The 576,716-nt window shown below is 44.7% G+C and overlaps 1 protein-coding gene across 1 annotated transcript; it reads left to right on the forward strand.

Annotated features, from left to right (window-relative positions):
• The first annotated feature begins 566,053 nt into the window (after window positions 1–566,053).
• On the forward strand, window positions 566,054–568,230 carry C24H16orf82 (chromosome 24 C16orf82 homolog). Its single transcript, XM_069569796.1, has 2 exons — window positions 566,054–566,123; window positions 567,716–568,230. The coding sequence occupies exons 1-2, from the start codon at window positions 566,054–566,056 to the stop codon at window positions 568,228–568,230; spliced, it is 585 nt and encodes a 194-aa protein (XP_069425897.1).
• The last annotated feature ends 8,486 nt before the right edge of the window (window positions 568,231–576,716 follow it).

Consider the following 576,716-nt stretch of genomic DNA (forward strand, 5'->3'; position numbering starts at 1 on the left):
ATGAGATTAATTAAAGGATGTCAGTTTCACATGTATATTATCATATGTGAAACAGATCTCCAGTCCGGGTTCGATGCATGAGACAGGGTACTCAGAGCTGGTGCACTGGGATAACCCAGAGGGATGGGATGGGGAGGGAGGGGGGACGGAGGTTCAGGATGGGGAACACATGTACACCCATGGCTGATTCATGTCAATGTATGGCAAAACCACTACAATATTGTAATTAGCCTTCAATTAAAATAAATAAATTTCAAAATTAAATTAAATTTTTTAAAAAGGGATGTCAGTTTCAGAATGACACACAGGATTTCTGTCTGAATCTGCACCTAGTAAGAGGACAGGTCATCCAGGCTATTTCTCAGCCTCCGAGCATGTCTTGCCCCTCTCTTTCCCCAGAGAGAAAAGTATCTCAGCTCTTCTTCTGATCTTGGAGAAACCGAGGCAGGTATGCTTTATCTCAAGTTTCACTGAAAGACAACCTGGGGCATTTTCTTTGCTGTGAAATGGCTCCAAAGCAGAAAGAGTTGAAATTCTCTTTTAGATCTGAATTCTTGGGGGACAGGAAAGGAGAGGGAGGGTGATGCCATTCCATCATCATTTTCCAACCCATTCCTTCATTTTCAAAGTCCTTAGACTGCTTATAAAAGCAAAGTCCTTAAGGGAAGAAGGCCAGCTCTGGACCTCAAACCCTGTAGTAATGAGGAGGTGGTACATGGTTTTGGACTTGGATGTCCAAACATTCAAATCCCCAGCCAGCTGCCTCTCTTGTAATAAGATGAAAAGACGGACATGGGGAAGGTATACCCCACACAAAAGCACTGATATCATCATTTTAAACCGTCCCTGGATGTGTACTGAAGGCTTTCCAGGTGGCGCTGGTGGTAAAGAACCCTCTTGCCAATGCAGGAGACATGAGACACAGGCTCTACCCCTGGGTCGGGAAGATCCCCTGGAGGAGAGCATGGTAATCCTCTCCAGTATTCTTGCCTGGAGAATCCCAAGGACAAAGGGAAGGTGTACTGCTATCACCTCGGATGCTTTAAAATAGCATTACAAGGGACAGGACAGATATACCTGTTGTTTTCACTCCAGTTGATGCAGAAGGTCAGCTGAAGCTGAGAATCATTTTTATCAGGAGTTTGCTCCAAAGGACACTACAGACTTCCAGTGAACTGGATATTACAAGTAGCTCTAAAAGTCCAGCAGCCCAGCTTGTTGTTGTTTAGTAGCTCAGTTGTGTCCAACTCTTTTGTGACCCCATGGACTGTAACCCACCAGGCTCCACTGTCCATGGGATTTCCTAGGCAAGAAGTGAGTTGTCATTTCCTTCTCCAGGGGATCTTCCTGATCCAGGGATCAAACCTGCATCTCCTGCATGGGCAGGTGGATTCTTTACCACTGAGCCACCAGGGAAGCCTGCAAACTGGCTTAGGAAAAAACCTAGACCTACAAGCTTTAAATATGCTTAGGCAGCTACACAGGCCCATTTCTTGAGGCCCACAGTTTATGTCAGCCCACAATAGTAACCTCAGCTAATGTGAAGATAGAGAAGGAGTCTCTCTCCATGAAGATTTGACTTGAACTGTTTGAGTTGCCTTTCAGAGAGAGAGGATAGCTCCCATCAATCAGAAGGAAGTTCTAAGTCCATCATACTTGTCCTGACCATGCAAGAGAGGGGAATTACAGAGTCGAAAGAGAGAAGAGAAGACATCCTAAGGAAACCCTCAGCTGATGAACATAAGGCTAGAGCTCTGTCCCTGGGTCACATTCCTTGTCCAGTTTTATGTCTCAGCACAGGACTAGCCCTTAGTAAGCATCCTTCAAATATTTGTTGAATAGAAAGACAAATGAAAGTTCTGCAAGTAACTTTATCTCTGCCCTGTCTCATTTTATCAAATCTCTGTTCTAGTTTAGAGTTCATGGGGAAAGTCAAGTTTACTCTCAGATACCACGAAGCAAAAAGCATCCCACTTTCTGGCTGATGGACATTTTTTGTTTTCTAAGATAGGCAAACTAATACCTTGGAAAGAGCATACCTGGGAGGTGGACTAGACCACTTCACACGTGCCCCACCACCTACCAGCCACGTGACTGATGAGTCACCTTACCTTGCTATGCCTCAGTTTCACCACCTGCAGACCACGGATAATAGCATGTAGCCCACAGGGCTACTGCAGGGATTTCTGCTGTGTTCTCTGCTTTGACTGGCACATGGTGGACACCCTATTAAAGGCGGCTGTTCAGACAGTGTGACTCTGGCTGACTTTTAAGCCTTTGAGTATAGGAGAGGGTCCTAGCCAATTGTCACTGTTCAGTTGCTAAGTCATGTCTGACTATTTGTGACCCCATGGACTGCACACACCAGGCTCCCCCATCCTTCACTCTCTCTGAGTTTTCTCAGATTCATGTCCATTGAGCCAGTGTTACTATCTAACCATCACATCCTCTGCCACCCCTTTCTTTTGCCTTCAGTCTTTCCAAGCATCAGGGTCTTTTCCAGTGAGTCAACTCTTCGCATCAGATGACCAAAGTGTTGGAGATTCAGCATCAGCATCAGTCCTTCCAGTGAGTATTCAGGGTTGACTTCCTTTAAGATTGACTGGTTTGGGCTATCCAGTAGGGTTGGGCTTTTTGAAGCTTGATTGCCCCAAGGACTTGGGATGGTTTTAGTGTTCAGAACAGGTATCTACTTGAGAGTGGATGGACACAGTGGAAAGAAAACGAGAGCTAGACAGAGTGGGTTTAACTCCCTATTATGCCACTAGCCAGCAGTGTGACTTGGGCCACTGTCTCTCTTGGCCTCTCTTTCCTTATCTGCAGAAGGCAGGGGTCAAATTAAGTGATTTCTCACAGCCCACCCCAGAGTTTATAATTTTATCTCTGCATTCACAAATGCCTTACCTGGCAGTACTACCTCAAGTGGTAAGAGCAATGAATGGAGTTTATTTGGGGCTAGAAGACCACATCTGGGTTTTTTTTTTTTTTTTTAAGGGAAACTGCAGTAGAAGTTACAGTGTGGAAATAAGATGGGTTAAGGTGATAGGTTGGTGGATCTTTTTGAAATTTTTTTGAAATCTGTTTTATAGTTGCATTATAAATTTTATATTCTTTTTTATTTAAATTTATTTATTTTAATTGGAGACTAATTACTTTACAATATTGTATTGGTTTTGCCATACATCAACTTGCATAACAGTAGAGGTGAGAATCAAACCCCACAATATCTAGAGCCCAAGAAGGGATCTGAGCAAGGAAAATTTGTGGGAAGGTGGAGGAGAATTTAGAAGGGTTTTGATCCAAAGCGGAGTCCAAGTGGGATGATGGAAAGAGCATCACTGATTTAGCCTGAAAGTAGGTGTCAAGTACGGTTCTAAGAGCTTCCCAGGTGGTGCTAGTGGTAGAGAACCCGCCTGCCAATGCAGGAGACATAACAGACCCAGGTTCGATCCCTGAGTAGGGAAGATCCCCTGGAGGAGGGCATGGCAATCCACTACAGTATTCTTGCCTGGGAGAATCCCATGGACAGAGGAGCCTGGCAAGCTACAGTCCATAGGGTCACAAAGAGTCAGACACAACTGAAGTGACTTAGCCCGCATGTACAGTTCTGAACTGGATGAATGGCAATGTTGAATGCCTTACAGTCACAGTAAAACTGTGTGACTTGGAATAAGCCACATTCCCTCTCAGAGTCTCAGATGCCTTATAAGCAAAATGAGAGTTGTGTGCAGACTAAATCAGAACTTTTCTTTTTCTTCTTGTTAATAAAAGATATATGCCCAAATGACCCAGCCCAAAGGGTGGACCTATGTTTTGGTGACATCTCTCCCCCACTGAAGGTTTTTTTCAAGGAAATAGGGTTATTTTTAGGACAGCCCTATCTGCTGTGTATGAGCCTCCATAAAATGAGAGTGGAGACTTGCCTTTTTAGCTGCACAGCAGCTTTCAGCTCTCACTAAGAAATCAAAATAAAAACAAGGAGAAAGGTACTTACCATATAGTTATAGCTTTGAATCTGTTATAATTTATAGAAAGAGTGATTACATTAGAATCCATGGTGCTTGCAACATCTTTCCCCAAATGACAGTTACACACCAGGATGGAGAAGCTCTCGGCAAGAAGGTCTCCTAGGGTCTAGCTCCTAGGACACTGGAAGATGTCCTATGGGGTCAATAATTCCCTCCAGGGTGTTTCATAGCTACTACACAGTGGCTTTAGGGCATAGTACTCAAGAAGGCAGGCCCTGGGGTCAGACTACCTGACAGTTCTGTGACTATGAGCAAGCTTTTGTTGTTTAGTCGCTCAGTCATGTCCAACTCTGCAACCCCATGGACTGCAGCATGCCAGACTTCCCTGTCCTTCACCATCTCCCAGAGCTTGCTCAAACTCATGTCCATTGAGTCAGTGATGCCATCAAACCGTCTCATCCTCTGTCATTCCCTTTTCCTCCTGCCTTCAACCTTTCTCAGCATCAGGGTCTTTTCTAATGAGTCGGCTATTTGCATCAGGTAGCCAAAGTGTTGGAGCTTCAGTTTCAGCATCAGTCCTTCCAATGAATATTCATGATTGATTTCCTTTAGGATTGACTGATTTGATCTCCTTTCAGTCCAAGGGACTCTCCAGAGTCTTTTCCAACACCACAGTTCAAAAGCTAGGTAATTACTTTGTTATGCCTTGGTTTTCTCATCCGTAAAGTGAGTACAATAATAACTGAGGATATGGTGAGTATGTAATGAAATAATAAATGTATAGAGCATGGTATATGGTCAGTGCTCAGTGTTATCTAATGTCACACAGACACTATATTCTCCCCTTTCTTCATTCAGCAAGGATTTACCAGAGTTCTCTGTGAGTCAATCGGTTTCATGTATTGAGCATGAAGCAAGAAACAAAGTGCTTGTTTGATGTCTCCTGAGGCTTATCTTCTAGTGGAGAGACCAAAAAAACAAAAAGGGTGGGGGAGGAGAAAAGAAGGAGGAGGGAGAGGAAGAAGAGGTGGAGGAGGTGGGCGGAGGAGAAAGAGAAAGAGAAGAAGAGGAAGGAGATCAATGAATAAATCACACAATTCATATGGCACAGGTAATCTAATGAAAATAAAAGAGATAAGATGAAATTAAATAGGGTGGAAGGGAAATGTTACAGTGAATGACTAAGATGGGGAAACTTCATCTCCCCCATTTCTGTCCCCAGGCCAATAGTTCCCTCCCCTCTCTGCTTCTTTTCCTTGAACCCCTGTCCTGTCATATATTTCTCTAGTGCTGTGTTGAACACGTTGTGATTTAGCGATTCAGGTATGAAACTTGAACTATGTGGCTTCACTAGGATTGGAAATCAGAGTTTTAAGCTTTTTCATTGTTCCTTACTGTATCCCTGGACCATAAAGAAGCTTGAGGGCCAAAGAATTGATGCTTTTGAACTGTGGTACTGGACAAGACTCTTGAGAGCATCCTGGACAGAAAGAAGATCAAACCAGTCAATCCTAAAGGAAATAAACTCTGAATATTCATTGGAGGTATTGATGCTGAAGCTGAAGCTCCAATCCTTTGGCCCCCTGATGCAAAGAGCTGGCTCACTGGAAAAGACCCTGGATGCTGGGAAAGATTGAAGGTAGGAGAAGAGGGTGACAGAAGCTGAGATGGTTGGATGGCATCACTGATTCAGTGGACGTGAACTTGGACAAACTCCAGGAGAGAGAAGGACAGGGAAGCCTGGCATGATGCAGTCCATAGGATTGCAAAGAATTTGGACACAACTTGGTGACTGAATAAAAATATACCCCTTGGGGCTTCCGTGCTGACTCGGTGGTAAGCAATCTGCCTGCAATGCAGGAGACTTGGGTTTGATCCCTGGGTCAGAAAGATCCCCTGAAGAAAGAAATGGCTACCTATTCCATTATTCTTCACTAGTAAATTGCATGGACAGAAGAGCCTGGCAGGATACAGTCCATGAGGTCACAAAGAGATGGACACAACTTAGCGACTAAACAACAACCGCAATATATCCCTTATCCTTAGGTCAATGCTTGTTACAAAGTAGATACATATTCAATAAATATTCACTGAATGCATGTGTGAAAAGCCGGAGCCACGAATGACTTGCTGCTTCACACAGCTGGGAGAAATACTGATTCAGCCTCACGCAGTCTGCTCCCTTTAGAGTTCACATATGGATTCACAGCCCTAGACCGTCTCAGCCACTCCTGGTTTTTGCATAACTGTATGAAGACTAGGAGTGCCGATAGTCTAAGAAGCCATAATCCAATGTTACCTTTTTTTTGTTACTTCTATTAAAAAGCAGAGACATTACTTTGCCAACAAAGGTCTGTCTAGTCTAGATTATGGTTTTTCCAGTGGTCATGTATGGATGTGAGAGTCGGACTATAAAGAAAGGTGAGCACCCAAGAATTGATGCTTTTGAACTGTGGTGTTGGAGAAGACTCTTGAGAGTCCCTTGGACTGCAAGGAGATCCAACCAGTCCATCCTAAAGGAGATCAATCCTGGGTGTTCATTGGAAGGACTGATGTTGAAGCTGAAACTCCAGTACTTTGGCCACCTGATGAGAAGACCTGACTCATTGGAAAAGACCCTGAGGTCAGGAGGAGAAGGGGACGACAGAAGATGAGATGGCTGGATGGCATCACCAACTTGATGGACACAGGTTTGGGTGGACTCTGGGAGTTGGTGATGGATAGGGAGGCCTGGCGTGCTGCGGTTCATGGGGTCGCAAAGAGTTGGACACAACTGAGCGACTGAACTGAACTGATGAACTTGAGGAAGCCACATAATCACTCTAGACTTCTGTTTTCTCATTACTAAAATGGGAAAGCAAGTTCTTCTATTAGCAGGAATTAAGTCAGATATTAGATGTGAAAGAATGAATTGTAAATTCCTACCAAGTGCATGATGTTATCATTACAATACAAGCAATTAGTGGCCACAAAGTAAAACTCCAGATCCTAAAGCAAATGTTTGATAAGGATCATCTCCAGCCTCCTTCAGGCCCTAAAGCCCTCAGATCTCCTTAATATCCACCCAGGTCCTCCTCTTTTTGTCCTTAACTAAACATTGTAGGGACATCTTGGGTATAAAAAGAACATTCTGCCTAGAGCTATGATAATATAACCAAAGTTTGCTGCAAATGAAAGAGCTAGAATTCGAGGCATTTAGAAGCTCAGAATAAACAGACTAATTGGAGGAATGAAATATCCATTAGTCTAAATGAATATTTCTGTAAAGCTGCACGTTAGACATTGATAAAAAGAGATGATTAAATGCAGAATTAACCAAGATTAATTATTTTAATCAAGAGATTAATCACGATTATATCTTTACATTAGTTTACTCTGCTGATGTTTGCTCAGCAATCTGAGGGGAAATCTGTTCATTTATCACCTTCATGTTTGAAAATCGGCCCATATATTATACAGCCTCCCATCTACCATCATTAACCTCTTTGTAAACATAAGTTCCTAAACAGATAAATAGCATTTGAGAAGAACGTGTATTGGGCCAAGGACACAGAGCTCCATGCCAGGGGTCTGGAGTCAAAGCTGAATTCTCCAGAACGTTTGAGGGATAGGCTGACAGAGGCGATGGGTAAAGTTTAGAGATGGTGGTTTGTATGAGCATGAGAAAGCACAGTAGCTGGTAGAGATGGAGCAGGAAAGGACTCTGGCTCTGGGAAACAAAAGCAGCCCAGTGCCAAATGAGATACTAGGAAGTGTGAAGACAGAGCTCGATCATGTAGCTCCGTGATACTTTCACATGTTTCTTCATCTCCAGGTCTTGACAGATGAATTAGCTGATAACCATCCAAACTCGTTCTGTCTGGGGCTCCATCTTCTTAGTGAAAAGTCTGAACATTTACCCAGTGTTCATGCCAAAAAACTAGACTAATTCCTAATATGTGTGTCTGTACTACTTCCCCAACCAATCAGATTATGTATATTATATTTATATTGACATAGTTCATATATATTCATATATATATAATATTTACATACCTTATATTAATGCATGTTATGTATACATACATATATGAATATTATTATATATGCATATGCAATTGCTCTGTCTTAGATAACAATTCATCCTCTTCAACTGAGGCTTGCATTTCTTACTTGGGTCATGCTGGCTGGATTGGAAACTGGTAGCAATCACTACTAAATTAATTAAATTTGAGAAAATTATGCCACATTGGACAACTCCTGTATTTTTCTCTTCCAACAGAAGTTTATTAAATTGTTGTACATCACAGCTTCCCAGGTGGCTCAGTGGTAAAGAATCCACCTGCCAGTGCCTAAGACACAGGTTTGATCCCTGGTCCAGGAAGACCCCCCTTGAGAAGGAAATGGCTCCCTATTCCAATATTAAAAATGCCACAGACAGAGGAGCCTGGAAGGCTACCGTCCATGGGATCACAAAGAGCCAGACATGACTTAAAGGCTGAACAACAACATTGTATAGCAGGCCTTATGGTTTAACTGAGCAGTGCTTTTGATGGATATATTCTGTGGTTAAGTTAAATCTTAATATAAAGTACTATCACCATATAAAGTACAATCATAATTTATATTTTGCCAGAGAAAAACTGAGTCATGGTGAGTTTAAATAACTGGAACAAAGTCTATAGATAAATCTGGGGAGAATTGAGATCTTAACAATTATTGAGTCTTTTGATCCATGAACATGGTATATTTCACTATTTAAATCATCTTTAATTTCTCTCAGTGATGTTTTGTGGTTTTCAGTGTGTAAGACTTGCATTTATTTGGTTAAATTTACTCACAAATACTTTACTTTTTGATACTATTTTGAATGGAATTGCTTTCTTAATTTCACTGAGATTGTTTTTTGTTGATATAAAGGAATTGCAGTAGATTTTTGTATATTAGTTTTGCATCCTGTGACCTTGCCAAACTTGCTCATTAGTTCTAGAGGTTTTGTGTGTTGGTGTATTCCCTGAAATTCCCTACACACTGAACAACAACATGAACAACACAAGGTATATAAATTGTCTTTAGATATTTATAACTCAACTTCACCTTGCCTTAAGCAGCTCCTGACTCAAGTAGTATCTAATGAAGTATCATATTGCGCCCTTCAAAATCTGAAATCCTTCATTAACTCTCAGAGTTCATCCCCGCTCCCAGAATGTTCTTATTCCCCCAAAGACTCTCTCTCCTTTGGGTTTGGTGCTTCCAGTCTGCCTCTGGCAGCTTGGATCTTGGATTTGGCCCTCCCCATAGACTGAGGCTGAATGATTAAAGACGTGACAGGCAGCCAATTGGCAAAACAAGAAGAATGAAAATTAACATCCCTGAGAGCTGACTGTATACAAGTCACTATGCTGGACGTTTCCACGTGGGTTTTGATTCACTGATCACAGCCACACTTAATGAATAGCAATTATTATTCCTACTTAACAGACAAAAAATTTTCACATCTAATTTCAAGTCTGGGTTTCGCAGAACTTAATTTGTCTATTAACAAATGTATGAAGAGAGTTAATGTATGAAGGAGACTAGATATCAAACCATGTCTTCACTCAAAAGCTTTCTATACTACCTCTGAAAAATTACCTTTCACATTACATATCCATGGACACAATGTTGATTATCATAAAACTTCATTAGTGGGGCATTTTTAGATCCATTTTACAGATGAGGAAACCAAGGCTTGCACAGAGTTATACAGTTATAGAGAACTCAGAATAGGATGTGAGCTCAAATATTTCTGATCTTTTCATGACACATTTTTGTTCAATGACTAAGTATGTGGAATCAGACAGACTTTCTGAGTTCTATTCTGTGCTCCACCAGTTTCTAAGTGGGTGACCTTAAACAAGTTGCTTAAAATGGTATGATTACATTTTTCCTCAGTGGGGATAATTATAATACTTCCTTGTGAAGTTGTCCCGAGGATCAGTTGAGACTATATATAATGTACATATGGCAGGTAACATGTAAGATGTTATTATTATGATTAAGAATGAATATATCCTTCCTTAGTTACTGGATTTCTAGGGAAGAAAATAAAGACATTTCATGAAAAATTTCAACATAAATCTTTTTTTTTTTTTCCGGCATATGTTCCCTTATCTCTCTCCTCTCACAAATAGGACTAGGTTGGGAGCTGTAGGAAGCCCTGTGTCAAGCTCTTGATCTACCACCAGGGCAGAATCAGTTGTGGGAACCTCCAAAGTCTTCTTGCTCTCTTTGGCATCCAGAAGTAGGCTTCCATGCTATGGGCATCGTGACACGGGTTTGTATTAATGCTTAAAGCATTTCTACTTCAGGTTAGGATCTTGACAAAGGTTTCCTTTCAATGCACGTTCTGCTAGGTAGGCTGGGTTCCAGAAACTTTTCAGTTTCTCTACCAATCAGAAAAAGTCTCAGAGACAAAGTTGGATAGTCAGTTCCTAAAGCTTTCACCGAGTTGGAAAACACATTAGCAATCATTTTTCTTATCATTGAAATAAGGAATAGCCAGGCTTACCAGGAAGCATGAATGAAATAATGTATATAACATGCTAAGAATGAATGCTCCCTGTGGGAGAGAGCTGTAATATTCTGTAAGAGTTCTGACTTGAGAATTAGGACACCTCAGTTCTCACATAGCTATGAATTTTCTGTGTGTTTTTGTGTGAGCTGCTTGCCCTTGCTGGTTGACAATTTTTTTCTATATAATTAATGATTGGGATTTTATACATGCTTAATGTTTCTTCCCCCTCAATCTGCATAAGCAAATCCTCCATTCATCCATCACACATTTTTATTTAAGTACCTACCTACCACCAAGATCCTTGGTGGCTCAGCAGTAAAGAATCTGCTTGCAATACAGGAGACCCAGTTTCGATCCCTGGATTGGGAAGATCCCCTGGAGGAGGAAATGGGAATCCACTCCAGTATTCTTGCCTGGGAAATCCCATGGAGCCTGATTGGCTGCAGTTCACAGGGTTGCAAAGAGTCGGATATAACTGAGCTACTAACACCACCCAAGAACTGATGATATCAGAATGAATAAGATTGACCTAAAGGAACTCTATGCTCTTTGGATATGACCTATATGCATTATGGGAGCAAGGGAAAAAGGAAATAACTAATTGTTTTGAGAGGAGCTGGCCATGGCTCAGAAAGCAGTTCAGTTCAGTCAGAAAGCAGGTGATATCTAAAATGAGCCTTGATCTAGTATAGGGTGTCCAGTTGAGAAGGAAGGTCGCAAAGAAGATGCTTATGATTTTGCTCCAGATTCTGCATAACTCAAATTGTGCTGTGATGGATCGGACCAGAAATGGAAAATTCGCATTCTCTGAGGGACTTCTGGAAAATATTCTTTTAAAATTTTATTTATTTGTGGCCGTGCTGTGTCTTTGTTGCTGTGCACAGGCTCTCTGCAGTTGCAGAACGTGGGCTTCTCACTGTGGTGGCTTCTCTTGTTGCGAAGCACGAGCTCTAGGGTGCAGAGGCTTCAGTAGTTGTGGTGTGTGGGCTTTATTGCCCTGTGGCATCTGGAATCTTCCCAGACCAGGGATCAAACCCATGTTTCCTGTATTGGTTGGTTGATTCTTAACCACTGGGCCACCAGGGAGTCCTTGAAGGGACTTTTCTAAGTACATCCCCAAATAAGATCAGGGTTTGCCTCTCAGTTTCACTCCAAGTATCAAGTGGATTTGGTATATTGATTCTAGCTTATGTGTCTAACATAGAGCCAGCCATAAGCCAATGTCTTAGGGAAAGATGTATAGATCTGGGGATATGGAATAAGCAACAAATTAACATGCTCTTATGCTTTCAGCTAATTTCCTGGGATTCAAAGAAAGATTTGAGCTTCTCTGAGACAGGGAAACCAATGTCCATTGCCCATTGGTAGGCCTGAGGGAGGTTATGGCTCTAAGGCATCATGGGTCTTGAAATTTCTGCCAGGTTGGAGATGTGCTTACCTGACAGATGTCCACCATACCGCTGAGTGTGGTGTTCTCCTAAGTGGTGGGATGGTGGCGGTGGTGCTGCTAATGAAACTGCAGTTGTCCCTAAGATGTACAAAACTTGTTCATTTATCTTGTTTGGCTGTCCCCCAGTATTTCCCACATTTTTAACACTGTAATTTTCCCTCACAGGGTTAGTCTTTTTTATTTTTCCATTCGGTGCATGTAATTCCAGTAGAGCTGATTCCATCTGTGGTCTGGGAACCCCATCTGTGGTTATGTGACCCAAGCCTGGTCAATCAGAAAACCACATCCCTCTTGACAACAGTGATCACAGAATATCCCAAAATGCTCGCTAGAGTGACTGGGAGAGAATTATGCTCTTGTAATAAAAATGATGGGAAGCAAAGAAGCAAGGCAGAGGGGTTAGCCTGCTGTCCAAGAACTTGCTTGAGAATGCAAACAACACTGAGAAAACAAAACCGAGAGCAGTCAATACCACTGCTGATGCTGTTTTAGCATTCGTATGCACTTCTGCCTGACGTTGCCCACCTTGGCCTTTGCAACTGTGTGAACCAATAAAGTTGCTTGAGGTTAGTTTTCTGTCCCCTGAATGTTGTTCCTGATTTAAACAATGATGTTCTTATTTTTGAAGCTTGGGGCATGGAAAGTCAAAGTGAAAGTGTTAGTTGCTCAGTCGTGTCCGACTGTTTGTGACCTCCTGGACTATGTAGCTCACCAAGCTCCTCTGTCCATGGAATTCTCCAGGCAAGAATAATGGCATCTGCAGCCATTCGCTTCTCCAGGAGACCTTTCCAACCCAGGGATTGAACCCAAGTCTCCTGCACTGCAGGTGGATTCTTTACCATCTGAGCCACCAGGCAAAGATCAGTGGGGCATAGAAAGTGGGAGATAAGTGGGAGATACTTCTGATATGCATTTCCCTATTATCTCAAAGAATTCCTCTCTTCCCAGGATAATGGTCAAGCTTCACAATCCAGACAAACGTTTTTCTCCATAGGACTTCTGAACCATTTTCCAACCTGTGGTTCCAGGACTCCCTTGTCTATAGAATTTTCCTCCCACGACTTTTTTGCTGCTTCTTGTTAAAAATAACTCCCATCTGCTCGTCTGCCTCCTGCTCTTCCTTCTGTTTCCACATTCTGAGCTTCCCCGGTCACTGTCCCTGGCCCTGAGAAAGCTTTGGAGATTACCTCTTAGACCCATTCCTCCCAGCTGGGCTTTCCTTCTGTCCATTTTTTTTTTCCTTCTGCCCAATTTTTAACTCTCCAAATCACAGGCTTCTCTTTCCTTGGCTCAAAGAATGGCCCATCAAAAAAATTTGGCTGCATTTCTGAATTCACTCAAACTCTTTATAAAGCCATAGATTTCTAGACATAACTTTTTGACATCCTGACAATGAATGGCCAATCAGAGAACTTAGCCTACGCAAATTGTAAGGAGAGATGTCTCTTTGTATTGGTTTAAGCTTGGAGAAAAGCTGAACCAAGGCTCTTAACCAATAGGAATTGGTTAAATCCAAACTATGATAATTCTGGATAATAGCTCAGATGGTAAAGAATTTGCCTGCATTGCAGGACACCTCGGTTCAGTACCTGAATTGGGAAGATCCCCTAGAGAAGTGAATTGCAACCTACTCCAGTATTCTTGCCCGGAAAATCCCATGAACAGAGGAGCCTGGCAGACTACAGTCCATGGGGCCAAAAAGAGTTGGGCATGACTGAGTGATTAACACTTCCAGTTTCTTCAAACTACAATAAAGCCAATACTTACTGAAAATGTATTGTGAGTTATTTTGGGGGGCTAAGTACTTCTACAGGCTTCCTTTTTTTTTCAGAAAGATTTGCTAAGTATTGTAATTACCTCCATTCTGAGGATGAGAAAAGTGAGGTAGAGAAAAGTTAAGAAATTTGCTCAAGGTCACACTGCTAATGGCAGTTATAGTATTCATCTGTGGGGTTCATCCAAATATGCTTGGATTTCTACTTTTCTAGATGCAAGGAATCATGGGAATTCCCTGCCCTGTGGAGGCTGGTATTCACCTTTCCCATCAGCGAAGACTTCAGATGGTGGGAGTTTCATCAACCTGGTGAGCGTGACATACAGGACACAGCATATTGTTGTTGTTGTTAGTCGCTAAGTCATGTACAACCCTTTTGCAATCCCAGGTTCCGCTGTCCGTGGGATTCCCCAGGCAAGAGTAATGGAGTGGGTAGTCCTTCCCCTCTCTAGCGAATCTTCCCAATACAGGGACTGAACCTCCGTCTCCTGCATTGCAGGTGGATTCTTTACTGTGCCACCAGGCCTAGAGCCTCCCAATGATGCTTACTGAATATATAAAAGAAGCAAGAAATAAAACTTTATTGCTTTGAGCCTCAAAAACTTGTGGCATTTTAAAAATTTCTGATCCATGACCTACACAATTTAACTGATATATTAGTAGAGTCACAATTAGAAGCTCTGATAATCTGGTTTCAAAGCCTCACATTTAGCAATTCTCTCTTTCTCTGCAGAATGTAGGAGAAAGTGGGAACCCCAGAATGACTGAGCATCACCTGGAAGTTTAGAGGATACAGCATCTCTGTAACATCCAGGCTGTCTAGTCTCTCAGCAGCAGAATCATCGTCATTGTAAGCACAGATCTGAACACCATCCTCCACTGCTCTCTATTCACTGTTGCACCATTTTGATAACAGAGCGTTTGTGTCTCCAGCTTTCCTGACTCTCTTCTCCCATTTCTACATTGTTGTTCAGTGGCTCAGTCCTGTCCAGCTCTTTGGGACCCTGTGGACTGCAGCAAGCCATGCTTCCCTGTCCTTCACTATCCCCCTGGATTTGCTCAAATTCATGTCCATTGAGTTGATGATGCCATCCAGCCATCTCATCCTCTGTTGCCCCCTTCTCCTCCTGTCCTCAATCTCTCCCAGCATCAGGGTCTTCACATCAGGTTTCCAAAATATTGGAGCTTCAGCTTCAGCATCAGTCTTTCCAGTGAATATTCAGGACTGATTTCCTACAGGATTTACTGGTTGGATCTCCTTGCAGTCCAAGGGAATCTCAAGAGTCTTCTCCAGCACCATATTTTGAAAGCATCAGTTCTTTGGTGCTCAGACTTCTTCATGGTCCAACATCTGTACATGACTACTGGAAAAACCATAGCTTTGACTAAGCAGACCTTTGTCAGCAAAGTGATATCTCTGCTTTTTAATACACTGTCTAGGTTTGTCATAGCTTTTCTTCCAAAAAGCAAGTGTCTTTTAATTTCATGGCTGTTGTCACTGTCCACAGTGATTTTGGAGCCCAAGAAAATAAAGTCTGTCACTGTTTCTATTTTTTCCCCATCTATTTTCCCATAGTGTCTGGAGACCTAGGATATCTCCTTATTCATGTCTGTGCTGTGCTTAGTCGTTCAGTCATGTCCAAGTCTTTGCAACCCCATAGAGTGTAGCTCCTTGGTCCATGGGAATTCTCCAAGCAAGAATACTGGAGTGGGTTGCCATGCTCTCCTCCAGGGGATCTTCCTAACCCAGGGATCGAACCCAGGTCTCCCACACTGCAGGCAGATTCTTTATCATCTGAGCCACCAGGGAAGCCCAAGAATACTGGAGTGAGTAGTCTGTCCCTTCTCCCGGAAATCTTCCCAACCCAGGAATTGAACCAGGGTCATGACTTTTCCTTTCTATCCTCTTTGCTTGTGCTGTTGCTTCAGAGGGTGATTTCTCTAAACTGCATTCTCTCTCTATCTTGCATTTTAAGCTCCTAAAGTGGAATGTCTCCTTGGTTCAGAAAATTATGAGCCATGTTGTAGGCTACTTACCATAGATTTATAGATGAGGAGGTCAAGTGCTTATCCTGTTCCAATCGTCTACCAAAAAGCCTGGGTAACCTATAAACCAAACTGTGTGTGTATGTTAGCCACTCATTCGTGTCCAATTCTTTGCAATCCCGTAGACTGTAGCCCACCAGGCTCCTCCATCCATGGAATTTTTAGTTAAGAATATTGGAGTGGGTCTCCATTCCCTTCTCCAGGATATCTTCCCAACCTAGGGATCAAACCTAAGTCTTCTGCCTTGCAGGCAGATTCTTTACTGTCTGAGCCAGCAGGGAAGAGGTCCATATAAAAAATTCTTCAACAAAATATATGTAAGTCAAGTCATTATGCTACACAACTTACACAGAGCTACATGCCAGTTATATCTAAATAAAACTGGAAAATAATAAAGAGAACAAGTCTTTCAAAAGAAAGATTGTGGGAGGTGTTAGAATTAATGACACTTTCCCAAATGGGGCAGTATCACCAGCAGGAATTTTATTAGGCTTGTCTAGAACATTGACCCTGCAGCAGCAAATGGCTTTCTTTCTCTTCTTTAGCTTGCCTTTACCTGCTCTTCTGCCCCCCCCCCCCGCCCCCCCCCCCACCACCACCTCTGTGCATAGTCCGTAGACTATTACCTTGCAGGCTGGACTCTATCCAGGGACCTGACTGTTCTGAAAATAAGTTTCAGTCTATAGAGGAGAAAGTTTGGCTTCCAAATTTGTTCTTGAAATGAACCTGATCTCTATGCTTCTAAAATTAAATTTTAATTACACAGATTCTACACGAATATCTTCTCCATGCAACAGATCACCAAAATAGAGATAATTCTAAAGTTCCTTTTGACCAAGAATCTAAAGCTGAATCTCAGCCTGTCTCATTCCTGGTGGTAAACAGGTTACCAGTTTTGTAAACACTCTGTCCTTTTCTCTCTTTCATATATATATGTGTGTGTGTGTGTGTGTGAGTCATGTCTGACTCTTTGCAGCCCTATGGACTACAGCCAGCCAGGCTCCTGTGTCCATGAGATTCTCCAGGTAAGAATGCTGGAGTGGATTGCCATGCCCTCCTCCAGGGGATCTTCCCAACCCAGGGACTGGACCTGTGTGTCTTATGTCTCCTGAATTGGCAGGCAGGTTCTTTACCATTGGCGCTATTGGAGCATAGTTGCTGTTTTTTATGCCACTGCCCATCCCCACATCTTCACAGATGGACCAACTCAAATATCAAATTTCCTACCAAGCTTTCCCTCTTTTCTCCAGCCAAAATTCATCTCTCCACCTTCTGAACTCTCACAGTCTCACCATCCTTGTCTAATCACTCTCTATAATGTATCTCAGTTATCATTGTTTGAATTTTAAGGACCAAGTGAGCATAAGAGTTATACTTAAGGTGTTCGGAGTCAAGCAGTTCTGAATTTGAGTCTTCATTCTGGCAGTTAATTCTGTCTGATCTTATGGCTTTTTGTCACGTTATTTCTCAACAAGTCTAAAATATTTTATATTTTAAAAAAATTTTTATATACCTCCTCCAAAGTTATTTAATTTCCTGAAAATTTGATTTGCAAAATTTGAATAATAGACCAACCACAGAGGTTGTGTGAGGATTGACTATTATACTAAAGCATTTGGCATCAAGTTTGTGACAAGAAATGGTGGCTATCTCCGTTAGACATCTCTAGCATTATTTATTCAAGTGAATTACCATTTATTATTTTCTTTTCTAGTTTCATAATACAACTGTGTAAGGAGGCAGAATGATTCTTCTGGTTACAAAGCTAGTTACTTAAACTCTCTGTGCCAAGGTTTTCTCACCAAATCCTTCGTTTATCCCTGAGTTCCCCACATACTGATTGAGTGCCTGTTCTGTGCCAAGGCCCAGTGTTTAAACCTGGGGGAAATAAAGAAGGACAAAATGACAGGCTACCCTGTCATCACGGAACTTGCATTTTAATTGGGGAAATGGGCAGAAATCAAAATTCCACATAAATTGTAAAGCTATTCCTAGGATGAGCACTTGAAAGAAAGAGACATAGGCTTAACAGGGAGTTCTGCTGGGAAAACTGAACTGAGTTCTGAAGTATTGGTGAGAGGCAAGTAGAGAAAAAGAGGAATGAAGCTCAGTGAGACTATGGTGAGAGCATATGCAAAGGCCCTGGGGTGATGGGAAGCATGTTGTTTGGGAAGGCCTCTCTGGCTGTTGGGAAAGCCACTCTGGCAAAATTGAGAGAGTGTGTCCTCCAAGATGAAACAGAACAGGTGGTCAAACACATTCAGACTTTCTTTCAGGAAGTGTTCCTGGATGGGTACAATGAAAATAAGAGGGGTCTTTGAGTCTGTCTTAGGATAGAGGATAGGATCTAGCCCCTTTACATCTGTGGGTTGGAGAAAAATAATTCTGTACATTCTTGGTTTTTAAAAAATATTATTTATTTAATTGGCTGTGCAGGGTCTTAGCCGTGGTATGTAGGATCTTCAGGATCCTTTTTAGTTTCGGCAGGCAGAATCTTTAATTATTGCACACGAACTCTTAGTTGCAGCAGGTGAATTCTAGTTCCCTGACCAGGGATCAAACCTGGGCCCTCTTCAGTGAGAATGCAGAGTCTCAGCCCCTGGAGCACCAGGGAAGTCCCTGTGCATTCCTACCTGATGGAAATCATGTTACTCCTGAGCCTCTCACAGGAGGCTCTAGGAAATATCTCTGTTGGGCAATGCTTCTCCCCTATCACGTAGAGTTTCATTTTCCTATTAGTGTGAGCATTTATTTTGATTTGTTCACAATAAAAGCTCACGAATTTGGATTCTATCCATTCAAGAATTTGTGACACTAAAAAGGTAAATTTAGTTGACATTTGGAAGCACGTAAGAAAGTTCTCAAGCCACTTTAGAAGCATTCAATTAGACGCAAACAATTACTAGACTAATTATAAATCATTCCTACCTATTCATTAAAGCAGGTCCAAGATGCTAGTTAAAAGTAATAAAGCTGTATCTCTTTGCAAACAGTCTATAACTCAGGATGTTGCTAATTCAAATTAGCCTCCCCCTCAATCAAGGAAATTACTGAAGTGTGTTGGCTTGCTCTTTTTAAAATTAAATGGAACATCTTTTCTTCTGATTATATAAGTGCATCTACAATGTAATAAACTTAGAAAATTTAGAAGATAAGGGAAAAAAATTCACCCAGTTTGTCTACATACAATCATTCTAAGCACATCCGTGTATTCCTTCCAATCTCTTCCTAAATATAATTTGACAAATCAATGGGTGAATGTAAGCATGGATGGGTGAATAGGTGGATAGTCAAACTGATGTTCAATAGATACATGAATAGATATGCAGATTGATTTTCTAAAAATAGAGGTCATAATGTATTAGAGATTATTCATTCTCACCAATTATCCATATATTCTTCCATAAGTACATCTCTCCACTGTATTTATTTATTTTGGCTGTGCCACAAGGCATGGGAGACCTAGTTCCCTGACTAGGGATTGCCCTTTGCATTGGAAGTGCAGAGTCTTAATCACTGGACCACCAAGGAAGTCCCTCTCTACTTTCTTTAAAGTTAGCTGGGACATGAGACAGCCTGATAGAATGGGAGGGTAATGATGCGCACCTTTCCCAGTCTGATATCAAAACTCCCTTTACTATCAGCTCCATACTGTCTCTGCCTCGTTTGTCTTATGGCAGAAGTATCCTTGAGTCCCTGGTTTTCTCATCAAAGGAGAGCTATGTCATCTGGACCTAACTGGGACAAGAGTAAGAAGCAAACGTTTGCAGAATTAGGCCATTGAGATGCAAGAGTTGTTTATCAGTACAGCATGCCCCAGCCTATCCTGACTACAGACTCTGCGTACACTGATGCATATTCTATTATTAGTCATTTTACATTATATCATAAGCAATCTCCTATGTCAATACATATTTCCTAAAATGCAATTTTAATGGCCGTTCAATATTCATTTATTCATTCATCATGTGGTTGTATCAGAATTTTTTTTTTACTCTTTTAGTCTCTGTGGTTTTTATTTTTATATGAAGATACATTCCTAGAAAATAATTTCTAAAACTGTAACATTTTTTTTTAAGTTTTTGATCTGTTCAACAGTGCCTTCCAGAAATCTGTGCACGTTTCTCATGCAGTCTAAGGGAATGCTACTCTGATGGTATTCTTGACAAAACTGGGCATTAATATTCACATAACCTTTGCCAACTTGATAGGTGACCATGACACTTCTTTTTAATTAAATATCTATTACTAAGGAGGCTAGAACATCATACATCTGCCATAGGCTTTTGGTTTCCTTTGTGAATTACTATTTCTTCAGCCTGAGATTTCCTATCTCCATACCATCTTTATCTAGATAACTCTCACATATATTTTTTTAAAGGCTCAACTTAAAATCATTTCTTCCCAGAGACCATCACAGACTCATCCAAACAAAATTGTTCCCTGTGCCTTGTCACAGTACTATACCTCATAAATATCAATATTAACAATACTTTCCATAATTATCTGTTTCAACATCTGTCTTCATTGGCAGACAGGGGTCATTTCTGACTTACTTGTTCACTACTGTCATTGTGCTTGGCCATATTACATGAGTGATACATGTTTGTTTAATAAATAGATTGACTGATAAAGACAATAGCTATATTTATGATATTAATAACAATTCCTTATGGAAAAGGATGCAAAACTAATGATTGATTATAAAGGTGAAAATTGTAAAGATGATGGCACAATGGTGGAAATTGCTACAGCACTGATCTTTATATGGATGAAGGTGTTTACATTAGTGGTAAGGATGTGCTAAAAGAAAGTGTTAGTGGCTCAATTGTGTCCCACTCTTTTGTAACCCCATGGACTTCTCCATGGAATTCTCCAGGCAAGATACTGGAGTGAGTTGCCATTCCCTTCTCCAGGGGATCTTTCCAACACAGGGATCAAATCCAGGTCTCCTGCATTGAGCATTGCCGGGGTCCAGCCCCGGTGGATCCAGGGTGATTCGAAGTTGGGGGGCTGGCATCGCAGTCTTTAGAAAAATACATATTTAATTACAGATATAGAGAGAGATTAGAAACGGATAGTGTAGTAGGAAGATTAGTGGAGAAAAAGAGGCTGAATAACTTGGATTATGTGGAATAGCATCCATGCTCCAGATGGGAATTCAGCCAGAAAAACGAGGAGCAAGAAAGAATGACATAGGGGTATCGGAAACTGATCCGATTTCTTTATTTTTGGGTTAGCTTATATACCTTTTGTTACACATAGGGATGAATACAGAGTCACGCAGGGGTCAGCAGTCCTGAACTTTATCAAAATCAGGTGCTTCACATAAAAGGTTCTTAGGGACTTTATGATCCTTTCTTTCTGATAACCAAAAAAACTTATTTCTTCCAAAGGTTTTTTTTGTTAAACCAGGCACCACCCTCCAAATAAAGTTACATTCCTATAGGGTGAGGGTGTAGTGAGTTACAATCAAGAAAGGAATTTATTTAACCCAAAGTTAACATGATTAATCTTAAAGGTTAATGCTTATTTCTCCTATATGCTTAAAGGTTAATACTTACTTCTTCCTATATGCTAGTTATATTCATTATAAGGGTAGGGAACATGGAGATTTAGCAGCAAACATCAGCCCAACAAATGAAAATCCTTTCACCAATGCTCCCCTTAAGATCGATTTAGTCTTAAGATAGTGATAAAGTTACATCTTTACATAACAAGGACACAGTGATTTATAACAAAGCACAGTGATCTATTACAAAAGAAAAAATCCATTAACTCAAAAAGTCTAGTCTTGCTAACCTTAAAAACTACTATATTTCCTTTTCTATATTCCAAATACATTGATTAATATATTCCCAGGTGCCTAAGGATATGGAGGCCTGGCGGCAATCATTGACTCAACAAGAAGAAAAAGCCCTATGCTAATTAAGACTCTCAAAATACTCCAAAACTCTCTGTGCGGTTTATGGTTAAGAGGTAGTAAACAATCATGTGCATAGTGGCAGGAGTATGGATAATCCTGTCACACAAACTAGTCTATCAGCAGAGAGGTTTGACCTGAAACACCCTTGTCACACCCAGGGTAGGGAATTAGCAGCAATTATTGGCACAACAAATGAAAAACCCTTCACCAATATAATTCCTAACCAACCCACTATACTAATAATTTCCAACTCCCCAAAAGAATTTGCCTTTAGTAAGTCTAAAACACCTCGTGCCTCTCAGATTGGGAGGCTGTAAACAATCACATGTGGCCGGACGAACATATACAGGCGGGCTAGATAACCTTCAGAGGCGTCCGTAAGCTGAAACACTCTTGTCACACCCAGGAATTTTTATTTCCTTGGAGCTGCACGTTTACTCCTTCTCCAAGAGAAACAGTTATGGGGGAGAGCCCCCTGTAAAGTCAGAGGTGTAGGTGAGAGCATAAAACAGACTCTGGTTTTGGGGTAGATGCTCGGGAACAGGGGGTTTCCTGAGGCTTGATCACGCCTTTGCGTATGCCAAGCCTCCTTCCTCATGACCTTTGCCATGGGCAGAGTTCCTCACGATGGCCCCCGGCAGCGCATAGATTTTTTCCAGTCTGAGCCATCAGGGAAGGATGTGGTACTGATTTTCATTATAAGAGTGGCCACTGTCATGGTGATGATAATGATGTTCCCCTGATGATAACGATAGTGTTGAAGCTGATAAGAATGATGGATTTGTTGATGGTGGTTATATCAATATTTGCCAAAGCTTGTTGGTTTTTTTTTTAACCAATATAAAGATCCCTTTGGTCTGCTATTATTTTGGGGTTTCCAGGTGGCACAGTGGTAAAGAATTTACCTGTCAATTCAGGAGTCGCAAGAGACATCGTTTCAATCACTGCGTCAGGAAGATCCCCTGGAGTAGGAAATGGCAACCCAATTCAATATTCCTGCCTGGAAAACTCCATGAACAGAGGAGCCTGGTAGGCTACAATCCATGGGATCACAGAGTCAGACATGATTGTGCATCAGGCATGGCATGGCTGCTATTATTTACTAGCTGAATGGCCTAGGGAAAGTACCACCTTATATATACCTCATGTCCTCATCTGTTAAATGATGGTGTTTCGCAGAAAGTTTTCATTTTCGTCTCAGGTTCAAAGGAACTTTCATTTTCGTCTCAGGTTCAAAGGATTTGTTAACAAAATAAGCCACTGGTTTTATATAAATAAATAATATAGATATTTATTAGAGAATTATCTAGCTTACTTTCAACATACTAACATTAAAAGAAAAGAGAAAAAGAAAGAGCAGAGACTACATTACCAAATTGGGTTTTGACCAACATCCAGACTCAAACAGTGCTGGGAAGTCCCTGGAGTTCCAACTGGGAAATGGTCCCAGGCACTGTCTGGGCTCCGTGGCTGAGACTTCAAAGATTGCAGTTCAGTTCAGTTCAGTCACTCAGTAGCGTCCGACTCTTTGTGACCCCATGGACGGCAGCACGTCAGTCCTCCCTGACCATCGCCAACTCCCAGAGTTTACTCAAACTCGTGTCCATTGAGTCAGTGAGGGACACAAACTGATAACACCATCAAACTGTGACCAAACTGCAAGCCTGGTTTTATGTTAATGCTGTTTGTTTTGTCTTGTAGAACTTCAGTTCAGTTCAGTCACTCAGTCGGTCTGACTCCTTGTAGACTCCATGGACTGCAGCACTCCAGGCCGCCCTGTCCAATACCAATTCTTGGAGTTTACTCAAACTCATGTCCATTGAGTCAGTGATGCCATCAAACCGTCTCATCCTCTGTCGTTCCCTTGTCCTCCTGCCTTCAATCTTTCCCAGCATCAGGGTCTTTTCCAATGAGTCAGTTCTTCGCATCAGGTGGCCAAAGGATTGGAGTTTCAGCTTCAGCATCAGTCCTTCCAATGAATATTCAGGGATTATTTCCTTTAGAGTGGACTGGTTGGATCTCTGTGCTGTCCAAGGGACTCTCAAGAGTCTTCTGCAACACCACAGTTCAAAAGCATCAATTCTTCAGTACTCAGCTTTTGTTATAGTCCCATTTTCACATCCACACATGGCTACTGGAAAAACCATAGCTTTGACAAGATGGACGTTTGTTGGCAAAGTAATGTCTCTGATTTTTAATGTGCTGTCTAGGTTGGTCATAGCTTTTCTTCCAAGGAGCTGAGTGTCTTTTAATTTCTTTTAATTTTCAGTCACCATCTGCAGTGATTTTGGAGCCCAAGAAAATAAAGTCTGTCACTGTTTCCACTCTTTCCCCATCTATTTTGCCATGAGGTGATGGGAACGGATGCCATGATCTCAGTTTTCTGAATGTTGAGCTTTAAGCCAACTTTTCACTCTCTTCTTTCACTTTCATCAAGAGGCTCTTTAGTGCTTTTTCACTTTCTGCCATAAGCGTGGTGCCATTTGCATATCTGAGGTTATTGATATTTCTCCCAGCAATCTTGACTCCAGCTTGTGCTTCCTCCAGCCCAGCGTTTCTCATGATGTACTCTGCATAGAAGTTAAATAAGCAGGGTGACAATATACAGCCTTGACATACTCCTTTTCCTGTTTGGACCAGTCTGTTGTTCCATGTCCAGTTCTAACTGTTGTTTCCTGACCTGCATACCGATTTCTCAAGAGGCATGTCATATGGTCTAGTATTTCCATCTCTTTCAGAATTTTCCAATTTGTTGTGATCCACACAGTCAAAGGCTTTGGCATAGTCAATAAAGCAGAAATAGATGTTTTTCTGGAACTCTCTTGCTTTTTCCATGATCCAGTGGATGTTGGCAATTTGATCTCTGATTCCTCTGCCTTTTCTAAAACAAGCTTGAACATCTGCAAGTTCATAGTGCACATATTGCTTAAGCCTGGTTTGGAGAGTTTTGAGCATTACTTTACTAGCGTGTGAGATGAGTGCAATTGTGTGGTAGTTTGAGCATTCTTTGCTGCTAAGTTGCTTCAGTCGTGTCCAACTCTGTGCGACCCCATAGACAGCAGCCCATCAGGCTCCACCGTCCCTGGGATTCTCCAGGCAAGAACACTGGAGTAGGTTGCCATTTCCTTTTCCAACGCATGAAAGTGAGAAGTGAAAGTGAAGATGCTCAGTCGTGTCCAACTCTTGGCAACCCCATGGACTGCAGCCTACCAGGCTCCTCTGTCCATGGGATTTTCCAGGTAAGAGTACTAGAGTGGGGTGCCATTGCCTTTGGCATTGCCTTAAAACTTGGAATGTTGCTAAGCCTGGGGCTTTGTTTGCTAGCCTCCCCCCTACCCAGGGGCTCAACAATCTCAAGATTCCTCCCTCATCTTATCTAAGGTGCTGCAAGTCTTCCACTCACAGCAGGCAGTCACTCCAAGTTACTCCCAGTCAGGGCAATGTCCAGGCATGTTAGAAGCAAGACCAGAGGCCCGTTCTGCTTTGTCTCTAAAGCCTACACAAGACTATTTATTTAATTTCCCTAACAGGTGATAATATTCTTTTCTTTTCTTTCTTTCTTTTTTTTTTTACTTTTTATTTTGTATAGGGGTATAGCCCATTAACAATGCTGTGATAGTTTCAGATGAACAGCCATATATATACATGTATCCATTCTCCCCTAAGCTCCCCTCCCATCCAGATTGTCACATAACGCTGAGCAGAGCTCCATGTGCTATACCATTAAGTCATGGTTTATGCACTTTAAATTTAGCAGTATGTACTTGTCGGTCCCAAACTCCCTAACTATCCCTTCCCTCAGCATTCCTCCTGGCAACGATAAGATCATTCTCTAAGTCTGTGAGTCTTTCTGTTTTATAAGTTCATTTGTATCATTTCTTTTTAGATTCCACATATAAGGAATCTGGTGATATTTCTCCTTCCCTGTATGACTTACTTCTCTCAGTATGAGAATCTCTAGCTCCATCCATATTGCTGCAAATGGCATTATTTTATTCTTTTTAATGGCTGAGTAATACTCCATTGTATATATGTACAATGTCTTTATCCTCTGTCAATGGACATTTAGTTTGCTTCCCTGTCTTAGCTATTGTAAAGAATGCTTCCATGAACATTCGGCTGCCAAAGCTTGTTGGTTCATTTTCTTGGGATAATCCAAATTAAAAAGAGATAATTGGCCTTGCAAAGACCTTTGGCAAACATGCCATATCCCTGGCCATGGGAACATGACCATGTCTCAGCCTGGACTTTATTCAGATAGAGAGGTTTTATAAGATCCAAACTTAAGAAAGTTACATCAAAACACTCAAGGGACTTTCCTCAGGAGATTTGCCTCTGCCATGCAAGGCAATTATCCATTTCCCTCACCACCACCAAATCCCCTGTCTCTCCATTTGGATAAAAGGCCTGGGCAAGACTTCAGCTTAGGAATAAGGTCCTTGAAGAACAGAAACCTACTACTTGACCACTGGAGGCAAGACCGGAAGTGGTAGATACATGCTGTTGCATAGGACTGCAGACCTTGGAGTCTCTTGGTTTAAAATTGGCGAAGTTCACTGTTAATATCAGAAGTGGCTGCTGCTGCTGCTGCTGCTGCTGCTGCTGCTGCTGCGTCGCTTCAGTCGTGTCCAACTCTGTGCGATCCCATAGACAGCAACCCACCAGGCTCTGCCGTCCCTGGGATTCTCCAGGCAAGAACACTGGTGTGGGTTGCCATTTCCTTCTCCAATGCATGAAAGTGGAAAGTGAAAGTGAAGTCACTGAGTCATGTCCAACTCTCAGCGACCCCATGGACTGCAGCCCACCAGGCTCCTCCATCCATGGGATTTTCCAGGCAAGAGTGCTGGAGTGGGGTGCCATTGCCTTCTCTGGTCAGAAGTTGAGTCATCTGTAAAAGCCATATTAAGGGTTTAGAATTTTAATCTAAGGATGATGAGAAAGAAAGGATAGATGCTGATATTTTAGTGGAACAGAAGACAATTTGTGAAGAAACAGGGTGCATTAAGCTAAATAACTACTAACTAGCTACTGTGACAGATAATCCCTTAGTAGTTCAGCACAGTACATGTTTACTTAGCACTTTTAAAAGGATCAGTTTGCAATGGTGGGAGCTCTACTCTGTCTAGTGACTCAGGGACCCAGTCTTCTTCCTTTGTTTCTGGCTATTGCTTGGCTTCCAAGATCACCATGGCATGAGAAGAATGTGTGTAGGTAGCACATTGGTCCTTTAATGCTTCAGCTCTTAAGTGAATCTTATCTCTTCTGCTCACATTTTCTTACCTTGATCTAGTCATGTGGTCCTGCCTGACTGGCATGAGCTAAGAATCATAACCTTTCTGTGTTTCCAAGAAGGATGACAGAACCAGACATAGGTGAGTACTAGCAGTCTTTATGCCATTGGGAATTGTCTGTAAGAAGTCTGGAACCAAGAAAACCAAGAATTACATTCTCAATATGACATCTGGTCCAAGGGAGTGCTTGGACTGAAATAAAATGCAAACTTACTTATCCATCAAAGATTGACTGTCTTGTGTATATTAAAACAAGATGACCTTTCTTCCTTTAAAGAGCTAGTATTCAAGAAAAAGACCATACACTGGTAAGTAATATGAGTCTCCACTTTAACCACTATTAACTATGGAAAAACCTACTAGTCAACTCCATGGCTTGAGATCCAGACCACAAATCTTTCTCAGGACATGACCAGTCATTTAGAACATGCAGGTGAGGTTAGCCCATTGGCCTTCTCTATTCTTTTTTGTCAAAAGAAGTTGGAGTGAGTTTCTACTTCCAGCTGTGATGGTAGTGGGCTTGACCAACCTAGATAGCATATTGAAAAGCAGAGACATTACTTTGCCAACAAAGGTCCATCTAGTCAAGGCTATGGTTTTTCCAGTGGTCATGTATGGATGTGAGAGTTAGACTGTGAAGAAGGCTGAGCGCCAAAGAATTGATGATTTTGAACTGTGGTGTTGGAGAAGACTCTTGAGAGTCTTCAAGAAGATCCAACCAGTCCATTCTGAAGGAGATCAGCCCTGGGATTTCTTTGGAAGGAATGATGCTAAAGCTGAAACTCCAGTACTTTGGCCATCTCATTGGAAGTGTTGACTCATTGGAAAAGACTCTGATGCTGGGAGGGATTGGGGGCAGGAGAAGAAGGGGACGACCGAGGATGAGATGGCTGGATGGCATCACGGACTCGATGGACATGAGTCTGAGTGAACTCCGGGAGTTGGTGATGGACAGGGAGGCCTGGTGTGCTGTGATTCATGGGGTCGCAAAGAGTCAGACACGACTGAGTGACTGAACTGAACTGAACTGAACTGAACTACCTTTTAAATGCAGTCAACTATGAAACCAAACAAAATAAGTGAGGTAATGGTTTTCAGAGGCTGGATATCAAGATGCAGACTCAGAAATCTACAGCATCTGAAAAGGGGAAAATTAACCAGGAGAGTCCTACAATGGCCTTAGCTCTCCATCAGGGGGTAATTTCCCAACTGAAGATGCAACTATGGTCCAAGCAGAGAACATCAGGAGTACTGCATCAAGGAAGCAGACGATAACCTCTGGGGTAGCTGAAGGAGCTGGAATCTGTGACACAGATAAACGAAAGGGAGATATGAAGAGGAGAGCTTCCCAGAAGTCTGCATGAGGGGTCCTCATGCGTTCTTAGCTAAAGACTAGACTGTACATATGCAGGGTGAGACATTGTGGGGCTTACAAAGTAGTGGCTACTACTGAGATGAAAGAGAAATGGAGAAACTGGAGGTCAAAATGTGACAGGATGTTAGAATTCCAATTTGGTGAAACGAGACGTTTTATTCCTTAACAACTTGTTACTCACTCTGCTCCAGCCGTTTAGTAAAACACACCAGAAAATTCACAGCTTAAGAGTTATACCTAGAAAGGAAGACCGTTCTAGATCAGCCCTAACATTCCCTATACTGATACACTAACAAAACTGTAGGGGAAAGAGTTTGCTCAGCAGTGACCTGGCCCCTGCACTGGGACTCTGAGGGCCCCACAGTCAGCTGCCCTAGGACCTGACTCACCCACCAATGGGTTCAGAGGCATGGCCCTTACTCAACAGCAGGCTAGCGTCAACTCTGGGACCCAGCAGGCCATGCTTCCATTCATGCCAAGACACAGCCCTGTCCACCAGCAGACAGTATTCCTTAAATGAGGAACAGCCTGGCAGGCAACTGGTACAGGGAGTGGATTAGCCTATTAGCATACTGACAATAATTGGCCCCACTGAGAAAAAAGGGTCTATACAACCCACATAGGGGGCATCATTAGAACATACGGTTCTGGTGACCAGAAGGGAGTGTCCTGCTGGGCCCCATAAGCCTAAGCTTGCATACGTCCAACTCTGTAACCCCATGGACTGTAGCCCACCAGGCTCCTCTGTCCATGGGATTTCCCAGGAAAGAATACTGGAATGGGTTGCCATTTCCTTCTCCAAAAGATCTTCCCAACCCAGGGATTGAACCCACGTCTCCTGCATCTCCTTCTTTGGTGGGTGGATTCTTTACCACTAGCACTACCTGGGAAGCCCCAGGTTCCACAGGGTGTCTCCTGTATAAGGCCATTTCTTCAAGATAAAGAAATGAAACTGACCTACTTAGTACATAGAAGTAAAAGGAGAGAATTAGGTAAAATGAGCCAACAGATGAATATATTCAAAATGAAAGAATGAGATAAACTCCCAGATGAAGAACTAAGTGGAGATAAACAACCTGTCTGACAAAGAGTTCAAAGTAATGATCATGCAAGGGAAGGATAGATGAGCACATTGAGAAATTTAACAAATATTTAGACAATAAAGAGAAGACCCAATCAGAGATAAAGACTACAATAACAGAAATTAAAAAAAATTAGAATTAACAGAAAATTAGATGACATAGAAGAACAGATTGGCACACTGCAAAGCAGAGTAGTGAAAATTACCCAGACTGAACTTTGTATGGTGATAGAGAGTAACTAGATTTGTTTCAGTGATCATTTTTATGTATAGAGTATTAAATTACTCTGCTATGCACCTAGAACCAGCTATAACTATAATTGTTGGTCACTTATATGTGTGTATCTGTGTGTGCTCAGTTGTGTCTGACTCTTTGTAACCACATGGACTGTAGCCCACCAGGCTCCTCTGCCCATGAAATTTTCCAGACAAGAATACAGAAGTGGGTTGCCATCTCCTTCTCTATAGGATCTTCCCAACCCAGGGATCGAACCCACGTCTCCTGCATTGTCAAGAGGATTCTTTACCACTGTACCACCTGGGAAACCTAGGTCTGTTACAGCTTGTTAATAAAACTAATAATAAAATTATTTGTATCTAAAAAATATGAAGAATTTTTCCAACTCAACAATAAGAGCTAAATTTCAAAAAAGATGGGGGCAACGGATTTGAGCAGACATTTTACCTAAACAAAAAGTATAAACAGATGGAAAAATAAGCACAAGAAAAGATCATTTGCCATTGAGGAAGTTCAAATTAAAACCATAATAGACAATATTATGTCCCTATTAGAAAACCTAAAATTAAAAAGAGTAATCATGCCCAATACTAACAAAAATAGGAAGCAACTAGTATAACCCCTTTGGAAAACAATGTGGCAGCTTCTTTAAAAGCTACATTTGCATGCAAAATGGCACAAAAGCAAATGTCCACACAACTTTGTAAATGAAAGTTTATAAGATGCTATGGGGAGGGAGCTGGGAGGGGGGTTCAGAATTGGGAACTCATGTACACCCATGGCGGATTCATGTCAATGTATGGCAAAACCAATACAGAATAAAGCTAAAAAAGAAAAAGAATTACAAAACAACTTTATAGGAACATTATTATAATAGTCAGGGACTGGAAATAACTCAAATGTCTATCAACAGGTTAATGAAAAACCAAATTGTAGTGTATCAACACAATGGTATACTATTCAGCAATAACAAGTAACAGATGAAAATAGATGAATCTCAAATCATTATACTGAGTGAAAAAAAACAGGTACATATTATATGACTACATTTATTATTTATGTACGAAATGTTATAATTTATATTACAGTATAGTTAACAGTATTGCTTTTCAGGTGTATAGAAAAGTGATTCAGTTATACCTAAAAATGTATCTATTCTTGTTCAAATTATTTTCCCATTTAGAGAATTGTTGGAGAATACTGAGTAGAGTTCCCTGTGCTATAAGATAGGTCCTTGTTGATTACATTTTAAATACAACAATGTGTGCATATCAATCCCAAACTCCCTAACTACCCCTCCTTGCACTTTTCCCCTTGGAGTAAGCATAAGTTCATTATTTAAGTCTCTGAGTCTATTTTGTAAATAAGTTCAGTTGTATCATTTTTTTAAGTTTCCCCATAGAAGCAATATCATGCAGTATTTATCTCTCTCTGTCTGACTTATTTAGATGCTACACAAAAAGCCAGATAAAAAAATACATGCTGTGTGGTTCCACTTATTTATAGCTGTGTATGTGTGTGTTTCGTCGCCAACTTGTGTCTGACTTTTTGGGAGTCCGTGGGTTGCAGCACACCAGGCTTCCCTGTCCTTCATTATCTCCTGGAGTTTGCTCAGATTCATATCCATTAAGTGGGTGATGCTAACCATCTCATTCTCTGCCACCCTCTTCTCCTTTTGCCTTTATTTATAGCTACAGAAGGAGATCAGCCCTGGGATTTCTTTGGAAGGAATAATGCTAAAGCTGAAACTCCAGTACTTTGGCCAGCTCATGCGAAGAGTTGACTCATTGGAAAAGACTCTGATGCTGGGAGGGATTGGGGGCAGGAGGAGAAGGGACGACAGAGAATGAGATGGCTGGATGGCATCACGGACTCGATGGACGTGAGTCTGAGTGGACTCTGGGAGTTGGTGATGGACAGGGAGGCCTGGTGTGCTGCGATTCATGGGGTCGCAAAGAGTCGGACACAACTGAGTGACTGAACTGAACTGAACTGAACTGAACTGAACTGATAGCTACAGAATGCTATGGCCAGCTAAGCTGTAGGGACAGAAAGCAGACCAGTGGTTGCCTGAGGATGTATTGGGAGAAGACAGTGACAAAAGATGTGGTGAAATTACAACCCTCACCCTTTGCAAACACTTTGGAAAAAGATTTGGAGGTTTCTTATAAAGTTAAACATGCATTTCTCATCTGACCTAGCAATTCACAAGAGAAATCAAATTCTATGTTCCCTCAAAACCTTCTACATCAATATTTTATGGCAACATTTCTCATAATAACCAAGAACTAGAAACCACTAAGTGTCTAGGTGGATGCATTAAAATATGTGATGTGTTTGTACATGAAGTACTTTTAACCAATGTAAAAGAACAAATTACTGATACACAGACTAACATGAATGAAAGTCCAAAATATTATGCTGAGTACATGATGTCAGATTTTTTTTAAAAAAAGCATGGTTTCATTAATTCAAAGTCTTGGAAAAACTATAGTGAAAAAAATCAAACCAGTGACTGGCTGGAATGTGAAGTTAGAGGAGATTTACTGCAAAGACTCATAAGCAAGCTATCAGAAGTGAAAGAACTCTGTATCTTTATTGGGATGATGGTGATGTAGGTCTACATATTTGCCAAATTCATAGAACTGTATACTTAAAATACGTGCATTTTGTTGTATGTTAATTGTATCTCAGTGATGCTGATTTTAAAAAGAAGAGAATATAGGGAGTTTGGAAAGAAACGTGAAAGAGGACAAATCCCTGAGGCATTCAAATTTGTTTCCCCAGCTACTTTACAAGAAACAGCAGGTGGCTCTTGCCAAATTGAGTTTATTTTTAGGCAGAGTTCATTGGTATACCCTTGGGGGTTATTTTCTAGCAGTAAGAATTTCCTTTTGCATTTTCTTTATAGCATAGAAAACAAAGGCCTTGGAAAAGAGTTTGGCTGCATAAAACTGTAAAGTGCTTTATATTTCCTGGGATGCATTCAGAACCAAATGTTAATATTATTTTCTCTTGTTATGATGATTAGCACACAACCACAGGTGGCCTCTGTGATGATGGACAGAAGAGGAGGAGTCATATGCTGGGAATCTGAGGACTTGAGTTGCATTCTCTGCATTGCCTCTTTGAGTACCTTTGGGACCCCAGGCAGACCACCTGCTTGCTTTGGGCCTTAACCCCCCGACTCAGTCGGGAAAAAGAGGGTCACTGAACCTCTACTGGACTAGAAAGTTATTGCCAGACTCAAATGAGAACATGTCTCTAAATACACTTTTTAAAAAAAACAACTATTTATTTGGCTACATAGGGTCTCAGTTGCTACATGCAAGATGTTCATTGCATCATGCAGGATCTTTTGTTGCTGCTCACAGATTCTTTAGTTGTGGCACAGGGCTGGTGGGTTTAGTTGTTCCGTGGCATGTGGGATCTTAGTTCCCTGATCAAGGACTGAACCTGCGTCGCCTGCGTTGCAAGGCGGATTCTTAACCACTGGACCACCAGGGAAGTCCCTGTAAGTACAGGTTTGAATTAAGGCACAGAGTAGTGTTTAGCCGCTCCGTTGTGTCCAACTCTTTGCGACCCCATGAACTGTATGTAGCTCACCAGGCTCCTCTGTCCATGGGGATTGTCCAGACAAGAATACTGGAGTGGGTTGCCATGCCCTTCTCCAGGGAATATTTCCAACCCAGAGATCAAACCCAGGTCTCCCACCTTGCAGGTGGGTTCTTTAGTAGGAATTTTACTAAATGTTTAATTTTAGAGAAACAAGGGATGTACTTTGGCCAAACTTACACAGGCCAGGGAAAGAAGAGCACCCATATCTTGAGGTGGCTGGCTGTCTTAAGTTCCTAGAAATTGTAGTGAAGAATGGGCAATGCAGGTCTGTAGAACCAGAAGATCTTAGTTTGTACTCTCCAAAATTCAAAGTTCCAAAAAAACATGAACTCTGCGATTTGGGCCAAATAACTTAATCCTTCTTAGCTCATAAATCTCCATCTGTAGAGTTTTAATGATTATATAAAAGTTTTATAAAAATAAATGGGAAAAAAAGACATCTGTGGAAACATAATATAGTGACTGAGAAATGTTTAATTTGTTAAATTTAATTTAGGTTAGATAGAACTTGAAATTTTTCCTCTTAAGTGTAATTATTTAGCACTCCCATATTAGTCTATACAATCCTGGAAGACAGAGCAAAGCAACAGATGAGGTTCTGAAAATAATAATGGTGATGATGACAGTAATCACAAGTATTACTATAAACATTTATTGAGAAAGTATTATTTATTGAGAAAGTATTATGAGAAAGTATTACTATAAACATTTATTGAGAAAGTATTATCGCTTTATCTGTGTATCTCAGTCTTCTTGGTAACCCATGAGGTAGACAGGATACATGATAATTTATCCTTATCTTACAAATGAAAGCCAGGCTCAGCTTCACACAGGTAGTTAGTGCTGAGCTGGGCTTGAGGGTTTATTTTGTGCTAGTCACCAGTCTAAATGTACTTTTCAACTGCACCATTGAAAAGATTCCTCCATAGCTCCAATTTTCACTATATGCAGCTCAGCGGCAATAAAATCATGCTGTTAAGAGATCCCAGAATACGAGGCCTTGCTCTCTCTCTCCTAGGGAGCAGTTGATCTTCAGATCTTGGGGCTTTTGTTATAACAAAATGCTTGTGCGTCTCCAACAGCACCTGCAGCCAGCTGCTCATTTGGTGAAACAGTTTGTAGGTTCCAGAGCAGGTGGTTTTCAACCACCATTTATCAGCAAACATATCCATTGTACAGATGCACCTGCTGTTTCTCAGGACTCCTACACGGAATCCTTTTAAAAATGAAAGAACATTTTGCCAAGCAGAAAATTCTCCTGCCCTCATTTAGAGGTGTTACAGATTCACGTTTTCCTAAGTGGGCTTTCACATGCAGGGAAGAAAGGAGAGCTTGACATTGGCAGACCCACCCAATAGAAGACTGGATATCAAGAAATGAGGGGAAGTGATTATTGAACACTTATTCTATGTCTAGCATTCTGTTAGATGTTTTCACTCGAGGAGTTTCAAATGGTCCTCAAATCAACCACAGTGTAGGGTGTATTGGTCATGATTTTCAGTTATGGTATAATTTACCAATTAACTCTGAAATTTCAGTGGCTTCCCTCAACAACAGCTTATGTATCACTGAGGCTAAGAGTCCAGCTGACATCAGTGGGGAGCCCTGCTTCACACAGTCACTCAGGGACCCAGGTTGATGGAAACTCATCATGTAGTCACTACAACTGTTGTGTCAGAGAAAGCAAAAACTGAAGAGATGCACACTGGCTCTTAAATGTCTCAGCAGCAAGTGGTACCTCATATCCACGTGCAGTTTATTGGCCAGAATTAGTTAATTGCCCTGACTGACCACAAGAAGCCTGGGAAATGGGTGATGGGTGTGACAACATCGATGCTTGGCAGTATATGTTTGCGACACCTGTCCCTTCCCACAATTTACAGGGGAATAAACTATAAGTCAAAGAAATGATTTGAGTTATTCAACATCCCACGGTTCTTCAACAGCAAGACGAGGTGTCAAAAATATGTCTTTTGAGCTCCAATCAGTAATCATACAACTTCCTTACAAAGCTTCCTTGGAGTGCCGTATCGAGAATCCTAATATTTCTAAGGACAGATCTTTGGATGCTATTCAGGTGTTGATCAGTGTGGGGATGGTTGTGTAGCAGTCAATGTTCAGCTAGACAAGTAGAAGGAGATTTTGCGTGTGTGTGTGTGTGTGTGTGTGTGTGTGCACTCGCATGTACACATATGTGCCCCTGTGGGTATTTGTATGTTACTGTGTTAGTCACTCAGTCATGTCCAACTCTTTGCTTCCCCATGGACTGTAGCTGACCAGGCTCCTGTGTCCATGAAATTCTCCAGAGAAGAATACTAAAGAGGGTAGCCATTTCCTTCTCCAGGGGATTTTCTTGACCCTGGGATTGAACCTGTGTCTCCTGCATTTTAGGCAGATTCTTTACTGCCTGAACCACCAGTTCAGTTCAGTTCAGTTGCTCAGTCGTGTCTGACTCTTTGCGACCCTATGAATCACAGCATGCCAGGCCTCCGTGTCCATCACCAACTCCTGGAGTTCACTCAGGCTCACGTGCATTGAGTCAGTGATGCCATCCAGCCATCTCATCCTCTGTCGTCCCCTTCTCCTCCTGCCCCCAATCCCTCCTAGCATCAGAGTCTTTTCTAATGATCAACTCTTCACATGAGGTACTGGAGTTTCAGCTTTAGCATCATTCCTTCCAAAGAAATCCCAGGGCTGATCTCCTTCAGAATGGACTGGTTGGATCTCCTTGCAGTCCAAGGGACTCTCAAGAGTCTTCTCCAACACCACAGTTCAAAAGCATCAATTCTTTGGCACTCAGCTTTCTTCACAGTCCAACTCTCACATCCATACATGACAACTGGAAAAACCATAGCCTTGACTAGATGGACCTTTGCTGGCAAAGTAATGTCTCTGGGGGTATGTACATATACAGCATTCTAATGTGTGGCTATGAAATAATTATCAGTGTATTTATCTATTTCCCACACTACAATGGAACAGTAAATCCCTAAAGGAAAGAGTTGCATCTGATATATATGTAAGGAATTTGTTAAAAAACTGGCTAATGTGATTGTAGGAGCTAAACAGTCTGTAAGCTGCTGGTCTGTGTATAATGCTGTGGTCTATAGTCTACTAAGCTGGTGGTTGGGAATGGAAGGTCATGCATGGGCTAGAACCCATAAGCATGAGCTGGACCTCCATGTCCATTCTTGTTGCCTCTGTCCTTGGTCATGAGGGTGTCCTGCAAAGCTAAGGCCTTTCCTCATGAGGCTAGACACACACTTCTAGCCTTGGGTTAGAGGTGAAGGAGAATCTAGGGGAAGGGAAAACTATGGAGGGCCAGGCTTCATGCCAAGGAGGTGAGTCAGTAGGTCAGCAACATCAGCTGCCAAATGGCTGCTGTTCTCTTCACCATGCAAATCTCCCGAGAATCTTGCTTATAGCCATTCTAATCAGAAATACATAAGAAGGTAAATTCAGGGATGTGAATTTCACTCTGGCCAAGTTGACACATTCAAGACCGTACAAACCCCCTACCTCCTTGTCAGTGTGGCTGATCAGTCCTAGTATTGCTCAAGGGGGAGTATCATTAAGTACATGGGCTATTGGAGCACTTCTTATCATGTGTGACATTGAGCATGTTTAATATTTTTTAGTTTATATGAGCTCTTAATTTCAGTTTTTGATTCACCCAGTATATGAACATCCAGTTGAATAGACTGTACGGTTTGAAGAGCTCTAAACAACCTTTTTACTAAAAATGACTGAAATTCATCTTACAAGAATATTGTGGAGTCAGTGCATATTCAGTTTGTGTGAATGAATCAGAAACGTGTTCTTATCTTCAATCAAATACCTTCTGCTACAGTACTGTTAAAGTTGAGAAACACTAGGCTAGAGAGTATTTGTGTGATTTCTTATAGACCAGGAGTCCAGGAGACTACCATGTATGTGAATACCCAAAGTTCTACCTAAAACTGAGAAGGTTCATATGCAGGCTGTCACTACATCATGAAACTATGAATCCATAAAGGCATTGACTCATTCTTCCACAGACTGAGACAGAGTTGTTACCTAAGAATCACGATCAGGCCTCAGAAGCTGAGTGAACTATACAGAGAGGGAGTTGCTATAACCCAGTGAGAAGCCATTGTTGCTTTTTGAGGATGAGGCATTGCAAAGTCCAGAATGAAATATGGGCCTGAGTCTTCAGAATCTTAACAGTGCATTCAACCAATATTATTTGGTCTTTTTTCTTTTTTTTTCACCCCATGGTTCCCTGGTGGCTCAGAGGTTAAAGTGTCTGCCTCCAATGCAGGAGACCTGGGTTCGATCCCTGGGTCGGGAAGATTCCCCTGGAGAAGGAAATGGCAATCCACTCCAGTATTCTTGCCTGGAGAATCCCATGGACGGAGAAGCCTAGTAGGTTACAGTCCATGGGGTCCCAAAGAGTCAGACATGACTGAGCGACCTCACCTTCACCCTTCACCTTCACCTTCACCTTTTTTCTTTTCTAGATTCAGAAAGCTTAGAAGGTTGGGAGATGATTGAAGTGAATTGTAGGAAGTGGTGGAAGAGAAAGAACAAAATTATTTCATGTTTTGATGTTTACTCTGATCCTGAATGGGAAGAAGGGTGAGGATAAGGGAAGAAGGGAGAGGATAAGGAAAGTTGGGGGCTGCACAGCTGTGGGAAGTATCATAGCCTATAGCACTTTCTCTTCCTCCAAACCTTCCTCTGCATGTGGACGCTGGATTTGCCTGGGAAGAGTCACACACACACAAAAAGAATATTAAAGAAGAAGGAATTTAGAGATCATTTCACCTTCTGCTTCCCAAAATATAAGACAACTACTGATGGCCTTTAGGTGACTTCCTGATATGGCACAAAATGCAATTTTGAGAAAGCTGTTTGATGACAGTTGTCAAGAATTTTGACCTTCTTTCCCCTTTTGTCTTGAATGCTCTTTCCCAGATCTTTATGTGTTCGTAAGTGCTAAGCCGCTTCAATCATGTCTGACTCTGCGATCCTATGGAATGTAGTTCACCAGGCTCCTCTGTCCATGTGATTCTCCAGGCAAAAATACTGGAGTGGGTTGGCATGCCCTCCTCCAGGGGATCTTCCCATCCCAGTGACTGGATCCACTTCTGTTCTGTCTCCTTCTGCCTGCCACTTGGGACAGGTGGGACCTTTGTCCCTTTTGGGGACACTCGCACCGCCTGGGACCTTTAAAAGTTCTGCCTTCTCCCATCTTTCAGGTTTTAGCTCAAAAACCTTCCCTGACCATCCATGCTAAAATGGTATATCAGGCACACACCTGTACACATCCTTCTGGATTTCATTGCCCTGGTTTATTTTCTTTGTAGCATTTCTCACCACCTGAAATCTTATGACTTAATTAGTTATTTTATTGTCATCACCTCTTCCCTGGCTTGGTGAGAATCAAGCACCATGGAGGTAGGTACCATCTTTGTTTTTCATAAAGTGGGTCTCCTGGATCCATAATCATGCCTGGAACATAGTAGGGACTCATTTATAAATGTGTTGAAATCAACCACCACTTAAGTCAGAGGGCATCTCAGTTTGGTGCACTCCTTGCAGATAAATAACAAGTCCTTTCTCAAAGGGTAATGGAGCTTACACCTCCAAGGCCACCACATTCAGTTTCCACACTCACAAGGTGGGGGCGATTTGGCAGAGAGAGTGAAAGGGAAGAACCAGGAAAGGGGAGTGTAGGAGTCAGGGAGGCAGAGCAGAAGTCAGGGCAGCGGGGCTCTGCCAACATCGAGGAACCACCCACAGGCTGCCCCAGGTGAGAGAGGTTTCCAGCTGCAGCGAGAGACCTAGAGTCAGTGAGGGTCCTGGCAAGTCCAGGCTTGCCTGCTGTCTTGCAAATCTGCCTGATCTTGGGGGCATGGGTGGGCGGAATGTTTGCTAACTGACTCTCAGTGTCTAATTGCCTCCCGTCTGGATCCAGAGACCTGCAATTTCCACCGACTGTGAGGAAGGCTTCCAGAGTCGAGAAGGAATTTTCCAGCAGTGATGGCACGCAGATAAAAAATAAAATCCTTTCCCTTTGCAAAATGGCTTTTACCAGTATTCAGGGCTATTCATTAATTCAGAAGAAAGGACTGCTGGCACAAGTAGCCTGGAGCCTGCTACACTGATTCCTATCAGTTGCGGTGGAAACTAGCAAGTGCCCTCGTGCAGTGAAGTAAGGGGTGAAGCACAGTCATCATTATGAAGACCTACTGGCTGCCAGGTTGCCACTTATTCACATGTACATGTAGCTACAGGCATGCTAATATGTACATATTAACACTTGTGTAAAATATATCTTTTTTCAACTTTTAAGCATATATTTTATTTATTTTTGGATGTATCCAGTCTTAGCTGCAGCATGTGGGAGCTTTATTGCAGCATGCAGACTTCTCTCTAGCTGTGGCACCTGTGCTCCACAGTGTGAAGCTCTGTTGTCGTAGCAGATAGACTTAGTTGCCCTGGAATATGTGGGACTATATTGGAAGGCTGATCCTTAACCACTGGACTACCAGGGAAATCCGTATCTTTCTTAAAACTGAGAGTATTCCAAGAAGGATTTGAAGTGTCTTATGCAAAAAAATATACACACATAACATGATTACTAAAATGGGAATAAAATGAAGAAATTAGTTCTGAGCATCAGAGAAGTCTATGCCAGTCCTGTGTCTATTCTCCTGGACTAGCACATTAATGATAGCAAGCATTGTTCCAAGGAAGCAGTAGGGAGATAATGTCAACTTAAGTTATCTTACGGGGCTTCCCTAGTAACTCAGTTGGTAAAGAATTCACCTGCAATGCAGGAGATCCTGGTTCAATTCCCGGGTCGAGAAGATCCGCTGGAGAAGGGATAGGCTCAGTTCAGTTCAGTCGCTCAGTCGTGTCCAGCTCTTTGCAAACCCATGAATCGCAGCATGCCAGGCCTCCCTGTCCATCACCAACTCCCGGAGTTCACTCAGACTCACGTCCATTGAGTCAGTGATGCCATCCAGCCATCTCATCCTCTGTCGTCCCCTTCTCCCCCTGCCCCAATCCCTCCGAGCAACAGAGTCTTTTCCAATCAATCAACTCTTCACATGAGGTGGCCAAAGTACTGGAGTTTCAGCTTCAGCATCATTCCTTCCAAAGAAATCCCAGGGCTGATCTCCTACCCACTCCAGCATTCTTGGGCTTTCCTTGTGGCTCAGCTGGTAAAGAATCTGCTTGCAATGTGGGAGACCTGGGTTTGATCCCTGGGATGGGAAGATCCCCTGGAGAAGGGAAAGGCTGTTCACTCCAGTATTCTGGCCTAAACAGTTCTATGGACTGTGTAGTCCATGGGGTTACAAAGAGTCAGACATGACTGAGCAACTTTCACTTTCATTTTAAGCATCTGACAAACCTGGTTCAGTTCCAAGTTCTCCAAACTCATCCTTATGTAACTGACTCCATGTCTTTTAGCCTCCTTATCTTTAAACTGGGAATGCTTTTACTTACCTCATGGCTCAGAGAATTAACAGAGTGAATGTAATGGACCGAATAGACATTCAATAGCTATAAATTTTCTTTATCTGATTTTCCTTCTATTTAAAACTTTTTTTTTTTACTTTGTTAAAACAAAATAAAACATCTATGGGTACTATGCATAGGTTTCTTGACAAAGTTCCTGCTTATAAGGAGGTTGATAGATCTCCATTAGTCTGCAGTTGTATGTCAGTCGGTATATCCTCTTGGAAGGACTAGTGGTAAATGATTATTTCCTGTGGACCAAGAACTTGGCATCTCACCATATATCCTCCCAACAGTACTGAGAGACAAACACTATAGTGCTATTGCACAGGAAAAGGAGAAAATCCAGACTCAGACTGGGAGAAAAGGCTTGCTTGGGATCCCACAGCTGGTATGTTGTAGGAAAGGAAATTTAACTTACTGATTCTAAATCTCGTGCTTCTATTTCCCTTCTGTGTCTCCTCCTTGCAAGCCTGTCTTAGCCAAATTATCTGCAAATAAGGTCTGCAGTGGGGCTTGCTAAATTTGCATTCTCTGGGTTGAGCCCAGCCTGTGGAGTGACTGAGTCCCCAGTAGCTAGTTTTGGAAGATAAAACAGCCTAACTTCTCACGCTTGTCCAGAGAAAATCTATAGCTTTCTCAACAGCTGTAAAATACTCACTAGGTGGTCCACCTCCCCTGGTTCTTCTCTTTTATACCACTCAGGGAGCCTGCTCCTGCAGCATTGATGTTTATTTCATAATAGAATCCAGGTTTCCCAGAGAGATAAAGCCTCAAGTATATCATAAGCCACCCCACATTTCTCCATCTCTTAGCTCAACTGTAACGCAGAATAAATCTAGTAGTTTTGTTTATTAATAGCTGTCAATCAGAGTAGCAAGACGTCTATACTCTGTGTAGCTTCTAAAATCAGCTGAGAGCTACTGACTTGTATGTCCTATTTCATAGTCTTTCTAAACACCTACTTTCACTGAGAAAAATCACAGGTGAATTCATGGCTACTCTTTACTTTTTCTCGTGTGTTTTCCTGTCTTTGTAGGTATGTTTGTTCATCTCTCTGTCTAAAGAGCCTCTTGATGAGAGTGAAAGAGGAGGGTGAAAAAGCTGGCTTAAAACTCAACATTCAAAAACCTAAGATCACGGCACCTGGTCCCATCACTTCATGGCAAATAGATGGGGGAAAAGTGGAAACGGTGACAGATTTTATTTTCTTGGGTTCAAAAATCACTGCAGACAGTGGCTGCAGCCATAAGGTTAAAAGACACTTGTTCCTTGGAAGAAAAGCTATGACAAACCTAGACAACATATTAAAAAGCGGAGACATCACTTTGCCAACAAAGATCTGTATGGTCAAAGCTATGGTTTTTCCAGTAGTCATGTAGGGATGTGAGACCTGGACCATAAAGAAGGTTGAGCACCAAAGAAATGATGCTTTCAAACTGTGGTGCTGCAGAAGACTCTTGAGAGTCCCTTGAACAGCAAGGAGATCAAACCAGTCAATCCTAAAGGAAATCAACCCTGAATATTCAATGGAAGGACTGATGCTGAAGCTGAAGCTCCAGTCCTTTGGCCACTTGATGTGAAGAGCCAACTCACTGGAAAAGACCCTGATGCTGGGAAAGATTGAGGACAGGAGGAGAAGGAGGCAACAGAGGATGAGATGGTTAGATGGCAGCACTGACTCCATTGACATGAGTGAGCAAGGTCCAGTAGATAATGAAGGACAGGAAGTCTAGACAGAGAAATTCATGGGGCTGCAACGTGTCGGACATGACTTAGCAACTGAACCACAACAATCTCTCTCTCTCCAAACTGCATAGTTGAATCGCTTGCTATACATTATATTCATTTTATTTTGGGGGGAGCAGATACATGAAAACATACCCTTGATTTTGAAATTTGACTATCTCAATCCGCTTGGGGGCTTCTTTTCTTCCACTTATTCCTCTATGTATTTCTTTTCTTTTTTTTAATTTTTATTTTTACTTTATTTTACTTTACAATACTGTATTGTTTTTGCCATACATTGACATGAATCTGGCACGGGTGTACATGAGTTCCCAATCATGAACCCCCCTCCCACCTCCCAGCCCATATCATCTCTCTGGATCATCCCCTATGTATTTCTGAGTGCTTCCTGCTGGATCCCCCACTTCTCCCATGCTCAGAACTCTCCCTGGGGGGACCTCCGTCATATTTCCAATTTCACCCTCATATTCTGATGACTGTCTGATCTGAACTTTATCCCAGGATTCTAAGCTTAGGTGAGGACCCAGATACCTTGCTGCCTCCTAAGTAAGATGTACCAAACAAAGTTTAAACCCAGAAGTTTAACCCAGCACTTGGCATCCTTTCCCCAGCCTGTCACCTCAAATGAAGTCTTCCTACTTCATTCCCAGGTTCCCAGGCTGGAAAATCAGGACCTACACTGACCTCTTTCATTCTTCCTGTGCAACCTATCAAAGCTCCAAGTTCTATAATTTTTTGCCTTCTAAAAATCTCTGGTATCCATACGTTTCCATTCCTAGTTTCCCAAAATTGTGATATAACAGCTTAAGAGCTGATGTAGAGCTATTTTTATAAGATTCAGGATTTGGGGTTCCTTGACATAAAAATCTAAGGAATGGAGAGAATGAAGATGAATGTAGGAGAAAAAAATTGCTCTTGTAATTCTAGCTCTTCAGCATCTTGATTGTGTGATGTTTGCCTCTTTGGGTCTCAAGTTTCCTCATCCACACAATAGCAATAATATTGCTTAATACCTCCTTAGCACTTATTGGTGCCAGATATGTTGCTAGGTATGGGTTAACTCTTTAGCCCTAACAGGTGCCTGAGATAGGTAGTATTATTATCCCCGTTTTACAGATGTGCAAACTGAGGTTGCATAACTGCCCAAGTCCATTCCACTTGCCAGCAATAGAGCTAGATTCTAGCCCTGATGCTCTAGAGTCCTTGACTTAACCACATTTTCCTTAGAGGCTGTTTGGAGGATTAAGTTCATGTGTATAAAGTACTTAGCACAATGCCGCGTACACAGTGTCTGATAGCTAATTAACATACACTGAAAAATAGATTTACAGTCTCACAAGAAACAGAGGGTTTGGGCAGTACAGTTCCATAAAGAATTTCAGAGAACAAAGTTGCTTTGCTTATTGATTTTATTCCTGCAGGACCCGTGGCTGATTAATCCCACACATCTCAGACTAACCTCAGGTATTTGATCCCTGCACCTGTTTACTGGTTCTTATGATGATCAAGCCCTCTCTTTTGGGGGGTAATTAACTGTCCCGTATGGATTCAGCTGTCCTGGTCTCTTTCTTCTCCACTCTCTGAGTTTGGGGAAACTCCTCAATTAAATCTCAGGTTACTTAAGGATAGCTATTGGGATATGAGTATGTGAGAGTATTTTGGCAGTTCATGGCTTCATTTTTGTATCCATCTATTCATTTACATATCCATTCAACAGATATTGATCCACTGCTAACTCCACTCTAGCTAGGACTGTCCCTTTGTCCCTCTGTCCCTCTGGCAATACCCAACAGTCCCCTTGAACCCTGTCTTTTGTTACCATCTCAAATGTTATTAAAACTTTATGTCACTACTCTGACATATGGAAGACATATAAAACTCTGTTTACTCATGAAATGTATCCCAATGGCAGGATACTATTTTTTTTTTTTAAGATCCTGCTGCTCCTGGTTTGAATTTATCTTTAAATTCCTAGATCCTTCTCTTCTTGTTTTTCCTTCACTCTCCCATCACAGGAAGGCAATTCCCTGGAGCCAGGGCAGCTTTTCTTTCCATCCTTCCCTCACTCCCCTTTTTGTTATTCACAGTGGAGATCTGTGGTGCACTTTATGAAGGACACAGGATAATAACAAAATCGCTGATATTGCTAAAGATAGCTTTTAATGAATCTTGTTTCTGGGTATTATTGGAAACATTTTCACTGGGTGAGACAGACCTTTTCAAGCTACAAGAGTTTCACATTTGAAGACTTTACAGCGTTGGGAGAGTTGCTTACTGTTGGCTTAAAAAAATATTTCCTTTGACAAGAGCTAGATCTAACTTGTTAAACTGATTACTTTTTGTTTTTCTGGTTTTATTATTTAAAGAAAAGGCTGTACACTTTCCTTGATGCAAAAATAGCCGAGGTACATTTCATTTTCTTTTCTTTTTTTTCTTCCCTGGGCTGTTGACAGCCTGTGTCACTGAGTGTAGCAAAGAAGCCTGTTTTTTCATTAAAATTCAGTCTCCAAGGAAGGCACTGAAGCTTTGTTGGTGGTGCCTTGTTTCATTTATAGTGGATTCTGGTGGTGGAGCTCTGCTTGTCCAGCCCTCTGATCTTTATGGAGATAAACTCAATGGTTACCTTTTACCCATGTTGCCTGAGTGCCTGTTGAGTGCCAGCTGCTCTGACACCATGACTCAATGGAAGGAGAGCATCAACATACCCCTTTTTATAGATGAATACTGAGGCTTGCTCATTCTTTATTTATTCAACAAATATTTATTGAGGACCAAAGATGTGCTGGGCATCATTCTAGGCTCTGGCAAAATAGCAAGTGAGGAAAACAGACAGAAATCCCTGCCCATGAGGAGTTTAAGTTCTCATGGAGTGAGGCAGAAACTAAATGATAAATATGTGCTATGGAGCACATCTGATAGTGACAAGTGCTATAAAAATAAATCAGAACATTGCATAGGAAGACTTAGGGGTTGTAATTTTTTGGAGAAAGGGCAAGGAAAGCCTTATTAAAATGAAAGCTTTTTTGTTTAAAAAGACATTTTAAAAATTAATTTTTATTGGAGTATAGTTGATTGACAATGTAGTGTTGGTTTCTGCTGTACAGCAAAGTGAATTCCTTACACATAAACATATATTCACTCTTTTTTAGATTCTATTCTCATACAGGTCATTACAGAGTATTGAGTAAAGTTCCCTACGCTGTACCGTGTGTCCTTATCAGTTATCTATCCTATATATAGTAGTGTGTGTGTGCCTGTCTCAAGCTCCCAGTTTATCCCTCTCTGCCTTTCCTCCTTGGTAACCATAAGTTACCATCCATGACTGTATTTCTGTTTTGTAAATAGGTTCATTTGCACCATTTTTTCAGATTCCGCATATAAGTGATATCATACGATACTTGTCTTTCTCTGTCTGACTTCCCTCAGTATAACTTCACTCAGTATAACAATTCCATCCAAATGGGATATTACTCAGCCACAAAAAAGGTGCAAAATGATGCCGTTTACAGCAAAATGACAGCACTTGAAAAAAGACTTGGTGGAAAGCGAGAGAGCTGGTGATATCTGGGTGGCAAGGAAGAGATTTTAGCAGAGGAAGCAATCATTGCAAAGGCCCTGGGACCAGCATATTTGGCTTGGTGTGTGGAATTTCAGCAAAGAGACCAGAGTGGCTGCAGACAGCTGAGCATGGCAGAAGGAGCTAGGTGATGAGGTCAGGGAGCTGACCCAGGTCATGAGGGATTTGGGGGGACCATTGTAAGTAGTTTGGCTTTTTTGTTCTTGTTGTTGAGAGAGTCAAGGAGGCATCAGGGGATTTTAATAGGAGTGGTAAGAACTGACCCACACAGACTGCAATCAGGACAGAGGTCTTTCCATTCTAAACCCTTTGCTCTTTTCCTTATTCTGATACTGCTTCATCCTTCTCACATTTCAGCATCATTTTCTATTTCTCTTCCTGTCTGATCCATGAGACCGTAGATCCTCAAAGAAGAAGGCTGAAGCTTGATCTTCTGAGTATATTTCCTCGTTCTCATCTGATATAAGCACTCCACAAAGACTTATAAAATAGACCAATTTCTGTACCTGAGAAAAGAGAAGGACTAGCTGCATCAAAAAGAGACATTAAGATAAATTCTTTTCTATACCAAGGAAGAAAAAACAAGACATATACAACCACAAAGCAGAAGCATGACATTTCCTTTCAACACATTTCCTTTGAGTATTTTTCACCTGCAGATGAAATTTAGATAAATAATAATCCCAGCATAATCATTTTACATGTGTCTTTAAAGACTTAATATTGGAACATAGCATTTCCCCTGCATTTCTATAGATCTTTGGTTGTGGTCTTTGTTCAGTCACTAGGTCATGTCTGACTCTGCGACCCTATGGACTGCAGCATGCTAGGCTTCCCTGTCCTCCACTGTTTCTGGGATCTGGCTCAAATTTATGTCCATTGAGTCAGTGAGGCTATCTAACCAGATCATCCTCTTTCACTCCCTTCTCCTTTGCTTTAAATCTTTCCCAGCATCAGGGTCTTTTCCAATGAGTCGGCTCATCTCATCAGATGGCCAAAGTATTAGAGCTTCAGCATCAGTCCTTCCAAAGAATGCAAGGGTTGACTTCCTTTAGGTTTGATTTCCTTTCATTCTGAGGAGCTCTCAAGAGTCTTCTCCAATACCACAGTTCAAAAGCATCAGTTCTTCAGCACTCAGCCTTCTTTATTGTCCAACTCTCATATCTGTGCATGACTACTGGAAAAACCATAGCTTTGACTATTCAGACCTTTGTTGACATAATGATGTCTCTGCTTTTTAATATATGCTGTTTAGGTTTGTCATAGCTTTTGTTCCAAGGAGCAAGTGTCTTTTGACTTCATGGTTACAGTCTCCATCAGCAGTGACTTTTGAGCCCCCCAAAATAAAATCTGTCACTGTTTCCACTTTTCCCAATTTATTTGCCATGAAGTAATGGGACCAGATACCATGATCTTAGTGTTTTGAATGTTGAGTTTTAAGCCAGCTTTTTCACTCTCTTTCACCCTTATCAAGAGACTCTTTAGTCTCTTTTCACTTTCTGTCATTAGTTTCTGAGCTTTTGAAAAATTGTGTTTTATGACTTTATAAAGATGTGCCATAATTCACCTTACCAATTCCATTTTTGACCATTTAGAAGCCATTCAGGCCTTTTCCATGAAGATCTGTATGCAGGCAGCTTGTTCATTTTGTTCTCTCATTTCCCTAAGTCTATGGAGAAGGCGATGGCACACCACTCCAGAACTCTTGCCTGGCAAATCCCATGGACGGAGGAGCCTGGTAGGCTGCAGTCCATGGGGTTGCTAAGAGTCGGACATGGCTGAGCGACTTCCCTTTCACTTTTCACTTTCATGCATTGGAGAAGGAAATGGCAACCCACTCCAGTGTTCTTGCCTGGAGAATCCCAGGGATGGGGAAGCCTGGTGGGCTGCCATCTATGGGGTCACACAGAGTCGGACACGACTGAAGTGACTTAGCAGCAGCAGCAGGGAGGTTCACCTAGGCTTCACTAGAGTGAGGTTCATGGATGAAAGTTTATCAACACCTTTATAGTTACTATTGAGCACATTCGATTTTCAAAAATTATTTTCCAGAATTTACTACAGTCCTGGTCATGTGCACGCCTCCCAGTTTTAACATTCCGGGTCTGGTGGATGAAGCTGCCTTAACTCCAGCTGTATCCTGGAAAGAGCGCTAAATCCAAAGGGAGTGCGACGTAGCGAACTCTGTCATTTGTCAAACACCTGCTCTGGTCGTTTCCTGTTCCTTCTGTACCACAGCCCTCACTGGCATATGTTCTTGTTCATATTTTCAAAGGAGGAAACCAAGCCACAGTTCAGTTGCACAGTCGTGTCTGACTCTTTGAGACCCCATGGACTGCAGCATGCCATGCCTCCCTGCCCATCACCATCTCCCAGAGTCCACCCAAATCCATGTCCATTGAGTCACTGATGCCATCCAACCATCTCATCCTCTGTCCTCCCCTTCTCCTCCTGCCTTCAATCTTTCCCAGCAACAGGGTCTTTTCCAATGAGTCAGCTCTTCATATCAGGTGGCCAAAGGATTGGAGGTTCAGCTTCAGCATCAGTCCTTCCAGTGAATATTCATGACTGATTTCCTTTAGGATGGACTGGTTGGATCTCCTTGCAGTCCAAGGGACTCTCAAGAGTCTTCTCCAACACCACAGTTCAAAAGCATCAATTCTTGGGCGCTCAGCTTTCTTTATAGTCCAACTCTCATGTCCATACATGACTACTGGAAAAACCATAGCCTTGATTAGATGGACCTTTGTTGGCAAAGTAATGTCTCTGCTTTTTAATAAGCCACACAGAGGTCAATAATTTGTCCACAGTTTCAGTTAAGTAGAAGAAGAGAGATCCTTGCCCACTTCTGCCAGACTCTTTCTCCCACACCACCTTGCAGCTCAGGTTCCTCACTGAGCTCCTGATTTAATGTGGGAGATGAGATATATATAAGTATAATATACTTACAATGGGCTATCATAGATGTATGCTAATGAACCAGAGGTAGCCTCCAAGAAAGAATAATTAAATCTATCATTGTTGATCAGAAAGAATTTCACTAAAGAGTTAACCCTGGAAAGAGGAATTTTCCAAATACAGAAAGTATAAAAGGGTATTTCAGAAAAACAGAATAAAATGTGCAAAATCCCAGAAGTATGGAACAATAGAACATACACAGACATGCCCAGAAATGTGGTGAAGAGGGCACGCAAGAGGCAGGGTATTAGGCTGGGGCTCTGGAGATGGACAAACAAAACAGATGCCTTCACCATCAAGAGTGGTCTGGGCTCAGTATTGTAAGTCAGTCGACCTCAATCCTGGCTGCACATCAGGATTGCCTGGGCTTTAGTTTTATGTTGTATGGTTTGTCTTGTTAAATATGAACCACAATTCAATTGGATTAGAATCTCTGCAGGTGGGGCTCGGGTAATTCTAAGGGGCTGCCAAGTTTGAAAACTACTATTATAAGAGAAATTAACATATTGTCAAATGTAGAATAAAATTCACACCCTTTATAAGAAGCAGAAGGGGAGCTTCAGCATGGGATCAGTGATACAATCCCTCTTGGGGCTATGTGAAAGTGTATTGTGGGGGAGGCATATAACCAGGAGTCAGAGGATCAGAGCAGATGAATTTGTGCTGGTTGTGATATCATAGGGGGAGGAGTGGTTGGCTGGAACTGTGGTCCCCAAACTTTGCAGTATGTTAGAATAATCAGGGAGCCTTGAGAATGCCTATGACTGGGTATCACTCTCAGGCAATTAAATCAAATTCTCTGATGGAACCCAGACATCCCCCACTCTGGGTGAGCTGACTGTGTAGCCAAGTTTGAGAACCAGTGCTTTAGAACCTTGTAGACCAGTAGCATCAGTACAGCCTGAGTGCTTGTTGGAAATGCTGAGTCTCGGGCCCCACCCAGAGCTACAGAATCAGAATCTGTACTGTGACAAGATTCCACAGTGACTCATATGCACATTACAAGTCAAGACATTCTATTCTAGAGATATTTTAAAAAGCAAAATTAACAAGATTAGGTAGCTAAGCTTCATAAAAAGATTCTGTGGCTTCTCAGGTGGCTCAGTGGTAAAGAATCTGCCTGCCAATACAGGAAATGCAGGAGATCCACGTTCAATACCTGGGTAGGGAAGCTCCTGTGGAGGAGGAAATGGCAACTCAGTATTCTTGCCTGGAGAATCCCATGGACAGAGGGGCCTGACGGGATACAGTCCATGGGGTTGCAAAGAGTCAGACACGACTGAGCACTCAAATGATTCTGTATTTTAGGTATAGAATAGTATGTTAAACTCTCTTTTATCTGCAGCTGTATGTTGGAATTGGTCACTTGCAGTCTATGTTGCTTGATTGTTTACCTGCATGTCTTGACTTGTAACAGGCATACGAATCACTGTGGAATGCTCTATATGGCTGGTTATACATATTTTTTGTATTGTCTGTGTTTGATGCTGTGTGGGTCATGCCTGTCTATGTTTAGGAGCATGTATGAGGTAGGCTGTTGTGTGTGTGTATGTGTTCAAGGGATTCTAACTCTGTGTTTCTGTGTGTGTGTGTGTGTGTGTGTGTGTGTGGTGTGTTCATGTTTGCCTCCATTCTCTAGGTGGTGGCACTATAGGCCAGCGATCCCCAACCTTTTTGGCACCAGGGCCCAGTTTTGTGGAAGACAAATTTTCCGTGGACATGGCGGGGTGGGGGAATGATTTCAGGATGATTCAAGTGCATTACGTTTATTGCGCACTTTATTTCTATTGTTATTACATCAGCTCCCCCTCAGAGAATCAGGCATTAGATCCCAAAGACTGGGGACTCCAGCTATAGGCATTTTGGATGCTCTGATTCTGGACGGGGCTGTAAAATAAGTTGAACAGGCACACAGAGTATTGTAGCACCCACAGGTCATGGGATAATCAAAACTGTCCCCCTACACCCATTTCCAGATGCTCCCTGGAGGGGTGAGGATCACTGCACATGAAAGAGCAGACTGGATATTTGTATGCAAATTCTCTCTAGGTGAGTCTGTACAGAGTAAATCTTCGTGTGGAGCATGTGTGGGGTGGGAGATGGCAGTGACTTGTGTCTATGGAAAGAGCTCTTTGTGCCCCTGTGTGTGTGCCTGCACGCGCGCATCCGTCACTGTATGTGCCTGTCCCTTTGTGCTCCTGAGCTTGGCCCGGATTGTGGCTAACAGACACACCGTGGGGTCATCTGGGCTCACATACATGCTCTCATCCTAGAGACCAGTGGCCACATGAAGCCAGCCTCACAGGACCAATCACACATCTGACAAATTTCGCACAAAGTCACACAAATACACACAGCACGGGTATCCTCCCCGTCCTTTCCCATGCGCGTCATCTCAGACACAGCCGGGTACCAGCACACAGAGCACTGCGTGCATTCACACCTGGATACTCACAGACCCAGCCAGGCGAGTGTTTTGGAGGAGACCCCCAGAGGAACACAAACTTCAAGCAGATTCTACATAACAAGCCTCAAAGGGAAGTGTGGGTCTTGTTGTGCTGTGGGTGACCTTGAAAACATTGCTTCTAATCCTCTGTTTGGAAAACTGAAAGGGCTTTTGCTGAAGGATAGGACAAAGGGAAGCATCAAGTGGCAGAGACTGGTGAGTGTCTACCCGAGAGAGGGAACCCCTGCATCCAGACATGAAACCCACCTTCCTTTCCCTCCCTGTGCCCAGCCCTGCTCCCTTGACACACTCCAATTAATTCAGTCTCACTTTGTGTCACTTCTCATGTCTAAAAGTGTATCTTGGGAAGCCCAGATGAATCTTGCCTGCTGCTTATGGCTCTCTCCTGCGCTAACAGCTCTGTTCTCTGAAGATGAGGATGCTACGAGCGCATTTCTTGATTTTTCTTTCACAAGAGGCTAAAATACCCAATTATCGTTACATTGAGTAACCTCCATTGGAAGAATAGATGTCCCAAAACGAGAAATAATCTCCCTATTTTTTATATTGAGTTCAAAATAGCATGTCCCCAGTTGGATTGAAAGTTAAATTCATGTTGTTCACACAAAAATATTCAGATTCATTCAAAAGCCCAGACAAAGAAGCATACACAGACACTCTCAGAAACACTCCCTCTCAGTCCCTCCAACAGGGGGTACACCCATACCCTCCAGTGTACATACATAGGTGGGCTCAGAGGCTGGTATTAATACACTGTAACAATGGCGTATAGAAACATACATCATCAGACCCAGGCACACATCCGGCTGTGGACGCCGCCATTTCCTGGGCCACTGAGGCTTTTGCTTGAAGAATGGGAGCTCATAGAAAACCAACAGAATGGCCAGTCCACCGGTGAGAGTGGATGAGCGTCCTCTCCATGGTGACAGGTAATTCGGGTGTTTAAGAAAGTCAGACTTGAGTCCCAATGGCAAAGAAGCGGAGCCTATCGGAAGAGGGGTTGCAACAAAGAGAGTAAGTTTTAAAACTTTTTTTCCCCTCTACCCTTTAAACAATTGTTTGTGAGCCTATCTGACTGAGGGGCTATGCTTTTTTCTTCCACAGTCTTTGTTTCGGCAATTGCTGATACTAATTTGTGGACACAATGAGAGCAAAGAGATACTCGGCCGTGGCAGTAAGTGCCTGGCTCTTGCTGGAAAAGCCTCTCAGAGTCATTTTTCCTGCTGAAAGCTGAGGGGCTGTGGTCAGCGCTGACTTCATTATACCTTTTCTTGGTTGGTTATTTATAGAGAAAGATCTGGCAGGACTGAACTGGGTAAATGTAGGAGAGAGGAGAGAGATGTATCTTGGTAGAGAGACAGAGAAAAGGAGAGAGAAACACAAAATTATTATCCCTTCCCCTCTCTAAATGCCCCATAGGGAGTTGAGAACTAGGGAAGAGACAGAGCTTTGGAAGAAAAAAAAAGAGGAAACGAGAGTGGGGAAGAGACAATAGGAGAGATGGAAAAAGAGTCAGAGGGACAGAGAAAGTGAGAGAAAATCTCTGTGTATGAGAATTGCTTATGAGACAAACATAAGATGTTTGTGAAAAAGATCACAGTATGAGATGCAGTGGAGGTGGACTTGGGTGTGTATGTGGAGGGGGAATGTGTGTGTATGTGTGTGTGTGTTTATAGGCACACATGCCCTTGCACAGGCAAGTCAGCCTTAGACTAGAAGAGATAGTAGGGAAAGAAGGGCAGGGAAAAATGCAAGAAAGAGCATGTACGGGTGAAGAGCGAAGACTGTAGAAATTCTGTGTGTTCGTATGAATGTGTCCGTGAACATGAGACTGAGGGAGAGAGGCAGAGGTTTTTGATGATATTGGCTGAGCACTCGTATTCCGTCCTTCCTGAACCTAATATATTCTTGAATGTGTCAATTACATGAATCAGTGAACCCCTTTTTATTTGGGTTGGGTCCTGTTGTTGTTGAAGCTAGTTTGAACTGGGGTTTCTATCACTTCCAGATAAAATGGTCCTGCTTAATACGTGTCATGTTCTGTTACAGACCAAGCTTCTGCATAAGTTGTCATTGTCGTTTTTAACTTAGAATGTCTTTCCTGCCTTCTCTAATGGATGCTTTTTTTTTTTTCATCTTTTAAGTGACAGTTCAAATGTTACCTCTTCAGTCAAGCTTTCTTAGAATCTCCCAGAAAGTTACTTCCTCCTCCCTGTCCACCAGCCTCTTCAGCAAACCGCTGAAGAGGTTTGGTACTAAACCTCCCACACTGGATCGAGGCCAGAGTTATTCTCGTTTGCTTCTCTCACTCCATGAATCTAGTGCAATGTTTGTGGCACCATGAATCCAAATGCTTTCTTCTCCACTTCCTACTCCTCTTCCTGCTCCTCTGCTTCCTCCTCCTTCTCCTTTTTCTGAATGATTTTTACCGGAAGCACCGTGTCTAGCTAAGAGTTACTGGAAAAGAGGTGGCTTAAGAACATATTCACAACATCTGGCCATCACAGAGGATAGCCTAGCAGGCTGATGGGAAGCCTGGCTCACCTAAGTTAAACACACTAATTATGAGCCAGGCTGGGACTGGGACCCCTTGCTGAAAATGCTGCAATGGTTGCAGCTGGACGAACTTATCCTTTGGTAACACAATGCTAAGAAACTGTAAGGGACTAAAGATAACTGCATGCATGAACATTTGGGGTAAATTATGGGCAAAAAGATACAAAAAGGCTAAGAAAAACCCAACTGCCACATCTGAAAAGACAGGAGAAAAAACCTGGGTATTGGGAGCAAAAGCAGGGTACTCTGCATGCCCTCCGAAGTCAACGCCACAAAGCCACCTAAACCAGCCTGGCCCCTGGACTCACCCTTACCGTCATCCCATAGAAGGAACCAGCTCTCCCCACCTTGGGGAGTGAGCTAGGGAGACTGTTATTTGCTTTTGCCCTCTCCTGCAAGTACGGGAGCCCCAGTAAAGCCTTGCTTGAATTTCTTGTCTGGCCTCTTGTCAATTTCTATTGATTGAGGAAGGCCAAGAACCTTGGTTAGGATCGATTAGAAGCTATATGACTCAGAAGTCAGGGTCTCTGAGAACTTATGAGAAACAAAGAGAGTCTACCGGAAATTGTAACTTAAAATTTTCTGAAGCCCAATCAGCACACTTTAATCCCAGTGCTGGTCTCGTGAGGAGCTAAGCCTTCAAAGCTGAGTCCTCCAGCTCCTGTGTCATTTTCTAGGACAGCAGTAATCAGACAGATCCTATCAGGGTCATTCTCGCAGAACTTCTTGCTCTAATATTTCCTATTACTGATTTTGGATTCAGATTTTGTCCTTCAGCCCCTGTGGTTTTTAGGATGTGTAATCCATCAAGATCTTGGACTTAATCTTTCCCCCTCTTTCCTTGATCTGTGTCCAACTTGACCTACATCCCTGCAGGCTTAGAGTGGGAAGTAAAACAAGGAAGTTACTGTCCTCAATAGCCATTGTCTACTTTGTCCACATCTTCTAGGGTGTATTTCAGAACTGAGTTAAAAAGCGTTTATGGATTCCTCTGTTAATGGGCATCGTTGCTTCCATGTTTGCATGTGAAAGTCTCTCAGTTGTGCCGACTCTGTGACCTCGTGGACTGTAGCCTGCTGGGCTCCTCTGTCCATGGTAGCTCCAGGCCAGAATACTAGAGTGGGTAGCCGTTCCCTTCTCCAGGGGATCTTCCCAACCCAGGGATTGAACCCAGATCTGACACCCTACAGGCAGATTCTTTACCATCTGAGCCACAAGGGAAGCCCTAGCACTGCAGGGAACACTGCATGTATCCTTTCAAATCACATTTTCTCTAGGTAAATGCCCAGGAGTGGAATTTAGGGATCATATGGTAGCTCCCTTTTTAGTTTTTTTTTTTTAATTTATTTTTTAATTGGAAGAAAATAACTTTACAATGTTGTGTTGGTTTCTGCCATACAACAATGCAGTTCAGCCATGATTATACATATACGTCCCCTCCCTCCCTCCCCTCCCCACACCCCATCCCTCTAGGTCATCACAGAGCATGACACTGAGCTCCCTGTGTTATGCAGCACCTTCTCACCAGCCGTCTGTGTTACACATGCTAGTGTGTGTATTTGATGCTACTCTCTCCGTCCGTCCCACTCTCTCTTCCCCTCACTGTGTCCACAAGCTCTTTCTCTACATCTGTGTCTCCATTCCTTCCCCGTGAATAGATTCATCAATATCATTTTTCTAGATGCCATATATATGTGTTAATATATGATATTTGTTTTTCTCTTTCTGACTTACTTCATTTTATATAACAAACTCAATATTCAACCACCTCATTACAACTGACTCAAATTCATTCTTTTTCTTGGCTGAGTAATATCCCTTGTATATATATATATATACACACACACACATCTTATTTAACCAGTTGTCAGTTGATGGATATCTAGGTTGCCTCCATGTCCTAGCTATTGCAAATAGTGCTGTATTTTTAGTTTTTTAAGGAACCTCCATACTGTTCTCCGTAGTGGCTGCACCAATTTCATTTCCACCAATAGTGTAGGACCTAAAGATGTTATACTAAGTGAAGTAAGTCAGACGGAGAAAGACAAATATCATATCATATCTCTTATAGGTGGAATCTTTAAAAAAGAGGTACAAATGAATTTATCTATAAGACTGAAACATTTTTATATGTAGAAAACAACCTTATGGGTGTCAAGGGGTTAGGTGAGGGAAGGATAGACTGCAAGACTGGAATTGAAATATATACATCCACCAGGCTCCTCTGTCCATGGAATTCTCCAGGCAAGAATACTGGAATGGGTCACCATTACCTTCTTCAGGGAAGCTTCCTGACCCAGGGATCAAACTTGGGTCTCCTACATTGCAGGCAGATTCTTTACTGTTTGAGCCATCAGAGAAACCCTGAAATATATAAACTACTATATATAAAATAGGCAGCTAGTAGATAGTAGTAGACCTACTGGATAACACAGGGACTTCTACTCAATACTCTGTAATGACCTCTATAGGGAGAGAAGCTTAAAAAAGAGAGGGTGTATCTACAACTGATTCATTTTGCTGTGCAGAAGAAGCTAGCACAATATTGTAAATCAACTTTACTATAATCAAAAATGTTTTAAAGTTGTTACAGAGTCAACATAAGGAAGTGCCCATCTGCCCTGGTGGCCATTTAAGGACACATATGAATCAAAGTTGAAAGGGAGACTCCCTACATGAGTGATTAAAGAGAAAACCAATAAGTGTAGAGAAATTGTCAGCATGGGAGGCTGAGATGCTTCAATCTCAGCAGCTCCTTGTTCTGCAAATCTTGATCTGTTTTGGTTTCTATCATGATTCCATAAGCTCCACACTCCCCAGAGCAATCTTGCCATTGAATGCAACACTTTTATTAGTACTGAAATGGTTCTGCTCTTTTAAACCAAGAGAACAGGACTGAAACTGCCAACAAGGTGAGTTTTGTTTAGATATTACTCTTCTGTTGGGAAGATAATGGTAGTTACGGCAATGGGACAGGTGGGAAGAGGCTAAACCCAGAGCCTGGTAAAGACCTACATAATTTTGCAGAATAAGATCTGGAGGAGACGGTTCATTTGCAAAGGCCAACTCTGGATTTTCTTCCAGATTTGTGACATGTTGTGTCCCAAGGGTCCAAGAATCTCCATCACCACCCTGAAACAGGGACAAGGCCCAGTAGTGGAAGAGCTGAGAGGAGGCAGACAGACAAGAAACAACTGAGTGTGCTGTGTGTGCTAAGTCGCTTAGTCCTGGCCGACGCTCTGTGACCCCAAGGGCTGTAGCCCGCCAGGCTCCTTTGTCCATGGGAGTCTCCAGTCAAGGATACTGGAGTGGGTTGCCATTTCCTCCTGCAAGGGATCTTCCCAAACAAGGAATCAAACTCATGTCTCTTGCATCTCTTGCATTAGCAGGTGGATTGCTTATCACTACACCACATGGGAAGCCCCAGGTATCTAGTTAAAAGCCTATAAAAATCTTCTCATGGCATTTTTCTAATCCTGAAGTGGGGCTAGTGAGTAGGAGATAGTTTAAGGCAAGAGATATGTAATTATCTTGATGGTGAAATTCACTGTTGAAGGGAGAACTGGACAGTGAGGCAGAGACCAAGGCAGAAAAAAATGAATCCTATAATCTGAGCTAAAATGGATGAGGTTAGGAGGACAACGTAGGACTAACATGACTGTTCCGTTATTAGGAGGCAGCTGGGTTGCCCGGGGCCAAAGTTGTCCATAAAGGATATTATGGAAACAGCACAAAAGGTTCCCCAAGTCACCCAATTCTAGAGTCCAGTTGGGTAAACTTAATGTTGAGACTCAACCATTCAGAGGTCTCTGGCTCTTATTTCAAAAACTAGGACAAGAATGAGCTTAGAGTGAAGAAAAAGGGAGTTGAGCTGTACTCTGGCTGACCAGGAAGGTTTTGAAAAGCTATTAATATAAGCATAAAAAAAGAGAGCTCTATGTGTCTCAGCATGCCTTGCCCTTTCTGGAAGATTCTAACAATTCTATAAGAGCTTCAGCTTTTTGTAATTAGAGCACCAATGATCAGAGCAAGAGTGCAGTCAGCCATGCCCATCTGTGGCCAGGACCTGCCCTTTCCCATCTGGAAAACAGTGTTTCTGAGCCCAGAATGCATTTGGATGGATTAGTTTAACTTGCTAAACCTTGGTTCATAAGATTGTGCATTTGAATTTTATATTATGGAAAATTAATTTCTTAAGTTATTAGGAGAGGAAAATTCAATAGGATTAATTCTCCTGGTTCAAAAATAATCAGAGGTCACCATGGCAATGCACATCAATGGAGCAATACACAGTGAATGAAACATTTTCCTATGTTTGGCTGTTTATGCAAGGCTTCTCTCCTCTCTGCCCTGGCGGCATTTGTATGGGTGGCTGAATCCCCCAGGGTCTCTATAACTAATGAGCGTGGGTGGGGTGGTCAGATCCAAGAGCCACCGAGATAGAAGTTGAAAGTCTCACTTGGAAACAGAGCTTCATCTGGCTTACGTCCTCATCTCCAGGGGATTAGAGAGTAAGGCTTGGAGAAAATACCAGCTATTTCTCAAAATTCACAAGGAGGCTATGGAAATGAAACCAGCAATGGCACAGCTTCAGATCATTTCCTGGATGCCAAATGCAACTCTTTGCAAATTGGAGAAACACAGGCTCAGAACCTACTTAGAGGGATTTCAAGGTTGAGGGCTCCTGGCTGGCTGATATGAGAAGACCAAGGGACACTGATCCCCTTTCTGGCCTGGACTGAGCTGGCACAGGAGAGGGTTTCTCTGGATCCCAAATTCTATTTTCATGAAAGGCAGTATGGCTGAGTTATTGAAGGCTTCTCCTCAAGAGTTAGCCAGTCTGGGTCCGGATGGTAGCTCCACCACTTCTAACCTTGGACAGTTTGTGTCTCTGATGCTTGTTTTAATCACCTGAAAAATTGGGGTGTGTGTGAGTGTTATGCACGTAGAGTAGGGTAATATGTGTACAGCTGATAAGATTATTATGTATATTCTATTAAATAATAAATGCAAAACAGTTAGCATGGTGTCAGACATGTGGTAAGCAGTGCTTCTCCTTCAAACAGGAGTGTAAACTAGAGGGATTTCTCCCACTCTGGATCCAAAGAAGTATGATTGAGAAGAAGCAGCTGGCCAATGCAAGCATAGCTCATGCCTTCTACTCCATGTATAATTTGCATGCGGACTTCCCTGGTGGCTCAGTGGTAATGAATCCACTTGTGATGCAGGAGACTTGCAGGAGATGTGGGTTTGATCCCTGAGTCAGGAAGATCCTCTGGAGAAGGAAATGGCAACCTACTCCAGTATTCTTGTCTGGAAAATCCAATGGCCAGAGGGGCCAGTGGGCTACAGTTTGTGGGGTGGCAAAAGAGTCGGACATTAATGAGCAGCTAAACAACAAAACAATTGTAGTACTCTTAGGAAACATGGTTGAGGTGTTATTCACACCTCAGAAACCTGGGCTCCATATTTATGCATTAATATACATTATTTGTTTTTCTCTTTCTGACTTACTTCACTCTTTATAATAGACTCTATGTTCATCCACTTCACTACAGTAGACTTGAATTAATTCTTTTTTATGGCTGAGTAATATTCCATTGCATATATGTACCACAGCTTCTTTATCCATTCTTCTATGGATAGACATCTAGATTGATTCCATGTCCTGTCTGCTGTAAACAGTGCTGCTATGAACATTGTTGTACAGTGGAAACCAGCACAACATTGTAAAGTAATTATTCTCCAATCAAAAAAAAAGAACCTGAAGAGTCTCTGCACCCTCGAACATACTCTGAATCATTAGAGTGATGCTTTGACAAGGCAGACTGCTTTACAGACATGGACAGACTGTGCTCAGGATGAGAAAGGAGATCTTCCTCTGCCCTTGTCCCTTGCCCCATCTGAGGGGGCATCTTATTCTCATTCTGTGACTAGTCCTTCATAAAGATTTGGAGCATGTGAACAAAATGTGGTGAGGCAACTAGAATCGATATCAAATGAAGAGCAACAGAAGGTACTGGATTACATCTATCAGTCAAACAGTCATTCAATCAACAATCAACCAATGGAAAAAAAAAATCAACCAATGAGTTTGACTTGGCATATTTATTATGGCTCAAAGAATTGTCATGGAGAAAATGTAACATATAATGGGAGGGGTATTTTAGAATTTTCCCCCCTTGACTTGCTTGCCTCTACACAGCTTCTTCTTGCTCCATACCCCTGCTCAAATCAGTAGAAGCTGGTATTCTGATCTATCTGTGGTTGCTAGTAAGTGGACTCATTGAGTCATAATAGGTACGGCCTGTACATGATACTCTTTCTTCTTTTTCCCATTCCTTAGGTATACATAAATTAAGATCAAGGGCCCCATTGACACCCTGTAATTCTCTCTTTCTGACTCAATATCAATGAATGGGCAAGTAGAATTAGGGCTGCTTCAGTAACCTGGCCATGTCTTCTATATGAGAAGCTGTGTATGAAACATACTTGTGTATGTTCTCAAGGAACATACTTGAGTTCCTGCAAATGCCTTTCACTGCTGCTGCTGCTGCTGCTAAATCACTTCAATCATGTCCGACTCTGTGCGACCCCATAGACAGCAGCCCACCAGGCTCCTCTGTCCCTGGGATTCTCCAGGCAAGAATACTGGGCTCCCATTTTCTTCTCCAAGGCATGCATGCATGCTAAGTCGCTTCAGTCGTGTCTGACTCTGCAATCCTATAGACAGCAGCCCACCAGGCTCTGCTGTCCACAGAATTCTCTAGGCAAGAATACTGGAGTGGGTTGCCATTTCTTCCTCCAAGCCTTTCACTAGCTGAACTCAACTGGAAGAGAGTCTGGGTGATGCAGTGTGTAGGTTCAGCCTCTTGAGAGTATCAGATTTAGCTTGGAGAGCTGCAGAATGGTTGGGAAGGACAGTTACAGAACAAACCGCAGAGAGTCTTACTAGAGACCGTTGTCTTATTTAGATTTAGGGGAAGAAGGGTATAATGGTTAATTTGGTGTGTCAACTTGACTAAGGGATACCCACATAGCTGGCAACATTATTTCTGGAAGTGTCTGTGAGGTTGTTTCCAGAAAAGATCAGCATTTGAATCAGTAGATGAGGAAAGGTCAGGATTCTCAATATAGTTAGGCAACATTCAATCCGTTAAAACCCTGCGAAACAAAAAGGCAGAGGAAGGGTGAATTTGCTCTTTCCTTGACCTGGAACATCCATCTTCTCCTGACTTTGGACATTAGAGCTCCTGGTTCTTAAGATTTCTGACTCAAACTGAGGCTTACACCATCAATGCCCTAATTCTTGGACTCAGACTCAATTACACCACTGACTTTCTTCGTTCTCCAGTTTTCAGACTGCAGACTATGGGACTTAGCCTTCATAATCATATGAGCCAATTCCTATAATAATTAATCTCCTATTAGATCTGTTGAGAGTCCTCTGGACTGAAAAAAAGATCAAACCAGTCAATCCTAGAGGAAATCAACCCTGAATATTCACTGGAAGGACTGATGCTGAAGCTGAAACTCCAATATTTTAACCACCTGATGTGAAGAGCTGACTCATTAGAAAAGACCTTGATGCGGTGAAAGATCGAAGGCAAGAGGAGAAAGGAACGAGAGAGGATGAGATGGTTGGATGGCATCACCGAGTCATAGACATGAGTGTGAGCAAGCTCTGGGAAATGGTGAGGGACAAGGAAGCTTGGCATGCTGCAGTCCATAGGGTCACAAAGAGAGGGACATGACTGAGTGACTCAACAACAATATTGATTCTGTTCCTCTGGAGAACCTTGACTAATACAAAAGGACAAGGTGTTGGGTTTGGAGAATCAAGGTCTTTATTAGGCTTTAAGTATAAGCTGAGAGGTCCAACTAAGACCTCTTTCAATAGAGCTCTGAATTAGGGGGGCAGGCCCTTGTGCAGGTATTAAAAAAAAATGCTGTTTTGATCACATTTATGCATCACTTCCTTAGTAACTAAATGGAGAAACTAGAGGGAATAACATGTTTATATTTGAGCATCCTTTGAGTCCCTGATCTTAAGCCATCATTAAACCTAGTTGTGTGTGTGTGTTAGTTGCTTCAGTCAGGTCCGACTCTTTGAGACGCTATGGCCTGTAGCCCACCAGGCTCCTCTGTGCATGGGATTTCTCAGAAAGAATACTGGAGTGCCTTGCCAGTTCAGTGTTAACATAGTGGTTAGCCAGCCTGCTAGCTCTCTGATAAAAGAGAGGCTATTTCACTTCCCAGTGGGTGATCCTGGAGAAGTCAACCTCTCGATAACTTACTTAACTTCTTTGAGCCTTACTTTCCTCATTTACAGAATGGCAGTCTTCATTGCACCAACCTCATATTGCTGCCATGAGAATCCAAATGAGGTAATGTAGGCAATATCTTAGGACAGTGCCTGACGCAGCCGGTACTTGGTAGACCGTGGGATGAGGTGGGAGAGAAGGAGCAGAAATAGGAATAAAAGAGAGAGTGAGAGAATTGGGCTACTTAATTACATGTGGACCAAGGGGTCAAGGCAAGACCAGTGGATTCAAGTTACAAAAAGATAACATTTAGTTCAACGTAAGGAGTTGGCTCCCAGTTCCTACAAGCTGTCTAGAAATGGGAAAGTAATGAGCTCCTTGTCATTGAAGCTCATTTCAGTGGTAGCAGAGAGCTTCTTTGTTACGGATGTGATGGTGGTGAGTGGGAAACTGATTAAGGTAAGTTCTCAGTTCGGTTCTCCTGACATGTTTCCCATGAAGCTTGGAGCACCAGATTAAGACAAAATCTTTCCATAGGATGCTGTGTATTCCAGGGGAGGCCATTCTCTCAAGAGCCTAAATATTTTGGTTCTATGGGAAAAAATAGTAAAAATGTACTTCTCACAGGGCATTTCCCTGGAGGGCTTCAAAGAAGCAGCAGTCACTGCAAATGACACTGTAGGCAGAGGCTGAGGAATTGGGAGAAAAGAAAATGGCAGCTCTTCATTTGGACTCTGAGAGCTCTGAAAGTGAAAGGGTGGAGAGAGACTCATTGACTTTGACACATGGAGCACTTTCTCACCCTGTCTGTGTTGGTGAGGTTCCCTCTGACGGACAGCCTCTTACAAGGAAGGCTTTCTGACTTATGTTTGGAATAATTTGTAAGCTTTTCTTAACGTTAGTTAGGAAAGGGGCTCAGTGGACATCATGTAAGCCACCTTCTCACCCAGGAAGCAGCCTAGACAGGGGTGGGAAGGAATTTATGATAATCACCTAGCTGATAGGTAGAAATTTGGAGGGGAAATGACAAAGGCTGGATGCAGCTCCGTTCCATTCATGTAAAATAATCTAACATTTCTTAAAGGGCTACAAACACAAAGAGACCAACGAAGCAACAAAACCATACATATTACCATATGTGAAACGAACCACCAGTCCAGGTTTGATGCATGATACAGGATGCTCAGGGCTGGTGCACTGGGATGACCCAGAGGGATGGGATGGAGAGGGAGGTGGGAGGGGAGTTCAGGATGGGGAACACATGTACACCCATGGCGGATTCATGTCAAACATATGGCGAAACCAATATAATATTGTAAAAAAAAAAAAGAAGAAGAAGAAGCCTCATAGTGTAGTGATGAAAAGCAGAAGTGAGTAGATCAAAACATCTGGGTTCCAATCCCTGCTAACTGTGTGACCTTTGGCAAATCTCTAAAACACCTCAGTTTCCTCCTCTGTCAAATGGATGTAACAATAGCAACCCTTTCATGGGGTTGTTAAGGTAATTATATGCGTTAATATTTGCAATACTCATAGAATAATGCTTGGCACATAGTAAGTGATGCATATGTGCTTTTTAAATAAGGGCAAAGGATAAAGTATGAAGAGGGTCAGAAGAATATAATACAGGGAACCTGCAATGAATCTTTTGTGAAGTGAGACAAACAACCACTCACTTGCTCCAGCAATGTGGGTATAACGCTAAATTTCTCAAGGTTTTAAAATAAATGGGAAACCCAGATATTTTTTCTGGGACTTAGTTTCCTTATCCAACAAATGGATTTGTTGACTGTTGTATCTCAGCCTCGAATGAAGTTTACAGCAGGTTTGCAGTGAAATGAGTCAAGAAGTAGGGCACCCAGGACACGTCCCTTGCCCTCCTCATAAGAGTAGGCTAGGTTTTTTAGGGACCTCACGAACTTTCTGTTCAAATACCATGGAAAGTTCTTTCCTACCTCAGAGAATTGTGAGCCAGAATAATTATCAATAGCCACTCTAACCTCATGGTTCAGATGGTAAAGAACTTGCCTGTAATACAGGAGACCTGGGTTTGATCCCTGGGTTGGGAAGGTCCCCTGGAGAAGGGAATGACAGCCTACTCCAGTATTCTTGCCTGGAGAATACCGTGGACAAAGCAGTGTAGCAGGCTACAGTCCATGGGGTCACAAAGAGTCAGATGTGACTTACACTCTAAAAGGCATCTCTCAAGAGCTGAATGACTCAACACAATGTTTGTTTCTTATTCACTCTCATCTTGGTCCAACTGAAGTCAGTGGAGGAGGGGGTGTCACTCCTTTGGATACTGAACCGTTGACAGAGGCTCTGCCATCTTCAGCTCATGACTCCAGAGGGCTACATAAGCTGGTGACCCAAGGGGAACAGGGAGGAACATTGGGAGGACCTGGAAATGGTGAATCGCTTCCACCTATATGCCATTGGCTAGGACTCAGTTATGTGGCCCTGCCCCACCTCAGAGGACTGGAGACACAGTCCAGTGATGTGCCCAGGAAAGAGAGACAAAAATCAGATATTGGTAATAACTAGTGTTCTCTGCCACAGAGTCTTTGCACACTCTCCACTGCCTTTCCCCATCATCTCCTGCCTCCTCATAATTCAGCTCCAAACTTCCTTAAACAGAAGAATTCCTGTAAATAGGTCTTCCCCACTGATCACTGCCAGGCATCCCTGGTGGCTCAGCTGGTAAAGAACCCACCTACAATACAGGAGACATGGGTTTGATCTCTGGGTCCAAAAGATCCCCTGGAGAAGGAAATGGCAACCTGCTCCAGTATTCTTACCTGGGAAACCCCATGGACAGAGGAGGCTGGAGGGCTATATAGTCCATGGGGCCACAAAGAATCAGACATGACTGAGCATGTACATTGCACAGCCACCACATTCTCTACCACTTCAGCTTCTGTCTTCATAGCTCAAAGCACATTCTGAAATCATCTAATGTATTTATTCATTTATTGTCTGTCCTAGGGTTCTACCTCCTTTCAATCATGGGAGCAGGAACCTGGTGTCTTGTTTGCCGACATATTTGCAGAATCTCCAACAGTGCAGCTGAGTTCATGCATTCAGAGTTTATTCCAATCAAAGATAGCCAGGGCCCCTCTGTTTCTGCAGTGATCAAAGAGTTGCAGGGCAGGAATGGAGGTGCAAATGCAAAGAACGGAGTAGACAATGGACTTGTGGGCACAGCACAAGAAGGAGAGGGTGGGACGAAGTGAGAGAATAGCATTGAGACATATACACTCAGTTCAGTTCCGTTCAGTCACTCAGTCATGTCCGACTCTTCTCAACCCCATGGACTGCAGCACGCCAGGCCTCCCTGTCCATCACCAACTCCCGGAGTTTACTCAAACTCTCATCTCCATTGAGTCAGTGATGCCATCCAGCCATCTCTTCTTCTGTTGTCCCCTTCTCCTGCCTTCAATCTTCCCCAGCATCAGGGTCTTTTCCAATGAGTCAGCTCTTCTCATCAGGTGGCCAAAGTATTGGAGTTTCAACTTCAGCATCAGTCATTCCAATGAACACCCAGGACTGATCTCCTTTAGGATGGACTGGTTTGGCCTCCTTACAGTCCAAGGGACTTGCAAGAGTCTTCTCCAAAACCACAGTTCAAAAGCATCAATTCTTTGGTGCTCAACTTTCTTCATAGTCCAAATCTCACATCCATACATGACTACTAGAAAAACCATAGCCTTGACTAGACGGACCTTTGTTGGCAAAGCAATGTCTCTGCTTTTTAATATGCTGTCTAGGTTGGTTATACCTTTCCTTCCAAGGAGTAAGCGTCTTTTAATTTCATGGCTGCAGTCACCATCTGCAGTGATTTTGGAACCCCCCAAAATAAAGTTTTACCCTATCTAAAACAGAGAGCTAGTGGGGAGTTGCTGTATGACACAGAGAACTCAACCCAAGGCTCTGTGACAACCTAGAGGGGTGGGATGAAGGGGTGAAGGTGGGAGCGAGGTAAAAGAAGGAGGGGCTATACATATACCTATGGCTGATTCACAATGCTGTGCAACAGAAACGACCACAACTTTGTAAAGCAAGTATATGCCAATTGAAAAGAAAAGATTGAGCAGACCTCCTAGACCCGTCCCTCTATTGCCCAGGGTCCTTTTATAGCTTAAATCTGCATCCTGCAAGCTGACCATGGCGGCCACTGGTGCCTGCTCTTCCAGTTCCCTGAAGCCAGTCTTCAGGCTGCATAGGTTCATCTGGTTTACAGCACAGTGTTTTCTTCTGTCCATTCTGTCCTTCTGGAATCTGCACAGAGGGTTTTGAAAAAAAAATTTTTTTTTTTCTATTTTAGGTCTCCTTGTTAAGGATCAGGGAAAATGTCAGTGGAGAAGAACTCTAAGGGAGTTGGGTGTGTGTGTGCATGTGTGTGCATGCGTGTGTGTGTCCACTCACAGTGTTACATTGGAAAATGACTTATAGGGGTGAGTGCAGTGATGAAGGCAAAATAAATCAATTATCTGTGGCTCTGAAAACAAAGAAACCCCGATTCCGCAACAACTCGCTTGTATTTCTTGCTTAGGCTGTAGGTGGCTGGCCATGGGTGGGCTGTGGCTCCGTTCCATGTGTCTTCATATCACAGGACCACCCAGGCTGAGAGAGCATCTGAGACCTGCCTTTCTTGTGGCAGATGGAAAGTTCCTACAAGAACTCGTAAAGCTCTGGCTTGGCGCTGACGTCTGGCCACTTCTCACATTCCACTGGCCAAAGCAAGGCATACCGAAACCCTTGTGTGGTGTTCTGAGGGCTATGAAGAGCTCCAGGACCAGTAGTCCTTTATGTCCAGCTCAGAAAGAATTCGGTGAGAAGCAAAGTTGATAGATAAGAAGGGATTTGTTAGAATAGGATGCTTGCGAGGCTTATAAGCAGGTAGGCAAGAGAATGTTGTGTCTTGAGAATTTACGGCTACAGTTTTATAATCAAAGGAAAAGTGAGGAGGGAGGAAGACCTTCTTTTCTTTGTGGAGTAGATGTCATGCTTCTATCATCAGGAACAGAAAGAAACACAGACCCAGGTTGGGCAGGGGAGTTTTCTTGCCCCTGTATGGGCAAGCAGGGCTTCCCAGGTGGCTCAGTGGTAAAGAATCTGCCTGCCAATGTAGGAGACATGAGCTGGATTCCTGGGTTGTGAAGATCCCCTGGAGTAGGAAATTCGGCAAACCACTCTGGAAATCCCATGGACAGAGGAGCCTTGTGGGTGGGCTACAGTCCATGGGGTTACAAGAGTCAGACACAATTTAGTGACTAACATAACAACAAAATGGTCAAGCTAGGTTCACAAATTATTGTTTTCTATATATGTATGCAGAGAGCATGTCCTAGGGAGCATTAAATTACTAAGCTCACTAGGCATAATGTGAGGCTCATGGCACCATTGTATTACTATTTGGGGGCGTATCTCATGCTCTTATTGTGTGGTTTTGTTGCTAAGCAAACCTGCTTTCTTGAGAAATCATGAATTTACAGGGGTCTCCCATATATTTTCTACTTACAATGCCCTGGTGGGATTAACTACTTAATCACCTACTTTTCCCTTTACTCTGTCCCTATCATTAGGACCAACCCTGAAGTCCAAGGCATGGTGAAGCAGAAGGCAAACAGGCACATCAAGTGTCAAGGGGTGGAGAGGTACCACTCTCTCACAGGGGGGAGAAGTGAAGAGTTGACAAGAACCATACACACACAAGTGCCGCCAGACTCATCTCACAGAGATTTTAACATGGCTCAAATGGGCTTGATTTTGAAAAAGAAACTCTGCCTGGCCCTGGCCATGGCTGGTTGTGGGGTTGCATGAACTGTATGAATTCACTCTGTTCCTTGGCTTTGTGTTTCTTTGTGTAATGCTGTCTTCAGATGGGTTCTCTCCATGATATGGCCTGCTGGGACTCCAGTCTTACTGTCTTCTGAAGAAAGTCTCCCAGATTTCAGCCCAGATTCCAGAATTAGCTCTCACTGGATCACCCAGAGGGACTTGACTTGATCTGAAGTATGGAGTCACCATGGATAGGGAATAGAGGGTGAGGACTGGCCGTTGATGGATTATGGACTCCTCGGGCCTGGGAGTGGAGAAGGTGATGGCATCCGACGAGAATACTCTTGCCTGGAAAATCCCATGGATGGAAAAGCCTAGTAGGCTACAGTCCATGGGGTCCCAAAGAGTCGGACACGACTGAGAGACCTCACTTTCACTTTTCATTTGCATGCATTGGAGAAGGAAATGGCAACCCACTCCAGTGTTCTTGCCTGGAGAATCCCAGGGATGGCGGAGCCTGGTGGGCTGTCGTCTATGGGGTCACACAGAGTCGGACACGACTGAAGCGACTTAGCAGCAGCAGCAGGGCCTGGCAGAGGCAAGGTCCTCCAAATCTGACCAGTATGGACTGAGAATGAGGGACTGATGTCTCCCCTCTATTAAACTAACATGCTTGCAGTAGAAAACAGGAAATTGAAAACAACAGATTCTATTAGAGTGGCTTTGAACAAATCTTATACATAAGTGTGTTTCTGATCCAAGGAAAGCATAAATTGGGATAGAAAGTCAAGATCAACGTTAAAAATAGAACACAAATAAGCAGCCCATGGGGGCTAATTAACTTGCCTTGCTAGTGTTGAAAGTTTGACTCTGAACTTCCTGATGGTCGCAGTAGCTTGACAAAAATACACTGTCATCATCTACTTCTTTCTGTTACCAGGAGCTTAGCATAAATTATCTAAATCAGGGATCTCCAAGCATTTTAGGTTATAACCCAGAACATACCCACCTCCCACACACACAAGTGTGTATTTGTGCATATTATATTGTCACTTATGTTTACAATATGACACAATATATATCTGCCACATATGTATATCAATTGATATATATATCAATACAATATATATTTTAAAAAATAATACTTAACCTTCTCTATGAAGTGCATGCTGACATTTTCTATCCTCTGCTGCCCTAATCCAGCCTAGTTTAGTTATGCCATTTTATTCTATTCAATCTAGCTATACCATTCTATTCTATCCTATATTTCTCTATTTTACTTTTTTCTCTTAGCACAACTTGCAACTTATTAAAATGATCTCATCACCTATATTGAGTTGCAATCCACATTTTGAAAATCTTTGAACCAAACATTGAAGATAAACTTATTTAGAGCCTCTTTTAAATATCAGCTGAGTAATAGATGAGGAAGTCAATTCAGTCCAGTCTGGAATTATTGTGTATGTATTCTATTAGTATGTATAATTATTATACAAGGTTCTGGGGTTGCAGTTATGGATAAAACTCAGTCCCTTGCTTTGAGGCCACCTCTCAACAAAGGAGAGGAAGAGCCCACCAGGCAGGGACAAAGGAGAGTGATAACTCATCTGCAGAGGTGAGCCAAGCGCCATGGGCATACATGTAAAAAGCCACTGGCGCTCCCAGAATGAAAGGTGGGAGAGAGAAAAACACACTGAGGAGGTAGCAGAGAAAGAACGTGAAATCAAAGAGGGCTTCTTCACCACTTGAGGCTGGAAACCCTTCAGACTGGAGCAAGCAGGGATGGGAGAGGGCAGAATGAGGTCAAGGTGCAGAGGGGATATTTGAGGCTGGAAACATTGAGTTTCCAGCTTCTTTGGTTTCTTTGGCTTGGGCTCAGATTCCGTGCCTTGGTTGTTTTGGTTTGTGTTTTGTTTTCTCTCCATTATGTGAGGCTCATGTTGAGATTAGGCAAGCATCACGGTATGTGCTAACCAACCACATTTGAGAGCAATTGTGGAAAGCTGCAGTATGTATTTGAGCTGAGAAAGAGTTCTTCCAACAGCCTATTACAGCCATAAATATAGAGCAATTTTCTTCCTTTTCTTAACCTTCTTTTCTTTTCATCATCTAAGGGCATCACTTCTCACATTTTTCCTTCCAGCTATCTATTTTTACTATTTTTCTAAGTCATACATTTAATGTGGAAATTCTAGGACGCAATGCCCTAGAAATTGTCATCAAATATGAAAAAAAATCAGATCTCCCTTCTGCTTTAAGAATGTAGGGACACACCGACAAGGGAGATTTTTCCGAGCACATGGAATTTGATATATGGAATGAAGACCATTGTGTCTGATTGTATCTGTAATGAACTCCCATCATTTTAGATTAGGGTTGTGTGCGCGTCCCAACTATTGGGCAGTAGATAGTATGGATATAATTCTAGTCTATCATACTTTTTCTTCAATATCAATTACTTCAAATACTTAAATATCCAATTTCCTGAGATTTTTATTGTTCAATTTTCTTGGTAAGTGACTCTCCCCTCCAAGTTAGAGTTACTAAAGCAATGAGGTATGAGTCCTGGCAATCTGCAGGGACTAGTGCCAGGGAGTTCACGTTCAGTGAGGGGATGGTTTCTGATTCCAAATGTCTGAAATATTCCACAACAAATGCCACCAGAGATGAGAGACTCAGATCTTTTTCCCAGTGCTCAGACAGAATTAGAAAAATAAAAAATTAAAGACAGGTTTAATTAACCTGCCAAAAAGAAAAGGAAATCACAGAATGTCTGTGTGTGAGCTTAAGAACAAATCTAATGATCAAAGAGATCAGAAAGAGGGATGGTTTTAGAAGGCACATTTCTCATTCAGTCAACTAATATCCCTGAATCACCTTAGAATCTGATCACCAGATTATTTCTGCTTTGGGGTTCTGCAACTTCTGCAGGTGGAATTTGATTGAGATGAAGAGCCAAGGTCATCACGCTTTGCCTCCAGTCCCCACGGGAATGCTCAGCTTGTGTAACTGTGACCCAAAGGTCTCCCACAAAGTTCCCTCTGCCCACAGGGGAAGTCCAGGAAGAGGTCAGAGTAGAGATACAGCACAAAAGTGGGGGCGAGGCAGAGAGAGTTTGAATAATGTGCAAGTGAAAAGACAAGTGTAAGTACTTGAGTGTGCTTGCGTGAGTGTGGTGTGGTTGTGACTTGTGCACAACTGTGTGGGAGATTAAGAACAAATCTAAGGATTAAAGAGGTTGGAAAGAGGGATGGTTTAAGAAGGGGTGTCATAAGTGTCGGTGAACACATGATTGTCGCAGCAACAATACCTAACGTGTTGCGTCCTTGACCCACAGAGAGACGGTATTTCCAGCTGCCGTTAGATCTAGGTGGGGCTTCCTGACTGATCCTATCAGTGGAATGTGAGCAGCAGTGAGGTGCCCCCTACACATCACGCTGGTTAAGAGCCAGTGAACTTTCTCCGTGTTCTTTCTTTCCTCATCCACTGGATGATGTAAAGCAGGACTTGGCCTTAGAAGAGAGAAACAGCTGCACAATGGGAGCAACCTTGATGCCTGCACTGTCTGTAAGAGAACCTGATCTACCTAGCCTCACCGGACTTGAGCAAAAAATCATCTGCCTGCACCCTGATGTTTGGGGGTCGTTTGTTACAGTCTAGATTAACTAGCCCAACGACCTTGAACATGTAATCTCTTTGAGCTTCATTTGCAAAATTGAGATAATGAAAGCCTTGCTGTTACAGGATTGTAGTAAGGATTAAATGAGATACTATAAATTAAGAGCTTAGCACAGTACTCGGCACATTGAAATCACTTGATACATATTCAACAATTTTTATATAGCAGTTGGTTGCTTCTTTTGAATATCTGGCTTAGTTTATTGTTTATACATGACTGTTCTTATCGTCATATTAGTAGAAGTAGTAGTTGTTGTTATGATATACTTCTAGTCATTATTTTACAAATATTTATGGAATACCTACCATATGCGAGATACAAAGAGAGGTCCTAGGGATATGGTGCTAAATAAGATAAGTTCTCACATGTATCCTGCAAAGTTGTTCCAAGATATACAATCTGTCTCCTGACTCAGAACGTAATTTTCACTTTGCCCCAGATACTAGAATTTCAGACCACAGCTTTCTTCCCTGAAGATACTAGAACACCAGTTATCCTGTAAGGAACTAACCAACCTCAGTTTATGACTGTATCTTTCTTGTGGGATTGGCTTCCCTGGTGGCTCAGCAGTAGGGAATCTGCCTGTTAATGTAGAAGACTTAATTTCTATCCCTGGGTCAGGACGATCCCGCAGAGAAGGAAATGGCAACCCACTCCAGTATTTTTCCCTGGGAAATCCCATGGACAGAGGAGCCTGGCAAACTACAATTCATGGGGTTACAAAAGAGGCAAACACAACTTAGCAACTGAAACAAAAACAAAGAAAACCCAAACACACAGGTTCTAGCTCTTGGGGCGAGCACTTGATCCAAGCTGGCCAATCGGATCCCACCACAATCCCTTACAACAATAACTAGGGGATAGGCATGTGATGAAGAATTGATGCTTTTGAACTGTGTTGCTAGAGAAGACTCTTGAGAGTCCCTTGGAAGGTAAGGAGATCAAACCAGTCCATCCTAAAGGAAATCAACCCTGAATATTCATTGGAAGGACTGATGCTGAAGCTGCAATACTTTCGCCACCTGATGTGAAGAGCTGAATTAAAGAGCTAAAGACCCTGATGCTGGAAAGATTGAGAGCAAGAGGAGAAGGGAGTGACAGAGGATAGGATGTTTTGATGGCATCACTGACTCAATGGACACAAGTCTGAGAAAACTCTGGGAGATACTGAAGGACAGGGAAGCCTGGCATGCTGCAGTCCATGGGATCACAAAGAGCCAGACACGACTTAGTGACTGAACTAACAACAAAGGCACGTGACCCAAGCTGGGCCAATAAAATGATATCTCAGAACTACCACAAGAATATTGACAGCTCTCTTCAATGCTGGAATTATTAGGCTGATACGATATAAGCTTGGACATTCTGGAATTGCTCGTGACCAACTTCATGACCATATGGCAGGAACCTGCCTGAGATCAAAGCCAGTGTTGGGAAAACCAAAGAAAGAGAATAAAGGGCAGAGTTCTTGAGGGCCTCATCTGAACACCTGGATCCAGCATTTCCTAAAACCTTACCCTTGACCTTTTCTGTCACGTGTTAGTCATTCACTCGTGTCCGATTCTTTCGAACCCATGGACTGCATGCAGCCCACCAGGCTCCTCTGTCCGTGGAATTCTCCAGGCAAGAATACTAAAGTGGAATGCCATTCCCTTCTCCAGAGGATCTTCCCAAGCCAAGGATCAACCCCAGGACTCCTGCATTGCAGGCGGATTCTTCACCATTTCAGCCACCAGAAAAGCCCTGTTAATTCAAATACACTATTGCCTAAGGCAGTTTGATTTGGTGCTTGAGTGCTTGGAACCAAAGCCTTTCTGAGTACTATCTGGTGGTAACTTTGGAACTGAAGGGTCTGAAGCATCATTCACCCACTGAAGAAGAAACATCCCCTGTCCTTTAGATAATGAGGACTGTTCTTCCACTACATTGCTCTTGTACTGGATCACCTTCAGAAACAAGCCAAATTCTCAGGCTGGTATATGCTACTATAGACCTTCCTAGGGGCCCTACTTGTACCTGGGACAAATGTCCCAATCCCTGTCCTGCCAAGCCCTGACTTCCTCCTACTTACCAGCCCATTTTTGCTCATGGCCTGTCCTGTCTTTAAGTGACATTTTCCATTTATGACAAGCTCACCATTTCTGTAGAAGATAATCCTTTTTAAACCTCCTGCTCTGTAAGTCAGTGAATTCTAAACTCTGGGGAAATTAAGGAGGCCTCTGTCTCCTTTCTGACCTCGTACTTCCTGAACCTGCATAGAAACACTATTTTTTCCTAGACACAGGAATCACTCTGGCTTAGTTTTTTTCATTAAAATTCAAATTAATTTAATAAAACTCAGAATTGTGAATTAATGACCCACTTGCAGAATCTACACAATGCAAGCCTCTGATGCAACTATCAAATTTCTTCTATTAATGATGTTTGGGGCTCCCCAGAGAACTCAATCAACTGGAATTACCCTGGTCAGTTAAGCTCAGTTAATAGAAAACAAATCTCTTTACTCAAATGCAGATTGGTAAACACTTCCTGAGCATCTACATCTACAAGGTGCAAAATCCTATATCTGGCTTGTCCACAACTATTACCTTCTGGAATCTATAGTGACTCTAGATGGAGGTTGTGTGAGAATAATCTATACAAATATGGTCTTGATTCTTTTACTGTACAGAGTACATAGACCCATTTAGAACCCTGCTTACTCCTACCTCACCAAAGTAGGATCATTTTGCATGCTCTAGGATGCAAAGAATTCATGTATGAGAGGATGCATGAATGTAAAAGACACATTCATGTGGCTGTGTTACACCTTCCATTTCTAATGTTTTAAATTAATTTTTATTACTTTTCATTGGAGTATAGTTGCTTTACAATGTTGTGTTAGTTTCTGCTGCTGCTGCTGCTGCTGCTAAGTCGCTTCAGTCATGTCTGACTCTGTGCGACCCCGTAGATGGTAGCCCACCAGGCTCTGCCGTCCCTGGGATTCTCCAGGCAAGAACACTGGAGTGGGTTGCCATTTCCTTCTCCAATGCATGAAAGTGAAAAGCAAAAGTGAATTTGCTCAGTCGTGTCTGACTCAGCGACCCCATGGACTGCAGCCCACCAGGCTTCTCTGTCCATGGGATTTTCCAGGCAAGAGTACTGGAGTGGGGTGCCATTGCCTTCTCCATGTCCGTTTCTACTGTACAGCAAAATGAACCAGTCTTACATAAACATGTACCTCCTTCCTTTTGGACTTCCTTCCCATACAGGTCAGCACAGTGAAGTAGAGTTCCCTAGGCTTCCCTGTTGGCTCAGACTGTAAAGAATCTGCCTGCAACCTGGGAGACCTGGGTTCGATCCCTGGTTCGGGAAGCTCTCCTGGAGAAGGAAATGGCAACCCACTAGAATATTCTTGCCTGGAAAATCACATGGACAGAAGAGCTTGGGGGGCCAGGTGGATATGACTGAGTGGCTGACACTTTTACTTTTCACTTTCCCTGTGCTACACAGTATGTTCTTGTTAATTATCTGTTTTATGTGAACATGCTAAGTGACTTCAGTTGTGTCAAACTCTTTGCAACCCTACGGACTATAGCCCACCAAGCTCCTCTGTCCGTGGGATTCTCCAGGCCAGAATACTGGAGAGGGTGGCAAATGTTTTGTGGAGAACATTTAGATCATTTCAATCCACCCTCTCATTACGTCATGTTTATCTGTACATCCTTATCACCCAGCACAAAGTTTAGCATAGTGAGTGCTCTGTAAATGTTTCTTGAATGAATTAATGAAAGCCCTGATATCCTCCTGCAAGCATCCTCCATTTTCTCTACTGCATTATTAAAATAGGACACTTTGGGCTGAAGACAAAGTATTCCAAATTTAATCCGATTATTTAAGGGCAGAATTATTGCCTCCCTCAGTGGCTCAGATGGTAAAGCATCTGTCTACAATGCGAGAGACCTGGGTTCCATCCCTGGGTCGGGAAGATCCGCTGGAGAAGGAAATGGCAATCCACTCCAGTACTATTGCCTGGAAAATCCCATGGACAGAGGAGCCTGGTAGGCTACAGTCCATGGGGTCGCAAAGAGTCAGACACGACTGAGCGACTTCACTTTCAGTCTAAACATTATGATTCTAGTAATGTGATCTAAGATTTGCATTTGAGGATGTCTGTGTTGTGTGTTCATTTCATGCCAATAGGTCTGAGAGATGACATGTTGTTGCTAGGACTGGGGAGTTTGGAGTCACCCAGATCAAGACAGGAGGAACAATTCAGTAAACAATCCAATGCAGTGAAGCAGTGCTCTGAGTGGTCTTAAAGAGGCCAGCTGTGTGAGAACTAAGGACACGCATGCTGTCTGTGTAAGTAAACGTGCCCTAACAGTGCAACGGTGGTACGGGGTGTCCAGCGGGGTGGGTGAAGCATGGAGATAAGAAACCATATTATCCAGTGATCCCACTTCTGGGCATATATCCAGAGAAAACTTTAATTTAAAAAGATACATGCACCCCTGTGTTCATAGCAGCACTATTTATAGTAGCTAAGACATGGAAGCAACCTAAGTGTCCACTGACAGATGAATGGATAAAGAAGATGTGATATATATACATACAATGGAATACTGCTGCTGCTGCTAAGTTGCTTCAGTCGTGTCCGACTCTGTGCGACCCCATAGACGGCAGCCCACCGGGCTCCGCGGTCCCTGGGATTCTCCAGGCAAGAACACTCGAGTGGGTTACCATTGCAATGGAATACTACTCAGCCATAAAAAGAATGAAATAATACAGTTTGCAGCAACATGGGCGGACTAAGCGAAGTGAGTCAGAAAGAGAAAGACAAATATCCATAATATCCTTACAAGTGGAACCTAAAATATTATATAAATTATTTTATTTACAAAACAAAAACAGATTCACAGCCTTAGAAAACAAACAGTTGCCAGGGGGTAAGGAAGGGAGAGAGCTAAATTAGGAGCTTGAGATGAGCAGATGCAAACTATAAATAATGATATATTAAATAGTTAAACAATGAGGAACTACTGTATAGCGCGTGCATATGTGTGCACTCAATGGTGTCAGATTCGCTGAAACCCCGTGGACTGTAGTCTGCTAGTCTCCTCTGTCCACGGGATTTCTCAGGCAAGGCTGCTGGAGAGGATTACCGTTTCCTCCTCTGGGGATCTTCCTGACCCGAGAATCAAACCTTCATCTCCCCCATTTGCTGCATTGCAGATGAATTCTTTACCTGCTGAGCCATCAGGGAAGCCCACAAGAAATTATATATAAAAAACTATATATAAATAACTGAATCATTTTGCCATTCACCAGAAACTAATGCAACATATCAATGTGAATCAACTATACTTCAATAAAAGAAAAAAGATCCAGGTGATAGACCCAGGGGTCAGATGGCTGATCACCATTGTGCTGACAGATTGAGGAATGAGGTAGAAATGGGTCCACAGAGGTAAAGGTTAGGAGCACCATGATATGAAGGATTTACCTAGGCATCCAGAGCTCAGTCCTGGATTACTGAGTCTTGGGTCTGCTTGGATACAAAAGGAGACCTTGGAGTAAATGGATGTGTCAATAGGGATGAATTTCTTCCAAGTCATATTAATTATGATATCAGCTAAATGGCCATAACTTGAGGGTGGGGACAAAGTGCAGCTTATCAAACAAAATAGAAGTCTTTTTGGTTTGTTTGCCACAGTCTGGATTAAGTTGGTCCCGTGCAGACAGAGGCTTCTGTCCCATGAATTTGTCAAAGGCCATGTTGCTTCTGTTTCATCATTCTACTCTGATCTGCAAGTCAAAGGTTGCCCAGCACCATCACGTCTACATCACAGCTTCCAAACAGAGAGGAAGAGCGGAGGGCAGGCAATTGGCTTTTAAGAAATGATAGAAGCTTTATACATCATTTCCATGGACAAGAACTTACTCAGCTGGTCACATCCAGCTGCAAGGGATGAAGGGTAATGTCAGGTTATCTGAGTGTTGCTACAGTTTCAGTTCAGTTCAGTTCAGTCACTCAGCCATGTCCAACTTTTTGCAACCCCATGGACTGTAGCATGCCAGGCCTCCCTGTCCATCACCAACTCCCAGAGTTTACCCAAACTCACGTCCATTGAGTAGATGATGCCATCCAACCATCTCATCCTCTGTCATCCCCTTCTCCTGCCTTCAATCTTTCCCAGCAGCAGGGTCTTTTCCAGTGAGTCAGTTCTTTGTATCAGGTGGCCAAATTATTGGAGTTTCAGCTTCAGCATCAGTCCTTCCAGTGAATATTCAGGACTGATTTCCTTTAGTATGGACTGGTTGGATCTCCTCGCAGTCCAAGGGACTCTCAAGAGTCTTCTCCAACACCACAGTCCAAAAGCATCAATTCTTTGGTGCTCAGCTTTCATTATAGTCCAACTCTCACATCCATACATGACTACTGGAAAAACCATAGCTTTGACTAGACAGACCTTGGTTGGCCAAGCAATATCTCTGCTTTATAATAGGCTGTCGAGGTTGGTCATAACTTTCCTTCCGAGGAGTAAGTGTCTTTTAATTTCATGGCTGCAGTTGCCATCTGTAGTGATTTTAGAGCCCCCAAAAATAAAGTTATAGTTTATTTTGGTACAGTTTGGGTCCTCCAATAGCAGGGGCTAGACCTGTGGGTAGGGTAGAAAATGGATATTAGGAATCAGAACCTACAGAAGGAAGTATGAAGCAGGATTAGGCAGAGAGAAGTTAAATTGTGATGCCTCAGAAAACATGATAGGAAATTCTAGAGTAAGAATCTACCATCAGAAGTAGCCCATGATGGGCTGAGATATCTGCATCCTTTTACCTCTACATCCCTCAGTTGCTAGATGCAAGCTACCCAGGAAGGGCACCAACTCAGGTGATGACAGGGAGACACTGAAGGAGCTGAAATAAAACCCACCTGCAGGACACCCTCCCCACAACTGGACAACAAGTCCCTTCTTGAAAAGAGACACCACAAGCACATTTCAGTGTCTACCCAGGTGGTACGCGCCTTGAAGCAACTCAGGAAGAATGGGTAATGGTGTTCAGTGAGCCACCTCTGGTTGGGGTGTGAGGTAGGAATTCATTTGTTGAATAACTACTTGGTTTCAGCAGTGAGCAAGAGCCCTGTGCCCCTGATCTTATGGACTTTATAGTTAATATAGAGAGACAGAGATAAGCAAGCAAACAAACCAACAAGAGGATTTCAGATAATGAAAAACACTATCCAGGGGAACAGGGAGTGAATGTAGGAGTTATTTCAGGTGGGCTTTTCCGAGAAGGCTTCTCTGAGCAGGGGATGTTTGCACCGGGAGCACAGTGAGGATGAGGAACAGCATTCCAGGCAGAGGGAAGAGCATGTGCAAAGGAGCAGGAGCAAGCTTGACTCTTAAGGAACAAAAAGAGGCTGTTGTGACTTGAGGTTATTTAGGCAGAAAGCGGATATAAACCACATCATCGGCAAGAACCAGACTGCGTACTATTTAGATAAGAGCTCAGAACTCATTCTAAGAGTGATTGAAACCATTGTAAGTATTAAGACAGAGAGATGATTTAACTCTTTTAATCAAGATTCGAATATAGTGGCTATATTTTCAAGGAGAAATTATTTCTGAAACTAACTCTTCAAACCCATTTAACTCTTGGATCAATTTTCTGTACAGTACAAATGGCTCCCAATTTTTTTTTCAGTTTTCATTTGGATTATTTCATATGGATCAATTTCACAGTAAAAACTTTGCTCTTATTAAAGTTCCAAGCCTAGATTCTGACAAGAATGACACAGGAAATGAGACATGGCCAGACTAACCCTTTATCTACAAGCAGGAGATTATAGATTCAAGCCCAAAACCAGCACCCTGTACAAATAGTTCTTCATCCCCTGCTATGTCCTGACCCACTTCTCCTTGAGCTTATTTATGCTGTTTTCCTAATATTTGTGGTTTCCTCTCAGATTTCATATAAATCAAGGTTTTTTATTTTTATTACTTTATCTTATTTTAATTAATTAATTTATCTGGCTGTGATGGGTCTTAGTTGCTGCATGTGGGATCTAGTCCCCCAACCAGGCATCTAACCCAGGCCTCCTGCACTGGCAGCATGGAGTCTTTGCCAAGTCTTGCCACAAAAACTTTGCCAAGTCATCTTTCTTTTTTTTTAAGGAAACAAAGCCAGCTCAAAATGGTTTAATAAAAATTGCAATGGATTAGTTTATAACTAGCTTCAGGTATAGCTGGATCCAGGAACTCAAATAATGTCATAAACATTTAGCATTCCCCTCTATTTCTCTGAGATATGCTTTACTTGCTCTTGATCAGCTCTTTTATGACCAGAGTCCTCTCCACGTGATGGTCCACAAGAGCACCATAGATGTATATTCTACCACTTAGCAACTGCAGAGAGAGAGAGAGAGAGAAGCATTTTCTTTCCATAATTTTTGGCAAACACCCAGTGACTGATTCTAACTTTGGTTAATGCACCCACATCTGAGTCAATTATCTAGCCAAAGGGAAATAAGGCCGATCGGATAGTCCACTCTTCGAGGTGGAGGGAAGGGGGCAGTCAACCCCTCCTTGAATCATATCATTTTGAAACAGAGAAGTGATCTTCCTATAAGAAAAAAATCAAGCTATTGATAACAGATTAAAACAGATAACAAATGCTGGCTGGGCAGTGACAGCCCCAATTCCTGAGTCCCTGAAAACCTTTCTATTTGCAGCTCCATATTTCCCCTTCAAACTGTACTTCTTCAGCTAGGATTGATCTTGATCTTTAGGTTATCCATCTTCCTAGAGCTCTAGCTTTATTCCTCACCTGCTCAGCATGTTCTTTGTTCTCTGACCCTAACATAGGGCCTCATCCCTGGGTTCACCCTAGAGACCTAGACATACGATCCAGATGGAGCAAACCTACAGACGGAGCTAATTTCCAAAACAGCCACCTCCAAGTCCCCAGCTGGAGGGACAGACCTCTCTCTCCCGCAGCGTCAAGTTGCTGAGCCAATGCTTAATTCAAAGGCTAGAATCCATTAAAAGCCAAAGCAAGGAACAGAAATGAAATCCCCTCATTAAAACTGTGTTCAGTGGGGTGTGTGCATAATTCATCCCAACACCATCAAATATAAATGTCCGAGCACCGGGAGGAACAGAGCCAGCCACAGTCTGAGCCCACGTGGAAGGAGGGGTCGGGGAAGGAGCAACCCATGCGAGGACCTTCTCAGAGCAGTAATGAGATCTGGCATCAGGGTGTCAGCAGCAAAGAACCAAGAATAGGACATGCTCGGCAACAGCATTTCTCTGCCAGCCTCTCTGTGGGCACCTGCATGTTTATAAACTCAGCTCCGGGTTCCCTCTGAGCTGGTGCTGAGCTACCAGAGCTTCTGAAGGGCATAGCATGAAGCTTCCCTGGGCCGTGGATTAGACTGGTAAGTCAAGTGCAGGAAGTATGGGCTCCTGCTGCCCCAGCTCTGCTCAACTGCAGACAGCATCACCTCCAACCTGCAGCTTCAACTCCACTTGGTTTCAGAGCCAGAACTTACCAGAAGGAGAAGGGCTATGAGGATCCCTTTTGTCCCCCAATCCTGTGGTTCAAAGATAACTGTCTGATGAGCTCAGGAAAAGTTTTCCTACCAAGCGGAAGCTTTACTCTCTATCTCACCAAGTTTGTCTATAGCATCTGCTCTGGACAACAGTATATACAGCCTGGTTCTTGCAGGTCTCTTCCTAGAGAGATCTGCTCCTGTGGCCAATCTCTGGCCAGACTCTAATGATAATCCATAATGCTCTCCCCCTCTCCTCCTTCTCATCTTCATCCTCATCATTACCACAGCTACTATTCATCTCATATTTAATGTCCTGGGCACTGTACTAAATATTCTCTATGCATAATTTTCATTTAATCCTAAAACATACTGATTCTTCCACAGTCAGAACATTTGCACCAGCTTCCTAGAATGTCCTTTACCCACCTCTTCAAAGAGCTGCCTTCTTCTTATCATCCTAGCCTCAAGCTAAATACCATCTCTTCAAAGAAGACTTCCCTGATGATCCCAATTTTACTGGGACATCATCCAGCCCAGTCACCACCACATTCTCTTCTCCTATTGCCTTTAACAGTACTTAACACTCTATAACACAGTCAAGTTTATTTACTCACTTCTACCTGTCTCCCAGGGTAGGATGTAAGCAACCAGGGGTGGGAAGTAAGGAATTATTCTACCTTGCTCTTTGTCGAGTCTTCACTGCCGCAAAGAGCACTATGAACAGAGTCAGCGCTCAAAAGCATCTGTGGGATGAACAAGTCTCCGGGGTCAGCAATATTATAATGCCCATTGTACTGATAAGGAGACTGGGGACCACACTGTGCATCTAGTTAATGTTCCCAAGGTTACATGGTACTGAGTTGGGTGCTATTTATCACATACCTACTTCAACAGTGTAGACTTGGACCACGAAGCGGCCAAAGCACTTGTTCCCACTCCATTCTATTATCAGCCCTAACTGGGAGCAAGGTCGAATTCACCAGGATCTACTGGACTGTGACCTGGGCAGTAGTTTATTAGAGGTCAGCTATCTCAGACCAGATTTATCTTTCCCTGTTTTCTCATTCCTTCCTCAACCATGTCTCTAACTCACTCATGGTCATGCACTCATTATACTTTATAGCAGTTATGACGCATGAGGCACTGGCCTGGTATACTCTCCTTTCTGGGTATATCCATGGCACCAGACTTCCTTACTGGGAAAGCAAAGGGGTAGCCAGTGCTCTGGTGGTCGACAAGCATGGAAGATTGAGTTGCATCAGGAAGGAGGGGCATTGTGTTTGAGTCTCTGTCACCCTCTCTGGCCCTGAGCATCAGTGGTTTCAAAAATATTGGGGAAATCAAACTGAGTTAATTTAACCATTCAGAAAACTAAGATCACGGCATCTGGTCCCATCACTTCATGGGAAATAGATGGAGAAACAGTGGAAACAGTGTCAGACTTTATTTGTTTGGGCTCCAAAATCACTGCAGATGGTGACTGCAGCCATGAAGTTAAAAAACGCTTACTCCTTGGAAGGAAAGTCATGAACAACCTAGATAGCATATTCAAAAGCAGAGACATTAGTTTGCCAACAAAGGTCCATCTAGTGAAGGCTATGGTTTTTCCAGTAGTCATGTATGGATGTGAGATTTGGACTGTGAAGAAAGCTGAGCACCGAAGAATCAATGCTTCTGAACTGTGGTGTTGGAGAAGACTCTTGAGAGTCCCTTGGACTGCAAGGAGATCCAACCAGTCCATTGTAAAGGAGATCAGCCCTGGGTGTTCTTTGGAAGGACTGATGCTAAAGCTGAAACTCCAGTACTTTGACCACCTCATGCTAAGAGGTGACTCATTGGAAAAGACTCTGATGCTGGGAGGGATTGGGGGCAGGAGGAGAAGGGGACGACCGAGGATGAGATGGCTGGATGGCATCACCGACTCGATGGACGTGAGTCTGAGTGAACTCCAGGAGTTGGTGATGGACAGGGAGGCCTGGCATGCTGCGATTCATGGGGTCGCAAAGAGTCGGACACGACTGAGCGACTAGACTGAACTGAACCTCAGTTAATTCCAGTTGATCGTCTCCCTCTGTACTGGGTGAGGAATTTGGTGTGCAAGAGATCTGGTATTCACCCCACTGTTAGGAATCAGAAGCTGAGGATAATGAACTGTAAACATTCTGCCTAGTATCTAAAATGAAGGGCTTCCCTGGTGGCTCAGTAATAAAGAACCCACCTGCCAATGCAGGAGACATGGGTTTGATCCTTAGGACAGGGAGCTCTCCTGGAGAATGAGATGGCAACCCACTCCAGTGTTCTTGCCTGAGAAATCCCATGGACAGAGGAGCCTGGAAGGCTACAGCCCATGGGATCTCAAAAGAGTCAGACACGACATAGTGACCAAACAACAATGATCGAAGATGGACTATAATTAGTCAATCCCATTGTAGGTTAAAAGAAACACACGTGAGTTTAACTCCAAGTTACAATATTGTTCTGTGAGAAAGTCTGCTCTTATTTCAGAGAGTGGCCTGCCAAGAAAGCCCAGTGATTATAATGATCCAGGAGGTTTGTCTCCTAAGATTTAAAGAAGGGACATTCAAAGATCACTTGGCTTGTTGTAAATGGCTTTTAAGAATATACAGGATCATAAAGGGCAAGAGAAATTCATCCATCACCCAAGGACTCGCACAATTTCCCAGCCTCCCAAGTTCTCGGATGCGCAGCAGGCTTCTTAAGAAGCAAGAAGATTGGCAAACCCTGCTAAGGAAGGTAAGTGGGTGATCTTGGAGCCCCACCTCTTTCTTGTGCTCCCTGCATTTGCAGCTCACCAGGGAGGAGCGACTGGGTTGAGCTGGTGTCATTTGGTGCAGAACGTCTCGTCTGGGCTGAGTTTGCACTGGTACATTGGAGGCTGCTGGGCTCCAGGCACAGACGCATGACCTTAGGTGAGACACCATGTACTTCCCAAGGTCGTCGTGAGGATCAATGAGGTAGCATCTGTGAGTGCCCTTAACTGTGCTCACAAAAGCCAGGCCTTAATTTTTTTTTTAATCTTTAAAATTTTTGTTTACAATTCTTTTTTTATTGAAGCATAGTTGATTTACAATGTTGTTAGTTTCAGGTGTACAGTCAAGTGATTCAGATGTATGCAATCCTGCATTGCAGGCAGAGTTTTTATTGTCTGAGCCACCAGGGAAACCCATATATGTGTACATACAGACATATATAGACATACATATACATACGTATGGGAGTCCCAGAAGGCGCTAGTGGTAAAGAGCCTATCTACCAATGCAGGAGACTTAAGGGATTCAGGTTTGACCCCTGGGTTGGGATGATCCCTTGGAGGAGGAAATGGCAACCCACTCCAGTATTCTTGTCAGGAGAATCCCATGGACAGAGAAGCCTAGTGGGCTCCAGTCCATGGGATCACAAAGAGTCAGACACAACTGAAGTGACTTAGCATGCACACAGCACACATACACACACACACATATACACACACACACATAAGTATATATATAATTTTTTAGATTCTTTTCCTTTATCAGTTCAGTTCAGTTCAGTCGCTCAGTCGTGTCCGACTCTTTGCGAACCCATGAATCGCAGCACGCCAGGCCTCCCTGTCCATCACCAACTCCCAGAGTTCACTCAGACTCTTGTCCATCAAGTCAGTGATGCCATCCAGCCATCTCATTCTCGGTCGTCCCCTTCTCCTCCTGACCCCAATCCCTCCCAGCATCAGAGTCTTTTCCAATGAGTCAACTCATCACATGAGGTGGTCAAAGTACTGGAGTTTCAGCTTTAGCATCATTCCTTCCACAGTAATCCCAGGGTTGATCTTCAGAATGGACTGGTTGGATCTCCTTGCAGTCCAAGGGACTCTCAAGAGTCTTCTCCAACACCACACTTCAAAAGCATCAATTCTTCGGCACTCAGCCTTCTTCACAGTCCAACTCTCACATCCATACATGACTACTGGAAAAACCATGGCCTTGACTAGATGGACCTTAGTCAGCAAAGTAATGTCTCTGCTTTTGAATATGCTATCTAGTTTGGTCATAACTTTTCTTCCAAGGGGTAAGTGTCTTTTAATTTCATGGCTACAGTCACCATCTGCAGTGATTTTGGAGCCCAAACAAATAAAGTCTGACACTGTTTCCACTGTTTCCCCATCTATTTCCCATGGAGTGATGGGACCAGATGCCATGATCTTTGTTTTCTGAATGTTGAGCTTTAAGCCAACTTTTTCACTCTCCTCTTTCACTTTCATCAAGAGGCTTTTTAGCTCCTCTTCACTTTCTGCCATAAGGGTGGTGTCATCTGCATATCTGAAGTTATTGATATTTCTCCTGGCAGTCTTGATTCCAGCTTGTGTTTCTTCCAGTCCAGCGTTTCTCATGATGTACTCTGCATATAAGTTAAATAAGCAGGGTTATAGGTTACTACAATGTTTTGAGTATAGTCTCCTGTGTTATACAGCAGGTCCTTGTTGGTTATCTATTTTGTATATAGTAGTAGTAGTTGCTTAGTCACTAAGTCATGTCCAACTCTTTTGGGACCCCAGGACTGTAGCCCACCAGGCTCCTCTGTCTGTGGAATTTCCCAGGCAAGAATACTGGAGTGGGTTGCTATTCCCTTCTCCAGGGGATCTTCCTGACCTAAGGACTGAACCCACATCTCCTACACTGCAGGCAGATTCTTTACCACTGAGCCATATAATAGTGAGTATATGTTCATCTTAAACTCCTAATTTATCCCTCTCCTGCTCTATCCCCTTTGGTAACCATACATTTATTTCTGCTTTGTCTCTGGATCTATTTCTGTTTTTTGTTTTCATGCAATTTTTAAAGGTACTTTCCATTTACAGTTATGACATAATATTGGCTATAATCTCTGTGTTGTACAATACATCTTTGCTGCTGCTGCTGCTGCTGCTGCTAAGTCGCTTTAGTCGTGTTCGACTCTGTGTGACCCCGTAGACGGCAGCCCACCAGGCTCCCCTGTCCCTGGGATTCTCCAGGCAAGAACACTGGAGTGGGTTGCCATTTCCTTCTCCAATGCATGAAAGTGAAAAATGAAAGTGAAGTCATTCAGTCGTGTCCGACTTCTAGCGACCCCATGGACTGCAGCCTACCAGGCTCCTCCATCCATGGGATTTTCCAGGCAAGAGTACTGGAGTGGGTTGCCATTGCCTTCTCCAGTGCATCCTTGAGGCCTCCTTATGTACAGCAGTCGGCATCTCCTGCTCCTCAGCCCACGTCTTGTCCCACCCCAACTCCCGTCTTCCCACTGTTAACCACTAGCTTGTTCTTTATATCTATGAGTCTGCTTCTTGTTTGCTTGATTCCCTAGTTTGTTGTAGCTTTTAGATTCCGCATGTAAGGGGTATCATACAATATCCATGTTTCTCTGTCTGACTTATTTCACTTAGAAGCAATGCCTTCATCTTGTGGAGAACAGCCTTGGACAGAACCTAGCCTCCTTTTACCTCTTCACCTCCCCGCATGCCCTTCCTACCTCCTACAGTCCATTCATATCAAAACGACTCCTGCGTCTTGAATATGCCACGCTGCCTCTCATTTCCACCAAACTGTGCATGATTTTCTCGTTGCTTTGTTCACTAGCCACTCCTGCTCTGCACTTACACCTGCCATCACCTTTCACCTGGACAAGTCTCCTTTAATGGCTCTCCCTTCAGAGTCTTCCTTGACTCTCCCAGACCATTTTAGATGTCTTTGCTGCCATTCCTTCAAGACCCATACAAGCTTAAGGCATGCTCAGTCACTTCAGCTGTCTCTGACTCCTTGCGACCCCATGGACTGCAGCCCTGCAGGCTGCTCTGTCCATGGGATTCTCCAGGCAAGAATACTGGAGTGGGTTGCCACACCCTCCTCCAGGGATCTTTCCGACCCAGGGACTGAACCCGCGTCTGCCTGCATCTCCCGCATTGCAAGTGGATTCTTTACCCACTGAGACACCTGGGAAGTCCCATCTCAGTTTGGTGCCTGTTCCCCAGATCTTCAGGCTTACGTTTCTTAGGGTCCTTCTCCTCCTGGAGTTAGGATTTCTAGATTTACCAAACAAAGTTCAAAACAACCATTGAAATTTGAATTTCAGGTAAACAAGTAAAACAAGTATTTTTTTTTTTTAGTATAAACTTACTAATCACTAAAAAAAATGCTCTCATTTACCCGAAATTCAAATTTAACTGCAAATTCTGTATTGTATCTGGCAGCCCTACCTGAAATTCTTACTTATCTTCAAAGAAGCTGTTTTTTGCATTCCCAGAGATGGAACTCACATGCTTTAGAAATTCAGGTTGAAGTTCTTAAACACAACCGAAAACTGGTTCTTCTTGGAAGCAACATTACATCATTGTTGATCATAAAACCAGAGGTCCAGTATTGCCACCTACTGAAATCTCTGCCATTCAGAAGATAAGGATGCTGCTTATTGCCAAGATCCAGCCACTCACACTTCCAGAATGCACTTCTGAGGCCGTATTGGTTCAAGGTTTAAGCAAGACAATCGTTCCCTCAGTGCTAATCTCAGCTAAATATGCTCCACAGCAAAACTGCCTTGAAAACACTTCCCAGATATCAAGTCTGCACTAGAAGGATAAGTGGAGATAAATTGCTGTAGTTAGAACCTTAGGGACCCAAACCCACCATGCTCCTTCACACTGGACAGAGGTTTTGCAATTTTTGTCTCCAAAGTAATTTTATCTCAAGAGCACCATTGCCTTTTCCTGCTACCTTGCCTCGACGTGGAACATCTTGACAGGTTTAATTAAATCTGAATTTCAGGAGGAGTGTCTGAGTGTTGCAAAACCATTCTTCACTAAAAGACAGATTATTCTTTAAATTTCTCACTTTCCCCCCAACATTCTGAAGCTTTGCATAACAATAGTTTTTTTTTTCTTTTTAGATTCCATGTCAGTGGAGCACACTATAGATATTTGTTAAATGAATATATAAGTTGCCAAAAATCTATTAATAAACATCTACCATCAGGCTGGAGGAGGAAATGACAACCCACTCCAGTATTCTTGCCTGGAGAATTCCGTGGACAGAGGAGCCTGGTGGGCTACAGTCCATGGGGTGGCAAAGGGTCGGACATGACTGAGCACCTAAACCACCACCACCATCAAGCAGTGGGCTAAGAGCTTTGTTATCTTTAGCTCACTTAAATTTCACATAAATAATACTGGGTCAGAGATAACACATTTTAGAGGAGGAAACTAGGCTCAAATATTAAGTAAATAATCTAAGTCCACATAGGTAGTAGAAGAGTTTGGATTATTTTAGGCACTACAGGAGTTGTATAGTTCCCCAAACCATTGACTTGGGATTCAGCTAGATGACTTGCTTTGCCCAAAGAGTTATTCAGATACGACACAAAAAGAGCCCTTAAGTATGCACGTGTGCTTGGGCCTGACTCTGTGCTCTGCTGACCTTAACCAAGCTCTATTCAGGATCCCCTGAACTTTTCAACTAGTCCTCAGCTTTTGCATGTCTGTGTTTGTCTCTATACTGTTTCAACTTTAGCAGGAACCCTGCTCTCAGTTTAGCCAGAATCCCCCATTCTCTTTATCTGATCACCTTCCATATTTGCTTGGGTTCCTCATCCTCCACCATCACCCAAGTGATATTTAATCATACTGACCTGCCTTCAGCAAGAAGTCTGTTAGTTTGATTTACCCAGAATCCTCCCTACCACCCTTCTTAGCCTTGATATTTCCTCTTAGTAAGTTTCTATCCACTGACTTCCACCAACACTGTGCTCCTTGGCTTAAGTTCCCACTTTTCCCTGTTGTATTCAGAGTTGAGTCCAGTGTCTCTCCCCCACTGCAAGATCCCATTGCAGTTGTTCCTACACCGGGCACAGAGATAAAGAATCTTCTTGTGATACAGGAGACCCAGGTTCGATCCCCAAATCAGGAAGATCCCCTGGAGAAGGAAATGGCTATTGACTCCAGTATTCTTGCCTGGGAAGTCCCATGGACAGAGGAGCCTGGTGGGGCTGCAGTCCGTGGAGTCACAAGAGTCAGACACAGCTTAGCGACTAAACCACCACCGCCACCTACACCTGTTACAGTGGCCCCTCCTGGAGAAAGGACACTTTGCCATCTTCAGCAAGTGTTGTGAATCTATTTTCCTTTACCACGTACCACTGGTAGCTGCTGGTGCAAAAGGATAAGATACTGAAGTGAACTCAGTCCTCACCTAGTTGCCTTGCAACTTAGAGCAGAGCAACACAGCTGAACCCGTCTAGGTCAGCTGTACTGCAATTGGCTTGCAGACCTAGAAGCCTTTAAGATTTCAATTTTGTTTTGTAAGCAGCAAAAGCTGCCTATAGAAGGTCACGTGTCTGATCTGTTACAGATGGGTTTCATGCCTGCCTCAAGTGGCTGCTGGTCATGGTCTTGGACTCACTGAGAGCTTAAGGCATAGATGGCTTCTTCAAGTGTTCTGGCTCCACCCCTGGACCCTGGCAGGTCCTATAAACTTGAGACCCTGAAGGAGTCCTGTGATAAAGTACTAGAGGTCCATGGAGCAATCCCATCCGTGACTACAGACTCTCCTTAGGTCTAGGGAACATCCAGGGATTCTCACCTGATATGCTTGCCCTGCCCTTGCTCTCAGTTGCTCAATCTTGTCCGGCTCTTTGCGATCCCATGTACTATAGCCTACCAGGCTCCTCTGTCCATGGATTTCCCAGGCAAGAATACTGGAGTGAGTTGCCATTTCTTCCTCTAGGGGATCTTCGTGACCCAGGGATTGAACCTTGCATTGCAGGAGGATTCTTTACCACTGAGCTACCTGGGAAGCCCTATCCTGTAATCATGAATCTTTAAATTTGGATTGATTCTTACTTTCTTCAATGGTGACTGCTCCTTCTTGGTCATGCTCTGCCAAAGATGTAATCATTTGTGGATTCCATCTCTTCTCCATGGGGCTTGTTGACTTTTGGAATTCAGTAACTTTGTGTTTTCCTTATAACCTTAGCTCTCTGTTGGCCTCCCAAAAATATGAGGTTGCAGATAATCTGGGTTGGGTTTGTTTTTTGTTTTTTTTTTTTTCTCATTATTAGCATAGGAGTCACATTCTCTTGCAGCTTTAACATCCCCAGGGAACTACTGCTTGATACATACAGGCTCAGACAAATTTCATCTCGCTTCTCCTGGGTGTTTTGTTCACTGGCGCTTTGAAGCAGCTTTTATATGCACCTTTGAATTGCCCCAAATCATTAACCTAATTGCGTGTGTACAGAAGATTTTTCATGAAGGTTTGAGGAGAAAGTAGAAGTTACACTGCAGAAGTGCAAATAACTGAAATCTTAGCATCGTCAGACTTGGGTCTAAAGTGTTTTCCGTTTACTCCAAAATTACCAGGATCACTGCCATTTGGAAAACATACTTCCGAATTCTGCCATGTTTGCTTAGCTCCCGCCCACTTCCAAATTTTTGGCTCATTCCCTGCCTTCCCATATTCTGTATTCCCTCATTTTAGGAATGGTATCTTAGGCATCTTTGGATGTAAGCAATGGAAACTCAAGTTAATCAGTCTTCAGTTGAAATAGAAGTGTACCAGTGGCTCAGCAATTGGGTGGGCTTCCCTGATGGCTCAGATCATCAGTGGTTAATGCCACTGAGATGCTCCTGCTACTTCTGGCTGTCCTTTACCAGCATTGCTACCATCAGACCATCTTCATTTCTACTAACTACTCAAGCCTGAATGGAGAAACACAACACCAGGAAAGTAGATCTGTACTTCATTTTTTTTCCTTCTATGAATATTACTGATAGATAGAAAAGATATGTAGTAAACAATTTACAAATAATAATAATAAATATAACATAAAAAAAGAATCCGTCTGCAATGCGGGAGACCTGGGTTTGATCCCTGGGTCGGAAAGATCCCCTGGAGAAGGGAATGGCTACCCGCTCCAGTATCCCTGCCTGGAGAATCTCAGGGATGGAGAAACCTGGCTGGCTACAGCTTATGGTGTCTGCCGCAGAGCTGGACGTGAATGAATGACTAAGCACACAGGCATGCAGCAATTGGGCACATTCAAGGCTGGCACAGCTGGACCCAGAAATTCTGTGTTAATAAGTCTCTTTCTGATACATGGGTCTGCTTCCTTCTTTATTGGCTTATTCTCAGATTGGCTTCTTCCCAGTAGAGACACAGATGGTCACTAGTAACTTTAGATCCGGATTCTCCCTGAAGTCAGAATTGCAGGAAAAAGAGATGCCTTCTTTGCTCATGGCTCCAACCATGTTCAAGATCATAGACTTTATGGGCTCAAGGCCCAGTCATGTGCCCATTCCCTGAATCAGGGGAAAGGCTCAGCACCACTGAAATCATAAGAACAGAGGATAGGAAAGGGCTGGTTTCCCAGAAGGGAGCCATTAGAAGAGACAAAGCAAGTTTAAGATCTTATTGTCATTAATTCTCTTCTCTAAGAGACAGCAGTAAGAAGTGATTATTACTCACAAGCCATCACGAACAGTTTCAGAGATTATGAATTATTCTTGTGCTTCACTTACCTGCTTTTCTAAACATCAGTTCAGTTCAGTTCAGTCGCTCAGTCATGTCCGACTCTTTGCGACCCTATGAATCACAGCACGCCAGGCCTCCCTGTCCATCACCAACTCCTGGAGTTCACTCAGACTCACGTCCATCGAGTCCGTGATGCCATCCAGCCATCTCATCCTCTGCCATCCCCTTCTCCTCCTGCCCCCGATCCCTCCCAGCGTCAGAGTCTTTTCTAAACATAGGGACAAATAAAAATCTGTGTACGTTCAAAGGGTTGTATTACACCAAGGAATGCCTGAGGCTGAGGCGGTCAGTGCTGAGGACCGTGACCTTGGGCAGTATGATATTTGCTGGCTATAAACTCCCCTCCTGTCTGTCTAGCCTGGACCTCAGCGCACTGTCCTTTCTACACCATCACCTGCGTGGGTGTGCAATTTATTGCTGTCTTCCCTACACTCTGGGCCTCCTCCCAGATGATGCTCTGGGAAGAAATCCTTCACAGTTCCCAGCTGGTGTTTGAACTCTGATTAGGAGCCACATGACCTCAATTTCTCAAGCACTGGATGGGACCAAGCAAACACCCTTTGTTCAGCACAAATAGCTATTACTATGAGAAGACTGGATGGGTGCTGGCCACATCATTTTGAAGTGGAGGAACAGTGAGGGAAAAGTTTTTATGGGCTTGGAAACACAGTCTTAACAGATTCACAAGTCAAAACTGGTCTTTTTGAAACCTTTAAGCAGGGTGGCCTCTCATTACTTCATCGTATGAGATGAATATGACCCTGGAGTTGTGCACCTTGGAGGCGCTGCCTTCAAAGACTTCCATGCCTGCCCTGGTGTTATGATGGGGAGAAAGTGACTCACTAATTGTTCCCTCCCCTACCCACCCAACAAATATGCAGGAAATTAAGATCAAAAGCCAAGATTCAGTGGAACAACCAGGTGGGTGAGACCACTCAAAGCTAGAAGGAGGGCTTCCCTGGTGGTTCAGTGGTTAAGAATCCACGCTGCAGTGCAAGGGACACTGGTTTGATTACTGGTCCAGGAAGATTCCACATGCCCTGGGCAACTAAGTGCGTGGGTCACAACTACTGAGTCTGCGTGCCTAGAGCCTCAGTTCAGTTCAGTTCAGTCGCTCATGTCCAACTCTTTGCGACCCCATGAATTGCAGCACGCCAGGACTCCCTGTCCATCACCAACTCCCGGAGTTCACTCAGACTTGCGTCCATCAAGTCAGTGATGCCATCCAGCCATCTCATCCTCAGTCGTCCCCTTCTCTTCCTGCCCCCAATCCCTCCCAGCATCAGAGTCTTTTCCAATGAGTCAACTCTTCACATGAGGTGGCCAAAGTACTGGAGTTTTTAGCATCATTCCTTCCAAACCTTGGCAAAAAGAGAAGCTACTGCAATGAGAGGCCCACATACCACCACAAAGAGTAGCCTCCACTCACCACAACTAGAGAAAAGCCTGTGCATCAACGAAGACCCAGCACAGTCAAAAAAAATTAAATAGATCTTTTAAAAAAGAGCTATAATGAGCTAAAATGAATGCTTGGAGGAATTGGACACTTTGGCCTGGAGAGAAGGGACTTAGAGGGAACCAGTTCTGAGTTTAGATGGCAGAAAGATGGTTCTAGAAAGGAGGTCTGATATGTTCTGAGTGATATGAGGGGCTGCAAATGGGAACTCGGCAGCATGAGGAGCAAGAGTCAGATTTTGAGTCAAATGTTGGAAGGAGGTTTTAATTACGCAGGGTACCCAGAGGATCCTGCTGGTTGATGGGTTGCCTGACACGTGTTCTCGCTAGCCTATAAGCCTTTGCAGGTCTTCTCCCCTCTTAGGAAATTCCTTTGACTCCTGACCCAGCTTTTTTCCTCAATCCCTTTGCTGTTCTTAGGTTATTTTTCAAGTCATTTAAAGAATCATTTCTCCTGGGACATTTGCACCAAGCATCTTTCTCCTATTCCCAAACCAGATATATACACCTTTTACATGCTATGTGGGACTTCTCCAATGGCTCAGCAGGTAAAAAATTCACCTGCAGTGCAGGAGACATAGGAGATGGATGGTCAGTCTTTGGGATGGGAAGATCCCCTGGAAGTGAAAATGGCAACCCACTCCAGTATTCTTGCCTGAAAAATCCCATGGACAGAGGAGCCTGGTGGGCTACAGTCCAAGGGATCCCAAAAGAGTAGGACTCACCTGAGCAACTACGCAAGCACGCATGCATGTGTTATTTACAAAGTTCCCTATATGATTCCATCGTCTTCACCACTATCTTCACCATCATCTTCATAACAGTTTATTATTATTGCTATTGTCATTGCGGTTATTGCATATAATAATGTCATTGTGCTTGTGCGCTTATTTGTGTCTGACTCTTTGTGACCCTTTGGACTGTAACCCACCAGGCTCCCCTGTCCTTGGGATTTCCCAGGCAAGAATACTGGAATGGGTTGCCATTCCTCCTCTAGGGGATCTTCCCAACCCATGGATCAAACCCATGTCTCCTGAAGCTCCTGCATTGCAGGTAAATTCTTTACCCACTGAGCCATCAGGGCTTCCCCAAAATGTTATTACATAATATAATTATTACAGTTATGAACATTAAACAGTATTATTATTGAGGTCTTCTGTGTGCCTGTATGCATTCCTTGCATGCATATTCTCTTAACCAGCCTGCAACGTAAATGTTATCTCCATGCTTTCCTGTACTACTCCACTCCCTGCATGAGGAAACTGAGAGATATGTAGGTTAATCTGTGAGTGGATAGGGAAGTTCAGGGGCTTCCCAGGTGGCACTCATGGTAAAGAACCTGCCTGCCAATGCAGGAGACATAAGAGACGCGATTTGGATCCCAGGGTTGGGAAGATTCTCTGGAAGAGAGCATGGCAACCCACGCCAGTATTCTTGCCTGGAGAACTCCCATGGACAGAGGAGCCTGGTGGCTGATGGTTCATAGCATCTCAAAGAGCTGGACACGACTAAAGGACTTAGCACGCATGCACAGGGAAGCTCAGATTTGAACTCAGGTTTCTGTGACACTTACCATGTTGATTTGCAGTTCTGCATTCTCCTGCTGTTCTCCCCCTCTCTGCCAGGACTGGCCTGCTGGAGGGTGAGTGACAGACGAAGGACTCCATAAGCTCAACCCTTTTTTTTTTTTTTTTTTCTGATTGAACATGCTGAATGGTTAAGAAAGAAGTGACATGTTCCATTGTTTAAGGGCAGGAAACACAAGAAGAGGGAGGAATGAGATGATTTCCCCAGCTTGAAATAAAGGCTCAGGTACTAACTGGCTTCCATTGACCATACCAGGGAACAAACCAGTGGCAGGGGCAATGGGCTGGACCTCTGTGAGCTTCTGGAAACTTGGTCAAGACTGTCACAGTCAATCATCAGATAAATGGCAAGGTGGGACTCTGAAAGTGTGAAAGTGTTGGTCACGCAATCATGTCCGATTCTTTTCGACCCCATGGACTCTAGCCCACCAGGCGCCTCTATCCATGGAATTCTCCAGGTCAGAATACTGGAGCAGGTTGCCATTCCCTTCTCCAGGGGATCTTCCCAACCCAGGGATCAAACCCAGTTCTCCTGCATTGCAGGCAGAGTCTTAACACTCCATCTGAGCCACCAGAGAAGCCCAAGGTGAGACTTTAAGCCCAGGCATAACACACTCTGCAATCCTTGCTCTCGTTCACATCTGCCTGGACCTGTGCAGGTATATCCAGGGTAAGTGGCCACTGCCAGCCTCCCCAGGCTGGCACAAGGCAGGGGTTTCCCCCAGTTGCCTACACATTATTCCCCCTGCCCAGGAAGGATATTTAGATGGGAGTCTGGGCAGCCTTGGGGAACCTCTGCTTGCCAGGTCTTTGCTGAAGCCTGCCTGCCTCCCTCCTAGAAGGTACAATATTGAAAATCAATGGGGAGAAAGTGTTTGAAAGGAGAACTAAATCAAATATCCCAATATGGAGGAGTTAATCATCCAAAATTAACCTTATAACGTCTAGTATCAAACTGATCTATAAAGAAAATCAATGAGAGGAAATCAAACCCTGAAGCCTTTTGCCCCCACCCTGGATCCTGCCATGACCAGAGAGTGGCGATTGTGCTCCATTACCTGGAAACCGTCCCTCAGCAGTTGATACATTTAGCCGAGGGGCTCTCAGTAGGGAGTTTTCATATACATTTCTCCTCCTGCATTTGCTTAACTGCCATTCTTAGAGCCTTAAATAAGATGCACTTAGCTGAAAATTGTCCTTCACCGAGGAGACACGCTGTTCCCGCTGAGACAGATAATCCAGCATTGTATATTTTCATGCTCAGAGGAAAGCAAGATGCTCATTAGAGATGCAGCTATTCCTCCATTCCAAAGCAGCCTAGAGGGATTTCCAGGGCCAGTAGGGCACCGTGGGGGAGAGAGGGAGCAGGACAGAAGGGAATCTCTACGGGCAGATCCAGGAAGCTATTTTTGGCGAAGCCTGATGTGGGAAGGTGGAGAAGGGGACGACAGAGGATGAGATGGCTGGATGGCATCACTGACTCAATGGACGTGAGTCTGAGTGAACTCCGGGAGCTGGTGATGGACAGGGAGGCCTGGCGTGCTGAGATTCATGGGGTCGCAAAGAGTCGGACACAACTGAGCGACTGAACTGAATTGAACTGATGTGAGGTTGGGGGCTTCCCTGGTGACTCAGTGGTAAAGAATCCACCTGCCAATGCAGGAGACTCAGGTTTGATCCCTGAATGGAGAAGATCCAGCAGAGGAGGAAATGGCAGTCCACTCCAGTATTCTTGCCTGGGAAATCCCATGGACAGAGGAGCCTGGTGGGCTACAGTCCTTGGGGTCACAAAGAGTCAGACATGACATCGCAACTGAGCACCCCTGATGTGAAGGATGCTGGAGGCACTGGCCTCACGATTTGGCAGAATGAGGAAAGATGCCGGAAGTGGTGAGGAGAGGGCCTGGGCACCTGAACTCCAATGTTTCCAACCACTCCGAGGCACCAATACGTAAAATGGGTCTCTTTTTTTCTAGATAAAAGTGTTGGTGTGAGGTTGCTTATTGTCTATTTCTCTCACTGAATGTAACCCCCATGAGAGCGAAGTCTATGCCCATTGTGTTCACTAATGAACTTTTGGAGTCCAGAATAATACCTAGCTAACACATAGCAGGCATTCTCTCTATAGGGATGAATTAATGCATGGAAATAGCTCAGCAAAGTTCAACCCCTGATTTCTAGTAAAAGCTCATGTATAATAAATGGTAGTAAGGTGATATTGGTGGTAGCATATTAATAATAACACTTCATAGGTGTTATAGTGCTATATATGCTATGCTCAACAGCATGCATTTTTAAAAAATTATTGCTTTTTTCAAAATACTGTATTTATTGATTTTTGGCCCTGCCGGGTCTTAGCTGCAGCATATTCGCTCTTCGTTGCCACACAGGGGCTTCTGGATTCAGTAGCGGCAGAGTACGGACTTAGCTGTCCTGCAGCACGTGGCATCTTAGTTCCCCAACAAGAAATCAAACTTGTGTCTCCTGCGTTGGAAGACAGATTCTTAACCACTGGACCACCAGAGAAATCCCTGGCATTGATTTCTTACTGGATCCTCAAAGTGATAGCTTCTTATTATCATCATTACTTTGTAGATTAGGAAATAAGGCTCCAATAGGCTGAGTGATAAACCCAAGTTTATGGAGCTGGTGGTGGAGCAAGATTTGAATGTAAAGAAGGAAAAAGTTCTTAACCTCTGTGCTGTACAGATAACAAAGATGATGGTGATGGTTGTGATGATACTGGTGAAGGTGATGGTTGTGTTTATAGTGATGACGGTAATGATGCACTTCCCTGGTGGCTCAGATGGTGAAGAATCTGCCTGCAATGCGGGAGACCTGGGTTCGATCCCTGGGTCAGAAAGATCCCCTGGAGACGGCTACCCACTCCAGTATTCTTGGCCTGAGAATTCCATGGACAGAGGAGACTTGTGTGCTATAGTCCCTGGGGTCTCAAAGAGTGGGACACGACTAAGTGACTAACACTTTCACTTTCACATAATGTTGAAGAAGAAAGAAAAACGAAGACCTGCATCTGTGCCTATGACCGGCCATATCCAAGCAGATAGGCAGTGTCCAAACTCGAGAGCACCTTCTGGCCATAGCTTTCCTCTGTCTGGGAACAGGAATCAGACAAGTCACAGATGTAAGCCCTCAAGAGGACACCAGGCTGTTCTATTTACCACTGCAGCTGCTGCAGGATTCCAGACGGTGATGAGAGTTCAGGGCTCAGGAACCAGCTCCTTAAAGGAAGACTATGTCATAAGCAGAGATCTCTATGAGGAAGTAAGAAATTGGGTCTAGAGAGAATTAAGACTAGTTTCAGATGTTACTGACTAGTAGCCTGAGGCCTGTCTGGCCCAAACCAGGGTAGCTTTAAGAAGGTCAGAGGTGTCAGTGTCCCCTGAAGGGAAACACTGAGGAAAGGAAGAAGTGGGGCTCATCAGATCCCACGTGTTGCACACTTCAGATTTGTTGCCTAATTAACCCAAACTCCCATGCCACCCTATGAGGTGGGCCCCACTGCTCTTTTACATGAGGATATGAGCTGCAAAGGGGTCATCTATTCACATAACTCTTAAACAAAACTGAAGACCAAATGATTCCAACAGTAATTCCCTCTTCATTGCGCCATAGGAACACTAACATCCCCTAGCTGATCCAAGGGGAATTTTATTCTCAGGATTTTATGCAGAGAGGGCTTGTTTTTGTAACCCTTTTAGCAGGGGAGGTTTATAGGACCTCACAGTCAAGGAAAAAATAATGCTAGAGGTATGAATTGGAAGGAACATTTTTATGACTGTCTCAGAGAAGGAGTAAAATCGGATACAACTTAGCAACTGAACAACAGCAACAGTTTCCTGCCTATCATTTTGCCTCGTGCTGAATTCCTTCTGCACTGAAACACGAGAAACCTGGGCCTAAGCAGGTCTAGATACCAGGTGAGTGATTCTAATTAAAAGACCATGGATTGGAATCCCATACAGGGTTTTGGCTGGATTCAAGTTCTGGCACATGAGTTCAACTCCCAATCTGAAGCGAACAGTTTCAGAATTAGTCTTAATTTTCTGGACCTGGTATCCAGAGTCCCCAGCTATAGCTCAAATTCTCATCTCCTCCAAGAGATCTTTACCAGGGACTCTACCTACAGTGCCTTCTACGTGATTTCATCTATTTGCTTCATAAGCTGTATCACAACCCAGCATTACCTTACTTTTTTGTTTGTTTTGGCTGATGTCTATCAATATCACTAGAATAAGTCCATGAGGGCACATGTTTGGGTATGTACCAGGGCAGTATCTCTCATGCTGGCCCCTTTGTTCCAGCTGCTTACCTCACATGCAATCCCATCCCTCTGTATCTTTTCATAGCTGAATCCTTGCTGTTGTTGTGTTGTACAGTTGCTAGGTGATGTATGACTCCTTGAAACCCCATGGGCTGCAGCACGCCAGGCTCCCCTGTCCTTCACTATCTCCCAGAGTTTGCTCAGATTCATGTCCATTGAGTCGGTGATGCCATCCAACCATCTCATCCTCTGTTGTCCCCTTCTCCTCCTGCCCTCAATCTTTCCCAGCATCGGGGTCTTTTCTAGTGAGTCGGCTCTTCGAATCAGGGAACCAAGGTATTGGAGCTTCAGTTTCAGCATCAGTGCTTCCAGTGAATACTCAGGGTTGATTTCCTCTAAGATTGACTGATTTGATCTCCTTGCTGTCCAAGGCTGTCATTCAAATCTCAGTCTAAACATCACCTCCTCGGGTACGCTTTCTTCGGCCTCCCTTTCCAAAAGAGCCAACCAATCACTCCCAGCATGTTCCTCTAGCTTACTTCTCTACAGAGCACTCCTCAGTGACTGGAATTCCTGATGGGTATTTATTTGCCGCTCTGTTCGTCTGCCCTCTGTAATCTATCTTTATGTACCAGAACGCCAGTTCCATGAAAATAAGACGTTTTCTGTCCCACAGCACCTAGAACATGAACTAACACATAGTGATGGTTAACAAATAGTTGTGGAATGAATGAACTAACTTAACAGAATTAAATAAAGCGGCACAGAGGGAGACTCATTGATCTGTGGGGACCTGCACTGCATTGCTGCTCAGCTTCCTGGAGGTTTTACTTCTCTTTGGGAAGAAGTTATGTCACCAGAAGGATTTCCCAAGGAGGCTGGTTAACAGGAGCCTACGTGACTGTGGTTTCAGAATCTGGATAAGGGAAATGAGAGGGCCTCTCTTGCACCCATCCTACAGAGGGGGAGTTTAGATATTGGGGATAAATGAGATATTCAGAGAGAAAATATCTAACTTTTACATAGCACTTAGTCAGTCTTCTTCTGCCAGTTATTCTTTTTCAAATTTTTTTTAATTTTATATTGGAGCATAGTTGATTAACAATGTTGTATTAGTTTCAGGTGTACAGAAAATTGATTTATGTACAGATATAGATATATTATTTTTCAAATTCGTTTCCCACTTAGTTTTTTACAGAATAGCAAGTAGAGATTCCTGCGCTATACAGTAGGCCCTTATTGGTTATCTATTTTAAATAAAGGTGATGATTCATGCTCACTCAGTGATGTCCAACTCTCTGTGACCCCATGGACTGTAACCCACCAGGCTCCTCTGTCCATGGGATTCCTCAGGCAAGAATACTGGAGTGGGTTGCCATTTCCTACTCTAGGGGATCTTCCCCACCCAAGGACCAAAACCATATTCCTTGCATCTCCTGCATAGGCAGGTGAGTTCTTTAACACTATGCCACCCGGGAAGCCCATATTAGATAATAACAGTGTGTATAAGTCAATCCCAGACTCCCAATTTGCTGCTCTCCCAACTCTTCCCCCTTGGTAACCATAACTTTTTTCCCTAAATCTTTGTGAGTCTGTTTTGTAAATAAGTTCATTTGTATCATTTTATTACAAAGCCCCTAGAAGAGCTCCTAGAGACTTTTGCTAGCCCCTTCCTCAACTACAACGAAATCCAGTCACAGTGAAGTTAAGTAACTTGCTTGTGGAAGTGATGGCAATAGGAATTGGACTCAGGCTTTGGGCATTAGAGTCGTGCTCTTTACCACTGCCCTGTTGCTCTATCCCACCCTTTCAGAGCAAGCTTGGTAAGGGAGGGAGGGGAGAGGTGGCAGAGATGAATAAAAACTGTGAACTGTGACATCAGTGAAATGGCCAAGTGAGCAGCCCCAAACTCTGTCCTCTGAAACAAGCATCAAAACACAAGCAGCAACCGTCAGAACCAACGTGGTCAGGACTTTGGGAAATGATCAAAAGTGTATAGCGACCAAGTGAATGCAAAATCAAGGAAAAGTTGAAAGTGGCAGGAGCTTGCACTTCCTCTTGTCCCACTCTGATTAAATGGCTGCGCCTTGGTCACATAGAGGTACTTGTAGCACCTTCTTACACCAACTCCTTACTATTCAAAGTAGGAGTTCCTTAAAACATTGAAAATAGAGCTGCTATATGACCCTGCAATTCCACTTCTGTGCATATATCTGGAAAAAACATAATTCAAAAATATGCATTCCAGTGTTCATTACAGCACTATTTACAATAGCCCAGCCATGAAAGCAGTCTAGATATCCATGGATGGAGGAATCAATAAACAAGATGTGGTGCAATGGAATATTGCTCAGCCACAAAAAGGAATGAAATAATGCCACTCGCAGCAGCATGGATGGACCCAGATACAGTCATACTGAGTTATAGAAGTCAGACAAAGACAGATATCATATGATGTCACTTATTAATATATGTGGGATCTAGAAAAGTGATACAAATGAACTTATTTACTAAACAGATATAGAGTCACAGATGTAGAAAGCAAACTTATACCAGGGGGAATGTGGGTGTGAGGAGTGGGATAAATAAGGAGACTGAGATTGACAAATACGCACTTCCATATATCAACTAGATAACTAATAAGGACCAACTGTGTATCACAGAGAGCTCTACTCAACACTCTGTAATGACCTGTATGGGAAAAGAATCCCCGCCAAAAGTGAATATGTGTATAAAAAAAAAGAGTGTTAGTCATACAGTCATGTTCAACTTTTTGTGACCCCATGAAATGTAGCCTGTCAGGCTTCTTTGTCCATGGAGTTCTCCAGGCAAGAATACTGGATCGGGTAGACATTCACTTCTCCAGGGGACCTTCCCAATCCAGGGACTGAACATGATCTCCTGATTTGCAGGCAAATTCATTACAGTCTGAGCCACCAGGGAAGTCAGAATATATGTATGAATATAATTGACTCACTTTGCTGTGCAGTGGAAACAAATACAACATTGTAAATAAACTGTACTCTAATAAAATTTTTAAAAAACAAATAGAAACAAACAGAAAACAAACAGAAAACAAAGTGGGAGCAAAAGAAAAATCACTCTAATGGGAAGGAGTGAAGGGTGAAACTTCCAATCCTGATATCTTTTCCTTAAGTTTCTCCTTCTTGATCTTGACCTTGAAGATTATCATTTCTCCCCACCTCCTGAGTGCATGCTAAGTCACTTCAGTTGTGCCTGACTCTTTGAAAGTCTATGAACTGTAGCCTACCAGGCTCCTCTGTCCATGGGATTCTCCAGGCAAGAGTACTGGCATGGGTTGCCATTTCCTCCTCCAGGGGATCTTCGATGCAGGACCAAACCTGTATCTCTTATGTCTCCTGCATTGACAGGCAGGTTCTTTACAACTAGCACCACCTGGGAAGCACAACATCCCGACCCCCCAGTTTTCCTTTTATCAGTCAGGTCTAAGCATGGGCATGGACCCTTCCCTACAGAATGGCTGGCATGGGGTTAAACCACATCAGGTAGACACTATGGTTACTTTTATCTTACCAGTGAGTAAACTGAGGCTCAAAGAGTCCCCCACCTACTAAGTGGTGAATTCAGGAGTCTGTCTGACTCCAGAGCTAATGTTCTTTAGCACAAAATTTAATGGCACCCTTATCAACATTGAGAAGCAGTGCTTTGTGCAAATACATTGTACCTGAATATAAATGGATCATTTTCCAAGAAAATGGAAGCCTGTTTCACATGAGAACATTTATTTACGGAGACAAGAGTGAAGTGCAGAGTGTCTCCAGAACAGCATCTCAGCCTTCCCTCCATTCATCCTTTGTTCTCCCCATGATGACAAAATTTAAAAAAACACCTTTTACAGACAGAGTTTTTAAAAAAAAAGCTTCCTGCAAAATCCAATCTTGTCAAAACAACAGCCGCATCAGTCATTCTCAAGCCTTGTAGGCATAAAAGGTGACTGCACTGAGACTTGTCCAAGGCTTTGAGCCAGGCAGACCTAGGGTGGAATCCCACCTCCAACACTTTTGATTCAGGCCAAGTTTGGAGCCTGGCAAGCTATGGTCCATGAGGTTGCAAAGAGTCAGACACGACAGAAGAGATTTAACACATTAGCACAAATTTCTAAACCTTTCAGGTCCTCGGCTTTCTCATGTCGCTCATTCTCACCAGACACTGACTGGTGCCACCCTGCCCTGTTCAACTTTGGCTAAGTGCTGTCATCCACTAGGTCCTGGGGCTTTATAAGAGGATCAGGGGAGAAGGAAATGAAGATGCACCACGGAGGAGGAGAGAGAGCACAGAAGAGTATTAAGAGTAGTAACTGCTTTGACTCTGATGCAAAGCTAGACCTAACCTACTGCCTGTATTAACTGCACTCACTCATCTGCCAAAAAAAAGAGCAAGTGGAAAGCCCTAGGGTGGCCATGGAATGTGATGAATAGATGCACCTTCTCTGGACAAATTCTCTGGGTCCAAATCCTGGATCTCCCAGTAATGGGTCCTCTGATCCTCAGCAAGTAATACAGTTTCCCTGGGCTTCATTTTCTACTTTGAAAAACCAGGGTGCTGACCATAATAATTCCCATCTCATAGAGTGGTTTTGGAAAAAAATAAAATGAGTTAATTCATGTCAGCCACTTACCTTGTCTGTGGAGAGCTGATTATTTTCAGGACTGAGCTAGGGCTTTTTACATCCACGGTTCTGTTTAATTTCACATTGACCACATTAAGTAGATTCTGTCCATTTTACAAGTAGGAAGTTGAATTCCAGAGTAGTGAAGTGAAAGTCTGCTGAATAATGTTAAAGAACTTGTCACAGAATCAGTAGGTGTAGAAATGAGATTCAGACCCTTGTGAGTCAGCCTCCAAGACTTCAGTCTTTTCCCCCACACCCAATGACTCTCCTAAAAAAGGAAATGGGGTGAGTCACCTATGATGTCCTTTGATAAATATCATTTTCCTTTCTGAGTGTCCACTTCCCTTTGTAGGCCAGTCAAGGACGCCATTGGTTAGAGTAACCATGTTAGTAATAGATGACCTCGAAGTCTTTCTCAACTCCCCCTTCTCTTCCATCCTTTATGTCCTGGGCATTCTGTCTCTTAAATATCTCTTCCCATTCCCCTCTCCTCTCCAAAGTGGGAAGGGAGGTCATTGCTCACCTGTAGGTCAAAGCAGGCCCCTATCTGGTCTCCCCAGTTCCAGGTTTTCACCCCCTCTATTTATCTTCACAACAGCTTCCATGTAAACTCCAAAGATGCAGTTATGACTAGTCCTCTCCCTGCCAAGCACCTTGCCCTCAGCTCTGGCTATCAGATTTCTTCAACATCTGTCCTCTAAGACATGCCTTGGGAATTTACCTTCATCCCCGTTTCCAACAGCACATCTTGACGAACCATTACAGGGCTTCAAAACACTAGCGACTGAAAGGATCCTGGGATTGCTAACTCTGAAACATTTAAATGGACAACTCGGTCTGCCTTGAACAGACAACACCATCCTATATCTCCCACCAGTTCACTTCCTGAAACTCTAAGTGTTCAGCTGAAGATTCACCTCCTCCAGGATGTCTTCTTTGGTTACACTGGTTTAGGTACTCTGCCTTCATGCCCCCACAGTGCCCTTTGCTACATCTATCTGCTTATTCCTCCTGCAAAACTTTGAAACAGTTTTAAAGCAAATATTCACTCTCTTTGCCTTTCAGTATATGTGAGGGGAAACAGATCCCTGCCCCACTGATGCTGGCTTGGCCAATCGGATAACAGTAGATGTGAGGTAAGCAGAGGCTTACTTGTGCTTGCCTGGCTAAGCTTGCACTCTTGTGCTCCTAAGATCCACTAGGGGAAGAGACTGCCCTGGATAATTGCTGACCCTTCAAACTGGCTTCAAAATGAATATATGGAGAACAGACTTGGAACCAAGCCCTCAGACTGGAGCAAAATGCAGCTGATTGGCACCTAAAGCAAAGATGGCCATCTGAGCCCAGCCCAAGCCATGTTGCAAGCATGAGAACAAATACTCCTTATTGCAAGCCAGTGGTTGATTACACAGCATTGTGTGGCAATAATGATGAATATTTGCTTTTTTAATGGCTTCCCCCCGCCCCTTCAAAACTGTGAGCAACTGAAGGGCAGAGACTGTCTCTTAACATATAAATCCACACCCCCCCCCGACTTTCAACAAATGATTTGGCACAAGGAAAATGTCCAATGTATGTTTGAGGAAAGAAAAGAGAAGGAAAGCAGAGAAGGAGGGAGTCAGAGAGGGCAACAGGAAGGAAGGAAAGAAGAAAAAAATAAATGATGATATTCTCTGTAAAGCACAAAAGCCTTTGCTAAAACTGCATTTTATTGGCACCTGAATTTAATGATTAAGCCCCATGCCAATGAAACTGTCAGGAAAGATTCAGGGAAAAAAGAAACAGAATGAAATGTTACTGAAATGACCATCTATCAACCTAAATTCATTTTAGAAAGAATGGAGCTAGGATACTTCACCATCTTTAAGGCTGTCCAACTCCTATGAAGATGAAATTACTCCTGGCAGTGGCTGGACATTGATTGATACAATGACATTCCCTGAAGGAGATGAAGGGGGTGACAGGAAAGAATGGACAAGAGCCATGGACTAGGAACCCTTCTGGGGCCACTGTGGCGACCACCATGGATACGGCTTCCTGCTTCCTTCTCACCACCCCTGCTCATTTGGAGATTATTATGGAATTGGGTGCCATATACAAAAGTTAAGCAGATGTCAGGGAGAGGAAATGTATGAGAGGTGGATAGCTGTGTGAGAAGTTAGAATTTAACCCCCTGATAACTTGACATGAACTATCTTCCTAAGCCTTTCCATTTGTATAAATAATTTTTACTTTTCATTTTCCTCTTTCCTGACATCTCAGAGAATACCAAGAGAGGTTTCAGATTTCAGATTCAAATGTTTTTCCATTCCCAAGGCTATAATCTCTTGGCCAGAAAGAAGAAAAGCTATTCTAGCCCCCTTTGGAGATTCCATAACTAATATCAAGAATCCAGTGATAATAACCCTGTCTTGAGCACTTAGGTCATGTACTTTACATCAGTTATCTCCCTTAATTGTCACGACAATGGAGGGAGACTATGAGGTGGAGATGAGAGGAGGGATAGGTCCCACTATTTTCAGATGAGGAAATAGAGGCTCAGAGAGTCAAGTAACTTTCCTTTGATCATATACTTGGGAACAGACAGAACTAAAATTTAAACACAGGACTGTTGAAAGCCAACAGTCAAGTTCATTTCATGATACAAACACCAGCTCTCATCATTGGCTTCAGTCCTTCCTTACCAGGGGATGCTCTTGCCAGCCTGAAGCCGAGTTGAGAAGTTTAGAATGTTCACTTTCTCCAAAACTTAGCATGTCACAAATCTTTTCTTGCCTATGATGACTCTAGTCTCCAGGGAAACAGTGTTATAATACTATGCCAGAGGCAGTAGACAAAACCTGCATGCAGGTGGATTGCTAAATGCTCAAGCTGGATATAGGAGCAAGCACTGCCCTAGGAATGAGAATGTGAGGTTGCTTATTTCAACTCTGCTGTGTGACCTCAGCAAGTTGCCTGGACTTTCTCAGCCTCACTCTGTTTCTGACTTTGAAAAATGGAAATGAGAATTTTTGCTCCACATATTCTATGTAGGAAAAGAATTTGAAACAGCATAAATGCCCAACAGTAGGAGACTGGCTGAATTATGACATGCCCATGCAATGACATACCATTAAGAAATGACTTGGTGAGATACAAATCTATTTAATATTTAACTATAATCCAGGCAATGTGCTTTGCATATATCAGCTCATTAAAATTTCCCAAAAATCTATGAGGTTCTTATCAAACCCATTTTATAGATGAGGTAAAGGAATTTGCCCAAAGTCAGAGTTGATGTGTGAAACTGGAATTAAAACTCAGCAAATCTGACCCAGAACTTACTCTTAACCACAACATAATTGCATAGAAATATGATCTAATTTTAAGCTTTAAAACACAAGTTATAAAATGGAACAATTACCAGTTATTTCTCACTATATAATTAGCCATGCCAGAAAAGTAACAGATTAGAGTAGCAACCACTTTTATTGCACTTTATAGTATGTTTGCAGTTCCGCAATCCAGACTGGGCTCAGCTGGGTGGTTCTTCTGGGGGCTTGCTGGTAGACTTTTGCATGGGTGCATTCACAGGGCAGGGCAAAGCAGGCGGGGGCTGGGCTCAGCTGGGAGGCTGGGCAGACTGGGCCTCTCTCTTCATGAAGTCTCAGGACCTTTTCCTTCCCAAAGTGGTTTCTCAGCAACATATACTTCCTATGTAGTGGCTCAGAGCTCCCAAGAAAGCTACAGTAGAAGTTGCCCAACTCTCTTAATGCTGTGGCCTGGAGTTGTCACAGCCTCATTAGGCTGCATCCTATCGGGTAAAGCAAGTCACAGGACCAGCCCAGAGGCCAGGGGAGGAAACTACACAGCACATAAATACAGGATGCACGCTGCACTCTGGGCCACCAATGTAACATACCACCGCAGTATGTGTTAATGGAATCCTAGTTACAAAAAAGCATGTTTTGGGGAGAGGTTCCCCCAGGGAATACAAGTTAACACATTAACAATGTTTATCTGGCACAGGGAGAGATTGTAAGTTGGATTTTCCTTCTTATATTGATCTATCTGTATTTTCAGTATTGTTTAGAATGAATATGTACTAGTTTTATGTAAGTAAAATAATCAAAGATAACTTTTTCTCCTAGGAGTAAGAAAATAATTCCTGGTCTGTGTGGTCCAGTCAGAAATAGTCACTATCTGCTGCTGCTGCTGCTAAGTCACTTCAGTCGTGTCCGACTCTGCACGACCCCACAGATGGCAGCCCACCAGGCTCCCCCGTCCCTGGGATTCTTCAGGCAAGAACACTGGAGTGGGTTGCCATTTCCTTCTCCAGTGCATGAAAGTGAAAAGTGAAAATGAAGTGACTCAGTTGTGTCCGACTCAGGGACCCCATGGACTGCAGCCTACCAGGCTCCTCCACCCATGGGATTTTCCAGGCAAGAGTACTGGAGTGGGTCACCTCTTACTATCTAGCACCTACTACATGCTCACATATATTAACTCTTTAAATTCTTCTGGCCACTACGAAGTAGACCCTATTATTATTCCCATTTTACAGATGTACAAGCTGAGGCACAGTGAGGTCAGATAACTGTCTAAGACTACAGAGTTTGTAACAACTAAAATCAAGACCAGGCAGTCTGGCTCCAGAGCAAGTCTCAGTTCTCGGGTTTCCTTGAGTCTTTTGGATGCATATACTGATATCTAGAGCTTCTTTTCCTGCAAAGTTGCCTTCCCTTTGTGTGAACAGTGTGGTTCACTTACCTATTCTAGGAAACTGAAATCCAGGAACGCCTCCCCAGTCCTAGGAAGTCGCCTTAATTTTAGCTGTTCTGGTCAGGACCAGGATGCACAGGTGGACCTCAAATTAGAAATCTCCAGACCCTGGTTGGTTGTTTTCCTGCATTTGTTGTGAACCATATTAGCCAACAGACAAGCTGAGAATTCCCTCCTGCAATCACGGCACTCAGCTATAAAAGTGCATTTATGCACGTGTGAGCATAGACAGGCAGGTATCCGTGTTCATGCACATATACACGTATAAGAACAGTTATGTGCCTGAGGTGGTTTGCACATCCATGCACAAACAAGTCCATCTGGGAAGGCATATGCATACATCCACATATCAACTGGAATCACACGCATATATATATATCATGTACATACATGCAGTCATTTCTAGGAAGAAAAATGGATACATATGTGTGCATTCCCACTCTGATTTAAACACACATGCATTTACATGCTGTGTGTACCCATGAATGTGCAAATACATGCATTTGTACATACTTTTAGACCTACCTATGTAGCCATGCAAATCCCTATCCTTGCTCATCTTTTAGGCCAGTTAACTCCCAGAGAATCTCAAATGTGGACAGACTGAAATATTCCTTACCTTCATGGAATAAAAGCAGAAGTTCACCTCTAGGTCTCTAGAAATGATTTTAAGAGATTGATTAATTCATTCACTCAGCAAATATGTATTGAATGCTTACTATGTGTCAGGCTTAGTTCTGGGTGTTGAGTATTCAAAAGTGTGAATAAAACATACAAACAACACCTTTCCTTGAGGAACTTACATTCTTAGTTCCCAGATGCATGCAGATAGAGCCAGAGAGATTCACCTTAGCCTTCAGAACATTGTCCCTTGGGTACTGCCAGTGACGTTTACTCTCCCAAGACTATCCAACTCAGCAGGTATGTCCATGTCAGATAAGGGCATTCTGAAACTATGGAAGTTTGGAACCTTCTCCCATAGCCCCAGTAGAATTCATTTGTGGACACAACCCAATCTATAGGAAGGCTGACACTGGTGGATAAGGCTGGGCAGGGCTGAAGTTCAGGCTGAGAGTGGAACACTGGCCAGTGGGGGAAAGGAAGTGAGGGATCATGACAAAATTGCAGAGATGGGCAGCAGTGCAAACAGGGCTCTGTGACAAGATAATGGAAGCAAAAAAGAGGTTTGTTGTTTTTTTTTTTTCCTCCTTCCTCCGCCTAGTATATAAATACTCTTCACTAGGACCCACGGGAGCTGCTGAGGTAGAAAACAAGAAGCGAAATAAGCAGGTAATTGATAAGAACTATGTGTGGGCCGCCTAGATTAACCTCCTGCAACACGGCTATACATTTATGCCCTTTGGGATGATCCAGACCAAACTGATTTCACCTTCCTGGAAGGTATCCTTTTAGTTCAGCAGCGCAATTTGACAAGCTCTATGCCTCAAAGAACCTAGCATATGCCAGGCATCAACAAAGATAGTTGAATGAATGAAAGAATGAATGAAAATAAATGAATGGGATTAACAATTTAATAATGCTAGTTGAGCCCTTATTTTGCACCAGGCACTGTTAAAATGCTCTATGTGAACATTACATTATTAATATTTCCAGTAATGTTTGCAACTGCCCTTTGAAGGTAAAGAAACCAAGACACAGAAATGTTAAATAACTTTCCTAAATTTCTGCTAAGTAGATGGATGGATGCATGGGTGGATGGATGAATGAATGGATAAAGAAACAGTACATAAAAAATGATAGAGATGAACACTGTAAGGAGTTTTATCTGGTTGAGATCGTACATTCTTGCCTGTTCCAGAAACATTTCACTCCCTAGTTCGGAAACACCATTTATTTTAAGATGTGCCATGGATTTATTAACAGCTTTGCAGAGGAAAACAAACACCAGATCAACACACACATACACACACACACAACTTCAATCACATCAAATACATACATTAGTTGTTAGATAAATCCTGATGCAGAAATGTGGGAAAACGCATCTTTGACATTGAGGCCTTGCCCATCAGAAGCCTAATAAACAAGCAACACTGGCAGGTACTCAGCTGACCACACACCTCTAGATTCTGCTTCTACACTCTACCTGGGACCTGACTTGCTGCTCTCTCTCTCTGCTTGTTTCAAGGCTCACCTCTTGTTTTCTGTGTTTCCAGCTAATCACCTTAGGATACCCTGAAGATAGTTGGAGGTTCTATAACTTTGGGCTAGTTATAACCCCCAGCAGACCAGGGCACAGACTGAAAAGGGGAAGAAAGACCACTCCCTTAGTTGAGAAGGAAATGGCAACCCACTCCAGTATTCTTGCCTGGAGAATCCCATGGACGGAGGAGCTTGGTGAGCTCCTCCAGGTCGCAAAGAGTCGGATACGACTGAGCGACTTCACTTTAACTTAGTTGAGAAATGTACCCTTTTCAAGTTAGGATTTGTGATAAGCAGCTTGTATCTTTAAGCATCCTCTGAGTCCCAGCCCATTCATTTGTGATGCAAATCAAGGAATGTCAAAAAGATAAATGCTTCTCTATACCTGGCCCCCAACTAAGGATCAGAACCTTCTCTCTCTTTTGTGCAGATATGGGAAAGGGGCGGGGATGTTTAATTCCGGGGTTTATTAAGTCTTTGTGATGTCTCTCTTGCATACAGACTTCTTATCTTTTTGTTAAAGGGAAACGTTTCCTAAATTTCTGAACACTAATCCAGCACTGATTTACTCCAAAGCTCCCCGAAGGACAACCCTGCTTGAAAAAGAGGTACTGGCACCTGGGATATACTTGACAAAAATTCTCGCTTTGAAAAAATTCAGGCTTCTCTGAATTGTCTTCTCAACTAGACCCTGATTTGGGGTCTTCTCTGTTTGCCTCTGATTATCTAATTTTAGCAAGACTCCTGTTAAATCGGTTTAGCCAGAATACCCACCCTCAATATCTGATTGGGTTCCTCATCCTGCACTTTCTTCCAGGCTATGGCTAATCACCCTGGGATTCCACCAGCAAGAATCCTGTTAGGTAGATTTAGCCGGCACCCCTCTTTACCGTGGTGTTTCCCCTTAGTAATCATCCATCCCTTAAGCCCCTACCCGCCTCCTTGGCTATAATTTCCCACTGTTCCTTGTTATATTGGTGGGGGGGGGGGGTGAGATCAATCTCCCACCCCTCCGCCCCCACACTGCAAAGCCCCACTGCAGTGGTCCCTGTGCCTCATGTGATGATCATGAATAAGGTCTGCCTTACAGTTCTTTAACAAGGTCATGAAAGATTGAGACATTATTTTCCTTTAGCATATTTGATACAACCTAAGGGCTTCCCTTTGGCTCAGCTGGTAAAGAATCTGCCTGCAATGTGGGAGACCTGGGTTCAATCCCTGGGTTGGGAAGATCCCCTAGAGAAGGGAAAGGCTACCCACTCCAATATTCTGGCCAGGAGAATTTCATGGAGTGTATAGTCCGTGGGGTCGCAAAGAGTTGGACACAACTGAGCAACTTTCATTTTCACTTTGGGGCTTCCCTTGTAGCTCACTCAGTAAAGAATCTGCCTGCAGTACAGGAGACCAGGGTTCAATCCCTGGGTTGTGAAGATCCCTTGGAGAAGGAAATGGCAACCCACTCCAGTATCCTTGCCTGGAAAATCTCATGGACAGAGGAGCCTGGTGGGCTTCAGTCCATGGGGTCCCAGAGCTGGGCATGACTAAGTGACTAACACTTAACTTACTTACACTTCTGTATGTAGCTTCCATTATAGTTTTCCTAGAACTGGCCCAGAAGGAGGCCACTTTCTGACATATAAATCAGGACACATAAAACAGCACCACCGTTTTCCCCTGATGTCTGAGATATGTGAATTTTGTTCAAAAGACTTAGAAGTCAAATCACCTTTCTATGTGGGCTCTTTTTACCCTAAATACCACTGCATGATAAAAATGATTCTAGGTACACACTGCTATATTTAAAATAGATAACCGACAAGGACCTGCTATACAGCACAGGAAACTCTGCTCAATGTTATATGGCAGCCTGGATGGGAGGGGAGTTTGGGGGAGAAAGAATACATGTATATATGTTGGAGCCACACGTTCTGGGAAACAAACTCACTCAGAAGGACAATGCAGATAGTGAAGTGCAGTTTATTACACTGGTGGGCCCAAGGCAGAGTTTCATCTTAGCCAAGGACTCCAACCAGCTTTTGTGAAAATCTTTTATACCCCATGTGTACATGGCCTAACCCACCACTCCAAATTCCTAGAGACTTACATAAACAAAGGAAAGGTAAATACAACCCCAATAATCCCATCATTCAAGTGTTATGTGTTCAAACAGTTAGGCAATTGGCCAATAATCAATAAGCCAGAGGCTACATTCTGATAGGTACAGAAAAATGTCTGGCCTGTCCGGAGGCAGGGGTGACTCATTTCAGTTCAGTTCAGTTCAGTCACGCAGTCGTGTCCGACTCTTTGCAACCCCACAAAGCACATCACGTCAGGCCTCCCTGTCCATCACCAATTCCTGGAGTCACTCAAACTCATGTCCATTGAGTTGGTGATGCCATCCAGCCATCACATTCTCTGTCATCCTCTTCTCCTCCTGCCCCCAATCCTTCCCAGCATCAGTGTCTTTTCCAATGAGTCAACTCTTCGCATGAGGTGGACAAAGTATTGGAGTTTCAGCTTTAGCATCAGTCCTTCCAATGAACATCCAGGACTGATCTCCTTTAGGATGGACTGGTTGAATCTCCTCGCAGTCCAAGGAACTCTCAAGAGTCTTCTCCAACACCACAGTTCAAAAGCATCAATTCTTCAGTGCTCAGCTTTCTTTATAGTCCAACTCTCACATCCATACATGATCACAGGAAAAACCATAGCCTTGACTAGATGGACCTTTGTTGGCAAAGTAATGTCTCTGCTTTTGAATATGCTATCTAGGTTGGTCATAACTTTCCTTCCAAGGAGTAAGCGTCTTTTAATTTCATGGCTGCAATCACCATCTGCAGTGATTTTGGAGCCCAGAAAAATAAGGTCTGACACTGTTTCCACTGTTTCGCCATCTATTTCCCATGAAGTGATGGGACTGGATGCCATGATCTTCGTTTTCTGAATGTTGAGCTTTAAGCCAACATTTTCACTCTCCTCTTTCACTTTCATCAAGAGACTCTTTAGTTCTTCTTCCCTTTCTGCCATAAGGATGGTGTCATCTGCATATTTGAGATTACTGATATTTCTCCCAGCAATCTTGATTCCAGCTTGTGCTTCTTCCAGCCCAGCGTTTCTCATGATGTACTCTGCATATAAGTTAAATAAGCAGGATGACCATATACAGCCTTGACGTACTTCTTTTCCTATTTGGAACCAGTCTGTTGTTCCATGTCCAGTTCTAACTGTTGTTTCCTGACCTGCATATAGGTTTCTCAAGAGGCAGGTCAGGTGGTCTGGTATTCCCATCTCTCTCGGAATTTTCCACAGTTTATTGTGATCCACACAGTCAAAGGCTTTGACATAGTTAATAAAGCAGAAATAGATGTTTTTCTGAAACTCTGTTGCTTTTTTGATGATCCAGCGGATGTTGACAAGTTGATCTCTGGTTCCTCTGCCTTTTCTAAAACCAGCTTGAACATCTGGAAGTCCACGGTTCATGTATTGCTGAAGCCTGGCTTGGAGAATTTTAAGCATTATTTTACTAGTGTGTGAGATGAGTGCAATTGTGTGGTAGTTTGAGCATTCTTTGGCATTGCCTTTCTTTGGGATTGGAATGAAAACTGACCTTTTCCAGTCCTGTGGCCACTGCTGAGTTTTCCAAATTTGCTGGCATATTGAGTGCAGCACTTTCATAGCATCATCTTTCAGGATTTGAAACAGCCCCACTGGAACTCCATCCACCTCCACTAGCTTTGTTCAAAGTGATGCTTCCTAAGGCCCACTTGACTTCCCATTCCAAGATGTCAGGCTCTAGATGAGTGATCACACCATCATGATTATCTGGGTTGTGAAGATCTTTTTTGCACAGTTCTTCTGTGTATTCTTGCCACCTCTTCTTAATATCTTCTGCTTCTGTTAGGTCCCTACGATTTCTGTCCTTTATTGAGCTCATCTTTGTATGAAATGTTCCCTTGGTCTCTCTAATTTTCTTGAAGAGATCTCTAGTCTTTCCCATTCTATTGCTTTCCTCTATTTCTTTGCACTGATCGCTGAGGAAGGCTTTCTTATCTCTCCTTGCTATTCTTTGGAACTCTGTACACCACAACTATTGCGCCTGGGTTTCAGAGCCCAGGAGCTCTGACTACTGAAGCCCACACACCCTAGAGTCCACGCTTCACAACAAGAGAAGTCACTGCAAAGAGAAGCCCACGCACAGCGACTGGAGAGGAGCTCCTGTCGCCACAACGAGAGAAAGCCAGATCCACAGTAAAGACCCAGCACAGCCAAAAACAAGTAAGATTATTTTAAAAATGTTGAAAGAAAAGTAAAGCCAATCAGAGGAAAGCACAGAAAGCCATGGAGATTGACCAAGTCCACACTGGATCAAAACTCGCCTGAAGGCGGCATAATCTTACGCTGCCTGTGCACATCCATGTGCCTATTTGTGTCGTGTTTGTCTCCCCCGTCAGACTAGGAATTTCCTAATGTCGGGGACTCTGATTATTGTGTTAACTCCAGAGTCTATCACTAGGTCTTACCAGATGTTTGTTGACTGATTTAATCAATCAATAACTTAATAAAGGAACAGCTTAAGGCTGTCCTGAAGATGAAGTCACTCAATCGTGTCCAACTCTTTGTGACCCCATGGACTGCAGCACACCAGGTTCCTCTGTCCATGGGATTTCCCAGGCAAGAATACTAGAGTGGGTTGCCATTTCCTTCTCAAGGGGATTTTCCCAACCCAGGGATCGAACCCAGGTCTGCAGCATTGCAGGCAGAAGCTTTACTGTCTGAGCCACCAGGGAATCCTAAGGCTGTCCTAGATAATCTAAATGAAAGCAATCCATACCCCAATCACTTCCCTTATCAGACTGTCACAGTAGGTCCCCATCCTAATTGCCCTGGGGCCAGGCTTAAAACTCACCATTCAAAAAAAGAAGGACATGGCATCTGCTCCCATCACTTCATGGCACATAGATGAGGAAACAAAGGAAACAGTGTCAGGCTTTATTTTCTTGGGCTCCAAAATCACTTCGGATGGTGATTGCAGCCATGAAATTAAAAGACACTTACTCCTAGGAAGAAAAGTGTGGGAAATCTAGACAGCGTATTAAAAGGCAGAGACATTACTTTGCCAACAAAGGTCTGCCTAGTCAAAGTTATGGTTTTCCCAGTGGTCATGCATGGATTGAACCATAAAGAAGACTGAGCGCCAAAGAACTGATGCCTTTAAACTATGGTGTTGAGGAAGACTCTTGAGAGCTCCTTGGACTTCAGGGAGATCAAACCAGTCAATCCCAAAGGAAATCAGTCCTGAATATTCATTAGAAGGACTGGTGCTTAAGCTCCAATACTTTGGCCACCTGATGCGAAAAACTGACTCATTTGAAAAGACCCTGATGCTGGAAAAGATTGAAGGCAGGGGGAGAAGGGGATGGCAGAGGATGAGATCGTTGGAAGGCATCACCGACTCAATGGACATGAGTTTGAGTAAGCTCTGGGAGTTGGTGATGGACAAGGATGCCTAGCGTGCTGCAGTCCATGGGGTCGCAAAGAGTTGGACTCGACTGAGCAACTGAACAACAGCAACAGGCACCAGACAGCTTGGGACAGTCCCTATGCCCCAGAGGTCTCCCAAAGTATTAGCCAACCACAGGGAGCTCACAGAACCTAGCTAACCCCACCCCACCTGCCATATTTAAGCTGCCCCCAGAGCTTCAGATTGTTGCTACACTAATCGGAATGCAACTTCCTGTGTGGCCTGCCTGACACCACTCCTTTGGAGCCAGAAGAAAAAGACTTCTGCCTCTCATTTCTGCAAGACTCATTGTGTCGTGTCCTGCTGGCAAAAGAATCTAAGTCATGTACAACAATGTCTTTCTTATCCATCTCCGTAAGCCATGTGTTGCCCCAAGTAGGGCTTGGTACCAAGCAGAAGATGCTCCTAAATGTTTCTGAGAGAAAAAGACAGAGGAGGAGAGAAAAAGAGAAGGAGAGAGGGAGGCAGGGAGAAAAAAGGGATGGGGGACGAAGGGAGGAAGGGACAAACGGAAAAAGGGAGGGAGGGAGAGAAGGAAGGAAGGAAAAAAGAGAGAAAGAGGATGAGAGGAAAGAAAGGAAGGAAGGAAGGAAATGATGCAATTCCAGGAGACACAGAGCCAGTCACAGCAGGCATGTGCTTGTGCAGCCATCTCTTCACAGACTGCGACACAGAATCCAGTGTACATTTGCTCCACTTTGGATCAATGGAGTGCTAAAGCCTAGGTGCCCAAATTGGATTTAGTACTCAGTGTCTGGATTCCTGATGGGAAGAAGAATACTGTGATGGTTAAAGGTCAAGCACTGGAATCAAAATGCAGCTCTACCACCTGCTAGGTTTGTGCCAAAGGACGAATTACTTGAACTTCCCCGAACCTCGGCTTTCTTTTATGTATAATAGGAGATCATAATCCCTACTTCAAAGGGCTCTTGGGAGCATTTTAAACCATGGAAAATGTAAAGCTCTGAGCATCGGGGACAAATGGCAGCCCTAGGATGTTCTCTGGGGAGCCGTGAAGCTCTTCCAGGACAGAAGGGAAGAATTCCCTTTCCTGTTTCAGGCTCACATGGGAAGAAGACAGAAATACTTTTTATGGTCTTCGCACCCAGCATGGGCTAGGTATAGTCAGATTTCCTTTTACATCCTCACAAGGATTCATGAGTTGGTTACCAATAATCAGGGATGTTAAGTGACTCATTTAAAAATCACAGAAATATTAAGTGGAAGCACCAGGATCAGTAACCCAGCGTTGTATATCACTGCATCTTTCTGGGAAGTTTCTAATCATCTCTCACGACCCAAATTTGAGTCTGTCTTCCCTGAGAATACAGGATGATCTTGCTTCTCTGGGGATGGGGTGGAAGGCAGAAACAAACATCACATCTGTCGCTCTTACAAGGGTTTTGTTAGTAACCAGCTTCTCCTAAGATACGCCAAACCAGAGAGAGTCTGATCCGATCCCCACCCTGGACCTGCACATCAGTCTCCCTCTCAATTCACTGGCCTCCTGAATTCAGTGGTTTCTGCCCATTCTGTGTAACTGGAAGGATGAATGGCTACTTCTCCACTGAACAACATCCCCCCTCTCCGGCCCCACCCCGGTCAGTCAGTTTGGCCACCACCGTTTCCTCCCTTGGAATTCCTGAGGGCATTCTCTACCCAGCAGAAGGTAACCAAGGAGAAGGGAAATAGATGGGACTTTAAGATTTCCATTATCTTGCCTCTCAGGATTGAATCAACATCAGTGTAGCCTCCTATCCCTCTTTCCTTGATCCCTACCCTATGAACTCTCTATTGACTCACTGCACAAGAATTGGGTTAAACCCCTTCTTAATGTGCAGTGAAGAAGCAGGAAGAATAGCAAAATAATACGGATGAATTTGTACGAGACAGAGGGAGCTGTAGCCATGCTTCTGCTAGAAACTAGTTTAACCTCTCTGAGCTTTAGTTTCCTCATCTGGAAAATGGGCATGTGAGAGTGCCTACTGCAGAAGCTGGGAGGATTAAATGAGATAATGTTATTTTCAAGGACTGTGTTCATCTGAATGTCTTAACCAAAATTGGTAGGTTTTTCTCATAAAATGAGAAGCATAAAGGCAGGCAATGCATGACACTATCCTCATCAAGGGTCTTTGATTTCCCTGCACTGCCTTTCTTGGCACGAGTGCCTTTTCCTCTTGATCACAATATAACTGCTTCATCCTGACCACATCCCAGGCAGAGAAACAGGGAGAGAAAAGGCAAAAGGTCAGCTTTCTTAGAAGGACCATTAAGTAGAACTCTAGTCTCATCTCATTGACTGGAACTATATCATATGGTCACCTTTAGCCACAAGATATGGTAGGAAAACTTTTTCTGTGCACATGGCCAATCTGAATGAAATCACAGGCCCACTAATAAGGCATAAGGGGAGAATGACTATTAGTATGCAATTGGCAATAACCGCCATAGCAGGAAAGTCACTCTACACAGTTCCTGACACATGATAAATGCTTAATAAGAATTAGCTATTATGATGGTGATAACAATTTATGATCTTTATACAATCCTAGCTCCTCTTGGGACTGGAGCCTGACCCTGAAGCCTCATTTATTCTCTTAATATCCAGGATCTGTCATCCTCCTGAGGTCCTGCCATCCTCACCCGAGGATGAGGGGGTCTGTTTTCACTGTCCCTGTCATCACTCAGAATCAATCTGCTGTGGTTGTAAGCATCTCCAAGAACACAGCCTCTGGTCCCACCATTTGCTGCCATGCACTTCCCCCTTGTCTCATCTGCCTAGGTTGTACCCTGGACCATCCAGTGACTAACTAGATACGTAAGTTCTTCTGGGAAGTTACTAGAAACCTGGATGAGAAACAGTGGTTCCTTTCAGCATCTCTTGCTTTTGATATGTCAGGAGTCACATGGAAACTGGAAGATGCTCTTATTTTGGACCCGTTCCAGTCTCTGTTTGAGCTACATGCCTCCATAACGGGGAAGATTGCCTTAAGGAGCATTGTTGAGAGTGGATGGAGAATTCACTGAGGTTTGTGCTCATCTTCAGACTGCATGGAAGCCAATTTCTCAGCTAGAGCAAAATCTCCACACAAATAGCACCAATAAAAACATCTATATCCAAGTGTTCTTGTGTAAATGTATAAGCATTTCTTTAACGTATAAACTTAGGGAAGAAATTGCATGATCATTGCATACACACATCTTTATATTTCCAAATTATTTACCAGAGTTGCTCAAATTGATAGTTATACCAGTTGTGGATAAGATATTCAGTTTTTCAGAACCTTCACCAACACTTACTATTGTGGGACTTTTTAATGTTTTGCAATTAAAACAATGTGACATGGTGTCTCTTTGATGTTGTACCTTGCATATCCATGTTTGCTGAAAGAGTGGATATCCTTTTTCTTGCTTCTTAGTCATTTATAAACTATAGAATTTCATAGGCATGAATCTGCCTGCAGTGCAGGAGACTCAAGTTTGATCCTTGGGTTGGAAAGTCCCCTGGAGAAGTAAATGACAACTCACTCCAGTATTCTTGCCTGGAGAATCCCATGGACAGAGGAGCCTGATGGTCTACAGCCTGGTCACAAAAGTATCAGACAGGACTTAGAAACTAAATGACAACAACAACAAATTTGTGTATAACCATGTTATCAATATATAACTATGGATTTTAAACTATGGAGGAGAAATTTCCATTTATTTATGACATCCAAGACCTCCATGGGTCCAGTAAAAAGCAAACTTTGTTAAGAAGAGCCCGTGGACCTGCACTTGAGTTCTCTGAGCTTAAGGATCCAGGTCCAGGGAAGGAGAGGCAGGAGTGAGCCAGGTGGAGAGGGAACAAAGAAATCAGAATTCCAAACCAGGAGCCATCAGCCCAGCAGGAATCAGCTTAATTTTATTGGATACCAGCCAGAGTCCAAGCAGGGTTTTAGAGCTCTAACTGGAGTTGGAATCCAAGGTGGCTTACAGATCAGCTTCCTGACAAAGGAGAAAGTTGAGGAGTGGGTGCTAGGTGGGTGGGAGCCAGAGACTTTGCCTGAGTTTGTCTGAGCTGAGCAGCATCCTTGTACCACAGAGTCGCAGCTCACAAGGGAGGGGCTGACAGCAGAATAATGGCACTTACCGGGGAAGGGATGGCCTGTCTGAAACAGAGCTTATGGGTTGTGTGGAGGAGGGGGAACATGAAATGACCAAGATGGTGAGAACATATTGGTTTGAGGAGAGGGGGTGCAATGTGGCAGAGACTGCTGTATGCCTACTCAGTATCAATTTTCTCCTCTTCCATTAAAAGTAAACTCCTATTTTTTGAAATGTCCCAGTGACAATATTAGCCTTTTAAGGTTCTCTTTGCAGCTTGGCTTGGCCAATGAGTTTCTAGGGGAAATCATTGACTGGAGTTTCTGGGAAGTCCCTTTAAATGGGGCTTACTCAGGAGAAATAGACTTGCCCCATGCTCTTTCCCTTCTTATTGCTTGATATGTGCCGTGAAGGCTGGTGCTCCAGCAGCCATCAAATGACTTTGAGGACTGTGGGATAGAAAATAGAAATTTCCTAATGACTCTGGGAAGCATGGAACCAACTCTGAACTACTCATGTCTGGATCTCTTTGACGTAAAAGCATAGGCCCCCTAATTTGTTTAAAGCACTGTAAATGAGTCCCCTTTAGTAGCAAAAGTACATAAGGTATTTAGCATCACTGGAACCTCAACACACATCAGTATATACAAAGAAAGAAGACGTTATTGAGAGTCATAGCGGGATGAATACAAGGTTCCATTAATGTGGCATGTACTCAGTCATGTCCAACTCTTTGCAACCCCATGGACTGTAGCCAGCCAGGCTCCTTTGTCCATAGGATTTTCAGGCAAGGATACTGGAGTGGGTTGCCATTTCTTCCTCTAGGGGATCTTCCTGATCCAGAGATCGAACCCAGGTCTCTTGCATCAAAGCTGTCAGAGAAGCCCACAGGATTCCATTAAACATCTGAAAGATACATGAGCAGAAGCTGAAATTCCTATTTGGGCTTTACATCTTTCAATGTAACACCATAGAGGGTCTGGTCAGTAGTGGTCAAGGATTTCTAAATAGACATGATCAAGAAATTATTCCAACCTTCCAATTCCAATTTAGAAATATTCCAACTTTTCCGTTTTGCAGATGGGGAATCTGAGTTACAGCTAGAGGATATTATTTGCCCAATGTCCAAAGACATCTGAAAGCCGGGTTTCCAGATTCCTCCAGTATCCATGCTGATACCTCACCCCTGTGCCTCAGTCTCTCTGCCTCTAAAATAAGATGATCAGGGGAGTGTCTTTCAAATGCTATAACTTTATTATCCTAAGGAACCAGCCTTCTGAGTATCGAGCAAGTCCTGCATGATACTGGGCACTGTTTCCTCAGAGGTAACCCTCCCGTTGACACAGAAATTCTGGCGTTCCTTCAAGTTCATTAAAATGGGATTTTTGCTGCATTTACCTTGTGTCTGAGCAATAACCAGTTTCGCTCTGGGACCTTTGTTCTCAAGGAATTTCCACATCCTATTGTTGCTTAGATATAATGTGCCACCCCAGCATGTGGTGCAAAGAATTTGCTTATGCTTCAAATGAAAGGGGACTAAAGCATTTGCCCGGAATACCATTGACCTGTGCTCATGTCCACCCCCCCCACCCCACCCATCCTGGTCAGCATCATTGATGTCCCATGCTGCTCCTCACCCACCCGAATCCTGGGATTATTCAGGTCACCCTGGAATAGGTCCTTTCCGTGGCCAGCTTAGGTGTGAAATTCACATGGGGAGGGGGAGAAGGGGATATGCTGGTTAGGACTGTGCTGGGTTGGGTGGCACCGAGTGGACACCTGTGCGGTCTGAGAACTGAGTCCAAAGGGAGAAACAGTCTCCCTGCTGATTTTAAAGTTTCTCATCTTCAGGTTCCCTAATCCTTCAGAGCCTGCTCTGTCTGGGTCTCTGGAGGAAATCAAACATTCAGCCGGGAAGTCAGTCTCCATAGTTCTGGGAGCTCTCCTCTCACTCGAAGCTATTTGGAAGAATCAGAGACAAGGTTAAGCGTGAAGGAAGAGGTGCGAGGGGACCTCCATAATCAGCACTGACATCTCTGCTTAGCCGCTGTTCACCATCAGCTGCAAGAAAAGTGGGAGGAAGAGGGAGGGGAGGGAAATGGGACACAACTGGCCGGGAGTGTACAATAGACCAGGACTTCAGCCAAACGATGGAGACCCATGTGGACATCTAGAATCCAGCCTGGAGTGTTGGATTCGAGGTAGAATAGCCTTATGGGTGAGTTGGGTCCTGTCCTAGCAAAGATCCCAGCTCAGGTGCCTGGACATATGGGTAGGAGACCTCAGTGATTGAGCATGTGTGTAGCTCTATGATGATGGAGAGCACAGCAAGCTGGAGAGCAGGTGCCCTGGCCAAAAATAATCCAGTGACCTGTTTGCCAAAGCATCGATCTGGTCAGATAAAACAGTTACATGCAGGCCCCAAAATTGTGACCTCTGATGAGAGGAGTACTTTGGGAGAAGCTGAGAACCTTGCAATTAGGAGAACACCTCAGTCCCCAGGCTGTACATGTGGGGTCCTGGATACGGTTTCTGATGGGGATCACTGAATCCAAAGGGCAAGACTGATGCTCATCACCCATTCAGTCATTAATTTATTTAACACTTATTGATCAGCTCCTCAGTGTCAGGCCACGTGCTGTGGACAGAGGTGGGCAAAGAGGGACAATGGATGGAGGAGCAAGACGTGCATGCTCAGTTGCTAAGTCGTGTCCTACTCTTTGAGCCCCAATGGACTGTAGCCTGCCAGGCTCCTCTGTCCATGAGATACCTATTTTCCTCCATAGGAAATGGACTGGATGGCCATTTCCTTCTCCAGGGGATCTTCCCGACCAAGGGACTGAACCCATATCTCCTGCAGTGGCAGGCAGATTCTTTACCACTGAGCCACCTGGGAACCTCATGGGAGCAGGGAGGGTGACTTAATTTGGGCAGGAAGGGAGGCCATTGATTAAGATTGGCTTGGAGCCAGGAAGAGCCAGGAAGTACATCTGTAGAGTCAGCCCTGAGGACCTGAGCCAGACAGAAGCAGGAGCCCCTGGTTGGGAATCCTGCTCTCGAGATAAAACCTGCACAGGACTCTGCAGCTTTGATGAGTCAAGTGAGGGAGGCGGTCCAATTAAAGTGGCCACTGCAGGAATTTAATAAGCATGGGAACGTTTACAGACACAGCTCCCTATTGGAGAACATGGCCTCATTTTTGAGTTTTGAAACGTTTGATGTTGGACATTTGACTCTGTTCCAAGTTCCCAGCCAGCTCTGCAGAGGGCCTGCATCCCAGGGAGCATCCTTTGAAGGATCCAGGCTGTCAATGGAGTTGTACTAATTAGGTAGACGGGAGGGGCCTCCGATGCCTGTCCTCATCTGTAATTCAGTGTGTCTTTAATTTGCCAAAAAAATAAAAATAAAAAATCCTCTGTGTAAAATTATAGCCAGTTGGTGAGACAGACTATCTCAACTACCACGTATGAGCCACTTAAAGTACCAGGCAGTGGCTAAATATCCTATACTCATGCTGTAGGTAGGTATTATGGGTTTGATCCCCATTTTAGAGATAAGGAAACTAATGTTTCACTGTTGGTGAAAATGACATTCTAACTCAATGGTCACGAGCCGGTAAGGGGCAAATTCTGGATTTCCATTAGTGCATTTACAGCAGTGATTCTCAACCAAGGTGATTTTATATCCAGGGGGGACATTTGGCAATATCTGGAGACACTTCCAGTTGTCGTGACTTAGGGTGGCATCTCGTGAGCGGGGCTGAAGACTGTGCTAAGCACCCTGTAGTGTGGAAGATGGCCCCCCAACCCAGAATCTCATAGTGCCGAGCCAAGACTGACAATTCCTGATGATGCCAGAAAGGATGGATAGATGCAGTCACTTCAGCCGTGTCCAACTCTTTGTGACCCCACAGACTGTAGCCCTCCAGGCTCCTTTGTCCATGGGATTTTCCAGGCAAGAATACTGGAGTAGGTTGCCATTTCCTCCTCCCAGGGATCTTCCTGATCCAGGGAAGAAACCCAGGTCTCCTGCACTGCAGAAAGAGCAGGTTTTAAATCTGCTGGCCTGACATCAATTGTGAGATTTGGGGAAAGACACAAATTCTCTGAGCCTCGTTTATCATCTTTAAAACAGAAGATGTGAAAAATATGAAAGGTAACATGTGAAAGTAACCATGTCTCTCTGTCCCTCTCTGTCTCTGAAGATGGGAGTCTATGAACCAGGAAACAAGCTCTCACCAGACACCAAATTGGCTGGTGCCTTCATCGTGTACTTCCCAACATTTCAAACTGTGAGCAAGTCTGTTGTTTAAATCACTCTGTGTGTGGTATTTTGTTTAGCACCTGAACAGACTGAGACAGAATTGCTGTCCAGTAGACCACTGTTTGTACTGTATATTCTTATCAGTCTTCAGACATTTGGGCCCCTTTCAGCTGTGGCCACTGTGGATGTTCTTGTGTGTTTCTCAGCGCTCATATGCACCCATTTCTAGGAAAAGCCTAGGTCCTAGGGTCCTAGGGTATGTGTGTGATCACTGAGGGCATCCCAACAAGCAATTTTCTTTAGTGACTGTTGTGAAAATGCACACACCGCCCTGCAGTGTGGGAGGATTCTGATGGTCTCAGGTCTGCACCAACACGTGTATTTTCTGTCTTCTTTGCTTTAATTACTCTGTTGAGTGTGAACAGTTGATGTTCTTCTAACTGTATCAGTTCTACCCGACGTGAGACCATTAGAACCCTCTATTTTGTAGATATTCAGAAAAGTTTGCAAATAAAAGAATGATTAAATGACTGTGACTTAGGCACCTTGGACTCCTGCAAGAACTATCGACATGAACTTCTAGAGTCCAGCTGCAGAATCACAATTGATGGATGCCCTCTTATTGGGATAATATGGTGATGCATTTATTAATATCTCTTCTGCCCTCATTTGTTTTTACTTCATGGCCTGCCATTCTTTGACAGTCAAACCATGAGGCACCAATAGCCTCAGGAAGGATTTTAGAGCATGGGGGAAAAAAAAAAAAAAAAGGAGAAAAGTGATTTGGGAGTATCAGTAGCCAGAGTCCTGGGACTTCTGAAAGACTATAAGATCCCAATAATTTTTTTACCACAAGCTTCCAAGGCTTTCAAGGCTTCCCTGATAGCTCATTTGGTAAAGAATCTGCCTGTAATGCGCGAGACCCTGGTTCCATTCCTGGGTCAGGAAGATCCTCTGAAGAAGGGATAGGCTACCCACTTTAGTATTCTTGGGCTTCCCTTGTGACTCAGCTGGTAAAGAATCCATCTGCAATGTGGGAGACCTGGGTTCATTCCCTGGGTTGAGAAGCTCCCCTGGAGAGGGGAAAGGCTACCCACTCTAGTATTCTGGCCTGGAGAATTCAGGACTATACAGTCCATGGGGTCACATAGAGTTGGACACTTTCACTTTTCCAAGAATGGTAGACAATTCCAGTACTAATGAGAGGGGATAAAGAGGAAAGAGTGGGATCCAGCTTGTGGTTGGCAGAATAATAGTACCCACCTTCCTCCAAAGATGTTCATGTCCTAATCCCTGGAACCTGTGAATATGTTACCTTATGTGGCAAAAAGAACATTGGAGATGTGATTACGTTGAGGATCTTGAGATGGGAAATTACCCTGGATAATCGGGGTGGACCCAATGCATTCACAAGAGTCCTTATACTAGGGAGAGAGGAGGGTCAGAGTCAGAGAAGTAGATATGATCACGGAAGTGGAAAGCAGAGCAGTGTGACTGATGGCTTTGACCTGGGAGGTGGGGGCCATGAGCTACAGAAGAGGGTGACCTCTAGGAGCTAGAGAAGGCAAGGAAACAGTCTCCCCTAAAGCTTTCAGAAGGAATGCAATCCTGTCGCAGCTTGATTTTAAGCTCAGTGAGAACCACTATGGATGTCTGCCCTCCAGAACTACAAGGCAATATTAATACATTTGCATTCTTTTAAGCCAGTGAAAATGTTAGTCGTTCAGCTGTATCTGACTCTTTGTGACCCCCTGGACTGTAGCCTTCCAGGCTCCTCTGTCCATGGAATTTCCCAGCCAAGAATACAGGAATGGGTAGCCATTCCCTTCTCCAGGGGATCCTCCTGACCCAGGGACCAAATTGAGGTCTCCTGCATTACAGGCATGCCATCTGAACCATGAGGGTTTAGGCCAGTAAATCAGTGCTAATTCATTGCAGCAGCTTTAGGGCATGAGCTCAGGGCACTAGTAGAGCTTGGGTCCCCGTGGAGAAGATGGACTCAAGCGTCCTGTGCCTCTCAGCCTCCCTCCTCTCAAGGGAGGGTTGGCCAAGACCAAGGGCCAAGTAGGGCTAAGTCCTCACCATAGCCCCGATATCCACTGGCGTACACCTCACTGAGAACACTGGTCAGGTCTTCATTCAGTGACTCACTGACCATCTAGCAGGATGTCATCTATTTATCCCATTATCCAATCAACACTCAGTTTGGCTCTGTCTGGACAATCCCCTTTCCCCATCAGAGGGACTGACATGTCTTAGTTCTGCTAATTAAATGGAGGTTGGCCTGGGCACTTGTTGAGGCAGAGATTGAAATGAACCCTCACCCTACAGGTATGTACCCATCATAGGCAATCTTAGCTCAATATGTTGCTCTTTTTGTAAAAAACAAAAAATTATTGGAGTATAGTGACTTTATGATGCTGTGTTACTTTCTACTGTACAGCAAAGTGTATCAGCTACACGTATACATATATCCTTCCTTTTTTCGTTTTTCTTCCCCTCTAGGTCACCACAGAATGTTGAGTTGAGTTCCCTGTGTTATACAGTAGGCTCTGGTTAGTTATCTCTTTTATACATCTTATCAATAGCGGGTATATGCTGATCCCAATCTCCCAATTCATCCCAACCCCCTTCCTTTTCCCTTTGGTTTTCTCCACACTTGTGTCTCTATTTCTGCTTTGTAAATAAGATCATCTATACCAGTTTTTTCAGATTCCACTTTATATGTGTTGATATACAACACTTGTGTTTCTCTTTCTGACTTACTTCATCCTCTGTGACAGCTTCTAGGTCCATCCACTGCATTACTCTTGCTGGAAAAAGTGGCGAGCTGTTGCCTCATAGAGAGTAGCAGAGAAACATACACACTGCTGCTGCTGCTGCTAAGTCACTTCAGTCATGTCTGACTCTTTCTCATCCCATGGACCGTAGCCTGCCAGGCTCCTCTGTCCATGGGATTCTCCAGGCAGGAATACTGGAGTGGCCCTACTCCAGGGGATCTTCCCCACCCAGGGATCAAACCTGCATCTCTTGTTCCTCCTGCATTGGCAGGGAGGATCTTTACCATTAGCACCACCCGGGAAGCCCAACATGTACATTACCATATGTAAAATAGATATCCAATGGGAAATAGCTGTATGACTCAGGGAACTCAAATCAGGGCTCTGTAACAACCTAGAGGGGTGGGAAGGGGTGGGAGGAGGGAGGGAGGTTCAAGAGGGAGGGGACATATGTATACCTATGGCTGATTCATGTTGCTGTATGGCAGAAACCAACACAATATTGTGAAGCAATTATCCTCCAATTAAAAATAAATAAAAGTTTTAAACGGTACTGATACCCAGGGAAGGTTTAAGTAAGGTGGGCTTGAAAAACTTTCTGCTGGCTTCATCCATCACTTCACGTTTCAAGAAAGAAAATCCCACTGAATGTTCTTAAAAATCCAACAATAATAGAAACAAACAAACAGACAAACAGTGTGAAGTTGAAGTGGTTTCTGGAGTGTGCCTGACCCTGCACCTTCGCTGTATAGATGAGGGAACTGGGTCTTCAGGGAGATGTAATTTCTCAACATGGAGTTGGATGGATGAAGACTGGAATCTGGCCATCTCATTTTGGTCTGAGAGTCCCCCCCACCCCCCGAGTCCCCCCCACCCCCCACTATATCATGCTGCCCAGAATCATATTTTAAGCTCGCACACTTATTTTTGTTGTTGTTGTTGTTACCAAACCACAAGCAGTGTAATATGATTATAAATCTCAGAGGCATGGACTGGCATTACTTTGGAGCTTTGTTATTTCATCTAACTGATTTTAGCAGGCCCACTGTATTTTAATATGTATTTCACCTTTATTTGATTTCACGGACAATTGGTTTTTTTGAAAAGCAAAAGAAAATAAAAAGTTTTCCCCTGTTCTTCCCAGCTTGCACATTTTCCAGGGAAAGGAAGTCCATTAGACTTTGTGGAAGGCTGATCTGGGGAGCCCATCTTCCTATCGCTAATGATATTGACATGTCATACACCAGGGCTCTTACCAGATGCTCTCAGGGACACAATACCAACAGCGAGCACTAAAAATTTGGGCACCATGGGAGTGACCAGCGGTCAGTGCCACCTGGCTCCTGCAGGGCAAAAGAAACCAGCCTCTAGGACTGATAAGGTTGTTCCTGACAATATGGAAGAGCTGGAATCAACAGGAGACAAGCTCATTGATAAAAGTAGGAATGAGATGTGAGAAGCAAAGCAAATCAGCATCATCAGTCTCTCCCGTGACTGGAGGTTAGAAATTTACACCTGGGTACCATTCTTAGCATAGCAGAGGGGCATTCCTAACAAGGTAGCTGGGGCTGAAAACGCAAACGGAAAGGGTTTTGTTCTCACCTGTACAGAGTCTAAGCATGAAAATAATATCAATGAAAACATCAACTAATATCTATTGCATACTTTGTGTGTGTGTGCACGCTCAGTCTGGCTCTTTGTGAGCCCCACTATAGCCCCCAGGTTCCTCTGTCCATGGGGATTCTCCAGGTAAGAACCCTGGAGTGGGATGCCTTGCCCTCCTCCAGGGGATCCTCCCAACCCAGGGGTCAAATCCACATCACTTGCGTCTCTCCCATTGGCAGGTGAATTCTTTACCTCTTTGCCACCTGGTAGGTTCCAAACGCTCTGAGAAGAATTCTCATGCATTATTTTACCTACTCTGTTGCTTAGTCACCTTATATAATAAGTGCTATTATCATGTTGATGAAATGGAAAGTGAAGGTTAAAGGGATTAAAACGCAGCCAACATTACCATCCTGTAGATGTTATGATCTTAGGTTGAAGTCTAAGCAATGTGGCTCCAAAGCCCATGATTTTGACCATTCTTTCACCCTCCTTTCCACAGCTGGGTTAAGTGGGTATACCTCTTCTCATTTTAAAGATGAGGAAACTGTTACTCAGTCCCTCAGTTGTGTCCAACTCTTCCTGATCCCATGGACAGCAGCACACCAGGCTTCCCTGTCCTTCACCAGCTCCTGGAGTTTGCTTAAACTCATGTCCATTGAGTCAACAATGAAACTGAGACTCAGGTTATTTAAGCAGGACCCAACTTGGGCATGGATTACTACTGAAACTTCTGGGAAAGACATTTCCTTTCTCCACTTGCATCTCTAAGCTGGTTGGATATGGTGAGCCCCAAGGTGTCAGGCCATCTCATAGTGTCTGAAACCTTAGCCATCTCCTGGGAAATTGGGACTAGAGGTGTTTTGGAATCAGCAATGCCTGAAGATGGTTCTACTCCCAGAGCTGATGAAATCTCTCTTTGCCTTAATTCAGTTTGAGCTGGCAGACTGCCCGTCTTCTGTGTTCTACTTGGACTCATTGACCTCCTGACTCCAACTTGATCACCACCCAGGATGCTGACCTGTATCGGCTTCATCACTTCTGAGGCTTCTAGCTTCCAGTAGAATTCAGCCAACAGGGCACACTGGCAGGGTTTCAGAGGGAGAGGGCAGAGTGAGGCCAGAATTTTAGTCCCTGGCTCCCTGACTGCTGCCTCACTGAGGGTGGGTTGAATAACTTCAACCAAACGTAGCAGATGGCACTGTGCTCACTGCTTCTGTCTCTCCTTCTCTTTCTCCGCCCCCTCCCCACTTGGATATGGCAATAGTTTCTCTCTCTTGCCATTTCAGACCTAGGGATAGTAATGGCTTCCCTGGTAGCTAAGTGGTAAAGAATCTGCCTACCAGTGCAAAAGACTCGGGCTTGATCCCTGGGTCAGGAAGATCCTCTGGAGAAGGAAATGGCAACCCACTCCAGTATTCTTGCCTGGGAAATTCAGTGGACAGAGAAGACTGATGGGCTACAGTCCATGGGGTCGCAAAAGAGTCAGATGTGACTTAGGTACTAAAACAACAAGAGTAATGGCACTTGCTGTTACTGGCTTCCCTAGTAGCTCAGCTGGTAAAGAATTCACCTACAATGCAAGAGACCTGGTTTAATTCCTGGGTCAGGAGGAGCCACTGGAGAAGGGATAGGCTACCCACTCAAGTATTCTTGGGCTTCCCTGGTGGCTCAGCTGGCAAGGAATCTGCCTGCAATCCGGGATACCTGGGTTCGATCCCTGGGTTGGGCAGATAACCTGGATAAGGGAAAGGTTACCCACTCCAGCATTCTGCCCTGGAGAATTCCATGGACTGTGTAGTTCGTGGGGTCACAAAGAGTCAGACACGACTGAGCGACTCTCGCTTTGTCGTTATTATTGCCTGGGTGCTTTCCTATTACTTGTGGTTTTCCTTACAGTTGCTCCACACTTTTGTAAATAGTCCCTTTATTCAGCTCTACCTCTATGGCCCAAATTGAATGTTAATCTGCTTCCAGCTGAGACTCCGACCAATACAGATGGTTTTCTGTCACTTACAACAAATAATCGCAGTTATTACAGGGAAATAAAATATTTCAAGTACCTGCTCCGTGGCAAGCCTTGTGTTAAGTCCATCACTTACTTTATCCCCTTCACTTCTCATAATAATCTCCTTCGTAGAATGACTCAGTTTATCAGTCAAGCTCAATGTTTTTCATGCCTGTCAACACTGGATTAACTGTTGCTCTCTCTTGCATAGGCAAGCCCTTCTATATGCATGCTCCTAGCTCTACTTCACATTGCCTTTCCTGATGCATTCCTAGTTGTTCCTTAAGACAGTGCTCAGTGACACCTCCTCCTTGAAGCCCTCCTCACTGTGCTACTCCCCTAAGCGGAGTATGCCTTCTCCTCTCAGTTGAATCACCTTGGCTTCCTTCCATCAGAAAGCTTAATGAATTGTACAACCTCTGATGAAAAAGTCTTTCTCTACACAAAAATGAGAGCAAACTGAGGGGAGGGAATGCCCTGGACTTTCTCTTTATTCCCATTATTTAGAAAAATGCCTGACAGGGAGCAGCTACTTTGTGGCATACACTTGGAGGGAGGGTGATTCAAATTACTGATAGGAGCCCAAAGATGGTACTAAATTTAAGGTATCATCTATGCAAAGTGAAAAAAAAATGTGGAAGTGTTAGACACCCACTCCTATCTGACTCTTTGTGACCCTGTGGATTGTAGTCTACCATACTCCTCTGTCCATGGAATTCCCTAGTCAAGAATACTGGCGTGGATAGCCATTCCCTTCTCCAGGGGATCTTCCCAACCCAGGGATCAAATCCTGGTCTCCTGCATTGCAGGCAGATTCTTTACCATCTGAGCCACCAGTGAAGCCCCTTTGTGCAAACGAGGTTGACTGAATTTCTGGAAGCAAAAACTTACTTGTTGAGAGTGTAGCCCATTTCTACCACCTCAGTTGAGTTTAATTTCCTGAGTGCAATTCTACATGAAGACATTATCCCTGGGACTTCCCCAGTGGTTCAGTGGTTAAGAATCTGCCTTCCATTGCAGGAAACACAAGTTTAATCCTTGATGGGGGAACTAGGATCTCATACGCCATGGGGCAACTAAACCCTTGCACTGAAACTATAGAGCATGAGCACTCTAGAGCCTGCATGCCACAGCTAGAGAGACGGCCATAGGCCACAATTAGGACCTGATGCAGTCAAATAAATACATAAACATTTTTTAAAAAGCCATTATTCCTATAGACTCTGACTGGCTTGGCTTAAGAGAACATTTCCTTCGATGTCAGCATGAAGACCCTGGCCATCCATGGGGCTTTGAGGTCCCCAAGATCCCTCATCAGAGCTTTCCCATCCTGGCCCAGCAATACTGATTCCCACCCCACCCTTTGGGCCAATCGGGAGAGGCGGCCTCTCAGTACCCTTCCTCCGTTAGCCTCGCCCCATGTGGAAGCCACAGCATTCTCTTCACCCCCACCAAGTACCAAGCCATTGATTGACTGCGACACTCAATTTCAAACCAGCAGAGGACCTGGCAGGCCTTTGATCAATATTTTCCACAGCAGACCACTTCTCTATGATAAATTCACTAGTTGAGAAAAAGAACAGATTAACCTTTCAGCATGGGTAGCGGGCAGCAACTTAGGAAAAAGATGGCTCAATTCCGTTGGGAAAAAGAGGATGGGGCGTGTTGCCCGAGCTCCCCATGATCATATTTCAGCTGCAGAGACCATGAATGAGAAGAAAGCTCATTCCTAGAGAGTCTCGGAGCTCTCTGCCACTAATGTGAACCAGCCTGTGCACCTTCTGCTCTACTGCTTACCTGTGTTTGACTCACCGGAAGGTAACAGGGAGAGGGAAGGATTATATCTATATATACACAATCAGGGTAGCTGATGGATGAGGACTGGGAGGAGGGGTGATGTAGCACGTGGGTGCAGAGGGAATAGGAAAGTCCCCAAGAAGGGAGTCTCGCCATCCCACAAATCCTTCTTGCTGACAAACAGTGTAGGAACAAGGTAATTCAGCACAGTGATGGACCCGGTTGCATCAGAGATCTGACAGCCCCACAGACAGCGGGAGGGGCACGTGGAGAACAACAGACAAGATGCTCAGGGATGAACAGGTCATACCAGGATCCCAGGGAGACAGGATGGAGCTGAGCACTCCTGGGACACCCAGCTGCGACACTTGGAAATCACAGCAGATGCATCCATTTGCTCATTCATGTACAAACATATTGTTTGGTGATAAATAGGTGTGAGGCAGTGTTGGCAAGATTTAGACTCTCTTTCCAAGTTTCTTAAATAATAATACTTGCTGTGATGAATGACGATTCAGCATCCCATATAGGCTGTTAGGCACTAAGGTAAGGCAGCCTCCTGCATTAGCTGATGGACCAGAAAGGAACTGGTCACAGCTGAATATGTCTTAGAGTTTAAGGTGGAATCTCAATGAAATTAAGAGAGTATATAGTCAGATGCCTAAGCACTGTCCCAAACCACAAACACCTGTCCCATGAGAGCCCCGACTGACTTATCAAATCAAAGGGTAAAGAAAAATGGGAGATTCAACCACTCTTTCAATATAAATTAGACATGAACCCAAATGGCCAGGGTGGACCATGTTGATAAACCAGCTGGGGCCTGTCATTTGAGCCTGCTGTCTTTAAGATACTCCCTTTCCCTCCCATCCTAAGCCCAAAAGAGGCTACCAGCTAGCCATCCTCATTAGACAATAGTCTGAAGGGGCGAGGGGATACCTTTGCAGGAAAACAGAGACATCTAGGCTGAACTTCTCCCTTCAGAACTACATTTCAGCCTGACATTCTGTGAGAAGTAGAATGCAGAAACACTTGTCAGATATTTGCATTGATTACCTTTTCTCTCCCAGTGGCCAGCCCACTGAGAAACATGGCCCAGCCACTGTCCTACCCTAGAACCTGATCCTATCAGAATTTTCTCCTTCTAAGAGATGGGCTCAGCAGTGGCCACAGGACTGGAAAAGATCAGTTTTCATTTCAATTCCAAAGAAAGGCAGTGCCAAAGAATGCTCAAACTACTGCACAATTGCACTCATCTCACACACTAGTAAAGTAATGCTCAAAATCCTCCAAGCCAGGCTTCAGCAATACATGAACCATGAACTTCCAGATGTTCAAGCTGGCTTTAGAAAAGGCAGAGGAACCAGAGATCAAATTCCCAACATCTGCTGGATCATCAAAAAAGCAAGAGAGTTCCAGAAAAACATCTGTTTCTGCTTTATTGACTGTGCCAAAGCCTTTGACTGTGTGGATCACAATAAACTGTGGAAAATTCTGAAAGAGATGGGAATACCAGACCACCTAACCTGCCTCTTGAGAAACCTATATGCAGGTCAGGAAGCAACAGTTAGAACTGGACATGGAACAACAGATTGGTTCTAAATAGGAAAAGGAGTATGTCAAGTCTGTATATTGTCACCCTGCTTATTTAACTTATATGCAGAGTACATCATGAGAAACACTGGGCTGGAAGAAGCACAAGCTAGAATCAAGATTGCCAGGAGAAATATCAATAACCTCAGATATGCAGATGACACCACCCTTATGGCAGAAAGTGAAAAGGAACTAAAAAGCCTCTTGATAAAAGTGAAAGTGGAGAGTGAAAAAGTTGGATTAAAGCTCGCCATTCAGAAAACGAAGATCATGGCATCTGGTCCCATCACTTCATGGGAAATAGATGGGGAAACAGTGGAAACAGTGTCAGACTTTATTTGTTTGGGCTCCAAAATCACTGCAGATGGTGATTGTAGCCATGAAATTAAAAGATGCTTACTCCTTGGAAGAAAAGTTATGACCAACCTAGATAGCATATTCAAAAGCAGAGACATTACTTTGCCAACAAAGGTCCATCTAGTCAAGACTCTGGTTTTTCAGTGGTCATGTATGGATGTGAGATTTGGACTGTGAAGAAAGCTGAGCGCTGAAGAATTGATGTTTTTGAACTGTGGTGTTGGAGAAGACTCTTGAGAATCCCTTGGACTGCGAGGAGATCCAACCAGTCCATCTTAAAGGAGATCAGTCCTGGGTGTTCATTGGAAGGACTGGTGTTGAAGCTAAAACTCCAATACTTTTTCCACCTCATGTGAAGAGTTGACTCATTGGAAAAGACTCTGATGCTGGGAGGGATTGGGGGCAGGAGGAGAAGGGGACAACAGAGGATGAGATGGCTGGATGGAGTCACTGACTGGATGGACACGAGTTTGAGTGAACTCCAAGAGTTGGTGATGGACAGAGAGGCCTGGCATGCTGCAATTCATGGAGTCACAAAGAATCGGACACGACTGAGTGACTGAAATGAACTGAACTGAACTGAACTGAAAAGATGGGCAGGACTTTGTGAACAGTAAACTCAAATGCAAAGAAAGAGAGCAGAGTATAGGAAAGACTGCCCAATGGAATATTACTTGGCCATAAAAAGGTACAAAACTGAGTCAGTTGTAGTGATGTGGATAAAATTAGGGCTTGTCATACAGAGTGAAGTAAGTCAGAAAAAGCAAAACAAATATGGTATTAACACATATATACGGAATTGGTGAACCTCTTTGCAGGGCAGGAATAGAGATGCAGAAGTAGGGAACAGACTTGTGGACACAGTGGGGGAAGGAGAGGGTGGGACAAATTGGGAGATTCGGATTGACCCGTATATACTATCATGTGTGAGACAGATAGCTAGGAGGAAGCTGCTATATAGCACAAGGAGTTCAGGCTGGTGCTCTGTGCTGACTGGAGAGGTAGACTGAGGGGAAGGGAGGAAGACCTAAGAGGGAGGGGCTATATGTATACATGTAACTGCTATAACGTATAGCAAAAGCTAACACAACATTGTAAAGCCATTATGCATGTGTGCTAAGTCGCTTCAGTTGTGTCCAACTCTTGAGACCCTATGGACTGCAGCACAACAGATGCCTCTGTCCATGGGGATTCTCCAGGCAAGAATACTGAAGTAGGTTGACATGCCCTCCTCCAGGGGATCTTCTTGACCCAGGGATCGAACCCACATCTCTTATGGCTACCTGCATTGATAGGCAGGTTCTTTGCTACTAGCGCCACCTGGGAGTAATTATATTTCAATTTAAAAAAAGAGGTTGATTGTATTAATCTTCTATTGCTGTAACAAATTACTATCTGGTGTGTGTGTGTTCAGTTGTTTCATTCATGACCAACTCTTTTTGATCCTATGGACTATAGCCCACCAGGCTCCTCTGTCCATAGGATTCTCCAGACAAGAATAATGCAGTGGGTTGCCATTCCCTCCTCCAGGGGATCTTTCCAACCCAGGGATTAAACTCACGTCTGTCTGTGTCTCCTGCATTGTAGGCAGAATCCCTACCCACTGAGCCACCTGGGAAGCCCAATATCTTCAGTTCAGCTCAGTTCAGTCGCTCAGTCGTGTCTGACTCTTTGTGACCCCATGAATTGCTGCACGCCAGGCCTCCCTGTCCATCACCAACTCCTGGAGTTCACTCAAACTCATGTCCATCCAGTCAGTGACTCCATCCAGCCATCTCATCCTCTGTCATCCCCTTCTCCTCCTGCCCCCAATCCCTCCCAGCATCAGAGTCTTTTCCAATGAGTCAACTCTTCACATGAGGTGGCCAAAGTACTGGAGTTTCAGCTTCAGCATCAGTCCTTCCAATGAACACCCAGGACTGATCTCCTTTAGGATGGACTGGTTGGATCTCCTTGCAGTCCAAGGGACTCTCAAGAGTCTTCTCCAACACCACAGTTCAAAAACATCAATTCTTCAGCGCTCAGCTTTCTTCACAGTCCAATTCTCTCAACCATACATGACCACTGAAAAACCATAGCCTTGACTAGATGGACCTTTGTTGGCAAAGTAATGTCTCTGCTTTTTAAACCTGGGGATTGAACTCACGTCTGTCTGTGTCTCCTGCATTGTAGGCAGAATCCCTATCCACTGAGCACCTGGGAAGCCCAATATCTTAGTGGCCATCAATTTATAGATTCTAGTTCTTAAAGGCAAAAGTCTGAAACAGCCTTGCCAGGATAAAATTATGGTGTCAGCAGGACTGTGTTCCTTCTGGAAGCTCTAGGGGAGAACCTGTTTCCTTGCCTTTTCTAGATTCTAGAGGATGCCTTCATTACTCGGCTTGTGGCTCCTTCCTCCAACTTCAAAGTCAGGGACTTCAGGCTGAATCCTTTTCATGTTGCCATCTCTTTGGATCTTTTAGACAGAAGATATATTGAATAATATCCTCCAAATCAAGAGGAAGCTTCGAGATCAAAAAAACAAAGTTGTTCAGTCACTAAGTTGTGTCTGACTCTTTGTGACCCCATGAAATGCAGCACACCAGACTTCCCTGTCCTTCATTATCTCCCAGAGTTTGCTCAAACTCATGTCCATTTGGTTTCTGATGCCATCCAACCATCTCATCTTTTGTCATCCCCTTCTCCTCTTGCCCTCAATCTTTCCCAGCATCAGGGTCTTTTCCAATGAGTCAGCTTTTTGAATCAGGTGGCCAAAGTATTGGAGCTTCAGCAACATACAAAGTGGAGACAGCAACCAACCCCATAGAGAGGGAATGAGATTTAAGTGAGACAAAAATATATATGAATAATTATGAATCCCAGAGCAAACCAGTCTCTGAGGAGCATTCTCTCCATTGTCATGCCAGTTTTAAGTTCTGTGCACATCACTACATTTTCCGGCCACTGTTTTTCGTAAGATGCTGGAAGCAAAATAATCACTTCTGTCTTTAGTTCCAGAACATTCATTGCCTTGTCCTCCATGCAATTTTCGAAATCACAAGCTAATTAAATACTCCAGCAAAGGGCTAAAAGTAGATGAAACATTGATGTGGGCATCTATCGATCGGTGCATTTCCTTGACTCTCGGTGCAATGTATCAATAACATTAAATAATCTCTTAATAACATTTCCTCCTTGAGTTACCACTCCCCTCCTTGTTCACTGTTTCTGAAAATGCGATTGCGGGGGAAAATAAACATTCTTTCTAAACGGCTATCAATAAATGCCAAATAGGATGAGAAGGACAGAGTAAAGGAGAGACCTCTGCCGCTCACTGTTTTGTGGCTGTTTGATTGTATTACAGTCAAAATGCATTCAGACAAACTAACCTAGACAGCACTAATTTAGGATGCGAGCATGTCTCTGGGTTATACTTTTTGTGTTTTATTTTGGACAGGACCTGCCTGTTTGGTTCAGCAGGAATTCAAAAACATTTACTCAATGCCTAATTGCAACAGCCAACATTTATTGAGACAGTGACTCCACTTCAGGCTCTGTGCTAAGCCGTGTTGGCACCCACGGCCTTATGCATGCCTTCCAACAATCCAAGGAAATAAGTCCCAGCATTATGTTATATTTTAATGAAGATACTGAGACTTGGAGGAATGAAGGACCATGCTCGTGGTGACACAGAGAGTAATTGTTAGCAGCAGGATTTAATCCAGGTCTGTGTGATTCTGGAATTGAGGATTTTTTTTTTTTTTAGAAATTTGATTCTTTTATATTTATTTATTTATTGACTATGTGGGATCTTCACTGTGGTACTGGGGATTTTCATTCTATAATGTGGATCTTTTGTTGAGGCTCACGGACTCTCTAGTTGTGGTGTGTGGGCTCAGTAGTTGCAGCCCAGGGGGTCTCTAGCTTTGTTGTATGGGCTCCAGAGAGTGCAAGCTCAGTAGATAAGGCAGGAAGGCTTAGTAGCTCCATGGAATGTGGGATCTTACTTCCTTGACCAGGGATTGAATCTGCACCCCCTGCATCGTAAAGCAGATTCTTAACCACTGGACCACCAGGGAAGTCACTGGAGTTGCATTTCTGATGTCTCCACAGTGCTGCCTGCTTCCTGACAGTCCATATGCTGAGAGTCTACGATGTGATCATCAGTAGTAGCAGGTTCTTGCCCCAGAAAAAGCTGAAAACATAGTGGACTGCCATCGATACTTGCACTACAAATATGTATTTAGTGGATGAGTTGCATGGTCAGAAGTTTTAAAAAAGCAAAAGGATAGACAGCGAAGAATGAGATTCCCTTTCATTCTTGCTCCAGAGTTCCTAGTTATTTAGTTTCCATTAGATGATAACCATTGGAGAAGGCAATGGCAACCCACTCTAGTACTCTTGCCTGGCAAATCCCATGGACAGAGGAGCCTGGTAGGCTGCAGTCCATGGGGTCGCTAGAAGTCAGACACGACTGAGCGACTTCACTTTCACTTTTCACTTTCATGCATTGGAGAAGGAAATAGCAACCCACTCCAGTGTTCTTGCCTGGAGAATCCCAGGGACGGGGGAGCCTGGTGGGCTGCCGTCTATGGGGTCACACAGAGTCGGACACAACTGAAGTGACTTAGCAGCAGCAGAAGATAACCATTAAACTACTCTCCTGTTCCTTCTAAAATAATGAACACTTTCAAAACACATGGAACATGTAAACAAGATCGAAAGGAAATGCATATTGTCCTGTCTTCATCATGCTTTATTGATGTTGAGCTGAGAAAGGCTAAGTTGAAAGAAAGCAGCTGAACCACGTATCCAGGCTAGAAGAACACAGGGAAAGCATCAAACCCAAGCCAAAGGGAAGAGAAGGTGAGGTCTACTGGTCAGGTGGGACAACCTGCAGCTACAAGTGATTGTTTTCTATTTCTCATATAACACGTGGATAAGGGTCTGCTCCACAGAGTCATTCTGGGACTCAGACCTCTTCCATCTTGTAGATCTTCCTTTCTCAAGGCACTTGGGATCCTCCTGCTTCTGTAGCAAGTCAGTTCCCCAGGGAATGTGGATGATGGCAATGGAAGGATTTAACAGGCCGGTAAGAGCAGGGGGTGCATCACCTATGCCCACATTTTCTGAAACACGTTTTTGTCTCACAGCCCTAAGTAACTGTAAAGAAGTCTGGGTACTGGAATCTAGCTGTGCGCCCAGGAGGAAAAGGAAAATGGGGTGAACACAGAACTACCTCTGCTACTGCATGGATCCTGCTTGGGGCCAAATCCTGTGACTGTAAATAGAAATTCTGAATAGAGTTATCCATGGAGCACTGTCTGCCCCCCCCCCCCCCACCTTGTGGCTTAGCTGGTAAAGAATCTGCCTGTAGTGAGGGAGACATGGGTTCAGTTCCTGGGTTGGGAAGATCTCCTGGAGAAGGGAAAGGCTGCTGCTGCTGCTGCTAAGTCGCTTCAGTCGTGTCCGACTCTGTGCGACCCCATAGACAGCAGCCCACTAGGCTCCTCTGTCTCTAGGATTCTCCAGGCAAGAACACTGGAGTGGGTTGCCATTTCCTTCTCCAATGCATGAAAGTGAAAAGCGAAAGTGAAGTCGCTCAGTCGTGTCCGACTTCTAGCGATCCCATGGACTGCAGCCTACCAGGCTCCCCCGTCCATGGGATTTTCCAGGCAAGAGTACTGGAGTGGGGTGCCGTTTCACTACCCCCTCCAGTATTCTGGCCTGGAGAACTCCATGGACTGCATAGCCCTTGGCGTTGCAAAGAGTCAGACTGAGAGATGTTCAAATAATCAAAGAAGCAACAAGACCCAGTTGAACAGAAGGCAAGAGCTAGACTCTGGGACTTCCCTCCCTGGTGGTCCAGGGGTTAAGAACTCGCCTTCCAATGCAGCGGACAAAGGTTTGATCCCTGGTTGGGGAACTAAGATCCCATGTGCATCAGGGCAACTAAGTCTGTCCACTGCAACTAGAGAAGCCCATGTGTCTCAACTACCAAGCCCACACTGCCCAGCTACCGCAACTGCTGAGCCTGTGTGCCCCAGAGCCCATGCGCCACAGCTAGAGAGCCTGTGTATGGCAACCACTGAGCCTGCATGCCACAGCTAGAGAGTCCATGTGCCACAATGAAGGATCTCGCAAAATGCAATTAAGACCCAACGCAGCCTAACAGATATAGTTTTTAAAAAGACCTAGCCATGAGTGTTCATACCAGAGTAATCCATGATGTCCCAAAGGCAGAAACAACCAAAATATCTATCAACAGACAAACAGAAAAATAAATTATGCTACCTTCATTTAATGAAATACTCCTTAGCAATAAAAAGAACAAAGCAGTGATAGATAAATCTTAAAAAAAAAAAAAAAAGTGACACTGAATACAAGAATCCAGGTCCAGAAGACTACATACTATAAGATTCCATTCATCTGGAGATCTACAATACACAAACTAATGTATGGCAACAAAAAGCCCATCAATGGTTGCCAGGAGTGGAGGGGGGATCGACTGTCCATGGCAGGAGGGAGTTTTGGGGGTGATGGATGTATTCTGTAGCTTGATCTGAAGAAGTGTTGGTATTTGTCAAAACTCACTGGACTGTGTACTTAAACGGGAGCTTTTGATTGTTTGCAAATTATAACTCAATAAAGTGATTTAAAATATTTAAAAACTCCCTTTACATGGTTTTCTGTCTCATTCACAATAAGTTCCAAAGTGCTTACTACAGCTCCAAGGCTCAGAACCCCACTCCCCTTGTACCCAGGTACACTGGCCTCCCTGTTGGCCCTCTCCCACCTCAATCCTTTTGCATTTTCCTCGAGATAGACAGTTCATTTCCTACATGTTTTCATGGTTCCTATCCTCACTTCATCCAGGCCTGTGCTCAAAGGTCACCTCCTCAGTGAGTCCTTCCTAAAGAAACCTAATGCGGGGCACAAACACGGAGAGTGATTTTTGTGTATAAGGGGGCTTGGGGGATGGTGTACCCAGTGAAAATGTCTCTGAGAAGGTGATTCTGAGTCTACATTTAATAGGAGAGTGAGTCATGCAGTGATCTGGGTGAAATCATTCCAAAAAGGAGTAGCAAGTGCAAAGTCCCTGAAGTCAGCACTTGCTTGAGGTGTTCACTAACAGTGATGAGGTCAGGATAGCTGAAATAAAACAAGATGTGCCCACACTTTGGCCCCTAATATTCCCTGTCACTACAACATCAGTTTCCTTTGCATGGTCATATTTTTAGCAATTTGAAATCACATAGCTACTTAACTGTGTTCACTGTTTGTCTCTTCCATGAGCCTGTGAGTTTCACAAAGGAAACACGGTCTATGTTCCATTTGACAGGATATATCCACACTGGAGTACAGTCGGGCACATGGTGAACGTATACTCCAGTGCGTGGTGAAAGTAAGAGCTGTTTAATGAAGGCAGGAGAGGTGGAGGCGAGCCAAGGTGCACCAAGGCGGCCTTGAGCAAGGAACGCGTACCTTTAAGGTTCAAGATAAGAATGCTGACATATGGTGGAGGTAGGGCCACGTTGAGACTCTATCCACAGTTGGGGTAGCACACAAGGAACCTCCTGGATTGAGTCCTATGGTTTGGCTAGATGGCAAATAAAGTCCCTTGTCATCCATCCCAGAGGCATGGTTTCTGTGGACACAGCAGATTCCACCAATGCCTTACCTTATTTGGTTAGATGGAGATGTCTGAGATGTTTAAAGTAATGTACTGCTCCCTGGTGGCTCAGCAGTAAAGAATCTGCTTGCAATGCAGAAGCCCCAGCTTTGATCCCTGGGCTGCAAAGATCCCCTGGAGAAGGGAAGGGCAACCCACCCCAGTATTCTTGCCTGGAGAATCCCATGGAACCAAATGGGCTGCAGTCCGTGGGGCCACAAAGAGTCGGACACAACTGAAGTCCTAACACTTTCACTTTTCACTCACTGCTCCTTGACGTGTTTTGCAAGGAGACAAATACACCATCCTACTCTGACACCTCTAGAACTCTTCTTAGCCCTAGACTTTCCTTACCTGAAGAATTATTTTTCCTGGTGGCCAAAAAGTTACAATGTTAAAATAAAACACACACAGATGTAGACGGACAGACACACATACATACAAGGCTCCCACAACTCACCACATAAAAGATAACCACTGTTGACATCCTGTCCTAGCCCATTCTATTCTGAAAGTGCATCCTTTTTGAAACACTACAAACATCCCACTAGAAATGCTATTTTGTAACAAGTTTAAATACTGCAACTTACCTTAATGACTTCTGCATCACTGAAGAGTCTAAACTTGAACTGTGACACTGCTTCACGGGGGTGCTGTTAGTTCATCGAAATGATGCCCTGGTCTTGAGCAGTTAGGTTCCTACGTGGCTGTTTTTGTGTTTACGCACTGTCGCAAAGGAAATCTCTGTGCGTATCTTTTCCTCACTTTCTGGGAATTTTTCTGGTAGGTTGTTATGGGAACAGAGGAGGGAACACAAGTATTTTGGATGTTCTAGGTGTACCGTGCAGTTATTACCCAGAAACGCTGGAGTCCCCTTTCACCAAGAGTACCTACATTTCTCTTTCTCCCAAACTTTCCCCTACTGTGTTACCTTTTTATTTTTAATTACTTATACCAGAAGCAGCCACTGAAAAATTCATCCTTTGCTTGCTAACCAGCCATTTTAATTTTTATCAGTGCGATTCATGGATGAGAACATAGATTAGAAGAATTAAAGACAAAATAGCAAAAGCTTGCACTCCACTTCTCTGCATCCTAAGGGCAATCATCCATGGATGCTGTCTTACATGGTCAAGGCTTTTATTTCTTCTGGCGATTACCTTTATAACATGGTATTATGTATATATGTATAGGTGGACATTTATTAATCTGTCATACTTAGAAAATGCTTATTGTCTCCTAGACACTAAATGTTACAATTTAGCTCACTTACACTACACCATTCCCTTCTCCTCCCCTGCGCCCTGTGTTTCATCACTGTATTATTTCTGCTGCTCTTTTTAAATATACTTTTATCTCTCTCTTTCCTGATGGATTTTTGGCTGTCATGCATCTTTGTTGCTGTACAGGCTCTTCTCCAGTGGCAGAGGGCCCAGGCTACTCTCTAGCTGTGGGGCGTGGGCTTCTTCTTGTAGTGGCTTCTCTTGTTCCTGCTCCCAGGGTAGAGCACAAGCTCAGTAGTTATGGTGTTTGGGTTTTGATGCTCTGTGGCATGTGGGATCCTCCCAAATCAGAGACTGAACCTGTATCTCCTGCATTGACAGGTGGATTATTAACCTCTGAGCCACTGGGAAAGCCCTATTCCTGTTGTCCTAGTGGCTACTTTTTTTTTGAGCCTTTTGTTGTGAAATAATTCCAAATAACAGAAAAGCTGTAAAAATTTTAAAAAGAATCTCTGTATACCCTTCACTCAGATGCCACAAGTAACATTCCGTCCCTAAATATATATATCATAACATGTCGATAAGGATTTATAGCCCTTTTATTTGATACTTATTTCTGAACTGTTTGAAAGAAAATCACAAAAATGATATCCATTACTTCTGCTTTAGACTGAAGGTTTGTGTCCCCTCACCCCCACTGACGTGTTGAGATCCACAAGCGGGGGTTTTGGGTGGGGATTAGGTCATGAGGGTGGCAAGCTAAGTGCTGAGTCGCTGCAGTCGTGTCTGACTCTGTGATGCTATGGACTGCAGTCCGCCAGGCTCCTCTGTCCATGGGATTCTCCAGGCAAGAATACTGGAGTGGGTTGCCATGCCCTCCTCCAGGGGACCTTCCCAGGGATCATACCCGGGTCTCTGATGTCTCCTGCACTGGCAGGCAGGTTCTTTACTACTAGCACCACCTGGGAAGCCCCCATGAGAGTGGAGCCCTCATGAACAGAATCAGTGCCCTCATAAAAGAGGCTTGGCAGAGCTCCTTTGCCCTTCTGGCCTGTGAGGACACAGAGTCAGTAATTGGGTGGAGATCCCCCACCAAAATACAACTATGTTGCCACACTGACCTTGGACTTCCAGCCTCCAGCACTGTGAGCAACACATTTCTTCTGTTTACAAGTCTCTAAGCCATCCTGTCTATGGCATTTTGCTATAGTAGCCTGAACAGAATAAAACAATGTATAAACTCCGTAGTGTGTATTTTAGGAAAATCAGGACATTTTCTTACATAGCTGCAATATAATTACCAAAATAAAAAAATTACATGGATATAACATTATTGCCTAACCTACAGATCCTATTCAGATATCACCAATTGCCCACTAATGTCCTTTATAGTGCAATCAAGGATAACTATCTGCTTTTCAAACTTTAAATAATAAATATAGATATTAATCTCTTATTTCATTTTTTTTCATCTTTTACATCCTTTATTAAGTGTAGTGGTTTTTCTTATAGGGCCTGTGCAATGCTAGTAAGTTGTATTCCTAGATATTTTAATTTGTTTTTGCTGCTGTTATTCTGAATAGTATATATTAATCTTTTATATTGTACCTTATTGAACTCTTATATTGGTTCAGAACATGTTTTAGCCAATTTTCTAAGTAGACAGCTGTATTACCTGCAAATAACGATAATTGCATCTCTTCCCTTCTGAAATTTTAGCTCATTTCTTTATCTTGTCCTTCTGCACTGGCCACAAAATTTAGCACGCAAACTATTCCCATTAATTTTCTAAACTTTTTTACTTGGAATAATTATAGATTCATAAGAAGTTGCAAAGAAGGATTCTTGGGAGGCCCCTTGCACCCTTCAATCTGCCTCCTTCATATTCCCATCTTTGCTAATTGTAGGATAATAACAAAATCAGAAAACTACCGTTGGTACAACCCACAGAATTATTCGGATATCATCATTCCTACATTCCTTTGTGTGTGGTGTTGGAGAATTGTGTTATGCAATTCTATCATATATGTAGTTTCCTATAACTAACACTATAAACCATTTGAAATTTATTTTTAAAATTTTATTTATGTGTTTGTTTCCTTCTGAGATTTAGCTGGAGATCAGCTGCCTGCTGGTGTCCTTCACAGCTGCTCAAACCTTTCATTTTGCTTACTTTTTAAATTAATTTTTCTTTGAAGATAGTTGCCTTACAATGTTGTGTTAGTTTCTGGGTGTGTGCACGCTCAGTCACTTCAGCTGTGTCTGACGTTTTGCAACCCCGAGAACCAGAGTCCACCAAGCTCTGTGTCCATGGGATTTTCCCGGCAAGACTACTGGAGTGAATTCCCATGCCCTCCTCCAGGGGATCTTCCTGACCCAGGGATCGAATCTGCATCTCCTGCTTGGCAGGTAGCTTCTTTACCACTGAGCCACCTGGGAAGCCCACTTGAGTCAGTTACATGAAGCTTTTTTGATAGATGAATTCTGCCCAAATCAATGCTCTGTAAACTCAACCAGCCACATTCCAAGACAAGAAAATAAAATAGCACAATTTTCCCAATCATACAGATTAACATTTAGAATTGGATCGATTTTACTGAGTAAGGTTTAAGGAAAGAAAAACAAGATGTAAAGGGCATTTGGAATAGTCTCTCCTGGATTTAGGGAAATGAGACTTATTTTCACTTCAGCCTCGGGCTTCTCATCACTATGCTATCAGTCCTGCCTCTTCTCTTTGTTTCCATCCTAATCCTTTACTGCTGTGAGGCAGTATATACAGGACACAGCTTCACCTATTAAATACTCTAGGGAAAATATTTCACAGGAATCTAACTGAGCCTCTAATTCTCACTTCTATCGATAGTTTCTAGGAAATACAAGGGATACAAGAACAAATTAAGGGAAATACACAGACGAAGCCAAAATATGGGGCAGCCTTCAAGACAATAGAAGAGACAGGTTTTCAGATTAAAAGGAAATCAGAAAACAAATGGGATCTGTCACAGTCCAGAGGAGCCTAAGGAGATACAATGACTGAATGTAATTGATATGTATCCTGGATGTGACTGTGGGACAGAAAAAAAAAAATAAATCTGCAAACAATAAATATTGAAGAGGATGTGGAGAAGAGAGAACCCTCCTGCACTGTTGGTGGGAATGAAAACTGATACAGCCACTGTAGAGATTCCTTTCAAAAACTAGGACTAAAACTACTATATGACCCAGAAATCTCACTACTAGGCATATGTCCTGAGAAAACCATAACTGAAAAAGACGCATGTACCTCTATGTTCATTGCAGCACTATTTGAAATAGCCAGGACATGGAAGCAGCTGTTGACAGATGAATGGGTAAAGAAGACGTGGTACATATCCAATGGAATATTCAGTTCAGTTCAGTTCAGTCACTCAGTCGTGGTCAACTCTTTGTGACCTCATGGACTGCAGCCAGGCCTCCCTGTCCATCACCAACTCCCGGAGCCTATTCAAACTCAGGTCCATCGCGTCAGTGATGCCATCCAACCATCTCGTCCTCTGTCGTCCCCTTCTCCTCCTGCCCTCAATCTTTCCCAGCATCAGGGTCTCTTTCAATGAGTCAGTTCCTCACATCAGGTGGCCAAAGTATTGGAGTTGCAGCTTCAGCATCAGTCCTTCCAATGAATATTCAGGACTGATCTCCTTTAGGATGGACTGATTGGATCTCCTTGCAGTCCAAGGGACTCTCAAGTCTTCTCCAACACCACAGTTCAAAAGCATCAATTCTTCGGCACTCAGCTTTCTTTGTAGTCCAGCTCTCATATCCATACATGACTACTGGAAAGACCGTAGCCTTGACTAGACGGACCTTTCTTGACAAAGTAATGTCTCTGCTTTTTAATAGGTTGTGTAGGTTGGTCATAGGGCTTCCCTTGTGACTCAGCTGGTAAAGAATTTGCCTGCAATGCGGGAGACCTCCTGGGTTCAGTCCCTGGGTTGGGAAGATCCCCTGGAGAAGCAAAATGCTACCCACTCCAGTATTCTGACCTGGAGAATTTTTCAGTGAACAATAGAATATTACCCAGCCATAAAAAAGAATGAATTTGAGTCAGTTCTAGTGAGGTGGATGAACCTAGAGCCTGTTACACAGAGTGAGGTAAGTCAGAAAGAGAAAAACAAATATCACATATTAACGCATATTTGGGGCTTCCTGGTGGCTCAGATGGTAAAGAATCTGCCAAGGCAAGAGACTCATGTTCAATCCCTGGGTTGGGAAGATCACTGGAGAAGGAAATGGCCACCCACTCCAACATGCTTGCCTGGAGAATTCTGTTGACAGAGGAGCCTGGCAGGCTACAGTCCATGGGGTCACAAAGAATCAGACATATATATGTAATATGGAAAAATGGTACCGATGACCTATTTATATTCCTATATTCCAGGAAAGGAATGGAAACATAGATATAGGGTATGAACTTGTGGACCCAGTGGGGGAATCAGAGATCTAGACGTAACGGAGAAAGTAGCATCGACATATATACCCTTCCATGTGTGAAACAGAGAGCTGGTGAGAAGCGCAGGGAGCCCAGTCTGGTGCTCTGTGATGACCTAGACGGGATGAAGGGAGTGGAGGGAGGCTCAAGAGGGAGGAGATATATGGATAAGTATGGCTAATTTGCTCTGTTGTACAACAGAAACCAACACCACATTATAGAGCAATTTTCTTCCAATTAAAAAATAAATTAAAAAAAATGACTATGGGACACAGAAAAGACATTGGGTAAAAACTAAGAAAACCTGCATACACGTAGACTTCAGTTAGTGTGCCAACACTGGTTCATTCACTGTGACAAAAATACCACTCTAATGCAAGATGTTACTTATAGGACAAACTAGATGTGTATATGAGCTCTCTGTATCATCTTCCAATTTCTCTGTAAATCTAAAACTCTTCTAAAATTCAAGACAGCATTTTAAAAAATGAGAAGGATTGGGAAATTTTTAATAGAAACAAAAATAATTTTAATAGAAATTATTATCTAATTACAGTAGAGAATAATTACTCATTTATTCGGTAGAATAATTGTGCTGAGTTATGAGGATAATCCCCTCACTTTTGGGCAATGCATGTTGCAAGTATTTTTTTTTTTAATTTATCTTTTTGAACTATAATTGATTTATAATGTTGTATTAGTTTCTAGGCTGAAATCAAGTAATTCAAAGACTGTGTGTTAGTTACGCAGTTGTGTCCAACTGTTGGCAACCCTATGGACTATAGCCTGCCAGTCTCCTCTGTCCATGGAATTCTCCAGGCAAGAATACTGGGGTGGTTTGCCATTTCCTTCTTCAGGGGATCTTCCTGACCCAGGAACCAGACCCAGGGACCAAACCCATGTCTCCCACGTTGCAGGCAGATTCTTTACCACCTGAACAACCAGAGAAGCCCTCAATTCTAATACTAACTATACGATAATATTCAGAGAGTGTTATTATTTTTGATGTGATAGTGACATTGTGATTATATTTTTGAAAGAGGCTTATCTTTCAGAGATAGCAACTGAAGTATTTACAGATGAGACTATATCATGTCTGGGATTTGCTTCAAAGCAATTCTAGAATCAGGGTGGAAGAGGCAATGAGTGACCGAGGGAGTGGATGAAACGAGATCGTCCACAAACGCAGGCTGCCGAAGTTGGGACCCACTGCTTTCATTTGGAGTTGATACTTTACAGAATAAAATCCTTAAATAATGGCTTTGCAAATAAAAGGTGAAGGCCCCCAAAATAAGATTAAGATTGCTGAATACAGTTGTAGATATACATACCTACAGATTCCATTCAATTCAATCGTACCAACCCTTCTAATTCTCTGCATATTTGATCAATTTTGTAATAAAAGAGGAAACACGCAGGACAGAATGCGTGAATAAGTAGAATAATCACACAAAGAACAGGAAAGAGGCAACCTTGCAAGGAGAAGAGCAGAGATGGAATCAGAGAAGTGTATGCAGAGCTGCCAAGGTGGAGAATTTTCTGCTTCTTAAAAACGCAGACACTCACAGATGCTCATTTTATTAACGTCCCGTAAGCTGCGCATGCATGCTCTACTCACTATTCATTCTTATGTATGTACCAAATATTTAAAAATACATTTTATTTATTTTTATTTTTAAAAATTGATTTATTTTAATCTGAGGATAATTGCTTTACAATACTGTGATGGTTTTTGCCATATCAGCCACGGGTATATATGTGTCTCCCCTATCCTGAAGCCTCTCCCCCCACCTCTCTCCCCACCCTACCCCTCTGGATTGTCCCAGAGCACCAGCTTTGGGTGCCCTGCTTCAGGCGTGGTACTTGCCCTGGCCATCTATTTACATATGGTAATGTACATGCTTTTCTCTCAAATCATCCCACCCTCTGTTTCTCCCACTGAGTCCAAAAGTCTGTTCTTTACAACTGTGTCTGCCCTGCATGTAGGATCGTCCTTTTTCTAATGATCAACTAGAGTGTGTCAGAGGGTTTGCGATGCCCCTACAAGTCTTTCCGTGGTCCTGGGTTCTCAGGAAACCTCCGTGTGTGTGTCCCCCCCAAAGTTAGGGCTGGCTTAGGGACTGGGTGTGGCAGTCCCTAGCTTTCCTGTGAAATCTGACTTCACATCTCTAATTCTTTCCAGGAAGAAAGTGAAAGAGAGTTCCTGGTGGTGGGAGTTTAATCAGAACTAACCACAGAAAGGGATAAATGCTGCAGGCTTTTCACTCTTGGATTCCTGATCACCCTCCCTCCCTCCCTCCCTTTCTCTTTCCTTCTTTTTTGATGAAATTAAATTTCAAAACATTCCAACTAGTTTCCCATCTTCCTCAGAGGAAAAGCTTAAACTTAATGAATTTTGAGGATAATAATAAGAACAAAGATTTTTTTTTATGAATTGTGAAAATACAAGAGCCGGCAGCCTCCGTGGTATGACTAAGTGGGACAGATTGATCCAGAAGAGGTGGCCAGTAGGAGGTTGAAACAGGTCAGTCACAGAGGAGAGAGAGGACAGAGAGCCAGGACCTGGGGTGGACCACCTGATCCCAGCAGCATGAACGAGGCCCCACCAGAATGGCGCCGTTGGTTCCTGCTGTCTGACTTCTGACCAGTCTCTCACTCACTCTGAATGGTGATTTTTTCCTCCTATAAATTGGAGTCAATCAGATGCTGTTAACTACTAGGGACAGGCTGAGAAAGCAAATGAGGGAAGTGGGTTGGGGGGGGTGGTCCAGGTTATCTGGGGCACATGTACCTAATCTAACGGGGCAGTCAGGACAGCTGCAGGCAGCAATGGAGGCTTAAATGGGGCCAGAGTCTTCATTTGTATCCGAGGAAATTTGAAAGTGAAACTGCAAATTCTGGTCATTAATTCAATTTAAGGAGAAAACAATAACAACAACAACAAAAAAATTAAAAACACAAAGCAAAACTGTCCGGTTCCAAACTGAAGTCATCTGCTCGTTGAAGATGGGATTCTGTTTGTAAATCTCAGTTTATCTCTTTTTTAATTTTACTGTTGGAAGATAATTGCTTTACAACGCTGTGTTGGTTTCTGCTGTACAACAGCTGTGAATCAGCCATATGTATACACGTATTCCCCTCCCTCTAGAGCCTCCCTCCAACCCACCCCACCCCACTCTCCTTGGGCATCTCAGAGCACTGACCACTATTGTCTGATCTCTGCATTAGATAATAGAGAATATCGAAAAAATCTTTTTTTTAAGTGATTTATGTAATTTTTATTTTTTCTACTTTTCTTTCTACATCCATGGAAATGCATGTACCAAAAGAAGTATATAAAGACCATACATTGAAAATGATCAATTGGGTAAAAACCCTGAGGTTTTAACAACCTGTGTTAAGACAGTTTGACTAGCCATGCTTTGGAGTCAGAAAGAACTTGGTTCAAACCTCAGCTGACTCTTCCTGACTCTGTGACCTTAGATAGGTCCCTTAACCTCTCTGAGCTTCTGGATCCTGCCCTGATCTCATGTATCTGCAAAAATGAGATGAGAAAATGTGCCTATCTGTAGAGTACTTAGCACAGAGCATGTGCTCAGTAAATGACAGACATTTAAATTCTCTGCCTTCAACAAAATATGATAGCTGCAAACATTTAAATTCAAGTGACTGTAAGCAAATAGGTAATTGGATCAACTTCTGGTTGCATGGGTTCCCCAGGGAAGTAACACAGGAAATTCCACTGGGAGATAGCGTCCTTGACACAGATGATGCAAAAAGGTGTTGTGACAAGTACTGCAGCTGCTGTGTTGCTCTTGAGTTTATCTCCTGGATCACAAAGTCCAGGGAGCTAGAGGATTTGCAGTCCTAGGGGTAAAAAACTAGGACCAGTGCCTACAACTAGCTAAGATCAATTCAATATTTCATTGACAATAATCATCATTATTTTGCTTTTGGAGCAATTTTAGATTTACAGAATGGTTTTAAAAATAGTACAGAAGATTTCTATGTACCCTCACCCAGCTCCCCCTATTAACGTGTTATGTAATCATGGTAAATTTGTCACATCTGAAAAATCAACATTGTGGTTGTTGTTGTTCATTTGCTAAGTCATGTCCGACTCTTTGCAACCCCACAGACCATGGTATGCTAGGCTCCTCTGTCCTTCACTATCATCTCCCAGAGTTTGCTCAGGTTCATGTCCATTGAGTCGGTGATGCTATCTGTCTCATCCTCTGCCATTCCCTTCTCCTTTTGCCTTCAATCTTTCCCAGCACCAGGGTCTTTTCCAATGAGTCAGCTCTTTGCATCAGGTGGCCAAAGTACTGGAGGTTCGGCTTCAGCATCAGTCCTTCCCACGAATGTTCAGGATTAATTTATTTTAAGATTGACAGGTTTGACCTCCTTGCAGTTACAGGGGACTCTCCAGAGTCTTCTCCAGCATTGTGATTCAAAAGCATCAATTCTTCTGCTCTCACCCCTTTGAACTAAATTATAGATTCCGTTTCAATATCACCTGTTTTCTCATTGATATCCTCTTTCTGTTCCAAAATCCAATCCGGGGTACCATGTTGCACTAAGCAGTGCCATTTCCCAGTCTCCTTAGATCTGTTATAGTCCCTCAGTCTTCCCTGGATTTTTATGATCTTATAGTCTTGGGGATACTGGCCAGGTGCCTTGAAGAATGCTCTCCAGTCTCACTTAGTCTGATGTATTTCTCACAATCAGACTGGGGTTTAGAGTTTGGAAGAAGACAACCACAGGAGTGGGGTGCCCTGTACACCACATCACATCAGGGGGTGCGTGATAGCCACATGATGTTCATGGTGATCTGAACCTTCAGCATTTGGTTCAGGTAGTGTTTTCTAGGTTTCTCTGTTGTTTGGCTACTATTTTCCCCTTTCTATACTCTATTCATTGGAAGCAAGGCACTAAGTCAAGCCCATCCTCGGCACAGGTTCAGGGGAGATAAGAAAGATTCCAATGTGGGCAAGGTGCCTTCTAGTGTGGGCAGTGGCTACATATATCAAAAAACTCTTCTGTGGGTAATGTGCTTTCATCTTGTGTGGCATTGCACCCTTGTGTGGCATTACAGAAGTAAAACTGGAGACCTGAGAATGTTGAGAAATTTGCCCAATATGGTTAAATATATAGATGGCAGGGTCTGGGTTTAAATCTCAGCCTCTCTGACTCCAACCCCCATCATCTTTCCTCCATGGCCCCATGGGGCACCATACTCTCCCATCACTGTTCTCTCCTTTTCTGCTTCAGTTTCCTCATTGGTAAACCCTGAATCTTTGGTGATGTCCTCTTTAGCATCTCCTTCAGTCTAAAATAGTCAGTTTCTGTCAGCTATGAAGTGAGTTAAATCACCGACACATAGATCACCCTGGTGAGTCTTTCTCAGAATTGTGGTGTCCTTGTCACCGAGCCAAGATAAGGACTGAATCACCCTGGTTTCCAGGTACTGGTGAGATCCTGTGGGGACAGCTGCCTCTCTATAACTCAGTGGGGTACAAACTGTACTTACCAAGCCCTTGACACCCTAGGAAGTAAAATGCACTAGGATACATGGAAAATATTATTTTTATTACTGCTTGGAACTTCATGGCAATATTCAGCCAGAGTGTTTTTCCAGCTGAGGCATACTCACAATGCATTAGTTCTTTAGTTTAGCTCAGTCTCTCAGTCGTGTCCGACTCTTTGCGACCCCATGGACTGCAGCACGCCAGGCTTCCCTGTCCATCATCAATCAACTCCCAGAGTTTACTCAAATTCACGCCCATCAAGTTGGTGATGCCATCCAACTGTCTCATCCTCTGTCATCCCCTTCTCCTGCCTTCAATCTTTCCCAGCATCAGGGTCTTTTCCAATGAGTCAATTCTTTGCATCAGGTGGCCAAAGTATTGGAGTTGCAGCTTCAGCATCAGTCCTTCCAATGAATATTCAAGACTGATTTCCTTTAGGATGGACTGGTTGGATCTCCTAGCTGTCCAAGGGACTCTCAAGAGTCTTCTCCAACACCACAGTTCAAAAGCATCAGTTCTTTCTTTATAGTCCAACTCTCACATCCATACGTGACTACTGGAAAAAGCATACCTATGACTAGATGGACCTTTGTTGGCAAGGTAATGTCTCTGCTTTTTAATAAGTTGTCTAGGTTGGTCATAACTTTTCTTCCCAGGAACAAGTGTCTTTTAATTTCATGGCTACAGTCACCATCTGCAGTGATTTTGGAGCCTCACAAAAACAATCCTTTAAATTTCACTGATCAGGACTCTAGTTGCAAAGGTCAAAAAAATCCACCCTAAGCTGACTGTAGCAAAAGTGAGAACCTCTCATTCCTTCTAAGTGAAACAGTAAGTGTTGTAAGTAGGCTTAATCTAGAAGTTATCAAGATGTAAGATTCTTCTTTCCCAACTTAGTTTGATTCTTCTGTTTTAACTTGTTTCAGGCAGGCTTTCCCTGAAACTTGTATCTTGTCAGCACAGCAACTCCCATAGAAAAATAAATAACTTTCTTCTAATTGTTCCAGGGAAAGTCTTTATCCCAACTCTGATTGACTGAAGTGTGGTCACAGACTATATTAGCTTTCTACTGCCACAAAAAGATTGAGCAACAAACTACTATAAAGCTTCAATGACAAAAATCCATTTATCCATCATGCATCTGGGTTCAGTCTTGGGTCAGTTGCGACCCCTACTGATCTTTGGTGGTCTTGCTCACATAGCTGGAGATTGGTTGGCTACCAACTGAGGCAGCTGCGGTGGTTCAGCTCTGTTCTACATGCCTTTCCTCCCCCGTCAGACCAGCCAAGGCCTGTTCTCATAGTGATGGCAGAGGCACAAGGTAGCAGGTGGATGCACGAAAGACTTCGCTGGCGCCAGGATTCACCACTCTGCCATTTCCGGTTGCTCAAAACACATCGCACGTCAGCCCCAGAGTCACAGTCCACCCTTTTGGTAAGAGGAATGCATGGCACGCGTGCAGAGTGAAAAGCTGGTTCCATTGATACCGTCCTCACCCTACCCTGGACTGAGACGAGCCAAACGTAGGGCACGTGCTCATTTCTGAGCTGAAGTGTAAGAATCAACTTCCTCTGAGAGGAGGAGTGGGATAGGGCTATGTCCCCAGAGAAATGCCGAGATGCGAACAACAAAAGCACATGCCAATATCTCAAAACCCATTTCACAAACGGGGAAAGAGACGCAGTTAAGACCTTGATTTGGAGCAGGAGGTCACAGCTAGAAGGTAGCCAAGTTGTGTCTAGAGCCCAGACCTGTCTTCCAGCAAAGTCTGCTCATTTCATGTTCCATCTCACTTTTCCATTCCCACAACTTGAACATTGTTGTGGATCCATTTAAGCATCCTAATAAAGTGAATTTTCTTTTTTGCCTTATACGTATTATTTCATTTTGTCAGATTTTTCTTTCTTTTTTTTTATCAGGGTGATAGACACATTATAAATTTTTGCTGCTTTTCAAAAAAGACACTATTCAGCTTAATTTTTTCATCATGCCATTATTTTATAAAATTCACTTGATTTTAAGCAGGAACTAGGGAGTCTTGATGTCAGGGAGTTTCAAAGATAACAATCCCCAATTGGTGAACAAGAGCGACAGCATCTCCTTCCCCTGATGAATTTTGTGCCTGGGCTCTTTGGACCTTCTTAGCAAAGATGCACCTTGTCATTAAATGCCCAGACATTCCTCGCCATCTTCCTGAAAATCAATCCTCCAGGACAGGCCATAGCTTTCTGAAGCTGGCAAAAGCCTTCTAAAGAGACAACTTGAATTTCATTCCTATTCCTAAGAGTGTTTAAATGGGACCAATATTGAAGGGTTTGGCAGCATCTCATCTCGGCACTAAATTCTCCTAAGAGCTGAAATCTCTCCTCCTGCAGGAAGCTGGGCTTCTCGAATAGTCTATGATGCAGATGCTGAGAGGGTGGGAAGGAGGATGCAGCAGTGAAAACACAAGGAACCTTCACCCAGGCCCAGGGAAGCAGAGCCAGAACTTAAATGTCAACAGAGGAGGAGTATCCAAGACAAGCAGCTGGGCTGTGGGAAAGCTTCAGCCCTGAAAACAATTCCATGAGTGGCCCAAGGAGGACAAGAAGAACTCTGTTCAGACACAGTGAGCAGTAGTGAGCTCAGGCCCCTATTTTGTATGGAGTGTTGACCCCATGCTCTTCTAGGAACTACCGAACTGACTTTTTCTTTAATTGACTCAACAAATGTTTTATTGAGCACCTCCTTTGGGCTTCCATGCTGGCTCAGCAGGTAAAGAATCTGCCTGCAGTGCAGGAGCCACAGGTTCAATCCCTGGGTTGGGGTGATTCCTTGGAGGAGGGCATGGAAACTCACTCTGGTAATTGCCTGAAAAATCCCATGGGGAGAGGAGCCTGGCGGGCTACACTCCAAGGGTCACAAAGAGCGGCACACAAGTGAGTGACTAAGCACAACCTCATATAGAAGTGTGAAGCACTAGAACACGGCCATGGGCAAGATGGAGGAGATCCCTCCCTCATGGAGCTGGGGACCTCGTCATCTCTGCAAGGAGGAAGTCATGGAGTGTGGCCGAAAGACTGGGACCAGGGGAGGAAGAGCAAATCATGGAAACTGTGAGTCACTGGTGAGCTCTGCAGCCAGACGAAGCCTCAGTTACCAGCCACGATCAAGTCAGGTTGGATGGAGGGAGCCTGGAAATCAATGGATATGGGTCAGGCAAGTGGTGGTCAGTTATATGTTCAGCAAATCCCCACCAAGCAGCTTTCTTTGTACCAAGCATTACTGCTGCTGCTAAGTCTCTTCAGTCGTGTCCGACTCTGTGCAATCCCACAGATGGCAGCCCACCAGGCTCCGCCGTCCCTGGGATTCTCCAGGCAAGAACACTGGAGTGGGTTGCCATGTCCTTCTCCAATACATGAAAGTGAAAATGAAAGTGAAGTCACTCAGTAAGTGTCTGACTCTTTGTGACCCCATAGATGGCAGCCCATCAGGTTCCTCCGTCCATGGGATTTTCCAGGCAAGGGTACTGGAGTGGGGTGCCATTGCCTTCTCTGATCAAGCATTACCAGACATTGAGAATACATAAGGGACCAAGATGCCTGTGATCATTGCCTTCATAGAGATTACAGTTCAGTGAGGGCAACAGATAGGAAATAAGGCATGGCCCCTAGGGTGACCAAGAATGCCTATGGGGCTCTAGGAGCAGAGGCAGGGGGACAGTGTCATAATAGGGAAGAAGAGGTGAAAGAAGGTGGTGATGATGGCAGCTGAGGCCAGTAAACGTGCAGGGAGTGAATGGGAAGGGTGCCTCTGGCAGAGAGCTCACCTTCAACAAAACCCCAGACAGAGCAAGCCCAGCACATTTCAGGTCCAGCTCAAAGTCCCGTCCAGCTGCATGTAAGATATATGGTGAAAGACAAGGCTGGAGAATCAGGCAGCTGCTCAGACAAGAAGTATCTTTGAATCTTTGTGAAGGAGTTTAGACTTGATCCTCAAGTCAATAAGAAAAGACAGGAAAGAGGTGGTAGATTTTCAGCTCTGTGTGACATGGCCAGAAGAATTTCCATGTCCTTAGTGCGCTCAGTGGATAAGAGAGGTGACGTGATGAGTCAGTTAAAGAGAGCTTATTTTAGCCTGGCAGAGGGCTGCCTTGCTGGGAGCATGTGAGCTGGGTCTGCATGATGCTTTGGGGCACCAGGTTAGCAGGAAGCCCCCCCCACCGCCAACCCACAGAGCAGTGCATTTGAACTGGTGCAATGCAGAGCCCCAGGGAAGATGGGAATAGGATGGGAAATAAAAAATGGGAAATAGGGGGTCAAATGGTGGTATTATTTAGAGCTCAGCAGGGTGCATCCTCATCACAGAGGATCAGATGGCTGGATGGCATCACCAACTCAATGAACATGATTTTGAGCAAGCTCTGGAGTTGGTGATGGGCAGGGAAGCCTGGTGTGCTGCAGTCTATACGGTCACAAAGAGTCAGACACGACTAAGCGACTGAACTGAACTGAGGGCATCCCGTCAACCTGAAGTGCTTTATCTATTGTATGTAAGTTTTGGTTGGAAAAAATATATAGATTCAACTACTAACAAAACAATGCTTTTAGATGACTAAAAAGTTGGACTGGAAGATTCTTCAGGGCCCCCCCATCTAGATTCTCAGGTTTTGTAATCAGAAGCACAGAGAAGTGGGATGACTGGACTCCTGGAGGCCAGGGGTGTGAACTTGTGAGCTAGGGTCCATCAGAGAGGACAAGAAGATGTCATCAGTGAAGCATAGGCCCTGGAAGACGCTGTCAGGGCCCCAGTCATGCTCTCAGCCTCCAAATGATGATTTAAAAAATATACACAGGAAAGAGCGAGGACCCTCTAGGCAATTGCTTCACAGGCAAAACCTCCCAAAGCAGCGATGCTGACTCACAGCAGAGCATCTGGCGTTGAGGTAGAAATGCCTGTATTAGGAAACGGGGCAATTAAGGGTTCCAAGAAGCAGTTACATAAGCTGGAGGATTTCCTCAGAGCTGTTCTGAGTAAGGAGAGTGAGAGGAAGAGGCACGGGAGGAAGAAATCCCCCCGCTGCTTCCTGCTGCCAGACTCGGCTGGCCTTGACCAGGTATCACCAGCAAATGCAGGGAGAGCTGGTTATGCTTCTCCCTCAATAAACCTGCCCAGAAATACTGGGACATGGGTGGGTCAGATTAGGGAGGTGCCCTCCCTAGAGCCTGGTTATTGGGTGGAGATACCCAACTCGACCCCCATACATACAAGGTGGTATCAGCATTTATTGCCCATCTTCACCACTTTTGGTGACAGAGGATGAGATGGTAGGATGGCATCACTGAGTCAATGGACATGAGTTTGAATAAGCTCCAGGAGTTGGTGATGGACAGGGAAGCCTGGCGTGATGCAGTCCATGGGGTCGCAAAGAATTGGACATGACTGAGCAACTGAACTGAACCACTTTTGTTGGCCAAGTAGCTTCATCCCGCTGCGCCTCAGTTCCTTCGGGTGCAAATGGATTTCTAAGAATAGAGCTTATCTGCTAGGGTTGATGCAAGATTAAATGAGTCAATGCAATGTTCAGTGCTCAGAATGGTGCCCAGCACTTAACGCCAGTCAGTGTTGCCATTTAGTTGCTAAGTCCTATCCACCTCTTTGCAACCCTGTGGACTGTAGCCTGCCAGGCTCCTCCACCCTTGGGATTCTCCAGGCAAGAATAATGACCTGGGTTGCCATGCCCTCCTTCAGGGGCAATCCAGGGATTGAACCTGTGTCTCCTGCATTGGCAGGCAAGTTCTTTACCACTGAGCCACTTGGGAAGTTACTATTATTAATAAATGGAAGGTTAACATCGTATATATTTGGAACCGTGGTGCTGCTTATGATTTGCTGTGGACATATCTCAGAATTGGAAAGGAAAGAAAGACATATTCTTCATCCCTCCAAACAAAAGGGAGATTGGGTCAAAAGAGTCTGGCATGAACCAGGGTTTCTGACAGCTCCACGCGGCCAGGTGGCAAAGCCAGGCTGATTCCCCAAACACAATACACCTGAAATTATGCTACTTTACCTACCTATCCAAGAGGCATTGTTTATTCCCCACCCCACCCCCTACCCCCCGCAAAAAGGAGATTCTCATTGTCTGGAGAAAATAATAATAATAATAAAAACTCATGTACCAGGCATATTGACAGAACCTTCTTTGGAAAACAACACCCCCCTCCAACTTCTTATCAAGGGCTCTTCATCCTGTTTCTAAACATTCGCAAGAAGGCCAGGCTGACATTTTACACATGATTGACCCAGAGAGCTAGCTATGCTTGCCTCTGGGTGTGTGTGCATGTATATGAGAGAGTGTGTGTATGTGTGTGTGTGTGTTTACCTGATATTGTAATTCAGCCTCAAGAAAGATTCAAACTAGTTTATGCGTAAATAATGAGTTGGTGGCACAGAAGCCCACCTCCTGGGGTCTATTTGCCGAGGCTGATTTGCATGTGTCAAAAGAAGATGGGAAGACAGGAAGGAGGGGACAGTCAGGTCCAGTGATTGGTTCTGGGGTAGAAACCTGGTGGCCGCAGGACAATGCATCCTCCTTCTTGGTCCCCTGGTTAGTTGCTTCTCAACCTGAATGAATGCATTGTTAGTCTCCCCTACTAGAATACAGGACCCCCCAAGGCAGAGACAGTGTCTGTCTTGGTGGCCGCTGTCCCCAAGGCCAAAAATACTTCCTGCCATAAAGCAGTTTCTCATCAGTATTTGTTGAATGAGTGAGAATGGATGAGTGAGGTGTATGACATTCACCCCATCTAAGTGAACCTCAGTTTTCTCACCTCTGCAGTGGGTATAGCCGTGATATGCCACTCAGTGGTCGAAATTAATGAAATGGGATCCTGTATGAAACATACAAGTGCTCAGAGGGTACATCAGTGTCCACTTCCTTCCTGTCTGCCCGCCAACCTGATTCTCTGGGGCGGCGCCAGGTGAGCCTTTGCATGCTAAACAACTTCAGTCGTGTCTGACTCTTTGAGAGTCTATGGAATGTTGCCAGCCACGCTCCTCTGTCCATGGAAATCCTCCAGGCAAGAATACTGGAGAGGGTTGCCATGCCCTCCTCCAGGGGATCTTCTGGACCCAGGGATCAAACCTGTGTTTCTTATGTTTCCTGCTTTGGCAAGCGGGTTCTTTACCACTAGCTTCACCTTAGGAAGGCTCAGGTGAGCCTTACTTGGAACTGAATTATAAACTCAGAGCTATCCTTTAGCTCTGAGGCTGATGGGAGCCACACTTCCGACCACACGCACTGAAAAATTGATGTCCCTGGAAGGCATGGTCTCTCTTCCCGTAGACACCACTGACCTCCTCGCCTGTCTGCACAGCAGCAGAATTGAGCTCTTGCTTTTCTTCATCTTGGTGCAGCTACTGATGGGAAACTGATCAGGGCTGCAGGACTGATGGGAGAGAGAAAGAAGAAGCTGACGTCCTCTTGAGAGCAGTGGCAGGACCTGGCATCCAGCCTGGAATTTCATCCACTCTGTGGGAGAGTCTTGGGTGAGAGTGAAGGCCCAGGGGAACCTCTGCTTTTAGCCTCAGAGCCCCATCACCCATCCCAATGGACCTTCAGAGGGCTGACCTCAGACAGGGCCCAGGGAAGAGAGGAGGGCTGGGTGGCAAGGGGCTGGAAGGACTTGTGCAGTGAGGCAGAGGAGGCCAGCAATCTAAGCTCCTAGATTCTTGTAAATAGCAGAGTCTCTCATGGCCTTGCATGAAGTAAGCAGATGATTTCACTGCAGTTCTATAAGGACGATGGCAGAGGTAAGTTGGCATCTTATAATGAGTCACCTTGGCCTCTACCATTCCCATGGATCTAGAGTATCACTTGCTTCCTCTTCTCCTTGGGCTTCCCAGTGGTAAAGAACTTGCCTGCCAATGCAGGAGATGCAAGAGATGTGGGTTTGATTCCTGGGTTGGGAAGATCCCCTGGAGGAGGGCAAGGCATCCCACTCCAGGGTTCTTACCTGAAGAATCCCCATGGACAGAGGAACCTGGTGGGCTACAGCCAAAGAATTGGACATGACTGAAGCAACTTAGCATGCAAGCAGTCCTTGTTGGCTAAGACCAGTGTTCTAAACTGACTGTCCGAAGTGTGACTTGCAACCAGCAGTATCAGCCTCACCTGGGCATTTCTACAATTGTTAGAAATGTAGACCCTCGGCCCTGCCCCAGGCCTCCTGACTCAGAACCCGCATTTCAACAGATGAATCCTGTGCACATTCAAGTTGAAGCTGTGGCGAAGATTGGGCTTCCCCAGTGGCTCAGCAGCAAGGAATCTGCCTGCAATACAGGAGACGCAGGAGACTTGGGTTTTATCCCTGGATTGGAAAGACACCCTGGAGGAGTGCATGGCAACCCACTTCAGCATTCTTGCCTGGAGAATCTCACAGACAGAGAAGCCTGGTGGGCTATAGTCCATAGTGTTGCAAAGAGTTGGACATGACTGAAGCAACCGAGCATGCACACATGAAGGTTAATTTTATGGGTCAACAGAAGGGATCCCCAGATGGTTAAACATTATTTCTTGGTAAGTCTGGGAGGGTGTTTCTGGAGAAGATTAACACTTGAATTGGTGAACTGACTAAGTCAGGGGGCCCTGCTCTGTATGGGTGGGCATCATTCAAGTCATTGAGGGTCTGAAGAGAATAAAAAAAAAAAAAATGGATGAAGGTTGAAATCACTCTTCCTGACTGATGAACTGGGACAGGAGCCTTCCCCTGCCCTTGAACTCTTGGTTGTGAAGTGTTTGGACTCAGACTGAAATCTACACCATCTGCTCCCAGGCTCTCTGGCCTGGGAACTGCACCACCAGCATTCTGGGATCTCTGTCTTGCACATAGTAGAATCTGGAGTTTCTCAGCCTCCACAATCTGGCGAACCAAGGCTAAGTCGGTTCAGTCGTGTCCGACTCTTTGAGACCCTATGGACTGTGTAGTCAGTCAAGCTCCTCTGTCCATGGGATTCTCCAGGCAAGAATATTGGCGTGGGTTGCCATGCCCTCCTCCAGGGAATCTTGGAGAAGGAAATGGCAGCCCATGCCAGTATTCTTGCCTGGAGAATCCCAGGGATGGAGGAGCCTGGTGGGCTGCCATCTATGGGGTCGCAAAGAGTCGGACATGACTGAAGCAACGCAGCAGCAGCAGCAGCAGCCTCCAGGGAATCTACCCAACCCAGGGACTGAACCCACATCTCTTACATCTCTTGCATTGGCAGACATGTTCTTTACCACTAGCACCACCTGGTGAAGCGATACCTTGTAATAAATATCTTTTAAGAGCAAAGCATGTCTGTGTCTATATCAACATCTATTTCTACTTCTATTTCTGTCTCTATCCTATTGATGTTCTTTGTCTAGAGACAGCTGTGGTTTCTCAACACACCGGTGTCATCCATTCCAAAAGGTGGTATGAGAGTGTGCAACATGAGGTGGTTACAAGTTTGGATTCAGATGCAAGAAATGAGAATTTGGATCTCAACTCTGTCTGGGTTCACCTCTGAGACTGATCTCTCCAAACTTTAGCTCTCTTCTCTGCAAATAGGTAGAGCAAAAGGAGCCTTTCTTGGGGTCATTTGTGGATGACATGAGCCTATGAAATTAATCAAGCATTCCTCACAGTACCTGCCACACATTGAATGCCTAGTACATATTATTAAAGCTGAGTTACTGCTAACAAACTGCTTCTGATAACAAAGCATCCAAGTTTGTGCATTATTTACCTCCTTCTCTTTTTTACAAAAATAAATAAGCTTAAACAGATTTGAGTTAACCTTAAAATAGGGGCACACATCGTGGAGACCATTCTTACAGGGGAGGGGCTTGGCCAAGGGGAGTTGCTGTTGTTTTTCAGCCTCTCAGTCATGCCCTACTCTTTGCAACCCCATGGACTGCAGCACGGCAGGCTTCCCTGTCCTTCACTATCTCCCAGAACTTGCTCAAACTCATGTGCATTGAGTTGGTGATGCCATCCAACCATCTCATCCTCTGTCATCCCCTTCCCCTCCTGCCCTTAATCTTTCCCAGCATCAGGGTCTTTTCCAGTGAGTCGATTCTTCTATTTGGGTAGCCAAAGTATTGGAGCTTCAGCTTCAGCATCAGTCGTTCCAATGAATATTCAGAGTTGATTTCCTTTAGGATGGACTGGTTTGATCTCGTTGCTGTTGAAGTTACCCTCAAGAGTCTTCTCCAGCATCACAGTTCAAAAGCATGAATTCTTCGGTGCTCAGTCTAACTCTCTTTACGGTCCAACTCTCACATCCATACTCAATTACTGGAAAACCCAAAGCTTTAACTATATGGACCTTTGACGGCAAAGTGATGCAGCTGAGAGAGTGAAAGTGAAGTTTCTCTGTCATGTCCGACTCTTTGCGACCCCATGAACTGTAGCCTGCCGGTCTCCTCTATCCATGGAATTCTCCAGGCAAGAATACTGGAGTGGGTTGCCAATTCCTTCTCCAGGGGATCTTCCCAACACAGGGATTGAACCCAAGTCTCCTACATTGCAGGCAGACTCCTTACCATCTGAGCCACCAGGTTAAGTCCCTGATATGAGGGACATCAGGAATTGTCCGTGGACAGATGAATCAGTTCTTCAGGTCTGAACTGACATCCTTCAGAAGCCCAGTGATTTCATATTATTTACAGAGCCATGTTTTTCCTTAATTACAAAATAAAGGAAGTGTTTTATCAAAATCTAACCATGGTGGGACCACTGCGGAGGCAGACTGGATGGATGAGAAAGTCCTGTCGAATGTGTTGCAGGGAGAAGAAGGCCAAGGGTCAATGATTTAATCCGAAGTTGACCAGCCCTGTGAGCAGAGGAGGAGGGAGCAGATGGTCAGTGGAGCAGTGCGAGGACAGGAGAAGGTGATGGAGAAGAAGGGACGAGGGGCAGGATGTAGGAGCCAGAGGGCCCTAGGGGTGGGGAGCATTAGCGCTCTGTTAGCTTTGGGGTTAGGCCTGGCAAGGGTGAATTAAGACTTAGAATTAAGGCTCTTTTTAAATCAGCAGTTCTTGACGTTACTGTCATCTGGGGAGATTTTTTTTTTTTCTTCAGGCTCTAACTTTTTATTTTGTATTGGGGTATAGTCAGTTAACAATGTTATGGTAGTTTCAGATGAGCAGCAAAGACACTCAGCCATACATAGACATGTATCCATTCTCCCCAGGGAGATTTCTGTAAATGACAAAACCTGGGACTCATCCCCAAAGATATGAGTCAAGTGGTGGGAACTGGTCATGAGCATTTTCCAAAAGCATCCAGGGCTGGAGACCCACAGAAAGCATGGGGAAGGAGATAAGTGGTCCAAGAAAGAGACAGGGAAACTGCTGAGCATTCAGTCAGCTAGCCTTTCATCCACTCCAGCCATGAGTGGTCAGCTTTCAACCTCTTAATATGAGAGACCCCAAGCCAAACCCCAAACAATAGTGATGAGTGCTCCAAGTGGGGAACTGACATTCCCTTTGATTTCTTTTACCAGGTCAAGAAAAGGGCCGGAACGAGATTTTACTCCTAAGAAGCTTCCGGTCAGCGCCGTTTTAGAGAAGGACTCAACTCGAACACCTGCATGTTTGGTGTCAGGTCTCAATGTGAAATTGATTTCTCTCTTTATGCCTCAATCCCTTGTGGAGGGTTGTTGTTAGGCTGGGCTGGTATCTTTAGAACATGCCCCTGGGCTTTCTTCTGCTTCCAGCAGAGAAGTAGCTTTTGGAAACACAGAGATTCACTCTCAAAGGAGAATCTTAGCTCCCAAGTAAAATAAAATTTCAAAATGTAATGAAAACAGACCCCTACATATATAATATACATATATATTATATCACATATAGTGAGTGTGTATATGTGCTTGTGCTGGTCACTCGGTCGTGTCTGACTCTTTCTTTGCAACCCCATAGATTGTAGCCCGCCAGGCTCCTCTGTCCACGGGGATTCTCCAGGCAAGAATACTGGAATGGGTTGCCATGCTCTCCACCAGGGGATCTTCCCAACCCAGGGTTTGAACCCAAGTTTCCCATATTATAGGAAATTCTTTACCATCTGAGCCACCAGGGAAGCCAAAGAATATTGGCATGGGTAGCCTATCCCATCTCCAGGGGAACTTCCTGACCCCAGGAATCAAACCAGGCTCTACTGCATTGCAGGCATATTATTTACCATCTGAGCTACCAGGGGAGCCCAAATGTGTGTGTGTGTGTGTGTGTGTGTGTGTGTGTGTGTTTTTAACTTTCAAATCATGTTCGATTTTGATGGAAACCCTTGGCTGTGCATGTCTCTAAGAAAACGTCCTTCCTTAAGGCTTTAACTGACTCTCTTCATTTTGCCCTCTTCCCCTAAACCTATAGAGAGCTTGAACCAGTGAAACAGAAAAATCTACAATTAAAGAATAAGCAACATCAGAGTCCAGGTGCCACGGGCAGATATTACCTGCTAACGCATTGCCGTTTTAACAGGATTTCCTGGAAGGTGAGTCGCGACACATAATCCCGTCTCGCAGATGAGCACATTAAGGTCCCAGAGGTGAACTGACTCATTTAAAAAATTCAACGGATCTTAAAGTCCGGACAGTCTTACCTCTTGCTTAGAGCAAAAGTTTGCTTCAATCTCAGGGGGCAGGGCACCAGAAGAGGGAAACCACAGTATGCTCATCTCTGGTCTCTGGTGTCAGTCTCGCTCCTGATCCGTACAGGCTGCCATGAAGTGGCCGTTGGTGTGCGACCAAGATCACAGAAGCAGAAACACGTGACTACCTGCCCCCTGCCTCCGCCATGACCACAAAGCATTCAGGGGTCTGCACCCCAGCCCCAACCCCACTTCCGCCTTTGCCCAGCCCCGTCAAGTATGGCAACAGATCATCTCATCTGAGTCTCCCTTGCCTGAATGCTAAGTCACTTCAGTCATGTCTGACTCTTTGTGACTCTATGGACTGTAGCCTACCAGGCTCTTCTATCCATGGGATTCTCCAGGTGAGAGTACTGGAATGGCTTGCCATTTCCTACTCCAGGGAACCTTTCTGACCCAGGGAGCAAACCTGGGTCTCCGGTGTCTCCTGCACTGGCAGGCAGGTTCTTTACCACTAGCACCACCTGGAAAGCCCTCAGCTGATACTAACGATTCATAGGGCCCTTACCGTGTTCCTGGTGCTGTGTGAACTCTGTCATTCATATGTTCATTCATTCACCCTGCAAAAACTTTAAGTACCTGCCAGTTGTCAGGTGCTGTTCTGAGAATGTATACATTATTTCATGGAATGCTCATTTTTGAAATACCCTAAGCTAGGACTATTATTGGCTCCATTTCACAGGTATGGAGACAGAGGCTAACACAGGTCCTGACTTGGTAGCACGAGAAGGAAGCAGGATATTTGTTCAGGTCCAGTGCGGATAAAGCAGGCCAGTTAACACCCAACCTTGGTCAGAGGAAAGCCAGGGGCTCCTGAATTTTGAGGGAGGAGAAAACCTGATTAGAATTGTCTCATTTATGCTTTAGAATTTTGGTGCTGAAGAAGACTCTTGAGAGGCCCTTGGATAGCAAGGAGATCAAATCAGTCAATCCTAAAGGAAATCAACCCTGAGTATTCATTGGAGGGACTGATGCTACAGTTGAAGTTCCAATATTTTGGCCACCTGATACAAAGAGCTGACTCATTGGAAAAGACCCTGATGATGGGAAAGATTAAGGGCAAGAGGAGAAGCGGGCAACAGAGGATGAGATGGTTGGATGGCATCATCGACTCAATGGACATGAGTTTGCGCAAACTCTGGGAGATAGTGAAGGACAGGGAAGCCTGGCATGTTGGAGTTCATGGGGTCGCAAAGAGTCGGACATGACCTAATGACTGAACAACAAAATCAACAACAATGGGAAACTGCTACTATCCTACAGAGACAGGGAGGGGCAGTGAGGAAAAAGAGGGACACAGGGAGAGGAGGGCAGGAGAGAGATTAAGGATGAAAGAGGAGAGAAGAGAGGGGAGAACAGCGAGATCTGGGGAGAGGAGAGAAAAATAGGGTGGGGAGAAAACAAAAATAAGAGGACAGAGAGAAATGGAGAAACAGACAGGCTTAAAAAAATCAGAGAAAAGGGGAGACAAGCAAAAGGAAAAAACACTGAGAGAAGAGCCTGGCAGCAAGAGAGGAGAAAGAGAAAGCATGAAAGACCTCCCCCGCACACCGCGCACACACATGCACGCACGCACACACACACGCACACACACAGGCTCCCGAGGTCTGTTTTGTTTTGTGTTTTCTCTGAAAAGATCCTGGGAGCAGCCTTCCCTGAAGCGCCTCCCTTAAGCTGAACCAGGGCGAAGGAGATGAGTATCAGACAGCCGCTCTGTAAAGGAGCTAGCTCCCCAGGTGAAATTGATTTCATGTGTTTGTTTGTTCTGACCTTGAATTTTCCCCACCGCAAACCCAAGAAGCAGCATTGGAGAGACAAGGAGGTATGAATGTACCGGTACTGTGGTTAGGTTCTAGCATCTCCACGTGCCAGACACCATGGGGTCAGAGCCCACAGGTGGGTCTGCTTGCCTTGTCCCAGGGGCAGGGTCTGCATGGGGGACCACAGGCTACAAAGGGCCTGGGGTCAGTGGGATTGCCAGCATCCTCCGAGTCAGCAATAATGATCAAGGGAGGAGGAGATGAGCATCAGAAAAGAGGAGAGAAATGGGTAAACCAACAAGGCTAAGATCCCGGTGGGTGTGCGCCCAGTCCCTTCAGTTGTGCCCAACTCTTTGTGACTCTATGGACTGTAGCCCCCCAGGCTCCTCTCCCCATGGAGTTCTCCAGGGCAAGAATACTGGAGTGCATTGTCACGTCCTCCTCCGGGGAATCTTCCCGACCCAGGGATCAAACCCACATCTCTTGTGTCTCCTACATTGCAGGAGGAGTCTTTACCACCAAGCCACAGGGGAGCAATGGCCAAAGAAGACTGGCCAACACTGACATCAGTAGCAGCATCTTCCTATTTTGACTTCTTACTCAACACTGACACTATAGCAAGAATTTTGCACCATTTAATCCTTACCTCAAATCTTTGTAGTATCCCCATTCTCCACATGAGAACAATGAGGCTCAGAGAACTTTCCTAAGGTCACACACCTAGTAGATAATGCAGTGGGTCTTGACCTCAGGTCTTCCTGGCTTGCACACTCATCCTTACAGCAATTTCCCCGAGCATCCCTTGGGTTCCCTGGATACCAAGTCTGGGTATCCAGACTGTTTCCAGGCAGCAGAACTTGGCTTAGACATGCAGGCATCCAAGGCTGCCTGTGCAGGGGGAGTGAGGCCAGGCCTAAGGGATGTGCAAAGTCAGGAGGGCAGAGGGAATGTGATTTGGGGTAATAATTGGTTCTCAGGGGGACTCCAGACAGGGTTTGGGGAATAGGCCTGGGGCTGAAGTCTTAAGGGAGTTACGGCTCCTTCTAGCAGACAAGACAGAAAGCCAGAAGGGAGAAAGAGATGCAAGCCCAGAGGTAGACAGAGGCAGTGAGTCTGGGCACACAGAGGCTCTGGGCTCCCACAGAGGCAGCTCTATGGTAGCAAGACTCCATCTAGTGGCCTGTCTCCAGATGGACCACCTTGCCTGGTCAGATTGTCTCAGGAAATATGCAGGGCCAAGCCTGTAGGAGAAGGTGTTGGGGGCTGCAGCTGGCAGAGGCTGCGGTTCTTGACAAGTGAGAAATCAAAACCCATCAGCTCATAAGGAAAATAAGCCCTCTTTTTGTTGTTATTTAGTTGCTAAGTCATATCTGACTCTTTTACGACCCCATGGACTGTAGCCCACCATTCTGCTATGTCCATAGGATTTCCCAGGTAAGAATATTGGAGTGGGTTGCCATTTCCTTCTCCAGGGGATTTTCCCAACATGAGGATCTTCCCAACCCAGAGATCGAACTATTTTCTCCTGCATTGGCTGGAGAGTTCTCTACTACTGAGCCACTGGGGAAGCCCTGACCCTTCGTTGCTTAACCTCAAAACCTCTAGGACCAGAATGCCGTTGTAGAGTTACAGTTATATTTAATAGGTCCTTATAAGCTAACACACTACATAACACATGAGATGGTCTTGCTAAGAACTAAGGAAACACATAGAAAGGGAGACGTGCTGAGCCTTCACAGAGCTGGACCCAGCAAGTAAGTGGAAGTCTTCAGGGTAGAGTAGAAATGGAAGGGGAAGTGCATGCATGGGGAGACCTGAAAGGCTCTTGGACGTTCCTGGAAGCTGTGTAGATGCATCTCCTCAGAAAGCAAGGGCTAAAGGGCAAGAGGGTGAAGTGGGGGAAGATAAACCTGGAAATGAAGGTTGGGCACAAGTTCTGTAGGTCCATGTAGACTACACATGGGATCTTCAGGGCTCTTTCAAACGCTTAGCATGCAGACACAGACAGATAGCCACAAAAGCAATTAGCATGAGAAATCCTAAAGTCTAAGTAATATTCTCCCTGCCCCTTGACCAGGGTCATTACCATAATATTCATCCCAGAAGCTAATAATGAAATTTCAAGAACAGAGATTTATCATTCCCCTAATTTGCTTTGTAGCCCACCAGCCCACAAAACAAATTCTTTTGTTGAATGATCTCAAGCTCCCGGCTCCCATGTCTGTTTGAGATTTGGGTTTTCCCCTCTCTCTAAGATCCTTCTCAGCACTCCAGGTTTATCGCAAGTCTATGTCCAAATGGAGGCAGGATTTGGGAGCAATACTTTAGGAATAGGACCTAGAATCTTGGAACTTAGAGACAGTTTTTAAAGGATTTCAGAAATCCCCACCACCACCACCAATGAATCCATAGACCCAGAGATGAGGTCGTGAAAAGGAAAAGGCATCTTCTTTCATATCAGGGCATCAGCCAAGATCCTACCCAGCATTAGGTAGCTCAAAGGATAATGTGAGGAAGCCTTTAAAAGATCTAGGACATTCTCTGAATACAGAAGGACAAGAAGCTGATGATAGGGGAATTTTTGATTTTGTTGTTGCAAACTTTCGCTCATTGGTGACCTCAAGATTACCTGAAATTGCATGAGAAGAACAAAAGGAAGGTGTTAGAGACACATCCTGCCTCATGATCTCCCAGGGCAGATGGATCTGAGGCACTCGATCTAACCTGGAGAAAGGCACCAACTAGATAGAGGTAAATCACATGCCTGGATGGCATCCACCCAAGTGTTTTGAAAGAACTCAAGGGTGAAATTGGGGACATGTTGGCTGAAATGTGGAGCAGATCTTTACAAATGGCTGCTCAGCTTGAGAACTGGAGCAGAGCCAGCCTGACCCCTGCCCACAAGGCAGCACCCAAGAGTCCTCAGTCAGTGACTGACCGAGGTCAGTCCTAGGTCACCCCCTACCAGACACCCTAGGAGGGACAGAAAGGTGAACAGAGGAACAGGTCTGTCCATATAGACTAGAGTGCTAGGAGACTAACGTTCCTTGTTTCTCCAAACAAATCCAGCCTGATCCATTTGCTCATGTGAAGTGGGTTTCCCAAAGGAGAGTGAATCAAAGACTCTTGAATCAAGAGAAACTAGTGTGGGGACTGAGGCTTTAATACAGCTTCAGGACTGGTTTACGGATAATAAGAATCCCTATGCTTTTCTCTCTATAAAATGGAGATTTTCTCCTAAATTAATTATCGACAGGGAGCCCTGTAGTCCATTCATAGGCTCTATGACAGTCTGAACTTCACCTCCTTTCGGTCACTGTCCCAGAGCCTGTTGTGGACACCTCACTGCCCCAGATGTGGATATCTTAGCACGGTCCTTGCACCTATGGACAGTCCAAAGTATCTACTGCCTGAGTCCATCCTTCACTGGCTTTCATTTCAAGGACTTGCTAGAATTTATGTTTGCCCCCAACTTTTTTCTTATGGAAATTCTTCTTTCTTCTATCTCAGCTCCCCAATCAGGATCTCTCAGCCAACTATCAGGTCATCCTCATCAGGCTAGTCCTGAAATATGTATGCTGGTTCCCAGTATACATTCTAAAATGGAGCATTGACAACACTGGGTCTTATTGAAAGTTACAACCAAAGTGAAGAAGAGCTGTAAACCATGGGAGGTTGAGAGAAACAGGTGTTTGGCATAGACAAAAGAGATAATTTGGAAACAGTCCAAATGAGAGGAACCCGAGTTCACTCAGCCATCAATTCTTTATTTCAACAAAGGGCAAGCAGAGAAGTGGGAGACAGAGGATGAAGTGGTTGGATGGCAACATTGACTCAATGGACATGAGTCCGAGCAAACTCCAGGAAGTAGTGAAGGACAGGGAAGCCCAGCACGATGCAGTCCATGGGGTTGCAAAGAGTTGGATGCAACTTAGCGACTGAACAACAGCAAAATGTGCCAGTACCCTTCCAGGTACTAGGGAGAAAGCAATGAATAAGACAGAAAGAACTCTCACCCCATAGTGTTTACGTTACAGTGAAGCCAAAACAATAAAATGAGTAGTTGAATAAGAGCCACAGGTATATACAATTATGGAATTAGTAAAATAGGGCAATGTGATCAAAAGTGGCAGGACAGGAGCTATATATTTTAGGTTGGGTGATGAAAGAAGACTTTGTAAGAAGACATCACTTTATGAAGAAACAAACTCCTCCATGAATTAAATGGAGCCACAAGTGAATCCCTGAAAACCATTACAGCATGGAAACCCTTCAAAAGCAGGTGTTTGGCCAAAGAGATGTCATGAAGTTCAGCGTTTCTGGGAAACCCACATCAGCATGTCCAAGGCAGACCCAGAGGAAAGTTTAATCTTGATCCAACTGTAAAACCATGGTCATTGAAAAGCTAAAGAGGTGTGGTCACAATGTCTTTGGGGAAAATATCCCATATCAGCTTCAGACCCAGGAAATCACTGTCTAACGGTATTCTTCCTTTTGGGAAATAAATGGTACTAGCAATTATTATTATTTCCTATTGTTCCTAAACAAGCTATACTAATAACTGTTTCCCTCCCCCAAATACAGGCTGAAAATCTAACAAAGGGAGGGAAATTCAATCATCTTCCCATTTCTTGTTAAAAGCTATTTACTTTTTGTTTAAACCAAAGTTGCCAGACTGTTCCATAAAAGAATCCTTACAAACATACTGTAGGTGTTCCAAATAAAGAAAGCTGTTATTGAATGCCAGCATGTTCCTGCAACTTCTGACCCAAAGGGAGTTTAAAAAGGGATTAAATTATGCCAGCTCAGGGACTTCCCTGGTGGACCAGTGATCAAGAATCCACTTTGCAATGCAGGGGACAAGGGTCTGATCTCTGCTTGGAGAACTAAAATCCCATATGCCACGGAGCAACTAAGCCTGCACACAACTTCTGAGTCCATGCACTCTGGATCCTGTGTGCCATACCTAGAAGATCCCACATGATACAACTAAAACCCAGTGTGGCCAAATAAACACACAAATATTTTATGAAAAATGTGCCAGCTCATTCTTTAGGTAGGGTCATTGGTCATGCTCAGTCAGACAGGCTCATCTGGGGGGGTCTTGGGTTACTCTCCTGACATTTGCTCATTGACCAAGTAAATAATGGAATCCTAGACTGATTAGATGGTTGCAGAACCCACCTTCAAATAGGAGCACTGCAGAGATAACTTGATACTGCACTTGAAAAAGAGGGAAAGGTAGAGTTAAACCCTTTGGCTAAGAGACAAATCTTTGTCTCTTAATACCCTGCAATGTCCACACCATTATTAATATAATCTCCAAGACTCTAACTGTGGTCTGGTATATGACAGAGCAACCCCAGCCTTGATGGACTCCAAGGTAAGACCAGGGACAGGCTTCAGTGATGATTTTACCAACAATCTATCCAGAATAAGACAAATTTTAAAAAATTCCCCCATTGTCCTTAACACCTCATCAAGCAAAAACTTAAAAATGGAATGTAATTAAAATCACTTCTTCTTTGACCCAATTCAAAGAAATCTTCTTAAAGGCGTGCTGGAATTGTGATACATTGAGCAAGGCTCTCTGGGTGCCAGGAGCTGCTACTGGAAATATAGAACAAACTGGAGGGTATCAGACAGTTGCAGGAACCCCAAAACATTAATTTTAGTCACAGTTGGCTGCACCATATCAACCTATAAACACCTCTCCACTTTCAATTAACATTGCTCTGTCTCCTGTCTAGCTGAATATTATATTTAACTAATTTAAGAGGATTGGTAAAGAGAGTTTTCACACTTCACAGGAAAACATAATGAAATAATTATACCTCTACCTACAAAAGGCATGAGAATATTACATAAGCAGCCTTCAAGGCTTTTCAACTAAAACCTTTTTCTGACTGAGGGTTCCTGCCTGAACTTTCACTTAAATGCACTTTGTTTTTACATCTTTGTGTTGCAGAAGGTTTGATTACTTCTTGGAATTTTCGTACTTGTGTATTTTTTGGCCCCTGAATGTACTGGCTGAGTTATACACATCAGGTGGGAAGAGGTGCAGGACAAGCTGGGACGCTGGGCACATATGTTGGTGGAGAGAAATGGAATTGAGACTGGGGCTGGGAAAAGTAATCCATAATGTGGTTCTTAATACAGACAGGGCCTGTGAAACAAAGCTTTATGTTAGCATCGTAGTCCATGTATCAGTCAGCTAATGACACAATAGTGCCACGCAACAAACCACTTCAAAATTCAGTATCTTCCAACCACAAGTATGTTTTCTCATGTTTATGGTTTCTGGAGACCAGTGATATCTCAAATGACTCTATCAGGTTGCAGATTGACTGGCCTTGCTTCCAGGCTATAGGTTGGGTTCAGATCTGCTTCATGCTCTTGGGACCAGGTTGAAAGGGCAGTGACTATTCAGCGCATGCTCTTCTTATGATTATCACAGGGGCTCCAGAGTGAAAACAAACCATATAAGTACATCTAAGATCTCAGTTTATGATGTCATGCCAGATAATATCCCTTTGGCCAAAGAAATCACATGGCCAAGCCTCACATCCACGTAGTGAGAAGTAGATATCACCTTTGGTGGGAGGGGTTAGGTGATAAATATTGGCTTCACAATAACATCCTTCACAGCCATCAAGGGTCAACCCAGTGGGCACAGTGACCAGTGGGTAAGGTGATAAAGACTTCTCAAAATCACAGTGGGCTCAAGGGAGAAAGGCCCGTGAAATACAGGGCAGGTCAGGAAGCAACAGTTAGAACTGGACATGGAACAACAGACTGGTTCCAAATAGGAAAAGGAGTACATCAGGGCTGTATATTGTCACCCTGCTTATTTAACTTATATGCAGAGTACATCATGAGAAATGCTGGACTGGAAGAAACACAAGCTGGAATCAAGATTGCTGGGACAAATATCAATAACCTCAGATATGCAGATGACACCACCCTTATGGCAGAAAGTGAAAAGGAACTCAAAAGCCTCTTGATGAAAGTGAAAGAGGAGAGCGAAAAAGTTGGCTTAAAGCTCAACATTCAGAAAACGAAGATCATGGCATCCGGTCCCATCACTTCATGGGAAATAGATGGGGAAAGAGTGGAAACAGTGTCAGACTTTTTGGGGGGCTCCAAAATCACTGCAGATGGTGATTGCAGCCATGAAATTAAAAGATGCTTACTCCTTGGAAGAAAAGTTATGACCAACCTAGATAGTATATTCAAAAGCAGACATTACTTTGCTGACTAAGGTCCGTCTAGTCAAGGCTATGGTTTTTCCTGTGGTCATGTACGGATGTGAGAGTTGGACTGTGAAGAAGGCTGAGCACCGAAGAACTGATGCTTTTGAACTGTGGTGTTGGAAAAGACTCTTGAGAGTCCCTTGGACAGCAAGGAGATCCAACCAGTCCATTCTGAAGGAGATCAACCCTGGGATTTCTTTGAAACGAATGATGCTAAAGCTGAAACTCCAGTACTTTGGCCACCTCATGCGAAGAGTTGACTCATTGGAAAAGACTCTGATGCTGGGAGGGATTAGGGGCAGGAGGAGAAGGGGATGACAGAGGATGAGATGGCTGGATGGCATCACGGACTCGATGGATGTGAGTTTGAGTGAACTCCGGGAGATGGTGATGGACAGGGAGGCCTGGTGTGCTGCGATTCATGGGGTCACAAAGAGTTGGACATGACTGAATGACTGAACTGAACTGAACTGGTCCCAATCCATCCATCGGTGTTTCAGTATAACTTAGGAGCTAGAGGATTAGGAAAATGGTAAGGAGCCCAGACTTTGAGATGCGACTTGAGGAACAGACTGCCAAGTACACAGCAGCAAGGTGAAGGTACAGCACAGATAGGGTTGAGCTGAGCTGATGATGTGTTTGCCACCCTGGCAGCCCTTCCCAGGAGCAGCCTGGAGGAGACTTCCAGGGAGGTCTCTCTGTCACCGAATTAGTAGAGTTAGAGAAGATGGAGATAAAACACATTCTGGACCCACAGCAGCTTCAAAGAACCTATATGAGATGAAGCAAGATGTTAATATAGTATATTTTCCCCCTGCGTTTCAAATGCCATATATTAAATATAAGAATTTTTATCTATTTAACATGTACAATGTGATGATTTGATATACATCTATATAGTGAAGTGATTCAGTACAGTCAAGCTAATTCACATACCATCTTGAATCAGTGTTCAGAACAAAGGGATCACATTAAGACATAAGCAGAACATGAACAGCAGAGAAGGGACCGCATCCCACACAAACCTTCACGTGATGCCTGGGAAGCACCTGGTTCAAGAATGATGTCGGCTGAAAAATAAATGCCGGAAGTTGAGAATTACATTTTATTTGGTAGATAAGATGGAGGACTTAAACCTGAGACACAACATCTCAGAGAGCTCTGAGGGACTGCTCAGAAGAGACAAGGAGGGGAGCTAGGATACACAGGAGTTTCTGCAACAAAGACCAGGTGGTCAGAGCATCAAAAGATTACTACTAATTAAAACAGACCAGATATCTCAAGTTAAGGAACATAGCACTTTCCTATTTATGGGAAGATGTGAGTCTGGGCTCACTGAAATCATTCCTTTGATATGCATCTCAGCTTTCTCTCAAGCCAGTCTCCTATGCATTCTCACCCTGAGTCTCCTCAGGGTACACTGTAGGGGTTGGGGTGGCTGCAGGGTCTGCCTGCTCAATCTAGGCATCCTATTTCCATCCTCAGTTCCCTTGTCAGGAAAGCATTATGTGATGGCTCATGGCGGCACCATCCTTTGTTCACTGATACAGCAGGCGACAGTTTTCATTCACAGTGGTGACCCCCGAATCGGCATGACCATCGCTGAGCATGCATTGGAAGTGTGTGCAGGAGGCATGATGGCATCACCCAGCGATGAAGTAAGCTCCATCAAGCAAGACAGTGGCTTGACTTCCCCCTCCCCCTGCCATGTTGCACCCTCTACCAAAGACAGAAAGGCTGGCCGAGAGATCATTCTCATTGGCCAATCAGCATTCACATTTACAGTGCTGCAAAGCTATGAAAACAGTAGGAGCTCAACTATGTGCCAGACATTGTCCTAAGTTTGCACATATTCACTCACCTAGCTTTACCATAGGCCCGGGAAATTCGCAGAGGATAAAGCTCAGAGGGTTAATAATTTCCCACGGGTTTCACCATGAGGGAGTAGAGCTGATATTAGAGTCCAGGAAGCCCTCATAGCTCAGTTGATAAAGAATCTGCCTACAATACAGGAGACCTGGGTTCTATTCCTGAATCAGGAAAACCCCCTGGAGAAAGAAATGGCAACCCACTCCAGTTATTCTTGCCTGGAGAATCCCATGGACAGAGGAGCCTGGCGGGCTATAGTCCACGGGGTCACAAGAGTCAGACACGTCTTAGTGACAACAACCACCCCCAGTCCAGGCAGAGATGCTGCTTACAATCACCCTTCTCTCCTGTCTCAGGAAGAAGAGCTGGGTGCCCAAGGGGAGCAAGTGACTCCGAATTTGCAAGGAACTGGAGAGAAGAACCACAGTGGAGGAGAAGCAAGAATTATTGTAGACCATATGTACTTTGAGGCTTCCCTGGTGGCTCAAAAAATCTGCCTGCAATATGGGCAACCCAGGTTCGATCCCTGGGTTGGAAACAGTCCCTGTGGAAGAGAATGGCTACTCCAGTATTCTTGCCTGGAGAACTCCATAGACAGAGGAGCATGGCAGGCTACAGTCCATGAGGTCACAAAGAGTGGGAACATTTCATTTTTTCATATGTACTTTACAACATAAAAGTTTCTGTAAACATGTATCCATCAAAGCTAACTGTACAGTAAGCTGTATTCTCCCTTTTCCAAGAGACATGTTCATTCTCAGCTTTTTAAGGAACATTTTTATAAAGTCCTTATTAAAGTCCTTATCCCCTGTGCTTAATTATCTTCTGGGTAAGAAGAAAAAAATTTTTTAACAGAATCTCTATCCACTAATACTAAATAAATCAGCAAGTAATAATAAGAATAACCAAAAAGGTGAGAGTGAAAGTCTGTTCAGTTCAGTTCGCTGCAGTCGCTCAGTCACATCCAACTCTTTGCGACCAACTGTCCGTCACCAACTCACGGCATTTACCCAAACTCATGTCCATTGAGTCACTGATGCCATCCAACCATCTCATCCTCTGTCGTCCCCTTCTCCCCCTGCCCTCAATCTTCCCCAGCATCAGGGTCTTTTCAAATGAGTCAGCTCTTAGCATCAGGTGGCCCGAGTATTTTAGTCATGTCCAACTCTTTGTTACCCCATGAACTATACAGTCTATGGAATTCTGCAGGCCAGAATTCTGGCGTACATAGCCATTCCCTTCTCCAGGGGATCTTCCCTACCCAGGAATTGAACCAGGGTCTCGTGCATTGCAGCTGGATTCTTTACCAGCTGAGCTACCAGGGAAGCCTTAACCAAAAAGGTCATCAGTAATAATTTTGATAGTAGCAATAAGAATGAATGAAAGGAGAATACATAGTGCCAAAATATTTGAAATGCTTTGCCAAGAAAAGTTTTCTTTTGTAAATAAGTCTCCTAATCTCTCACTCCGCCCACCATGTCCCAGATGTGGTCCTAGTGAGTTAACAGAATCCTATGTATCCTCAGAGGTCAATCAAGAGATGAATCATGGAGGTGGGGAGCTCTTTTCCTCCTCTGACCATGAGGCTGGTCACGTGAGTTGCTAGAAAGAGCTGGGTGAAGCAGAAGAGCAAACACGTGCAGAACACCTTTGATGGGGACAAACACTCACATCACTGCTTTGAACTAGAAACAGCTTGAAGGCAGAGGAATTCCCCTCAAGGTACATCCCAGGTAGTGGGTGGACGCTGGCACAGAGCAATCAACAATCTCTGGGAAGAAAACAGTCTGGTTGTTCTGGGACTGTGCTCACACCACCTGCCTTCCACCTGCCAGCTCATCTGGCCTCAAGCTAGACAAGTAGCTGGAACATAAACCTCCAGTCCTCAAACTGTGGTTTAGAAGGCAAATGAGGAAGTCTGGAAAGAGAATAAAGGATAATTCAGCCATCCTCTATCAGAGCAAGTAGATACAAGAACAAAACAAAGAAAAAGTAGGAAAACAATGCAATACTGTGAGCTCAGAGAGATAAAAGGAAGAAAGACAAACTGGAAAACAGCGATGCGGGATGCTATCTGGAAGAAAATGCCCCAAGGAGAAGGAGAAAATGCTGCAAGAGTGCTTCATGGCAAAGAACCTCGCTAGACCATGACATCAGCAAAGCAGGAATTCCAAGACCAGAAGATTTTCTCGAAGATTGAAGTGTCTGGGAAGTTCACAGAGCTAAGAACACAAATGGAGACCAAATAATATCCATGCCGAATTAGTAATTTAGAAGCATCAAAGAAAAGAATAGAAGCAGCTGAAAATTGATTTACTAACATAGGAAAGGCTTCCCTGGTGGCTCAGAAGTTAAAGTGTCTGCCTGCAATGCAGGAGACCTGGGTTCGATCCAAAAAAGTCTTGACATAATTACAGAATAGAGAAGTTAGACCTGTGGTTTAAGCACACAGACAGGAAGCAGGCAAATCAGGAAGGCAAAGTCATCCAATGTTAAGATCACTGGTGTCCCTGCAGCACAAAAGTCAACAAGTACAACAGGAAAAGATGCAAACATATTAGAGGAAAATTTTCCTGAAATCAGAAGGAAAAGCTGAATCTGCAAAATTGTTACCGAAAGTAGGGAGTGGGGTTGACGGTTGGGAAGGGGTTCTGGTGCTCACTACTCAAAAGCCAATAAACAGATGGAAAGGAAATTGTGCTTTATTTTGGATGCCAGCAACCCCTGGGGGCCAGAGGGGACACGGGGGAAGGGCAGACCTCTGTCCAAAGGCCGCCTGGCAATCACAATCAGTGGGCAAATGTTTTTATAGACAGAGGTAGAGGGCTACATGCATAAACAGCACAGTCAGCTTGACAGTCACCTTCAGATTGGTCACCAGGGACCTGACCAGCATCATCTTGCTTGTCTCAGGTACAGTGAGTCTTCAGTTCCAGGGTCAGTTTTTTTCCATGTCTTTGAGGCCAGTTCTTTGAATTATGGCAGCTTATGGCATGGGTACAGTCTGGTCTGCAAGGAGATCCAACCAGTCCATCCTAAAGGAAATCAGTCCTGAATATTCATTGGAAGGACTAATACTGAAGCTGAAACTCCAGTACTTTGGCCACCTGATGCGAAGAACTGACTCATTTGAAAGGACCTTGATGCTGGGAAAGATTGAAGGCAGGAAGAGAAGGGGATGACAGAGGGTGAGATGGTTGGATGGCATCACTGACTCAATGGACATGAGGTTGAGTAAGCTCCGGGAGTTGGTGATGGACAGGGAAGCCTGGTGTGCTGCAGCCTAGGGTTGCAAAGAGTCGGACACAACTGAGCGGCTGAACTGAACTGAACTGACAGTCTGCTCATCGTGTAGCTAACTTCTTCTATCTGGTGGAGGTTTCAATATATATCTATAAGACAGCTCACAAGATATGGCTCAGAAGAGTATCTATAGCCCTTGAGAAGGAACTGAAGGTCTTTGACTAGGCTAATGACTTGTTGCTGCTTAGTTGCTAAATCGTGGTCTGACTTTTGCAACCCCATGGACTGTGTAGCCTGCCCGGCTTCTCTGTCCGTGGGATTCTCCATGCAAGAATACTGGAGTGGGTTGCCGTTTCCTTCTCCAGGGGATCTTCCAGATCCAGGGATCAAATCTGCATCTCCTGCATTGGCAGGTGGATTCTTAACTGCTGAGCCACCAGGGAAGTCCCCTGTACTTAGTGATTGTTATTATTATTACTTGCTCTCCTTTTATTGTTTTCTTTTGTTTCCTCGTGTTCTCGTTTCTCACTTTAAACTTGTTCTTTGACTCGCATCTCCACATACAAAAGGCAGGCAGAGGACATGCTGTAGGGCAGGGGGAAAGGGCCCTGTGGTCCTGCTCTGTTTCAGAACGAAAGTGCGTATTCTCTTCCAGGAAGAATCGGTACAGAGAAACCAATCCCAGGACATATCCTTGCATCTTACCAGACTTTATTCAGCTAAAGAGCAAATCCTGAACAGGAGGAAAAATCTCGGTGGCTTCAGACATTCCCACCCTATCATTAAATATCAGAAAGAAAATGGAGCAATGTTCATGTAGGTCTGAGGAGAGGAACCTACAATTCTAGAAGATTCCTTCATATACTCAGCACGAAAGCAACAGGACAAACCTTCTTTGGGAATGTTTATTTCAAGAGTGAAATAAATCAGAAACTATAGCACCCCTGAACTCATCTAGAATAATGATGCAATAATAGATATCTTGCCAGTTAAGACAAAACAAATAACTAGGGAATGAGGAATTTTGGCAAGCAACTTTGTGGGCACTAAGTTCATTTAATTACTAATTCTAGACTTTGTTCCAGAACAAAGCATAAATTAATCCATGGTGGTGAAGTCAAAGTAAAGACATAATTAACAAAAATCAACAAGGTTGGGGACATTTGGGTAGGATATATCCATGCTTGTGTTTCTTCATCCTTCTTATTGACAGTCACCCCATATTATCCGAAATTAAAATATGCAGTTAAAAAATATTGACTTCTACTTCTGTCAATGGTTTTTTCTTAACTTTAGAGGGCTCTTATAAGGAATAATATTTATGGTGAAGAATTAAATTTTAGCAAATTCCCAGTTTTAAATTGCTTTTTCTTCTGTTTCATTTAATGAAAGCTTAATTTAAAAACTTCTCTTTAAATAGCAAGTATGTTACAATTCTATTTATTACAGTGTCTCCTTCTGTCTGTCTGTCTTCCTGAATATAGGCGAGAGAGCTGTCTGGAATGATAGACAGATTATGTTGACAACAGTTATTTTTAGACATTAAGATTTGGGGTGATTTACTTCTTTCTTCCTACTTTGGCATGGTTTGAATAACTTATAATGAGCAGATACAGTTTGAAAAATGCAGTCATTATTTTAAAAGTTCCTTATATAAAGATACTTTGCCTGGAAAAACAGAGAGAACAATTCAGATAGCAGAATCCTTTACTAATGCCAACATCCCAAGACTTACTTCTGCCCAGATATGCTCTGCATTCCAGGATGGCTGGCGGAGAACTCTAACACAGTCATAAAAAGGAAAAGTCCTTCATATGAAAATGGGAATTGTGAAAAAGAATGAAATAATGCCATTTGCAGCAACATGGATAGACACAGAGATTAACATCCTAAATGAACCTAGTCAGATAGAGAAATACCATATGTATCACTCATATGTAGAATCTTTAAAACAGGATACAAATGAACTTATTTACAGAACAGAAACAGACTGGCAGAGTTAGAAAACATGGTTACCAAAGGGGAAAGGTGGGAGGGAGGAATAAATAAGGAGTTTGAGATTAAAATATACACTTTTCTGGATATAAAATAGATAAACAACAAGGATCTGCTGTATATAGCACAGGGAACTATATTCAATATTTTGTAATGAGCTATAATGACAGTGAATGTAAAAATAATATATATTTTATATATATATATATGTACTACTGAATCATTTGTTGTACATCTGAAACTAACACAGCAATGCAAATCAACTATATTTCTTTTTTTTTTTTATGTTTTTGGCTGTGCAGTGAAGTATGTAGGATCTTAGTTCCCCGACCATGGTCAAACCTGCACCCCCTGTGGTGGAACTGCAGAGCCTTAAACACTGGATGACCAAGGAGGCCCCCTAACTTTATTATGTTTCAGTCCAAATTTATTTTCTTGAATTAAGAACAGTAAGTGGCTAAAATACATTGACTCTTACTATCAGGCAGATGTGGTCCTAAGAAATGTACACTCTGCAATATTTAAGGTGGATGAGCAGCAGGGACTATTGTATATCACAGGGAACCCTGCTCAGTGTTATGTGGCAGCCTGGAGGGGAGGGGAGTTTGGGGGAGAATGGATACATGTGTATGTATGGCTGAATCCCTTCACTGTTCAACCTGAAACTACCACAACCTTGTTCATTGGCTATACCCAATACAGGGATTCCCTGAGGGCTCAGACGGTGAAGCATCTGCCTGCAATGCGGGAGACCTGGGCTCAGTCCTTGGGTTGGGAAGATCACCCGGAAAAGGGGAAGGCAATCCCTTCCAGTATTCTTGTCTGGAGAATCCCCATTGACAGAGGAACCCGGTGGGCTACAGTCCACGGAGTGGCAAAAGAGTCAGAGACGACGGAGCAATGAAGCACAAAATACAAAATAAAAAGTTAAAAAAAAAAAAACCCATACATTGATAACTAATTTACATATGATCACAGTCCTGTTATATAGGTGCTATTATAACTCGTGACATTCTGCACAAGGGGACTGTGGCTTAGAAGGAGTAAGTGACCTGCCCAAGCCCGCCTTACAGATGACTGCAAGCCTGGGTTCTTAGCCACTGTGCAACCTGATTTCTGAAGGGTGACACAGGATCTGGAATTCACTGGGTTTGACTTGAAATTCCTGAAGGCTGTTGGTCTCACTCAAATGGTCATGTGACTTACCTGACGCAGGAGCAAGGCTGCCTTTAGAAGGGAGCAAGGCTTTGTGTGCTCATAAAAATATCTCTCAGTAGGGCGATTTCCAGATGCTGCCATCAAAGGCTGGCTCAGGCCCACATGCTTCTTTTCTTTAGAGAACCTGATGATCGTGAAAAAAAATAACACCTGCCCCCACTGATCCCAGGGTACCACTCAGGTGCGTTCATTGTCAGGAGGGAAACCTGGCTTTAGATTTGGAGATGCTGTGTCCACAAGCAGGTGCTGCTTCTCCCCATCCCCACCCTCTGCTATGCTGTGACCTGTCATGCCAGGAATACAGGGTTTCATCTTCCCATGTTTAATTTCAACAGCCTGGGAAAGAAAAGCACCTCCCTCCAAACCTGGATAATTAGACCTTCTGTGAAACTTCCGGTGGTGGGTTGAATGACACCCCATGCTGTGCTGTGCTTAGTCACTCAGTCGTGTCTGACTCTTTTCGATCCCATGGACTGTAGCCCACCAGGCTCCTCTGTCCATGGGGATTCTCCTTGCAAGAATACTGGAGGGGGTGGCCTATCCTTTCTCCAGGGGATCTTCCTGACCCAGGAATCCAACCAGGTCTCCTGCATTTCAGGCAGATTCTTTATCAGCTGAGCCACCAGGGAAGCCCAAATGACACCCCACCCCTCCCAAAAGATACACTGCTCTGGAGCCTGGAAAACTGACCTGACTTGGGAAGAGGGTCTTTGCAGATGTCATTAAGCTATAGATCTCAAAATGAGGTATTCCTGGGCTAAGATGGGCCCTAAACCCACCCACATGTGCCCTTATAAGAGATGGAGAGATGATCCATAGACAGGAAGACAGTGTGAAGGCAGGTGCAGAGACAAGAATGATGTCCAAGGGTCATCAGCCAAGGGTCTATAAGCCAAGGGTCACCAGCAGCCACTGGAGGCTGGGGGAGAGAGGAATGGATAGGATCCTCCTTCAGAGCCTCCAGAAGGAGCCAACCCTGCCAACACCTTTACCTTGAACTTCTTACCACATCCTGATAGCGCTCAGGAAGCATTGATTAAATTAATCCAGGAATTCGCAGCTGGTTCAGTGATGCCAATGGTAAGGGTTAGAACTCCACCGAGCAGATCTGGCGGTGGAATGTAAACTCTCTGTACAGAGACATTGTTCCCTCACCCATTTCCTCTGTATTCTGTGAACAGAACAAAGTAGGTATCCAGCCGTGTTTGCCAAATGAATGATGTTAGGATGAGGTAAAGGCCATCTGAGACTTGCTATGATGCAGTCCTGAGGATGTCAACAGCATTATCTGGGCCTCTGGTTCTTAATGAAAAGTAGCCCTAATTATTTCAGGGGACTTGTGAGGATGAAATAAGAGACTGCCATCCATGTTTAGAACTGTTAAGACTCAGAAGTTTATGTGTTTTTATTAATAGTGCCACAGTAGAAACAAACAATCTCAGATCTTAAAACAAAAATGTTCAAAGCTAACTGGAATACTGTGCTTGGGCAGGAACCAGGGAGGGGTCTAAGGCAAAGACCATGAAGTCAGGGGAGAGCGAAGTGCCAGAATACTGGCTGAACTTTTACCTTCCTGGAACTTGGGCTCCACCACGAAATTAATACATGGGCCCTGATTCCATGCAAAGTGGACATGTATCTTTATTAAAGGCAGGCTTCTGGGGGCTCAAGGAAAGGAGGAAGTTTTTGAAAGCCACTCTTCTCTATCCACAGGTAGAAACTGATTTCTCTTGCTTTTGACCTTGTGGAACATTTATTGAGAACTGACTATGTGCCAGACATCAGAGCATTTTACAGGTATAAGCTCTTTTTATCATTCCACCTATTTTACCAGTGAGCAAAATCAGATAAAGGGGCTTCCCAGGTGGTGCTAGTGTTAAAGAATCCTCCTACCAATTCAGGAGACACAGGAGACTCAGGTTTGATCCCTGAGTCAGAAAGATCCCTTGGAGTAGGAAATGGCAACCTGCTCCAGTATTCTTGTCTGTGAAATCCCGTAGACAGAAGAGTCTGGTGGGCTACAGTCCACGGGATTGCAAATAGCTGGACCTGTCTGAGCAACTAAGCACACATGCAAAGTAGATTTGAATTGTAGAACTAAGATTTTACTGGAGGTCTGTCTGTGTTCACAGCCTAAGGTCCTGAGACTTTATTGCCCTCTCACCCATCTACTGAACAACTTTTCTTACAATACTCTGCGAGGGGCTTGCAAAACAGAAATGCAAAATGCTGTCCCTGCTTCAAGAGAGTCACAGACAGTAGACAGGACAACCCAGGTGGCTCAGATGGTAAAGAATCTGCCTGCAATGCAGAAGATCCTGGTTCCATCCCTGCGTTGGGAAGATGTCCTGGAGAAGGGCATGGCAGTCCACTCCAATATTCTTGCCATGAACAGAGGACCCTGCTGGGCTACAGTCCAAGGTTTCCCTGTCAGTCACCAACTCCCGAAGCTTGCTCAAACTCATGTCCATCAAGTTTGTGGTGCCATCCACCATCTCATCCTCTGTCATCCCCTTCTCCTGCCCTCAACCTTTCCCAGCATTAGAATCTTTTCCAAGGAGTCAGTTCTTTGCATCAGGTGGCCAAAGTATTGGCTGTAACTAACACCACACACACACGCCTAATGCTATGAAAGCTCTGAAGAAGGAGGAATTACGACCATCTGGAGGATAATGGAGGGCTTCCCATGTGACGCTAGTGGTAAAGAACCCAGCTGCCAATGCAAGAGACACAAGAGATGTGGGTTTGATCCCTGGGTCAGGAAGATCCCCTGGAGGAGGGCATGGTGACCCACACCAGGATTCTTGCCTGGAGAATCCCATGGATAAAGGAGCCTGGTGGGCTACAGTCCATTGAATAGCAGAGAGTCAAACACAACTAAAGCAACTTCACACGCACGCTCAGAGGGGAATGGAAGGATTCACAAAGACAATTACTTTGAGGGGGTTTGGTAGTATGAACAAGAGTTGGCCATTCTATATAGACTGAAAAGTAGCCCAAAGGCACGAAAGAGGCTGGTGGATCTAGGGAAGAGTCTTTACTGTCACTGAGACATAGGCTTTGTGTGTGTTTGGGGAGGTGGGGGCTGAAGCAAAGAGGCTGGGGTAGGGGGGAGGTGAGTAAGTACAGATGATGAGATGCCAGGGGTACTGGATTCTACATCAGAACTTCCAACCTGGTGGCCCTGTAGACATGTCTTGTTGGCCCATTAGTGTTTAAAATTCTTTTAACTGACAGCCAACATTTGCAAGGATGGAGATTTTGCATCACCGTCAAGATTTCAATTCTCACTTAAAAATTCAAAATCTGGCAACACTGGGTCCCTGTTTGTTCACAGTCACTACCTGGAACTGAGGAGCAGTGGCCCCTTTGGGTCCGTCTCCTCTTCAGATTGGCACAGCCCCGACCTCACCACTCCATCCACTCTCTTCACCCCCGCCTGATGCCTGCGGGCATCTGAGCTCTTACTGCTGATGAATGGGAATTACTTTCGATTTTTTAAAGCAGGTGGTCAGATCTGAAAGGGTCATAGCTGTTCGGGCTGGAGTGGGATTGATAGATGAGAAGAAAAGGTGAAAACAGAAAAACTAGTCAGACTGTCCAGGAGATCAGACCGGAGATGAAGGGACTTTTCCTAAGTCCAGTGGGATGAGAATCTTCACGAGGTTCATTTCCGTATTGTTTCAATCTCCTCCTTACCATCCTTTGTAAATTACACCCACCACATCACTTATCTCCTTCCCCTGCTCCATCTTTCTGCATTCTGCTTACCACAACCTGGCATCCTGGGTGCTTGAGTTATTTATCTGTTTATTACCTGTCTCCTCTGACTAGAACATAAACTCCATGTGGTCAGGAATTTTGTTTGTTTCATGCCCTGCTGTATTCCCAGTGCTGCGAAAAGTGCCTGGCACAGAATGTTTTTAACGAAGATATGTTTACTTCAGGCAAAAAAAAAAAAATGGTGTTTTAAATTATTTGTCGACTGATGTGTTTCAGCATCTGTAATCTCAATACCCTGAGGATAACTGACATGCCTGCAAGATGTGCCATGGTTTCTAGCATATCCCAGAGGCCCTCTCCACTGTTCAGATCTCAATCTGAGAAGTCCATCTTCACACTAGTGACAGGGGCAGAGAGTTGTCAGGACCTTGGAAAAGCAGGGCCTTGCCAGGACTCACTCACATCACCAAAGCCAGGGATCTCCAGACACCTGCCCTGGACCAGCCTGAGTACGTATGGCCCCCTGGGACTCCCACATCCTCTGAAAGGAGGATGCTGATTAATCGTCCTTTCTCTCCATTGTAATTTCTTCCCTGGTCTTCTGAACAAGAGCCAGGGCTGTTAAAGCCTCCTTTTGATGCTTAATTGCTTAATTATCAGTTTACTCCACCAACTTTAAGAGACAGAATTGAATCACTTTTTAAAAAGGCAGGTGGGCTAGAGGCTACCCAGGAAGTGAGGCTCCCCTCTGTGTCTGCAGCAGTTACTTCCGAGGGTGGGAGGACTTCTTACCACCCAGGTTCTGGGCGCTTATCTCCTCTGAACATCACTGTCAGCTGGTCCTCTGTACCCCCTGATCCTTCTACAACCAGCTGAGCCCTTGAGAAATGAGCGTGAAAATTACTGAGCCCCTAGGACCCCCGTCACAGGTACCACTCTTTTTTTCTCCAAAAGTATCTAAATCTTTTCAAACTTGAATTCTTTTTTATTCTTTTAGCTGTTGTTCAGTTGCTAAGTCATGTCCGACTCCCTGCGACACCATGGAATACAGTACACCAGATTTACCTGACCTTCACTATCTCCCAGAGTTTTCTCTAACTCATGTCCATTGAGTCAGTGATGCCGTCTAACCATCTCGTCCTCTGTCATTCCCTTTTCCTTTTGCCTTCAATCTTTCCCAGCATCAGGGTCTTATCCAGTGAGTCAGTTCTTCCCATAAGGTGACCGAAGTATCAGAACTTCAATTTCAACATCAGTCCTTCCAGTGAATATTTGGGATTGATTTCCTTTTTGTTGATGCAGGAGGTGCAGCAGACTCAGGTTCCATCCCTGGGTCAGGAAGATCCCCTGGAGGAGGAAATGACAACCCACTCCAGTATTCTTGCCTGGAGAATCCCATGGACAGAGGAGCCTGGTGGGCTACAGTCCGTGGGGTCACGGAGAATCAAACACATCTTAGTGACGGAGCACAGACAGAGAGAGAGAAAGAGAGAGAAAAGAATGACCACTGAAATGTCCTGCAGACGTGAGCTACCCCTGCGCAGTCAGGCCCAGGAAGGACTCCTCTGCCAGTGCAGCCAAGCCATGGGCTCAGACGGGCTCCTGTCACTCAGGGCCCCTCTTGAACTACAGGAGGCCAGCCCTGGATCCAAACCCCAGAGTTTAGCCCTCTCTTGACCCTCTGTTTTACTCTTATTTTCTTTTTCCAGCCAGTGTTTAGCAAGAGGTCCACTTGGCAAGGGATCCATGGGATGAAATGAAAGCCAACACAGTGAAGATGAGTGAGGAGGAAGGCGACAGGCATTAGCAGAGATAGTGAAGTGCAAGGAGACCACAGGCATGGGACCAGCAGGCTCCAACCGTGCCCGATGAATGGGGACCTGGGAAGAGGAAAGAGCCCGGGGTGCAGGTCTTGGTGCTGACACTCAGAGAGAAACGTTTTCCGTAATTTTTCATTGTGCTGGCTGAAAAAGGATTGCAGTCCAAAATTTAAGTGTGCAAGAGCTCTCATTAACATGATTGCCTTTAAATCAAGTGATGTCTCACTTCTGGCCTCCAACTTGCTTCGGGTGGGAAATTGACTAGATTCCTTATTTCCCATGTTGGATCTTGAAAATATCCTGGGGTCTCACACAAAGCAAACTTTTGGGAGTTTCCCCTTGGATAGTTGGACTACAGCAGGCAAGGGAATCTTTGCTCAGCTGAAAATATAGGTGTCTGGGTTTAAGACCTCAGTGATGAACACCTTCAAGGGCCACCATGCTCACCTATGTGCCCAGAGTGCGTGGTGTCCATGCTGGGTCCAGCTTCTCTCAATGTACCCTGTGGTCATCCCCACTCCATCCCCAGGGGGGCCTATAATCTCCCTGGGGACTAAAAGGAAGCCAGTCATAGACCTCCAGCGCTCAAGGATTCTACAGGTCTCGCTTTTCTTCCCAATCCTAGGAGATTCACTCTCTTTCTGCTTGTACCCCTTCACAGGCGCCCATTTTCTCCCTTCCTGCCTGAACAGAGATGCCTGCCCTGAGAGCTTCAACAGTCTCACAAAAGTCAAGAAAAGTCTGGCTTCAAGAAACCTGTTTCTCCTTAAAATGCCCCTAACAAAATCAACAAAATCTATCAAGAACCTAGGTGGTATTATTGGACCTAGAGGATATTATGTTTAATGAAATAAGTCAGACAAAGACAATGTCTATGTTATCACTGACATGTACAATCTAAAAATCAAAATAAATAAATCTATATAACAAAACAGAAACAGACTCAAATATAGAGAACAAACTGGTGATGACCAGTGGGGAGAGTAAAGGGAAGAGGGCAAAACAGTGGTTTGGGACTGACAGGAACCAGCCACTCTGTATAAAATAAATAAGCAGCAAGCATATATTATACAGCATAGGGAATTATAGCCATTATTTTGTAATAGCTTTAAATGAAGTATAATCTATAAAAATAGTGAATCACTGTGTCATATCCTTGAAACAAATATAATATTATAAATCAACTATACTTCAATTTAAATGGAAGAAAATATTTGCTAACAATGCTACTGACAAGGGATTGGTTTCCAAAATTTACGAACAACACGTGCAGCTCAAAATCAGAAAAATAAACAAACCAACCAAAATATAGGCAATAGACCGAAGTAGACATTTCTCCACAGAAGACACGCGGATGGCCAAGAGGCACATGAAAAGATGTTCAGCATCACTAATTATTAGAGAAATGCAAGTCAAAACAACAATGAGATATTACCTCACACCAGTCAGAACGGCCATCATCAAAAAATCTACGAACAATAAACGCTGGAGAGCATATGGAGAACAGGGGACCCTCCTACCCTGTAAGTAGGAATGTCAATGGGGACAGCCTCTATGGAGAACAGTATGTAGGTTTCTTAAGAAACTAAAAACAGAACTACCCTATGACCCTGCAATCTTCAGTTTCGATCAGTCACCCAGTCGTGTCCGACTCTTTGCGACCCCATGAATCGCAGCATGCCAGGCCTCCCTGTCTATCACCAACTCCCCGAGTTCACTCAGACTTGCATCCATTGAGTCAGTGATGCCATCCAGCTGTCTCATTCCTGGGAATATATCCAGAGAAAAATCCAGTTTGAAGAGATACAGGCACCCCATGTTCACTGCAGAACATGGAAGGACATGGAAGCCACCTAAGCTTCCATCGACAGATGAATGGATAAGGAAGATGCGGTATATATATACAATAGACGGTATGCTCCAATATAAAGTTAAAATAAATACTTTGAGCAAGAGCTATCAAAAATAAAAATTGAAAAGAACCAAGAAACGAATGCGTCTATAGGCTACCCTGCTGCTGCTGCTGCTAAGTCGCTTCAGTCATGTCCGACTCTGTGCGACCTCACAGACGGCAGCCCACCAGGCTCCGCCGTCCTCGGGATTCTCCAGGCAAGAACACTGGAGTGGGTTGCCGTTTCCTTCTCCAATGCATGAAAGTGAAAAGTGAAAGTGAAGTCGCTCAGTAAGTGTCCGACTCTTCGTGACCCCATGGACTACAGCCTACTAGGCTCCTCTGTCCATGGGATTTTCCAGGCAAGAGTATTGGAGTGGGTTGCCATTGCCTTCTCCTGATGGGCCACCCTACTAGAGGGTTAAGCTCACTGTCTTGAGGCCACTTGGCAGAGTTAGCTGCAGATGAGTTAGCTGCTCACTGCTGTGCTGCCCTAGATGGTTTGCCTAAGGGTCCCACCGCATCGCCCATTCCATTATCCACTCTTGTGTAGTCCCCTCTGCACTGACCCTGGGCTTGGCCCTATGATTTGCTTTTGGCTTGTAGGATGCATGCAGGGTCTTCCCTGTTGGCTCAGAGGTAAAGAATCTGTCTGCCACGGCAAGAGAAATGGGTTCAATCCCTGGGTTGGGAAGATCCCCTGGAGAAGTCAGTGGCAACCCACTCCAGGATTCTTGACTGGGAAATCCCACGGACAGGGGAGCCTGGCAGCCTAGAGTCCATGGGGTCGGAAAAGAGTCAGACACGGCGGAATGACTAAGCAGCAACAGCACAGGACACGTGCAAACATGGTCCAAGCAGAGGCCTGATGAGTGCTCGCGCGCTGGGGCTCGTTCTCCCGGAACGCGATACTGACGCCACTGTATCAGGGAGCTAGTCTCACCTCCTGGAGGAGGAGAGGCCACGTGGAGGAGAACCAAGATGCCTCGGCGCCAGCACTAACCGCCAGGCATACCAGCTGGGCCATCTTGCATCTTCCAGCCAAGCCAACTCTGCAGGGGAATTCAGTCACATGAGCGAGACCAGACAAAAACAGCAGAGGAACGGCCCACCAAAGTCCCCGAGTTTTGTTGTGGATTATCGCACAACAGTAGACAACTAAAGTGATCTCTCAGACTTTGTATGTCAACTGCTGCAGAACTTTCTCTTTAAAGTGACTATTTTTAGAGCAGTTCTAATTTCACAGCAAAATTTAGCAGAATATACAGAGATTTCCCATATATATTCTGTCTTTACATGAGCATAGCCTTCTCTATTATCAACATCCCCCACCAGAGTAGTAAATTTTTTTTTATAATTGATGAGCCTGCATTGACACATCACTGTCATTCAAAGTCCCTAGTTTACATAAGAGTTCACACGTGATGTTGTACATTTTATGGGTTTGTATGAATGTATTATGACATGTATCCATCATCATGGTATCACACAGAATAAACTGCATTCTGGACACTGCCCTAAAAATTCTCTCTGCTCCACCTATTCATCCCTTCTTCCTTCTCAACCCCTGGCCACCACTGATCTTTTCATCTTCACGGTTTGCCTTTTTCAGAATGTCATATTGTTGGAATTATGCAGTATGTAGCCTTTTCAATATGACTTCTTTCACTTATTAACATGTATTTAAGCTTCTTCTATGTCTTTTCATGGACTGATTGCTAATTTCTTTTTAGTACTGACATGAGTTTGGGTGAACTCCGGGAGTTGGTGATGGACAGGGAGGCCTGGCATGCTGTGATTCATGGGGTCGCAAAGAGTCGGACACGACTGAGTGACTGAACTGAACTGAACTGAATACTTCACTATCTGGGTGTTCCACAGTTTTATTCATCCATTCACCTACGAGGCAGCATCTGATTTCTTCCTAATCTTGCTGCCACGAACATCCTTGCATAGACTTTTGTGTGGACATAAACACCAAGGAGTATTTGGGTAAACATCAAGGAGTGTAATTGCTGGATCACATTCTAAGAATATGTTCAGTTTTGTAAGAAACCAATTGTCTTCCAAAGCAGCAGCACCATTTTGCATTCCCACCAGCAGTGAGAGAGGGTTCCTGTTGCTCCATATCCTTGCCAGCATTTGGTGTTGTCAATGTATGGGATTTTGACTCTTCTAATAGGTATATAGTAGTATTTCATTGTTGTTTTAATGCTACCTTCTCTGATGGCATATGATGTAGAATATCTTTTCATAATTCACCATATGTATATCGTTTTTAGTGCAGAGTCTATTACTTTGGTCCGTTTTAATCAGGTTGTTTCCTTGTTGTTGCATTTTAAGTGTTCTTTGTGTAGCTTGATTAATATCTCAGATGTCTTCTGCAAACAATTTTCTTGTATGTGGCTTGACTTTTAATTCTTTTGACAGTAGTATCTTTCAAAGGGCAGAAATACTTAATTTTAATGATGTTCAGCTTATCAGTTCTTTCCCAAACCCGTTTCCTAATTCTAACCACCCACTAGTTTGGATTCCTAGAGGTCTGAACACCTGTCAGCTGGTGCCAGGGTCTATGAAGCCTTCCTGAGCCCCCTTGTTAAGGCAGCATTCACAGCTTAGCTAACGTGCCCCACAAGATCTTGGCCACCCATTTCTGATCCACATTGCTGATGGGCGTGGCAGAGACCCTTTCTCAAGTGTACTTTCAGAATCTGATGTATATTGCTTGATCTGTCATTCACGAGCAAAGTGTAATATAATTGCAGAATCAGAAAAGAAAACTCACTACAAGACAGTGGGATCTATTAATAAGATACTGATAATCATAATACAGGAGTCTCAGTTGCAAATGATTATTTAGCCAAAATGGCAAAGAATGATTTAGAATAATATATATTTCAGTTCAGTTCAGTTCAGTCGCTCAGTCGTGTCCAACTCTTTGCGACCCCATGAATCGCAGCACACCAGGCATCCCTGTCCATCACCATCTCCTGGAGTTCACTCAGACTCACGTCCATCGAGTCTGTGATGCCATCCAGCATCTCATCCTCGGTCGTCCCCTTCTCCTCCGGCCCCCAATCCCTCCCAGCATCAGAGTCTTTTCCAATGGGTCAACTCTTCGCATGAGGTGGCCAAAGTACTGGAGTTTCAGCTTTAGCATCATTCCTTCCAAAGAAATCCCAGGGCTGATCTCCTTCAGAATGGACTGGTTGGATCTCCTTGCAGTCCAAAGGACTCTCAAGAGTCCTCTCCAACACCACAGTTCAAAAGCATCAATTCTTTGACGCTCAGCCTTCTTCACAGTCCAACTCTCACATCCATACATGACCACAGGAAAAACCATAGTCTTGACTAGATGGACCTTATTCGACAAAGTAATGTCTCTGCTAGGTTGGTCATAACTTTTCTTCCAAGGAGTAAGCGTCTTTTAATTTCATGGCTGCAGTCACCATCTGCAGTGATTTTGGAGCCCAAAAAAATAAAGTCTGACACTGTTTCTACTGTTCCCCCATCTATTTCCCATGAAGTAATGGGACCAGATGCCATGATCTTCGTTTTCTGAATGTTGAGCTTTAAGCCAACTTTTTCGCTCTCCTCTTTCACTTTCATCAAGAGGCTTTTTAGTGCCTCTTCACTTTCTGGCATTTAGTTGCCATCTTAAGTTGCATTCTTTTGATGGAACTTATGTTTAGTTTTCAGATTAAACATTTACATTTATTCTTCATTTCCTTAAGAAATTAATCCTGTTAAATTAACCCTGCACTTCTCTTAACCCCCACCTCGATCCTCTTTTGTCTACATCTTCTCCCTTTTGATAAAAACAGTATGGGTCCCAGATTTGGCTTTTGTGTTCCCCACAATGCAAAGTAAGTAAAACAACAAGATAAGCACAAGGATAATGATGACTGACAGTTAACCTCAGTGTTGGGGACACAATAGAGAGTGGTAGGGATTGAGGCAAATCTGGAGAACGCAAGCCAGATTTTCTGGCTTTTCAGAAAAATCCAGAAATTCAAATTTTCATATAAAAATCCCAATTTAAAAAAATAAGCAACTAATTTAAAATGATTTGAAACACTATATGGGCCATGAAAAAAAGTGAAAATCATTCCATCGTGTCCAACTCATTGCCACCCCACAGACTGTAGCCTGCCAGGCTCCTCTGTCCATGAAATTCTCCAGACAAGAATACTGCAGTAGGTAGCTGTTCCCTTCTCCAGGGGATCTTCCCAATCCAGAGACTGAACCCAGGTCTCCTACACTGCAGGCTGATTCATACCACCTGACCCACCACAGAAGCCCCAACATGGAACATGGACAGTACAAATTCATAATTCTGATATCCAGGAGTTTGAGATCTCTGCCATAAGACAATTAACAAAATGAAAAGACAGCCTACAATTTGGGAGAAAATGCTTGCAAACCACATATCTGATGAGGGGTTAGTATCCAAAATATATAAGGAGCTCAAATAAATCAATAGCAAACAGATCATCAGATTTTTAAATGGGCAGAGGACCTGAATGGACATTTTTCCAAAGAAGACATACAAATGGCCAACAGGTACAGGAAAAGGTGCTCAACACCATTAATCATCATAGAAATGCAAATCAAAACCACAGAGAGCTATCACCTCGCACACCTGTTAGAATGGCTATCATCAAGAAGACAAGTGACAACAGGTGTTGACAAGGATGTGGCAACAGGGAAAACTTGTGCACTGTTGGTGGGGATGTAAACGTGTACAGCCATTATGGAAAGCAGCGTGAAGTTTCCTCAAAAAGCTACAAACAGACCTATCCTCTGATCCAGCAATCTCTCTTCTGGGTTTATACTCACAGGAGATGAAGTCAGTGTCTCAAAGCCATGCCTGTACTCTCATATTTATTGCACCATTATTCACAATAACCAGGATTCAGAAAACAACCTACGTGTCCATCAACAAGTGAATGAATAAAGAACACATACAGTAGAATATTATTCCGCTTTAAAGAAGAAGGAAATCCTACCATTTGCAACAGGTGTGAACCTGGAAATTGTGCTAAATAAATTGTCAGAGATAGAAGGGAAAACAAACTGCATGACCACGCTTAGCTGCGGAATCTAAGAAAGTCCCACACATGGAAGCAGAAAGCAGAACAGTGGTTATCAGGAGAGGGAGAAGGAAAGGGCATATGTTGATCAAAGGGTTCAAAGTTGTAGCTACATAGGATGAGTAAGCCCAGGTAGGGTCTACTGTACAGCGTGAAGTGAAGTGGAAGTCGCTCAGTCGTGTCCAACTCTTTGCGACCCCATGGACGCAGTTCATGGACTTCTCCAGGCCAGAATACTGGAGTGGGTTGGCCTTTCCCTTCTCCGGGGGATCTTCCCAACCCACGTATTGAACCCAGGTCTCCCGCATTGCAGGTGGATTCTTTACCAGCTGAGCTATGATGTGCGTACTAAATTGTTTCAGTCATATCAAACTTATTGCAATTCCATAGACTGTTGCCCACCAGGCTCCTCTGTCCGTGGGATTCTCCAGGCAAGAATACTGGAGTGGGTTGCCATTTCCTCCTCCAGGGGATCTTCTACCTCAGAGATAGAATCCATGTCTCTTATGTCTCCTGTATTGGCAGGTGGAGTCTTTACAACTAGCACCACCTGGGGAACTTGCCACATGATGACTAAAGTTAATAATATTACATTTAATACTGAAAATTTACTAGATTTCAGATGCTCTCATGGCAAAAATGCTATTTGTGGAGATGATATTGTAACTTGTTTGACTATATTAATCATTTCACTAGATATGTGTACTTAGTCCTTCAGCCGTGTCCAACTCTTTCTGACCCCATGGACAATAGCCCTCCAGGCACCTCTGTCCGTGGGAATTCTCCAAGCAAGAATGCTGGAGTGAGTTGCCATGCCCTCCTCCAGGGGATCTTCCCAACCTAGATATCAAACCCAGGTCTCCCGCATTGCATGTGGATTCTTTATCATCTGAGCTACAGGTATATCAAATTCACCATGCTGTGTACCTCAAATATAAGCAATTTTCATTTTAAAAATCATATTATAAAATAGGAGCCAGGAAGTTAGGATTGGGACCCAGGGGTTGGGTTTGGTTTTTGCAGGGCCCCCGGAGTTTTTCCCTGATATTTTCAAAGTCAGAGTTATTCTTATGGTGTCTGTAATAAGCAGCCCCACTTTCCAGGCTTTTGAGAGCTGCAGCCATGGCTAACACCCATGACCTTCGCAGAATAGATTCTTCACTTCACTGTTTATCCTGTCTGGACTGGCTTCTGTGGTCCAGTGGTTTTAAAACCTGCGTGGGCTTCAGAGTCACCTGGAGGGCTTGTTGAATCATAAATTTCTAGACTCACCCACGAAGTCACTATTTCAGAAGGTGGGGTGGGGTCTGGGAATATGTGTTTTTAACACGTTTCCAGGTGATGCTGTTGTTGCTGATACAGAAATCTCACTGCTTTAACCAAAGCGACGGTGTCTTAGAGATGAGGAGAGATGCTTGACTTGGGGAAAGCGCTGGAACTCATTAAAGGGAGAGACTTTTTATTACAGGCCTAAGAAGAGGGCAAAGGGTCCTTTGGCATGGCAAACAGCTTGCTCTGGCCACACAGAGGTGAGAAAGGGTGAGGCTCAGACAGACCGTGTCCAGCCAGCAGAGGCCAGATAGAATTGAGCTTAGCAAAGCTCTCAGCCACTTGGATTGGAATTCTGATGATCAGATCATAAAGAAACATAAACATTTTATGTGTTCTTGCATCTTCCTTGTTTACTTCCCAATCCCCTCACACATTTTCAGTGATGCTCTTTGTGGAAATGTCAGCCTGTCTCAGCTCTGCTCAAGGGAACAAGAAACAGTGGCGGCTCCGACTTGGACTGTGTTGAAGGGGGGAGCAGCTCCCCCTAGGGGCCAGCAGGATGGAGTGCACAGGGGAAGTGCTGAGCTGGGGAGGGGGTGCTTCTTCCTTCAGTGGGCACTTAACTGGGCACCTGATGTATGAGTCCAGGCAAGGGGTGGAAATGCTGGAGCAGATGAAGACAAGGAAGACCAGGTCACGAAGGACTTAGGACTTTGGGATGGATACTGACAAGTTAGTCTGCTCCCTTTTTGTTCAGTCGCTAAGTCGTGTCCAACTCTTGGCAAACCTGTGGACCATAGCCCGCCAGGCTTCTCTGTCCACAGGATTCTCCAGGCAAGACTACTGGAGTGGGTTGCCATGCCCTCCTCCAGGGGATCTTCCCGACCCAGGGATCGAACTAGGGTCTCTTATGTCTCCTGCATTGGCAGGTGGATTCTTTACCACTAGTACCACCTGGGAAGCTCCCTCTCTCCCAGAGACTGCACACACACACACACACACACACACACACAAATTGGTAATGTCATCCAACCATCTCATCCTCTGTCATCCCCTTCTCCTTCTGTCCTCAATCTCCTTCTCCTGGAACTTTCTGTTGATTTCCATTATCAAAATGAGAGGACGTCAAAGTCTAAAAATCTGGAAACAGAAGAACATAATTTTTTAATATTTTGTTTTCTAACAGAGAATCCCTTAGAAATGCCATGGGACAAGGCAGGCATGACTCATTCATCGGATTCCTTTCCCTGCAAAAGGGATCATTAAGGCATCCAAATTAACTGAGTGTAATCATGAATTAAATCGAGCTCGTTTATAAGGAAAACATAGAAGCATCTTTCATCTTAATATCCTGACACGATTCTCCTGACTCAAAGGTACGATTAGAAGGAAATCGGGGTGGGGGGGAGGGAACTCTGTAGCTTAACCCTGAGTGGAATTGGTAATAAAACACCATTTCCCCAGTGAACTCACTGCTTTTCCAGTCCTTCTCAGCTGAGCTCATTATTTTATTTCACTCCTTGATAGGTTGAAAAATTGCCTGCAAACTGGTTAATTAGGACTAACAGTGCTTAGTAACTGGGGAGACAATCGCCGTTCGTGAAATTAATGCTGAAATGGTGGGAACTCATGATTCATCTGCTGAAGTGCATCTAGACAGGAGGCTCCCCTCCCTGTTGCGTCAATCCAGCCATCTGTCCAGGTGGCCAGGGTAAATGACCGTTTCTCTGTCTGAGTTTGGGGCTGGTGGTAATAAGAAACAGAAATCCATCTAGAGCAGAAAGGGAAGTTCATTGTGATGACACAAAGGTGTTTCCACATGGCATTTCTGGGAAAGGATAGGAGACTATGAAAGGGAAGTGCTACCAAGATTTCTCTCTTTTTCCTTCCCTTGGTCTTTCTCTGTCCCTCTCTGTTTGACCAAGACGCCCTTTCTCTCTCTTACCCTCTCTCTTATCTTGCCTGTTATTTAGCAACGGTTGTAATGAATTCCCCAACATCCAGTCATTCTTCGTCCAAGTATTTGGGGACCCTCTCCTTCCTTTCGTCACTCCATGTGATTCAGTTAAGGTCTCCTTGCCCAAAGCTCAGGATGCAGCTTGTGGCCATGCTTTATTTATCCAGTCATCTCAATAGATACCCGCTGGTCCCAGAAGTGACTTCTCATGGTCCAACCAGAGTCAGCAGGATGCAATGAGGCTTTGCTGGAACATCCTGGAAAGACACTCTCCATCTTTACCAGGAGATTTCGAGGTAGTGGATGTAGATTTCGGAGTTGCGGGAGTCATCTTAGAACAGCCAAGATTATTCCTATTTTAGAGTACAGCCTTCATGTGGAGTAGAGCAGAGCTCAGTAATGAAGAAAGAAAGTCATATGACATCATTTGAGCCCCTCACGCAGCACTTAATGCCTACATTATCCTGGGGTTTACAGTTGCCTGAACCTGTAAATCCCCTTTCTGTGTGTAAGCTAATTTGTCTTTAATTTTCCATCACTTTTGATAGAAGGAATTCTTAAGGAAATCTGTGGCTTTTTAAATTTCTTTTTAACTTTGTTTTTCTTTTGAATTTATAACTTAATTTTTATTTATATTGAAGTATAGTTGATTTACCATGTTGTGTAAGTTTCAAGTGTAAAGTAACTCAATTATACATGTACACATGTCCATAGTTTTTCAGATCCTTTTCCCACATAGGGTATTATAGAATATTGAATCCTCTTTCCTGTGCTATACAGGAGGTCCTTGTAGATTATTTTATATATCATAGTATGCATATGTTAACCCCAGCTCCTAATTTATCCCTCCCTCCCACCTTTCCCCTTTGATAACCATAAATTTGTTTTCTATATCTGCAAGTATGTTTCTGTTTTACAAATAAATTCATTTGTATAAACCTTTTTCAATTCCACATATAAGTGATATCATGAGATTTGTCTTTTTCTGTCTGAAGGACTTCACTTAGGAGGATAATCTCCAGGTCTATCCATGTTACTGCAAATGGCATCCTTTCATTCTTTTTTATGGCTGAGTAATATTCCACTGTGTATACATACATCCACTTTAACTTTGAGTTGCTAAGTCTCAGCTCTGACCCTGACTCCAGATGGCCTTCCAAACCAAGCACTCACAGGCATCTGACTATACCTTCGGTGTCTTATTCTCAAAGAGACTCTGATTCAGTTATCCCAGTCAAGGACTGCATCTCCTGATCCATTCAGGTCTAATCAGCCAAAGCCAGGAGGGTGAGGTCATGTAGTATAAACACAGACACTCTCCAGCTGGCGGTTGGACTAATATCAAAGAAGAGTCCAAATCGTGACTGCTACTCCCTTCCAGGGCTCACTCAGCCTATGGAAAAGGCAAACAGTCACGCCTCCAAATATGGGAAGGTTTGAGAATTTGTCTTTCTTTAGCAGGGACTGAGTGTCTGAAGACAGGATACATGGGATCTCTGAGATTCAGCCTCTTTATCTTGGGAAGGGGAGTGGGGGTAATAATGTTTCCTCTGTTATTCCAAAATGAGGCTGGACCTCATGGGCTCGCGTTGCCCGCTGTTCCCTTTGCTGTCAGACGGTATGGTTTGAGGACTGTGCCCATAAGACCGTCAGTAGAAGCAGAGAGTTTCCTCCTATGTGTGGACTGCTGCAGGTATGTGGATCCTGCCCAGGGAAGATGTTATCCATGCCCATCTTAACCTCCAGGAGATGTGGAGACTCATCTTCTCTGCTGCTTTCTCCTGTATCATATACCGCAGGACTTGTTTTGGTGCAAACAGGGGGTGTGAATACTAAGGGGGCTTGGAGGTCAGTGGACAAATGTCCCAACCTCCTCAATCCACAGTGGGATGGCACTCCAGAGACTCCTTAGAGGGGCTCCAGCAGGATGGAGCCCCAGGGGCCCATAGCAGTAACCTGCTCATGAACACACCCCTTGTTAACTTTTCTCTCTTCCCTGTCTCACTCTCTATTCCCTCACTTGTGCTTCTGAGGATCGCCTCCTGGATAAACCACCTGCATCCTAGTCCTAGTCTCAGGATCTGTGTTGAAAGGACAGAAACCAAACCAACATCCTCAGTCCCACTTCTTCCATAAGCATCTTCCCTAGAGCCCAGACTCATTTTTTTGGAGTTAAACTCATTCTTAGAACTAAACAAATGTTACCAGATTCTTACATATTTTATCCAGAGATATTTTATGCATCACAAGCAGATGTGTATGTAAGATTCACACACAAGCAAACTTCCTTCTTTCATACCAAGTCTTTGGAGGCCTGCCTACATCCTTCCACGCTTCTCCTCTGTTCCCATGTCGTAATTCCCTATCGGATCACACACCTGCCTCCAGTGAAAGGGTGCCATGCCATGAATGGAGAAATATCAGGGACAGCACATGGCAAGGGCAATCAACCCATACCAGGCAAGGGAAAGGCCACCAACCAGGATCCTGGCAGACACTAGAGGCAAGAAATCTATGATTCAGCATCTTGAGGAACTGAAGTCCACGAACACAGATCAGAACCTGCTCGGGGACAGGGAGTCCCTGGCCCTTGAGAGACAGAAGGGGAGAGCACTGTCCGGACACAATGGGCTACCCCTAAAGAGAGCCAGTTCTCCAAGGTCAAGAAACATAAGCAACCTTCTACATACATAAAAATAGAAATAGAAATTTAAACTAAATCAGTTGGCAGGCAAGAGAAAAACTTCTTAGAGGGAGTGTCATTTAAGTTGAGACCTGAGGGTTGAGTAGAAGCTAGCCAGTAAATGCAAAGGCCTGGAAGCTGGAGAGGGACCGGCTTATTGGAGGAACTGCAGGTGAATCGCATGGGTGCAAGCACCCTCTGGTGTGAGGATGGTATGGCGGCCTCTGAGGCTGCTAGATGCTCAGAGCTTTGCGTTCTCCTCCATACTGGTCTGTCTTTAGTTCTCCTCCATCTTGGTCTCCCCCATCCTGGTCTGTCTGTCTTTACTTCCAACCACATCTCCTCCTCCAGGGCATACGGTTTAACATCAGACCTTCTCCCAAAAGGGATTTGTGCTTTAGGCTTCTGGGCCTTTTCACACGTTGATCCCCAAATCAGGAATGGGTTTAATGCCAAGCAAGGACTCTGAGCTTTAAGCAAGATGCTTGTGCTTGAGGGAAAAGCCGGGTTTAGGGTAGTCGTTCAGTTTATATTCTAACACAGACCCTAAGACCAGATGTGGATGCAGGCAATTTTCCAAATTGATAACGCAGTCATTGCAAGAATGTACAGTGGAATCACAAAGTGTGTGAAGTTTTAAGATTGGTTTCTTCCTTTTTAAAAAAATTTATTTATTTTTGTGAAGCTCGCCCAGAGGAGGGATGGCAACCCACTCCAGTGTTCTTGCCTGGAGAATCTTCACGGATGGGGGAGCCTGGAGGGCTGCGGTTCATGGGGTCATAAAGAGTTGGACACGGCCGAGCGACTAAGCACAGCACACATTTATTTATTTAATGGCAGTGCTGGGTCTTCGTGACTGTGCAGGCTTTTTTCTAGTTGCAAAGAGAAAGGTCTACTCTCTAATTGCAGTGCGAGGGCTTCTCATTGCAGTGGAGTCTCTTGCTGCAGAGTGCAGGATGCAGGACATGCAAGTGTTAGTAGCTGTGGCACGTGGGCCCAAGAGTTGCAGTTCCCGGCTCTATAGCACAGGCTTCACAGCACAGGCTTAGTTGCTTTGCAGCATGTGGTGTCTTCCCAGATCAGGGATTGAACGTGTGTCTCTTGCCTTTTTTCACTCAGCATAATGCCGCTCCCTGAGATGCATGTAAGTTGTTGAGGACATTCATTCTTTTTTTTACTGCTGCATATGACTTCACAGTGTGAATGAACCTGTTTATTTAAACATTCACATATTGAGGGACATTTTCTTGGTTTCCAGAGTTTGATTATTACAAATATAGATGTTACGAAGGGTCATGTACAGGTTTTATGTAGACATAAGTTTCTATTTCTTTGAAAGAGTGTAATTGCCAGGTCATAAATATCAGTTTAGTTTTTTCTTGTCATTTGTTTAAGAAACGCTTTTCCTGAGTTGTTGGACAATTTTAAATTCTAACTCAAAATGCTTTGAGTAATTCAGATAATCTTTATCTCCCAGGATTTTTGTCATTATTTTTTATTTTAGCTTTTCCAGTAGCCATGTAGTGACAGGTCCTTGTATTCTTAATTTATATTTCCTTAAACCCTGGCTACTGAATACCTTTCTACATGCTTATTTGCCATATTTATCCTCTTCAGTGAAATGTATGTTGATATCTCTTGCCCATTTTAAAATTGCACTGTGCTTTTAGTATTGAGTTTTGATAATGTTTTGTATATTTTATTGGAGTATAGTTAATTTACAATGTTACATTAGTTTCAGGTGTATAGCAAAGTGACTCATTTATACATATGCATGAATCCACTCTTTTTTTCCTGAGATTCTTTCCCATACAGATCATTACAGTATTGAGCAGAATTCGCTGTGCTAAATGGTAGTAGTTAATAGCTATCATTAATACTACTATTAATAGTTATCATTAATAGGTATCATTAATAGTTATTTATTTTATACGCAGCAGTGTGTATATGTCAATCCCAATCTCCCAATTTATCCTACCCCTCCTTATTCCCTAGTTGCTATAAGTTTGTTTTCTACTTCTGTGACTCTACTTATGTTTTGTAAATAAGTTCATTTCTATGCCTTTTTTTAGATTCTACATATAAGCAATATTATATGATATTTGTCTTTCTGTGTCTGACTTCAGTTCGGTTCAGTTCAGTCACTCAGTTGTGTCCGACTTTTTGCAACACCATGAATTGCAGCACGCCAGGCCTCCCTGTCCATCACCATCTCCCGGAGTTCACTCAAATTCATGTCCATTGAGTCGGTGATGCCATCCAGCCATCTTATCCTCGGTCGTCCCCTTTTCCTCCTGCCCCCAATCCCTCTCAGCTTCAGAGTCTTTTCCAATGAGTCAACTCTTCGCCTGAGGTGGACAAAGTACTGGAGTTTCAGCTTTAGCATCATTCCTTCCAAAGAAATCCCAGGGCTGATCTCCTTTAGAATGGACTGGTTGGATCTCCTTGCAGTCCAAGGGACTCTCAAGAGTCTTCTCCAACACCACACTTCAAAAGCATCAATTCTTCGGCGCTCAGCCTTCTTCACAGTCCAACTCTCACATCCATACATGACTACTGGAAAAGCCATAGCCTCAACTAGACGGACCTTTGTTGGCAAAGTAATGTCTCTGCTTTTGAATATGCTATCTAGGTTGGTCATAACTTTCCTTCCAAGGAGTAAGCGTCTTTTAATTTCATGGCTGCAGTCACCATCTGCAGTGATTCTGGAGCCCCAAAAATTAAAGTCTGACACTGTTTCCACTGTTTCCCCATCTATTTCCCATGAAGTGATGGGACCAGATGCCATGATCTTCGTTTTCTGAATGTTGAGCTTTAAGCCAACTTCTCCACTCTCCTCTTTCACTTTCATCAAGAGGCTTTTTAGTTCCTCTTCACTTTCTGCCATAAGGGTGGTGTCATCTGCATATCTGAGGTTATTGATATTTCTCCCAGCAGTCTTGATTCCAGCTTGTGCTAATTCCAGCCCAGCATTTCTCATGATGTACTCTTCATATAAGTCAAACAAGCAGGGTGACAATATACAGCCTTGATGTATTCCTTTTCCTATTTGGAACCAGTCTGTTGTTCCATGTCCAGTTCTAACTGTTGCTTCCTGACCTGCATATAGCTTTCTTAAGAGGCAAGTCAGGTGGCCTGGTATTCCCAGACTGACTTACGGATCCAGAAATCCCACTCTTTGGCATATGAAAAAAAATGAAAGTGTAGTCACTCAGTCATGTCCAACTCTTTGCAACCCCATGGATTGTAGCCCACTGTAGCCTACCAAGCTCTTCTGTCATGGGGATTCTCCAGGAAAGAATACTGGAGTGGGTTACCATCCCTTGTGCAGGGGATCTTTCCGACCCAGGGACTGGACCCAGGCCTCTAGCATTGCAGGCAGATTCTTTGCCATCTGAGTCACCAGGGTAGCCCTTGGGCATATACTTGGAGGAAAACCATAACTTGGAAAGATACATGCACCCAATGTTCACTGAAGCACTCTTTATAATAGCCAAGACATGGAAGCAACCTAAAGATCTGTCAACAGAGGAATGGATAAAGAAGATGTATATATATAATTAACAGAACATTACTCGGTCATAAGAAAGAAAAAATAATATTGCCATTTGCGGCAGCATGGATGGACCTCGAAATTGTCATACTGAGTGAAGCAATTTCTTATATATTATTGATAGTAGTCCTTTATTACATATACAGTTTACAAATTTTTCTCCCCAATCTTATTTTCCTGAGAATTTTTATCATAAATGGGTGTTGGATTTTGTCAAATGATTTTTCTACATCATTGATATGACCCTGAAGAAGATTTTGAATCTCCTTCAAAATTCAAACCAGATTTTCATTCTTCAAATAAATTAAAAAGTAATATAATAATGCAATAAATTGTTGATTTCTATTTACTTGTATTTCATTAATAATTTTTCCATCTATCATCATGAGGGAAATTCATCTATAGTTCTCTTTCTGTCTTTCTTTTTTCCTTTTTACTATCTTTGTCTAACTTTGCCAGCAGAGTAATTTTGGCTTCATAGAATGAATTAGAAAGTGTTTCCCTACTTCTGTTTTCTGGGAGAGATTTGTGCAGAATTGCTATTAATTCTTCATACATTTGGTAGACTTCTTCAGTGAAGCCATCAGGGCCTGGAGATTACTTCTTTAGGAGGTTTTAAATCATAAATTCAGTTTCCTTAATATTTCCAGGACTATTCAAATTATCTACTTTGCATTTGGTGGCAGTTTGTGTTTTTGGAGGAACTGTTCCATGTCATTTAATTTGTGAAATGTATGTGTGTAGACTTCTTTGTAGTATTCTCTTATTATTCTTTTGAAGGCTACAGCGTCTCTAGGGCTATCCACTGTTTCATTCCTGATATTTGTAATTTGCGACTTCTCTCTTCTTCCCTTTGGCTGTTTTGCTAGAGGTTTGACAATTGTACCAGTCTTTTCAAAGAACTGCCTCTTTGTTTCAGCAAATGTTTCCTATTGTTTTTCCATTTTTAATTCCATCTGTGCACTTATCTTTACCATCTCCTTCCTTCCTGGTGGCTCAGACGGGAAAACGTCTGTCTACAATGCGGGAGACCCGGGGTTTGATCTCTGGGTCGGGAAGATCCGCTGGAGAAAGAAATGGCAATCCACTCCAGTACTATTGCCTGGAAAATCCCATGGACAGAGGAGCCTGGTAGGCTATAGTCCACGGGGTCGCAAAGAGTCGGACATGACTGAGCAACGTTCCTTCCATGTTCTGCTTTACTGAGGGGTGCTGTGCTCAATCACTTCAGCTGTGTGACTGTGGACTCTTGGTGACCTATGGACTGTAGCCCGCCAGGCTCCTCTGTCCATGGGATTCTCCAAGCAAGAATACTGGAGTGGGTTGCCATGCCCTCCTCCAGGAGATCTTCCCAACCCAGGAACTGAAACCATATGTCCAGCGTCTCCTGCATTGCACAGTTTCTTTATCTACAAACCACCTGGCAAGCCCTTATTGAGGTGAGAGCTTAAATTATTAAGCTGAGACTATTCTTTTGTGATATATGCCTTGTTCAGGCACTAAGTCATATCCGACTCTGCAACCCCGTGAACTGTGTCATGCCAGGCTTCCCTGTCCTTTGCTACCTCCCAGATTTAGATATCATAAATTTCTGTTTCAGCAAATAATAATAATAATATATTTTTTAAAGTAAACAGACTCACAGATACCTAGGACAAACTAGTGGTTACCAATGGAGCAAGGGATGGGGAAGAGGGTCAAGATAGGGGAAGGGAATTAAGAGACATAAAACTAAGTATAAAATAAATAAGATACAATGACATATTGCACAGAACATAAAGTAAAACTGATATTTTATAATAACTTTTTTATTGAAGTATAATTGCTTTACAGTGTTAGTTTCTATTGAACAATGAAGTGAATCAGGTTTGTTGTTGTTCAGTCACTAAGTCGTTTCTGACTCTTTGCAACCCCATGGACTATAGACTCCTCTATCCTCCAGTGTCTCCCGGAGTTTGCTCAAATTAATGTCCATTGAGTCCGTGATGCTATCTAACTGTCTCATCCTCTGCCGCCCCCTTCTCCTTTTGCCTTCAATCTTTCCCAGCACCAGGGTCTTTTCCAATGACTTGGCTCTTCATATCAGATGGTCAAGATAGTGAATAAGAAAAAAATCGGTTTTAGCTGTGTTACAGTGCTTTAGCTGTACCCCACAAATTTTGACATGTTGTATTTTCACTTACTTTCAATTAAGTCTATTTTAAAATTTTTCTTGAGACTTTCTTTTGACCATTTTGTTCATTTGGAAGTATAGTATTCAATTCCCAAGTATCAGCTATATGTATACATATATCCCTTTCCTCTTGGACCTCCCTCCCTCCCTCCCTCCCTCCCCATCCCACCCATCTAGGTCATCACAGAAGACCAAGTTCAGCTCTCTATGCTATACATCAGGCGCCCACTAGCTGTCTATTATATGCATGGTAGTAACAAACCACCCAATCAAAAAATGGGCAGAGCACCTACATAGATATTTCTACAAAGACATTCAAATGGGTAAGAAGCACATGATAAGATACTCAACATCATACTAGAAAAGTGCAAATCAAAACTGTAGTGAGGTATCACCTCACACCAGTCAGAAATGCCATCTTCAAAAAATGTACAAACAATAAACGCTGGAGAGGGTGCGGAGCAAAGGCAGTCCTCTCGAACCATTGGTAGGAGCGTAAATTGACACAGCCACTTTAGAGAGCAGGATGGAGGTTCCTTAAAAAACTAAAGATAAAACTGCTGCTGCTGCTGCTGCTGCTGCTGCTGCTGCTGCTGCTGCTGCTGCTGCTGCTGCTAAGTCACTTCAGTCGTGTCCGACTCTGTGTGACCCCGTAGACGGCAGCCCACCAGGCTCCCCCATCCCTGGGATTCTCCAGGGAAGAACACTGGGGTGGGTGCCATTTCCTTCTCCAATGCATGAAAGTGAAAAGTGAAAGTGAAGTCATTAAGTCGTGTCCAACTCTCAGCAACCCCATGGACTGCAGCCCACCAGGCTCCTCCATCCAAGGGATTTTCTAGGCAAGGGTGCTAGAGTGGGGTACCACTGCCTACCGTACGATAATTTTAAGGGCTTCCTAGGTGGAACTAGTGGTGAAAGAACCCCTTTGCCAATGCAGGAGACATAAGAGAGCAGGATTCCATCCTTGGGTCAGGAAGATCCCCTGGAGTAGGGCAGGGCAACCCACGCCAGGATTCTTGCCTGGAGAATCCTATGGACAGAGGAGCCTGGCCAGCTACAGTCCATGGGATTGCAAAGAGTCAGACACAACTGAAGCAATTTAGCACACACACACATAATAAATTTGGAGTATAATCAATAAAAATACAGAATGCTTCCACTGTACACATGAAACTAATATAATATTGTAAATCAACTATACTTCAATAGGAAAAAAAATTCTATTTTAGTTGTGTTCCAGTGTTATAGTTGTGGCCTACACATTTTGACATGTATTTTCGGTCTTCTCAATTAAGTGTATTTTTTAATTTTTCTCAAGACTTTCTTTTGACCATTTTGACTATTTAGAAATATAGTATTCAGTTTCCAAGAATTTGGAGGTTTATCTGTTATCATTCTGTTATCGATTTCTGCTCATATTCCATTATGGTCAGACTACACTCTCGGCACAATTTCAGTTCTTTTAAATTTGTGGAGGTTTATTTTATACTCCAGACCGTAGTCATCTTGGTATATTCATGGGACTTGAAAGAAGTGTATACTGTGCTTCTGTTGGATGGACTGTTGTGTTCATGTCAATGAGATCCTGTTGGTTGATGATGTTATTGAGTTCTTCTATATCCTTGTTGATTTTCCAATTGCTTCATCAATTGTTGTGAAAGGGTGTTGATGTTTCCAACATTAATTTTGGATTTGTCTATAGCTCTTTTCATTTCTGTTTGTTTAGCATCACATATGGTGCAGATCTTTTGTTCTGTGAATGCACTTTTAGAATTGATATTTATTCTTGGTGGATTGACCCTTTCATCATTATGTTACAGCCCTCTCTTTCTCTGGTGATTTTCATCAGTCTGGATGCTTTTATATGATATTAAAATAACCACTACTGTTTTATTTTAATTTTTTCATCCTTTATCTTCTTCCATCTGTTTACTTTATCTGCCTATATAATGAAGTAGTTTCTTAGAGAAAATTTATAATTGGGGCTTTTCTTCTATTTTTTTTAAGCCTACATTACCAATCTCTGTCTTTTAATTAGCATATATAAACTCTACTTTTTTAGTAGAGTTTTATGTTTATTTACATTACAAATTAAATATTTTTAAAAAACTTTAAACCTTTTGTTTTGTATTGGAGTATAGCCAATTAACAATGTTGCAGCAATTTCAGGAGAATAACCAAGGGACTCAGCCATACATACACATGTATCCATGCTCCCCCAAACCTTCCTATGATTACTATTGTATTAGGGCTGAAGCCTGTCATTTAAAGTCTTGTTTTCTCTGTCTTCTCTTCCTGCCTCCTTTTGGATTATTTAAACACTTTTTTATAATTCCATTTTGACTTGCCTGGCATTTTATGACTTTTTGAACAGTTGCTTTAGGTATTATATTACACATATATAATTTACTACAGCCTACTGGCACCACCATTTTTACCAGTTCAACTGAGATCTAAAAATATAATTTCCTTTTATGCATCTTTATCCTTAACCATTCATAATGTAATATGTCTTCAGTGTACGTCTCCACATAAACTGAAGTCCATATTAAACAATATAACAATTTTTGGTTCAACTAACAAACATATTTTTGAAAACTCAAGTGGAGAATAAGTCTGTTCCATTTAACCATACTTTTGCTCTATCCCTTGTTCTTTTTTCTTTCCTAATGCTCTAAGTTTCCTTCGTATTTCCTTGTTGTATAGATAACTTCCTCTAGGCATTCTTTGAGGGACTATCTATGCCAAATTCTCTTAGTTTCCCTTCATCGGAATATGTCTTGATTTTCCCTTCATTTCTGATGGATATTTTTCTGGATGCAGAAATTGGGGTTTGTAATCCCTTCCTCCAGCACTTGAAAAACGCTGTGCCATTTCATTCTGGCCTTCATGGTCTCCAGCTTTTAAAATCTGCTGTTGTTCTAATTGTGGCTTCCCCTACAGGTAATGTGTAATCTCTCTCTAGCCACTTTCAAGATTTCTTGCCTTGTTCACTCAGCTTCTTGAATCTATAGGTTTATGACTTTTGCTGAATTGGGGGAATTCTCAGCCACTATTACTTTGAATAGTTTTTCCATTATTTATCCTCTCCTCTAGGACTGTTATGATCCAAATGTTAGGGCTTTTGTTATATTCTGCATGTCCCTGAGGTTTTGTTCATTTTTCTTTTTCTATTTTCTCCTTGTAGTTCAAATTGGGTAATTTCTATTTTAAGCTTACCGGTTCTTTCCTCTCCATTCTTCTACGAGTCTATCCACTGAGCTTTTATTTCACCTTTCATATTTCTTTAGTTCTAAAATTCCATTTGCTTCTTTCTTAGCTCATATATTCTTTGCTGAGAGTTTTTATTTCTTTTCTGAGAGTCCATATATTTTCATTTGTTTCAAATGTGTTCATTGTTCCTGATTGAAGCATTTTGATGGCAGCTACCTTAAAATATCCATGAGATAATTTTAACATCTCTGACATCTTAGTGCTGGATTCTGCAGATTGTCCTTTTTTTCCATTCAAACTGAGATATTTCTAGTTATTGTATGACAAGTGACATTTGATTGATAACTGGCCATTTTAAAATGTTATGTTATAGGACTCTGGATCTAATTCACATTTTGTGTTTTAGCAGGCATCCCATGGCATTGCTTCTCTGACACTGAATGGGTGGGGTGGGCAGGTAGAATATACCGCGTGGAGGTAGAATTTCAGGTTCTTTACATGGCCTACATTGACAGTCAATGGGGATGAGTCTCCTTTTTACTACTGGGCAGGAATAGGAGTTCAAATTTCCCACCAGGTGTCTGTCGACGCCACATTACCTGGGAAAGGGAGGTGAGTCCGATTGCTGCTCCCCGTGTGGCTCATTAATGCTGAGCAGCGCTGAAGGTCCTTACTCTCCATTAGGCATCCTCTGACACTATCTCAGGGAGGAAGGGAATGAGTCCCTCACATACTAAGTAAAGATGAACTTCCAGGCACCCACATGGTCTCCACCAACACCATCTCAGCAGCGGCACTTTGTCACAGCCTGGCAAGGATAGAAGTCTGGATGTTTTTACTCAATCTTTGCTGACAAATATGGGAAATTGGCTTTTATGAATTGCTGGTTTCTCCAGGACACAGTCAAGAACAAATGAGGTCAAAAGAAATCCCAGAGAATCCACCACTTGCTGTTCCTTAGGTTTTGAGGTCCCGAGACAGTCTGCCTTCTCTCTGCCTTTCCGAGTCTCTCTATGCTTATTTTATATATAGTAATATCCGGGGGGGGGGGGGGGGGTTAACTGTACTTAGTAGGATAAATATATAAGATGTATGTCTGTTCACTCCATATGACCAGAAGTGGGAGTCCCCTGCCTAAGTTATTTTTAGTATTTATTTGTTAATAGATAATATATTCATGTGGGTTCAAGAAGGCACAAAAGTAGGTGTTGGAAAAATTCTCTGCTCACCTCTCCCCACAACCACTCAGTTGCTATTACCTTTAGTCAAATATTCTATTTTTTGTGTACCCTTTGAGAGATAGTTTATGCAGACACAAGCAAATTCACTTGTACATTTTTGGTTTACTTTACATAAATAGCAAAATCTTAAACACACTGATTTTGTGTTTTAATTTTTTAGAGACTGTCTTTTAACTTTTTTTATTTGAAGTATATTGCTGTGCAATATTATATGTTACAGGCGTATAATATAGTGATTCACAATTTTTAAAGGCTATACTTCATTTGTTCAGTTCAGTTCATTTCAGTCGTTCAGTCGTATCTGACTCTTTGTGACTTCATGAATCGCGGCACGCCAGGCCTCCCTGTCCATCACCAACTCCTGGAGTTCACTCAGACTCATGTTCATCGAGTCGGTGATGCCATCCAGCCATCTCATCCTCTGTCGTCCCCTTCTCCTCCTGCCCCCAATCCCCGCCAGCATCAGAGTCTTTTCCAGTGAGTCCACTCTTCGCATGAAGTGGCCAAAGTACTGGAGTTTCAGCTTCAGCATCATTCCTTCCAAAGAAATCCCAGGGGCCGGTCTCCTTCAGAGTGGACTGGTTGGATCTCCTTGCAGTCCAAGGGACTCTCAAGACCTTTTAGAACTAACACCCAAAAAAGATGTTAGGAAAGTAGGAAGTCAAGAAACACCTGGAGTAACAGGCAAATTTGGCCTTGGAATGCAGAATGAAGCAGGGCAAAGACTAATAGAGTTTTGCCAAGAAAATGCACTGGTCATAGCAAACACCCTCTTCCAACAACACAAGAGAAGACTCTACACATGGACATCATCAGATGGTCAACACTGAAATCAGATTGATTATATTCTTTGCAGCCAAAGAAGGAGAAGCTCTATACAGTCAGCAAAAACAAGACCAGGAGCTGACTGTGCCTCAGATCATGAACTCCTTATTGCCAAATTCAGACTTAAATTGAAGAAAGTAGGGAAAACCACTAGACCATTCAGGTATGACCTAAATCAAATCCCTTATGATTATACAGTGGAAGTGAGAAATAGATTTAAGGGACTAGATCTGATAGATAGAGTGCCTGATGAACTATGGACGGAGTTTTGTGACGTTGTACAGGAGACAGGGATCAAGACCTTCCCCATGGAAAAGAAATGCAAAAAAGCAAAATGGCTGTCTGGGGAGGCCTTACAAATAGCAGTGAAAGGAAGAGAAGTGAAAAGCAAAGGAGAAAAGGAAAGATATAAGCCTCTGGATACTTCATTTGTAGTTATTGTAAAATATTGGTTATAGTCCCCATGATGTACAGCTTTTTATTTTTAAATAATTACAGATTCACAGAGGTTGAAATGTACAGGCAAGTTTGTGTAGTCTCCCCTCAGCCTTCCTCATTGTTATACCAATGTTAATATTTTCTACAACTACAATGCAGTATCAAAACCTAGAAATATCCATTGACATAATCCACAGACTCTATGGGCCATATTCTGATTTCATCAGTGATATGCGTGCACTTATGCACGTGGGTGGGCATGTAGCTCTTAGCAATTACGTCACACCTGTAGCCTTGCGTAACCACAGTCATGGTCAAGATACTCAACTGTACCATCCCAGGACTCCCTTGTGTTTTATAGCCACACTTATCTCCTTACCCCATCCTTAACATCTCTATTATCAGATTATTTAATTAATAATTCATAAAGGGAATCATTCTTTTTGAAATTTTTCTGAAGTCAGCATAATTTCTTTGAGGTTCATCCAAGTTGTGTGAATTAATAGTTAACTCCTTTTTTATTACTGAGTCGTATTCCATGGCATGGGTGTACTAAGCATGTTGAACAATTTAACCGTGAAGGGACATTGGAGCAGTTTCCAGTTTGGTGGCTAGTGTATAGGCTAGCATATAGAGAGGGCTGCCACAAATGTTGGTGTTCAAGTTGCTGAATGAAAACAAGGCTTCTTTTCTCTGGGATAAATACCCACACATGAAACTGTGCGTTCACATGATAAATCCATTCTTTTTTAGTTTTGAAAAGAATAGCCAAACCAGTCTCCAGAGTGGTTATAACATTTACATTCCCATCAGCAATGTAATTCATATATCTTAAAGTCCCCCTGAAGTGAATTCACCCTTGCATTCAAGCATGCAAGGCCTGACGAGGACCAATCTTTTTTTTTTTCTTTCTTTCTTTCCTTTTGACCACGCCACACAGCTTATGGGATCTCAGATCCCCAAGCAGGGACTGAACCCTGGGCCATAGCCACTGAAAGCACTGACTCCTAGTCACTAGACCACCAGGGAACTCCCAAAATTTACACTTTTAAAGGAGACAATCCAGGGGCCTTTAGGATGCTCACATGGTTGCACAACCATCACTACTGTCTAATTCTAGAACATTTTCTTCACCCCAAAAAGAAACTGCTCCCCTCAGCAGCCATGCTGCTCCACTCCATCCTCCTTCCAGTCCCCGGCAGCCATTACCTGAAAGTGAAAGTGAAGTCACTCAGTCATGTCCTACTGTTTGCAGCCCCATGGACCTACCTACCAGGCTCCTCTAACCTTGGGATTTTCCAGGCAAGAGTACTGGAGTGGGGTGCCATTGCCTTCCCATATATATATATATATTTTTGGTTGTATACTTTATTCATTTATTTTCCCACTGAGGTATAATAAAGTAGGGACCACTTTTTAAATTTCCCCTAATCCCTTCAATGTACAAGTTCTCTACCCTTCCTTGGCATATAGAAGCTAATTGAAAATAAGTGAAATCATACCCCATAGGATATAAGCCTCATGAAGGTAAGTGAAAGTGTTAGTTGCTCAGTCATGTCCAACTCTTTGTGACCCCATAGACTGTAGCCCACCAGGCTCCTCTGTCTGTGGAATTCTCCAGGCAAGAATACTGGAGTGGGTTCCCACTCCCTTCTCCAGGGGATATTCCTGACTCAAGGACTGAACCCTGGTCTCCTGCATTGCAGGCAGATTCTTTACCATCATGATGGTGGCGGGGTGTTATTTATTTACTTAGTCTATTTTGCTCGTTGATGAATTCCTAGAAGAGACTCTGGCCATAGGAGCTGCTCCATGCTCATTTCTATGACTGCAAGCAAATGGATTACAAAATGCATGCACGAGCGGATACGTTGCCCAAAGTCATCATGTTAAATCCCAGCGCTGCAACAGGACAGCAGTTTCCATTCTTGTTAAACATCAGAATAACCTCCATAGGTTGTGAAAGGTATGCACCCATAGCTCCAGCCCAGATCTTCTGAATCAAAACCTCCAGGTATGAGATCTGAGATAATTCATTTTTAATCAACACTCCTGGAAGTTCTCATGTAATTAGCTTCACCCCAGTGCACAGGTTAGAGTTTCTGAATTATCAAGGAAGCAATAGAGCTGGGTATGCACTGAGTGCAGGAGCTAAGCTCTGGCCAGGAGCCAGTGAATCTATGTATCTTTTTCTCCCAGAGAAATAGAAGCCTAGAGAAGTAGTTCTGTCGAAAGGATACCTCTGTTGGGGAGGTGGAGGAGGCCGAGAGATAGGCTACAAAGAGTGGATACTTTGAAGCCAATGACATAGAAGTTTAAATTCAGATTCAAGCTCAGTCATTCACTAGCAGAGTTGGACACATCATTTGGCTTCTCTGAGCAGTTCTATTTTTTGTTAAATGGGCAGAATGATCATTTGTAGCCCAGATGGCTATCATGAGGATTAAACGAGCTAATCATATAACACATGCATATGCAAGTACAAGTGCACATGTTTGCACACACGTGTGCCGCACACGCACGCTGTATTTTAACATTTAGATTTCCAGCTGTGGAATCTGAGCCCATGAATCTAGGCATTAAAATGGTCCTCGGACTAATGTCATCTCACCTCCCTCTCACAACAGATAACTCTCCTCCAACACTCCTGAAATCTAGCCACTCTGTCTCTGTTTGAATGCCTCCAGTGCCAGGTGCCTCGCTACCTTACATAAGGCAGCCTGATTCTCTAGTTAAATCCCTTTATGAGAAAGCTCTTCCTCAGGATGAACCAAAATCCACCTGCTTTTGCCTCCTACCACCGCCTCTCCTCCCTTCACTGGAGCCCTGAGGAATGAGACAAACTCGTTTCCACTTCACAGTCTTTCTGGTTAACCAGCCTCTCACCAGATAATCATGGCTTGGCAACATATTATCTGAAGGGTGGTGTATCAGACAATGGGATTCTCTCCTTGTGACACCCAGCTTTGCCGCTAGACTTGAAGCAATAGAGTCAAAAGGACAAAAGTCTTTAGAGGCCAGGGAAGCAATGCATACAAGCGAGATCAGAAAACTGAGGACTATGGCAAAGATGAAGACCCAGCGCCCCCCTAAGGGAGGGCAGCCTCCACTCAGGTCCACCAGATCTTTTCAGACATTGAAATCTTGCTCTGTGTTTCCAGATACGGTTTTTTAATAAGTATTCAAACGCCATACCTTTTATTTCTAATTATCCATTTAAAAAGTGAGTGCAGGAATAGTTAGGAAGTTTGGAATAGTACACACTGCTATATTTAAAATAGATAACCAACAAGGACCTATTGTATATCATATGGAACTCTGCTCAATGTTATGTGGCGGACTGGATGGGAAAGGAGTTTGGAGGAGAATGGATACATGTGTACATATGGCTGAGTCTCTTAGCTGTTCCCCTGAAACTATCAACAGTTTGTTAATCAGCTATACCCCAATACAAAATAAAATGTTTTTCAAAAAATGAGTCCAGGGACCTCCCTAGTGGTCCAATGATTAAGAATCCACTTGCCCATGCAGGGGACATGGGTTTGATCTCCAGTTCAGGAAGATCCCACATGCCATGAGGCAACGAAGCTCACAAGCCACAACTTCTGAAGTCCATGCACCTCGAGCCCACGCTCTGCAACAAGAGAAACCACGACAACAAGAAACCCACACGGTACAATGAAAGAGTAGCCCCCGCTCACTACAGCTAGAGAAAGTTAACGAAGACCCAGCACAGCTAAAAATAAATGAACACATTTTTTAAATAAGTGCAGGTACAAACTAGTGAAGTGTGATAAGTTCTGCCTTTGTTAATACTATTGTTCCAATATGTCAATTGCCTGGTTTTGATAATGTACTTGGGTTAGGAAAGGTGTTAACATAGCAGCAAACTGAGTCCAGGGTAGAAGCGGACTTTTGTGCTCTTTTTGCAACTCATTGTCAGTATAAAAGCATTTCTTTAAAAAAAAAAAAGCCTAAAAGATATAAATATGAAACTGCCATTTTTTAATCACTCATTTTTTAAATGTTGGAAACCAATTTAATTAGAAAGCACCCATGTGTTTGCAGGTGAACTGCGACTTATCTTGGACCATTCGTCTGCAACTTTAATACAATGTAGCATCATGACTGAGTTTATAAGATTTGCAGTCAGACTATTTGAATTTTGGCTCTCGCATTTATTAACTCTGAGACCCTGGCAAGTTTCTGAGTCTCAGTTTCCTCATCTGTGAAACAGGAGACGTTAATATCTCACTGGGTAGTTGTAAGGATTAAAGCAGCAGCGTGTGTAATACATGTACCCGGAATACACATACCATTGGATAAATGTAGCCATTGTTACTGTCAGGATGAATTCAGAATGATAGGTAATCATCTTGCCACCGCATCACGCTGGTCTGGCATAGTCTAGCAACAGATTCTCTGGCTTCCTTTCCCTTTTCCTTTCCTGCTCAGAGCAGGTTTTCTTATGAAGCAGATGGGTTGAATCCAGAAAGCCCAGAGAAAGGTGCGTTCTCCGCCTCTTTTTCAAAGATTTTTCACAATTAATTTATTTATTTTAATTGGAGGCTAATTACAATATTGTAGTGGGTTTTGCCCTACATATGAATCAGCCATGGGTACACATGTGTTCCCCATCATGAACCCCCCTCCCACCTCCCTTCCCATCCCATCACTAGATTTTTTTATGTAAACCATTTATAAAGTCTGTATTGAATGTGTTACAGTATTGCTTCTCTTTTATGTTTTAGCCTCGAGGCCTGTGGGGTCTTAGCTCTCTGACCTGGGGTCAAAGCCACACCTCCTGCATTGGGAGGTGACGTCTTAACCCCTGGACCACCAGGAAGTCCTGAGCACATTCCCTTTTTCCTGCTCATACCTCCTGGAAGCACCCTTGATCTCCAGCCAGAGGCTGGCATCTCCTGAAATGAAAGACAAGCTGAAATCAGCCTTGCCTCATTTATCTGCCCCCAGTCGACCACACTGCCTTAGTTCAGCTCTTCCCTGTGCTGAGAGAAATGAGGGAAGGCAGACAGAATGAGTGGTTGATTAGAGTTTTTCTCTTGGCCTGAAAATTCTTGACAGAGGTCAAGAAGGAAACAAGAGGTGGAAACAGACACGGGAGCAGATGAGCCAGAGCACTTGGTAAAACCCCAGCTAGCTGCCCACCGTTCACGCCAGGCTAGCAGAGGACCCAGGAGAAAGGGCCCAGCTGGGCTACGTGTGCAACTGGACCCCAAAGGGAAAGGTGACCTGCACCGTTCCTGGTCCAACATTTCACTCCAGGGAGGCCAAGAGGCTTTGGTGGAGGAAACAGGGGGCCCAAACTCCAGCCTTCATAAAGGCTGCCTCTCTGTATGCGTGCGTGCATGCCAAGTCATTTCAGTCGTGTCCGACTCTTTGTGATCCCGTGAACTGCAGCCCACCAGGCTCCTCTGTCCATGGGATTCTCCAGGCAAGAGTACTGGAGTGGGTTGACGTGCCCTCTTCCTGGGGATCTCCCTACCCAGGGATTGAACCTGGGTCTATTGCAACTCCTGCATTACAGGTGGGCTCTTTGCCACAGAGCTGCTGGGGAAGTCCCCCTCTCTATATATCAGAAGCAAAATGATGCGTATAAAACACCAGCTTAATAGGAAGAAAGGAGAAAAGGAAGGAAGAATTCAAAGAGAATTCACTCTACAAATATGACTCAGGTGCCTCCTCTGGGTCTCGCACTGTGGTTGGAATCGAGCACAATGTGGTGAACACAAGAGAATGTGCTCTCAGAGCTTAGACTATAGGAGAGAGAAAGCAAACCATCAAATCCATAACTTGTCAGGCAGTAAAAAGCACCGGGAAGAAAAACAAAGCAAGGTGCTCTGCTTTTACCAGGTGGGCAGGAAGGACCTTTTTGAGGAGGTGACAGTGAAGTCTAGGTGTGAACAAAGAGCGAGCAAGCTGTGTGGAGATCTGGGGAGTGAGCTTCCCAGGCAGAGGGAGCAACGAGGGCCGAGGCCTTGAAGCTGGAGGCTGCCTGGGTGGTTTCAGGAGCAGCCTGGGAAGCTCAAGAGGGGAGTGAAATAGAGAGCAGTGGAGATGAAGCCCCAGGAATGAGACAAGGGGTCCAGGGGGGACAAGGATGGAAGCAAGAGCTGTGAAGATGCTATGCAATGATCCAGACCCACAAAGGCGCACTCCAGCGTCCATTAACTCCCCACGCTGTGCAGGCATTTTTCATGGAACTTAATCTCACCCACCCACCTCATGCTGTCATCTTCATTCTCCAAAACCAGTGCCCAGTGGCTTACCCCAGACCACACCCATGTGAGCATCCTAACGCCGGGCAGTCAGATACCCAATGTTCCTGTCCTCAGCAACCTCCCACATACCTGGCCCTACCTTTCCAGCTCTCCATCCTAGTCCAGAGTCAGGGAGGCTGACTGTCAGACATCCACACAGTCAATTCAATGAAAGGCGTTGCTGCCATGATTAGCCATCAATGCTGACTTTTACGCTGTCTCAGAAACATAGCCGCAGCCTGGCTTGCGTGCATGACCGCGGAAATGCATGACCGCCAGCATGGGTTCACCTCTGTGCTCTTTCTCCCCACCAGACCATGTGCCCTATGAAAACAGAGGTGGCTTATGTTTTTCTTAATAGATGTATCCGCAGCCCCTAAAGAGTGCCTGGCACAAAAATAAACCATGTTTATGTAAGACGCCAACATCAGGGCAAACTGGGTGAAGGATTCAGGGCAACTTTCCATCTTCTCTTTGTAACTCCACTATAGATCTAAAATTATTCCCCAAAAATTTTAAAAATTAATGATAATGCTGGGAGGCAAAATAAATAAATAGAAGTGGATTTCAACAAATGTGAACCTGGCTTACTTGTTCTTTTTCCATTCTTACGCTTCACCCCTTAAAGCCCCGGGCCATCCTTTCGAGCCTCTGGGATAAATATCTGCCCACATCTGAGCGTAGGTAACATCTAGTGCCAGACTCCCGGAAGACTCCCCCACATTGCCCAGCCTCCTCCATCATCAGGTGCATTGGCCTCAGCACGGAAAGCAATTGAAGGGTGTTATTATACCTGCACTTTGTGGCGCTCACTCAACCTGTCAAAATAATTGACTTAATGTGAAGTCTGAGGTCCGCAGCTGCATGTCTGTCCTCCCTAGGAGCTTGGGGCTGGCTGCTGGTGGCTGCTGGTGCCCATCTCAGTGTTTGGAATTAACAGCAGTTTGGAAGTCTCCCTAATTAGTTACAGCACCACTTGAGGTGTCATTTTATTTTATTTTATTTTATTTTATTTTATTTTATTTTTAATGAGCCAAATAACATATTGCCACTTAAGTTTCTGGAAGACAGGAAGCTATAAATAAAATTATAATTCACTGAAGTCTATCACACTGATGTAATTCACTGAAGTCTATCACACAGATATTCCAAGTTCAGAAGTAAGTTTTAATTTGACTAATGAGATGAAACTTTCTCTGCAGGGTGTGGGCTGTCGGCATGAACATCACTCTGTTTTATACGGAAGGGGGCATTCCCCTAAAAGCCAGGGAGACAGTGCAGCCCAGAGGCAACCAACGAAACTCGATCTAGGGACTTCCTTGGTGGTCCACTGGCTAAGACTCCACGTTGCCAATGCAGGGGGCCTGAGTTCCCTCCCTGGTCAGCTAAGATACCACACGCCACACCTAAGACCCAGAATAGGCAAATAAATAAATAAATATTTAAAAAAAAAAACTTGATCTACTCAACAAAGGGCATACGTGGGGTCCAGGAACCCCAACTCCAATTCAGATCTCTAACCCGGCTCTTCTTGGCTCCGAGTCTGTGCCTCTCCTTCCTTCCCCAGGCCTCAGTTTCCTCTCACAGCCAAGGAGGAAGAGGAGGCAGTTTATGTTTCCATCAGAAATGTCTATAAACATGAGACCATCTTACACAGGTGACAAGAGCTGACACCAGAGATCTGGAGGTGTGACGTCGTGGTTAAGGGCTTGTGCTAAGAAGCTATACTGTCTGGGTTCAAATCTTGCATCCGTCATTAAGTGTCTGTCAACTCAGGCAAATTACTTAACTTCTCTGTGTCCCCACTTTCTCTGCCCATTAAACACTCATTTGGCTTCTTGAATAACTTAATTTCTGAATATCCAAATTACTTAGAATTTACAAAGAGGACATAGCAAATTCTCTGTTAAGTCTTATCTATTAGTAGTAGATGTATTCTCAAAGCATCCTTAGATATCAAAATGGTTTCGTGGTCCAGATATTATAATGGTCTGTGGACCTCCAAAGGGTCACAGCATATAAGAAGACCTACAGTACATCTGTGATATTAAAATATAATGAGGGGGAACTTCCCTGGGGGTCCAGTGGCTAAGACTTTGAGCTTCCAGTGCCAGGGGCCCAAGTTTGATCCCTGGTCAGGGAACTAGATCCCACATGCTGCACCTAAAGATCCTCCATGCCACAGCTAAGACCAGGAGCCAACCAAATAAAATAAATAATTAAGTGTAAATATAAATATATGTATAAGGAAAGTGAAGTTGCTCAGTTGTGTCTGACTCTTTGTGACCCCATGGACTGTAGCCTACCAGGCTCCGCAGCCCATGGGATTTTCCAGGCGATAGTACTGGAGAGGATTGCTATTTCCTTCTCTAGGGGATCTTCCCGACTCAGGGATCGAACCCAGGTCTCCCGCATTGTAAACAGACGCTTTACTGTCTGAGCCACCAGGGAAGTCCTAAATATATGTATATATAAATGTAAATATGTATATATATATAAATCCCATGGACAGAGGAGCCTGGTGGGCTGCAGTCCCTGGGTTCCCAAAAGAGTCAGACACAGCTTAACAGCAACAAATATATGTGCATATGTCATAAGGGATGGGAGTTCGGAGGCACTGGGGGACAAGGCTGAAGAACATTTATCTACTTGTGTGCAAAGGTTATCAGGCATGTCCCTTGTCTGATCTCAGCTGTTGGGATGTAAGTTTGGGGAGCAGACTGGCCAATATTCAAATCTGGCTCTCTTACTTACAAACTGTACAATCTTGGCAAGTTACTTGGCTTCTCGGTACTCTGATTTTCTTATCTTTGGGAGGATGAAATAAAATTAATGTATGGGGAGAGCTTAGTACCATGCCTATCATACAATAAACACTCAATATATGGCAGCTATTATTGGGATTATTTTCTTCATTATTTTCCAAGCATATAAACAGCCTATTGCTTGACAAGCTCACAGTCGATGAACGCTCAGCAGAGCCTCTGAACCACCTCAAGGTTGACACTTTCTCAGGCTCTTTCTCACACTCTCTTAATGATGCCAGGGAAATGTTGCTGTTTGCTATGCAAATATTGCACTGTTTGTCTGCAATCATAACATCGCACCACCGAGTGGACGGTAACAAGAGAAACGCACTGATGTGGGATGTTTGTAATGGCCCATCAGTTCCTGGCGGATCCGAGGGAGCTGCAGAGGCAGCCGGCCAGCCTCCAGCTTCCCCGGGCACATTTCTGGAGATGACGCCTCATTAGTGCCACTGAGCACGGAGCGCTTCCTCATACAGTCAATTCCTGGCCAGGAGTGAGGTGCCCTAAAGAAAGGGCCACTTTTAAATAATCAATATGGAATTTAAATAATTGAAAAGTGCGTCTTGCCACTCCAGGGTTCCCACTGGAGCAGAAAGAATTCTAGACTTGTGCTCAGGGAAGATAATTGGAGACTGGAGGTCACCCAGGGTACTTCTGCACCGAGGGGCCAAGACTTGTATCAGGACTCCCACTGTTTACAGGGCCTTCTTGGCTCCTGGCGCACCCCTCAGTATTCACGGTGGGGGATGTGTCTTTTTCCTGCTCTAAGTATCATCCCTGCCTATGTGCATGCATTCTAAGTCACTTCAGTTGTGTCCAGTGGACTCTGCAGCCCTGTGGACTGTACCCTGCCAGTCTCCTCTGTCTGTGGAATTCTCCAGGTGAGAACACTGGAGTGGGTCTCCTGTGCCTTACTCCAGGGAATCTTCCCCACCCAGCAATCGACCTCGCATCTCTTATGTCTCCTGCATTTGGCAGGCGCGTTCTTCACCACCAGCACCACCTGGGACACCCAAGTGCCCTCCCTGGGTTTTATCTAAATTCTTCTTGTTGAGGATGGAATTTACCTCTCACTGGGGTCTTGGGGTCTCTTGGGCACAGCTTCTACTTGGTTATAGAAAGTGGAAGTGGGGGCACTGCAGGCCAGCCAGAACCCCAGGTTAGCTCCTCCAGCCTGCTTACTCAGGCTGTTGAGGACAGGTGTGGAGGGGGTACCTCCCCCCTGCCTTCCTAGAAGTTTCCTTGGGGCTGACAAGTGTTCTGAGTCATGCTGGGGTAGTGTACATGGACAGAGTCCAGCCTTTGGGTCTGGCCTGGAGATAGTCACTCTGGGCAGTCAGCTGGTGTGTAGAGAGTAGAGAATTATCCCTGTGTGTATTACGGAAGCCTCACCGGCCTAGCACCCAAGGTCCCGTGAGCCATGTGGCTAGCTGGTCAGCATCATTTATTTACAAGGAATCTAGGTAAATGCCTGGCACACCAGAAATCAAACAGAAAGCAAACAGATGAAAACAGACTCAATAACAATGACAAAGTCACCACTCTATGGGACTCACCTTCTAATGAAGATGGGCAGTCAAGTTGTGAGGAGGGGTAAATTCTATGGAAAAGAGTGAAGCAGAGTAAGGGCATAGAGAATGAAGGGAGCGGCTAGTTTCAGGCAGAGTGGTCTGTGTAGGCTCTCTGACGAGGAGACGTTGAAGCAGAAGCCTACACTAGTGGGGTGCACAGGGAGCCAGGTACATCTCCCAGAGAAGAAAGCCCAGGGAGATGGAACAGGCTTGGTGGGTTCAAGAAAAAGCGCAATGACGAGTAGAGCTGGGGCAGAGAAAGCAGGTAGGACGTGATAGGAGGGGGGATGGAGCAGGCAGGAACCCATCACGCATGGCCTGCAGGTCATGGGAAGGTGAGTGGACTTCATCTTAAGAGGAATAGGAAGTCACTGGAGCCTTGAGAGTAGGTGATCTTTATTTCTACAGGTTGCCTCTGGCTATTGAGTGGGTGACTTTAAACTGGACCCAAGAGTGGTGCCAAGGCGTTGGCCACTGTGTCTAAGTTCCAGGAGGCGGTGATGTGCCTCACGGAGAAAATGATGAATCAGATGAGCTTTGTTCACACACGAGCTACGGTGCCGCTGACTGCACCTGACTGCATAATGAATCTACAGCCTATATTATAGAAGCTGTGCTGAACTAGAAACACACACTAAACAAAGCTAGATGTTGACCGAAGGATGAACACATCATGACCAGAAGCTCACAGGAACCTAACCCCGCATTTCACCTGTGAGCGGCGCGTTATTCAGTGTTCAGGCATCTAGTGTTTGTGCGACTTTACAGAACGTAACTCTCATGAATACAGAGAATTGATTGCAAGAGGATTCAGAATATATTCTGGAGGTGAGGGCAAGAGAGGAACCTCGTTTGATATGGTTCTTCCCCATATATTCCTTCCTCTGCAAACTCAGGAGGGGTGGGTTACTTAGCCCGTTTTACAGATGAGGAAACTGAGGCCCATGGGTGAAATCACACTGCTAGTTAAGGCAGATTCTAGGTATAGGCCAAGCTCTAAACCCAGTCCTCTCTTTCTCAGTGTATTCATTTGCTACGGCAGCCATATCAAGTACCACACCATGGTGGCTTGAGCCAGGGGTCCCCAACTTCCGGGATTTAATGCCTGATGATCTGAGGTGAAGGCGATGTAATAATAATAGAAATAAAGCCCACAACAAATGTAATGTGCTCGAATCATCCCCAAACCATCCCCCAACCCCAGTCTGTGGAAAAGTTGTCTTCCGTCCCTGGTGCCTAAAAGGTTGGGGAACTGCTGGCTTGAACAACAGAAATGTATTTTTTGTTCACAGTTCTGGAGGCTGAAGTCCAAGGTCACGGTGCTGGCAGGTTTAGCTTCTCCTGGCACCTCTCTTCTCAGGCCTCTCTTCTTGTCTTGCAGGCAGCCCCCTTCTAGCTGTGTCCCCATGTGCTCTTCCCTCAGTGCCTGTCCGTGCCTGGTATTTCTTTTTATTTAATTTATTTATGTCTAACTGGAGAAGAGTTGCTTTACAATATTGTGTTGATTCTGCCATACATCAACATGCATCAGTCATAGGCATATGTATGTCCCCTCCCTGTTGAGCCTCCCTCCCACCTCCCACCCCATCCCACCCCTCTAGGCTGTCAGAGAGCACCCCAGGTTTGAGCTCTCTGGGTCATCCAGCATATTCCCATGGGCTCTCTATTTTACATACGGTAGTGTATATGTTTCAATGGCACTCTCTCAATTCACCACCCCCCTCCTTCTCCACCTGTGTTGACAAGTCTGTTCTCTATGCCTGTATCTCCACTGCTGCCTTGCAAATAGGTTCATCAGTACCATCTGTATAGATTCCATATATATGTGTTAATGTATTCGTTTTTCTCTTTCTGACTTATTTCACTCTGTATAATAGGCTCTAGGTTCACCCACCTCATTAGAACTCACTCAAATGCATTCCTTTTAATGGCTGAATAATATTCCATTGTATAAATGTACCACATCCTCTTTATCCATTCATTTCTGGTGTCTCTCTGCCTCCAAATCTCCTCTTCTTGTAAGGACAGGGCCCACCCTAAAGGGCTTCATTTGAATCGAATCACCTCTTTAAAGACTCCTTCTCCACGGTCACATTCTGCGGTACTGGGGGTTAGGACTTCAACATACGGATGTCAGGGGGACATGATTCAGCTCATAGCACTTGGTAACAGCTATACCTACTCTTACTTTCTCTCTCCATCAATTGTATCAATGTACTAAGAGCTTGCGGAGACTTGTGGGGGTGGGGGGATGCGAGACTGTCCGCTTTTCCCTGGTGCTGTAAGTGGGCATGTTTATCTCTTCACTGAGGTCAGAATAGCAGCCTGGAGCACCTAAAGAGAAAGGACAGGAACAAGAAAGCCAGAAAGTCATCTTTGGTTCTCGGACCACATTATTCTCTCGGTCTTTCCTAGCCCCAAGATTTTTTTCTGCCATTTAATCAACCAAGTCTCAAATTACGAGAGAAAGAAAATCATCCCCACAGGTCCTGGGCAGTCCCTGAGGGCTTGTGGGATTTTACATGATGAAATAGAAGCCACGTTATTTCCTACCTGCTTGTCTCTGTTGAATATTGTATTTTGCCTCCTAACCACTGCTCCAGCTCCTATTTCAAACAGAAAACATGATTTAAGGGAGCAAAAATGTTTCTCCCTCCTTCTCTCCAGGCTTCCTTGGTGGCTCAGTGGTAAAGAATTTACCTGCAATGCAGGAGACACAGGTTTCATCCTTGGGTTGGGAAGATCCCTGGAGAAGGGAATGGCAAGCCACTCCAGTATTGTGGCCTGAGAGATCCCATGGACAGAGGAGCCTGGCAGGCTACAGTCCGTGGGGCCAAAAAGAGTCAGACACGACTTAGTGACTAAACAGCAACAGCTCCTTCTCTGCCTGGCTTCTCTGGCTTCTGAAACCCACATCTCACTGCTTCTTAGCCCACCTAACCCAACACCTGGCCTTAAACTCACCTGGGGGAGGGGCACAGTGTCCTTCCACTGTGCTCAGGCTGAAGTATGGGCATTAAGAAAGCAGGCTACTTGGGCTGAAAGCCTGCCTTGGCAAAAGAGTTCACCTCTCCAAGCCTCTGTTGGTTCATCTGCAAAATGGGTTTGAATTACTTTCTCGACTGGTTCCCATGAAGATATAAAAAGCCCCACTGCTGCTCAGCACTTGTAAAGTTCTGTGCAATCTAGAAGTGCTACACAAGTATGATTATTATCAATGTGCTTTGGAAGGAGCTCCCATCCCAGGTAGTGTTAGTCGTAAAGAACCTGCCTGCCAATTCAAGAGACAAAAAGAGACACAGGTTCGATCCCTGGGTCAGGAAGATCCCCTCGAGAAAGGCAGGGCCACCCACTCTGGTATTCTTGCCTGGAAAACCCCATGGACAGAGGAGCCTGGTGGGCTACAGTCCATAGGTCACAAAGAGTTCGACACGACTGAGAGACTGGCATGCTTTAATTTACTACTTGGAATGAGCTGGCTCCAAAGCCAGGAGCAGCAGCGGTGACATGGAAATTCTGATGATGCTGGAGGTGCAAGGCTGCCCTGCTCTGTCCCAGGGGTCACTGGGGCTGCCAGCACGTTCTGACCTCGCAGGCACTGTGGTGCAGACAGGGTGGAAGGAGTTTGTCACAGTGGATCTCATTCAGCGTCCTACAGGTTTATGCCTTCAGGGCCCCGGTAGGAAGGCGAAATAGATGAAGCAGGCCAGATGTTTCTCAGAAAATATGGAGTTGAGGGACTGTGGGAATTAGAGGTTTTGCTTTCAAATTCCATGTCTTAGAAACATTGAGCATGCTAAGTAATGCACCCGACAGGCAGAATCCGACCCAGGGGAGTTCAGTTAAAACTCTGAAGTCAGTTTCGCTGCAGGAAGCACGTGCTCTTTTCATCCACCGAGCCCACCTGGAGGTCACCCGCAGACAGTGTCTCTCCTTCTGAGGGTGGTCTGAGCTCAAGTCAGAATGCTCAGCCCACACCCGGGGCAGCTGGAATGTGCCTGGGTGTCAGTGTCCCTGGACCATCCCCCGACCAGAGGAACAGAGCTGCGTGGAGCATCCTAGCTTGCTTATCCCACAAGGGGACACAGCTGATATTCTTTCAGAGGGTCCCCAGCAGGACTGAGCCCCACTTACCCACTGCAGGAATCTATCAACTCAGTGACACACTGTTTTTTGCTCTGGGTTTTTTTCTTTCTTAAAAAGAACTGAAGTATAGTTGATTTACAATTTTGTGTTAATTTCTGCTGTTCAGCAAAGTGACTCAATTTACATATATACATTCTTTTTTATTGTTTTTCCTTTATGGTTTATCCCAGGATATATGAATATAGTTCCCCGTGCTATACAGTAAGACTGTATACAGCCTTACTGCACAGTAAGACTTCTTATCAATTCATTCTATATGTAAGAGGTTGCATCTATTAACCCCTGTTTCTGTGATGGCTGCTTCCTGGAAGGGGTTGCTAAGTGGTAAAGAATCTGCCTCCCAGTGCAGGAGATGTGAGTTCAATCCTTGGTTCAGGAAGATCCCATGGAGGAGGAAATGGCAACCCACTCCAGTATTCTTGCCTGGGTAATTCCACGGACAGAGGAGCCTGGAGGGCTACAGTTCATGGGGTCACAGAGGCAGGCACAACTTGGAGACTAAACAGCAACAAAGCAACTAATTCCAAACTCCCAGTCCATCCCTCCCCGACCCCCTTCCCCTTTGGCAACAAGTCTGTTTTCCGTGCTTATGAGTCCGTTTCTGTTTCACAGATAAGTTCATCTGTGAACTTATGTGGCCTCAAATAGTATTTGTCTTACTCTGCACTGTTTATTAGGTTTCTTCCTTCCCTGTCTCACTTCCTACTCCCATTGTGATTCCTGGCATCTTGAGATAATTAACTATGTGCACCCAAATTCCCACCTCAGGATTTACTTCAAAGGGAACTCAAACTAAGACAGCACTTATTCACTGCTCTGCAAGCAGTCTGCTTGATATTCATGGCAGCCAAGCAGTCTGCTTCACCTGGCATACCTGTAGTCACGGGGAGTTCACTATGGTCAGAAGGAAAACAGGAATGAAAACCGAGACGCGGAACTTTTTGCAAGTCCTTCAGGGGATCTGAGGATTCTCCAGGAGCCCCTCAGCACTTTCCCAGCCTCAGCTCACCAGGGCTCAGACCTACTTAGCGTCCTCTGCACTGTGATGGATGTGGTATTAAATGCCAGAGCGGGACCTGATGCATTCTCTTCCAGGACCGATGGCCCTCGGGACAAGTTGTATATCAGGGTGACGACTGGGCACTGATGAAATGCTGCACTGTGGTCAACCCCACCCTTTCGCTTAACTGCACCATTCACAGCGCTGAGCATCAGGGCAGTAACTCAGACAAAGAGAGGGAACTGGCATCGATACACTGGTGGGAACCTCGGCTTTAGACATACCTAGAGACATCAGTGCATCTGAGACCAGCTGTTTTTTCTTCTCCTTGCCAGGTCACGGTTGAGGACTCATTCTGCATAAATACGGAAGGACTGACCTTGAATTAAATTGCACCAGTTCCCACAAAAGCAAATAATCTTATGATAGAGATAATTCCATGGCAGGAACTCTCCATGCTCAATGATTTGGGAGACTTTTCCTCTTCTGGGTACCCAAGAGGATCACATTTCTTCACACACGCCTCCTGCTGCAAGGTGGGGTCATGCAATTAGTTCTGGCCAATTGGTTGTGAGCAGAATGGATGCATATATCTTCTGGATCAAAGCATTTAATTGCTAGTGTGAAATCTTCCAATTTTTTTTCCTTGCTTTGGCGGCCGTGAAAACATGTGCTTGGTGGAAATGCTCTAAGATGGAAGCAACCGGGAGCTCCACACCACCTCATGAAGACAGCTGCCCAGGACGAGATGTAGTTTCAGTCTACGGTAAGAAACAGAGTGTTGGTGTGCAGAGTCACTGAGATTTCGGTGCTGTCACTGTAGTGTAACCTAGACTGACACAGAAGTCTAATCAATATAGTATCAGCCACCACTATTTATAAGCAGTTACTAAGTTTCAGAGACTCCGCTAAGATGTCCATGGACCTGATATTTAAATTCCACACTAACCCTGTGAAAGAAGATTTGGGATTTCCCAAGGGTCAAATACCCAAGATATGACCACGCAGTGAATTCTCATATCCATGCTGGTCTCACTTTAAGGATTGGTATGATCTTACTCTTAAACATGGTGAGAGGGGAACCCACAGAGAGAAAAACTTTAATACCATATGAAAAAAATCAGAAAATTCTGTATATAAGATGAATCTGATTACTTTCACATACATACAAAGATAAAGTGAGACAGACAGAAAGAAAGAGAGAATGGAAGTGAACCACAATATATAGAGTTGAAATCTTTAATGGGTGGTTTTATGGGAAATTTCTATTTTATTTTTATATTCTCCTATAATCTTTTAGGTCTTCAACAATGAGTAAATATTATTTTATAGTCAGAAAAAAATTAAATTTTTAAAAAGCAGGAAAGACAGTGTCCAAAATAGAATGTGAATTATCAATGTCCAAAACACCCGTGACTCAAGAAAACGCGAGTGAATGAGAACAAATGCTCGTTAAGCCCCTACTACATGTCTTACATTTTTGTATGTTATGGCATTTAATTCTTCCAATGATCCTGAAAAATAAGAATTAATTTTCCCAATTTGCAGATAAGAAAGCTGGGATTCAGAGAGGTCAAGTGACTGGCTTAAGGTCATACACCTATGACATGACAGAACCAGGCTTTGGATGCAAAATTCATGTTCTTTTCACTACACGGTGCCTGCTGTGATTAGCACCCCCTTGGCAATAGTTCATAGCTTGGCTTCTAATCTTATATTATTCCATTTGTATGAATGTACGGATATCCAAACCGCATTTTATCACAAACCAGAGCCACACCTCCCTGTGCGGTTTCCCACAAGAAACAAAGGCAAATGAGAATCAAGATATGACCACATTGTTTATCCACATCCATAATCTTAGGGGTTTGTGGAAACTTACATGCTGCATACTGTCACTTCAGTTGTGGCCAGCACTTTCTGACCCTTTGGTCTGTAGCCCTCCAGGCTCCTCGGTCCGTGAGAATCTCCAGGCGAGAATACTGGAGTGGATTGCCATGCCCTCCCCCAGGGGATTTTTCCACCCAGGGATTGAACCCACGTCTTTTATGTCTCCTACATTGGCAGGTGGGTTCTCCACCACTAGTGCCACATCGGAAGCCCATAAATATTGTGTAAATAATAATAATAATATGGAACAATAATAATGTACACTCTAGGGAAAAGGCCGGTGCCATGTGACACTGTTTAGAATGGTGTCTGGCACAAGGAAGGTTCTCGCACACTGGCAGCTGCTGCTAACAAAAGACAGTGGGGCTTCCCCTGCCCACTGCCCCGGCTTCCCCTGCAGCAGATGCTGCTGGCTCCGTTGGAGCCTGAGCTTGCAATCACCACTCAGTTTGTTCCCTAGAGCCTCCCGGAGCTTCCTCCATGGAACGTGCTATCTCTGGAGTCACGGTTCCAGTCTCATCCTGCGCATCTCATTAAAAGGATTCTGGATAAGATGAGAGGGGTTCCTCCCACCAGTTTTTATAACCCCTGAACTAGGCTTCCCTAAAAAGAAAAGGAGTATTTCTCTATGAGCCACTGAGTCCAAAGAGTAGAATTCAGAGTGTAAATGAATATCAGCGTCTCCATCCCCAGGCAACTGGACCATGAAGAAGGACCCAGGGGCTGGGGCCGAGAGAGTGACCTGGAATGGCTGCCAGAGAGTGAGACTCAGGTGCATCTTGGAAACCGGGTGGTCACAATCTCTGGATCTTCCTGTCCACCCTTTTTCCTTATCCTGGGTGGATACTGGATGAAAAGCTCCGTGTCCTTCCAGGCTCGGGCAGATGCCCTTTCTCTCCTGGGGGTGTCCTTCTGCCTCCCTTTCCTTCATCAGTTCACCCTGTTGTGGCCACCATGTCTCCACTTGATGTCCCCTTGAAGGCTAGGAAAATCCTCTGGGCTCCTCTAGTTCCCCAGCCAACAGAGGGGGATAAGAGTCCTGTGCTCTTTGTTTTCCCATACAGCACGGAGCAGGACAAATAAGGAACAGAAAATCATTGCCTCCTATATTCCAAGACAGAAAGGGCCTGGGTAGTTGAAAGAGAGAGGCCTGAATGTACCAATAAAACATTACAGGCACCTAACAGTGTCTATAGTAACAGCCATAGAAATATAAATACAGATACAGACACGAATAAATATTAATACATCCATATATGTGTTTGTTTAACTTAGAATTGAGGTACAGACAGGATTAGGTGAAGCAACTTCTAATAGATAACTGGTACTTCTCAACATTTTCAACATATGCTGAGCTCTATGCTAGGCATTTTCCATCAGCTCATGGAAAGCCCCAGCAGGGCTGCAAACAGGTAGTCGTAGCCTCATTTCACAGGTGGGAAAACTGACATTCAGAGGAGGTTGGCCAAGGACACACAGGTGGTACACTGACTTTCCAAGTAAGTGGTGTTTAGAGCGAAATGAGTATCTTCTACTCAAAAATGTCAGTGTGTTTGCCATAGCACCACAGAGTAGCTGAACAGTCAAAAGAAGCTGTTTGATATTTGCATATCTTTAAATCTTGCTCTAACTGGTATCATTTCTTTTAAATGGACGAAATGACTATGAATAATTAGCAATTAATAATTATTATGCTTCATTAATTTAATAAAAGATTATGTCTTTATAGGAAATGCAGAGCTCATTGGAAAAGAAAGTTAACCCGTGCTATTTAGGCTTTCAAGGGGAAAATCTGCCCATTTAGACGAGATGCCCAGAGTCCAGAAAACTCTGTTCACCTGGGGCCAGGTTACCCAGGCTGCTCACCTATGACCAAAGGGGAACTGCAGAGCCGGTCTCGTGAACCCAAACCAACGAAGAGCCCTGTCATTAACCAAACAGAAATCTCAGGAAACAAAACAAAATAAGCAGGACCGTGACCAGCCCGCCAGGGCTGCATGGCCTGTGACCCAGAATGTGGGGAACGTGGGCAGGGCGGCAATCTCAGCAACAATTTGCAGAACCGCCACTTTGCAAAGATAAATATAGGTCAGACAGCCCTCTCAGCTAGGGAGAAGGAAGAAAGGATAAAATGTCATCCAAGCGCTAATCCAGGGTCATGAGTTTCACGGCAAGCAGGTCCCCCCACTGCTCTCGATTCCGCAGCCCCTGGTCTCATCCTCTGACCACGATGACTGCAATGTCTTCCTAAATGATCTCCCCACCTCGGGTCTTGCTCCCTCGCCATTCTAATGGCAGCCAGCGTCAACCTGTCAAAAGGAAAACCTGACCCTATTGCTCCCCTGCTTCCAGCTCATGCGTTGGCTTCCCACTGCCCTTGGGATAAAGCCCAGAGGGACAAGGGGCCCTCCTTGCCACACCAGGATCTTCGTGTCCATCCTTTTTCCTTATCTTGGCTGGATACTGGATGAAAACCTCTGTGTCCTTCCAGGCTCAGGCAGATGCCCTCTCCTGGGGGTGTCCTCCCTCCCTTTCCTTCATCAGTTCACCCTGTTGTGGCCACCATGTCTCCACTTGATGTCCCCTTGAGGCTAGGAAAATCCTCTGGGTTCCTATAAATCCCGGATGCTCCTCAAGTGTCCCTGCAACAGCACTAGCTCCCAAGGTAAGACTCATGAGGGTGAGGTCTGGGGGCCCAGGGGACGGCAGCTCCAGTGTCTGCGGAGGAAACTGTGCGCACCACTGTACGCACAGCACAAGGGCAGACCCAGCCTGGCACAGAGGCTCAGTAAGTGGTTATCAGAAACCTGGAGCAACTCCTAGTCTCTCACAGGTCAGCATCTTCTGGGGACCCACCCCTGCCTGCTTCACCCCATCAGCACAGCATCACCTCTGTCAGAGTCTCTGGCCAGGAGCCGCCCTCTCTTCATTCTTGCTGAGTCAGGAGGCCTAGCCATGCCTCCTGGACCAGGACTCTCAGCTCAGTCACTGGGCGTGAACCCTTCGGTGTGCAAGCACAGAAGAAGATGGTGTCCTGGTTACAAGTGTGGACACTGGAGTTAGACTTCACATCTGAATTCTGACTCTGCATCTTCGTGTGCTTTTGGACAAAGTCACTTAAGCCCCGAGTTCCCATTTCCTCGTTAGTAGAATGGGTATAACATCACCACTAATATTCCATGGTTTTGTAATGCTTGCAAAGCCCATAGTTAACTACTTGATTCTCCCAGGTGGCACTAGTGGTAAAGAACCCGCCTGCCAATGCAGGAGACTTAAGAGGCATGGGTTTGATCCCTGGGTTGGGAAGAGCCCCTGGAGAAGGACACGGCAACCCACTCCAGTGTTCTTGCCTGGAGAATCCCATGGACAGAAGAGCCTGGCGGGCTATAGTCCATAGGGTCACAAACAGTCAGACACAACTGAAGCAACTTAGCACAAAAGTACCTGATTAAATACCTGATATGTATGGGCTTCTATTGTTACAGTTTTGGTGGCTCTGATGGTAAAGAATCTGACTGCAGTGCTGGAGACCTGGGTTTGATTCCTGGGTTGGGAAGATCCCCTGAAGGAGGGCTAGGCTACCCACTCCAGTATTCCTGCCTGGAGAATTCCATGGACAGAGGAGACTGGCAGGCTACAGTCCATGGGATCGCAAAGTGTCAGGCATGACTGAGCTGCTAAACATGTGCATATGTAAGCTTTTCCTATAGCCCCCTCTTTGATCCACTTCTTGAAGATTCTCTCTCTCTCTCTCTCTCTCTCTCTCTCTCTCTCTCAGCAACATTTCTTCTTTCTTCCTCTGCTTGCGCTTTCAGTCTCTGAAAAGACACCCCCTCTTTGGGAAGCTTTCCCTGACTTTCTCAGGCTCAGTCACATGTGCCACTTTTATCCTTATCTCCATCCTGGCCGTATTAGTCAGGATAGGCTGAGCTATGCGGCTGTAACAAACAATCCAAGATTTTGGGAGCCTAAACGTTCATGTTTAATCTGTCTCACATACTACTTGACCATCTAAGGTTGCCAGCCTCTCTCCAGTGCCCCCAGTGAACCAAGCAGCCTCTGTCTAGAATATTCCCAGGCATCATGGCAAAAGTAACAAGGGTCACTGTGTGGGGATTGGCATGAAAATGCTCATAAGATGAAACTTAAGTAATAAACTCATAGTTTAGTGTCTAAAGCAATAGATTAGACTTCAAGGGGGCGGGAAGCCTAGCCCTCATGTTCAACCATCCTGTTGGTAAATCACATGGAGTCCTCCATCAGAACTCCCATCACATTATAACATGGGAATCTGCTGTCTTCTCCACTGTGAGCTTCTTCAGGCTGTGGTTTTATACGCAGGCTTTTGCCTTGCACAGCTTCTATACCAAACAGAGATCCACCATCTGCATGTTGAATGGACGCATAGAGAGATGCCTGAATGCAGTCCAGACAAGAGCCCTTTCTCCATCCTGGCTCCTCTTACCACCTTTACCACCTACTACTGCACAGAGGAAGCTCATTTGCATAATGATTCCTTGTCCACAAACATGTCAGGCTCATTCTCTAGTGCAGGGCCTTTGCACACGCTCTTTGTTCTTCCTGGAACACTCTCCCTGAAATTTCTGTACACTGAAGATGCCTTCCTGGACCACCTCATTTAAAAGGGTTCTGCAGCCACAGCCCTCCGTATCCTCACACTCTGTTTCATTTTCTGCACAGGCATTCTTGCTGTATTACATTGCATGCATATATATGTTAAGTCGCTTCAGTCATGTCCAACTCTTTGCAACACTGTGGACTGTAGCCCACCAGGTTCTTTTGTCCATGGAATTCTCCAGGCAAGAATTCTGAAGTGGGTTGTCTTGCTCTCCTCCAGGGGATCTTCTCGACCCAGGGATCAAGCCCATGCCTCTTATGTCCCCTGCATTAGCAGACAGGTTTTTTTTTTTGTTTTTTTTTTTTGTTTTTTTTTGTTGTTGTTGTTGTTTTTACCACTAGTGCTACCTGCGAAGCCATTTCATTGCTGATTTGCTTCCTTAGTGTTTGTCTTTCTGATGAAAATATGGCTGCATGAGCCTGGACCCTTGCCCATGAGGTTTATGGCTCTATTCCTAAAAGCAGCATAACATTTGAAATTAGTCAACAGACACTAAATATACATTTGTTGAATTGATGAATATGTGAATGAATAAATAAATATGTAAATACACAGCTGATTGCCACAGTATGGAAAGCAAACTACCAAAAAATAATCTCTGTCTACTACAGAAAATAATGTCTAGAGAAATATAAGGCATGAGCTCTAGTTTCCCTGAAATTTTTTTAAGATCCTCAACCCTTCAGAATTAGCCCTATGCCCTTCTAAAATGTAAGATGACAAGCAAAATGATTGCAAATTAAATGTTTAATTAATTTTTATTATTGCTACCGTATTAGTTTGCAGTCAAATTTATGACCCAATAGATTTGCCGTCTTTATGAATGACAGGTTGATGTCTTGGCACCGAGACCTTTGGCATAAGCAGGGAGTTCAGTGCATTCCTGCAATCATCCAGTCTATCTCCTCATGAGGGAGGCAACTCTTCAAACTGAGAGACATACGACCCCTCACTCATTCATCCTGTAAAACCTGATTAACCTATCACACTCCAAATTATGCCAGGCTCTGCAATGAGCAGACAGGGAGTGAGTGAACACACACATGAATTTGTTCATTTATCAAACATTAGTTTTTGTCTCCAGCATGTAGGAAGTGTTGGTTAGGCAGTGAATAAAACAGAAATAAAAATATAAAGTGTGTGCCTGGTTCAGACTCTAGTTGTTCAGTCACTTAGTCGTGCCTAGCACTTTGCGACCTCATGGACTGCAGCACGCCAATCTTCTTTCTCTGTTCTTCACTGTCTCCTGGAGTTTGCTTAGACTCATTTCCATCGAGTTGGTGATGCCATCCAACCATCTCATCCCCTCCTGCCCTCTTCTTCTCCTGCCCTCAATCTTTTCCAGCATCAGGATCTTTTCCAATGAGTCAGCTCTTTGCATCAGGTGGCCCAAGGACTGGAGCTTCAGCTTCAGCATCTGTCCTTTCAATGAATATGAAGGGTTGATTTCCTTTGAGATTGACTAGTTTGATCTCCTTGCAGTCCAAAGGACCGTCAAAAGTCTTCTCCAGCAACATAATTCAAAAGCATCAATTCTTCGGTGCTCAGCCTTCTTTATGGTCCAGCTCTCACATCCATATACAACTACTGATAAAACCATAGCTTGGACTATAAGGACCTTTGTCAGCAAAGTGATGTCTCTGCTTTTTGATAGCTGTCTAGGTTTGTCATAGCTTTTCTTCCAAGGAGGAAACATCTTTAAATTTCATGGCTGTAGTCAGACTCTGGAAACTCACCTGAAGTTCACAGTGAGTAAGCAACTGTGGCTGATTTGACCATGCTAACCTAAGCATACTTTTGAGGCTTTTGCTCAGAGATACTGATCTCAAAGCCTACATTCCCCCTCATTTCTGTCATTCCTCACCCCCTGCATTTCATCCGTCAGCAAGAGCTGATGGCTCTGACTCTGAAATATACCCAGAATCCATCTAGTCATCTCCTGTTCTACCCCAGTCTCCTCCACCCTCATCTCTCATCTGAAAGTTTGCAACGCCTTGCCTTCCCACTGCTCTTAAATAAAGTCAAATCTCTTGTTACAGCCCACAACCCAGCTTGCCCATTTCATCCTCATCTCCCCACAATCCAAAGTTCACCATCCTTTTTCCCCGCACTGTAAGGTGGTGCCAGGCAATGGCCCCTGAGGTCCTGCAGGTGCCAACCCCTCCTTTGGAACAGCTCTGTCCCCTCCCTGAGCCATTACACTCTGGCCCTGTGATGGGAGTAGCATCCCTGATGATCTTTGACTTGCTTTCAGGGCCATTTTTCCATTGTCTTAGCGAATAGCTCCCAGCTTCTATAGAGATGGCTGATCCCTGCTAACCTCCCTATCAAGCAGTCCTTGGCCACACACTCACTGCTCTTTCCACCAAACTCTCTTGTTTTTGATAACAGGGATAGGCTGCTAATTTTCCACATCGTTTAGTTCTGTTTCTTTTTTTTGCTTAAAAAATCCATCTTTAAGTCATTTTTCTCTCCTCACATTTTAAAATAGGCAGTCAGGAAGTGCCAAGCCACTTTGCTTCAATATTTTGCTTAGAAGGTGAAGGTGAAGTCGCTCAGTCATGTCCGACTCTTTGAGACCCCATGGACTGTAGCCTACCAGGCTTCTCCATCCATGGGATTCTCCAGGCAAGAATACTGGAGTGGGTTGCCATTTCCTTCTCCAGGGGATCTTCCCAACCCAGGGACATGACTGAGTGAAAAAAGAAACAGAACTAACAGATGTGGAAAATTCTCAGCCTATCCCTCGTCACACGGAGGATTAGGATTCAACGTATGAATTTTGAAGGCACACAGACATTAGTCTTTAGCAGCTGGGAAGCGAGAGACATCCTTGGTCTGACCTGGTCAGGCCACTGGAGCCAGAGACCATCCATTAGAGCCGGGTCTTCCAAGGCCAGAGGAGTAGTGAGGATCTTCCAAGGGGAGAGAACAGGCAACTCTGGGCAGGCTGAGGGTGCATGGGGGAGAAGAGGCTGGCTGGAAGACATTCTCTCTAAAGACTAGGCAGAGGGCTGTCACATACCAAGACATTTTCTCACTGCTGGACACTCAACTAAGTAACCTCCCATGTTATCTCATCCTATTATCCTCTATTCCCTGATTTCAAGCTATACTACAAAGCTATAGTAATTAAAACAGTATAATATTGACTTAAAAATAAACATTTAGAAAGTGGAACAGAATGGAGAGCTCAGAAGTAAACCATAGCATATAGGTTAATCAGTAAATGACAAGGCAGCCAAGAACATTGAATGGCAAAAAGATAGTCTCTTCCAAAATGGTGTTGGAGGGGCTTACCTGGCAGTCCAGTGGCTAAGACTCTGTGCTGTCAATGCAGGGGGCTCAGGTTTGATCCCTGGTCAGGGAACTAGATCCCATACTGAGTTCACATGCTACAACTAGAGACCCTGCCTGCTACAATGAAGATCAAAGATCCCAAGTGCCACAACTAAGACCCAGGGGAGTGAAACAAATATTTGTAAAATAAATATATTTTAAAAATATTTTTAAAAAGCACTATATTGCAGAAATTAAACTTTAAAAACAAACAAAATAGAGTTGGAAACACTGGATAACTACATGCAGAGAAGTGAAACTGGGTCCCTATCTTACTTCACTTATAAAAATAACTCAAAATACATCAAAGACATAAACATAAGGCCTGATTCCTAGAAGAAATCTAGCCATTTCATAAGACTCCTAGAAGAAAACAGAGAGAAACTTCTTGACATTGGTCTTGGCAATGATTTTTAAGATATAACATCAATAACACAGCAACAAAAACCAAAATCAAGTGGGAATATATCAAACTACTAATAAAAAGCTTCTGCATAGTGAAGGAAATCATCAACAAAATAAAAAGGCAACCTATAGAATGGGAAAAATAATTGCAAACCATGTGTCATATGGGGCTCCCCAGGTGGCAAAATGGTAAAGAATCCACCTGTCAATGTCTGAGACACAGATTCCATCCCTGGATTGGAAAGATCCCCTGGAAAAGGAAACGGCAACCCACTCCAGTATTATTGTCTGGAGAATCCCATGGACAGAGGAGGGAGTCTGGTGGGCTAAAGTCCATGGGGGTCACAAAGGAGTTGGACACGACTTAGCAACTGAACCACAACAGCAATATCAGATAAGGTGTTAACATCCACAATACATAAGAACCCATATAACTCAAAATCAAGAAAGCAATTCAATAAAAAAAAAAAAAAACATAAGCAGAGGAACTAAATAGACACTTTTCCAAAAAAGACATCCAAGTTGCCAACAGACACATAAAAAGATGTTCAACATCACTAATCATCACAGAAATGCAAATCAAAATAACGAGCTATCACCTCACACCTGTTAGAACAGGTATCATCAAGAAGACAAATGACAACAAGGATTGGCAAGAACGTGGAGATAAGGGGAACCTTGTGCACTGTTGGTAGGAATGTAAATTAGTGCAGCCATTATGGAAATAGTATGGAGGTCCCTTAAGAACAAATAGAGCTTCCGTATGATCCAGCAATTCTACTTCTGGCTATTTATCCAAAGGAAATGAAATCAGTATCTGAAAGAGACATCTGTCCCCCCACGTTCATTGCAGCATTATTTATAATACCCAAGACGTGAGAACAACCTGAGTGTCCATAAATGGATGAACAGATTAAGAAAATGGGATATATGTTATGGATATGTATTTATAAATTTCTGATATATGATTTCCATCGATCATGTATCTAATGAGATGTTTTTATTTATTTATCGCCTGTGCTGAGTCTTTGTTGCTGCAGGGCTCTCTCTGGCTGTGGCAGTTGGCGGCTCCTCTCTACTTGGGGTACATGGGCTTCTCTCTGTGGTCCCTTCTCTGGTGGTGGAGCATGGGCTCTAGGGCACACAAGCTTCAGCAGTTGTGGCTCTTCGTCTCTGGAGTGAAGGTTCATAGCTGTGGTGCAGGCACTTTGCCCTGTGGCACGTGAAATTTTCCTGGACCAGGGATTGAATCTGTGCCCCGTGTATTGGTAGGCAGATTCTTAGCCACTGGACCACGAGGGAAGTCTTGATGGGCTATTATTAAGCCTTAAAAAAAGGAAAAGAAAGAAATCCTGCCATTGTGACAATACGAATAAACCTAGAGGACAATATGCTAAATGAAATAAACTAGACACAGAAAGTCAAACGCTGCATGATCTCACTTATATGTGGAAACCGAAAAAGTCAAACTCAGAAAAGCAGAGAGTAGAATGGTGGTTGCAGGATCTAGGAGGTGGCAGACATGGAGAGACGTAAGGCAAGGTTTACCAAGGTTCGGTTATGCAGAATGATTTCGTTCTAGAGAGCTGATGTATACATCGCAGCTGCAGTCAACAGTGTTGTATTGCATATTTGAAATTTGCTTAGAGAGTTAGTTACCTTGTGTTCTCACCACAGACACTCACCTATGCAGGTGTCAGATAGTTAATTAGCTTAACTATGGTAACCATTTCACAATGTGTACATTTAACAAAGCATCATGTTTTGCTGCCCTTCACAGACAGAAAGAACAGACTTCAGGACACAGCGGGGAAAGGAGAGGTGGGATGCTTGGAGAGAACAGCATTGAAACATATACATTACAGTATGCAAGACAGATAGCCAGTGGGACTCTGGTGCATGACGCATGGAACCCAGACCCCGTGCTCTGCGACAAGCTGGAGAGATGGGGGGAGACGGGAGCGGGGTCAGGAGGGAGGGGACACATGTAGGCCTGTGGCTGATTCATATTAATGTATGGCAAAAGCCATCACTACATTGCAAAGTAATTTTCCTCTAACTTACATAAATAAATTTTAAGAAATCCCGTTGTACATCTTAAAATTATACAATTTTTATTTGTTAATTACCTCAATAAAGTTGGAAAAATTAAAATTTTAATTCTTTCAAAAATTGCAACATCAAAAAAAGAGCTGAAACTGTGAAACTCTTAGAAGAAAATATAGACGTAATCATGGCTTTTTTTAGGCAACATTTTCCTAGATGACAGCAAAATCACAGGTAATAAAAAGAATGAATTGGCCTACATTAAAATTAAACTTTTGTGCTGCAAATGATACCATCAAGAAGGTAAAAAGATAGCCCACAAAATGGGAGAAAATATTTGAAATTTATCCAGCTGATAAGGAACTTATATCCAGAATATATAAAATATTCTTACAACTCAATTAATAAAAAGACCAATGACTCAGTTAAAATTGGGCCAAAGATTTGAATAGCCGCTTCTTCAGAGAAGATACACAAATGGCCAATAAGCACATGGAAAGATGCGTAATGTCATTGGTCATCAGAAAAATGCAATTCAAAACCATAGGATACCACTTTACAGGCTCTAGGATGAGTGTAACCAAAAAGATGGACAATAACAAGTGTTGCAAGGATACAGAGCTATTGGAACCCACAGCCATTGCTTGTAAAATGGGGTAGTGCTTGGAACAGCCTAGAAATTCCTCAAAACATTAAACATATACTTACTTTATGACCTAGCAATTCTACCTCTAAGTTTAAAAGAAATGAAATACACAAAGAATTGTATACTAACATTCCAGATAACATATTACAGCATTACTCGTAATAGTCAAAAGACAGAAATAACCAAAACATCCACCAAATGATTAATGGGTAAAATAAAATTTGGTATACCCATGCAATGGAGAAATCATCTGCCAATAAAAAGAAATGAAGTACTAACACACGTGATGACGTTGATGACTCGGCACATTAGGATAAGTGAAAGAAGCCAAAACTAAAAGATTACTATTTCGTATAATCCTTTTTGTATGAAATTTCCAACATGGGCAAATTATAGACACAGATACTCGATTAATAGTTGCCTAGGGCTGAAAGAAGGGCAGGAGAGGAGTGGAACTGGCCCTGACTACTAGTAGGTATGACGCATATTTTAGAGGAGATGAAAATCTCCTAACTTCTATCATTACAGTGGTTGTACAACCCTATGAATATACTAAAGAACATTCCATCATTCACGTTACACGGGTGAATTTTACAATATATAAATCACATCTTCATAAAATGCTTTTTAAGGAAAGTTAAAACCCCATTCCCAGACCCAATAAAGCCCTAGCTGGTTTAGACATAGGAATCTTGGTTCTCTGTCCTAGGTAATTAAGTCTTTGCAGACTAAGACGAAAAGTTAGAGTGTAAAGATGTGAGATCTCACTACCTCATCAAGCAACCCTTGAGCCCCAGTTTCCTCATCGGGTTGATTGATCCTATCTTGATGTGTTGTTGGGAAGATGAATGACCTGTGTATGAAATTCCCAGTGCCACGCACAGAAGAGAGCACATCCTTGCAGATAATCAGTATCATGATTATCAGTGCACTCAAAGTATCATTGTAAAGATTAAAGGAAGCAATGCCACTCAGGTGCTAAGGATTTGTTTTTGTGATGACTCATGGAGTGGGGAGGGGTTTAAACACCTGCATCAGTGGCTCAGTGGCTCCTGGGGACTTTGCCTTCACTGACACCTCATTGACCTCCTCGACCTCCATGGTAGAATCATTCTGGTCATCTGGGTCTGAAAAGTCAGGCCTGAGCCATAGTGGCATCCAAATGCCACGCTGCCACCCTCCTGAGCTGTGCCTGCCTGCAGTGCCAGGGCACCTTGGTGCAGCCATCAGGGTTTGCATCCTGCAGAAGCACCCGACAGTGGATGTCGTCCTGCTCAAGCACCTGCTGAAGCGAGTGTGTCGAGGACCTGCGTGACACACACTCGGCCTCTTCCCCAGGTCCGTCAACTCCAAGGCCCAGGGGGCCACTGGCAGCTTCAAATTACTTCCTGAGCACAGAGGGGAAATGCAGCTCAAGAAGATGCCCACTCTGATGACTCCCAGGAGAGCCAGTGAAGCTGAGAAGAGCCTCAAGACAACAAGTGAAGCCAAGTAGGACCCTTCCAACCAGTGAGGTTAAAAGGCGACCCAAGAAGCCAGGAGAGGTGAGGACACTTTCTTCCAAACCACGTTTGCCCAAGGAGAGGGCCCCCAGGAAAGGCAGCCAGATCAAAGACCAGGTACAGTCGGGAAGGCCTCCCCACAGCCTGAGGAGGCCACACAGGCCCCTCCCAGTGCCAACAAGCCTGGCAGGAAGTCAAAGGTCGAAGGCAGAAGGAGTAGCCCAGATGCCAAGGCCCACAGAACAACAAAAGCTGAGAGTCAGAGTTCAAAACTCATGGTCACCCAGGGCAATGGTGTTGCTCCTCCAGACAAAAGAGAGGAAAACCAAGGTTCCTGAAGAGGTCACTGTCCAGGCGGTAGGGCAGGGGCTGAGAGCCAAGCCCACTGCTCCTCATAAAGGCAGTAGGTCCAAGTCAATGTCTGCACCACTGGCCAGGAAGACAGAGACCTTCTAGGGTTCGAGAAGACCTGGATGCCCAGCAAAACTCCATCATCCAATGTGTCCAGTAGGAAGTGAAAGCCAAGAGCTAGAGGCCAGGGTGGAGAGTGGTTGAGATTCTGCTAGAATTTTTATTCTCTGACAAAATATCATTCTACTTATTTTAATTTACCTATTTATCACTTAAGGCTTCATTCCCCCAACAAACAAATATGGTGCTGAAGATATACCTTATGAATGAATGAACTAACGCGTGAAGAACAGGCTCTTCAGAGCAGCTTGATTCCTCATGCAAACTGGTCTGATGTATCAAAATGCTGAACAACCGGAAAAATAAATCCTGAAAAAGGAAACCCTAGAGAGATGGATATTTTAAGTTTTGAGGTTCTCTCTTGTAAAAATGAACAGGAACCCACCTCATGTCTATTTCTAAAACAAAAGCATGGTTCTGCTTCATCATGAGCCTTCCCCCCATAAAATGATGTAGCTACTAGAAGCGCCAACATCTAGAAAAAGAAAATAATGAGACGAGAATTGGAAAATAGCGAATGCCTACAGGAGCCAAGAGCAGAAAAGCAGGTCAGACGCACCAGAGAGGAGAGGTGAGACCTGGGGCCAACTGGGCAGCACGTGTCCCATGTAAAGGACTAGCTGGCATTCTAGTAGACCCTGTCACTGCTGCCATAAGGAACTGGGGACTCAGCATTGCTGATCCGAAATGTGAGCAAATGAGTGACTGAAAATTGTTAAGCCTGCCAGGCTCCTCTCCATGGGATTCTCCAGGCAAGAATACTGGAGCGGGTTGCCATTCCCTTCTCCAGGGGATCTTCCCGACCCAGCAATCGAACCCGGGTCTCCTATATTGCAGGCAGATTCTTTACCTCCTGAGCCACCAGGGAAGCCCAGATTTAAATGTAGATTTTTCCAAATCTTAGAAGAGTCAACAGGGTATATCCCATGAGATTCCATCTACATGAAGTCAAGAAAGCAGAACCTTGTAGAGAGAGAGACCAGAGGAAGTGCAAGGCATTGGTCCTGTCCTGTTTCTTCCTCAGGGCTGGTTGCACCATTGAGCTCACTTCATGCGAATCCACTGAGCTGGACCCCAGTGATATGTGCCCCTTTCTGTATCTGTATGATACTTTCAAGGAAGTTTCACTTTTTTAAACCATGGAAACAGAAAGTCAGACTCTGCATTAGATACAACTCTTAGGTCACCAGTTGGCCAGTGTGCGGCATCTGCTGTAAGCCTTTGATGACTCATTCTTGCCATTGAGCTATCTGGGACTGCAAGCCTGCTCTTTTGCATGCTAGGTCCTGCTAGGAGTTGTACCCAGGATAGGGAGGTAATGTCACAGGGCATGTGATGTGGGACTGTGTACAACAGGAAGATTGCTGCTCCTATCTGGAGGTGGTGAGCTCCCCTTCTCTGCAGAAATTAGGGCAGAGGCAGGACCACTGTTGCTCTGGGATTCTGCAGAGGACCTGAGGGAAGGAGCTGAATAAAGTGACCACTGAAGCTCCTTCCAGTCCCGAGAGCCAGAGAATCCAAGATCATTTATCCAATCATTCATTCAACAGCGATAATACTGAATATCTCTTCTGTGTCAGGCACATGCCTGGCACTGGGGATTTGGGGTTGAATAAAAGAGTTTAGATCCTTCCATTGAAAGACTTTGCAAACCATTGAGATGGTGGCAGAGGGGCCGTAGGGCCCTTGGGGAAGCATTAAGTCAATTCAGAGGAGAGGAGAATAGTGACGGAAGGTGAGGGGGTCTCTGCTTTTATTAGGAACCTGTCTTATTGTAGATGGAGAGAAAGGCTCCCCTGAGGGACTCATATCTCAGCTGAGACATGAATGATGAGCATGAGCTAGCCAGACAAAGAGAGTAGGGGCTGGCGGGAGAAGAGAAACAGAAGCCTATTGAAAGAAAGGGGGAAAGTTCAACCTAGCTGAAATGCAGGCTCGTGGAGGGCAAGTGCGGTCCTTGTGTCTGGTTGCATCTTTATTTCCACGATTCCAAGAATGTAAAATTCTGAGACTCTGTAATTCTGGGCATCTATGATTCAACAGCTCTCCATTATTAAGATTTCCGCTAATTGAGTTGCTAAGATTCCGTGAATACCCTTTTCTAAGTCTCTGACTTGCAGGCACAATGCGTCTGCCTGCTACTTTCGCTGCAGCCTGACCCTGCCTTGGATTATCCCTCTGCTAGTGCAGACAAGGCTAAAGAGAAGTAGTTGGGAAGAAGCAGCTCATTCGCATTTGCACTGCAATCTGCCTCCCAATTAGATCCTGTTCTGCTCTGCTCTGGGGAAAGAGACAAAAGAAAATGCAGGCAGGGGCCTTGCTTATACTAATGACTGATCTCCGTGGGCAGAGTTAATGCCAAGCCCCATTCGGCCAGTAGGCCATCACCAGCATGGGGTGAACACACAGACTAATTTATGTGAAATAAAAACACACTTTTACATGGTGTCCTGACACCAAGACAGGCGTTTCCTCCCCGCAAAACAAGCCCAATTATCATGGTATGCTCTGTGGCCTTTTCTGCTCTGAGAAAGGGTTGCAAAATCTCTTAACAGTTCAGAGCTCTGAGAAGAGGGGCGAAAAGAAGAATGGTACAAATGGGGCATCGCCAGGGAGGAGACAGGTGAATCGGGAGATACAGACGTGCCAGGCTGATGCCAAGAACTTGAGCATCAGAGTCAGAGTGCTGGTTTTTTTTTTTCTGAATTATTAATTTAATTTTATTGAAGTAGAGTTGGTTTACAAAATTGTACTCGTTTCAAGCGTCCAACGTAGTGATTCAGCATTATTCCAGATTAATGGTGGCAGTTTAGTCACTAAGGCATGTCCAACTCTTGAGATCCCATGGACTATAGCCCACCAGGCTCATCTGTCCTTGGGATTCTCCAGGCAAGAATACTGAAGTGGGTTGCCATTTCCTTTCCCAGGGGATCTTCCCAACCCAGGAATCAAACCCGGGTCTCCTGCATTACAGGCAGATGATTTACCAACTGAGCTATGAAGGAGGCCCTTTTTCAAATTATTACTCCATTAAAAGTTATTACAAGGTAATGACTGTAATTCCCTATAATTAAATATATCTTTGTTGCTTATCTATTTTCTTTTTTTTTAATTTTAAATTTTATTTTTACTTTATTTTACTTTACAATACTGTATTGGTTTTGCCATACATTGACATGAATCCACCACGGGTGTATACAAGCTCCCTGAATCCCCCTCCCACCTCCCACCCCATATCATCTCTCTAGATCATCCCCATGCACCAGTCTATTTTCTAATAGATAATAGTTTATATCTCTTATTCCCATACCCCTAACTTGCCCTTCCCTTCTTCCCTCTTTCCTCTCCACTAGCTTGTTTTCTACATCTGAGTCTATTTCTTTCTACTTTGTATATGCATTCTTCTGTATTATTTTTAAAATTCCACCTTCAAGTGACATCAGACAGTATTTGTCTTTTTCACTCTGACTTACAGGGTATACATGTGGGGAAAAAAACAAAAATACTAATTTGAAAAGATACATGCACGCTAACATTCATAGCAGAACTATTTACAGGAACCAAGCTGTGAAAGGAACCCAAGTGCCCATCGACAGATGGATGGATAAAGAAGGTGTGGTGCTTATATACAATGGAATATTACTCAGCCATAAGCATAACACAACTCTGTCATTTACAGAAACACGGATGGACCTAGAGAATATTGTGCTTTGTGACCTTAAGTCAGGCTATCACCAGAGTGTCTGACCCAGAAACCTGCTCGCCCAGGCTCTGCCTTGGGAGCCCCACCTGTAAACTGTCTGCAGTATACTTCAGAGGACTGCTGGGCCAGTCAAATGAGTTAACACAAGCAAAGTGTTTGGGCTGGTGGCTGACACACAGTTTTAGCTGTTTTTATTAAATAGAAGCCAGAGAATGTTGCATTACAGATGCTGTATTAATTGTAGGGGACTCATCCCATGAAAAATGCTTATCAATTAAAATGTCTTAAGCAGGTAATGAGTTAAACAGAAAAGATTGGCCTTGCTGATGTGTAAAGGATAAATTGTTGAGGAAAAGAGTGAAAAAGCACTGTGTGCTGAGGAAACGGCAAGTCATTTGCTACCAAAGAAACATAAGTTCTATGAGATCTGAAGTATAGCATAGAACAGTCAATGAAGGAGTAAATAGGGGTTATGGGTGACTTTGCCAATACAAGCTGCTATAATAAAGTAGCAAAGACTGGTGACTCATAAAAAACAACAATTTGCTTCTCACAGTTCTGGAGGCTGGAAGTCCAAGATCAGGGTGTCAGAATGGCCAGATTCTGGTGAGAAACTTCTTCCCACCTGTAGACCGCTGTCTTCTCATTGTGTCCACATAAGTGCCTGAGTGAGAGCAAGACGGCTCCCTGGAGTCCCTTTCATAAGGACACTAGTCCCATTCAGGGGAGCTCCACCTTCATGACCTAATCACGTCCTAAGGCCCCACCTCAAATACCATCACTTTGGGAATAAGTTTCAACAGGAATTTTGAGAGGGCACATGCAGTCCATTGCAATGAAAATCACCAAAGATTTTTTTGAACAAAGTAAGTCATTAATTATACTTTTGATCCAAGTGTCAGAAACACAACTCAAACTGGCTTAAGCAAAATGTATAGGAACTTTCTGTGGTAAAGCTAATCCTATACTAGATTAGATTTAGATTCGCTCCAGGCTAGCTAAACTAGCCATACCATTAATAGAATCAAGTTGGAGTGATTTCCTCAGGACATGGTTCCCTCCATCCTTAAAGTCTGCTTTATACCAAGTTGGCTTCATTTAGCCCCAGGTGTTCCCCAAAGGTGACCAAGGTGGCCATCAATAGTTCCAGTCTTAGGAGGGAGGCAGTATTTCAGGGCCCACTCTCATTGGTCGACTTTGAGTCAGGTGGACATCCCTGAACCAGTGACTGATGCTGAGGTGGGAAGCTTTGATCTGTGATTGGTCAGACCTGGTCACATGCCTATTGCTGTTGTGTGATGCGGTGATGGAATATGGCTTTAAGAGCAGGAAAGGGATAGTTCCCCATAAGAACATCAGAGGTATGTGTGTATATGTGTGCCTGTGGTTTATAGTTTTATGTTGTTTATTTTATTGTGGTTGGTTGTATCATTTTACCAAAAGAAACAGAATGGATTCTAGGCAAGCAAAAATAATACACGTCCATAGTATAATGTGTTTGTTTATAGGTACTTTTGAAAGTAATGTGAATGAAGAGTAGAGCAGGGTTGTTGAATGTGTAACAACCTGGTTATCACTGCCCCCTCCTACACTCACATCAGACATGACTAATTCATTGCTAGTCCACCCAGATGCCTTTTCTGTTGATTCTACATGAGTTGCCATCCGTCTGTCTGAGTAAGAACTATTTGCCACCCCTGAATTGGAGGTAAGGGGTACAATTGTTTCCCTCTCTCTTAGATACTGTACCTCTGATCTTTTTTTAGCTAGAAAGAGATTGATGAAGTTGGGGCTGGATGATCTCTCATATCTCCAAGGGAAGAAATGAGTCCAGGGCTACAGAGCTGGAGTTTGAACTGAGTTGTCCTGAAAGCCAGCTAGGAGAGTATTCTCTATGAATTAAGAGCCCAGGACTCAGATTGCTGTGTTTACATTCCATCTTTGCTGCCTACTAACCCTGTGATCTTTGGCTAATTGCATCACCTCTGTCAGCTAGCTTCTTCTGTGAAATGTAAATAATAACTCCCCTAGGGTCACTGTGATGATGGAAAGAGCAATGTAGGCAAAGCAGTAGCCCAACACATACTTAGCACTCCAAAACCAGAAGGTATCTTTGTAACCATGGTTAATACACCTTCCTGCTGTTTCCCAGCTTCCAGGCTCTTACCTTTTTTCTTTTTAATTCAGTCAAGGAGGGAAGTGAGAAAATTAAGATAACCAAGTGGTTTAGTGACAACGTTATGTAAACCTATCTCCCTGTGGATCCTTCCAAGCTGTGTTGAGAACAGCATTTGAATTTCCAAAAGTAACTTAGTAAACTCTCTTATCATTGTAGAATGAGGAGGCTGGTTAATCAAATATAGAGAAATCAGAGTTAATCAAACAAGGAGTTACTGTGTTGATGGAGTTGGGATTAGCCTTACTAAAGGAATTAAGACACAGCAGAAATACAGCCAAAGATGCCTCGAGGGCTCCCCATTGCCCACAAGCGTGAACACCTCAGAAGCTGACTCCCAGCGATGTTTGGCCGCTGCGACCCCAAGTGGCCTCCACCCCTGCCTTCATGCCGGAGCCTCAGGTGCCCACATGGAGCTCCATGGCTTTGTTTGTGTCGTGCCACCCCTCTTGAAGACCTCCACCACATCACGCTGCCTTTCTGCACTGCTGTGTCTCCCTCTATAAATGGGCAAAATGAATTCTTGGATTTCATCACAGAAATGCTGGGAGCTTGAAGAAGGGCCATGTGTGTAAATGTGTCAGGAAGATGCCTACCAGGCTGTAGGTGCTTATAAAGCTTCAGCTGAGCCTGGGTGTGGGTACCTAGAAACGCTCTGATCCAAAAGTGATGATGATAGAAGATCAATGGCCCCCAGATCAGGTAGGACATGGGACGTATGCTCAGTCATCGAAGAAAACCATAGAAATTCTATTACAGTTAAAATCCTTTCTGTGGACCCCACTGCTGGCAATAACAGACTTCTTAGGATATACAGTAATAAAGCATGATCATAGTCATCTTAGGAGATTCTATTCCACAGGATCTACCTGGGCCCTGTACACCTAAATTGAGGACCTAAAGACTGAAAAATAAAGAGGCAAATTCTACAGGTTATACGATGAACTTTAGAACTCCTTGCCAACCCCTGTTCCCACTAGAATCTTCACAATGACCTTAGGCCCAATTGCTTGGATGCCTAAAGTGAAAGTGTTAGTCTGACTCTTCTTGACCCCATGGACTATGTCTGTCTATGGAACTCTCTAGGCAAGAATACTGGTGTGAGTAGCTATTTCCTTCTCCAGAGGATCTTCCCAACCCAGGGACTGAACTCAGGGCTCCTGCCTTGCAGGCAGATTCTTTACCATTTGAGCCACCAATTGCTTGGATGTCTAGGAACATTTGAATTTGCACTTTCTTTTGCTGCTTCTATTTATCTAGTTTTAAGACCTTATGCTAACGTCCCATACCTTTCTTGTTAAAGCCTTTTAGGACCCTTCTAAGAACCCATATTCCCTTCAGGAATCTTTAGAAGTGAGGTACCCATCAGATGCCTGGAGATGTTGTTTGCTGTGACTTCCTAAAGATCTTGGCTCTAACAAGAATGAGCTATTTATGAGCACTGACTCTGGAGCCAGACTGCCATTTGCTAGCTGTGTGATATCAGCGCAAGTCTTTTGACTTCTCTGTGTCTCTGTGGCTCCACCTGTTAAATAGGAATAACAGTGGCATATATCATGTATGGTTTGGGGAAGATTAAGGAGATAACTCGCATAAAGTGCTTCCCCACTGTGTCCCATAAATATTAGTAGTTATTGCACACTGAAAGCACTGGGGTATTTTGTCAGCCTGATATTGTATGAATACTCTGGTGTGGGGTTCCCTGGGCTTATGAGGGTCTGTCAAAGCCTGTCGCCAGCTCAGGGTGAGGCTGGAGGGGAAGGACTTGACTGTTTTTCAAGCCAGCCCTTGATGTTCATCATTCCCCAGGGCCCTCTGGTAACCATGGCAACCCAGCTTACAGGTTACCAAGTTCAAAACAATATATTTCCAAGCAAGAAGTTTTGCTGACTTCACCCGTCTTGATGAGAAGACAATGAAGACTTGTGGGTCTTTGCTGGTACCTGTGCCAATCAGAAGACATGAGAGCTTTTGTGCCATCTTTTTTCACATGTCTACCTAAACAATGATGTCCATGCAAAAATAGAGCAGTTATTACTAACTGGCCAGCATATTAAACAGAATTGGCCATAATGATAACCTTGATCATCCCTTACTAAGTGAACTGAGCCTGATCTTTGGGATCTCATGAACTAAGACCCACTTTTGAGGCAGTTATTTACGGTGTGACCCTGAGCAGGTAACTTAACCTCTCTGTGCTTCTGTTTCTTCAATAGCAAAATGGGAATGGCCTTGATAGGGACAGTGTAAAGGGACAAAGTTTTTCCACTAGTCATGCACAGATGTAAGAGGTGGACCATAAAGAAGGCTGAGCACCAAACAATTGATGCTTTTAAACTGTGGTGCTGGAGAAGATTCTTGACAGTCAAGAGATCAAACCAGTCAATCCTAAAGGAAATCAATCCTGAATATTCATTGGAAGGACCGCTGCTGAAGCTGAAGCTGAAGCTCCAGTACTTTGGCAACCTGACATGAAGAGCCAACTCATTGGAAAAGACCCTGATCCTGGGAAAGACTGAGGGCAGAAGGAGAAGGGAGCAACAGAGGATGAGATGGTTGGATGGCATCACAGACTCAATGGACATGAGTTTGAGCAAACTCCGGGAGATAGTGAAGGACAGGGAATTCTGGTGTGCTGCAGTCCATGGGGTCCCTAAGAATCGGACATAACTGAACAGAAAGGGACAAAGTAGGTGATTAAATAGTTAATCCCACTCAGGGATTGTAAGAATATGGGAGACCCCTGAAGTTAATGATTGCTCAAGAGAGCAGGTTTGCTTCACCACAAAACCAAGCAGGCTTGCTTAGCAACAAAACCATGCAAGAGCAGCACAGACATGCCCCCCAGACAACAAAACGGTGGTGGCATGAGGTCTGCATCCTGCCCAGCGAGCTTAGTAAGTTAATGACCCCGAAACACGCTCTCTGCTCTTATAAAGAACAATAATCTGTGGAACTAGCTTGACCACATAGGGACAAGAAAACACTCCCCTGCCTAACCTAGAGGGGGAGCTGATGATGGAAGCATGATGTCTACTCAAGAAAGACCAAGTTCCCCCCCTCCAAACACCACTTTTTCCTTTGATTACAAAGCTGTAGCCCAGTAAGTTCTCAAGGTATAGCATTTCTCGCCCTCCCACTTGTAAACCTCACAGGCATCCTATTCTGAGTCACTTCTTATCTATCCCATTGCCTCTCGCTGAATTCTTTTTTGTGCTGAGACATAAAGAACTGCAGTACCAGGAGCTCTTCAGAACCACCCAAAACAACACCCAGTGTTTTCAGCCTGCTGCTGCTGCTGCTGAGTCGCTTCAGTCATGTCCAACTCTGTGCGACCCCATAGGTGGCAGCCCACCAGGCTCCTCCGTCCCTGGGATTCTCCAGGCAAGAACACTGGAGTGGCTTGCCATTTCCTTCTCCAATGCATGAAAGTGAAAAGTGAAAGTGAAGTTGCTCAGTCATGTCCAACTCTTAGCGACCCCATGGACTACAGCCCACCAGGCTCCTCCATCCATGGGATTTTCCAGGCAAGAGTACTGGAGCGGTTGCCATTGCCTTCTCCGCCTAACGCATCTCAAATGGTTCTTATGACGCATACACAAGGTAGTGTATGTCAAGGTCACAGCACAGTGCTTGGCACACAGTAAAACCTACCATAACTGCACCTTGTGGCTCTTGTTATCTGCTCATGCACCCACCTCGCACACCCCTGATTCTCTGTTTCTGCCTTCTCTGAGTCTTCTACCAAGAACATCCTTCATGTCAAGCCTCGAATCCCTACCTAATGAAAACACACTGGATTTTCCCCTTAAAACAATGGCACAAAGATTCTTTTGAAAAATCTTAATCAAAACAGAATTTATAATGACAAAAATCGCAAGCAATGTAAATACCCGACAATAGAAGATTGATTAAAGAGAGGAAGATAATTCATACAATAGAATATGATTCACCTGTTTAAAATGATAATGCACATCTGCATTTATTAATACAGAATGGATTACTCTGTAACAAAATAAGAAGTAGATCATGAAAGAATATCCATAGGATGATCATGTTTTAGAGATCAGTAGGTAGGTAGGTAGGCAGATAGATGTCAAAATATTAATATTTGTTGGTTAACTTTCTTTTGTTCAGTTTTCTTCATGTCTTTTATCATTTTTACCCATAAATGTGCATGCCATGTGCACTAAAATATCTCTAATACAACCCTGAAGTTAATAGTAATATGTTAATATTAATATTCATTTTCCAAAGTACAAGTCAAATTCCACAGGATTTCCTGGATATCTCTGGCTCACAGAGAATTTCCTTTTTCCTTCTCCAGAGTCCATGCAGTGCTTTGTGCATCTCTGAAGACATTTATCACATCTTACTCTGCCTTGCGCCCTCTGCCTGCTCAAGCCAATATTCCTAGGGAGCAAAGGCAGCCTTGCTTAGTCCCTGCAGGCACCAGTCAGTGAACGCATGCCTGAGTGGGTGAGTGAATGAATGCATCCTTCACTCTTCAAAATTCTGGTGTGATGTGCTCTCCTTTGGAGCCTTTTCTAGACTCCTTCCCTCTTTTCTCAATGCTCTGAGTGCGGTCTCCTCTAGAACTGGCCAGTCTGAGCTCTCCTTCCTATTCTAACCCTCTCCTGTTGGATTAAGGGCAGAAGCAAGGGTGCCCAGGTGGGAGTGCGCTGAACACAATCATGATTCCAAGGGTGTCAGGAACAGCCCAGGCAGTGGAGAAGGGCTTTCCAGGAAGGGAGATACTGTATATGATGTTTAGCGTGACTCTTGAAAGCAGAGCAAAAGAAGGTGGTGTGGATCCAGGAGCTGCTGGGCTCTATATTCACATTCTCCAAAAGGGTTTGCAGTTTTGATCGTTTCTTTTTTGTTTTTTTACTTTTGGCTGCACTGGGTCTTCATCGCTGCACACAGGCTTTCTCTAGTTGAGGCAAGTGGGGGTTACTCTCGTTGTGGTGGCTTCTCCCCTCAGTGGCTTCTCTTGCCCCCAAGCATGGACTCTAGGCCATGTGGGCTTCAGTAGCTGTGGTCCATGGGCTTAGCTGTCCTGAGGCATGTGGGATCTTCCTGGACCAGGGATCAAACCCATGCTGCCTTCATTGGCAGTCAGATTCTTAACCACTGGATCACCAGGGAAGTCCCCAATAATTTCTTTAAATGCAATATGATGCCATGCTTGTTGAGTGCTACCAAAATTTCATGTTCTCCCTGTATTTGCCAGCCTCACATGTCATTAGGTTAGGGCCATGTGGCCAATGGACTGCAAAGAAAAAATAGGATATGTGTCTTCTGGCCCCTAGCCTTTAAGAACTTGTGCAGCACTTCCTCCAACCCTCTCTTCTCCACCTGCTGCAACTTGAAGGCCTTGTGCTCCCAGTTGCCCAGGCACAAGATATAAAAACCTGCCTGACCACCACTGAACTTTGTATGACCAATTCAATGACCTTTACTGTGTTAAGCCAACTGAGATGTTAGGGTTTTCTTCGGCGCAGCCTAGCCCATTCTGACTAACCCAGCACGCACACTTTATCCAACCCCTTTTCCTTTTCAATAACCTTCATAAGAAGGTGACCCTGCATTTTACAAGATTAAATTTTTTTCAGTCTCACTTACACAATGACAGTGGGGTTTCACTCCACTGACGGATACGATAAATACATATTTGTGCGTTAAAATGGAAAAAGAAAGAAAAGTCTTCATATCTCCTGGCCAACCCAGCAGCTGCCTCTATAAAGCAGGAGAGTCCGGCTCTTAATTAAGCATTTTTCCCTGTCCTTGAGCTTAGCAAAAGGGGATCCATCCAAACTGAATCCATCACCTTCCAACGATTTCCTCTCGTGCAGGGACAACAGCATCAAGTAGGCCCCAGGATGGATGTTGGTAAAACTTCGCTCCAACAAGCCTTGCTTCTCAACCTGTCTTGCTTCTAATTGTCCATTTATTTCTCTCACAAACAATGTCAATAGCCCAGATGCAGCTTTTGTGAAGCAATGTCTGCTCCCCAGGGAAGAGGGCTGCGGGAAGCAGCTGAGTGTGGCGTAAAGGTTTCCATGGTAATTATGCACCAACCACCAGAAGGCTCTGCCCGGTGAAATCCCTCGTTAGCCACCAGCCAGCTAATTAGAGGAGGCCTTTAGCACTTGCTCGTATTCTGGAACATTTGTTCCTGGTGGGTTAGGAACAGACACTCAAGGCTTTGGGCAGTCTCTTCAGCCCCAAGTCCCAGGGAAAGTCACAGGCATGAAGGGAGAGTAATTTATTCCGGTGGCCTGTGGAGCAGCAGATAGCTGACAGCCTTTTCTTGGCATCTGGCAAACACCAAGATGAGTTCATGGCAGCCAGCCCAGGGCAGAGGGGCAGGGACGATTAAGGGAGGAAGGGATCCTAACTTTCCATTCCAAGGAAGACCCAGAGAGGAACCAAGGGCGCAGGGGATGAAACACCGCCTTTGAGAAGCGTGTGGTGGGAGCGAGAGCAGGGAGACACCCGGGGGCAGGCGTGCCACACAGGGCACCGAGCTCTGAAGGATCTCAGGCTTGCTAACGTGCTCTGCTCTCGCTATCTTAAAATATTTAAAGATTTTTTTTAATTTGTTGTTTTTTTTTTTTTACTTTTTCCATTGTTGTGTTGTTTTCTGCCATTACAGCAACGTGAATTAGCTGTAATTATACGTATATCCCCTCTCTCTTGTGCCTCCCTCCCCTTCCCTTACCCCACCTCTCTAGGTCATCACAGAGTGCCAGGCTGAGCTCCCTGTGTTATGCAGAAACTTCTCACCAGCTGTCCATTTTACGCATGATAGTGTATATGTGTGGATGCTACGTTCTCCATGCATCCCACCTTCTCCCTCCCCAACTGCATCCACAAATCCATTCTTTACATCCGCGTGTCCATTCCTTCCCTGCAAACAGGTCCATCAATACCATATTCCTACATTCCATATATATAAAGCCCAGCATGCTCGTTTTCCACTGAGCCCTACAATATGATATAGCTGGCCCCAGGTGCTCAGGTGGACAGATTTTCTAAGCAGGTAAACCAAGGAAACAACTGTGGATATGGAGAAAGCCTCCATGCACCCAATTACCCAGGACCCCCCTGGGCCACAGGATACTGGATCCATGAAACATTGTGTTGAATCTCGGCCAAGTATGGACATTAAGAGCTCTGACTCTAAAGTAGGAAACACACGGGGCCAAGATCCAGCTTTGCCAGGCATTGCCCACGTGTTCTTGGGTAAGTGACCCGAACCCTCTGCATCCCAGGTTCCCCTCTATGACATGAAGATGCTAGTTGGTAGCTATTTCATAGGGTTATAGAAAAGACTGGCACAAAATTGTTGCTGAATAAATGTTACCAATACCCTTAATACCATCACTGATTTTATGATGATTATATGTTCATCTTCCTACTGTTACATAGCCCCCCCACTAAGTCTCCTGAGGACCCCCTGAGATATTCCTGCTGCCTGGGAGCTGGTCTCTTTGGATGGGTATCCTGCAGAAGGCCAAGGGAGGCCAAAGCACTAATCCTTTCCTTCTCAAGTCTTCTCTACTCCAATGCCTTTAGAAAGACAGAAAGTGAAGTCACTCAGTTGTGTCCAACTCTTTGCGACCCCATGGACTGTTACCTACCACTCTCCTCCATCCATGGGATTTTCCAGGCAAGAGTACTGGAGTGGGTGGCCATTTCCTTCTCCAGAGGATCTTCCTAATCCAGGGATCGAACCCAAGTCTCCCACATTGTAGGTAGACTCTTTACCATCTGAGCCACCAGGGAATGCCTTTCCCCTTGTGCACATCCACCCAATGCCTCTCACCCTCCACCCTGGCCCTAGCGATTAGCTCCACCTTTAAACTTTCAGAATTTATTTTCACCCTGTAATTGTACTAAGGAACCCACCCTAGGGGAGAGTGGCTTGCCCAGGTTCAACAGAACCATAGTCTCATCTTAGCCTTTCAGTGTTTTCCACCCCTCTCCAAGACTGTGTATTTGACTGGGTAACATTGCTTCATTTCTGCCAGCCTCCAAAAAGTGCTCCACTGTGCTTTAAATGTACAGAGTCTGCTCGTTCCTTATAAATTCACTCGAATCCCCCAGGATATAGTTATCTCCAGGAAAATCAAGCACCTTTTGATTGGGGGCTGGTCAGAGTGAGACCCTGGGCTCAATGCATCAGCGGGCAGAAGGAGCTGCTTATCTTAAGCAGTGGCAGCAAACCAGGTGGGAGTCTAATTGGCAAACAAAAGGAGAAGAAGAGGCTATTAGAGCATGACCTGAACTTGGCTCGTCCTGCCAGGAAAAGGCAGCGGTGCTGTGCTTAGTCATTTCAGCCGTGTCTGACTCTTTGCAACCCCGTGGACTGTAGCACCCCAGGCTCCTCTCTGCATGGGATTTCCTAGGCAAGAATTCTGGAGTGGATTGCTGTTTCCTACCCCAGGGGGTCTTCCTGACCCAGGGATTGAACCCACATCTCTTATGTCTCCTGCACTGGTAGGTGGCTTATTTGCCACTAGCGTCCCCTGGAAGCAGCCAGGGAAGGGCAGCCCCATCCAGAGGTTAGGAGAAGCAGACTAGGAGAAGCACACGGCTCCTGAGAAACAACAGCTGGTGTGTCCAGTTCCCAGAAGAACACAGGCTCTGGCATCAAAGGGAACTGGGTGTGAATCCCTCCTCTGCTGTTTACTAGCTAGGTGACTTTGAGCTGGTTACTCTCCCTCTCTGAACATGTTTCTTTGTGTGTAAAATGGGCAGAATAATGTGTGCCTCTCAGGGTTGTTGAGGTGGTTGAGTGAAATAACCCATGCACAGTAGCGTGGGCACTGTGCTGTGCTGTCATGTCTGGCTCTTTGTGACCCCATGGACTATAGCCCGCCAGGCTCCTCTGTCCGTGGGGAATTCTCCAGGCAAGAATACTGAAGTGGTTTGCCATGCCCGCCTCCAGGGGATTTTTCCAGCTCAGGTTTCCCACATTGCAGGCAGATTCTTTACCATCTGAGCCACCAGGGAAGCCCACGAATACTGGAGTGGGTAACCTATCCCTTCTCCAGGGGAGCTTCTCAACCCAAGAACTGAACTGAGCTCTCTTGCATTGCAGGCGGATTCTTTGCCTGCAAAGAATCATCTTGTCCATCATCTTCGTGGTCACCACCATCATTATCATCTTCATCATTGGCATTGGCAAAGAGAGCTTTTGATCTGTCCTCAGCCCTTCCTGGTGATTAAGGAATGCAAGGGCATTGAAAGACAGTGACAGAATTCATCCGAGCCATAAAAACGACAATAAAATAGGGAGAGAAACATTCACATTTTCAGCAGCCTCACTCTGGACCAGAGTGCGTAGCTGGCGCTGCCATGCGCATCTTCCCATTTCATCTCCACAACTTGCGAGGCAATTGGTACGTGTACCTCCATTTTATGGACAAAGCAGCTGAGCTCCCCCAGGTGAAGTGACTTGCCCAGAATCACCAGCCGTGCGTACGATCAGGGGGCTCACACCAGGTCCACTCAGGTCTGGGGGCCGTGAAGGAGCCAGGAAAGACCAACCCTGAGTCGGTGGTCTCTGGAAAACCCCTGTCCCCTCGGACAGGGACGAAGAGGACACAGCAAGGAAAAGTGAGTGAACAGTGGCAGGAAAATGAATCGAGGAGTGGGGAGGAGCTGCCTGCCATTAATCATCATGAAGAATAGGTCCCAGAGAGCTGCCTTGGGCTCCACGGTGATTAATGACCTTTTTAATTTTCCTACACATCATCCCAATTATGCAGGGCCACTGAGGGAGGTCCCACCTTCCCTGGGGAAGCAGGGAGGTCTGGGCAATGCCCTGAGCGAGGCAGAGAGGAGGGCTCTGGGGAGACCCTGAGCTGTTTTCCAAAGACCCTGGGCCTAGGGGCAGGGCTTGGAGGAGCTGCAGATCCGATCCCAGAGCTTGGCAGGACACGAGGGCTGGGGAAAGACAGCGCCCATCTCTGGAGAGAGTGATGATGAGCACCACTCTCTGCCCTCAAACTCAGTTGCAAAGAAATAGAATCATTTTCTTACCAACTCAACCAATTTTTCTCTTTTGAGTTCCCATGCTTCCCAAGTGGCCAAAGGTTAATCTTGTGCCTGAGTTGTGTCTAAGCTCTGGATGCCATGGAGGGAGAGTCTGGGGCAACCGGTTACTTGAGATTCTCCACGAGGTGGGCCAGGATCTCCTGGTTCATCCATCATCCAGTCCAACCCTCGACTGTCGGCCCACGGAGGCTACTGCTAGGAAACCTCACGCTCCCATTCCCTGGCTCTCTCTTTGCTATTGTGTGTGTCGTGCCCTCAGTCGCTCAGTCCTATACGTCTTTTGTGACCCCACAGACTGTATCACACCTGGCTCCTCTGTCCTTGGGATTTTCCAGGCAAGAATGCTAGAGCAGGTTGCCATATCCTTCTCTGGGGGACCTTCCTGACTCAGGAATTGAACCCGTGTCTCCTGCATTGGCAGGCAAATTATTAATGAGCCACTTGGGAAGCCCCTCTTTGTTATTACCTCTGTACCAAAGAGCAATGGGGTCTTTAAAGAGCTGCCTCTGGTCCCAGTTTCCAAGATGGACCAGACCTTTCTGAGGTTTCCAGTGCTCCAAAACGATGGTCTACTGAGAATCAAGGCATAGGGGCTGCTTCTGTGCTATGTCATTCTGTCTCTCTCTCAGCTCCTCTCCTTACCCCAGCCCAGGGCAAGGCACGGTGCACCAGCCATCCTCCCCTGCTTCTTAGATCATGCCAAGATAGCCAGCCTTCCAAATCATCCCTCTCCCAAAAGTTCAAACTTTTTGAACACAAAAGCCAGAACTGGGAGTTTATTTCTATTTGCCAACCTGAGATATTAACTGCAATACTAAGTTCTTTCTCTCTCTCTCTCTCTCTGTCCTCCTTCTTTCATTTAGAGAAGTAGGGTGTAGGACAGAAGAAAAATCAGAGGAGAACCACTGGTGAATATCTCATAAATATTCTCCTGCCACACGCGCAGGAGGCTACGGAGAGGCTCAGGAGAAGGAATGAGCACGTCCTATAGGAAAATCAATAAAATTGGTCATGCAGAGAGCTGTGTTTCTTCATTATTGAGAGCACAGGCTTCAGAATCCGACAGATCTGGCTTCAGTCCGGGGCCCCTACTTCCTACTGTGTGACCTTGAGCAAGTGGCTGCTTCTCCTCCAGCCTCGATGGCCTCATCTGTACATGGGGGGAAGCAAACCTGCTGTGGGATCAGCTAAATGGCGCGAGCAGAAAGGCTTTGCCAAGCCCTCCATCTGTACTAACCCAAAGAAGAACAGAGACGATTGGAGACGGAAGGAGAAAGAGCAGGTGAGCAGGTGAGAGAAGGGAATAAAATTTGGGGAAGAGGAACACAGAGGAGAAAGAGAAAGGACTGGGGCTTCACCAGAATTAGAAATTACAAAGATGGGAGGAAGTAGCCAGACCAGGAATAAGTAAGGGCCGAGTGGAAGCTGGATTTGAGTTGTTGCCCTGGCTGCTCTGAGCTGAGCCTCGATAGGAAATAGCTAAAGCAGTGCTTCCCACACTTCAGCATCACTTGGATGACTTGGGGGTCCTGTCAGAGTGCAGACTCAGAGTCAGTAGTTCGGGGTCGGTGGCGGGAGGACTGTCAAACTAGCTCCGCAGGATGCTGGTGGCACTGGTCCATGGACCATTCTCAGCTGGTGAGGGGCTCTCAGTCTCCTGGATGAGATGGCATCACTCCAGGTGTTTGAGGGGGCCCTCTTCATTCTGCATCCTGGGGGGGAAATTCCTACTCCCTGCCCTACAGTAATCCTCACTAATGTCTTGGTAACATGCACCTCCACTTTTTGTCAATTTATTAATCAGGGAGACATCAAGGAATCCTGTCTGTCGCTTAAGCTTCGGGAGCTGACTTAGCGGCAGGGAGCGGGCTCTCATATCTCCAGGATCTGGAACAACCTTTACCTTTTTTTGTCCTCTCTTTTGGTGACTTTGGCAGAACAGTTGGAAAGTAGTCACTGGCCCTGCCCATGTAATTTCTGTCTTTCCAGCCTTTACCAGTCAACACACACACACACTGCTACCGTAGAAACGAAAATATCTGACTGCCTAAAATCAGACTCCTTACAGCATCCTTCAGGGCTCAAACCATCTAGCATCTGCTGCCTTTGTTTACCTCTTGTCAGCTCTTTGCCCCCTCACTAGGTGCCAGCTGTACCTGCTCCCTTCTGTTCCTCTAAGGCAGGGTTTTTCAAACCTGGCTGCCCTTTACAATCACCAGGGCAGGGAGTCGTTTTGTTTTTAATATATACATTCCTAAAACAAACCCCAGACCAATAAGATCGCAGTCTCTTGGAGATGGGAATCAGGCATCAGTAAATTCTAAATCCTCCCCAAGAGAGTGGAATCTAAAAAAAAAAAAAATACAAATGAACTTATTTACAAAACAGAAGAAGAGTCATCGGTGTGGAAAGCAAACTTATGGTTGCCAGGGTGTCAGAAGGGAGGGGGGATAAACTAGAAGCCTGAGATTGACATATATACACTATTGTATATAAAGTAGAAGTAACAAGAGCCTATTGTACCACACAGGCAACTCTACTCAATACTCTGTAATGGCCTACCTGGGAAAATAATCTGAAAAAGAGTGGATACCTGTATGTGTATAAGTGATTCACTTTGCTGTACATCTGAAACCAACACCACATTGTAAATCAACTCTACTCCAATAAAAGTGTTTTTTAAAAAATGAAAAAATAAGAAGTTCCAATGGGCAGCCCATGTGGAGAATTGCCTCTCTGAAGTTCGAAAGAATTCTGCCCTCATTTCCTTGCTCCTTTTTCACTGTCTCCAATCTTTTGTTCACTGCCCCCCTCCCATCTGTCAGATTTCAGCCCCAACGACTCCTCTCCAATGAAGCATTCCACAGACACCTCACATCTTATCGGAAGCCGTCATTTGCCTTCCATCCTTCCTAGAACTTGTCACGATCTGTAATTCTCCTATTAACTCACGTTTGTTTGTTCTTTGTTCTCTTCACCAAAGCTTTAGCCCTAAGATGCCAAGAACCTCACCTGGTTGTATTGCTACCATAGCCAGTGCTTAACACAGCATTTGACCTGTGATCAGGGTTAAGTACATAGCTGATGAATAAATAAAAGGAAGACTTTGCAGAACCTTCCATGTAAGATGCTCTGTTGTGACTTAGTTTCCCACTTGTCACCTAGAGTCCTACTAAGTGAGGAAGGGCTGAGCCTTCAGAAAGACATTTCCCATGTGACTGTATCCCTATCCTTACTTCCCAGTCTCTCTCCTTAACCAGTAATGACCTCTCTCTGGGGACTCCTCTTCCAAGCCTTTCAACTCAGTCTCTCTAACCTGTGCTCTTTGGAAGCCACACACCTCTCAAAAGGAGGCCACAATTTGCTCTTTCAGTGTTTCCATACTCTTGTATCTTGCATACTGTGGAACTCGATCATTCATTCAGGTCACTCGAGGCTCCTGTCTGCTGAACTTTGTATCTCCAAATGAGGAGACGAGGTGCTGGACCCAAGGAGAAGAGAACGTTGTGGATGCTCCAATTCTTATTCAGTCTCACCACGAGCAGTAGATTTTCTCCTTAGTTCCCCAGGAAGCTTGCACCCTTACCAAACCCAAAATACAGGACTTCCCTGGGGGTCCAGTGCTTAAGACTCCACCTGCCAGTGCAGAAGACATATGTTCAATTCCTGGTCCTACATGTCATGAAGCAAGTGAGCCCGTGTGCCACAGCTACTGAAGCCTGTGGACCTAGAGCCCAGTGCAGTTCAGTTCAGTTCAGTCACTCAGTCATGTTTGACTCTGCGACCCCATGGACTGCAGCTCGCCAGGCCTCATGTTGCATCACCAACTCCCGGAGTTTACTCAAACTCATGTCCACTGAGTCGGTGATGCCATCCAACCATCTCATCCTCTGTCATCCCCTTCTTCGCCTGCCTTCAATCTTTCCCAGCATAAGTTTTTTTTAAATGAGTCAGTTCTTTGCATCAGGTGGCCAAAGTGTTGGAGTTTCAGCTTCAATATCAGTCCTTCCAATGAACACCCAGGACTGATCTCCTTTAGGATGGACTGTTTGGATCTCCTTGCAGTCCAAGGGACTCTCAAGAGTCTTCTCCAACACCACAGTTCAAAAGCATCAACTCTTCAGCACTCAGCTTTCTTTGTGGTCCAACTATCACATCCACATGACTACTGGAAAAAGCATAGCTTTGACTAGATGGACCTTTGTTGGCAAAGTAATGTCTCTGCTTTTTAATATGCTGTCTAGGTTGCTCATAACTTTTCTCCCAAGGAGCAAATGTCTTTTAATTTCATGGCTGCAGTCACCATCTGCAGTGATTTTGGAGCCCAAATATATAAAGTCTGTCACTGTTTCCCCATCTATTTGCAATGAAGTGATGGGACCAGATGCCATGATCTTCATTTGCTGAATGTTGAGTTTTAAGCCAACTTTTTCACTCTCCTCTTTCACTTTCATCAAGAGGCTCTTTAGTCCTTCTTCACTTTCTGCTCTAAGGATGGTGTCATCTGCATATCTGAGGTTATTGATATTCCTCCCAGTAATCTGGATTCCAGCTTGTGCTTCCTCCAGCTCAGCGTTTCTCATGATATACACTGCATAGAAGTTAAATAAGCAGGGTGACAATATACAGCATTGACGTACTCCTTTCCATATTTGGAACCAGTCTGTTGTTCCATGTCCAGTTCTAACTGTTGCTTCCTAACCTGCATACAGATTTCTCAAGAGGCAGGTCATGTGGTCTGGTATTCCCATCTCTTTCAGAATTTTCCACACTTTACTGTGATCCACAGTCAAAGGCTATGGCATAGTCAATAAAGCAGAAATAGATGTTTTTCTGGAACTCTCTGGCTTTTTCAATGATCCAACAGATGTTGGCAATTTGATCTCTGGTTCCTCTGCCTTTTGTAAATCCAGCTTAAATGTCTGGAAGTTCAGTTCACATACTGTTGAAGCCTGGCTTGGAGAATTTTGAGCATTACTTTGCTAGCATGTGAGATGAATGCAATTTTGTGGTAGTTTGAGCATTTCTTTGGGATTAGAATGAAAACTGACCTTTTCCAGTCCTGTGGCCACTGCTGAGTTTTCCCAATTTGCTGGCATATTGAGTGCAGCATTTTCACAGTATCATCTTTTAGGATTTGAAATAGCTCAACTGAAATTCCATCACCTCCACTAGCTTTGTTCGTAGTGATGCTTTCTAAGGCCCACTTGACTTCACATTCCAGGATGTCTGGTGTGAGTGATCATACCATTGTGCTTATCTGGGTCGTGAAGATCTTTTTTATACAGTTCTTCTGTGTATTCTTACCACCTCTTCTTAATACCTTCTGCTTCTGTTAGGTCCATACCATTTCTGTCCTTTATTGAGCCCATCTTTGCATGAAATGTTCCCTTGGTATCTCGAATTTTCTTGAAGAGATATCTCGTCTTTCCCATTCTACTGTTTTCCTCTATTTCTTTGCATTGATCACTGAGGTAGGCTTTCTTATCTTTTCTTGCTATTCTTTGGAACTCTGCATTCCAATGGGTATATCTTTCCTTTTCTCCTTTGCTTTTCACTTCTCTTCTTTTCACAGTTATTTGTAAGGCCTCCTCAAACAAGCATTTTGCCTTTTTGAATTTCTTTTTCTTGGGGATGGTCTTGATCACTGCCTTCTGTACAATGTCACGAACCTCCATCCATAATTTTTCAGGCTCTCTATCAGGTCTAATCCCTTGAATCTATTTCTCACTTCCACTGTATACTTGTTAGGAATTTAATTTAGGTCATACCTGAATGGTCTAGTGGTTTTCCCTACTTTCTTCAATTTAAGTCTGAATTTGGCAGCCCGTGCTTTGCAGTAAGAGAAGTCACCACGGTGAAAAGCTCCGGCACCACAACGAAGAGTAGGCCCTGCTCACCACAGCTAGAGAAGGCCTGAGTGCAAGACAAAGACCCAGGGCAGTCAAAAATAAACAACATACATTTCTCCCGTGGCAATGCAGTAATAGTTTTGCATGAGGAAATTGTAAATCTCCTACAACCATCAGAAGAATAAATAACAATTGTCCCTTCCTTCACTAAGCAATGGGCTCCCCTGATGACTCAGATGGTAAAGAATCCACTTGCAGTGCAGAAAACCCAGGTTCTGTCCCTGGGTCAGGATGATACCTGGAGAAGGGAGTGGAAACCCACTCCAGTATTCTTGCCTGGGAAATCTCTTGGACAGGGAAGCCTGGTAGGCTACAGTTCATGGGATCCCAGTCAGACAGGACTAACATTATCACTAACCAATAACTCCATCAATATTATCCTAGGGACCATTCACCTGTGAGCTAGGATTCCATTATCAGAGACACCACCAGCTGTGCATTTTTATTTCTTACCCATCTAGGGAAAGAGGTGTGACATCCCTAAATCTTCCACCTGTGGCTTCTACATTCATCCTATCAATTTGATATAGCAATGTTTCTTCAACTTTCCATGTTTTCCCTTTCTCAATGTGAGAAAAACAATATGCTTTGGTAGAGCTTTGTTCCCAGAAGAAATGACTGGCTGTCAGAAAAAGAAAATCATCTTCCAAGTATGAGCTGATAGCCATGAAGACCAGGCAGAGTATCTCGTCCACCAAAAAATCCGCTCAGCTTTCGTTTGTTTGTTTTTAAAGTGGCAGCTATTCTTGCTACTGCTGCTGCTTCTACTTTTGCTACCAGGATCAGCTGTTTTGCTAGCACCTAGAGAAAGGCTTAGCATACACCAGTCATTTGATGCATGCTTGTTGGATAAATAAGTGAAAGAAAGATAAAGGTAGAGTTTCTCGTAAAATTGTGTTCTAACTCTCCGACATTTCACAGCTGATATCAGGGCATCTCCCTAAACTGTGTTCCTGAGCTCTGAGTCCTGGCACGGTATTGGTAATTTCCCAGGAACATGCTTGCTCAGCCTTTTGAGCTCAGGGATGCAAACATTCAGTCCTATTGCCTGGGAGGATATTTACACAAGCCCACAGCCATTGAAAGAGGGCTCCAAAATATATTTGCAGAAATCAAACTGCTGGTATAGATAACTATTAATAAATGCTGAATCAAGACTCGATAGAGTCCCAAAAGGTCAATTCTCTCGAAATGGCATTTTTTGAGAATAAAGATAAGGTACATCAACATTCAAAATTCCATGTGCACGTGTTCAGGATGGAGGTGAATCATTCAGTTGTAGCCTGAGCAGAAGAGCAATGGTGTTTGTACTGGAAGAAGCTCCCAGACAAAGACATTCTTTTCTGATTGAACAAGATAAAATACATTTTTGGCAAATGTGGAGGGTTGGTCCAACTCACCCTTTAAAAGAAAGTTTGCAACTCCTATTTTCATTCTGACTTGGAAAGGAAAGTGATGTCAAACCAAGAGGGAAAACAAGTAATTGCTTTTATTAACTGAGTGGTTACCATGAACCAGCCACTGTGCCGAAAACATCACGTTGATTATCTCGATTACATTAACTTCTTTGGTGTTTTCAGAGAAGTGGAACTGTGCAAAGATCCCCCAACATGGAACTGAAATTTGCATTTGAAGCTCAGGTCTGCCTGACCCCTAGAAGCCATCCTCTAACCTGCTTCATCTTGGGACTTGGAGGGGATGAGCCTCTATTTTACAGAGAAAATGTATTTATTAAGCTCTGGTTTAGGCCCATTTCATAAAAACCAGTCTTATCCAACAACAGCAGCAGGAGAGAAAAAGAAAAGAAGAAAAAACCTGCCGCGCAGCCATTTTTTTCCTTAAATGGCTCTAGAACGAGAAATGAGATCAGAAAACTTTTGACCCACACTTTAAGTATTTCTTACCCTTCTAGATGAAGAGGTGTGATGTTTCCAAATCTCTCACCTGTGTCATTGTTGTTGTTGTCATTGTCCAGTTGCCAAGCTGTGTCTGACTCTTTGTGACCTCATGGACTATAGCCCACCAGGCTCCTCTGCCCATGGGATTTCCCAGGCAAGAAAACTGGAGTTGGTTGCCATTTCCTTCTGCAGGGGATCCTGCCAACCCAAGGACCTAACTGCATCTCCTGCATTAGTAGGTGGAACCTTTACCTCTGAGCCACCTGGAAAGCCCTAAGTATAGTCTAGTGTTAAACAAAACTACAGAAAGGTCCTGCAGAAGTAGAATAAAAAATCAAGATTAAGCCAAGCAGAGATTTGAAAGATCAATAAGAAACAAAAATGCATATATCTCTAGGAATGTGTATTTCTCATTAATTCAGCAAAGATTTATTATTTCCTATGCTGTGCCTGCTCTAGGTATTTGGGACCCATCAGTAAATAAAACAGATTAAAATTATGTCTTTAGGAAGCTTATACTCTAGCAGAGGGTCAAAAGCTATCAAAAAATTAAAACAAAATTATATACTAAGATCAAAGGTGATACATAATACAATATAAAGTAAGAAATAAGGAGAGTTAGCAGGGAAAGTGGACAATATTTGAGCAAATACTTGAAGTCAGCTAGGGAACAAACCATGAAGATATCTGGGGAAAGAGTGTTCCATTTGGAAACAGCAAGTGCAAAGGCCCTGAGGCAGAAACATGGCTGGATATAATGAAAAATAGCAAGGAGACAGGTGTAGCTGGAAACGAATAAGCAAAGTGACAAAGGACAGATGATATTAATCCAATAGCTCATGAGGACAAAATGATGCAGGGTCTTAGAAGCTGTTATGATCACTGCAGATTTTACTCTGTAGTAAAAGTGGTGAGACATTGGCGAGTTTTCGGTAGAAGAGTGATTGTGACCTGATGTATGTCAACAACTCAGTAGAGGACCGCTTAGGAGACCATATAGATGATCAGACCATACTGGGGAGACTTGCTGGGGCTTGAAGCAGTGTTGTCAGCAGAGGTGGTAAGGAGTGCTCAGATTCTGCATAGATGCTACAACCAGCAGGATTCCTGATGGTTTGTAAGCGATGTGAGAGACAGGGAGAAATATCAATGTTTCCCTCACCCTCAGGGTCTGTCATGCTTTAGAATATTGCTTCATGATAGAATGACGTCATCATGATCTGTGAAACACGTAAAAATTAATCATCTGAGATATGAAGATGTAACTGTAATTTTTTCAGTACGTGTTATTCATAAGGTATTTAATCCTGTTCTTTAAAACCTTTCACAAAATTTAATGATGAGAGATCCTGAATAGAAGAGCTCAGGACTGAATGTATACAATAGATATATACATATGAATAATATACTACGTGTACATTATATATAGACTACAAGGCTTCCCAAGCAGCACTACAGTAAAGAATCTGCCTCCCAACGCAGGAGACATAAGAGATGCAGCTTCGATTCCTGGGTCAGGAAGATCCCCTGGAGACAGAAATGGCAACTCACTCCAGTATCCTGCCTGAAGAATTCCATGGACAGAGGAGCCTGTCAGGCTACAGATCATAGAGTCACACAGAGTCGGGCACGATAGAAGTGACTTAGCATGCACAAGTATACACTATATACAGGCTTTCCTGATGGCTCAGATGGTAAGGAGTCAGCCTGCAATGCAGGAGACTCAGAGACCATCTCTGGGTTGGGAGGATCCCCTGGAGGAGGGCACGGCAATCCATTCCAGTATTCTTGCTTGAAGAATTCCAAGGACATAGGAGGCTGACAGGATACAGTCCATGTGGTTGCAAAGAGTCAGATACGACTGAGCAACTTTCACTTCACATATACTATATGTGTTTGTTGCTCAGTTGTGTCCAACTGCTTGTGAGCCCAAGGACTGTAGCCTGCCAGGCTCCTCTATCCATGGGATTCCCCAGGAAAGAATACTGGAATAGGTTGCCATTCTCTTCTTCAGGGGATCTTCCCAATCCCAGGATCAAACTCAGGTCTTCCAGACTACAGGCAGATTCTTTACTGTCTGAGCCATCGGGAAAGCTCTACATATACCATGTGTGTTTGTGTGTGTGTGTGTGTGTGTACACAAATTTCTCAAAATTTTGGTCTGAGATGCTGGAGAAATGGATTGCCATTAACTGAGATGAAGATGATCACAAGTCGAGCAGTTTTAGAGAGAATGTCAAGAAGTCTGGTTGGTACATGTTAAGCTTGAGATCCCTACTCAACATCTGGATGAACAGGTTGAGTGTGCATTCAGATACAGGAATCTGTATTCAGCATACAGATGTAAATGCACAAGGAATCCAGGCCTCGCCTCTCCTTTTTCCCTTTCCTGTGGCTTTAAATAACATGTACATGCTGCTAAAGCCAAAAACTGTAGCTCTAGTTCAGACTGTATGTTGACTCCAGATTCATATATTCGATGATGAGAATATATGAGTAGCAACTGACATGGTCAAGGAGAACTCTTCATGTCTGCCTCAAATCTAATTCTTTGTTCATCCTCCCCAGCTCCTAAAATGAAACCACCATCTCTCTGTGTTTCTCATACCAAAAACTTTACAATCTTCTTCATCCTTCTTCTTCCCTTACTTTTCACATCTGATCCAATTGTAGGCAATTACATTTCATTCTACCTCCAAAATGTGCACCAAAATTTTCCAACTTTCTCTCTCTCTACTGTACACTACTATTCCAAACAAACTATCTCTAACCTAGAATATAGCAATGCTCTCCTGCTTCTCTATTGTCTTGTTCTCAGCTGCACAACCCACAGTCTATCCTTCGCAGAGCCATCACTGAGCTCCTCCAGAAACACAAGCATTTAACCTCCCCCTCATGCATAAAATTTGGTTAAGCTCCAAAATCACTGCAGATGGTGACTGCAGCCATGAAATTAAAAGAAACTTGCTCCTTGGAAGAAAAATTATGACCAACCTAGACAACATATTAAAAAGCAGAGACATTACTTTGTCAACAAAGGTCTGTCTAGTCAAAGCTGTGGTTTAAATGAACCTATTTAATTTTTAACCAGCTTGTATATTATCTGCCCTTCTCCACATGAGTTTGAGTTCCATGAGAGCTGTCTTGTTCAGTACTGTACTCTCAGTTTCTAATCAGCCCTTGGCACATACTAGACATGGCAGAAACGCCTAGTCAATGAGTCAACTTTAGGAAAACAAAATGATGTATCGGGCACATATTACAGGTCCATCCAGATCATAGTTGTTGAAAGATCCTTCTGGAAAGTGAAGGATCAAGTGATAGGACCATCTTCCAAACTACATTCACAGCATCTGTTCAATTAAAGAAAACTTAGACAGCTACTCCCGGAGAAGCATCCCACTCCAGTGTTCTTGCCTGGAGAATCCCAGGGACAGGGGAGCCTGGTGGGCTGCCATCTATGGGGTTGCACAGAGTCTGACATGACTGAAGCGCCTTAGCAGCAGCAGCAGCAAACAGCTACTCCACAAGAACTGTGTCACCATGGGGTGGCGGTAGTCTAGTTGGTGGTTTAGTTGCTAAGTTGTGTCCGACTCTTGCAACCCCATGGATTATAGCTCCCCAGGCTCTCCTGTCCATGGGATTTCCCAGGGAAGAATACTGGAGTGGGTAGCCATCCCTTCTCCAGGGGTCTTCCCAACATAGGGATCAAACCCTGGGCTCCTGCATTGCAGGCAGATTCTTTACCAACTGAGCCCCCAGGGAAGCCCCTGTGTCACTCATGGGGTAGTCGCTAACTGAATCATGGGCCGGGGTCAGGAAGGGTCTGTCAGAAAAATTAACCTTCAATTGCCATCTATGGGGTTGCACAGTCGGACACGACTAAAGTGACTTAGCAGCAGCAGCAGCAGCAGCAGCCTCCTCTCTAAACTTATGTTAAAAACACAATCTTTTAAGTGCCAGCAAATACCACTGGACCAGATGGAGCTGGATCCTAACAAAAAATTTTAGTTACATTGAGCTTCCACTACCATTAACATATTACAAAACTATGGCATATTGCAACCTGACCCAATCCAGGTTCCTAACAGATGTTGAAATGCAGATGGTTCTTCATTCCTGCTTCCTATTGTAAAGCACCCCCTTGTAAGGCCTCACTATGAGCTCACAAGTAATTGTGATCAAGTTATTAAGGAATTACTCTTTTCAAGGATAATTGCATATTGAGAGAATTTTGAAAACCAAAATACAATAAGCTATACAAAAAATGTCCACAAACTATTACCCAGAGAAATGCATAGTGAAACAGAGAGAGTCTGCTTTTCATCAGTCAGATTAACAAAAATAAGAAAAGACTGATAATATCTAGTGCTAGTGCATATATGGAGAAACAAGCATTCTTATATTCTTCTTGGAAGTCTTAATTGCTCTTTGGGAATTAGTCTGGCAATAGCTGTCATAATAAAAATGCATGTCCTCTTTATGTAGCAATCTCAATTGAGATAATCTACTTTACAGAAATAAAAGTAACTACAAAAACATGGAGTTACTTTTATCAAAAACGCTTGCTCTTTGGAAGAAAAACTATGACAAACCTAGACAGCATGTTAAAAAGCAGAAACATTACTTTGCCGACCAATGTCTGTACAGTAAAAGCTATGGTTTTTCCAGTAGTCGTGTATGGATTTATGCATTGGACAATAAAGGCTGAGTCCGAAGAATCAATGCTTTTGAACTGTAGTGTTGGAGAGGACTCTTGAGAGTCCCTTGGACTGCAAAGAGATCAAACTAGTCAATCCTAAAGGAAATCAGTCCTGAATATTCATCGGAAGGACTGATGCTGAAGCTCCAATACGTTGGCCACCTGATACAAAGAACTGACTGACTAGAAAAGACCCTGATGATGGGAAAAATTGAAGGCAGGAGAAGAAGGGGACGACAGAGGATGAGATGATTGGATGGCATCACCAACTAAATGGGCATGAGTTTGAGCAAGCTTGGGGAGTTGGTGATAGACAGGGAGCCTGGGGTGCTGCCGTTCATGGGGTCACAAAGAGTTGGACATGACTGAGCAATTGAACAACAGCAACAACAACCAAAAAAAACCATGAGCATATCTATTTCAGCATTGTTTACTGTCAAGCATACGGATGTAAATACCCTGGATACATCCTAAATGTCAATCAGTAGAAGAATAGTTGAATTCATGATGTAAAATCAAACTGTGTAATATTATGCAGTTATTTTAAAAGTTGTGTTGATCTAATTGTGTATATGCAGGAATTTTTGGTGCAATAAACGAAAAAAAGCAAGGTACAGGTTAGTGTATATAATAGGATCTAAGTTTAGCAAAAAAAAATTCTACAAATGTATGCATATTTGTAAATGTTTTATGAGCTTGAGTCAAGCTGTGTCAAGACATAAACTAGATAGACAGTATCATTTTCTCCAGAGTTGGAGGGAAAGTTAGAAGAAGTGAGGGAAGAAATTAATGACTTCTTTTTTTCAACTTCTTTAAATTTTTTGTCTAGTTACAACAGGTATGCAATTTTTTCGAGATTTACAAGAAATCTAATAAGTAGTAGAGAAGGAAAATACCGAGAGATCAAAGATGATCTTTAAGCCCAAAGGAATGAATCATGATGGTGGAATTTTAGACACTGACAAGAGTTTCTGCATCTGAGGAGTCAGGGAAGGAGAGGAGAGACTCGCCCTTTAGTTGGGGGCCTGGAAACTCGCCTTCCCCTCCCCTAATCCTGCTGTGTGAGCCAAAGGAGAGTAAGGAGACCAAAGGCATGCCAATCAGAATGGATATGAGGCAAGCAGCTGATTAAATGGGCCCCAGTAATTGATTTCCAAGGAAGCAGAGGCCTTTCTTGTGCAGGTGTTCAGGGTGCCTGGGGAACCTGAGCACCGCCTTTGCAAGGAGTGCTTTGATGTGTGGTTCCCTCTAAGGCCAGGAAGGAAGCATCACGCATCTGGCTTGACACCATTGCCTCTGCTGACCCCTGAGAAGCCCAGTCCTGCAAACCAGCAGGGATGCACTCTGCTGGGCTGGGTCATCACCTCTGGGACAGATTACCTTCTTGGGAATCTCAGAGTGGGAGGGTCTAAGCAGTGCCTTGCACAAGAATTAAGGAAGAAGGATAGAAAACTTCACCTGACCCTTGAGTTGACAAGACTCTAGGGCAAAAGGTCACTGGCTGTACAGATCTGAATATGCAGAATAATCAGACCTTGTCAGAATAGCCACACCCAAGGATTTGAGAAACTGAGAGAGCCTAACTGGAAATGCCCACCTACACAGGCAACTATATTGGATTTATTTCACATTGCAAGTTTGCTCCCAAGAACTGCGCTCCTAGCCCAGTTCTGCTAAAGCAAATGACAATTTCTTTGGGCAGTATTGTTTTCTTGCAACCCATATGGCTCCAAGGGAGATGTCGTCTGCAAAGGGAGTTACTTCATCTCCATGTGCCTCAGTTTTCTCATCTATATGATGGAAATAATAACAGCTCCTATCTCATGGCATGGTTGTAAGAATAAACCAGGTTAATAGTTGAGCAGCAATTATCTTCCCACTTAAAAAAATAGCTAGACAGCACTTAGAACTAGTTCTAGCATACGGCACTATATAAACTCTTGCTGTTATTAGTAGGAGTAGTAGTAAGATGTGATTGTTAATTACTTTCTCTTGCAGAGGTTTGTTTAAATTGAAATGTGTACTAGTGGCCCCTTGGTGGCACTAGTGGCAAAGAACTCTCCTGCCAATGCAGGAGACGTAAGAGACACGGGTTCGATCCCTGGGTCAGGAAGATCCCCTGGAGGAGAGCATGGCAATCCACCCCAGTGTTCTTGCCTGGAGAATCCCATAGACAAAAGGACCTGGCGGGCTACTGTCCATGGGATTGCAAAGAGTCGCATATGACTGAAGCAACCTAGCATGGACACAGTGACCCCTATGTCTCTGGCATAACACTTGCAGAATGTAATCCTCCCTGGTCCTGTGGGCATCACAGAGGCCAGGCACTCTGCTGTGTGCTGTACCTGTTTTTATCCTCATGCAACCCTGAGAGGTCAGGATGGTGCTCATCTTCACTTTTTTCCAAGCATCAGAGAATAGAATTGAGTTGGTTCTCATCACCCAAGGCTTCCAAGCCAGTAGGAGCAAAGCTGAGATTCTCACTCCAATCTGGCCAACTCTGGACACCCAGCCCTACCCACCATGCACTGCAGGTGCAAGTCAGCAGCATCCCTGATACAGAGGTTCCCACATCTGGCTTCACCAGATTTCCTCATTCCTACCCAACATACATATTGAATCAGAATCTCAAGAGTGGGCCCAGAAATATGTATTTTTAACAAGCTTCTTACGTAACTCCTATGTAGTTATCCCACTGCTTGAATGTATGAGCTATCTCTGACTCAGCAATTCCACTCCTGGGCATATATTTGGACAAAACTACAATTCAAAAAAAGATACATCCATCGATAAGTTCATAGCAGCACTGTTCACAATGGCCAAGACATGTAAACAACCTAAATGTCCATCTACAGATGAATGGATAAAGAAGATGTAGTATACACACAGAGAGAGAGATACACACACAAAAGAATACTACTCGGCCTTACAAAATCATGGAATAATGCTATTTGCAGCAACGTGGGTGGACCTAGAGACGATCCTACTAAGTGAAGTATTAATAAGACAGAAAGGGAAAGACAAATGCCATATATCACTTATATGTGGAATCTAAAATATGAACCAGATGAACTTATCTATGAAACAGAAGCAGACTCAGAGACACAGAGAACAGACTATGGTTATCAAAGTGGGGGAGGGATGGATTGGGAGTTTGGGGTTAGCAGATGGAAAGGATACTCTATAGGATGGATAAACAGCAAAGTCCTACTGTTTAGCACAGGGAAGTATGTTCAACATCCTGTGATAAACCATAATGGAAAAGAATATGAAAACAAATATATAAATATATATATATATGTGCACATATATGACTGAATCACTGCTGCTGCTGCTGCTGCTGCTAAGTTGCTTCAGCCATGTCCAAATCTGTGCGACCCCATAGACAGCCTCCCACCAGGCTCCCCCATCCTGGGATTCTCCAGGCAAGAACACTGGAGTGGGTTGCCATTTCCTTCTCCAATGCATGAAAGTGAAAAGTGAAAGTGAAGTCATTCAGTTGTGTCCGACTCTTAGCGACCTCATGGACTGCAACCTACCAGGCTCCTCTGTCCATGGGATTTTCCAGGCAAGAGTCCTGGAGTGGGCTGCCATTGCCTTCTCTGGACTGAATCACTGCTATACCGCAAAAATGAACACAACGTTGTAAATCAGCTATACAATCCTCAAATAGGATTTTATTTTCTCTTTAACCCCCTGGTGATTCCCTAAGGGAACAAATCTCTTTATACCTAGATGAGACCCTTTCAAGACTTCCCTGGTGGCTCAGATGGTAAACAATCTGCCTGCAATGCAGGAGACCCAGGTTTGATCCCTGGTCAGGAAGATGCCCTGGAGAAGGGAATGGCAACCCACCCCAATATTCTTGCCTGGAGAATCCCATGCACAGAGGAGCCTGGTGGGCTACAGTCTACGGGGTCACAAAAGATTGGACATGATCGAGCAACTAACACTTTCACTTTCAGACCCTTTCATCTGACTTAAGTTATCGTAAGCTGAGTCTAAATCCCTATAAGAAAAACTATCTTGACTCCTACATCTTACTTTAAACATCTGGGGCTCCAAACTTCCCCAATGCCTAGAAAACCTTTTCTATCCTCCCACTCTCCCTACTTCAGTATTCAGTTTCCACAGTAGCCTCAGGCTGCCTCATCTATTAAATGACCTACAGTTATGAACAATGGAAAGATAAATCTGTTTCATTCAATGGAAACATTTACCCAATGAGTCTGAGTCGTCAAAGCCTCAGAAATTTTGACACGTTCATTAATTTTGTTCAACTTTATTTGTTAATCATAAAAACCAGGGACTACACAAGCTCTGAAAGCTCTGCCTTTTACATTAAGATGTATTTGTTGGAAAGGAGTGCTGAAATGAGCATTTCCTTCCACACAGGGATTCTTAAAGTCATTACAGCAAACCAAGTAAAAAAAGAGCTTGGGTATATATTATTCCATGAGAGTTCTATTTATTGAGCACCTGTCGTGTGAAAGTCACACCCCAGGGTCAAGCAAGAGGCGCTGAAACAGATGTCAGTTTTGGCATGAAGAAGCTTTCAGCTGGGAGGGCAGATAAGCAGAAGAGCTATAACACAAGTCAGGATATGGGACGTGTTATGAGACAGTAAACTGAGCACTGAGCATTTTTGCCCTTCTAGAATCTGTTTCCCATTCTTTGAGTAACAGCACTTGAGTTTTACTTTACAGAACTACTCATAATCCACTGTGATTTCATATGGCATGGGACTGGTTGACCTCAACATCCAGCTTCAGGAAGGATCCATCTTCAGCTTTGACCAGTCAGAATATTCCATCCCTTTGGCCACAGTGATCAGTTCAAGAATGGGCATGTGACTCAGATTGGTCAAATGAGATTTAGTCTCAGGGTCTTATTGGAATAATACAAAAATGGCAGGTTTCTTTCCCCTGGAGTTGTTGAACTGGGGAGATATCATTCGGAAGCTGCCAGTACCCACACCCAATGCCCCACTGTAAAGAGCTTTCCTGAAAGTGAAGGCAATGAAATACAAAAGACAGAGCCCACGTGGCATTATTTGAGCTCCTGGATTCATCTGTACCTGAAGAATAGAAACGCTATACATGAAGAATCTTGGGCTTCAGTTCCTTGGAGTTCAGTGCCTGTCGCTAACAGCTAAGAACCAAATACAGTGAGATATGTTTGAAGCATAGCCAGTGTTCAGAGGCTGCACCAGGTGGAAGCATAGAGAAACCACTATTTCCTGAGGCAGTGGCTCCAGAACAGCGGCAGGCTGGGGCTGGAGTGGTGAAGGGCAAGGGTCTAGCCACCACTCTGGGCACCTTTGGGGGGATGTCTTGCACCAGCACCCCCCATCTAGCAGCCACATCCCAAATCATTCTAACTCCATGATGGCACTTATTCCAAATTCAGCAGTGGAAATCATATCTTTTCCTTCCTTTTCACTGGGCATCTATGTACACAGAAGGTGCTTAGTTGGTACTTCCTGCATTGTGTATTATGATGTATCACGTTCTTGATTAACTGACTCTCAGAAGACAGGTATTCAGTGGCTGTCAAACATAAACAGACATTTCTCCAAAGAAGACATACAGATGGCCGACAGACACATGAAAGATGCTCAACATCACTAATTATTAGAGAAATGCAAATTGAAACGACAATGATGCAACTACTAACCTGTCACCTCACACCAGTAGGAATGAGTGCCAAGTCCAACTCTGCGACCCCATGGACAATAGCCCACCAGATTCCCCTGATCATAGGATTCTCTAGGCAAGAATACTGGAGTCGCCATTTCCTTCTCCAGGGGATCTTCCTGACCCAGGGATCGAACCCACATCTCTTATGACTCCTGCACTGGCAGGCAAGTTTAACACTCGCACCACCCAATCAGAATGACCATCACCAAAAAGTCTACAAACAATAGATGCTGGAGAGAATGTGGAGAAAAAGGAACCCTCCTACACTGTTGGTGGGAATATAAATCCATACACTGACTACAGAGGACAGTATGGAGATTCCTACAAAACTGAAAAGAGAGCTACCATATGATCCAGCAACCCCGCTCCTAGGCATACATTCATAGAGAAACATGACTCAAAAGGATACATGCATCCAATGTTTATTGCAGTTCTGATGACAATAACCAACACGTGGAAGCAAGCTAAACGTCTATCAACAGATGACTGGATAAAGAAGATATGGTGCATATAAACAATGGACTATTACTCAGTCATTAAAAAAGTGAAATAATGCCATTTGCAGCAATACAAATGGACCTGGAAACTATCATGCTAAATGAACTAAGTCAGACTGAGAACGAGAAACATCCTCTGATATCAGTTATATGCAGAAGCTGAAAAAAATAATGATACAAATGAACTTATTTACAAAACAGAAACACTCATAGACTTAGAGAACAAACATCCCTTACTATGGCAGGAAGGGTCGAGAGAAGGGATACATTGGGATTTGGGGATTGACATGTGTACACTGCTATATTTAAGAGAGATAACCAACAAGAGCCTACTGTATGACAGGGAATTCTGTTCAGTGCTTTGTAATAACCTGAATGGGAAAAACTTTGAAAAAGAATAGATACATGTATGCTGCGTGCTGAGGCATTTCAGTCATGTCTGGCTGTCGGTGACCGTGTGGACTGTAGCCCACCAGGCTCCTTTGCTCATGGGATTTTCCAGGCAAGGATACTGGATTGGATTGCCATGCCCTTCTCCAGGGGATCTTCCCAACTGAGGGATCGAACTCACATCTGCCTTCATCTCCTGCATTGCAGGTGGATTCTTTACTCACTGAGCCACCTGGGAAGTCCTAGATACCTGTATTTGTATAGTTAAATCACCTTGCTGTACTCCTGAAACTAACACAATATTGTTAATCAACTATACTCCAGTACAAAATAAGTGAATGAAAAATTTTTAATGAAAAAAATCAGACATCTCCAATATGATCTAGGAAGATACAAAATCAGCTACATTTCTCATTTTCTAAAATAGTTTCCTTCAAGGTGCTCCAAATGGTGGTGTCAGCCACTCACCCAGACTGCAGTTCCAATGAGCAGTGTTTTATTCTCCCATAATCTCTCTTACATCTTATCACTCCTACCAATGAAAAACATTTTCAAAAGCTCTCCAGTTGCATCTGAAACACTGAATCATCGTGAACAGTGAGGCTTTTTGTTCTGTGTCCACACATATGTGTTTTCCAGCTTAATTTACTGTTGCTTCATCCAAGCATAAAATCACATGAAAGAGTCTAGCAGAAGCAGGAAACTGGGCCGTGAGGCTGATAAAAATTGTCTTGGGATGACTGAACAGTAAAACATACATGTCACTGGGTCCATCAAAGTCCGATCCTGGGCCTCCCAGGCGATAAAATGCGGGTGCCACTTTGATCAGCCTGAGCTCCTGAGAATGGGTTTGCTGGAAGGCTTCGCAGATCTAGATGGGGAGAGGAAAGGGAATGAGTAGGAGTTTGCTGGGCAGGGGGTTAGGCAAACTATTTTTATCCTGAAAGAAAGTGAAAGTGGCTCCATTGTGTCTGACTCTTTGCAACCCCATGGACTATACAGTCCAGGGAATTCCCCAGGCTAGAATACTGGAGTGTGTAGCTGTTCCTTTCTCCAGTGAGTCTTCCTGATCTGGAATAGAACCAGAGTCTCCTGCATTGCAGATGGATTATTTACCAGCTGAGCTAGCAGGGAAGCCCCCTTCTCTCACTGAGAAAGGTCCACTGAGCTATGTCCATTTGGAGCAGATATCTTCGGAATGGGCTCCTGGAACTCCTATCATCATCACCACCCTTCTCCATAACTCTCTCTGACTTTGCTTGGTTTAATATTCAGAACTATCTGGTTTAATATTATTTGTTTGAGGGCTGTTCTAAGGGTGCAGGAAAATTCCCTGTCTGGTCCATCTCTCTATCCCCAACACCTAGACTGAGATATGAGATTTGGGTTCATGGTAGAGTAGGTGCCCAATAAATGTGCATCAGGTGATTGAATAAATGAATTAGTGACATATTCCATGGAAAGACAGTTGGGCTTGAAGTTATATTTAAGTCAGATCTTGATCATGACATTAATCTCTGAGACTTTGGGGGAAGTAAATTCATATTTCTAGGACAATTTCATTACCCAGAAAATGAAAGAAATATATCAGAGTTGGATATCAAAGTGTGTTTCATTTTACAGTAGTTTGCCTTCCTTAATCAACTGAAATCTCATGGAGAATTTGCATGTTTAGGACAGATTCAAAAAGGGCTGCTCTACTTGAAGCCTGGGTTGAAAGGTTGACTCCTAGCCACTCTGTAAACTCTAGTTTCTCAGAACAGTTTTCAAAACACCAGAAAAGATGTGATACATGAAATAATGGGGCATTCTACTTGCTTAATGATTTGACAATACTCAAAGTGACACCGAAGAAGGCAAGGGCCACCCACTCCAGTATTCTTGCTGGGATAATCCCACGGACAGAGTTTCCTAGAGGGCTACAGTCCACGGAGAGTCGTACATGACTTAGCAACTAAACAACACAAAGTGATGCCAATGAATAGGGTGGAAATGGGATGCTTAGAGCAGAAGCAAGTGAGAGATGCAGTCAGGGTTTCAGATGGTCCAGGGTCCATCTGAGTCAAAACCCCATGTGCTTTTCATCCATCAGTTCACCCACTCTGCCTTCCACCCATCTATCCAGCTATCCTTTCACCCATTCATCTCATCCAGTCATCCATCTATTTCTCCCATCTATCCATTCATCTCTCCATTTACCCATGTGTATAACAATTAATTTATTGAGCAGCTATTTATTGACACGTAAGCACTGGGTGGCACTGGATAAGCATGACAAAGCTCCTGCCTTCACCAAACTTCAGTTCTAGTGATGAAGTCAAATAAGAGATGATAGGTAGACAGATAGAATATACAGCTATGATAGATAAGACTGATGAATGATAGATATAGAGAAATAAATAAGACTGGCCTATTCATCAACACGTAGATAAAATATCAGCTATTTTGAGGTGTTATGAAGAAGACAAATCAGGGCAAGAGGACTAAGGGGTAACACGTGCTCTATTACAAGAAGAGGTCAGGATGGCCTCTAGAAGGATGTGACTTTTGAGCATAAATCTAAGGAATCAAGAGTATATCCTGGGGCTTCCCTGGTGGTCCAGTAGTTGAGAATTTGCCTGCCCATGCCGGGGACATGAGTTCAACCCCTGGTTTGAGACAATCCCACATGCCTCAGGACAACAAAGCCCAGGTACCGCAACTAGCAAGCTGGTGCTTTAGAGCCCATGTGTGGAAGCTACTGAAGCATGAGTGCCGAGAACCCATGCTCTGCAACAAGAGAAGCCGCAGCAATGAGAAGTCCAAGCACTGCAGCAAAGATCCAGCACCGTCAACAAGGAATTGACTAACAAAAAAAAAATTTAAAGAGCATATCCCGTGACTATCTGCAGTAAAACTGTTCCAGGCAGAAGAGGGCCATGAGACAGCAGGGGTGGGTGGGGGGGCACTTGTGACACCTGCCTGCCCCTTCAGAGAATAAAGCTGGACAACATCAGTGATGCTGAGAGCTCATCTGTGAGAAACAGTTTAAGAACTCTTATCTGGCAAGGTTATAGTGAGGATTAAATGAGATAATCACCGTTTGTGTGCATGCAACGTATAAGAGGTACTCAAAGCACATGGCTGAACAAGGGGAGATGCGTTTGATTTGGGGCTTTCTAAATTCCTTAATCAGCAAATAGCTCCTGAGCATCCATCAGGTGGAGGCTCCCTGCTCAGCCGTCCATGTCATTATCTCATGTAACCACCTCAACTACTCTAAGAGATAAACCTGGGACTTCTCTGATGATCTGGCAGTTAAGAATCTGTCTTCCAGTGCAGGGAATGTGGGTCCCGTCCCTGGTAAGGGAACTAAGATCCCACATGCTTTGGAGCAACTAAGCCCTAGCCGCACAACTACTAAGCCCAAGCACCTCAACTAGACAGGCTGTGTACCATGCTCTGCAACAAGAGAAGCCACAGCAATGAGAAACCCAAGCACTACAACAAACATCTGGCACAAAGATCCCACATACCACAACTAAGACCCAACACAGCCAAAAATAAAAACAAGCAATAAACGCTGCAATAGTGAAGTCCATTTTGCAGGTGGGGAAACTGAGGCAGGAAAAAGTTAAGTCCTCACCAGACTTCAGCAGTCTAACACCAGAGTGTTAGTTGCTCAGTCATGTCTGACTCTTTACAACCCCATGAATTGTAGCCTGCCAGGCTCCTCTGTCCATGGGATTCTCTAGGCAAGTATACTTGAGCAGGTAGCCATTCCCTTCTCCAGTGGATCTACCCAACCCAAGGATTGAACCTGGGTCTCCTGTCTTGTAAGCAGATTCTTTATCATCTAAGCCGCTGTAAAGGTGTCTCTGGGCTTAACCACTAGACAATCCTGCTCCCCTTCCCCCATCACTTGGCCCAGAGCTTTTTGCATTGAAGCCAATGGCCCCAAAGAATAAATTCTTCAAGAGGCACAAGCAAAGTGCTGGAAGATCATGGGTCACTCTCTTTTCCAGAAGATTACCTCTGTCCTGGGGTTTCCCAGGTGGTTTTAGTGGTAAAGGATATGCCTGCCAGTGCAGGAGATGTTAAAAAAAAAAGTGGGTTTGATCGCTGAGTCAAGAAGATCCCCTGGATGACAGCATGGCAACCCCCTCCAGTATTCTTGCCTGGAGAATGCCCATGGACAGAGGAGGCTGGCAGGCTACCATTCATGGGGTTGCAAAGAGTTGGACACAAGAAGCACCTTAGCATGCACACACACGCCTCTGTCCTGATGCCTCAGTAAAGGACGGCCCTTTCTTTCGGCTGCCTCCAGATGATCTCCTTTCAATAGATTATTTATGACATTCAAGCACCAAGAGCTTTCACATGAGAGATGAAAAGTGGAGAAGGCCCAGAAAGATGTATTGCATCTGACAGAGTCTGCCATCTCAGTCATCCCTGTAGGCATTCACACCACACCCTCTCACCAGAGGCCCCAAGCTTTCAGATCTCAGCTTACATGCTGTTTCTGCTTTGGGTCAGACAGAACTAGCTTCCAGACCCAGCTCTAATACTTTGGCCACCTGATGCAAACAGCCAACTCTTTGGAAAAGACCCAGATGCTGGGAAAGATTGAAGGCAAGAGAAGAAAAGGTTGACAGAGGATGAGATGGTTGGATGGCATCACCAATTCAATGGAAATGAACTTGGGAAAATTCCAGGAGATGGTGAGGGACAGGGAGGCCTGGTGTGCTGCAGCCCATGGGGGTCACAAAGTCGGGCATGACTTAGCGACTGAATGGCAACAACAACCTGGAGTAAGTAATTTCTCTTTTGTGGTCTTATGATTTTCTATTCTGTAAAGTAGGAATAAAAGTAGATACCCTCTTTGGTGGTTACAAGCATTAAAGAGTTAATGCTTATAAAGCACTAAGCAGGCTGTTTGGTACCTAAGCAGCATTAAATAACAACTACTGGCAGGTGATATTACCATGAGCTCAGAGAGTCTGTCTAGCTTGTCCACTACTGAATTTCTAGCATCTGGCACCATGCGTCTTCCTACAGTAAGTGCCTAATTATTATATATTGAGTAGTCAAATGGGTAAATGAAATTCAAAAGAGAAGGGGCTGAAGAAGACAAGGAGAGATAACTCATTGCTAACACTCTGAGCAGGACGGTTTAGATACATCAGTTGCTATTATCCTTACAGCAGCCCTGTGAGACAGATCTCACTGTTTTCCATTGTATGAAAGAGAGATGAAGCGACTTGCCCAATCACACAGCTAAAAAACAGAGCTTATTTTTTCAATGACCTCAGAAGGATGACCAAAGCTCTTGGTGGGAAGTCCATCCGTGGCAAAGTACTATTATGAGACCACTGAGGAATAGACTTAGAAGTCAGGCCAGCCAGTCTAGAGCAGGGATCCTCAACCTCCAGGCCCCAGACCAGTACCACACGGCAACCGAGCCACTCAGCAGATGAATGATGGGTGAGCAAGTGAAGCTTCATCTGTACTTATTCCCCATAGCCACTCCCCATTGCTCCCATTATTGTATTATCACAGTGCAGTAGATATAGTGATGTATCTAAAAATAATACAAATAAAGAGCAGAATAAATGTAATGCTCTTGAATCATCTCGAACTCATCCTCCTCCACCCCAATCTGTGGAAAAATTGTCTTCCAGGAAACTCGTCCCTTGTGCCCAAAAAGGTTGGGGACCTCTGGTCTAGAAGATGGAAACAGGGAGCCTCTGGGTTGAAATCTGGTCAATGGATGAGATTATATGATTCACTTGGGGCTTCCCAGGTGGTACTGGTGGTAAAGAACCCACCTACCAATGCAGGAAACATAGGAGACGCGGGTTCGATCCCTGGGTTAAGAAGATCCCCTGGAAAAGGACATGGCAACCCACCCCAGTATTCTTGCCTGGAGAATTCCATGGATGGGGGAGTCTGGCAGGCTATTGTCCATGGGGTCACAAAGAGTTGGGTATGACTGAAGTGACTTAGTACACACCTATTTTTCTTAGTGTTTCAAATGATCTTATGATGATATTTTAAAATGTGAATATTTCTCATAAAATCTAGATTACTAGACTCTTGAAAAAACAGAAGCTGTCTGAATTCTGGGCCTGCATCCCTGCATGGAGACAATGAGCTGGAGCTGAGACAGGGCTGTTCATATTCTCCTATGTGACGTAAACCCCCATTTCCACCAACTCACACAACAGACAGCTCATGCAATCGGCCTCCTTCACTGCTCGGTGTTTCCCTTTGTCCTCAGTTGGTATCTAAGCTGGCCACCATGATCCAGTGCAACACTTTCAATCTACAGATGAGACATTGAAGCCCAGAGATAAAAAGTGGCTTGTCTCAGGCCATACAAAGTCTTAATGATAGACTTTGACATTTTAATTCTCCTTCTCTGGTGTCCTTTCCATGACTACATCATGAGCATATGTGGAAAGAGCTCCTGGTTCAATATTCCACACCTGCAAGTGCCCACAAACTATAATGATCACTACAGAATCTATTTCCAAGAGAACTAGTTGGTATCTCCCCTTAAGGGCATAGGGTGAAGAAGAACAAGAATCATGGCAAATTCAGGAGGTAACAGCTGAGAAATAAGACCCACAAAATCAGTATTTGCTCATCACCACCGCTAGCTGCAGATGGTGATTGCAGCCTGAAATTAAAAGACGCTTACTCCTTGGAAGGAAAGTTATGACCAACCTAGATAGCATATTGAAAAGCAGAGACATTACTTTGCCAACAAAGGTCTGCCTAGTCAAGGCTATGGTTTTTCCAGTAGTCATGTATGGATGTGAGAGTTGGACGGTGAAGAAAGCTGGGAGCTGAAGAATTGATGCTTTTGAACTGTGGTGTTGAAGAAGACTCTTGAGAGTCCCTTGGACTGCAAGAAGATCCAATCAGTTCATCCTCAAGGAGATCAATCTTGAAACTGAAACTCCAGTACTTTGGCCACCTCATGCAAAGAGTTGACTCATTGGAAAAGATTCTGATGCTGGGAGGGATTGAGGGCAGGAGGAGAAGGGGACGACAGAGGATGAGATGGCTGGATGGCATCATCAACTCAATGGACATGGGTTTGGGTAGACTCTGGGAGTTGGTGATGGACAAGGAGGCCTGATGTGCTGTGATTCATGGGGTCGCAAAGAGTCGGGCACAACCAAACTGAACTGAACTGAACTGAACTGAACCCCTAGCTGGCTCCCAGTCATTCCAATTGCCAGTAGGATGTCTGACTTGGTGCTGAAGCATGGGCAACCCTCCTGCTGGTATAGAATTAGTCGTTGTCAGCCGACAGTACTTTAATTTCTAAGAGCCTTTAAGTACAACTGCTCCTATAAGATTCCATCCCCACTGGGTAATTCTGTCTCTGTGATGACCGTGAATTAAGAGGCCAAAGACCCTGCCTCCATTGGCTCCATCCCATTGCTGGCATGCTGCGCTTACAGCATCTTCCAAGTCCAGCCTCCTGGGTTCAATGACACTTAGAATTCTAAACTCATGACTTGGAAACTCACCCTCCTAGCCACCTGGAAGGACGTCACTTTAGAGCCCATCAGATCTATGCTCCCAACCATCACAGCCATCCTGAGCCAGCAAATCCCAAACTATGACTGAACTCCATGGACAAGGTTAGCCAACCTCATAAAGTAAGGGAGAGAGGGGTAACAAAAGAGAAGGGAGCTTTCTGAGGGTGTAAAACACCCTTCTGGTTTCTCATGGGGTCTCAGGCATTGCCTTACTCAATACATTCTCTACCAGAGTTGTTCCAGGAGCATCACAGGCAGGAAGTTTCATGCACTGGCAGTCCCTATAAGACAGGGGTGTATCCACACGTGTGCATGTGTGTGTGTGTGTGTGTATGTGTGTGACAGTTCCAAAGCACAGTGATTTCTCATGCACAATCAATCCTTATACTGCTATCTAAACACCCTCATATCCAATAACACTCCCATCTGTGAAGGGCCAATAAGAGGGAAAGTGATTTGTTTATGCTTCTGAGAGTAAGTAGAAAACGTTATATATTGTTGTCTTAGAGAAAGGGGAACAACAAATGGGATTTGTGAATTGAAATTCAGTGATTACATTGGCGATGCCCATAGTACAATAAGCACAAACTCAATTACCTCTAGAGACTCATTTTCCTGGTGTTGTGTTTATACTTAAACTGATATTGTGAGTGGGGAGAGGAAGCACTCCCTCCGTGTTATTTATGTTCCAGGGCTATTTGCTCAGGATGCATCTGTGTCTGTGGATGAGGTCCAAATTCTCCAGCCTGGTCCAGCTCCTACTGTCTTCTTGCCCCATCCAAAGTCAATGGTCCTTCCAGCACCTCCCAGAAATGCATACTATGTTCCCACCAGCCTCCTTACACATCCCTGGATACTCTTTTCTCACTCACATCTCTGGATTTCAGCACATGCTGTTTCGTCTGCCTGGAATGACCCCATTTAACTGCCCATATTAAAAGCGGCTTTATACTTGAGTCCAGTTCAAATGAACCATAATTCCATCCCCAAATTGCCAGGCAGAGTTAACTACTCTTCCTCTTTCCTCCTGGAGTCTTTTCAGTATCTCCTTCATAGCCCTTACCCCATCTTATTGCAACAAGCTGTGTGTCTCTCACCTGCTCTCAGCTATAAGCACCTCTAGGCTAGGAATAATTTTTGCATTTTTATATCCCCAGCATCAAGTACAAGGAGTGGAAGCACACACACGTAAGTGTCCAACAAATGTCTGTTGAATTCATAAGTTAATAAATGACTTGATGAAATCTCAGACTTTATAGTAACTTACTATTCTATTGAGGAAAAGTTCTAATAAAGCTGTCAAAGTAGCTTATCTTTAAGTGATCCTTCTAAGAATCACATGCCTCCCTCGCTTTCATAAAGCAGGTGCAGACCCAGCCAAAGAAGCATATATGCATCCTCCAGGAAGGGGTGGAGTCCAACAGGGCTGAAATTTTATGAGGTGGTTGCAAAGGATACCATCTGAATCAACCTAGATTCAGAGGAACCGGAGTTTAAGTACTCACAGGCTATGCAAAAACAGGACAAGATGGCCTGGACCATTACAAGTGGACATTACTGTCCATGGTACCAAAACTGTCTGGTGCCCTTAGCGGGGCTGTGCCTTCCAAGACTGAGTAGTGTTGCAGTTACTTCCTCCCAAATTATGCTGGGAACTTGAGCAGGTGACAAATAAGAAGAGAACAGTCAAGAGGTGATTAAAGAAACAATGCCTTTGCCAGGGAGGAAAAAGGGGGGGGAGGGGCTACTGGCATAAAAGCAGTTACCAAGCATATCAGTAAGGGATGTACTCAGCTCCAAGAAAGAGAAAACCCAACTCCCAATAACTTAAACAAGTAAGGGCTTGAGTTGCCTTAATAAACAGGAAACCCACTGAGCACTCAGTGGCATTGAAGACTAAGCCTTTGTGTCTCCTGTAATCCTTGGCTATTATCACTCGCGAAATCGTGTCTGACTTTTGTGACCCCATGGACTGTAGCCTGCCAGGCGCTGTCCATGGGATTTCCCAGGCAAGAATACTGGAGTGGGTTGCCATTTCCTTCTCCAGGGGATCTTCCCAACCTAGGGATCAAACTCACATCTCCTGTGTCTCCTGCATTGGCAGGTGGGTTTTTTACCTCTGAGCCATCAAGGAAGCCCATCATCCTTGGCACCAGGTTCCAATCTTATGCCCACAAGCTGGCTGCCATATCTCTTAGCATCACATCTTCATCACAGTCAGAAAGAAGGACTCAAAGAAAAGGATGCCTGATCAAGTCTATTTCTTTTCCTCAAGAAAGCAAATGCCTTTTCAGAAGCCCAGCTCAGTAGAATTCTGCTGAAGTACCATTGACCAGCACTATTCACCCTAAGTGAAGGGTGACTAGAAAGATCAAAATGCTTGCTTACCTACCTCTTTGGCTCTAGAAGGCATGTGAGAAAGGATTTGAAATGGGAATAGGAATAAACCAACCTACAATGTGTGCCACTCCAAATATCTCTAAGTTTGGGAGGCACGAGTCCCTCCGTATTTGCTATTTTGCCCTCAATATTGGACTTATGGCTAAGTCAAAATCTTTGGATGTGGGGGTAGAGTAAGTTCCTGCTGCTGCTGCTAAGTCGCTTCAGTTGTGTCCGACTCTGTGCGACCCCATAGACAGCAGCCCACCAGGCTCCCCTATCCCCGGGATTCTCCAGGCAAGAACACTGGAGTGGGCTGCCATTTCTCCAGCTCTGTGCCAATCTCCATGCTAAGCGCTGATAATGCAACAATGAGAAAAACAGAGAAGGTCCCTGTCCTCATGAACCTATGGTTCCAGTGAGGATCACCAAAGGAGAGTCTGTGCCAACATCTGGTTTTTATTTTTTTTTAATAACGTTTTACTGGGAAACAGCCACACATGGTAAAAAATCTGCCTTCAATGCAGGAGACCCTGGTTCAAACCCTGGGTTGGGAGACGGGAATGGCAATCCACTCCAGTATTCTTGCCTGGAGAATCCCATGGACAAGAAGAGCCTGGCAGGCTACAGTCCATGGGGGTCACTAAGAGTCAGACACGACTAAGTGACTCACACTTTCACTTTCAGCCGTGCACACTCATGTATATATCATCTATGGCTGCTTTTCCACTGCGACAGCAGAGGTGAGCGATTGTGATGACTCTGTGTGATCCACAGTCAGATACACTTATATGGCTGTTTATAAAAAACTGGCCTTGCTTTTGGTCTAGTGGAGAATACAGACAGTAAGCAGTTAAACATATAAATGACCCAAATCACTTCCAAGTGTCGTAACTCTACAAAGAAGAGATAAATAATGTAATGAGAAGTAATGAACAGAGGCGCTATCTTAGGATGTTCAGAAGAGTGTCTCTTAGGGAGTGATGTTTTGTCTATGACAGGAAGTAGAAAAAGATGGACACCCTAGGAGAAGGATGTTCTATGCCAAAAGAAAATAGGAAAAAACAAAGATAAGTGTTGGGAAAGTGGTACAGAAAGGGGAATTCTTGTGCATGGTTGGTGGTAATGTAAATTTGTACAGACACTATGGAAAATTAAAATGCTATGGAGTTCCTTAAAAAATTAAAAATAAAATTACTGTAGGATTCAGAAATCCCACTTCTGGGTATATATACAAAATAAATAAAATCAGTGTTTCAAAGAGATATCTGCACCCCCATGTTCAATGTAGCATTATTTATAAGATACGGAAATGACCTAATTGTTCATCAAAGGATGAATGGAAGACCTATATATAGAAAACTATAAAACACTGATGAAAGAAATCAAAGAGGACACTAATAGATGGAGAAATATACCATGTTCATGGATTGGAAGAATCAATATAGTGAAAATGAGTATACTACCCAAAGCAATTTACAAATTCAATGCAATCCCTGTCAAGCTACCAGCCACATTTTTCACAGAACTAGAACAAATAATTTCAAGATTTGTATGGAAATACAAAAAACCTCGAATAGCCAAAGCAATCTTGAGAAAGAAGAATGGAACTGGAGGGATCAACTTGCCTGACTTCAGGCTCTACTACAAAGCCACAGTCATCAAAACAGTATGGTACTGGCACAAAGACAGACACATAGATCAATGGAACAAAATAGAAAGCCCAGAGATAAATCCACACACATATGGACACCTTATCTTTGACAAAGGAGGCAAGAATATATAATGGAGTAAGGACAATCTCTTTAACAAGTGGTGCTGGGAAAACTGGTCAACCACTTGGAAAAGAATGAAACTAGATCACTTTCTAACACCGCACACAAAAATAAACTCAAAATGGATTAAAGATCTAAATGTAAGATCAGAAACTATAAAACTCCTAGAGGAGAACATAGGCAAAACACTCTCAGACATAAATCACAGCAGGATTCTCTATGATCCACCTCCCAGAATTCTGGAAATAAAAGCAAAAATAAACAAATGGGATCTAATTAAAATTAAAAGCTTCTGCACAACAAAGGAAACTATAAGCAAGGTGAAAAGACAGCCTTCTGAATGGGAGAAAATAATAGCAAATGAAGCAACTGACAAACAACTAATCTCAAAAATATACAAGCAACTTATGCAGCTCAATTCCAAAAAAATAAATGACCCAATCAAAAAATGGGCCAAAGAACTAAATAGACATTTCTCCAAAGAAGACATACGGATGGCTAACAAACACATGAAAAGATGCTCAACATCACTCATTATTAGAGAAATGCAAATCAAAACCACAATGAGGTACCACTTCACACCAGTCAGAATGGCTGCGATCCAAAAATCTGCAAGCAATAAATGCTGGAGAGGATGTGGAGAAAAGGGAACCCTCCTACACTGTTGGTGGGAATGCAAACTAGTACAGCCACTATGGAGAACAGTGTGGAGATTCCTTAAAAAATTGCAAATAGAACTACCTTATGACCCAGCAATCCCACTTCTGGGCATACACACCGAGGAAACCAGAATGGAAAGAGACACATGTACCCCAATGTTCATCGCAGCACTGTTTATAATAGCCAGGACATGGAAACAACCTAGATGTCCATCAGCGGATGAATGGATAAGAAAGCTGTGGTACATATACACAATGGAGTATTACTCAGCCGTTAAAAAGAATTCATTTGAATCAGTTCTGATGAGATGGATGAAACTGGAGCCGATTATACAGAGTGAAGTAAGCCAGAAAGAAAAACACCAATACAGTATACTAATACATATATATGGAATTTAGGAAGATGGCAATGACGACCCTGTATGCAAGACAGGGAAAGAGACACAGATGTGTATAACGGACTATTGGATTCAGAGGGAGAGGGAGAGGGTGGGATGATTTGGGAGAATGACATTCTAACATGTATACTATCATGTGAATTGAATCGCCAGTCTATGTCTGACGCAGGATGCAGCATGCTTGGGGCTGGTGCATAGGGATGACCCAGAAAGATGTTCTGGGGAGGGAGGTGGGAGGGGGGTTCATGTTTGGGAATGCATGTAAGAATTAAAGATTTTAAAATTTAAAAAATAAAAAACTAAAATTAAAAAAAAAAAACAAAAAAACAAAAAAAAATGGGCCAAAGAACTAAATAGACATTTCTCCAAAGAAGACATACGGATGGCTAACAAACACATGAAAAGATGCTCAACATCACTCATTATTAGAGAAATGCAAATCAAAACCACAATGAGGTACCACTTCACACCAGTCAGAATGGCTGCGATCCAAAAATCTGCAAGCAATAAATGCTGGAGAGGGTGTGGAGAAAAGGGAACCCTCCTACACTGTTGGTGGGAATGCAAACTAGTACAGCCACTATGGAGAACAGTGTGGAGATTCCTTAAAAAATTGCAAATAGAACTACCTTATGACCCAGCAATCCCACTTCTGGGCATACACACCAAGGAAACCAGAATTGAAAGAGACACATGTACCCCAATGTTCATCGCAGCACTGTTTATAATAGCCAGGACATGGAAACAACCTAGATGTCCATCAGCAGATGAATGGATAAGAAAGCTGTGGTACATATACACAATGGAATATTACTCAGCCATTAAAAAGAATTCATTTGAATCAGTTCTGATGAGATGGATGAAACTGGAGCCAATTATACAGAGTGAAGTAAGCCAGAAAGAAAAACACCAATACAGTATACTAACACATATATATGGAATTTAGGAAGATGGCAATGACGACCCTGTATGCAAGACAGGAAAAAAGACACAGATGTGTATAATGGACTTTTGGACTCAGAGGGAGAGGGAGAGGGTGGGATGATTTGGGAGAATGGGAATTCTAACATGTATACTATCATGTAAGAATTGAATCGCCAGTCCATGTCTGACGTAGGGTGCAGCATGCTTGGGGCTGGTGCATGGGGATGACCCAGAGAGATGTTGTGGGGAGGGAGGTGGGAGGGGGGGTCATGTTTGGGAATGCATGTAAGAATTAAAGATTTTAAAATTTAAAAAATTTAAAAAAAAACTGTAAAAAAAAAGAAAAAAAAGATGAATGGATAAATAACAATTATATATGTGTGTTAAATTTGGTCATAAAAAATGAAGAATTCCTACATTTTCAACAACATGACTAAACCTGGAGGACATAATGCTAAGTGAAATAAGCCCAGACATGGAAAGTCAATACTGTGTGATAAAATCTAAAAAGTTGAGCTCATAGAAGTAAAGACCACCAGGTCTGGGAAGGTGGGGGAAATAAAGAGATGTTGATCAAAGAGTAAAATCTTTTCAGTTACAAAATTGTTAAGTTCTGGGAATCTAATGCATAACATGATAATTATCATTGATAATAATGTATACTTGAAATTTGCTGAGAAAGATCTTAAGTGCTCTCATCACATACACAAATGGCAACATGTTAGGTGGTGGATGTGTTAATTAGCTTGATTGTGATAATAATTTCAAAACGTACAAGGGTATTAAATCATCACGTTATATACCTTAAATACATACAGTTGTTAGTTAATTACATGTCCTCAAATTGAAAAAATAATAATAAAATATATTAAATTTTAAAAAATCTATCCAGACAGGAAAAAGTTCTGTTGTTTCAGGACCCGTATGGAGTTAGAGCAGCCAGGTGCACTGAGGCCAAGAGGGCATGAGATGGGGTCTGAGATGCAGGCACATTCTCAACCATGCATGGTTTGGAGGGCAAGAGAAGCAGTTGGGTTTTATTATTATTGCAACAGGAAATTCTTGAAGTCAAGAACTAAACTGACCACTCACTGCATAGAACGGATTTTCTTGGGCAAAAGTACACATAATGCAAGTAAGAAGTGATTAAGATGGTCTCTAGATCTGCCAAAACTATTACTTCTTTGGAGGGGTAGCGAGGTGATACTGGTCAGAAAAATACTGTAGGACAATGTTTCCAGACCCTAACAGTTAGGTGTGACCAGTTGGCTGAGTGCTAACCAATGAAATGCGAGCATAAATAACATAGCCCCAGCCAGATGTGACTCATAGAACCCTCCCATGCATTATCCTCCCAGCAGATGTGAACCTTGGAAGCCACATTCCAAACAGGGTGAGGCCACAGCTCATACAAGATCAGAGCGCTGAATAGTCACCTGGAGGAGAGGTGTCTACCACCAGGAACACCAATTTCCGCGAGTGAGAAATAGATATTGATCATATCTGAGCCATTCTACATGTTCGGGGTTTGTTTCTCTTTAGATTTTGGCTTTTAAATTTTTCATTTTATACTGAAGCATAGCTGATTAACAACGTTGTGTCAGTTTCAGCAAAAATAAACGAAAATATTAATTGTTCAGTTGTGTCTGACTCTTTGCAACCCCATGGACTGTAGTCCTCCAGGCTCCTCTGTCCATGGAATTCCCCAGGCAAGAATCCTGGAGTGGGTTGCCATTACCTTCTGCAGGGGATCTCAAGTGTACAGCCAAGTGATTCAGCTGTACATATACATGCATCTATCTTAGAACATGACCTTGACTGTAGAAACTGATGGCTTAGACTAAGGTGATGGTTGCAGAAACTCAGCTGCTCTCCAGCCATGGATATGGCAGGCTGGTTTAGAGTCCTGGGTGATGGTGAACATTTCTCTTATTCTTTACATCCACAGAGGCTCTTTCGGAGCTCAGCTAATCCTCCTGGACACCTGCCCATCCCCGGGCTTCTGATTCTGTGCTCCCCAGAATTGCCCTGCTCCCCAGGGACTGGCTGCTTGATTCCAGTTGCCTGGGCAGCTCCATCTCATGCATAATGATCTTCTGCCTGCACCCCATGTTTTATTTCTTGGGTCTTGGGTTTTCAATCCTTTCATAAAAAATGCATGCTTGATGAAAGGTTTTACATACAAAACAGGCCAGAGATTTAGGGTGGCCAAATTAGTGCTCAAAAATGTTCTTTTTCTATTTTTTTTTTAATTTTTATTACAATTGCTCCAAAAGAAATCCCTGTCACTTGATATTAACAAATGTAGCCACTGAAGCAGATGCACATACCGAAAAACACCAGGAGAATTAATTACCTACAGTTAGATCCGTTTCATCCTTTTTCCTTCCAAGGTAATGCTACAAAGATGAGAGATGTTATGCAGTCACTCACCGAGCTTCTAGCCTTCTGTGTTTTCACCATCGCCCACCAGGCAATGGAGATGACAAGAAAGCTTCATAGGGGAGACCCCTGGGCATAGCCTTCCAGCCAGATAGGTCCTGGAGTGACAGTCAGCTTCTGCTTTAACTAGAATCTAAATCTGAAGGAAATCCCAGAGGCATGAGCTCTAACAGTAAAAATAACAGCACCTCACATGTGGGTAAAGGTTTTCCCACAAAAGGACTCACATATCTATTCGTGCCAATGGCTTCTACAAGAAAGTGAAGAAGTCAGCATCTAAAACTGCCGGCAGGTTTCAGTAACCACACTTACCCATGTCTCCTGGTAGGACAGATCTGATCTGGGGACAGCAAGAAATGGGATGGGTCCTTCGGTCACAATACCATTAGCTATTACTTTGCATGCTTACTTATGTGCCAAGAACTGTTTTTTTAACATCACACATACATTAACTCATTGCACACCCATCACATCCTAGTGGGCTCCCTATCTTTATATAGAGGAGGAAATTGAAGAATGAAGAGGCAGAGTGAAACTTAGCCAAGGAGACTGACTAATCTAGTAAGTGGTAGAGCTGAGATGTGAGCTCAAGAAGTGTAAACTCTGAGCCTCTGGTCTTAAACATTATTCTATTTTAGAAAAAAAAAAAAAAACAAAAACAAAAAAACAAAAACTGGATTTGGAGTTAGCCCCAAGTCTGCCATGAGCAAGTTGTTTTAACCTGGGAAAATGGTTCTGCCACTCCTAAAAATAGCATCCTGCTTTTGCCCATGTGGTAGGTTGCTAAAGTAATCTGTGAATGTGTCCGTGTCTCCTTGTATCTGGAGCTTTGTGCTTTTCCCTCCCACATTGGCTCTGAGCTCGGTCCTGTGACTTTCTCTGGTCAATAGGAAAGGTGATGCAGTCATACGCTTGAAAAGCGCTTGTGCAATGGGAATTTCCTCCGTCTTTGCTCTCGGAAGTGCGGCAATGATTACATGAATGAGTCTAGACTAGCCTGCTAGGTGATGAGGCACACGTTTATCACCCCAGCCCACGTGGAGACAACCCCTAGACATGTGAATGATATAATGCTGGTTTAGTTCATTGAGTCCCAGGTGAGCCACCGACTGACCCAGAGATCAAGCACACCAGTCCAGACCAGAAAACCCACCAAGACAATCTATAAAATTGTGAGAAAAAATAAATGCTTGTCATTTAAAGTTACTATGTTTTGGGGTGGTTTGTTATGCAGCAGGAACAGTCTGATACAATCAATTAGGGTTAGTTTTTGCTGTGACTGACAGATAATCCCAAATAGTAGAGATTTTTTAAAATAGAAGTGTTGCTCTCGTAAAGTCAAGATCGGGTAAGAAGGCATCAAGACTCTGTCCCCTTTGCTCTTTGGCTTACTCACTCCCAGCAGACAGCATTAAGTCAAGATCGGGTAAGAAAGCATCAAGACTCCGTCCACATTGCTCTTTGGCTTGCTCACTCCCAGCACGCAGCATTTGTGTCTTGGTCTGGTTTGACTGCTTCTGCTCAAGCTGTCACTTCTGTGTTCCAATGACTCAGGAGGAGGTAAAGAAGAGCACACCTCTTCCTCTTAAAGATGCTTCTCTTAGAAATAATATTACTTTAGGAATTATAATTCTTTTATTTGCTTGCTCTTGGCCAAAGCTTTGTCATAAGACCACACATAGTTGTAGAAGAGGCTGGTAGTTGTCTTTACTCTAGAAAGCCACGTATACAGAAAAAAAATGGAGGCTCCATTAGTACGGGTTAAAACAAGGGCTGCGAAAGGTTACCTACATGTCATCTACATCCCTGACCCTACCAATGGATGGAAGGAACTATTTTCCTCCAGTAACTGAATATGAACTCAGCACAGTATAAGGGAAGATGTGAGGTGCAATAGTTGCAAATCAGAGATCACATGAATGGAGGATCCACAAAGGGAAAGTCCTGTAGGTCAAGGTCTCGACAAGAAGGACAAATAGATATGATTAAGGTAAAATCGCTCAGGCAGGCAGAGGTAAGTGCTGGTAAGAAAAAGTCTCAGGCCCTTACCTCTAGCCAAGGGCACCCACACCTTCAGCCACACTATACTATTCACCGATTCTAGAATTCCCAAGCATGGAAGAGATCACAATCCCAGGTGCCTGGAATATGTCTTGTTTCATAAAGTTTAGTTACTTTTGTTCCAAAACAATACTGTTGTTGCAGAAACCAGTAATTGAGAAACCAAGCACCACACTCTGAGAGTTGAAGAACTCAGGTTTATTACACCAGTAGGCACAGAGGAGTTAAGCTCTGAGCCCCGTAGTGGGCAACACTAGCTCTTAATAGGCTGGTTTAAACTAAGGGGTTTAGCACATGCAGGAACAGCAATCAAGATGGGGAAGGGGATGCCTGACCTAGACAGACTTGATTAAGCAGGTTTGCAGGGGCTCGGCGATTGCAAAGAGCAGGACAAGGGTGAGTGAGATAAGCTCCAGTTCCTAGTATTGCAAGTCCCCACTTTCTGAGACTACACAACCTACATGATCTAGACTTTGCAAGGGGCAAGCTGAGTTACAGAGGCAGAAGGAGAAGGAGGCTACGTAAAATTTTAACTTTTCCTCTTCACTATGGTTGAAAATACATCTATTTTAGCACTTTACACTTAAAATAGGTAATTACGCAGTTTTCAAGTCAGCATTTTAAAGCAAGTACTTCTCACCAAAACTTATAAGTAGCATTTCTGTCAAAACTTTGGCCTGACCAGAGTGACCACCATGGCGATAATTCATTGTGATAATTCATCCTTAAATTTTATTTATTTTTGGCTGTGCTGGGTCTTCCTTGCCACAAACCTTTCTCTCATTGGAACGAGCAGGGGCTATGCTCTAGCTGTGCTGTGCAGGTTTCTCATTGTGGTGGCTTCTCCTGTTGTGGAGTGTGGGCTTCAGCACCTTCAGCTTGCAGGCTCTAGAGCTCGGGCTCAGTAGCTGCAGCCCATGGGCATGGCTGCTCCAAGGCACGTGGGATCTTCCTGGACCAGGGATTGAACCACGCCCTCTGCATTGGCAGGTGGTTTCCTATCCACTGGACCGCCGGGGAAGTCCGATAATTCATTCTGATTTATGGCTCCTGGGCTGTGATGGGAATTGATGGAGTCGTCCACTGAGAGGAAACCAGGATACGGAGATGCTTTCCCAACCTCAGTCTACACGCACTGTTTCCATGAGCACAGTGATATGACTTGTGCTTCAGGGGAGGATCTAACCTACTTCAGGGGGCATCCCTAGTCTTATACCCCTCAGATTCTCCTTAGAACCCAGCCCAGATTGGGAATCAAGGGAGTTAGACAGAACTCTCAATGAAGAATACCTCAGGAGTAGTTCTGTGTGGCCAGCATATCACAACAGACTGCGTGGAGCTCTACTGACTTCTGACTTCTGAGAGAGTCCTGTCCACAAGCCCCCAAAGGCAGCAGCACTCTGTCCATGCACTGCCCTGCTACAGCCGGGACCGCATGGCCCGGGGCTCTTCTTAACAACCCAGTGCCCACTCTGAACAGAGAGGCCAAGACTTTTAAGCCATGAGCATCAATTTTATGTCAGTCCCTTCAGGGAAAAGCAATCCAGTTCAGTGGTCCTGAGACAGAAAAAAATACAGAGACCACTGTGAAAATGTTCCCATTAGTCCTTGCTAATTTTTTAAAGTCAAGACAATGCAGGTAATTTTAATAAAGTTGAATTTATTAAAAACTTAGAGTAATGACTTTTACTCAGAGATGATGCCCTTCTTCCATGTTTTCAATGTGAAAATGTCTTTTCCATAGGAACTAATGATAATAAATTGTATTTCTTGTGTCTTTTTAATGACCTACTCAGCAAAATTAAAAATTGGTAATGCCATATGAGTAATTTTATTTTTTGTCTAAGATTAATGGCAATGGATATTGTTGCTAACTAGACACTGTCCCGAGCACTAGATATGTAATAACTAATTTAATCATCAGAACAGCTTTATTAAATGAATGCTATTTTTATTTATACCTTCAACGAGCAAGCCAAGATCCAGAGATGGTAAGTGACTTGGTCAAGATCACAGAGATCTGGGTTTCAGACTTGGCATTATGTGCCAAGACTGAACAAGCTTCTTAGAGTTTATATACTCATTCTCTCATACGTTCATTCTATTAGTGTTTATTAAACCTACAATGTGCCTGATACTGTGCTAACCATTGAGCCAACGAGACTGTAAAGGCAAGAACAGGCAACCCTGCACCCTAAATGAATTCTATCAACATCCCTATTATTTCTGTTAGTCCTGTCTAGCCTGGCTTGTCAGGTGGCCAGCACTTGGATTCTGGGAAATATAAATCTTGCTCCTCAGGGAATTAGGAAGGATCCCTAGGAGGTAGCAGACTAGACCTGGCAATCCTGGATCTCTGCCAAGATCCCTATCATGCTATCATCTGATGTAGTTCAGCAAAGGGAGGGTTAAATTTCATCTCACAGTTATGTCCTAGACAAAGTCCCTTGAAGACAGAGCCTTGATCCCAGCTGGGAGAACTTGTTCAGAGCCTATAGTGTGATCATTCATTAGTGAGTGAGTAAAAGTCATTCAGTTATATCCGACTCTTTGCAACCCCATCAACTATATAGTCGGTGGAATTCTCCAGACCAGAATACTGGAGTGGGTAGCCATTCCCTTCTCCAGGGGATCTTCCCAACCCAGGGATTGAACCCAGGTCTCCTGCATTGCAGGTCATTATTTACCATCTGAGCCACCAAGGGAGCCCAAGAACACTGGAGGAGGCAGTCTATCCCTTTTCCAGAGGATCTTCCTGACCCAGGAACTGAACCAGGGTCTCCTGCACTGCAGGTGGAATCTTTACCAATTGAAACTGTGAGGGAAGCCTGAGACTATCCATATTCCTTTCTAATCCAGCCAGGTCAAGTTCACTTTAATCCAGCCAGGATTATGAACTAGAGCCAGGGATTTGGGGTGTATCACATGGAAATCTCTACCATGTACTATCCTTCTGATTTTTTTTTTTTTTGCTTTTATTCACATGTGAGGAGGTAATACATTACTAAGATCAGAAGGGGCGGTGGTAAGGAGATACCCCTCGTCCAAGGTAAGGAGTAGTGGCTGCACTTTGCTGGAGCAGCCGTGAAGAGATACCCCACGTCCAAGGTAAGAGAAACCCAAGTAAAACGGTAGGTGTTACAAGAGGGCATCAGAGGGCAGACACACTGAAACCATACTCACAGAAAACTAGTCAATCTAATCACACTAGGACCACAGCCTTGTCTAACTCAATGAAACTAAGCCATGCCCATGGGGCCACCCAAGATGGGCAGGTCATGGTGGAGAGGTCTGACAGAATGTGGTCCACTGGAGAAGGGAATGGCAAACCACTTCAGTATTCTTGCCTTGAGAACCCCATGAACAGCATGAAAAGGCAAAATGATAGGATACTGAAAGAGGAACTCCCCAGGTCAGTAGGTGCCCAATATGCTACTGGAGATCAGTGGAGAAATAACTCCAGAAAGAAAGAAGGGATGGAGCCTAAGCAAAAACAATAAGCGGTTGTGGATATGACTGGTGATAGAAGCAAGGTCTGATGCTGTAAAGAGCAATATTGCATAGGAACCTGGAATGTCAGGTCCATGAATCAAGGCAAGTTGGAAGTGGTCAAACAGGAGATGGCAAGAGTGAACGTTGACATTCTAGGAATCAGCGAACTAAAATGGACTGGAATGGGTGAATTTAACTCATGACCATTATACCTACTACTGCGGGCAGGAATCCCTCAGAAGAAATAGAGTAGCCATCATGGTCAATAATAGAGTCCAAAATGCAGTACTTGGATGCAATCTCAAAAATGACAGAATGCTCTCTGTTCATTTCCAAGGCAAACTATTCAATATCACAGTAATCCAAGTCTATGCCCCAACCAGTAATGCTGAAGAAGCTGAAGTTGAACGGTTTTATGAAGACCTACAAGACCTTTTAGAACTAACACCCAAAAAAGATGTCCTTTTCATTATAGGGGACTGAAATGCAAAAGTAGGAAGTCAAGAAACACCTGGAGTAACAGGAAAATTTGGCCTTGGAATATGGAATGAAGCAGAGCAAAGACTAATAGAGTTTTGCCAAGATAATGCACTGGTCATAGCAAACACCCTCTTCCAACAACACAAGAGAAGACTCTACACATGGACATCACCAGATGGTCAACACCGAATCAGACTGATTATATTCTTTGCAGCCAAAGATGGAAAAGCTCTATACAGTCAACAAAAACAAGACCAGGAGCTGACTGTGGCTCAGATCATGAACTCCTCATTGTCAAATTCAGACTTAAATTGAAGACAGTAGGGAAAACCGCTAGACAATTCAGGTATGACCTAAATCAAATCCCTTATGATTATACAGTAGAAGTGAGAAATAGATTTAAGGGACTAGATCTGATAGAGTGCCTGATGAACTATGGACGGAGTTTTGTGACGTTGTACAGCAGACAGGGATCAAGACCTTCCCCATGGAAAAGAAATGCAAAAAAGCAAAATGGCTGTCTGGGGAGGCCTTACAAATAGCTGTGAAAAGAAGAGAAGTGAAAAGCAAGCAGAAAAGGAAAGATATAAGCATCTGAATGCAGAGTACCAAAGAATAGCAAGAAGAGATAAGAAAGCCTTCCTAATCGATCAATGCAAAGAAATAGAGGAAAACAGTAAAATGGGAAAGACTAGAGATCTCTTCAAGAAAATTAGAGATACCAAGGGAACATTTCATGCAAAGATGGACTCAATAAAGGACAGAAATGGTATGGACCTAACAGAAGCAGAAGATATTAAGAAGAGGTGGCAGGAATACACGGAAGAACTGTACAAAAAAGATCTTCACAACTCAGATAATCATGATGGTGTGATCACTCATCTAGAGCCAGGCATCCTGGAAAGTGAAGTCAAGTGGGCCTTAGAAAGCATCACTATGAACAAAGCTAGTGGAGGTGATGGAATTCCAGTTGAGCTATTTCAAATCTTGAAAGATGATGCTGTGAAAGTGCTGCACTCAATATGCCAGCAAATTTGGAAAACTCAGCAGTGGCCACAGGACTGGAAAAGGTCAGTTTTCATTCCATTCCCAAAGAAAGGCAATGCCAAAGAATGCTCAAACTACCGCACAATTACACTCATCTCACATGCTAGTAAAGTATTGCTCAAAATTCTCCAAGCCAGGCTTCAGCAACACATGAACCGTGAACTTGCAGATGTTCAAGCTGGTTTTAGAAAAGGCAGAGGAACCAGAGATCAAATTGCCAACATCTGCTGGATCATTGAAAAAGCAACAGAGTTCCAGAAAAACATCTATTTCTGCTTTATTGACTATGCCAAAGCCTTTGACTGTGTGGATCACATAAACTGTGGAAAATTCTGAAAGAGATGGGAATAACAGACCACCTGACCAGCCTCCTGAGAAACCTATATGCAGGTCAGGAAGCAACAGTTAGAACTGGACATGTAACAACAGACTGGTTCCAAATAGGAAAAGGAGTACCTCAAGGCTGTATATTGTCACCCTGCTTATTTAACTTATGTGGAGAGTACATCATGAGAAATGCTGGACTGGAAGAAACACAAGTTGGAATCCAGATTGCTGGGAGAAATATCAATAACCTCAGATATGCAGATGACACCACCCTTATGGAAGAATGTGAAGAGGAACTGAAAAGCCTCTTGAAGAAAGTGAAAGAGGAGAGTGAAAAAGTTGGCTTAAAGCTCAACATTCAGAAAATGAAGATCATGGCATCCGGTCCCATCACTTCATGGGAAATAGATGCGAAACAGTGGAAACAGTGTCAGACTTTATTTTTGAGGGGCTCCAAAATCACTGCTGATTGTGACTGCAGCCATGAAATTAAAAGATGCTTACTCCTTGGAAGAAAAGTTATGACCAACCTAGATAGCATATTGGAAAGCAGAGACATTACTTTGCCAACAAAGGTCCATCTAGTCATGGCTATGGTTTTTCCTGTGGTCATGTATGGATGTGAGAGTTGGACGGTGAAGAAAGCTGAGCACCGAAGAATTGATGCTTTTGAACTGCGGTGTTGGAGAAGACTCTTGAGAGCCCCTTGGACTGCAAGAAAATCCAACCAGTCCATTCTGAAGGAGATCAGCCCTGAGATTTCTTTGGAAGGAATGATGCTAAAGCTGAAACTCCAGTAGTTTGGCCACCTCATGCGAAGAGCTGACTCATTGGAAAAGACTCTGAAGCTGGGAGGGATTGGGGGCAGGAGGAGAAGGTGATGACAGAGGATGAGATGGCTGGATGGCATCACGGACTCGATGGACGTGAGTCTGAGTGAACTCTGGGAGTTGGTGATGGACAGGGAGGCCTAGCGTGCTGCGATTCATGGGGTCGCAAAGAGTTGGACACAGCTTATCGACTGAACTGAACTGAAGCCTTATTCAGGATGGTGGGGATGGATAATCAAGAAGGTATATATTCAAGCACATAGACTGGAAGTGTTTACCAACAAATGGATAAATAAGAATAGGGATATTATTGTAGACAGAATATCTTTTTTTTAATTGGATTCACCCCAGGCTCCACATTTGTAAAGTAGAACAAATAAATACTGCTCACCGCAAAGTACTTAACTCAGTACTTGGCTCATGAGAAGCAACGGATGGCACCCTCATATTGTGGTTGTGATTGCTGTTACAAGTTCAGCAGAGTTATTGCAAACCCAAGGGATGAAACAAAACTAAAATGGTAAGTTCTTGTATTACTCTGACTCTAGAAGGCGGGTTTGCCCAGGAACCTGGAAAAAAAACACAGTTAACAGGGGAGATGCAGTGCTGGTAGGCAGACAGAAAACTATGGCTTGGACTTTGAAAAAAGAGTATTCTAATGAATGAGAGTGCTTAAAAAAATTTTTTTATCTTGTAGTTAGAAAAGAAACAGTAGGAAAGAGAAATAAAAGGGAAAGCAGATGAGGCAAATCCTAAGAGGCTCCAGGAAGCAGCCTTAGCCTTGCATGTGGGAGAGGAAGGCTGGGGCCAATTTGAGAGACAGCTTTTCATTTTGAAATTCTAGCAGGATCCACATGAAAGAAGCCGGAGAATGTCAGAGGGATAGTGAACCGGAACGTCAGAGGAAGTAGAGGAGGTCTTCCTTACACAGGAAAAGGGTCGGCCACAGAAGGACTGTGCCTGCTCACATCTATGTAAGGAAGATTTTCCAAGGCCTGAGAAATTCAGCCATAAAGAGCAATGAGATTGAGTCAGTTCTAATGAAGTGGATGATCCAAGACCCTATTATACAGAGTGAAGTAAGTCAGAAAGAGTAAAACAAATATCATATATTAATGCATTTATATGGAATCTAGGTAAATGGTACTGATGAACCTATGCAGGGCAGGAATAGAGACACAGATAGAGAGGACAGACTTGTGGACCCAGAGAGGGAAGGAGAGGATGGAACAAATGAGAGAATACCATTGAAATATATATATATATATATATATATATATATATAGCCATATGTAAAATAGATACCTAGTGGGAAGCTGCTATATAACACAAGGGGCTCAACCTGGTGCTCTGTGACAACCTAGAGGGGTGAGTTGGGGGTTGGGGTGGGAGAGAGGTTCAAGAGGGAGGGGATATTATGTATACTTCTGGCTGATTCACGTTGTTGTATGGCAAAAATCAGCACAATGTTGTGAAGCAATTATCCTCCAATTAAAAATTTTTAAAAAGAGAGAGACAAAGTTGTAAAGTGAAGGAAGTCATAGAGAAAATTGAAAGTGAAAGTGTTAGTTACTCTTTGGAACCCCATGAACTGGGGCCCTCTGTCCCTGGAGTTCTCCAGGCAAGAGTACTGGAGAACATAGCCATTCCCTTCTCCAGAGGATCTTCCCAACCCAGGGATAGAGCCCAGGTCTCCTGCATTGCAGGTGGTTTCTTTACCATCTAAGCCGTCAGGGAAATTGGTCCTTGAGATCCAAGGAAGTACCTAACTGGGAAGTGTCACCCAGCCATAGCCCCGTTTCTGAAATCAGAGAACCTGGTGGCCAGGACCTTGGACAGAGCTCATATACAGTTCTTGGCACTGGGACACCATGAGTTCAGGAAACCAAGGAAAAGATTATTTAAATATAAAAAAATGTGCAATATGAGAAATAAGGGTCAAAAGAAAGCTGCAAAGTTGGAAGCATTCCCATTGCACATTTCCAAACGTGGCTAGAATCATACTAAGTATAGCTAACATTTATTGAGCACTACTAGGTTTACTCTTGTAAACCCTTACATGGATTATCTAGTTTCATCTTTAGGAGGATGCACTTTACACATTTCAGTAGAAAAAGCAGACAGGTGGTGAAATTTTTCTCTGGGATTTGAGAGGTGTGATGCCACAATTAATCTTTTTATTGGAGATGTTTCTGGGGGAGATGTTTTATTGGAGATATTTCTTAAGTTCACAAGACTCCTGTGACAACCCTGGACAATTGACCCAAATATACTGAAACCAAAATATCTTCTTCATTTCATTTACACTTTTTTAAACTCTTCTTGCTACCCCCCCCCCAATAAAATTGAGATTTTTTAAAAAATTTATGGCTGGTTATAACAATCAGGTGGAAATTGTAAGAAGTGCTTAAAGTCTGTATGGCAATATCTTTTTTTTTTTTTTTTTCCTTCCTGAGAAGGATTCTACTGTAGAATGAAATGCTTGTTCTCCTGCAGCCCTAATATTTCTAGAACTTTGGAAAGTTGAGATATCTGAGAAACATAGGTTTTGAAGTATCTGACTTTAACAGAGTAAAGAATAATATCCATTCAAAGGGAAAATAGTTAGAGTCCAGCTGCCAAATAAGGCAATCAGAATCTTTTTAGGTATTAAGGTGAGATATCTTTGGCTGTGACAAAGCAAAATGAGAAGCTTATGGGGTAGGGGAAATGACTGTATATTAGTTGCATCTTTGATGCATCTCTGAAAATAGAGGACTGTTTGGTAATGTACTTTGTTATCTTTAATAGAGAAATATTGAATGCATTTTATACTGCTAATACTCTATTATAATTGGGCCATTCTATTATTTCAAGAACATTGTATAACCCTCTCTGGAGAACTTGCACAGATATATAGCTGGGCATAATTTGTACAAACAGCCTGAATCATTAATATTACCTTGAAATGCAGAATAGAATCACCTGGAAAACTTTGCCCAAGTTAAAAAGAAATTAAAACCCCAATAAATTCTAGAACTCCTTGTGCTCCGTCTTGACCTGCGGTCACATTTAGATAACAGTAGTTGCTATTTGTTATGTGCTTACATTCCACAAAGTAGCCCCTTCTAAGATTATCCACATCTTATCTCATTTAATTCATAAAACAACCCTGTGAAATAAGCACCATTATTAGGCCTGGCCCAAGCCACCTGTCATCTCTTGCCCAAATTACAGTAACAGTCTTCTAACTGGTCTCTCTGGTTTCACTCATGCCCAACTAAATCTTCTTAACAATGAATCACGCCGATGGGTCCATTTAAAATGCAAGTCATAGCATATCCTCCCTTCCCCCATCCACAGAACCCTCCAGTGACTCCTGACTGCTCAGCATAAAAACCAAACTCCTTATTTTGGCCTACAAATCCCTGTAATCAAATTCCCCATTACTTGTCCAGCCTCCCCTCTTAATGCCCTGCTTGCTCACCCCACCCCAGCTGCACCAGCCTCTTCATTGTTTCTTCAGTATGCTCCCATCTAGGGCTTTCTCGCTTCCTGGATGGCACCCTGTCCAGATACCCACATGGCTAACTCACTCCCCTCTTTCAATCCATCAGCTTAAATGTCAACCTCAGAATGAGGCCTGTTTAAACAACTCTGTTTTTAATATCTAGTTAAATATTCTGATATCTAAAATTGCATCCCACCCACCAGTCTTCATCATTTCCTTTATCCTGCTTTATTTTAGCATGGCACTTACTTTACTAACAGTATATTTATATCTCATTATCTCTGGTGACTTAAGAACAGAGATTTGGTTTTGCCTTATTCGGCAACGTATGCCAAGCACCTAAAACATAAAGATACTCAATCATTTTTATATTGTTGATTCCACTTAAATGAGATTCCACCTAGAATAGATAAATTCATCGAGTCAGAAAGTATGTTGGTAGATGCCAGGGGCCAGGGCTGGGGGTGGGGAGGGGGGGATGGGAGTTAATGTTTCATGGGAGACAGAGTTTCAGTTTAGGAAGGTGAAAAATTTGAGAGATGGATGATGGTGAGAATTGCCGGACAACGTGAATGTACTTAGGACCACTGAACTGTACAGTTAAATATGGTTAAAATAGTACGTTTCATGTTATGTGACTTTTACTGCAATCAAAAAAATTAAAAAATCATTTATAGAAAGTATGAGCTAATTCCAGTTTTTAAATGAGGACGAACTACAGTATGGAATGACTTAGAAACTAACCCAAAATCAAAACCCAGGCTGACCCATGGCAAATGCACACTTATCCCCTCAAAGACAATCCATTACCCAAACTGTGAGTTAAGGATGCTTTCTAACACAAAAGTCTCCTTCATTCAATACCTTATCACCATGGACTGCTGTATTTGTCTTCCTCTTGCACAGGTAGGGGTCTTGTAGATAGAAAGATACATATATGCATAAAAAGCAAAGCAGAAGCACTCACTCAGTCGTGTCTGACCCTTTGCGACCCCGTGGACTGTAGCCTACCAGGCTCCTCCATCCATGGGATTCTCCAGGCAAGAGTACTGGAGTGGGTTGCCATTTCCTTCTCCAACATACATGCATACATACATATATAATGGATATAGACACTGATAGAGAAATGCTTGGCTTTTTGATCATTATTCTGATTTATACAAAAGGACCCAGACCACCTCATGAGAAAGCTGGAGGCTGAGAAGGAATGAGAAGTAATTACTATCAGATGCATAGTGGGGCAGGAAGGAGTCTATGAATACCAATGAATTTTAAGACCTTGTTCCTTTCAAACTTAAATTTTTAAAGTTTTATTCATGTATAATCCATGTTGATTCAATAGATCTTGGATGAGGTACTGGCAATTTTTTTAAAGAAAATTCATGAGTAGATCTTAAATGGGCATCAAGTTGAGAAGCCCTCTACAGAGAGTGGCCTCTTATGTTACTCTATAGTAACTGTGGAGTGGCTTTAATTGGACTAACCAACTGGTGGCTTTTAGAGACTTTTGAGACAGAGAAAGCCATCAAAGTACATGAACACTCATGTCCTGGACACACGTGTAGAGTTAGTTGTAAAGAATGGAGAAAAATCCCACAGAAGAGCAGGCAAGACTTTTGTAGATCAGTGCTCCGGTTGATGCACACTGTGCAGTGCTTAGTCACGAGGTTGTGTCCGACTCTTGGCAACCTCATGGACGGCAGCCTCATGGCCTGAGACCTGCCAGGCTCCTCTGTCCATGGGGATTTTCCAGGCAAGAATACTAGAGTTGCCATGCCCTCCTCCGGGGAATCTTCCCCCCCCCCCCCACCGCCCACAGGGATCTAACCCAGGTCTCCCACATCGCAGGCAGATTTTTTTACTGACGAGCCACAAAAGAAACCCAAGAATACTGGCATGGGTTGCCATACCCTCCTCTAGGGGAAACTTCCCCACCCAGAGATTGAACCTGCCTCTCCTGAAGCTCCTACATTGCAGGCAGATTCTTTACTGCTAAGCCACCAGGGAAGACCAGGCACCATTGGATGCCTAATCCCAAATGGACTCCTAATCTAAACTGGACTGTAACTCCAGGATGCTTTCAGCCAGCCTGACATTGAAAACCTCATGTTGAGGCCCTCACACCCAGGACTGAACCCTCTGTATATTGATGCCTACACAGTCAAACCCAGAATCAGACTCCTTCCCGCTCATTCGTAGGCACCCCCTGATGCTAGCTTCCTCCACATCCCAGCAGTTAAACCTATGACCGCTCCGATAAAGAAACTCAATTCACCAAGATAGAATACATTCCCTCCAAAAAGGGATGAGCTACAAATCACTCATTTCTGATCCCTCCACCCTGCCCCCCGCCCCAGCTCTTCCTTCTCTCCATGCCAGGAGCATGGGACCCATCTAGCTGCCCAGATGGAAGTTTTCTCCGAGAAGCGTCCTACAGAATACAGCCTCGCACGGGGAAGCCGACACAATGTCTTCAAACGTTTTTAATTGCCCTGTCAAACTGACAATTATGAAACTAATTATTGAGGAGACAATACCAGATACACTGACTGAATCAAGCGTCAACTGAGTTTTTATGTAATTATGCAATTTAATGAATTGAAGGCTGCAGTAATGGACGATTGCTGGTTAATTAGGAACTCCCTTTATGCTAATAATGCCATTTATTTCCCACTCACGGTATTTATTTTCAGCGTCTAAAGCATTGGACACATCTTCCTCTGACATGGGCATGATAAGTGTTTTTCAGAGGGTAGTTGCCAATTGTGCTATTTATAGGCAGCGAGCTTCTTCCATTCACTGACTGGAGAGCTCCAACTGGTTCCTATTATATTACAAGCATCTCATTTAGACCTAGATTTTAATTATTCTGCTTCTGCATGAGGGTCTTGTGTCTTCCTTCTCTTGAGATCTGAGATAGAGAAGCGTAAGGGACTATGGCAGATGGTCCTCAAGGTCAGCCCATCAAGGTCATCTTGTGCAAGGCACAGAGATAGCCATCTTTCCTGATTTATCCTTATTCCTCAGGCCCCTCCTCATCTCTAAGGATTACATGGCTGAAAACCAAAGCGCACAGCAGTGTTTCTCAATGAGGGGAAATTTCACCCCCTATGGGACACTGGGCATTGTCTAGAGACATGGATTGTCATAATGGGCATTTGGGTAGAGGCCAGGGCTGCTGCTAAGAATTCTCCCATGCACAGGACAGCCCCTCCCAACAAAGAACTATCTCAGCTAAAATGTCAACAGGGCTGAGGTTGAGAAACCCTAGCGCAGAGCATCAGTAATCAGGAAGCAAGGGGATTTTCACCACTGCAGCTTCACAGTGGAAAACAAATAGTTTGCAGCATCTAAAACATGATAGAACTGTCAAAAGTATGTGAAGCCGGCTACATAAATTGTGAAACATGAGTCACAGTAATGTTTGTTCTGCAACAGTGTAAAAACTTGGAGGTTTTTTTTTATGAAAATAGAAAAGTGACGAGCCCTCCCTTCTGGAAGAAACCAAGGTCCTTGCCTTGTCCTTCAATCTGCAAACACCCAGCAACCCAGACTTATCTGTGAGCAAGTCATCCAGGGTCTAAGGCAAAATGAGTAAATAAAGGAGAATGTGGTCAGATTTTAAATTCAGCCAATTTTTCACTTTAAGAGGATGACATTTTTGCTTTTCAAGAAGACATCTTGTGTTTTGGTCTGGCCAGAGTCCTTTTATTTCTCACTTGCTTCTTTTTTTTTTTTTTTCTAGAATTATCCCTCACTCTATTTCAGCCTGTGAGTTTGAATGGTTCTGGGCTCTCTCCTAGGATATATGGTGGAAATAAGACCCAGGGTGATCTGTTTAGTTAGCCAGGCATGAGAGACCCGAGAGCCAACCTGGGACTTGGGATGGGGTGGGGATAATTCTTACTCTTGTCTGCTGGGATGAAACGTGGGATGACGAAAACCTGGGGCTGACAGAGGCCACCTTTCCCACCTCGATGACGCACCTTACCCAAGATATGTAGTCAGCACAAGGATGGTAAAGAAGAAAGGTGAGGAGGAGGAAGAGGAAGAAAAAGAAAAAAAAATTACTGTTTTTTTTAATTGGAATATAATTGCTCTGCCATATTGTGCTGGTTTCTGCCATACAACAACGTGAATCAGTCACATGAATACATATATCTCCTCCTTCTAGAGCCTCCCTCCCACCTCACCCCCATTCCACCCCTCTAGGTCAACAGCGAGCATTGAGCTGAACTCCCAGTGCTGTGCAGCAGCTGCCTGCTGGCTCTCTGTTTTACACATGGTGATGTATATATATATATGTCGATGCTACACTCTCAGTTCGTCCTACTCTCTCCTTCCCCTGTGTCCCGAAGTCCATTCTCTACATCTGCATCTCTATTCCTGACCCTGCAGATAGGTTCAGCGGACCATTTTTCTAGATTCCATGTATACATGCATTAATATAACCTATTTTTCTCTTTCTGACTTCACCCTGTATGACAAGCTCTAGGGTCATCCACGTCACTACAACTGAGTCAATTTCATTCCTTTTTATGGCTGAGTAATATTCCCTTGTATGCATGGATCACATCCTTATCCATCAGTCTATCCATGGGCATCTAGGTTGCTTCCATGTCCTGGCTATTGTAAACAGTGCTGCAATGAACATCGGGGTGCATGTGTCTTTATGAGTTATGTTTTTTCCCATGTACATGCCCAGTAATGGGGTTGCTGGGTCATATGGTAGTTCTGTGTTTAGTGTTTTAAGGAACCTCCGTACTGTTATCCACAGTGGTTGTATCAATTTACATTCCCACAAACAGTTTAAGGGGTTCCCTTTTCTCCACATCGTCTTCAGTATTTATGGCTTGTAGATTTTTTTGAAGACGGCCATTCTGGCTGGTGTGAGGCGATCCTGGTTCTGGCCACTCCTACAGCCTGACAATTGCCCAGCTTTCCAGTATCAGGAGTGAATACATTATCTTTTAGTTTGAGCATCACTTGATTCTCCACCTTTGACTTCTACTGCTCTGCAAAGCCCCTAAACATCTTATTCCAGGATTTTATTAAGGATTTTTTTCTCCTCCTCACTCTACTCCATCTTCAGTGAGGCCCTATATTTACCTCTTTCCTCAGCCACTATCCATGTGTGAGTACTCTCAGGTTCATAACCCAAAGCTTCATCTCTGTTCAGTTACCACTACTAGACATCTCCAACTGGAGATGCCTAACTAGACATCTCCAACTGAAGTCCCACCAATACCACAAAGCCCACTGCTATCCTCACCTTCCATCTACCCTTTCTTCCCCTGAAATTCTTGCCGCAGCCAGGAAGGACCTAGATCAAGAAACAGGTGGCCTCCTCCCTCAAAGAGTGTGTGTTCGTGTCTGACCCTTTGGGACCCTATGGACTGTCGCCCACCAGGCTCCTCTGTCCATGGAATTCTCCAGGCAAGAGTACTGGAGTGCATAGTCATTTCCTACTCTAGGGGATCTTCCCAACCCAGGGATCAAACCCAAATCTCCTGCATGGCAGGCAGATTCTTTGTTATTTGAGCCACCAGAGAAGTCCCCACCTCCTCCCTCAAGTCTTGCTTTATCTCATCAATCCTGTGTCGACTCAGTCACCACTTCACCCTTAATCCCCCCACCTCCAACCCTTTTCCCTGCTCCTCCGAATGCCATATTCTTCATTCATATCAAACACTCCCTCCCTCCCCCACCATACTCGCAGCTCTGCTCAGAATGCCTTCTTTATCCCCTTCTCCCAGAAACCTTCCTAGACGCTCGGAAATAGATTAGATGCCCCTCCATTACACTCCCAACACATGTCACTTTTCCTGGAAATTATTTCCTTTGAAAACAAATTACTGAACTTGCTATATACTGAGCATTTTATCCAAATTATCCTTAATGCTCATGACACAGCCTTAAGGGAAGGCATTACTAAGTCCATTCTACAGATGAGGGAAATTGAATTAGAGAGCTTGAATCCATTTCTGAAAGATGGGAGTCAGGAGAGAGGTAGAATTGGGGTGCCAGAGCAGGTCTGGCCACAGATCCTGTAGCGACCATTGTTGTGACCCCACACAGCTGTTTAACTCTCCAGGTTGGAAAGTCAGATCTTTGGAGATGGAGTCTGTAGCTTTCACCTCAGGTCCCCACCAGCCAGGACTGTCACACTCTGGGTGTCCCTGGCTTAACTAAGAATGAATGAACAAAATTCTACTCCTGGGACTTCCTGGGTGGTCCAGTGGCTAAGAGTCCATGTTCCCAATGTCTGTGAGGTGGAGGGGGTGTTCGGGGGGACGGGAGCAGGTCTGATGCCTGTTCAGGGAACTAAATCCCATACACTGCAATAAAGAGCCAGTGCCGTCAAATAAATAAAATAAATATATCTTTTTTTAAAAAAAGAAAAGTTATATTCCTCTCACTGAACCTAGGTCCCCTTATTTGCTTGTTTTGTCTTTTTCTGCAAAAAGCAGGGGTGGGTCACAGTCGACTTTCAGATTCTATGACACTACAGTTCTAACAAACCTTATCCAGCTAATAACTTGCAAAAATAAGTGACTCATCTGTTTCTGTCCTTGTATCAGTCATTTTCTATCAGAAAAGAATTTGATCATGTGTAGTTTGCATTGTCCAAGGAGACATGCCAAGTGAACCAGCTTTAAGAAATCACTTTCTCTGCCTTCATTCCTTTCCGCCTCAAAAGTCGCAATTAATGAAACAAATGGTACTCCAAGTTCCAAATCACCTGGCCTTCCTCCTCCCTATCTCCACCCTTACTTAAAAGAAAAAAGGCACAGAGAAGAAAAACCAACATATATGATAAAAGCCGGAGAAAACTGGTATTTGCTTGCTAGATTGGCAATGTCTTTTCTAATGTTCGATTCAAAGCAGATCTAATTAGCTAGGCTCAGACCAGGAATGAGAATTCTTGTGTAGTTTGCACCTTCACAGAATTCCATGGCAACAAAACCATCTGGAATGAGGCGGCAATTATGATGTTATTTAATGTGAACAGCCTTACTGGATCCAGGTGTGAAGCTGGGATTTCAGCAGCGTGAGCTGATGAGAAGCAGAGAAGCCTGAGGTGGAAGGAATGGGGAATTCTAGATGTGGGTAGAAGCGTAGCGCATCTCCCAAGGATACAGATCCATATCTTTGGGTCCCATCATTCCAAGTGCCCTTCTGTCTCAGACTCTAGTCTGGCCAGCACCAAAATCCAAAGTTATCCACAGTAATTAGTGGATAAAGGCAACAGGATCCCATGTGGCAGGTGGCACTTAAAAGTCTAGTATGTGGGAAAATCATAATGTCTGTTCATTTATAGCACAACTTCAGTAAATGGCTAAGAAAACAGGCAACAGAGTCCTACCCACTCGGGCATTAATAGAAGAGGCCAACAAAACCCAGAGAATATTGGAAAGAAAGTCGAAGGATTGGAAAGACACAGCAGCCATCCACTTTCGGCAAACAAGTGAGCACACGGGCAGGGAAAAGGAGACAGAGGCAACACAGAGCAGGGGTTGAGGAGGGCAGGGCAAGGGTAGCAAGCTCCAGTGCCCGCGGAGGCCAGGGAAGTCATCTGTGTGAGCCTGGTTGTCCAGCGGAAACTGGGGACCTAGAAAGCATATGCCTTCTCTGTTGAGCAGGGCCCCCTAGTTGAGGGGGGCCACTGATACTAGGTGATACTGGGTGAAAATAGGATTCCAAGATTTCTAATTTTTCAAGCCAGAATTCCAGAGTTTGTATGAACATCCCACACACTGGAAATGTTGGCAACTGGTTTCACATGTGTTAAGACACTTTTCAGGCCAAACAAAACTGTCTGCAGGCTAAATGTGAACCCGTAGGCTCTCTGTTTGAGACATCCGCAGCAAGGGCTTAGGGGAGCTCAGTGCTTCCCCTGGCACGTGGGATGTCAGCTCCGCAGTGACAGCGCTAATATCAGAGGTAGCACCAGCTGGTAACGAGGATTCTGATGTCTAGACTATCCCTGGGGAAACTGAGAGGACAGGGCATCCTCGGATGAAAGCCTCGGTGACTTTAGAAATGCAAGACAGGAGGGCAAGGCTCTCACTGAGCCCAAACACACAGTCGGAGTTAAGGAAAGGGATATTGGGGAAAACTGGTACTGTGTGTACAAAATCAGAGTGAAAGAACTTGCTCTTAACTGGCACTCAAAAGAAAAAATAACCTGAAGGGCTCTGCTCAGATTCCCTCACCACTCACAAAAGTGTATGCACAAGAGGCCCCCCTGGCTACTTCTTTCTTTAAGGTATTGTTGTTTTTATTATTCTATTTGGCTGCGCTGGGTTTTCATTGCTGCAGGCAGGTTTTCTCTAGTTGCAGCGAGCAGGGGCTCCTCTCTCATTGCTGTGTGCAGGCTTCTGATGGTAGTGCTTTCTCTTGTTGCGAAGCATGGAGTATAGGGCACAAGGCTTCAGTAGCTGCGTCGTGTGGGCTCAGCAGTTGCAGCTCATGGGCTTAGTTGCCCCGTGGCATGTGGACTCTTCCCAGACCAGGTACCTAACCCAAGTCTCCTGCATTACAAGGCAGATTCTTAACCACTGGACCACCAGGGAAGCCCCCCTGGTAACTTTTGTGCAGGCACATGAGGCATTAATCCCCAAAGAGAGCAGCCCTCCAATGGTGGAACACGATGGACAATTGTTCCAGATCCCTGCCTTTCCGCTGAGATGAGGGCGAGGCCCTCCACATTGCCTCCCAGAGTTTTCTGCTGGGATTCAGCCTCAGTCGTTCACAGAAGTAACCTCCGTAAATTCACTTTAACTGATTTTTCTCTCTTCCCCATTTTTCTTTCGCCGCTGGTTAGAATCACCTCCCAAGTATATTACCTGCACACCCATCCTTGTCTCAGAGACTGCTCTTGGGATGTTGAGGGGGCCAAATTCAGCAGTAGCGTTTTATGTGTGAGGACCCTACCTTAGAGGCAGTGGGTTGACTGAATGACTGGTGTCCTTGAGTCTTTGGATTGCAGACAACGTTCTGGAAGCAAAGGACTGGATACAAAGCATTTTCTGGGATCCTAAGAGTAAACTCTAGGTTTTAATATTTATTCTACCATCCCTAAGGAATTTTCTTGGTCTTGTCTGGATTGTTTCTCTCTCTGAAGAAGAATATCTGAGCCTTTGGCATTTTATGCACTGTCTTTGGCTATTCTCGGCTCTGGTTTCTGTGTGAATGAATCCTTAAGTGTATCGAGGAAGATCCTGCTCAAAAGAACCTGAGTTGATCCCTTCCATAAAGTGTCAGAGACAATGGCTGAGCAAATAACTCTTCTTCAGTGTACTGAACTTTACGGAATCTGTTCTAGGACAAGGGTCGTCTGTTATAAGCTGGTCACTGTCGCCCATCACTTATCTGAATTCAGCTGACCAATGGAGAGTCAAAGGAAGTCCTCCAGGAAGCCAAAAACCACAAGTCCACCCTCTGCCTCCAAGACTGCTTATGTGCTAGACAGAACTCTAACAACTTGGTTTCCTGATTTCCTTCAGAGTTAATAGAAGTGAATTTGGAGATGGGGATCCTAGAAACAGGCATGGCGGCAGCAGACAGAAGTCAGAGTGAATAGCCAACAGCAGAGAAGAAAAGAAGAAAATCTATGTAGAATAGAAAGACGACTTGAAAAGACCACAATGTCTCTGAGCTGTCTAGTGTGGACGCAAACATCCCTGTGCACTTTCCCAGCATAAATGTGGCGCACTCTACAGAGTCTGTGAGCGCTGGCACAGCGGTAAAGAATCCACCTCCCTTGCAGGAGATGCAGGAGACTCGGGTTCGATCTCTGGGTCAGGAAGATCCCCTGGATTGCAAGGCAACCCACTCCAGTATTCTTGCCTGGAAAATTCCATGGGCAGAGGAGCCCTGCGGGCTACAGTCCAGGGATCGGACACAGCTGAGCACTCACCACACTGAGGCTGCTGTACACACACACGCACCACTCACATTCACACAGATCACAGACGCACATCTCACACGCACATGCCCCAGTTTCCCACACAGCCTGTCTGCACTCTTCCCGCAGTCCAAGAAGAAGACAGAAGCGGGGCAACACCCTGTAAGCTGAGACACAACCCTGGAAGGAACAGTAAAGCTCCAGTGAGTGGTTTACAGGGAAGTGGGCGGGGCATAGTTTACAGGGGCATAGTTCCAGCACCTTCATGCTTGAGGACTGCAAGCAGAGTCCAAATTCTGAAGTGTCTGGCAGACACTGCCAGGCCCAAGCAGCCACGTTTGGTGTGTTCTGCCTCTGTCTCCACCACCCTTGTTCCAGCCACATCCATGGGTAAGACCGGAAGAGGCACAGTCCACCTCTCCTCATTCTCCACAGGTCTGGAACCTTGTGAACCCCAGGCACACAACCCTACATCCACCCAATGCTCAGGTGCTAGAGGGGGCCACATCTCCACATTTCATCAGCACCAAATAGAGGCAAACCTCTGGAATAAGATCCTTCGCAAAGGTTGAAAACAGGTGGTACAGATAGCACCTGATGGAAGGAATTCTTGGGGCAGAACCCAGGAAACGTAGCTATGATAACCTTTCTGGGAGCGGAATCAGAAAGGGAAATTTCTGTTTCTAATTATACAAGGTAACAGGAGCGACATGCTGGAGAACCTTTTGCATCTGCTTCGCTGTTCAGCCCCCATCTCTGAGGACACCCTAACCTTTCCAAAAATACACCCCAAGTTCTCACTGGTCTTACCAGCTGCTGCCTGAGTAAGAAAAGTTAACTCCCACCAGGGGGATCTAGTCCATGGATAAGTTCTTCTGCTTTCCTCTGCTTCCATCTTCCAGAACACTTGTCCCTCCATGACTGAGGATAACGCTGAATGTGTCTCACCTTCCCACTTCCTCATTCATCTCCCAGCCTTCTCTCCCCTCTGCCCACCATGGTGCCAAGTCAGCATCAGGACCATTGTCAGGGTCAGAAGGAGGGACCTCCGGCATCTCCTGGCCCCAAAGCAGGAGAAGCTGACCTGATTCCGATGGCGCTGCAGGAATGATGAAGGAAGATGGGAGAGAAATCGGGAAAATATGGTAGCAGCATCAAGAATGGAAGGAAGCTTGAGGTAGTCAGATGGAAGAGGGGGCATTTGAGGCAGTGAGTTCCTTCTAACTGGACTTGCGCAAGCAGAGTCAGGACAACTCCCCACCAAGACTGCAGCACGTGTTTCTGCTTTCACTGTTGTTTAGCTGCTTTGTGTCTGGCTCTTTTGTAGCCCCGTGGACTGTAGCCTGCCAGCTCCTATGCACCTGGGATTTTGCAAGCAAGAATACTCGAGTGGGTTGCCATCTCCTTCTCCAGGCGACATTCCCCATCCAGAGACTGAACCTGCATCTCCTCATTGACAAGCAGATTCTCTACCACTGGGCCACCTGGGAAGCCCTATGGTTCCTCCTTGACTCCAGGTCTTTCTGAGACCCAGTAAGAGCACTTCCTCCATATGAGGCTCTAGGACTAAGCACTGGGTTCTCACTCTAGGGAGACCCTGGTTGCTTCAGTATCCCTTACTGATCGCAACCCTGCCTGCCCCTGTTTCAAAGCCCCTGTACCTTATTTACGTTTCTGCATTTCCCTGAAAATGAACTATGTTTCCCACTCAATCTTGACTGATCTGACCTTATAGAATGAAGCTGCACCACTCTCCTTCAGAGAAAATAAATCTGATTGCTTAATTTACTGTCAGGAGGAGTAAATTGACTTAGATTGTCCCATATGCCTAGTAAAATTAGTTGACCTCACTGAGTCTCAGTTTTCTCATCTACAAAATGACCGTAATATCTCATCTCTCTCTCTCATACAAGAAGAAAAAATGGAGGGTTTCACTCTCCCTGGAGGGGGGAAAAAAGCAATTAAAAAGGTATGTTTCTTACTGGAAAGGAATTTCAGCTGCCAAAACAAGATGATCAGCCCAACCCCAAGCCCTGGTGCCAACCTCTGAGGCCAGAGAAAGAAGAGAAACAATGAGTAGCTTCTTTAAGAGAATATTTGAGAGACTGAAGCTTCTTAATTCTTCATTGTGGATGGAAAATTGAGCCCTAAATAATTTATTGTATTTTAAATTTACTGATGGAAGCAGTTTTGAAAACTTCACTGTTCTTTTTGAAAAGAATTAACCTACTTAAATGTTTTAAATCTTTTAAAGTACTTCCTATTAGTGGTAAAATTAGGGGAAATTTTTGTTCAGTGGAATAGGTTATTAAGAACTGAGAAGGGAGGAATTCATTCCCTCTTTCCCCCAGGACCCTTGAGAAGGAGGTGGACGGATAGAGGCTCATCCTGGCCTTGACCTTTTTCCTGGGTCAATCTTACCCAGAACTGGTGGGTAACCCAGAAGAGATTGCCATTTTCACAGAGTTGGGTGGAAAAAACTAGGACTTCTGAGACCGGTATTCGAGGTAAAGCAACCCTATTGGTTGGAAATAGAAAATCCAACACAAACCGGAGAAAGCAAAAAGATGATTGGTTGGTTTCTACACCCAGAATGTCTACGGGTAGGGCTGGCTTAATCTGATTCCCCTGCCCCACAGTGATTGGTTCAGAGATGTACACGTGACCCAATCAGAGAGAAGGAGCTGTAAAGCACCTTGCCGTCAGAATCTGGCTTAAAGACCTTCACTGACTCATCCAGAACTTCCTGTAGGGAAGAGGGATGTAAATTTCGTCCCAGGACTTATTTGCCCACTACCACCCCGCTTTCATCTTTCAGCCCTAATTCCTCCCGATGACTGAATTCTCATACAAAGCTTTGTCTCCCAGGTATAAGAGGTGAACTTTGTGTAATTTATATCTGTGTAGACTTTCTATAAACTGCCCTGTGGTAAAAGGGAGTGTGTCCTGAGCAAAATGAGGAAACTCTGAGGGTGTAATGGGTGTGAATTTCACATCACCGTCATACTCAGTGACAAGAAATATCATCTCATTTCCCCTTCACTCCAATAAACAAATTAAATTTGGCTCTGACCCCTTCCCTGGAAGGAAACTCAAGCTAGTCATCACTGGGGCTTGCTTATTCTCCCTCTCGCAAAGTCCTGTCCAAAATTCCAGGAGGCTTACATCATCAAGGCTTCTGGGTCACACTTATCACTGCCATCAGGACCAGTTACATAATCTGTGCAAAATAATAATTTTGTTGAGAGAGTTTTAAGAATTTTTAGATGGTGACTCAGAAGCTTTAAACTAAGTCCAGGGTCTTTTTATGTGAGAGGTCCTGTGAACCTCATGGGAGTGAACGCATGACTTCCATGCCCATAAGGCTGGCCTTAGCTAATAGATGTGACTTTTAAAATTCTTTGTGGCTCCTTAAATTTGTAGCTTCATGCTGCTTTCCTAGAGCTATGCAATAGGATTTTTGTCAACACTGGTGCCCTGGCATTTGAACCTAGTGCCCCTAGATGAGCCATGTGTCATCCTCCTTCTAAGTCATCTCCTTCCCAAGGGTACCACAAGGAGTCAGGGATCAGAGCTCTGCTGTAACATAGCCCCTAAACCTCATCTTCACCCCAGTCTTTGGGAAATTCTCAGAATAGGCTTCTTCTGTCTCCAGACACCAAGCATACCTGTAGCTCCTAACTCTCCCCTTCAGCAAAAGTCCCAGGTTGCTAAGACTCACTTAAGACCCTGCTTACGCATCAGTTTGAGAAGGGAGGCAGATAGTACTCATTTTTTTCTTTAACAGCAGAAAAACAAATAAGTAAATAAAACACTTGGTACTAACTCAAAACATTATCCTTCAGGGGAGTGACATGGTCAGATTTATGTTCTACGAAGTTCTCTCTGGCCACAGTGTAGAAAATAGATTATGTGGGAGGAAGGGGGAGTTAAGAGGGCCTGTGGAAATACAAACCAGGAAGATATTTCAGAGTCCAAGAAAGAACTAATAATGGCCTGGAGTGTCAGTGCAGATAGAGTGAAATGGACACATCTAAAAGATATTTAGAAGATTGTGGCAGATACCAACAGTTGCCACCTCCAACACTCACTCACTTTATCACTAATATAATCCCAGACATGTTCTAGTCGACAAGTACTTAAAAGCGTCCACTTCCCAATATTTCTTGTAGATAAGGGTGACAAGTAATTCAGTCATGTTCAGTAAATAAACAAATACACTGGATGAGGTTTCTGGGCTTTGGAAAAGGAAACAGATTTGACTAGCTTCATTTTATGCCTTTTCCTCTGATGCCATGCCTGGAATCTGGATGTTATCCAGGAGGCATGGCAGCCAGCTTGGGACCATGAGGTAATAAACGTAAAGCAAATTCCATATGCTAGGAATGGTAGAGAAGAGAGAGAGAGAGAGCCTGAGACACTGGTGGTGTTACAGAGCTGCTGAATAAGCCATGATTTCATTCCCTCCAGCTTTTCTTGTTACTCCTTCTTTGTTTGGTAAGTGTGATTGAGTTTTCTATTACTTTTGCTTTAAAATGCAACCCATAATTAATCCAGATATAGACCTAACAAGACCTAGGGTTAATTGTGGCAGGGAAATTCAGAAGAGGGCAACAGTGCCTCTGGAGGCCAAACTCATTGCAGAAACCCCAAACCAACCATAAAGAAATGTTAAGCCAAATATGAAGTGCATATTTAACTGAGCTTTAAAGAAGCTGTAACATTTAACAGGAAGAAATATATTTAGGTCATAAACCTATTTCCTCCAAAATATTAAATAAACAACGGAGGACCCGCCACCTCTCTGAGCTGATGTATTCATGAGCAGAGAGGGGATTGTGATCCAATGCTCTGGCCAAGAAAGAGGATTTAATAGAAAGCCTCAGGGCTGCATTCAACTGGCTTAGCGCACAGGGTTTGGAGTCATAAACAGCTGAGTTCTAATCCCAATTCCCTCATACCCTAGATGTATGACCCTGGAAGTGACCCTGTCCCCTCAGCACTCTAGACCGAGTTTCCTCACCTATAAAATGGATCTTGTAACAGTAACATTTCATAGTGTTGTCTTGAGAATTCAAAGAACTAATGTATATGCAGCAACTAGCTGAATCTCTGGCACAAGACATTCTCAAATATATATATATATTATATATATACTTATATTTATATATTTATATTTATATATATATATAATTCCTTGCTCCTATATGATTCTTTCCTCCATTCCTTATTTCCATTAGCTTCTTCCTTCCTTCCTAGATTTCTCCCAATCCTCACTTACCACTAAAGACTGAACTAATAAGGTAGAAGTCAAACCCTTCTAGAAATAAGTGTCACCATTCCATTTTACAATGAAAGCAAGACCCGGATAATTACAGTGAGATGTAGAGCCCAGGCGCCCTACCTTTCAGCCTCATGTTCTTTCTGTCTTGGGAGGCTGCTTCCACTATAGTTCTCCTACGGAGACGTCAGAAAGCTGGGCACAGAGAGCAGACCTGAGAAATGCTGGGAAGACCTCAGTCTATTCACTGAGCTCCATTGCTTCAGGATGCTGTACAGCCTTGATCAATGTATGTTTCTTAGTGTGGATTATATTATGCACTATAACTACTAGAGACTGTTGGCTATCCTTGGAATCCATTCTTCTTTTCATCTGTGCACCAGATATACTACAACTCCCAGACTCCCTTTCGACGTGATGAGTTGGAGCCAATATTCCAAGAGAAGTGAAGTGAGCCACTTCCGGTCTGGTCCATAAATCTCCCCATGCTTGCTTCTCCATCGTTTTCCCTCCCTTCTTCTGGATGCTTATACTTGTTCTAAAAAGAGCCACAAGATGGAAACAGTCTGAGTCTCTGAAAATGATTACATGCAGAGAAGCTGCCCTGCTGATCTGAATGTTCAATCAGGATGGCTACATAAGTGAAAAATACACATCTAATGTGTTGACCCATTCCATATTTGGGTATTTTATTACAATATAATGCAATGTAAGTTTAAGGAACATATATGCCAAAGTCTGTGCCAAAAATAAATAGCTAAAAACATAAACATGCCCAGGTGAATTCTACTTTGGAGTCTTTATTTTAACTTTTATGGTTTTGATTTGGGGGTGTTCTTTAAAGAATGGCAATATCTGTATGAACTAAAAGTATCAGAATTACAAGTCCTTATGCAGTAAGCCTGAGTTTTCTTTCTAACCGTAACCCATTTCCCAGTTTCCCATCCCAGAAAAAGACCACGATAAATAAGTTACTGAATATTCTTTTTAAGTTTTATTTAATTTTTGAAATTGAAGTATAATTGACCTACAACACTACATTAGTTCCAAGCGAACAACATAGTGATACAATACTTTCCTGCATAGCAAAATGATTAGCTTGGTAAGTACAGTTACCGTCTATCACCATACGAAGATATTGCAATATTGTTGACTATAATCCCCATGCTCTACATTTCACCCCAATGACTCATTTGTTTTGAACTGGAAGTCGTACCTCTTAATCACCTATTTCACTCATCGCCCTACCCTCTTCCCTCTAGAAACGATTCTTTTTTATCCGTGAATCTGTGTTAGGATATTTGTTTTGCTATTTTAATTCCATGTATAAGTGAAAGCATATGGCATTTGTGTATCTGTGTGACTTATCTCACTTAGCATAAGATCCTCTGGGCCCATCTGTGTTGTCACAAATGGCAAGGTTAGATTCCTTAGGAAGTGGCAGTATTCCATTGTGTGCGTGTCTGTGTATCACTTCTTTGTCTATTCATCTATTGACGGGCACTTAGGTTGCCTCTACATACTGCCTATTATGAATATGATAGCTGAAAAGAACCTAGGGGTGCATATATTTTTTTGAATTAATGTTTTTGTTCAGAAAAATGCACAGAAGTAGAAATGCTGGATCATGCGGTAGTACTATTTTAAATTTTTTGAGTTTTTTTCCACACTATTTTCCATTGCGACTGAAAGCAATTTATGTTCTCACCTGCAGTACACGAGGGTTGCCTTTTCTTCACATTCTCTCCAATAACTGTTATTTGTTGCCTTTTTAATAATAGTCATTCTAATGAGTGTGAGGTGATATCTCATTTTGATTTTGATTTATGTTTCCCTGAGGAGCATCTTTTCTGTTTGTTGACCCTCTGAGGTTCTTTGGAAAAATGTCTATTCAGATCCTCTGCCCATTTTTTAATTGCATTGATTTCTTTTCTACTACATTCTTTTCTTTTCTATTTTTGCTTATTTGATATTGAGTTGTATGAGTTCTTTGTACATTTGGGATATTAAACTATTTTCTGCTCTAATATTTGCAAATATCTTCTCTCACTCAGTAGGCAAACGTTTCCTTCTTTCTGTTGGTAGTCTCTTTCATTGTGCAAAAGTTCTTTAGTTTGATGTAGTCCTGCTTTTCGGAGAAGGCAATGGCACCCCACTCCAGTACTCTTACCTGGAAAATCCCATGGATGAAGGAGCCTGGAAGGCTACATGCAGTCCATGGGGTCGCTGAGGGTCGGACATGACTGAGCGACTTCACTTTCACTTTCGTGTATTGGAGAAGGAAATGGCAACCCAGTCCAGTGTTCTTGCCTGGAGAATCCCAGGGTCGGGGGAGCCTGGTAGGCTGCCGTCTATGGGGTCACACAGAGTCGGACACGACTGAAGTGACTTAGCAGCAACAGCAGTCCTGTTTTTCTATTTTTGCATTTTTCCTTTACCTGAGGAGACAGATTTATATATATATATATATATGTATATATATATATGTATATATATATATATATACTTCACACTGTTTTCCATTGTGTGTGTGTGTGTGTGTGTGTGTGTGTGTGTATTGCTAAGACTGATGTCAGAAAGCGTACTGCCCATGCTTTTTCTAGGAGCTGTATCGTTTCAGGTCTTACATTTAAGTCTTTATTCCATTTTGAGTTTACTTTTGTTTAGTGGTGCTGAACTCCTTTAGTTTCGTTCACCCATAAAACTCTATCTCTTCTTCAAATATGGGTGATATCCCTGCTGCACAGAGTATTCTTGGTTGTAAGGTTTTTTTCCTCTCATTGTTCTAAATACATCACTCAACACATTTATTTTTGTTCTTATCTACATTGTTGCATATATCAGTAGCTTGTTCCTTTTTATTGCTGAATAGTAGCATATTAATAAACCATTATATAACTATACCACAATTTGTTTATCCATTCACCTGTTGATGGCTATTTCAGTTGTTTCTGGTTTATGGCAATAACTACTAAAGATGCTGTGAATAGGGGCTTCCCTGGTGGTCCAGTGGCTAAGACTCAGCTCTCAGTGCAGGGGCCCATGTTTGATCTCTGGTCAGGGAACTAGATCCCGCCTACTTGGACTAAGTGCGAAGTCAAATAAAAATCATAAATAAAAACTTTAAAAAAAAAAAGATGACGTGAATGCCAGTGTAAAAGTTACAAGGACATAACTTTGTTAGGAGATGGATAGGAATGTAAGGTCCAAGTGGTAAGATACATTTATCTTTTGAAGAAATTGGCTGTTTTCTAAAGTGGTTGTACCACTTTACATTGCCAACAACAGTGCATAAGCATCCCACTTGCTCTGTGTCTTCACTAATATTTAACATGATAAGTCTTTTTTAAATTCAGGTATTTGATTATCCTCCAGTGACTAACAAGGTGCATCTTTTCATGTGACTTTTTGCTATCTGTCATCTTTGTTAAAATTTGTGATCGTTATTGTCAGATTGCTTCATTTTCTTATTTTTGAATTTTGAGAGTTCCATGCTTTTTCTAAATCAAGTCCTTTACAGATGTGTGATTTGTAAATATTCCCTCCTCATGTATATCTCCTATACACATTCCCTTAACAATGTCTTTCAAAGAGCAGACATCCAAATTTTTATGCAGTCCTATTACTGATTATTTTCTTTTATAGATAGCACTCATGTCTAAAAAATATTGCCTAACCCAAGATTATAAATTTTCTTGTACATTTTCTTTGAGGCATTTTATAATTTTAGGCCTTACATTTAAGCGTATGATTCATTTTGAGTTAATTTTTGTATAAAAATGTATGTTATGTATTGAAATTAATTTTTAATATGGATATCCAATTGTTTCATCGTTTGTTGAAAAGATACACATTCTTCTACTGAATTGCTGTTCAAAATTTAATTAACTGTATATGTGTTCAGGTAACTGGACTCAGTTCTGTTCTATTGACCTATATGTTTAACTCCATGTCAATACCACACTCTCTTGATTACTATAGCTTTATAATAAACCTTGGAATCAATTAATGTAAATCCTCTAACATTGTTCTTCTTTGTCAAAGTTGTTTTGGCTAGTATAGGTCATTTGCATTTCCATATAAATTTTAGAATCAGTTTGAATGTTTCTGTATAAACAACCCCCACTTGTTGGAATTTGACTGGGATTGCATTGAATCTGGGACTTCCCAGGTGGCTCAGGGATAAAGAACCCACCTGTAAATGCAGGAGACATGGGTTCAGTTCCTGGGCTGGGAAGATCCCCTGGAGAAGAAAATGGCAACTCATTGCAGTATTCTTGCCTGGAAAAATTCCATGAACAGAGGAGCCTAGCGGGCTGCAGTCCACAGGGTCGCAAAGAGTTGGACACAACTGAGCAAATGAGCATGCATGCGTTCATTGAACCTATAAATTAATTTGGGAGGAATTGACATTTTAGAAACATTGAGCCTTTGGATCCTCAAACACAATGTAGCTAATCCATTTATATTTAGGTCTTTAATTTCTCCCAGGAATGTTTTGTATTTTTTAGTGTAGGGATATTTCAAAACTTTTGTCGGCTTTATCTCTCAGCATTTCATATTTTGTGATATTGTACATGATATTTTAAACTTTGTTTCCAGTTGTTTTATTGTGAGTGTGTTGTTGTTCAGTCACTAGGTCATGTCTGACATTCTGTGATCCCATGGACTGCAATGCGCCAAGCTTCCCTGTCCTTCACTATCTCCTAGAGTTTAGTCAAACTCATATCCATTGAGTCAGCAATGCCATCCAACCATCTCATCCTCTGTTGCCCCCTTGTATAGAAATACAATCAGCTTCTGTGTGCTCATCTCATAGCCTACTTTTTTTTTTTTTTTGACTTCTCATACCTTTCTTGTAGAGTCTATAGGATTTTCAACACAAACTCCCGTGACATCTAGAATAAAGTTTTGTATCTTCCTTTTTAACCTGAATGTTTGCTATTTCTTTTTCTTTCCTTATTGCACTGACTAGAACCCCCAAAACAAGTTAGTTAACCAGAAATTGTGGGAGTGGGTATTCTTAACGTTTTTCCTTATCTTAAGGGGAAAACGTTGTCTTTCACTAGCAAGTACATTAGCTATAAGTTTTTCACTGATGTTCTTTATCAGAATGAAGAAGTTCCCTCCTATTCCTGAGAGTTTTTTAAGGGATGGTTGATGAATTTCATCAAACGCTTTCACTACATCTATTTAGATGAAAGTTTTTGTATAGAATTTTAATATGGTAAATTGCATTGAGATAATTTTGAATGTTAATCCACTCTTGCATTCCTGGGATAAACCTCAGTAGGTCATGATGATTTATACACACACACACAAACACACACACACACACACATTCTGTTTTTGTTAAGAGTTTCGCATGAGACTTAATGAGATGTGTTGTAGCTCTTCTGTACTTTTTTTTTTTTTTCCTGTATAACTTTGTTCTGGTTTAGGTACCAGGATAATTCTGGCCTCATAGAATGAACTGGAAAGTGTTTCCTTCTCTCTGCTTTCTGAAAAATATTGGATACAATTGGCATTATTTCTTCATTAGGTATTTGGTAGAATTCACCAAAGAAGCCACCTGATCTGGAATTTTTTTTTTGTTTTAAATGCGAATTCAGTTTCTTTAAGAGATATTAGATTATTCGGGTTATCTTTTTTTTACTTTAAGTGAGCTTTGATAGTTTGTGTCTTTCAAGGACCTTTCCATTATTATAACGTTGTTCATGCTGCTGCTGCTGCTGCCAAGTCGCTTCAGTCGTGTCCGACTCTGTGTGACCCCATAGACGGCAGCCCACCAGGCTCCCCCGTCCCTGGAATTCTCCAGGCAAGAACCCTGGAGTGGGTTGCCATTTCCTTCTCCAATGCATGAAAGTGAAAAGTGAAAGTGAAATCGCTCAGTCGTGTCCGACCCCATGGAGTGCAGCCCACCAGGCTCCTCTGTCCATGGGGTTTTCCAGGCAAGAGTTCATAGTATCTCTTTATTATCCTTTCAATAGCTGTAGAATCTATAGGGATCTCATTCATTCATTTAATTGGTAATACATATCTTTCCTCACTCTATTGATTCGTACTTTTCGTCAGATTTGGAAAATTTCTACCCATTATTGATGCAAATAATTTTCCACACTACTCCTTTGGTCCTTTGCATACTCATTCCAATTAAATGTGTATCAGGCTACTGTTCTTTTTTTTTCTAACCTTTTTTTTTTTTCTCTCTTTGTGTGCTTTGGTCCTGATAGTTTCTATTGCTATCTCTTCCAGTTAATTTATCTTTTTATCTGCAATGTCCAATCTGCCCTTATTTTCATCAAGTGTTTGTATATGTGTGGGTGGGTGGGTGGGGGTTTGTAGGGGGGGGGGGGGTTGTGTATGACAGAGTGTGTGTATGTGTGTGAATGTGTGTGTATGAGTGTGTGCTAAGTTGCTTCAGGTGTGACAGACTCTTTTGCAGCCCCATGGACTGTAGCCTGCCAGGCTTCTCTGTACGTGGAATTTCCAGGCAAGAACACTGCAGTGGGCTCCCATTTCCTCCTCCAGGGGATCCTCCCAACCCAGGGATTGAACCTGGGTCTCCTGCACTGTTGCCCATATTGCAGGCAGATTCTTTACTGCTGAGCCACCAGGGAAGCCCAATTATGTATCTCTATATATTTTTATAATAATTAACTTATTTTAATTAAATTATAATATTGTGGTGGTTTTTGTCATTCATTAACATGAATCAGCCATGTGTGCATATGTGTCCCCCTATCCTGAACCCCACCTCCCACCTCCCTCCCCATCCCATCCCTCTGGGTTGTCTCAGAGCACTGGCTCTGAGTGCCCTGCTTCACTGTGGATTTTTATCTCCAAAAGTTCAATTGAGGTCTTTTTTAGGGTTGCTTACGAAAGATTTAGTAAGAAAAACACAAGATGAACAGTTATATTTGAATTTCAGGTCAATAATAAAGAATTTTTAGCATATATGTTATACACAATATTTGGGGCATACTTACACCTAAAAAATTCACTGTTGACCTGAAATTCAGAATCTCAATTAATCTGGTAAAGAGTCTTTCTATGTCATATCCCTCTATTTAACATCCACCCTCTCTCTTCTAGCTTCTTGAATATATATAACACAATTGTAACAACTCTTAATGTCCTTGTCTTCTAATTCTACCACGTCTCATTTTTCAGTTTAAATGATTGAGATATCTCCTCATTTTGTGTCATAGTTTCCTACATCTATGCATCGCCCATAATTTTTTGTTGAATGCAGACCATTGTGAATTTCACCTTCTTCAGTTCAGTTCAGTCACTCAGTTGTGTCTGGCTCTTTGTGGCCCCATGGACTGCAGCATGCCAGGCTTCCCTGTCCATCACCAACTCCCTAATCTTGCTCAAACTCATGTCCATCGAGTCGGTGAAACCATCCAAGCATCTCAACCTCTGTTATCCCCTTCTCCTGCCTTCAACCTTTTCCAGCATCAGGGTCTTTTCCAGTGAGTCAGTTCTTTGCATCAGCTGGCCAAAGTATTGGAGTTTCAGCTTTGACATCAGTCCTTCCAATGAATATTCGGGACTGATTTCCTTTAGGGTTGACTGGTTGGATCTCCTTGCAGTCCAAGGGACTCTCAAGAGTCTTCTCCAACACCACAGTTCAAAAGCATCCATTCTTTGGTGCTCAGCCTTCTTTATGGTCCAGCTATCACATCCACGCACGACTACTGGAAAAACCATAGCTTTGACTAGGTGGGCCTTTGTCAGCCAAGTAATGTCTCTGCTTTCTAATATGCTGTCTAGGTTGGTCATAGCTTTTCTTCCCAGGAGCAACCGTCTTTTAATTTCAGGGCTGCAGTCGCCATCTGCAGCTATTTTGGAGCTCAAGGAAATAAAGTCTGTCACTGTTTCCGTTGTTTCCCCATCTCTTTGCCATGAAGTGATGGAACCAGATGCCATGATATTACTTTTTTCATCTTCTTGGGTGCTGGCTATTTTTGTATTCCTATAAATATCCTTGAGCTTTGTTCTGGGATGCAGTAAAGTTACCTGAAAACACTTTGACCCTTTTAAACTTTGCTGCTAGACTTTCTTAAGTTTGGAGTGCTCTGTCCAATCTTCATGATTATTCTGAGACTTTCCACTCTAGCTGATGGGAACAGGAACTATGCCCCAAATATTAAATGGGGGCCTCAGTGATTTGTGTCTCTAACCCTCTCAAATGGTTTATCCCCAATCTCAGGTGATTTCTTAACGTACATGTGCTGACCATCACTCAGTTGAAGACTTGAGGGAAGCCCTCTGCAAATCTCCAGGTCCTTCTCTCCCAATCTCCCTCCCCTTCTCTTTCCCTCCCTTCCCTCTGCCCCCAGTGAAGCTCTCTTTCCAGTATTCTTTAAATTTTATTTACTTATTTATTTTTGCACTGGGCCTTTGTTCCTGTGTGCAGGCTTTTCTCTAGTTGCAGCGACGGGGACTACTCTTCATCGCAGCACACAGGCTGCTCATTGTGGTGGCTTCTCTTTGCAGAGCATGGCCTCTAGGATGCAATGGCTTTGGTAGATGCAGCAGGTAGTCTGAGTAGTTGTGGACTGTGGGCTCTACAGCAGGGGTGCAGAAATTGTGGCATGTGGGCTTAGCTGCTCCACAGCATGTGGAATCTTCCTGGGCCAAGGATCGAACCCATATCTCTTGCATTGGCAGGCAGATTCTTAACACTGCACCCCCAGGGAAGTCCCTTTGTCCAGCGTTCTGCCCTGTAAACTCTAACTGCTTTGCTTTGGCTTCCCCACACTCCCACATTCATCCATCTTCAACTCAGAGAGTTCACTGGGCTCTGCCTTGGCTTCCCTTCCCTGTGCTGTGGCCTGGAATTTCCCTCCAGCAATAACCTCTGTCCTCCTGCTCAGCCATCTCTTCCACAGTCATCCTATTTGGCTTCAAAGGGTCCTTTCCTATATGTATGCACCCTAAGAGCCTTAGGTCTTATAAGTTTGGGGTGATATCTGCCATCCCACAGATAGGGCAGGAAGCATCTAGAGTATAAGGGGGTGACATCTGGGAGGTAGAATGACAGCCTTTCACAGAGCTTCTCTGGAGAATCCAGGAACAATTTCTAGAAAAGAGATAGAAAGAATAAAAACTCCACATGCTGCGGTCAGATGAGAGCCAACAAACGTGAGACAGCTCATCTTTTGCAGAAAAGAGAAGAGGAAAATGGTTGCCAGGAGGATGAGCAGGGGCAGAAGCATCGAGGGGGAGGCTGCGGTCCAGGAGGCTCCAACACACTGTGTGAAGGGAAACACAAGCATTAAGCCTGTGACAGGCAATCAATACCCCTGCCGAAATGAGAGCAGCAGTGTCTGCTTGCCAAAGGCCACAGGGATGTATATGGCCAGGGGAGTGAGACAGGAAGGCAGAGGCAGAAGGAGGGTCCAATGCTGGCTGGGGAGATGAAAGTTCTTGCCCAGTGTTCGAGTCCAGGGAGAGCTCTGCAGTTTTGCTGCCCAACATCCATCCCACCACACACTCTGGAAGCACCATCCTGATTGTCCTTTGGGGCCCCTCTCAAACTCTCCATCCATGCAGTCCTGGAGAGCTTGCCCCAGTATCAGCTTCTCAATGTGAGCATGCCACTCAAGCCAGCCGCATTAGAGCCAAACCAGAGATTTAGGATGGATCTATAAGAAAACACACATTCTGTTTCTACAGCGCTTGCTACGTTGGTAGGTTGTATGCCTGCTGACAGCCAGCTTTGGCGTTCTGTGCTGCTGCTGCTGGTGGTTCAGTCTCTCAGTCGTGTCCGACTCTTGTGACCGCATGGACTGTAGCCTGCCACGTTCCTCTGTCCATGGGATTCTCGAGGCAAGAATACTGGAGTGGGTTGCCATTTCCTCCTCCAGAGGATCTTCCCAACGCAGGAATCGAACCCTAGTCTCCTGCACTGCAGGCAGATTCTTTGTCGCTGAGCCACCAGGGAAGCCCAAAGAAAAGCAGAGACAGAGGACATGCACAGATTCCTAAGGACATTTAACACCTGGAGAATATCTTAAATGTTTATTTTAATGAGCCAATAAGTTCTGCTTTTCAGATGAAATACATTTAACTCCTAGGAGTAGGCATTGGTCTAGACATACGTCTAACATGTACCCCCACCCCCAGGCTCAATCTTTGAATAGAGAACTGGGATTTTTCAGCTGGACACTCCCCACCCTCCCCTTGAGATGAACTTTCTTAATTCTGAAGTTGGTCAACCGTGGCAAGGAGTCTAACCTGCTCAGGCTGGCCCCAACCCGACCCCAGGATGCATTAGAGCACGTGTCGCTGTGCTCAGCTCCTCACTCAGCACCCCTGGAAGGCTGTGCCCACTGCCCCGGGTCTCTGCAGATACAGCTGCAAGTCCTCGTTCTTCAAACTTAGTCTAGAGCTATTTTTATTATCGGTGTTAGTTGCTCAGTCATGTCCAACTCTTGGCGACCCCATGGACTGTCGCCCACCAGGCTCCTCTGTCCATGGGGATTCTCTAGGCAAGAATTCTGGAGTGGGTTGCCGTTCCCTTCTCCAGAAGATCTGCCCAACAAAGGGGTTGGAACCCAGGTCTCTCACATTGCAGGCAGATTCTTTACAGTCTGAGTTTATAGCTGTCTATATTTGAAAATCCAACTTTTTTTGCATGAAAATTCAGACGTGTGATTTTTCTTAAATCAAAAGAACTGGAAATTTGGGTTCCCAGTGGCTTCACGGAGGGAAGAAGCAGCTGCTCTTATTGCACAGGGCCTGGGCTCTCTAGTTCGCCACACTCCTTGCCAGTCCCTGCTGTATCACACTCCAGGCCACTTCATTCACTTTGCTCACCTTCTGGTGCCTGTGTGAACTTGAGGCCTTTATAGTGAGAGAACTGAACCCAGACCTTTAGAGTGAGAGATCTGAGGGCAGGGGTAGGGGCTGGTGGAGGGGGCAGGCAGTTCTTGTAGAAGGAATTAGACCTTGGAAGGACTGGTCTCTATCAAGTGTGCATGACATGCCAGGCAAGCTGCCCAACACAGGCAACACAATCTGTAAAAGAGAGTCTCTGCTCCCAGCCTGATTGGGGAGAGAGATGTGCAAACCCAGTACCTCATTCATCCCTGTCCATATGCCCCAAATTACAGAGGATAACTATCCCATACCCTCAAAGTAAGAGTTCTGGAGAGCAGTTTGGAGTCTTCTATGAATATGAGCATATTTCTTGCAAGCCTCACTTTTCCGCTTATCAATGAATATAAGTTATGCCTTCTGCCTCTCAATATTTTTCTTAAATTTCATAAAATTGAAACCCCAGCAAAATAAACCTTGTTTATCCCAAAATAGCCTGCATTCTCCTGACTGTGGAGGAAGCCCTGGAGTATATGCAATATTCTCCAAGCAATAAGACGGGAGTGGGTTGCCATGCCCTCCTCCAGGGAATCTTCCCCACCTAGGGATGGAGCCTGCTTCTCCTGCACTGGCAGGTAGATTTCTTTACCACTAGTGCCACCTGGGAAGCCCAGTACTGAACTATAATAGGTTTATCATACTTTTCACACAGGGGATGAGATGAGTGGATAGCATCACCAATTCAATGGACATGAGTTTGAGCAAACTCCAGGACAGAGTGAAGGACAAGGAAGCCTGGCTTGCTGCATGCAGTCCATGGGGTTGCAAAGAGTTGGACATGACTTAGCGACTGAACAACAAGTAATACATTTAAAACAAAACAATAAAGAAGACATTTTTAACCTCACCGTACATTACCTCAAGAAGTACAGTACAACAGCTGGCATCCAGGGGCTGGCATCCAGTGAACAGGCAGGAAGAGTTACTGACTAGAGGAGGGGGAGGAGGTGGGAGAGGGTGGAGCTAAAGGATTATCAGCAGTAGGAGATGGAGGGCAAGCCGCAATTTTACTCTTGCCTGACGCTGATGGCACAGGTTCTGGTTCCTTGCTGGATTCAATTCTATCTACCCTCTTGAAACAAGGATCCAGTGATGTTGGGCAGCAGCTCTTTCTTTCTCATCAGAGATGATACGGGAGCATTGGATGGCACTCTGAATGGCTGCTGCAACTTTCAGATACCATTCTAATTTGAGTCCTTAAAAACTAACAATACCCCTCCAGTAGAGCTAACTTATGTGACTGGACACACAAACACAGGTTTGGCTTTGAAGGTTTGCAACTTGAAGGTTCGCAACTTGAAGGTTCATAGGTAGGGGATTTACTGCACGTCGAACAGAAAGTGATCATGAGCATAGTAGGGATTATGAAAATTGTGTGTGTCTGACACTCTCCTGCCTCAGGATTCTGGCACTGGCTGTTCCCTCTGCCTGGATCTGGGCTCTCTCCCTCTCATCCTCTTCAAGTTTTCACACAAGCATCATCTCAAGGAAGATCATCAGAACTACCCCACTTAAATTACAAGTGTCCCTTCTCTGCCAAACTCGTAAATCTCTTTACTCCTTCTGTGGCACTTATCACTTTTTATCACATCATATAATGTTCTTCTGTTTTACGTCTACTGTTTATTTCCCCCACTGGAATATAAGCTGCATCCTTGCATATGCACTCAGTCGCTTCAGTCCTGTCCAACTCTTTGCAACTCTATGGACTGTAACCCACTAGGCTCCTCTGTCCATGGGATTCTCCAGGCAAGAATACTGGAGTGGGTTGCCATTTTCTTCTCTAGAGGATCTTCCTGACCCAGAGATCAAACCCACGTCTCTTACCTCTCATACATTGGCAGGCCGATTCTTTACCACTAGTGCCGCCAGGGAAACCCATACGCTGCATGAAGTGAAAGTGTTAGTTGCTCAGTCGTGTCTGACTCTTTGTGACCCCACGGACTGTAGCCCACCAGGCTCCTCCGTCCATGGGATTTCCCAGGCAAGAATACTGGAGTGGGTTGTCCTTCCCTTCATCAGAGGACCTTCCCAAGGCAGGGATCAAACCCGGGTCTCCCGCACTGCAGGCAGATTCTTTATTATCTGAGCTACCAAATGCAGTAGGAGCAGGCATTTTTGTTTGACTTGCTCGCTGCTGTATCTTCAGCTCCTGAACTAGAAGTGGGAACACAGTAGGTGCTCTGTTAAAGGAATGAATGAAGGAATGAACAAAAGATGGCCAACGCCCCTCTGGGGACCACTCCAGCAGATCTGATTATCGGGCTGTACATGCGCTTTTGCTGAAAAATTAAAATATGCAAAACTAAAATATAAAGTACATGAGCACAGTTGAAGTCAAAAAAAATAAAGGAGCCATGAAGAACAAGGCAAAAGCTTACTTTGTTCTCCACTCTGAATATTTCAGAGGCTAAGACCCCTTCTAATGACAGCCCTGTTCCTCCTCCCGTGGGCAGTACCCTGCTCCGGGCCACCTGGACCCCTGCCTGGCCCCAGCACGCACCAGTCACCTAGCCCTGTCTGCCCCCTCCAATTCTTTTCTCCTCCAAGGCTGGTGCCTGAAAGTTCCGCTTTTTCTGAATTAGAGAAGCGCTCCCCCTAGGGGTCAGTAGCCCAGAGACGGCGTACTCGGTGGGTGGACTATTGAACTGGCAGAAGTCCACCCTCAGCAGAGGTGGGATGCCCCTCCGCTGGGCGCCTGTGTGCAAGAGGCAGCCTGCATGACTGTTGCTTGGCAGCCCTGTGAATTTTGGTTTTTTCTCCAGCAATTCAGGTGTGCAATAAATGTCACAGTATTTGTCTAAAATCAAATTAAATCTGACTTTAATCCCCCTATCCCCCCAGGCTGGAGGAAATTTCAGTCTCAGTATTATTGAAGCTCTCCTCCCATGGTTTGAATGGGATGCTGGAGAGTCTTAAGAAATGAGAGGAACCAGTCCTTTGGAAGGTTTCTATGAGCCTGAGTCTGTATTGGGCCAGCCTGGGCAGAGGAGGCGTATGAAGGGGAACAGTCCCAGGAAAGCTGGGGGAACAAGAACCACAAACTATGGAACTAACATGAGCTCCCCCAAAGGCCAAGACTGCACAGTGAAACTGGAGGATGGGTTACACTATGGTTCCAAGGCAGTGAGTTTGTTCTCAAATTTATCTAGCTGTCTTATCATCCATCCATCTATCCATCCATCCAATCATTCAGCAAATATGTGTTGGTTTCCTACACTGTGCCATATGCATATATGCTAGACCCAGGCACGGTATTGCTGAAGAAAACGGCCAAGAATGTTTTCCAGCATAGTCTGCCAGTCACTTTCCTGGTAGCTCAGATGATAAAAACTCTGCCTGAAATGCAGGAGACCCAGGTTCGATCCCTAGGTCAGAAAGATCCCCTGGAGAAGGAAATGGCAACCCACTCCAATATTCTTGTCTGGAGAATTCCATGGACAGAACAGCCTGGTGAGCTACAGTCCACGGGATCGCAAAGGGGTGGACACGACTGAGTGACACATAAGAAAACAGATAATAAGCAACAACCAAAAAGACAGACTTTACGAAATGGTGAAAAACGCTTTCGAGGAAAAAAGCAAGATGCTCTATGCCCGAGAGCAAACAGGGAGGCCACAGCAGCCTTACTGAGGTCACAGGTGAGCTGATATCTGAGATGGGAGGAGAAGTAAGCCAGATCAAGGGTGGGCAGGGGTGCTAGCAAAGCTGGTTGCAGGGACGGGGTGCTGGGGCAGGAAGACGTTTGGGTCTGTCTGCATTTTTCTCAGGACAGAACCATAGCCTTTATTAGGTTCTCCAACTGAATGTTAATCCTCACAAACATTAAAAATGAACACCCTCAGGACTTCCTGGTGGTTAAGAATCAGCCTTGCAGTGCAGGGGACAAAGGTTCAATCCCTGGTCAGAGAACTAACATCCCACGTGTCCCAGAGCAACTAAAAAGCCCGCCCACCACAACTGTCGAGCCTGCGCATTCCCATGGGAGCCTGCGAGCGGCAACTATTGAGCCCAAGCGCACAACTGAGATCTGACACGGCCAGATAGATACATAAATAAATATAATTTTTTAAAAAACATGTACACCCATTTTACACTTATTCCCTACCTGTGGGTGTGCCCCTGGGGGTAAGCCCATGTTACTCCAGGAATGAACATCTCTAGAGTTCAGTGCTCTTTCTGTAACACCCCATTTTCTCAAGGTGCTTTTCATCCCTCCAGGCTTATTCTACCTCCCTCCCCACACCCACCTTCATGCCTGCAGATCCAGACAGACACCCGACAGCCCCCCCCCCCTCACTGGAATAGGGACAACACGACTCAAAACACCAGAGCAGCAAGACCACAAGGCAGAGACACGGCCTATAAACTGTCTCCAGCTCAGGCGGGCGCCTGTGAAATGTTTGACAGCCCAGGAGATGGATCGGCAATACAGCTCGGGCCACACTTCCAGGGCAGAATTGAAGCCATCCTTCCTGGGAAAGGCTTCATAGATCAACCCGAACACACTCATCAGCCCAGCCAGCCACCACCCACCGTCAGGCCAACCCCCACCTTCCTCATCACTGTGCTCAGGGCCTCTGGGTCCTGCTGGACTGTGTCATGAGCAGGAGGGTTAGCTTGTGAAGAGCAAACCCAGAGGAAGACTCCAGGCAAGGGTGTGCCCTGCAGAAACCCCATGGGAGAGACACCTCAGCAAAGGCTTCAACGCAAGCGTCTCTGCTTCTGGAGATTCCATTAAACTATCATTTTAATAAAATAAAATGTTATAAAGATCACACCCGTTGTGCTTTCCCCATGCCAGAGACCACCAAATCCTCTGCACATGTTGTTTCATTCCATCTGCGCTCCACCCTGTGAGATGGGCACCTGTTGCCATTTTTACCTACAAAGGGCTGTCTAGTCAAAGCTATGGTTTCCCAGTAGTCATGTACGGATGTGAGAGTTGGACCATAAAGAAGACATTGTCGCTCAGTTGTGTCCGACTCTCTGCGACACCCTGGACTGCAGCACGCCAGGCTTCCCTGTCCTTCACTATCTCCCAGAGTTTGCTTGAACTCATGTCCACTGAGTCGGTGATGCCATCCAACCATCTCATCCTCTATCATTCTGCCCTTATTCCCTTCTCCTCCTGCCTTCAATCCTTCCCAATTAGCAGGGTCTTTTCCAGTGAGTCAGTTCCTCACATCAGGTGGCCAAAGGATTGGAGCTTCAGCTTCAGCATCAGTCCTTCCAATGAATATTCAGGGTTGATTTCCTTTAGGACTGACTGGTTTGATCTCCTTGCAGTCCAAGGGACTCAAGAATCTTCTCCAGCACCACAGTTTGAAAGCATCAGTTCTTCAACACTCAGTCTTCTTTATGGTCCAACTCTCACATCCGTACATGACTACTGGGAAAACCGTAGCTTTGACTAGACGGACCTTTGTAGGTAAAATGATTAGCCCAGTTTAGAGATGAGTACACTGAGGCCTGAGAAGGTGAAGATCGAGATGCTGAGAGCAGCTGCCTGGGTTCTCCACGGAGCAGATACTGAGACAGAGTCAGGGGCAAGCAGTTTGTTGGGAGTGATACCTGTGAAAGGAAAAGGATGGAGGCCCCAGGACCCTTCAGAGGGCTTTCCAGGGTAACAAGGTGTCTGCTGGCCAGCAGAGCCCCAAAGCAATGCTGCCCATCAGAGGAGTCCCTCAGTGGGTGGAAAAGTCCAGGCCCGGTCCCATCGTCTTGTTCGGGGCTTAAGGAGGGGCTGCTCTAGAAGACCATGACCTCCTACCAAAAGTAGGAGCCGATCCCAAAGGACCTTGCAGCTAACCACACTGCCCACAGCTACAGGGCAAGTCCTTTCTCAAAGGGGGATCTGAGCAATGTCTCTCCCACCTGCCACATGAAGATCAGACACCCTTGGTCACCTACAGGCCAAGCAGCTAACCACTGTACTACCCTGCTGTCACCTCCTTAAGCACAAATCAGAAATCGGGATGGGACCTCTGAGCACTTGCAGTCCACCACTTCAGTGTAGAGATGGACCACAGAAGTTGAGTAACTGGCCCAAGGCCACACAGCAAGCCAGCACTGGTTGTCTCCTTGCTTGGAGTTGACACACATTTTAGGGCTGCCTTCTCTGTGTCTGTCTCAGAACAGGGGTCCCCAGTGCTGCATGCTTGGATCTGGAAATATCCACCTAATTCTGGCCACATCCTCACACACTCCCCAAGACCCTCCATCCAAGAAGTGAGTGAATATTAGGCAAAACCAGGTCTCCCACGTTGCCTCTTGGCCAGCTGGAATAGAGAGGCCCTGGGATGGCTGGGAAGTAAAGGCCAGTGGAGGCACAAGGCAGAGGCAGTGGGCTTCAGGGAGAGCTTCTGAGAGGGGGAAGTGCTCTGGCTGAGGCTTGAAGATCAAGTAGATGTCTGAGAGGCAGACAACGTCGGGGGAGAACAAGGGGAGATGGAGGACCGTGTGAGCAGCGGTGTGGCAGGGAGAGCGCGATTCATATTCTGAGATCTGCTCATAGCTCATGCAACCAGGGAGTCAGTTCACACCTGAACGTGAGGACACACTGGAGAAAGGCCTGACCAGAGAATAAAAGGCCTTCTAGAGAAGGGACATGCAGAGCCAGTGAAGATTTCAGAGGAAGGAGGGATGTGGTCAGATATGCAATCTGAAAATCTCCCTCTGTTAATCTGGTTGCCTAGCACTGTGACTATCACTCTTGAATGTGGGCATGTGTGTGTCCCTGCACGTGCGTACACGCACAAATGTATACACGCATGGGTCAGGAGGGACACCATTAGTCCAATAACTGTGGATTATGTTACATATTCATTTCTGCCTTTTGATACTCAACCACACCTCATGGGAATCCCTACAACTCACCTGATATGATACTCCCTGTAGGTAATGAAAAGTGAAAATGTTAGTCAGTCATGTCCGACTCTTTTGCAACCCCACGGACTGTAGCCCACCAGACTCCTCTGTCCATGGGATTCTCCAGGCAAGAACACTGGTGAGGGTAGCCATTACCTTCTACAAGGGATCTTCCCGACCCAGGGATGGAACCTGGGTCTCCAGCATTGCAGGCAGACTCTACCATCGGAGCCAGTGGGCGATGGCTACATAATGATCCATAGTGTGGCTATACCATCATGCATTCAACTGTTCTTTTTCATCTCCCTAAATGGTTTTGTAATGTTTGGGGGCCATGAGCTAGGACTCATGAGAGAAAGAAAGGAGAGGCTAAAGATGCAGAAGAAAGGAGGAGATGAGGGGGCCCTGAGAAGGTGGGAAGGAGTGAAGAGAGGCGCTCACCATTAACAGAAGGGAAAGTGTCCTCACCCAGGGGGTCAGTGCAGCTTGGATGAGCAGTGTCTTCTCCAAAGCAACCCTTCATTCTGGTACCCCATAATGGACTCTTCCTCCCTCAACCTGGGTGAGCTTCAGAGAATGACACAGTCTCCCCTTTCAGGTAAACAGCTCCAAGGATAAAGACCCAAACATCTTGCCATGGCCAGGTCGAATCCAATTTACCACTTCCATCTCCAACTTCACTCTGTATCATCTTACCCTGAACTCCAGCCACTCTGGTTTCCTTTCTCCTTTGTAGAGGTGACATGATTCCTCCAACCCCAGGGCCTTTGTACCTGTTGTTTTGACCACATAGAATGCTTTTCCCTCCTGTTTCCCCTTTACCTAATCTCCTGAGAAGGTCTTGGAAAAAAAATCATCAAAATATTGCCTGAGATTCTCTTAAAGATACCTGTGTCTTGCATGAGGTTAGTAGATTCTGACTGGAAGCTAAAGAAAGTACATAAACCCCTCCATTTTCTTCTAAGAGAAAGATTATATGTGGGAAAGGAGAATTATACGGTGGTTGATGGTCTCCTAGTGACAGCTGCTCTTTGTTTCAGCATTATACTGGCTCAATTTTCTGATGTATGGATATAGAAATGTTTCTATAAATAGATTAAAGGAAAACTTGGCCATCAACATTTTAAATAAGGAAAAGGAGGTCTGAGATGGGAAGTCACCAGGGGTTCCTCTCTCTTGGCTCCAACAAAAGGGGATGGAGCATCATTTCCCCACACTCTCTCTCCTAAATCAGTCCCTGGGGATATAGTTGGTGATGGAATTCTGTGTTATCTTCCCTAAAACTATGCTTATTACAGCCAATTCATCCCAACAGACATACATACACACACACACACACACACACACACACACATACATGCACTCAGAGGCAGAGTAAAAGCTATTATATTATAGAATTATATTCTATGTAACTAGAAGAAGCAAAGGAAAGATAAATTACAAAGTAATCTTTCAGTCTCAATGCCTGGGGTTTCTGATTCAATAGAAACTTACAATTGCTCTCATCTCACACTCTAGCCAAGTAATGCTCAACATTCTCCAAGCCAAGCTTCAACAGAATGTGAACTGTGAACTTCCAGATGTTCAAGCTGGATTTAGAAAAGGCAGAGGAGCCAGAGATCAAATTGCCAGCATCCGTTGGCTCATAGAAAAAGCGAGAGAGTTCCAGAAAAACATCCACTTCTGCTTTGTTGACTATGCCAAAGCCTTTGACTGTGGATCACAACAAACCGTGGAAAGTTCTTAAAGAGATGGGAATACCAGACCACCTGACCTGACTCCTGAGAAATCCATATGCAGGTCAAGAAGCAATAGTTAGAACTGGACATGGAACAACAGACTGGTTCCAAATCGGGAAAGGAATACATCAAGGCTGTATACTGTCACCTTGCTTATTTAACTTATATGCAGAGTACATCATGAGAAATGCTGGACTGGATGAAGCACAAGCTGGAATCAAGATTGCTGGGAGAAATATCAATAACCTCTTATACGCAGATGATTCCACCCTTATGGCAGAAAGTGAAGAAGAACTAAAGAGACTCTTGATGAAAGTGAAAGAGGAGAGTGAAAAAGTTGGCTTAAAACTCAACATTCAGAAAACTAAGATCATAGCATCTGGTCCCATCACTTCACAGCAAATAGATGGGGAAACAATGGAAACAGTGACACACTTAATTTTGGAGGGATCCAAAAATCACTGCAGACGGTGACTGCAGCCATGAAATTAAAAGACAATTGCTTCTTGAAAGAAAAGCTATGACCAATCTAGACAGCATTTTAAAAACCAGAGACATTACTTTGCCAACAAAGGTCCACCTAGTCAAAGCTATGGTTTTTCCAGTAGTCATGTATGGATGTGAGAGTTGGACTATAAAGAAAGCTGAGGGAAGAAGAATTGATACTTTTGTACTGTGGTGTTGGAGAAGACTCTTGAGAGTCCCTTGGACAGCAAGGAGATCCAAGCAGTCCATCCTAAAGGAAATCAGCCCTGAATATTCATTGGAAGGACTGATGCTGAATCTGAAACTTCAATACTTTGGCCACCTGATGTGAAGAACTGACTCATTGGAAAAGACCCTGATGCTGGGAAAGATTGAAGGCAGGAGGAGAAGGGGACGACAGAGGATGAGTTGGTTGGATGGCATCACCGACTCAATGGACGTGAGCTTGAGTAAGCTCTGGGCATTGGTGATGGACAGGGAGGCCTGGAGTACTGCTGTCCATAGGGTTGCAAAGAGGCGGACATGACTGAGCGACTGAGCTGAACTGACTGACCACTGAAAATCATTTTGCCTGGAGGTACCAGCTACCATGTAGAAAACCCAGTGCAGCAGAGCCAAAAAGCACCTGGAGATTACTGACTCATCCTTTGGACTCCACTCAGCACCATTTGCTCAAGGAAACCCACCCCCCTGCTTTGGTCAGGTCTCCCGCTGGCCACTCTGAGTCTCCCAGAGTGTTTTGACTATCACAGTTGTCAATTGCATGTGTGCAGGGTGATGATGTAACTCATTTCTGTTTCCTCTCCACTCTAAACCATAAGCTGTATGAGGTGGAAACCTTGCCTGCCTTGTAACATCTGTATTCTCAACTGTATCATGTGGACCCATCCGAAACCTCTGTGTGGTGCTTGAGCATATGGTTCTGCTTCAGAGGGTGCCTGGAGCTCCTTGCAAGAAATCTGCGTGTGTGTGTGTGTGTGTGTGTGTGTGTGTGTGTGTGTGCTCAGTCGTGTCCAACTGTTTGCGACTCCTTGGACTATAGCTGCCATGGGATTTCCCAGGCAAGAATACTGGAGTGGGTTGCTATTTCCTACTCCATATATATGTACATACTGTGATAATACATATCATTGTATCTGGTGTAATAATATGTGCTCATTGCTGCTGCTGCCGCTAAGTTGCTTCAGCTGTCCAACTCTGTGCGACCCTATAGACAGCAGCCCACCAGGCTCCCCCGTCCCTGGGATTCTCCAGGCAAGAATACTGGAGTGGGTTGCCATTTCCTCTCCAATGCATGAAAGTGAAAAGTGAAAGTGAAGTCTCTCAGTTGTGTCCAACTCTTAGCAACCCCATGGACTGCAGCGTACCAAGCTCCTCCGTCCATGGGATTTTCCAGGCAAGAGTACTGGAGTGGGGTGCCATTGCCTTTTCTGATGTGCTCATTACTGTGAATGAATAAAAAGGGATGCCAGGAGGGAGGGAAGAGGGAGAGAGAAAGAGAGAAGGAAGGAGGAAGGAAGAAGGAGGAAAGGGAGGAATTCATGACTATTTCTGGCCCAAGAAGCTTCCTGTCTTTATCATTCATGCCCAGTTTCACAAGCAAGACTTGGCTATTTTGACCACTGCCTGTTGAAGTTTCTGGAGCACTTTAAATGAGTTAATGCCTGAGCTTCATCCCCAGAAACTCTGATTCAGCAGCCAAGGGTGAGGCCTGGGGCTTAAGCATCCTTAGCTACATCCAGAGGCTCCTGGGGTGGTTCTCACAGATGCAGGTATAGCCAGGATGGGGGAGGCTGCTCCCTCTTGAGAATTAGCTGGGCTGAAAATTGAAACAGTGGGAATGACCTGAGACTGGAGACTTGAAAATTGGGCTTGGAGCCTTTGCAGTCTGTGTCTGGTCTTCTTATCTGAGAAATGGAGATTTCTCCCTCCCCTTCCTAAATCCCACCCATCACATTCACATTCTCATCTGCTAGTTGAATTAAGACTGTTTGCTTTTCCTACAAGCCCAGGTAGGAGCCTCCCAAAGGCCTTCTGCCTCTCAGCTCTACAGGGCTTTGAGGATTCAGTGGTGGGGTATTAGCTATGCCCTGGTCCACCCCACCCCTCCTTCTCCTCCTCCTCCTGCTTTGTCTGCAGTCAGGATAGGGGAGAAAGGATGTGATGAATATTCCCTAAATATCTGCTTCAGACCCTCTAGGTACATTATCCATCACATCCTCTTCCAGGTTGGAGCCTTTATGCACCCATTTTACAGATTTAAGAAACTGAGGTTCATATATTTCGCCTTTCTCAGAGGTGCCCAGCCCAGGAATGGGGCGTCAACAGTCCTGGACCATGCTGACTCAGAATTACTTGAGAGCTCCATGAGTCTACACAGCCTCCAGAGATCAGCACGACCCAGCCCCTGTCCTCTGCCCTCACGCCCATGCCTTGATCCAGAGGGGCTCCGATAGAGCTGGCCTTAATGTCAGACAGAACTGGGTTCAAACTCCAACTCTGCCACTTGTGAACAGGCTGACCCTGGGCCAGTGCCCTCACATTTCTGACAATTCTGAGCAAGTTTTTCTGAGAGAAAACAAAGAACTTTTTATAAACTGCACCCCCAAAAAATCACAGTAAAGATGTTATAATAAAAATGCCAGCCTCATTACTATGTCATGGAAAGCAAAGTGAATTTTAAAAGTAAATTAGGTGAGTATTCCCAGACTTGCCCCTATACTTATAATAAAATCCAAACTCAGCAGCAAAACACATATGTCCCCACACCCAGGACCCCTCCCCACCCCCCTGATTTCATTCCTTCTCTGCCCCATTTCCACCAACCCTTTGTATCAGCTGGTCCCTCTTCCCAACCTGGGATGCTCTCCCTGCAGATCTTTCTCTGACTCCTACTCATCATTCACATCTCAGCTAAAATGCCACCTCCTCAGGGAAGCCCTCCCTGACCACCTCTCGACACTGCCCCCAAGCACACCATCATGCTTTCTCATACTGGTTTCTTTTCTCCAGGATCTACATTACTATCTGAAACTCTCTGGCTTATATATTTGTGTGGACACTTGGTTATTGTTCTCCTTCCTCTTTTGGCGGATAAAGCCAGAGTCTTCCCTGTCATGATCAGCATTCCATCCTCAGCACCTAGAACTACATCTGACTCAAAGTAGGTCCTCAATAAGTGTATGTTGAAAGAATGCTTGAGATGAGATGAAGTGCATTGAATGACTGACAAAGAACAAGCACTCAACCTAAGAAAAGCTTGTTGGCCAGAGGATGCTCTGGTCCTTCCTTACTGTCCTGCCACAAGGTCTGGGGTTCTTCTGTTCCATTTCAAAGACAGCCATAGACAATATATAAACGGGTGGGCATGGCTATATTCCAATAAAGCTTTATTTTTTAAAATGGGCTGCAGGCTGATTTGGCCAGCAAGTCTTCCCTGGTGGCTCAGACAGTAAAGAATCTGCCTGCAATCTGGGTGACCTGGGTTACATCCCTGGGTCGGGAATATACCCTGGAGAAGGGAATGGCAATCCACTTCAGCATTCTTGCCTGGAGAATTCCATGAACAGAGGAGCCTGGTGGGCTACAGTTCATGGGGTTGCAAAGAGCTGGATATAACTTAAGGGATTTTCACTCCTAGTCTGTTGATTCCTAGTTTAGGGGAGTCCCCCTCTGTGATATTTCTTGGGCAAGATTCAAGTGACAACCCAGGAACCAGCATTTACAGAGTGGTTGTGTCGACTTGACCAAGGTATCTGAAGCAGCCGGAATCAGCAGGACCCTGGGCATGAATTTCAGCGGAGGCACAGGCCATAAACTTTATTGTTCCGCAGGACCTTGGCCCCCACCCCGGCTTTCTGCTGATTTTCCAAAGAGTAGTGGAGGTGGGCCCTGCGCTATGATCACTGATGCATCAGGGAAAGGGAGACTACACGTTTAATTAAATGTTATTCAAGAATAAAATTCAGGCCCTCAGCTGACAACGCAGAATATTAAAGCATCAATTTCCTGAAGGAAATCTGCCTTAATGAGATTCTCCAAATAAATGGAAAGGGAAAAAATATATATATTAATCCCAGCTGCTAATGTCAGCCCCATCAACCCAGAGCAATGTCTTGATCAACAAAAGCTGATGATATTGGTTTATCTGGGAAAGAAGGCGTGGAAGACTCTGTTGAGACTGCTGGATCCCAGGGGCAGCCAGACCCCTGGATAGAAGACCCTTTCTTCTCATGAGCCCCTAGAATGAGAAGTCAGACAAGTCACACACCTTCCTGGCCAAAGGAGCTAATAATTGATTAGCGTGAAGCTGGGAGGTCGGTAGTGGAGGGTCACAGGGCTCTGTCCTTGGTCCTATCCCAGGCAACCTTTTCATTAGTGACTTGGAAAGGTATACAGGGAGGTACTGACTTCATCTGTTGAATAAGCTGAAGCTGGAGTTCAATTAATTTAGGTAAGATACCTTAAATCCTTAGAACAAAATAGATTCCCACATTGAATGCTTTTCTTGTCTCACTCTTCAGAGAATCCACCGTGAATAAGATCTATTTACTCAACTGAATACTAGGGCTTTCCAGGTGGTGCTAGTGATAAAGAACCCACCTGCCATTGCAGAGGACATAGAGATGCGGGTTCAATCCCTGGGTCAGGAAGATTCCTGGAGGTGGGACTGACAACTCATTCCAGTATCCTTGCCTGGAGAATCCTACGGACAGAGGAGCCTGGTGGGCTGCAGTCCATAGAGTCACAAAGAATTAAACATGACTGAAGCTGAAGCAACTTAACACGCACACACTCAGCTGAATACCATCCTCATAGTTTTTTCTTTTACTATGAAGTTTTTATTTTACTTCTTATTCTATTATTGACAATACATTGTCTCTAATTTGACTCATCCATTATCTCAAATAAATACGTTTTTAAAGGACACTTGAGATCACCGCTGTAAATGAAAAACTGGTAAAACTTCCCACCGACCAAAAGTAGCCGTAGATAACGACAAAAACTAGCATAGTTACTGTGGCTCAATATCATTGCCGGATAAAAGCCTAAGAGTCGCACTCTTTGTTAATTCGAGAGATGAGGAAAATTTAAAGAAGTGTTAATGACATACAAGACCCAACTGAAATTTCCATACTGTGCACTCAGCTGCTCAGGGACATTTCATGTCATGTCTCCGTCCCATGATCTCTGCCCTGAGGCAGCCTAAATCTGTTTCTGTTGCTTACACTCAGGGTTTTCTAACTGATGATCAGCCCGCCTGGTATCCCTGGACCAGCCATTTCTGCTTGCAAATGCCATAGAGAAGCTTCATTCTGGGACATGAAATATTAATAAAACAAGGTTCAGTTTCAACCGCAGCCAATTCACAGAGGCTGCCAAATTCTTTCTTGGGCTTCCCAGGTGGCTGGGTGGCTAAAGAACCTGCCTGCAATGCGGGAGACGCAGGTTTGACCCCTGGCTCGGGAAGATCCCCTGGAGGAGGGCATGGCAGCCCACTCTGGTATTCTTGCCTGAAGAATCCCCTAGACAAAGGAGCTTAGCGGGCTACAGTCCATAGGGCCACAGAGTCGGATACAAGTGAAGCAACTGAGCACGCGTGCATGCAAGGTCTTTCCCGCTCCAAGTCAAGTTGGCTGGGGAGCCAGTGCAGGGCTCAGCCCTTACTGAATCATTTGGTACCCCCACCCCTCTCCAGAAGCAGCAGCTGCCACCATGAGCACCCAGTCTGTGGGTGCTGGGTGAAAACTGACTAAATACAACAAGGCACTCCTCTACTGCACAGCCAAAGATGCCTGCTGGTGTTTGGGAGGAAAGTGTGTGTTTCCCCATCTAGTTCTGTACCTAGAGACTGGAAACACTTTCCAGAATGATTGGAGAAATTGTCCATCTTTATTATGGGTGGGATGAATCTGCTTTGGAGAAGTTTGATAGAATGTCCAATAGTCACGATTAGTCTTCATTGAATACTAAATATAAATATGAAGAATCAGAAAAGACAACCAGATTGTGAAAAATCTCCTAAATTTATTTTTGCAGTGCTGTTAAATCCATTTCTGATTAAAATAATTCATCACTTATCTATAGCAAGCAATACTGGATGGTTATCCATATGCGAATCTGTCTTAGAAATATGCACCGACTTAAAGTGGTTTTTAATAAAAATACATTATTTTTAGCCAGTGATTCGGTTCTAAGAGCTGGTTGCTGACAGAGGGGAGGGAACTATTCTATGAGTCAGTGAATGTTTTCCAGAAAATAAATTAAGGAGAAAACAAGAGAGGCAGCTAGCTCTCGGTGTGCTACAAATTCATCATGCTTACCTTTGCCTTGAGTTTCATTTTCCCTAATTTTTGGTGGGGGGTGTGGATTGTGGCTGTGATTTTGTTTTTAATCAAGTCAACCAGACAGCTCCTGATAACTCTGGCTGGGTCTGTAGCTTTCTTGAAAGTGTCATGGCTTAGAAAAATTTGAGAAATGGCCCAGAAGTATGACCACACCCAAAAGGTCTTTGGGGTGACATTCAAGGCTCCTCACAACCTAATCTCCGCCCATTGTTCCTTGCTTTCCAGGGCCCCCAAATCTATGCTTCATCTGCATTAGAGTCTCATCTTTCTCCAGAATAATAGGCATGCTCTCTGTCAAATAAAAGAGGGAGATAAGAAAACTTATTCACATATGCTTGCATTTGCATAAAGCTATTCATGAAGGATGCTTAGAAGACAAAAGTGGTGACATGCAGGGAGGTGGGGTGGGGCAGGGCGGAGGCTGGGAAATGAATGGCTGGAGGCTGGGATGCGGAGGGAGGGAAATATTCACTATACACCCTTTTTCATCTATGTGAAAGTATCATATGTTCAGAAATCAAATGGAAGGAAGGAGTGAGGGAAGGATGGAGATCAAGAGAGAGGGAGGGAGGGAGGAATTCTCATTATTTCAAGAACACGTTTCCAGGCCTTTGCTCTTGCTTATTTCCACTTTCTAGATGACTTGCTCAACCTCACACCCATAGCCATCCTTCCATATTTTACCAGGGAAACGCCTGTGGATGCTTCAGAACCCAACTCACCTGCCACTTCCTTTGTGAATATGTCACCCAAGAAGAGTTCCTCTGGGCTCCTAAGCACCTTGGTTGGAATGTATATTCCCTATAGGCATAGACAGGAGATGCCTTGTTCTCTGTGGTAGTACCAGCCCTCACTGCAGTCCTCAACACATAGTAGGAGCTTTATAAACATCTACTGAATGATTGATATACAAGCTGGGACTTCCCTATAGCTCAAACGGTAAAGAATCTGCCCGCAATGCAGGAGACCAGGATTTGATCCCTGGGGCAGAAAGATCCTCTGGAGAAGGGAATGGCAATCCACTCCAGTAGTCTTGCCTGGAGAATCCCATGGACAGAGAAGCCTGGCGGGCTACAGTCCATGGGGTGGCAAAGAGTCAGACAAGACTGAGCGACGAACAGACATACTGAATGAATGAGGAAACATAAGCAGGCTACATAACATACTGTTAAGAGCACAAATGTTGGTGTCATGCAAACCTGACCAATAAGGGCTGTGTGACCTTGAAAATGTCAACTAACCTCTCTGGTTGCTGACTCCTCTCCCAAAGGGGTGTGGCAAAGATTCAGTAAGTTAAGTGTGCTGGTCGCTCAGTTGTGTCCTACCCTTTGCGACCTCATGCACTATAACCAGCCAGGCTCCTCTGTCCATGGGATTCTCCAGGCAAGAATACTGGAGGGGACTGTCTATGCCCTCCTCCAGGGGATCTTCCTGACCCAGGGATTAAACCCAGGTCTCCCACACTGCAGGCAAATTCTTCACCATCTGAGCCACCAGGGAATGCGGGTCAACAAGGTAACTCATGTGCAATGAACACGCAGTATCAGCTATATTATTGTGATTGTTTCTTTGCCATGTTTGTGGTCACACCGTATGGCAATCACCTGCCGCATTTCTGCCTCCAGCTCCAGGCTGGAGGCTCTTGAGTGTAGAGACACTGTTTGCTCCGTCTCTGTCGCATTTCTGCAGGACAAGCAAGCCCTAGGCTAGAAGCCAGCCAGCAAGCAGTTCTCTGAAGGGTTTGTTGACTGACTTAAAAAGGGAGCAAATGAATGAGGAGCCTTCTGCCAGAGGAGGAGGGAGAAGCAAAGCAGATGAATAGGTGGGAGTCACTCTTGCTGATAAGTGGGACTCCAGAAACACAAAGCACCCCAGAGCTGGAAGAGAACAGAAGCTAGCCGTCAGCCCTGCAGCCATCCCCTAACAGGGATTTAAAATGGGTTGAGAGCTGGAGTCTGAGCGCCCCACCCTTCAGGAGGAGCCCTGCTCAGCCAGCGCCCACTCAATCACTTCCTCGCGCAGGGCGGCGCCTAGTTTCAGCCCTCCATTCACTGCCTCCTTGCTCTGCAGCACTCTTCTGGTGTGACTTTGCCCCGAGCACCACCTGCCCTAAACATGCCATGTGCATATTTACTTACCCCACTTCCACATCCACCGGGCACTGGTCGGGGTCCCTGCCCTGACCTTTGATCTTTTACAAATAGCATAAGTAGCTTCTGTCTGTCAAGCTCATATTCCGTACTTTGCAGGTGTGATCAGCGAAGTGTCATTTCTCCCATCTTACGAAGGGGAAATCGAATAATCAAAGAAGTTCAATGACCTCCTCACTGTTGACAACGATTAAGAGGTGAAAGCCAGGACTTATGCACAGGTTTGCTTGATTCTGCAGCAAGGGTTCCTCACTACACTCCAGGTCACCTTTCCTACAAGACCCACAGCAGAAGCTTCCTGAGTTTCACACCTAGTCCATCCTAACAGCTCTTTCAGATTGCCTGTCCCAACTGAGAATGCAGCGTCTCTGGCGAGGCATCTTCTATGATCTTGAATGCCTTCCCAGCTGGGGAGATCACTCCCTCACAGCCTCTTCCGCTCTGGTTTCCTCTCACTGGGCTGGTGAGCCAGCTGACGCTCCTTGGAACTTCCCAAACCTCTCATGTCCCAGAGTTCAGCTTGCCACCCACCTTCAGAGGGAAGCCTCAGTCCCTTGTGCCCTGGGCACAGAGCTAGGCATATAAAAGATGCTTTAGACGGCTGTCTCTGAGTATTTGCCTGGGCAACCAGACCCCCAATGGCCCAGGCTGTGTCTGCTGCACACGACTATTCCTTCACACGGCTGTGTTGACGTCATCACAATGTATCTTGGGTAGCTGGGACAGCAGGCAGCTTTCTGGATAAAGAAGTATTCATCATTCTGGGCGTGTAAAGCCAACTCTCATCTACTCCACTCACTCTGTCTTTCGCTAAATATCCACTGTGAATATACTGCGGTGGGTGCTGTCACTTGAGTCATGTCTGACTGGTTGCAACCCCATGGACTGTAGCCCACCAGTCTTCTCTGTCCATGGGGGTTCTGCAGGCAAGAATACTGGAGCGTGTGGTCACACCTCCAGGCGATCTTCCTGATGCAGAGATCAAACCTGTGTTTCTTAAGTCTTCTGGGCAGGTTCTTTACCACTAGCACCACCTGGGAAGCCCCACTGGGCACTAAAAAATCAGCCATAAATCAGATAGTCCCCGACCTCAGAGAGTTTCCCACAGAATCAGAGTCCTAGAAATGGAAACAGACAAAAATGTACCCCCCGGTGGAAAGGAGAACTGCTAACACTGTAATTAACAACACTTTGCATCTTTCTTAACGGCCACCGCCTCGCCCTGCAGACCGTGCCCCCGGGATGGACTGTGTCCATCTTGTTGATTACCGTTCTCCCTCGCACAGAGCTGTGCTCAGCAGGAACGCAGTGCTGATCTGGTGAAGGAAAGAACAAGCAAACGAATGGACAAAGGAAAGGATGGAATGAAGTGAAACAGAGTTTAATTCATGGCTCATGTGCGGGTGGGGGTGGGAACAGGGGGGATCAGGAAGCTGCAACCAGCAGAAGGCAAAGAAATACAGCAAAGACTGAACTGTCGGAGAAGCTACAAGTGTCTCCGTGTAACTACAGAAAGCCCTTCGGCGTTGTGCAAACGCACTTAATTAACTGAATTTTGAGCACAATATTGAGTCTGAAATAGACACAGTTGTGGCTCACACATGAGGAAGGGGAGGGGCTGCGTCCACACCCACCAGGAGCAAACCCCTCCTCCCTATTCCCTCTCCTGCTGTCCGGCCAGGGTCCCCGGACGTGCAGACATGACCTTGAGCATCTGCTTCCCATGGGACGCAGACCGCCGGCGCCTCCCAAGCAGAAAGGCATGTGCTAAAATTCACGGCACATTCTCCAATGACTGGGCGAGTGACGCGCCCTTTCCTGGGGCTGACAGATCCCTGGGCTGCTCATCGACCAGTGCGCCTACCCCCGCACACTGTGATTAGCCAGGGTGTGGTGACAGCCAGCTGACATTAATTATCTGTGAGTTAGAGGCATCTGAGAGCACAAACAGAAAGCTGTCAGCAGAGCAAGGCAGCATCATGATGCTCCTAGGTTTTGCAGCTGGGACTGTGAGCAGGGACAGGGCCTTCCAGGTTCAAGGAGGGGTGGGAGAGGCCAGCAGCCCTTCCCAGCAGTCTCCAGCGCTGGTCCAACAACAGCCTTTGGGTTAATTCAGGAAATAGTCAGGCACGCAGAGGACAAGCAATACATTACCTATCACCCTGCCCCAACGCCCCATCCATCACCGCATCTGACATTTTTGCCTCCTAAATAGTTTTCACATCTGTCCACTTCTCTGCTTTCCACTGATGCCAGCCCCATCTCTTAGCCCTGCAGTGTCCTCCTCTCGCGTCCTTCCTCTGCTCAAGCCCCCTCTGTGCATAGGGCAGGCAGAGGGCACCTTCAAAGCCCAGGTCAGACCCTCCCACTGCTCTAATCAGAACACGCCCTCCACCCTACCCCTCGCCGGTCTGCAAACCCAGCATGTGGCCCTGCCAGACCTTCCAGCTTCATCTCCACCCCCACCCCCTGCTCTCCCATCACAGTCACTTTCAATCGCGTTCCCAGTTGTGGCTCTTGCATTTGGATTTGCACATGCTGTTCCTTCTGACTGAAATGCTCTTCCCTCTTCCCTTCCATGTTCAAGGTTCCTTAAATCTGACATCATGTGTCACTTTCCCCCACAGAGCTTCCCTCAACCCCAAACCACACCAAGTTCCTTTGTCTCACAAGGAAGCGGTGCAATGTAGCGACCAAAGGCAGGGAAACGTGTAAAACAGCTTAGATTCAAGTCTCAATCCATCTGTTGGCTGTGTGACACTGGGCAAGGCGCTTAACCTCTCTGAGCTCCAGCTTTCTCCTCTATAGGATTGGAGATGGCAGTAATACCAATCCCACTGGGTTGTTTTGAGGAGTAAATGAGTTCGGAGAGGTGAAGGCTATTGGAGCCTAGCCTGGCACGTGTGTGCTAAAGCATTAGCTGTGACTCTTTATTCATTTCTTGTTTCTCTGTTTGTAACCATACCCTCCTGAATGAAACAATTTGATTAATTCTGTCCTCTTCAATATGCTCTAGGTCAGGGTATCTCAATAATCTGCATTATTGACATTTGAGGATGGATAACTCTGTGTTGGAGGGCCATCCTGTGTATTGTAGGATTTTTTGAAGATATGTTTTATCGACTCTCTAGATACCCAGTAGCATCCTTCTGATTTTGACAACCAAAGCGTCTCCAGACTTTGTGCAATGTTGCCTGGGGAGAATCAACCTGGAGAAGCCCCCCGCTCTGGTCGCTGTGAGAGCAGGGAGTCTAGATGGCCTCCTTCACAAATTCCTCCTAGCGCCTCACACTTGGCCCGGGGCAGGTGCTCACTCAATATATATTGAACAAATCAGTCAGTGAATAGATGAGTGAATACATCCCCCGAGACATCTTGTAATACAAGGATCTCAAAGGGTAAGCTGGAAGGTCTGGGGACAAGTCCTGCCTTCTCTAGTCCTAGAGGTGGGGGACACCTACGGAAAATCACTTCACTCCTCTGAACCTTGGTGGTCTTCCCTGTGAAATGGGGCTGATGGCAGTGATGGTGTTTTCCTCCCATCACACAAGGTGGCAGTCGGCCTGTTCAAAAGTGATAGAAAGACTTTGCTCCTATCACCGCAGGCTGCCTTGTCAGGCATCATCTGGGCTGTGACGGGCATGGGCGTGTAATATATGCTGTACATAAGAAAGATAATATATCCCTTCATCTCCCTTTTAATATTGCTGTAAATATGTCTTATGGGGGAGATAATCGAGACACAGAACGAGTAATGGGATGATGGAGCCAGACGGATAGAATCTTAGCTGCCAAGAGGGCAGTTCCCTGTCACTGTTCCATTACGGATGGTGTCTCGGGTAGATTGTGCTGTCGAGTGTATTTTGAATTATGGCAAGCCCCGAGCACTTAATTACATTGTGTTTCTAATAAGGAGAAGAGCAGCTTAGTATCGGAAGAGCACTGTGCTCCTGAGTTTTACCCATCCAGGTTTGAAATTCTGGCTGCGATGCTCGCTGCTGTGTGAGCTCGGGCACGTCACTTGCACTCTCTGGACTCCAGGTGGCTTTTCTATTAATGGGAGCAGAGACGAGTGTCACAGCACAATATTTGTAAGAGACATTGGCTTAGAGAAGGGGCACGGCTGGGTGGGAAGATGAGATGACGCCAGTAAATCCCAAGCATCTGTCAAATGTGCGAGCATAGAGCACTGACTGGTGGACACAGGAGGGGAAGGAGAGAAGGGATGAATTGAGAGAGGAGCTTTGATACATAAACACCACCATGTGTAAAATTAGATAGCCAGTGAAAATTTCTCTGTGAGACAGGGAGCTCAAATCCAGGGCTCGGTGACAACCTAGAGGGGCAGGATGGGGTGGGAGGTGGGAGGGAGGCTCAAAAGGGATGGGACATGTGTATGCTCATGGCCGCTTCACCTTGTTGAATGGCAGAAACCAACAGAATACTGTAAAACAATTATCCTCCAATTAAAAATAAACTTTAAAACACATGCTAACAGGGTTTATTTGCAGGATATGACCCCATTCAGGAGACCTGGAAACTTGGTAATTTGACTTCTAAGATGAGCTGAAGAATATTCTTCAGCTTTCCACTAACTCCTCAAGGGTCACATGGCACCGTTTCGAGCATCCCTAGAAAATGGGGATTTGGCTCAAGCACTTTGGTCTCTACTGTCATGTCCCCAAAATGTGAACTGGAATTGATAAGGACTCCTGTGATGGGTGGTTGTTGCAGTGGTCACGTGGAAGTGTCTCAATTGCTTGGTCCAATGGCGTGCAACGTACTCAATCAGTGAAAGAGCGGATGCCCCACGTGTGAAATCTCTTCTATCCTGCAATAAAACTTACCTTCCTTGTCCTTGTTGTAAGTATTTAGCCCCTTCCCAATAGAACAAAATATAGAGCTCACACACGCACACAATTAAATGGAGGGGGAAGGGGATTTAAAGGCTTAAGCTACCCAAGATTTGCTTGTCCATGTCCAGAAATACCTTAATAATTCAATTCTAGTACCTGATTGCAGCCCAGAATTAATTCAAGACACCCTAACTGGAGACCCCAAGGGACAGGTCAGACCACTGGGCTTCCAAGGCCAGAGTCATCTCACTGAAAACCAGGTCCACTGCACTCATGGGCTCCCTCACTGGCCTGAGGCCGTTCCTCTGAGCTCCAGGCCATTTAACCAGCCCAGTTCAGTTCAGTTCAGTCGCTCAGTCATGTCCAAATCTTTGCGACCCCACGAACTGCAGCACGTCTGGACTCCCTGTCTATCACCAACTCCCAGAGTTCACTCAGACTCACGTCCATCGAGTCAGTGATACCATCCAGCCATCTCATCCTCTGTCGTCCTCTTCTCCTCCTGCCCCCAATCCCTCCCAGCATCAGAGTCTTTTCCAATGAGTCAACTCTTCGCATGAGGTGGCCAAAGTACTGGGGTTTCAGCTTCAGCATCATTCCTTCCAAAGAAATTCCCAGGGCTGATCTCCTTCAGAATGGACTGGTTGGATCTCCTTGCAGTCCAAGGGACTCTCAAGAGTCTTCTCCAACACCACAGTTCAAAAGCATCAATTCTTCGGCACTCAGCCTTCTTCACAGTCCAACTCTCACATCCATACATGACCACAGGAAAAACCATAGCCTTGACTAGACGGACCTTTGTTGGCAAAGTAATGTCTCTGGTTTTGAATATACTATCTAGGTTGGTCATAACTTTTCTTCCAAGGAGTAAGCGTCTTTCAATTTCATGGCTGCAGTCACCATCTGCAGTGATTTTGGAGCCCCCCAAAATACCTGCTTATTTAACCAGCCCAATGCTCCAATATTCCACCCAGAGGAGGAGATGTGACCCTCCCTGACCTGCCTTTGCCCATTCCTAAAAGGGTATGCTTAACTGGAAGAATTTCTTAAATGGCATTTAAACTCTAGTACCCTAGAACTTAAGGCTTTGTTGAGTCCCTTCTATGTAGCTGGCCATTTCCAAGGAGGACTGAAACATCTCAGTTTCTTGAGATTACATTTGATTCGGAATAATGAGGAAATGCTCAAAAGGTGGCATTGCTGTGGGGCAGAGAGACCCTTGGATGGCAGACTCTGGGTAGGTCTAAGCTGCAAAAACCACCCACTTGAAAAAGGGCTCCCAGCTAGACTCATTTATGCTTTTGCACAGGGACCAGAGATTCAGGGTAGACTCGTGGGTAAGAGCCTGGTTCCCTGGAGTCAGACAGCTCTGGATTCAAATTATGACTTTATCTGTTATTAATTGAAAGTGTGAAGTGTAAGTTAGTCACTCAGTTGTGTCCGACTCTTTGCGACCCTGTGGACTGCAGCACCCCAGGCTTCCCTGTCCGTCACCAACTCCCGGAATTTGTTCAAATTTACGTCCATCGAGTCAGTGATGCCATCCAACCGTTTCATCTTCTGTTGTCCCCTTTTCCTCTTGCCTTCAATTTTTCCCAGAATCAGGGTCTTTTCCAATGAGTCAGTGAGTCAGTCCCATAGTCAACTGGAGAGCTTGCTAAAAATAGATTGCTGGTAATATTCTTACCACCAAAAAAAAAAAAAAATGATGATTATGTGATGGGATGGATGCTAACGCTACGGTGATTAGAATTTTGAAATATATGAATTATCAAATCAATACCTCGTACACCTTAAACTTACACAATGGTATGTGACAATTATATCTCCATGAAGCTGGGGGGAATTGATTTCTGGGGTGAAGGAGGTGGATGTGGTTATAGAACTGACGGAGATCTTTTGGTGTAGGGACTATTTGGTATCTTGACTATAGCGATGGATACACCAAACTACAAATGTGATAAAATTGTACAGAACAGAATACATGTTACCATATGCACACAGATGAGAAGGAGTAAAACCGGGAAAATCTGAGTAAAACCCGTGGATCACATAATGTCCGTGTTCTTGTTACAACGTTATTTACAGTCTTTCTAAATGTTACCATCAAGGTAAAACCGGAAATGACACAAAAGATTCCTCTGTGTTCTTCCTCACACGGAGGAATTCTGTGAATTTACGTTATGTGAATTTAAGTTACTTCGTTCACATAACTAAGAACCTCTTTCTTGCTCTCATCACTTACGAAATTACAAGAGTTTAAGGAGTTCTTTGGCCAGAAACAGGGACAATAATCACATGTATATACATATATATATATATATTTAATGAATTACTATATCATAGAGATGGTAGTGGTGATACAGAAGAAGATAACAATCCTGATGACATCAGTGGTGACAGCATTTATTGGTTACACATTGTGCACCAGGCTGTTGGTGCGCATGCTAAGTCATTTCAGTCATGTCTGACTCTTTGCGACCCCATGGACTGTAGTGTGCCAGACTCCTCTGCCCATGGGATTCTCCAGGCAAGAGCACTGGAGTGGGTTGCCATGCCCTCTTCCAGACCAGGCTCTTTACATTGTGTGTACTCCATGCTATATGTATTATCCTGGAAACTCAGAAGTTAAAATACTACCCAAGATCATGCGGCTGGTAGGTGATAGTGCCTAGACACTGACTCGAAGCATTTGCTCTTCACCAGCATGTCAGAGATTACAAACCAGTGTGCACTGCTAAATTCCAGCCTGCAGATGCATTTTATTTGACCTACAGAGTGATTTTTTTAATTGGTTGTCTATATTTAAATATAAGATTTTGGCGTTTTTTGTTTTGTTTTGTTTTGTTTTTTTCATGTTTCTTGAGGTATCCTCATTTCTGGCTTTTGGAAAATTCAGAACATCAGACATCACCAAGCCAGGATTCCCAGATGATAACTATTGGCCAGGACTGCCCACTGCAGACCCAGTCTGTGTTCATCATTTTGCCAAAGTCCATACACAGGCCTTTTCTCTTTTTAGGTCATGGGCTGGCTCCAAAGACATTTGCATTTTCAAACTTAGCCATTTCTACAACCTTACCGTGACCATAGGCCGGTCGTCAGCCACATGGTGATTAGATGCTATGGAGTGACCTTCCTCTGATCCCAGGATCAGAGGCTGGCTCTGGCATCTCACTGGCTTTCCAGATCTCTGGGAGGGCCTCCTGGGTCCAGTGTGGGCAGGGCCTGATGGGAATCCAAGGAGCTGGTCCAGAAGAGGCCATGGCATCACCCTTAAAGAGCATGACATGAACTTAGATCCAAAGATGAAATTGGTTTGGGAGGGGCAGGTCCTGTGCTCCCCGCACTGCATCAGCTGGGAGAAAACAATCTGTCTGGCGTGAACAAGATCAATGCCAGCTCAGTGAATTCCCCCAGAAACTGTGAAATTGCATAAAAGATTTGATCAAAGTCGCCATCAGCCGCCAAGCTGTAATGACTTCTGTGATTTTTCTTAACTGGATTTTAATTTTTATGTTTATTATTTGGGGACTGATGGAGCAGAGGAAATGCTTCAGCCCAGTGCCTCTCTCCTTCTCTCCCGTGAAGCACTCTAAGAACTCGGAAAAACTCAATTGCAAAGGAAAAGCATTTGGCTCTCGGTGTTTCACGTTTTGTTTCTGCTCCCCGGGCTTGGAGACAGCTCAGGAAGTTAATTAAAATCAATGGAGAAAAAGAATTGAATAAATCACAACATGAATATCTCTGAAAGTCTATATTACAGCACAGCAGCATGGAGGTGAAAAAAAGATGCCCTGTTCTCCCTCTCATTCTGGGAAGGGGGAGATTAAACTTATCTCAGCGTGCACTTGATCTTTCTCTCTCTGTTGATCTCTCTCACTCTCTGTCTCTGTCGATCTCTCTCACTCTCTGTCTCCCTCTCTCTCCCTCCCTCCTCTCTCCAAGCAGGAAGAGGAGAAAGAGACCATCAAGAAGTCAAGGGTATGGCCGGCCGTCACTCCTCAAAGAGGTCACTAGGACCCCCAACCATTATTGAATGTAAGACGCATGACATTGGTCTTCCTGCAACAATCCTACAGAGTCACTGCGCTCAAGCCCCATTTTGCAAGCGAAGGTAAGAATTTGTCCCCGTTCACTTGGCCTTCAGGTGGCCCCAGGTGCCCATCATTTACCTTGACCTTGGCAACTTCTCCTTCCCCAAATAGCCCAGTGATTCTCTCTAGCTCCTGCGGATGAATGGCTTGCAGGGGATCTGAATCACACCCAGAAAGGGATGGAAGAGGAGTCCACAGGACACCAGCCTGGCCCCTGCCTCTGAGTGCAATCACTTCTCACTGCTGTGTCTCCAAGAAAACTGAGCTCATTCCTTATAGCTGCCAGAGTAGGAAACTCCCCTCCGGCCCTGAAAATTCTCTTAAGCATCTAACATCCCACATTCTCCACACAGCACAACTTGCTCAAATCTAATCTGAATCTTTGGGGCCGTGGGCTGGATCATGTCCTTGGGGTAAATCTGAAAATGAGTGATGGAACCTTTCCTTCTTCATCCCTCCCTCCCTCCTTCCATCCTCGTCAGAGTTCTGCCCTCTAGCCTCTCAAAGCAGGTAAAACACCCAACCCAGTGCCTGGCACAAAGCTTGTGTTTATTAAATATTAATTTCTTGGGTTTTTTTCTTCCATGCCTGGGCTCTGGGGGTCACTGGCCATCCCATTCTTCTCTTGGAGTCATTCACAGCCTCAAAAGAAGGCTTAAACATGCATAAGCAACCCAGAGACGTAGCTGTGATAGCAGCGAAAACTACTCTGTGACCCCAGGGACAAACCTGCTCTGCCTTGCAGGACCTGGTCTCCAGCATGCCCCGCACCCATCTGAAGCCTTCCCATTTCCCTTAGGACAAAGACAGGATCCCTGAGCCCCGCCTGTCTGGCCCTACCTTATGGTATTCTCCTCTCTCTGCCCTCAGGGTCCTCGCACAAACTCTTCTTCCTGGAATGGTCCTGCCTCCCCAATTGATCTGATAGACTTCCCAGGTGGTTCAGTGGTAAAGAATCGATCCCTGGGTCGGGAAGATCCCCTGGAATAGCAAACGGCAACCCACTCCAGTATACTTGCCTGGCAAATGCCATGGACAGTCCACGGGGTCACTAAGAGTCGGACACGACTGAGTGACCGAGCATGCATGCACTTCGTCTGGCAGTATCCTATTTCTTGTCCATGCTCTGCTTAAATGCCGCCTTCCCAGGAAGCCCTTCAGGACCCCCACCCAAAACAGGTGCAGGTCCCTTGCTATGTGCTCAAGCTCTCTAATACCAGATACTTTGCTTTTTAAATACTTGCCACATTGAATGAATAACCACTCATCAATGCCTGTGCTTCATGGTTGACAATAAGCATTCTGAGGGTGGAAGACTTCATAGCAATTGATAGTTTAGTTGGGACTTGATGGTTATGTAGAACAGACCAGTGGGAGAGGGACAGTCAGATGAAACATGAACATATAATGTGCTCCTGGGGTTGGATCATTGCATTTGTATTAGTGAACCATTGCCCCAGAAATGCCGTATCAGAGCCTAACACTCAGCTACTCACAACAAAAGGCATTATTCTCATGTTCCTGGGTCTGCAGCTCAGCTAATCTAGGTTGTGCTTGGCCAGCCACTCTACTGCACTTCGACTACACTTGGCTGCAGGCTCTCAGTCGGCTCTGGTTCACAGATGGCTCTTGGCTCCACGTGTGTTTGTTCTGGACCCAGACACAAGGGGCTGTAGCCACCTGGGGCACGTCCTTCTCATGGCAGATCATGTTAGAGCTGAAACTGACCGGACTAGCCAGGTCTTCATCATTGTGCTTATGCTTCACTTGCATATCCTCTTTCCTGATGCTTCTTTCATTTGTTAGTGATTCCTTGGCACCTAGTTGTGCAAAGTAACTCATTAGTTGCAGCTACATTAGGTACCTGGTGGTTTTCCCCTCTGCTACACTCCTCTTTTTTGTAAGAATTCTTCATTCCAGAAGAGAAGATCACTGTACCATAACTTCAGACCACCCTCACCCATCTCCAAACCTCCTGACACCAGCCTTGATGGTTTTGAAATGTTCCATGAGAAGAATGCAGACCCTGGATTAGCCCCGATCCTTAGCAAGAACCCTGTTTTGAGCTAACACTGTAAGTTTTACTCAGTGAAATCTTTTTGGGGAGGACACAGTTCTTGAGGGCCTTAGCCTGCTGTGGCCTCCTTTGCCTGAGAAAGAAATAAGCTACTCTTTGCTTCTTCACCCGAAACTCTGTCCCTGCGATTTTGATTCTGTGCTGGTGTACAGAGACAGAGATTTCGGTTGTAATCACCTGCATGAAGAGGACACACAGGGGCACCTGAGGCCTCATGCAGCCTTAGCCCAGAACAAGCACTAGACCCTCCCACCCCCTACTCCAGGCCACACCCAACACCGATGGTGTGGGGAAATGTGCTCTGTCTCTACTGGCAAGAACTGCAGAGTCACGTGGCCAAAAGCACAGACATAGAGTTTAATCCTGGGACGGTGTGAGCACTGAGAAAATGACTCCAGCTCTCACAGCAAGGGTAAACAAGGACTCAAAGATGGCACCTAGCGTTTTGTTCCTGCAAGTGGCAGAAATGCAGGTCATTCATTCTCTGGGATGGAGAACATGGGAGGAAGCACACACTTGAGGACAGCGTTGAGTTCCGCTCTGAGCATGTTGACCACATACAGCATCCAAGATTTGCCCAAGCAGAAAGGTCTGACCTCCCCTGGCCTCTGTCTCTAAGGAAAGGTCTGAGCTGAGATTTGGGAGCATTGGTATAAAGATGGCAGGCCGAAGCTTTGACGGATGGAGAGCCTTGGTCAGGGGCAAAGTGTGGGGTGGCGGACCCCATTGACTGGATAGTCTCTTCCCAGCCTCCTTTGCAGCCAGGTATAGCCATGTGGCCTTATTCTTGCCTAGAGAGTGAGAGGACATGTTTCCCAGGGGGATTTTGAAAGGTTTTGTTGTACCCGTAAAAGGGCAGACTCACAGAGAGAGACGCTGGCATTGCTCTTTATCACTGTCTCCACTTTAAACTCAATAATATGCTCATCTCCAGAGCATTTTGTCACTATGAAATTGACAAGCAAGAGGGAAAAAAACCAACAAGCTAAAGATGCCGGCATCTTGATCTTGGACTTGCCAGCATTCAGAATGATGAGGGACAAACAACTGTTGTTTATAAGCTGTCCACTCTACTATACAGGCCAAACCAACTAAGGCAAGCACTGATGTCTTTAATGAGAGAAAAGGTTTTGCAGGGAGGAGATAAATGGAATTAAAGATCACAAGGAATGAGGGTGGTAGTGGGCATTTGGGGAATATTGGGGTTTATTCACCCTTTCCTTCCTTTTGGGTGAGACCTTACCCATGATTCTAGGATTGAGGCATGTGACCCAGAACTGGCCATTTAGCCCAACCAAACACCCACTAACTATAGCCATTAGTTCAGAGGTTGGCGGGTGCCCCAAGCTGGGCTAATCAAAGTGGAATCTGGGCCTGCGTTAGGTGACAGGAAGAGAGAGTCTCTATATAAATTTGTAACCTGTTAGCTATCTAATTTAGGAATAATTGCAGTATCAAGGGAGAGAAGTAAGAAAATATATTGCTCTTATAAAAATGCAGTAAAAGATACAGCACCAAGAGCCCCTCTGCTGTACTGAAATATTGTCCTTCTGTGATTAACACTCCACACATCAAACTGGTTTTGCAGATACTCTTTTCTTGCTCACTGGACTTGAATTTGGAAGGATATGAGGAGCAAGCCAAGTTGCCATCCCCTAGGTAGAGATTCTGAAAGGGGATCCAACCCAGAAAAATTAAGAAAGGAGAGAATTTATGACATTATATGAGCATCTGAATCAAGCCATACCTGAAGCCAGACCATATCCTGGACTTCGATAACAAAAGTATGGGCTAGAGTTTCTGCCACTTGGGTAGGATGGATGGCAAAAGCAGTGAAATGGAGTGGAGGAAGTGGTGATTAGTGACTGTTCTTTTTTACTCAAACACTGGCACTAGCAGCAGTGATTAAGTCCCTTCTCAGCCCTCTTATAGGATTACCCTGTTTAGCCACCATGATTCAGTCAGCATCTGTCATTTCTGCCTCATGGGGATGGGAAAGGAGGGAAGAGGCTGTTGGCTCTTTTAATCTTTTTCTGTCTGAGGACACTGGGGTGTCAAGCTCCTTTCCTCCAGTCAGAGAAGCTGAGCCTTCCACCTGATTTATCACTCCCTGGTTTTATTTGCTTTTGTTCTCGTCAGCCTCCAGCAAGATGCTACAGTTGTTCCTCCAAACTACATCCAAGAGGAGACACCGATTTCAGAGTAACCAGCAGTCTCTGTGCTGTGATGCAGTCCTGCTGGGATTGTCCACCTGAGGCCAGAGCTTTTTGCCAAGAGCTCTTAATACTTCTCTGAGCATGGTCCGCATTGAGCTCTGAATCACCGTGGGGCAGAGACTGCTGCTGGGGGCTAAGTGGCTGCAGCTGTGCAGGTCAGAGGTTTGCAGGGGCAGGGAGCCAGCAGATCATTATGGTCACAGTGACGCTCTGTGTGTTGCCAGTGTTCCACCCATCACCCCAGGACCGTGCTCAGGAGAGAGGCAGGGAGAGGTAAAGGGGCCAGAAATATACAGATGCCCTAATGTGAGAACCTTCTGATGCGCCCAGTCATGCAGCCCAATTGAGATGAGCCTGGAGAAACACAGTCTGATCTGTTTTTAGTTCAGCAAGGGAGATCAAAGACAGCAGAGCTGGTCTAGAGAGAGAAAGCATGCTGCAGCAGTCATGATGTGGTTTGGAACTCGGAGTCAATTCTGAGACCAAACACAAAATAAAAAACCCAGGCGGAGTCAGGGAGGGGAGAGCTGGGAGAAGAGCAAAATCTAAAGAAAGAATCACAACTTCAAATGACTCCAAGGGCTAAAGCAAGAAAAATAACAGGATAAGCCATGCTGAGAACAGATCACAGAGAACTGAAAAACTTATGTCCCACCTAGATAAGCAACAGCTCAGCTTGCTATTCAACTCTTAACTAGCTAGAAATAAAGGGTTTTATTGTCCAAGTCCCTGGAGAAGGAGTATTCAAGAGAAGCCTTCTGGCTCCTCTAAAGATAGGATGTTATTAACCGGGCTTCCTAGGTGGCACTGGTGGTAAAGAGCCTGCCTGCCAATGCAGGACATGTAAAACCAGAATCACTTAATTTTTTTATATAAATTTATTTATTTTAATTGGAGGCTAATTACTTTAGCCTCTGGTGGAGGATTTGTGTCAATGTGTGGCAAAACCAATACAATATTGTAAAGTAATTAGCCTCCAATCCCTAGTTCTATTCTTTTGTTGTTTTTTTTTTTTAGCAATATGGACTCTTGGTTTCTAGTTGGGAAGGTAAGAAATTTAGGTATTGCCAGTCAATGCTAATAACAAATAAAAAGTTGAATAAGCTGAGAAATCAACAACTCTTCCTAAATTCTTCAGAGAAATGAGGGCATGGGGAAAAGTCACTGCCCCCCAAAACTGTAAAGATAGGCAGATAAAGAGAACCACAGCTTACTGAGCAGAAACCCAGGTTCAGCAACCTCCATGGAAACCAGTGTTGGGGTAGAGAAGCCTGAACTGTATGTGAAGAGTCACTGGAGGCTCAATGTGGACAAATCTGAGAGATGAAAACTCCAAAGTGACCCAGGTGTGGCCTGGCATGGGGTCTTAGGGGAGGCACACTCTTGTGAGTTTTTACCTCCAGAAGTCCAATCTAGTTCTTCCAGTGACTATCAGAGAGAAGGCCCCTCATGCTTTTGCTAGGGGATGGAGAAAAGGAACCCTTTCGAAATACACCACAACCTTCTGTTCTTAACAAGGCTTGTCCTCAAGAGACACCATTTTGCCAGGGCTTAACTTGTAAATGGGGTTTCTTCAGAGCCTCACCTACTTGTAGGGGAGAGAAATACTCAACTCTAGTCTCTCCTCTAGTCATTCTGTCCAAATCAAGGAGGCAAAAAAAGAAAGCCCTGGTGAATTTCACAGTCCAGGGGCACAGACTCACCACAAGGCTGAGACCCACTTGTAGGGCTATAGAACGCTCCCCCTCCCTTCACGCCCCATCAGTAAAGGACTTAACTGCAGTTCCTTCTATCTACTATGTCATATCTATATTTCAGCAATAAATTACAGGATATACCAAAAGGCAGGAAACACAGTTTGAAGAGACTAAATAAACAACAGAACCAAGAGTCTGATACAATAGTAACGTTGGAATTATGAGACCAGGATTTTTTAAACTACGATTAGTAAAGATTTTAATAAAATAATACACAACATGTAGAGAGGTAGAATTTTAAGAATCAAAAATAAATGCGAGAGATGAAAGCACTGTAACAGGACTTCTTTGGCAGTCCAGGGGGCAACGCAGGGGGCATGGGTTCGATCCCTGGTCCAAGAAGATCCCACATGCTGTGGGGCAACTAAGAGCGTGTACCGCAACTGCTGAGCCTGAGCTCTAAAGCCTCTGAGCCCGCAGCTACTGAAGCCCACGTGCCCAGGAGCCTGTGCTCCTCAACAAGAGAAGCCACCGCAATGAGAGGCTCACACACCACAAGGCAGAGTAGCCCTTGCTCACAGCTAGAGAAAGCTCATATGCAGCAACAAAGACCCAGCACAGCCAAAAAAGAAAAGAATAAATAAATAAATAATGTTTAAAAACACTGTAACAGGAATTTTTTAAATGCTTTTTTTAATGGGCTCTGTTATTAACAGATTGGACATGGCTGAGCAAAGAGTCTTCAGGCTTGAGAATATGACAAGAGAAATTCCCAAAAAACGAAAAACAAAGAGAAAAAAAGATTGGAAAAGAAAAGAACAGAATATCCAAAAACTGCGGACAATTACAAAAGATATAACATATATGCTGGGGATAACCTGAAGGAGAAGAAAGAGAGAGACGAACAGAACATAGGCAGTATTTGAAGCAGTAATGACTGTGAATTTCCCCCAAGATTAATGTCAGATATCAAACTATAGATCTAGAAATCTCAAATAACACCTAGAAGGAAAAATAATCTCTCTCTCAAAAAAATATTATAACTAGACATACCATGTGGTGCTAGTGGTAAAGAACCCACCTGCCAGTTTTGGAGACATAAAAGACATGGGTTCGATCCCTGGATTGGGAAGATCCCCTGGAGGAGGACATGGCAACCCACTCCAGTGTTCTTGCCTGGAGAATCCCATAGACAGAGGAGCCTGGGCTATGGTCCATAGGGTCACAAAGAGTGGGACACCACTGAAGTGACTCAGCACACACAGACATATCATATCTAAACTTCAGAAAATCGAAGATAAAGAGAACATCTTGAAATAAGGCAAAGGGAGAAAAAAAATACCTAGAAGGGAACAAAGATAATTACACTAACTTCTCCCCAGAAAGCATGCAAGTACGAAGAGAGTGGAGTGAAACATTTAAAGTATAGAGAGAAAAAACTACCAGCCTAGAATTCTGTACTCTGAAATTATCTTCCAAAAGTGAAAAGGAAATGAAGGTTTTCTCAGACCAAAAAAAAAAATTTGAGGGAATTTGTTGTCAGTAGACCTGCCTGGCAAGAAATGTTAAAAAAAAAATTCTTCAGGGATCCCTGGTGGCTCAGTGGTAAGGAGTCTGCCTGCTGGTGCAGAAAGCATGGTTCAGGAAGATCCCACATGCCGTGGAGCAACTAAGCCCATAGCTACAACTACTGAGCCCGTGCTCTAAGGACCCAGGAGCTGCAGCTACTGCAGCCCACACGCCCTGAAGTCCATGCTCCACAAGAGAGGCCACTGCAGTGAGAAGCCCGGGCACCAGGACTAGAGCAAAGCCTGAGCCGTAATGAAGGCCCAGCAGAGCTAAAAGTAAAGAAATACAATTGTTTTTTGAAAAAGAAATTCTTTAGAGTGGAGGAAAATAATATATGTCAGAAACTCAAATCTGCATAAAGAAAAGGAAGAACATTAGAGAACAGGTGAAACAAAATAAAAAATTATTTTTCTAGTTTTTAACTGATCTAACAAATAATGGCTTTTTCAAAGTAATAATAACAGCGAGGATGAATACAATTATGTATGCTTATATATGTATACTTACGTATACTTATATGTAACATGTTCATGTAAATTATATGTTTATGCTATATATACTACATAGGCATATATATACATGCTTATGTATACGTATGTGTTATATGCTTATATATATTATGTATCTTATGTATACATATGTGTAAGTGAATTAAATGACAAGAATGATAAAGAGATGGGAGGGAAGAATAAAGGTTAAAGGTTTAACTTGAGATATTGCAGTTTCAGTTCCAGGCCACCAAAATAAAGCAAGTCACTTTTTTTTTTTTTGGTTTTCCAGGAAATATAAAAGTTATCTTTATACTCTACTGTAGTCTAGTAAGTATGCAATTGCTATTTTAATGTCTTTAAAAAATAATGCACAAACCTTAACTGTAAAATATTTTATTGCTAAAAGATGCTAATCATCAGGGTTGCCACAAACCTTCAATTCGTGTAAACTGCAATATCTGTGAAGTGTAATAAAGTGAAGTGCATAATAAATAATAAAATGAGATGCTCTTGTACTGTGTTATTACAAGGTGGTTTTACTATTCCCAAAGTATAGCATTATTTGAAAGTGGACTTGGATTACTTGCAAATGTACATTGCCAACTTTGGGGAAACCATTTTTTTAATATTTTTTGAAAGGAACCATAATTAATATGCTAACATGGGAGAGGAAATTAAATCATACAAAATGCTTAACAAAAGTTAGAAAAGGTGTGGAAGATAAAAATAGGAACAAAACTAGATAATAAATAGAACACAGTAATAAATATGATATGTACTAACCCAATTTCCAGTATCTTGCCTGGAAAATTCTGTGGACAAAGGAGCCTGGCGGGCTACTGTCCATGGGGTAGCCAAGAGTCAAACTCCACAGAGCAGCTAACACTTTTGCTTTCTTTCACTAATGCAATTATATAATAATAATTAAGATTTTCAGAGTGGATCAAAAAATTAGACCCAACTATGCATGTTTACAAAAAAACTCATTTTAAATATAAATCTATTCAGAGAGTAAAAGTAAAGGGATAGACAAAGATATACCATATAGACACTAATCAAAAGAAAGTAGAAGTGGATATATTAATTTCAGACTGTAGAGACTTAAGAGCAAGGGAGGTTAGCAGAGATAAAGAGGGGCATTACATAATGACAAAGGGTCAATACTCCAAGAAAACATAAAGATCTTTAATGTAATATGTGAGTACCCTACAACTATGTCAAAATATGTGAGGCATAAACTGATAAAAGTGCAAGGAGAAATAAACAGATCCACTATTATAGTAGAGACTTTAACACCTCTCTGTTGGAAATGGTCAAATCTAGAAGGCAGAAAATCAGTAAGGATATGGTTGAATTCAACAGCACCCTCAATCAGATGGTATAATTGACATCTCTGGGCTAATTTATCTAATGACAGCTGATTGCATATTCTTCACACATTCACATGGAACATTCACCAACATAGACCACATTCTGAGCCATAAAATACACCTTAAATTAAGAAATCATATGATGTCTGTTCTCAGACCCCAGTGGAATTAAACTAGCAGGTGGCACTATGGTAAAGAACCTGCCTGCAAATGCAGGAGGCATAAGAGATATGGGTTCAATCCCTGGGTCAGGAAGATCCCCTGGAGAAGGGATTGGCAACCCACTCCAGTATTCGTGCCTGGAGAATCCCACAGACAGAGGAGCCTGGTGGGCTACAGTCCATGGAATTGCAAAGAATTAGACAAGACTGAAGTGACTTAGCATGTAGAAATCAATAACAAAAAGATAGTAAGAAAATTCCCAAATACTTGGAGGGTAAGCAACTTGCTTCTAAATAATGCATGAATCAAAGAAGAAAATTCAAGAGAAATTTTGCAGCATTTTGAACTAGATGAAAATAAAATACAACTTATCAAAATTTGTGGAATACAGTGAAAGTAGTGCCTAGAAAAAATTTATAGTGTTGAATATATTAGAAAAGAGAACTATCTAAAATCAATAATCCAAGATTTTACTGTATGATACTAGAAAAAAAAGTGAACTAAATTCTGAGTAAGTAGAAGAAAATAAATAATTAAAATCAGAGCAGATATCAATAAAATTGAAAATCAATAGATAATATCACAAAATCATAAGATGACCCTTTGTAAAGATCATTAAAACCAGTATGCCTTTTAGCCAGGCTGATTAATCAAAAAACAGGGAAGACACAAATTACTAATATCATAAATGGAAGAGGTGACATCACTACAGATCTCATGAACATTAAAATGATAATAAAGGAATATTAACAACTCTATGTCCACATATTTCATAGCCTAGATGAAATGGACCAATTTCTTAAAAGATACAATCTGCTAAAAAAAATACACAAGAAGAGACAGATAACCTGAATAGGTTTATATCTATTAGACAGATTGAGTCAAAAACAAGCAAACAAAACAGCAACAAAAAGAGATTAAGTCAATAATTAATAATCTTCCAAAAGAGAAAGCACCAGATCCTGATGGGTTCACTGGCAAATTCTACCAAACACTTAAGGAAAAAATTATACTAATTCTCCACAATCTCTCCCAAAAAAGAGAAATCAAGGAAATCCTTTCTAATTCACTCTATCAGGCTATTATTACCCTACTACCCAAAATCAAAGACATTACAAAAAAAAAGAAAACTACAGGACTCCCCTGGTGGTGCAGTGGATAAAAACCCACCTGCCAATGCAGGGCACATGCTCCGGGCAGATTCCATCTGCCGGGGAGCAACTATACCCAGGCAACACAACTACTGAGCCTGCCCTCTAGACCCGCACAAGCCGCAACTGCTGAGTACATGGGCTGCAATGGCTGAAGCCCGCACACCTGGAGCCTGTGCTCCGCAACGAGCGAAGACATTGCAGTGAGAAGCTTGCGCACCACAGTGGAGAGCAGTCCCCACGCACTGCAGCTAGAGAAAGCGCGTGCAAAAACAACTAAGGTTCAGTGTCGTCAAAAATACGTAAATAAATAAAATTTCAAAAGAAGAAAACTACAGACCAAAGTCTTTCATAAACATAGATGCAAAAATCCTCAACAAAATGTGAGCAAATCAAATTCAACACTGTATTAAAAGAATTATACACTATGACCAAGTAGGGTTTATCCTAAGTTTGGAAGGCTGGTTCAACATTTAAAAATCAGTTCATGTAATTCATCAAATCAACAGGCTAAAGAAAAATTTTACAATCATTTCCATAGATGCATTTGATAAAATCCAACACCTGTGCATGATGAAAACTCTCATAAAATTAGGAGCAGAGGGTAACTCCTTCAGCTTGATAAAGAACATATACAAAAAATAAATCTTACAGCTCACATCATGCTTAATGATGAGAAACTTAAAACTTTCTCATTAAAATCAGGAGCAAGGTAAGTATATTCTCTCTTGCCACTGCTTTTCAACATTGTATTAGAAGCCCTAGATAATGCATTAAGACAAAGAAAGGTATACCAAATGGGAAGGAAGAAATAAAACTACCTTCGTTCATAAACAACATGATCATCTATGTAGAAAATCTAAAAGAATAGGAAAAAAAACTGGAACTAACAAATAATTATAGCAAGGTTGTAGAACACAAGGTTAATATACAAAAATCACTCACTTTCCCATATACTAGCAATGAATAAGTGGAGTTTGAAACTTAAAATACTTTACCATTTACATTAGCACACCCAGAAATGAAATACTTAGATGTAATTCTAACAAACTATGTAAAAAAATCTACATAATGAAGGGTCTGATGAAAGATATCAAAGAAAAACTAAAGAAATAGGTATTTCATGTTCGTGGATAAGAAAACTCAATATTGTCAAATATCAATTTTTACCAAAAATGATCTATGGATTCAACACAAGCCCAATAAAATATCTAGCAAATTGTTTTTTTATATATTGACAAACTGATTTGAAAATTTATATGAAGAGGAAAAAGACCCAGGATAGCCTACACAATATTAAGACTGACATTACCCAACTTTAAGATTTACTATAGAGCTAGAGTAATTAAGACAGTATGATATTGGTGAAAGAACAGATAAATATATCAATGGAACATATTAGAGAACCCATAAATAAACCCACAAAAAATGCAGTCAACTAATCTCTGACAAAGAATCAAAAACAATAGAATAGAGAAAAGATATTCTTTTATATCTATGGTGCTGCAAAAATTGAATGTCTCCATGAAAAAAAATCAAATTGCCAACATCCTTTGGATCATAGAAAAAGCAAAAGAGTTCCAGAAAAACATCTACTTCTTCTGTATTGACTACACCAAAGCCTTTGACTGTGTGGATCACAACAAACTGCAGAAAATTCTTCAAGAGACAGAAACACGAGACCACATCACCTGCCTTCTGAGAAATCTGTATGCAGGTCAAGAAGCAACAGTTAGAACTGAACATGGAACAACAGACTGGTTCCAAATCAGGAAAGGAGTACGTTGATCCAGTATATTGTCATCCTGCTCATTTAACTTATATGCACAGTACATCACATGAAATGCTGGGCTGGATGAAGCACAAGCTGGAATCAAGATTGCCGCAGGAAATAACAATAACCTCAGATATGCAGATGACACCACCCTTATGGCAAAAAGTAAAGAGGAACTGAAGAGCCTCTCGAAGAAACTGAAAGAGGAGAGTAAAAAAGCTGGCTTAAAACCCAACATTCAAAAAACTAAGATCATGGCATCCACTCCCACCACTGCATGGCAAATAGATAGGGAAACAATGGAAACAGTGACAGACTTTATTTTCTTGCGCTCCAAAATCTCTGCAGATGGTGACTGCAGCCATGAAATTGAAAGACGCTTGCTCCTTAGAAGAAAAGCTATGACCAACCTAGACAGCATATTAAAAAGCAGAGACATTATTTTGCCAGCAAAGGTCCCTCTAGTCAAAGCTATGGTTTTTTCAGTAGTCATGTATGGATGTGAGAGTTGGACAACAAAGAAAGCTGAGCACCAAAGAACTGATACTTTTGAACTGTGGTGTTGAAGAAGACTCTTGAGAGTCTCTTGGACTGCAAGATCAAACCAGTCGATCGTAATGGAAATCAGTCCTGAATATTCATTGGAAGGACTGATGCTGACGCTGAAACTCCAATACTTTGGCCACCTGATGGGAAGAATTGACTCTTGGGAAAAGACCCTGATGCTGAGAAAGATTGAAGGCAGGACAAGGGACAACAGAGGATGGGGTGATTGGATGGCATCCCTGACTTGATGGACATGAGTTTGAGCAAGCTCTGGGAGATGGTGATGGACAGGGAAGCCTGGCATGCTGCAGTCATAGGGTCTGAAGGAGTCAGACATGGCTGAGTAAATGAACTGAACTGAGCTGATGCAACAAAATGGATATAAACACAGACCTTATGCATTTCAGAAAAAAAATGAATTCAAAATGCGTCATAGACCTAAGTGCTTCCCGCGGAGCTCAGCTGGTAAAGAACCCACCTGCAATGCAGGAGACCCCAGTTTGATTCCTGAATGGGGAAGTTCCCCTGCAGAAGCAATAGGCTACCTAAAGAAGGAATAGGCTATCCAATACCAAAGGCACAATCGTGAAAGCTGGACTTCATTAAAATTCCAGTACCTATAACCTGTCATGTGTCATGATTATGTCCTTACCTGGTAAAACCAAAAATTTCTGCTCTGTGAAGGAGAATTTTAAGAAGATGAGAAAACAAACCACAGACTGGGAAAAACTATTTGCAAAAGACATATCTAATAAAAGACTGTTATCCAAAATATACATGAACTCTTAAAACTCAACAATAAAGAAACAAACAGCCCAATTTAAAAACAGGCCAAAGGAACACCTCACCAAAGAAAATACACAGATGGCAAGTAAGCATGTGAAAACGTGTTCATCGTCATATGTTCTTAGGGCATTTCAGAGTAAAACATGAGTTTACGTGTTTACAGAGTAAAAATGAGATGTCACTACACACCTACTAGAATGACCGGAGCGGGGGAAGAAAAAAACAAACTGGCCACACCAAATGCTGGGGAGGAGGTGGAATTGTAAGAACTCTCTTTCATTACTGGTGGGAATCCAAAATGGTATTACCGCTTTGGAAGACAGTTGGGTGGTTTCTTAGAAAATAAAACAACATACTCTTGCCATATAATCCAGATATTTTACTACTTGGTATTTACTCCAAAAGTTGAAAGTATATGTCCACACAAAAAATCTCCACACAGATGTTTGCAGGAATTTTGTTCGTAATTGCCCAAACTTGGAAACTACCAACATGTCCTTCAATAAGCAAATAAATAAACTGTGGGGCATTAAAACTGAGGATTATTTAGCCCTAGAAAGATATCTTTGAAAGACACGGAGGAAACATCAATGCACATTACTAAGTAAAAGAAGCCAATCTGAAAAGGTTACATTCTATATGACTCCAACTATATGACCTTCCAGAAGAAGACAAAGCTACCAAGACAGTAAAAGGATCAGTGGTTGTCAGGGGCTAAGGGAGCCGGGAGGAATAAAGAATCAGAATGCAGAAATTTTAGACCAGTGAAACTATTCTGTGTGATACTGCAATGCTGGGTACATGTAATTATGTATTTGCCCAAATCCATAGGATGGACAACAGCAAGAGTAAACTGTGATGTAAGCTATGGACCTTGGTGATAATAACGTGTTAATGTAGGTTCACTGATTGTAAGAAACCCGCTGTGGTGCGGTATATCAATACTGGAGCAGATTAGGCAGGATTGTGAACATGTGAAGAGGCAAGGTTTGGGAACTCTCCGTACTTTCTGTTCAGCTTTTCTATGAAACTAAAATTACTCTAAAGAATAAAGTTTATTCATTTAAAAACAAAACATCCATAATCTACCCAATTTTTTGGTCAAAAAAGTTGAGTGTCATGTGTGAGACAGGAAGTGGGGCAAGCCCAAATCTTTACTTGAGATGATTAATGAAGACACTTGTCCACCTATTCATCCATCCATCCACCTATCCACCCATATATTCACCCATCATTTCGTTTATTTGTTCACTAACTTAGTCAACAGCAGTGCCACCGAACAGCATCTCAATACAGGATACAATGTGATTAGACACGAAATATTTATGAAGTGCTTATGGTATTCCAAGCACTATTCCAAGATTCTGTGTACAATAGTAAGTAAAAATAAAATATCTTTGTCTCACGAAATTCACAGTCTGGTGAAGAGACAATGAATAAACAAATAAGTTTGGTAATATATTAAGGGAATAGTAGGGTGGGCTAAGAGGTACAATTTCAAACAGAGTTGGCAGGGATGGTATTGATACATGAGAAGACTTAAGGGAGGTGAGAGAGAGCCATGCCGATGGCTATGCGAGAGGAATTCTAAGAAGAAACAAATGCAAAATCCCTTAGACGGGAGCATGTAGAAGTAACAGCAGGGAGAGTGATGGGAAGTGAGAGCAGAGAGGAAGAGATTACATTCCAGAGTAAGGATTTGGGCTTTTTTTAGGAGTGAGCTAAGAAGCCATTGATTTCAAGCAGAGAAGTGATATGATGTGTCTTATTAGTTTTATAGGTATTAGACTCCATTCACAAACTCCTAAAGAAAAGGAATATCTTATTTTGTCCTTTAAGGCAGACTAGCTGTGACTCTTCTCTCATAGGAAAGCAATCCTATCTCCTCCACGATTGCATCTCACTCCTGTATAATGTCATTCTCAAATAAGGGCAGTATATGAAGGCCAGAGCACCAAGGTCCGCCTCTAATAAATTACATCATGGTCATGGCCTATGTCTTTGCTGTCTGACCTGCAAGAGGTTCCAAGTCATGGATTGAAGCTTTGCTTGAGGCCCCTGGCCTGCAATTCTATCTTCCTATCCTGGGCTTGCAAACCATATTTGTTCAGGTAACTCCAGATGCTGTAACACCCAAATCTGAAATGGCAATGGCCGAATGAAATGGCAGATCCACTCATAGGATATTTCACTCATAGGATATATCCTCGTTTGTGGGAAGCTCTCCTCCACAGGTTGGTGCAGAAACCCAAGCTTCTTGCATATTAACTTCTACAGGTCTCTAGAGAATCAAAGTTCCTCTGTCTCCAGAGAGAAAGGAAAAGAGAGAAATTAAAAGCATATCCAATTCTTAGCCACGCTGACCCAGAATTCACACACATCACTTCGATTTACATTCCGGTAGGGAGAACTAGTCACACGACACCACAGGGGAATAAGAGAGGTTGGAAGAGGCTGCCAGCCAACACTGGGAGATCTGAAAGATAATAAAGGTGACATGGTGCCAATGGCGCCCTGATTAACCATGTGTAGGCTGAGTGTATATGAGTTAGACTAATCTGTGCACGTGGGCTTAGTTGCTCAGTCGAGTCTGACTCCTTGCAACCCCATAGACTGTGGCCCGCCAGGCTTCTCTGTCCATGGCGTTCTTCTGGCAAGTATACTAGAGTGGGTTGCCATCCCATTCTCCAGGGGATCTTCCCAAGCCAATGATCGAACCCAGGTCTCATGTACTGCAAGTGGATTCTTTGCCATCTGAGCCACCAGGAAAGCCTCAGATTAATGTCAACATAATAGGACATGGATTGAATACTAGGTTGGATCTGAAGAAAGAATGACCAAGTCTGAGTTTCCACTCGGCCACTTACTTGCTGAGTTCCCTAGCTCAAGGCATGCAACCTCTTTGAGCCTCTGTCTTTCTCATTAGATTCAACGACCTAATAGCCACATAAAGCATTCGGCCATATTGGGATGGCTGAAAAGTTTGTTCAGATTCTTTCATAAGATGTTACAGAAAATTCCAAATGAAATTTTTGACCAATCCAATACATAGAAAACACTCAACAAATGGTATCTCATGTTTTCACTGCAAGCCTCAAGCACTTGAAATCCAGAATTTCTATCCTATCCAAAGTCTGTATCCACGAGGCCTGACCCTATTAGATGCTCTGTTCTAGAATTAAGAGATTCTGGCCTCCTTGCAACTTCCTGTGTTTGTCTTCTTAGGACCCCGTGGGCCAACTTGAGTGGGTCTTGGTTTGGGGAAGCCAAATGCTCCCAGCGGGAAAGCAGATCAGGCTAATGTGAGGTTAAGGGCTTTGGAAGTTAGAGCAGAGAATTAAAATTAGTGTTTTTATAAGATTTCGGGGAAGAGAGGGAGAAGGTTAAGTAGGGTGGAGGAAAGGATGAAAAGAAGGGAGGGCAGGGGAGCTTTGTGTGTTAGGTAGAAAGCTGGGAAAAGGAAGATATAAATTAGAAAGGAGGGAGGGAAGGAGAGAGGTGGGTAGGAAGGGAGAGAAGAGGAAAGGGAATCAGAAGGGAGAAGGGCTGGGCTCTGAAGCCTCTTGGTGCATCTACAGATTTCTCTGGGCAGAGCCGAGAGTCACCATGATCTGGGCCTGGTCCCAAACAGCCGTGAGCTCCCACTTACCAGGCTTGAGGGCAGCGGCAAGCCCTCTGTATCCACAGCACCATAAAGGAGTCATTTTATTGTCAAGAGCATGTGCCAATCTCATCCAAATCAATTAATTCCTTAATCACATTGTGAATGGAGCAGGATGTGAAGCGCCCATGTGGGAGCCATGAATATTAGCCGCATTTAACTGCCAAACGCTTCTGATACCATAAAGCATCCTCGAGGTTGCACAATAAAATCCAAAGTTTAATTGGTAGGTAACAAGGCCCCAGGCAATTGTACCTTATTAATGCTGACAACAGAAATATGTATGCTGAGGGCGTGACAGCCAGCTACTTAGAGACAGCAGCCAGCCCCAGGACCTGGAAGGGATTAGTGTGCAGCCCAGTTGCAGAAAGATTTAAAATCTCTTTCACCACAGGATCTTACCCAAACACCAAGTTGTAAATACATCATCTCCCCACCCACCTGTGCCTCAAGGGATGTGTTGAAAAAGGTAAAGTAATTTAAACCAAAAACTTATGGGTGCAGGGAGGCAGATACCTGAGTAAGATCTGACGCAGCCAGGTTGGGACTGCCCTGTAAGGCTGTATAAGTTGTGTACTGTACAAGGCCTCCCGCTGAAGAGGGCTGAGCATGGGCTGAAATTCTGGCCTGAGCTCTATTCACCAAGTCATGTGCCTTGGCATGACACTACATCTGCTCTGAGAAGGCAGATTTTCACTTAATCCAACCATCCAGAGGGTGAAATGCATAAGCTCTTTGAAACTCAACTTCTCCATTTGAAGGAACTGGACTAGATAAGAAGGTACCTTCTGAATGGAACATTGCTTGATCCCAATTTGTTCTTTCAGTCATTCAACAAATACATATACAGATACATATTGTCAACTCTATACATGATTAGACTCTGGGGATATGGAGATGGCATCCTCCTTTTAAAGGAAAGACATGTCCTAAGGTACTTATACCAATAGTATGTGGGAGGGTATGGGGGACCTGGCTCGGATGGTAAAGAATCTGCCTGCAGTGCGGGAGACCTATGTTCAATCCTTGGGTCAGGAAGATCCTCTGGAGCAGGAAATGGCAACCCACTCCATTATTCTTGCCAGAGAAATCCCAAGGACAGAGGACCCCAGTCCATGGGGTCACAAAGAGTCAGACACAACTGAGCAACTAACACTTCAAAATGGAGCACCATATCTCTGTTCCCAGGGTAGGAAATGCCCAAAGCCTTATTTTTGTGGTGTCTCTCCTGCAACCCAGCATGGCAAGGGCCAACAGTAGGATATCAATAATGCATTTATCATATGGCTTTGAGTTTCTCCTTTACCCAATTGTCACCACTGTGAGGCTAGAATCTCCTTGAAATCATAACTATTCCTTATTCATCTAAGAACCTCAAAACCTAGCCTAGTGTCTGACACAGAACATGCTCATAATGGGTTAAATATTTTCTATATGTTAAAACCTCTAACAGGCACTTCACACATACTAACTCTTCCAGTCATCATTTCTGCTCTGCAAAGCATCATTTATTATTTGATTTATAGCCTTCTCAGCCCCCAAAACACTGTCTATACCATTATGCATAAAGAGGCACACATATTCTGTAAAGAGCCAAATAGAGCAAATATTTTGTGGCCCTACGTCTCTGTCACAAAGACTCAACACCACCACCGTAGCACAAAAGTAACCATAGGCAGCACATAAGCCAATGCATGTGTCTGGGATTCATGGACACTGAAACTTGAATTTGATATAATTTTCACATCAAAAATATGATTCTTCTCTTGATTTTTTTTTCAACATTTAAAAAGCTAAAATCATCCTTAATCTGTGGGCCACATGAAAAGAGGCTAGATTTGACCTGCAGGCTGTCCTTAGCCAACCTGTGCTCTACTCTGAGACGATGGGGCTGGATGTCTACACACTACGCATCCCAGAATTCCTTGATGCCTGGCTTCCATTTGGGTTTCGCCAGAAGGAGGCATTGCTGAAAGTTTGGTAGGAGGAGGGGAGAAGGGACTCATTCTGTCTAGCCTCTGTCAGCATCCCTCCAACAGCAAAGGACAGTCAAGGTTCTAGCCATGCCCAGCACCTGTCACTTACTGCCCCCGAGGTATAAATGCCAGCCACCTTGTGTCCCCTGAGACATGAGACCCTCCTATGGAGGACTTTCCTTTGAGATATAAATACCTACCGACAAGAGATTCTCCCATGAGCACCTAAATTCTATAATATCACCTCTTCCCTTTCCTCCCCAGCACTGAGGAATGGTTACTACTTTTTACATTTCTAATATTTAGGATACTTCAACTTCCTTTTTTTTTTTTCTCTCTTCAACCTCCATTTTTTTGCTCTTCTAGGTCCCTACCACCTACAGGACCAATATCCTATATTAAATCCTCTCCCTTTGAAATACCTAGTGCGATTTATGTTTTCCTAACCAAATCCCAACCAATACATCCCCATTTTATAGATGAGAAAACTAAGTCTGCTAGAAGTTTAGATTTTGTACAAGTAGTCACTACAGCAAGTAAGTTAAGAATATTTTGTCCAAAATCACTGAAGAAGGAACAGAGAGAATGATATTGGAGCCCATGATGGTCTGACCTTGAAGCATGTATGCTCTTAGCCAGTACGTAGAACATACAGCAGAAAGAGTTCACTACTCACATTGTTCCCAGTGAACCCAGCACAGGTCTAAGCACCCTGCAAGCATCGTGCTCTGAAGGCTGAATGAATAAATGAATGAATGAGCTTCCATCTATGAGCCTAGGAATGGCCTGGGCACAAAATAGGTACAACAGCTGACTGCTGGAAAAACAAAATGGGAAAATTAATGTTTTAGGCCAGTAGTTTTCAACTCCGGTTGTATATTAAAATCTCCCTAAGAATTTAAAAAACATACCCAAAGCCCATTCAAGAGCAAATGACTCAGAATCAGGCATCACTACTTTTTATGAGCCCCTGGGTGATACTAATATGCAGCCAGGGTTGAGAATTATAGCTTTAGGCAAAACTTTGCTGAGCTGTATCTTTCTGAGAGGAGCTTCCCTTGGTGGCTAAGTCTGTAAAGAATCTGCCTGCAATGCAGGAGACCCACGTTCGATCCCTGGGTTGGGAAGTCCCCTGGAGAAGGAAATGACAACCCACTCCAGTATTCTTGCCTGGAGAATTCCGTGGACAGAGGAGCTTGGGTGGGCTACGTTCCAGAGGGTTGTGAGAGTCAGACACGACTGAGTGACTAAACCACCACCATCATCCTAAGACACCATGAGTTTCCTTGGGGAGGCTCATTGGACCCAGATGTGTTTTGTATCCTCCCTCTGAGGCTTCAACCCATAGCATCCTATGGAGTATCATCACATCGGAAGATGAAGCAGCTGTGTTCAGTTAGCACAAGAATTTTCCCCAAGGTGGCAAATCATCCTCAAATCCAATCACAAAGGAAATGGCACCCACTCCAGTACTCTTGCCTGGAAAACCTCAAGGTCTGAGAAGCCTGGTAGGCTGCAGTCCAGGGGGGTCGCCAAGAGTCGGACACGACTGAGTGAATTCACTTCACTGCACTTCACTGTGTGCTAGGTGGGCTCACCAGGTGGCACAGTGGTAAAGAAGCCCCCTGCCAATGCAGGAGACTCAAGAGATGCAAGGTTCAATCCCTGGGTCAGGAAGATCCCCTTGAGTAGGAAATGGCAACCCACTCCGGTATTCTTGCCTGGGAAATCCCATAGACAAAGGGACCTTGTAGGCTACAGTCCATGGGGTCGCAAAGAGTCAGACACGACTGAGCGCGTATGGACACACTTTGTGCTGGGTGCTACAGATAAGGTGCTATATAGTTCAAATTTATCTTAACAGATGAATAAGGTACTTATCATTGAGAGACTGAATATACAAACATAATGGTTAGACCACCTAGGACAATACAATTCTGACTCAACTTCTGGAAAATCAGCCTAGAATTGTCATGACTTGGTTCACAACTCTCAGTTTCCCTATTTTTTTTTTTGCCACAGTTTCTAATTCAAGAGAAATCGGAGAAAGCCAATTACACTCTTCCCAAACTAATGGCATAAGATACTTCTGCTTAGCTCACCTCAAGCTTCCCCATGCCAGCAACCTCCAAACAGGGCACACCTGAAACCTATTCAATGTAATGCTTCCTCACTCCATGGAGAGCCTCTGAGTCTCTGCCAAACAAGAGTGATGGATGGTGGGTTGACTCCCTTGCTACAGCAAGTCCTGAGTAAGCAGATTTTGTTTGTTCTCACTTGGGTGGTCTTCATCTATTTTCCTATTATTATTAATTGTCCCACTTTTTACAGTTTTACAGAGATGAAATGGAGGCTAAAAGAAATTAGGTAACTTGTCTGAGGTTACACAGCTGGAAAGAGCAGAGCAAGATTTGAACCCCTCAGGAGCAGGTTATCATCAGGAGAAAAGTGAAACTGAAAATCACTCCATCATGTCCGACACTTTGTGATCCCATGGGCTATACAGTCCATGGAATTCTCCAGGTCAGAATACTGGAATGGGTAGCCATTCCCTTCTCCAGGGGATCTTCGCAATCCAGGAATCTAGCTGGGATCTCCCACACTGCAGGCAGATTCTTTACCAGCTGAACTACCAGGGAAGCCCATCATCAGGACAAGCAGAGTAAAATAAGGTCAAAAGCATAAGCTATGGGCTTCCCTCGCAGCTCAGTCAGTAAAGAATCTAACTGCAACGCAGGAGACTCGGGTTCGATTCCTGAGTAGGGAAGATCCCCTGCAGAAGGAAACGGCAACCCACTCCAGTATTCTTGCCTGAGAAATACCATGGACTGAGGAGCCTGGCAGGTTACAGTCCATGGGATTGCAGGAGTCATACACAACTTAACAACTAAACCACCATGATATAACTAAGAATGGTTAAAATCCTGATTATTTCATGAGAAGTATAGTGCACTGGTTCCAAAATCTCTGGAATATGACAGATTCAAATTCTGAGTGCATTAGTTGCTAACAATATCCTTCAGGAAATTACTTAATTTAACTGGGCCTCTGTGTTTTTGTCCACAAAATGAAGGTAATTCATTTATCACCGAGTTAATAAGATGATTAAACAAGGTATTTTTAAAGTACATATGCGGCATTTACGATGCATGTTCAGACTCTGTGATGTGTGTTTTTCAGGCATTAATTTCTTTAATTCTCAGAGTAATGCCAGGAGTTAGGCACTATCATCATCATCTCCAGCTTACAGATGAAGAGGCTGAAGGAAAAGGAAATTAGCTAATTTGCACAAGGACCTACACCTAGGAAAATGTATTAGAACTCCAGTCATTGGTACACGATTTTGCCTCTTGAAGATCAAGTGTGCAAAATATTTGCTTTGGTGCCTGACACATGGTAAGCTCCAAGACAGGAGTAATTAGTAGAAATTGGTTGGTCTGACTTCAGAACTGTTTCCAGTACAGGCTAACACCTTCCAGGAACACAACATACCATAAAATGATTGTTCAGGGTAAGAGAGAAAAAGAGAGAGACACTAGTTGGGTCTGATTTAAACAAACTTGTTCATGAGTCTAATAGAAATATGAGTTCATAGAAACATGAATCTAAATGAATTTTAGCACATGAAAGTATGCTAACATTTTCTTTAAATTTTTAAAAATGAGATACTATTTTTCAAGTTGACAGATCTCAAAAATTTTGTCAATAAATATTGATCTTAAAAGTTTGTCAAAATTTGATTTTAAAAGTTCTCATCACAAGATTTAAAAGAAAGTAACTATCAATGATGACAGATGTTAACTATACTTATTATGGTGATCATTTTGCAGTATATACAAATACTGAATCATTGCGTTGTACACCTGAAATTAATATATGTCAATTAAACCTTAAAAAAGATATTGAGTGAATATCCCCCAAAAAACTAGGGGGGGGAAGCCAAAATGTCCTCTTATCACACATCTATGCAACATTGGATGCAAGCTCATAAAAGACATAAAAATTGAAAAGAAGTAAAGCTACCTTTATTCAAGTTTACATGATTGGGTATGCAGAAAATCCAAAGGAATCTGTCCCCAAATCTACTAGAACTAATATGAAAATTTAGCATAATTATTAAATGTAAGTTGACTATTAAAAAATCAATTTGTATATATTACCAATAACTAATTAACAGTTAAATTAATATTTTATGGTACCAAAACTATAAAAGCTTTAGAAATAGATTAAATTAATGCTATGTAAGAATTCTGCGTATGCTAAAAATTACAAAACATTAATACATTGCTCAGTGAAATTAAACACAACCCAATAAGTGGAGAAGTATACTATGTTCATGGACTGGTGGACTGGAGGACTTAATCTGTTAGGATAAAGTCACCTTTTATTGTTATTGTTGGTCAGTCACTCAGTCATGTCCTAGTTTTTGCAACCTCATGGACTACATGCAGCATAGCAGACCTCCCCGTCTGTCACTAACTCCCCCAGAGTTTGCTCAAACTCATGTCCATTGAGTCAATGATGCCATCCAACCATCTCATCCTCTGTTGCCCCTTCTGCCCTCAATCTTTCCCAGCATCAGGGTCTTTTCCAATAAGTCAGCTCTTCGAATCAAGTGGCTAAAGTATTGGAGCTTCAGCATCAGTCCTTCCAATGAATCTTGGGGTTGATGTCCTTCAGGATTGACTGGTTTCATCTCCTTGCTGTCCAAGAGACTCTCAAGAGTCTTATCCAGCACCACAGTTAGAAAGCATCAGTTCCTCGGTACTCAGCCGTCTTTACGGTCCAACTCTCTCGCCTGTACATGACTACTGGAAAAACCGTAGCTTTGACTCTATGGGCCTTTGTTGACAGTGATGTCTCTGCTGTGTGCTGTGTTGTGCTTAGTCACTCAGTCATGTCTAACTCTTTGCAAACCTATGGACTTTACCCCACCAGGCTGTTCTGTCCTAGCAGATTCTTCGGGCAAGAACACAAAGGAGTGGGTTGCCATGCCCTCCTCCAGGGGATCTTCCCAACCCAGAGGATCAAACCCAGGTCTCCCCCATTTCAGGCAGTTTCTTTACCATCTGAGCCACCAAGGAAGTCCAAGAATTCTGGAGTGGGTAGCCTATCCCTTCTCCAGGGGAACTTCCCAACCCAGGAATCGAACAGAGGTCTCCTGAACTGCAGGTGGATTCTTTACCAGCTGAGCTATCAGGGATGTCTCTGCTACATTGATCAACAGCGCTTATGGAAAGTCAATCAAAATCTCAGTAGCCCATTTATAGAAATTGACAAGCTGATTTTCAAATTTGTTAATAAATGAAGTACCTAGTATAAGCAAAAATATCTTGAACAAATTTGGAGGACCTCCACATTTGACTTAAAATTTATAATAAAGCTACAATAATCAGGAGATTGAAGGGATAGTTAGGGAGTTTAAGGTCAACATGTACACACTGCTATATTTAAAGAGGATAATCAACAAGAACCTACTGTATAGCACATGGAACTCTACTCAATGTTATGTGGCAGCCTGGATGGGAGGGAGGTTTGGGGGAGAATGGATACATTTATTGCAGAGCTGAGTCCTTTTGCTGAAACTATCACAACATTGTTAATCAGCTATAATCCAGTAAAAAATAAAAAGTGCAAAAAAGAGATTATGGCATTGCAATAAGTATCACTGCAACAGAAGAGGGAATCCAGAAAAGATCACAGTTACACAGTCGGTTGTTGTGTTGTTCTTTAAGATAACCAGGCAATTCAGTGGGGAAAAGAAACAGTTTTTTAACAAATAGCGCTGGGACAACTGAATAAGCATATTGGGAAAACTGAACATTGACCTCTATATTACATCTTATACCAAAAAAGTCAATTCAAGATGCATCATAGATAGAAACCTAGAGCTATAAAAATTTCTGAAAGAAAACTTGGAACAATTTCACAGCTATGGCACAGATTTCCTAGGAAAGAAAGAGGGCTAACCATAAAAGAAAATAAATAGGAATGCATCAGTATTTTATAATTTTGCTCATCAAGTTTTACCATGAAAAAACAGGCAACAACAACAACAAAAACAGGCAAGCCACAGACTGGGAGAAAATATACATCTGACAAGAGAATAGTATCCATGTCACATAAAGAACTCCTACAAATCAATAATAAAAGAAAAAGAACCCAGTAAAAACTGTCAAAAGACTTAGACATTTTAAAAAGAAGATACACGAATGACTTATTGGCACTTGAAAATGTGCTCAATATCTTCAGTCATCAGGGAAGTACACATTAAAACTCATTGAAACTCATTAAATACCCATTAAAATAATGAGATAAAACCTCATACCCAATAAAATGATTCTTATGAAAAAGATGGAGAACACCAAATATTGTTGTTGCGAGTGTAAAATGGTACAGCCAATTCAGAAAACAGTTTGATGGTCTTGTATATGATTAAAGATACAGCTTCAATATCATCTAGCAATTCTACTCCTGGACCTGCACCCAAGAGAAACAAAAACATATGTCCACCCAAAGAGTTGTTTAAGAATATTCTTATAGCTCTACTTATCATCACTCAAGGGCTTCCCTGATAACTCAGTTGGTAAAGAATCTGCCTGCAACGCAAGAGACCCCAGTTCGATTCCTGGGTCGGGAAGATCCCCTGGAGAAGGGAAAGGCTACCCACTCCAGTATTCTGGCCTGGAGAATTCCATGGACTGTATAGTCCATAGGGTCACAAAGAGTCGGACACGAATGAGCAACTTTCTTTACATTTTATCATCGCCCTAAACCGAAAACCACTCAAATATCCATCAAGAGGAGAATGGACAAACAAATCTTGAGATAGCTTCATGTTGGGACAGGATTTATCAATGAAAAGAAGCAAATGCTGCTAATAGCATGTATCAATCTCACAGACCTTACATCAACCAAAATAAGTCAAACACAAGTGAGAACCCACTGTATAATTCTATTTATATGAAATTCAAGAGCAAAAGCCAGTGGTGATTAAAAAAAATAAAATCAGAGCTGTGGTTGCTTCTTGGAGCAGGGGCCAAAATTGGCTTGAAAAGGGCAGGAGAAAACCTTCTGAAGTGATGGAATTATCCTCAATCTTGATAAGGGTGTGAGTTTATGTATGTGCCAAAAACTGTAAGGTCTGTGCATATTACCGTTTATGAATTATACCTCGATTTTTTCAAGACTTGGCAATGTTTGCCTATAAATTGTTTGTGAGGATGTGAGAAAATTCACCAGCATACATGCCTGGTGAGAGTATAAATGTGTTACAGTCTCCCTGGAGGGCAATTTTGACAATACCTATCACAGTGAGTGATACAGGTACACACTTGACCCAGTCATTTCACTTCTAGAAGTCATCACACAGATATATTCATGCATGATGTAGAGACAGTTGTAGAGAAATATTCTTTGCAAAATCATTCACGGAGGCAAAAGACTGGAAATAACATAGCCATCCATCTATAAAGGGCAGGTTAAATAAATTACAGCGCTACATTTTAATAGAATACAATGCAGCTGTTAAAATAATAAGGGACATTGCTATGTCCTGATATGAAATGATACTCAAGATATACAATCTATTGATATAGAGGAAGGAAAGGTATGGAACAGATCCGTCTATCGAGGTAGAAATTAATGTGCACATGTAATGCATCTTGAGAGGTACATTAAAAACAGAATATGGCTGTTGCCCCTGGGAACAAGGAACGGCAGTCTGGGAGGTAGGTGGTTAGAGACTGGGGGAGAATTGTTTTCAATGTATTGCCTCTTTTATTATCTGAGCTTTCCATTTTGTTTTGTTGTTGTCGCTTTTTTTTTTTTTTTAACCATGCGGGTATCACACAGATTGAAGGCAAAAGGAGAAGGAAGCTGCAGAGGATGAGATAGTTAGATAGCATCACTGACTCAACAGACACAAATGTGAGCAAACTCCAAGAGACAGTGAAGGACATGGGAGCCAAGGGGTTGCAAAGACCTGGACATGACTTAGAGACAGAAAAACAATTACGTAAATCAATTAAAATGTTAAAAGCAGATAAAAAGACCAGCATCGTGGGGCCAATCCATTTTTCCTGGCATTTAACCCAGACCCTTTCACTCCTTTGCCCCAAACACCCTGGGTCTGTCCCGATTCCTTTTCTAATAACCACCCCGATCATTTTGTCTCCATGGCCTTCACCCTCAGATTTAACCTCCAATCCACCTTCTGTCTCAGCTTTGTTTCCTACGAGACCACTGGTGCTTGAATATCAGATACTTTTTCACCAACGCTGCCCTCCCCCACTCACCATTTCCATTGTCAGATTTTCCAGCCTTTTCTTTAGTCCTGATTTTTCCCAACCATTGCTAGCACCTAGTCTATGTCCCAAAACGAGACTATAAAATATCTCTGCAATTTTCAGGTGCCTTAAGACATACATTCTTAAATATTTAGTAGATTATAAATGACCTAAAGCTTTAGTCGAGCTTTTAAACATGACTTCTTACAAGGCTACACAGACAGTTTGCCTCCAGCCAGGGAGGAGATAATTGTGGCTCCCCTGATGAATATGAAGGTGGGCACAGGGGAGTGACCCTGCACTGTTAATGAAGGCTTCCTGGGAGCTTTGTACCCACCCCAGGGACAGGTGCACTGCTCCAAGATTCCTGATTTTTTCAGTGTGTAACCTGTGGTACAGAGATCTGTGGGCAGAGAATCAAAGAAGCTGGTCTGAAGCCGGACTCTGATTTCCTCTGTTGCCTTGAGCACATCACATCCCCTCCCTGAGCCTCTGGGCCTTTCTCCATTGCATTAGGTAATCTCTCAGGCCCTTGCAGCATTTAGCTTGAGACTTCCGAGTATCTTTGATACTGAAAACTTATCTCTGTGCACCAGTGCTGAATCAAATCTCAAAGACAGAGTTTGAGGTGAAGTAGAAAAGAATAGCCTTATTGTTTTGCCAGGCAAAGGGCAACACGGTGGGCTTCTGCCCTCAAAAGTCAAGTGTCCCAACCCAGGGGGATTGTTGAGGAGTTTCATAGCAGTGGCTCAAGGTCAGGTTTGCTGATAAGGATCAGGGTGTGTGCAGGGCCTGCATCCTTTTAATCTGGCCTCAGATGGTCTCCTTCCCTTCCCTTGAGGTTACTGCTTCATCAGTAGTTAACATCTTCCACTTGTTGGAGATTTTAATTCTGAAGAAAAGCTCAAACAGGCTGTTCTGTGCATCCCTTGAGGCAGAACCAGGATCCTGTCGCAAGGCTGCCCTATTGTTTCTTGACTGTTTCTCTGTTGTCTCTGCATCCCTTCCCTTCCCTGATTAGCAAGTGTTTGAACCCACCTTTGGAACTCAGGGAAAGCTAAGAAACAGGGGACACGGAAAGGTTTTTGTGCCCCTAAGCTCTACAAGGTCCTGCTCAGTTTCATCTGCAATTATAACTATTTATTAAGAATATATTTCACCATGAAGAAACGTAAGCAGCAAGGATGTTTTCAGCTTTTAAAAATGGGTTTAAGAAAAGAATGATCACATTCCTTTTAATCTAGCAGCATTGGCAATACCATGGAGTTTGTTAAAACTGCAGAATCTCAGGCCCCATCTCAGACCAACTGAAGCAGACAACAGGGTTCTAAGGTAATGCTTTTTGGCTCTGAGACCCCAAGGGGCATAGAAATGTACCAGGGATCTTATGTAAAACTGGCACCTTTAAGAAAGGGTCATCCCTATATCTTCAGGCCATTCTGCCACAGTACATGAGCTAGATATAAAGTAGGACTCACCTCACAAGACTGAATTTCTGCAGAGGTCAGGCAAGTAACATAAACTAGCAAACGCTGCTTGATGAGGCAATAGGGAAGGGTGGGGACTGAAGTTAAATGAGATGTTTATTTCATCTTAAGTGGACCAATATCAGTCTATGTTGCCACATATAGTGATTTTTTTTTTTAAGTTAACCTGGATATTCAGTATTTTATGTGGAATCTCTTTAATGACAAAAAACATCCTCAGGTCAAGCATTAGACAGTTTAAAGCCGAAGGTAATAAAAATTTCAAAAACCTTGAAGCAAGAATAGATGTAAGTTCAAAAGACAAAAAATGTGTCTGGAGTGTGATGGGGCTTCCCTGGTAGCTCAGCTGGTAAAGAATCCACCTGCGATGTGAGAGACCTAGGTTTGATCCCTGGTTGGGAAGATCCCCTGGGGAAGGGCATGGCAACCCATTCCAGTATTCTCTTCTCACCTGGAGAATCCCCATGGACAGAGGAGCCTGGAGGGCAACAGTCCATGGGGTCGCAAAGAGTCAGACATGACTGAATGACTAAGCACGCACGAAGTAAAACAAGCCCAGAAGGAGAAAGTAGAGGCGTTTGCTGCTGACAGGAGGAGGCAGAAAGACTTGCTGTTTGTTGGTGAACATGGTAATTAAGAGCATAAGGATTAGAGTTCAAGCCTGGTCTTTCCTATCTCTGTGACTTTAGACAAAGTATTGCATGCTTATGTACCTCTCTTTCTTATCAGCAAACTGAATTTAATAATGGTATGCACCTTAGAAAGTCAAAGTAAAGCAGCAGCAATTGATATAACAAGCTAGTTAGAACAGAGTCTAAACCAAAGTAAGCCTTCATAACTGTTGTGATTGTTATCACTCGCCTTCATTAGCAATCCAAATGCTGTGAGCACCTGCTGGGGGACAACCCACATATTAGACTTTTGGCAATGGGCTTACCAGCCCTTCTCCAGCATTTTTAAATAAGGAATGGACACATAAAGATCTGTAAAGTGTTTCTTTTTACAAGTCTTCTCCCCTCAAGATGTCTCAGACTGCCCTGACCCAGCCCCAAGTATGCTGTTTGCCCTAAACGTTCATTTTTCCCAGTACTTTGTTTTGCAAAGTCAGCTCAATGTTCAAGGCCCCCTGCAGGCTGCCCATCATCAAAGTAAGGTCATTTATTCATGTAACAAATATGCATCTGGCATCAACAGTGTGTTAGGCATTGAGCTGGCTCTTAGACATTCAGGTATGAGCAAGATTCTTGCCCTGTGAAGTTTCCATTCTAGTGCAGGGGGTGGATGACTGCACATAAGCACATAAATAAATAAGACATCAGAAAGCAATAAATTCCACCAAGGTGATGAGATCAAAATGTGAGTGAAAGTCGCTCGGCTGTATTCAATGCTTTGTGACCCCATGGACTGTAGCCCACCAGGCTCCCCTGTCCATGGAATTCTGCAGGCAAGACTACTGGAGTGGGCTGCCATTCGCTTCTCCAGGGGATCTTCTCAACCCAGGGATCAAACCCATGTCTCTCGCATTGCAGGCAGATTCTTTACTGTCTAACTCACCAGGGAAGCCCTGGAAATCAAAATAGAGGTGACCATTTTAGAACAGGTTTGGAATTAATTTGCCTTGACCAAAGTCTGAAGCCCTGAATGCTTTAGCCAAGAGCCCATTTGACACTCATTCATTCACTTATTCCACAAATATCTAATGAGGCCAAACATCTGCCAGGTTTTTTACTAAGCAGTAAGGAAACAAAAATGAAAAGACATGAATCCTACCTACGGTGGGCTTTCCAGTCTAGTGATGAATAAAAATGTATTACTAGACAACTGAAGTCTGAAAGAATCTTTCTATTTTACTTTTGGCTAGACTGGGTCTTCATTGCTACATGTGGGCTTTCTCTAGCTGTGACAAACAGGGGCTACTCTCTGGCTGCAGTGCGCAGGCTTCTTGCTGTGGTGGCTTCTCTTGTTGTGGAGCACTGGCTCTGGGCATGCAGGTTTCAGTAGTTGTGGCCGGAGAGCTCAGCAACTGTAGCCCATGGAAGTAGTTGCTCTATGGCACGTGGAATCTTCCTGGACCAGGGATCAAACCTATGCCCCCCACATTGATAGGTAGATTGCCAACCACTGGACCACAAGAGAAGTCCTGAAAGAATCTTTTTTTAAACAAAGTTTTAAGTAAGGAGTTTATTTTATTTTAAAAAAAAAGAAAGAAAACTTGTCTGTGGGTTATTATTCTTGGGGAAATACAATTAACCTTAGCTTTCTCAACTTCCTGACTTTTTTAGACCACCAGTTCAACTAATAGTAGTTCTATCTAGTGGAGACAAGGCAAAATTGCAGATACAAGATCCCCCGAGAGGATGAGCCCATTTCATCTAAAGGTGCTGTCATAAAATGTTAATGCCTGAGTTAATGCTTGTATAAGGATCAATACAACTCAAAGTTGTGTTTCCTTAACGGGTCCTGGCTAATGAAAAATGCACAGAGAGATGGATTAATAAAAAGTATTTTGTGCCAAGTGATGTTTCCTTTCTTGTATAATAACCATGATAACATCAAACACTCATAAAGATTTACTTCTATAAGCCAAGATAATCATAATAGCAACGCTGTGATGTATCTATTATCATCCCATTTTGTAAATAAGGAAGCTGGGGCACAGAGATACTAATAACTTGCCTGAGTCTCTAACTGATAAATGGTAAGAATAAGATTTTAACCCATGCATGTTGCTCTTGAAGTGCACAGTCTTAACTATCATAATGCAGATAAAAAAATTGTCAAGTTGTCAGAATTTGAAAAGATTTTTTTTCCATCATAGAACTGACAGTACAGTCAAAAGATCTTTCCCTGAAACTGTCAATAGTATATTCACACTGCCAGTGAAAAGCTATTTCAGCAACTCAACATTATCTGTCATACTTAAATTAATGTCATTAATTTGGATATATGCTGAGTGAATCTTGAAGGATAAGAAGGAAATACCCAGGCTCCAGGCAAGAGGAGCCACACAAATGCAGTGAGGCAAAAGGGATGATGACACATTTATATATCTGCGAATACTTAAGTGTGGCTGGAGCATATGGCGTGAGGTAGGGGACAGTGAAAAAATCAGGCTGGAGAGGGAGGAAGAGGCAGAAGCCAGGCTGCAGAACAAACTGAACAGGCATTAAGGCTGGACTTCCCTGGCAGTGGGAGTGGGTGGGAAATTGACTCTGGCTTCTGCCATCCTTGCAGGAAGTGCCCCAAAAGGTGTTGGTGTCATTATCCTTTATTGGCACCTGGTTGGCAGATATGTGCATAACCAACATCCCTACTTCCCTTGAGAGTGAAATAAAAACAAACAAATAAACAAACCTGTTGAAGCAGTGGGGTTTCTTCACGGACCCTGAAGGTCAAGTCGTGGGACTTGAAGGTCAGGGAACTTGGTCCCTCTACTTAGCAGCAATACTGCCTCCTGCTCTGGTTATCCATCTGTGTGTCAAAAACCTAATCTTTGCCTGCACTAAAGGAGCACTCATCCCATACCTGTATCTACCGGCATTTTTCTTTAAATCACACTTCTTTTCAATTGTAACAACCACATGCATCTCAAGGACCTTGGATTTTAACATTTGTGCTACTGAGAGTCTTCCAAAGGTGGGCTTTAAGGAGAAAAGGTACAGTCAGATTTTACAGAGCAATCGCTGTGGTGATAGTATGGAGAATGACTTAAAGGAGATGAGACTAAGAAAGCAATCTAAGAGAGAAATCATGAAGGCCTGAACTAAGACAGTGACTACACTCTGGTGGGGGTGCAGGGGTGGTGGTGGGGACTCAATAAGTATTTAAGCTGTGGAGTTTCTCAGGACCCAGTGACCAACTGCATGTGAATGAGAGATAGGGAAATAAACAAACATGACCTTAGACTTCAGGATTAGATAGCCTGATGGGGTCATCTGAGGATGCAGAGTGAAAGAGCGGAATCTGGTTTAAAAAAGAGTCGTGTGAGACCTGCAACAGGTAGTGGAAGAGAAGTCTCTGGAGCTTGAAAAATGTTGGGCTAGAAATGGAAATTAGGAAACCACCATTATAGAAACAGAAATAATAAATTAGCCAGGAAGAGAGAATGAAATGCTGGGAACACCAGTCTCCCAAAAAAATGGCTAGAGGAAGGGGAACCCATTTAAGAGGTAAAGAAGGGATAAATGCAGAAGCAACAAAGGTCAGTATCACGGGGACCAGAGAGGCCATTGCTCGAAGGAAGGCGTAGTCAACACCATCAAATGCTCCAGAAGTCAAGCGGAGTGTCAGCCGGATTTTTAGTCAATGGACATAACAATGCTGGCATTGGACTGAGGAGTCCGTAGAAGGATGGATGGGAAATGGAGACAGTATCTTGGGGCTAATTCTAAATAGATTTTCTATGGCTGGAAGGGAAGTGATAAGACAATAGCAGTGATTTTCAACTCTGGCTGATTCTAGAATCACCTGGGAAAGTTTCAAAAGGTATTGATTCTGGGGCTCCCCGCCACCGCAGATGGTGTTAATGGCTCTGAGATGTGGCCCAGGCCTCTGCTTTCCAAATCTCCCACTGTTTGAGAAACTGCGGGCAATTGAGGGAGTATTGTTATAAAGCTGTAATTTCAGAGTGGGAGAGGGTCCCAAGCATGTTGAAATGGTGATGGCAGAGAGTAAGGAGGCTGAGATAAACACGTAGGGGAAATGAACGACAGTCCCCAGAGCAGACTCCCTGAGTGGGCGGGAGGATGTGATCTCAGGGAGACAGATAGATTCCCCTGACCTGCTTTCCCTCTGATGGGCTTCCCAGGGGGCGCTGGTGGTAAAGAAGCCACTTGCCAATGCAGAAGACATAAGAGACTCAAGTTTGATCCCTGGGTCAGGAAGATGCCCTGGAGGAGAGCATGGCAACCCACTTCAGTATTCTTGCCTGGAGAATCCCATGCACAGAGGAACCTGGTGGGCTGCAGTCCACAGGGTCACACAGAGTAGGACAGACTGAAGCGACTTAGAATGCACACATGCCTGCTTTCCCTCTGAGACGAGAATGGAGCAAGGAGGACGAAGGCATGGGTTTCAAGTGGAGAAGAAAGGGAGGGAATTTGTCTTCCTGACTACAATTTTCTTTGCAAAGCAGAAGGATGGCTAGTTTGCTAAGAGAGAGAAGAGAATAATGGCAGGGAGCTTGGTAAGAAGAAAGGCTTGAACTCATACTGCCTGTGGAGAGCCCGCAGTCAGGAGGCATTTGCCAGCTGAGACTGGAAGCCAGGAATTTATAGGTAAGCTCTGTGATATTTAATCGTGAAAGTCACTCAGTCGTGTCTGACTATACAGTCCATGGAATTCTCCAGGCCAGAATGTGGGAGTGGGTAGCCATTCCCTTCTCCAGGAGATCGTCCCAACCCAGGGATCGAACCCAGGTTTTCCACATTGCAGGCAGATTCTTTATCAGCTGAGCCACTAGGGAAGCCCAAGAGATGTATGTACGCTCAGTCACTCGGTTGTGTCTGATTCTTTTGCCACCCCATGGACTGTAGCCCACAAGGCTCCCCTGTCCATGGAATGTTCCAGGCAAGAACACTGGAGTGGGTTGCCATTTCCTATTCCAATGGAAGCTCTGCTGCTGCTGCTGCTGCTGCTGCTAAGTTGCTTCAATCATGTCCAACTCTGTGCGACGCCATAGACGGCAGCCCACCAGGCTCCACCATCCCTGGGATCCTCCAAGTATGAACGCTGGAGTGGGTTGCCATTTCCTACTCCAATGTAAGCTCTACTGGAAGGTAAATTCCACGAGGGCCGAGCCATTCTCTGTGTTGGTCACTGTTGTACCATCAGAGTTCCTTTCAGTACACTGGGGAATATCAAGATGAAGGAGTGTGTTGCAGCACCAATCTGGCATTTTATTTCTGCAGCATCATCTGAGAGGCCAGGGAAAAGAGCCTTGAAACAATTCAGTAAAGCTGGAGTTTAGGGTTTGAGGATAACCTGGAGGGGCATGAAAGATAGACTATCCGAGAGACCATCTGCAGATTTTATCTTGAGGACAAAAGGCAGAGAGAAAGGAGAGATCTGTGATGCCAAAAATCCACCATGGGCTTTGAGGGGATTATTTGAGGGGAGTGAGGTGCTAATCCATTCAGCCAGGTGAGCGATGAGGAGTTAGGTAACCCTGAGAGACTCTGGAGAAAGCTGAGGGTCAGTTTCAAGAGGGCAAATTCTAAATCACGATAAAGGACTGCTTAGATAGTAAGAATCGCCCAAACACAACTGCTTTGAGGGGCAGCAAGGGCCCATATCTACCTTGGGGGCGGGGGGATGCTGGGTGTTGACAGGGCCAAGAGCACAGCTCCGTGAATCTGTGAAACCCAAACTTCTTCACTGATGCCTCTTTGGAAGGCTTTGTGGCCTCAGCTGGGTAGCTGGGTGGGAGCCCCTCTCTGACTCTGCCCCCACCCCCCCAACCCCGCCCCGCCCCGCCGACTCCAGCTCACCAAATTGCTGTGCTGTGTTTAAAAGCCAAAGAGGAAAATAAACCCCAGCCCAAGGAGGAAGCGATTTGGCATTAAATAAAAGGAATGTTTTTATCCTGCAATGAAAACGCTGTGATCTTGGAACACAATTTGCATAAACAGACAGTTTGGCTATAAACAAGCTCACCAGTAACTGGTATTTACATATAGAACAACTCAGTCAAAACCCAATTAAAGGCTCTGATGGATTGGGGATTGTCAAAACATTTAAAAGACTTCATAGCAGCCAGGCAATTTATATGCCTTGGTTGGACCAGGAGTTCCAGATTCCCCCTCTCATCTGCTCTTTCTCCTACCCCCAGTCTCCTACCACACCAGGGACCCCCAGCCCAGCCCCTAACCTTGCAGCCTGTTCTCCAACAGCAGGGAGAGGTCTCTAAGGGGAAGACCCAGCACAGAAGGGAACAGGATCCAGGCTGGGGTCCTCGGACTTGGCTATTAAAAGCAGAAACCAGAGTCCCATGTAGAGTTCATGCACTTGATACTGTCAAAGGGTCTGCTCAGAAGATGCAAGATTTCCATACAGCACCTGATGTTGGGCAATCAGCAACCAACCTGTGGATCCAGTGCCAAAGTTCTAACTAAGCAAATGGTTGAGAAGCAAGGTAGGAAATTGGGTTCCCCGCCCTGTGGAGAGGAGAGCTTGCTGGTCTGGAATGGAAGCCAGCCATAGAAACTGAGTTAACATACTGGGGATGGCTTTAATGCAAGGGGGAACCGTGGAGCGAGAGTCCCCCTGGAACTTGATGGAGACTGCCCGGCTTAAGGCAGAATGTTGACTTGGGCTAAGCCTCCAATGTGTTCCTGTCTTCCACACAACTTTAAGGCTGTAAGGCCACCCATGTTTCTATAAATGTAGTGGGGTTAGAACACAACCAACTCATTCATTTATGTGTCTTCTGTGACTGCAAGAGCAGAGCTGAGTCGTTGCAACAGAGATGTTGTGGCCAGCAACACCTAAATTTTTTACTCTCTGGACCCTTAAGAAAAAATTTACTAACCCCTGGGCTAGTTGGTCTGAGATCCTTTCCTACTTGGATGTTGCTTGGTCCTCTGTTTTACTCTGAAAGGTGTAGAAACCCATAGAGGGCCAAAGAGGCTTCCAAGACAGCAGGAATTTGGCCTCCCATGCATAAGGGTAAGAGAGACTTTGATTTATTTTCCTCAACTTGACTTGGGGTCCTCTGAAACTGCCCCCATCTTCACAGCCTTCTTGTAGGAGAGGCTCTCTCTGGCCAGTGTTCTCAGCTTCCTTTGGTTAATTGTTCTATCTCTTCCTCCCAGGAACCCATAGGGAAGAAGGAGGGAAGAGGGACCACACATCTCAGAGTGGTCTCTGGGAAATTCAGAGATATAGGGAAGCTGTCAGGTAGTAAGCCTCCTGTCCCAGGAAGTGTGCAAGCAGAGAAGGCTGCTGTGAAAGGCCCTTTGGACCTCATATCTTGGATTTCTCAGCTTCTCAAACACTGATTCAAGTCCTAACTCAAATCCATATGGTTACTGCCCCCAGTGAGTTCTGCAACCCTCTCTGTGACCTCCCTACCTCAAGCTTGGCAGCCTCTAATTCATCCTCCAATAGCAGCAAGGACTGGCTTTGCAAATTTCAGATTTATTCTTGTCCCTTCTAGCATTAAACTCCTTCAAAGGCTACACATGGCATCCAGGATAACATCCAGACCCTATCTTAGCATTTACTCATCCTTTGGCCCTGCTGGACTCTCCAAGCTCACTTCCTGCACCCTCCACCTCCAACCAGATCCAACAGCTGCTTATTTTCCAAACAGGTGTGTCTCTGTACATTTCCTCAGGCCATTTTCTCTGCTGAAAATGAACATCCCTCGCCTTGTGTAAATGACAAACTCCTATGTATTCTTCAAAACCCCATTTCAGGTGCCCCTTTTCCTATATAAAACATTTACAAGACTTCCTCATTTTAGATTAGTTTCTATTACTCAATTCCTATGATGTAGACCCTGATCACAACCCTGTTTAGAAGTTATGACATTCTACTAGAGTGAAGTATTTGCAGGAATACCTCCCCAAGTAGACAGACTTCCTTGAGGGAAGACATAATAACTAATTCATCTTCACAAGGTTAGCACAAGGTCTTGCACACAATAGATGTTCAACACATGTTCCATGAATAAATGAATGAATGAATGAATGGGCCCCAACAATGTCAAGACTGTAGGAGTTCAAGCTGCCGTTCCTCAGAAAGCGGGTAGAGTGGGTGTCAGACAAGCAAACAAACAGATGTCTTCATCTGTTACTTTTGGGAATTTTGGTTTCTACCTGTGAAGACCATGGTGTAAAAATATCTACCTCTTACTGCTGTATCAACCGGAAACAGAAATAAAAAGGATGGGAGAACTCCTAATATGCTACTGTAACCCTGTGATTTTCACCCCCTTCAAAGACTCTGCCCTCTGAACCCATTCCACTGTCTCTGCTCTGGTTCAGGACTTAATGACTCACCTACAGTGTTGCCACTATATCTTTCCTGGGCTTTCTGCCTTCTCAACTCTCCCCGGCTGGTGGCACCCTTTTGGTGCCCTACAGCCAGATTAATCTTCCGTTTCAGCAGAGGTCAGGGAGCTCAAGAGCCCAGCAGTATTTAACTTGGCTTGCACTCCATCTCATGAATTTAAAGGCCATCTGAGCTGGACCATTCATCTGCTCCTTCTCGACTGCCCATAGTGAGTGCATTTCTACACCCTCCTTGCCAATACCCAGCCATCTGAGCTGCTTGCATATTTCTTCCTCAGGAAAGCTCAGGGGAAAAAAAAAAAAAAAATATATATATATATATATATATATATATATATATCCAGCCCCAGAATTTGGAACCTTCCTTCTATTATCTCATAAAACATCATGTTCATATCATAATTTCAATCCAGAGAGAGGATTTGCCGTGTGAGCGCTGAGATGCATACAAATTGCCCTTCTCAACCTCTGGCTACAATAAGCAAACTTCAGAGGCTGACAGTTTACTTGATAAATACCTAATAAAGCTTAAATAATTATTGAGAGCAGACAAATGAAGGAGTAGAACGGCAAGAGGTGTTGTGCTGATAAATCACAGGGAAGAAGGCAGAGCCCCAGCAGCTCAGGGTGAAGTCTGATTCCAGGAAGCAGAAAGAGAGAATCGGTGGCAGAGACTCAGGACTAGAAAGAGTCAGTGATGGGTGAGTGGCTGGGGAGTCAAGTGATATACAGGATGGACTTCTCTTTGGGGACCATTAAGGACCCAATGTGTGACCTTTCTCATCTACTCTGGAAGAAAGAGTATTCAGGATGGGTATTAGCCTACCTCATCGTCGGTCTCTGTCTACCCCCCAGGTACAAATCATGGTAGGATACCATCTCCTAAACTTAACCTGGAGTCACCAGCCCTGCTGAACTCCAAGAAGGTATCCCAAACTCTTCATTCACTCGCTTATTCATTCAACAAACATTAGGGTCAACTACATTCCATAAATGATGTTCAACAAACTTTTGGTCTAACCAAGGATGGTTGTGAGAGCAGATCATCAAATAATGAGACACGCTGAAAGTAGAAGTTTGGGGGTTCCTAGAAGTTTAATCTGGTCTGGGGCAAATGTGGAGAGCAAAAGGCTTCACAGAGGAAATGGTACTTAAACTGAATTCTGAAAGATAAATATAAATAGGAAGTGGGAAAAGGGTGTTTGGGGCAACAGGAATAGCAAGTGCAAAAACCCTGGGGTGTAGGGGTTTTGTTGAGAGAAATCCTGAGACCATCGCTCCCACAGTGATGCTAATGTGTGGTGACTCCCACCCCCTTAGCACCTTTCCCACAGGAGGAGGTTCTGAGTCCTATGTTTCTGTGTCCATGACTGGTAAGTTGTCCTTTACTGAGGTAGGTTCTCTGATGTCATTTTGGACATGAGATGCTGAATCTCAGAACTGCTGAGGACTGGTTGTCACCTGTGTGGTCATAGATGGTGCTTCTGCTTTGGACTCTTATTCTGCAGACTCTCAGACCTGCCTTTTCCCCTTCCCCACTCTTGCGCCCCAGCCTAGCAAGCCTCTCCAATTACTCAGAATTCTTCTGGGAAAGGATGTTTCCCTGCCCTGCCAGATTCCCAGCAGGGACCATTCATTCCTGGATTCCTGGTAGGCGGGTTCTCAGCGATAGGTGGCTTCTCTGATGCATGCCTGGATGCCCAACCATCTCTGCACAAATGCACACACACCACCAGCAGCAGCACGTGCAGACCACTCGTCTAGACTTCTTCTGGTCCTCCACATGTGCTGGACCTCCCCCTCCCTCCGGATCCCCTGATGTCCACCTCTACAGGTACATCTGCCTCCAGAGCTTTACCTCCTGAGGTGACAAGAAGGCAATATCAGACGTGAGCCCTCGTTCCGTTGGGTTGACCCTTCCAAAAACATTCTCTTTGAGAAATACAGAAATGACTGGGGCTGTTATCCATCCAGTCTTTTTTTTTTTTTTAAGAATGAACATTTATATTTCTTTTAATTTTTTTCTATTTTTCGGCCATGCCACATGGCATGCAGGGTCTTAGTTTCCCAACCAAGGATTGAACCTGCGGCCCCTGCAGGGGAAGTGCAGCATCTTAACCACTGAACCACCAGAAAAGAGCACTCCATCCATTCTCAAAGTCACTTGAACTAGGCAACAATACTGCTTGGAGTCCTAGTGTTCTCTCCTATAAAACTGGCATAATTCTGACACTCCCTGCCTACTGACAAAGTTCTAAATACAGACCCTCACATTCGGAGAGCAACTTGCAAATAAATTTCAAGCATCACCACCAGAGCAATATAAGCAAATTTTCTCCCCTTCCTCAGTTGAAGGCTTGTTAACAACTAACTCTGCTTTTTTAAAGACCAAATGTGACTAAATTAATCTTTCTTCCCAAGTGATATCGCCATGTCTGAAAGTACTCAGCCTGTTTTGCGTCTCATGTTTCTATCGAAATATGTAATAGCCCAACCCCTGCAGTTGTAAGTAACAGAAATTCAATCTAAACCAGCTTAAGCAAAAATTTAATTCATTGGCTCACGGCTCACAAAACAGAAGGATTCCTGTGATCAAATCCCACAAACCCAGAGCCTCAGGAATTCAGTCTTATCCCAACTCTTCTTTCCCACTTTCTCAAATCCTATGGTTTATTTCTGTTTGTTTCTAGTTTCATTCTAAACACAAACCAAAAAAACAAAGACCTGTCTAGATTGGCAAGATGGCCATAGACAGCCCCCAATTCATATCCTCCCAGCGTACCAAAACTGGCAGATGAAAAAGTCTCTCCTCCGCTGTTTGTAAATAAATCCCAGGGAAGAACTCTGATGGGCTCTGCTTGGACACACGCCCATTTCAAAGAGGATTGTGATTGGTCAGATCTGGGTCACATGATCACTCTAATCACCAGGAGGGTTAGGCACCATGACCGGAAGAAGGGAAATGAGGGTGGAAATGTCCTGGGAAGCCAAAAGCAATAGATCTCCAACACAATAAATGTTGCTACATGAGGAGGAAAATGCATAAGTGTCATATATTTCAGAGCATAGGAAAATAGGAATATTGACTGGTACAGTATTTCTACTGAGAAAATTTTAAAGGTGTTTTCAGAATACCCAAAGTGTTTATACCTTTGATCCAGAAAGTCAACTTCAATGATTGCACTTTTTGGAGGAAAAAAAATGTAGAAAGATATGTAGCATTGTTTTCAATGAAAAGAAGAAATAATCAACACATAAATTAAATATTGATTTGTGATACATTATTTAAGGGCATCTATTAATTTTTAATGATTATGTGGTTTTTTAACAAAAAATAATAAAATAAAATTTTAAAGGGCATATTTACCTTTGGGGCTAACAATCAGAATGGAGAAAGGAGAGAATTTCTGGAGTGCAAGAATGTTCTGTTTCTTGATGTGCTTGCCAGTAACAAGGGTATATTCACCTTATGAAAACAGATCAAGCTGTCTTTCATGATATGTGAACTTTTCTTTGTGTATATTAAACTTTATTAAAAGTATTTTTATGCAGATGTGTATATTTAAAGGAAAAGATTTAGGGTGGTTACCTCTGGATAGTGTAATTAATAGTGATTTAAACTTTATCTTTGTGAAGTCTTCACTGTCTGACTGTTTTTACAATAAGCATGTACTAATTCTGCAATCGATTAAAAAAAGAAAACTATTTCCATTGGGAGTGGGAAAATGAAGAATGGATGAGATCAAAGAACTAACATCTCATTAGATAGTAGGTCTAGTTAGCTTGCTCAGAGGCTGAAGATGTATGCTAGACATGCCTCCGAAAACAAGGCATAATGGAATGTATCAGTTAGAAGCGGCAGCGGTGTGGTAACGAATTGACTCAAATATATCATATCTCAAATACAATCGAAATTTCTCCCCCACACTGTCAGTCCAGGGAAGACATTTCATATGGGCAGGGGTTCTGGTCCACACTGGCTTTCAGAGAGCCAGGCTGATAGTGATGTTTCCTTCTCAAATACTTCCAAGGTCTCACTGATCCTTTCCACCCACATCACAACTACTTACCTTCCCTTGGAAAAGAATTCAGTCACAGCCATACCTAATAGCAAGGGGGGCTTAGAACTGCAGTCCCCAGCTGGACATCCATGCCCATCTATTGCAGTAGGAGAAGAGGATCTGAGGAGAATGGATCTGAGTTTATGCCACTTGGGGAATGGGAAGTAGAAGCAGGAGGGAGAGGAAAGGAAGAGAGAGAGCACTGATTTCAGCAGACAACCGTAACAAGCAGGTCTTCATCAAAGAGGCCCAGACACATGGCATGTGGCCTCAGTCCCTTCCAGGCCATGGTGATGCTCAGAGTTCACAGGTAGGAATGTCCTGGTTCCAGTGGAATGTCTGCTTTGGTGTGAGTGGCAAGGGTTTTGGTCAGAATGCAAAATAGAAAGACAGGCCCCACACCCACCCCACTCCACGTCGCTGGGCAGGAGTTTGGAGAGGGGGTTTCTCCGTGGCCGGCAAGACCCACTACAGGGCTGCTCTTCCCCACGGACCTGTCCTGACAGGTCCTGCTCAGAGTCTGAACAGGGCTCAGCTTCCAGGTAATTCTAGTGATCCCGGCTGATGTGGAGAGGAACCAAGATAGATGTTCATCTATCTGATAGATGAACAAAGGTAAGTGGTGTAAATGCCTGTATTTGCCCCCTCAGGTAAGGGTAACAATAAAACAAAGGATTAGATTAGATGCTTCAGAAATCACCAGATTCTACCCAGCTTACCTGCCCCCGCAAACCCAAATAAATTGCGCATAAAAGAGGTCTCCGTGCCCCCTCCATCTCTGTATTATTTAACTCTTGGGGAAGTGCATTCCACAGACCCCAGACTCTGTATCTACAATGAAAACAGTCAGTGCTAAAACTGTTCGGGCAGCGCCTGCTGGCAACGTGCGGAGTGCAGACGCCTGGAACCTGCGCCCAGTGAATATCACCCAGAATGTATTAGCTGATAACACAGGCGCTCAAATCAATGAGGAAATCATCTCCTGCACACAATCAGCACAAAAGAAGGATATTTGCAGAGTCCCTCCAACACAGTCCCAACTATTGTCAACTCAGGCCCGGCGATGTGATTAATGTACGTGTGAGTACAGCCCAGATTTCAATTCCTAGGATGATGTGCACGGACCGTTCCCCATCCCCTACCCTTTATGGATGCTCGACACTTAACCTACTCAATGGTTTTTATTTGCATTGATCCTATTTTATGGTATGATTAAATTTGTATGGAAGAGAACCAATTAGTTTTGTTTTACACTTATTGAATGCACTTTATAGTCAGACGAATTAACTCTCAACAGTAGGTTGATTTATCCAGTGGCGGGAGGCTTGATGGGCTGTGCAGGGTCATGGGGATACGGGGACTGGAGGGGCTGGGACCTCCAAAAAAAAACGAGCTTAAAGTGCTGATGATGATGGCCCAGCTGATCACCGCAGGGGTCCGGGTGAGAGTACAAGGCTGTCACGCAATGTAAATTTCGAGAACTGATCAAGGCTTTGTCTGAAGATGAAACACTTTCTCCTACAAAATGGAAAGATCAATGGAGTAGAATTCAGTTCTAGCTCTGACACTTTTACACTGCGGCTGTGAGATTGGGCCAATTCTTTAACTTCTTTGAGTCTCAGTAAACAAAGATGCTAGGAAAGAGGAGGGAGTGGAGGAGGAGTGGGGAGGAGGCAGGAGGGCAGGGGAGCCGGGGGGAGGAGGTGAGATCGGCTCTCTACATAAATAAGTTTACTGCAAGGATCAAATGTGAGAGCACGGATGGAAATTATAAAGCATCATCTTTATGTGAGTCTTCCCTCTTTAAAAAAAAAAAAAAAAAACAAGCAGTACAGCACAGAGTAACACAAGAGGAATGCGGAACCAAAAAAGACAGAAGTCTGAATCCCTGTGGGTTCTCAGCTGTGCGACTTTGTGGATGTCATTCAACCTTTCCGAGCTCACGTTCCTTCATCTGTAAAGTGAAGATTATCACAGGATCAGACGAAATATTTCAGAGAGCAGTGCTTTCCCGACCACCCTAATAAAAACACCAACCTCCTCATTATCCATCTCTTTTTTTCTGCTTTATTTTTCTCTATCACCGCTACGTTTGTTTACTTAGGCAGCCAGAACAAAAGCCCACAGATTGGGTGGCTTAAACAACAGGAATTTGTTTCCCCATTGTTCTGGAAGCTGGAAGTCCAACATCAGCGGGTTTGGTTTCTCCTGAGGCCTGGCTGCCGCCCTCACTGCGTCCTCAGTGGCCTTTCCTCTATGTACCTGGGCCCTGGTTTCTCCTTGTATGTCCAATTTCCTACTTTATTTCATTGGAATAGAGTCTGTTTTACACATGGCAGTTCCCAGGTGGCGCTAGTGGTAAAGAACCTGCCTGCCAATGCAGGAGAGAAAAGAGCCGCAGGTTCGATCCCTGGGCAGGGAAGATCCCCTGGAGGAGGGGGAGAGTCGGACCCGGCTGAAAGCCCTCAGTATAGGTATGGCAGCGCTGCTCTCTCAGCCTGTCCCCCACTTCCTCCCTCACTGTGCCCACAAGCCCATTCTCTGCGTCTGCCCCTGTATCCCTGCCCTGCAAAGAGGCTCATCTGCACCATTTTTCTAGATTATACGTGCATTAATATCCCATTTTTGTTTTTCTCTTTCTAACTTATTTCACTCTGTGTGACAGGCTCTGGGTTCATCCACGTCACTACAGTTGACTCAACTTTGTTCTTTTTCATGGCTGAGTGATGTCCCATTGTATACACGTACCACATCTTCACCCATTCAGCTGTCAGTGGGCATCCAGATTGCTTCCGTGTCCTGGTTCAAATTTCCTATTCTTATAAGGATACCAGTCAGATTGGATTAAGGCCCATCCCAGTGGCCTCATGTGACTTAATCACTTTTTAAAGGCCTTATCTCTAAATGTAGTCTCCTTCAGAAGTACTGGGGCTTAGAGCTTCAAAATATAAATTTGGGCGAGAGGGTCCGATTCAGCCCAGAAAAGCACTTGACATTATATTACCTATTTCTCCACTCCATGAGAGACCTTGTTTTCCTCTTTTAATGTCTGGCACATAATGTATGTTCAATAAATGTTTGATGAATGACTTAATGAGCGCTGCTTAGAATAATGACAGTTCCAACATATCCTGGTTGTGGCATAAAGGCACCCACCAAGAGGTGGGCTGCTAAAGGGCCTTCTAACCATAGGTTCCATGGTTAGCTGCCCTTGCACTTGCCCTGTGACCCTAGAACTCAAAGAAAACCCCATGACATTCTTATATAATATCCTTTTCCCAAACTCAAGGAAACCTCCAGCTTCAGCTTTGGAAGGGAATTTATTTACACATCATCAGATTCACCTTAAAAACCAGTGAAGGAAACCCCTTTATAACATTCCTTGATAACCTTCCCCATTATCAAGAGAGACCAGAGACCAGAAGCCCTTGACCTCTGGAAGCAGCTAGTTTCATGGCTACAAAGCATCATTTTGTGCACGTGATGAGAAACAGGTGTGCTTTTCAGAACTGGTTGCCGTGCTGGAAAATGTAACTGAATATTCTAAGTAGGCAAATAGATAGCAAATGGGTTAGCTGATTACAGTATTGGTGCTGCTGCTGCTGCTAAGTCGTTTCAGTCGTGTCCGACTCTGTGCGACCCCATAGATGGCAGCCCACCAGGCTCCCCCATCCCTGGGATTCTCCAGGCAAGAACACTGGAGTGGGTTGCCATTTCCTTCTCCAATGCATGAAAGTGAAAAGTGAAAGTGAAGTCGCTCAGTCGCGTCCAAGTCTTCGCAACCCCATGGACTGCAGCCTACCAGGCTCCTCCGTCCATGGGATTTTCCAGGCAAGAGTACTGGAGTGGCAGTATTGGTAGTCTGCAGTAATTCAAATGAGCTTCCCGGGGGCTCAGGGGTAAAGAATCCATATGCCAAGCAGGAGAGACAGGTTCAACCCCTGGATCAGGAAGATCCCCTGGAGGAGGAAATGACAACCAGCTCTAGTATTCTTGCCTGGGAAATCCCATGGACAGAGGAGTCTGGTGGGCTATAGTCCATGCACGCATGCTAAGTCGCTTCAGTTGTGTCCAACTCTTTGCAACCCTATGGACTGTACCTTGCCAGGCTCCTCTGTCCATGGGATTCTCCAGACAAGAATATTGGAGTGGGTTGTCATGCCTTCCTCCAAGAGATCGTCCTGACATAGGGATCAAACCATGGGGTTGCAAAGAATCAGACACAACTTAGTGACTGAGCAGCAGTTATTCCAATAAATTCCTTAGCTCTACATGCAACTGAATGGATATTAATATATATATATATATAGATGCATGTAATATGATCCTATACTCACATGTTCATTGATATATCTTTCACATGTGTAAATATCCATTTAAAAATAATGTATGTTGTATCTAGGAAAAGTGCAGAAACATGGCATGGGAAGGATACACACCAGCCACAGAGTAGGGGTGGCCTCCGAGAAGGGGGGAGGGGCGGCGGGAGGTGTCTCTAACTCTATCTGGAACATTTGTTTCTCTAACAAAGAAGCCTGAACCAATAAGGCAACATGTCAACATCTGATGCATCTTGGTGGTGGGCACATAATACCTATTTTTTTTATTATCTGAACTCTTGATATTTAACACATGTCTTCATCTCTTAAAATGTCTTTCAGTAAAGAAAGGAAATTGTCATCTGTAACAGAACTGATATTAGGCCCCGGATCATTCCAGCTACTGGTCTTAGTTCTGACCTCTGGGACCACTCAGAATAAATTTTCTTCCTCTTTCAGGCCACATCCATTGTCTTCTCAGATTGGGGATTGTGGGAATAACTGATCTCATCACCAGCGTGGGGCCAATACTTTGCCTGAACTGCATTTGGACTTACAGACAGACACACTCCTCCCTTCCATTGACTGAGTTTATTTGTGTGGGTTGAGTACCTGCTATTTACACATGAATTCATTTATATATATTTTGTATATGTAAATACACTACTTGATTACTAATACTTTTCTCCTCCAAGCTCATTGTCTAGTGAGAGAAACAGATCTGCAAGCAGATAACTATTGCTGTTCTTGTTGTTTAGTTGCTAAGTCATGTCCAACTCTTTGCGACCCCATGGTCTGAGGCCCACCAGGCTCCTCTGTCCATGGAATTTCCCAGGCAAGAATACTGGAATAGGTTGCCATTTCCTCCTCCAGGGAATCTTCCTGGCCCAGGGATTGAACCCGTATCTCCTGCATTGGCAGGCGGATTCTTTACCACTGATAACTACAGAACAATGTTCTAACCAGAGAACTGGTACCAAGAGCTTTAAGTTTTAGAGGAATTCATGACTAACCTGCCTTAGGAGCAAGGGGACTGCAAGGTTGGAGATTTAGCTAGAAAGAGTAAGCCGTAAGTGAGCTCTGAAGGATGACTGTGTCAGTTCCTGGAGGATAAGACAGGGAAGGTGTGAGACGTCCCTGGTGGTCTGGTGGTTAAGAATCCCCCTTCCAATGCAGGGGGACGCAGGCTCGAACCCTGGGCAGGCAACTAAGATCCCACATGCTGCGGAGGAACAGAGCCACACCTGTGTGACGCAGCTGGAGAGCCCGTGTGCTGCAGCCAACACCTGCTGCAGCTAAGCAAATAAACATTTTCTAAAAACCAGGGAAAGCCTCCCACGCAGAGGCACAGTGGCATGAAGAGGACTGGCTCACTTGACAAATAGAAGGGAGTTTGCCGTGGCTGTAGCAGAGGGAGGGTGAGGGGACATAGCAGGAGGGTGCTGAAGACGCTTTCCTAAAGCAGTAATCACTCAGCGGGCTAACCCCTTTCATATCACTCCCATGGGACTCTTTATGTGTGACTCTAGTTCCGTGTGTTCCAATGCTGCCCCTCATGTACGTGGTTAGTCGCTCAGTCGTGTCTGACTCTTTGAGATCCCATGGACTGCAGCTTGCCAGGCTCCTCTGTCCATGGGGATTCTCCAGGCAAGAATACTGGAGTGGGTTGCCATGCCCTCCTCCAGGGGATCTTCCCAACCCAGGAATCGAACCCAGGTCTCCTGCATTGCAGGTGGATTCTTTACTGTCTGAGCCAGACCGGGAAGTGATCTCTCATAATCTGTTAAGAGAAAATATTGTAAATATGTGGGCCCAAAGACAGCTAGGGGCTGGGTGTATGAATGAATGTGCTGACCTCTACAAACGCAACTGTTCCTTAAACTCAATGAAATCCCAACTCACCTGCGTGTGTCATCGGAATTGCCTATATCCAATTCTTCATGCCGTAAGTAATATCTGTGCTCTCTGTTGCATGGAAATTGTATTTTGGCGTGCTCTGTTTGTTTTTTTAAGACTTTGCAGGGTTCATTGAGGAGACAAATAAAGAGATAAAATAAAAGATGCAGGAAGGGCCAGCTAATAAAAGACTTGGACTTTATCCCATAGGTATCAGTGAAGGTTCTTCAAGCAGAGGCGTGAGTGATTCTGGTCAGGCTTTGTTATTTGGATGATTGCTTCAGAAGCCATATTAAATGAGAGCTAAGGGAAGGAAGACCCTAGAAGGGGCTAATGAAGATAAAGTGGATTACTGCTGGATCTCTGGCAGTGCAAGGGGATTATTAAGACCAGGGGTCCCGAATCCCCTGGACCACTTGCTTACACAGGCCACACAGCAGGAGGTGAGCAGCAGGCAAGCAAGCAAAGCCTCATCTGTGTTTACAAGCGCTCCCCATCACTCACCTCCCCCAAGTCCATGGAAAATTTTCTTCTACTAAAGCGGTCCCTGGTACCAAAAAGATTGGGGGCCACTGATTTAGACTAAGGATGATTACTCTAACAAACCACCCCTTAGACATCAGTGACATAGCACAGGGACATTTATACTCAGTCCAAGTAACTGTTCTTTGCTGTCCATCAGTCTCACGTGAGTGTCCAGGAATTCAGGCTCTTCTGAGATGCTGCTCTGCCACCTCCAGATGGCTTTCCACGGTCATCAGGCTTATCTGCTTCAAGCTGGCCAAAGGGAAAGGAGACGGGACAGGCAGGCAGGAGAGGGTGGGTTGGACCCCATTTGGATGTGGCTCCCCTCACTCTTCTCACATTTGATTGGGCAAAATTTAGTCACGTGGCCACAGGCAAGAAAGGCAGGGGAATGTATCTAGCTGTGTCCTGAAAGGGAGAGGAAATGAGTTTCGTAAACTTTTCCAATCTCTGCCCCAGGTACTCAACAGAAAGGGCCAGATGGGAGGGTTGCTGTTAACCTATTGAGGGCAACCACAAGCACCTTGGATGGAGGCACTTGCCAGCAGTGGGGGCTCCCCAACAGATAATTTGGCCTTTACAAGGAGGAAAATTCAGAGGCAATAAATCAGAGATGCAGCCCCTTCCCCGGCAAAGTTTCACATGAGTAAGGGACTTAGAGACGTGGGGAGGGCAGACTGAGGTCCAGAGTGGGACACAGAGGCACAAACAGGGGCTGTGGCTCAGAGGAGAGGAGCAGAGGGGCAGCTCTCATGTGTCAGGTTCAAGAACGGCAGGGAATCAAGCAGGCTAATGGGCTTCCCTGGTGGCTCAGACAGTAAAGAATCTGCCTGCAATGCAGGGGACCCAGATTCAGCTCCTGGGTTAGGAAGATTCCCCTGAAGAAGGAAATGGCAACCCACTCCAATAATCCCATGGACAGAGGAGCCTGGCGGGCTATAGTCCATGGGGTTGCAAAGAGTCAGACACGCCTGAGGACACACACATGCACATTTTCCACAAATCCAAGCTGCGGTCCAGGAACAGATCTCCAAAGGAAACCATCTGCGTGAAGCTGAAGTAAGGAGTTCCTTCTGTGCTGCGCCAAAGCCTTTCTCAGGCTCTGGGAGAATACCTCTTTGATATGTTAATCAGTGTGTACCTTTTTTTCATTCCTAGAAATGCCTGCTTCCCCAGAGGCTCCCTCCATTCACAGAGCAGCCAGGGTGGCCCACCTCCTGCCTCCAAGGATGGATGCCCTAGCTCTGACAGCTCGGAGCACAGATCTCTGAGAGAAGAAAGATCACAGATGAGCGTTTAGTAAGATTAGCATCTCAGAAGCATAAAAAGACACACTCCTGGACCAGACCAACATTTACCAGGCTTAGGGGACAGAGGAGAATTAGAGGGTAAAAGAGTTTTACTTCAGTGAGTGAGTGAGAAGGGGCTATGTGCCCTTCCCTCAAAGTTAAGTTCAGAGTTCAAAGTAACAATTGGGAAAATTACAGAACCCCAAGATACCTGTGGGGACCCCAGAGGAGAGAGGAGCTGTGCTCTCCATCCCAGGAGCAAAGTCACAGAATATGGTGAGACCAGATCTCAGAGCTCGCTGCACCAAGCTGAACTGAGAGCAGTGGTCTCTGAAGGTGACCCCATGACCCTGCCCAGCGTGAGAGCCACAGAAAGTTCCCTCATGCTCCAAACAGAGAGACGGGAGGCACAGAAAGGTGTGCGCTAAATTAGACCTGAAGTCAGGTGTGAAAAAATCACAGCAGCCACCTGTAGGGACCGAAGACCCCAACAGAGGGGACCACACACAGCCCAGGGGAGCCAACAGGCCGATGGCAGCACCAAGCCCAAATGTTCCCCCTCCCCCATCCCACCGCCCCCACTGAGGTCTGACCCTGGGAGAAGAAAGACACCCGTCTGGCCAAGATCCACTTCCTACCATCTGAGTCAAGCTGTGTCATATAATTGTTTAGATGCTATGCCGCACATTTCTGAGATGAGAAGATGATGTTTGTACCCACCAGGTAACCAGGACCTCCCTTTTTTGCTCCTTGAGCTCCCAGGACCCAGCTTCGCCCACCCCTGGGTACCAAGTGATGCTGGGCTGAGCCAGGATGAGATTTCTGGGGAAACCGACATTGAGGCCAGCTCTCAGTGCGTCTGGCACTGGGGTTATTTGTCTCCTGGTGACAGAACAAAGGGCCCTGTCGGAGCAGCTGGTGAAGGAAAGGGGGACTGGAGGGTCCTGGCAGAGGGGCTGCTGTAGAAGGGGTGCCACTGGCCCCCTGCCATGACGGCGATGGAGGACAGAACGCCCATCCTGAGATATCACTGCTGTCCTTAGCTGGGTCTCTGGGAACCCTTCTTCTCTTCCCTAGACCAGCTCTCACCTTCATCTGGAGGAAATTTGCTGCACTTCCAGGCCCCCTCCTAGCTCGACTTAAAGTGGAGCTTATATTCTCCCCTCCCCAACCCCCCGCCACTTCCAAAGACAAGCCCCCTGGCCCATTCCCTAATTTCAGGGCTCTTCCTGTGACCCCTGGGAACAGACAGGTTGGAAGCACTGCAGTCACAGAAGAGAAAAGTGAAACGGTATTAAAATGATGATTAATACAGTATTTGAGGCATGCCAGGCTGTGTACTGAGGGCTTTACCCCGCTCTGCAACTTCAGGAGGTAGACACTCTTATTGACCCCATTTCCTAGGTAAAAAGATCGAGGTTCTGAGAGGCAGGATCACAAGGTTCATAAGTGATGAAAAGAATATTATTGGGCCCCAGGTTTTTCTGACTCCAAAGTCCATTGAACCACTCTACCCCATAGAAAGGCTTCCCAGGTGGCTCAGATGGTAAAGAATCTGCTTGCAATGCAGGAGACACGGCTTCAATCCCTGGGTCAGGAAGATCCCCTGGAGAAGGAAATGGCGACCCACTCCAGGATTCTTGCCTGGGAAATCCCATGGACAGAGGAGCCTGGCAGGGTAGAGTCCATAGGGTTGCATAGAGTTGGATAACCGAGTGACTGAAAAAGACTTCATTTGTGGATACCTAGGGCTCATCTCAGGAACAGTCACCTGGCTGTGGCGGCAAAATGATTCTGTACTCTTATGGGTGGAAAAGTTGTCCCTTCCTTGAATGGGCCGGGTGATGGGGTGAAATAGAGCTGGCCCTGAAAACTGTAGGAATCTGCACTTACGGAGAAAAGGATCTGGGAACAGTACAATCTGGCAAGTCACTCTTCTCTCCCTCCATGCTGCAGCTGCCAAGACATCTAACAGAACACCTGGAATCCTGCTATCCATCAGGCTGTCTCATCCAAGCAGCTGGAAGACTCTGCAGATGCTTGCCTGCGCTGGGGGTTAATACGGCTACATCACCACCTGGTCTTCACGTGCTTAAAGAATTATAGAACAGAAATAGTTCTATGTCTTCCTAAATACTTTGCATGAAAGAGACTTATGTCATAGCTGGAGAGTTAGGCGCTGACCCTCAGAGCAGATTATCCAGGAGGCATGACTTGAAGACGTTGTATCTCTCACTGTTCTGTAGGGAACAGCTGAACAGGTGGTGATGTGAATCTAGAAATAGTAAGCCAGGTCGCAGAACCATCAGTGTCTCCTCCATTTTAATGTCAATGACATGAGTGGCACAGTGGTAAAGAATCCTGCCTGCCAGTGCAGGAGACGCAAGAGATGCAGGTTCAATCCCTGGGTCAGGAAGATCTCCTAGAGTAGGAAATGGCAACCCACTTCACTATTCTTGCCTGGAGAATTCCAGGGACAGAGGAGCCTGGTGGGCTATAATCCACGGGGTCGCAAAGAATCGGACATGCCTGAGCACGCCCAGACATGCACAAGGCATGACTAAATTCTTGGAACACCAAGGATTCTAACTCTTTCAATTATAAGTTGTAGAAACCCAACTTGAATAGGCAAAAGCCAAACAAAGGGGAAAGGAAGCAAAGTGAAGGGGGAACTCACTAGCTTATGTGATGGAAAGGGCCACTCAGGTTTCAGATGCGGCTCGCACTGGGAGCTTTTAACAATGTCATCAGAACCCTGCCTCTTGCCTCTTTTTCTCTTGTGTTGTCTTCACTCTCTAGCAGATTTTACTCTCAGGATGATGAGGTAGGTCCAGATTCACATCCTACCAGCTCAGCGACCCTACGCGAGAGGGTGTTTTTCTCTGCCAATACCTCCTGCAAAGTTCCAACAAAGTCTTGGGTCTGGATCTTAGCCAGAGCAAGGTTTTCTGACTAAATGGGATCCTCCTGGGGTAAAGAAAGGAGAGTAGATAATCCACTGGGTCATCTACTCCACCGAGGAAGGCAAAGTGGAGGACCGGAAGTGACAGGGTATCTCTCTAAGCCAGAAACTTGCAGTGTGCTAACCCACAGAGCTCCATAGCATCCCCTGATTTGGCTCTTATCTTCCTGATATTTTTGTTATCAAGAACACAGACTTTAAGAAGAATGAGTTGATCCATGCAATGTGAACTCAGATTCAAACTCACATCGGGGGGATTCCAACAACAGCTCCATCTTTCATGCTTTGTCCTGGCCAGAAAGACCATAGGGAAGGAAAAGTAAAAGCGGTCCCAGCTCCAGAATTAAAAGACACTTGCTCCTTGGAAGAAAAGCTATGACAAAATGGCAAAACTAGACAGCATATTAGAAAGCAGAGACATCACTTTGCCAACAAAAATATGTATAGTCAAAGCTATGGTTTTTCCAGTAGTCATGTATGGATGTGAGAGTTGGATCCAAAGAAGGCTGAGCACTGAGAAATTGATGCTTTTGAAATGTGGTGCTGGAGAAGATTCTTGAGACTCCCTTGGATAGCAAGGAGATCAAACCAGTCAATCCTAAAGGAAGTCAACCCTGAATATTCATTGGAAGGACTGATGCTGAAGCTGAAATTCCAACACTTTGGCCACCTGATGTGAAGAGCTGACCCATTGGAAAAGACTCTGATGTTGGGAAGAATTGAGGGCAAGAGAAGGAGGCCACAGGGGATGAGATGGTTGGATGGCATCATCGACTCAATGGACATAAGTTTGAGCAAACTCTGGGAGACAGTAAATGACAGGGAAGCCTGGTGTGCTGCAGTTCATAGGGTCATGAAGAGTTGGACACAACTTAGTGACTGAACAACAGCTCCAGAATAAAGGCCATTCGGTTGGGCTCCTGTGTACCAATTACTGTTCTCCTCTGAGCGTTAGTTTCCACTATAAAATGACATTTTAGCAATGACAATGTTGTCCTAGATTAGTGGTGTTAACTGGTAGCAGAGAGATCTAGAGGTAATAGTTTTCAGAAAGCCTATAGGATATTGTCTTTTTTCGGCTGGCATGACCAATCCCAAATATGACATGCAGCTTCCTCTGGACCCAATGGCCGTGATTGTCCATCAGTGACCTGGGGTACTCCATTCAATAATCATAATGAAAATAACCCCATGTGACCTCAGTCCTTTGGGTACATGATCTCATTTAATCTTTCCCGTTTTCTTGTTCTATAACATTTCAAACATACAGAAAATAATGTGTCAGACACATATGTATCCTAAGATTAAACAGATGTTAATATTTCACCATATTGCTTTAAAACTCTTTTTAAAGAAACAGAATGTTACAGACTCTGGTAAACTCCTCAATACCCTTTATGCTGGTCTCTGTTTCTGTCCTATCCCAGAAGTAACATTAATACTGAATTGCTGTCAATGAACCATACATATATTAATGTTCATTGAATGTTTGTATACATGCATATTCTAAATTATATATGCATATGTGTATATATGTATAATATGCATATATGCATTGTTGTTATGTGTGTGTTTAGTCCCTGAGTCATATCTGACTTTTTTGCGACCATATGGACCATAGCCCACCAAGCTCCTCTGTCCATGGTGTTCTCCAGGCAAGAATACTGGAATGGGTTGCCATTTCCTTCACCAGGAGATCTTCCTGACCCAACGGTCAAACCCACATCTCCTGCATTTTTTGGCAGGAGGAATTTTTTTTTTTTTTACCACTGAGCCCCCAGGGTAGCACACATATATGTGTGTGTGTCAAAATTTTTGTGTGTTTTAAAATATTACATGTAGCATCCTTTTAAATTTGCTCTTCTTTCAAACATATTTTCTTCGTTTATATATATTAATACATGAGTCTCATTCATTCATCCAAACTGTAATATGATATCTTGCAGTAAGTAAACCACAATTTATTTACCATCTCCCAACAGAGACTCTGAAAGTCATGTGCTCTCCTCCTCTTAGCATCGTGTGCGTGCTCACTAGCGTTGGACTCTTTGTGACCCCATAGACTGTAGCCCACCAGGCTCCTCTGTCCATTGAATTCTCCAGACAAGAATACTGCAGTGGGTTGCCATTTCCTACTCCAGGGGATCTTCCTGAACCAGGGATCAATCCCACATCTCTTTTTGTCTCCTATGTTGGCAGGCAGAATCTTTACCACTGCACAAGGTGGGAAGCTGCCCCTCTTAGCATTAACTTTCAATAATTCCAACTATTTTCCTTTGTCCCTTAGTCCCAGGGTTAGTAGGTAATTCCTGTAGTTGCTGCCCTTGTGATATTTTTGTGGCTTTTACTGCCTTTTATTTACCTAACCAACAATTTTAAGGACTACTGCTAGTTTAGACAGTGAAGGGTCTGCATGCAATGCAGGAGACCAGGGTTCAGTCCCTGGGTCTGGAAGATCCCCTGGAGAAAGGAATAGCAACCCACTCCAGTATTCTTACCTGGAGAATTCCATGGACAGAGGAGTCTAGCGGGCTACAGTTCGTGGGGTCGCAAAGAGTCAGACATGACTGAGCGACTAACACTACCACTATTACTACTACCCAACAATTTTGCATCCAGTTCACAGTTCTTTATTTTAAACTTTGTTAAAACAACTGTGTGGTTTCTGTCACTTGACTGGACCGTTACTGATACAGTGACTTTACAGTAAATCTTAATATCAGCGAAGGAAATCTTCTCTCTGTTTTTCTCCTTCAAAATCACCTTGATCTCCTTCGCCTTTACTTCCCACATCAGTGTCACAGTCCTTCTTGTGAAGCGCCACTGAAATAATAAATATTAGTATTCAGCTTTTGGATGTTTAAATGACAGTTGCATAAATTTACAGCTGAAGGGGTGATAAACTGACATCTGAACTGCGATTTTCTGATCCATGATCACAGAGGAATTTTCCCATTTCGTTAGGGCTTCTCGTGTGTTTTTCAGGAGGATATTATCTTTTTTCTTCATAAATTTTACATTTGTCCTCTGCTAGATATACTCCTAATTAATTTATAGGTTTTGTTGCTATGGTACATTGAATCTTTTTAATTACTGTTTTTAATTGTTTCTGGCTGGTGTTTAAGAACAATTGATTTTTTCTGTATATTGATTTTTTCTGTATATTGAGCAACTCACTGAACTCTTATATTTGTTATTAATATGACTGTATATTCTGTAGAATTTTTCTGTGTAATCACATTAACTGTGAATAATGACAGCCTCCTTTCTTTCTTTACAACTGCTACGGCTTTTATTTCTTTCTGTGTATATGTGTAGGTATGTGTGTGTATCTAACTATACTACCATTGTGCCTTTGTGTGTTAGTCACTGACTTGTGCCTGACTTTTTGGGACCCCATGGACTGTAGCCTGCCAGTCTCCTCTGTCCATGGAATTCTCCAGGCAAGAATACTGGAGTGGGTAGCTGTGCCCTCCTCCAGGGGATCTTCTCAACCCAAGGATCCAACCCAGGTCTCCCACATTGCAGGCAGATTCTTTACCATCTGAGCCACCAGGAAAGCCCCTATTGTGCTTTTAAATAAAAGCACTTCCTTTTTCTGGCCAAAATGCAGCTACAGGAACTGAATCTACCTTCTCACCTGAAATATCTACAAAAATGTCATCTAAAATTTTATGAAACAATAATTCTAGAGATATTGGAGTTAGATGAGTGATTTCTAAGGACAGGAAACAAACCAGGTAAGCTCATGATTGCCCCAGTTTACTGCCAGGAGAAAGTTTCCGGGCTGCAGCTTGAGGGGGATGACGCCAGGCAGAATGAGATCTACCTGAGATAAGAAGATGGAGCTGAGAGACCAGGAAGGCCAGCATGGCTAGAAGTCACAGGTCTATTCAGAGATCTGCAGAAGATCCCCACTGAGTCTGCAGCTGAGTACTGATCAGCTCATGAATGTGACAAACCACCACCCCAACTCCAAGGTTAGGTAAGTGAAAATGAAAGTCACTCAGTCGTGCCCAACTCTTTGCGACCCCATGGACTATACAGTCCATGGGATTCTCCAGATCAGAATACTGGAGTGGGTAGCCGTTCCCTTCTCCAGGGGATCTTTCCAAGCCAGGGATCAAACCCAGGTCTCCCATATTGCAGGTGGATTCTTTACCAGCTGAGCCGCCAGGGAAGTCCAAGAATCTTGGCATGGGTAGCCTATCCCTTCTCCAAGGGATCTTCCCAACCCAGGAATCAAGCCGGGGTCTCCTGCATTGCAGGCAGATTCTTTACCAACTGAGCTCTCAGGGAAGCCCATAAAGGATTAAGGCATATATTAATAATACTCAGGAACTATACAAGACCAGGAAATAATGCCTGTCCTCACCAACCACTCCAGAAACCCTAGTAACTCACAGAGGGCTGAGTAGAGTACTAGAGGGATTTTGCTATCGTGGTGGGCAAAGTTAGCCTTAAATGCTGCTCTGGCTCCACCTAACAAAACTTAAACGCAAGACACAACAGGATCAAATAGGTTTCAAGTAATGTAATTACATATAAGAACAAAGCTCAAAGTAGTCACAGGAATAAAAAGTATCTGCTACTGCTAAGTCACTTCAGTCGTGTCCAACTCTGTGCGACCCCATAGACGGCAGCCCACCAGGCTCCTCCATCCCAGGGATTCTCCAGGCAAGAACACTGGAGTGGGTTGCCATTTCCTTCTCCAATGCATGAAAGTGAAAATTGAAAGTGAAGTCGCTCAGTCGTGTCCGACTCTTAGCGACCCCATGGACTGCAGCCTACCAGGCTCCTCCGTCCATGGGATTTCTAGCACACAGCAAAGTGAAATTCAAAATCAAAAGTGGCACACAATCAAAAATTATTGAGCCTGCAAATTTGCAAGAAAATACAACCCGTAATAAGGAAAATAATCAATTAATCAAAAGTGATGCAGAAGAGATAACGGTTGAAGGCATTAGTAAATAGAAGCTAGAGAAAGCATGAAAGATATTAAACACATGGAACAGCAGAAACCACCAAGTCAACTTCTAGAGATGAAAATTAAAGTGTCTGAAATGAAAACTGACATTACAACAGATGCATTCACAATAGATAAGAGGTGGCAAAAGAAAAGATTAGTGAAATTGAAGACATGGTAAAAGAAATCACTGACAGTAAGGTTCAGAGCTTCAGTGAGCTGTAAGACAAAGTTAATTTCCTTATATATGAAACTGGAGTACCTGAAAGGGAAGAATGGAGAAGCAAAAATATGTGAACAAATAGCAGATGAAATTTAAACATGCACAAAATATATGAACATTTTGCCACAGAAGATACACAAATGACCAATAAACACATGAAAAGATGCTGAATGTAATTAACAGTTAAGGAAATCAGATTCAAAAAACCATAACATATGATTTGACATTCACCATAATGGAAATTAACAAAAACTCAGATAATAACAAGTATTTAGAAGGATATGAAGACATTGGAACCCTCAGTTATTGCATGTAAAATGAAGCAGTCACTTTAGAAAAAAAAAACTTTTGGCAGATCCTCAAAAATTTAAACATAAATTTAACATAACATGCCACAGTTCCACTCCTAGGTATCTACCTGAGAGAAATAGCAGGCTAGTGCACAAATACACACAGAAGCATATGCATAATAGCCCCAGACTTGAAACAGCCCAAATGTTTATCACCTCATGGATACCATTCAAAAAAATTTTTTTTAAAAATGAGCTATTGATACACGCAACAATGTAGATGAACTTCAAAAACATTATGCAAAGTGAAGGAATCTAGACCCAAACACTGCACACTATATGACTCCAATTATATAAAATGTCCAGAAAAGGCAAATCCAACGGGTTAGAAAGTAGATTAATGGTTGCCTGGAGCTAGAGGTGGGAACAGGGAATGGCCACAAATAGGCAGGAGGGATTTTCATCAGGGATGAAATATTCTAAAATTGGATTGTGATGATTATCATATGATTCTGTAAATGTACTGAAAATAATTCAATTCTGTACTCAAAATAGGCGGATTTTGAAATATCTAAAGTATACCTCAACAGAACTGTATAAAATGACTATTAAAAGGATAAAAGACAAGATATACAAATTCTTGAAAATCACAAATATTTGCAAATCACATACTTGATACTTTAAGACTTGCATCCAGAGCATATAACAAGAAAACAAAATGAAAAAAGTATTGGATGAAAAATTTGAGCAGATACTTTATCCAAGAAGATAGAGGTGGCAAATAAGCTTGGAAAGATAATCAACGTTAGTCCTTGTTGCTGTTTAGTTGCTAAGCCAAGTCAGACCCTTTTGAATCCCCGTGGGCCCACCAGGCTCCTCTGTCCGTGGGATTTCCCAGGCAAGAATACTGGAGTGGGTTGCCACTTCCTTCTCCAGGGGATCCTCCTGACCCAGGAACTGGATCCTCCCAACCCAGGGACTGACCTATTAGAATGTCTAAAATTTTAAAAATGACCACACCAAATTTTGACAAAGATGTAGTACAACTGGAAATTTCATACACTAATGGGAAGATGGTAAAGAATCCACCTCCAATGTAGGAGATATGAGAGACGTGGTTTTGAATCCTGAGTTGGGAAGATCCTCTCAAGGAGAAAATGGCAATCCACTGCAGTATTTTGTCTGGAAAATTCCGAGGACAGAGGAGCCTGGCAGGCTTCGATCCATGGGATCACAAAGACTTGGACAAGACTGAGCAAATGAGCATAGCACAGTGGGAACCCAGAAATGTGAAGTGGCCACAGGCGCTTTGGAAAGCAGTCTGGCAGTTCCTTAAGACTGAAACCCACCATACTTACAATCTGCCATTCCACTCCACAGTGTTTACGCAAGAGAAATGAAAGCACATGTGTATAGAGTACGTGTACACGAATGTTCACAGTGGCTTTGTTTGAAATAGCAAAAGCTAAGAACAGTCCAGGTGTTCAAGATGAATGGATAAACAAACTGTGGTATACCCAGGATAGAATACTTCCTAGCCATGAAAACGACTGAACTACTTATACAAAATACAACATGGACAAAGAAGGCAGAGGCAAAAGACACATAACTGTATTATTTCATCAGTACTGAAGTCTTTTAAAAGGAGCTAGTAATCTACAGCAACAGAAAGCAGACCAGTAGTTGCCTGGGATGTATGGCAGGCAAGAGGGGGCGGAAGGGAGAGTTACAAAGAGCACAAGGAAATGTTTAAGGCGTCATGAACATGTTCATCGTCTTGACTATGATGGTGGTTTCATGGGTGTATATACATGTCAAATCTTAACTGCAGTTTACTAAATATCAACTATGTTTCAGCAAAGCTGTTTTTCAAAGTAGCAAAAATAATGGAATGGAAGCAAAAATGCAGGTATACCTGTTCTGTTGCCAGTGCTATATATTTAAGATAATTCTGCTTACATTTCACCATTATGTATGTTTGCTCTTGGATTTTGGTATTTGAGGCTTTTGGATGAAACAGATTGTTGATACATTTCATGCTTTTCTTTTGAAACCACTTCACTGAGGTGTGGTTGACAGGTAAAAAATTGTACATATCTGCAACTCAGTAATTTTGAGAAAAAGTATACACCCCTGAAATCATCAGCACCTAACAGTACCATATTGCACACTTAAACCTTGCTAAGAGAGTAGATTTTATGTTAGGTGTTCTTGCTGCTGCTGCTGCTGCTGCTAAGTCACTTCAGTCGTGTCCAACTCTGTGCGACCCCAGAGACGGCAGCCCCCCAGACTCCCCCGTCCCTGGGATTCTCCAGGCAAGAACACTGGAGTGGGTTGCCATTGCCTTCTCCAATGCATGAAAGTGAAAAGTGAAAGTGAAGTCAGTCAGTCATGTCCAACTTCCAGTGACCCCATGAACTGCAGGCCACCAGGCTCCTCTGTCCATGGGATTTTCCAGGCCAAGAGTACTGGAGTGGGGTGCCATTGCCTTCTCCATTAGGTGTTCTTACCACGAAATAATAACGATAATAATAAAGATGATGGGAGGAAATTTGGGGAGGCGATGGAAGTGTCATGCTCTTCTTCTTATAATTCTTTCTGCTCCCCGTTTTTTTCAAACCTCTGGTCAACTCCTTTCTCTCAGTGCAAACCAAGGGATTTCCCATGCTTGAAACCCCTTTAACCATTATTGAAAGAAATTTCAGGAAGAAGAAGGAAATGTTTCTTCAATTCCCCCAAAGAGCTGCTGAATAAAACAGACAGTGTCCTTGCATCATCATAAATTACGTCAAAAGTGAGATGGTGAGAATATTAACAAACTCATCAGTCTTATTCTCCTGTTGAGTGTGGAGAATAGCGCATAAATAAATAATCCTGTTCTGTTTCCTGTGACTATAAAGCTGTACCTGAGAATAGTCACACAAAGGAGTCTATTAAGTCACCTAGTCATCAGATAGCGCTGCCATGCCTGTGAAATATAACCTATAACCCTCAAATGTCTCCAGCTCTAAGCAAATGTTCCTGCTTAATAATTTGTTGCCCTAGTAGTAAAATTTAAATTGACACCTTTGTTTACTGAAAGGTGCAAATCTTGGGAAGTTTCCATGTGATGCTATAGAAGCCTTCTGAATTTTCTTCTTCATGCAGAGAAGCAAAGAAGAATAATAAATAGTGAATACTGCTGATTTCCTAATTCAACCTAAGGATTTAAGACTCTTTTTCTCATTAAAGTAACAGTACTTATTTATCAAGTTAAGGATGTTTCTTCTCTTCTCACTTTCCAGGATTTTTTTTTAATCATCAATATTTCTTAAATTTTATTCAATACATTTGCCAAATTTATTGAGAGGATCATATGATTTTCAGTCTTTAATCTCTTACTGTAGTGAACCATCTTAATTAGATTTGTGATCAGTAAGCTATTCTTACATTGCTGGAAAAATCCCTACTTGGTCATGATGTATTTTTAATACAAGTTGCTGGGTTTTATTCCCTGATATTTCATTTAAGATTTTCCTTCCTAAGTATAGTTTGAATATTATTTTTCTTTACTATACTATCCTTGTATGATACTGGTTTCAAGATTCTACCCAGATGCTAAAAGCGATTGGATTTTTTTTTTCTTTTTTTGCATTCAGTAAAAATGGTCCATTCCTCAAATATTTGGTAAAACATGCTTAGGTTTGGAGTTCTTCTTTACTAAGAGATGAATTTAAGACACAATGGTACTTCTCCTTAGCTGTACCTCCTAAGTTTTGATAGGAAAGATTTTAGTTGTCATTCAGCTATTCATAGTTCCCATTGTGATTTTTTTCTTTGACACATGAAATATTTACACATATCTTGTTAAATTCTAAAAATACATAATTTCTCTTGATTTTTAACTTTATAATAATGTTGTTGAAGGATGCAGTGTGTATATATTTACTCTGTGGCTCAGTTCAGTTCAGTCGCTCAGTCCAGTTCAGTCGCTCAGTCGTATCCGACTCTTTGCGACCCCATGAATTGCAGCACGCCAGGCCTCCCTGTCCATCACCAACTCCCGGAGTTCACTCAGACTCACGCCCATCGAGTCAGTGATGCCATCCAGCCATCTCACCCTCTGTTGCCCCCTTCTCTTTCTGCCCCCAATCCCTCCCAGCATCAGAGTCCTTTCCAATGAGTCAACACTTCGCATGAGATGGCCAAAGTACTGGAGTTTCAGCTTTAGCATCATTCCTTCCAAAGAAATCCCAGGGCTTATCTCTTTCAGAATGGACTGGTTGGATCTCCTTGCAGTCCACGGGACTCTCAAGAGTCTTCTCCAACACCACAGTTCAAAAGCATCAATTCTTTGGCACTCAGCCTTCTTCACAGTCCAACTCTCACATCCATACATGACTACTGGAAAAACCATAGCCTTGACTAGATGGACCTTTGTTGGCAAAGTAATGTCTCTGCTTTTGAATATGCTATCTAGGTTGGTCATAACCTTCCAAGGAGTAAGTGTCTTTTAATTTCATGGCTGCAGTCACCATCTGCACACTCTGTGGCTAGACCATAGTTTTTATGAACATTCCATGAGTTTTTGGAAAAGAATTTTTTATTATCCAAAGATCACCTGCAAAATCTCATACATGTCAACTAGCTTAAAACTTGCTAATTTTGTTATTTAAACTTTTCATTGCCTTATACTGTTTTGTCATTTCAGCTGTCAGTTAGAAAGGTGTGTTAAACTCTCCCATTCTGATTGAGGATTTGCATACTTACCCTTGTAATTTTGTCACTACCTACTTTGTATGTTTTGAATCTAACTAAGCTATGAGTCCAGAATGTTATATCTTCCTGATGAATTACTATTATCATTCTGTATCAACACTTGTCATCATTAATAATAAATGTCTCTCTAAAATATCTTGTTTTGTTACAGATACACAAGATTTCCTTTGTTTAGTATTTTTTTTCTTTTAATTAATGCTCCAATATAGGGGTCAGCAAACTACTACAGCCTAAGGGTCAAATCCTGCCACCACTTGCTTTCTTAAATAAAGTTTTATTGGAACACAGACAGACCTGTTCATTTATACACTGTCTATTGATGTTTTCAGGTCAGAGTAGCAGAACTGAGTAGTTGCAATAAAGCCTTTATTTTTGGCAAAGCCCTAAGGTATTCACTGTGAGGCTCTTTATGGAAAAAGTTTCTTGACCACTGTGATACAACATGGAATAGGTCCAAATGAACATTTATACCACATGGGCAAAGCCATGGACTCCTGTGTACCCAAAACCCAGTTTAAGAAATAGAAAATCACTAGAATCTTTGACGCTATCCTTCCGTCCCTTCTTGATCTTAGCCAGGTTCCTCTCGCTCAGATTTAGCCCACTCCTGCTTATCACAGCACTGGTTTTCTCTATACGTCTCCTATGTTTGCATCCATAAACAATACACTGTTTAATTTTTCATGGGTTTTGATAAATCAATAGAACCATAGTGTATTATTCATTGACAATTTGTTTTTCTCACTCAATTTGTTATGTTTTTGAGATTCATCCTTGCTGTTACCCGTGGCTGAAGTTCCTTTTCACTGCTGTTTAGAATCCTATTGTAGGTACCAAAGTTTACTTTTCCATTCCAACACTGATAAGCATCTCCAGTCCTTCTGCTGGTATTAAAAAGGGCTGTTATATACATTCATGTATGCATCTCAGGCTGCCCATGGGCAAGTACTTCTCCAGGATCAAGGAATTACCTGGCCATAGGTATGATTACCTTCCTCTTGATCAGGGAGAGCCAAATTGTTTTCCTCAGTGGTTATAAATTTTTAAATTTATCCTCTCACTAGAAATGTATACGATTTGTCATCATGGCCTTGTCAACAACTGATAATTGCCCTTTTCCCCCCCTTTTTGGGCAGTTAGGCAGTATGATACAAAATCTTGTAGTTAGTTGTTATTTCTCAGAATATTATTGAAGCTGACCCTCTCCAGTGTTTAATGACATTTATAGTTTCACTTCTGTGATAGCCTTTATAAGTTGATTATCCATTTTTCAATTTGATTGTTTGTCTTATTCACGTTGACTTGTAGTCATTTTGCCTGACACTACTCTTCTACCAGCCTCATTGGTGCAAATATCTTTTCCCAGATTTAAGCTTTTAACTCTCGTCTTTGTGTTTTTTTGTGTTTTGATAGGAATTTTTTATGTAGTTCAATTTATTCATTTTTTCCCTTTATGATTTATATTCTTATTTATTTGTTTAACTTAATTTATTTTGTTTAATTTACTGCATTGTTTTTATTATTATTTATTATTTATTTAATTTGTGAATGTATTTATTATTTATTGGGCTGTGCCCGTCTCAGTTTTAGCACACAGGATCTTTGATCTTGATTGTGACATGTCAGATCTTCTAGTTGGAACATGCAAGACCTAGTTTCCCAACCAGGGATCAAACGCAGGCCCCCAGCTTTGGGAGCACAGAGTCTTAGCCCCTAGACCACCAGGGAAGTTTCGCATATTGCTTTTAAAATATTGTTCTCTGATGCACAATCACAAATACATGCTCCAATATTGTCTTCTAAAAGATGTTATGTTTGCCTTGCACATTTAAATATTTAATCCAGCGGAATTTACTTTTGTGTATGGTGTGAGGGAGGGATACACTGACTGGCTCATCTCCATGTTACACTCTTAGCAAAGCTTTATTATGATTTTACCCAATATAATTTTATATTGTTAATAATTCTCAATATGAGGTAAACCAGCTTTCCTTTCATTTTTACTCCTTATAGGTTTCTTCTTAGCCCTTTACTCTTCCATAAAATTTAGTATTAGCATCAAATACTACAAAGGAAAAAAAAATACTGTTGGAATCTTAATGAGAATAGCATTGACTCCTCAGATCAACTTGGGGAAAAAATGACACCTTTGTAAAATAGAGTCTTCCGTGAGCATAAAATATCCCTTTATGTCTCCTTTAACTTCGTCCAATAATATTTTATAATTTCCTCTTTAAAGATTTCCTACAAATCTCTAAATTCACATTTCTTTATAGATACTATTTAAATGGCACATACTTTCTTTTTTTTTTTTGTCTTTTTTTTTTTTTTTAGTTTTTTATTTTTTACATTTTAAAATCTTTAATTCTTACATGCATTCCCAAACATGAACCCCCCTCCCACCTCCCTCCCCATAACATCTTTCTGGGTCATCCCCATGCACCAGCCCCAAGCATGCTGCATCCTGCGTCAGACATAGACTGGCGATTCAATTCACATGATAGTATACATGTTAGAATGTCATTCTCCCAAATCATCCCACCCTCTCCCTCTCCCTCTGAGTCCAAAAGTCCGTTATACACATCTGTGTCTCTTTCCCTGTCTTGCATACAGGGTCGTCATTGTAAATGGCACATACTTTCTTACACTTACTGCCTACTGATGGCTGGTGACTACAGGTGCCATTTATTTATATAAATTAATTTTTGTGCAAGAGTTCTAATAAATTCTCCTATTAATTATAAGAATTTATCTGCAGAAACTTTTGTGCTTTCTATATAATCATACCATTGGGGAATATTAAGTTTTTCTTCATCTCTATAGTTTTAACTTCTTGTCTCACACTACTGCACTGTCTAGGACTTCCAATACAATGTTGAATAAAAGTAGTGACAATAGATATCACTTTCCCATTCCTGATCTTAAAAGGAATGCTTTCTTCCATTTTTTCTATTAGTGTTTCTTAAAATATTTTTGTGTCAGTCTAAAAGAAACTCCCTTCTCTTCTTTTTTTTTTGCTAATAAATGTTATCAGATTTTTCTACATACATCAAAATCATCACAAAATATTTCTCCTTTAATCTATAAATGAGATGAATTACATTAAATGACTTTTTAATGTGATCCAAACTCACATCCCTGGAATAAACCCAGATCAGGCATTATGTATTATCTGTTTAATGTATTGATGAATTCTTTTTTGATAAAGCTTTGGGCTTTTTTCCATTTATGTTCACCAGTGAGGCCTGAAATCTTATTTTCTCATGCTGTCCTTGTTAGCTTTGGGTGTCAATGTTTTGTCTCATAAATGAGTAAGGAATTTCTTCTTCTATAGTCAGTAAAAACTTTCAACAAAGAAAAATCTGAAACTGCTGTTTTACTTTCTTCAATATTCTTGGTATGATTTTGAATCTCAAATGTATATGAGAAACAGCAGGCCTATGGTTTTGAAGACATACAGGGACTCTTCCTACCCAGACATCAGGTGGGAATGGACAGACTTGCTGTCTTGTCCCTTTATTTGTCTACTCTTCTCAGAGGAAGCAGCTTTTTAAGGATTCTGCTTTACTGTGGGTGGGGTCTCACTTTCAATACTCCCACTCCAAGGTTTTATGGGGCTAAAGACATCGTTTCTTGTCCTCACTGGACATTAAAACCCACTTCCCCAGATTGCTAAGATTGACACTCCACCCAAAATGCACACACTGCCCACTTACACGCTTATTCTATGAGCTTCCGGACAATTAAGGGCTCCCTTTCTTTTTTGCAAAGTCATCTCTTCATTGGAAAGTATAACTATGCTCAGCTTTCTCGACACTGCCAGACTTTAAGTTTCTAATCAGTCACACTGTCAGAATCACATGGACTCCCTCACTGACTCTCTATAATAACTTTGTAATAAGGGATTTTCATCCCAAATTTGCAGATGAGGAAAAGAAGCTCAAAGAGGTCAAACTTTACCCATTTGCCTGGAAATTCTGTGATGCAGGCACAAGCAGACAGTAAGCTGGCAAGGATATGGAGAAATTTGTTGGTTGGGATATAAGAGTGCAGTTGCTTCGGAAAAGCAAAACTAAACAAATGGGACCTAATTAAACTTAAAAGCTTTTGCACAATGAAGGAAACTATAAGCAAGGTGAAAAGACAGCCTGCAGGATGGGAGAAAATATTAGCAAACAAAGCAACTGACAAAGAATTTATCTCAAAAATATATAAGCAACTCCTGCAGCTCAATTCCAGAAAAATAAATGACCCAATCAAAAAATGGGCCAAAGAACTAAACACACATTTCTCCAAAGAAGACATACAGATGGCTAACAAACATGAAAAGATGCTCAATATCATTCATTATCGGAGAAACGCAAATCAAAACCACAATGAGGTACCATTTCACGTCAGTCAGAATGGATGCTATCCAAAAGTCTACAAGCAATAAATGCTGGAGAGGGTGTGGAGAAAAGGGAACCCTCTTACACTGTTGGTGGGAATGCAAACTAGTACAGCCACTATGGAGAACAGTGTGGAGATTCCTTAAAAAACTGGAAATAGAACTGCCTTATGACCCAGCAATCCCACTGCTGGGCATACACACCGAGGAAACCAGAATTGAAAGAGACACATGTACCCCAATGTTCATCACAGCACCGTTTATAATAGCCAGGACATGGAAACAACCTAGATGTCCATAAGCAGATGAATGGATAAGAAAGCTGTGGTATATATACACAATGGAATATTCAGTTCAGTTCAGTTCAGTTGCTCAGTCGTGTCTACTCAGCCATTAAAAAGAATACATTTGAATCAGTTCTAATGAGGTGGATGAAACCGGAGCCTATTATACAGAGTGAAGTAAGCCAGAAAGAAAAACACCAGTACAGTAAAGTTCAACATTCAGAAAACTAAGATCATGACATCTGGTCCCATCACTTCATGGGAAATAGATGGGGAAACAGTGGAAACAGTGTCAGACTTTATTTTGGGGGGTTCCAAAATCACTGCAGATGGTGACTGCAGCCATGAAATTAAAAGACGCTTACTCCTTGGAAGAAAAGTTAGGACCAACCTAGATAGCATATTCAAAAGTAGAGACATTACTTTGCCAACAAAGGTCCATCTAGTCAAGGCTATGGTTTTTCCAGTGGTCATGTATGGATGTGAGAGTTGGACTGTGAAGAAGGCTGAGCACCGAAGAATTGATGCTTTTGAAGTGTGGTGTTGGAGAAAACTCTTGAGAGTCCCTTGGACTGCAAGGAGATCCAACTATCCATTCTGAAAGAGATCAGCCCTGGGATTTCTTTGGAAGGACTGATGCTAAAGCTGAAACTCCAATACTTTGGCCACCTCATGCGAAGAGTTGACTCATTGGAAAAGACTCTGATGCCAGGAGGGATTGGGCGCAGGAGGAGAAGGGGACGGCAGAGGATGAGATGGCTGGATGGCATCACCAACTCGATGGACAAGAGTTTGAGCGAACTCCGGGAGTTGGTGATGGACAGGGAGGCCTGGCATGCTGCAATTCATGGGGTTGCAAAAGTCGGACATAACTGAGTGACTGAACTGAACTGAACAGTATACTAGTGCATATATATGGAATTTAGAAAGATGAAAACGATAAACCTGTATGCGAGACAGCAAAAGAGACACAGATGTATAGAACAGTCTTTTAGACTCTGTGGGAGAGGGTGAGGGTGGGATGACTTGGGAAAATGGCATTGAAACATGTATAATATCATATGTGAAACGGATCACCAGTCCAGGTTCAATGCATGAGACAGGGTGCTCAGGGCTGGTGCACTGGGATGACCCAGAGGGATGGGATGGGGAGGGAGGTGAGAGGGTGGTTCAGGAAGGGGAACACATGTACACCTGTGGCGGATTCATGTCAATGTATGCAAAACCACTACAATATTGTAAAGTAATTAGCCTCCAATTAAAATAAATAAAAAAAATTTTTTAAAGAGTACAGTTGTTTCAGGGAATAGTCTGGCAGTTATTTAAAAAGCTAATTCTGTAGAGTTACCATAATTGTACTGTGCTCAGTCATGTCCAAGTCTGTGACCCCAAGGACTGTAGCCCACCAGGCTCCTATGTCCATTGAATTTTCCAAACAAGAATACTGCATTGGGCTGCCATTTCCTACTCCAAGGGATCTTCCCGACCCAGAGATCACACCCAAATCTTTTGCATCTCCTGCATTGTTTGGAGAAGGGAATGGCAACCCCCTTCAGTATTCTTGCCTGGAGAATCCCATGGACAGAGGAGCCTAGCAGGCTACAGTCCGTGGGGTTTCAAAGAGTCAGACACGACTGAGTGACTAACACTGCATTGGCAGGCAGATTCTTACCACTGCACCACAGTATGACCCAGAAATTATACTCCTAGATTTATATGCAAGAGAAATAAAAACATACATCCACACAAAAATTTGTATGCTGCTGCTGCTAAGTCACGTCAGTTGTGTCTGATTCTGTGCCACCCCATAGACGGCAGCCCACCAGGCTCCCATACCTGGGATTCTCCAGGCAAGGATACTGGAGTGGGTTGCCATTTCCTTCTCCAGTGCATGAAAGAGAAAAGTGAAAGTGAAGTCGCTCAGTAGTGTCTGACTCGTTGCGACCACATGGACTGTAGCCCACCAGGCTCCTCAGTCCATGGGATTTCCCAGGCAAGAGTACTGGAATGGGTTGCCATTGTCTTCTCCTAAAAATTTGTATATGAATGTTCAAAGCAGAATTATTCATAACAACCAAAAAGTGAAGCTGACCCAAATATCCATCAACTAATGAATGGGTATATTATGTGTGGTACATCCATTCAACAGAATACTATTCATCCGTAATATAAATGGATTACTGATACATGCTACAATGCAGATGAACCCAAGCCCCTGAAAACATTATGCTAAGTGAAAAAAAGACAGCCCAGTCGCAAAAGACTGTCTGTTGGGTGATTCTAGAATATATATGAAACTGAATTTATATGAAATGTTTGGAATGGGAAAATATAATTACTAAAAATGGATTAGTGCTTGTCTTGGGAAGGGGAGAGAAGATGAGGAATGACTCTAGTGCATATAGGGTTTCCTTTTGAGGGGAAGAAAATGTTCTAAAAGTAGATTATAGCGATGGCTCACAACTGGCAAATATACTAAAAAACACTGAACTGTTTTGTTAAGTGAGTATGTGAATTATATCTCAATAAGTCCATTTATAAAAAGAAGCAATGAAAAATTGAGACACGTCTTGGACTATCAAATTGGCAACTTTTTTCTTTAACAAATGATGTTAATATCATGCCTTAGCAAGAGTGCCAGAAAATAAGCGCTAGTGGTAGGACTTCCCTGGTGGTCCAATGTCTAAGACTGAACTCCCAACGCGGAAAGCCTGAGTTAGATCCCTGGTCAGGGAACTAGATCCCAAGTGCTGCAACTAAAAATTCTGCAAGTATCAACTAAGAGGAGTTCACATGCCGCCACTAAAGATCCCACGTGCTGAACTAAGATCAGGTGCAGCCAAAGAAAAAATAAATATTTTTTAAAAGAAAATAAGTACTAATGAAAGAGGAGAGTGAAAAAGTTGGCTTAAAGCTCAACATTCAGAAAATGAAGATCATGGCATCCAGTCCCATCACTTCATGGGAAATAGGTGGAGACACAGTGGAAACAGTGTCAGACTTTATTTTGGGGGGTTCCAAAATCACTGCAGATGGTGATTGCAGCCATGAAATTAAAAGACACTTACTCCTTGGAAGAAAAGTTATGACCAACCTAGGTAGTATATTGAAAAGCAGAGACGTTACTTTGCCAACTAAGGTCCGTCTAGTCAAGGCTATGGTTTTTCCTGTGGTCATGTATGGATGTGAGAGTTGGACTGTGAAGAAGGCTGAGCACCGAAGAATTGATGCTTTTGAACTGTGAAGTTGGAGAAGCCTCTTGAGAGTCCCTTGGACTGCAAGGAGGTCCATTCTGAAGGAGATCAGCCCTGGGATTTCTTTGGAAGGAATGATGCTAAAGCTGAAACTCCAGTACTTTGGCCACCTCATGCGAAGAGTTGACTCTTTGGAAAAGACTCTGATGCTGCGAGGGATTTGGGGGCAGGAGGAGAAGGGGACGGCAGAGGATGAGATGGCTGGATGGCATCACTGACTCGATGGACTTGAGTCTCAGTGAACTCCAAGAGTTGGTGATGGACAGGGAGGCCTGGCGTGCTGCGATTCATGGGATCGCAAAGAGTCAGACACGACTGAGCAACTGAACTGAACTGAACTGAACTGAAGTACTAATGAAAGTATAAATTGAGGCATATTTTCTGGAAGACAGTTCTAAACACATATCAAGAATCTGAAAATATGTACAGGCCTTGTCCCCACATATTCTCTCTCAAGGAAACACAGCCTAAGGAACTATCTAGAGACCGATGCAGACTTTATATATCACAATGCTAATTACATTAGCTGTTTTTAATAGCAAAACAAGAAAATTAGAGGCATCTTAAATATCCAACAGTGGGGAAATAAAGACGTTATTATACAAATACATGAAAAAAATATTATCCATCCATTAAGAATCACGTTGCAAAAGGGGAATAGCTAAAAGAAATCACACAATGTTTCATAATAAATGAAAGACGAGGCTACAAAGTAATATGTAGAGAATCATTCTATATTGTAAAAAAAATAAGCATTACTGAAAATACATACTTTAAAATATTAACAGGGATTTTCTTAATGTGACAGGATAATAGAAGAGTATTTTTTATTTTCTTCTTTGTTCTATGGTGTTCTAATTTTCCATAGAGAACATGCACAAGGCTTTTAATGACAGGGAAAGTAGAGTTATAATGTGTTTTGGATTTTTCATTTTCCTGGCCCATCCTCCCTTAAAATGCAATGATTGATGGGTTGTAAGATTTGAAAGTCAAGGATCCCTGAGATAGATAATTTCTAAGATGCTTTCTATTCTTAAGGCTTCGACTCTGATATTCTATGCTTAGACGATTTCTCTTCCACAACCTGTCTAAGAAATTCTCTGAGACATATTCTTCCCATTTTCTTGTAGACTCTGTGGGTCCCCATTTCCAGGCTGGGAGAGGTTGCAGTCTTGAAAAATAAGGCTATTCAGTAGTCCAGGGACCAGGACACTGCAAGTTGAGACAAGGCAACCCCTGCAGAGACTGGGAAACGATTTTTCTCTCCCAAAATATAATTAATCAATTTTGTGCAAAGAAGTGGAATCAATATTTTTATAAATGAGTTGTTCATACACCAAGAAGGAATTGTTGCAATGGGCACATAATCTTTCACCTGCTAATCCAATGTAAATTATGGGCTTTTTAGCTGATGTCTTAGGCATTTGCCAACTGAACTTTTTTCCACTTTGACATTCTCATCACGACTTTCCAATTCTCTTGTCCAAACCGTGCCCCCCCGCCCCCGCCCCCATGGCAGATGCCATGTGCCAAGGTCTCTTCATAAGCAATATGCCACTAATGACAAAACCTCGTATTCACTGGCTGCCCTGGGCTCCCAGTCCTTTGTAATATTACCACATTGATCTTCCCAGCATCCTCTGGGACCCAGGGAAGTGATGTGTGACTGGGAACACTGGCAAGGCTTAGATAAATTGCAGCTTCATTGAAGCCCTTTAATGCAAGAAACATTTATTAAGTGCCTACTACGCACCACAACGACTCCAGGCACTAGAGCTACAAAGATAAATCTCACAGGCACTGCCCTCTGGGGCTCACAGTCTAGTGGAGGAGACAGGCACAGAAATAAGGAGTCGCATTACATAGAGGCTCCGCGTAGTAGATCAAAGCACAGCATTATGGGAGCACAAAGAACAGCAAACTCTCCCTATAAAATCAGTTGCCCAGAATTCTTAAGGGTGAAAAATTGCTCAGCAAGCAGATAAGGGTGAGGGATGTTTTGGCAGAGGAAGGGGAAATGAGAAAAAGAAAATCATATTCATGGACTTCGCTGGTGGTCCAGTGGCTAAGACTCCCGGCTCCCAACGCAGGGGGCCCCGGTTTGATCTCTGGTCTGGAACTAAATCTCATATGCTGCAACTAAAAGCTCTGCATGCTGCAACTAAGACCCGGTGCAGCCAAATAAGTGGGTTTTTTTTTTTTTAGAAAAGAAATCATATTCAAGGAATGGGATGAGGGAAGGTTCCAGAGAGGTGGGCTAGGGCCAGGCCAGAGCAGGCTTCATTCACATGCCCATCTTATAGACATCTGTTGTTTTTCCTACCCTACAGCTACATCTCCTTTTCCTCTACATTACTCCAGTTTGCCTGTGGAGCTCCGCCCCTTCCATCTCCCAATCAGCTGAGGCTAATGGCACCCGCTCGCCACATCAGCTTCAAGGATTGGTATGTAACATGGACCACCAGCGTCTTGGTCACAGTGATGGCTCCAGGGGCAGGCACATGACCCAGGTGAGTCCTGGAAAAGCAAATTCTGGGATTATTAATAGATGACTGGGGCGACAAAGGCACTAGCTGTATATCTCTTATGTGTCAATAACACCGAACAATTTTTTCCAAAAAATTTTAAAAAGAAAACACTGTCTTCCAACTGTGGTTACTAGGCTGATAGACTGAAAATCCAAACCTTGTCAGCACCTGGAAAGAGTCTGCCTGAGAAAGAAGCCAATACAGAGAAAAGGAAAACTGAGCAGAGGACCAAGAGGTAAGGTGAAAGTTTAAGTGAAACCTGCTGAGTCGTGTCCGACTCTTTGCCACCCCATGGACTATAGAGTCCATGGAATTCTCCAGGCCAGAACACTGGAATGGGTAACCTTTCTCTTCTCCAGGGGATCTTCCCAACCCAGGGATTGAAACCAGATCTCCCACTTTGCAGGCAGATTCTTTACCAGCTGAGCCACAAGGTAACCCTGATGGGTCATTTTGTGAACCTCCAAAATCCCCTTTTGCTTCAGTTGATTTGATTGTTGCTTTTTAATTACTTTGGCTTCCCTGCCAGGCACTCTTATAAGTCTGTTACATGTGTTATTTCATGGAATCCTTTGAACTATTCCACAAGGTAGGAATTACATATGAGAAGTAAGGAAGTTTGGGGACCAACCTTTTGAAATGGTTGAGCCATCTTTAAGTTTCCCTTCTGAAAGAACAAGTTGAGATAGTGTCTAGAGGTGAATTCACATTCCATCCAGGAGATTCTGGGATCATTGAGGGAGACCTCAAGGTGATGCTGAAGCTCAGGGGATCAGAGCCTCATGATTCTGTTAGAGACTTGGGAGTCACTTTGGGGGATCAGGATCCCCCAGGAGGAGTTTAGGAATATAGGAAAGATTCCAGGGCTCATTCCCCAAAATGAGCTGGGCTTAAGTCCAAGTTAGGGTCTTCCCTGGTACTAAGATGGTAAAGCATCTGCCTGCAATACTGGAGACCTGGATTCAATCTCTAGGTCAGGAAGATCCCCTGGAGAAGAGAATGGCTACCCACTTCAGTATTCTTGCCTAGAGAATTCCACAGACAGAGGAGCCTGGTGGGCTACAGTCCATGGGGTCGCAAAAAGTTGGACACAACCGAGCAACTAAGTCGAAGTTAAAGAAACAAAGGCATAAATGTGGTCAAAGAGCTGGAACTAATGTGACTTTACCTGCTGCCATCACATGGCCACAAGTAAGGTTAAATGCTGCTGCCCTGGCCCAGCTACAGAGGTGAATGAACTTGGTTGCCCACCGCAGGGAGCCCAGCACACCCAGCTCTATTGCTGATCAGGTTGCCTCTCCTTTGCCAGCAACTTCTTCTCTGAGATTAAACCTTCACAGGTTTATCCTATCAACCCTTGTAGCTATGTGTCCCACCCTGCCCCCTACCTCTTGACTGAAAACATATTTTAAACTCTTATTTTGACACTTCAATATTCTCCTTCAGATAGGACTTAGATATTGGCCCACTTGTCCTGTGATGGCAAATAAGCGTGTCTCCTATAAATTCTGAAAGAGTGGCAGAATCAATGAATGTGTAAATGAACCTCCATGGAGCTTACCAAGGGCCTGATACATAGTAAATCTTTAGAGTGTTTGTCATCTTAAATGACTACTAGATAGAGTGGGTGGATGGATGGGTGGAAGGATGGAGGGATGGAAAGATGGATGGATGGATAAGTAGTTGGGTGGAAAGATGGATGGGTATCTATGGATAGATGAAAGACAACAATTTTTGGCTATTTTTTTTCTCTTTAAGATCTCTAACATAGTGTACTTTTTTTTTTTTTTTTTCAAGAAATACAGTGTTTATCCTATGGAGTTTATAAACCACTGAGAGAGACACTAAGTAAATACTTCACCCAATAAGTAATTAATTTCAACTGAATATGTGCTAAAGAAACTCAAAAGTGCTAAGGGGGACATATACCAGCAGCTGGGAAATCAGGTAAGACCTCTCCAACTCTCCAAGGCTATGTCATTGCTACTGCTGCTGCTGCTAAGTCGCTTCAGTCGTGTCCGACTCTGTGTGACCCCATAGACGCCAGCTCACCAGGCTCCCCTGTCCCTGGGATTCTCCAGGCAAGAACACTGGAGTGTCTTTAAGCCAAGATAAAATACAACTAGGAGCTAGGAGAAAGGGATCAGGCTAGGGGAACAGAGGATGCCAGGTGGGAGTTTTAGGCAAGAGTAGTTCAGGCTGAAGAAATGCCAAGCACACAGGTCTAGAGGCATGAAGGGGCATGGCTCAACCGACTAAATGAAAGGAGAACGGCATAGCAAGAGCATAGTGAATAAGACTTAAATGTCAAGAGAAGACACTGGAAAGATAAGGAGAATAATACCAGGTAATGAGGAAATTGTATGTCAGATTAAGGATTTTGCTCCTGCCTTTGACAGCAAGCCAATGAGGGGTCTGGCATGATCAGATCATGAGCATTCCATCTGAAATAGTAATAAAGTTGAAAGAACTGGGGAGACCATGCAGTCATTCATTGCCTCTGACAAGGTGAGTAAAGAAGGCAGGGCCCCCTGACCATTTTTCTGCCTTATTTTCATCAGCCTTCCAGTGTGACGGTTTTGCCGAGGTGTGGCCATTGATGTAATCTCAGTCCTTGTGTTGGGAAGAGCCTAGTTTCCATTCTCCTCAACATCCACCGAGGCACAGGAATCTGTCAGAATTGTCAGCAACGCCACAGAGCAGTCACCCTGCTTGTTCCATCCAACAAGCTACGTGTCCCACCTTGCCCCTCTGTCTTGACTGAAAACATATTCTAAACTCACATTTTGACACTTGAATGTTCTTCTTCATTATATATGCTCACATAATCAGTGATGGCAAATAAGTGCATCTCTTATTATGCTCTTATGCCTAGGGCTGTTGACTAGGTTGGTGAGTGCATTTAAAGCTTCAAGAACCAAGCTGTCCTTGCCATAATAGCAGCTAGTTTATTGAGTGCTTGCTCTATGCTTGAAACTTGCTGTAGGTTTTATATGCATTATCTCATTTAATCCTCCCAACATCCCTATGATGATGTTTGACACGATGGCCACTTTATTGAGGAATTCCCTAATAGCTCAGTTGGTAGAAAATCTGCCTGCAATGCAGGAGACCCCAGTTCAATTCCTGGGTCGGGAAGATCTGCTGGAGAAAGGATAGGCTACCCATTCCAGTATTCTTGGGCTTCCCTTGTGGCTTAGCTGGTAAAGAATCTGTCTGCAATGCAGGAGACCTGGGTTCAATCCCTGGGTTGGGAAAATCCCCTGGAGAAAGGAAAGGCTACCCACTCCAGTATTCTGGCCTGGAGAATTCCAAAGTCCATGGGGTCGCAAAGAGTCAGACTCCACTGAGCGACTTACACTTTCACACTTTCACTTTCACTTTCCACTTTATTGTTGAGGGAAAAGTGACTGAGAACTGCCAGGTCACTTATGCATAGCCACAGTTAGCAAGTGGTGGACTGAGGAGCCAACCCAGATCTATTTTAAAAACTCAAGCTTTTTCTACTGAACTGCAATGGGTATGAGCGGTCTTCTTTTGATGCTTTAAATGCTAGCCAAGGGCAATTCTGCTACCCATTGTTTTTGCCAGACATTAGGTTCAGAGAACTGTTGATTAAGACCAGAAGACACATATCCATGGGGATGGTCTCTAGGTTTCTACAGGCCTAGCTTGAATTTTATGGATTAATGACATACTAAGGTCCATCTAGTCAAGGCTATGGTTTTTCCAGTAGTCATGTATGGATGTTAGAGTTGGACTGTGAAGAAGGCTGAGCGCCAAAGAATTGATGCTTTCGAACTGTGGTATTGGAGAAGACTCTTGAGAGTCCCTTGGACTGCAAGGAGATCCAACCAGTCCATTCTGAAGGAGATCAGCCCTGGGATTTCTTTGAAAGGAGTAATGCTAAAGCTGAAACTCCAGTACTTTGGCCACCTCATGCGAAGAGTTGACTCATTGGAAAAGACTCTGATGCTGGGAGGGATTGGGGGCAGGAGGAGAAGGGGACGACTGAGGATGAGATGGCTGGATGGCATCACAGACTCGATGGACATGAATCTGAGTGAACTCCGGGAGTTGGTGATGGACAGGGAGGCCTGGCGTGCTGCGATTCATGGGGTCGCAAAGAGTCGGATACGACTGAGAGACTGAACTGAACTGAACTGAATGACATACTAAGCCTGGGCCCTACTCCTTGCCTTGTTGGGTCCCCACATTTACATGGCTGTGATTTTTAATCACATAGGTTTCCCCATGCAATCTTGCCATGTGTGGACACAGAGCCTTCTGCTGCAGTGAGAATCCAATACCATACGCGAGTCCTAATCCTCAATAATTCTCACTCAGAGACACGGACTGGGGCTTCCCTTGCATCCACTGTTCCCATCATCGTATAAATTTCTAGGACATATCCTGTCCTATGTCCAAGTGAGAAAGGTTATCAGGAAAGCTAACCTCCCCCAATGAGGCAGTGGGCTCACCTAGACACCTTCTCTCAAAATCAACCCGGTGATACAGCATAGGCCACACCTGAGTTGGTCCTGTTACTACAGCAGCCTGATTTGGTACTCAGGAAAGTGACCTCTGCCCCTACTGCCCCATCACAGAAATGCTGTGGTAGAAAGGACCTGCATCTCATCCTCCTTGAACCCTCCACCCCTTATGGTGGAACTGACACACGAGGCTGTGAGATGGAACTTGCCTGTGTTCATCCATTCATGCCTCATGAGGTAGGTAGAGAAGTTATCCGTACCTCCATTTCAAAGACCTATAAAACAGGACTGTATGAGAATGTTTCATCTAACAGCATCTACTTTCCTTCTCAGCCTACAAAATTTCCTGAGATCTCACCTACTCTTCAAGAGCTCTGATTGTTCTTGGTACCCTGATAATACCTGTTTATGGCACTGATATTTGCTTCTCCAGCATCCACACAATGCATCCTCACTCCCCACTACCTGACATATTTTGTTCAAAAGCTCACATTTTCCACGTGAATCTGTGGGACTGTTGCGAAGTCCATTCCCAGCTCCAGGAGTGAAGTCTGATTCATTTTCAGCCTACCAATTCACACGTTCCCATGGTGACTGTGGACACATGACCTAAAGCTGGCCAATGAGATGCAAAGGAATGACTGTAGTGATGCTTGAGGTAGAGGTTTTTCTCTCTTCTGCTGGATATGAATAGAGAAGTACGTCGCTTGTATAGCCATGGTCAGCTCTAAGATGAAGCCTAAACCATGAAGAGCAGAGAAGAGAGACAGTAAGAATTTAGGTCTTTGATGACATCATTGAGCTGCTGGATCAATCAACCCTAGAGCCCACCTATCTCTGGAATTACTATTTCTAGTAATAAGAAATCTCCTTATTGCTTGTGTCAACTGGGATCATTTTTTTTCTGTTACTTAGAGCAAAAAGCATCTTACTGATACTTCTCAAATTTCTCTCTCCTCCAGCTCAGAACTGTCCCCTGAGATCCAGACCCTCCATGCTGGATCATTTCCGTCAGTATAAAACAGGTTGAAATAGCTCTTGTATTAATAGAAACCACTTGGACTGCAGTTCTCGGTTGCCATTAGGAAAACTCCGTGAACGTGATGTCTGTATTCCTTGTCTCTACTTCCACGTTCATTCTCTTCTACTTCTCGAGCAGTCACTTCGAGTTTCTCCCACCTGCGCATCTTGCCACATCTTCTGATTCCATAGCTGAGCAAGACTTGACTCCACTGGACACTTGCTCCTTCTTAAAATACTTTTTTCATATGCATCCAGGACATCAGTCTTTTGCTTTTCCTCCTGCCTCTCAAAGCCTCCCTATCTTGGTCTCCTTTGCTGGCCTTGCTCCCTGCTTCCTAATGGAACATAGCAGAAAGCCCAGGGTTTGCTTTTCAGAATGTTCTGCTAGCTGTGCGTCACTCCCAAGATGATCTCACCAAGTCCCCTGCCTTTAAATGTTGTCTACAAGCTAACTTCCACTGTGAGGTCCAGACTTCTACAAACAATAGCCAGCTTATCTCCTCCTGGATGCTTCACACTTAATATAACCGCAGGGGAACCCAAACCCTTTCTCCTCCAACAGATTGCTCCATCTCAGTAAATAGCCCTTCCCTTGGTTGTTCAGGCAAAAAAGCCAAGACTCATCCTTAACCCCTGTCTTTCTTCTACACCCCACGGGTATGCAACCATGTTAAGTCACTTCAGTCATGTCTGACTGTTTGTGACCTTTGGGACTGTAGCCCAGCCACCTGGCTCCTCTGTCCATGGGAGTCTCCAGGCAAGAATATGGGAGTGGGTTGCCATTTCCTCCAGGGGATCTTTCTGATCCAAGGATCGAACCCACGTCTCTTAGGTCTCCCAGCAGTGTCAGGTGGGTTCTTTACCGCTAGCGCCACCTGGGAAGGCCACATGTAACGCAACAGCAAGTCCTGTTGGCTCCACATGTAAACTCTACGCCAAATCTGTTTGCTTCCCATCACCTCCGATAACTCCTCATCAGAATCGCTGTTCCCACTCTAAGTCATGAGTTCTCCAGCCAGCAGCCAGAGCAACCTTCTAAAGAGTAAAAATACTAACCCTGTTAGGGGAAACACTGACTGAGACTGCCCACCCTGGCCAGGCACCACAGTAACCATTTGTATGAATTATTTTACGACAGGAGATCCTGGTAAGGAACACGGAACTAACAAGCCACCACGAACCAGAAAAGTGCAGGAAATGGTCAAAAGGAAGTGCCACACGTCCTAGCAACCTCCCAGAATGCTCCTTGCTGGAATCCATCTTGGCTGAGCAACACGTGCACCACCAGGAAGGATCCTGCGTCAGAAGGATTGACAGAGACAACCCGGAAGCTGTTCCCATCGCCGTAAAACCTGAGACTGTGAGCCACGTGGTAGGTCAGGCCTCCTGGGCTCCCCCACCCTGCTGCTCTCTACCCAGGCAGGCTTGCCTGGTAAATCCTCTTGTTTTGTCAGCACGTGTATCTTCTCAGGCAATTGCCGAGCGTTAGGCAAGAGTCCACTCTCGGGCCCTGGAAGGGGCCCCCCTTCCTGCCATAATCCTATGACCCCTTTTACTCAGAACCATCAGTAACTACCCATTACACTAAGATAAACCCATGGCCAAGGTACTCACTCCATGTCCTGGTCTCTGCACACCCCAGCCAGCCTCATTCTTACCCTTCTTGCTGAGCAAGTCTTCCTGCTGTCCTGCAAGCATCTCAGGTCTCTGTGCCTGGAATGCTCCTTCCCCAGGTGCTGGCAAGGCTGGTTTCCTCCCTTCATGAAAGCCTCAATTCAAACGTCACCTCCTTAAAGACAAGGTAGCCCACTCCAGCCCACCCCCTCAATCTCTGCCTTAATTTCCTTCCTAGCACCTATAGTCCCAAACTAAATTCTCCAGCTCACCCCAGCAGTGCTCTTCTCATACTCCTTTGATCCCTTTATTGTTTGTTCTGGTCATGCCATCCTCCTGTGGCTTCATCTCCCAACAGCCAGGACCTGCATTGCTTTGTTGACAGGCCGCACACAGGCTGTGGAAGAGACTTTTCCTGTATATGTGATCTCAGAAAGACAGCAGAGAGCGGTGCTATAAATTGAGATCTTAGTTCCCCTGCCCGAAAAGTGAACCTGGAGTAGCCTGGATGAAAACCAGGAATCCTAACCACCAGACCAGAAAGGGCTAGTGGCCAGAAGCAACATTTCCCTCTTTTCACCCCACTGAAAAATGCATTTCTCAAGGAGGCAAAAAAATGTAAACACAGGTACAAGGTTTATTGTTAGAGACCCAGGATTAAAACAAGTGGGAGAGCACATAGAGAAACAATTTATTTAAGACAGAAGCAAAGGGTGTAGGCGTTCTCCCTAATGAAGAGGAGCGCTGTGAAGAGGCAGTTAAATCACTTACGTAGGCAGCTCTTCCAGGCCTTTGTTCACTTTTGGCCGATCACCTGACTTCTTTTTCCACACCTGCCCTGTCCTGGGACCCTCCACAGCATGTGTGCACAGCCAGAAACCTTTTCCAAGATGGACTCCAGCCCAGAGCCCTACGGGGCAGCCTTGGCATCACATATTATGGGGTGGTGCCCCTCCCGACCCCCCAGGAGACTTTCTGTGCATGTGCAGGGTCTCCCTTGCGCCGAGAATGAGAAATGCATGACCTCTTGGTCTTTTATACAAACAAGGTGTAACCCCTCTCTGTTTCTGCCATAACTGCTGTCTTGAAGTGTCTGCAAGAAACCAAGCCTGGCTATTTACCCTGTGTCTGTGGATATTTCTATTTCAAAGTGCAAACAGGAGGCTGGCTATAAATATCTAAACAGAAGCCCATATCTCCTGCCTTATGTGCACAGGGCCAGAAGTGCCCAGGGATGGATGTCCTCACTGGGGACGGTCTTTAACCAATGACTGACAGGTGGAGTATAAAGACTCCAGGTCCCCTGCCCATGATAGGGACCTCTTCGAAGTGTGAACTGCACCATCTCCATGGCTCCCCTGTGGGTCTGAGTCACTATTGCCCTGGTCTTTGCTACTTGTCGTACCACTGCTTGGTCTCCTTCCCTTCCCTAGGTACCTACTTCTCTATCAGTGTTTCCTGAGATCACTTCCTAATGAAACCATGTAGCATGAATCCTCCTCCCAGAAGCAACCTCTACTTCCCAAACCTGATCCTCCTGCCTCCCCATCTCAGGAATGATACCTCTGCATATTCAGTGATCCAAGCAGTGACCAAACCCATCCTCCCCTCCTTCTCCATCCAACCCCACCCATCAGGCTCCCTTGTCCTGACCACTGTCAGATTTCATCCACTGACCTCCATCCCTGCTCCCACTGCCCACCTCAGACTGGCCCCCATCATGTTGGTGACCTCTTGAAGCCTGATGGTCACAGGAAGATAAACATTCTGCAGACTTCTCATTCTTAGCTCACCAAGCAGAGCAGTCACGTGCATGCTCAGTCACTAAGTCATGTCCAACTCTTTGTGACCCCATGGTCTGCAGCCCACCAGGCTCCTGTGTCTGTGGGATTCTCTAGGCAAAAATACTAGAGTGAGTTGCCATTTCCTCCTGCAGAGAATCTTCCCGACCCAGGGATAGAACCTGCACCTCTTATGTCTCCTGCATTGAAGGCGTATTCTTTACCACTGCGCCACCTGAGGAGTCAGAGCAATCACAGCACAGCCCTTAAAATCATCCACAAGATCGTGTCCATGAGTTCATCTCCACCTTCCCTCCTTACAGGACTTAACACCAAAGCATCTACTTACAGTTCATTGCAGGTTACTGTCATTTGTCTTTTATGATAATCGATTTCTCCTTCACTTGAGGAGAACCAATCAACCAGCTACATTAGCCAAGCACTGTGCAAGAGGCACGTGGTGTGGTTATAAAAGGCACAGCTCTAAATTTTGGAAAGCTCATTGTTTGGGGAAGAAGGCAAACAAACAAATACTTCAATACAGTGGTTACAGTGTCACGTAGACCTGAACTATATCATATCCATCTTTAAATCCCTCCCACACTGCCTAACACAGTCGGCTGGTTATAAATGAATGGATTTTGCCCAGTAAGTCAAGTGGAAGTCTTTCCAGAAGTGACATTTCTGCTGGGCTTTGAAAAATGAGAAAGGAGAAAAAGAGCTTGCGAGGTAGATGTCAGAGTACGTTGAAGACATGGGGGAATGAAAGAATGAGTTGTTTTAAGGAAGGAGAAAATTGCACAGAATAGCTAGAAAATCACACATCTAGTGAAGAATAGCTAAGATGGGTTCAAACCAAGAGTGAAGGAAGGTGAATACAGAGTTCATGACTCTAGACTGGATCTTAAAGCAAGACGGAGCCATGGAAAGGTTTTGAGCTTTGCTGCTGGGTAGGAGCCCAGGGACACAGGATCCTTAGAGTCTGTGCTAGTCTCCAGTCACATAAATGACTCTGGAGAACCCCTCTAGTGGCTCATATTCTTTGAGCCTAAATAGCTGTACCCCTAGTTCCATGGCGGCATTGTTCTGATGGCGCTAAATCTTGCATCCTTAAAAATCCATCACGTGGAACTCACCCAGATTGATGATCACTAAGTAAGGCCATCGTGTCTCCAGTTTCTACCCAGATGGACAGAAAATGGGTTCTGCTATCAGATGAGACCAAACCATAATCCTCAGCATTGGGAGGCAGGTGTGTGTTCATGCGTGGATGCATTTATGTAAGCACGTAACTGTGTCCTTGGGTCTGGATGTGAATCCAAGGATGGGTTTAAGGTGTCTGAATGCACACACGTGTGAATTTTCGTGTGTGCACATTCGCCTGGGTGTATGGCCCTTTACTTTGCCAACAAAGGTCCATCTAGTCAAGGCTATGGCTTTTCCAGGGGTCATGTATGGATGTGAGAGTTGGACTGTGAAGAAAGCTGAGTGCTGAAGGATGGATGCTTTTGAACTGTGGTGTTGGAGAAGAGAGAGTCCCTTGGACTGCAAGGAGATCCAACCAGTCCATTCTAAAGGAGATCAGTCCTGGGTGTTCATTGGAAGGACTGATGCTAAAGCTGAAACTCCAATACTTTGGCCACCTCATGCGAAGAGTTGACTCATTGGAAGAGACCCTGATGCTGGGAGGGTTTGGGGGCAGGAGGAGAAGGGGACGACAGAGGGTGAGATGGCTGGATGGCATCACCAATTCGATGGACATGAGTTTTAGTGAACTCTGGGAGTTGGTGGTGGACAGGGTGGCCTGGCGTGCTGCAATTCATGGGGTCGCAAAGAGTCGGACACGACTGAGCAACTGAACTGAACTGAACTGATGGCCTCGTTGGATGTGTGTGTACTTGTATGTCTGTGTTTGCGCGGGAGCATGTTCATATACGTACTCATGTTTGTGTCTGTGTGTGCCTAGTGGAGGCATGCCCATATGTGTGTGTCTCCACACGTGGCACACCCATCTTCATCCTGGCACGTTTTGTTTGTCAGGGACCAGAGACTGCCTTATACCACAGCCAACCCCATCCTATTCTGCTCCCTGGTTCCCCTGCTCATTAACGCAGTCTGTATTGGTTACACTTGTGGCAACAGGCCTCTGTAGAGAGTGCTAAATATCACAACTGTTTATTGTTTAATATTTTTCATGATAATGGCAGGCTAGTTCACAAGGATTCAGAGCAGTATATAAAACACCTTCTGCTGACTGCTCATTTCCTGCCAAGAAAGGACTTGACAACCAACAGCCCCTGCCCAGGGCCTCATTGATGTGATCTGTGATGCCACACTGCCCCCCATTTGCTTTCCCTGAATAAATTTGCAGCCAAGCTGAGTACACAGCAAACAGCAATACTTGTATTTCTCTGCTGAGCGGGTGGTGGGGAAAGGGAAACCTTGTCAAATCAGTGTACTCAGCTCGGGAAAAACCAACTTTAAGACAGGAGAGGGGAGGTAGTACCAGAAAAGGACCTGGAAATGACCGTAATCAAATTGTCAACTTAAAAAATATTCACAGCCTAAAAGCTGAGTGTTTATGTGGTGGGAATTTGGGGGACTTCAAGCCTGGGAGACAGCATCTCCAAGTAACCCTGAAAGAATGCCGAGGAGGAGGGGAGGGCTGGAACCACAGGTTATAGAGAAGTTTTACAACAAAGAGTAGGTAGTCTGAACAGCAAAAAATTATTGTTAATTAAAGAAAACCAGATAACCCAAGTTAAGGAATTTAGTACTTTTCTATGTATGGGAGGATGGAAGAGTCTGGGCTCACTGAAATCATTCCTCTGATACGCACCTCAGCTGTCTGGGGCCAGTACCCTTTTTTCACACCCTGAGTTTCCTCGAGGTTCGCCGCAGGGAGTAGTTGCAGTCTGACGGCTGCTAGATGGCAGGTGTTCTTTCCTTCCTGAGTTCCTTCAGAGCTGACCCACTCACCATCCATGGTGGTGACTGTGGCATCCTTGTTTACTGATATGGCAGAAAGTATCCCATTTCTCAAAACGATGTCCATGTGTTGATGGGCCACCATCCAGGACTGTGGCCAAAGCCTGTTTGACAGTCACCACTAAAAAACACGTGCCTCTCACGTAGAGTCTGCAACAGCCACCATTCGTTTTCTGAGATTTGGCTATTTCCTTGCTGGCAGTACACCAAGCTCTGCGCAGGAAGGTTCTCATTTGATCTCCAACAGTCACTCTTTTAAGGAAATAGTCATGTCTCCATTTCACTCACTGGTAAAGAACCCAGAGTTCAGAGGGTTTAGATGACGCTGGCAATCAGGGCAAAGAGCTAGTGAACAGCAGAATCAGGAACCAAGCCCTGGGCCTTCGGACTCTGCATTCCAAGCACATTACTAATATTCTGCACTGTAGAGATTGCTGATCTGAGCCCAAATTGATCCCATACCTGTGCCTGGCTTGGCTCATAAAGTGCTTCTATAAACGTTTTGTTAATCGCCAGTATTTAAAAATTGGAAGATTATTTATAAAGCTCAAGAGCTTTTTAAAATATTTGTTTATTTATTCGGCTGTGCCAGGTCTAAACGGCACCATGCAGGACCTTTGATCTTCATTGCTGCCTGCGGCATCTTTAGTTGCAGCATGTGGGATCTAGTTCCCTGACCAGGAATCTAACCTGGGCCCCCCACTTTGGGAATGTGGAGTCGTAGCCACTGGACCACCAGGGAAGTCCCAACAGTTTTAATCTTTCTTTCAAGGTTGAATTATCTAGTAACCCTGAGCCCTCATTCCTGCCTGATAACTACTGGCTGGAGCAGTTCCAGGTGCCTTTTCTAGATGGTACATATGTGCTGAAGTTTGCCACACTCCTCACTACTCCCTATTACCTACCTCTCTTTACTTATTCATATGACTGATCCAACACCTGCCTGGCTTTTTAGACCTTTTTGCTCAGGAAATGTCTTTATTTTTCAGGGAAGAGTTCTGCCTTAGAAATGATTTCTATGAGTTCTTATTTTTAGACATCTGCTTTCAGATTATTCTATGGTCAGGCCAAAGTTTTCAACAAGACAAGTAGTACAGATCACACTACTTTAGTAACAACTTTTCAGGGTTCAGAAATGAACCATTGAGGTGGAAAATATGTGTATATATATACACATATTTCTGGCTTATACTTTTCCTTGCATTCGACAGGAAAAGCATGTAATTAAGTCACATGTGGATGTGGATATTCTAAGGACTTAGATCATCTAGTGATTAAAATGAAGTAAAAACAGCTAACATTTGAGTACATTAAAAAAGCAACAACAGGAGAATTCTCTATCACATTTCTCTCTGAAAATTGGCTTTGAATCCTTCAGGGAAATCAGCAGGCCCTGAGTGGCCCAGAGAGGGTGGGGTTGGTCAGAAAACCACAGCCCTGGTGTGGCCCTCTCACAGTCAAGGCTGAAAAAATCACTCTGTGTCAAAACAATGGATTTCATGGATAAGCATCTTAGGAAAACACAGCACTTTCGTGCACAGCCTCTGAGACTAAGAGCATCTCCTGAGGTCTGTGGCTACAAGATGGGAGATCCACATGCCCACAGAGACTGATGGTCACGGCAGGAGCCCCTCCTCAGCCCAGCAACTGCTGCTGCGCAGAAACGTGGTCCGGTTAGGTCAGCAATCCTCCAGCCTCTCAAGAGAAGCTAGAAATCTGCATTTTATATGAAATCCCCAAACTGCTGAAAGTGACAGTCGCTCAGTCATGTGCAGCTCTTAGCGACCTCATGGACTTATAGTCCATGGAATTCTCCAGGCCAGAATACTGGAGTGGGTAGCCTTTCCCTTCTCCAAGGGATCTTCCTGACCCAGGAGTCGAACCCTGGTCTCCTGCATTGCAAGCAGATTCTATTCCAGCTGAGCTACTAGGCAAACTGCTAAATGCTAACAAATAAAGTACTCCTGGGGAGTCTCCTTGTAAACTTTGATCTGGAAGAAGATAGTGAACACTCCCTACTGTGTGCTGGGCCTGAGCAAAGCCCGTACTAAGTAGCTTCAGTCATGTCTGACTCTTTGCAATCCTATAGAATATAGCCTGCCAGGCTCCTCTGTCCATGGAATTCTCTAGTCAGGAATACTGGAGTGGGTTGCCAGGCCCTCCTCCCGGGCCAGATGGCACCCTCATCTCTCGTATCTCCTGCATTGGCAGGCAAGTTCTCTATGACTAGCACCACCCGGGAAGCCTCAAAGCACGTAGCATTTGCTAATTTAAATAACTCCCACTGAGCATCTCTGACTAGGCACCACGCCCCCTTCTAAGCGCTTCATTCACAGTAACTCATCCGATCCACCTCATTACCTTAAGCATCCTCTTTTGATAGAGCAGGAAACTGAGACTCCGAGAAGTTAGTCACAAAGCTAGCAAAGGCAGAGCTGGGATTTGAACCCAAGAGCTCTAGGTTCTAGCGCTGGCTCTCAGCCACTCCACTGCCTGGCCCCAAAGGATTTTCCCAACACTTGTTACCACCCCAATTCACAGAGGAAAAACTGAGGCCAGAGACAAACAACCACTCCCCTGGGATAATGAGCATGCGGGAGCCATCTGATATCAGTGCTGGTCTTAAGGGAAACACGTTGACTGAAACCTTCCACCCTGGCCAGGCACCACTGTGACCATTTGCATGAGTAATTTTATGAGAGGAGGTCCTCATAAGGAACATGGAACTAATGAGCCACCAACTAACTCTCCTGCCAACCGGAACAGTTCAGGAAAGGTCGAAAGGAGAAGCCATGTGTCGTACCACCTCCCAGAACCCTTCTCGCTGGAATCCATCTTGGCTGAGCAATGCGTGCACCACCAGGAGGGATCTGGAGTCAGAATGACTGGCCAGAGATGACCTAGAAGCTTATCCCATCACCATAAAACCCAAGACTGCACACCACGTGACTTAGCAGTTCTCCTGGGTTCCCTTTCCCTCCTGCTCTCCACCCAGGCGCCCCTTCCCAATAAAGTCTCTTGCTTGTCAGCATGTGTATCTCCTTGGACAATTCATTTCTGAGTGTTAGACAAGAGCCGCCTTTTGGGCACCAGAAGAGGTCCTTCTTCCTGCAATACTGGGGTCTTTCTGGAGAAACCTCAGAGTCCTTGCACAAGGCATGGGGGTTGCAGACGGTTAGAACTGAGGGAAACATTTCTAAGAGCCCAAATGTCATCTTTCTTTACAAGAAGAAAAAGGCTACTCTAGCTGTCAGACCGTAAGCGGCAACCTTTATGTTTACAAAGCAAAAAGGGCAATTAAATGAGACAAAATAAATCTTCTTGGGTCTCCTTCAATGGGCCTTGCAGGTCTGCGGTCTGAGGGCTGATTGACAGGACACATTACATTCGGGAGCAGACTCAGCCTCTGACATTTCTTTGAGGCAGCCCTGAAGCATGAGGGCCATTTCCTTAAAGGGCCCCTGCCCCTTTCCAGTCTGCAGGGATTTCCACCCCCCAGGCAGAAGCAGGGAGGAAATGACAGGTGCAGCGCCCGGCTGGGAGGGGACATGATGACCACGTTCACGGTGGAGATGACAATGACAATCCTGGTGACAGCTGGCACACGTCGACCATAAGGGCTCTCTCTGTGCTGGGCACTTAGCCACATCCTTGTCAGTGGGGTGAGTCCCTTTGTGGTCACCATCTGTCAGGTGCCAGCAGGGAATTCCACAGCATCACATAGAATGGCTTTATTGGAGATTTTGAAACCAGGGTCAGTAAGAGGAGCCAAAGTTTCACGGGCCTCTTGTCATCCTCAGGCAGGTGTGTGCCAAGGCCATGGCTAGACCCTCTCTGTGGGCATGTATTTGGGGGAAAGACTCCCCCTGTTACTCTCCCTTCTCATAGGGTAAGGGTTAGAGCAACCTTGACAGGGGGAAATGAAGACTGGCATTGGGAATTATGGTGGGAAACCAACCAACCAAATAGTCGCTCAAGCGTGTCTGGCTCTGTGCAACCCCCATGGACTGTAGCCCACCAGGCTTCTTTGTCCATGGGATTCTTCAGGCAAGAACACTGGAGTGGGTGGCCCATAGTGGGAATGCGTGCTAAGTCGCTTCGGTCGTGCCCGACTCTTCGCAACCCTATGTAGCCCAGCAGGCTCCCCTGTCCATGGGATTCTCTAGGCGAGAATAGTAGAGTGGATTTCCATTTCCTTCTCCATGGTGAGAAAGACCCGTGGAAAGTTGGATTTGTGCACAGTGCCTCCATCTGGGAGGAGGAGGCCACACATTCCATGAGAAAGGAGTTTGCTGCTCCCTCTGGGCAAGGAGAGCCCTGGTCTTGATTAACGTGTATCCAGCATTCACTTTAGACAAGTTTCCTTGGATTCTGTTATATTTCATTTGATCATCAAAACAGAGCTTTCAGGTTGGCGTTGACCAGTCTCTGTTTTCAGTGCTGGCCTGTGGAATAGCTTGTTTTTCTTTTACACCCCCATTCCTGATCTTGGGCATCAGGGACATAGGATGTAGTGACTCGGGGGTTGGGTTTCGATTCTACTGATTGACTGTCTAATGGACCCGTTGGTGACTGTTTCTGCTTCCATCTGAAGAGGCAGCGTAAAACTCAGGCTCAGCCTCAAAGGGGACTGGGCTCACATTCTTGGCTTATGCAAGGACCCTAGGCAGGAGTCCTGTGTGACTCCACACAAGCCGCTTAATGTTCTGTACTCAGCTTCCTTTTCTGTCAATTGAGGACAACAGCAGAGCCTATTTCACAGGGCTGTTGTGAGAAGTCAAATGAGTTAGAGTGTACAAAGCGCCTAGCAGCTCACTGAGCGTACAGGCAAAACCTAGCACATAGGTTCTTGATATTTTACTTGCTGTTGATGACGCTCTGGAGATGATATTAATGGCAATAGTGTTGATGATGTTGATAACATCAAAGTTGTTGTCCTCCAGACCCTTCGTACCACATTCTCAGAGGAAAGACGAGTTGGGAAGATGCGTGGCATCTGGGGTTTTGCTTTTTCTCAGTAAGAAAAGCCATCTTGCTGGGAAAGATTGAGGGCAGGAGGAGAAGGAGGTGACAGAGGATGAGATGGTTGGATGGAATCATCAAGTCAATAGACACGAGTTTGAGCAAATTCTGGGAGATAGTGAAGGACAATTGGGAGCCTGGCATGCTGCAGTTCATGGGCTCACAGAGTCGGACACGACTGACTGAACAATGATGAAAGCCATCATTGGTTCATGGGGGCTTTAGGAGTATGGATAGAGCTGAAAGACAGTTGATGCAGGAAAGTACAGGATCTGAGCCGGCACTGGGTTTCTTTCCCAGTTTTATTTGAGAGCCAGAGTTACCCCAGGATCCAGACTGAAATTATTACTCATTTGGGGCTGTTGCTCACCGCTGTTGCTGGTCTGGGCTAGTGAGCGCCCTTGCTCCAGCCTGATCACACCCAGTGCTCTGCCCTTTAAAATGCTGCAAACATTCATGGTGGTGCTGGAATCCACTTAGTGATGTCCCAGTCATCCACACTGTCTCGGGTTTAGAAACCAGCAGGCAAAATTCCTCCAACCCCAGATGAACTCCCAGGTCCCTCAGCGTGCCATCTGGCATGTGAACATTCCAGGGTGCTCTTTCTGTCTGAGCCCTAACGAAGCAAGCCCCACTGGTCCTGGAATTTTTACAGAGCAAGAAGGAATGCACGAAAGCTAGCACATCTGAACCATGAATTCAGAGGTCACGGTGTTCCACCCTCTGGAATCAAGTAGAAAAATACATGAAAACCTACCACCACCACCCAGTGCCTGCTCCAAAGAGGACACTGTGGTCAGGGATTCTAAAACAGAAAAAGTCTGAAGACCTGGGTTTGAATGTCTGCCTCTCCATGGCCTCCCAGATGACCTGGGACACGTCACTTCCACTGGAACCTCACCTGTCTGGCGCATGAAATGGGACAAAGATTTCAGCCCAGGCCATCTTCCTAGTTTGTAATGAAAATCAACTGAGATAAAGGATGTGCACGACCTTTGAGAGCTATAAAGCATGGTGAAAATGCTGTTTGTTAATATCTTGTCTATTCTCTCTGACAGTTACTTAAGGAGGAGAGAGAAGCCCATTAAGGAAAACTCCTCCTCACCCAGTGGCACAGTCTTGAAAATCCCTGTACCTGTGCTCAAATATCCGCCCAACACAAAGGAGCTTTGGAGACATTTTAGGGGGAAAAAAATGTGATAATGATGATAAGAAGGAGGAGGATGGTGATAAACAGCAAGGGGTGAGGGAGCATAACTATCAGTTAAAATGTTTTCAACAGCAATAAATTGACTCAAAATGGCTCTAACGATAAGACAATTGATAGTCTCATAAAGTTGTATGTCTAGCAGAGGAAGATGACCCCCTGGCGTAATATGATCCAAGACTCAACAGAACCATCAAAAACTCACGTGTTTTCCATCTTCCCACTCTACCATCCTCCTTGTGTGTGGGCTTAATGCCCCGCCCTCCTCATGGACTCAAGACAGTGTCAGCAGTTCCAATACAGAGTATATTATAGAGGAAAAAATCGAGGAAATAAAGAAAACAATGTAGGGTAAAAAGAAAAAGGGCCACCACTTCATGTGGCTCCTTCTTAAGAGTGAGGAAGACGGTCAAGAGGAACTTCAAAACCCCCCTCTGGTTTTTTTCACTGAACTGAACAGATTCTTCTCAGTGGCAAGAGGAAGGAATTCCCAAGATTGGTCCAGGCCTATGCTATCCAACACAGTAGCCACCCAGTCATATGTGCCTACTTTTTAAATTGAAATATAATTCACACACCATAAAATTCACCCTTTTAAAATGTGTACGTCAGCGGGCTTTCATATATTCTCAAGGCTGTACAACCGTAACCACTATTTATTTCCAAAACATTTTCATCATCCCATAAAGAAACCCTATACCCATTCCCTCCTCCCTCAACCTCTGGCAACTGCTAATTTACTTTCCGTCTCTATGGGTTTGCTTACTCTTGACATTTCATACAAATAGAATCACCGTGTAATGTGTGGTCTTTTATGTCTGGCTTCTTTCACTTAATGTTTTCAAGATTCATCCACACCGCAGCAGCTACAAACACTTCAATTCTTTTTACGTCTGACAATTTCCATTTATGAATAGACCACATTTCAGTATGCCTCACATATCCGCTGATAGTCATTTGGGTTACTTCCATTCTTGCCTGCTAAAAGAACAATGCCACTGTGAACCTTCATTCATATACAAGATTTTGCATAAACCTAAGAGCGAAATTGCTGGATCATAGGGTACCTCTAAGTTTAACTTTTGGAGGAACTATCAAACTGTAATCCAAAGTGGCTGCACCATTTTGCATTCCTACCAGCAACACATGATCGCTTCAATTTCTCCATATTTTTGCCAACACTTGTTCATCTTTTATTATAGCCTATTGTAACTGTTTAGCTTTAAATTTATATTAATAAAAATTAAATGAAATTTAAAATTTCAGCTCCTGCCTTAGATGGACTTGGTACATTCCAAGTACTCAATAGCCGCATGTGAATACTGGCTACCATGTTAGAAAGCACAAAACAAATCCATTATCTCAGAAAGTTCCTACTGGAAGTCCCAGCCAGAGCAATTAGGCAAGAAAATGAAATGAAACACACCCAAACTAGAAAGGAAGAAATAAAACTATCTCTGTTCACTGACATCCTGACTTTATATATAGAAAATGCTAAAGGCTTAATAAACACACACACACACACACACACACACTGTTAGAACTGATAAATGAATTCAGCAAATTTGCAGGGTACAAAATCAACACATGAAGGTCAAATGGACTTTTATACCCTAACAAGGAACAATCTGAAAAAGAAACTAATAAAACAATTTTATCATCAAAAAGAATATAATAGTCAGGAATAAATTTAACAAGAAGGCCAAAGATTGGTATACTGAAAGCTGCAAAACATTGCTGAAGGAAATTAAAGAAGACACAAACGGAAAGACTTTCCTTGTTTATGGATTGGAAGACCTAATATTGATAAGATGTCAATAATATTCAAAGTAAACTACAGATTCAGTACAATTCTTATCAAAATCCCAACAACACTTTTGCAGATAAAGTTCATCTTAAAGTTCAAGAAATCCCAAAAAGCCAAAACAATCTTGAGCAATAAGAATGAAGCTGGAAGTCTCACACTTCCTAATTTCAAACTTACTACAAATCCATGGTAATGCAAACAATGTGGTACATCAGACATATAGATTAATGAATCTAGAGCCCAGAAATAAACTCTTGCATATACAATCAAATGATTCAACAAGGGTGCAGAGAGCATGTAAGCGGGTAAAGAAAGTCTTTGCAACAAATGGTATACAGAAAATTGGACAGCTATATGATAGGAAAATTTGAACCATTATTTACACCATGCATAAAAATTAACTCAAATGAGTCAAAGACCTAAATGTAAGAGCTGAAATTATAAAATGCTTAGAAGAACACATGGGGGAAATTTTATGACAATAAATTTAGCAATTATTTGCTGGATAGGACATCAAAAGCACAAGAAACAAAGAAAATAGGTAAGTTGAACTCTATCAAGATTTAAAACTTTTGTGCATTGAAAGACACTATCAAGAGAATGAAAAGTCAGCCTGTGAAATGGGAGAATATTCTTTTCAGATTATATAAAGAACGCTTACAGCTCAACAACAGAAAAACAACCCAATTAAAAACTGGACAAAGAACTGACGTTCTCCAAAGATATACAAATGATCAATAAGCACATGAAAAAGTACTCAATATTAATCATTAGGAAAATGAAAATTAAAACTACAATAAGACACCACCTCACATCCATTAGCATGGAAACTATCAAAGAACAGAAACTAACAAATATTGATAAGAATGTGGAGAAATTAAAACTCTGTACATTGCTGGTGGGCATGTGCAATGATGTACTCACTTGGGGAAAATGATATGGCAATTCCTCAAAAAGTTAAACATAGAATTACCAGATTCTGTAATTCTACTTCTGGGCATGGACCTTAAAGAACTGAAAACAAGAATTTGAACAGATGTCTGTACACCTATGTTTATAACACATGTACAGATGAATGGATAAACAACATGTGATGTACACCTACAATGGATTATTAGTCAGCCTTAAAAAGAAAGGAGGTGCTTTCTTGTGGCTCAGATGGTAAAGAATCAAATACAGACACATGCTGCAACCTGAATGAATTTTGAAGACATTCAGTTCAGTTCAGTCGCTCAGTCGTGTCCGACTCTGCAACCCCGTGGACTGCAGCATGCCAGGGTTAGGGTTAGGGTTAGGGCTTTCCTGTCCATCACTAACTCCTGGAGCTTACTTAAACTCATGCGCATCAAGTCAGTGATGCCATCCAACCATCTCATCCTCCATCATCCCCTTCTCCTCCTGCCTTCAGTCTTTCCCACCATCAGGGTCTTTTCCAAGAAGTCAGTTCTTCACATCAGGTGGCCAAAGTATGGGAGTTTCAGCTTCAGCATCAGTCCTTCCAATGAATATTCAGGACTGATTTCCTTTAGGATGGACTGGTTGGATCTCCTTGCCGTCCAAGGGACTCTCAAGAGTCTTCTCTGACATCATGGTTCAAAAGCATCAATTCTTCGGTATTGAAGACATTATGCTGAGTGAAATAAAGTAGTCACAAAAGGACAAATATTTCCTTTTTAATGAGGTTCCTAGAATAATGGAAGTCATAGATACAGAAAGTAGAATGGTGGTTTCTGGAGACTAGAGAAAGGCAAGAAGGGGATGCTAATGTTTAATGGTTACAGAGCTTTAGTTGGGGAAGATGAAGAAGTTCTGGAGGTGGATGCTGGTGACAGTTCCCAGCAGTATGAATGCAATTAATGCCACAGAATTGCACACTTAAAATGATTAGAAAGGATTGTTAAGGAGACTGAGATTAACATATACAGACTCCTAAGTTAAACTGCTATGTTTAAAAATGGATCAACAACAAGGACCTGCTGTAATAGCAGAGGGAACCCTTCTCAGTATTATGTGGCAGCCTGGACAGGAGGGGAGATTGGGGGAGAATGTATGCTTCCCAGGTAGCTCAGTGAATAAAGAATCCGCCTGCAATACAGGAGACCTGGGTTCAATCCCTGGGTCTAGAAGATCCCCTGGAGGAGAGCATGGCAACGCACTCCAGTATTCTTGCCTGGAGAATCTTATGAACAGAGGAGCCTGGCAGACTGCAGTCCATAGAGTCGCAAAGAGTCGGACATGACTGAAGCAATTGAGCATGCATGCATGGATACACGGATATGTATGGCTGAGTTACTTCGCTGTCCACCTGAAACTACACAACTTTGTTAATTGGCTATATTCCAACATAAAATAAAAAGTTTAAAAATTATTAGAATGGCAGATTTTATATTATAGATATTGGGCCACAATTTAAAAAATCTAGCCCTCATAGAGTACTTTCACATCCATTTAGCCATTCTAAAAAAAAAAAAATTGAAGATATTCAAAAGCAGATAAAATAAGAAGGAGAAAAGACACCCACAAGGATTTAAAATAATCCTACCTTTCATAAAAACGTGGGAAAATTGATAGTAGATAAAAGAAGCCCTCAGATACACTGGTTTAAAACATCCTTTACATGCTGAAAAATGATGAAAGGGAAGGAAACACGGGCAGGTGCAGAGGCTCTTCTGTTATAGGTCGGCTAGTCATTGTGGTCACTAATCACTAGAGAAACTGATGTTGTGATGGATTCCACCAGACCCACTCCTGAAGATGCTCCTGCCCAAAGTGGCGGGGGGGGGGGGCCTCCAGAGAATGCGGGGAGAGGGGATGCAGGGCATCTACAGTGGCTGAGTCCAGTGGAGAGAGCTACAGGAGAAGAGAGACAGAGTGAGGATGCTGGACTTATCTGAAGCAAGGATGTTGCTTACAGCTGGCTCAACATGAGTTTGTTCTCTTTGGAGCCCAGCTTCCCTTCACCAAGGCCTCCCTCAATTTCCAGGAGGGAAATTCATTAGGAAGATTCCAGCCAGGAAGGAGGAGATCCGGGGCCCATTCTATCTTTGGCTCAGTCTCACCTGCTAATGGAGAAAAAGGCCTCTCCCTTCCTCTTTGCTAAGCGAGGATGCTGCTAATGCTAGCTGCCCTTTAAGAGCCCTCACTCTCCCCAAGCACAGGTTGCCACCAGATCATGCTTCACAAACACAGGTCCAGAGTGGAGAAATGACCTGCTCAAGGTCACCCTGAGGAAAGAGTTCCAATCTTAGACAGGATAGTCCAGGAAGATCCCCCTGCAAAGATGGTATTTGATGAAGACCTGAAAGTGGGGCAGAAGCAAGTCATGAAAGGGGAACACTGCTGATAGAGGGACCAGCCAGGACCATGCCTAAGGTGGGGGAGGGGGTAGAGTTTGCAGCAGGTTTAAAGGACAGCAGGGAGTAAGACCTGGCTGGAATGCAGTGAAAGAAAGGCAGTAGGAGGTGGGGCTGGATTGTGTAGGGCCATTCCGGCCAGCATAAAGACTTGATTTTAACCCTGAGCAAAATGGGGAGCCCTTGAGGGTTCTGAGAAAAGGAAGGGTGTGAGCTGATTCAGGTTTACACGAAATTCCTCTCGCTTCTCTGTTGAGACTGGACATCCATACTGATTAGGAAACACAAAACCCAAATAGGGGCATGACTTGTTCAAAATCACACAGGATGTTAGAAACAGCCAGCCCAGGCAAACCACAAGGAGATAAGCCAGAGGTCACCCTGCTCTGGGCATCTGTGCCCTTCCAGGCTGGGTGCCAAATCCTTCCCAGCAGATTTCCCACTGTGGCCCTTGGTGACGAAAAACAGATGTTAGCTGCATCTTCCCTTCCTTCCCCTTGGAGAGAGAATGCATAGGTATTTCATTTCAGAGACCACCTGCCTGTGACGGTGGTACACGCTGGCCCAAAGCAACTCGTCGAAGATACAAGTAAATTTGAATTCATTTGTTGAACTAGTTCAGGCAGGGAACATAGCGTAGACTTCTGGCCTTAAGAACTTCAGTGTATAACGTCAATAATTGTAACTTCAGTCAATAGAGAAAAAGTGCCTTCATGAGCAGATGGACTCACCTGTGTGTCCAAGCACAAACCTGGTCTCCATCCCTCCTCTCCACCAGCCTGGCCAATCCCTCATCCCTTCTAGGGAGAAAGTGGTACCAGTCTTGGGTTAGCCCAATGGGCAATGGGAAGCAGGTCATCAGCTAAGCCTGTGTTTGAATCCTGACTCTGCCACCCGTTAGGTGATGATATTGACCGTGTCACCCAGACTTTGTGCTAATCTGTTTACTCATCTGTAAAATGGAGGCTTAAAATACCAGCCTTGGAAGGTTGCTCTGGGGATTTAATGAAATGATAGCAAACCTAGTCTCTAGCAGTTACCCGTGGCCACAGTAAGCACCACCTTGTTCAGATCCCATGTGTAGATTGCAGTGACCTCCCAACTACACAACTCTCCCCCACCAACACACTCTCCACACTAACTGCTTAGTATCTGAGTATGGTTGTCTCTGAAAAAGAAATATTTTGAAATATTGTTTTGGCTGTTTGTATTCCCTTCTTTCTCATCCCCACCTTATTCAAGCAGGAAGTCATTGTTGCTGTTCCGTCGCTAAGTTGTGTCCAGTTCTTTGCAGCCCCACGGACTGCAGTGCCCCAGGCTTCTCTGACCATCACTATCCCCCAGAGTTTGCTCAAACTCATGTCCATGAATCAGTAATAGTATTTGATCATCTCAAGCAGGAAGTAGCAGGACCAAAATCAAAACTTTCCTCTGTATTTTATCTTCCAAGAAGCCCAAGCCATTAGGAAAATGGGATTTACTGGCAATGACAAAATGAGAACTCTGAAGGAAAAGCATTTCTCTCAGTTTAAAAAAGATGTAATGAAAACAGAGAGGTTGGTGGACCCTGAAGCCTACTTCCTGACAATACTAATGGACTGATAGCGAAATCCAGTAAGAAAGGTCTGCATGATATGTTTGGAGGAAGCCATAATCACAGCTGCACAAAACTCCCATGCCTAGTGTGGCCACTGATGGCTGCCAGACCACAGAGGTCACTTACGCAAGATGCTAGACACTTCAACATCCACGTGATTGGTCAAGCAGTGGGCAGGCTGCTTGAAGACCAATGGACTTCCCCAAATTCCTTGATACAATGTAAACCCTCAGAAATGCGATCATATTAGGAACCCTCTTTAGAGAACCCTCCCCCCAAAAAATGATTGTGATTAATGTTAAAATGGGAGAGCTCAAAATCAGAATGAGGTTGAGCTGTACAAAAGAAGTCAGATTTTTTGCGTGCTTGAATTTGTGGGTTGAGGTTCATACTTGCTGTGTGAACGGATCCCTCCTATGGCTCCCCACTGCCCTTGAACATCAAACCTCCCAGCCATCTTAAAAGTCCCTCAGTGGTCTGGTTTCTATTTCCTACCAGCCTCATGTCTCACCACCTCCAACAGTCAGCACATCCGCCAGCCATGCTAAACTCCCTGTATGTCCCAGAGGTTCCTGCCATGGTCCCTCACTTCTGTGTCTGTAGCGTTTCTTTCCTTTGCCTGCAATATCCTTACACAATGAGGCCACCCTGAGAATTCTACCATCTTCTGAAAATCAGCACAAACATGAGACCAACCAATGACCCAGGATGAATTAGGGCCCCCCCCATTCTAATGCAGTTTGCACTCCATTGTAGTAAATAAATAAAGACTTCCCCGGTGGCTCAGGCATAAAGAATCTGCCTGCAAGAGACACAGGTTTGATCCCTGAGTCAGGAAGATTCCCCTGGAAAAGGGCATGGCCACCCACTCCAGTATTCTTGCCTGGAGAATCCCATGGACAGAGGAGCCTGGTGGGCTACAGTCCATGGGGTCGCAAAGAGTCAGATACGACTGAAGCGACTTAGCACGCAGGCACGCATGCCCCTCATGTTCCCATATTAACAGCATTGTCATATCAAAGCTTGTTGCAACTGTTGACTTAGCCCATTTCCACCATCTATTATGCATTTCTTGAGTGCAGGAATAATATTCTCCTCACTCTTGTGTTACCAGTGTCCTACACAGGGCCTAGCACCAAATGCACTCTTGGTAAATGCTTGGTGAAGCAGATATCTAACTGAATAAAGATAAGGACATCTCTGTGTGTGTCTCTGTGTGTGCCTCTTTGTGTCCCCATTTGTTAAGCTGAGAAGACCGATGATACGTGCTTTGGCATCCTGTGACTCCATGAACTTTCACTTGCTTGATAGAGCCATTGGTAAGGGTTCAAAATAGAATTGTATAAGCTTTTGTAAGTCAGGTGGGAGGGGAAGGGGGGAAAATCGGGGAAATACCCATGCTTGAGCTGTGTGCTGTGCTGAGTCGCCTCAGTCATATCAGACTCTGCAACCCTATGGACTGTAGCCTGCCCGGTTCCCGTGTCCATGGGGATTCTCCAGGCAAGAATACTGGAGTGGGTTGCCATGCCCTCCTCCAGGGGATCGTTCCGACCCAGGGATCAAACTTGCATCTCTTATGTCTCCTGCACTGGCAGGTGGGTTCTTTACCACTAGCCCCTCTGGGACCAGTAAAATATCCATGCTTTTCTCTTTCAAACCAGACCCTTCACAAAGAGGGGAGTTAACAACTCATGGAACTTGAAAGTCCAAGGCTTCTGGGCTGATTTGGGGCAGAGCTAAATGCAGGGGCTCAGATGATATGGCTAATATCTTAGTCTCCCGATCTCTCATCTCGCTTCAGATGCCCCTTTAATTCTGAGTCACGTTTCTCTTTGTTGGGGCAAGATGGCAGCCCAAGCTCTAGCTTCATGCCCTCCCTTGTTTAAGTCAGTGGGAGAGCATAATCCACCTCCCCAGTCGCTCCTGTTGGCTCCAACTGGCCTAACTTGGCTCTGGTGCCCATCCCTGACTCAGTCCCTGGAGACAACAGGCCTGGCTCAGGCTTGGGCCATTGGCTTAGGCTTGGAGATTCCCCTGAGAGGGGGGCTGTAGAGCCATCATTCTATGATGGGAAAAGACTAAGGTATGGCTCCTCAAACAAAATTCAGAATCTTGGTGCAGGAGGAGGAAAGTACGTAGACCTCCAAGTCTTTACTCCCTCACTCAATCCCTGAACGCCACTCAGCCAAGGACATGGAAACTAGAAATCCCCTCTCCACCAGCAGTTCTGGAATTAATCTTGCTGTTCCGAATCCAAGACCCCCAGGATGGGGACAACCCCCTATATACCCCAAGCTCCCCAAATCTTAAGCTTTTCTGATTGAGCCCTACACCCTCCACTACACATCTGTGATGTTTAAATCCTGCTCTGGAATCAAGCCAAAAGTTTCAGGTCCACCTCACTGCTCCTCCCCATCTCCTAGTGGCTTAATCTGATCTCCTCAGTCTAAATATCTGTCTTTCCGGAATGGACCCATCACCTAGAATGATCGTATGGCCAGCAGCTGACCTGGGTACCACTTTCTGAATTTACCCCAATGCCCAGACCATTTTTGGACTTTGATTGTTAAGTGGCGGCCATCACCTTGGAAGTCAGGCAAAAGCAGATCTATTTGTCCTAAATAAGCCCCACTGATTCTTATTACTTCTTTCTCCTGACCATCTGAGCCACCCAGTTACTAGAATAGCATATGATAGCTGCAGATCCAAGGGGCCGTCCTCCTGTTTGCCTTGGGAAGCATCCAATCAACAGCAACCTGTCTTGAGCATCTCCTGTGTGCTGATGCTGTGCTAAGGTCTAGGAATACAACATCGAACCAGACGGACACTGGCCCTGCTTCCCAAGTCTTGAGATTAGAGAGGGAAGTGAATACCAAACAATCAGGCAAATGATCGTTTAACTTCCACCCTGACCAGTACTCTGAAAGAGTGGAACAAGTTACTATGAGAACATACAACTGGGTCTGGAAGATCTCCTTGAGGAAATTATATTTAAACTAGAGGTATAAGGTTGAGTGAGACTTAGCCAGGTAAAGAAAGGGAAGAAGATTGAGGCAAAAGAAGAAACATGTGCCATGGCCCGGAGGCTGAAGAGAGTTGGTGGGGGATCCACAGCCAGGGGAAGAGAACCAGGCTGGGAGGTATATTTAAGTCAGTGTCTTCCAGAGATGTGAAGTTTTAAAATTTCTACATCGCATTTTATTAGAAACGGAACATCTCTGTAAAGCAGCCAGGACTGATTTTTTTTTTTTTTCGTTTACCCTTTCTTCCTTATTCTCATCCAATTCAGACTTCAAACAGGCATTCGTCACGCTGCCTCCGGGCATCTAACCTGGAGCATCCTGAAACTCTGCCAATTACAGCAGTCCACTTACTAATTCCTCCACCAACAGGGCTTCCCTAAGAAGCCAGCCTGGTGCCTCAGGGGCCTGGAGGAGACGTTGCCTTGTTCCAGCACCCTCTGCCGGGTGCCGGCAGAGCACGGAGCCCACTGGGGCGATCTTGCTGCTCCCCAGGCGGTTAATAATGTAATGTCTGAACGTCTCTCCCATTTACAGGGGGAGGAAAAAAAGGTTCTGTTAAAAAAAAAAAAAAAAAACCCAACACACCCTGCCACTCAAATCCTCTGCAAATACACCGTCACGGGGGCTCTGTCCCTTTCCGCTGATGCTATTTGAATGATCCCCCGCCCACCCTGACTGCCTCGGCGACCTCCATTATTTATGATGGGGCGTGAAATTGATCGTGGTTGAAAGATCCACACTGGAATCAAATGAACTCTTCAATTATTGCTGCACAAATAAATCTCCGTTTCCAGAGTTCCCCTGGGGAGCAGGCATCTAACCCCAGGTTCAAGGTAATAGATACTTCTAGATGGCAAAGTACAGGTGACTATTGTAATGACTGTCAAGTTGTAAGATTCCTGGGGTCAAGTGATTCTTCCTCTCCCTCTGCATCTCCCCCACTGCCACCCCGCCCCCACGCCATCAATTCCTACAGAAGCGTATTCCCACAGTTCTTCCATTGTGTGGCGCGGCAGCCTCTCGCCTGCTGCTGGGTACATGACAGATATTTCCATGCCGCGGGCTCCGGTCATTTCCAATCCTTTTTCACAGGAAATATGCAGTGAGTGTTAATGGGGTTACAGAAAGATTAATAGAGATTTCAGGGTGTTCGGGCTTGGCTGGTATTTCTTCCCTGGAAAGCCATCAGCTCAGGAAAATTTAATGATGGGACTTAACCCATTAAGACAACAAATAGACAACCTTCACCCATCTTGGGCTTAATCTTCTTTTCCTTCCTCATCATACAAAGCTTTCCTGGAGAGGGAAGAGAGGCAGAGGGCTCAAGGATGTTGAAGGCTAACTTTACCCTGAGTGTTGAGCTGGGTACATTCACAACATCCAATACCAAAGACCAAGGATCAGGGGCCACATTTGACCCACAGATGCATTCTGCTTGATACACCCAATGTTTTGGGAAGATAAGAATTGGTGAATTTATTAAAGATATTAAATTTAAAAAATAAAAAACTAAAAAAAAATAAAAATAAAAATAAAAGAGGAACCTATAAAAAAAAAAAGAATTGGTGAATTTCACATACAAATCTGGATTTCCTTGAAATAGCAGGTTTGGCTGCATCACTCCTGCACATCTACACGGCCTCAGTGGCCTCTCAGGGGCCCTGACTCCCTCAGGCAGCAAAGGGCAAGTACCTTTTCCTATGCCTTGAAGTGTTAGTCACTCAGCTGTGTCCCAGTCTTTGAGATCCCATGGACCATAGCCCACCAGGCTTCTCTGTCCATGGAATTCTCCAGATAAGAATACTGAAATGGATAGCCATTTTACATACCTTAGTTCATTCGTGTAACTGTCTGGACCCTGCAAGGATTTTATTTAAAAAAAAAAATTATTCATTTGGCTGCATCGGGTACTCTTTGCCTCACATGAAGTCTTTTTCTGCAGCTCCCAGGCTTAGTTTCCCTGCGGCACCTGGGATCTTAGTTCCCTGACTAGCGATTGAGCCCACATGCCCTGTATTGCAAGGCAGATTCTTAACTACTGGACCACCAGGGAAGCCCCCTGGCAAGCATTTCAATGTGAAGGCTCTGACGCTTCCCACATCACCAACTTGTCACCACTACCAAGTTCTCCCCTCAGTAGCTGTGACCACATAATGTCCCAACACAAGACAGAAAAATGGGAAGTAAACCTGTCCTGGAATGTGGAGACTTCATGACAGCTTCTGGCTGTATGGGACTGTAACCAAGCAGGACCCTGCGGGGTCTTCCAGGGGCAAATCTCCTGCCCTATATCCTCTATTTTAGCTTCTTTCCCGAGTATCTAGACAACAGTACTGATGCACATTTCTGAACCGTTTTACAGGTGCTAAAATCCCCCTAGACGGAAGACATTAACTACTTGAGGACCTTGAGCCTGTAGCCCCCAGGCTTCCTGGAGACTCAAGATGTTAACTACTGTGACTCCACCCCGTGACTTCACCATCAGCCGTGCAGAGAATAATATACAAGCTGATTGCCTAGCCCAAGATGCCCCTCCCTCATCTGGCCTTTAAAAATGACTTGCTGAAATCCATCAGGGAGTTCAGGGATTTTGAGCCCTAGCTGCCCTGGGCTCCTTACTTGATGTCCTGCAATAACACCATACTTTTCTTCACCGCAATGTGCTGTCAGGACATTTGGCTTTTCCAAGGGCAGACAAGCGGACCCAAGTTTGGTTCGGTAGCAGAAGCCTGACAGAGAATGCCTCGAGTCTAACTTAAAGCACACAAAGTAAAATTTAGTAAAATAAAATGTATCCTTATTTTCTGTTTCCATTGAAACATTTCATAATCGCACCCCGATTTCAGCCTCTCATGTCACCCTCATGGCCCCCATTTCATGGGCTGGTTTTGAAACTGCTAGGATAGAGAGACCAGGAGAAGAAGGTCACAGAACTGTGCGAATGAGACTTTGGACACAGATGTGCCTGCTGAGGGGCCCAGGGGACTAAATACATTATCTGGGAGGTGGAAGGATCAAGCTGTCACGATCTTCCCCCAACCCCTTGATTCAGAGACAGCACCCTCACCATTCACATGCAGAAATCATACCACCTTCTTGTAGAATCTGACCCTTTGTGCTGGGCAGTATCTTGGACATCTTTCCCTGTGTGTCATTAACAGATTAAACTAACTACCGCATTACACAAAGCTACATGGTTTAATTGTTGCCTTTATGCTATGCTAGTCATCAGTTTCAGGAGCGAGAGCATGATAAGATCAGGTCCATTCACATTTCAGAAATATATCTATCCCCTTGAAACCATGTATAGGATTCATGTGCAAAATTTAAATTGATTAACATGGAGTAGACACTATCTAGGCACTCTATTTTAACACGTTGCAGTCATTTGTCAGTGAACAACTGCCATTCCCTTCTCCAGGGGATATTCCTGACTCGGGAATTGAACCCGGGTATCCTGCATTGTAAGTAGATTCTTTATCATCTGAGTCACCAAGTGTGTCCCACATCAAGGCAAGGTGGTCAGCCTGGGTCAGCTGCAGTCATCAGCTGGCTCAGCTGGGTCATCAGCTGCAGGCAGAGGCAGGTGAGGGGGCTGCTATCCAGCCAAGGGACTGGCAATAAGCTGTCAGCACCTGGATGGTGGGTGTGCAGCCAGTGTCGGGTTTCTGCAAGGCACCAGTAGCATCTACTACAAAACAGAGCCTGGTGGAATCAGTGTTCATTTGATGGTAGTTATGGCTATTATCTTAAATCGTCCTCACAAGTTCCAGGCTAAGCCAGCTTTGTATCCTATAGAAGAAACCATTACACACCCTAGGCATCTGGTTTTGGCACCAAGACCTGAAGCGTGCAGGATCTTTCATTGCGGCACACAAACTCAAGGTCTTGAAAAGACCCTGATGCTGGGAAAGATTGAAGGCAGGAAGAGAAGGAGATGACAGAGGATGAGATGGTTGGATGGCATCATCGATTCAATGGACATGAACTTGGGCAAACTCTGGGAGATGGTAAAGGACAGGGAAACCTGGCATGCTGCAGTCCATGGGGTCACGCAGAGTCAGACATGACTTGGCGACTAAACAAAAACTACCACAAATCCTTTGACTCTTAAGCCTCTCTGGACTATGTGCTCTCAAGTAAGACCAGCCATCAGGTCTCTCCCTGGTTGCATTCATGCATAAAGCAATGGTCATCATACATGGGCTTGGCAGATGGCTTGAAAACAATTCTGTCCAGGAGGGGCATTTCATGATGCATGATGGCATCCTGAACCAACCAAATCCTCTCCTCTGAGCAGGTTAATGCTAATAGAGCAAAGAGGGAACATGTCACTAGACCCCAAAGTGTCACCTCAAGTGACACAAGCCTCTTCTGCTTCTTCTAGATAAAGCCTTTCATACAACTCATCATAACACTAGCTGGAATCCAAGAGAATGGTGTAGCCCAAGGTAAGTGTCTTGGAAAGACCACTCCATCTGTAACGCTGAGAAATTGAAAAGAAGGAAGCTGGAGATAGGGAAGACATGCATCCTGGCAGACTGACTTTCAGGCAAAGGTGAGAGCTTTTGCTCAATTAATGCAGAGCTGGAGCTGCTGACCAGTGTTCAGGTCTTAGCTGTATTTCTAGGGTCCTGGCAGCTTTGAATTTTGGGAAAATGTTCCCTTATTCACCTTCCTTGGTCAGAAATACCGGGGAAGGGGCCAGGGCACACTTAAAAGCAAAGGTTCAGAATCTCCTCATGTGACTACAGGTATATTGAGGCCTGCTTCATGTCTGGGGAAACTGAGGCACAAGCCAATAAAGTGACTTGCCTGGGGGTACCCAGTGGGTGAGCTGAGGGATCAAGAGAAAAAATGACTGGTTATCAGTTACTCATCAAGAGTCAGTCTCATATAAGGCATTTCCACTGAGTTCAAGTCTCAGTGAAGTCTCACAACTATCCTATGAGGTCTTAATTGTATTTCTATATCATAGACAGAAAACCTGGCTGCAAGCGTAGGGAATTCCAGTGGGAAAGAACAAATAATAATATTCAGGATCACAACTTAGCATCCATCATCCCAAGTTCAGTGTGTGTCAGGCAGAATGCCACAGGCTTTACACACGTAAACTCATCTGCTGCTGCTGCTGCTAAGTCGCCTCAGTCGTGTCTGACTCTGTGCAACCCCAGAGACAGCAGCCCACCAGGCTCCCCCGTCCCTGGGATTCTCCAGGCAAGAACACTGGAGTGGGTTGCCATTTCCTTCTCCAATGCATGAAAGTGAAAAGTGAAAGTGAAGTCCCTCAGTGGTGTGCGACTCCTAGTGACCCCATGGACTACAGACTACCAGGCTCCTCCATCCATGAGATTCTCCAGGCAAGAGTACTGGAGTGGGGTGCCATTGCCTTCTCCGGTAAACTCATCTAATCCACACCAAAACCGTCAGAGAAAGAAACCAAAGACAAAGAGGAAATGTCACTTACCTGAGATCACACAGCAAGTGCTGGAGGAAAGATGTGAACCTGAGCCAGTGGACCCCAGAGCCCTGCTCACGGCTCCCCGCCTTGGGCTTTCACATTGTGGTAAAAACAGTGGGCCCCAGGGCTGATCCAGTTCCCTGCTCAAAGTTTCCACCTGTGTGTACCTGGGACGTCCATGGTCAACTTCACTGGCATGGTTTTGGTCAGCCAGCCCCAAGTGGCTGGCTTAAGGTTCTAGGCACTTCGCCAGAAGACCCTGAAGAGCATCCAGAACTCAAATCATGGAGCTGGAGATGCCAGATCATTCAGCAGATGCCTGCCTAGCTTACTGACGAAGACAAAACTTAAAGGGCCAATGTGTCCTGTAGTTCAAACATGGAAACTGACGTCCAGGCAAGGATAAGATTTGCTTGGCCAACCCCGCCAACCTTGCCAGGCCCCCTCCTTGTGCTTTTTGCTCTTAATAGCTCTGGATTCAAGGAAACACATTTCACTCATTTGCCCACACGATTCCTAGTTATCTTGTCCTGGTGGTGTGGCAATCATTCACACCATTAATCAGTATTTCTGGGTTTCCTCCTTCAGAGAAATAAGTACAATGATCTTCCCCCACTCCTTCAACTTAAATGGAGCCATGGGACATCCTTTGTCTAGTGAAACGCTAGCAGAAGTGACTCGCAACTTCCAGGCAGAAGCCTTAAGGTCCAGTATGAAACCCACCATGTTTCCATTCCCCTCCCCTGGAAACTGGCCGCAGACCAGGTACAGAAACTCCATCAGTCAGCCTGGAGGCCAGAGCACAAAGGACAGGGAGCCCAGCCGCAGCTTCACTCGTGATGGACACAGAGTGTGAGCAAGAAATCAGCGCTTGTCATAAAAGTCACTGCAGGTCTAGGGTGACTTGTGAGTGCAGGACCACCTCGCCTGTCCTGACGGGTACAGGGGACGTGGTGAGACAAATGCAGGATGGCTCTGCCCTCAGGGTAATCACAGTCCAGTGGATAGGAAAATCAGTCCACAAATACTACTAATCCCGACCTGACTTCAGGGTTTCTCTCTCAAACATTATGCTCTTCTGCACAAAAACACTCCTTCACATGGCACACGTGCCCTAGAGCTGGCCAGAGGGGACAGAAGTATGTGAATGTACTTCTTTGCAGCAAAGAACAAGCTCTCCTCCAAACGTTGTTTCCTGAAAGGCCCATCGCCAGGATGTGTGGCCCATCTAGAAAATTCATTATTCTCCAGCCGAGTGATATGGCCCTATTTATCCTTGAGTCAGGAATCGCCCTGTGGGCAGCTGTGTAAACTCCAAGGGAAATGGGATATCGATTTGGCAATCTCTTAGATACACACACACACGCACGCATACACACACACGGCCGCCTTCAAAGCTGTGGCTTCCACCCTCTTTGTCACCAACACATTCTTATTCTTTTTCTCCTTCAGACAAGTTTGGAAAGACATTTTCTCCAACACAATTGGTCTGTGTTAGGTAATAGTTCCTTTCTTCCAGGCAGATAATATCGCCTTTTTTTCAATGTCATTCCAGACTTTTAATCCGCAAACTTTAGCCACCAGTTTATCTTTATCTCACTCTGTGTCAGTGATTCACTAATTTGATGTGTGTTTAAGCACTCTTGAGTCCTGGCCTCAATGATCCTGATGCATTAGGCTTGAATTGGAGCCTGGGGCTCTGCATTTCAGCAAAACTACCCAGGTCACTCTGGTGCTGGAGGTTGGTGAGTCAGATGGAAGAAATGCTGATGTTAGTGCTCTGCTGGAAAGGCGCTGTACATCCCCAACTCCAGTAACTCCTGATGGCCTGATACCATCTCTCAACTTTCCCCAGCCCCACTGCCAAAACTGTGTCCGCCTCCCCTATCAACTCTCAATATCACATCATTTAGGCTTCTAAGGAGTCTCCATGTTCTTAGTTCCCTACCCCATCCCTCTCCACACAGCATCCCACATCCAACATGCCAACCCAGCTGCAAAGCCTCGCCAAGAACCCTTCACCTACAATAAGCCTTATTGAATACCTGCTGGGTCTTCCCTGCTGGCTCAAGTAGGATTGCATCTCTTCAGTGCAGTAGATGCAGGAGACTGGGGTTCGATCCCTGGTTTGAGAAGATCCCCTGGAGGAGAAAATGACAACCCACTCCTGAGAAATGAACATGCATTCACCAACCCCACAGCACTTGCTGAACGCCAGGCAGGCTCTACATGGAAGCACTGTACATCTGTGTGGATGCGTGTTAGTGGCCCAGTCGTGTCCCATTCTTTGCAACCCCATGGACTATGTAGCCCACCAGGCTTTTTTGTCCACGGGGTTCTTTAGGCCAGAATACTGGAGTGGGTTGCCATTCCCTCCTGCAGGGGATCTTCCCAACCCAGGGATTGAACCTGGCTCTCCCGCATTGCAGGCAGATTCTTTACAATCTGAACCACCAGGGAAGCTGAGCTCTGATATCCTATTTAATCATCGCAAAATCCCTATGACTTGAGGTCTACTCTTAGTCCTGCCTTACAGAAGAAGTAGCTAAGAAGAAGGCAGTTAAAGTAATGAGCCCTCCATTGACATTTATGGGGCCTTAGACCAGGGGAGGTCTTGAGCCCACAACCCATGGTCCTTCTCCCTCCTTCCTGGCTCCCCCTCATACATCAAAGGGGCTTCATCATGCACCTGTGTGGACACCACAGTCTCCGCATCAAAACTGCATCCACATCCCCTGAAAACTGTCGCCACTTGGGCACAGCTCAGAGAGGGGAGAAGAAGTTCACACCAGTGACAGGGGGCACCCTCAGGGAGATGGACTCAGCAGAAAGACTGCAGACACTGGAAGTAGGCTAGGGGATGTTTAAACAGGAATCTTCGGAGAAGGCAATGGCACCTCACTCCAGTACTCTTGCCTGGAAAATACCATGGACGGAGGAGCCTGGTGGGCTGCAGTCCATGGGGTCACAAAGAGCCGGACACGACTGAGCGACTTCCCTTTCACTTTTCACTTTCATGCATTGGAGAAGGAAATGGCAACCCCCTCCAGTGTTCTTGCCTGGAGAATCCCAGGGACGGGGGAGCCTGGTGGGCTGCCGTCTATGGGGTTGCACAGAGTCAGACACGACTGAAGAGACTTAGCAGCAACAGCAGCAGCAAACAGGAATCTTAAAGTTTCATGATCAAGAACAAGGGAATGCAGGTTCTGGGCAGGCATATCCCCTCGACCCCCTGCCTCCTCACCCCGCAGAGGGCAGGGCCAGAGGAGGACCAGAGTCAGCCGTCTGCAGTCCTCCCTGCCAGGACCAAAGGCACCGCTGTGGATCAGAGCACAGCTGGACTCCAAAGTCCGTGACCTCAATTATCACCTTCTTCCCCAGGTTCAGACGTCACAGCGTGGAGTCTGCCGGCTGGTTCTGGCTGCCCTTGGCAGCTTCTTGCTGGATCCTCTCTCCTCCAGGCACAGAACCTCCTCTTCTGTCTCAGACCAAAGCTCTGGTTTGCTGGTTCTGAACCCCAGCACACTCTCTCACCTCTCTGTGGCTTTGTAGCTCTGTCTCATATATTTAAAATGTCCTCTTTCTTCTTCGCCTGGATAACTTCTAATGGTTGGATAGCATCCCCGACTCAGTGGACATGAACTTGGGCAAACTCTGGGACATAGTAAGGGACAGGGAGGCCTGGCATGCTGCAGTCCATGAGTTGCAAATATTCAAACACAACTTAGCAATTGAACAGCAGCCACAACTTCTAATTATTTAAAGCTTAGATTGAATGTTCAGAGCAGGGATTTTGCCCCCCTCTAAAGGTCATCATCACATAAAACTCACATCACAGGGGTGTGCAGATAGACCTGAACCTCTCTATAACCTCAGAACCCAGCACGGAGTCTGGAACATTCAATGTCAAATAAATGTCTCTGACAACCATCATGACAAACCTATTCACAAATCGTTGTTAGGTGTTTCCCAATACAAATAATCTTCAAGAGATAAAAATCTATCTTGTATGGGAATTCAAAATGTATATATCCTAAGTAGAAAAAGAGGTTCATCATTAGCAAACTGATTGGAAATAACCCTAATAACCATCTAGAGGGCAACTGGTTAATCAAATTAAGGACACAGGGTATAGGGTGGCTCAGTGACGAAGAATCTGCCTGCAGTTCAGGAGATGCAGGTTCAATCCCTGGGATGGGAAGATCCCTGAAGGAAAAATGGCAACCCACTCCAGTATTCTTGCCTGGGAAATCCCATGGACAGAGGAACATGGCGAGCTACAGTCTATGGGGTCACAAACAGTCAGACATCACTTAGTGACTAAACCACCTCCATCACCATGCAGATATTAAAAAAAAAAAAGAAGTACATTTATTCTGACATGAAAATGTAAATGAAGATAACATATTACAGATCAGAAGGTAATGACGGCAGTTACATCTATAGATAAAATGCATACTATATATATATATATATATATATTTAATATATTTTTTAATGAACATGAAAGTTTCTTAGTCATGTCCAACTCTTTGCCACTCCATGGACTATACAGACCTTGAAATTCTCCAGGCCAGAATACTGGAGTGGGTAACCTTTCCCTTCTCCAGGGGATCTTCCCAACCCAAGGATCAAACCCAGGCCTCCCGCATTGCAGGCAGATTCTTCACTAGCTGAACCACCAGGGAAGCCCAATATATACTCATAAAAAAAGGCTTGACATTCTATGTACCATAATATTAAGCATTGTTTACCCTCAGTATGCATGATTGGGAGATTGGTTAATGTTTTATTTTAATGAATTGTAGATTATTTTATTTTGTGTTAAGAATATATATTTTGAGCTTTTAAAATGAAGATATATCTTTAAAAGAAAGTGACCCAGGGACTTCCCTGGCTGTCTGGCAGTTAAGACCGCATGCTCCCAATGCAGCAAGGATAGGTTCGATCCCTGGGTGAAGAATTAAGATCCCACATGCTGCATGGTGCAGCCAAAAAAAAAAAAAAAGTTAAACCAGTGAAATGCAAAAAATAACAAAAAAAAAAAAAACAAAAATTAAAAAAAAATAAAAGAAAGTGGCCCAAAGTTGGAAATCTGGTGGTGCCAGCTTTGTTGGAAGATTCCAGAAGCCTCCCAGGGTGTATGCTCTGAAAGAGCCGCCCCTAGTCTGCATGTGTTAGTCCAGGTGTATCTGCCAGAGCCTGAGCCTTACAGTCTGCTCTGGGCCAAATGGAAAAGGCAAGCCATTGCCTCCCACATCTCTCCTCACCGCCCTGAGAAGAAGTCATGAGCCTGCATATGCCCCTTCTCCTATGCCCTGTCAGAGGATGTGGTCTCCAAAAGTAGAGCTCCAGCCTCAAAAGCAATGCCAGCTTCTGGTGAGGAAGGAACTCCCGTCAGTGGTGGGCTTCAGGACCTTGGAGGAGGGGACCTCAGAAGGACAGAAGCAATGACTTATCAAGTGTCTGATGTCCCTAGTTCTTTTAAATACATCAGCACGTCAGATCTCTCCAACAACCCCAGAGTCTAGATATTAACATATCCATTTTACAGATGAGGAAATTGAGGTTCAGAAAGGTTAAGCAATTTGCTGAAGGGCATTCAGCTAGGATGAAAGAAAGTAGATACTGAAACCATTTCACTCAACAAATGCTTGTTGAGGTCGTTAAGTATGTCAGGCACAGAGTATACAAGAATAACTGAAAGACAAGGTCCCTGATCGCAGAGCATTCGCATTCTGGTTACCACCAGGGTTGACACGTATTCCCGCAGCAACACCTAGTCGGAGTTGATATGGCATAAAGACGAAGGTGGGCTTCCCTGGTGGCTCACATGGTAAAGAATGTGCCTGCAATGCAGGAGACCTGGGTTCGATCCCTGGGAGTGGCTACCCACCCCACTATTCTTGCCTGGAGAATTTCATGGACAGGGGAGCCTGGTGGGCTATGGTTTTTCCATTAGGCATATATGGATGTGAAAGTTGGACCATAAAGAAGGCTGAGTACTGAAGAATTGATGCTTTTGAATTACGGTGCTGGAGAAGACTCTTGAGAATCCCTTGGACTGCAAGGAGATCAAACCAATTGATCTTGAAGGAAATCAACCCTGGATATTCACTGGAAGGACTGATGCTAAAGCTGAAGCTCCAATACTTTGGTGACCGGATGCAAGGAACTGACTCATTGGAAAAGATCCTGATGCTGGGAAACATTGAAGGCAAAAGGAGAAGAGAACATCAGAGGATGAGATGATTAGATAGCATCACCGACTGAATGGACATGCATTTGAGCAAACTCCGGGAGATAGTGGAGGATGGGGAAGCCTGGCATGCTGCAGTCCATGGGGTTGCAAAGAGCTGGACGTGACTTAGCGAGTGAACAACAATGAAGAGATGCACCAAGTCCTAGGAGATGAGCTTCTCCCAAGCTGAGAGAGGGGTTCCCATTTCTCGCTTCTGAAATAGTCCCAGGAAGAACTATATGGTGTCTTACATACCTCAGGCTCCTCTGTCCGTGGCATTTCCCAGGCAAGACTACTGGAGTGGGTTGCCATTTGCTTCTCCAGGCAATCTTCCTGACCCAGGTATCAAACCCATGTCTGCTGCATTAGCAGGCAGATTCTTTACCACGGAGCCACCAGAGACACCCTAATGTCCTCCTACGTAGAGTTTTAAAAATATAGTTGGGGGGGAGGGGTCAGTGTGCTGTTATGGAAATCAAAGGAGGTAAGTCATATGAAGAGTTCAGCACACACTATGCTGGCCTGTTACTGTGTCAATAACCATCAATTCTCATCACTACATTCTCCAACTGTAATCTCATCCATCTAGAGCAGAATGAGACCATGCATTCCCTACTCCTCTGAAAGCAAGTGAAGACAGTATTTATGTCCTTACAAGCACAATGACATCATCATTATTGGCTGATATTGACCTTGCCCTCAACCAAAAACTCTTAAATCCTTTGTAAGCATGCACTGTTCTTTCTCCAGCCCATTCCCATTCAGCAGGTGAGTTGCAGGGTGTTTTGAACCTAAACATATGCCCTTATGTTTATACTAGTCACGTCTATTCTCAGTGGTTTTAGCATCTCATTCCATTTTGAGACACTGGCTGGTCCACCGGATAGCATAAACCCTAGGTGTACACTTTGAGAATTATACAAGGGAATTTGGACCCTTTCCTCCTGCAGAAAACTCACCAATCATGATTCCTCTGTTCCAGGGAGCAATTAACTTGTAGCTTGTGAAGCACTGACTATGATTTTATCAAAGACGGAGGAGAAGTCATTTCTCCCATTTTACAGATGAAAAAAAGTGTCTTGTGTAGCATGGTTAGAGCACTTGCAAAAAGAAACTCTGCTAATTAGGGGCAGAAGCCAGATGAATACTTAATGACTCCTGAGGCCAAGTCCAGAAGGGGCAGCAGTGAGTAGGTGAATGACACAGTCAGAAATTTCTGACTGTATTCCAACACTGCACTCCAATTGGGAGTGGTTGAGGGGTTGTCCAAGGCCATGAATTTATTCTGGCCAGAATACATACAACACAGCTGCATTTATTTATTTATTTATTTATTTATTTGGCTGAATCTGGTCTTAGCTGGGGGCATGTAGGATCTTTCATTGTGGCACATGGGCCCTAGAGGACATAGGCTCGGTAGTTGTAGCACGCAGGCTTAGATGCCTCGTGGTATGTGAGATCTTAGTTCCCCTACCAGCGATCTAACCTCAGTCCCCTGAATTAGAGGGCAGATTCTTAACCACTTAGACCAGCAGGGAAGTCCCCTACAGCTTAATCAGGTTAATCCCCTATAGGTTAATCAAGGAGCTTTCTTTGCCTCCCCAAGGGCCCAGCTACCCATTATCCCTTTGCCCGTTGTCACCATTGACAACCAGTCCCTGGCTCTCCAGTCAACACTGCCTAACATTTTTGACCCCTAAAGAAGAGGAAGGAAGAAAACATTTGATGTTCAAATATCTGAGATCAACCTTTGGAAAGATGACAGTGCGCCACAGTTGTTAGGAGAGTGAGGTTTAGAATTGATGCTGGATTTGACTCCTGACTCTTGTACCTGTTCAGTGATGTGATCTCTGGGCTGGTTCTTAACTTTGCTGAGCCTTCACAGCCACATCTGTAAATAAGAAATAATAATACTATGTCAGAGTGTTGTTGAGAGGATTAAATGATATGAAACACATTAAGCCTTGTCTGAGGCTGACTTCCCCAGAAACAGAACCTGAGATGGGCTTCTAAGATGGGGACCTCTCTCCAGAGAAGGAAAGGGAGGGAAGCAGGGTAAGATGAGGGAAGAAAGAAAAGCAAGAATGGGATCTTATACCAAGGCTGCCTCCATTCTGATCCCACAGGGAGCTCCAGAGCACTGAAGTGAAGTGAACTAAAGAGGTGTTTAGTTGCTCAGACGTGTCCCACTCTTTGTGACCCCATGGACTGTAGCCCTCCAAGCTCCTCTGTCCATGAGATTCTCCAGGCAAGAAGAGTAGAGTGGGGTTGCCATTCCCTTCTCCAGGGGATATTCCTGACACAGGAATTGAACCTGGGTATCCTGCATTGTCAGAGAAGGCAATGGCACCCCACTCCAGTACTCTTGCCTAGAAAATCTCATGGGTGGAGGAGCCTGGTAGACTGCAGTCCATGGGGTCGCTGGGAGCTGGACACAACTGAGCGACTTCACTTTCACTTTTCACTTTCATGCATTGGAGAAGGAAATGGCAACCCACTCCAGTGTTCTTGCCTGGAGAATCCCAGGGACAGGGGAGCCTAGGGGGCTGCCATCTATGGGGTCGCACAGAGTTGGACACGACTGAAGCTACTTAGCAGGAGCAGCAGCAGCAGCATTCTGCATTGTAGGTAGATTCTTTATCATCTGAGTCACAAAGCATGTCCCACATCAAGGCAAGGTGGTCAGCCTGGGTCAGCTGCAGTCATCAGCTGGCTCAGCTGGGTCATCAGCTGCAGGCAGAGGCAGGTGAGGGGGCTGCTCTGCAGCCAAGGGACTGGCAATAACCTGTCAGCTCCTGGATGGTGGGTGTGCAGCCAGTGTCGGGTTTCTGCAAGGCACCAATAGCATCTACTACAAAACAGCCTGGTGGAATCAGTTTTCATTTGATGATAGTTATGGCTATTATTTTAAATCGTCCTCACAAGTTTCAGGCTAAGCCAGTTTTGTATCCTATAGAAGAAACCGTTACACACCCTAGGCATCTGGTTTTGGCCCCAAGACCTGAAGCAGTCAAGACCCATCTGCGACGATAACCTAATGACAGGAAGAAAATTTCCCTTCTCTGATCTGGAAACCAAATGCCCTGAATTGCCCAACATCAGAAACCTCAGAAAACCTTAACAGGATGTTTTGACACATATAGTTCAGGCTGCAGACAACTGCCTCCCAGTGGAAATGAGAACTGTGTAAAGAAAAAGGCAAGGTTTAGGGAGTCCAAATGACAGGACAAATCAATCTGAAGAGCTTAACGGGCAGAGCTTGGTATGCAGAGTGATTACGCTGAAATGACAGTTTCTCAAAGCAGATTTGCTTTGCCCTTTCTGGGGCCACAGGAAATGCGGGGCAGTTTCCCAAATCACTAGGAAAATAGCCTTGTGTCATCTGCACCTGTCACATCTGAGGCCCAGACTTTAGAAGAGCAAAGAGCTACAAATGCGGGGCTAGCCGCAGGCAGCAAGAAGAGAGCCCCCAGCTTTGTACTCTCCCTTCTGTCTTGCGTCTGCTCATGGAACACCATGCCTATGCTGATGATTCTTGTATTTAAGCCCTGGTTGGGACCCCTTCCCATGAATCCCAACTGCAATATCTAGGAGGCTACTTAACAACTTCAGTGGGTTGTCAGACAAGCATCTCCAAGTCAACACAACCCAGGGGAACTCCTAATGCCCCCTTCAAGTGCTCCTCCCACAATTTCCCCATCTGCATATAGCGCAACGCAATTTTCTCAGTTGCTTCGATGAAAAACACCATCTCCCTCATTCTCTTGCATAGCACAAATCCAATCTGTCAGCACATTCTGCTGGCTCTACCATCAAAGTATTCCCAGAACCAGACTACATCTCACTGTCACCCATGTCCAAGCCATGCTTCCCCCACAGCGGGATTTCTGCATCCCCTGGGACTGTCCCTGCTGCCTTGGGTCTGTTCCCAACACAGTGACCTGGAAGTCAGATCATGTCACTTTCACCCTGCAAGTCAGATCAGGTCACTTTCACCCTGCAAGTCAGATCAGGTCACTCTTCTACCCAAAGTTCTTTCCATCTCGCTCAGAGTAAAAGCTGTATTCTCAGCAGCATCCCCCAGGACCCTGTGCAATCCCATCCCGCCACTACTTCTCTGATTTTATCTATTACTCAGCCCCTCCCTCCCTCCACTCCAAACAGAACTGATTCCATGTTCCTCTTTGACCACAGCAGGCAGGCTCTGGCTTCAGAGCTTTTGTCCCTCCCCGCCGTTCCCTCTTCCAGGAACATTCTTTCTCAAAGACCAATGTGGCTAGACTCCTTGGATCTTTCCCCAAATGCCACCTTTTCCATGAAGCATTGCCTGCCCGCTCTATTTACATTGCGCCACCACCAAGACGTTACTTCCAATTCAGCTTTTCTGCTTTACTCATCCTCACAACTTACCAGCTACTGGTTTACTTTGTTTTCTGCCTTCCCTACTAGACTGAAAGTCCCATGAAGTCCCAGAGTTTTGTCTATCTTTACTCACTGCTACGTCCTCAACACCCAAAACAGCATCTGGTAGATAGCTGACATGCAAGAAATGTTTCCCAAATAAATGGATGAATAAATTCGCTTAAACTATTTTTGTGTGTGTGAATTGATTTCCATTTTGATGTAAGTAAATGCATTTTTAAGGAAACGTATATCTAGACTGTAAATGAACTAGAATCAATAGTCATACAGAGAAGTTATCCAGAAAAGAATACAATGAAAAGAAAACATGGTTATTAAATCTAGCTAGATATTGTTACCAGCCCAAGTTTCTAAGCCTGCAGCATTCTCTCTTTTTCAAAAAGGGAGATCAGCAAGTGTTTAAAGCACACTGGCACCAAACTGAGACTTTTTTTTTTTAACTAATCAAAAGAGTCAATAAAGAATTGAAAGATAAATAGCTTTCTAACTCTTTGATTCAATGTTAACTGTTCTTGAGTCTGTGTTTCATCTCCCTACCACCCATAAATATTGAACATCCCACACTTCTGGAAGCAATGAAATAGATATTAATGACCTTCCATTTTCTGAGCATCAATTCCTCCCACAATTTCCCCCCATTTATCTAGGGCAACTCAATTTTCTCAATTGCTCAGGTCAAAAACAATATCATCATCTCGCTCATTCTCTTACATAGTACATATCCAATCTGTCAGCAAATGCTGTTTGCTCTGCCTTCAAATATACCTAGAATCTGATCACATATTACTGTGTGAGTATCCCCCTTCTAGGTTGAGGGGTGGGGAGGTACTGAGAGTGATTGCAAATGAATACTGCCCGGAAGAAATTCACAGCGTGGATGGGAGTCATAATATGCACACAATTGACATGCACAGAGTAGAGGGGAGAATGTTGCGAACTTTACAAGAGATGCGTAGATCATGTGCTGTGGGACCTGTGGTTTGTTAAAGTTCAGCAAACATTTGTTTACAGACACACACGCACATCCTCCTGAGAAGGTCGTGCTTCTTCACACACTGATATCGAGGGCTAGGACGTGGGTCTTATTTTTGTTCAATACGATGTGAGTGGAAGTGACAGTTTGTGAATTCAGAGTCAAGGCCTTCAGAAACATTGCACATTTCTGCTGGCCCTCTGGGAGCCTCCAACTTCTTTCTCGAGAAATGCATGTCTCAGCCAGCTATTGCCCTTCCAGTCTGAAAACAGGGCTGCCCCTCAACAACTTGCAGGTACATGGGCGAGAAACAAATATTTCTATATGCTGTTGATTTTGAGGGCTGTTGGTTAATATCATGGTGGTGGTGAGAGTTGATTGAGACAGAAACTAACAAGAAAAAGAGGTGACTTGGATGGAAATCAATCAAGGATATTTCCTGATCAGGGTAGCCCTGCAGGTGGATTTCACTCCACACACACACCACCCATAACAATATTACTGGGTTGCAAACTGATGAGGTCTGAGAAGAAAATATAAGGCTGATAAGAAGCATATTGAAAAGCAGAGACATTACTTTGCTGACTAAGGTCCGTCTAGTCAAGGCTATGGTTTTTCCAGTGGTCATGTATGGATGTGAGAGCTGGACTGTGAAGAAGGCTGAGCGCCAAAGAATTGATGCTTTTGAACTGTGGTGTTGGAGAAGACTCTTGAGAGTCCCTTGGACTGCAAGGAGATCCAACCAGTCCATTCAAAAGGAGATCAGTCCTGGGTGTTCTTTGGAAGGAATGATGCTGAAGCTGAAACTCCAGTACTTTGGCCACCTCATGCGAAGAGTTGACTCATTGGAAAAGACTCTGATGCTGGAAGGGATTGGGGGCAGGAGGAAAAGGGGACAACAGAGGATGAGATGGCTGGATGGCATCACCGACTTGATGGACTTGAGTTTGAGTGAAGTCCGGGAGTTGGTGATAGACAGGGAGGCCTGGTGTGCTATGATTCATGGAGTCGCAAAGAGTTGGACATGACTGAGTGACTGAACTGAACTGAACTGAAGGCTATGCCAGGGATGCAAAAACTCCTCTGAAAACTTTCTGTGACCTCACAGCCCAAAGAGGATAAGAAGCTACAATAAGGATATGAAAGAAGGGGAAAAAAGAGGAAGCCGATGAGGTTTATACTTTATCCCCCTTAAGTGTTTGGTTGATATTTGCTCTCCAGTGACTTGTTTATTTTGTGTTTTTAGGAAAACCCACTCTTCTTCCTCTGCCTGTCCTCTAAGCATTAGTGGTCCCTCTTCTCTTCTCACGTCTCCCGTCCTTCCTAGGAAATCCGTGGCTGCCCTGGTCAGCCAGCACTGTGATATATGTTCTCATGGGTGTGCCCTCGGCAGCTGCTAAAAGTCTGTCCCAATTTGGGTACCCCAAAGGCAGAACCTGTGACAGGAACTCAGCACAGGGAGTTTGAGAGGCTTCTTTAAGAAAGCAGGAGTGCGGGAGTGGGGGAAGAGCGAGGAGGAAGGCCAATTGACACGTACACCGGAGAGCAGGTACCAGGGGCTCAGTCCCGCTGCAGATCCCGGGAGGAGCCCTGTAGAATGTTCCCTGGACCTGCCCCCTCCCAGAGAATGGGAAGATGGAGGCATTTACCTAACACCTCTCACCCTCCTTTGTTGCTTGTTTTTGGCTGCTCTCCACAGCTTGCAGGATCTTACTTCTTAACCAGGGATTGAACCCAGGACCACATCAGTGAAAGTGCCGACTCTTAACCAGTGATCCACCAAGCAATTCCCTCATCCTCCTTTGATTGAGGGTCTCTCCAGCTATATGAACGCCCCTCCACCACTTTAGCTGCCTTGAGCTGAAACGCCTCCCACTGAGGTAGGCATAAAAGAGGCACCAGCACACGCCCGGTGTGAGACACTGATCGCAGCACAAGTCTTATCCACACCCCCAGCGTTGACACCAGATGAGCCCAGGGGGTATGGGTCGGGACCTCACACATCTGCTAGAGCTGCTACAGCTGGGAGGGGGCATTTTAACAGAGGGTTACCTTCTCCTGAGTGTCACATACACATCTCGGATTCAATACATTCCTAGCTGGGTCATCATCCCCTCCCAACACCCCTGCTCCTTGCCCCAAATTCCGAAGCTCAGGGAATAATCCCCCATCTCCTCCACTTTCAAAACTTCAAAGGTAGCATCCACTTCTCACTCTCCGTCACCTATTAAATCAAAATATGGATTGCGAGTCAGGGCAGGGATATTCCCCGGCTACCCTCAGTACCACTCTGACCATCACCCTCCCCCATTACCATGCTCCGCTTTCTCACAATGCCTTCATGCTCCCAAACGCACTTGCTTACTGACTATCCAGCTGTGTGTTGTCTGCCTTCCATGCTTGGTATGTAAGAGGTCGCCCCCCGTATCTCCAGCACCCAGAACGGTACCTGGTATGCGATTGGTGCTTGGTAAGTGTCTGTAGAATGAACAGGTAAGTTCATGGGGAAAGAAATCCACAAGGCTCACCTAGTGTCACTGAGGCAAAGGTCAGATCACCATCGCTGCATCTGAACCCCCACCCTGGACAGGGAGGGAGGCTTACAGGGAAAGGAAATAATTCCTGGCAGACCAACCAAGTTGAAAAGAAAAGTCAGCTGTGATCATCGAGGTTCAGTACCTCTGCTGTCATTTTTTTTTTTTCGGCTGTACAATTATGCATTTCAGTGACCAGCAGGGGAGTTGCCAGCCGCCAGCACCCCGACCTGCAGCCACACCCGCTCCTCTTCAGAGCTGTAGTCTCCCTGACTCGCCCACCAGCTCTTCTTAGAACACTCACCATCAATACCGGACCCCAGGGGAACATTTCTTTCGCTGGTGCGGCCCAAATTTGCTCCCTGAGAGAAGAACATAAAGATTAACTAGGTGAGGAATTTTTCCCTTGGCTCTGAAGCTCGGCACATTTGTCTGATCCAGCACAAATTCTGCTGGAGACAGGCTAAATTAAAATACTAATGGACTGCTGTATTTAAAATATATTTACCAATGATTAACAGCACGGTAGGTGATGTATGTTTCAATAATTTCTTATTACAACGTGCGGAAACCTCAATAAATATTCCCAGGGTAATTAGCGGGTGTTTATTTAACATTCAGCTCTGTTTTCCTGCACACCCAGGAGTGCATCATCGTGCCAGCCAGTCCCCCTTCACCTCGTACAGAGTGGGACCCAGCCCTTGGGAAATAGCCCTCCTGCAGAGATGTTGGCTTTGGGCCACATTATTGCGGAGTTAAGTTTCAGGTGATTTGTTGCTAGCATTCAAGAAGAGTGCACATAAAAGTTTTCACTTGCAGCTTCTTTAACATCCCTGAAAATCTGGCAACACCCAGCTTTTCCCCAGGGCCACCCTCAGGGGAGCCTGTGTCACAGCCATCCACCACACCACAGTGTTCTTTGGAAGATCAACCCGGACCCCTAGATCTTTACATTTGCAACTCTGACGTGCTCTGACTAACCTGCACAAATGCCACAGGCAGAGATGCTAACAAAGGAACAGATGGAGTGGCTGCCTCCAAGCAGAATGGACCACTGCTCAGACCTCTAGGAAGGGGCCAGCTGGACCAAGCCACTCACATCCAGCCATACCCTGGAGCTTCTCCCTTGACCCCAAACCAAGCAGTGCAGAGACTGCTGGGTGGTGTGCAGTCAAGACTCAAAGCCAAGAGTTCTGGCTCAAAACCCAGTGTCCTTAACCACCACTGGTCTCTTGCCTGGGCAGCTGTGGTGAGCATGGCTAGGTGCCTGCCATACACACATACACACACACACACACACACACATATATGCATCACATGCACAAAAACACACATATGTAAACACACACAAACCTATACATACATATATGCTCATGCGTATACACACATACACATGTACATGCACACACATACACATTCATATACATAAACATATAGGCATACATATATACACACAAACGTACGCACGTATACATATACTGGCTCACATATATATACACATATACATACATGTACACAAACCACATACACATGCACACAAACACACAAGCATATATACATGCATACCCATGGACACGTACACACAAACACACGTACACACATCTATACACATACATGCACACACATGCAGACATATACCAACACATATGCATATGTGTGTGCGTGTGTGTACATGTTTACACATACAAACGCATATCACACACACACACACACACACACACACACACATATACACACACTATCCCAAGTACAGGTTTTGTCCAGGATAGCAAGGTGCTCAGCTAAAACATTAACATCACCACCTCCTTTACTCATAAAGGTACCAACATGGACCAATTCTAACCAGTGGTTCTAGGGGGAATCCCTGGAGATTCCTTTCCCCATAGCCAGGCAAAGTCTTCCTGGGACAAAATCCTGGGCCCGAGGGATGAGGACACGCTGCGGTGTGCCACTTCCCAGCCTGATCCAGAAACTCCCATGCAATCCTCTCACTCATTTTGTCCACCTGAGCTGAGAGCCTAGAGGAGTCCAGAGCTGCAGGCTGGACGGAACAGGGGTCCCACAGACTGCACGGAGCAAAACCCTGAGCAGCCCGTACTGGAATGTGATGTGATTAAGAAATCTTTGTGCTGATTTAAAGCCGCTGACATTTGGGGATTGCTTATGACCACAAGCAGCCTATCCTGTCAAAAATACCCATTTATCCCTCTTACCAAAAGTGAGGAGGGAAGACAGTGTTTTGAAGACCTTCTCCTTGGCCCTAACACTGGTCCCCATGGGTGCAGGCTCCCAGGGTGGGGAAGCCATTCGCCATCCGCTCCTGGAACCAGGCTCACCGAACGGAGAGCTGAAGCTGCCTTTCTGAGCCAGAAGCACTCCCCTGGGGTCAGTCGCAGTCCTGGCTCCCTCGCGTTGAGACCCTGGGAGTGAAGCAGAAACAATGACCCTGCTCCTCTCAGCCTCGAACTGCAGAGTCCTGAGCTCACTTCTAACCCGAAGCCTGCCGACTCCTCCCTCCATCAGGCCCTGCTCCTTGAGCCACTGCCTCTTCCAGCCAAGGAGGAAATCTCCATCACATCTCACAAGGAAGAGTCAAGGTCAGCTGTGCTACTGTTGACTCCGTGAGCAGGTGGAGTCCCGCGGACAATCTGGGGACTGAGGGGGGCTCACAGCCAGCTCTTCTCAACCTCATCGCTCCCAGGGAAATAAATATGCTCAGATGCACTTCCCACAAGCATCAGTATTGACCAAGGGTGGGTGCTTCTAACTTGAGTGCATCACTGCATGTCTTCTGGAAATCCCTTGGGCAAGCTCTCTTCTGGGAAGACAGTCAGTGGACCTCCCCACCAAGTCCCATCTGGAAGGGCTCAGAAAGGTGGCCAAAGAGGAGTTTTCCAAAGAGCTGGAAATGCCTGGCCATCCTCTCCAGTACCCCCATCATTATCCCAACACCAGTGGACCACACCTCCCCTCTTCCAGGCAGGTCAGCCCTCTGGGCAATGCTGCAGGGAAAGCAGAAGGACAGGAAAGCTAGGAGGACTCTGGTTGTTGATAGTGGCCCAGAGAGCAAGAAAGACTGAGTATTAAGTCCAAGCTGTCATTCCAGGGATGAGGGGAGCGCCGTCCAGGGACTGTCCCAGAATGAAAACTCCCGTGCATTGGAAGATGGTGTTGTACCTTCAATCCATCAACCTGTCCCATTCCATGGAGTTTTGAGAAAGTCAGTTTCTACATAGGTTGATAAGAAGTCTGGAGTCCCCGGAGGAGGAGGAGGAGGAGGAGGAGGAGGAGGAGGAGGAGGAGGAGAGAGGGGTCTGGGGCTCTCAAAGAGGAGATCGGGTCTGGAATTCTCAAGGAAGAGAAAAGGAGAAACTTTTTTTTTCCTCTACATTCCTTAGCCTTAGTCACATAAAAAGTTTTTTATTTTCTTTAAGCCTGAGGAACTGAGGATTACCCAACAAAACAACTCAGTTTAAACTCTGTACTAAGGATTATATAACAACAATGTATCCTGCCTGAGGACAGTTTCTCCTTCCTGAAAACCTCTGGCTAATCCTGTTATCCATGAGATGGACATGAGTTTGAGTAGGCTCTGGGATTTGGTGATGGACAGGGAAGCCTGGGGTGCTGCAGTCCACAGGGTTGCATAGAGTCGGACACAGAGCGACTGAACTGACTGAATCCTGTTGTCTTAAAGTGTATATTATGGGAGTGGGCCTGGTGAGATCTTTCTATTGTTAAGTTCTAATTGAGTTACCTTAAAATGTACATTGTGGGAGTGGGTCTGGTAAGATCTTTACAACCTTGAAACATTCTTTTGATTTATTTTAATAACTAACTAAAAAGTATATAGCTCTCTCGCTAAGACTGGCAAGGGGGCACTCTCCGCCCCCTTCTGATGTCCGTCAGAAACTTTCTGTGCCCCATTTCGCTGTAATGAAACCTCTGCCACACAAGAGCACTGAGTGGGCAAGCCTGGTCTCTGGACCCGAAGTTCAATCTTCTTCTTCGGAGACCACAAATCTGACATTGTTGGCCATAAGCCATGTTTCATCCAAGAAGCTCCGCCCATCTCAAACTCCACTTCACTCTCGACCTCCCTGGGCCCTTGGAAAGTGACTCCAACATAACTTTCCCTGGTCCCTACCCAGATTCCATCCTCAGGGGAAATCGGCCAGCTGTGGCATCACCTTACCCCTCACACCTGACTTCCGGTCCTCTTCCCCAGGGCTTCATTACCCCCTTTACCTGCCTTTACCCACTCTGGAGAACAACCCACCCCGTCTGCCCCAGCCCTGGCACCTCGCAGTACAGCACAGAACAGCGCCCTGGAGCCAACAGAGGGAAAGCCCCCTCCACAATGGGCGAAGACTCACCCCTCTGCCCGGGTGATCCCTAAGACCTCAGAGTCCAGAGTCCCCTTAGAAATCAGGCCTCAGAAGAAACAGACTTTCCTTTTAGTGTACAGGTGTCCCTCCATATCCACAGGCCCTGCACCTGCCGGTTCAACCAACCACAGATCAAAAACATCAGGGAAAAAAATTCCAGAAAGTTCCACAAAGTAAAACTTGAATTTTTCACATGCCAGCAACTATTTACATAGCGTTTACATTAGATAAGTAACCTAGAGGTTATTCAAAGTATATGGGAGCATGAGTCTAGCTTATATGTTAGTGTTAGTCACTCAGTCGTGTCTGAGTCTTTGTGACTCCATGGACTATAGCCCATCAGGCTCCTCTGGTTGTGGTTTAGTCGCTAAGTTGCATCCGACTCTTGCAACCCCATGGATAGTAGCCTTCCAGGCTTCTCTGTCCATGGAATTTTCCATGCAAGAATACTGGAGTGGGTAGCCATCTCCTTCTCCAGGGGATCTTCCTGATCCAGGGATCAAACCCAGGTCTCCCACATTGCAGGCAGACTTGAGCATCTGCCGATTTTGGTATCCCCAGTGGGTCCTAGAACCAATCCCCACCTCATACAGAAAGATGACTCTATCTAATTAACAAGACTGTAGAGATTTCTCACCTGGATCTTATTGAAAGACCGCCTTTGCAGAGAGCCAGGACTGGTGAGGTAACTCAAACAGCAAAACACCAAAGGGACTCGCCTTCCCACTGATCCCCTTGGCTTCTGTGAGGGGTGAGGAGAAACTTCAAAGAGACAGAACTTTGTGCCAGCAGCAAGCAAGGAGTGGGATCCAGCAGAAGGTTGGAGCCCCAGTTGGAGAAAGAAGGATTCCACACAAATGGCACTTTCCTGGATGGCTGGCCATCTGGAAGTAGGTTGCATCTAGACTGTTAGACACTCTAACCTCCAGAATGAGGAGTTTGGATCCTTTTTCTGAGGTTGTTCAGGAGTCTCTTGTGGTATCAGACCACCCTCTTTCCCTGATTTGAAAGATCCTTTCTGACCTTCCCTCCCCGAAGACTGTGACCCTCCCCCCCCAACCCTCCCCCACAAAGCCCTACCAGAACCATCTGCAGCCCTGATTTGCAACCAAATTAGAGGGGCTAAGAGGGCTCAGAAACCTAAGGACCCATGGCAAAGCCTGGCCTCCCCTGTGTTGGGTTCTGTGTCTGAGTGAAGAAAGAGGCTTCGGATGCAGGTCAGTTCATTGCATCAGATGCCCCAGTTTACTGACTTCCTAACCAAGTGACATCTCAGTTTCCCCATCTTTCAAGTAAAGACAATGATGTCTATAGCCCAGAAGGCTATCACCGGGTCAACAAGAAAGAAAATAAGTATTTGTAATCAGCAAGTGTATGGAATATACCTTGACGTCAGGAGCCCTCGATCAACGTCAGCTCCGCTCTCTAGCCCTCTGTGTAGGTATTCTCCCCAGATCCCTGCATCCTAGCTAGAGCTCTCTCTTCCCGTCTCACCTCCTCCATCTCTCTGCCTCTCTGTTGCCTGCTCGTTGACCTGAACCACATTCTGCTTTGTCTCTCTGGATCCTTCTTTTATTTCTACCTCACCCCCTTGTCCTCTCTGTTTGTCTCTCCCAGCTCCACAGTTTCCCTTCTCTCTAGTTTTGCCCTGGTCCCTAGAAAGTGATCTCTGTCAACCCATCTGTCCTCCTTTCTCTGTCTCTTTTTCTCTCCCTGTCCCCTCTCCCCCCATCCACCTTTCTCTGTCTCTCTGTTACACTTTCTGTCTCTCTCTTTCTCTGTCTCTGTAGCTCTCAGCGCTCCCAAATCTGTCTCCCTCTGTCCCTCTATCCCAGTCTCTTTGAATATCACTCTCTAGATCCCTGCCCCTCCTCACCCACCCTTCAGCCCTCCCTCATCACTCAAAGTCCCATCTCGGGGGGGGGGAATGTGGGGGAAGGAGGCCAGCAGAATGAGAAGCCCAAGCAGAAGGCAGGGTTTTATTTCTCTGCAGAAAGGCTGTAAATTCTCCCTGTCACTCTCTGCAGGAAGAGACCTGTCTTATCAGGTCTCAGAGGCTGGGAAACACAGACGCAGGCTGGCAGAACGCCCTGGCCCAAGGGTCAGGTTGGAATAAAGTGGGTGCAGATTCAGGGGCCTCTCCTAGGTCTGCTCACCTCAAAACCACGTGTCTTTCCTCTTTAGCAGCTCTGCTCAGCTTAGCCCAGCCACCAATCAACCCTGTCCATGGAACTTGTGGACACTAAGTAAGGTACATGCAAGTCAAAGCAGACCCTTGAAGAGCCCCCCACAAAGGACTCCAGCTGCTAATTTCACTTCCAGTCATCCTCTGGCTTTCTCTCCACATTTCTGGGACTCACAATGATCTGCAGCCTTTATTCACATTGCTGTTTACACACCTAAAACCCAATCCCATTGTTCTTCCTCTGACCCTTGATAGCATTAATGGATTTGGCCAACAGACAAGACTGGGGCAGCTTACAGCTTTTTTGTGACCATTTTAATTAATGGCCAACTTTTAAAAATGGGAAAATTTCATATGAAAATTTACTTTTCAGGTTCTGCGTCAGCGTAGTCAGCGCAAACAGCGAGTCTCTCACCCTAAATAAGAGAAAACTCCAAATTATCTACATTTTTCTTAAACCCATCAGAGAACTGAGGCTGCCTGATAGCCACGGAGCTTGGAATCTGAGTGGGGAGAAGCCACTTGAGAGAGTCAAAACAGGAAGTCAGAACAGGAAGTCTGTCTCATGAGAAAGGGGCGGCCCCCATCCCAGTGAGACAGAAAGACTCAACTCAGTTTAGAAAGCCGCTCAAGGTCCAATGTGGGTTCTTGACCCTCAAGACCCCCTAGGAGCCCCGATCAAGAGTTCAGTCTCTTCTCCGATGGTCCAGTGGTTGGAAATCCGCCTTGCAATGCAGGGGACACTGGTTTGATCCCTGGTCTGGGAGAATTTTACGTGCCACAGAGCAAGTAAGCCTGCGCACCCTAGAACGTGTGCTCTGCAGCAAGAAAAGTCACAGCAATGAGAAGTTCACGTACCACAACTAGAATGTAACCCCCACCCCAATCTCCGCAACCAGAGAAAGCCTTCACACAGCCTCCACACAACCTGGGTCAGGAAGACTCCCTGGAGGAGGAAATGGCAACCCACTCCAGTACTCTTGCCTGGAGAATCCCATGGACAGAGGAGCCTGGTGGACTATAGTCCATGGGGTCCCAAAGAGTCAGTGGACACAACTAAAGTGACTTAGCACAGCACAGCACAGCAACAAAGACCTAGAGCAATGAAAAATAAATAAATAATTATTTTTAAAATCTTTGACCTTCATCAAAAATTTCCAGTTATCCATCATGAATAAATTGCCAGATTTTAGCAAATAATAATCCAGGACACCATGTAATGCCCCATGTAATATTTGAGACATGTTTATAATTAAAAAAAAAAAAAAACAATTTGTTGTTTAAAAAAAAAATTTCTGTCTCACTGGCAGGCTCTTTCCTGCTGACCCTCACAGGGCTCACAGGAAGGACAGCCAGCAATGTGATAACCAGAAAGAGCAGCCTCACCTCGGAAGGGCAGGCCTGGGGAGGGGACCCAGAGGCCTCATGAGAAAGGTGGAAATGCAACCCCTACACTCCCACCAGCTGTGCTCAGACCCTCGTCCCATATGGAGCAAACCCTGCCGTCCCCTGGGGACAGGCTGTGTTCCGCTGGGGAGGGTAGCAAAGAATAAACCTACGGCCGAAGAGGGAAGGCAACAGGGCACCATCAGCCAGAATCAGGCCACAGTAAAAACTCCAGCTAGAACTGCCTCCACCGCCAAGATCCCTCTCAAACCCCAGCAGTCTCAGAGCAGCTGTCCCCACTCCGTACATGGCCCCACACGCCATTCCCCAAACCTCCAACATTCCACTTTTAATGCAATCATCACAGGACTCACTAACTTCCATAACAACCCTAAAATATTGGGGAGTTGACGCAACCAAACGTTTGTTTCTTTCTTGTGTCACAGTCTATTGTGAGTGCAGAAGCTTGTTCAGAACCAGACAGCCAGGAAGAGGCAGAGGTGAGGCCAACCCAAACAGCCTGAGCCCACAAACTGGCCCACAGCCCCTGCCCTTATCTGCTTAGTAGGGTCAATGGCCAAGAAGGTATTACTGTGTTTGGTTTGTTTGGACAGCCAGCTCTACCACACATGATGAAGGCACCTAATGGTCTCTCAATGGATGTGTACCAGGAGCATGGGGTGGCCCCTACCGCAGGACAAGGAGACGTCCTGTGTGCCTTCAAGCCTTCTAACCATGAAGCACAGGTCAAAGTTCTCAGGGACCTGAAAAATAACTAGATCACAGCTTTGAGCAGAGAGATGGGCCAAAGATCATGGACAGAGTGCTCAGCTTTGGACAAGTTAAAGGCTGTGTCAGACCAGGAGCCCAGGAGCCCTGGTGATGCTATCAAGGGTACATCACCCCTTCTAAAGAGTCCCTGCCTCTCTGCTCTGTTCTCTCCTGAGTAAGCAAATAATGTTGAGTGGTCAAGCCAACAGACATGTTAGCCAAGCGTACTGTAGATGCTCAACAAATACTTATGGAAAAAATGTATTTACATAGATGATAAATAAAGGAACCAATGATCTGTATATGGGATCCATAAATCTGCCTTTTCTCCTCTGCAGACTTGTGTTTGAACTGGGCTGAATTTGTTTCCAGAACCAGACGAAGCAGCCCCAACAAGCCACTTCTAGATCTTTACTTCTCTGCCATGTCTAGATGGTTTCAGGGGCTCATCAAATTGGGGGGACATGAGCGACAGGTTAGCAACTGTGGCAGCCATCAGGACAGACGACAGACAGAAGAGAGTGTGGGTGGTTTGCGTGAAAAGTGAAAGTGAAAGTCACTCAGTCGTGTCCGACCCTTTGCGACCCAGTGGACTCTACACTCCATGGAATTCTCCAGGCCAGAATACTGGAGTGGGTAGCCTTTCCCTTCTCCAGAGAATCTTCCTGACCCAAGAAGAGAACTGAGGTCTACTGAGTTATCCAAACCGAGGGTGAGTTGCAATCCATTCATCCATTTCTGCATTTATAAAGTGTGGGGAACATCCACCCCATGGAGCTGCCGTAAGTACTGGGTGAGTTAATGTCAAATGTGAGGTAAATGTTTAGAACTGCATGTGGCTCATCAAAAATTCTATGGACTGGAGAACGAACTTATGTTTGCCAGCGGGAAAGAATGGGGGAAAGAGCTAATTAGGGAGTTTGGGACCAACATGTACACACTGCTATATTGAAAATGGATAACCAACAAGGGCCTACTGTAGAGCACAGGGAACTCTGCTCAAAGTTATGTGGCAGCCTGGGTGGGAGGGTGGTTTAGGGGAGAATGGATACATGGATATGCATGGTTAAGTCCCTTTGCTGTCCACCTGAAACTATCACAACATTGTTAATCATCTATGCTCCAATATAAAACAAAAAGTTAATTTCAAAAAAGAAAACTAACTTAAAAAAGAGAAAATAATAAGCTTGAAAGTATATGTCCCAAGAGGATTGGACAGTTACAAACCAATCACCTTGAGCAGTGGTGCTGTTATTGTTTCTGAAATGGGCTTCCTAAGGTTCGTGACATTGTACAGGAGACAGGGATCAAGACCATCCCCATGGAAAAGAAATGCAAAGAAGCAAAATGGCTGTCTGGGGGAGCCTTACAAATAGCTGTGAAAAGAAGAGAAGTGAAAAGCCAAGGAGAAAAGGAAAGATATAAGCATCTGAATGCAGAATTCCAAAGAACAGCAAGAAGAGATAAGAAAGCCTTCTTCAGCGATCAATGCAAAGAAATAGAGGAAAACAACAGAACGGGAAAGACTAGATATCTCTTCAAGAAAATTAGAGATCCCAAGGGAACATTTCATGCAAAGATGGGCTCGATAAAGGACAGAAATGGTATGGACCTAACAGAAGCAGAAGATATTAAGAAGAGGTGGCAAGAATACATGGAAGAACTGTACAAAAAAGATCTTCATGACCCAGATAATCATGATGATGTGATCACTAATCTAGAGCCAGACATCTTGGAATGTGAAGTCAAGTGGGCCTTACAAAGTATCACTACGAACAAAGCTAGTGGAGGTGATGGAATTCCAATTGAGCTATTTCAGATCCTGAAAGATGATGCTGTGAAAGTGCTGCACTCAATATGCCAGCAAATTTGGAAAACTCAGCAGTGGCCACAAGACTGGAAAAGGTCAGTTTTCATTCCAATCCCAAAGAAAGGCAATGCCAAAGCATGCTCAAACTACTGCACAATTGCACTCATCTCACATGCTAGTAAAATATTGCTTCAAATTCTCCAAGCCAGGCTTCAGCAATACGTGAACCGTGAACTCCCTAATGTTCAAGCTGGTTTTAGATCAAATTGCCAACATCTGCTGGATCATGGAAAAAGCAAGAGAGTTCCAGAAAAACATCTATTTCTGCTTTATTGACTATATCCAAGCCTTTGACTGTGTGGATCACAATAAACTGTGGAAAATTCTGAAAGAGATGGGAATACCAGACCACCTGACCTGCCTCTTGAGAAATCTGTATGCAGGTCAGGAAGCAACAGTTAGAACTGGGCATGGAACAACAGACTGGTTCCAAATAGAAAAAGGAGTACCTCAAGGCTGTATATTGTCACCCTGCTTATTTAACATATATGCAGAGTACATCATGAGAAACGCTGGACTGGAAGAAACACAAGCTGGAATCAAGATTGCCGGGAGAAATTTCAATAACCTCAGACATGCAGATGACACCACCCTTATGGCAGAAAGTGAAGAGGAGCTAAAAAGCCTCTTGATGAAAGTGAAAGAGGAGAGCAAAAAAGTTGGCTTAAAGCTCAACATTCAGAAAACGAAGATCATGGCATCCGGTCCCATCACTTCATGGGAAATAGATGGGGAAACGGTGGAAACAGTGTCCGACTTTATTTTTGGGGGCTCCAAAATCACTGCAGATGGTGACTGCAGCCATGAAATTAAAAGACGCTTACTCCTTGGAAGAAAAGTTATGACCAACCTAGACAGTATATTCAAAAGCAGAGACATTACTTTGCCAACTAAGATCCGTCTAGTCAAGGCTATGGTTTTTCCTGTGGTCATGTATGGATGTGAGAGTTGGACTGTGAAGAAGGCTGAGCACTGAAGAATTGATGCTTTTGAACTGTGGTGTTGAAGAAGACTCTTGAGTGTCCCTTGGACTGCAAGGAGATCCAACCAGTGAATTCTGAAGGAGATCAACCCTGGGATTTCTTTGGAAGGAATGATGCTAAAGCTGAAACTCCAGTACTTTGGCCACCTCATGCGAAGAGTTGACTCATTGGAAAAGACTCTGATGCTGGGAGGGATTGGGGTCAGGAGGAGAAGGGGACGACAGAGGATGAGATGGCTGGATGGCATCACGGACTCGATGGACGTGAGTCTAAGTGAGCTCCAGGAGATGGTGATGGACAGGGAGTTCAGTCTGAAATGAGTTCAGTCACTCAGTCGTGTCTGACTCTTCGTGACCCCATGAACTGCAGCACTCCAGGCCTCCCTGTCCATCACCATCTCCTGGAGTTCACTCAGACTCATGTCCATCAAGTCAGTGATGCCATCCAGCCATCTCAAGTTAAGCACTACCAAATAAAGAAATAAATACAACAAAACAAAGCAGCAAACAAACAAATTCTACAGAATCATTCTCTGTTATCATTATGGAGCGACTGTTTTACGCTAGGCAATCATCCACTGTTACTTCAAGCCATATCTCCCAGCAAACAAATCTGCTTCCTACATGCCAACAGTCAGAAAGCCTTATCAAAGATCTGACTTCGACAAGGACCTACAGGGAACTAGACTCAATGCTCTGTAATAGCCTAAATGGGAAAAGAATCTAAAAAAGACAGGTCTCCTGCATTGTAGGTGGATTCTTTACCATCTGAGCAACCAGGGAAGCACTGTAAATCACAACATTGTAAATCATCTATACTTTAATTTTTTTAAAAAATCTAGCTTCATAAAACCTAAACGACAGCAGCCATGTCTTTCTGTTTGGCAGTGGGTCACCATTCACTCATCCGGTGCCACAAAATTCTTCAGCTTCTGCCACATCCCCTGCTCTGGGAAACCAAAAATGAATTCGTCAGAGAGCACAGGGCAGAAAAACTGAGATGCAAGCCCTCAAATACCAACTCCTAGGTGGTCTACACAGGCATCTCAGCCTTACCAGTTTCCAGGAATCTGCTGCCGTGTCCTCACCCCAACAGGCACGAAGGTCCCCTGTTGATCCCTTCTTCTGTAGCTCTTGAATGACAGATCCACTGCACAACGCTTCTAGGACTTCAGAGAGAGCTGCCTTGAAAATATAAAGTGCTGAGATCAATGCCTCTTAGGAATCCCTAGCGAGAGTACTCTGGGGTCCCCAGGAGGTCCGTGCCCCTTTCCCATCCACCATAGCAATCCTCTCCCTGGCCCCATTTCTTCTCCATTAACCCAGAGCCCTGAGCTGGTTAAACAGCTGCAGCTCCTGTGAGACTCAGAGGGGCAAAGGCCATTTGTGCAGCTGCATGGGGCTGAGAATCTGAAGAAGCAAATGTCAGGCAAGATCAATAAAGCTCTGAATGGATTGGAGTAATGAGGTTTGAGCCTTGGACTACCTGTTTAGCCAAAGCACTGGAGACTGCCCTGGATAACAGGTGATGAATGCCTCAGTCAGCAAGTGGGGCCGCTCCTGGCACAAGCGCAGGGAAGCCAGGCCAAAAGGGAAGATCTGAGCCGGGTGTAAAGAATTTTCTTCTGGGTGAGAAAAGACCTGGGTTTCAGTCTGAGGTCACCACTAGTTTTCCATGCAACTTCAGTCTGGAGTTGAAGTTAGAGTTAAGGTTAACGTTAGGGCTAGGGCAGCATAGGGACTTCCCACGTGGTTCTAGTGGCAAAGAATCCACCTGCCAATGCAGGAGCCACAGGTTTAATCCCTGGGTCAGGAAGATTCCCTGGAGAAGAAAATGGCAACCCGCTCCAGTAATCTTGCCTGGGAAAATCCACGGACAGAGGAGCCTGGTGGGCTATAGTTCATGGGGTCACAAAGAGTCAGACATGACTGAGCGACTAAGCAGGGATGCATAGGGCAGTATAAAGAGTTCAGGCTCTGGAACCAAAAGTTCTAGATTCAAATCCTTGCTGTAACTGACTTAGCCTCTCTGGTTTTTCACTTGGCTTGTCTGAAAAGTGAGGTTAATAATAGTTCTCACTTCATAGGATTGATCATGCATTAAAGAAAATCAATGCAAGTAAAGCTTTTAGAGGCATATCAGATGCATAGCAAACATTACGAACATGGTTAGCATTATTAACATGAGCTGTGCATGCTAAGTTGCTTCGGTCATGTCCAACTCTTTGCGACCCCATGGACTGTAGCCCACCAGGCTCCTCTGTCCATGGGTTTCTCCAGGCAAGAATACTGGAGTGGGTTGCCATTTCCTTCTCCAGGTGACCTTCCTGACCCAGGGATCGAACCCACATCTCTTAAGTCTCCCGCAATAGCAGGCGGGTTCTTTACCCACAGTGCCATCTGGGAAGATAAAGAAATCAAAAGGAGAGAGGCAACCAGCAGGACTGTTCTGGAAGAGAGATGGTAGGCATAGTGGAGGATCATTCCTCTGCATTCCCCTCATGTGATTCAAAGTATCACAGAAGAGCTTCTAATCACAGGTCATTTCCTTCACCCAGTACTCAACAAGGAAACAGTCATCTGTACCAAAGTTAGAAGCAAAATCAGCTGTGTTGTACTCCTTGAGGAAAAAACACAGTGTACACAAAATAACAGCCATTGTCCTTCATGTGCAATTTGATATATTTTCCCAAAATTTTGGCTCTCCATTATTTTCTCCTTACATTCTGCCTTGAGAACCTAATCTCCACGTACAAAAGCAATTGTCCAGATTTCATTCACTTGGAATGAAATCATTCCACTTGGATTTCATTCATTCTGGAATGTCCACTACCCAGAATGTTAGGTGGAGGGTGATTTAAGACTCAGTGATGAGGAATTCTGATATCGACTGGTGATGTCTGCCATGGGCAGTCGAGGGGCAGGTGCCACGTCATGTATCTTCAGACAAGTTAACCTCCCAGTGGGCTTTCACTTCTGAAAATCTAGCAGCTTATGAAACTCACCAGTGGAATGAAGGGTAACAATGCAAAGAAACAGTCAAAAGGGTCTATGTTTAAATGGCAAGGTCCATCTGTAGCGACACCTCTGTGCCTGGGGCCTGGGGCCTTTGCCCACAGTCAGAGACCCATGGAATCACCTAAGCACAGAGAAAGGAGGTAGAGGTCTGCCATTAACACACTGTGATCCTGAGCAAATCCCTTCCTCCCTGAACCTCAGTGTCCTCAGCTTAAAATGAGCTGGATCAGCCTTGAAATTTAAAGGGTCAGATAGCAATACTAGTCAACATTAGATATGCTTGACCTCACTTTGATGACACAGATGGGGCGACACCATCCGATGTGGGAACCAAATGTCTGGAGGCAATGAATAAAACCACTTTAGACAGTGATTGGTGTTTTGAGGGCACCAACACAGAATGCTCTGAGGCCTTGTGTACGGGTGCTACGTTAACTAGCACAACCAAGAAAGGCCTCTCAGTGGAGGCGATATTTTAGCTGGAACCAGTGTAATGAGGAGTAGGCCAGAAGATTTTGTGAAATTGCAATCCTAGGCAAAATAACTGCAGATGCAAAGGCTCAGAGGCAGGACCTTGCTTGGCCTCTGCTGCAGTTCTCTATTGCTGGGTAATGGACCACCCTAAAACTTAGCTTAAAAGAATAATGCTTGTTATTTCTCATGCTTTCTGGGTTGTTAACTTGGGCAGGACTCAGTTGGGCTTTTCTTTGACTCCACATGGTATTGTCTGAGGCCACTTGCAGAGCTCCAGTCACCTGGAAGCTTGGACAGAGCTGGGACATCCAAGAAGGCTTGTTCACACGATTGAAGCTGGATGCTGGCTGTTGCACCAGTTCTACGCAAGTGGGCTCTCTTTCCCCAGGAATCTATACTGGCTTGATTATTAATAACATGATGAACATCTTCTAAGAGGAAATGTTCCCGGAGGTCAATCCCAGGTACAAGCAGTTATTGAACTTTAGATTTGCTGAAATCCCCTTGTCCCACTGGCCAAAGCAAGACACACGCTGTGCTCAGACTCAAGGTAGGGAGAGACCTCCATAGGACGTGTATTCCAGGAGATGTGGTCCACTGGGAATCACCACGTTGTAGCCTATCAAAGCTCGTTCAGCTCCAAAGATCGACATCATTAGCCCCGCGGCTGTAGTTGGCATATGCTTTCCAAGCTCTAGATCTGAGTATCCAGTTACTCAGTTGAACTTCCTGGACTTCTCAGAGGCATCTACAATATGATCTGTCCAAAATGAAATTCTTATTCACAGCCTCTACCAAAACAACTCCTTCTACACATTAGTTAAGATAACCGTCTCCCACCAAGATGCTTGAACCAGAAACCTTGGAAGAATCTTTGATCACTCCCTCACTGCCCATCAATAAATCCAGTCGGGTCTACCTCCAAGTATATCCTGAAGCCATCCACTTTGCTCCTTCTCTGCTGCCACCATCCTCACTCAAGTCCTTGTCATTTCTCCCCCAGACAGTTGCAGTCAGCGGTCTCCTAACGGTCTAACTTCTCTCCCTACAATCAATTCTCTGCACAGCACCCGAAAGGGTCTTCCTCAGATTGTGTCACCCTAATGTTCAAAATTCTCCAGGGAATTCACTTACACTTAGAAGAAAACGAAAAGCTCTTGATATGGACTACAAAACCTGAGCGAGTTCTACCCTGCCCTCTGTTCTCACCTTGTCCCGTGTTTCCTGAGCTCTCCATGCGCCAGCACCATTAATCTTTGGCTATTGTACAAGCTATGGTAGACTACAGCGTGGGCAGCTCCCAGCACACCGCACCTCCTGGAATACAAGCCTTTTCGTGGTCTCTCCCTGAGCTTCCCTGATGGCTCGGTTGCTAAAGAATCTGCCTGCAATGCAGGAGACCTGGGTTTGGTCTCTAGGTCAGGAAGATCCCCAGGAGAAGGGCATGGCCACTCGCACCAGTATTCTTGCCTGGAGAATTCCACAGAGGATCCTGGAGGGCCACAGTCCATGGGATCACACAGCGTTGGACATGAGTGAGAGACGAACACTTTCACACTTTCTTTATCACCTGGTGGTCTCTCCCTACCTTGAGTCTGAGCTCAACCACGTGACTTGCCGGTGCAACAGTGGGATTTCAGCAAATCTAAAGTCCAGAATCACCGCAGACGGCGGCTGCAGTCATGAAATTAAAAGATGCTGTCATTAAAATTACACTGGCTCCAGCTAAAATGTCACCTCCTCCGAGAGGCCTTCCCTGATTACATTATTTAAAGTAACATACACACACAAGATGTTATAGCACTCTGTGTTAAGGTCTTCAAAATACCAGTCACTGTCTACAGTGATCTTGTTCATTGCCTAGCTCCTGACCTCCAAACCCGCAAGGAGGTTCTATGGAGGCAGGAATATTTTGGTCTTGTTCATTGGCATCAGTAAATCTTTTTTGAAAATAAATATATTTATGACATTTCCAGGATCACACATTTAGAGTCAGAAAATGTTTTCCTGGACTCCCTTGGTGGTCCAGTGGTTAAGAATCTGCAATGTAGGTGACACCGTTTCCATCCCTGGCCAGGGAATTAAGATCCCACATCCATGGGGCAACTAAGCCCACACACCGCAACTAGAGAGAAGCCCTCTCACCAGAATGAAGACCCAGTGCAACCAAACGTTATTTAAAAAGAAAATACTTTCTTGCCAATCCAAAAGAGAGCCAGTTTCCTTTATTCTCAAGCTAAAATCAAGGAGGTGAACAGGACGGCACCTATAAGTGAACCTGGACATGGGGACCTGTGAGGGCTTCTTGCTCCAGTGGGCTGATAAACTATTAACCGGAGCGATGAATGGAAGGGCAGTTCAGGTCCTCACTAGCAGCTGCCATGGATGGGTCGGAACAAACAGTTACAACCTAAGAATCTGTCACAGACCTGCCTCTTTTTCTACAGCAAACACCTCGGCAATACAGGACCCTTACAGTCTTCCAGACTTCGTCAGGCTTTCAGCCTGATGTGTCTTTTCTTCTTCCCACAATGTCGTCATCCAGCACAGAGCTCCCTCCTCTGGGGACCAGCCAAAGCTTTCATGCTGTACAAAGTGGTCCCCAAGTGTGGTCCCCAGACCAGCAGCACCGGCGCTACAATACAAATATCACAGACTTCCAAAATCAGAGGGGCCAGTGGTCTGTATTTTAACAAGCTTTCCAGGAGATGCTTGGGCATGCTAACATTTGAGAATTATTGCTGTCAAAGGAAAACACTGGAATCCAACCCCTCTCCTGGGTTCAAATTCCAGCTTTTAAAAAATATTTATTAATGTATTCAGTTTTTACCGGGTCTTAGTTGTGGCACCCAGGATCTTCAGTCTTCACTGCAGTATGCAGGATCTTCAGTTGCAGCGTATGGAATCTATTTCCCTGACCAGGGATCCAATACAGGTCCCCTGCCTCGGGAATGTGAAGTCTTAGCCACTGGACAGCAGGGAAATCCCTCCAGCGATTTAATTATCAGCTGTAAGACTCAAAGTCCTGCAAGTTGATTAATGTGACTGTAGCATATTCACATTCATTCATTTGTTCACTCATTCATTCAGTAAGTATTCACGAAGAGCCTGCCATCTGCCAGACATTCATAAGACCCAGAGGAAACTGTACCTGAGCAAAGGCTTGTACATTTTGCAATCCAGTGAGGTGGAGGCAGAGATTAAATAAGTAACCCCATGCAGAAAAGTCAAGTTGCATTCATTTTGAACAAGTGGTGTCTGGTGCTGTGAGAGACTTGATTTTTTATAGACGGAGAGTCCGACGAGAAGTTACCACGGTGTGGATGTGATCTTCACATACACGTGAGGAAACTGAGGCTCTGGAGACTAAGCCATTTGCCAAAGTCTCACAGCTGATAATTAAACCACTGGAAGGACTTCACTGCTGATCAGAGGCTAAGACTTCACATTCCCAGTACAGGGGACCTGTGTTGGATCCCTGGTCAGGGAAATAGATACAGTCACGTTAGTTAACTTATAGTCCCATCGAAGTCCGGGAAGCTTCCCCTGGTGGCTCAGATGGTAAAATCGTCTGCTTGCAATCCTGGAGACCCGGGCTCAATCCCTAGGTTGGGAAGATCCCCTGGAGAAGGAAATGGCAACCCACTCCAGTCCCCTTGCCTGAAAATTTTATGGATGGAGGAACCTCTTGGGCTACAGTCCATGGGGTTGCAAGGAGTCAGACAAGACTGAGCGACTTCGCTTTCACTTTCACTCTAGTTTTCGATTTCTTTGCATCAGAGTCCAACTAACCCCACCACCCTGGAAACACAACCTTTCTATCATGCCCTTCTCCTGGTTCATGCCAACCCCAGCCCCTCAGGGGAAACTTCATGGAACGGTGTTCAAGGAAGATTTAGACTAAAAATAGAATTGCCAAATGATCCAGCATTCCTACTCCTGGGCAGACAAAACTGTAACTCTAAAAGATACGTGCACGTCTATGTTTATAGCAGCTCTGTTCACAATGGCCAAGACATGGGCACAACCTAAGTGTCCACCGACTGACGAATGGATCAAGATGTGGTACATACATACAATGGAATACTACTCAGCCATAAAGAAGAATGAAATAATGTCATTTGCAGAAATACAGACAGACCTAGAAACTATCATACTAAAAGTGAAGTAAGTCAGAAAGGAAAGGATAAATATCACATGACATCCCTTGTCAGTGAAATCTAAAATACGACAGAAATGAACCTATCTACGAAACAGAAACGGACTCACAGACAGAGAACAGACTTGTGGTTGCCAAGGGGGAGTGAAGAGCGGGAGGAATGCACCAGGAATTCGGGGTTGGTAGCTTAAAACTGTTACATATAGAATAGACAAGCCACCAGGTCCTACTGTAGAGCACAGGGAGTTATTATATTCAATATCCTGTGATAAACCATAATGGAAAAGACTATAAAATGCATGTGTTTAACGGGTCACTTTCTGTGCAGGAGAAATTCACACAGCATTGTGTACCAACTATACATCAGTAAAAATAAATTTAAACCAGTAAGAGGGTAAGAATGCATGAGAATAAGAACACTGCCCGTTTGGTCCACTGCTGACCCACTGAGCAACTTCGCTTTCACTTTCACTTTTGCTTTCAGTTTCTTTCCATCAGAGTCCAACTAACCCCACCACCCTGGAAACACAGCCTTTCTATCATGCCCTTCTCCTGATTCATGCCAACCCCACCCCCTCAGGGGAAACTTCACGGAACAATGTTTAAGGAGGATTCAAACTAAAAATAGAATTGCCATGTGATCCAGCATTCCCACTCCTGGGCAGACAAAACTGTAACTCAAAAAGACACGTGCATGCCACGGACACAATGGCAGTGAAAGACGTCACCCTCTTGGGGCCCAGGTCAGCTGACATTAACTGGATGGAAATTCACCAGCTGGAGGGAATCACTTGGGCACTGCCAGTTTCTTACAAATAGCAATTGGGTGCTACCTCCCTACCTCATGCACTGAGTAGTATTTCCTTTCTGCAGGGTGGAGGGGTTACATTCCTCAGGAGATAAATAGAATCTCCATGGTAGGCAGAAAGCCTGGTATTTCGTGGCTTTTTCAAAATATTTTCAATAGCAATTTGAAGGCTGTTTGCTCATCTGACATTTATCTTCATTTGGCATGGGAAATTGCTGAAAGCCAGGGAGGAGGGGCATCGCTTATAGATGTTGGGTGGTGACAAAAGAGATCCCTTGCACAAATCTATCACAAAGGGCAGCCACGGCCATTTGGTTCTGTGAAATCTGCCCTCCTTCTGCTTTGATTTATTCATCCAGGGTGCCCCGTGATAGTTTAATTCATTTGAAGAATAATTATCCACTGTGTTATAAATGCCACTCCCTTGTCTCTGGCGAGTTGGTGCTGGGGAGGTTAGACTAGTGACAAGTGGGGAAGCATGTCAGATCGCGGCTCTTGCCCTGGGAAGGGGCGCTGGCTGGGGGCAGCTCACTAGGACCCAGGGGTGTGAGTAGGGGTCAGTGATGTCTGCCTGCATTACTGACAGGGGTGTTTCTCTTGTGTCTGGCATCTCCGAGGTGCAGGCTGCCCTTTCAGTCTGTACCCACCTAGAATGACACCTTCAAGGACTGTGCTCAAGTCAGCATCTGGAGTAGAAGCGCAGATAGGGGGAAGCAAGTCACCATCACAGGTTTATGCTCTACGCTCTCTGTCCCTCCAGTTCACCCCACCCTTCTCTACATTCTACCCAGGAGCCTTTTTTTTTTTTCTATTGTAGAATCAGCATTCCACTGTAGTTCTTAAAATTTCTGAGATACAGTCCCAGAAAAAATGTTTTTTATTGATGTGTAGTTGATTTACAGTGTTGGGCTAATTCCTGCTATACAGGAGAATGTCTCAGTTATACACATATATACATTCTTTTTTATATTTTTTTCCTTGATGGTTTATCGCAGGAGATTGGATATAGTTCCCTGTAGGACGTTGTGGTTCATCCATTCTGAGTGTAAGAGTTTGCATCTATAACCCCAGATTCTCAGTTCATCCCTCTCCTTCCCCCGACCCCTGCAGCCACAAGTCTGGTCTCCACGTCTGTGAGTCTGGTTCTGTTTCATAGATGTTAATAGGCTCATTTGTGCCATGGTTTAGATTTCACGTGTAAGTAATATCATATGGTATTTGCCTTTCTCTTACTGACTTATTTCACTCAGTATGATCGTCTCTAAAGTGAAAGCGAAGTTGCTCAGTCATGTCCAAATCTTTGCGACCGCCATGGACTATAGCCCACCAGGCTCCTCTGTCCATGGGATTTTCCAGGCAAGAGTACTGGAGTGGATTGCCATTTCCTTCTCCAGGGGATCTTCCCAACCCAGGGATTGAACCCGGGTCTCCCGCATTGTAGACGGACGCTTTACTGTCTGAGCCACCAGGGAAGTCCTGATGATCTCCAGTCGCATCCATGTTGCTACAGATGGCATGCTGTGGCTCTTTTCACGCTGAGTGGCATTCCAATGCATATATGTACCACACACTCTTAATCCATCATCTGTTGGTAGACACTGAGGTTGTTTCCATGTCTTGGCTATTGTGAACGTTGCTGCTCTGAACATAGGGGTGCATGTATCTTTTTGAATTAGAGTTTTGCCAAGAGCCTAACTTCTACCATTTGCATTGATCACCTCCCTTGCTCTCTGGTTTAGACTGGGTTTGGCTGACGGGAGGTGCTCAGAGGACATTAGAGGGCAAAGTATTTATTCTCTTCTTCCTCTAATGAAACAGGTCCCCTTAAGTGAGTCTCTCCCTTGCCCCCAGCTCCCTTTAACTTCTGATAAAACTTTCTGGTGTAGGGGTGCTTATGGCTCCCCACTGTGGCTAGTCCCAGAGAACACCACCATCTCTTGCTGATTGTCCTCAACCTAGCCAAGGCTTCTGTGCAAAGCCCCTTAAATAAACTGTCCTCAGTTGCCTTTTGCAGTGTGCCTTGTGCTTCCTGCCAGAATTCTGAATAACCTTGTACCTTTATCACCTGTGAATCCTCTGCACAGCACAGGATAAGCAAACTTGGAATAAGACATGCTTCGCACAAACATTACCAAGCCATGCAATGTACCTGGCACTGTGCTGGCTGCTGGGATAGAACTGTAAATAAAACAAACATAAGCTCCTTGTCACTAAGGGTGACAGATAAGTACCCAAGGAACCAGGGGATGTAGAAGAAGGAAGTAATTCTGGGGAATCAAAAAAGACTTCCTGGGGAAAGAAGATTACTAGGTAAGATCTGCAGGATGAACTGGAGTTGGCTGGGGAAAACAGACAAAAGAAGAGTTCTAGGCAGAGGGAAGACATGGGTTGGTTAAGGTAAAGCTAGCTGGTATAACAGGTATCTCAGTGACCTAACATAAGAAAACTTTCAGTGATCTCACATAAGAAAACTTTCCCTCGTGAACCATCCAGTGTGATGTTCCTGGTCGGGCAGTTTCTACATGGTCACGATGAGAGCCAGGCTTCAAAGAGAAGGGGGTCCGCCTTCGTCTAGAATCTTCTCCAGACCATGGACAATGGGGAAAGGCACACACTTTAATCCAAAAGTGACTTGCATCAGTTCTGCTCGCATTCCATTGGCCAGCACTGGTCACGTGGGCCTCCTTAGATGCAAAGGAGGCTGGGAAATTGAGCCCTTGGCTGGGCAGCCTCTTTTCAGCAACATTTCTACACAGTTGGAGGTGAGAAACATAATTCTTTGGTGGTCAGCCATCTGCTTCTGCCATCATTATTGTTTTCTCTTTTCTCTCCCCTGCCCCAGCAATATTATGTTCAGCTTGGAAATGGGCAGAGGTCAGAGGCTGGAGAGAATTAAAAGCCTCAGCTGAGAGTGACAGGGAATATGATGGCTGGCCCAGACTGTCCATTCCCCTGTCACAGGGACACTCTGATGAGGAGCAGAAAGGAGAACACCAAGGATGAGACCCCCACCGATCCCACACTGATGAGCTCAGCAGACTCTCAGCAGGAAGCCAGCACCAGATGCTGTATTTTTTTTTCAGCTTCCCCAGCAATGCCTCCTGAGCTGTAGAACAATTATGATAAACAGGCATTGTTCAACAGTGTGCTTAAAAATGAAACCAATTTGACAATCACTTTCTTCGCATGGAAGAAATTGGAAAGACAGTTGTATCTGTTCAAAATTCAACCCTCTTGCTGATTCTTGCTGTGGGTTCTTGTTCTTCTTGCTGAGGTTAGCACATCCTTCCCCTTTAGTCAGTATCCCCTCAGGGTCCTGGAGTCATGCAGCTGAGAGTTCAAGTCCCAACTCAGCCTTAGGGGAGTCATTTCATTCCCTGGGGGAGCTGTTTCTCACCTGGGAGGTTGGAGCAAATGGCACCTACTTCTCAAGGCTTTTGGGAGAAAGAAGGCAACTCTGGCACATGATAGGAAGATAATGAATGGTTTCTGCTAGTATTTGTCATCCTTCAAGCCACTGAGCCATAAATTTCCATCCTGAGGCCACCTCATTGCTCTGAGTAAGACAGCACCGTGGCAGAGAACACAGGATCCACCGTCAAAACAACTTGGGAGACAGCCCAGTTCTGACACAGAGTAGCTGTGCCACCTTAGGCAAGTAATGCAAATCCTCTGAGCCTCAGTTTTCTCGTCGGTTTAGCGGTGATGATAGTAGCACAAGGGTCATAAGGTCCTTGTAAGAAAAATGCACAGAAAGCACTACCACTGTGCCTGTTGCTCCTGGAAGCTCTAACAATCACTAGCCATTAGCCATGTTGCCTTGCTGTTGTTGGTATTATCTTTAGAAGGAAATTGAAGCTTTATCCCTCACCCAGACTCCCTCCAACCAGATCATTATAATCCTGATCGTGGCTCTTTCACTGAAGCTTGAAAGGTGGGATTGGGAGAAAATACTTCTACCAGTGATTATCAACCTTGATTGCACATTAGAACCACCCAGCAGGGTTGGGGGGTGGGGTGCGGCTTTTAAAATTCACATACCTAGGCTGTAGCCCCAACCAATAAAACCAGAATCTCTGGAAGCGGGACCCAAGTATCAGAGTTGAAGTCCCTGAGGTGTTCCAGTGTGCAGCTGAGAATTGCTTAGTCAGCATTATTTCAGGCCAACTGATTTGCATATGCAACTCATTAAACCCTCCAACCCATTTTAGAAGTTGATGTAAATTTCCTCCCATTTAATCTTGGAGGAAACTGAGGCACAGAGAGCAATGAAGGGACATATATGGCAGAGGTACTTATCATCATCTCTGTTTCAGAAATGAGAAAACCGATGTGAACAGTCTCTGCCCCCAAAAACAGTGGGACCTGATCACTGCATTTGTGCCTGAATCACACCGTGGCCATCATCTGGGTGGCCTTCCACTGATGGAGTGGCTACCGTGGGGGAACTTGGCATTGCAAAAACCCCCAGGGGATTCTAACTGCAGCTCCAGGAGGAGAACAGAGAGTCAAGGTTTTAGACTTGCCTTTCCCTTCCACGCTTCAGTTATGAAATCTAGCAAGTGAAAGGATAAACACAAAGTACGACTCTGAATTAGATCCTAGAACAACAACAACAAAATGTTAGTAGGAAAACTGGTGACGCAAAAAGTCTGCATTTTAGCTGATGGTTTGTACCCACGTTAATTCCTTAGTTTTGATGAACGTGCCATAGTTAGGTACAATATTAACAGTTAGGTAAGATATTAACAGGTAAGCTGCATAAAGGGTATTCAGGAATGCTGGATCAGCCCTTGCGACTCTCTTGTAACATCTTGATAAACAAATAAAAGGTTGGCATCCCAGAAGTGTCCAGACTCCTTGGTGTGACATCCCTGGGAACTGTGCAGAGTAGCAGCCCTGTGCTAACCTAGGTCTCAGGACCTTCCAGCCACAATGCTCTCCCACGGCCATGACATGTGGGGAAGAGAGAGGTGAGCTGTGCACGCAAGCTCCCACCAGGGTGCTCGTGTGAGTACCCTGTTAGTTCACGCCTGTAAGGTATTAGGAAAGCCTGAAAGATCTTTCTTTTGGAAGATTTAACTGACGAGTCCAGCATTCCCCTACCTGTGAATTTCACTGCAGCTACTCCTAAATAACGTTTGGAAGATAAGCTGGAGACTGGGGTTGCAGGGGTTTGGAGGGGAGATAGCCCAGGAGAGACCCTTGTTATGAGCTGTGTCCCTCCCCACCCCATAAATGTATATGCTGAAGCCCCAACCTCTGAATATGACCAAGACAACACTGTGGTGATTGCTTACAGTCATGGTTACCAGGGAATGGTCATAGAGGGACAACTAACCCACGTCTCCTGGTTGCTGTGGTGTGAAGGCTAGCACTTGCTATCACCAGGAGGAGCTGGGGTAAAGGAGGGGACCCTTGGGTTAGTGGGCCAGCCCTGCCACATGCCTGGACCCCCTCAGTGCCCCCAAAAGAGACATCAGCCTCCAGTGAGGCTCCCAGATGGGACCAGCCCCAAGAGTCACAGGGCTGGATTTGGGAGGCTAAGGTCAAATCACAATTGGGAATACAGCCAGAAAATCGGTCCAAGGATGGAGACACAGATGAAGAGAATGCGCACACAGCAATATTTAGGTGGAGGCAGACAGAACGCAGACCCTGGAGATTCAAAGTCGAGGCTACACATCTGTGCAAGCCCTCCCCCTGAGGATAATTTACCGAGCACCTGCTAAGGGCCAGGTGCCCTGGAGCTGTTCTGCATTCGCACAGAACTCATCGCATCTCAGCCCATTCCTGCCAAAGCATGACAAATCAAAGCCCATTTTACAGACCCAGAAAATTGAGATTACAAGATGAAGAGTCAGTTGTTCAAGGCTGAGTGGAGGAGCCAAGATGGGAACCCAAGTCTCTCTGACTCCCAAACCCAAGCTGCCCCATAAAATCCCCATATCCCCCCAGGCTGGGCTACTCTGGTTCAGGGTGTGGGTGGCAGACAGGCAGCTAGGTGGGGCCAGGCAAGGTGGGCTGGTGTCCTTGGTGTCTGTCCTGGAAGCTGGAGGCTGGGGTCCACTTCCCCAAGTGCCTGAAGCCAGGTGGGAGGAACGGAGGGAGGGAGGTGAGTGACAGCAGGGGGCCAGGTGAGGGGTGTGGGCCCCCTGGTGATAGGTGGAGTAACAAACACTGGGCCGCTGTGACAAGTTACAATGTGGGCAGGAATTGCTTCTGCCACACTGTTCTGGGCTGCGACATGACTAACGGGGCTGCAGGTGGCTTGACAAGTGGGGAAATTGCTGGAGATTGAAAAGCATGCAGAGGAAGACACGATGTTCTGAAGTAACTACTTCCCCCTCCCTGAGCCCCCCCCAGCCCCCCGCCACCGCCCCCCGCACTGCCCCCACCGCTCGGGAGTCATAAGAGAAGTCGTGCCCATGTGCTGAAGCTGGGACAGGCTGAGGCCTCAGCTGCCGCCCCTCTGCCTTCTCCCCAGCTCCCAACCCCTCCTCAAGCTGGGAGGGGCCTTGTCATCCTTTGAGGCTCCGGACATATTAAAAAAAAATACAATGATGCCCCCCAAAATCTCACAATAATCACGGCACATCTCCAGTGAGCATATTAACATTTTAACACCCTCGGGGGACAAAAAAAAAAGCAAAGTGATATAATTATACTTTTCATAAGGTAATTATGGGAGTTCTAAAATATTATCAATTCTGTGTTCCCTATGGGCAGTGAGGTCCAGGTATGGGACATAAATTTAAAGTTGGAGAATAAATGACTTCTTTCAAACCTGTTGGTGGATCTCTGAATGTAATAGTATGTAAATCTTCTTTGGAAGTGGTGTCAGAAATTTAAATTGTATTTCTTTAAGAAAAATACATGTGTGTGCAAATGAACCTATCTAGAAACAAAAAAAGCATTCACAGCACCTTCTCTGACTCCCTTTTTTCTGTCTCCCTCTTATAAGGACCCTGGTGATTACATCGGGCCGACCAGGTAACCCAGGATCACCTCCATGCTCAAGATCCTTCACTTAATCTCACCCACAAAGTCCCTCTTGTCACGTAAGGTCACATATTCATGGTTCCCAGGGCTAGGATGTGCACATTTCTGGAGAACCCTCGTCTGTCAATGACTTTGAAGATCGCTCACTCCAACCCCCATCACAGAGGGGAGATAAGACATGATTAGATATTGGTTCTATATATTTTTTTTCTTTTAAAAAAGGTCTCCATGCCAAAGAGATAAAGTACTGATGGGGAGCCTGGAGGGAGAAACTTAAAAACAGGAGGGGCCCTTATGTTGCAAGGAAGAGACAATTCTGTCTCACTGTTGGATCTGTTACTTTATATTTTGCTTCCCATGCTTTTGTTCACTAAAAGGATACAGTTTATACCTAATGGCTTGCCTTGGGAAACCCTGTCCCTCTGAATATTAAACCAAATGCCTTTGTTCAGGACCCTGTCCACCTGTGAATGGAAGGAAGAAAGGAAGAAATTAACACATCCCCTCCCGGAGGCTTGCCACTCTAGGAGTTATCTGCAAGATTAATGTCCTATTTATCTTATTTCCTCACCTCCCCCCATCTCCGCTTTATAAAGGAGGCTGGCATCCAGACACCCTAAGATGGTTATTTTGAGACATTAATCTGCCATCTTTTTGGTAGCCTGGCTTTCCAAATACAGTCATATTCCTTACCCAAGACCTCATCTCTGAGATTCATTGGCCTGTTGTGCAGTGAGCAGAGCAAGCTTGAACTCAGTAACACCTACTTTGTGCATGCAAGGCACTGTTCTGAGTTCTCTCTGCAGTAAACTCATTGAACTGTCAAAACAACTCAATCAGGTAGGCACTATTGTTGCAGATGAGGAAACTGAGGCACAAAGCAACCATGAAACTTGCCCACACCAACTGGTAAGAGGTAGAAACAGGCTTTGAACCCAAGCCCAGAGTCTTAACCACTCTGCCTTGGAGTTGCCCCCTCACGTGGCATCAATTCTCAGCTGCTCACAGTTTCTACTTCCACACGTCCCTTCCTGTGATAAGGCAGCTTCCACTGGCTGGGGGCTCACGGTGTGTGCTGGGCTATGGGGCTGTGCATTGTTTCATCGAATCCTCCCCTCCATCCTGGATACTACCATTCCCTCCCTCTGTAGTGATGAGATAATTGAGGACCAGAGGGGTGGAATAAGCAGCAATAAAGCCAAAATTGAACCCTGGGGCTTTAAAATCCAGACTGTTACCACCAGAGCCCCTGAGACCAGATGGATTGCTGAACATTAAGACAAGCCCCCCAGCCTGGCAGTTCTGTGGAGACATCAGCCTCCCCTCCCCACCCTAGAGCCCACTTTGCCCTTCAGCAGTGGTCCAGGGGCAGGCGGGGGAGGCAGCGTCAATAATGTATGACATCAGAGAGAGAGAGAGAGAGAGAGAGAGAGAGAGAGAGAGAGAGAGAGGGAGGGAGGGAGAGGGAGGGAGAGAGAGAAGAGATAAAGCGCGTCTGTAAAGGCCGCTGGCAGAAGCTTATCAGTGGTTCATGGGGGCTTTATGTTTCCCAGCTCAGATGCAGGTAGTTCCTGCCTTGCCTTGGGCCGCCATAAAGATGTGACCTGCAAAGGTTACAGTTCTCTCCACAGAGAGCCCCCAACCCCAGCTGACAGAGCTGGGATGGCCACAGTGACACGTAAGCAGCATCCCCACGATACCCCCCTTCCACGCGAGCTCAGTCAAGCCCCGGCTCAGTCTCATGTCAGTTTCCCATTCTGTGTCCTACCCCTCCCACTGGTTTAAAACTGTTGATAGATTTCAGCCCTTGGGATGAAGCCTCTGTGGCTCTGGATCTGGGGATCCTTGCAGGGTTAGGATTAGGGTCTCTGAACTTTCAGAATGAGTATCTTAACTCAGACCTATCTTTATTCATTAATTTATTCAGAATCCCATGGACAGAAGAGCCTGGAAGACTATAGTCCATGGGGTTGCAAGAGTCGGACACAACCTAGCAACTCAGCCACCACCATCCATTCATTTACCAAAAATGCACTGAGCATCTACTTGAACAGACCCTGCTGTAGGCACTGGCAATGAATGGTAACCAAGGCAAAGACCTTCTCCTAGAGATCATTTCCAGAGGTGAGGTGGTGCACAGTACAAGGGTCTTCATGATAATTTCCGAGAGGATTACCCAGTCCAAGCACGCTCTGCTCGCCACACGATAGGCCAGTAAGTCTGGGAGATGTGGTGTTGAGGCAAGGAATATGACTTTATTCCAAGAGCTGGCCGACTGAGAAAATGGCAGACTAATGTCTCAAAATAACCATCTTGTCCAGACCTGGATGCCGGGGTTCTTTTATGGATCAGAGATGGAGGTGGGAGGAGGGAGGAGGTGAGAAGTAAAAAGACCATTTAATTCTTGCAATTATCTCCTAGAATGGCAAGCCTCAGGCAGGGGGATGTGTTCATTTCTTTCTTCCAGCCATCTAGAAGTGAACAGGGTTATGAACAAAGGCGCTTTAGTTAACAGACAGGCAGAAGCGGGCAGGGTTCCCTGAGGGAGGTCATTATGTATGCTTATAAGAACAAAAGCGGCCAAACAAGGTTTAAATGAGAGGAAGAGATTCAGCATGGAGTCAACAGTAACCCTTAACAGTTACAAGAGCAGATACTTAAGAGCACAGTTGGGGATGCTCCCATCCAAGGTCACACAGGTTATAAATCACAGAGCTGGCCTCAAAACCAAGTTTTGCCCTCTAAACCCTTCATCTCTTAAGAATTACTGACTTGAAATCCCTGTAGTGGATGAGAGCCAAGGTTGGATATGAGAAAATACCTGAAACACAAACCTACAGAGGGAATTATAACCAAAGTTAGCACAGATCCTGGCACATAGTAGGTGCTCAAAAAAATGTTGACAGAAGGATGGGTAGAAGGATGGCAGGGAGGGAGGGAGGAGGGAGGAGACTTAATTTCAGAGCTGATCACGTTTCCCCACGGAAAGAGACAGTGAAGCTGACAGTTTTACTATTCAATTGTTTCATATGGATTTTGAATAAAAAATAAATTGGCTTCTTTTAAAGAGGACAATCCTGAAAGCCTGGGAGACCAGTGTTGAGTCATGCGTGACTGTCCTTGGCCGCCTTCTTCACAGCAGGAACTCTGTGTGCAGCCAGGAGGGCTTAGAGCTCAGCAAGGGTGGGAATGACCTCCCCACTCCCAGGGTCCCAGGGGAGGAAAACTGCATGCAGAGGGACCTTCTCTACTCTGTCTCTCTCTCTCTCTGCTTCTGTGTCTCTCTGCTTACTGCTTGCAAATAACTGTCCTGAAGGCGGGACCTCGGGTGAGTTCACGGCCCTTCTGTCTGGGTGATTGGCTCCAGACCTGGTCCCCACTGCCTCCTACTCACTCTGGTATCTTGGGCAAGTGTCTTCCTCTCATCTGTAAAATGGGCATAAGGAAACCTCCCTCGCAGGACTGCTGTGAGAATTAGATGAGACACGGTGTGTGGAGCAGGAAGTACAGAGCCCGCCTCATAACAGATATGGTCATTAATGTATGATGTCTGTCCATGGAATTCTCCAGGCAAGAATATCAGATTAGATAGCCGTTCCTTTCTCCAGGGAATTTTCCTGACCCAAGGATCAAACCCTTGTCTTCCCAAATTGCACGCAGATTCATTACCATCTGAGCCACCAGGGATGCTGATATACAATGTCAGCAAAGGCGAGCTGGTTCTCAAAGGTACCATAACCACTATCTTCACCAAGGAGAGAGGAAGAAGGAATAAGCACAGGAAGAGAATTGTGAGCACTTGCTCAACTTGAGAATGGATGAAGGGACACATTTCCCATAAAGGGTTATCTGTCCATTTTTTTTTTTTTTTTTGGAGTCCAGGATTTCAAAAGTAATCCCTGAGAGTGCAGAGCATAGCAGGAGAAACCCAGAAGTCAGCCAGGGTTCTTTCATTTATACTTGAAAAAAAAAAAATCAACTTAAAAAGGTTTAATCGACCAAGAGAGATGCATTGACTCAGGTAACTTTGATGTCTGGTTTCAGGCATGGCTGTATCAAGATACTAAAGGACAGTGCCAGGAACCTGTTCTCTTTCTGTGTGGCTGTCACCCTCAGGCAGCTTCTCCCCTCGAAATGTGCCTGGCAGCATCTCCATACTTCCATTCTCTTGGCTCAGCAACCTGATGGAAAGAGAACCTCTTTTCCAATAGGTCCTACACCAGTCCCAGCACTGGCTTCCCCAGGCCTGCCTCAGGTCACTTGCCCACCCCTGAACTGATCACGTCAGCCAGCATGGGTAGCATGCACCAACTGCTCAAGTATGGGTCATTCACCAACTCCTGGGACAAGAAGGCAGCATCAGTCCCACCTGAACCAATAGGATTTAGAAAGAGAAAGGCGATTTAACAAGGAAAATCAGGATATCCTTTCAGAAGATGGAGAAACAGCTCCTAGGCAGGCTACCAGGGCAGAGATGCACACACCTCAGGCTTTGCAGCCCCAGGCTGCACTGTGGAGGGCATGCTCGCCCCTGACGCAGGCGCTGCTATCTGCTTTCCTTTCGTTCTCCAGCCCCATGTGTGTAACACCAGATCCTGACTGGGAGCATCTGAGCCCCAAGCCCCTTTCCCATCCATGTGGAAGAGATGCCCTTAGCTCTCCCATGCCATGCCTTGAAGACAAGGCGCTCATCACCCACCAGACAGCTGGTGGCCAAAATAAATTAATTCAGCTATCACTCAGTCCTTGTTAACTGCCTTGGATACTTTGGTTTCATCCTCCTTGGCTCTGAGGTTGTATTTCTCTGGAACTCTTTTTGCCTTTGTCCTTTTCTTTACACTGAGGCTGGCTCCTTGGACTTGATAATGGTCCCTGACTTCTGAGTTCTGTAAATCTTGACCTGGACTCGCCCCTGTGGCACTTCCTGAAATCATTTCTCCCAAACATGCGCTGAGACACTTGCAGAGAAAAAACCAATTCTGACTCCATTTTGGAAATGTTCCTTTGACTTGCTTTCTGCTGCTTTTATTATTACAATCATACATAATGGCCTGCCTCAGACACTGCCGCTCTGTCTGACTGTTAAACTAAAGTGCCTTTGTTCAGAACCCTGTCCACCAGTAGAAGGCGGGGAGGAAGAAATTAACATATCGTTGCCTGAGGCTCGCCATTCTAGGAGATGTTTGCAAGATCAATGGCCTTTTAACTTTGCTTCCTCACCTCCCCCCATTTCTGATCTATAAAAGAACCTGGCATCTAGACCCCCCGATAAGATGGTTATTTTGAGGCCCTAGTCTGTCAGCTGGCTTTCCATATAAAGTCTTTTTCTTTGCCTAAACACCTCATCTCTCAGATTCATTGGCAGACGGAGCTTGGACTCAGTAACAAAAATCCACATCTACCAGATGCAAAATGACACTCCCCTCAGTTCAGTCGCTCAGTCGTGTCTGACTCTTTGCGACCCCATGAATCGCAGCACGCCAGGCTTCCCTGTCCATCACCAACTTCCGGAGTTCACTCAGACTCACCTCCATCGAGTCAGTGATGCCATCCAGCCATCTCATCCTCTGTCGTCCCCTCTCCTCCTGCCCCCAATCCCTCCCAGCATCAGAGTCTTTTCTAATGAGTCAACTCTTTGCATGAGGTGGCCAAAGTACTCGAGTTTCAGCTTTAGCATCATTCCTTCCAAAGAAATCCCAGGGCTGATCTCCTTCAGAATGGACTGGTTGGATCTCCTTGCCATCCAAGGGACTCTCAAGAGTCTTCTCCAACACCACAGTTCAAAAGCATCAATTCTTTGGCGCTCAGCTTTCTTCACAGTCCAACTCTCACATCCATACATGACCACAGGAAAAACCATAGCCTTGACTAGACGGACCTTAGTCGGCAAAGTAATGTCTCTGCTTCTGAATATACTATCTAGGTTGCTCATAAGTTTTCTTCCAAGGAGTAAGCATCTTTTAATTTCATGGCTGCAATCACCATCTGCAGTGATTATGGAGCCCCCCCCCCAAAAAAAATCTGACACTGTTTCCACTGTTTCCCCATCTATTTCCCATGGAGTGATGGGACCAGATGCCATGATCTTCATTTTCTGAATGTTGAGCTTTAAGCCAGCTTTTTCGCTCTCCTCTTTTACTTTCATCTCCTCTTTTACTTTCATCAAGAGGCTTTTTAGTTCCTCTTCACTTTCTGCCATAAGGGTGGTGTCATCTGCATATCTGAGGTTATTGATATTTCTCCCAGCAATCTTGATTCCAGCTTGTGTTTCTTCCAGTCTAGCATTTCTCATGATGTACTCTGCATAGAAGTTAAATAAGCAGGGTGACAATATACAGCCTTGAGGTACTCCTTTTCCTATTTGGAATCAGTCTGTTGTTCCATGTCCAGTTCTAACTGTTGCTTCCTGGCCGGCATACAGGTTTCTCAAGAGGCAGGTCAGGTGGTCTGGTATTCCCATCTCTTTCAGAATTTTCCACAGTTTATTGTGATCCACACAGTCAAAGGCTTGGATATAGTCAATAAAGCAGAAATAGATGTTTTTCTGGAACTCTCTTGCTTTTTCCATGATCCAGCAGATGTTGGCAATTTGATTTCTGGTTCCTCTGCCTTTTCTAAAACCAGCTTGAACATCAGGAAGTTCATGGTTCATGTATTGCTGAAGCCTGGCTTGGAGAATTTTGAGCATTACTTTACTAGCGTGTGAGATGAGTTCAACTATGCGGTAGTTTGAGCATTCTTTGGCATTGCCTTTCTTTGAAATTGGAATGAAAACTGACCTTTTCCAGTCCTGTGGCCACTGCTGAGTTTTCCAAATTTGCTGGCATATTGAGTGCAGCACTTTCACAGCAGCATCTTTCAGGATTGAAATAGCTCTACTGGAATTCCATCACCTCCACTAGCTTTGTTTGTGGTGATGCTTTCTAAGGCCCACTTGACTTCACATTCCAGGATGTCTGGCTCTAGATGAGTGATCACACCATCGTGATTATCCGGGTCGTGAAGATCTTTTTTGTACAGTTCTTCTGTGTATTCTTGCCATCTCTTCTTAATATCTTCTGCTTCTGTTAGGTCCGTACCATTTCTGTCCTTTATTGAGCCCATCTTTGCATGAAATGTTCCCTTGGTATCTCTAATTTTCTTGAAGGGATCTCTAGTCTTTCCCATTCAGTTGTTTTCCTCTATTTCTTTGCATTGATGGCTGAGCTTCTTATCTCTTCTTGCTATTCTTTGGAATTCTGCATTCAGATGCTTATATCTTTCCTTTTCTCCTTGGCTTTTCACTTCTCTTCTTTTCACAGCTATTTGTAAGGCTCCCCAGACAGCCATTTTGCTTTTTTGCATTTCTTTTCCATGGGGATGGTCTTGATCCCTGTCTCCTGTACAATGTCATGAACCTCAGTCCATAGTTCATCAGGCACTCTATCTATCCGATCTAGGCCCTTAAATCTATTTCTCACTTCTACTGTATAATCATAAGGGATTTGATTTAGGTCATACCTGAATGGTCTAGCGGTTTTCCCTAGTTTCTTCAATTTGAGTCTGAATTTGGTAATAAGGAGTTCATGATCTGAGCCACAGTCAGCTCCTGGTCTTATTTTTGTTGACTGTATAGAGCTTCTCCATCTTTGGCTGCAAAGAATATAATCAGTCTGGTTTCGATGTTGACCATCTGGTGATGTCCATGTGTAGAGTCTTCTCTTGTGTTGTTGGAAGAGGCTGTTTGCTATGACCAGTGCATTTTCTTGGCAAAACTCTATTAGTCTTTGTCCTGCTTCATTCTGCATTCCAAGGCCAAATTTTCCTGTTACTCCAGGTGTTTCTTGACTTCCTACTTTTGCATTCCAGTCCCCTATAATGAAAAGGACATATTTTGGGGGTGTTAGTTCTAAAAGGTCTTGTAGGTCTTCATAGAACTGTTCAACTTCAGCTTCTTCAGCATTACTGGTCAGGGCATTGACTTGGATTACTGTGATATTGAATGGTTTGCCTTGGAAATGAACAGAGATCATTCTGTCATTTTTGAGATTGCATCCAAGTACTGCATTTCGGACTCTTTTGTTGACCATGATGGCTACTCCATTTCTTCAGCAGGATTCCTGCCCGCAGTAGTAGAAATAATGGTCATCTGAGTTAAATTCACCCATTCCAGTCCATTTTAGTTCACTGATTCCTAGAATGTCGATGTTCACTCTTGCCATCTCCTGTTTGACCACTTCCAATTTGCCTTGATTCATGGACCTGACATTCCAGGTTCCTATGCAATATTGCTCTTTACCGCATCGGACCTTGCTTCTATCACCAGTCACATCCATAGCTGGGTATTGTTTTTGCTTTGGCTCCATCCCTTCATTCTTTCTGGAGTTATTTCTCCACTGACCTCCAGTGGCATATTGGGCACCTACTGACCTGGGGAGTTCCTCTTTCAGTATCCTACCATTTTGCCTTTTCATACTGTTCATGGGGTTCTCAAGGCAAGAATACTGAAGTGGTTTGCCACTCCCTTCTCCAGTGGACCACAGTCTGTCAGTCCCCTACCCACCCCAAAGGAGGAATGACCTGTGAGATAATAGAAAAAAAAATATATATATATATATATATATATATAGTGGTGCTCAGTTGTGTGACTCTGTGACCCCATGGACTATAGACCCCCTGGCTCCTCTGTCCGTGGGATTCTCCAGGCAAGAATACTGCAGTGGGTTGCCATGCTCTCCTCCAGGGATCCTCCTGACCCAGGGATTGACCCCAAGTCTCTTTGTCCCCTGCACTGGCAGGCAGGTTCTTTGCCTCTAGCACCACCTGAAAATATACATATATTGGTCTCTGTCCCCAGTTCCTGACACAGAGCTCCTAAAACCCTTGGAATTTCCTAAGTGAGAAAAGCTTGTGAAGTGTCTTTTGTTATGTTAATGAGATGACTTCTAGACCTTTCCTGGGTGGGGGCTGGTTGCCAGGAGAAAGAATTGTGCTACTAGAGGGTTGGAATTTTTCCGCCCCACCCCCAGAAGTCCAGGGAGGGGAAAAAGCCTGCAAGTTGAATCAATCACTAATAACCAGTGATTTAATTAATCATGACTGTGTAACGAAATCTCCATGAAAACTTAAGATGTTGAGGTTTGGAGAATTTCCAGGTTGATGGACGTGGAGCTTGAGTGGGAATGGCGTCATAAGAGAGCATGGAAGCACCATCCCCTTGCCCCCTGCCTTGCCCTGAGCATCTATTCCATCTGGCTGTTCCTGAGTTATATCCTTTTATAGTAAACTCATCATCTTTCTAATATGTAAAATGTTTCTCTAAATTCTAGGAGCCACTATAGCAAGTTAATTGAACCAGCCTTGGACACTCAGAGGGAGAGCCTCCAGTTTATAGCCAGTGGGTCAGAAGTACAAGTGACAACATGGACTTGTGATTGGCCTCTGAAGTCCAAGGAGGTTCTGTTGTTGTTCTTCATTCATATCCAACTCTTTGCGACCCCATAGACTGCAACATGCCAGGCTTCCCTGTCCTTCACTGTCTCCCAAAGTTTGCTCAAACTCATGTCCTTTGAGTCCATGAGGCCATCCAACTGTCTCATTCTCTGTCATGCCCTTCTCCTCCTGCCCTCAGTCTTTCCCAGTATCAAGTTCTTTTCCAGTGAGTCAGTTCTTCACATCAGGTATTGGAATGTCCAATGTGTGAGATGGATGATAGCAACCTGGGCTTGCACTAGCATCTGAAATGGCTGTGTCAGGGCAGGTGAAGGAAAGTGGGAGTGTTGTAGGATGGAACTCTTAACCTGCGGACTCTGATGCTACCTCCAGGTAGACAATATTAGGACTGGGTTGAATTATATGACACCCAGTTGATGTCCCAAGATTGTTTGTTAGAGGTGTGGTGAAACCCCCTTCCCTGCATTGAAACTGAATGCTCAGAACCTATTTAGCCCCTGAGGACCAGAATTAGTTCTGAGGTCCCAGCAAACAGCCTTTCATAAAGCCAGCATCAAATCATTATTTTTTAACATTTGCCATTTAGGATAGCTATGATAAACCTAGACAGCATATTAGAAAGCAGAGACATCACTTTGCCAACAAAGGTCTGTCTACTCAAAGCTACGGTTTTTCCAGTAGTCATGGAAAACATGAGAATTGAGAGTAGGATCCCAAAGAACGCTGAGCCCCAAAGAATTGATGCTTTAGAATTGTGATGCTGCAGAAGACTCTTGAGAGTCCCTTGGACATCGAGGAGGTCAAGCCAGTCAATCCTAAAGGAAATCAACCCTGAATATTTACTGGAAGGATTGATGCTGAAGCTGAAGCTCCGACACTTCGGCCACCTGATGCGAAGAGCTGACTCATTGGGAAAGACCCTGATGCAGGGGAAAGATTGAGGGTAGGAGAAGCAGGTGAGGATGAGGTGGTTAGATAGCATCATGGACTCAACGATCATGAATTTGAGCAAACTCTGGGAGAAAGTGAAGGACAAGGAAGCCTGGCATGCTGCTGCTGTCCATGCAGTTGCAAAGAATCGGACACAACTTAGCAACTGAACAATTTGCCGCTTGAAACATCAAGGCTCAATTTCAGAAATTTTTCCAACAAGCTTATGTATTTGTTAGAGTAGTACTGGCTGATGTAACGATTAACCCCCCACACTTCAGCAGCATAGGCTAACAGAATCAACAGCCTGAGGAGTGTGTTCCAAGACATTGGTAACACTGCATTCAGGAAATCAGCAACCCAGGCTCTTCCACTGTATGACTCCACAGTCTAAGTCCTGGGAGTCTTCCACATTCCACCAGACTTGGAGAAAGGTAAAATAGAAGACTCAACCTACATCTTAAGGTCCCAGCCCAAAAGGGACCATTACTGGGTCTGCTTAAATTCCATCGGTGAATCCAATCACGCGACCATGCCTGGAAGCAAGAGAGTCAGGAAAATGAAGAAGCTGCTTCCCAGTGACAATCCCACATGACGCAAAGGGGAACAGAGCACATATTTCTCCAGGGTAACAGGCTATCCGTGCCACAGCATCATCTTATCATTTTGTCATTATTCACTAACCATAGGTGAATTGCTTTTTAAATAGATTTTTGTTGTGCAGAGCCTCCATGTATTAACATCCACCTTTCAGTTCCCCAGTTAGGATCACTGTGTTAACCAACATCGTGTAGCCTGCAGCAAATCAAGCCATTGCCAAGTTCCAATTGGTTGAATCCCCTGGGGTTCTGAGTAGTTGAATTCAGAGGCGCATCCACAGGAAAAGATTCTTGCTGTGAAGCTGGGTCTCAAGGGGTTTCGATTTTCCACAGCACACTAAGGCTTCATTTGACATAAGTCAATATCCCAAATACATCCCTTTCAGATAGAGATTCAAACTCTCAAGCCCATCTTTCCCCTAGAAAGTCTAGTAAAAAGGTTGAATTTTGAGTGTGTCGTTTATATGGACTCACAGGGATGGAACAAGAGCTTATCCATATGAATTATCTCACAGAGCCAACTGTGTCACAGGCTTTTTGGAAATATGTCACATAAGGGAGATAGAGATCTTTTTGGTCTGGCCAGGCATTGGATGGTCACCTAGGACAGCAGCAGGAGGACATGGGGTTCAGAAGCCAAGCCAAGCTCTGAGTTCCTAGATTACCTCTTATTCAATCTGTGACCTCAACTACATCAGTCAGCCAGACTGGAAAATGGGAACAACAGTATGGTGTGATGTGCTCAGTGGTGTCCTGTTCTTTGCAGTCCCATGGACTGTGGCCTGCCAGGTTCTTCTGTCCATGAGATTTTCCAGGCAAGAATTCTGGTGTTGCTTGCCATTTTCTCCTCCAGGTTATCTTCCTGACCCAGGGATCAAACTCACGTCTCTTGCACCTCCTGCACTAAGAGGCAGGTTCTCTACTACTGAGCCCCTGTACGATCTACCTCCTAAAACTGCTATGATTAGCCAATGCCTGTAAAGTGCTTAGCACAGTACCATAGCACAGCAGGCATTCCATAAATATTAGCTGTTATTAAGAATTCACTTTCTGAAAAAGTCATATGTCTACCAACTTACATTCATCTGACTCAGATCATGTTCGTTCAGCATCTGTCAAAGCAGAGATCCCCAAACTTTTTGGCATCAGGGACCAATTTCATGGAAGACAGTTTTTCCGCGGACCAGGGCAGGGGTGGGGCATGGTTTCAGGATGCTTCAAGTGCATTATATTTACTGTGCACTTTATTTCTATTATTATTACATCAGCTCCACCTCAGAGAGTCAGGCATTAGATCCCAGAGGTTGGGGACCCCTGCGTTAAAGGATACAGCTTTGGGGAGCACTGGGAGACTCGCTTTAGAGGTCCTGGAGTGAGAAAGGCCAAGCAGCAGAGGGGGCTGCCTGAACCCTGTCCCAAGGAGTCCAAGCACCTGGCCGTGGGGACTGGCAGTCCTGGTTGCAATGAAGTCAGAAGCGGCCTTTGTGAGAGGAGGGCAGAGATAATGCCCTTTAGGACCCCAAACTAAATGCTGAGCCAGTAGGCCACACAGGAGAAGAATCAAGGGTAAATTACACACCTGCCCCGGATTCCTCTGAACACATACACCACACACACACATACACACACTCGCTGCAAGCACCGCTACAGCAGTTCCACTTCTGGGAATTTTTCCACAGGAAACCACTGGATTGGCGCACAAATACAGATGAACAGGGATATTTACGGAACCGGACGCAGCCTAGACATTCAACAACAGGGGATCCATTCAATAATAATGGATGGCTTATCGCATCATGCAGCCAGTAAAAACGATGCTGCTGATCTCTGTTTCTTGACACAGAAAAACATTCCTGATCCAGCGTTCAGAGGGAAACCAGACTTTATAAGCTTCATGATTCCAAGAGCATTTAGATAAGCATTTACCACATACCAAGAACTATACCAAGGGCTTTACATATATTAATACAGTGCTCACACCCACCCTGTGACTCAGAACCTGCACGATGAAAAAGCTGACAAGTGAAAAGCAAACTCTAGGTCCCTGATGGCATCTGTGAGCCGTGCACTCACCTGGGAACAGCTGTACCAAAGCATGGTCGATGTGTAATGTTGTGTTGATTTCTGCTGTACATTCTTTTTCATTTATTTTCCATTATGGTTTATCACAGGATGCTGAATATAGTTCCCTGTGTTATCAGTAGGCCCTTGTTGTTTATTCATTCTAATATAATAGTTCACATCAGCTAACCCCAAATTCTCAGTCCTTTCCCTACCTCCACCCAAGACTGTTTTCTATCTGTGAGTCTGTTCCGTAAATAAATTCATTTGTGCCATATTTTAGATTCCACATATAAGTGAAATCATGTGATATTTGTCTTTCTCTTTCTGACTTAACTTCACTTGGTGTGATAATCTCTAGGTCCATCCATGTTGCTGCAAATGCTCTTATTTTATTCCTTTTTCTGGCTGAGTGGCATTCCACTGTATATATGTACCACTTTCTTTATCCATTCATCCTTCAGTGGACATTTAAGTGGTTTCCATGCCTTGACTATTGTGAATAGGGCTGCTATGAACATAGGAGTACACATGTCTTTTTGAGCTAAAAGAGTTTTATCTGCAAACATTCCCAGGAGAGGAATTGCTGGTGTCTGCGTGCATACTCGGTCAGTTCAGTTCTGTCCGACTCTTGCGACCCCATGGACTGTGGCCCACCAGCCTTCTCTGTCCACAGGATTACCGAGGCCAGCATGCTGGAGTGGGCTGCCATGCCCTTTTCTAGGGGAATCTTCCAGGCCAGGAACTGAACCCGCGTCTCCTGCACTGCAGGTGGATTCTTTACCGCTGAGCCCCCGGGGAGTCCCTGGGATTGCTGGATCTTATGGTAACTCTTCTTAGTTTTCTGAGGAAGCTCCTTATTGTTTTCTATTGTGGCTGTACCAGTTTCCATCCCCACCAACATCGTAGGAGGGTCCCCCTTTCTCCACATCCTCTCCAGCATTTGTTATTTGTAGATTTTTTTATTAATGATGGCCTTTCTGACCAGTGTGATTCTATACATATTTTCTTGTTACAAATAAACAAACCTCAGTTTCTTTAAGCGCGTGTGTGCATGCTCAGTCATGGCTGACTCTGGAACTACGTTGGAAAAGACTCTGATGCTGGGAATGATTGAAAGCAAACGGAGAAGTGGGCAGCAGGGGATGAGATGGTTAGAAAGCATCACCAACTCAATGGACATGAATTTGAGCAAATTCAGGGAAATGGCGGAAGACAGGGAAGTCAGGCATGCTGCAGTCCATGGGGTTCCAAAGAGTCAGACATGATTTAGCGACTGAACAACAGTTAGTTTCTTGTTCATTGAAGCCAGATGCGCTCCTAATTCACATATTTGTAAATAGGAAAGATGAGACGTAACCACTCCTGCAAAAGTGGCAGTGCAGAGCCAAAACACAGAAGGAGATGTGAGAAAATCAGACTTTCTCTGGATTGCACTGGCCCAGGACAGTCTTCCGCAAGGATGCAAACCCGGTCCTCCTCCCAGCCCAGCGCAAGCACCTGTCACTGCCAGTCTCTTATCCCAGCTGTGCCAGCTGGCCTGCCCCCAGGATTAGACCCAGGAGTCTGGGGAAGTCAGGACACTCCCCGGGGTCATTCCTCCCTGAGCTCATGGCTCTGTCAGGTTCATCGCCAGAAAGACACTTTGCATCACTTCAGCTCATTGCAATTCAGTCACGTCGGAGCAGCCCACAGGATCCGAATGCAATTTTCTCATTGAATTATGCTAAATCCTTCAGGGAAGGAGGCGAAATTATTTAAAACCTATAAAAACTAAAGCAACATTCTGGCTCTATATTTTAACTTTCTGATCATTATTTAGAGTTAACCTTTTCTGCCGCTAAGTTACAGTCCCATTTTGCTCTATATCAGGCGGCACGGGCCATAAGGCATGGGGAAAGAGAAAACCAGCCAAGCAAGGTGCAGACCTGGGGATTGCTCCTCGGGCTCAGACAGATAATAGAAAGTGAGGTGGCATTTTGCTCTTAGAAATCAAAAGTATCAGGAGGTGACTCACTGAAGCAGTAGAAAAATGAATTGTAGCTGTGTTGTTATAAATATTAAAGCAATAGATTAAGGGTGAGGTGTGTTTCTCTGGAATAATGCACAGAGTGGGGCTGAGAATTCATGCATCAGGCAGACGAGGGATTGAATCTTGTGCCTGGGATCTCAGGAAATTATTTGTTCCCCCCATATATCAAATGAAAATAATAATAATAACTCATTCAATTAGAAGGTGGGTACTATTATTTGTCGTTATTTTTTTAAGTGGAGAAAACAAAGCAGAGACGTCTTGGCCTCTGTGGTCAGATATGGCAAAGTCAAAGTGTTAGTCGCTCAGTTGTGTCTGACTCTTGGGCACCCTCTGAACTATAGCCCACCAGGCTCCTCTGTCCATGGGATTCTCCAGGCAAGAATACTGGAGTGGGTTGCCATGCCCTCCTCCAGGGGATTTTCCCAACCCAGGTACTGAAGCTGGGTCTCCCACATTGCAAGCAAATTCTTTACCGTCTGAGCCACCAGGGAAGTTATTATTCAGATATGGCAAAGCTAAGGTCAATTTCAGGCCAGTGGTTTCAGAGATAGGTTGGGTCTGCACTGTATATAAAATATTCATTATCTTCTACATTGCTTAGGACAGTGCTTGGCATATAGTAGGTGCTCAATAAAGGCTGATGAATAATTTGTATAAAATTGCATTTATAATCAAATACAATTTGTGACCCCATGAACTATAGCCTGCCAGGCCCCTCTGTCCGTGGGATTTTCCAAGCAAGAATACTGGAGTGGCTTGCCATTCCCTCCTCCAGGAGATCTTCCCGACCCAGAGATCGAACCCAAGTCTCTTACATCTACCTGCATTGGCAGATGGATTCTTTACCACTGTGCCGCCTGGGAAGCCCACACATACTGTGTATAAATAAGTTGTATCAATAATCTTATCAACACAGCAGCCGATTCCCATTTATCATTTTTCTAGAGCAGCCTATCCTGAAACTCCAAAATTGGTTGGATGCCCCTTAGTTGACGCTGTTAGAGTGGCACCCTGTATTTTTACTTCATCATGTCTCAGTGCAATTAATTATCCATGTGATTAGCTGGTTCATATGCAACTTCCTCTCCTCCCCATGGGTTTTACAGTTGCAGGGATGGGGTCTCTTGCACTCACATCCCCAGCATCTAGCCCAGTGCCTGACCGGAAGTGTGCAGCCGTGCAGCAATGCAGATTGGGTGTTTTATGTACCTGGCAGTGTTCCAGGCACTGTAAACAAAGTCCCTCTGGCCTTCCTGGTGGTCCAGTGGCTACGACTACACACTCCCAATGCAGGAGACCCAGGCTCGATTCCTGGTCAGGGAACTAGATGCCGAGTACTGTAACTAAGACCCAGGCCAGCAAAATAAATATTAAAAAAAAAAAACACTAAGTCTCAGTCCTCTTGATTCCTCTGAGGGCATACAGACAGCAAGTAAGCAAATCAGCACTTGGTATATCAAACGATGTCTTAGTCCATTCAGGCTGCTATAAGAAAATGCCATAGATGGAGTGACTTAAATGACAGACATTAATTTCTCAATTTTGGAAGCTGGGAAGTCTAAAATCAAGGTACAGGCAGATCTGGTGTCTGGTGGGAAGCCTCTGCCTGGTGGGCAGATGATCTTCTCATCGTGTCCTCATGTAGCAGACGGCAGAGAGAATTCTCCTCCTCTTTAAATGGGCACTAGTCTCATGATGAGGACCCCACGTGCATCACTCATCTAAACCTAATCACTTCCCAAAGCCCCTATCTCCTAATCACATTAGAGATTAGCATTTCACCATTTAAACTGAGGCGGAAGTGGGGAGCGCCCAACGTGAAGCTCATAGGCTGTTTGCTGTTGTTGGGTCACTCAGTTGTACCTGACTCTCTGCAATCTCATGGACTTCAGCTTCCCTGTTCTTCACTGTCTCCCTGAGTTTGCTCAGACTCAGGTCCATTGAGTCAGTGATGCCATCCAACCACCTCATCCTCTGTCATCCCCTTCACCTCCTGCCCTCAAACTTTCCGAGCACCAGGGTCTTTTCTAATGACTCAGTTCTTTGCATCAGGTGGCCAAAGTATTGGAGTTTTAGCTTCAGCATCAGTCCTTCCAATGAATATTCAGGACTGGTTTCCTTTAGGATTGACTAGTTTGGTCTTCTTGTTGTCCAAGCGACTCTCAAGAGTCTTCCCCACTACCACCGTTCAAAAACATCAATTCTTTGGCACTCAGCCTTCTTTATGGTCCAACTCTTATATCCATACATGACTGCTGGAAAAGCCAAAGCTTTAACTAGACAGACCTTTGTCAGCAAAGTGATGTCTCTGCTTTTTAATACACTGTCTATATTTGTCATAGCTCTTCTTCCAAGGAGCAAGAGTCTTTTAACTTTATGGCTGCAGTCACCATCTACAGTGTGTTTGGAGCCCAAGAAAATAAAGTCTGTCACTGTTTCCATTTTTTCCCCCATCAATTTGTCATGAAGTGATGGGACCAGATGCCATGTTTGAAGAATTATAAAGCAGGGGAAGACTCCTGGGGAAGGTAGTTATTTTATAGAGAAGTTCTATTTAAAAGATAACCTAATTGGGCAGATGTATGGGAGGGGTCATAAAAAATATCTGTAGAAAGAGTTTTTCAGACAGCAACAACAGCATATGCAAAGGCCCTAAGGCAGAAATGTGCTTGGGAGAGTTAAGGTGTCGGTGTTGCTGGAATGGAGTGGGTCTGATTCGTGGGTTGGAGGAGATGAGGTCAGATGGGAGCCAGGGGCAGATAGTAGACAAATAATTATGTAAAAGGACCGAAAAGAGACAGCAACTGTATCTGTGTTCTTTCTCTCCACATTCACAGACAAAACATCAGCTGACCTACACAACAAAGGGTTGGCTAGCTCTGGAACACTGATGATCTCTGAGTAATTAACACAAAATCTGAGCTTCTGGCCTGAAGAAGAAGAATGGGGCCTGGCCACAGTCTCCTAACACCCAAATGGTTGTCATGGAGAAGATGAGTTGAATTGGTTTGGGATCATTCCAGTGGCCAGGCTGGGACCAATGGATAGCACTCACAGGAAGGAAGAAGAAACGGACAAATATTTCAAGTTTTGGTGAACAGATTCCTTCTTCTGGGAAGATGTACTAGACATACGTTCCTCTTTCCTCCCTTTAGGTACAATCAAAAGTTCTGGAAATGACGCACAAAACAAACCTAAGAACTCTGAAAGCTGGAGAGAAGAAGACAGACCAATCAGGGAACTTAGGACCCCAGGAAAAACAAAAGGGTGAGTTCTCCAGGTTTTCTTTTTGCCTCCTATGTCTCTTACTTGGAACTGAAGAAAACGCAACCTGAAAACCTGATGTCATGAACAAAAATCAGCAGTAACAAAAGTGTGATCTCTCTCAAGCAAAAGACCAGGAAAGGCATAGCCTGGAAAGAAAAATTTAATTATCACGGTAGCCAAACACTGCAGAATAAGAAACTGTGGCACCAGCAGTATCAACTGGAAATTCCATGTCTTTATGCTCGTAAGTATGTAACAAGGCGCCCCAGGCCCTACATGGGGTTGATATCGAAGAAGTCAGAAAAGGGAGCAACTTAGCAGCAACATCAGCCTCAATAACAGCTTACTGATTCTCAAAAAATATTATTGCTAAAAGTCAAGCACACACTTCAAGCATAACATTGGTGTGTAAAATGAAATTGCTACAATATAAGCAAGGTACGTCTGCCTGGTGACTGGAAAAAGAAATCTGTGTCACTAAACTGTAGATGTAAGACAGTGAAGGAGCCCGGGGCTCCCATCAATCAGGTGACCAAGGGGATTGGCTCAGGGACGTGCACGTGGCCCAAACCATTCAGGAGCAGACACAAGACTTTCATTCGGATCACTGATACAGCAAGATCTGTACTAGGCTACTCCAAGAAAAGAGAGTCAGTCTGAGGGTAGAAGCAGGTTTCCTTTCTGATTTCAAGCAGAAATCAGCCATGGAAAGTCTGAATCCAAAAGACATCATTTGGGAGTTGGATCAAGCCATACCTGAAGCTACGCCTGGTCTCTTCTGTTATGGAGCCAACAAGCCCCCTCTATATTTAAGCAGCTTTGGTGTCTTTTCTGCCCTTGGCAATCAAAAAAGTCCTAAATGACAGAAACAGCTATGGGGTGAGCTTCTCTCTCACCACTGGTGGGCAACCAGGGGTGGAATGGCCCCCTGTGAAACAGGCGATAGCAGTAGCCCACCATTAACAGGAAGTGGGACAACGGAGTCCCCCACCTGGTGTTTCCTTGTTCTTAGGGATAATCTTCCATGACATTCTTGGTGAGGTTTAAGGACCATTGGCTCTGTCTCTAGGATGAAGTATGGAATTTCCCAGAAGGATAAATCAGCCCAACAATCACTGGTTTATCTAGGTAGGTGAGGTCTGGTAAGTGAGGTCCCTCCTGGTGGATCCTTACCGTGGACAACAATGCCCTGTGATCTGACTGCTGCTCACTTCTGCTGCACACTCCCTCTTCTGTTCATTTCTTAAGTAAAGCACGCATGGTCCAACCTCAGGGCCTTTGCACTTACCGTTCCCTCTGCCTGGAACGCTCCTTGCTCCAGACCTTTCCATGGCTCTTTCCTTCACACCTCAGCTCAGAGGTCACCTGTTTAGAGAGGCTAGGTTGGCCCCGATTGCCAAATCTGAATTGCAACACCCAGACCCCTATAGTCTGCTGCTGCTGCTGCTGCTGCTAAGTCGCTTCAGTCGTGTCCGGCTCTGTGCAACCCCATAGACGGCAGCCCACCAGGCTCCCCCGTCCCTGGGATTCTCCAGGCAAGAACACTGGAGTGGGTTGCCATTTCCTTCTCCAAGGCATGAAAGTGAAAAGTGAAAGTGAAGTCACTCAGTAGTGTCCAACTCTTAGCGATCCCATGGACTGCAGCCTACCAGGCTCCTCTGTCCATGGGATTTTCCAGACGTGAGTACTGGAGTGGGGTGCCATACCATATCTTATTTTCATCAGCACTTTTACAGTCTGAAATGACCTTAAATGAATCTCCATGAGGGCCAGGACCTCCTCTATTCTGTCGAGTGCCGTATCCTTGGAGTGCGGAACAGTGCCTGGTAGAAGAAAGATGAAAGTAAAGAAAAAACAAAGGGAGAAAGAAAGGAAGCAAGGGACAGAGACTGAAAGCTAGGATCAGAAACTGCTGTCCACCGGGGCCTTTCTACCCCCACTGGGGACCCCCTAAGCAACCAGCCTCCAGTGGTTCAACCAGCCTTCAGGGGTGCTAAGCCTCAGGTGGCCACCTCAGAAACCAGCTCATTAAAGCATACTTCACTGTTGTTTCTCCGGTCCGTCCTCACTCAGTTGTGCTTCCTGGAACCGCCTCCTAAAAGAAGTAACTGTGCCCAGATCTTTGTCTTGGGTGCTGCTTTCAGAAGAACCTAAATGAAGACAGACTCTTACCCAGACCCGCACAAAGACACATGTGGAAATGTTCATCACTGCCTTGCTCATGGTAACATGAGATGGGGGCTCACTTAGGTGCCCAACACTAGGGGAACAGATACCAAGAAGAAGTCAGATGGAGTAAAAGAAATGAGTAAAAAGCAACAGGGAAAGATTTCTGAGACTTAGTGTTGAGGGGAAATGCAGCATGATGCTGCTTTTGTAATTAAAAAACACCCACACTTAAAAATCAACATATATTTCTCCCAAGTACATACTGATGTAAGAACGCATTTAAAATATATTAGAGCGGCTGCCTCTGGGGAGCAATGAAACAGGAGGAAAGATGGAGGTAAAAAGAACATACATAGGATAAATTAATTGCCTGGACGCTTGACATGCCACAAACTAAGTGTGGTTAATTCACCTCTGTAAAAGTAAAAAATAATGATAACTCGAATCCATCTTCTCTGCTCCTAAATAACTCCCACGTATCCTTCATATCTCCATGCAGACTTTCCTGCTCAGACAGAATCCCCCGTAGGTGTTCCTCCGGTGCCCAGCGCCTCCACTTCATCACGCCATTCCAAGTGAAATCTCACATTTGGTCCTGCCGCTTCTGGGTCTATGTCTGTCTTTGCACTCTACTCTGGGTCTAGGTAGGAGAGCAGTAAATACATTCTCCCTGTTTCGCCCCTCTCCCTACCCTCCCCCCGCCCCTCACCAAGCCCTGACCCCTGATGCAGCTTCTGGTGTTCGGCAGATTGCCTAGACTGCCGACTGCATGGATGAGGGAAGACATCGTGAGAAATCCAGTCATCAGAGCCACACACACTCACACAAGGGAGCCAGCCGCGCAGGTTCATATCATGCCAATCACACGGAACCGCACACTCAGAAAATGCATCACGAAGCCACGCCCACAACATACACAAAAGACATGAAATACACATGAGATATGCCCAGATGTACACACACTCAGAGCTCTGCACCCCACCAGGCATCAGCTTCTATTACTGTCAGCTAACCCCAGCCTCACACCCCACCCCATCTGCTGGACCTTCCCCCGGGGCACCAGCCTGCCCCCGCCCCCACCCCATCACAGATGTCTCCCAGCTTCCAAAGGCAACTTCATGTTTTCATCCTTTCCTTCCCCCTTTTAAGCATCCTTTTCCAACTCAGGCTCCCACCAGGTTTCTTCTGGAAGCCCCATCCTTCCCTCCTGAGGACTTGCTCCCCAAACTTCCAGCTAGGTTGGAAAAATGAATCATGCTGCCTCTGGCTTGCCCACTTTGCCTACAAAGTCCAGCCTCCTCACATCTATATGGGCTTTTGGCAGGATAAACAGATAAAAGGCAGACTGCCTTGTCATCTCAGAAAATGAAAACAAAGGAAGCAAGGAAGGAAGGGAAAGCAGATATAACTGGAGGTGGTTAGAGAAAGATTCTCCTGAAAGCCGTGGTCTAGAGAGCTGGAACCTTCCCTCTCCCACCCTCAGGAAGACTTCTTGTGCACAGTTACCCAGAGGCTGCAACCCCGGGATTAATTAGAGCTCACACCCTAAATAGTAGGCACCAATGAGGCAGGATCTTATTTGCCCTGTGCCCAGTGCCTTGCAGACCACCTGAGAACACCAAAGGTGCTCAATAAATATTTGTGTTTTGAGAAACCGTATTCAACCAGGAAGAAGCCTGTGGACAGACGCACCTTGTTGTCAGCATGAAGAAAACACCCACTGTGGCAAGGCGGGGCTTCCATGCCTGTTCTCTCATTTAATCTTCCCCATTCTGTGGTGAAGGATCAGAGAGGCTTGTTCACTTGCCAGAGGTCACACAGCGAGCAGGAAGCAGGTGCAGGATTAGAGAGAGATCTTCTGTTTACTCATTAGTTCTTTCATTCTTCTGGTCCTCATTGAGCACCTACTATGTGTAAGGCTCTATTTTGGGCTCAGAGAACAAAATACAGAGCCAAAAGAGCATTTCCCAGTGATCTGAATGAGGGTGGTGTTTGAGGAATTGGAAACACGTGCAATGAGTTATTAAAATTCAGTAGGTAGACTTGCAGGCACAGCGGGGGAAGCAGAGGGTGGGACGAAAGGAGAGAGTTGCATGGAAACATATACACTACCATATGTGAAACAGACAGCCAGTAGGAATTTGCTGTGTGACTCAGGGAGCTCAAACTGGCGCTCTGTGACAACCTAGAGTGATGGGATTGGGTGGGAGGGGAGAGGGAGGGCCACGAGGGTGGGGACATGTGTATACCTATGGCTGATTCCCATTAATGTATGGCAGAAACCAACACAATATTGTCAAGCAATTATCCTTCAATTAAAAATAAATAAATTTTAAAAAATTCAATGGGTTAACATGATGGGGTTTGGGGACTGGCTACATACATAAGGGGACATGTATATAGTGAAAATGGATGGAGGGAGTTTGAACTGTCATCATCGTCATTATTATTACGTATGCATTTGCTAATACGAGAAGGTGCAGTTCTCTATTTACGCATTTATTTGGTTAATTCACTCACAGCAAGCCGGGGAGCCACGTACCACTGTTATGCTAACATACAGATGAGAAAAGTAAGGTGGGACTAGGCTGGGTGACTTGTCCCAGGACACACAGCTGGTGGCGTCTGTGGCTGCAGCACCCATGTGACAGGGCAAAGGTGAAGGAAGAAGGGGTGATGGGGCAGTTTGAGGACTATCATTCTTATCGTTTGATTCTTTATGGATATTTTTAAGATGGAGAGACTTGAATGCGTCCCAGAGTATACTGGACAACCTCTGCGAAGACCAATGGGGCTCCATCCAGCAACATCAGAAGTGCACGTGTCCATGCTCATTAGACTTGCTTAGGCCAAGAGGATTGCAGCAAACAAGCAAGCTGAGGCTGTTAAAAGCGCTTGTACATTTCTATTCCCTTTCCTGCTGCTCTGCTTCTGTCATGAGAGCACGTCCAGTCTACCAGCTGAGGCCATGCCAGATCAGCCAGCTCCCTGCTGATCCACCAGCTGACTGCAGATGCTTGAGCAGCCAAGCCAGCCCAGAACAGCCAAACCACCCAACTGACCTGCAGATTGATGAGAAATCATAAAGGGTTGTGTTTATAAGTCACCGGATTTTAGGTTGGATGTTGGGACAGCATTATAATGACAAGAGATATCTGATCTAGGAACATAAGGCCAAGGACGTGAAGTAACTGAGGCTGTTGGCAAGTGAGTGGATGACTGCCAATAATTCTCTTCTACCATATTACTCAGAAAGTGTTAGTCCCTCAGTCCTGTCTCTCTGTGACCTCATGGACTGTAGCCTACCAAGCTCCTCTGTTCATGGGGTTCTCCAGGCAAGAATACTAGAGTGGGTTACCATTCCCTTCTCCAGAGGATGTTCCCAACCCAGGGATTGAACCCAGGTCTTGCACATTGCAGGCAGATTCTTTACCATCTGAGCCACCAGGGTAGCCTAAGTTCCCCACAAAAGTTAAGAAAGGTTAGCGCCAGGTGTTCTAGACTGGTGGAAAGCCCTAAAAGTATTGAGCTTAGTTCTGGCAGCTTCCTCCAATCTTTATCTCCAAACCACCAGATGGTTGGCTGGTAGAGAGACCAGATAATAAGGGCTCTGGGGTACATGATTCATGAGGAGAGTTTGGACATTATCCCATCTAATCCTGGCAGCAACCCCAGGTGGCAGAAGTTTTGTCCCCATTGTGCAGATGGACAGACTGAGGCTCACAGACTGTAGTCTTTGCTTGAAGTCACACAGCTGCTAACTAGGAAGGCAGGCATTGGTCAGTCCAGGTCAGTCTGATGGCAAAGTCCAGGCTGCTTCCATCACACAGACATCCCCTTCTGAGAGTCTGCCAACCCAAGCCCTGTGACCTCTCCCCACCACCTCTTGGCACCCAGCCCCACTCCTCCTGCCCCTAACTGGCCAACTCAGTGCTCAGCCCCGTGAGACCATCCCCCTTTATTTAAAAGCTCTTCAGTAGATGGAAGGCAACTTGGCAGTAACCTCTGCACAGAGCTTTAAGTACACACACTGGCCAATCTTTACAGATTTAATTGTCTATAAAATTACAGTGTGCAGTTCCCATATGGATCCTCAGTGCCCCGTTTGCTTCTTGGCTGGACCTATCTCCCAGGCTGGGGTACATCTGGTTCAACACAAAACAAGTCTACCAGTCAGATGTGTAACTTGAGCAACTGATAGGCCACCCAGGGCCTCATTTTCCTCACCTGTCAATGGGGACAATACCAGAAACTTGCCACAAGGTTTGGAAAATTAAATGGAATGATGAAGGGAAAGCTTTCAGCCCTGTGCCTGGCACACACATAATGCGGAAGCTAATATTTCTGAGATTTCAACCCAGGTTCTCTCCGTCCTTGATTTCCTGGAAACCTTTCCCCGTTCCCCACTGACCCCCATACTTGGTCATATACTTATCATCTCAGGGTACAGGTGATTTAGAGGATGATATGAGATGCAAAAAAAGAGGCTTTAAAGCTTCAGAACACCGAGCCTGGATGAATTCAAGATTTCAGTTTCCGTCATAAGGAACATTCTGGAGAAGGAATAGAGGGCGAGCCAGCACACGAGCTTGGAGCCATCCTCCTGCAAGTAACAGACTGCCCCACCCAAACTGGCTAAGAAATAAGTCAATGAGAGAACTCACAGGGCCAGAGGGGGGCAACTCCACGGGTAGTTGACCAAGAACTCAACAACGTCACTCAAGTTAGCCCAAACGTCCTCCCTGCCTTCAGTGGAAACTGCTCCCAACCAAGGCTGGATCCCCCCGTGGAGACAAGCCGGCTGCCACGTGCTTCCGGGGCTTCCTCACACAAGGGTGGGTGGGGGGTGGGAGTGCGCGTCTCCAGATAGCCCCGCCCAGGAAGCCCCAGCCGAGATCACCTCTCACCTCATTGGCCCCAAATGGGCCACGTTCCCGCCTCTGAACCAACCACTGCAGGAGTGAGTTGTGCCGATTGGGTAAATCCATCCCCATGGGGTTCCAGGTCTCTCCCCTCCAAACCCTGAGTAGCTATTGTAGTAAGAGGGGCATTCTTTAGTGAGGGCTTCAAGGCATAAAGCTTATGTCACAATGAATAGACTGGACAGAGACTACTCATTGTTGGAACAATATTTGCGGAATATGCTTCAACATTTATTTATTGGGAAGTTTCTGTGGGACTTTCTCAGCCAAGATAGTTGTCATTATGTCTTTGACAGTGTGACACCCAGAGGTGACACCGCCCTCCAGGGAGGTCTGACCAGCACAGAGCACCAGAGGACTGTCACTACCAGTGGTGATAATGATAATAAATAGCTCACATTTGTGGAGAAGCTACTATCTTCTGAGAACTGGGCTGAGCATATAACTATAAATATAATTCTCTTAATCCTTCTGAAATGATAAAAAAAAAATCCTTGTATGAAAGTAGGTCCTCTTATTATCCCTGCTTTACAGATGATGAATCAGAGGCTCAGGGAGCAGAATTAGCTTGCCCGAGATCACACAGTCAGTCAGAAAAAGACTGGGATTTGCATCCAAGCAGGGTTGCTCAAGCTTGGATGTTATAATGCCTTTCCATCTATGGTGGTGCAGAAGTTCACACGAGAATTTTGACAGGGGTCACTCATTCACTTGGCAAACGTTTATTGGCTGTGATAGGCCAACCTATAAGGCATTTAAAATTCATTCAATTTCTTCAAGATTTTTTTGAATGCTTATTTTCTGGGAATCACTTTATTTAGTGCTGAGGCACACCATGGTAAGTAACCTTGACCTAGCCCTGGGCCTCCACAAAGTGCACAATCTGCATTTCCTCGCCAGCAGTGCTCAGTCCAGAGTCATCTAAAAGCTCAGGGCTGCTCAGACAAGGTGTACAGTATGCACACTGCCCAATGGCACCCAACAGATTGAGGAGAATGAGGGCTGAATTCCACCTCTCACTCCCCTCATCAAATCCTGTGCCTTGGGTCATAGCTGAATATGTCCAAAAAGACATCTTTTTAAGAAAGTTGCCTCTGATGCACCATCATGAGTTACAGTGTTGCCTCCACCAAGAAGGAGTCCTTGCTCCAATTTACACAAAGGCACCATATAGAATGGGGCTTCCCCGGTGGCTCAGCGGTAAAGAATCTGCCTGCAATGCAGGAGACCCTGGAGACATGGGTTCAATCCCTGGGTCAGGAAGATCCCCTGGAGGAGGAAATGGCAACCCACTCCAGTTTTCTTGCCTGGAAAATCCCATGGACAGAGAAGCCTGGCAGGCTACTGTCTATGGGATCACCAAGAGTCAGACACCGGCTGAGCAACTGAGCACTCACACACCGTGCAGAACAGCTGGACCCTGTAAGAGCTGCGCCTACTCCTACTCACGTGTTACAAGTCAAGGTTTGGGTTTGGCTGGTTGGTTGGTTTCTGGACAAGCTGCTGGTAACCTATACCTCTTGGGTCTGTTGTCCGTCCAATCGAATGTTTCCAACTTGACCTCAAGATTCATGCCTGTTGCATTTCATCTCCAAAGAGCTGATCTTCTTGCAGGTGTTGGCTGGGGAACTCTTCCTCAATAAAGTGATTCCCAGAAAATAAGCATTCAAAATATATGTCTCACAAAGTTCACTGCTCACCCAGAAGCCTTAGGGGGAACCAGGAATCTTTGGAGGTTAAGACATTCCTTCCCAATGACCTTAGAGTTAAGATGCATCAACCCAGGAAATCCTAGCTCTGTCTACCTCATCCCCAACCCTAAGTAGAGCTGAAGCAGCAGATACCTGGTGTTGATACTGAACACAAGGATTGCGTAGGACCCGTGGCAAGTGCTGTCAACCCTCCACATCCACCCCTATGTTCCCCTCTGCCATCCTCACACATACTGCTCCCAGCATGCCTCTGTCCTGACCGCCAGCATCCATGCATCTTTGCTGGAGGACGGTTTTCAGGCTGTTGGAACCCACTCCACCTGTGTGCATAAAGAGCCAGACATGGCTGGGGATTTGTTTTCCCCCTGCTGTGTGGAAGCCCTTAACTTCTGGCTGCCTTTCCCCAGGCCTGGTCCAGTGAGGAGGTCACCTACACTACCTCCAGCTCTGCCCCGTGGAACTAAGCCCAAGATTCACTCCATGGGACCTTGTCGGAAGCCAGCCCTGCCTTCGTTCTTCCCTTCCATCTCACTCCATCACTCCCCTACTGATTTTCCCCGGGGAACGCTTCCTAATAAAAATCTTACACTTGAAACTTCATCTAAAGGAGTGATTCAGAGAGAGCAAACTTAGAATGGGAATCAAAGGAAGTTAGCCAGGCCGTGCCCACTGGGTTCCCCTTGCCCATGCCCCTTTCTAAGCCTCCTCTGTACTTTCAGGAGACATATGCCAAGAGCCACTTGGGGCCAGACCTCAGCCACATAACTCAATCTATTGGCTCTCTATGGAACTGATCTCTCACATTTCTTTTCCAGACCTCCATGAAAAATTATTTGCAAAGTGCTTTCTCTCCCTTCCTCTCCCTCCCGCCCTTTCTCTTTCTCTCTCTCTCTAGTTAAACTTGGTGTTCAAGGACTCCCCAAGATGTTTCTCTAACTGACAGCTTTATGGGGCAATAGCTGCTGATGTTATATGTGTCCTCAGATAGGCAGGTCTTTTTATACTGTGTGTGTCCCCATAAAAATGATTGGTTTTGAGTTGTTATTCTAATATTGCTGTGATTGTAACATTGAAGCCGACAGTCTCCAAAGGAGATGAGTATCAAAGCCTGATGAATAGAAACAGGAGGTCCCATTGGTCTACATGGCAGGAAGACAGGACTGGTGGGCCCTGTCTGCCAGTGGGTAGCAGCTCAAAGCCTGTTGTTTTTATGTGATTATAAAGATAATGATTAATGAGTGGATAGCCCTGTAAATAATCAAAACTGCTCCCCCCTCAACTGGATAAAACCAGAGGCAGTTCACTGTGGCCTGAGAAGAAAGGAGATGGGCGGAGTCCAGAAGGGTATGGATTGAAACACACAGACGCATACAGAGGGACAGACGGGGGTGGGGGGATCTAGACAGAAGGGGGAAATGAAGCAGCGGGTTCAGAAAGAGACAGGAAGACAAAGATATGTGGCAGGCAAAAGAGTACTGGACTTAAGGGGACAGGGATGGGGACCCATGGACAAAATCCAAGGCTCACAGAGGCAGACATGCAGACTCAGATACGTGGGCCGTCATGGAAACAAAGGACAGAAGAGGGTATGACCAGGACAGAAAGACAGATGGAAAGAGAAGGAGTAGAAGCAGCCCAAAAGGGTGACTGGGAGAGGAAGGCACACACAGGACAGGATGGCAGACCGGAGGCCAACATCACAGGGAAAGAGAACCCAGTGAGGAAGACAGGCTGAAAGGCAGACGATTAAGAGGAGGCTGCAGAGGAAGAGAGGAAAGAGAGTGAAACCAAACCAGGCCGACAGGCAGGGGAGCTCCCCAGGCGGGCAGAGCTGGGAGGGCCTGGGGGCTCAGAGTGAGGGCTCAGGAGCCAGGCGCCCGGTCCCAAGCCTGGCCAATGTGCACGCCAGGAGCTGAGTGAACACAGGGAACATCACTTAGCCCTTCTGTGCCTCCGTTTCCCCAAATATAACATGGGGCAGATAGACACAGCACCCGTTCAGCCCCTCACTTGTGGTCCCGGGCATCTTGGCACACCTCTGGTGATAAAAAGTCCCTGGGATGGTTCCCAATGGCCCCTACCACCTGGTGTTCATGCCCTCATGGACCTAATGACCAGTTTCAACAAATAGGATACAGCAAAGGTGGGGGGGTCACTTCTGAGACCAGGTCACCAAGACCTGTGACTTCTATCTCTGGAGCCCTAGCCCTGGGGAGAGGATGTTGCCACGTGGTGGGTTGTCCCATGGAGAGGGCACATGCTAAGGGGCTGAGACCTCCAGCCAACAGCCAGTGAAGACCTGAGGCTGTCAACAGCTGCAGGAGTGGGCTCAGAAGGGGCTCCTTAAGGTACAACCTCAGGAGAAGACCCTCAGCTAGAGGACCCAGCTAAGCCAGACCTGGATTCCTGCCCCACAAACTAAGATTATGTTGGTTATTTTAAGCCTCCATGTTGGCGGGGGCGGTGGTTATTACGTAGGAATTAATACCTGATACAGATTTTGGTGCCTGGAAGATAAGTCAGAGACACAGAAATACCATATGATCTCATTTATATATGGAATCTAAAACAAGACAACAACACAAAGCTCACAGATGCAGAGAACAGGTTGGTCACTATCAGAGGCAAGGGGTGGGTCGGGGGCTGGGGGCAGGCAGGGAGGGAGGCAAAATGGGTGAAGGGAGGCAAAAGGTACCAAGAAATAAATAAGTCCTGAGGGTGTAATGTGACGAGTTGTGATGGCAGATAATAATACTGCACTGCATATCTGAAAACTGCTAAGAGAACAGATCTTAAAAGTTCTCATCACAAGAGAAAAAAAAAAAAGGTTTATAACTATGTGTGGTGACAGGTATTAATCGAACGTACTAACGTGATCTTTTCACAATCTATACAAATACTGAATCAGTGTGTGGTACAGCTGAAACTCACATAATGTCATATGTCAATTATACCTCAATACAAGAAAGAGGAAAACGTGGCAGAGGCTTTGCTGCTGTTGTTTGTCACTAAGTCATGTCCCGCTTTTTTGAGACCCCGTGGACTGTAGCCTGCCAGCCTCCTCTGACCATGGGGGAGGAGATTTCCTAGGCAGGAATACTGGGGTGGGTTGCCATTTCCTTCTCCAGGGCATCTTTCTTACCCGGGGATCGAACCCGCGTCTCCTGCATTGGCAGGCAGATGCTTTACTGCTGAGCTACCAGGGAAGCCCAGGAAAGGCTTTGGAATGAAGCAAAAGGCAGAGGCTGAATGAAATGCTAAGACTAAACTGCTCTGGACAGACTGTTATTGAAGACTGGACTGTGAAGACCCCAAGGGGGTGGGGATCAAAGGGAAACAGGAGCACGTTTTGAGAAGGGGATCTTGTTTTACTGTGACAGGAAGCTTGGCAACATTCTTGCCTCCAGTAACATGGAAAGTAGGAAGTGTGGCCCTGAACCTGGCAGTGATGGTGTTGGAAACCTTCTCCTGGCCTCCTCTTGCTCCTTCTAGGAAAATGCCAGTGGACCCTTGAGCGCCCTTTTGTGTGCTGCCTGGCACAACAAACCAGCCACTCATGTTAGTGTCCTGCGGCTGCTGGGACAATTTACCATGAACTGAGTGGCTTAAAACAATGCAAATGTATTATCTTCGGTTCTGGAAGTCAGACGTTCTGGGGGTCAGACATCTGTCATGGGTCTCTGTGGACTAATATCGAGGTACCAGCAGCCCTGCGCTTTTCCAGGGACTCCACGGGGAGAATGTTTTTTCCAATGCCTTGCCTTTTTCAGCTCCTAAAAGTCTCCTGCCTTCGCTGGCTCGTGGCCCAGTCTTCCATCTTCAAAGACAGCTGTGTAGCATCCTCTGGGATGCCTCTCACCCCTCCTTAGATTGTCACGTCTCCTCCCCTAACTCTGACTTGGACCCTCCTGCCTCCCCCATTAAGGACACTTGTGATGATACTGGGCCCATCTGGGTAATCCAGGATCATCTCCCATCTCAAGATCCTTAGTTGAATCACATCTCCATCCTGCCATGGAAGGTAACACTTCCACAGGTTCCAGGGTTATAACGTGGACTTGGGTGGGGACTATTACTCTGGCCACCACGCCGCTCTTGTCAGCATTGATTCTACTGTACTTTACGTATTGAATTATCTCTGTTCCTGACCGGGCTGTGAGCTCCACGAGAGGCCACTTAACTTAGTGGTTTAGATCTTGCCCAGAGTCTAGTTTTAGAGAGATCTGCACACAAGGCTTGATGCGGCCCCTTACCAGAGACATGTCACTCAACTTTTCCAAACCTCAGCTTCCTCATCCAGAAGCTGCAAGATCAGCCTCCATACATTTTGTGTGTTACATTCACGACTCCAACGCCAGCCTTTACGAGAGTCTGGAATCATACCAGGTGCCTAATAAAGATTTATTGAATGAATAAAAAACGGCACCTACTTCATAAAGCTGTTATGAGGACTTAAAGAATAAACGACATGGAGCACACAGCGCAGGGCCGGCGTGGGGTGGGCCCTCCACCCGTCAGTTTTGGTGATTATTAGATGGAGCTGGAGCAAGCGAGAGCCTTGCTGACCACAGCGGCAGGGACCACACAAGGGCAGTGACAGGAAGAGCAGAACAGGAAGAGAAGCACGAGGAACAAGGCGAGGAAACAGCTCACCTTGGTCTCCCAGATCCACTCATCTCCATTATCTGCGGGAGCAACAAGGATGCCTGCCTGGTGGCGGAGGCAGGAAGGGAAATCATTTCTGCAAGACCGTATTCTAGAACCAGGAAGGGGTGAGGAGAGATGAACAGACCCCCAGCAAGGCTCGAGACAAGAAGAGAGATGCTGAAAGCATCCTAGAAAACAAAAAGAGAGAGGCTTTCCGGGTCCCAGATTGTCACATATGAACGATCATGTGATTTGTGATCACTCTGAAAAGCAGAGACATTACTTTGCCAACAAAGGTCCGGCTAGTCAAGGCTATGGTTTTTCCTGTGGTCATGTATGGATGTGAGAGTTGGACTGTGAAGAAAGCTGAGTGCCGAAGAATTGATGCTTTTGAAGTGTGGTGTTGGAGAAGACTCTTGAGAGTCCCTTGGACTGCAAGGAGATCCAACCAGTTCATTCTGAAGGAGATCAGCTCTGGGATTTCTTTGGAGGGAATGATGCTAAAGCTGAAACTCCAGTACTTTGGCCACCTCATTTGAAGAGTTGACTCATTGGAAAAGATTCTGATGCTGGGAGAGATTGGGGGCAGGAGGAAAAGGGGACAACAGAGGATGAGAGGGCTGGATGGCATCACCGACTCGATGGACGTGAGTTTGAGTGAACTCCGGGAGATAGTGATGGACAGGGAGGCCTGGCGTGCTGCGATTCATGGGGTTGCAAAGAGTCGGACACGACTGAGCAACTAATCTGACAGTATGTACTAGGAATTGCGCTATGTGCCGTGAGCATGTAAATTTCCTTTATTCCTCTCAGCAGTCCTATAGGTTTGGTGGCATTCTCATCACTGCCCTCTCACAGCTGAGGAGATGGAGGCACAGAGATGTTAAGTAACCTGGTCAAGGTCACACAGCTAACAAGTGGTGGGGAGAAATTAAATATCATGCAGATTGGCTCCAAATACTGTGCTCAGTTAGAGTCACAGTGCTGTTCTTCACATAAGCCAGAAGTTCTGGACCCACAGTCCATAAAAAAGCTTCTAGGAGGCCCCCAACCTCCTAAAATTATATAAAGTTGTAGTGACCCACAGAGGCACGCATGCACATATGCCTGTGTCTGGGGCAACAGTTTATACCCCAAAGCAGACTCTCTTGGGGGTTTATTGCTCACTGATCTGGAATAGCTCACTCCACCTTGTACCCATTTTGCAGAAGAAGAAACCGAGCTCCCAAAGAGCTGTGGCTAGCCGCAGATTATTCAGCAAATGACTCTTAGAACTTCTGGGCCCCGTCTAGGACTCTGCCTCCTGGGTAAGAATGTGCTCCCCACCCCCTGTAGCAGAGCCCCCAGGTGAGCTGGCACCCTGGGCCCAGCTCGTTTTGCTTTGCCAGTGGGTGTGGAGGAGCACCATCCAGCCCTGAATCCCTATGCTACCCATCACCACCAGGACAGAGGGCCCACTGGGCTCCCCCTCCTGGACAACACCCAGGCCAAGGGAGGAAGGGGCAGGATTTAAGAGATGCCAGAGTCCTGAAACAAGGGGGGTTGAGGATTCCTGAGTACATCCCTCCCACAGCAAGATGTGAAGAAACCAGTTTGGGAATGGAAGATGAATTGATCATAAACTGACAGCTTTACCCTCACTAAGTGACCGGTTAATCTCACTCTGAGAAATCCCCCCATGACCTTCCCCTTCCTGGGTCCACCTCCTCCTCAGGTCAACCACTATTTTTAAGCAGGAGTATGGGGGAAGAGCAAAAGAATATGAGGTCTTGGAGGGAGTCAAGGGCTAGATCACGTAGGGCCCTGTAGACCATGGTAAGGAGTTGGATTTTATTCTAAAATAAGGAATATTATTTAGAATAATAAATAACATTATTTATTATTAAGTTTGGAGAGGCTGGAATTCATCTAGAATAATCCAGGGAGCATCAGAGCTGGGACTGAACCCTGAGAACCCAACTCTAAAGGGTCTAGGATCTGAACTGGCTGTACTCTTTTGCCTCAGCAGACCTAGTGGACAGCTTAGGGACAGAATTTACTTCTAAGGACTGAGAGTCTACATACTCTGAAGTGAAAATCCACAAAACAGTGTATACAGGTTTCAGCTGAATGAGTCCCAGCCCCATACCTCAGTTTCCCCATCTGTGAAATGGGGATGCTAACACGTTCCTTACACAAACAATGTGAAGGTTAAAGATGATGCTTGGTGCACACCAGGCACACGGTAAGCTCTCAACAGTGAGTAGCCAGCCTCTCTAAAGACAGACCTAGGAGACAGCGAGCCATGGGGAGCGTGGCCAAGGAGGCAAAGGTCCTCCTCCAGGACTCTCGTCACGTTTGTCAACTCCACACCCTGCTCTCCACCCGACACCTCTCAAAAAACAAAAAAAAATCATAGTTGATCCACAGCCAGAGACGATTGTGTCAACAGTCAACAGTGTTCATTTTCTGAGCACTGTCATCTGTTATGTTGACAGAGAAACAGCCTGTTTCAAGCCCATTTGGCAAATGCAATTAATTTCTTCAGCGTTAAGTTGTCTTTTCCTAATTGTCCATACGGACACCCAGGCAGAAGGAAGAAGGGGCAGAATGAGAAGGCAGTTAATGGCGCTTCTTTGCCAGTGACAGGGTGCTCCAAGGGAGGACTCGAAGCTTTTCAGTCACTGCCATGGGCAACGAGGCCCAGGTCCACCCACGTGCCCCCCAGGCTGAGGAAATCCCCAGGGCCCCTCCCATGCACGGCTGTAGCCAAGGTGGCGCAGTGGGGACAGGCTGCGGCAGCTCACCTGCCCAGCGTCCTCTGGGCCTCTCGCTGCAGCCCCGGGAGGTGCCCGGTTCCAGGGCAGTGGCACCTCTCCAAGCCCCAGGTCTTCAAGCTGCAGGCGAGTTTCTGATCGAGGCTCTGAGCCACGACTGAGTGCATTGGTTGGCAGTGTCATCTCACCAGTGGACAGAGCTAGAATAAGTCTGGCTGCCCTGAGCTGAGTGCCACCTGTGCCTGGAAGTCTCTTGGTGGCTTATAACCACAGGGCCCCAGCCTCTCCAAACCCTTGGCCCGATCCCCCCAGCCATGCTTCTCTCTAAGTAGCTGCCGAGGTCACCCAAACCAGCAAGCCTGGCCCAGGTGACAGACCTCCACCCTGAAAACTGCCCATCCCCCAATAGCCATCCACAAAACTCCACACGACCCTGCTGTGTCCGCCCACGAGCCAACTAGAGCAGGACTTCTCTCTGCACTCGTGTGGACTCCTGGTTGCAGAAGCTAGACCTCCAACACGGTCTGGCTGAGGCAAAATGGCAGCATGTTAGCTCATGTAAACAAAAACCCTAAGAGCTACTAGCCCCAAGCCGAGTTGGATCCAGATGCTCAAAAAACTGTTACTGAGACTCAGTCTTGACTCTGCTTCCATCTGCGCCTCGTGCCATTGCATAGACAACTCAGGTCACGTTCCGCCTGATTCATGGACTCCACAGTTACCAGCATTCTGCTCCTGCTGCCCTCCTTCCGCCCGATCGGAGCTCCTGGAACCAAAGATTGTCAGAACACACCAGACGCATGCGTTGTACACCTCTGGTGTATTGGGGGTGATATCAGAAGGCTTTGGCGCAAAGAGCACACAGTCTTTGAAGTCAAATCGGGGGCCATCAGCAGGTCACTTAACCTGTCACATCTTAGTTCCCTCATTTGTGAAAAGGAAGGAGCGATGCCTGTCTTATAGGAATATGTGAGGGATAAGTGACAGACGAGCACCTCGGTCAGTGCCTGGCCCACAGTGGACCCTGAATATGTTGCATGCAAGGAAGGAAGGGAGGGAGAAGACGGAGGCAGGAAATGAGGGAGGCAGGGGCAAGGAAGGAGGAGGGGCGAGAGAAGCACCCAGCATAATATGCAGCATATGACGGATGCTCATCCCTGACTCACTCCTTCCCTGCTACCTCGTCTCCCATCCTGCCAACTCAGCCACTTTCTGCAGCTTTCCCAGGTTTTGTTCGGTCAGGTCCTGACTCCACCCACCTCGTCCTGAGCCCTATTACCCTGCAGTCACACACACCCAGGCCGCCTCCCTGAGAAGAAGTGCCCAACCCAGTGGTTCCAAGCTACCGGAATCCCAGAGATCACCTTTCCAGGGCAGTTTACCCTTCATCCCTGGAAATCTGGGGCAAATCAATAGCATGGGCTTCCCTACACATCCCTGCCCACTTGAGCCATCAGGCAGGAGGAACAGATGCTTCTGTTTAAGGAACGCCTGTTATACCAGGTTGCAAACCGGTGTACATTGAGTCCAGCCCACAGGTGTGTTTTGTTTGGCCTGAAAAGTGTTTACATATTTGAATAGCTTACCAACATTTACATTTGTTAACAATCTGAAGATGGGGGCTTACAGAGCCTGTGACAGCAGCCCCCTGAGATGGACATGGGCCCCCTTTCACCACAGCCTGGCCCCTTTAGGCATTTGAATGTAGGGCTTCCAAGGTAATAATAATACATTCAGATTAGAAAGGAAGAAACAGGGAGTTCCCTGGTGGTCCAGTGGTTTAGAATCTACCTTGCCATGTAGGGGACACAGGTTCGGTCCCTGGTCTGGAAACCAAGAGCTCACATGCTGCAGGGTGATGGAGCCTGTGTGCTGCAACTAAAGAAACCTACATACCACAATGAAGACCCAGCACAGCCAAAAAAAAAAAAAAAAAAAAATTAGACAGGAAGAGATAAAACTGTCACCGTTTGCAGATGGCATGACTATCTGTGCGGAAAATTCCAAGAAATCTACATGCATGCACACACACATACACACACACTCCTGGGAGTGGGTTCCACAAGGTCACAGGAAGCAAGACCAACACACAAAACTCAATTTCTACATACTAGCAATGAACAAATAGTAAAATTAAATCCCAGTTATGATTGCTCAGAAAAATGAAATGCTTAGAAATAAATCCATCAACATATTTCAGGGATGGTATGCTGAAAACTATAAAACATTGATGAAAGAGCTCAAAGATCTAAATAAATGGCGAAATGTACCATGTTCATGGATTGGAAGACTGAACATAGTAAAGATGTCAGTTCTTCCCCAATTAATAGGCAGGTTTAGCACATTTCCTATCAGAATTGCAGCAAGATTTTTTTTTTAGATATAGGCAAGCCTATTTTTAAATTTATGTGAAAACACAAAGCAACTAGAAGTTGAAAATAGTTGGAAAAAAAATAAACTGGGAGGAATCACATCACCTATTTGTAAGACTTACTGTAAAGGTACAGTAATCAAGACAGTGTGTTACTGGCAGAGGGGCTGATAGATAGATCAAGGAAACAGATTAGAGAACCCAGAAATCGCCACACACAAGCAGGACCAACTGATTTTTGACAAAGGTGCCAAAACAACTCAGAGGAGGAACAATAATGTTTCAACAAATGGTGGTAGAGCATTTGGACATACATAGGAATAATGATAATAAATGCTATAGTGAAGGGATGTCACCCCATTTGTTCACTGGTCTACCCTAGACACATAAGATAGTGATTGGTACAAAATAAAGAAGTCTAGGACTTCCCCAGTGTGTGGCTCAGCAGTGAAGAATCTGTCTGCAGTGCAGGAGTCGCAGGAAATGCGAGTTCCATCCCTCAGTCAGGAAGAGCCCCTGGAGGAGGTCATGCCAACCCACTCCAGCATTCTTGCCTGGAGAATCCCATGGACAGAGGAGCCTGGTGGGCTATAGTCTATGGAGTGGCAAAGAATCGGATACAACTGAAGCAACTTAGCATGCACGCATGCACAGAGAAGGCTGAATGCTGAAGAACTGAAGCTTTCAAATAGTGGTGCTGGAGAAGACTCACGAGAGTCCCTCGGACTGCAAGGAGATCAAACCAGTCAGTCCTAAAGGAGATCAACGCTGAGTATTCATTGGAAGGACTGATGCTGAAACTCCAACCCTTTGGTCACCTGATGTGAAGAGCCGGCTCATTGGGAAAGACCCTGATGCTAGGAAAGATTGAGGACAAAAGAAGAAGAGGGCAGCAGAGGATGAGATGGTTAAATAGCATTACCAACTCAGTGGACATGAATTTGAGCAGACTCTGGGAGAAACAGTGGAGGACAGAGGAGCCTGGAGTGCTGCAGCCCATGGGACCACAAAGTGTTGGACATGACTGAGGGACTGAACAGTACAAGTGTTTAATCAATGTTTGTGGCATGTACAGTAGTTTAAAAGGCTACCATTTTTTAGCACTGTGTCCCAGAGACAAGTGTCATTATTTCTGTGTGATAGAAGGAAAATCTGAAGCACAGAGAGATCAGAAAACGTGTGTGATATCTCACAGCATCCCAGGGAGACAGAATATCAGACATAACTGGTCTAAATGAGTCTTCCCATCCATCGCTTTCTGCCCACTTTCTCCCACTTTTGAGTAGAGAAACTCAAGTTCAGAAAGATTGCATGAATTTTCAAGGTCCCACAGCTAGCAGGAGGCAAAGCCAAAATTCAGTCTAGAATCTGCCAGACCCCAGCACAGCGGCCACTTGTCCCAAAGCCTTTCCGGGGGCGGGGTCCTCGCATTGGCAGACCTAGCCACACCCCTGCCTCTCAGCAAACCCTCGCCTCTCTCTCGGATTTGCTCAGAGCCTCCTGGCATATGTGGCTTAAGCACCAGGGCTCCCGCTGGGGCGCAGTTCACCGAACCGGCTCATTTATTCATTAATTTGCTTTCCATATTTTCAAACAGAAAGCCGCCGTTCCAGGCAAGGCAAATCAATACCGTGCTCCGCGATTCATCTTCATTCCCACCACATCCCCGCGCCATCCGCGGTGCTTTTCACCCAGCCCCCTCCTAATGGGTTCCTGAATGCTGACGAATAGGATGCTCGGAGGCAACCACGCCACGTTGGCAGATTAAATCATTAATATCTGCATCAGTCATTTTTACGAGCCTCCCTTGCCCCCAAACTCGTCACCACCCTCGTGTTGAGCTCACTGTTAGTGATTCAGGCGGACACAGTCAAGATGAAATTGCCACTTCTGAGATTTTATTGGCTGCAAGCTTGGAGTTATTGATTTTCTCTTCTGTGTTTCTGAAATCAGGTATCCTGCCCAGAGTTGTGGAAATTATTAACGGGGGGCTGAATGTGGACTTGCTGATTTCCCTGGCTCCATTTGCCAAAGGGTTTTCTTATTTTCCTTGAAGGGAGAGAGTGGTGGTTTCCTCACATTCATTTTGTAGTCTCAGTTTAATACAGGATGCTTACTATTTGTCAGCTACTGCTAAGCACTGCACAGGTGATGTTCATGATGGCCTTCCAGCAACCCAAAAAGGTGGGAAGTACTGTTAGCTCTTCGACTGAGAAACCTGATGTTCTGAGATCCTCTCCCAAGATTACAGGGAACTTGAACTCAGATATGGCTGACTCCAGAGAGTTCTTGCCCATCATCTACACTGCCCAGCCACCCCCTGTTAGCTCCAAGAGGAGCACAGGTAGAAAGATAAGAGATGTTAGGTGTTACAGACTGGGTACAGTATTCCCCCAAAGTTCATATGTCGAAGCCCTAATCCCTAATGTGATGATATTGGGAAGCGGGCCCTTTGGGAGGTGATTAGGTTTCAATGAGGTCATGAAGGTGGGGCCTCCATGATGAGATTAGTGTCCCTAAATGAAGAGGAGGGGAGCAGAGTGTCCATGCGCTCTCTTTCTCCACCATGGACACTGTGAGAAGGTGGCCGTCTGCAAGCCAGGAAGGGAGCCCTCACCGGGAACCCAATCATGCTGGTGCTTTTGGTCTTGGAGTTTTCAGCTTCCAAAATTGTTTAAACCACCCAGTCCATGGTATTTAGTTATAGCAGCCAGAGCAGGGTGAGACATCAGAAGTGTTACTATATCCTGCAACCGAGTTGCAGGTCAGCCCAGGGAAGCAGGGCTCGGGGGACAAGACGCTGGAAATCAGGGTACAGTGTGGATTTGCCTGCTTTATGCCTCCTGTGCCCACAGGTAAATCCACAAACCTGGAATTCCCCACCCTTCAAAGCAGGAGGGAGTTGAAAGTATCTCCTCTTAAGTTCCAGAAGGTTTAACTTTATCTTTCAAGGATCAGATAATAAATATCTGAGGCTTTGTGGGCCACACAGTCTCTGTCACAACCACTCAATTTTGCCATTGTAGCCTAAAAGTGGCCACAGACAGTAGGTAGATGAATAGGCATCGCTGTAGCCCAATAAAAGTTTATTTACAAAAAACAGTCAGTGGACCAAACTTGGAGGATCATAACCTTGGGGGGCTTTAGGAGCAAGCATTTGTGATTTCAGGACCAGTGATGCTGACTTGCCTTGCACCATTCAATGGGACCAGAATGCAGGAAACGTCAGCACAGGGAGGGGAGAAGCTAAGTCCACATCAACATGGCCAGGTGAAATGCAAAAACACCTCCATGGAGTGGAAGCCAAGGGTAACACAGCAGAAATTAAGTCTAATAATAATAAAAGTATAGGCAAAAAATCCTTACCGTGATCTACAAGACATTCGTGGTACTCTTCCCCACCTCCCACCCACCTCTGCCTCTCTGATCTCATCTCCCACTGCCCTCCCCTTGCTCTCTTGCTCAGCCACACTGGCCTCCTTACTCTTCTTCAAACATCCAAGCTTGTTCTCACCTTAGGGCCTTTGCATCCTCTGCCTGGACCTTAGCACTGGGCTAGCCTGCTAGAGGATGAGACCGTGGGGAGCACAGACAGGCTATCCCCACTGAAGCCCTTCTAGACCAGCCAGCCCCTCACCAATCTACCAGCTAACCATGAACAAGTCCAGTCAAGATCAGCCAAGCCTGGTCCAGCTCAGCAGAACAACACAACCAAGCTCTAGACTCAAGAAGTAATAAATTTTGTGGTTTTGAGTCACTTCCTCTTGGAGCTCTTTCTTACACAGCATGAGCTAACTGACACGGAAGACTGTGCCACCAACTGGCTATCTGACTAAGACATTTGCTGTGTCTGATTCCTGAATTCCTCATCAGAAAAAAAACAGAATCATAAAAATTTTACTCCTTCCTTTTTCTCATATTTCAGCAATATTCAGCATTATATCTCACTCCTTTTTTCTCTCTTTATTGAAGGATAGTTGACTCACAATATTTCAGGGGTTAATTTCAGGGGTGCTGCAAAGTGATTCAGATATATATACATATATACACATATGTATTCTTGGTTTATTTTTTCCATCGTAGTTTATTACAAGATATTGAATAGAGTTCCTTGTGCTATACAGTAAATCCTTATTGTTTATCTATTTTTTACATGATAGTATGCATCTGCTAATCCTCTGTTCTCAATTTATCCCTCCCCTCTCTTCCTCTTTGGTAACTATACATCTGTTTTCTGTGTCTATCAGTCTATTTCTGTTTTGTAAATAAATCCATTTTATCAATTTTTTTTTAGATTTCACATATAAGTGACGTCATATGATATTTGTCTTTCTCTGACTTACTTCACTTAGTATGATAATTTCTAGATCCTTCCATGCTGCTGCAAATGGCATTATTTCATTCTTTCTATGGCTCAGTGCTACTCCATTGTGTATATGTACCGAATCGTCTTTATCCATTCATCTGTCGATGGACATTTAGGTTGCTTTCACATCTTGGCTATTGTAAACAAGCTCACTCCCTTTTTCTGAAACTCTTTCTTCCCTTGGCTTTTACAGCATCACAGTCACACTGCTCTCCAATTTCTTCTCCCCATACCTTCTACAGCCTGGTACTTGGCTCTGAAATATTGAAGCTACTCAAGTCCTGCCAGTAGGCTTAAGCTAAACATGGTCCACGATCTGGACTTGGGCAAGAAACCCGGAGTGAGCACACTGATCCTCCAAAAATGGGGTCATGACATTGGCAAAAAGGAGAATGTCTCTTAGGCTGGATCAACTGAAACTGCCACAGTCAGAAATGAGGATGCCATCCTTAACCTCTCTCCCTATAAATAATTCCATCAGTCAGTTCAGTTCAGTTCAGTCGCTCCGTCGTGTCCGACTCTTTGTGACCCCATGAATCTCAGCACGCCAAGCCTCCCTGTCCATCACCAACTCCATTCCTTACCCCCACCTAATCCATGATCAAGTCTGGGGTATTTTACCTCCTCAGCATCCCTCAACTCCATCCCCTTGTCTTTTTCTCCATATTTAGCACCCTGTGGTTGCTCACTGTTCAGTTATTCCGTTGCGTCAGACTACTTGTGACCTCATGGACTGCAGCACACCAGGCTTCCCTGTCCTTCACCATCTCCCAGAGTTTGCTGAAACTCATGTCCATTGAGTCAATGATGCCATCCAACCATTTCATCCTCTGTCACCTCTTCTCCTTTTGCCTTCAATCTTTCCCAGCATCAGGGTCTTTTCCAAAGAGTCAGCTCTTTGCATCAGGTGGCCAAAGCATTGGAGCTTCCACTTCAGCATAAGTCCTCCCAATGAATATTCAGGGTTGATGAATATTCGTTGGAAGGACTGATGCTAGGCTAATTTTATCCCTTTCCTGGATGAACGCAGCAACCTCACAACCTCCCCACCACCTTGACCTGTTCTACCTCCTCCCACAGTCCCCCCACCTTTATCCAGCAATCACGCCAGGTGTCCTCCTGCCCAAGCTCTGGCTGCTCATTGCTTTTATAATAAAGACAGGCCCTGCATGGGTGCCTCCTTCTGGCCCTCCTCTGGGTTCCCCCTTGCTCTCTCTAGTTACTAAAATGTCCACCCTTCCTCCCACCACAGGGCCTTTGCACACACTGTCTCTTCCTTCTAGAATGTTCCCGTCTCCACTTTTACCCACCCCCCAACTCCTTTTCATTCCACAGATCTTAGCACAACATCACCTCCTCAGGGGAGCCTTCCTTGATCTCCTAGCTAGGCCAGGAACCCCTCTAATGCATTTATAGCCCTGTGTAACTTTCCTTCATGAGCACTTGTTATTACTATCATCTCAGAGTAGCAGATATGATTCCTTGATCAAGAACAGCAAGGTGACACTCTTCCACACTTACCTCTTCCTTAAAACAGTCTCAGAATATGGGTTCCACTCTTCCACACTTATCTCTTACTTAAAACAGTCTCAGAATATGGGTTCAACTGTCCTCAGAGGTGCAAAAACTTGTTCAAGACTCACAGCTAGAAAAGACTGAGCGGATACCTGAACCCAGATCAGTGTGACCCCAGAGTTCAGCCCACTTCCTCTCATTCGTGGTTGTCTAAGTGGATTCCATGGAGCCCTGGGGTTCAGCAGGTATGAAGCCTCGAGGACTGAGGGAAAGCTAACAGAGGCAGTGCCCTGTGCTTTCTGTCCATCTCTTTACCGGCCTGAATCCCTCCAAGAAGCCCAAACTCTTATTTCCTGTCCTTATCCACAGCCTTCATCCTGGGGCATCCGCTCTGGTTAATCTTGAACTTGGCTTCCCAACCTGTTCTTGACTTCCCTGGTTCTTGGCTTCTGTCTCCAATCCAAGGCCTCCTGATTACCCCTTGGGTGCATACTTATTGGTACCACCTTCTCAGCTCTGTCCACTTTCCTCCAAAACTTCCAGTCAGACTCACCAATGAGATAACGACTCTTCAGACTCATTTGTTCTTCTGGCTGACATGGCTCCTTCCTGGCCCAGGACCTAATGGTCAACACACTCCCTTGGTTCACCCTACTCTGTGTGTTGGACTGGGGTATCTGGTGACTTTTAACAGTCAGATTGCACTCATTTCACACGCTAGTAAAGTAATGCTCAAAATTCTCCACGCCAGGCTTTAGCAATATGTGAACTGTGAACTTCCATATGTTCAAAGCTGGACTTAGAAAAGGCAGAGGAAACAGAGACCAAATTGCCAACATCCACTGGATCATCAAAAAAACGAGAGTTCCAGAAAAACATTTATTTCTGCTTTACTGACTATGCCAAAGCCTTTGACCGTGTGAATCACATAAACCGTGGAAAATTCTGAAAGAGACGGGAATACCAGACCACCTGACCTGCCTCTTGAGAGACCTGTATGCAGGTCAGGAAGCAACAGTTAGAACTGGACATGGACAACAGGCTGGTTCCAAATAGGAAAAGGAGTACCTCAAGGCTGTATATTGTCACCCTGCTTATTTAACTTCTATGCAGAGTACATCATGAGAAACACTGGGCTGGAGGAAACACAAGCTGGACTCAAGATGGCCAGGAGAAATGTCAATACCCTCAGATATGCAGATGACACCACCCTTATGGCAGAAAGTGAAGAGGAACTCAAAAGCCTCTTGATGAAAGTGAAAGTGGAGAGTGAAAAAGTTGGCTTAAAGCTCAACATTCAGAAAACGAAGATCATGGCATCTGGTCCCATCACTTCATGGGAAATAGATGGGGAAACAGTGGAAACAGTGTCAGACTTTATTTTTTTGGGCTCCAAAATCACTGCAGATGGTGACTGCAGCCATGAAATTAAAAGATGCTTACTCCTTGGAAGAAAAGTTATGACCAACCTAGATAGCATATTCAAAAGCAGAGACATTACTTTGCCAACAAAGGTCCGTCTAGTCGAGGCTATGGTTTTTCCAGTAGTCATGTATGGCTGTGAGTGTTGGACTGTGAAGAAGGCTGAGCGCCGAAGAAATGATGCTTTTGAACTGTGGTGTTGGAGAAGACTCTTGAGAGTCCCTTGGACTACAAGGGGATCCAACCAGTCCATTCTGAAGGAGCTCAGCCCTGGGATTTCTTTGGAAGGAATGATGCTAAAGCTGAAACTCTAGTACTTTGGCCACCTCATGCGAAGAGTTGACTCATTGGAAAAGACTCTGATGCTGGGAGGGATTGGGGGCAGGAGGAGAAGGGGATGACAGAAGATTAGACGGCTGGATGGCATCACTGACTCGATGGACGCGAGTCTGAGTGAACTCCGGGAGTTGGTGATGGACAGGGAGGCCTGGTGTGCTGCGATTCATGGGGTTGCAAAGAGTCGGACGCTACTGAGCGACTGAACTGACTGAACTGAACTGAACTGAAGTGCTCTGGCAGCTGATTCAGTGTATCTGTCCACCCCGAAGTTCTTGGTGACTTTGATGTCCAGTGTGAAAGAACCAGTCCACCTCTTCACCATCCTAGCCCTTAACCTTCCCATCTCCAATGAATTTCACTTTCCTTCCACTTTGACCACTCACACCCATGATCATGACATGTCAGCATCTGCTTGAACTTGAATCCCAGCCTCATATTTACCAACCTCCACCTCCTATCCTTGCAACCAAGCCCTCCGCTTCCATCACTCACTACCGCTTCTATCTCTTATTGGAGCACTCTCCATCACTTAGCCCCTCTTCCTTGTTTTCTCAACCCCTCTTTCTCATTCATCCTCACCAGTCATGACCAACTCTTTTCAGTGTGGAAAAATCTAAATCCTTCCCTTAGCTGATGCTCCGGTGCCTGATCTTATCCCCTCATCCTTTACCACTGGCATCACTCCAAACTAATTTTGCCACCAGCTTTGTCTCGTTGCCTGAGGACTGTATCTGGCTGCCAGTACCCACTCTTCCCGTGCACATGGCAGGCCAAAAGTGCCTGGGAATTAATGCTCCCTCAACCAATGAGGGATAGTCCTCGACCAGTGACTGGGAATTGGTGGGTAGATACCCCAGTCCCCTTGGCTCTCATGGAGAATAACTCAGGTGCCTGCTCCATACTGTCTTCTCTAGTTATGCAGTGAGATTAAGTTCCAGTTTCCTTCAGTGATTACTTGTTTGCTGGCACACCCTTTACTGATTTCCTTACATTTATGTCTTACTTCTTCATTCCCCTGCTGCTCTTTCCTGGGATCGCCTCCAGAATAAACTACTTGCATTTAATCCTGTCTCGTGTCTGCTCAACGCAGCATTTCCGCTGGGGGCTGCCCGTCTCACTTCTCTTTCTTGGACAAGCGTGTAGACCTCTACTCATCTCTCTTCCATTCCCTCTGCAACCCCTGCAGCCTGGTTACGCCCCCCAAAGCCCCATCAACACTGGTTTTCTTAAATGTATAGAATGGCCTCCCACTTTATTTTCTCCTCTGTACAACTTGCAACATGTTGCCATTCTCCTTTCAGGACTCTCTCCTTCCTCAGCTTCACAACATCACTCTCTGCTTTCCCTCCCGCCTCTCTGCCATCCCCCATCCAGTTCTTTCTTGACTCCTCCAAACTCCAACTGCCCTTCAAATGCTGAGATTCCTAAAGGCTCTGCCACCCTTGGCCTTCTCTTACTCTGAGGCTACACACTCTCTTTGGGTGCTATCAGTAGCTTCCAATTAGGGGTTCCAGTTGACTTCCCAATTGCTCTACCCACCGAAGCACAATCCCAAGTGTCAGACCTTGACTCCAGCTGCCAATCAAATCTCTCCAACATGTCCTAAACCCAAATCATTCTTTCCTTTCCTGACTGACGTCATACCCATCCACCTAGTCACCCAGCACACATGAAGTCATCTTAAACTGCTTCCCCTACTTCGCCCAGGCTGCCCGATTCACCACCCAATCATGTCATTCTGGTCTCCTGAATCCCTCTCTTCTCCATCCCCACGATCATGACGGTGGGCCCAGAACACCACCACTTCTCTCCCAGGTTTCTGTAATAGCCTCCTTTCCAGTTTCTCTGGCTCCAGGTACCCCAACCCTGACTATCCTCTGCACCCCTGGCAGAGGAGTTCTTTCTGCAGCTCAAATAGGAGCTCCTCATTTTTCTGCTAAGACCCTTCAATGATCTCACTGCCCTCAGATGAGGTTCAAATCCATTTACAGGATTCCAGCACCCTTCATGACCCACCTCTCCACCACACTCCTCACTACTTTGCATGCTTTAGCCTGAATATTAGCAATACCTGGAGAGCTTTTTAAAAATACCAAATCCTTGACCCTACCCCGAGAAATTATGACTTATGTGATCAGGGATGAGGTACAGGCATTGGTATTTCCCACACCGATCATTAGCTATCCATACCAATTCAAATGGGGGTGATCTTCATGGGGGGGGGTGCTTTCATTGCTCCAACAGCAGCCCCTTCACAGTGCTTCCCTCGTTAGATGACTGTATACAGAGTGGTTGAATAGATGAATTAATGAATGATCAACATTCCCCAGACATGAATCTGAGCAAACTCCAGGAAACAGTGAAGAGCAGGGGAGCCTGGCGTGCTGCAGTCCATGTGGTCACACAGAGTCAGATACGGCTTAGCAACTGAACAACCCCAGTCCCCTCCGGCCGTGAGAATAGGAACCTGTCTCTCTCCTGCTTCCTCCTCCTTCCTCCTAGAGCAATGCCAATGCACACAGTAGGTGCTCAATCAATGTTCAGTGAGTGGATTCATAAATATCAAAGAGAGACGAGCAGCCGCCCTGCCCTCATTTTTCCAGGAGAGCTCTGGGGAGCAGAGACAAATCAAATTAAACTTCCTACAGTTTTGCTAAAATGGAATTTGCCAAAGACGTCCTGAGAAATGGATTTAATTAGGTCCGTTAATAGGGGAGTCGTTGGTGGCTAAGATTTAAAGCTGAGGCTGGAAAAGGTATTGATAATTTTCCCATTTTAAATTATATAGGAGGCTATTTCTCACTCCCGCCTTATGAGAATGCGACTGGATGAAACCTCAGCTTTGGAGGGAAATAAAGCCAAGACGGAAGCAAGCCCTGGTATTTCCTTGAAATGGAGCCTCAGAGGTGCCACAGTCTTACTTGACTGGGTCAGCCCAGGTGTGCTGGCCGTGAAAGAAGGGGGGAGGGGGGGCGGTGATAGCACTGCACAGCCGGATCTCATTATGCTAACGAGTGTCAGTACAACCCCATGTGGCTTTTAATTGCGAGAGGTATCCTGGATAGAAAGGTGTGGGCGGTCTCTAAGGGTGGTGTGAAATTCTGCATAGGTTTTCAGAGCTCAGTAGCTTTCTTGCATTCCATCCCTCATTAGGCAGTTTTAGAGACCTGAGTTCTAATTGGTTCCACAAGCAGATCCTGAAAGGGACACGCCCTTCTTCTTTAGCTCACTTCTATCAGAAATACTCCCTGATAGTTCGGCTGGTAAAGAATCCGCCTGCAATGCAGGAGGCCCCGGGTTAATTCCTGGGTCGGGAAGATTCCCCTGGAGAAGGGATAGGCTACCCACTCCAGTATTCTTGGGCTTCCCTGGTGGCTCAGCTGGTAAAGAATCTGCCTGCAATGTGGGAGACCTGGGTGCAATCCGTGGGTTGGGAAGGTTCCCTGGAGAAGGGAAAGACTACCCACTCCAGTATTCTGGCCTGGAGAATTCCATGGACTTGCAGAGTCCATGGGGTCACAAAGCGTCAGATACAACTGAGCGACTTTCAGAAATACTCAGTTATCACCAGATGATGGAGCCAAGTCAAAGCAGCCCCATTTGGGGTCCTAGCTTCCTTCAGATACAAAGACCCTTGAAGACCCATTGAAGGACAGTCTGTTCTCTGGGGACTCAGGAAATGAGTCTTGATACACGACAGGGCATCATTCGTTTTTACAAATCTTTCCTGAATGTAATTACGTGTCAGGTGGCCCTCTAGGCAGAGCTGGGACTAGGGTGAGGCAAGCGAGGCACTTAGAGGTAAATTTTTAGATTTTTTTAATTTTTAATTGGAAGATAATTACTTTACAACGACGTGTTGGTTTTTGCTGTATAACCATGTCAATCAGCTCTTGTTGTTGTTCAGTTGCTAAGTTGTGTCCAACTCTTTGTGACCGCACGGACTGCAGCACGCAAGGCTTCCCTATGCTTCACTGTCTCCCAGAGTTTGCTCAAACTCATGTCCATTGAGTCGGTGATGCCATGCAACCATCTCATCCTCTGTCGTCCCTTCTCCTCCTGCCCGCAATCTTTCCCAGCATCAGGGTCTTTTCCAGTGAGTTGGCTCTTCACATCAGGTTACCAAAGAACTGGGCTTCCAGTCCTTCCCGTGAATATATATGCAGGGCTGATTTCCTTTAGGACTGACTGGCTTGATCTCCTTGCTGTCCAAGGAATCAGCTGTAAGTATGCCTGTGTCCTCTCTCTCTTGAGCCTCCCTCCCGGCCTGCTTCGTCCCCTTTGGGTCGTCACAGAGCGCTGAGCTGAGCCCTCTGTGCTGCGCAGCAGCCTCCCAACAGCCCCCTCTTTTACACCAGGCCTCCTGCATTGCAGACAGACGCTTTCCTGTCTGAGCCACCAGGGAAGACCCTCTTTTACACATGGTAGTGTATATATCTTGATGCTACTCTCTCAATTTGTCCCATCCTCTCCTTCCCCTACTGAGTCCACAAGTCCATTCTTTATGTCTGCATCTCTGTTCCTGCTCGGGGGCAAAATTTGAGAGAGGGACCAAAACACTCAGGCAGCGAGATAATCGATATTTTAATACAATATTAAAAATTAAAAATGAATGCAAATGTATATGTATAATGAACAAAATAGCAACATTTTAACTAAATTCAGGATCTAAGGGCTTAAGCTTGAGGTCCTTGCAGGACCCCTCTCTCCTGCCTCACGCCAGTTCCACCTCTGGTTCTAGCCATTGCGGACCCAGCGATGAGTTGGTCAAAACCCCTCCTCAAGTAGATGTCCAGATGGTGGGAGACGAACCATGAACAAAACAACCACGTGGAATACACAGGGCTTGCCTGGTGGAGGTCGTTATGGAGTCAAATAAAGCAAAGAAGGGGGGAATTCCATAGTAAACATCTCAAAATCCTCCCCCAGCCCCCAAGAACCCCCCAAGTGCACCGGGTACTGGAGCTCAGTTTCCCCTTCTGTAAACAGAAATGATACTGCCAGCCTGCCTCCCTCATTTTCTGCCAATAATTCCTTCTCTCTAGTTCCTGGTTTAGTAGAAACTTCCCAGGTGACTCAGCAAGAGACATAGATTCGATCCCTGGGTCCGAAAGATCCCCTGGAGAAGGAAATGGCAACCCACTCCAGTCTTCTTGCCTGGGAAATCCCATGAACAGAGGAGCCTGGGGGGATACAGTCCATGAGATCACAAAGAGTCAGACACGACTGAGTGATGAAACCACCTCAATGGTAGAAAGAACAGGGACTCCCAGACCAGTCCAAGGGACAGACCGCAGCCCCGCCAGCCACTTGCCCTCGGTCTTGGGCATTTAAGTCACTTACTGTCCAAAGCTTCACTCAGGCGCTCTGTCAGCTGAAGGATGGAAAGGTGGAAGTTCCTAACACTGCCCGGAGCCCTGTGCTGAGCTCATGAAGTTCACTCCTTCATTTAACCCTCACCGCGATCCCGTGACAGTGGGTGTTTCTCTGGTGTAGAAAGCTGAGACTTCATATTTTGAGCCCAGGTGAAGGAAGGTAAGGCGTTGAGGTTCTTTGGGCCCATTTCCTGGCCATAAGGCTGCACAACTTAAACTGCCCCAGGGTTCTGCACTGAGCGACCTGGAGCAAGTCCCTGGATCTCTCTGAGCCTTATCGTCCTCGTCTGAAATATAGGGATTATGATGTTCCCCACCCTGCAGGACTGACAAAGCCAGATACATCTGGCATACTGCGGGTGCCCCATACACGTGGGCGCCCCTCCTCCCCCAGCCCCTGCCCTGGTCAGCGATACCAGTCTCCAGGGCAACGGGGCAGAATTAACCGGTGAAGTTCAAACGCAGCCCATTTCCTATTTTCCTGACAGCCTATTTCATGGATCACAGAGACCCAAGTACAGCTGCTTATTCACTGGAGGAAAGAATGAATTCATTTTCATTCCGTAATACCTGATGTGACCTATTCACTGTTGATCTCTCCTCTCCGAGGCTACAGCCCTTCCTGTGGACTTTCAGTTTGGCTAGAGAGAAGGATTGTGCGCTAATGACAGAATGTCCTGCCCGGAGAATGCTGGGAGCTGCATCAGCGCCGTGCGGTGATAAGTCCAAATGAAAGATATTATGTCACCTGATTTGAATTAAACAGATGAGCTATAGTCCTAGACCATTAGAAATGAACCAATCTGCTGGAAGGATTCCAGGTGCTCGGCACTCAGCACCCCTCAAAAGGTACCAGGCTCCCACGGGGTTTTATATCCTCATTTTCTGCCAATAATTCCTCCTCTCTGCAATCGTAGAGGAATAATTTGCTCAAAAGGCCATCACGCATCAGCGGTGGCCACATTCTGCAGGCGGCCCTTACCGTGCTCACTCAGGGCTGACCCTGCCCTCCTGGGACTCTCTCCTCTAGGCTCACACAAGCAGGGCAGCCTGGCACTGGGGGTGCACTGGGAGGCACCAGGGAGCCATGGGGCATGCAGCCAGGACTGGTCTGCAGACCCAGTGATGATGAGCTGCCCTCCACCCCGGTGATGCTTTCTCCCCTGGGAGTTCTGGGGAGCTCCCCGCCTGCACCCAAAAGCCCAGGAAGGGAGGCAAGTTGACAGCATCACTTCCCTTTACCAAGGGGGAATCTGAGCTTCAGAGCCCAGGGCACTTGGGGTCGCATCGCTTAACCTGGAGTACCCAGGAGGGAAGGCCCCCCAGGCCATGGTCCCGCACCCCCTCTCACCATGCACCCCACCTTCTGGGACACCAGTGACCCCTCCCTCACGCTCTGCCACCCATGGGCACCATGGTCCAGGAAGGTACTCTTTCTCCTCTCTGAGAACCTCTGTCCCCGATCTGCAAACCTGTAGTTCCCCCAGGTGCCCCTCAGAGTGAGCCTGGACTAGGAACCAGATGATGGGATTGAAGCCTGGCTCTGCCGCTTACAGCCAGACAGCATTAGGAAATCTCCTTCTGCTCACTGAGCCGCATCTGTAACTTGGGACTTAATAACTAAAGGCCTTTCTCCAAAGTTCCTCAGCCCTAACACCCTTCCTGGCCCCTGACCAGAACCGCATCCAACAGGGCAGTTAACTTCCTCCTGGCTTTAGGGCTCAGCCCCTGGGCAAAGTGCCCCTCTATTTTCTCATCTGTCTGTGCTAAGTTGCTTTAGTCGTATCCAGCTCTGTGACCCCATGGACTGTAGCCTGCCAGGCCCCTCTGTCCATGGAATTTTCCAAGCAAGAATTCTGGAGTGGGTTGCCATTCTCTTCTCCAGGGGATCTTCCCAACACAAGGATCGAACCCCGGTCTCTTACGACTCCTGTATCGGCAGGTGGGTTCTTTACCACTAGCACCACCTGGGACTTTTCTCATCTAATCCACCCCAAAAGTGAACAAGTCTGGTTTGCCCTATGTTGATGAGAAAGAGACTTTATACTAAAACTGCATTATAATAGTAATTAAAGCTGCTCAGCTTTCCAAGCGTCAGGGTGGCCCTAAGCAGTTTGCACCTGTTCATTCAGTGAAGCTTTAGGGAACGCTTGAACCTCTTCCAGGCGCTGGGGCACAGCAGTGACAAAACACAGCTCCCCTGACCTGAAGGATGGCAGGAGCTGACTGTTGCCAGCCCTGTTTCTCAGGGGAGGAGGCTGGGGGGTGGGGGCTGGGTACCCTGCACAGGTACAGAGCTGGCTGGAGGCAGAGCCTCGGGTAAAGTCTCACCCGGGACCCACCACCCTGGACTTGCAAGCACTCAGAGCCGAAGGCTGGGCACCCCAGGACTTCGGACAGGGGGCTCCCCAGCCCTGAGCTCTAACCGGGTGGCCCACAAGCTGAGTGTGCCTAAGAACCACTGAGGAGGAATCTCTTCATGGCACTGCAGGTCTGATGGATGGAGGGATGGAGTGGGCTTTCAGGGATCGTTTTGACTGTGTTTGACTTTACCACAGGTCAGGAAGATCAATGCACCCCAGTTTGCTCAGCCCTGTTCCCCTTTAAAATGGAGGGTCCCACATGCCAGCAGCCCCCTTGATCACATGCTGAGCCAAGGCACTAACACCCACATAGGGTCCCTGCTCGTGTGTTCTGTGCTCAGCGCCCTCTCTCTGCAGGGCCTCTGGTCCCCCTACCCCCGGTCCTCTCCTGAGACGCAACCTGGTCCGTACTTGTAGCCTGATGGAGGCTGACAACGCAAACCGCGCCCTAACATCCAGCTCCGGGGGTGGGGATGGCAGGTGTTAACCACTCTGGGCCGAGTGTAGTGAAGCCCCCTGGGTGTGAGACCTGATGTTTCCTGAAACAACCTCGCGTCCGGATCATGGCCCTGCCACCTGGTGGTTTTATAGCCAGAGGCCATTTTTTATCATCTCTCTGAGCTGCTAGTTCATCAGTCCATCTCCCATTTCTTCACCACAACCTGCAGTGAGCACGAGGCAGGTTTTCAATACTTAGCGTTTATTGAAGAGGACTGACTGCAGGCCGGCCTGGCCCCGTGGAATCCTTCTATAGCCTAGAGGAACAATCCCTGACCCCATCTGTGGGGTCACGCTGGTAGACTCCATGGATGCCCCCACCTCTCTTCTTGACCCCCAGGGGTCAGCCTCTGCTGGAGATGAGAGCTGACGATGGAGCAGCAGGCACACCCAAGCACACAGCATCTCCGCCTCTCCCTTCCACCTTGCCCTCCTCTCCTCCCTCCCCTTCCCTCCCCACCCCTCTCCCCTCCCGCTGCCTCTGCCTCCAGGCTTTCTCTGGCACCACAGAGGCTTGCTCAGCCAGCTTCCAAGAAACAGGAAAAGGCAGTAGATGCACCACTGGGGCCCAGAGCCAGTGGGTAAATGCCCCAGCCTCTGCGAGGCCCCAGCGTCACTGAGCCCCAGGCTGACTGGCCACATTCTCCATAAACACGCCCTCACTGGCTTCTTTCCTTCCTTCCCTGTCTTACCGCCCATCTCTTCACTGGGGTTTCTTGGAACCACCTCCCAAATGACTGGTGCCCGAGTCATGCCTTAAAGTTTGCTTTTGAAGGAACCCAAACTGAGACAGAAAGGCTAGGTAACGTGCCCCAGATCGCACGGCTGGGAAGTGGATTGGAACTCAGACATCGGCTGCACACACTGACTCAACTGCTCGGTGACTCTGTGGTACGGTTCCCACGATGGGCCTAGGGATGCTCAGCTCCCTCCCCACTCCTCAGGCCGCCTCTCCTCTGTCCTCCCTTCCCATCCCCAGTGTGTCCTCCACACCCTGAGTCCACAGTGAGAAAAAGTGCCCCAGCTCACAGGAAGCTGGGTGACACGCCCTGAGCAGAAAGAGTGGGTCCCTCCTGGTAGCTCTCACCCTTCAGAGAGGCTCACCCCCTTTCAGCCACCTGGCTCCTGCTGCCCCCTCCCGAGTAAGTAACTCTCCAGCCAGAGCCGAACATTTCGAAAAGGCCATGTTAACCAAATAAGGACCAAATAATGTAGGCAACAGAAAATCCTGTAGTTTATCCCATCCCTAAGCTGAACCTCGTGGTAGAAGGTGAGACCCAGGGGATGGGGGAGACGTAGCTGCTCTATACATAATTAAAACAAGTGGAAGTTTCCCTAGTCCGTTTGGGAGGACCCTTCCCACAAATCTTTGGGGGAAAGGTCGTGGGAAAGAGACACTTAAAGGGATGTTTATCACAGAGGGGGAGAAAAGGAAAAGTAACCTAGCCATTCATCAAGAGAATGGATGAATTATGACATTCCTCAGTAGGATGAATACTCTTACTGCAGTGAAAATGAACTTGGGCTACACAAAGAACGACAGATGAATCTCACAAATATGTTGAACATAAGCAAGTTATAGGATATATAAAGAATGCCACTTATATCAAGATTAATAGCAGGCAAAACGATTCCACACATGGAATGGGAATATGCCCTTTTCCTTTCATACTTCAAGTATAAAGACGTGCATCAGATTCAGGATTGCCATGGGGAGATGTGAGGGGGAGGGGTAAATGGGTTTTAGGCTCTATCGGCGGTCTTATTTCTTGAATTCAGGGATGAACACACAGATACTTGCTTTATCATTCCTTTTTTATGCCTTAAGTAATGTAAAAAGTGGGGAGAATATCAATCGTGGGGCCACCCGGAGGAAGAATTACCTCTCTCCCTTGAACCAATCACACTACAGGCCCTGACTGAGCTGGTTCTCTTTGACTTGATCCTGGGAGGAGGTATAGAGTCCCAGGTCCTGCTGCCAGGACCCCAAGTCCACCCTTGGAGACCACTTGTTTAAGCTCCAGTGGCAAGCGCTCCTGAGTAGGGAGGAACCCACCACTCCTGACCCACGAGTATGCCTCTCACCAGGACAAGACCTGCCTGGTGACCAAATTAGGTAGCCAGGACCTGGGCTTTGGGGCAGAGAGAGGATAAAGGAGACTGACTGAGATATTCATGCTAATGTCCAGCTCAGCCCCCACACACGGTCCCTCCAACAGCTCCAGCCCCAGAACAGGGAGCTCCATGTTCTCCCCAGGTGTGCACTGGGATCTGGCTCCAAGCGAAACGCTCACCATGCTGCCCAGTGATCACACACTCGCTGACCAGGGGTGCTCTGAAGGGAATGAATGCCAGTCCTCGCCCTGATGGGCCAGATGCTGGGAAGAGACCAGAGAATCTCAGGGGAGGTGCTCGGATAAGGATGCTCCATGTGGACAGTCTTGGGGGAGAGTGGATGCCCCAGGGATGCTGAAGGCCAGAGGGATTTGTGGTTTTAAAAAAGTGTGTGTTTAAGACTTCCCTGGTGATCCAGTGGTTAAGAATCCACCTGCCAATGCAGGGGGCACAGGTTTGACCCCTGGTCCAGGAAGATCCCACATGCTGCAGGGCAGCTAAGCCTGTGCACCGCCACTCCTGAGCTGATGCTTTAGAATCCATGCTCCACAGCAAGGGAAGCCGCCACAGTGAGAAACCCGTGCAGCGCAACTGGAGAGTGGCCCCCACTCCCTGCAACTAGAGAAAGGCTGTCTGTAGCAATGAAGAGCCAGCACAGCCCAAAATAAACAAATAAATCATATAAAAAGTACGTTTATGTGTATGTGTGCATGAAAATACTTATACACATGTTCACATATACTTCTGTATCATGCACGCATGGATTATACTATGCATGTATTCATGCATGCTTATGTATGTCTTTGCATATATGGGGGGGCGGTGTTTAGTTACTAAGTTGTGTCCGACACTTGTGACCCTATAGACTGTAGCCCACCAGGCTCCTCTGTCCATGGGATTTCCCAGGCAAGAATACTGGAGTGGGTTGCCATTTCCTCCTCCAGGGGATCTTCCCCACCCAGGGATCGAACCTGTGTCTCCTGCAGCTCCTGCCTTGCAGGTGGATTCTTTACCAGCTGAGCCACCAGGGAAGCCCTTTTGCATATACACATACACATATTTTATGTACATATACACACGTATTCATGTATACATACATATATGCCAGTGTACACACTTACTTTTTTTTCATGCATACACCTATGTTCTGTCTTAAAGCAGAAGCTCCACAAGGGTTGGGCAGCACGGTGAGGCCGTGGAGCCTACAGAGCAGACCTGCCCTGGTGTTTCCTATTGGCCCTCAGAGCATCCCTCAGGGAGCACCGTCATCAGTGCTGTTGCTCCACTTCCCAGATGTGGAAGATGAGGTCCAGAGGTTAAGTTGGCCACACCACGTCCCCCAGGTGGTAGACACAGAGTTGGAACCCCAGCTCACTCCGGGTTTGAAGCCCTTCCTCTGGCCAGAGCCCCTGCGGAGCAGAGCACCAGGCTGCTCACCCTGCACCGTGCAGTCTACTCCCGACTTGCTCTCTCACCAGTTTTTTCTTAATATTTATTTTTATTTATTTGGTTGCAGGACAGTGGGTTCGATCCCTGGGTCGGGAAGATACCCTGGAGGAGGAAATGGCAACCATCTCATCCTCTGTCGCCCTCTTCTCCTCCTGCCTTCAATCTTCCCCACCATCAGGGTCTTTTCCAGGGTCGGCTCTTTGCATCAGGTAGCCAAAGTATTGGAACTTTAGCTTCAGCATCACTCCTTCCAATAAATGTTCAGGGTTGATTTCCTTTAGGATTGACTGGTTGGATCTCCTTGCAGTCCAAGGGACTCTGAAGAGTCTTCTCCAACACCATAGTCTGAATTTTAGGGATAAATATTCAGGTGGGAGGCCCACGGCTGCTGGGCCGTTTTCTGGGCTGGTGAAGCTCTCTCTGGTGACCTCCCTTCCCAACCTCCTAATCTGAGAAAGCACAACTTCCCCGTCAGGGCACTTGGCTGCTGGATTTCTGAGGGGACGTGGTGGGGCAGGGAAGCAGCCCTAGGGCCCACTGCAGAAACCTTCAGAGGTAAAGCCAAGCCACTGAAACACCTCAGGGACGTCCAAGCGTGTGATATATTGATATCAGTCTATGGAACAAATAACCACCCCTCCCCCCCCCGCCCCCCCCCCCCCCCCCCCCCCCCCGTCCTCAGAGGCTTAGTCCAAAAATAACCTACAGCTTGCTCACATCACAGGTGCGTTCGGATGAGGGCAGGGTTCTCGGCATGATGGTTCAGGCACCCAGGTTCCGTCCACTGTGGGCACTGCCATCTGCCGTCTCCAGCACGAGGCCTCCAAGGTCCCTGCCGACAGGGAAGAAGTAAAAGGATGCACACTGATATCCCAGCCTAAAGCACCGGCCGTCGCTCCTGCCCACCTTCTGTCGGCGCCAGCAGATGTGAGGGGGTCGCAAGCCTACATTTTCTAAATGCCTGGGAGAGGAATGAGATGGTTTGGTGAACATATAGCTCTGTCTTTGTCACTCCAGGGAAGGCCAGACACCGGTCTCCAGGACACACACGTAACATGATTGTAACCAGGCTTCCTCTCTGACCCTCAGCGGGGACTCAGAGTCAGGCGAAGGTCCTAGGGTACCGGCAGCTGTGTGAAGAAACTGAGATACACAAGGGAAAGGGGGATCTGGCAGAAAGACACTGGATTGTGCATTTGGGTGAGAGAAGGGTTCCAGCGGGGCAAAGAGCAGTGGAGACTAGAAACTGGAGAGGCAGTCTGGTACTTGGTCGCCAGGATGAGAAAGGAGCCCGTGGAGAAAACAGCCGTCACCCACTTCTTCCCTGACACGCTGTGGCACTGGGGCTGTGAGCTGAGGTGTGTATGGCTCTCTTGGAGCCTCGAGTACCAGCATCTCTGGAGGATGCCAGGAAATAGCACCTGGGCGGGCCAGCTCTGGCCTGATGCCTTCCCGAGACCCCCAGAGTGACCAACAGTGCCTTCCAAAAGGAAGATGCTGAGCGGAGCCTCAGCTGTTCGCGGGGTCTCGCTGTATCTGCTGGTCCTGAAGCTGAAGCTACCTGTGCTGGAGAGGAACAGCACTCTCGTCACTGGCGTGCTCTCTGCCCTTTTTCCTGGATATGCCCCCAGGTGTTCCCTCCAGTCCTTCAGGTCCAGGGTGCAGCATACCTGGGGCAGGCAGGATGGGAATCAAGCGAAATATGACTGTCAATAGGCTCACCATTAATCCCCAGCATCGGGGGCAGCATCGTTTCGCATTCACAAAAGGACAAAGCCAGTCTTGAGCCTAGCTGCTCAGTGCGTGACCCTGCCTGCCCCCTGCAAGTCCCCTAAAGCTAGATTTATCCCTGCTTCCTACAAGAGTCAGCTTCCACCACGCCTCTTTCTCTGGCATCACCACTAAGCCACCGAGATGTCCCTTCCCAGCCAGTCCCTGGTAGGGGAGAAAAGCAGAGCTGTGGGGACAAGTCAGACCACTGTGATGAGCAGTCAAGGGAGAGAGTCATTGTGCTCGAAAATCCAAATGCGTGTTTATAAAAAGCCCCCGACATGGGTATGATGCAAACCCGAGGATGCACAGTCCACGCATTCAGTAGAGACTCACTGAGCTTCCATCATGTGCCAGCATTATGCTGGGCATTACGCTGGGCGTCAGGGCAGAACAGAAAACAGGAAACCAAAATTTCTGCCCTCACAAGGTTGGCACTGCAGCAGAGGGAATGTATGGCAATAGCCAATACACAAACATAACCGCAAATTGTAACGAAAGCCATAAGGCCCGTAAATCAGGATGCGCCATAAACAACAACAGAGGGACCTGCTTGGGGAGGCCAGGGAGAGTTTACTGAGGAACACGGGAGCTGAGACCTGAAGGGACCAAGGGAAGAGCACTCCAGGTGGTGGGAAGCACCAGTGCAAAGGCCCTGGGGCAGATAAGAGCTCAGAATAACAAAGTGGCCAGTGTGACTGGGCGTCCAAGGTGACGATAGGGTAGAGTGTGACACGGGATGAGGTTGAGAGAGAGTCAGAGCTGGACCAGGCAGGGCCATGGGAAAATGGAGGTTAAAACCCTGACTGTGAAATTCTCCGCAGTCCTCAGGAGCACAGAGCTGAGCGAGGTGCAGAGGCTCAGAAAATGACAAGATGTGAAGAAACACACAGAGCTCATAAAGGTCTCAGCTGGGATGCAAAGGCAGGTCTCCTGACCCGGCAAGCAGAGACCACAGGCCTCTTTGAAAGTGGTTCTCAGCCCTTCTGCACTGGAGCCTCCTTTCTGCCCAACTGCAGCCCCTGATGCCCCCAGGTGCCAGCACAGCATTGTTCTCCCTCCTGCCCCGCCCACCCGCATCACAGGCACCATCACCATGGGAACCAACCCAGCCAATCAGAACCCTCCCTTTCCAAGGGGACCTCTATAAATTGAGCCTGCTCTGCCCAGACATACGACATCCAACACCCAGAGGCCTCCAGGGCCCCCTCCTCCTGGAGAAACCAAGTCAGTTGCCCCCCACTTTCCTCCAGGGCAGGCAAGGGGAGCCTCCCAGCGGGGAGGCTCAGGAAGCGGGTGCAGGTCTACAGTCACCCAGCCTCGAGCCCCAGCCCCTCGCGTGGCCACGCCATGATGCAGAAGCCACGCAGGAGCCCCTGAGAGATTCCAGCGGTCACCTGGGAAACACCGTGAGCCACGAGAGCAGCGTCCTGTCAAGCCTGCAACACTCCAGCCTAGGGCAATGCATTGACATCAGCCGGCTGAGCAGCGGGTACGCAGGGGATGAGGAGAACAGCGAAGTCAGCTTGCCGGGCAGCCATCAAATCGTGCGGTTGAGCAGAAGGCTCCACACCCAGGCAGGCGGTGCCCAGAACAGCCAGGTGTGTGCCATCTACTCTCCCAAGCAGCTGAAGAGACGACTGGCCCGCCAAGCCAAAACCACCAAGCAGTCTGGAAGAGAATAGTAAGACCAGCCTGCCCAGGGGCAGCGGGGAGAGCGCGGCCAGCAGCTTCAGTGACATCAGCTTCATCAGCCTGGGCAGCAGTGCCCTAAACTACCAGGTGAGTAGCGGGCTGGTCAGCTCCGTGGGCAGCCTTCCCTCCAGCCAGGCCAGCAACCACCAGAGCGTCAGGGTGGACAGCCACGTGCAAAGCGGGCTGCAGAGCAAAACCAGTCTTCCAGGGGACAAAGCTGGGGACAACGTGAATGTCAGTGGCCAGGTCGCCAAGGATGAGCAGCCTGCCCAGGTGCACGTGCCTTTATGAGAAGACTCGCCAGCCACTGGGACCTTGAAAAACACATCATGTGAAGACCCAGCAAAGCCAGACTTCACCCAGAGTGGTTATCGCCAACAGAAGTAAGAAAGACCTTTTAAAAGTATACGCTGGGTCAAAATCACCAGTGATTTTGATTTATCTGTAACAACAGCCATCAGCAGAAGAGCCAAATGTTGCCAACTACACTGAGAATCAGCAGTCAGTGATGAGACCATCTACACTGAAAACCATTCTTGGGAAGAACACAATCAAAATCCACCAGTGCTGGGCCCACCTGTGTTAACACCACCAGTGGCAATAACATCAGTCCTGTGAACCCCAGTGACAAGCTGTCCCTGACAGCATCCATCAGTGACAAAGCCATCTGTTAGAGAACCATCTTTGGTGGGATCACCTGTGCCAGAACTCATCCATGGAGACAACCATTTTCAAGGCAAGTGTCAACTGTTACTAAGAACCATCTGCAGTTAGAAGAACCTTCCACGATCCATCCCAAGTGAAGAACACCATCTGTAACCAACACCAACCGTGATGAGCTCAGAAGGCACACCCACCAACCACAGCTGGGATTGTCCATGTCGAGAGCCAACTGATGCGAGTGGTGTCAGTGGGGAGCTCAGTCCCAAGAATGCTCTGTAACAGGCGGTGCCCACAGGAGCCGGGAGCATCTAGAGTGGACACTCGTGATGACTGCATCAAGGGAGCCCCATCCCTGAGGAGCATCGTCCAAGGAAGATTTACGCTTTCAATTTTGAACACTGTTTCCAGGTAGCTTCAGCTCAGGAGCTTCCCAAGAGCAAGTGCTCTTTGGCATCCATCCGTGTCTCTGCTGGGTCTCAGAGGAGGCAGAGAGACAAGAGGAGAGGCCAGGAATCCACCTTTGCTGAGATGGTTGGGACAGTGCTTCCCGTGGCAGGACAATGCCATGACAAATGCTTAATGGTGACAGGGACCAACTCCGCCGAGAATGGCTGCGATGGGTGAGCTCTGGGCCATTTTAGTGAATGACCCTAAGTGGGTGGGAAGACTGGGGTCTGTGCTCCACCCCTTCTCAGGACATCAACTCCTTCCCTGGGCTGATCACACAGACTTGGGGGAGAACGAGTACGTCCTCGGAGGGACAGAGGCCAGAACAGTCATGAAGACATCCACTGGGTACCAGAAGGAAAGCTGAGGGGGCACCAAAGTCAATAAAAGGTGTCTGGAGAGGCTGTGTGTGTGTGTGTGAGAGTCTGTGTGCGTTCCTGGTGAGGCCGCGATCACACTGAAGAATCATGCAGAGAATCAGGCTTAGCCACCAACTTTGCTACATAATCCTTACACATTCTGAGCCTCAGTTTGCCCATATGGAAATTGGGACCAATCACCCCTATTTCATATAGACAGGATAGTTTTATAGATTACACAAGAATGTGTATTAAGAACCTTCCTTCCCTTCTCTTTTCTTGCCCATCTGTAAAATGGGCACAGTGGTTTCACTCAGGCATAAGTTAGGTTGCTAATAGGAAGGAAAGCATTCTTGACAAAAAAAAAAGAGTTGTACCATTTGCTTAGGAGTCAAGATGGCTCAGCAGGTGGTTTTGACAGGTTTGAGGAAGGGTGAGTGGTTTTGGATTTGAGGACGCCACATGTCTGGATGGGTGGGTCCCTTCTTCTTGAGCATGAGCACCCCTTTGGAGAACAGTCTCCCCCACTTTCTTGCAGGCAAAATCGCTCAGCATGGCCTGAGCTCCCACGAGCCAGGCAGACAAGAGAAGGGCCCCCGACCCTGCCCAAGTGGCCCTCTGTCTGCCGTGGCTGTGGGGGAAGCTAGGCTGCCTCATCATCCCCACCACTGTCCTGCCTCCCCTGGGGACATCCCCCTGCGTTCCTGTCTCAGAGGTGAACAGATCCACTGAGGCACAGCAGGACAAGACCACTGCACGCTGGGGCCCTTGGTCAGGCGGCCCCAGATTTCTTGGACACCCAAGGCCAAAGCGGAGCCCTCAGCCTTACCGCGTCCACCTCTCCTCCCTTGTCCCCTCCCTGCAGATGACACCATCACTCCCGACTGTCCAAGCCGGATCCTCGTCACAGTGGCCTGCCCCTCCCCCTCACGCACCCCACCAGTCCCTCAGCCTCTCCCACCCCCACCGCTGATTCCCTAACCCAGGCCGTCACCTTCCACCCAGACCAGTGGTTCCCAGTCCTGGCTGCGTATTAGAACCACCTGGGGGGCATTTTTAAGATCCAGATGGGCAGGCCACCCCCAGAGACTCCGCCTGGGCACCATCAGTGTTTAAAGTTCCCCAGGGCGCGATGATGCTCAGCCAGGACTGGGCAATGTCACTGACCTTGACCTTTTCCTCCTCTAGCCCACTTTCCAACCTCTGGGGTCACAACCTGACACCTGCCAGAGCCGGGAAGGTGAGGGGGTCAGGTGTGGCTTAGAAATGTGTCCCATCTAAAGAGAAGCCAGCAATGCGGTAGGGATTCTATATAAAATGTCCTGATTTTTAACACATGGGTCACCCCAGTGTTCACAGCAGCACTATTTATAATAGGCAAGACATGGAAGCAACCTAAATGTCCAGCAACAGAAGAATGGATAAAGATGTGTTGTATATATATATATATGTAGGTATATTTATATACACACAATAGAATACTATTCAGCCATAAAATATAATGAAACAGCACCATTTGAAGCAACATGGTTGGTTGGACCTAGAAATTACCATACAAAGTGAAATAAGCCAGAGAAAGACAAATACCATATAATATCACTTACACATGAAATCTACAGTATGAATCAATGAGCTTATTTACAAAACAGAAACAGACTCTTAGATCTCAAAATCAAACTCACAGTTACCAAAAGGGAAACATGGGGTAAAGTGATAAATTAGGATATTGGGATTAACATATACACACTACTCTATGTAAAACAGATTAAAAAAAAAGGACCTATGGTATAGCACAGGGAACTCAATATTCTGTAACAACCTATATGGGAAAAGAATCTGAAAAAGAATGGATAAACAGAGACATTACTTCACTGACAAAGGTCTACCTAGTCAAAGCTATGGTTTTTCCAGTAATCGTGTATGGATGTGAAACTTAGACCATAGAGAAAGCTGAGCACCAAAGAACTGATGCTTTTTTTGAACTGTGGTGTTGGAGAAGACTCTTGAGAGTCCCTTGGACTGCGAGGAGATCAAACAAGTCAACTCTAAAGGAAATCAGTCCTGAATATTCATCGGAAGGACTGATGCTGAAGCTGAAACTCCAATACTTTGGCCACTTGATGCGAAGAACTGACTCACTGGAAAAGACCTTGATGCTGGGAAAGACTGAAGGCAGGAGGAGAAGGGGATAACAGAGGATGAGATGGTTGGATGGCATCACTGACTCGATGGATATGACTTTAAGCAAGCTCCGGGAGTTGGTGATGGACAGGGAGGCCTGGCGTGCTGCAGTCCCTGGGGCCGCAAAGAGTCAAGACATGACTGAGTGACTGAATTGAACTAATATATAAAATACATATAACAAATATGTATATAGTATTATATACACAAAACTGATTCACTTCCCTGCAAACTCGAAACTAGCACAACATTGAAAATCAACTATCCTTCAACACAAATTTTAAAAAAATAAAACAGATCGACTGTTCTAAACCTCAAAAAATAAGTAAGAGTCACAAATTCAAAAACAGTTTAAAGAGGGAGCAAATGAAAACATTTCTGAAGGCAGGACCAGGCCCACACACCCAATGGTTTTTGCCACTAACCAGAAACCAGAGTGATTTTTCAGAAACAAAAAGATTGCTTATAATCCTTGACTGGTTAAAAACTTTCAAATTTTCCCACTGTCCAAAGAATTTGTCATGACATTCAAGGCTCTTCACAAACCGACATAAATAAGTTTTCTCCACCTCAACTCCAGCTGCTTCCCCCTAAACCTGTAGGTACTGTCTCAAACCTAAGTTCAAGCCTCTGGGTCTTTCCACCTATCTTTCGTCTGTCTGCCGTAACTTCCATGCACTATAATTTCCACACATTATACTTCACCCTTTTTAGTGCACAGTTCTGATTTTTTTTTTTATTGAAGGATAATTGCTTTATAAAGGTGTGTTGATTTCTGCTGTAAAGCAAAGTGAACCAGCCATCCGCACGCATATAACCCTCCCTCTTGAGCCTCCCTCCCAGCACCACCCCCCGCCCCACCATCTCACCTTTAATAGGTCGTCCCAGATCACCGAGCTGAGATCCCTCTGCTATATACACTAGCTATTTTGCACATTCAGTTCAGATCAGTTCAGTCGCTCAGTCGTGTCCGACTCTTTGGCCCCCATGGACTACTGCCCGCCAGGCTTGCTGCATACACGTCAACACCACTGTCAGTTTGTCCCTCCCTCTCCTTCCCCTGTTATGTCCAAAAGTCCATTATTTACCCCTGCATCTCCATTCCTATACGACTTTCCTAGATTCCACACATATGTGTTCACATACCGAATTTGCTTTTCTCTTTCTGACTCACTTCACCCTAACAGGCACTAGGTTCAACAGAGTTCTATGATTATTCACACACACACAAAAGCAGTTGTGTATCCACCACCACTCCCCACAACACCAACAAGTTCCATCACCCCCCAAAATCCCCTCGTGCCCCTTTATATCCATCCCTCCCCCCACCCCCGCAATCACCGACCACTTTTCTGTCCCTACCGTTTTCCAGAAACCCACATACATGGAATCACACAGTTTGAGCCTAGCTGCTTTCACTTAGCTAATGCATTGTGGCCCGCTAACATCGTTTGTATTTATCTGGAATAGGATCCATGATGAACCCTCTAACAAACACTGATGCACTAGATTTTGTGCCAATATAAGTTTATCAGTTCACTTAAGTGAATATCTAGGAGGGAAATGGCTGAATGGTATAACTACAAGCATGCTTCACTTTATAGAAACTGCCAACTCCAGGGTCCCCCAAGACTCTGGCCATAGATCAGTAGTGGTCTGCGGCCTCTTAGAAACTGGGTTGCACGGCAGGAGTGGAGCAGCAGGCAAGTGAGCAAAGCTCCACTTATATGTACAGCTGCTCAGCGTCGCTCACATTACTGCCTGAGCTCAACCACCTGTCAGGTCAGTGGTAGCATTAGACAGGCATTCTCATGGGAGCGCAAATCCTACCATGAACTGCACGCGGAAGGGATCTAGGTTGGGTGCTCCTTATGAGAATCGAATGCCTGGTGGTCTGATTCTGCATTATGGTGAGCAGTGTAATTGTTTCATTACATATCACAACATAATAATAATAATAATAGAAATAAAGTGCACAATAAATGTAATGCACTTGAATCATCCTGAAACCATCCACCGCCTCCCCCGCCTGGTCTGTGGAAAAACTGTCTTCCACAAACTGGCCCCTGGTGCCCAAAAGGTTGGGACTGGCCAAGTGACTGGCCAAGTCATTTTCTAAAGGAAGCGTTGCTTTACCAGAACTTTGTATTTGCCAGAGCTGTGGTTTTTCCTTTTAACAATTATCTTAACAATGGGAGGAAGTTTGTATCAGCCTCCCATTATTAAGCCCATCTTACCTATGGGGAAACTGAGGCACGGACTCCCCAGATGGCACAGTTGGTAAAGAATCTGCCTGCCGATGCAGGAGACACAAGAAACACAGGTTCGATCCCTGGGGTTGGGAAGATCCCCTGGAGGAGGGCATGGCAATCCACTCTAGTATTCTTGCCTGGAGAATCCCCTGGACAGAGGAGCCTGGCCAGCTACAGCCTCTGGAGTCACAAAGAGTCAGACAGTACTAAGCGATTAAGCATGCACTCCAACTGAGGCACAGGAAGGCTAACAGTGTGTGAGTCAGTTGGCAGGCTGGGATTTGAACCCCAGCAGTCTGGCTCCAGAATTCATGATCTAAACCATTAACCTCTCTACCCTCCCCTCTCTTTTGGACTCACAGCAAACCCAGGCCATAGGCCACATCCGTTTAAACACAGGGCACCCCGCCAGTCACTCCTTGTCTCAGGCCCCTAAATATAATGCCTCCCACTGGATGCGTCTGCCTCCCTGAGTGGAGGTGCCATGCCTCACCCCATCTGATTTTTTTTTCAGCCAAGTCTCATGGCTTGTGGAATCTTAGATCCCCAACCAGGGATCAAATCTAGGCCCATAGCAGTGAAAGCACCAAGTCCTAGCCACTGGACCACCAGGAAATTCCCAGCCCCACTCAATCTGTACCCTCAAGGCCCCATCCCTGTTACCAGCACCAATGACTGCCGACTGAATAAATGAATCAACAGGCAGGCAAATGAGTGAAGGATGCGTGGCTGAAGCAAAGGAAGAGAGTTGGGTCCTCCGAGGCCCATTCACCAGCGACTACAGCCCACTGTCCAAAAACAAACGTAGTTCAGGATCCAAAAGTTAACTACCGCTTGCTGTGCACGCCCCAGCCCTCAGGACAGCTCCATCCTTCTCTCACTGTCTGCCCAACAGCTGGGTCTCCGCCTGGCTCTCTCCCACCCCAGCACTGGGCATGCAGCAAGCTCTTGAAGTGAGGACCATTTTTCAAGTGGGCACGGTGATTTTTTCTTTCCTGTCCACTAGCTCGGTGTTCAGGGTACAGCGGGGTTGGAATGATGAGTTAGCTGCAGGCACTGGCTCCTGAATTATTAACTGGGCTGGGGAGAGAGCTGCTTACAAATGCTGTCTGTCCAGCAGACCATGGCAGCCCTCAGACTTCAAACAGGCCTGGAGCGGGCAGGCTGCACGAGGGAGTGGGCTTCACAGGCTGACCGAATCCAGGACTTCTCATCCTCAGTGCTCCCTTGGCCTCCGTCCCCTGGTCCTGCACAGAAAGAGGTCAGCTTTCATGCTATGAAGTGCCAGGTCTGTTGGATACAAGCCCCTGACCTCTCCTCCTCTGCCCACTGCAAAACCAGTGGGTAAAATGGATGGAGTCTGTGGATTATGGTGCTTTCTGAGCCTGGAGCTTGCTCTGTGATTCAGCTCAGTCCACAGCCCATCATGGGCAGGGAGGGGGAGTAGGGTGTCCAAGGGTGGGTCCGTTAAAAGCAGAGCCTGAGATGGGGATTTTGTTCCAAGAAGAACGGGAGAGGGACACAGGCTGGGGAAGGGAGGGTGCTGGAGACTGACCTCAGGCTGATCTCACAGCGGGGCAGGGTTGGGAGAACCGAGAGTGTGAGGTAGGTGGGGTGGGGGGCTCTGCAGCATTGATTGCAACTCAGAGCTGGTCCCACCTGCAGTCAGAGTGGGAGGGCCCTCATGCCCTGGGTGGAGGAATCATAATCTCTGAGTAGAATAGGTCCCACTCAAAAAAATATCAACAACCTCAGTGGCAGATTTTATTTTCTTGGGCTCCAAAATCACTGCAGATGGTGATGCTTGCTCCTTGGAAGAAAAGCTACGACCAACTTAGACAGCATATTAAAAAGCAGGGATATCACTTTGCTGACAAAGGTCCACATAGTCAAAGCTATGATTTTTCTAGTAGTCATGTATGAATGTGAGAGTTGGACCATAAAGAAGGCTGAGAGCCAAAGAATTGATGCTTTCAAACTGTGGTGCTGGAGAAGACTCTTGAGAGTCCCTTGGACAGCAAGGAGATCAAACCAGTCAACCCTAAAGGAAATCAGTCGTGAATATTCATTGGAAGGACTGATGCTGAAGCTGAAACTCCAATACTTCGGCCACCTGATGTGAAGAGCCGACTCATTGGAAAAGACCTTGATGCTGGAAAAGATTGAAGCCAAAAGAAGGGGCCGACAGAGATAGTTGAATGGCATCACCAACTCAATAGACATGAGTTTGAGCAAACTCTGGGAGATAGTGAAGGACAGGGCAGTCTGGCATGCTGCAGTCCATGGGGTCACAAAGAGTCAGACATGACTTAGCAACTGAACAACAACATGTAACAACTCCGGAGTAAATACTCTGGAGAAGCCCATGGACAGAGGAGCCTGGCAGCCTACAGTTCATGGGATGGCAAAGAGTCGGACACCACTGAGCACAGAACAGTACCCTGAACTTGGCGGGATTTCAGTTTCAGCTGGTAAGTTGGCAAAAGAGCTGAATGGATGTCTTTCTTGAGAACCCCACATAAACTTCTCCCACCCCGCAAAGAACAGATGTAATGGATAAACAGAAATAAGAAG

The sequence above is a fragment of the Ovis canadensis genome, chromosome 24, assembly GCF_042477335.2.
Source record: "Ovis canadensis isolate MfBH-ARS-UI-01 breed Bighorn chromosome 24, ARS-UI_OviCan_v2, whole genome shotgun sequence".
In the NCBI taxonomy this organism is placed as follows: Eukaryota; Metazoa; Chordata; class Mammalia; order Artiodactyla; family Bovidae; genus Ovis; species Ovis canadensis.

Coding starts and splice junctions, on each gene's coding strand:
- C24H16orf82 (XM_069569796.1), top strand. CDS start 566,054: ATGAGAAAGGAGCCCGTGGAGAAAACAGCCGTCACCCACTTCTTCCCT. Junction 566,124..567,715: donor CACGCTGTGGCACTGGGGCT/GTGAGCTGAGGT, acceptor TGCTCTGCCCAG/ACATACGACATCCAACACCC.